At 41.1% G+C, this 441,860-nt stretch overlaps 9 protein-coding genes, 2 non-coding genes and 1 pseudogene across 28 annotated transcripts; 6 read left to right on the plus strand and 6 right to left on the minus strand.

Annotated features, from left to right (window-relative positions):
* Nucleotides 1-1,114: 1,114 nt before the first annotated feature.
* Nucleotides 1,115-34,117, minus strand: RACGAP1 (Rac GTPase activating protein 1). Of its 9 annotated transcripts, none has more exons than XM_068561108.1 (18): nucleotides 33,938-34,116; nucleotides 28,615-28,730; nucleotides 20,634-20,722; nucleotides 14,741-14,943; nucleotides 13,581-13,717; nucleotides 12,556-12,625; nucleotides 10,829-10,882; nucleotides 10,061-10,141; nucleotides 9,160-9,277; nucleotides 8,545-8,675; nucleotides 7,724-7,888; nucleotides 6,439-6,534; nucleotides 6,153-6,351; nucleotides 4,525-4,630; nucleotides 4,217-4,349; nucleotides 3,967-4,102; nucleotides 2,476-2,584; nucleotides 1,115-2,165 (listed from the first exon to the last, which is right to left on the minus strand). In XM_068561108.1, the coding sequence occupies exons 3-18, from the start codon at nucleotides 20,716-20,718 to the stop codon at nucleotides 2,090-2,092; spliced, it is 1,899 nt and encodes a 632-aa protein (XP_068417209.1). In that variant the 5' UTR covers nucleotides 20,719-20,722; nucleotides 28,615-28,730; nucleotides 33,938-34,116; the 3' UTR covers nucleotides 1,115-2,089. The 9 variants fall into 9 exon arrangements, with proteins under 9 accessions (XP_068417209.1, XP_068417211.1, XP_068417210.1 ...); XM_068561110.1 differs by lacking the exon at nucleotides 33,938-34,116 and adding an exon at nucleotides 29,303-29,417 and having other exon boundaries at nucleotides 28,635-28,730; XM_068561109.1 differs by lacking the exon at nucleotides 33,938-34,116 and adding an exon at nucleotides 29,303-29,417 and having other exon boundaries at nucleotides 20,634-20,718.
* A 6,094-nt stretch (nucleotides 34,118-40,211) lies between these two features.
* On the plus strand, nucleotides 40,212-74,398 carry ASIC1 (acid sensing ion channel subunit 1). Of its 3 annotated transcripts, none has more exons than XM_068560422.1 (12): nucleotides 40,212-40,406; nucleotides 53,330-53,707; nucleotides 54,281-54,476; nucleotides 70,753-70,903; nucleotides 71,539-71,666; nucleotides 71,960-72,113; nucleotides 72,491-72,547; nucleotides 73,033-73,186; nucleotides 73,570-73,661; nucleotides 73,858-73,937; nucleotides 74,026-74,130; nucleotides 74,288-74,398. In XM_068560422.1, the coding sequence occupies exons 2-12, from the start codon at nucleotides 53,346-53,348 to the stop codon at nucleotides 74,390-74,392; spliced, it is 1,584 nt and encodes a 527-aa protein (XP_068416523.1). In that variant the 5' UTR covers nucleotides 40,212-40,406; nucleotides 53,330-53,345; the 3' UTR covers nucleotides 74,393-74,398. The 3 variants fall into 3 exon arrangements, with proteins under 3 accessions (XP_068416523.1, XP_068416522.1, XP_068416520.1); XM_068560421.1 differs by having other exon boundaries at nucleotides 71,963-72,113; XM_068560419.1 differs by lacking the exons at nucleotides 40,212-40,406; nucleotides 53,330-53,707; nucleotides 54,281-54,476 and adding an exon at nucleotides 67,644-68,300 and having other exon boundaries at nucleotides 71,963-72,113.
* Nucleotides 74,399-77,184: 2,786 nt separating this feature from the next.
* On the plus strand, nucleotides 77,185-88,806 carry SMARCD1 (SWI/SNF related BAF chromatin remodeling complex subunit D1). Of its 2 annotated transcripts, XM_068560599.1 has the most exons (13): nucleotides 77,188-77,470; nucleotides 78,148-78,335; nucleotides 78,608-78,650; nucleotides 78,747-78,869; nucleotides 79,353-79,475; nucleotides 80,543-80,659; nucleotides 81,944-82,045; nucleotides 82,339-82,500; nucleotides 82,581-82,678; nucleotides 83,896-84,031; nucleotides 85,626-85,748; nucleotides 86,866-86,967; nucleotides 87,099-88,806. In XM_068560599.1, exons 1-13 carry the CDS (start codon nucleotides 77,294-77,296, stop codon nucleotides 87,150-87,152), a joined length of 1,548 nt encoding a protein of 515 aa, XP_068416700.1. In that variant the 5' UTR covers nucleotides 77,188-77,293; the 3' UTR covers nucleotides 87,153-88,806. The 2 variants fall into 2 exon arrangements, with proteins under 2 accessions (XP_068416701.1, XP_068416700.1); XM_068560600.1 differs by lacking the exon at nucleotides 79,353-79,475 and having other exon boundaries at nucleotides 77,185-77,470.
* Nucleotides 88,807-91,470: 2,664 nt separating this feature from the next.
* On the plus strand, nucleotides 91,471-97,407 carry GPD1 (glycerol-3-phosphate dehydrogenase 1). Its single transcript, XM_068560602.1, has 8 exons — nucleotides 91,471-91,801; nucleotides 92,331-92,508; nucleotides 93,333-93,473; nucleotides 94,068-94,206; nucleotides 94,446-94,558; nucleotides 95,248-95,481; nucleotides 95,706-95,812; nucleotides 96,758-97,407. The coding sequence occupies exons 1-8, from the start codon at nucleotides 91,503-91,505 to the stop codon at nucleotides 96,852-96,854; spliced, it is 1,308 nt and encodes a 435-aa protein (XP_068416703.1). The 5' UTR covers nucleotides 91,471-91,502; the 3' UTR covers nucleotides 96,855-97,407.
* Nucleotides 97,408-104,034: 6,627 nt separating this feature from the next.
* COX14 (cytochrome c oxidase assembly factor COX14) lies at nucleotides 104,035-104,439 on the plus strand. The gene has a single exon (XM_068560673.1). It carries the CDS (start codon nucleotides 104,040-104,042, stop codon nucleotides 104,211-104,213), a length of 174 nt encoding a protein of 57 aa, XP_068416774.1. The 5' UTR covers nucleotides 104,035-104,039; the 3' UTR covers nucleotides 104,214-104,439.
* A 10,959-nt stretch (nucleotides 104,440-115,398) lies between these two features.
* LOC137776008 (U6 spliceosomal RNA) lies at nucleotides 115,399-115,505 on the minus strand. Its single transcript, XR_011076130.1, has one exon. It is a non-coding gene; the product is annotated as a U6 spliceosomal RNA (small nuclear RNA).
* A 3,315-nt stretch (nucleotides 115,506-118,820) lies between these two features.
* CERS5 (ceramide synthase 5) lies at nucleotides 118,821-154,129 on the minus strand. Its single transcript, XM_068561514.1, has 10 exons — nucleotides 153,826-154,129; nucleotides 130,549-130,654; nucleotides 129,808-129,938; nucleotides 129,047-129,104; nucleotides 125,945-125,995; nucleotides 125,162-125,254; nucleotides 123,392-123,520; nucleotides 123,184-123,290; nucleotides 122,222-122,378; nucleotides 118,821-119,710 (listed from the first exon to the last, which is right to left on the minus strand). The coding sequence occupies exons 1-10, from the start codon at nucleotides 154,020-154,022 to the stop codon at nucleotides 119,534-119,536; spliced, it is 1,206 nt and encodes a 401-aa protein (XP_068417615.1). The 5' UTR covers nucleotides 154,023-154,129; the 3' UTR covers nucleotides 118,821-119,533.
* A 3,244-nt stretch (nucleotides 154,130-157,373) lies between these two features.
* LIMA1 (LIM domain and actin binding 1) lies at nucleotides 157,374-243,174 on the minus strand. Of its 2 annotated transcripts, none has more exons than XM_068561461.1 (11): nucleotides 243,060-243,174; nucleotides 213,444-213,585; nucleotides 200,487-200,532; nucleotides 190,395-190,859; nucleotides 179,402-179,486; nucleotides 177,813-177,961; nucleotides 175,050-175,157; nucleotides 170,517-170,574; nucleotides 168,868-168,977; nucleotides 161,237-161,370; nucleotides 157,374-159,733 (listed from the first exon to the last, which is right to left on the minus strand). In XM_068561461.1, exons 2-11 carry the CDS (start codon nucleotides 213,560-213,562, stop codon nucleotides 158,725-158,727), a joined length of 2,283 nt encoding a protein of 760 aa, XP_068417562.1. In that variant the 5' UTR covers nucleotides 213,563-213,585; nucleotides 243,060-243,174; the 3' UTR covers nucleotides 157,374-158,724. The 2 variants fall into 2 exon arrangements, with proteins under 2 accessions (XP_068417562.1, XP_068417561.1); XM_068561460.1 differs by having other exon boundaries at nucleotides 168,868-168,980.
* Nucleotides 200,883-200,955, minus strand: TRNAG-GCC (transfer RNA glycine (anticodon GCC)). Its single transcript has one exon. It is a non-coding gene; the product is annotated as a tRNA-Gly (tRNA).
* Nucleotides 243,175-247,883: 4,709 nt separating the features above from the next.
* LOC137775797 (E3 SUMO-protein ligase KIAA1586-like) lies at nucleotides 247,884-252,325 on the plus strand (annotated as a pseudogene).
* Nucleotides 252,326-252,446: 121 nt separating this feature from the next.
* Nucleotides 252,447-370,828, minus strand: FAM186A (family with sequence similarity 186 member A). The gene is given in 11 exon segments (XM_068561946.1): nucleotides 252,447-252,525; nucleotides 302,645-302,831; nucleotides 303,474-303,618; nucleotides 306,046-306,238; nucleotides 314,699-315,709; nucleotides 315,818-316,957; nucleotides 316,959-318,224; nucleotides 318,226-319,276; nucleotides 328,406-328,576; nucleotides 329,590-329,806; nucleotides 370,718-370,828. Coding segments are annotated over 11 exon segments (5,571 nt in total).
* Nucleotides 370,829-374,338: 3,510 nt separating this feature from the next.
* Nucleotides 374,339-438,478, plus strand: LARP4 (La ribonucleoprotein 4). 6 transcript variants are annotated; one of them, XM_068560240.1, is made up of 19 exons: nucleotides 374,339-374,480; nucleotides 383,198-383,246; nucleotides 388,216-388,319; nucleotides 388,551-388,664; nucleotides 391,725-391,872; nucleotides 392,497-392,649; nucleotides 394,934-395,009; nucleotides 398,419-398,555; nucleotides 400,048-400,151; nucleotides 401,031-401,141; nucleotides 401,916-401,969; nucleotides 421,181-421,393; nucleotides 421,885-422,006; nucleotides 425,618-425,827; nucleotides 426,475-426,523; nucleotides 429,078-429,239; nucleotides 432,491-432,615; nucleotides 432,731-432,899; nucleotides 434,042-438,478. In XM_068560240.1, exons 6-19 carry the CDS (start codon nucleotides 392,520-392,522, stop codon nucleotides 434,378-434,380), a joined length of 2,001 nt encoding a protein of 666 aa, XP_068416341.1. In that variant the 5' UTR covers nucleotides 374,339-374,480; nucleotides 383,198-383,246; nucleotides 388,216-388,319; nucleotides 388,551-388,664; nucleotides 391,725-391,872; nucleotides 392,497-392,519; the 3' UTR covers nucleotides 434,381-438,478. The 6 variants fall into 6 exon arrangements, with proteins under 6 accessions (XP_068416341.1, XP_068416343.1, XP_068416338.1 ...); XM_068560242.1 differs by lacking the exons at nucleotides 388,216-388,319; nucleotides 388,551-388,664; XM_068560237.1 differs by lacking the exons at nucleotides 383,198-383,246; nucleotides 388,216-388,319; nucleotides 388,551-388,664.
* The last annotated feature ends 3,382 nt before the right edge of the window (nucleotides 438,479-441,860 follow it).

The following is a 441,860-nucleotide window of genomic DNA, read 5'->3' on the forward strand; positions in this document are numbered from 1 at the left end:
TCACATCAAGGGAGCACAATTTAATTAAGAAAGCCCTCGAAATTCAAGCTGTTCCACATGAAGTACTGTTAAAGAAGTTGAAGGTTGGTACATATTTCCCTCTGCCGATATCAGAATTATTTTCATGGCTAAGGTCTCTTGGCCTAGCCCAAAAACTGAGCAACTGGCTGCCAACATTTGACACACAGGACCATTTCCTTTTTCGTTAATGGGCCATCAGTTCCTGCATAGCGTCATCTTGCCTTCACTCACATTATACAATCCATTTACTTCCTCTACATTAGTGACTTAAAATGCACCTTGGGGAGATACCACAGAACAGCAAATATGGAGCCAGCCCAACACTAGGCTTGCAGAGACATAAGAAAGGAGATGGCATCTAGAACAAAGTTTAAAAAAACAACAAAACATAACAGGCCTGTGTGTGTGTGTGTAAAGGGGGGTAAGGGGAGACAGGACCCATCTTCTGTCAATTTGCTGAGGCAGATGGGCCCTGCTGCGAGAGCTGCCACCTCCTGGGAAAAAAGCCAGTAGGTTGCCTCCTCTCTCCTCTATTAAGCCCGCCACTGTTTACGTTCAATCTCAGATACATTCTGTTCACCAGCTTCAGAGTTCCAAGTGCAGGTGCCCTCAGTTAATCATCCCAGCTCACTCCGGAGTCACTTCCAGCAGTGAAGGATGTTCCAGGCAGTGAGCCAGACAGAATCGTTTGGGTTGTTGCTGTTGTTGTTGTTTTTCTGCACCATTCTGGTCCCTAAAGACTTGTTTAAAAAGTTTGTTTTTTGTTTAAAGTCGTTTCTTCAAACAAGAGGGTAAGAGGAAAAATCTAGGACTTCAATTTGGACAATGAAAGAGACTGAAACGAAGAAACAAACTCCTTGTGGTGGTGAAGTTGGGAGAAGGTGGTGATGGGGGAGGGGAGAAATGAATGATAGACTCAGGACACTTTGAGGAAAAATATTTCCTAAAAAAAAGGAATTTAAGGTTACCTTCCAGGGCAAGAAAACCAACCTCACATTCATTTTGAAAAAACTATTTACTTTTTTCCAAATATTATTCCAAATACATGTTTTACAGGCCACTATGGGTCAGAAACATTCTCTAAAAGAAAGCATTTTGATAGACATTGGAAATAATTTTAATAGAAGAAAAAGCTCATATTTATCTAGATGTAGCTATGTTACACAGGAAGATTTCAGTATCCAAAGTGCAAAGACAAAATAACTGTGGCTTTTCTTGCCACTCAAAATATTGACAATCCTCCCTTATAGCCTACTCTTAATTGTTAGTTGGGTACCAAATAGATGGTACACTGACCTTTAGAAGCAGGGCTTCTAAATGGACAAGGGGGTGGGGGGTGTCAAGCATCAGAATGAATTCAACTTAAGAACAAACTGGCTTTGAGCCCAACCAAACCCAAAGTCCAGCCAGAGGCCCATTAGAAATAAATATAAATTGTAGTATCACTTTTACAAGGTTGTACCACTTAACACTATTAAACCTAATCAATCCAAATTAAAGCTAAGCACACTCCCATTATTAATTCAGTCCTCACCGTACCCCATTTCTATGAAGGCTCCGTGTTATAGCTCAGTTCATAATGGGGGAAGGGCAATTTCCAAGTTCTCGAAGGAGCCATCCTAAATCTTCTGTCAAAACCTTTCTTTACCCTGCCCTCCCACTCCCCACCCTGAGACAAGTCAGTCTTACCAAAGAGGTAGGGCTTCTACCAGTCTCATGGAAATTACACCAGAGAAAGGTCATTACATGAGAGAATTTGGCTTTAAACCAAAGGGACGTACCCCCAGCCCCCAAAAGAATCACAACGAATTTCATACCCCACTTCTACCCCGTAAAGATCTCCCATCTAAAAGCTCCCAATGACAGCACAAGGTGTTGATATTACACTACTTGAGGAGGAGAAGGAGATATATATAGTTTTCATAAAGCCCCCATGCACAATTAAACTTGATTAAAAGCCTGGAGAATGCTAAAAGTAGTAATGAGTACAGGAGGCTGCAGAGCAGAGAGTACAGGTGCGCCCTTCCTTGCAGTCAGTAAACGCTGGCAAGTAACAGGAGACGTGACTTCACTTGAGCATTGGAGAAGCAAAAAAGTTGCCTTGTCGTCCTAGGTTGGTGGCAGACTTGCTTTTGCTCCCAAATCTAAAGAAAAAGAGAATGAACTGGAAAAGTATTCTATAAAAAATGATAAATAAACAACTATAACATTATTTGACATAATCAATTAAAGTAGGAAACCCTCAACAACTACTCTGTAAGCTATTATTTGTCACCTGAGATGAGGGAGAGGAAACAGTAAAGACCTTCAGACCCTTTTTAAAAAGAGGCTTTTAAAGTCGAGCTGCTAGCTAAGATCTAATTCAATTTTTCTTTCAGTAAGCTTCAGCATGATGGGAAAGAAGTCTAAGGAAGCGGTCACTGTTTATTTCCTGAGCAGACCAATTTTGCATACCTGGGAGTGTTCTTGGTGAAGGTGGAGCGGACTCTCTTTGACAGGGAGCTGGATGAAGGAGTCTTGAGGAGCTGATGCTCAGGAGTGGTCACAGGCCCCAGTAAACTCACTTCAATCAAAGGTAAGACATATTTTTAAAGGAAGGGAAAAAAGAAAGCACTCTTGCAGGCAGCCAGTATTAAGCTGAATATCCTGTGAAACACTTAAGAGCTCAGGTTAGAGACCTAGCAAAGTCCCAGAGGTCATTTTTGTCATCACTTTATAACACACCAGTATATTTTTTGAACTATGCAGGCAACTGCTCAATGAGTAGCTGACATTCATTTTCTGAGTTAAGCCATTCTCACATTCATTTTCTGAATTAAGCCATTCTCAAACTCCAAACTTCACAAATCTAACATCTATTTGATTTTTCCCTATACTAGAAAAAACAATATGCTCCCTTAAAAAGGAACTTGCAATAATGAAAGAACAGGTCTCCGAAGCCAGTGAAGTTGGAATGAAACCAGCCTCATATATTTTTGGTGGCAGTACAAACTGGCAAAAGCCTTTAAAAAATCAAGTTGGGGCTTCCCTGGTGGCACGGTGGTTAAGAATCCACCTGCCAATGCAGGGGACACGGGTTCGAGCCCTGGTTCGGGAAGATCCCACATACCGCGGAGCAACCAAGCCCGTGCACCACAACTACTGAGCCTGCGCTCTAGAGCCCGCGAGCCACAACTACTGAAGCCTGTGCACCACAACTACTGAAGCCCATGTGCCTACAGCCCGTGCTCCCCAACAAGAAAACCCATCGCAATGAGAAGCCCATGCACCGCAACGAAGAGTAGCCCACACTTGCCACAACTAAAGAAAGCCTGCGCACAGCAACGAAGACCCAATGCAGTCATAAGTTAAACAAATAAATAAATAAATAAATAAGTTTAAAAAATCTATATTAAAAAAAGAAAGAAAGAAATCAAGTTGGTAAAACATACCAAGAAATAAAAATGTTTAAAACCTTTAATTCAGTAATTCCCACTCCAGGGAATTTATCATTAGGGAAAAAAAAAAAGGTATATACATATAATGTTGATGGCATCACTATATGTAATTATGAAAAGTTGAAAAACAACATCAATACCTAATAGAATATTTAAGCAAATTCTAGTTTACAACCATAAAAATGATAAATAAGATCATACAGTAACAGAGAAAGTTCTCACAAAATGCTAAGTAAAATAAGAAATAATTATATCTAAATTATTCTATCTATATTTTTTAAAAATATCCATATGGGTAAAGAAAGAAGGAGAATATGGAAAAGTGAAAAAAAAATTAGGATGGAACTGTACAAATTTTTCTTTAATGTTAGAATTCTCAAAATTATTTTAATTTTATTGAAGAATATACATTTCAAACAGCTCTAGCAAAGGCAAGGAGAGGGCACCCGACCAAAAACCGGAGAGGGAGTCAGGCCCTTTAAAAAGCACACCTTAGGCCTTACCTTACCTTTAACATCTGGGGTCTGTGGTGTTGAAAAGGCATTTGAGTTTTCGATGACATGCATGGGGTCAATGTTCTCTTGTTCCACCATCATGAACTGACTCCAGTATTCCAGGGGTAGTGAAAGCAGGCGCTCTACCACCTAAATGCCACCAAATATGTTAGCAAACTTCCAATGCTCAGGGCTTTTACCTCTCACCATTCTCTCCTGTTATGTTACACAAGTTCATGTATATAGACATACATGCTTGCTTACCTTGGGTTGACGCTTGATGTCCTGTAACATTATCACTGGATCTGGATTGGGCACAGCATGGGCAACTATTGTAGGGCCAAAGACTTTAGCCAGATTTGCAACATCCATTTTAGTGCTTGGGCTCTGAGCCACTCTAAGTAAAAGAGCATTAAATTAGAAGACTTGTCCCTCTGCTTAAAAGCAGACCAAAATATAAGATCGATAGGAAAACAATTCACCCCTCACATTCCCTCCCTAACACCCAACCCCATTCTCTTCCCTTTGGCAAAATTCCCTGACTCCCAGAGACAAATTTCTGCTCTACTCACCTCTGCAAGTGAATCATGAGGAAAGCTAATGTGTCTCTGTTGGCCTGGGGCAGTTCACCAACAGCCTGGTACATGGCAGCTATGCTGTTGTCCTCATCTGTGATTTCTACAAATGAAAAGAAAGTACCAAGAGGCCTAGACTTCTTTCCTTTGACAGCGGGCTTCCCAGATATTGATCACAAAGTCTCATCTATACAGTAAGCTTCTGAAACTTCTGATTAAGTTCATGACTGCATCAGACTCTAGTTTCATTAACAAGCGGGATACTGGCCAACAGCTCAATATTAGAAATCAGAACTCTTAAAAAACCAGCTCTTGCAGTTAGGGAAAGCAGCTGGAAACTCATGTTTCCAGGAATGCAGACATATAAGCGCAGTGACTACAATTATTAAGAAGGTATTCGTTCACAAAACATGTTAAGAGCCTACTATGTGCCAGGCACTGTCCTAAGTACTCAGGATCAAGCAGAACTAAACAAAAGACCTTGCCTCATGCTACCAGAGGAGTCAGTCAAAAAGCAAATACCTATCAGGCAGTGATACATATAATAAATAGTAAGGCAGGCAAGAAACTAGAAAGTAATGGTAGCTGTTCTTTCTGACAAGGTGGTCAGGAAAGGTGTTTCTGAGGACAAGCTATCCAAAAAGAAACCCGAAAGGAAATAAAGGAGCAAATCATGCAAATCACTCCAGGCTGAGACAACAAACTTGATGGCCTCGATGGGAGTAAGCTTGGTTATGTTCTAAGAACTGCAAGAATTCCAGTGTAACTAGAAAAGAAGAAAGGAGGGGAAGGGTGTTGAAAGAAATGATGTTGCCAAGACCCAAATCATGTGGGGTCTTTGGGGCCTGTTAAGGACTGTGGATTTTATTCTGAGACTTTTGGGAAGACTTTGGAGAATACTGAGGACAGAAGGGACATTACCTAACTTAAATTTTAAAAGGACCACTCTAGCTTCTGTGTGAAGATTATACTGTAGAGGGCAAGAGTAGAAACAGGAAAACCAGTAGGTTCTTACATCACTCCAGGGTAAGAGAGGTCAAGATAATAATAGGAGTGACACATTTTAAATTTAAGATATATTTACAGGGCCTTTGTTGACATGATTTGCCAATGGATTAGATGTTGGGCATGAGGTAAAAAAATCAAAGATGGCTCCAAGTTCAAAAGGACAACCTAAAACTTGACCAAAAAAAACAACACAAAGCAACAACAAAAAAACCTGTTAGGACCCTATACAGTTTAGACAGGAAGAGGAGATAGGCAAAGGGAACATGGATATAGTTATTCATCCATCAAAGTATTTGAGCATCTGCTATGTTTCAGGCACTGTACCAGGCAGGGGATAAAACAGGAAACAGAAAAGTCAAAAATTCCTGCCCCCGTGGGACTCACATTTAAGGGTTTTTTTTTTTGTTTTTTTAAATTTATTTGGCTGCACCGGGTCTTAGCTGCGGCTGCTGGGTGCAGGATCTTTGTTGCGGCACGCGGAATCTTTCAGTTGCAGCATGTGGGATCTAGTTCCCTGACCAGGGATCGAACCCAGGCCCCCTGCATTGGGAGTGTGGAATCTTAACCACGGGACTACCAGGGAAGTCCCACATTTAAGTATTCAGATCTGCTCTTACCTGCTGCTTCCATAAAGGTCTTGTTTAGCCGAAAGGTCAGAAGGGGTTCTTTGAGGTTTCGAAGGAAGTCTTTCAGGAGGCTACAGATAGCATGGATGTCATCCACTTTGCTGAGGAGGGGTACAGTTTTCACTCTGAGGAATTTCTCTTTCAGCTCTTTTACTGTCCGGTCACAGCCTGAGATCCGATACAGGCCTGTCTATTATCAAGATGACACTTTGAGTTAAAAACCTCTTAATTACTGACACAAGTAACAAATTCACCCTCTCCAAGGGTGGACTCTTACCTCTGTCAGCCCCCTCTGCTCAATCTCATTTACACAGTGGACAACAATTGAAGGGATCATTGGAGAAGTCTGGGACACATAATCTGCCAGCATTCCCTGAAAAAGGCGAGTTTAAAATTAGTATTTACACCACTTAGACCAGCAGATGAAGACCAATGGAAAGAGCCATCCCCAGACTAATATTCAGGCTGGGACATCATGTTTACTTTTAAATTCCTCTTCCCAAAGCATGTATTAAAACAAAGACTCAATTATTTTCCTACCTCCACACCAGGACTGATTTATGGTCACATATACCACACTCTTGCATGAACAAGTAATAAAAGACGACTAGCTACAACTCTGTCCCTGCTCCTCTTATAGTCAAGGACATCAGAAAGAAAGCAATAATGAGATCACAGGTATGGAGTATAATATAAACTAATTTATTACTCTAAAAAAGAAAACCTTTTCTATACTGTAATTATTCTTAGTAAGAAAAATTATTTAACACAACTAACTCACAGTTGATCATGACACAAACCTATCAGTAGGAGAGAACTCCATGGTTCTATATTAGAATACAGAAAATTTGTAAAAAATTACATGCATGGATAAGAACTCTAAAGAAAAGTAACCTTTGATTTGCTGGAGGCTGGGTAGCAGCATAGCCATTTTGTTTTGATTCTTGCTAATGTTGCTTGTAACAATAATTTCTTAATCAAACTTTAGAAATAATCTAATCTTAAGAGCATAGTATGGAATATCTCTAACATAAGAGAAAGAATATTCAAAGATGAAATTACATGATGGCTGGGATTTGCTTCAAAATAATTCACTGAACAGGGTGAGGAGGAGGAGATGGGGGTATTAATAAATCAAGACTGGACACGAATCAGTGATCGTGGAAGTTGAGTGATAGGAGCTAGTGTTAGTTATACTAATCTCTCTACTTTTGTATAAGTTTGAAATTTTACAAAATTGGATGGGATGGGGAGGGGGAGGAGGAGGAAAGGAAGGGGGGGAGGGAAGGGAGAAGGAAAAAAGGATGAAAACAAGGAAAGGGAGGGAGAGAGAAAGGGGAAGGGAGGGGAGGAAAAGGAAGAGGAATTTGGTTTAGAAAGGTTACTAAACAGACAGACAAACCCAAACAGGATTCTGCTGCAGGTTAACATTTTATAATTTCTATTCATTATTTGTGGGAAAAAATATATGTGGCATCATTAATTTTTGAAAAAAATGACCTTAAACTTTTAAAAGCTAAAGAAGCCATAACACAGTGATGGCTCCCACAGGTCATACATACTTCTCCGATCTTGACAGGTGTCCCTATCAGGGTAGGAATGCAGGGAAGGGGACAGCGGTCCCGACATTCTGGATGAGAGACCACACGACAGTCTCGACACTTCAGAGACAGCTTCCCAAATTTTATTCGCTTTCCACATGGTACACAAGATTCGGGTTTAATAACCTGAGGATGAAACAGGAAGTGGTATGAATTAGAAAATTATCATCATATCAACCGATGTTTATTAAGCACTTAGCATGTGCCAAACAACTTCTTCATCCCTTTACACATATTTACTTGTGTAATTCTCACAATAATCCTATAGAATAGGTTTTGTTTTTTTTAAGATAAAGAAACAGAAGCAAAAGGAGGCTAAGTAACTTGCATAAGGGCATCCAGCTGCAAGGGATCACTGTACAGTAGTGGAAAGAATTTGTTGGCAAGGAGTCAGAAAACCCCCATGTTAACTTTGCTACTTACTATCCTGTGGCTCAAGCGAGTCACTTAATTCCTCTGAGCCTCAGTCAGTTTGCTTGGGTTTTTATGAGTAAATCAAGTGGGACAAAGTTAAAACGTGCCATGTTCAAGCATGAAATGTAAACACACATCACTAAAAAGCAACAACTGCTTCTGAAAAGTTGCTTTCTTTTAATTTAATATTACTCACAGAATGGAAAGATACACACCCTCTGTAACCCTGGAAAGCGGGATAAGAAGGAGGAAGGAAATTCGACATTTAACTTTATAACACTAAAGTATTTAAATTTGTTGCTAGTAAATATTACTCCCACAATTAAAAAAGTAGATGTGCCCAAGAGCAGCAGCAATCCCAGATTTACCGTCTTAGAGACAAAGTCATGCAGGCGCATTCCTCCATTGCTTTGTGGAGTGTTGGAGCCGTCTGTGTCGGTTTTTGGCTCCGGCTGCCTGCTGCTCAAGGTGGAGTCACTGTTCCAAGGCTGTAAAGAACCTAGAAAGCAGGCAACTCTAAGCTTTGTGTCTTAGGTATTTTGTTCCTTCTGAATTTTTTTTTTCTTTTTGTTGCACTGCATGGCTTGTGGCATCTCAGTTCCCCGACCAGGGATTGAACCCGGGCCCTCGGCAGAAAGCGCAGAGTCCTAACCACTGGACCGCCAGGGAACTCCCCCTTCTGGATTTTTACCCCAATTTTAATATAACTGGTAGATAACCAGTAATCTGTAACAATAATCAGAAGTGAATACAATGGCTATTCAAAAAACTGTTTCCAGAGAAACAAGTTATATAGTGGTGTAGGCCAGGTTAGCAAGCCAAAGGCAGGGCATGACACAAACAGTGCTGTGGCCCTCAGTAAGCAGCAGTAAGAAACTACCCAAAACATCCAACCCCTGCCTCATGAGGGTTCTAAGAAACCAATTCTCCCCAGATTTTACCAGTCGTTTTACACAGGCAATTCAGCCACAAACCCAGCGGACCTGTTTTCCTTCGGCTCCTGGTCCAATATGGCACAGTCTCAATAGTGGACACAGCTTCAATGGGCCCGCCATCATTGGGAACAGTCACTGTAGTTTTTGCAACTATGGATTCATTTCCCTGAAACAAAGGTTGTAATGAGGGAAGGATAAATCTAATTTCCCCTCTACTATAGGTGTTTTGGAATAGTTAAAAAATACCTGAGTCTCGGTCAGGACTTAAGCCCCCAGCCCCAAACACTCTTAAAGTTGAAATCTCATACTTTCAAATAGAAATACAGGTCACAGGAACATACATACAAGCAACTAAGAACCACACATAAAGCTGACAGCTGTTTACTACTCTATTCATATGGATGATAAGGATCCTATTACACAGAAAAACTTTCACTGAACATCTCTCTCAAAATAACACTGCAATGTTGACTTGGGATTTTTGATGCTTGGGGCCGCTAAACTTTGATGTGTTCAAGACCACAATTCTCTTGGCCTGGCTATTCTTTTTTTTTAATTTATGTATGTATGTACGTATGTATGTATGTATTTATTTATTTATTTATGGCTGCGCTGGGTCTTCGTTGCTGCGCACAAGCTTTCTCTAGTTGCGGCGAGCGGGGGCTACTCTTTGTCACAATGCGTGGGCTTCTCATTGCGGTAGCTTCTCTTGTTGCGAAGCACGGGCTCTAGGCGCGCGGGCTTCACTAATTGTGGCACTCGGACTCAGCAGTTGTGGCTCGTGGGCTCTAGAGCATAGGCTCAGTAGTTGTGGCACAGGGGCTTAGCTGCTCTGCGGCGTGTGGGATCTTCCCAGACTAGGGTTCGAACCCGTGTCCCAGGGTTCTTAACCACTGAGAGATTCTTAACCACTGTGCCACCAGGGAGGCCCTGGCCTGGCTATTCTTACCTGGTCTGCTGTGGAGCCAATGGAACGAGTTTTCTTTACAGGTCCGGGGGGACCATCAATGAACTGTCGGCTACTAGAACGCTAGAGATGGGGCAAAAACCAAGAACTTTAGTGCCAAATAGAAGATCTGAAGCACAAAAGATAAAATTATTCCATTGGATAACTTGGATGCAAGTCCTAGGTACCAGGACTGCAGGAAATAACAATGTGCACTCTCTCACTGCCTATTTCCACATGAAGCTTAAGTTGTACCAACACAAAAATGCCCTCAGTGCCCTAGAAGAAACAAGCAAGCTTTGGAAAAATTTAGATGACAGCACCAGAAAAAGTAGAGTGTAATCCTATCTAAGGACATGAAGTCTTTGGAAACATATTAAGGACCCTAAACAAGCACAAAGATAGATCTCTGTATATCCCATTATACACACATTTCATCTGAAGCTTACATTAGAGCACAAAAGTCCTGCATAAAAATTCATATGACAACTCAAACAAACTTAAATAAATCCTTTTACTCTCCATGAATGAACTGAGAGCAGCCCAGAAGAGTGAAACAGGACGGGATCCTGTCCTGAGTTAGGACATCAAGGAACATCAATTACTGCCCCCGCAACATGGATTCTCTTGTAATCTGTGTTTAACAACAGCTAGAGCAACATGTCAGGAATGCAGTACAATGGCAACATTTCTGGAGAAAACTTTTATTGTTACTTTGTAAAAACAAACAAACACAAAAAAAACCCCAAAACTAAACAAAACCATACATACCCTCTTTTCTCTCTTCTTCAGTTTAAAAGTCTTTACCAAAGAAGAATCCCAATCCTGTTGACAATTACACTGTATTAATTTCTTTCTTTGGTTAGTCCTCCCCTAAATGCTGTACAAATAAATTTACAGAGAATTTTAAAGGCCTCTTGAGTCAGAGTACCTAACTCACAATTTGGGGAGACAGAAAGGGAGGGTCTCAAATGTTATAGCTATAGAGCTGTAGTAAGTTAACATGCTTTCTTTCCAAAATTGAAGCTATTATAATAGAATCAGGAATCAATACCACAGAGGCAAGAAAAGGTTAAAGGATCAACTTCTGTCATGATTATCTTCAGCCCGGTCCTTTATTTCTGATTATTTTTGTAATTAGTTTTAGAACTTACAGAATATTGGGCACTATACTGCTGGCATTAGATGTGAGCCTTACTCTTAAGGGACTGCTATCATCTAATCAGATGTTCTGTACAATGTAGCCACTTTAAAAGTTCTAGTTTAGGTTTTACATCTCTCAATCATCCCTCCTCCTTGGGCCCTAAAAGACATTCATGTGGACACTGAAGAATTATTTGTCTTTCACTGTGGTCTAGTTTCACTTCACTCATTTTAACCATTTGCATTCATTTTTAGTAGCTACCTATGACCTCCTGATCCTGATAATCCCCGAAAACACAAAATCCAAAAACAGTCGTATATAGCTTAGCTAAATAAATTTAACCTCTCCAATTTATGGTCAAGTAATTTTACCTACTGGTTGTTTGATTCAGCTTCAGTTACAACACATATCACATCACAGGTCTAGCTCTAAAATCAGCTAGTAGTATATTCTAGTTTTATTACATATCCCAGACTATGTCATTCCTTATTTCAAAAAGGTGATATACCTAATACTAATATCTACAAAACGGCAATTATTTCCCTAGTCAAACTCTGACAATTTGGACATAAAACCCTGCCTATGTAACAAGTAGTTGTCATTTATTTTGCTATCATCAGAAAACCAACTACTAATAACCTCCTGATTTATTGTTTTGTTTGCTAGCTTTCAGCCAGTAAAACAGGAGAGATACATAAACCAATAAACTACAAGTCTCTGGAACATCAAAGATTGAAATATCAGGAGATGACCTTTTATGGAGAAACACCACCATAAGTTACAAGAAGGGTTCTGCCCCACAAAAGCAGGGTAACAAAGAGCTTAGACAGGTGAACCACTGTTCATCAAAGCATTATCTAGTGCCTGGAAACTTTCATCAGTCTTCTGGCTGAAGTTTCAGGGCACTGGTTTCCTTCTAATTGTGAAGTATGTCTAAGTTTTCCTCAAGAACCAATTTAATTTAGAAATAAGGCACAAGTCTGTTCTCCCCAAGAGCAGCAAATAAACCCTGGCTGGATAGAGTCTTGCTAATTATTATTATTATTTTTTTGCTAGCTGGGGTTTTAATAAGTCAAGATGTAGTAATCAATTAATACAGGCAGTTCACAGATCCGTTAAATAAATTTAACCTCATGCCAAATCCTAAATTCTATATTCTCACTTCCAAAATTAAATATATAAGCCAGTCTCTTACAGCTTATATTTATATTTTTAAATGCTAGTCAGTATCTATAACATATCAACTAATAAAATAGTAATAAGGGAATTTCAGAAGAGAGGACAGGAGAGAGAGGTTCCTGAGGGAGCAGGGTTAAGAAAAATAGATAACTCTCAGAAATCAAGTGTTCATTACCAGCGATTCATCAGTCTTGTCAAAGCTGATATCCGATAAAATGGAACCAGATTCATCAATGGTTGACAGTCTAAATGAGTGAAACAGTAGTGTTAGAAACAAGACTGGAAAGTAAAATCCACCAACACCAGAACAAGTCACACTTGTCAGGTAACATCAGCAATTTCACAGTAGCATCTTCCCTGTGGAGATAACTACAAGCTCAAACCCTAGCTGTGGTGGGTTGCTTTTTATGGTTTTCATGGGGGACTATGTGCGTGTGTGCAGGAGCACACATGCAGCACAGTTGCTATTTTCAGCTAAGGCCTTATAACAGAAGTTGAAAGCTACAGTCAGGGGTATGGGTGCTACTCCCTGCTGAGTCTGTACTACAGGCTACTAAAAATTCACAAGGCAGATGAGTGAAGTTTAATTTGATCCCAACTGTGGTTGCTTTCTACAAGACAGAGTATTACCCAGCATTAGCTTTTTAAGAAATGAAGCCTGTACATCTTGTTAGTTATAAAGATTCCCCATAAAACAACCAGGCAACAAAATAAATAGCTCTAAAAGAGTGCTGACCTTTCCCTACGTATTGTATTGGGGGTGTTAAATTGAAAGCCTGGTTGAGACTATTCTAAATAGCGATGCAGTGCAACCAAAATTATTGTCTGGTCTTGGCTCACAGAAGGCCCTTCCAAACCAGAAGAGCTACGAGAGCTCTCTAGAGAGTAAACACTGCAAGTATTGCTGAACTGCCACTTCCACCTTTAGGTTTCTTAGCAATGTGCAAGATTAGTTATTGATGTGCAATTCAGCATCAACATCAAATTTTACCCATGATGAAACATCCTAAGGAAAAATAAAAAAATAAAATAAAGAGGGAGGCCTCTGCGCCTTTATTTCCCACACACCCTTCCTCCAAAGTCTTTTTCTGCTTTATTCAGCACATATTCCAGAAGCAGTATATCTAAGAGTTTAGATAACAAGAACTTATGACAGCTGTGTTGCTTATGATCAGATAACAACAGATGCAGTTCCCCCACCTTTTGTTCCCAGCATTGCCGCTGGATGGTTGGCCTCTGTTGAGAAAAGCCAGAGCTGATCTTTGCTCCTCGCTTAGTTGAATGCTGCCAGATGTGTCACACATGAGCATCTCTCGAATCAGCTGAATCTGTCTTTCCTACAGACCAAAGAGGAGTAAAACACCCTAACTAACCAAGGGAGAAAGCTTCACCTCAAATTTATGGGACAGGCAGACCAGAAGACATTAAAATACAGCATTATGCAAATGAGCCTTCAGGAAGGCTGCTACACCAATAGCATATTAATTCACATCAAGCCCAGGTTGTGTCTCCGATTTCTGACTAGTAAAATGAACTCCATCTAGAATAGTGGGGTTTCTGCTACAGGACTTTTGGATCAAACCGCTAATCCAAGAGAAGACAGTACTGCAAAATGAGAGTCCCAAAACAGATTTCACGTAGCAAAAACACTTTAGTGTCATCTAATTAGGACAATTATTGGCTTCTTCTACAGATCAAAGCAGCCACCCACCTTTCTAAATGGTGGAGCAAAATGCATTAAAATGGATATAAAGCTGTGATGCACTGGAACCAGACAATTTGAGCTTACTGAGGCATCTAACACTGTACCAAGATGAATTAGTCCCTCCTAGCAAAGGCTTGCCTTTGTACCATGACCCACCCTGGTACATCAGAATGATAGTGCTCTATGTTCTAGTGTTCACATTGGCTGAATACATCTATGCCTTTACCCTAAATTAAGAGCAGTGATAAAGGAAAGACTTAAGAGTTGTCCTGCCTATATCAATGACAAAGTACTAGCTATTGATATCTTATATGAGGATGTTCTAGGTAGCACTTATAATCAACAATGAGACAGATCAAATATGCTAGGATTTCTCTGCCTTTCCCCCTAATTTTAATTCTTTAAATTCTCATTTGAAATCTGTCTATTAAGTAAAAGTTTCAGGTCTAAAGGAGAAAAAATTTTTTTAATTTAAATTTCAGCCTATGAAGAATAGGATTCCTTGGCTGCAATTTCAGCTCCAATCATAGACAAACTTCTTTTAGTTCTTTAATGCAGAAGAAGAAACTGGGTATATCTGGGCAAGTGGAAACATTATCTGTTGATCTTCCCCCGTCCCCACTGTCACAGTTGTAGCATAAAAAACAATACACACCAGCTTTTCACAGTCAGCCTCAGCTCGCTGTCTCCGTTTGATCTCTACATCCACCTGATTGCGTGCATGCTTCAGCTTAACATCCAGAGCACTACGCTCAGTCTCTACTTTCATCAAAAGATCCTTGTATTTGCCCAGCTCGTGATCTGTTCTCTGCCACTTTTTACGGAAATCTTCAAAGTCCTTTGCCAACTGGATAAATTCTAAGAAAAGGGGGAAACTTTAATAATTCAAGCACCAAACAGAGTATAAATGCTCTAATAAATGAGTCCTCTGGTTAGTTTTACTCCAAATGCATAATTAAGGGACCAGCTGAACTATGGGCAAATCCATCTGAAAATAACCAGGAGTAGATCCTGGATATATGTTCATCACTCTGGATGAGAGCTTTGTGGGGAGCAATTCCTATTTCAATAGGCCAGTTACTTTTGGCTTAGCCAGTGGCATCTGCTATGGAATAAGTAAGTCATTAGTCACCTGGCTCCAGATGTAACACTAACAGTGAAAGCTCCTGAACAGAAGGCAATGAAAGGGGATACCTTTGGGGCAGCTGTCACCCACCAGGACAGTTACAGCTATAAAACAAAAACAGCCTCCTTTAGAGTCACGCATTGCTGCGCCAGAGAGGCGTTAAACAGCAAATTCAAATGTAACTGCTGTAATATGCTCCAGTAGATACAGATTAATATTACAGATGTCTAGGCCTACAATTGCATTCAGCTATATAATTATACAAATACTGATTTGAAAGTAAAGAGCCAATTTGCTTTTGCTGTTTAACACAGCCCTGAAGGGTATGTAAACATTCCAGTTGGAAAGACAGAGGAAGAGAAGATCATACTAGCTTTGGGTGAGTCACTGATAGAGGAACGTGGACTCTTTTCAAATGTCTGCAAAGAAAGCATCCCTTCTAAGGCAGCACCTCAAAGCATGATAATCCTGGTGGCATCCGTTCTTATCACCTGTTACCGGCAAAGACTATTCTATAATGCCTTACTATTCTAGTTAACCTCAATCTACCCCTAAGCTTCACTCCACCAGCATCATGGAGGAACTTTCCAAGGTGTACATCTGCTGCAGGTTAAACTAACCCAGTTTACGGCTGAAACTAGGCCAAATTCACACAAAGCTAGCAGACTCTCAGGTAGTAAGGGCACTTCTCCCATTTGAATTTAACCTGAGAGCACAGAAATAATATAGTGCTTTTTTAAAGCAATTTTAATAATTTGACTAAATTTCAAACTTACAAATTAGGATAACAATTCGATCTAGAGAAACCACGTCTGACACATAGGGAAACAGGTTTTTAGTAAACAATGGATTTTAGCAAAACAGGATATTATGACCTAGTTATCTTAGACAATGCAAATACCAAGAATCTCAAAAAATAAAATATATTATTACAAAATTCAAATAGTTTTAAATGATATAGTGGTTTAGTTAACAGTTTGGAACACATTACTAAGGGTTTTTTTCTCCTTAACTTAAACAAAAAGAAAACAAGCAACATATCCTTTTACAAATTTAACTATTTCAAAATTACAGATTCATAAGAAAAAATTAAAAACAAGAGCTGGTTCTTAGCCATGTTTACTCTCGCGATTCACCAAGCAATGCACTTATTATTTGTGTACTTCTCGATGTATGTGATACTTCCATTTTAAAGAATAAAGAACAGGAAACACACTTTTCAACTACACAGTCTAAAAACTTTCTAGCTCCACACTGTGGTCAATTAAATGTTTCTAAATATAGTGTTGCCTACACACTCCAGTATTTACTGAATTGAAAAACAATTTTGAGAATGAAAAGATTTTCATTTGACCTAATTTTGCTGGCTTGCTTGTTCCTTAGGATACTCCTTGAAAAGTCTTATTAAATTGGGGTTTTAATTCCCATTCATCGTTAATTGGCATATGTTACAAGTCTAACTGAATTGGATAACAGAACTGAAACCAAATAAACTATCAGTTCATTTCAAGGAAGGAGTTCCTATTTTAATAGTACAAATAGTTAAATTACTAGTTTAGTTTGTTAGACCAAAACCAGAGCATTTGCATACATGACTAAGATATTACTTTTATGTACAATTCTGTTATGAACTAATTGTGCTAGCATGGGTCAAAAAGGCACTTCGGACCATAGACCAGGAAAAACTTTGATGTTGGAGATCAATAAACACAAATGGCATTTTTTTGGTCAGTGTGTGAATCACAATTCAATTTGGTACTAGCCTCTGTCATGAAGTATACTTTCAAAAGGTTTATTAAATTCAAATTGTCTCTTTAAAAAAGTTATGTGTATATTAAATTACAAAATGTATCTATCAAAAAGGAGAAAGGAGAAGGGAAATTTCCTTAAAACAAATTAAGAATAACCTTAGATCCATTAAAAAAAAAAATCAGGACTTGGTTCATAGTTCAGCAAAGAGATTAAAGCAGCTCCAGAAATCCTGTTTTTTTCAGCTCACTCCTGCTAGGGCCTTTGTACAGGCTCTTCCTTGTCTTTCTCACTACCCTCTAAGCTTCTTAAGGGCAAGGACCCTGTGTCTCTTCTGCTTTTTTATCCCCAGGGCCTTACACTCTACCCAGCACATAGCAGGCACTTAAATGTTCAATGAATGACTGAACAAAATTGCTGTTCAGATCAAATTTAAACTCCAGGCATCCAGGCCCACCTCACCAGTCTGATCAAACTTCCCATCACTACCCAATACCCTCTTTCTAGCTAAACCAATTTGTCCCTGCCCCAGGAAAGACCTGTGTTCAGTTCTGTCTTCTCACTTAGGATCAAGCTATGCTCTCCAAATGGAATGCCCTACCTACTCTTCTTATTTTTTTTGGCTGTGCCACGCAGCTTATGGGATCTTAGTTCCCTGACCAGGGGTTGAACCCGGAACCACAGCAGTGAAAGCACTGAGTCTTAACCACTGGACCGCCAGGGAATTCCCCACTCTTCTTTATGTACCCATTTTTCTAGTCCCAACTGCTCTATGAATCCTTTCCTAATTTGTTTGCTCCATTTTTCTATACTTCCCCAAAGCATATATTTTTATACTTGTATTATCTTCTGTTTCATGAGACAGAATCCTGTCTCTGAAAGTTAAATACCTTAATCTTCTTGAAGACAGGCACCATGTCACATACACTTTAGTATCACCTACTGCATATAGCATAGCACCAACCTAGTATGGTGTTAGCACACAATAAGCACCTGATAAATATTAAGTTATATTTATTCCTGATTTACACACCAACGTCAAAAAAGTTCAGGCGTCTCATGATAAAAATAGAAGATAAAAATCATGTAGACTGGGGAAAACAAAGATAAAATATCTAGGCTATTGAAGTCATTTTATTTGAATATTAACTTTCACTCTGATCTTTCGGTAACCTTGGACTTAGCTTTAAAAAAAAAAACTATAACTATACAAAAAGGAGAAAGAGGAATGAAGTTATTATGATGAAAAGCAAGAGTAAGGAGTCAGGGGACACGTAGGGATGGGAGGAATTCCTAGGATCTAAGAAGAGGACAGACTGGGGTGGTTGCAGAAAAGGAGATTCTAGAGTCTAGAAAACACTAAGCCACTTTAGTTCCTCAAAAGCCAACATTCCGGGACTTCCCTGGTGGTCCAGTGGTTAGGACTCCACACTCCCAATGCAGAGGGCCCGGGTTCGATCCCTGGTCAGGGAACTAGATTTCACATGCTGCAACTAAGAGCCCACATGCCGCAACTAAGACCTGGCAGAGTCAAATTAAAAAAAAAAAAAAAAAGCCAACATTCCAAGTTAGGGATTTGGAGAGGGGACAAAACGTACCTCTGGGCTTCCCTGGTGGCGCAGTGGTTAAGAATCCGCCTGCCAATGCAGGGGACACGGGTTCAAGCCCTGGTCCGGGAAGTTCCCACATGCCGTGGAGCAATGAAGCCCATGCTCCACAACTACTGAGCCTGCGCTCTAGAGGCCACGAGCCCCAACTACTGAGCCCGTGTGCTACAACTACTGAAGCCCGCATGCCTAGAGCCCATGCTCCGCAACAAAGATAAGCCACCGCAATGAGAAGCCCGCACACCGCAACAAAGAGTAGCCCCCGCTCGCCAAAACTAGAGAAAGGCCGCGCAGAGCAACGAAGACCCAACGCAGCCAAAAATAAATAAATAAAATAAATTAATTAATTAAAAAAAAACCCCAACGTACCTCTATTTTATAACAGAAATCAAGGGAAGATAGAAATTTGCTTATAAAATAAAGGTTCCTGTAAAAGTAAATATCTTGTATTTTGGGTGGCATAATTATTTCAAAAGGTATTTTCACAACTAGTATCTCATTTATCTCGAAATCCTCATGGCAAAATTCCTTTTTGACAGATGGAGAAACAGACGCAGAAATAACAGTTAAAAGCCAGCACTAGTTACTAATACTCCAAACCTCAGGTTCCTCCCTCTGCCCCCAAATACTATCAGCTGTCTCCTCCTAGAGATCTTATCACAATCTCTTCCACCCATTTCTCCTTATTTCCATCTTCACAATCACCACTCCAGTTGGGGCTCCCCAATGCCTCTTTCCTGAGCGATGGCAACCATGTCCTAATCAACCTCCCAGCCTCCACTTCTGATGCAGCCTCCACCTCTGCCAGGGTAACCTTCTAAAAGCACGGCTCTGATTAAACCACTTCCCCTTACTCTTATTCCCCTCACACTCCACACCCTCTTGTCTCCACTCAGGTGGCTGCCCTGACCCTAAATGCCCTCTTTCATGTCTGTCTGTTGGGATCCTACCCTATACCTAATCTAAGGCTCAACTCACACCCTACTTTTTTCCATAAAGCCATTATTTGCTGAGTGAACCTGAATTTTAAGATCTCTTATTCAATACTCCTCCCCACTAGACTCCAAAGCAATCCATCTTCTGAGATGATGTGACCTCAAAGAGAAGCCTAATTAGTATGCCATCATGGTTACTGAGTTGGTACCAGATGATAGGGTCATGCAACAGCTATTAGAGAGAGAAAATAGAATATTGTTTTGAAAGGCCTGTAAGTAGATGAGAGCTATCAAATCAAAAACATGAATCAAATTAAAGAAAATATTGAATGCCACAAGCAAGACACCATACTAAGTACTATGGAGATTGTTTTTTTCTTTTTGTTTAAGTTTAAGACACAGTTCTTGCATTACTTTTCTACCAATGAGACTGACTTAACAGCAACACCCGCTAAATTAGGTTTACATGAAAACCTGAAATAGGAGAGCATGGTAACACAAAGAAAAGCTGGTAAAGAAAAATTCCCTTACATCACTTAGGTCAGTGCTATCAGCCCCACCTTTCTTTCTCACTAATCTACTTCCCAGAAGACTACTGTGTCACCACCTCCTTTTTCTTCCTAGCTCTCCACCCAACCTCAACCCTTTATTACTAAGCATCAAATAGGTAGATGAAACCAGATGAACTGTCCCTCCTTCAAAAAGAAACTGTCATTTTTCTCCTCTTCAATTGAAAATGTTTTATAGAACACAGGGAAAACCCAGGATAAAAAATGTAGACAACTACTACTCTAAAGAAAAAAGGCAACATCCTTAGAAATTCAGTAGATTTTGCCCAGTTCGTGATAAGAAAATGAAACTGACAACTAATGCCAACTATTTAGTGAAAAGAGAACCTTGATAATGAAAAAAGTCCAGGTAAAACCCATTTAAAAACAACTACAGAAAAATAAGTGACCATTTAGAATGAGTGTCCATTAAGCTTTGACCATAGATAAGTGACCATCATTTTCTTTTTAGATAACTCAAATGAAAAACAATTTTAGGATTGGAATACACTTTGGCTTTGCAGAAAACCCAAATCTGAAATCTGTTTTTTCTCTTCACACAGGCCAGCTCAGAATGACTTACGGAGTTCATTTCCTTCACTGAGAATCTCCATCCGGCGTGCAAGCTGCTCAAACAGATTCCGCATATTCAGCATCATAGTTTCCATCTTTCTGCCAAGAAATCAAATATACATTAGGGGTCCTGCCATCTCCCCCAGACAAAAGATTCAGAAGCAATCCAGTACAGTGATCAGTGACTAACATCTGGACTCTTCCATGTGTAGCTACCAGTGTGAGAATCTCAAGCTAACAACTGATGTTTTGTGTAATCCTTATTATAAAAACAAAGTTGGAATGTTTAAGACTCATTTGAAAATTACAAACTCATTTCAGTCCCCTGAATATAACACCCCTTCCGGCCTACTTCTTTTCCTCCACTCTGTAATCACTCTGGAGCTGAGAAGCAATTAGGGACAAGTATGTCAGTTGATTACTAAGTGACCAACGACTTAGTCAAGCCTATCAATATAACATTTTTGCCACTTTAACCCTGCTGCACTCTGGAGACCTTCAATGTAAATTAAAAGGTTTATTTTTAATTTCATCTTTAGCTAGTACCCCTGTTGCAACTGCCTTTTAAAACGCAGGACATGGTCAGCACATTTCCTACCAACAGTGCAGATGACGTCACACAAGTGATTAAGTGGGGAAATTGCCAGCTCAGCAGCTCAAGAATTATTTCTGTAATGCAGGGCTCTCTGCTGGACTGCGTGCAGGGACTATGTCTAATAAATTTATACTAAGTATAGGCAAAGGATTATGTTGTACCATATTCTGGCATCAAGGAGACAATACACCACCTTCACAGTTAGAAGGGCAAAGGAAAAATCATTTGCTACTGTGTTCTGTAATAGTGAATTTCAGGCTTCATATTTCCCCCCGCAAAGACTTGCTGATATTACATTAAAAATGGTGTCCTTACAGGCAGTTCTATTCCAAATAGACTTTAACTGGGAACACTTTGAGGAACTAAGATCTTCAAGAAAGAAAAAACTCAGCGGGATGTTATGAAAATTATCAAGGAAATGAAATTAAAAAATCAAATTTCATTTGAAAATTGAATGTCCTCAGAAACACCATTAAAGGATTCTTCTTATGTTTCTCCTAATCACCCCTTCAACATTCTAGTCCAGGCCCTTTTTTCATGCATCTAAATAAAATTTTAAGAACTCTTTTACGAAGGTTTAGTGATTTTACAATGTTTGTAAGATTGTACCATAAGCTATGAGGGCAAGAAAGGGCAGACAAAACACAAAGGAAAAAGGAATATATAAACGTAAAGATATTTTCTATTAAATGCTACAGATTTATTCATTTGTACTTGTATGATGGTTGCTCTAATAGCAAAAAAGCTGTCAATTCCAAGCTTGGATGCAATATATACATGAATCAGGGCTGGAAACCAAGATTTTCAAATGGCAATGTATCTGTTCCAAGCTACATAATCATGGCAAGCTGCTAAGCAACCAGACCAACAAATTTATTACAAAGCTCTTCCTCTAAACTAAGAACAAAACTAAAAGAATAGCATTAAAACTGGTAGGAAGAGATCTGGAAGTCATGGAGATGCCCATGGGTTTTAACAATATGACAAAAAAGGCAAATACTTCTAAGTGCTACAGGACAGAAAACAGGGGCAGGGCATTCAGTAGCCTATTCAAATGATGATTTCCTTTGGCTCCCAATAAAAATGAAAGACAGTGATCAGTTTTGTTTTGGTTTTTTTTTAAACATTTATTGCATCCAGCGTATTTTTTGGGGGCCGCACCTCACAGCATGCAGCATCTTAGTTCCCCAACCAGGGATTGAACCCGAGCCCCCTGCAGTGGAAGCGTGGTGTCCTAACCACTGGACCACCAGGGAATTCCCAGTGATCAATTGTTTTATTTTTATTTTTTATTTTTTTGGCTGTGTTGGGTCTTTGTTGCTGTGTGCGGGCTTTCTCTAGTTGTGGCCAGTGGGGGCTACTCTTCATGTGGTGCGTGGGCTTCTTATTGTAGTGGCTTCTCTTGTTGTGGAGCACGGGCTCTAGGCACGTGGGCTTCAGTAGGTGTGGCTCTCAGGCTCTAGAGTGCAGGCTCAGTAGTTGTGGCACATGGGCTTAGTTGCTCTGTGGCACATGGGATCTTCCCGGACCAGGGCTCGAACCCGTGCCCCCTGCAGTGGCAGGCAGATTCTTAACCACGGAGCCACCAGGCAAGTCCCCCCAGTGATCAGTTTTAATATGGGGTATTATTGGTTTCTATCATCTCTGCACTCATCTGTATATTCTGAAACTATAAGACAGTGAGCTCAGTACATAGGAAAACTTCTATCTGTCCAGGAATGCAGAAAAGGAAAATGTGACAGTGCAACTAGGGCACTGAAAACTGGTTATTTAAAAAAAAAAAAGAAAGAAGGGACTTCCCTGATGGCGCAGTGGTTGAGAACCCGCTTGCCAATGCAGGGGACATGGGTTCGAGCCCTGGTCCAGGAAGATTCCACGTGCCGCAGAGCAGCTAAGCCTGTGCGCCACGACTGCTGAGCCTGCGCTCTGGAGCCCGCAAGCCACAGCTGCTGAGGCCCGCACGCGCCTGGAGCCCGTGCTCGGCAACAGGAGAAGCCACCGCAATGAGAAGCCCGCTCACCGCAGCAGGAGTGGCCCCCGCTTGCGGCAGCTGGAGGGGCTGCGCGCAGCAACAGAGACCCAACGCAGCCAAAATATATATATATATATATATATATATATATATATATAAAAATAAATAAATGGCACTACCCTGAAACACACACACACACACACAAAATTCAGAGGGTTTTTATGTCTTAAATGACAATACAACAACCTGATTCCTTGTCTCCTTTAAGAGAAATCCCTCATTTTCTCAAGTTCCTCTATTCTTCTTTCTTATTTTCTTTGTGCATACCACTCCCTAGAGTGAGTGCTGTGGAGAGGTACTTTCTTGAAAATACAACCTGATTCCTGAAAAGACTACAGACACAGAGTACCTACCTGTGGACATCTCACCATAGGAACTATTATCTCATAGAACTACCTCGATCTACATTGTTCTCCTATCATGATGCCTAGTACCTAGGAGATAGCTGTTTGACTAAACATATCAAACTATCCCACTTTAGTCATTACATCTCTACAGACAACTCATCCATTTCTCTCTCCAGCCCTCAGCTCTCTCCTAAGTCAATCTTGTAACTCTCAATTTGTTTTGGTTGCCCTGGATGTTGACCTCGATTTTGAGACATCATTCTATCCTTCCCCCACACATGTCATCAACTACTCTACCCAATGACCTACCCTACTCCCTCTCCTAACGACACCCAACTTTGATTTCCTTATTTTTATCATTCTCCCAGTCACTCAGTTCCAAACCTCAGAGTCACCTTAAGTTACTCCCTTTCCTACAGGGAAACCAAACTCTGTGGATTCTTCTCTCATGTGTGTTATACCCAGCCCGTCATCACTTGCAGGTCATTAACACTCACTTCAACTGGCCTCCCTGGCCCCAGTCTTTCCCTAACGACTTTGCTCAGTTGGCACTCAGACACCTTATACCCTAACTTAACTTTACCATGTTTCTATCCTATGTCCCAGCTAAACTGTAGATTTGAGAGGAGAAACCTTACATTTTGCACCACTGTATTGCACAAAGACTCAGTATTTTTAAAAAATACTTGATAAATCGAAGTCAGAGAACAAACACATGAACGAACACACACACACACACAAACACACACGCCCCCCCCCCATGATTCTACTGTCAAAAGGATTTCCATTGTACCTGAACATTAATGTTTAATACAGATGAAAAGAGAACAGTTAAAAGAAAGGTGAGGGGGCAGAAGCCCTAGGATAAAATTTTAGTTATTCTATTTACCCGTCGTATAACCTTGCATAAGTCACTTAAATTCTGACACACATCTATGAATGGGAACGATAATACTTGTCCTTATTTACCTCACAGAATAATACAAATTAATGTAGGTAAAAGTTTTATACCGTATAAATTGAAACTCATTGTAAGAATATAGGGTATTGGACTTCCCTGGTGGCGCAGTGGTTAAGAATCCGCCTGCCAATACAGGGGACACGGGTTCAAGCCCTGGTCCAGGAAGATCCCACATGCCGCGGAGCAACTAAGCCCGTGCGTCACAACTACTGAAGCCTGCGCTCTAGAACCCACAAGCCACAACTACTGAGCCCGCGCGCCTAGAGCCCGTGCTCCGCAACAAGAGAAGCCACCACAATGAAAAGCCTGCGCACCACAACGAAGAGTAGCCCCCGCTCGCCGCAACTAGAGAAAGCCTGTGCACAGCAATGAAGACCCAACGCAGCCAAAATAAATTAATTAATTAATTAATTAATTTTAAAAAAGAATATAGGGTATTATAGTGGGTATAAATTTTTTGCTTTTGTTTTGGTCTGATTGTTGTTATTTACATCCTAGAACAGTGATTACCAAATCATAGCTGGAACCCAGATCAAAAAGAAGGGAGGAGATAGCAAAACTTGACCTGGTCTAGGCTCTTAAACAAGCTCTTCTACATGAGGCTCATAGCATCTGAGAAGAGTTAATTTTTCCTCTAACACAGATTTACTTTGGGCAATCCAACAACAGCACTAGAAAATATAATCCTCTTCTCTTTATATGCTAAGGGACCATGTATTTTTATTAATGTGCTACAGAAGTGACTCTCAGGAATTATTTATAGATGCCAAAAATATCTTTCTGTATCAGTACTAACTCTGATATCTCAGCCAAATTGTAGCTTGAAAAACTAAAATTTACTCATCCTATTCAATGTCAATTGAAAATGGCCTTAATTTTCCTGCTGGGTCACATTTTTACCCTCATGAATACTTCTTTATTTCCCCCCCTTTATTATTTAGCTCATAGCTAGGAGATACACTAATGTGAAAGGAAACAAAAACAAAGTCATATTGCAGAACATTGCTTTGCAGCTGTAAAACAGATGTCACTTTTTCACTACAGAGGCGGCTGCCTTTCGGGAAAGCTGAAATGATCCTTGTGTGTAGAAAGGAAATCAGTTTGTTGAGTGCTTTAAACAAAAAAGTGCTAGAGAATCTCAGCTGTTATTGATGAGAAGCCCCAGAGGTGGAGAAGTCACTGTGTTACAGATTCCCAATCTGTGAGTATCCCTAAGGGAGCAATTTGGCATCACCAGGAAAGAGTCTCAGCTTGATGTGATTGCTTTCAGTCCCCAATTTAATTTCAATCACCCAGCCACGAGAACAGAGATCATCCTTCAGAATAACAGACTATTACAGATCTTACTGCAGAGTATCCTGGGAAAAGTCTCTAGCCTCTTCTTCCTCCCCTTACAAACAACATTATTAAGAGACCTATACATCAGGTTTTAGATGCATTGAGGGTGTTAAATACTGTCACACAAAGCAGTGCGTTTTTCAGGGAAGAGTTTTAATGAAAAGCATTCTCACAAACATTACTAAATCTGGAGAGTCCCAAGAAATCAACAATACAGGTTCTCTGTTCTCTGCTGTCAAGAAAAAACATTCCCTAAGACTGTCTCAATACTACAAGATTCTTTCAAATGAAAGCATTTCGGAATAATTCTTTTTCCCAAATGTCCAGCTTCTGCTTCACCATATCAAAGCCTCTATTCAACTGGCAGGCAGAAGGAACATCTTGAAACCGAATGTTCTCATGAGCAAGTCAATTGCAGAAAGAGTAAATAGAACATCCTCAGTCCAACATGAATGAAGATTAAAGTACGGAATGGGAGGGAATTCCCCGGCTGTCCAGAGGTTAGGGCTCTGCACTTTCACTGCCAAGGGCCCGGTTCGATCCCTGGTGGGGGAACTAAGATCCCGCAAGCCCCTGCAGCATGGCCCAAAAAACAAAACGAAACAAAACAAAAAAACCGGAATGGGACAAGTTGAATTACTATTTTTCAGCAAATGATTACCAGTTCGTTATACTAAGTTCTCCTCTTATTTTTTCTTCTGTGAATTCCTTCCATTCCATTCCTCAGGGTCTAGTATAAGTCTTACCAACTCACTAAAGCATTCCCTAACCATTTTAGTCCAAAATAACCTCTTTATTATCTATAACACTCATTTGGCAGATATAAAACACGGCCTCATACTGTTAATTTTCTATGTTCAAAAAAAAAGGACATCCCTGGTGGTCCAGTGGTTAAGACTCTGGGCTTCTACTGCAAAGGGTGAGGGTTTGATCCCTGGCAGGGGAACTATGATCCCTGCATGCTGCAAGGTGCGGCCAAAAATTTAAAAAAAGAAAAAAAAAAAAAGTTTTTTAATGGTGAAACTAAAACCTCACCACCCTAAACAACTATATGCACCTCCCTATCTAATCTTTGCCCATTATGCACTCATATTTCATCAAGTTGCAATCATAGATTTATACATAATTTTGTGTTTTACTTTTTTTATATCATGTTTCCATTAAGTTACAAAAAGTTCATGAACATTTATTTAACCGTTCTCTTCCTTGGACATTTAGGTAATTTCGTTTTTCTGTTACATCTACTTAGAACCTCTCACATGGTCATTCCTTCACTTCCTTCAGGTATTTATTCAAATGTCATTGCCTCTTACAGATGGCCAATAGGCACATGGAAAGATGCTCAACATCGCTAATTATTAGAGAAATGCAAATCAAAAGTACAATGAGGTACCACCTCACACAAGTCAGAATGGCCATCATTAAAAAGTCTGCAAATAAATGCTAGAGAGGGTGTGGAGAAAAGGGAACCCTCCTACACTGTTGGTGGGAATGTAAATTGGTGCAGCCACTATGGAAAACAGTATGGAGGTTCCTTAAAAAACTAAAAATAGAGCTACCATATGATCCTGCAATCCCACTCCTGGGCATATATGTGGAGAAAACTATGATTTGAAAAGATACATGCACCCCAATGTTCACAGCAGCACTATTTACAATAGCCAAGACATGGAAACAACCTAAATTTCCACTGACAGATGAATGGATAAAGAAGATGTGGTGTATATATACACAAATAGAATACTACTCAGCCATAAAAAAGAATGAAACAATGCCATCTGCAGCAACATGGATGGACCTAGAGATTATAAGTGAAGTAAGTCAGAAAGAGAAAAGACAAATACCATATGATATCATTTATATGTGGAATCTAAAATATGGCACAAATGAACTTATTTACAAAACAGAAACAGACTTAGACACAGAAAACAAACTTATGGTTACCAAAGGGGAAAGGGGGTGGCATAAATTAGGAGTTTGGGATTAGCAGAATCAAACTATTATATATAAAATAGATAAAGCAACAAGGTCCTACTGTATAGCACAGGGAACTAGATTCAGTAAACTATAATGGAGAAGAGTATGAAAAACAATATATATATATATATAAAACTGAATCACTTTGCTGTACACCAGAAACTAATACAACATTGTAAATCAACTACACTTCAATTTTTAAAAAAGTCATTGTCTCATTCTTAACCACACTATTTTAAATTGCATCTTTCCCCCCAACACTTCTCTGCTTTATTTTGCTCAAAAGCACTCATCTCCATCTAACATACTTATATATTAACTTACTTATTTTGTTTATTGTCTGTCTCCTCAACAGTTTAAGTTCCAAGAAGGCAGAGATTTTTGTTTGTTCATCGCTGAGCCCCTGGTGCCTAGAACAGTGCCTGACACTTGGCAAATGATTATTAAATATTCACCGAATAAATAAATTGAACATCACCGAGGACAGTGTTTTTCTTCAGGTGGCCGTGTGCCTTAAAATGGATTTCCAAGGCTGGGATTACCAAGTCAGAGGGTAAAAACCTCTTATGACTCTTGATAAACAGTGCCAAAATATTTTCTAAAAGGGCCGTACTAATGCACAGTACTCTCAACAGTGTAAAGGCCTACTAAAGGTAACACAATCTGTTACCTTTCTAAGTTCTATTAACCCAAATAAACTGCAAGCTCCTTTAAAGCCAAGTAAGATTGACTTGTACTTACATTTTGCACTTAATAAGTACCTGTTGAATGATTAAGCTATAGGAAAAGCGTCTTCTCCAAACACTTTCAATAACTCGAAAAGTTCACCTTCTACGTTGAAGAGTATGATGACGTTTCTTTAAAAAAAAAAAAAAAAAAAGCTTATCTTCCCACCCCACCTCACGTTCCTATGCACACCCTCTGTCGAGGAATGAAATCCTGAAGAGGGATGTATGTGAAATGGCCTCGTTGTTAATAAGGCTGGGATTTAGGACGGGAAGGGCAAGATGTCATTGCCTACCCAGACACACACAGCCCACTAGGGAGAGGGGCTCCACTCGGAGCCGCGCCGGCCTCTCAAACACCAGGGCTTTTTCCTTCGAAAAAGTCTTGTTCCTCTGTGGAGAACGGGGGTGTTAGCCCACCCACTCCCTAACTCTGTCTTTAAGTGAGAGCCACTTCTTTGGGGTGGCTCCTGCCCTGTTCAAGCCACCATCTCAAAAAGACGCCCCCGGCTTTCCACAAGACACGGCGCCAAGAAGCCACCCACTTCCCAGCCACCGCCCCCTCAGGCCGCCCGCGCCCCCGGCCCATGGAGAGCCTTCAAAGGAGGGGCTGTAGGTGCCGGCCTCCACCACGACCCGCGAGGAAGCCACGGCTCACAACCGCGGACGCCTGCCTCCCACCACAAACCCAGCGCCAGACGCACCTTTTCTCGCAACTCCCAGCACCCACTTGGCTGGGTCCCCCGGGCCCCACCTGGGCGGCCTTCCACTTCCCTCCGCGCCTCACCCAACGGCAGAAAAGCTCCTCGCCGCCAGCTCGTGTTTGAAATCCGGCACCAACCAATCACAGAGAAATTTATTCCTCCCGCGCTGACCCCTACGCTGCGACGCACGCGTCGGGGCCACGGGGAGGGGGCGGGGACAAGGCTGGGCATGCGCGTTCTGATAGAGCGAAGCCAAAGGCAGCCATCTTGACTAAGGTCAACCGTTTTTTGTTTTTTGTTGTTGTTTCCCCCTTCCCCCAACACCCTCCTGAGCCCTTTCCTGAAGCCATTCACGATACCATGTTGACTAAGGGCAAGCGATACTTCTTGAGTGCAAATTATTCTTGGCCTTACTGTTTTCTCCAGACTGAGAAATAGGACTTTTGGAAACTGTTAACTGAACAGTGTCTCATCTCTCGATTGAATAGGAAGAATTCCGGAAGGAGATAGAACAGCAGTCATTTACAACCATATATGCTGAGCTGTACACTGCCTTCATTGATTCCTGCATTCCAGGTTTTCATTTGACACACATTTATTAAGTGCACCAAATTTGTAACAAGGACTCTCCTAGGAACTGGAAAAATAAAGATGACATGATATCTGCTTTCCAGTAGCTACACATCGGGAAAACAAAAATAAATATAAAATGAAAGCGCCATGATTTCATTTAATAAACGTTCATTTAGAACTTGGCATTGTGCTAACACGGGGCTTTCATACTTTCTTTTAATCCAAATCCACAGTGAGAAACAGATTTTACATTACAACCACGTAGTACAGAACTCTGCTTATCCTTACTCCATGACTGTATTCTGAACTATTTTTTTCCTATTCTCTTACCACCACCCCTGCCATGTTGGTTGTCCCTACCTCATTGAATTTATTAATGATTAGCTACCTGCAACTTGAAAAAAATACTGGCTAATGCATGCAAAAAGCAGTGCGGTTTAAAGGGAAGATCACAGGTTTTATAACCAGAAAACTTGACTCCATTTAAACAAATACTGTGGAGCACTTTTGTGCCTCCGCATACTGCTGAACCAGCTGCATCATCACTTTTTAACCCTTCTGTACTTCACTTCCTCCAACTATAAAACAGAAATAACAGTATCAACCCTATCTCACAGGCTTATTCCTAGATCAAACAGGAGAGTATGTGGAACACTATCAAAGTTTACACTTTGTAAACTGTAATAAAGATTTTTCTTATTATTAGGAAAGCGATGAAGAAATATTAACTGTACATATATTATCCCATTTAATCCTTCCCACAACCCTTCAAGGTCAGGAGCACTCATTTAGGTGATTGCATTAGCCTGTGCCTCCTTACACCTATAATACAGTTAAACATATACAAGGACAGAATATGTGTAGAGTGCTTTAGAAGCACAGATGAGGAAGCAATTAATCCTATCAGGGGAGCGGGAGTGTTAGAAAAGCCTACAGAGACTTGTTATCTGAGCTTGGACTTGAAGTATGAATAGGAATTTACCTGATAGAAAGGGGAGGCAATTCCTGCCAATGTGACCTTTCAGAAATGAGTCACATGTATATATAATAAATACACAAGCAAAGGATTTGTGAAGGTTTAGTGCTGTGAAGGAATATTTACCTTAACATGCAGGTAACTTTGGGGGTTCAGTGGGTGTGACACCTCTTGTGCAGCTTGGGCCTGAGGAGGGGAAGAAGCTAGCAAAGAATGACCAGACTAGGAAAGGATGGGACTTTATCCTATAATTGACACAATGACAAGACAATGGGGCCTGGGTTGACTCCGACTATGTTTGCATTTTACATAGGTCATACCGGCAAATGGCATGGAGGATTGTCTGGAGAGGGGAAAATCTGAAGGTAGAAAGACTCTTGCTTCATTGTTAGGGAGAGGACCTGAGCTGAATTAGGCCAGTGGCAGCAGGGATGGAAAGGAGGGGACGGGTGGGAAAGACATTCATGAAATGAAATGAATTTATTAAATGATTGGATCTAGGGGTTGAGGGAGAGAAGGGGGTGTAAAATGACTCAGCTTTCTCCCTCTCCCTTTCACCCCTTATCCAATTACTTAGCACAGCTCTTAAGTATCTCTTGTATGTACCCACTTTACTTCTTCCTACCTTCACCACCCTAATCCAATTCAGTGGTCCAAGCCATCAGTGAATCTGTTTACCCCTCACTTGCATTCTTTACACCCTGAATGATCTTTTTTTTTAATTTTAATTTTTTAATATTTATTTATTTGTTTGGTTGCATGGGTCTTAGTTGTGGCATGCATGTGGGATCTAGTTCCCTGACCAGGGATTGAACCCGAGCCCCCTGCATTGGGAGCGAGGAGTCTTACCCACTGTGCCACCAGGGAAGTCCCCTGAATGATCTTTTAAAAATGCAATCCTAATCATGACTCTCTTTTGTTTAAAACCATTAATGACTTCAAGTTCCTCCTCAATAAAGACCAAAATCCTTAATAAGGCTCTTCTAACCTGGTCCTGGCTTGCCCCTAGAGCTGCACTTCCTGACGCTCTGGCGTTTGCAGTTCCTCTTCACCACCCTTACAGCCTCTTTACCTGGCTAAATTCTACTCAGCCTTTTGGGCAGCTGAGATGTTTTCTGCCTTGCTCAGGGAGGTCTCTGAGGCCTAGAGCCATGCCTTTGCTACAAGCTTCCCCGTCATCCTCTTCCTCCGCTGTCACACATGTCAGCTCATCTGTTTCATCTTCCTGGTTCTTCTAGTCACCAGCTATATGGCCTTTCAGAAGTCATCTGTGCCTTTGCTCACTCGTCTATAAATGTAAATCATAATAATACCTATTTCATAGAGTTGTTGAGAGGAATAAGTGAGATATCCATGTAAAGCAATTGGCACACAGGACTTCCCTGGTGGCGCAGTGGTTAAGAATCCCCCTGTCAGGGGCTTCCCTGGTGGCGCAGTGGTTGAGAATCTGCCTGCCAATGCAGGGGACAAGGGTTCGAGCCCTGGTATGGGAGGATCCCACATGCCGCGGAGCGGCTGGGCCCGTGGGCCACGACTACTGAGCCTGCGCGTCTGGAGCCTGTGCTCTGCAACAGGAGAGGCCGTGACAGTGAGAGGCCCGTGCACCGCGATGAAGAGTGGCCCCCGCTCGCCGCAACTAGAGAAAGCCCTCACACAGAAACGAAGACCCAACACAGCCAAAAATAAATAAATAAATAAATAAATTCATTAATTAAAAATAAAAAAAAATAAAAAAAAAAAAAGAATCCTCCTGTCAACGCAGGGGACACGGGTTCGAGCCCTGGTCCGGGAAGATCCCACATGCCGCAGAGCAACTAAGCCCGTGCACCACAACTACTGAGCCTGCGCTCTAGAGCCCGCGAGCCACAACTACTAAGCCCACTCACCACAACTGTTGAAGCCCATGCGCCTAGAGCCTGTGCTCTGCCACAAGGGAAGCCTGACCACAACGAGAAGCCCAAGCACCACAAGGAAGAGTAGCCCACACTCCCAGCAACTAGAGAAAGCCGGCGGGTGGCAACAAAGACCCAAATGCAGCCAAAAATAGGTTTAAAAAAAAAGAGTTCGCACAGTTCCCTGGCACAGAGTAAGTGCTCCGTAAATATTCCTGATTTTCCCTACTAGACTGTAAACTTCCAGAGAACAGAGATGGTACTCCTCTCATTTACTGCTATAATCTCTTGATTTTGCAGCTCCAATAAACAGTCCTTTGGGTGAGCGGAGGTGAGTTCAATAGGATGGTGGAAGCATTCCACTCCATCACCCAAATTCTGTCCCAAATGATGGATGAGGGTTGGTGACACTGCCCCCCCCCAATTCCTCCCTCCACCCAAAGCACCACCACACCCCTCCCATTCCACTCCCAACCCCCTTCCCTGCTGCACCAGCCCGGTGAGAAGAAAGCACAGGAAAGGTGAGGGTGTGGGGGGGTGCGGGGGCGGGGGGGGTCTTAAACCTCTTTCTTCCCAAATTATAGTTGTCTGGGTAGAGAGGCATCCTGGGGCTGCACCTGTAACGGAAAAAGCATGAGAACTGATGCCAGAAAGCATGGATTCGATTCCAGCTCGACCACCTATTAGACGAGAGATGTTGGCCTGGTTTTTTAATCCCTCGCATTGGGAGAGCCCCACGCACCGGATGGTTCGGAGGTGCCAGCGAGATAACGATTGTAAACGGGCCTCTGTCGGCTGGAACGCGCCGTCGGAGGATGCGTTAGCACCGCTGCGCCCGCCCTCGCTGCCGCACGAGGCAGAACCCTCACCCCACTCCGGCGCGCGGGAGCAGCTAATGGGATTTATGCTAATGCGAGGACGCGGATGACCGGCCGAGCGCGCCGCCCCGCCGCCACCCGCGCCCCACCTCTCGCCCGGCGGGCCGCCTGCCCAGAAATCGCGACCAGGGAACGGGCACCGTCGGTCGCTGGGCAGTGGGGGGCCTGGCGGGGCGGGGCGGGGCGAGACTGGGCCCGTGGCGGCGGGCCGTCTAGTCGCCGCCCAGGGTTTGTCTTCATCCTCTCTCCCCCTCTCGGTTTTTATCTCCCAGTTCCTTCTCATTTGCTCTCCATCTCTAGAGGTCTTACTCCCTACCTCCATTCGAGAATTACTGTTCCCTCCGTCAGTTACACCAGGACGTCTGGAGCACTTCCGCGTTCCAGGCAGTGCGCTCAGCACCCGCGTGGGGTGGGGTACAAGCGGCGCAGAGTGCGGAGGTGGGGACTGTGTTCTGGGGGTTCGGGGGAAGCAAGCCCATTTCTGGCTGGGAATCAGGGAGGAAGAGGCGTCTGAGCCGAGCTCTGAGGAACAGATAGGATCCCAACGGGGAGGGGAGTGGGAAGTGAAGTAGTCAGAAGGGTTAAGAGAAAAATGGAGGGGACTTCCCTGGTGGCGCCGTGGTTGGGAGTCCGCCTGCCAATGCAGGGGACACAGGTTCGAGCCCTGGTCCCGGAGGGTCCCACGTGCCCCGGAGCAACTAAGCCAGTGGGCCACGACTACTGGCCCTACGCTCTGGAGCCCAGTGAGCCACACTACTGAGTCTGCGTGCCACAGCTACCGAAGCCCGCGCGCCTGGAGCCCGTGTTCCACAAGAGAGCCTGGCGGCAGTGAAGAGTGGCCCCCCTCGCTGCAGCTGGAGAGGACCCGTGGGCAGTAGCGAAGGCCCAAGGCAGCCAAAAAATAAATAAATAAATAAATAAAAATTTAAAATAAATAGAACAGGAAAACTGACATGAGACCCAGCAATTTCATTAAAAAAAAAAAAAGGAAAGAAAATGGAGAAGTAAATCCAGCATGGCCGAAGTGCAAGGATCTTGAAGGGGGGTGGTAAAGACTGGAGGGAATTTTGAAATCACAGTATGAGAGACCTTGAATAAATTAAGATTAATTCTCTAGGCACTAGTGAGCAATTGAAGGTTTTTGAGCAAATGGCAGGCGAGTACTTCTTCCTATTCTCTAAGAGAAGCAGCAAAGCATAGTGGTAAAATGCATGGGCTCTGGAGTTATACTGGCCCTGGTTCAAGGTCTATCTCTGTCACTTATGACCTGTGTGATGGGCAACTTGACTTATCTGTGCCTCCATTTCCCTATGTATTAAATGGGGATGATAATTATAGTCTAAAGGGCTGTTGGGAGGATTAAATGAGACAGTGTTTGCAAAACTCTTAGCACAGTGCCTGGCACATAGTAAGTGCCCCATAAGTATTAGTTATTATTACTTTGTGTCTCCCTGTCTTCTTCTCTGTTTCTTCCCTCTCTTTCTTCTGATCCTTTCCTCCCTCTCAATGAAAAAACAGAAACAAACAAAAAATCTTCCCAAATCCGTGGTTTCCCTGCCCCATGCCTAGGAATCACCCTCTCACAATGAATAAAGCGTTGAATTAAATCAGACTCTAGTAGAACCAAGTCCCCTTCAGAAACACACCTGTGCCTCTCCCAGGTGCCCAGGCTCAGCAGAGCCTAGCTTGGGGGAGGAGGTGTAGTTATCGAGGTCCTGAACTCATCTCTACTAGATTCCAGGCTCCTTGAAAGTCGAGACCACAGCTCATCCACCCTAACCTCGTCCCACTTCTAACAACGTGCCTGACGTTCAGTAGGTCCCTGCTCTAGACCAGTGGTTCTCCAGCATGCATCAGAATCCCCTCAAGGGTTCTTGTTAAAACAGATTGCTGAGCCCCACTGTTAGAGTTTCTGGTCATTAGGTCTTTGGTGGGGCCTGAGAATTTGCATTTCTAACACATTTCCAGGTGATGCTGATGTTAGTGATGTAGGTACCACACTTTGAGAACCACTGCTCTAGAATAGCTGTTGAATGGCTACCTCCAAGAAAATGAAAGTAGCTTCACCAGCCCTTTCCTATGCCCAGCTGGTCATGAGCATCCAAAATATGGATTCAAGGCCTAAAATCATGAAGAGTGAGACTCAGGAATTTTCTAAAAACTTCCCAAGTGATTCTGATGTGCAAACAGGTTTGAGTTCCACCAGCTTTGTATTACCACCCTGCACTCTCCCCCCGCTGACACTCCTGTATTCCCCTCCTCATTGTGTCCACCTCAGCTAACCCTGACCCAGCAAGGGCTACTGCCTGCCTGCACTTTACTCAGAGGACGCTCGCCTACTCATGTTCAAGGTGGCTGGAACTGTAGGGAGACAGGCTGCGAAGAGGAAAGTAGCTGGTTCTGAAAAAAGACCAGAGATTTATGTAAATTGTAACAAGTAGCACTTAGTACTAACTCTTAACCCTAAAAGTTAAGTCAAGAACCAGTGATCGGAGTCAGGCCTGGAATCAAATCTGGGCTCTCTCCCTCTCTGCTCAACTTCTGCGGTCTCCCGTGTTAAATGAAAATAACAGAACCTACTTCACAGGATCGATTTGAGGATTAAAAAGGAGATTATGGATGCAGAGTTCCCTTCCTCAGTTGTTGCTATTTATCCAGAATTTTCACACACATTTCATTAGATTCTCAACAGTCCTGTGAAGCAAGAAAGGCATTATTCCCACAGGAAGGGGAATGTTCAACTGCTTGTTCCCTCCCATATTACAGATGAGAAAGCTGAGTCTCAGAGAAGTTAAATGACTTGCCCGGAGTCTGTGCAGTTTGGGTAAATGGGGGAAGGGCTGGAAGCAGAGCGGGCTGCTCCTCTCCACTTACTCTCTGTTTGTTCCTTTGCCATCTCCTTCCCGTGGGCCCCTTTTACAGCTCCTCTAGGTGTGTTTTACCAGATCTGAACGGAAGGAAGTCGGTGGTGGGGGGGGTTCTCTCTGCACCTCTCGGGGATGGTCCTGCTCTCCCGCCCACCACCCAGCCCTCTGCCTGCAACCTCCTCCCTATTTCGGCCCCTATAGGACTGATACTGGCAGTCCCTGTGGCAAACATCTACCCTGAATTCAAATTCTGGTGCCACCCCCTCATGAACTGTGTGAATTTAAACAGATCTCTTCCCCTCTCCAGGCCTGTCTTCTCATCTGTGACATGAGGAGTGGTTTAAATCCATGGTTCCCAAATTTAGAGGCCTTGGAGTGATCACAGGAGATTTAGCCCCTGGCTCCATAAAGACTGTGAGTAACCCATCTGTGTGTAATTAACTGTCTGTGTGTAACTGTGTGATTGCTGGAGGATGAATAAAATACAAATGAGCTTTAATGATGAGATCCAGAGCTCAGTCATTATGTGTTTTCTCAATCAACAGATATCAAAAATACAACTACTGGAATTCCCTATCAGACCAGTGGTTAGGACTCAGCACTTTCACTGCCAAGGGCCTGGGTTCAATCCCTGGTCAGGGAACTAAGATCTTGCAAGCTGCATGGCACGGCCAAAAAAAAAACAAAAACAAAAAATGCAACTACTAACATGTCAGGGCCTTGGAAATGTTTTGGAGTGAAAAAGTTTGGTAATCCTTTGGAGGCCCTTGGAGCTGCCATGCTACAAAACTACAAAAAGAGAAGGGGCTTTCCGCCACCAGGGGGCGCTGCAGCCCCGTGCTATATGGAAACTGAGGGCCACGCGTGAGAGGGTGGTTCCAAACGGGGAGGGTATGGCCTTGGGTCTAGAGACCACAACTGAGACCTGTTACACGTAAGGCTCTGTAAGGGAGATGTACCTCCAGAGCTGGGGGAGGTAAGGGACCCAGAGGGGACTCAGCACAGTGCATACACCTAAGTCCCATCTGGTTGGACCTTGAGCTCCAGTTCCTGGCCTGGCACATAGAAAAATTCTCACATTTCACCTCAGCTATCTTCAGGCAAGGGAAGGGACTGAGGAAAGAAAAGGTACCAAACAAGCCACGGATGCCCATCCCGAGTGAGTGGTCTTGGCACAAACCTCAGGAGTGTGGGGAACAGGTGGAGATCCGTGGAGGCAGGGAATGCTTTCTGAAGGTGGAGTTGGGGACAATCAGAGAGGAGCAGGAAGGTCAGTTCAGGCAGAGATTCTGTCTAAGAAAGGAATCATTATGAGAAGACCTTTGCTGAGATGTGGGCCTGCCTCGCCTGGCAATAGGAAGCAGCAGCTCACAGCCGGAGGGGAGGACAGGAGAGGCCAGCACCCTCCTCTGCTGTCACCCTCTCGCCCACCCCACCCCAAACCTGCTGAACCCTGGGCAGAGTTCTGACCCAGCTCAGGCTCTCCAACCAGGAATTTTTCCCTGGCAAGGGCCGGAGAACCTTGAAGAGAGAAGTAGGTTCCCACACAATATACCCCAGAGGCTGAGGCCCTGTCACACTCATAAACTGTCAGGATCCAGAAAAGCTTCCAGCTCAGCCTGAAGGTGCACGCAGCCAAACAGGTGCTCACCTTGACAAACTCTACCCCGCCCTGGGACAGACAGACAGACAGACAGACACACACACACACACACACACACACACACACACACAAGCTCAGGCTTGATTTTAGCAGAACAAATGAAGGACCCAGAGCCAGAGCACTGCCTCACTCTCCCCACTTCTCCTCCCTGGCCGAGCTCCACTCACCTGCTGTTCCCTTCTCGTGGCCGCCAGTGGGCTCTGAGCAGCAGATTCCTTCCCACAGTCACTCAGCCCTACCTGACCCCTTTCCCCCTCCGCCTGGGTTCTGGACACCAGTCCTGACCCCCAGGCTGAGTGTCTCTCAAGCACTACTCCTCCTGCCCTCCCACACCTCTGGCCCTCCCAGGATGCTTTTTTTTTTTTTTTTTAATTTTATTTATTTATTTATTTATGGCTGTGTTGGGTCTTCATTTCTGTGTGAGGGCTTTCTCTAGTTGCGGCAAGTGGGGGCCACTCTTCATCGCGGTGCGCGGGCCTCTCACTATCGCAGCCTCTCTTATTGCGGAGCACAGGCTCCAGACGCGCAGGCTCAGCCATTGTGGCTCACGGGCCCAGTTGCTCCGCGGCATGTGGGATCTTCCCAGACCAGGGCTCAAACCCGTGTCTCCTGCATTGGCAGGCAGATTCTCAACCATTGCGCCACCAGTGAAGCCCAGCCAGGATGCCTTTTTGAGGTTGCCAAGCTTGAGTGCTCATCTAAGCAGGGAGGACCAGATGGAGAAGCAGCCAGAGGAGCACGGGAATTCACACTGGTGAGGCTTCTTGGGCAGCAGAGTGGACAGCAGGATGGACAGGGGGACTGCCCACTCTGGAGAGGGTGGGCATGCCCTGCCTTGCCCCATCTCAACAGGACCATCTCCCAAGCTTAGAATTTTGGCTTCAACACACACACACACACACACACACACACACACCAGGCCTGTCTGCTCTGCAGAAGTCTGTTTCCCTGGGGCTCTAGGCCCTGTTTCTTCATTGCCCACCAAGCCTTTCCCATCTGCTTTCCCAGAGGAACCCTCAGTTATGGGTCCCCCTCAGAGATCTCCAAATTTTCTAGTCTCTTTCAGCCTTCCGGAGATAAGGCATATCAAATCTGCGATCACTGCAGCTGCCCCATTACAACCCAGCCCCTACACTTCCCACCTCGGTGCCTCCCTCCTGCCTCATGAAGCCTTCAAGGCTGGGAGGGAGGTCAGAATGGAGCCCATGCTGGCAAAATGAGAAAAGATTAGAGCAATACATTTACTGTCAATGGCAATAAGGCTGCCTGAACAGGGGAGGAGGAATATTTGATTTCAGTCTCTCCGAGGTCTCGATGGAGGAACACTGGCAGCCTGCAGCCCCAGGCCTGATGGAATGGGGAGGGCTGGTCCCAGCCCCAGCCAAATGGGAACCCTGGTGCCCCAGGCCTCCTGTCTCCGTATCGACCCCATCCTCCACAGTCACCTGCTGGGTTCCAGTTCCCTCCTCTCCCCTCCCATCATTTCTTCCTTTCCACTGCCAAACTTGTTTCCCCGCAGCAGTTTTTCTACCGGTGCAGGGTGATGGAGCAGAAAGAACACTGCTCTAGGGGCTGGAAAGGAGGCCTGGGTTCTAACCCCCCTACTGCGTCCAAGCCGAGAGACTTCCTGCAAGTCACTGAGCATCTCTGAGTCTGGGAAGAGAGTGGGCTGGGGGACAACACGGCATTTGACATCCTGAGGTCACTCAGCCATCCATTGCTTCAGTGGTCTTGGGCAACATCACTTAACGTCTCTGAGCTCCCATTTATCTATAAAGTGGGGGTGAAGCAAATAACAAGACCTAACTATTTCCTAGGGCAGCCGTGATATGAAAGCTGTAAACAATTGTGAGGATTGCAATGTCTTGTTTACATGGAATTCGTGGTATGTTCCCTGGCTGAAGAATGGGACTGAGCTTCGACCAGAAGCTCCAGATGGTTCCTTCCGGCCCTAGGATCCTGGCTCTGTGCCCTGCCCTCTCCAGTGAGTGGAGGGTGTAACCTCTCTGGGAAGGCACATCAGGCGATTTCTTGGTCAAACGGGTCTGAGCTGAGGAGTCAACTGTCCTGGACCTGTCCTGAAAGACATTCTGGAGGGGAAGATTTTAGAAGCAGCTGGTCAATAGTATCTCTTTCCTAACTCCTCCTAGCCTTGTGTCCACATGTGAATGGCGCCCTCTGGAGTTGGGCAGTGTGGCATGTCTGCCTAGATGGGAGTGAGACAACTGCGGCCCAGCCTCCAGGTGACGGACAAGGTACGAGGCAGGGAGGCTAGGGGATGGACTTAACATTTATTTCTAGGCTGCCTGGAAACACATGCAGTGTTTTTTTTTGTTTTTTTGTTTTTAATTTTTTATTTATTATTTATTTATTATTTTTATTTTTGGCTGTGTTGGGTCTTCGTTTCTGTGCGAGGGCTTTCTCCAGTTGCGGCGAGTGGGGGCCGCTCTTCATCGCGGTGCGCGGGCCTCACTATCGCGGCCTCTCTTGTTGCGGAGCACAGGCTCCAGATGCGCAGGCTCAGCAGTTGTGGCTCACGGGCCCAGTTGCTCCGCGGCATGTGGGATCTTCCCAGACCAGGGCTCGAACCCGTGTCCCCTGCATTGGCAGGCAGATTCTCAACCATTGTGCCACCAGGGAAGCCCCCACATGCAGTGTTTTTCATCTGATATGTGGTCTACACAGTAGCCTGAGAGGCAGGTATAATTGACACGGAGGTTGAATAACTTGCCCATTGTTATCTGCTGGAAGGAACTGTGACTCAGGTCTGCTGGGTCCCATCACTCCACACTGCCTCCCGCTGGAGAAGAAGGCTCGAGGCTTCAGCCTCAGCCCTGGCTCGCCATGGCTGAGCTGGGAAACTGGGCAGATTTTTAAGAGAATGGCACTTCTTAACCAACTTAGCACAGAGAGTGCCTTGGAAAGTGTAGAGCCCTGCTCAAATGCGTTAGACCTCCATGTGCTTCTTTTCTGGTTCCAACCTCATTTCCCACCCCACCTCCTCTGCGTGGTCCTCCCCTCTGGCCAGATCTCCTCACTTCATTTTCCACCTGACACGTCAAGCTGATTCCTCTCTCCCCCACCCCCTCTACCCATCCAGATCTCACCAATCCTTTGAAGCCTAGATTAGGGGCTTCCTCCTCCTTGAAGCCTTTCCTACCACCAAAAGTGGCAATAAGCATAGACTTCCTCAACTTACTAGTCACTTTTTATGAATGTGTCCTGATTCCCCAAGAGAGTCCCCAACGGATTCTCCGAGGGCAGAGACTATGTGTCCTACCTCTTTGTAATCTTGGGGCTTACCTAGACTCTGGTACCTATTGGGTGTTAAAAAGACTTTTGTAGCTGAAGGTGATGATTGTGGTGATGGTGCTTATGACAGAATTCACATATGAGTTTCAAGTAGAGGTGGGGGGACTTCCCTGGTGGCGCAGTGGTTAAGAATGTGTCTGCCAATGCAGGGGACACAAGTTCGAGCCCTGGTCCGGGAAGATCCCGCATGCTGTGGAGCAACTAAGCCCGTGCACCAAAACTACTGAGTCTGCACTCCAGAGCCCTCGAGCCACAACTACTGAAGCCCACGCACCTAGAGCCTGTGCTCCACAACAAGAGAAGCCTCCGCAATGAGAAGCCCACACCACAATGAAGAGCAGACCCAGCTCGCCGCAACTAGAGAAAGTCCGCGTGCAGAAACGAAGACCCAATGCAGCCAAAAATAAATAAATAAATAAATAAATTTTAAAAAATAATAATAAAGTAGAGGTGGGGGTAATGGTGACAGTGGTGATGACTGTGATGGCAGTCATGGTGGTGAGTTTGAAATGTGGTGGTGTTGGTAGTGATGGTGGTGATATTGATGATTTGAAGATGGTGGTAGTGATGGTGTCAGTGGCTGTACTAATTATCTATCGCTGCATAGCAAATTACTCGCAAAACTTAACAGTTCAAAAAACACACATTTATTATCTCATAGTTTCTGTGGATCAGGAATCTGGGCATGGCTTAGCCGGGTACCTCTGGCTCCAAGTCTCTCACAATACCGCAACCAAGGTGTTAGCATGGGTTGCAATCTCATCTATAATCTCCACCAGCGGAGACTCTGCTTCCAAGCTCACTCATGATTGTTGGCAGGATTCAGTTCCTCTTGGGCTCTTGGATCTTGCCGGGTGTTGGCCTGAGGCCTCCCTCAGTTCCTTGCCATGTGGGCCTCTCCACAGGGCAGCTGGCTTTCCTCAGTGCAAGAGGGAAGCCACATCTTTTTGTAGCCTCATCTTGAAATAACCTTCCATCACCCCTGCTGAGTCCTATTCACTAGAAGTGAGTCATTAAATACAGCCCACACTCGAGGGGTTAGGATTACACAAGGGCGTGAACACTAGGAGGCAGGGGCCACTGGGAGTCACCTTAGAGGCTGCCTACCATGATGGCTACAGTGGTGATGATGATAGTGGAGGAGGAGAGTTGGAGAGTGATGATACCGATGATGGAGAACGCGATTGGATCAGGATGGTAAGGTATCTGAGAGTGAAAGTATTGGTGTCCAGTCCATATCAGAGTTGAAAAGTAGTTCCCCCAAACTAGATCTGAGCAGAGGGGTCCAGCTGACTAGAGCCAGTTATACAAGACCCCTCTCCTCCACCACACTGCAGTCCATTCCAGGTCCAGGTCCATGTCCATCCCCCTAGAGTCCTCCTTCCCCATTACTTTCTTTGCCAATCACCCCACCCTAGGCTGATGTTCTTCTTTAGGCAATTAATGAGCTAAGTAATTGCCAGATGGAGAGCAATAACAACTAGCAATCGAAGGGAGGAGGGAAAAGAGAGTGGTCAGAGGCCCAAGGGAGTCAGAGAGGTGCTGCCAGTTTGGGGACTGGGCTGTGGTTCTTTCAAGTTGGATAAAGCATCCACCCCATCCTGTACTGAATCCTCATGTCCTTGGTCTCCAGCTCCACATCCCCATAGGACGCAACCCACCACCAGCACCACTTTATCTTCTCTCTCTCAATCCTTCACATAGGCTTTAGGCTACAGCTTCCCTGAGCCCAGGGCAGTCCGTCCCCCTCCCTCCATCTCCTGCCTCTAATCTCTCCCTACTTCTGACTACCTGCTGTTTTTTAAAATCCCCCCAACATCACTCCTGTTCTTTAATAAGCGCAGAAGGAGCTCACCTTTTTTCTTTTTTTTTTTGGCCTCGCCACGTGGTGAGGCTTGAGGGATCTTAGTTCCCCGACCAGGGATCAAACCCGAGGCCCTGGCAGTGAGAGTGCAGAGTCCTAACCATTGGACCACCAGGGAATTCCCAGAGCTCACCTTTTCTGATGCTTCATAACCTTCAACGACCACCACCAAGCCCCCTAATCCAATGCCAATGCCAGGGTTTTCAGGTCTGACAAGGCAAAATAAAGCTTACTTCTCTGGAAAAGTCTCTTTAGGCAGCCAGGTGATATTGGGTGTCATGGGGCCAAGTCCTCCTCCAGTAGGATCACCAGGTTGAGTGACAGGGATAAAATATATTAGCTTGGGAGTCAGGAGACCGGGACTCTAATCCCAGCTTTGTCACTCACTAATCATGCCACTTGGGCTTTCTGGCCTCAGTGTCCTCAACTGTTTCATGGTGGTAGTTGAAGGTGAGGGGTGGATTAGGTGACCTCTGAAGACCCTGTCTGTTCTAAACTTTGATTCTGATTCCCATGAGAAGGGCGGAGGGTGAATGGAGGGTGACAGCTATGCTGGAAAACCTAGGGCCACATGGCTGAAAAATAGTTTCTATTTGCAGAGGCTCATCAAACCTGGTCACAGTGGAGAACCTTCATCCTGTGCATCCTGTAGGAACCCAAGGCAACCCCAACCTTCCTTTTCTGCATCTTCCCAGACTCCCCACCCCCAGGTGCACACCCTCTGCATCGCCAGCTTCCCCTCTGGTCCCTCTTCAGTACATCCAGGAAGTAGCCATCTGCCAATCCTTTCTATAACTCACCTCTTTTGTTTCCTTTCCCCCTCCAGACACACCTGTACTGTCCCCACCCTTATTCAGTCCTTTGCCTCTTCTCTCCTGGACCTCCGTAAAACACCTCCCACCCGCTTGGTCTATGTGACATCTCTCTCTTGGTTCTTCCCTTCGACCAATCTTTCTCAGTTCCCTTTGTCTTTCAGCCTCCTTTCATGCCTCCCTTCCTCCTGTTCACCCCTTAAACTTGTGTGAATTCCCTAAGGCTTTGTCCTTAGCCATCTCATAAGGGTACCACAATAACAAAAGCAAAAACAACTAGGATTTAATGGTGCTTATACTGTTCAAAAGGGCCCTCACATGTATTTTCATTTGATTCTCTGAGGTAAGCCACTCTCTCCCATTTAATAGAAGTCAGTTTTGCTTTCACAGAGTCTCTGAAAACTGTCCTTTCTTTTTTATTCTCTTTGCCACTGCCCTAATTCAAGCCCTTAATGCCTCTTCTTAGACCCTCGCTTCAGCACCTAGCTGACAATAGTGTAGGTCTTAGCAGCCGGTGAGAAGGAAAGGATGTAGTTCCAGTTAACCAACTGACCAAGGGCTTTAGACTTAACTGAACCAGACCAGGCCCCACTCAGAACACAGTGGGCTGTACTGTAAAGATAAGGCAGTCAGAACCAGAATCATTTTGGGGAAGAGATTAGGGTCACACACGAAAATTCAAAATCTATGGTTAGCCCAAGCGTAAAGAGGAAAGTTCCTGATGAAACAAGCAAAGGGCTGCATAATGAAGTCTAGGAGAATCTCCCTGGAAGCCCCACCTCGCCAGGACCTTTGTGCCGGGTCCCAAATCATCTCTAATCAACCCAATCTGTGGCCTCAGCCTGCTGGAGCAGGTAAACCTTGACTCTCTAGTTTAAGTCAGGAAAATCCTACCCCAGGAAGGAAAAAGAATAAGAATAAAGAAAATAATCTCAGAAATATTGAACAAAGAAATTTAAATGCATGATATTGTTTTCGTAATGGCTTTTTGGGGCAATTGTTGTAATACTCTTTTTTTGGTCTGCTTTTAAAGATGTCTAAAGCTTTTAGGAAAACCTGATTTATGAAAAGTTTGATTTCATTTGCAATCAAGGTTTAAATATTTGGGGAAATATAATTTGCCAAATTTATGAGTTTTTGATATATTGGTTGCATAAGTAGTAGGAGAATATTTAGGGGAATGTTAATAATTGAATAAAGATTAACAAACTGGACATCAAAGTAGAAAAAATAATGAGTATTCCTCTCCATGCCCCAAAGTGCCTAAGATATTAAAGAATTTATCATCTTAAACTTCCCATCTGTGATTTCTGCTGTCTTCAATCAATTCCATTCTATAGCAAACACCTCTGTGACTCCATTTCCTCATCTATAAAATGGGATGGTATTATTACCTACTAAGAGAGTGGTTGTGAGGATTTAATGAGAGAATTCCTTCCATAGCACCTAGAACAACACCCAGTACACAAACTCAGTAATGTTGGCTGTCTTTATCTTTCCCCAATACCACTTTGATCATGCCACCTCCTGCTCAAAAACTTTAGTTGCTCCCCAGTCACCCCAGACAAATGCAAGCTCCTCCACATGATGTCAGGAACCTCCATGTCCTTACCTCTCCCTGCTTTGCTATTCCCCCTCACCTAACAGACAGACAAAGTTATTATCTCTTTGCTTCACCCTGGTCCCTATCATCATTTCTTCCATACTGTTCCTATTCCTGAAATGCCATGCCTCCCTCCCATGCCATTACAGCCAATTCAGACTCCTACCCATCCTTCAAAACCCATCTCAAATGCTACATCTCTCAAGACATTTTCTTGGTCATCATCAACTCTCTCCCTGCTTGGAGCACTTTATTTATTGTTTCCTGGCAAACATCACATTCAGTGTCATGCATCAGAGTCAATTACCTATGTGTCTGGTCATCCCAGTTGGGCCATAAGCTCCTTGAAGGCAAGATTCACTTCTAGTTGATCTTGGGGAACACATGGCTGCCCTGCCCAGGTCCCGGTGTGTAGTAGGTGCTCAACTAACAGGTGGTGGATTCCTCTAGTTCTGGGTAGTTGTGCAGCTAAGCAGAAGCGGCAGGGACCGGCAGGCTCCCTAGACCAGTGTCCCCACCCTCACTGGCCTACGTGGACCTTGGGGGACAGGAAACGGAGGCAGCCAGCAGTCTTCGTGGGCCAGAGCCCACGGGGCAGATGGAAAGATGGCAGAGCCAGATTCCAGGAGCATGTGGAGCTGTGTCTGCTTAGTTCATCAGCATTTCCCCAGACATTCAGCCCCTCAGTCAGTCAACATTTTTTTTAGACTCCTCTGTGCCAGGCCCTGTGTGAGGAGTGGCAGACACCAAGACTGTTGCCACTTCCTGAAGCGGTACGCCCATGTGCCCGAGCTCCCGTGTGTACACATACATGTGCCCATGTGTGCACCGCACGCGGCCTGAGTCCTTGCTCCTGACCAACCCAGCGTCTGTGAGCCCAGGCTGAGGGCTGCTTTCCCCCTGTTTCCAAACAACCCCCCTTTCAGCGCCAGCGCCTACCTCCTCCCCTTGTTGGGGCTGCCGCTGATGATGAAATCTGGCTTGCAGCACCCTCTTCCCCCCCCTTCCTGCAGGCCTGGGAGAGGATTAAGCCGCTGGAGTCTGAAATCCGAAAGATCCCAGCTTCTGCTCCCCAGCACCTCCTCACGCCCCCTCCCCTCCCCGCCCATGCAAAACCAGAAAATTAATCTCCCCCTCTGCCTGTGATATGGCGGGCTGCATTACAAGCTGGGCGTCGAGATAAAGTGAGGAGCTGCGGGACGGCGGCCCAGTGCTGGGGCCCCGGGTGGGGCCGGCCTGGGAGATAAGGGCCTCCCAGCCCCATGAATTATTCACCGGCACTGCCTCCTCCGGCTCTCGCAGGCTGCCCCGGGCGCTGAGATTGCGCCTTCCAGAGACGCCTGGTTAAGGTGGGAGGAGGGTGGGGGCAAGAGGGGAGAGAGGAAGACTGCTGTCAGCTGGGGACAGCTCAGAGACACAAGCGCCCTGCAGGACCAACTGATGCAGAGAGAGGAAGGTGTCTCCAGCCTAGGGAACCCCCAGACCCAGCCATGACCCCCAGGAGTGCTCCTCATTTAGGCAACTCACTAAACACTACTGAGCAGCTGCAACGGCCAGGCTCAGGCCAGGTCCTGGCATCCCAGAGCTGAAGATGCAGTCCCTGCCCTCAAGGTGCCCAGGATCCAAAGCACCTACTGAGTGTGGGCAGAGCACAGTCCGCGGCCGGTTGCCTGGTCCACAATCCTTCCCCTTCCCCTCTTCTGGAGGTCAAAATAGCCGCTGCCCACTAGGGGGGAGCACCCTGCCTTGGGAAGATGGTGTCAGGGGAGGACAGAGGACAGACCTGCTCCCAGAGCAGCCAGAGCCCACAAAACAGAGAGTAGGCAGCTGGAGCAGGAGGGAACTGGAGATCAGGGTTAGGTAAAGGACTAACCAGGGAAGTTTCCTGGAAGAAGAAAACCCCAGGTCCTCTGTGGGTCTTTTGTTTCTCCTTTGTTCACTCTTCTCAAAGGCCCAGAATTTTAAAGCAGTGAGGGATCTTAGCAGTCTCTTCCTTATTTCCAATTCTCTATTTCTCCATCTCGTTACCTTTAGTCTCTGTCTTAATCTCTCTCCACCTCCTCCTCCCTCCCCACATCTGCCCTTTTAATCTCTGCCTTGGCCCCAGTTTCTCCCCCTCTTTCTTGCCCTCTGCCTTTCTCTGTCTCCTAATCTATGTTTTCTCTTTAATCATCCCTTCCTTCCGAAGCCATGACTCCCCAAATGACATGATGACACACAATTTGGGACGTGTGATGGGAGAAAGGTGGCCATCTGCCGGACCCCCAGGGAGGAAGGGAGGAAAAAGAAGTGTCCATCGTGGTCCTGGATGTGCAGACGAACTGCCAAGACCCTGAGAGAGCGGCAACAGTAGCAATATGGGGAGAGAGCCCCCAAAGGTGTACTAGTACAGGAAAGAGACTAGGCTACCCAGAGAACTGGGAGTGAGAGGTGCTGGGAGTGGGTGAGGATCAGAGGAGACCCCTTCCGGACTGCAGTGGTGGGACCCAGCGTAGCAGACAACCTTGAACCCACTGATTCCTGTAGTAGATATGGTGCCCAGTGAACAAGGCACTGTGTTCTGAGACCCATATTATGTTGGAAAGAGAGGGGTGATGTGGGGAGAGGGGGAAGGGGTGGAGAGTGAAGAGGGGCCAGAATGAGAGGAGAACATGGAGAGGAGAAAAGGGTGAGCCCTCAAAAGGTGGAGAAAGCAGTGATTTGGGTGGGGAAGGGAGGAAAAGCTAAGTGGGGCAGGGGAGAGATTAGCTAAAGGAATGGGGAAGAAGAGAGGACAGGATAGGATAGGCCAGGGGTGGGGGGGTAGGGTAAAGGCAAGGGTAGCAGAGAAATGAGGGAGGAGGTGAGATGACCATCTGGACCAGGGTGAGAAGATGAGGGTCAAGGGGCAAAGTGCAGTCCGGAGAGGTGGGGGAGAGGTGTGTTGATGGGTCTCATCAGCCTCAGGTCCACAGCCCCTTCCCACTGTCTGCTAATTAACTCCTTAACTGTCTCTGCATTTGCTGAGCTCACAGATGAAGCGGTTGCAGACAGATTGAGGTACGTGTGATTTCAAGCACGGGGAGCAGAGAAGAGCTGCCTAGGAGTCCCAAGAGGCCTTGCCCCCCCGTTGCCCTCCCCCTTCTCCCCCTGTCTCTGAGAGGCTGGAGGGTGCTTCTGCACCTAGAGCAGATGGGGCCATCTGCAAGGGAAGTGTCCATGGGGAATTTGCCCCATCAGCCTTTCAGGGATGAAAATAATACTTGCCACTATTGATGAAACACCTACTGTTTACCAGGCAGACATTTTTTCATCACTGTGGGCATTAACCAGATTTTATGGTTTGTGGAGAAAGGGAGGCTCAGACAGGTTAAGGAACTTGCTCAGGATCACACAGTGCTGGTGTGACAGAGGTGGGATTTGAATCCAGGTCAGCATGATGCCAAAGCCCTGGGTGGGACCTAGCCAGATGCCTCATGCAGTGGAGGGCAGGATATCTCCAGGCCTATTTCTCTCTCAGCCCCAGGAGAGAAAGGGTACTGAGGTCTAGGGACTGCAGTGACCAGAGAGGAGGGAAGTGTGGGCAAGAAGCTGGGAGGAGGCTGAAGGAGCTAGGATCTGTCAAGGCCTGAATAAGAGGTAGGTGGGCCCAGAGAAGCAGAAAGAAGCAGTGTGACACTAATCACAGCCCTTGGATCCCTCAAGTGTCATCTTACCAAAGCCAACTTCCCCTTTTCCTCATCCCTGTGCTGCAAACCCCTGTCACTATGACTTGCCCCTCTGCCACTCGATGCTGTCCCATCCCTCAATTTCACTCGGTTTTTGCTAGACTAGATTCAGGTGGGTGTCAGCATGTTCATCTCTCCTCTGACACTGAGAGACTTTGGCCCATGTCTCCAGGGCCAATCCTGGGGATGGACACCGGAAAAGCCTCAGTGGAGGTTTGCCGAAATGTACAGGGCAGGGATGGGGGGATGTGTGCAGGGATCCATCTCACCTCAAATGAAGAAGAAACAATAGCATAAGGGACTCAGGTTGTACATAAGAAAGAACTTCTAAAGCTGGGGCCTGACACACGAGGAATCATAACTGAAGCCTTGATTCAGACCCGTGGATTCTGAAGATCAAGGTTTCTCAAGACTGACTGCTATATATTACAGGTCTTGAAAAGTTGGGGAATCTGGGCTCCACCTCCGGAGATTCTGATTTAATTGGTCTAAAGCAGGGCCACAGCAGCAGCATTTGAAAAAGCTCCACAGGTGATTCAAATGTGCAGCCTGGGCTGAGAACCACTGTCAGATTCTGCCCTGATTTGGCTGCACTGGTGGTTTTACCACTGGATTCAAACACTAATGCTAATAATGATAGTTATTACTTATTGAGGATTTACTAAGTACAAGCTAATGTACTAAGCAGTTTCTATGCATTAGCTCATGTAATTCTCAGAAACTCCTGTGAAATAAATATTATCCCCATCTTACAGATGAGGAAACTGAGCTCAGAGAGGTCAAGGGACCTGCCCATGCTAATGAATGGCAGGGCCAGGTCTGGAATCTGAGATTGCCTGATTCACTCTTATCTTCCCCCAGACTCCTCCTGAGGCTGCTCCTTGGCCTCAATCAGTCCTTGCCTGCCTCCACCTCATCTCATCACCTTCCTTCCTCCCCCGCTGCTCCCTCAGTAACATCCCAGGTGACTGAAGCAATTTGCAGCCATTTGAAGAAGCTCCGTGTGTCATTCAGCCTGCAAGGGTGGGGAGTTAGGGGAATTACAGGTGCTCCAAAATGGTCCACCCCTCCTCCCGAGGACACTTGGAATTCAGGAATCAGACTCTGCCCAGTGCTTCCTCAGGTCCCTGCTTGGGGCCCTCCCAGGCTGAAATCCCACTCCCAAATGCCCCTTTTGGTTGTTCTAGGTACCTGGGAGGGTGCTGCCACCCAGTGGCTACCCAGGGACATGGCAGCCCCCCGGAAAGGCCTGGTGCTGCTGGACAGCTCCCCAATTCAAGAGGAGAACCTAAGATTCTCCCTTCCTTTTGGTAGTGCCTTGCCCAGGTACCTAGTTAATGGATTGTACTCTCCCTCCTCTGCAGCCCTAAGCCAACCCTCCCTCGAGGGATCTCCAGCTCCCTTCCCTGGCTTCCCGTGTGCCCCGTGGCCCCAACCCCTCACAACTTCTCTTCCCACTTCTTTCTACTGTGCCAGCCCCTTCTCATTACAGGTTCTCATTCTAACTTAAAACCCTGGGAACACACCTCTCACCTTCCTCTCCCTGTGCTGCACCAGCCCGCAAGTGAAGTGAAGGAGTGGTTAGAGATAGAATTCTGGTCCCACCCCCACCCCTCTCCTCATCATATGACACCATCAGACCTCAACAGTCTTCATGCCAAGAGCCCCTAATGAGCATCAGCAAATTAACAACTTCCCTTTGATTGCTCCTTCTCTGTTAATTGGATAGGGAGGGCCCCCCAAGACCTCTTAGAGAGGAAGAGGAGGAGGAGAGAGGTGCGAGCTAGAGGAGAAGCACCCCCATCCCCCAGGCCTGGTCTCAGTGCCTCAGAATTCAGCTCCATCCCTGAGTACAGCTCCCCCTTCCATCCCTTCCTCATCCTGTCCCCCTCCCCCCAACCCTACACCCTCCCACCGCCCCGCATTCCCTTCCCTTTCCCTGTTTCTTGACTTCAGTCCCATTTCCCTTGACCTCTGGCTGTTTCTCCCTCCTTCTCTCTGCTCCTTCTTTAGAGGTTTGGCAGTGAGGAGCTGCAAACCTGCCCTCCCCAAGGCAAGGCCAAGGCTACAAGGATGGGGTTTGGGTGGCCAAGGCTGCGTGTTTGTTTATATATGTACATGTGTGTACAGTGTCACATGTAGGTGGGGAGCAGGGATAAGAGCAGGTGAATACTTGTAAGCTCTTGAGCTCCTGCCCCGTGGGCCAGGCTTCTGGGGTGTGTGGGTGTCTGTGGGGGGTGCGTGTGGCTGTGAGTGGCGTGGTGTGACTCTGGTCCGTATGTGTGTGTGTCTCCACACGGGCAAGTGCTTGAATCAGTCAAGTGTGACTCGGAGCTTGCCTCTGTGTGTGTGTGTGTGTGTGTGTGTGTGTGTGTGTGCGCGCGCGCACCCGCGCGCGCGCGTGCCACCAGAGGAAGCAGCAGCAAGAGGCAGGAGCATCGATCAGAAGGAGACAGCGCAGGGAGGGGGACGCTGGGGGCAGACACCTTCCCCCCCGCGCGCGCGCACACACACACACACCACACACAGTCACACACCAGCCATAGGGCCTCGCAGGCAGGGGGACGGCTCCGGGACCGGAGGGAGGCAGCGCCGCCAAGAGCGGCCGGGAGGAGGGGGCGAGGCAGCGGGGGGAGCCCTCGATCCCGTTCTCCGGTCCGGGGGCCCCGCGCGCACACCGGCCCAGAGACAGCCTCGCAGACACTCGTAGGCGCGCACGCGCACCCTCTCCCCTCCCCCTCTGCCTCCCCTCCCGCCGCCTCCCGGCCGGACGATGGATCCCTGCAGATCCCGGGGCTGAGAGCACCGCACACCGCGCACCACGCCAAGCCCGGGCGGACCGAGCCGAGGCGAGCCAGGGAGCGCGCGCGGCGGGCGTACGGAGCCGAGCCGAGCCGGGCCGGGCGGGCCGCTCCCTGCAGGGCTCTGCGCGGCGTGCCGCGGCGGCCGCCGGCTCCCGCTCCGGGCCATGAGCCCCTCCGAGGCTCGCCGCTGAGCCCGCGTCCGGCCCCGCGCCCCAGGACCCGCCGCCGCTTGCCGGGTTCCCGAATCCCCCCTCAGGTGGGTCTCCGATCCCCCCGCCTTTGGCTGCGGGACTCCCCAGCGCCCCGAAGCCGGGACTTTCCTCCCCTCTAGCTTTCCCCAGCTTCTGGGGCGGCTCAGTGGCTGGGGAGGGGGGCGGGGGCCGAGCAGGGGATCTGGCTACGTCGAGAAGCTAGAACGGGGTTGGGGGGGGGTGTCCGGGGCGGGGACAGCTCGCTGTCAGAGGGAACCGCGCCCCCATCTCTGTGCAGCCACCTCGGGTTGCCCTCTGCCCCCACCCCACCCCCATCCCAAACATGCACACATACAGCCTGCGCTGTTCAGAGAACCGGAGACGCCCGCAGGTGAGGACTCAGGTGGGCCCCTCCCCACATCCCTGGGGGTTTTCTGGCCCAGGTCTAGCTCATGGGGGCGAAAGCCCAGTCCTGGGGACACCCTTGACTGGGAACTCTTGATCCCGGGTTCAGCCCATTTGGGGGAGTTTTCGTCTCCAGGATGGGTGGACATTCCCGTCCCAGAGTGACCCCACATCTGGAGGAAACTCCCGTGCCTGCCTGTGGGAGCACTGGGACTTCCCTCTCATCCTCGGGTGACTGCATCTGGGGTCTCCCCTGGCCTGGGAGTCTTCCCTGGGAGAGCATTCTCTTGGCCTAAGCTGACTCCCAAACCCCTGCATTTGGAGGAACCCTCTTCTGAGAGTGTGTCCCCCAGCCAGCCACCTCTGGGCTTGCACATCAGAGACAGTGACCTCTGGAGATGGGGATGGACACATCTGGAGGGATGCTGTGTGTACTCTCATCCCAGGACCATGACAGACTCCCCCACCCCCTTCCCGCAGGATCCCCTCGGCCAGGATGGAACTGAAGGCTGAGGAGGAGGAGGTGGGTGGCGTCCAGCCGGTGAGCATCCAGGCCTTCGCCAGCAGCTCCACGTTGCACGGCCTGGCCCACATCTTCTCCTACGAGCGGCTGTCTCTGAAGCGGGCGCTCTGGGCCCTCTGCTTCCTGGGCTCACTGGCTGTGCTGCTGTGTGTGTGCACCGAGCGCGTGCAGTACTACTTCCACTACCACCACGTCACCAAGCTCGACGAGGTGGCCGCCTCCCAGCTCACCTTCCCTGCTGTCACGCTGTGCAACCTCAACGAGTTCCGCTTCAGCCAAGTCTCCAAGAACGACCTGTACCACGCTGGGGAGCTGCTGGCTCTGCTCAACAACAGGTGGGAGGTTCCCACCCATCCCGGCTGCCAGACCCCCTGTCAGGGTGCTTCCTCTCTAAGCCACCATACATACAGCCCATACCACCCTGCCCTCCAGCCCCCCAAACCTGCCACTCACAGCAAAGAGATCGGGGTACTGCCAAGCACTCAATTAGGGGCACCCAATCTCTGATCCCAGCTGTGAGACATGGCCACCCTCCCTGGAGTGATCTTTGCCCACCCTCCCGCCACTATGTCTCGATATTCTCCTCCCTTGGGGAATCCGGGCATACCATCTTTAAAGGGTAGAAACTATGGTATAAAAGCCATAGTTCCTGCCCTGATCTCTCTGCCCACCCATGTGCTCAGATGCCCAGCCCCTGGGCAGCCACTGCGATCCTCTGCCTTCTCAGACCCCACGGGGCAGATCCTCTAGACACACCCAGCTCTCCTTTCATGCCTCTGTCCAGGGCTGGATGCTGCCCTCCCCCCAGGGTTGGGCATGGGACACCGGAGGCCAGATGGAGGCAGGAACTGAAGGTCCTGCCGATCTGTGCACTGCTCACACCCCCACCACACCCCACCCTGCTCCAGGTACGAGATACCAGACACACAGATGGCAGATGAAAAGCAGCTGGAGATACTGCAGGACAAGGCCAACTTCCGCAGCTTCAAGCCCAAGCCCTTCAACATGCGCGAGTTCTACGACCGTGCGGGGCACGACATTCGAGACATGCTGCTCTCCTGCCACTTCCGGGGGGAGGTCTGCAGCGCTGAGGACTTCAAGGTGGTGAGTGAGCCCCCTGGCTGGTGTGGGCGTGAGTCAGCCAGCCCCCAGAGGAGGAGGGGACTAGGAGCGGGCGGCCTCTGGGGAGGAAGTTGTGTGTCCCTAGGGTTCGCTTCTGGCAGGCGGGTACTTTGTTCAGCTCAGGGACGCATTTGCTCTTAGTGAGGGCCTCGGCTTCAGCCTTGTGTCCGTGATGGCAGGAAAGAGAGCCTATAGTGTGCGCGCACACACACACACACGCACACACACACACACACAGCCTGGCAGGGCCCCTGACCCCATCAAGCTTACCTTCTGGGTCACAGGTGTCAGAACTGGGGGTGGTGATGGGTAAGCTGCAGTCTTGTTACTCAAAATGAGGTCCGAGAACCATCACCTGGGACCTTGAAAGAAATGTAGGACTTTGCCACCCCACTTCCCAGACCTACTGAATCAGAACCTGCAGTTTAACAAAACCCTCAGGTAGTTTGAGTTAAAGTCTGAGAAGCACCATGAAACATGGGAAGTAAGGGAAGTTTTCTCTTAAAAAACTGGACAGGTAATTCTCTCTGTGCCACCCCTCCCCTACCCCAGCCATTTCACACACACACACACACACACACACACAGTCTGATTGGGTTCCCCCCTTGCCAGCCCACAGAGTCAGGGTCTGAGGAAGAAGAGATGACTTGGGCTACACAGTCATGGCTGAACTGGAGACTCCCTTTGCTTCTTAAAATGGAGATGCCCCACAGATACTCATACCCTCCACACACAGATGGGGCTGCCTCAAAGCCAGTGCCCCAGGGAGGGTTAGGGGAACGGACTGGCATTTCATGTGCCAGGTGATCATGGGCAAGTCATACAGGTTCCTGGGGGGTTAGAAACAGGCAGGGACTGTGGAAAGAGGTCAGAGGACCTGGAGCCATGTATGCAAAAGTATACCAAATGTGAGGCTGGTGCTTGGAACTCTTCCAAATGCTTTCTAGACTGTCCTTCAATCCCCTGGATGAATAGTCATATTATCTCTATTTAACAAGCTGAGACAGAGAGGTAGAATGAGTTGCCCAAGCTCACAGAGCTGGTTAGTGACAGACTCAGGATTAGAACTCATGTCTCATTCAGTCCCAATGCAGTGTGCTCTTTGCATTAATATTGCTGACCCTGGAGTCATCATGTCCACTTCCAGTTCTGACAATTGCTCTTGAAAACCCAGGCTCCCCTAGGAGTCTTTTTCTGTCCATGCCTGCCCCCAGTTCTCCACTCTCAGATCCTCCCCTTTTCTCCCACACTTGCTTGCTTCCTCCCTAGTATTATGGCAGCATGAACTGCATTTGTTTGTGTAGAAAGGTTGGAACCATAGTCATGCTTGTTTTTTCCTGCTGAAGTTACACACGACTTCCCAATCTCTTTAAGCCTTTATCTGAGACCAGTTTCATGGGCCTCTGTCAATACTGCTGGACAAAGTTTACATGACCACAGTCCTTGCTGAGCCAAGCTCATAGGGAGCTTAGCATGATGCAAGAACCATTTCCTTCCCACTTTTCCTTCCTCAAAACAGGAGAGTGCTGGATTCCCCAGGGCCCAAGACCAAAGGGCTCCCAGGCTCACCAACTATATTCCCAAGGGTAGTAGAACTGTAGTTGAAGGTGGAAATGAAAGCCAGAGGCCTCCTGCTCTGCAACATACCCCACACACAAACAGAAGGAACCATCAAGAAAGATAGAGAAAACCCATTAGATTGAATAGTTTGTAGTGTTTGGATGAGGAAGGGAATTGCTTGGCTCAACCTGGGAAGGTGCTAAGGAACAAAGTGGAGTTCATAGAAAGTATACAGTTGAGGCTCCATCTGTCCCTCACGTCCAGAAAGATTCCAAGTGGTGGTGCTAAGATATGTTTGGTTCATGGAAATGGAGACCCTGAAATGTGATTGGTCCATGTTGTCTGAGGGGACAACCCTACACAGTCAGATGGAGATATGATTGGTTCACAAAGTTCTGGAGCAGTGTGAGTTCTTTCTCTTGCTGGGGGAGAAATACATGGTTAGGATCCCACAGGCCCAGCACTGGCACTTCTTGGTTCTGGGTTGTCAGGAACCAGGTTTTTGCTGTCTCTGAGCCCATGTCAAAGGCCTGACCCTGAACGTAGCTGGACCCAAACCCCTCAGACCTTCCTTCTGCCCTCTCAGGTTGATCTCAACAGCCCCTTTCTACTCTGCCCATAAGAGATGTCCCTACACAGATGGGAGTCTCATTGTGAGTCCGTGTCTGACATCTCCCTGGTGGAGAAGAAGAGCGCTGGCACTCTCCTCCAGCTCCCTGGTCCTAAGGGGCACAGATACCCCTTGCCTGATGCTCCACCTTCTCCCTCCTCTCCCTGGTCCCATAGTTAACATCTGCCTCTCCATCCTTGCTGGTCTCTGCTAGGACACGAGGCGTGTGTCTAGCCCCTGGACAGATGAGGCACTGACAGAAAACATCTCTCTCTCAGGTCAGAGCTTAGGGGAGACCATCTTGGCATCTTCTGCTGCCTTGAGAGCAGAGGTTCTTAACTGGGGGTCCGAGTCCAGCTCAAAGTGTTTGCAAAATAGAGTGTGCACAGGCACATGTGGACTCTTTTGTGGGTTCCAAGTGCGACCATCATCCAACAATAGGAATCTTGCTCCTGGAGGACAGTGCAGGGGGCATAGGAAGGGCATCCTCTGGTCCCTTAGACACCTCAGCTCCCATGGTGGGGGTCTGCAGCGACAAGCATTCCCCCCAGATGTGCTTCTGAATCCAGCTGAACCTCAGGGGATGAACGTGGTCCAAGAGGTGTTTGGCCAGGTCCATCCCCCAGCTGTGGCTGAGTCAGCTTGGGAGAGTGGGGGAAACCTGGGCTAAACCTGGGAGAAACTGGCTTGGAAACCCTTTGGGACTGAAGAGGCAGAGGGCAATGGGAAGAGTGTCCCCCCAGCAGCCCAACTGGGTAGGCCTCAGTAGCTCTCTCCTGAGCTACCAAAAGAGCTACCAAAGACCCACCCACAGGCCCCCTCTTCCCTCCTCTTTTCCTTCTCGGTGGGGTGCTTGGTTGCCAGGGCAACAGGGTCTGAGGCTCCACTCTCCCACCCCGCTTTGAGGCCAGCCAGGCCAAGGCAGGATAGGGGTTCCATGGAGGGGGCCCGGGGGTGCAGCTGTCCACCGAAGTCTGGGTAGGAGTGGGGTGTTGGGGGGGTGAGCACAGTCGCAGCTGGTGCCAGCCTCCAGCTGCACCTTATCTGTCCCTGGCAGTGGGAGCTCCGATGTGGCTGGAATGCTGAACAGCACCAAGGGGAGGGGGCTGGCAGATGGTGGCCTGGTCTGCCCTATGCCACTGCCCTCTTCCAGCTGAGTCCCAGAGCCTTTGCCTGGGGGAGAGAAGTGGGAATTCATTTCTGAACCCTGGAAGAGATGGAAGGGGAGGGCAGAGAATGGAAATCCTGGGGGTGGGTATGCAGTGGGGATAATATTCTCTCAGGAGAGGGTGGAATTGGGGGACAAGGGATAGGAGGACAAGAGTCCAGGGGACCCTGGAGTGGGGGCAATCTCCCAGAGGAGAGGTGGGCAAAGAAATCCCCCCAAGGTTCTGGAGGTGGACAGGACTCTTCTGGAGCACCTGGAGGAGGTGAGATGCTGATATAAAAGGGGGGTGATCCTGAGACCCAGAGGTTGGAGGGAGAGGTCATCTTAAAGCAAGAAGAGCCAGGGATGGCAGGTCCCAGGGAGAGCCAGGACTAGCAATGGGAGCTTCCTTATCCCCAGGGCCGGCTCTGCCCCTTCACTGACACCCCTCATCACACCACCCCACAGCAGCTCAGACCTGGAGTCCTGGGGAGGGCCCGACCTCACTCCCTGGGCCTGTTCCCTACAGCTAGGCAGGGAATGGAGGGGCTGCTGAAGGGAAGGGCTGCCCACACTGCTACACACAGAGAAGAAAGGAGGGTTTGGGGGCTACCCCACCCAGAAGCCCAGTCATCTTTGTGTGGGGTTGTGGTGGGGTGTGGACGAGGGAGTATGCAGGGAGTGCAGAGGGATAGGAGAGGCTGGAGTGGAGAGGTTAGCTTGGGAAGAGGGGCACTCTGCCCTAGCCATTCTTGGATACCTCCTCCAGCCTTACCCTTCCCTTCTCTCCCTCCCTCCCTCCCTCAGAAGTGACTGAGGTTGGAAGGAGGAGACTGGAGTTGAGCCAGTTGCAAGAATCCAGGGGACCCTGCATTGGGGTCTCTCTCTCTCTCTCTCTCTCTCACACACACACACACACACACACACACCCCTCCCTCAGGTGACTCAGTTTCCTCTCTCACCCCCGCCCTCTCCTCCCCCATCCCTTGCCATTTCTGACTCTGCCCCTCTCCCAGACGGCTGTCAGCTAAGAGGCTACTCTCAGTTAATTGATCTCCGGCTGTTGGCTAAAGTAATAGGGAGTTGATGTAAGTCAGCAGCTCTGGGGGCAGAGCCGGAAGTGGAGGGGTGGGGAGGAGCACTGCTTCGAAGCCCTGGGCTTTCTCCTGCCCCAGCCCGTGGAGAACTCCATGGTAGGGCCGCCACTGCACCCAGTGTGCATCCAGGAAGCAGAGGGGATGCCTGCAGAGAGGTCTAAACGTTTCTGCTGTGGGTGGAGGTGGCTTGGGAGCATGCTTCAGCTTTGTGGAAGGCAGTTTCAATTCCTGGGGGATGGTGAGGGAGACTGAATAGTAGGCACGAGGGGCTGGAGTTGGGAGTGTCGAGCTCCGCTTGATTCCTTCCCATCACCGACAGAGCCCCTTGGGAGTGCCAAGTCTCGTGCTGGGCACCAGGGGCTGGCGGTGAACAGGCGGAGCCTGTCCCTGCCTGCAGGGAGCTTTGAGCCACGTGCAGTACTCCCCGGAGGCTCAGAGTGCAGGGTGGTACTAAGGGAAGCCGAAGGGCTTCGGAGCAGAGAATCACGTGCCAGGGATGAGAGGACCCTCCACATCTAGGTGGGGTCCTTCCAACCTCCCCAGCCCAGCTCAGCTATTCAGAAACGCCAGTTCTGGGAATTCCCTGGCGGTCCAGTGGTTAGAACTCTGTGCTCTCACTGCCGAGGACCCGGGTTCAATCCCTGGTTGGGGAACTAAGATCCCACAAGCAGTGCGGCGCAGCCTAAAAGAAAGAAAGAGAGAAACTTCAGTTCTACAGAATGTGTGGTGTCTCCCCCAGCCCAGCCTCTCCCAGCTGATGACCAGTCTAGTTCTCTCCAGCAAGGGTCATGGTCTTTGGTCAGGTTCCCGAGGCACAAGCCTTCCCTTACTTTATGTCTGTACCCTGTATGTCTGTACCCTCTGTCTGAGAACCTTCTGGTCAGAACTCTGGCGTGGGGATTCTGGGAGGCAAAGCAGGGAAGGAGACAGCTCGAAGGAGAAGGGAGCCTGGTTTGGGTGGAGGACGCATCTGGGACTCCTGGGTTCTATTTTGGGCATAGTTTCATCTGGCTCCATTTCTCAGCTTCTAGGCTCAATTTCCTGTGAGCAAAGGGGGCTGTAAATGGATTTTTAAATAATTCTTTGCTGAGGGGCAGCCCCTCCTTCAGCCCCTGGGACACTCTGGCTAAGCCCCCCGCTGGCCCATGTGTAGAATGGGTGTGCAGTACCGTTTCCTGGACACATGCATCAGACATCTTCCTCGTGGAAAATTTTAAAACGAACATGAAACTGCTGTGTAGTCACCTTGAGGGAAAGTTCCCTTAAGAAGCTCTAAGGACAGAGGCTCTCACTCCAGGCTCTCCAAGGCCACTCCTGAGGGAGAGGGAGGGCAAGTTGTGATTTTTCTGAGCTCCTATGAATTCTTGGAAAGAAAACCCTTTCCCACTCCTCTCATCTGCACCCCCTCGATGTGGCTGACAGTCCTGGAGGCCTGGGAGGTTGGGCTGTGTAGCTGAGTATCTGCTGTGTAGCTGAGTGTCTCTGATTGGTGTGTCGGCTCTTCGTGCCCCGCTGGGAACATCCCTCGGGGAGAGACTGCTGCAGTGGCCTTGACCATGGAGAGCAGCCAACTCAGGCTTCCTCACCACACACTGCACGTGTGCCCCAGGTGTGCAAGCACACATGCGCACCTCCCTGTGCATGTCTGAGAGTGGGAGAATGCGGACGTGGACTAGGGTGTGACGTGGACAGGCATGGATGTGCACAGGGGCACACGCAGCTCTCTTCATGTGTCTGTAGGAGAGAGCTCGTGTGCCCACGAACCTCTGGCCCCATGTAGAGCACATACCCGCCAAATTAATCTTCTCTTTCTGTCATGCTTTGCAGTTTACAAATTCCCTTTACTTTAGCTCCTGTGATCCTCCTAATTCTGGGAGGCAGGAAGATGTTAGAATCTTCATTTGAAAGATGAGGAAACTGAGGCTCAGAGGTGTTAACATGACTTGCCTGAGGCCACACAGCCAGTAAATGACAGAGTGACCTCAGATCTTCTAAGCCCGGGTTCTTCGTGCGTGACCATAGGAGCAGGGATGTGTGGTGGAGGAGGGTGCCCGGCTCCCCAGCTGCCCATGCTCTGTAAAGTGGTGGTGTGATGAGGCAGGAAGGGAAAAAAAAAGGATGCGAAAGAGAAGAACCCCAGCCTCAGTCTGAGTACACCATCTTGTAACTCCTCTGCGTCTTCATTGCACCATTTGGCCAAGTCCCAGCCTTAGATGGACCCGCCACTGGCTTCCTCAGCCACACTCTACCAGAGGAAGTCACACGGCTTGGAATCACATTGTGTTCATGATCAACATGCCAGTGCTGCCCTGGCAACCCCACTGTGTTTTCCCGTCAACTTGCTCTCCCCAGTGATTACTGTAAATTTTTCTATGCCTCTTAAACCACCACCCTTCCTAGCCCCCCTCTCACCCTCAGCAGATGACCTCACCTCCCACTTCACAGAGAAGATAGAAGCCTCAGACAAGATCTCCCCGCTCCTCCGGGTACCTGCCTCCAGAGGGGAACATCCATCTTCTCTAGGCTGAAATCTCAACCTATTCTTACCATCTGATCTCCTTCTATCTTTATGGGAATTTTACCTTAAAGATTCTGCCTCTCCCTCCTTTGTAGTCGGTCTCTCCCTCTCCAGTGGAACCTTCCGATTGACACTGAAACATGCTTAAGATTCTCCCATCTTAAAAAGTATAGCTAAAAAAAAAAAAAAAAAAAAAATGTATAGCTGTAGGGACTTCCCTGGTGGCGCAGCAGTTAAGAACCCACCTGCCCTGCTGGCCTGGACCGACTGCACGGAGGCACTTGGCCATGTGGAAATGCCTGATTTTGTTCCCTGCACGCAGAGGAGACACAGCTATTGAAATCTTACTGGGTAAATTCCCAGGTACTGTGAAGTTCATAGATAAGAATCAGCCCAAGTCAGCTTTAAGGGATTTACCGTGACATTGAGAAGAAAAGACCGGGCTTCTAAAAAAAGAAAAAAGAACCCGCCTGCCAATGCAGGGGGACACGGGTTCGAGCCCTGCTTCAGGAAGATCCCACATGCCACGGAGCAACTAAGCCCGCGCGCCACAACTACTGAGCCTGCGCTCTAGAGCCCGCGAGCCACAACTACTGAGCACCACAAATACTGAAGCCCGTGCGCCTAGAGCCCGTGCTCCGCAACAAGAGAAGCCACCGCAATGAGAAGCCTGTGCACCACAATGAAGAGTAGCCCCCGCTCGCCACAACTAGAGAAAGCCCACGTGCAGCAGTGAAGACCCAACGCAGCCAAAGATAAATAAATAAAATAAATAAATTTTAAAAAAAGTATAGCTATAATGACAGCTAACATTTATTGAGCACTTACTATGTACCAGGCTTTAGGTTAAGATAAAACCCAATAAACAAACGTCTCTCAACTCCACAGCCCCCTCCAGTTCCCACAGTATCTGTTTCTTTTCACAGACAAAATTCTTAAAATTGATGCATAGATTCCACTGTCTCCATTTTCTCATCTCCATCTCACTCTCTGATCCACTCGGGCTGCCTTCCTCCCCCGGCCCCAGCACTCCACCAAAATCGTTCTTGGTAAGGCCGCTAGTGACCTCCATATTTCCAAAACCCACAACCATTTTTTATCCTTGATGTCTCAAAATCATTCCAAATGGTTGACCACCACCTGTGTTTTGCACTATTCTCTTTCCTAACAACGGTACTCGCCTGATTTTCCTCCTTTGTCTAGCCACTCCTGCCTCTGTGCCAGCTCATGCTCTTCCACTTGGCCATTAAATGTTGGCACTGCTCAAGTCTCAATCCCAAGCTTTCCTCTTCTCTTAAATTGTGGGGCTATGATTTAATGGAACAGCTTGATGAATTTTTCATTAGTATATTTTTACATTGGTGTATCTTACGATGTAATATTTGACATATTACATCGGTATGTATTTACATTGGTATAAAATTGTAAAACATTTCTAGTGTCCTGGAAAGTTCCTTCGGGCCCTCTCCTAGTCAACACTACCCGACAAGAATTAACCACATTCAGGCTTCTGTCAGTAGAGATAAGTTTCACCCGTTCTTGAACTTCCTAGACTATATGTATCCTCCATGCAGTGTATACATGTCTGTGTCTGTCTTTTTTTGCTCGTGACTATGTCTGTGAGATTCAGTCTCGTTGTATATAGCAGTAGTTAGTTCTTTTTCAATGCTGTGTAGTATTGCCTTATGTAAATAGAGCACAATTTGTTTATCCATTCTACTCTTGCTAGACATTTGGGTTGTTACTAGTTCGGGGCTATTATAAATAAATCTACTATGAACATCCCTGTTCATGTCTTTGGGTTGCCATATGCACTCATTTCTCTTGGGTATATAACTAGGAGCTGTGGTTAAGTCACAGGTTAGGATTCTGTTTAGCTTGGGTGGGTACTGCCACATCAGGCCATTTTTCTTTCTGTCTCTTCTAAAAAAACTTTGTATTCTATTCCTGAGTAGTCTCATCTTCACTCGTGATTTCAGTTACCATCTACACACCGACAACTGCCAAATGCATGTCTCAGCCCGGCTCTCTCCTCTTAGTATCAGTTCAGTGGCCAATTTCCCACTTAACGTCGCCACTTGGATCTCCCCAAGACTCTAAGAAACCAGCATGTGTCAAACCAAGTTCATCGTCTTAGCTCCCAAACTAGTCCTGTACTTGTGTTCCTGATCTAGTGAGCCATTCACCCACTTATGCAAACTAGAAACCATCCCTGACACTCCATCTCCCTCGCCTCCCTTACCAGGTCTGCCAGTGTTGACTCCCAAACATCTCCACTCCATCCCCCTGTTCCAGGCCACCCCACTGCTCCATGTCTCACCTAGACCGCTGCAATGGCTTCCTAACAGGACTTCTAGAATCCCTCGCGCTCCTCCAGAGTGGTCTCTTCAAAACACTGCTCTGATCACTTGAAATCTTTCCATGGGGAATGGGACCAGAATCCTTACCCAGCCTCCAAGGCCCTAAGGGCCTGCTCTCCGGCTATATCCTCCTCTTCTCAGCTCTCTCCTCTCGGAGCCTTTGCACTGACTCTGTTCTCTGGAACACCGCCTGCCCCCCAACACATACACACACAGACCTTTACCTAATCACTCCTCCTTATTCTTTAGATTGCAATTCAAACATCACTTTCTCAGAGAAACCTTCCTCAGTTTCCAGTCTGGTTCAGATCCCCCTGTCATTCACCTCCATGGAACCATATTATTTTTTTCATAGCACTTATCATAGTTTGCAATTAAATATTTATTTTTGTGATTTAAAAAAACTCTCCCCCATTAGATAATAAGCTCCACAAGGACCCAGTCCCTTATCTGTTCTCCACGTGTCCTCAGCACATGGACACTCAGGAAATATTTGATGGGTAAATGAAAGAATGGAGAAGAGGGAAGGGATTTAGAGAGGGATGACCTACTTCCAGTCTCAAGCCTACTACTTGCTCTCCACGAGACTTGAACAGGTCATTGTGCCTCAGTTTCCTCATTTGTCAAATGGGGTGAAATTACTCAAACCTGCTTATTTTGCTGGGTTGTATACAAATCCCCTGAGGCATCAGTTGAAAAGCAGGAGACATTCCACAGATGTGAGGGGTGACCGGAGTTCAGAAAGAGATGTGGAGAAAGTCAGAAAGCACTGGGTGGCCACACACAGCTTAAGAGACCTACCGGGTAGGGAGTGATGTGGGGAGGGGTCGCATCTTTGGATAGAGGGTTCAAAATTGAGTGTCGTTCTGCGAGCGTGTCTGCTTGGGTACTTCTCCTCTGTGTATGCTCGGGGGTCTGTGTGTGCTGCTTGATCCTTTCCTCACCTCCCCATTACTGTGAAAAATGTGGACTTGTCTACTAGATCGAGATGAGGAGGAGAGAATGTTAGAGGATGAAGGAGGGAGGAAGAGCAGTTGGGGTGTGTGTGTGTGTGTGTGTGTGTGTGTGTGTGTGTCTTCGTTGCCCACAAGAGGGCTGTGTGTCTGTGTGTAGTGCTGTGTAGGTGTGCAGTGTAGGTCTTTGTGTTCGTGTGGGGGAAGAAGTGTCCAGCCACACCAGATTTGCTGTCCTCTGAAGCTGCTCTGTGTGTGCACACCCTACTCTCTGGTGAAGCGCCTGGAGCTTCCCAGCCTTAGTTTCTTCCCTCTGGAAGTCCAATCTACTTCCTCTTCCAGAAAGGCTGCAGGAGGGGAACGATGCCCTCTAGTGGGTGTGGGGACGCATGGGCAGCTGCAGCTTTCCCAGCCCAAGCCTCCACCTAGGCTGGCCCACCTCCAACCCAAGTCTGGAACTCACCTCTGAAACGCGTCCTGGGGACGTGCAAAGCCTTCCAAGAGCTGAGGTCCCGTAGGCAGGAAGAAAATGCACACAGGACAGGAAACAGAAGAAGAACCCGCGAATTCATACAGGAGAAGCCTGAGGACAACAGCTGAAGGTGGAGGTCTCTCCTCATCTCTGCAGTGATTTATCTCTGGTTCCTGTTTCTCCACGTGGCCCCTGGGTCCTGCTCTTTCATTCTCACAGTCCCTGCCCTTAAGGAGCTACTGATCACTACTCATGCTTGAAGGGACTGGAGCAGAACTGGACCCTTCAGTCTGTTCCCTGAGTGGGCACTAACTATGCCCTGTGGAGTCAGGGAAGGCTTCTCGGAGGAGGTAACCTGTGAGCAGGGTCTTGAAAAATGAGTAGAAATTCTCCAGGTGGAGTCCAGGGAAGGCATGGAACTGTGGATGAGCCTCGTGTGTCTGTGGGATGGGAGAAAGACATGGTGGCTGGATGCTGGACCCTGCACTAGGTGGGATGGAGGGGTGGAGAGGTGAGGCTGGAGGGTGACTTGCCAAGGCTGTGTAGGTCCGGGGTGGCGGGGCTTGAATTTTACCAGGAGGCACTGGGGAGTGAGAGAAGGTCTTTATGGGGAAGGGTGGTTGGAATTACGTAGCATGGACTAAAGGTGGGGAGAAACTGCAGGGAGGCAGGGAGTTAGGGAGACCAGCTGGGAGGCGGTTGTTTAGGTAAAAGTGGGAGATCAGTCTGAGGGCAATGGCATGAGGATGGAGAGGGACCAGATCTCAAAGGCTGCTCTTCTTCCCGGGCCTCTGTGTCCCTAGCGGCAAAGCTGAGGCCAGAGGTCCCACATCAGTCAGTTCTGCTAGAACCTGGCACCCTGCCTGCCATCCCCAACACGCTCCAGGCTCTCTGCATGCAAACGGAGGAGGGAAGACATGTGGGAGCAGGGAGGGGGGAGGGAAAGGGGGGCAGGAGCCTGGGGTTGTGGGATGGTTAAGGAATGGAAAGGCCCAAGTAGACTTGTCTGACCCCCACTGGTCCTCCTCTGGCTCTGTGGAGGTAGGGTTAATACGTTTCCCCTCCCTCCCTCCCCTCCTCTCCTCCCCTCAGGTCACCTTCTAGGCCCTGGAGACTTGGCTGGTGGCTCAAGTTCCTCAACCAGTGGCCCTGAGTAATCAGAGCACACAGAGGGGCCAGGGGCCTGGGGGCAGGGACTGATCAACTGGGAGCGAGAGGAGACTCAGAGACTGAGGGGCTGGGGGTTTCTGCGAGGCTGAGGGTTTGGCAGTACCCCAGGTTATTCCCAACACTCTCCACTTGACCCAGGACCCTGTCCCGGTTCTGAGCTCAGTTTCTTCCACCCACCAGAAGAGAATTCCTCCACCTGCTCTCCTGGACTGCTGGGGGATGGGCAAGCTGGGAGGGGGAGCGGTGATCTGCCAGGAAGCTTTTCAGCTGCAAGAGACAGGGTCCCTCCCCCCAGTGCCAGGAACTGGCCATAAGTGAGTCTGTGGTCAGTGAGAGACCTCTGCTAATGGAACCTGGGCTGCCCCCCAAGCCACAGAAGGGAGTGCAGCTCGGTGTGGTGGTGGTGGGATGCTGACTGAAGTAGAGTTGGGGGTGGGTCAGGGGAGGGAGGGGAGGATCAATGGCGTCAGGGATGGCTGGAGGGAAACCGGAGGTCAGGGAGAGAGTAGGGGTTCGGGGCAACCAGGGGTTCAGGAAGTAACTGAAAGTAAATTGTGGTCAGCCCAGTGATCAGGAGGGAACTGAGAATCAGAGGAATAATTAGGGGGAACCGCAGTGTAAGAGTGTATGGGGAGAACTGCGGGGCTCCATAAAATAACTGGGGAGATTCCAAGTCAGGGGGAATTAGGGAAGAATTAGAGGTTAATTAGAGGTGCCGAGAGAGTGTGGGGCTCAGATAACTCAGAGGAATGACTGGACCAGGTGGGAATGAGGGCAGAGGACTCAGAATTGGGGTGGGGAGGGTGAGAGGGAGCCTGAGGGTGTGTGTCTTGGGGGATGGGCAGAGACCCTTGCTGGCCCAAGTCATGGCAGTGAGAGCAGAGGACTCTGCTAGGTCCCAACTCCCCTGGAGCCCCCGGGCTTTTCCAGCGTTTCCACTCTGTCCTCGACCCTGTCTGTCCTGCTGGAGTTGGTGACGGGAAAAGGGCTCCGGCCCCGCTCCTCTCCATCGGCCTCCCTTTCCCACAGGCATCAATTATTCATCGGCTCAGACAGCCGCCTCCCTGACAGGGCAGGCTGGTCCTCCTCTCCTCTCTAAGCCCCTCCCCACCTCAGCCACACTGCCACAGAGGCCCTGGCAAGGGAGGACGGCCAGCCAGGCAGCAGAGACCTGGCAAGAGGACTGCCGGACCCTGCCTAGGATCACATCTCCTCCCCTGTTCTCCTGCCCACCTCCTGGTGCCAGGAAGCCCCTGGAGAAGATGCCCATTCAGATCTTCTGCTCTGTGTCATTCTCCTCTGGAGAGGAGGCCCCAGGGCCCTTGGGAGATATTTGGGGTCCCCACCAGCGGCGACAGCGGGACAACTCAGAATCAGAAGAGGAGGGAGAAGAGAAGGAAAAGGAGGCAGAGAGGAAGGGGGCCAGAGAGAGGGACTTACCAATGGACTTGGTGGCCTTTGCCAACAGCTGCACCCTTCATGGAGCCAGCCACATCTTTGTGGAAGGGGGTCCAGGGCCACGGCAGGCCCTGTGGGCAGCGGCCTTTATCCTGGCACTGGGTGCCTTCTTGTGCCAGGCCGGGGATCGAGTTGCCTATTACCTCAGCTACCCACATGTGACTCTGCTAGATGAAGTGGCCACGACGGAGCTGGCCTTCCCGGCGGTCACCCTCTGCAACACCAATGCCGTGCGGCTCTCCCAGCTCAGCTACCCCGACTTGCTCTACCTGGCCCCCATGCTGGGGCTGGATGAAAGCGATGACCCCGGGGTGCCCCTCGCCCCACCGGGGCCCGAGGCCTTCTCTGGGGAGCCCTTTAACCTGCACCGCTTCTACAATCGCTCCTGCCACCGGCTGGAGGACATGCTGCTCTATTGCTCCTACTGCGGGGGGCCCTGTGGCCCTCACAACTTCTCAGTGGTGAGTGGGTGCCCAACAGTGTCTCACCCTGCCGTGGCTCACCCTGACCGTCACCTCCTGGGGCTGGTAACCATCCTGCCTCCCCCCCCACCTTACCTGGACCACCCACCCTCTGTGAGAGAGGCCTGGCCAGAGCTTGCCTGGGAGCCCCAGGGTCTGCAGCTGGGCTCCATTTCCAGGGCTGTGCCAGTACTGCCCTCCCTGTTAGACTCTTGAAACACATAGTTGGTAATTAATTGCTGCCCTGAGGCCCCTGGTGTCTCCCTGAATATCCTCCAGCATGTCCAGCCCTTTCCCAGATCCAGCAGGGTCAGCACCTTAATCTATCGCTGAGGTCAGCCTTTGATCTGGCGGTGGGTGCCTACGCTTGGCCTTAACAATGTTGACTAGCACCCCTGTACTGGAGCTGGGGCAGGTGGCCCCTGGTCTCTGGAGGCGCAAGAGAAGGGTGTGGAAGGGAGGCAGAGGGCTAGGGATATCCCCCCTCCACCCCAGCATGCCTGTCAGCAGCATCCTCACGTGGTCTTCCTGTGCTCCTCCTGCAGTGTGTGTGTGCGCGCGCGTGCGTGTGCGTGCGTGTGTGTGTGTGTGGTGAGGGAGAATAACAGGCCTCCTCTAAATCCTCCCCACTCCCCCTCCATCTCTAAGTGGCCAGGGACCCTCTTCCCAGGGGAAGCCCTCACTAGGAGAGTCTAGGGCCTTCCCTGCTGAGGGACCAAGCGGCACCCCATCCTTTCCCCAGTTCAGCTTCCAGTTCCGTCTGGCCCAACAGGTCCCCTTCTGTCCCCTACAAGTGCCAGATGCCAGGCCTTCCCTTCCCATACACCCGTCTCTCAGTCCCCCACCTTTTCCCTAGTGCAGGGGCAGGTGGGTGTCATCATATCAGTGCATCTTGGACTGACTACAGACAGACAGGAACCTGGAGGTTTTGGCCACTGGGCCTCGGACAGGCCAGGAGGTAGAGGAACATGGACCGAGGAAGGGGTCAACCTGGCTTTCTTGGGATCTAAGGCTGGAGCAGGCACTTCTCAGGCAGCACCACCAGGTGGCAGCACAGCCCTCCGAGCCAGCTCAAGGCTGCAGCTCCCAGCTGGCCTCAGCCACCCAGGAGTCCCTCACATCCCCAGGTGGCGGGTAGGCAGGAGTGCGTGTCCAGCCTGGACCCTGTGGCTGAAAGCCACAAAGCCTGGTAGTGGAGCTGGGGGATTAGGAGTTCTCTCTCTACCTCCTCTCTGGACTTCACCCACAAAATGGCGGATAGCACCGGTTTTCTCTTCCAGAGGGGGAAGGAAGAGGTTGTTCCGGGAAGGGGGCAAAGACTCTACTGACTAGTAACCCCTACCGCCTCCCTGTTCCAGTCTCGCCTGACACTCTGTCTCTCTCTTTCTTTGGGCTGTGTCTGTATTCACCTCATGACTCGCTTGGTGGACTCTGTCACCATCGCTCAGTAGCTGAAGCACACTCACCCCATTTGTGGGAACCTGGAGGCATTCTGGGAAGCTGTGGGGAAAGGGCCATAAAGAATATGTTCACTTTTCTCTCTATGGCTGTGTACTCAGGGCTGCAATAAGGGCTGCTCTGTGGCATGGAGTCAGGGGACTGCCCCCAGGGCTGAGATCCCTTCTGCAGCCCTCATAGTTCTGCACCAGCATTGATGAACATGCCAGGTCCTGGATGTTCAGGTTCTGGTGATAAGGGAACAGTGATGGACGTAAGGGACTAATGGCAGAGGAAACTATAAAGCATAGCTTGGTCTTGGGGAGAGCAGGATTTCAGATGCCCGGGGTGAAATCCAGGAGAAGAGAAGATAAGTCTCAGAAGGCCCTGGGCCTGAGGGTCCCAAGGAGGGACCAGGCAGTGAGGGGCTCCGGATGATGGAGGTGTGTATGTTAGGGTCCCAGCGGGAAAAAGGTTAACACTTGAATAGTTTAGTTGAAAAGACTAACAAAGGGACTGTTTATAGAATTGTGGGCAGAGTTAAGGAAACAAATGAGGGGGCCTGAGGCACCTAGAAATAGTGGGAAATTGTCATGTTCAAGCTAAAGGAACATCAAGAGGCAACAGTGCTATGCAGGGAGCCCTCTTGGCAGGATTTGTGGTCACGAAGGGTCTAAGCCACCTCAAGAACACTTGCAGATAAATACCCTTGTCTCTCCCTCCTTCTGTCCTCTGATCCCTTACTGATACCTCCCATTGGTCAAACCCAACCCGAAGCCCATCCCGGTGGCAAAGGAGCACAGGCAGTGCACCCCACAGGGATCAGCCTTGCAGGGCACACAGCAGGGAAAAGAAGGACAGAACGGGTGAGAAGGAGGACAAGTGGAGAGTGGGCTGCTCAGGAGGGGTCATTCCTGAAGGGTTGAAACTCCACCAGTTGGAGGGGCTGGAGACAGTCCCTGGTGGGCAGAGGGTACTGGCAAGACTCTCAGGCTCTCCGCTCTGCCCCCACCAGGTCTTCACACGGTATGGAAAGTGCTACACGTTCAACTCTGGCCGAGATGGGCGTCCCAGGCTGAAGACCATGAAGGGTGGGACGGGCAATGGGCTGGAGATCATGCTGGACATTCAGCAGGACGAGTACCTGCCCGTGTGGGGGGAGACTGGTATGTTGCCTCTCTCAGGGGGGCCCCCCTCCCTGTGGCTCCGGGCCTCAGCCTCCGTCGGGGGGCTCCTGGGCTCTACTGTGGGTCTGAGGCAGGGCGTGGGCTCTCCTCGCTTCCTCCCAGCATCTCGCCATCTCCACCTCCACTCTACCTGACTGCCACACTCACATTCCCCTGGCTCCCCCTTCCTGGCTCAGTTACTCTCCAAGGTAACCAGCCATCCCTTTCCATCCGTGGCCACCACTCACTCTATAAATAACTCCGTCTCTTCTTGGGCTGCCTGCCGTCTGTCTGGTCTCAGGGGCCTTGGGACAGAGAGACGTAGGGGAGAAGGGAGAAAAGGAGGGGGAGAAATGGAGAGCCTCTGAGACAGTGGGAAATAATTTGAAACACCGAGATGCCTAACTGAAGCCAGGTAAGAAAAGAAGTATGTAGGATTCAGGGGTCATCAGGGTAGCATGGAGCTGGTGAACCCAGAAGGAGGCTGGGGATGGGCCAGGGGCCCTTGGACTAACTACCCTCCCCCAGTCTCAGTGTATGTTGTGGTTATCTCAGGAGAGGTAGGATGCCCCCAGCTCTGAAGGAGGTTAGGGAGTAAGAAGCCCTCCCAACACACACCCCTCTCATTCCCCTAGATGAGACGTCCTTCGAAGCGGGCATCAAAGTGCAGATCCACAGTCAGGATGAACCTCCCTTCATCGACCAGCTGGGCTTTGGTGTAGCCCCAGGGTTCCAGACCTTTGTGGCCTGTCAAGAGCAGCGGGTGAGAGGGCCACAGGAGGCCGGTCCCAGGGTGGGTGGCTGGAGGCTCACGATGGAGGTGGAGTGGTGGGCAACCAATAATGGGAGGGACGGGGGAGCTAGGGCCTGGGTAGCCATCTGACTAGTCAGAAGCATGAATGATCTAATGAATGGGATGCTCCGTAAACTCGGAGACCCTCAGAGGCTGCACAGGGAGAGGGGGCAGGACTCCTGAGTTCTGCATCGTGTCAGACAAGTCCATCAAGGTGACTCGGGGAGAAGTCCCCACACCCCCCAGCTCCCCGGCTCTCCCAGCAGCTCATCTACCTGCCCCCGCCCTGGGGCACCTGCAAAGCTGTTACCATGGACTTGGATTTCTTCGACTCCTACAGCATTACCGCCTGCCGCATCGACTGTGAGACCCGCTACCTGGTGGAGAACTGTAACTGCCGCATGGTGCACATGCCAGGTCAGGCCCCAAAGTTCCAAACACGGTCCTGGGCCCCTCAGCCCGCACTGCCCCTCACCGGCTCCCCATGCATGTTAACCTCTGCCAACATGCAAGCAAGGCCAGCTGGCTTCTCTCCACCCCAGTTCCAGCCCCAGTCCATACCCATATGGCTCTTGCCTCTCCGACCTCAATTCCTGCTTGGACCCATGGGGATGGGTCAGAAGGGTCCAGGGGGTATGGACTTTGGGGTAGGTCACTTCCAGGACAGACTGGGGGCTGACTATTCCTACCCTCCCACCCTCTCCCAGCTCCCAGCTTCTTGGGACGCTGGTACCACCAGCGTCACAAGACCCCTTTAATCTCCATCCTGTACCACTGTCTTTTCTCCTCTCTAGGGGACGCCCCATACTGCACTCCAGAGCAGTACAAGGAGTGTGCAGATCCTGCCCTGGGTGAGCGCCCCTGTCCCAGGGAAGTCTGCGGGAGGGAAGGAGGAGCTGCCAGCCACATGCATAGGGGTTTCAGAGCAAGCTCCCAGAAGCTTCAAATAACTTCTGGATCAGGCTTCACCTGAACTCTCCTGTGTCTGACTTTAGCAAGGCCAGGAATAGCATCTCTAGAGGCCCCTGTGGAAAATGAACAGGGGTCATCTGGGAGGGGTGGCCTTCACCTCCCAGAAGGCCTTCACCCACCTCTCATGAGCACCTCAGCTGGTTGACCCTGGAGGGCCCCGAGAGAATGAGATATAGGATTAAGAAATATCCATGGAGAGTCTGGGTGAGGATCAGCACAGGTGGGCACAGGGCCGAAGGGAAGGACAAGTCAGAAAAAGAGAAGGGGGCTCAGGCCTCCTTTGGGCAGGGCCAGGATGTGCGTGTCGGGAAGGTGCTGGCAGAAGGGCATCACTCAACTGGCACCTCTCACCTGGCTGGCACAGACTTCCTGGTGGAGAAGGACCAGGAGTACTGTGTGTGTGAAATGCCCTGCAACTTGACTCGCTATGGCAAGGAGCTGTCCATGGTCAAGATTCCCAGCAAGGCATCAGCCAAGTACCTGGCCAAGAAGTTCAACAAGTCTGAGCAGTACATAGGGTAAGGGCTCTGACTGTGAAGGGTAATGGGCGGGCTCTGATGGGGGTTGGCAGACAGGAGGAAACTGAGATAACATGGGGAAGGCAACCAAAGAGTCTGAGAACAAGCAGAACAAACAGGGAAAGCACCCCTTTCTCTTTCCTCCTCTCTTCATCCTCATTGCTGTAACTGGGATCACCTCACAATTGCTGGTGCATGGAGCGTCTTTTCAATTACACCATCACACTTAATCCTCACTCTAAAAGGCAGGTATCCACATCAGCATCTTGCTTTATAGATATTGGAGACTGAGATTCAGAGAGGATAACTTGCGAAGGTCACCCAGCTAGTAAGGGACAGAGATGTGACTTGATCCGAGGTCTCCTCTCCCAACCCCTTTGCAGGGAGAACATCCTGGTGCTGGACATTTTCTTTGAAGTCCTCAACTATGAGACCATTGAGCAGAAGAAGGCCTATGAGATCGCAGGACTCCTGGGTGAGCTGCTGATGGCACCTGTCCCCTTCCATGCCGTGGGCATGGTGTGACACGCTACCACCCAAAGCAGGCTGCTCACCTCCGTCCCACAAGGCCTCCTCCCCTGCCAGCCCCAGGGGCCTTCCCGTGTCCCAATGAGCTCTGCCGCTCCCCCTGTGTCCTGACCCCACTGACCTCCCTGTGGGCCCCCCTGCAGGTGACATTGGAGGCCAGATGGGTCTGTTCATCGGGGCCAGCATCCTGACTGTGCTGGAACTCTTCGACTACGCCTACGAGGTAAGTGGGGGCGGGGCGCCTGCACGCGGCCACGGGAGGGGAGGGGTTCAAGCCCGCCCACCCCCCCACCACCCCTCTTCCCTCCCAGGTGATAAAGCACAAGCTGTGCAGACGAGGGAAGTGCCAGAAGGAGGCCAAACGGAGCAGCGCGGACAAGGGCGTGGCCCTCAGCCTGGATGACGTCAAAAGACACGTGAGGGAGCGAGAGAGGGGCGCCCTCCCGCCCCATCCCTTCCCCGACCACCCCAGGACCACCCCCCTTGCCACCTTTTCTCCTTTGCCTCCCCCATGCCCCAGCGGCACCTGTGGCCCTTCCGATAACCAGTGCCTGTCCTGTGCCGTTCCCCCAGAACCCGTGTGAGAGCCTCCGGGGCCATCCTGCCGGGATGACGTATGCTGCCAACATCCTACCTCACCATCCGGCCCGAGGCACTTTTGAGGACTTTACCTGCTGAGCCCCGCAGGCCGCTGTACCAAAGGCCTAGATGGGGAGGGCTAGGAGAGCAAGGGGGCCCCCAGCTGCCCCACCCTGGGGACTCACTCCCCCATCCAAGGCAGCCCCCCACTCCTGGGCGGTCCTTTCCTCTTGTCTGTGGTGAGGAAGGAGTCTTGACCGTAGAGTCCTCTCCCTGCCTCTATCCCATTTTTTTTTTTTTTTAACAAAACTAATCTAAAACAGAAACTAAAAAGAGAGAACGGAGCGAGTGACCTCAGGCTGCCCCTCTCTGCTCCATGCTGCCTCCCACAGCTCCCAGCCTGAATTCTGTCTGTCTGGCTGTCTGTCATCTGAGTGTCCACCTACATTTTGCTGCCACCAGTCACCAAAGCCCCCTCCCAGTGGGGGGTGGAGGGGATCCTCGGGGTCTGGAGTTTGGCCCCAAACCAGAGAATGTACCTTGAAGGGGAGGGCTAGTAGGGGGGGCTTCCCCAGCCTTAAGAGACCCTCTCAGCCCAGTGACCGCCCCCAACCCCAAGTCTCCAGGCAGGAACCCGAGTCGTGTCTGTTCCCTCCCCACCACCTCACACAGTGTGAAGTCTCTAGGGAGGTAGGGGTGGGGAATCCCCTGCAGAAGTGGCACTGGGGACAAGATGTGGCCCTGGTGCTGTAGGCCACATCCTGATACCTACAAGTTCACCCCCACCCCAGAGCTGCTGGAGAGAAATCCCAAGAGGCGGCCCTCCTCTGCCATCCCATAAAACATCCAGCTGGTTGGCTTCCAGCTCAGGGAGAGGGGCACTGGTGCCTAACCTCACTGGTCCCTCTCCCAGGGGCCCCTGCAGAGGGCCACATCCATAAATTTTCTTATGGAACTCTCCCAAGTCCTCTCCCGCAACGTCATTTGCTTCTCTCAACAACTTCATCTGCATTTTCTATTTCTATATGATACAGACTCTATATTGCTATATCTCTGTATATACTTTCCCCTGACTCTGTCTCTACTTCATCCCCTCTTGTCTCTAAGAACCACCCTCCCACTCCAAGTTCCCCTTCTGTGTTTCCACCCCCTCCCTGGTCTCTGAATGCCTTCGCCTGTATAAAGAGTTGGACTCTCCCCTGGTGTCTGTACTGTGTACACACATCCCTCTAAGAAGCACAAGGAGACGACACGCGCATTGTAACCTTCGCACTGTCTCGGCGACATAAAGGAAGCTGTGAATTACAAGCTCTGCCTCTTTCTGGCCTCACCTTCTCTCCCCAACCTGGGTACCCTTTGCCCTCCCTGCAGCCTTAACATTCCCTCCCCTGCTTCACCCACCCCAATGTCCTTTGCCTAGCTGACTGTGGCCTCCCCATGGAAGGGGGTTGCTCCAGAGAGAGCCCCTACCCATGGGATTGAGATCTGCAGAGACAGAGGGAGCTGTGGGTTGATGACTTCTGCAGCTGAAGCAGCGGGGTGCTGACAGGCAGAGGCTGAGGTCTTCAGTCAGTGGCCTTTGCCTCCTTCTGGATGCCCAGGCCTCTTTGCTCACCTAATACCCAAGCCCACCACTTATATTTTCTGGTAAGGTACAGTTTGGTAGTGGGAAGAAAGAGACAGGCCTAGAGGGGAAGTTGAAAGCTCTGCTGTTCTGTCCCTCCCTTCCTACCTTAAAGAGAAACCAGCGAGGTAGAGTACCTGCCATGCCCCCTCCACCAGGCATTCCTCCCAGGCCAGAGCCCTGCCCCTTCACAGGCCTTCTCTGCCCAGCTGTCTCAGTCTCCAACCCCAGAACAAGACCTGTGGCAGGTCACCTGTGCATTGGCCTGCAGTTGGAGAGTGAGGATATACGATCTTTGGGAACTCTTGGCTCCTAGGAGTTCCTTAGAGATCAGACTTCTCCAGAGGGAAGCAGGAGCAAGGCCAAAGGGTGTGCTCCGGTTGGAGAACAGCAGGCAGGGCTATGGGTGACGCATGCCTCTGGTCTAATAAACTGGGTTTTAACTATCTCCTCTTCAGTGTCATTCTTCTCTTATTTGAATAGTATTTAGGCCTTCCCACTAAGTGCTTAGAGCTGAGCTTGGCTTGGGGCCAAACAATCAGGGCAGGAGTAAGGAGGCGGAAGCAGGGATACTCTGGTCTTCCTGGGATGGGACAGGCTGACCATCACACCAGGAATGGTTTGAACCACTGCGCAGGGAAAGAGGAAGAGGTCAAAGGCAACAAAGATCCCAAAGAGAAGTCCTAGCACAAAGGATTCTTTGGAGAGGGGTCAGGGTCAAACTTCAAAATAAATTTAAAATCTAGAAGCAGGTTAGGTTAAAGGTCACGGGGAAAGTTGGGTTTAAGTTCGAACGTGAGGTAGTTATTGAAGCACTTTATCTATGGAATGAGCCCCGGACTATGAACCAGAAGATCTGGAGTCTATGTTTCGACTTCTACTGCTAACTTGTCGGTTGACTTTGCCAAGTTATTTACTCTCTGAGTTCACCTCTCCTGTTTGTAAAATGGAGTAAACAGTGCGTACTCCTCTTCAGCGAGCTGGGCTTAGAGCAGGAAGAGAAGGAAAGGAAAAACAGCGCTTTGTAAAGTTAAACGCATTGCGCCAAGATGAAGCAGTTACTCTATCACCCTGGGCTGTGGTCCCCCTTTCCAGTTCCTTGTCTTCCTCCGTCGGCCTGGGGGCGCCCGCTCGCAGGGCTTTTCTATCCCAGAGCTCCTCTCTATGGTTTTCCCTCCCGGACCGTGAAGGCCGGAGGGAGTGGTCACACGCCTTTTCCGCTTGTCGCCCCCCTCTAGCCCACAGTCTCGCTGCCCCGAGTCTCCCGTGCCGGCGGGCCGGCCGGGCGGACAGGCGGGCGCGCGGGGGGCGCGCGGGGGGCGGGGGGAGTTCCGGTTCCGGTTCTTTGTGCAGCTGCAGCAGCGGCTCCGGGAAAGATGGCGGCCCGGGCGGGCTTCCAGTCTGTGGCTCCGAGCGGCGGCGCCGGAGCCTCAGGAGGGGCGGGCGCGGCGGCTGCCCTGGGTCCGGGCGGGACTCCGGGGCCTCCGGTGCGAATGGGCCCGGCGCCGGGTCAAGGGCTGTACCGCTCCCCGATGCCCGGAGCGGCCTATCCGGTGAGTGGGGCGGGAGGAGGGGCGCGCGGGCCGGGGGCGGGGCCGTGCGGGGGCCTGGGAGTGACAGGGGTGGGGGGAGGAGTAGGAGGGACTCGCCTGGGAGGGATTTCGGGCCGTGAGTCGGGGTGCAGGGAGGCAGTGCGGGGAAGGGAGGGGAGGCAGTTAGCATCCCCATCTGCTCCTAGGGGCATTGTTTTCTTGGGGAGTCAGGGTGTACAACCAGGGTGGACGAAGAAGTGGGGCGAAGCATGGGCCTGTGAGAGCTTGTGTGCAAAAGGGCCTAGGCAGCTCCAGCGCCCAGAGGAACACAGAAGGTGTAGCTGGCAAATTGAGGTCAGCTTCTGAGGAGACAGTAGCTGGCAGTGCTCTCTGAGCAAATGTGGAATTAGAGATGTCCAATGCGCCAGATGCAAAATAGACTGGGGAGAATTGGAGTGTAATCTAGCTGTCTTAGCTTTGGGGCTATATTTTCCTGTGGGGTCACGACTGGAGCAGAGGAAGCTCCAGTTATCTAGATTTCGCAGAGGTAGAGAGCTCTCCTCCCACCCCACCATTGTGCTCCACCCCACCCCCTCAGCCTTGTTTCATTCAAAGAACTCAGGCCTCCCCCACTTTCCTTTTCTTGGTGGGGTTTGCAGGGGAAGCCATGACATTTCTGGGTCCTCTCCCCTGTGTAGAGACCAGGTATGCTACCAGGCAGCCGCATGACACCTCAGGGACCTTCCATGGGACCCCCTGGCTATGGGGGGAACCCTTCAGTCCGACCTGGCCTGGCCCAGTCAGGGATGGACCAGTCCCGCAAGAGACCTGCGCCTCAGCAGATCCAGCAGGTCCAGCAGCAGGCGGTCCAAAATCGGAACCACAAGTAAGATGACCCCAGGGCAGAGGGAGGGAGGGAGGGAGGAAGGAGGCCTGTGAGGATGCAGGTGGTGGGAGTCCCTCAACCAAGAAGTGGTGGTGCTGTGTCAGCAGACGGTGCTCATTCTCGAAAATGCTTTGCGTTTTTTGGGGATGGGGGTGTCTGACTTGAGACAGGCTTTGCAGTTCCTTCACTTCACTATAAAAGGAGGTGTGGGCAGCCTGTCTTCATGTTCTGGCTAGTTCCATACCATGCTGATAAGAGTTTATTCCAAACAGTGCAAAGAAAAAGAAGATGGCTGACAAAATTCTACCTCAAAGGGTGAGTCCAGGCAATATAGGTCTTCTTGAGGGTGTGGCCAGCTTGAGAATAGAGATGGTCAGCTCTAGATCCCAATGATATCTTTCTGCTCCTAAGATTCGTGAACTGGTACCAGAATCCCAGGCCTATATGGATCTCTTGGCTTTTGAAAGGAAACTGGACCAGACTATCATGAGGAAACGGCTAGATATCCAGGAGGCCTTGAAACGTCCCATCAAGGTAACGCAGGAGAGTGCTAGGCAGAGAGCCAAAGGAGAGGACGTGGGAACCTTCAGCAGGCTTGGGATGAGAAATCAAAGGCGTAGCACAGCTCTCCTTGGTATTTAAATTACATCTCTCCCTTCCGCCTACGAACTGAGAATTACATTAGAAGCATAAGAACAGAACAGCGAAGGGGGAGGGGCTTTTGATATTTCTTGCACCAGAAATATACCCTGTTGGTGTTTTTGCTACAACTGCTCTGCCACCTTGGGAACCTGGCACCTTGCATGACTCTGTCCATCTGACATCCTGGTGAATGCACTTGCACTCAGGCCAGTGGCCTGTACTCCTCTTCTAGGTGGAATCTCCATCCACCCACCCCAAGGACTGGGTAGACAGTAAGGCAGTCTGTTAGGAGTCATTTTCAGGTTTGGGGAGACCCTTGTCTTCAACATCAAACCACTGAAGCCCCACTATCAATCCTGTTTCTGCCTTCCTCAGCAAAAACGGAAGCTGCGAATTTTCATTTCTAACACTTTCAATCCGGCTAAGTCAGATGCCGAGGATGGGGAAGGGACGGTGGCTTCCTGGGAGCTTCGGGTAGAAGGACGGCTCCTGGAGGATGTGAGTTCAAGGTCCACTGTGGTCGGCATTTAGGGTGGGAGCTGCTGGGAACAAGCAGCATTGTCTGGTTGGCAGGAAGCCTGACTGGTGCTTACAGCTCCTGTTGGGAAAGGCAGGGAGAGGGTCACTGTGTTCCCTGCGCTAAAAGACAATGGTTCTTTGTTTCTGGCTCCCACAGCTTGGCCCCCTCTGTGGTATCATATAGAGAACCTTATTGTCGTGGGATTTGATTTGTTGTTTACCTCCTTCCTGATGCTGCTAGCCATTGGACTTGGCAGTATCTGCAGATTTTTCAGTTAGGTTTTTTTTTTTTAAACCAAGTGAGTTTGCACTTAGCATTTAGGCCATGCTTTCCTCTCTGAGTCCTTGAGGTCCTTGATCTCCACTGTGGCATCTCCATCTTCCCAGCTTCCATTGGAGACATTTCACAGTTTACATGGGACAGATTTCTCTGACAGGCTCTTTGTTGCTTCATGGGAACATCAGCTGACAGGTGATAGCCCCCAAACTTCCCACCCCAGAAGCTCCTTGGAGAAGCTCACCTGCCATTCCCTTATACTCTCTGGCTCTCTATTTTTAGCTGTTCACAGGCAAGCCAGTTTGAATGCATTTTTCAGGAGAACCAGGGCTCAGTGTCAGAGCCTCCTTTTTCTCTATATAGGTCTGGTCCATCTGCCGGTGGTGTCATGTCATCCAAATAAAGCTGTTTTTGTTCTGGCTTTTTATTACCTGTGATTCATTTCCCCTCTAGAGTCAGACTTTTCTCTGTTTAGACTTGCTTTATTATGTGCAGAGGTTTGGCTTAACTTGCCCCATTTCCCTTGGGGAAATGAGGTGGGTAAGTCAATCACCCTATATGTGTTAACAGGCTGCTTCTTCAGGGTTCTGTTTCAACTGTGACTTGTTCAATATCCACAGACACCTACCTTGCCATCTCCTAAGAGGTTCTCAGAAGACATTTTTGAGTTTTTTTCCCATTGCTTTTGTGGGTTCCTTTTTTATGGGACTTTGTTTTGGGGAATATCTTCTGGCCTTTTCTAACATGACCTTTCCTCTCTCTCCTCTAGTCAGCCTTGTCCAAATATGATGCCACCAAACAAAAGAGAAAGTTCTCTTCTTTTTTTAAGTCCTTGGTGATCGAACTGGACAAAGACCTGTATGGGCCAGATAACCATCTGGTGGAAGTGAGTAGTTCTGTCCTCTAGGCTTTGCGTTGACTTTATGACTGGAGGATGATGGACTTGGGAGCCAAACATTAATGTCTAGGGAAAGGGGAAGGTATGAATAAAGGGTTACCCCAGGTGTACAGTTCCTCCAACGCAGTTTGCACATTGGCCTCCAGGTGGCACTAGCTGTTCAGTTCTGGTACTGTTTGGACCCAAGAGCTTTTGCAGTCTGACTTGTCCCACCTTTTAAATTTTACTGTCTTAGTTGCTGCCCCCACTTTCAAGGGAAATTCTGATGGAAGCCTCTTATACATGCCAAGCCATCTCTGCATCTTGCTTATTAGAAATGGTGAGATGTAGTTATCCACACACCATTCAACATTTTTCCTGGTAACAAGTGCTATGATTAAGGGCGTTAACTAATAAGGTTCTAGTCTTTGCCAAGGCTACTTTTACAGATCTGGGACTTGCTTTTGGTCCCTGCTGTTTAGATTCACATTCCAAATCATCAAAAATTCTTTATTGTAATGCCTGATTACATAGTGTTCTGAAGACTGTGTTAGCAACAGTGTTCCTTGGGATACAGTCAAAACCAGAATGAGACAGTCCAGCGCTCCAAGTGAACTTAACCCGCTCCTTTCTTTGCCAGTGTAGCTGCAGCCCCTTAACCTCAACCACTAAGAGACATGGGAAGGTCTTTACCATCTAATAAGGGCAGTAAGTCATAGCATCAATAGAAATTTGTAAATATATTTAACTTTATAGCAGTAGAGCATAGTGGCTAAGAATGTGGACTGTAGAATCTGACACACCAGAGCTCAGATAGCAGCTCCACCACTTGTTGGCTGTTGACCTTAGGCAGCTTACTTCACTCTTCTAAGCATTAGTTTTCTCATCTGTAGAATAAGTTTAATCGTGCCTATCTCGTATGGATGTTGTGGGGATTAAATGTGATAATCCAAGTAAATGTCTTAGAATACTCTTGCACTTAGTAAGTACCCAATAGATGATAGCTACGTTATTTTACTATACACATGTATATTATCCATTTTTGTGGATAAAATTATCACTGAAAGTTCAGGCTAATTTAAATGTGACCCTGAGCAGTCATAATTAAAAGGTCAATCTACTTATAGACAGGAATCCCAAAGTCATATGCAGTTTTTTAAAATGTCTCATGCTGTTGCTCTTCTCCAATAGCTTCAGTAGTCAAAGTTGAATATTCAGTCATTACAGAAGCTCTTCCCTCCCACCCCAGCTCTTCCTCTGGGAGAGCACCCCCTGACATCTTCCTCTCTGTAGTGGCACAGGACCGCCACTACCCAGGAGACAGATGGCTTCCAGGTGAAGCGGCCAGGAGACGTGAATGTACGGTGTACTGTCCTGCTGATGCTGGATTACCAGGTATTCTGTGCTGTTGTGAGGGGGTCCAGCTTTCACAGCCACATCCCATCAGCAGTCTGACATTTAAAGGTTTAAGTCTAGTTGTGGGTAATTTGCCGCCAGACCGTTACCTCCCTAAATATAGGGATAGGGTCTTAGTCATTTCTGAGTTCCTGTTAGTGTTTTTCTGCCCCAGGGAAAGCACAGCATTAATGCCTGTTGAATGGCTTGAACGTATGGCCGTGCCAAGCACCTCATCATGCACGTAGACTCAGCTCATTAGCTTCATCTCTATACTCTTTGGTTCTCTACAGCCTCCTCAGTTTAAATTAGACCCTCGTCTGGCTCGGCTGCTGGGCATCCACACCCAGACCCGTCCAGTGATCATTCAAGCACTGTGGCAATATATTAAGACGCATAAGCTCCAGGACCCACATGAGCGGGAGTTTGTCATCTGTGACAAGTACCTCCAGCAGGTAAGAAAAGGACCCATTCTTTTGCTCAAGTCCACTGGAGCACTAATTGTGCTCTTAGCTGCTTCTCCTCTTTCCCACAGATCTTTGAGTCTCAACGTATGAAGTTTTCAGAGATCCCCCAACGGCTCCACGCCTTGCTTATGCCACCAGAGCCCATCATCATTAATCATGTCATCAGGTAAGCATGTGTGTGCAAGGCAGTGGTGTGCTGGAGCTGGCTTGCACCAGCTGCAAAAGTCAGTTCTCAAAATTTTCAGGGATTTTGCAAGCAGATTGTTAAACACAGTCGTTATTTAAGGTTAAATTATACAAACTTGCAATTAAATACATTATATTAAAAATAAGGGTAATATATACTCAAAAATTCATCATCTCTGAATTATTATATTAGTTTACTGGTGTTTGTGTTTTCGAGGTTACTTCTGTCTATTGTGTCTGTATGGTGGAAATACTATCTAATGATGTGTTACTGCACATCCCTTCCCAGCTCCTTGATCAGTGATATAATGTTGGCATCTTGAAGTCAATCATGTCGAGAATATTTAAAACACAGAAATCAGCAAATGCTACAAGTCGGGGGTTTTTGTTGTTCTTCTTCTTCTCTTTTGGAGAATCAGTTATTAGACATTTACCAGCTCCTCGCTGATGAGCTAATCTTTTCTCTGGGTGGTAGGACATTGCAAGCTGAGACTCCAGCTCCGTTACCTCCATCTGCTTTTCTGTTCAGAGATGGATGAGCAGGGCATCTCTAGGCAGATGTGGAGTGAAGGAAGGCAGTTTCTCCTCAAAGCATGTCTTCTGGCTGGATGTAGTCTTTGCCTTCTTTCCCTTATTCCATATTAATTAGCCTTCCTTTCATTAGACCCTGAACCATCATCACTCAGCCAATAATAACTCCTACAACCCATACACTGGGTCAGTAGAAGCTAGTTTGTCCCGTATTCATGGGCTTAAAGTTAGGCCACTTTTTATTTTGCGTGGTATGTGTTTTATTTGAATTAATTTTCAGGGTCAATTTTAGTTTAATAGGGGGAAAGATACAGAAGATACTGTAGTGATGGTCTCCTTGTGGGGAGGGAGAAACTGACTTTTCATTTTCTTTTGTAACATTTGAATTTTTACCATTGAGTTTTTTTAAAAAATTAACTCTGTTGAGGTTTATATGCAATATATTGCACCCACTTAAAGAAAAACTTGATGATTTTTGGCAAATGTATACGTCCTGTAGCTATCACCACAAGGAACGTACAGAACATTTCCGTCACACCGAAGAGGTCTCTTGTGCCCTTTTGCAGTCAGCTCCTTGCCCTTCAGTCTTAGACCATCTTTTTGACCCTGTGTAATTAGGTCTTAGGGGACAAGCCCTTTACCAGGCCCCTTTGGTTTCCTCCCCAGTGTTGACCCGAATGATCAGAAAAAGACAGCTTGTTATGACATTGATGTGGAAGTGGATGATACCTTGAAGACCCAGATGAATTCTTTTCTGCTGTCTACTGCCAGCCAGCAGGAGATTGCTACTCTAGACAACAAGGTAGGGACCATGCCCTGGATAGTTGGGTACCACCAGCCCTCTATCACAGCTTCTTGGCTTCTTTTGATTCTTGATATTCACTCAAAATGTACTGCCACCCAGTAAATGCTAGGCACTCTGTTTGGTGCTGGTTGGAGCTAGACACACATGAGTTCTGATTCTTGGCTATACCTCTTAATAGCTTTGAGCCTCAGTTTCTGATCTGCGAAATAGAGACCATAATACGTATTTTTATAAGGTTGTTATGAGGATTAAATGAGACAGTGTATGTAAAGACATGACATTGTATCTGGCACATAAAAACAAATGGCAACTGCTGCTCCTGTTATTATTGATACCATTATCAGACATAGTCCATGCAAATAAAGCAAGAAAGGCTCTGGGAACACAAAGGAGAACAGGGAGGCCTTCCTGGAAGAGCTGATGCCCCAACTAGATCTTGAAGGACGACATGGGAGTCAACGAAAGGGGAGAAAGGAGGATGGTGCTTAGGGGCGTGGGGGGCAGAGGCCATTCCAGAAAGAGGGAGCAGGGTATATGAAGGCCCAAAGATGAGCGGAGAGCCTGGCATGTTCAAGAAGTACAAGCTGTTTACTGTGTTAGATAAAGCTCGGGGTGCTGGGGAAAAGAAACTGGATAGGGAAGCACGATCCTAGTCATGAAGCAGCTTTGCGGGGAAAACTGGCTTATACTTTGTCCTGAAAACTGGAGGGCCTGGTGCTATTTGCATTTAGAATGATCACTGGCAGGATGGTGGGGAGTGAATTGTAATGGGGGCAGATCTGGAGGAAGGAAGCCCAGTTGAGCGGCTGGTGCAGTGATGCATGTGAGATGTGTCGAGGGCCTAAACTTACGGTCCTGACAGTGAGGAGGGAAATGAGTAGGTAGATTTGGAAGGTGTCAAGGTGAAATTGCAGGGATTTGGACACTGGATGGAGACGGTGGGGTGAGGTATGAGGGAGAAGAGGCATTATGACGACCCTCAGGTTTTCAGCTGGGGTGCACAGTTGTAGTTATTCAGATTGGGAACAGGAGGAGAAGCAGGTCTCGGGGAAAGGTAGTGAATTTAGTTTCGGAGAGTTTAAGGTGCCTTGAGATGTCAAGCAGGTGGATTGGTTGGAGTTTGGAAAATGGACTCTGGTCTGCAGACTGGGGACTTATTACCTTGTCAGTGGTACTGGAAGACATACAAGTAGATGAAATCGCCAGGAAGAGTATAGAGAACTGAGAAGAGGACAAAGAACAAAACCCACGGACCACAGCTTTTGAGACAGCTCTCTGTACCGCTTCTTTTCTACCTGAGAGTGTTTCGGGACCCATTTGTGCTGTGGATTAAACATTTACCGTGTAGCGTCATCCACAGTGGACATTGTGGAGACTAAAAGGAAAACTTCCCTCACGTGGGGTGTATAGAGACACAGTGCACACCACCTGCTAAGCGAATGCTGAGCGCCGGAGCAGGTGGGGCAGCAGTGCCATTTCTGGGCCGCACTGTTCTTAGGTTGGGAGCGGCACAAGAAGTCACACACTGCCTGCCGTTTAACTTTGCATTTCCCCAGTGTGAAAATGTTACGAGCTTCCTTCTTCCTTTCAGATCCATGAGACAATAGAAACTATCAATCAGCTGAAGACCCAGCGAGAGTTCATGCTGAGCTTTGCCAGAGACCCTCAGGGTTTCATCAATGACTGGCTTCAGTCCCAGTGCCGGGACCTCAAGGTAAAGAACCTGGGACGGGTGCAAAGAGACTTAGATCCGTGAGGCATACATTTGCTCCGTTTCCGTAGCATGAGATAGAGAGCCGGGGGGACGTGAGGGGCCAGACTTTCTTTAGTGTGTTCCAGGGCCCATTTTACAATTACGTAGGGAAATGGAGGTGGAACCATCAAGTGTTCATCTAGTACTTACTATGTGATGTCACTGTGCACCGTATTGTAGGCGATACAGAGTGGAAAACCTGATCTCTTTCAAAGTAACACACATTCTGTTCGGAGAAACCATGTTAATGTGATTTAAAAAGTAGTAAATCATGTAAGACGTTACTGGAACTCACCAGTACCAAAAAGGTAATACAAAGGAGAAGGGAGATTGATGAGGCTAGAATAGCTGGGGAAAGCTTCATGGAGAATTTGGGATTTGAGTTATATCCCAGAGAGGGGAGCACCATAAGCTCAGGCAGGAAGGTAGGAATGAGCACAGAATGTGTGAGATGTGTCCTCAGTTCTCGCCTATCCTGTGGTGATTGACTGCGGTTAGCCCAAGAAGAGGAGCAAGGGGCAGGGGGTGCCTGAAAGGATCCCTGAACAAGGCAATGACTTGTTGACAGCAGAGGCGACTTTGGGTGTTGTTTTAGTGGTTTGCTAGGGCCACCGTAGTAAAGTACCACAAACTGAGTGGCTTAAACAAGGGAAACCATATTGTCTCATGGTTCTGGAGGCTGGAGTCTGAAATCAAGGTGTCAGCAGGGTTCTTCTGAGGCCTGGGAGGGAGAGTCTGTTCCAGGCCTCTGTCCTAGCTTGTGGTAGCTTCAGGCATTCCTTGGTTTGCAGATGGTGTTCTCCATGTGTCTTCATAGCATCTTTCCTCTATGCATGTCTGTCTCTGTGTCTAAGTTTCCCCTTTTATAAGGACACCACTCATATTGGATTAGGCCCACCCTAATGACCTTATCTTAGCTTGATCATCTGCAGAGACCCTATTCCCAGATAAGGTCACATTCACAGGTACTGGGAGGGTTAGGATTTCAACATCTTTTAGGGGATACAATTCAATCCATAACAGATGACAAGGAAGGAAACAAGTCTCTTCTGTGTCTTCCCCCTCCCATCTCCCTCAGACCATGACTGATGTGGTGGGTAACCCAGAGGAAGAGCGCCGAGCTGAGTTCTACTTCCAGCCTTGGGCACAGGAGGCCGTGTGCCGATACTTCTACTCCAAGGTAGGCACCTGGGGTGCACAGGAGAAACTGACAAAAGGCAAGGGGTCTGCACCGTTGATGGGGGTCAGTGGTGTTAGGTACCAACTTCTGGTTTGTCTCATCTTCCACTCCCTCCACTATTTTCTCCTTAGGTGCAGCAGAGACGACAAGAATTAGAGCAAGCCCTGGGAATCCGAAATACATAGGGCTTCTCCCACAGCCCTGATTTGGCTGCACCGATTTCTTTATTTGGGCCCTGTGCTGCCTGCCTCATAGCACCTGCCTTGGTCTTGCTTGGGGCCTTCCAGGGGATGCTGTTGGTTCTAGGACAACACCAGAATGAAGAGGGTCTCACATGATACCTGTTACCCTCTTCTCCCACCCCATCCCTTCCTACCCCCAGCTTCCCTTTGCCCCAGAAAGTTCCCATGTGCCTGTACCCTCCCCTGGTCTGCATAGGACCTCTAGATAGTATTAGAGAGAGAACCCGTAGTGGTAATCAGTGCATTGAATGGATTGGGCCTAAGGCCAAGTGGTCTTCAAGGGGACCAGCTACACTGATCCTGCCCTTCAGAGACCCAGGAGTTGGGAGCTTTAGCCCCCTTCTCCGAGACTCAGGCCTGGGGGCACTCTATAAGCTAGCTGATCTTGGCTTTCCTGATAACAGAATCCAGTTTCCTTCCTTCCCTCCACAGGTTTGGAGCAAACTGTCCCTTCACTTGTTGCCCTCTAGCACTAAAGGAATCCTGGTTCTTGGGCTCCACTGAGCCCCAGGTCAGTCCGCAGCCCTCTGGATTGGCCTGCTGTCTCAGTGCTTCTCTTGCTCCCTCGTAGGGGGTCCGCGTCAGTATTGGAGTTTGTTCTTTAGTATTGCTCCCTCTCACCACACTCCCTGTCGCTGCTTTTTAGGATTCCCTCCTATCTGTCCTAACCCAGGGCATCTGAGTGGGGGAATCTTGCCTTTCCCTGTCAGAGCCCCAAGGGCCCTCACCTAGGGTACTGTCATTGCCAGCAGAGGCTGTTCCTTCCTGCAGTTGCTTGGAGGTGTGACTCATTCATTCATTCCACCCTGCCTCCCCCATCCTTTCATGGAGAAACAGGCCTAAAATCAAACGGGTAAAAGCCCTGGGCCATCCCTGTCTTCCTGTCCCTTGTCTGCCCAGTTGACACCCACTGGTGACTTCTAGGGCACTGAGGAGTGAAAGCGCCTAGGGCTGGAGAATAGCTCTGAGTTGGGTTTGTGACTCTTCCCTCTCCCTGCCTCACAGGATTGTGACTCCCCAGCCCCTGCCCTCAAAAGCTTCAGACCCCTCAGGTAGCAGCAGGACCTTGTGATCTTGGCCCCTTGCAACTGAGATGGTTTTGCATCTTTCCAGGAGAGCCTCAAATTCTTCCAGGTTGTATCACCCCCGAGTTAGCATATCCCAGGCTCGCAGACTCAACACAGCAGGGTGGGAGACAGCTGGGCACAGAGGGGGAATTCTGTTCAGCATGGGCTCTAAACCCGCAGAACTGACAAAGCCCCTGCTTCCCCACCCCCTCCTCAGGCTTCTGCGAGCACATCCCCCAGCCCTGTATCCCTGACTGTTCCACACTGGGGACAGCAGAACTTTCTTCCCGTCTTCCCCTTCCTGTCATTATCCCACTCCTCCCTTGAAAGGTTCTCCCCAGAGTGACGCTGGACAGACAACCTCTGTCCCTGGGGCTGGAACCATGAGAAGGAAGCTCAGCACTCCTACACAGTGTCCCTGAAGATAACTTTTTATTAACTGAATTATTACGTTTTTTTCATGGACCAAAATTTTTTTTGTACTGTCCCATTATCGATGTCACCCAGTTTTAATAAAAGAATCTTCTGAAGGATGGGTCCCCCTACCTACCGATGGAGAGCTCTTCCCTGAGCTTTCTTCTTCGATACCATTAGCCATGCTCATGGTGTTTGTTCATTTTATTTGACAAATATTTATTGAGCACCTGCTGTGTGCCAGCTGCGGTTCTAGGCACTGGGGATATGGTGAAAAACAAGATTTCTACCCTGGGGACCTCAGGTTCTCACCTTAGAGCTTGTTCTGTCAGCCCCGGTGGTCCAAGCAGGCCAGGTGCTGGTTGGGATTAGGGGGCTTCATCACTGGATCTGAGAGTCCTGTCCTCAGTTCCCGTTAAGGAAGGTTCTAACAAGACAGTGGCACTGCCACTCTCTCCCTTGTCCTTCTAAACTCCCCAGGGCACCTGCTGGCTCGAGCGTGCTATCCTTGGGTACCTGTGGTCCCTTACACTTGATGAACTTGAGCCACCTCTAGAATTCTCAGGGCTCCTGTCTTCATACGGGCCAGCGCTGTATCAGGACTGAAGACGTTTGTGGTTTGTGTGCCTGCCATTCTTTAAGGTTCCACTTTCTCAACCCTGAGTAAGATTTTAGTTCCTAAGACTGGCATGGAAGTGCTGCGCTGTCATCCTCATACTATGGACAACCAAGCCTTCACTGGTAGAGTTGAGAAGACTTTGTTCGGGATTGGGTCCCATTAGCAGAAGCATGAAGTTCTGCTGCAGTTTCCATCATATGCCTGCTTCCCACCTGGTGGCTCTTTACTTTCCTCCTTTGTGCCATTATCTAGCTTGGTTCTACTCAAGAAGGGGGTTTAGAACACAGGGTGAAGGCAACTACATTCCAAAGTTGTAGTTAAAAAATTAACTTTTGCCTCCATGCATGTGAACACTCAAGTATTGCGTATATGCAGTCAAACCCACCAAGGATACAACCACTATTCCCAATCTGGAATGTGGGAGTTTATCAGATTTGAGTAGGGAAAGCAGAAGAAGAGTGTGTGTGGGTGATGATAACTTGGGAGTGGAAAAAATTGATGTCAAGGACATTGAAATGGCATCTGTTTTCACCCAGGCTAATTACATGTGTAATGAATGGCTGATGAACCATTATTAATTTCAAGCAAATAATCTTCAGTTTGCTCTTGGGAAAAGAGCTCTAGTGGTACAGATAACTTCCTGTGACAGGCCAACTCTGAATCTGCACGGTCTTTATTCCTATATAAATGAACAAATTATTTGTCTCCATACTACTTAAAATGATCGTAGGGACAAAAAGATGGAAGCATTTAGGCAAAAACAAGAGGTTATTTTATGCATAAACATCCATTCTTTGGGGTTCTCATCCTGTGTGCCAGGGACAGAAGCATTCTTTCTCTTCCATCACCCATAATCAGTGCTCCCAGCTGGCAGCCTGGCACTGGTGCCTTTGTCGCAGTGCCAGTGCAATAACAGTGATCTGTGGGAGGCTGGCTCTGTAGTAGGCATAATTTTGTTCCTGAAAGAAACAATCAACTGCTGATTTCACGTATGTCCCCCTAAGGGAACTCCCTGGCCATGGGAGTAGAGTATGGTGGGCTTTTTCCAGGCAGTCCCTAGAACTTAGGAAACCATTTCTCCCCAGTCTTGACCTCAGGGCCACTTACCCTTACCCAGTGATTGCTTACACAGACTCCCCTCTGGCCCAGTGCTTATCACTGTTTGCAGCCAGCAGCAGCCCAGGGGGATGGAAACACCCACTCAGCAGTTGGCCAGGCCAGGAGGTCAGCACGTGAGCACACAGTGCTGTCTGCCTTCTAGGCCAAGGTGCACAGACAGCTGGAGTGTAGAGGGCCTTTGCCCCACTCTCCACATCAGCCTAGAAACCAGAGTTCCCCCTCGTAGTTAAACAGGTTGCTGTGGGTGATGTAGAGCCCTGAACTGCGCCGTGTGTCCCTTCCATCCTCCCTCCCTCCAGAAGCACACACCCCGCTTGCTCCTGAGTACAGCATCTGAGACCACAAAGCTCTACAGAGGTCACAACTGCCCCAGGTCCTGCCTCCCTTCCCCTTTGTGGCTTCTGCAAACTAGCCACTAACCTGAAGGAGCCCCTGGTGTGGGGTTAGCCTGGAAACCCAAGAAAGAAGTGAAGGAAGCTCAATACCTCTCAAGGAAAGTGAACACTTAGGCTGCCTTTTCTCTCCTATCCTCCTCCTCCTCAAGCCCAGAGTCTGCAAAAGACTTGTGGGCCACTTGGCATCAGAGCCTCCAACTTTGACCTTCCCTACCCCCCTTCCTGGGAAACATTCAGGTGAGGAGAGACCCACTGGTGTGCTTTGTTTCTTGGGCTCATGGGGTCTTCGTATCCTTGGGCTGGGTTGCCCCCAAAGCAGGCCCTTACCTCTTATGTGCTCTTGTTGTTCAAAGGGGCCACACCCACCCACCTCACTCACCCACAGCCCTGCAGTGGGGCTAGCGTGGGGCAACACGTGACCCATCACCGCCAGAGGCTGAACCCATAGAACAGCTTTCCGGGTCTTGGGGGGACAAGTGGGGCGGTTCCTACCTTGGAAAAGAAGGCATGCCTGTATCTGCTGCTGGGACTGAATACAATTTATTCCAGTGCTAGGGGACGGGAGTGGGGGGGACCGGGCACTTGCTCCTTATCTGGGCCTGGTGTTGGCAGACCTTAAAATGAGACCATTGCGGGGAGGGAGGGGGTGAGGACCTGGGCTGGGGCCGAGGGAAGCGGCATGCCAGCACTGTCAGCGGGCAAACCTAAGAGGAAAAGCGGGCCTGGTCTCGGCCCCATTCCTGTTCCCCACCTGTCTCTACCCTTTTCTTCCCTTTCCCTGGCCCTGCCAGACTCTGTCTCCCTGGGTGCCCGCCTCCCCTCCCCTGGAGGGCGGGGCTTGGCTGCACCCACGTGTGTTGGAGTTATATGCTCCCAGCCGGCAGAGGAGCTGGGGAGAGTGGCACCCAGCTGGTGGCTCAGGCAGCGAAGCGGCACCATGGCCGGCAAGAAAGTCTGCATTGTAGGCTCTGGTAACTGGTAAGCGGCTCTGTCAAGGAGTATGGTGGGGGTGGGGGAGGGGAGGCTCCCTCAAGTATACAGGAGGTTAGGGAGGGAGGTCTGGTGGGCAGGAGGCAGCCGGTGGGTGGGAAATGCCTCCAGCTCCTGGCCCACCCCTGTTGCTGTCTTCTGTGCCTACCCCGACAGGACAGACGATGCCCAGACCGCTCCTGGCCCTTGCCTCTTGGGCAGCAGCACCTGTTCGCCATGGGAAGGGAGCCTCCAGAATGCTCCCTGCCTGAAAGGCTGCCTGGGTTAGGGGGTCGGGGGGAGATCAGAAGGCTGGCCCCCTTCTCCAGCAGCAAAGTGTGAGGGAAAGGAAACTGAGTCTCCTTTCTACTGCTAGGTCAGGAGAGACGCGGTGTCACGGGGAGGGGGTGACAAGGAAGGGGGCCAGCAAATCCGGTGGCTTCTGTGACATCCTGAGGTGGAGCATTGTCCCCTCCCCTGCCACCGTTCCTCTCTCACGACCCCGCTCCTCCACTTTCTGTGCTCCCCCTCCTGCCAGGGGCTCAGCCATCGCCAAGATTGTGGGCGGCAATGCAGCCCAGCTGGCACGCTTTGACCCACGGGTGATCATGTGGGTGTTTGAGGAAGACGTCGGGGGCAGAAAGCTGACAGAGGTCATCAACACACAGCATGAGAATGTCAAATACCTGCCAGGGCACAAGTTGCCCCCCAATGTGGTGAGCCCCAACACCCCGTAGGAAGGGAGAGGGAAGTGGAGGGGGTGCTTCCTGCTGGGAGGGGGCCACTTCACGTGCCACCTGTACTTGGGGAGCATCTCAGGAGGGCTACTCCAGGCACAGGGCGTCCCTGGGCACAGCCCCCAAACTGCTCCCCTGAGCACTTCCTGGGACTGAGGAGAACCTGAATGTGTCCCCCTGCATCTCCACCCCACCCCATGGGCTCCCAGGCAGGAAAGGGACGGGGAGAGGATGAGGAAGTTGGTCTCTGTGTCAACCAAAGACAGGTTCTCTGGCCCCCAGACTTGGGGTCCGGGTAGTGCCTGCCTCGGGCTCTAATCCTGTTACTCATTCACTGGGTTATTAGTAGACATGGAGACTGCTCCTTGGACTTAAGGTCTTTGGTCAGATCCATGTGGCTTACTCCCCACCTGGAAAGGGGGAGCAGGAAGACTGGGGCTCTCCCTTCCCAGTTGGGAGCCCTAAGGAGCAGGGTGATGAAATCTTACTTGGCCTCTTCCTCCTGCCAAGCCCAGACCTCCTTTGGCCTCCCTCACTGTCCCACCGCCAAGGGCTAGGAGAGTGCTGAGAGGTTTCCAGGAGTCCTCAAGAGCCCAGGACAGCTGGAACCTAGAGGGAATGATGGCTAGGCGGAAGGAGTAGAAGTGTCTTGTTCCTCCAGGTTCAGCCCTTCCAGATTCAACCCCCAAATTGCCCTTCCTTCTTCCCCACCAGCCTCACCCTGTCGCCTAGGTCTCCTGCATGGGGCTCCACAGGGGCTAGAAGAAGTCTGTCAGGCCCATGAACACTGGTCACCCCCACAGGTGGCTGTCCCAGATGTGGTCCAGGCTGCAGTGGATGCTGACATCCTGATCTTCGTGGTACCCCATCAGTTCATTGGCAAGATCTGTGATCAGCTCAAGGGCCACCTGAAGGCAGACGCCATTGGCATATCTCTTATTAAGGTGCCAGGGACACCTTCCTGTGGATGGGGGTGCAGCTAACTGCTGTGGGGCTCAGGGTGGGTGAAGTGCGACAAACAGAAAACAGCAGAAGTAGGCCAGGAGTTTTCTGAAGAGAGGAGCTGGCTTTGGGGAGGCTTGAGAAACAGATGCGGGGGGCCATTGGGAAGGGGAGGTTGGTTGGGGAGTAGATAAGAGATCGGTTTGGAGGCAGATGTCTTGGGGAGTTTAGGAGGTGTACAGGGGATGCCTAGGGGATACAAGAAGTGGGCTGGTTTGAGTTGAGAAGGGAAGCTGGTTTGGAGCAGTGGCTGGGATGGAAGTTGGTTTGGGGTACTCAGGAGTGGGCTGTTTAGGGATGTGGAGGGGCTACATTACCTTGGAGAAGTAGGTTGTGGAAGGAGAGTTTTCAGATGGATTCGTTTTCACATGTTATCTGCTCTCCTCACAGCAAGCTTTGGCTGCATTGGAATAGGGGAGGACCTTTGGGGAGGGGGACATTGATGAACAGTGAATTTGGAATGGGCAGGATTTCTAGGTGGGAAGCCCTCAGTTGGGGACAAAAGGCACCTGGCCTGAGCTCCATCCTGTGCCCAGGGGGTAGACGAGGGCCCCAACGGGCTGAAGCTCATCTCTGAAGTGATTGGGGAGCGCCTTGGCATCCCCATGAGCGTGCTGATGGGGGCCAACATTGCCAGCGAGGTGGCTGATGAGAAGTTCTGTGAGACAACCATTGGTGAGACCCCACCACCCGCACAGATAATGCAACTCCAGTTACATCGCCTCCCCATGCTATATTCCCCACCCACTTAGCCATCTTCCCCCCATAAGGCAGGTGAAGGAAGAAGATCCCAGCATCAAAGGTGAGGGGAGTTGGGGCACCCCTACGGAAAGAGCTATAGGTCCTGCTTAGGGCAGTTGTGGGAAGAAGAGTCAAGAGTCCCCTCTTAAAGCCTTATCCCCTCCCTACTTCAGGCTGCAAGGACCTGGCCCAGGGACAGCTTCTGAAAGAGCTGATGCAGACACCCAATTTCCGCATCACGGTGGTGCAAGAGGTGGACACAGTAGAGATCTGTGGGGCCTTAAAGGTGAGAGGGCTGCAGAGGCAGCTATGGGGTGGGGAGAAGGTCCTGAAAGAGGGCCTGGCTTAGCTGTACAAGGTTGCTGGGACTCCAGGCACTCACTCCCCTTCCCCACCAAGTCTCATACACATGGGAAGAATTGCAGAAGCAAGGCCAGGATCGCTCAGGTCTGCCGATTACTTACCATCAGACATTGGGCTTCCTTCTTCCTTTCCCCTATAGCCCCTTGTGGGACTATACATCCCTGTCCCTGGCTCCAAAGGTTGGTCCAGGGGGAAGAGGAGATGCCCTGGGGGAGCACTCAGGCTAACGGGAGATAAGATGTCCAGGACACCCAGACAGATTGATGGCCAGAACTGGATCCTGGACAGACCTATGGATGGATAGCAGGGGCATAGAACAAAATAGCCGTGGTTGGGAGGGCCAGGTAGAAGACTGGTTTTCAGGAAGAATCCTCAAGGATGGAGTATAGGGCAGGGTTGGGGAGCCAGAAAGCACAAGCCCAGGCTAAAAGAAGGGAGTGCAGCAAGTGGGAAAACCAAGAGGTGGAAATAGTTGAGGAGCCCACCCACCTTCCTTCACTTATTCAGTAGGCGGGTCATGGCTGATGGAAGGAGCATGAGGCAGGTGCTGAGGCCCCCAAGTGGGGCCTGCGGGAGGGGATCCTTTCTCACCCATGACTTCACTCTTCAAAGAATATAGTGGCCGTGGGGGCTGGCTTCTGTGATGGGCTGGGCTTTGGCGACAACACCAAGGCGGCCGTGATCCGACTGGGGCTCATGGAGATGATCGCCTTCACCAAGCTCTTCTGCAGTGGCCCTGTGTCCTCTGCCACCTTCTTGGAGAGCTGTGGTGTTGCTGATCTCATCACTACCTGCTACGGAGGGCGGAACCGCAAGGTGGCCGAGGCCTTCGCCCGCACTGGAAAGGTGGGCCCTGGGGAGAATGAAGAATGGAGGGTGGGCCCTGTAGGTGTTAAGGCAGAGGAACATGCCTTGAGGCATCTCTTGAACACAGACATTAAGATTGTTGGGAACATTCCCAGCCTTTCTTTCCTCTTAAGACCCACCTCCTCCCAGAGTCCCAGACTCTCTGTCTCACATTGACAACCCTCCTCTCCCATTTCCATCTGCCTGTCCTGTTTTCTTCACAGTCCATTGAGCAGCTGGAGAAAGAGATGCTGAATGGGCAGAAGCTGCAGGGGCCCCAGACAGCCCGGGAGCTACACAGCATCCTCCAGAACAAGGGCCTGCTGGACAAGTAAGTGTCTGCCCCAGCCCCACTGATGGAGGGAACCACCGTCAGAAGTGCTCTCCCCATTCATCATCTTCCTGAACCCTCCTCAATCTGTGAAGTGGGCAGAGAGGGAAATGTTATCTTATGTTTACAGACAGAGCCTAGAGCTTGGAGAGGGTCTGGTATGCCCGCTGTCCCCCAGCTAGGTCATTGTCTTTGATTTCTTTCCAGTCTAGTGCTTTTTATACCACATTGCTTGGACCCCTCTGCGTGGCCTCTCTCTGTCCTTTCCTCCTTGTCCTCTGCTATGGAGGTCACAGGAATACGCTCCTCTGACTGTTCTGCCTCTTTGTCCATCACCCTCAGTCTAAGCTGCTCCCCCAAGGCCAACCCTTTTGTTCTGTGAATCCTGTCTTGGGTGCTGAGGCGTGAGGAAAAGGAAAGTCTCTGCTTCAAGGTGCTCCTTTTCAGGGAGCACAAGACAGCGGGGGTGATGGGCTGATCAGAGCAGAACTCTGTTGATCTGAGAAAGAATCCTAGAGCAAGAGAGTATGAAACAGGCTCAGAAGATCAGCTCACGGCTGGTCAGGGTAAAGCCTCCTGGTGAAGGGAGCAGCCTGGGCAACAGGTTGGGAAGAAGGAAACTGGCATTTATTGAGCACCTTCACATAATTCATAATCACTTCTTCACTACTTTGTTATATGGACCCCGTTTTACAGCTGATGATACTGAGGCTTGCCTAATTGGAACAAAAAGTTCATGCCAGGGAATCACGTAGGCAAGTTCAATATGATAGGGAGCAGGGCAATAAAAACCTGACCCTAAAACCCAGGGCTAGGAAATTCAAATTCTCAGCGACTGGAAATTGAGAGCCAGAGTCTGCCTGAGCTCGAAGGCAGGAGAGTAGGGAGTGGAGGGTTAGGGGGTTTGCCTGGAGGCCAAGCTGGTTCTGTCCTTCCCCATTCTAGGTTCCCTCTGTTCATGGCTGTGTACAAGGTATGCTACGAGAACCAGCCAGTAGGTGAATTCATCCGCTGCCTGCAGAATCATCCAGAACATATGTGAGCAGGGCTGGGGCCCAGGCCAGGCAGCCTCTTTACCCCAACGGAGACAGGCAGAAGCTTGGGGTGCCTGGCCACCACGATCTCTGGGACTCCCCACACAGCAGCATCTTCTCAGCTTTTCACTGGAGGACAGGTGCCTGTGGGCCCGGCCACCTGCCTGGACATCCTGAAGCACAAGCAGCCCGCAGCCTCCTGCCACCACATCGCATCAGAAATGCAGTTGCCTAGTCCCTCTCCATATGTGGGGCTTTCTCCCTGTCCTCCTCCCAGAGGAGGGGTAGAATCAGCCCCAGTGCTGCCTGCTTTGGGTATGTGGGGGGAGGAGGGGAGGGGAGGGAGGCAAGGCAAGGGCTGCTTACTGCTGCCTCACACAGACCAGGACTCCTGTCCCCAAGCCCAGTTAATGGCTAAAGAAGTACCTCAGCTGCAAGAGGGATGAGGCAAGGGCTGCAGGGAGGGGTCTGGGCTTTTGGGCTGACATAGACCTCTGCCAGGCCCCACATGGCATCAATGGATCTCAGTGTTTGTTCGCAAAATACAAAGATCTCAAACAACCCCCTTCTAGCTTCTCCTAGCAACATCTGCATCCTCAGAAACCTCTGGTCATCCCCTTTCCCCCTCCCCCAGGCTGCCTGGCACCAGAGTTGCTGCCACGCTGGCATCTCTGGCCATGGGGCTTGTCATTCTCTCTTGGGACGTCCCAGTTCCTAGTTCTTTGCCAGCTCCTCCCCACCATGTGTGACCTTTCCAAGCCTCTCTCACCCTCCCTGCCTGCACCCTCACTGGGGAGCAGAACTTAATCTGCTGACAGAGCTACACCTCTTCATAGCAGGCTCAGATCACTCTACTCTCTGTGACCTTTGTAACTGCCCTGCCTCCCTTCTCAGGAGCTCTAGTGGGGGGAGGTGTCAGCTGGGTTCCTCCTGCTGCTATCTCCCCAGGACATCTTGGATCCACCCCTTACCTCCTAAACCCTATCCCTAATTCTCAGCTACCCCCAGAGCAGCCAAGGCAGCTAACCAGTTCCTGTATCTGGAGGCCAGGGGGCCAGAGAGTGGGTAAGGAAGGATGAGCAGGTCCCCATCTCTGTGGTCTGAATTCCAAGGCCGGCTCTCCTTTGTCACCTGAAGGCCTTCTCATGAGGTATTGACTACTTCAGCGCCTCAGGAGCTGGGAAACTCGTGGAGGAGGAAAAAAATTCAAGCCTCCCTCCCCGCTGGGGTGAGGGAAGAACAGCAAGGGGAGGAGGGAGAGGAGTGTGCCTTGCAGTGGCCTGGCTCCAGGATGGAATGGCAGCCGGAGAATGTCACAGGTCAGCAGCTTGGACCCCTGGCTATAAATAGAGGCCGAGGGCTCCTGTCACATCCAGCAGAGGGTCTCAGCTTCCTGTGTGGCAGCGTCTGGCACGCTGTGGCTCTGGCCAGCATTATGTTAACCCTTCCTTACTCCTGGACAAACCAGGGAGGCACGCTCCTCTCAGCCCCTCGCCCTTGAGAAGTCAGTCTTACCAATGAAGGGCGGAGCTGCCTGGATCTGCGAGCAGCGAGTGTGAGGGGCACAGTCACCCTAGATCTGGCTGGGCCCAGGTTTGGGCGCTGACTGGACCCAGAGCTGCTTCCCCAGGAGGTCAAAGTCAGGGCAGAAAGACAGCTCTCTTCCCTAGGCTGCAGCTGCGACCCTCTTAGACAGTCAAAAACCTTTGCCTACTTTTGCTCACTCCACAATTAACTGAATCTGAGGCTTGCGAACCAGGCCTACTTGTCTACCCAATAAAGCGTGTTTTTTGCAGAAACAAATTAGGGAAGGGCGCTTAAGTGCATGTGGTAGGGCGTATGCAGTGGGGGTGTATCACTGCATGTATGTTTTCACTCATGCCGGAGGAAAAACGAAAAAAGGAAAAATCCTTCCTCGATCATCCCAGCCATTCCCGGCCCCTTGCAGGTGTGCCCACGCAGCCCCCCTTCCCCCAAATGGCACCCCCTCCCAACCCCTTCCCGGCGCTTCTTTGGTGCTTTATCAAGCCTCCTGCAAGCGGGGAGGTCACATACGGGACAGAAACATTATGGAGATTCGACCCTCGCGCCCACTCCGTGGCCACGGCCAAACCTGCCGCAATCCTCGGCGGTCCAGGCCTCACAGGGCGGGGCGGGTTCCTGAGCTCGGCTGAAGGCCGGCCCGGGGGAAGAGGGCAGCTCCAGGCTGTAGGGGGCGCGCAGCCCCCTCCAGAGGGCGGACTCCGAGAGAACCTACCCAGCTACCGGAGACGTCACCGCGCCACAGGCTGGGGATTGGCCGGCTCTCTTCTGTGGTGACTGAGTATCCTAAAAGTTCCGGTTCCAGAGTTTGGGTCGCCAAAGACGCGTTCTCATCGGAGAATGACTACAACCCCCAGAAACCAACGGGCCTCTCCGAGAGGAAGGCTCGTCTGAGGATGCGTAGTAAGGGCGGCTGACCCGGAAGCCGGATGTTCAAAGGCAGCAACCAGTCGGAGCTGCAGCCGGCGCGGGCTCTCGCCTCGGTGGGCGGGGTTATGCTGCGTCTGGCGCGTGGGGCTCTATCTCGCGTCGGGAGCAGAATCCTAGAGCTTTAGCGGAGCGTGGGGTGGGAGAAAGGGTGGTGTTCCGTACCAATAGCGCCTCAGCGTTCAGGGTTGGCCCTGGGCGGTACCCTCACTCGTCTGGACCCGGGTGCTGCTTCTGGCTGCGCTAGGAGGTCGCGCAGGCAGGAGGCCTCGGTCGGAAGGGAGGGAGCGGCAGCATCCAGGTACGCCGTCTGCCAGGCCCGAGCCAGGGCCGCCTGTCCGCAGAGGCGCGCCCGCTCGGGCCGGCCTTTGCTTTCCGCATCCTCCCACGCCCAGTCTTCGGGCTTCGGCGCCCTTGAGGTTACCGTGTACCCTGTGCCGCGATCTGCGCCGCTTCCAGCCCAGCAAGCTCCTTGCGGCCGTAGGTTCCTGTCACACCTTGACCGCGCGCCTTGGCCCTCCACGCTCTGACTCCAGTAGCTCTGACCCTTCCTTGTCTTGCAGTCCGCTGCGCCCTGAAATGCAGCTTTCCCGGGCACCCTTCCTGCTTATCGATTAACTGGATCCGCTCCTTTGCTGCTTTCAATTCCTGGAATGCTCTCCCCCTCCCTCTTCTCTACCGGTGTAAATCCTGCCCACCCTTCTAAAACGACAGCTGCCCCCCCACCCCGTCCCCACCTTTCTGCTAACTTTCCTTGAGCCTCCACCTTGTCTCTGAACTCTCAAAACGCCTCTTCTCTTCTGGTCACCGGCGTCTTCCACTTCGTCTAACAGAATTTGGGGTGCATAGCTTATCCCCATCAGACCATAAGCTTCTTTGAGACAGAAGCCATATTCTCTGCAGCCTTTATAGCACGAGTAAAAGGTAGACAGATAAGTGAGTAAATTTAGGCTGAGGTGGATGGATCCATTTGAGGAAATGAGTTTTCCAGAGGAGAGACCTGAGCCTTGAGGTCCTCCCATGTTTAGGGGGCAGAAAAAGAGAAAAGAGCCACAATCTGAAAAGGTTTTTGCAGATTGCACCCCTGTGTCATTTCCATTATGGTTCTTGTTTTCTTTTTCCTGTTGTTCTGAAACCTTCAGGCTAACCCCATAAAAGACCTAGCCTTGAGCTTTCTTGAGAAAATGGATGTCCCTCAGATGAGAATGTTCTGCTAACCTCAAAATTTTCTTCATTTCCAAGGTTAATCCTTCTACCTGGGCTTCTAATTTCATCTTTTCCTGGGCCATCCTAGATTTTGTTCCATCCCATCCACCTCACTTTTATCCTCAGTTTAGCCACCAGTTTCTTCTCCTCTAAAACATATTCAAATCTCCTTATCAATAAGCAAAACAAAACTAGAATTTACTTGACCTTGTTACCTTTTCAGGCTGCTGCCCTATCACTCCCGTTCCCTTAACCAGCAAATCACAAGAATATCAATTCTTATCTTTGGGGCGAGAGGGGGTTATGATCCTTCTAATAATCTGTTTTTCTGCGTCCTGGAAAAGTGCATAGACACATGAAACTCGTGGGACGGGGTTCATGGGGCCTGCTGGGGCTCTGGCTAAGAATCCATGCTTTTTACTTAATGCCTGTTCCAATTTAGTGCATTAAATTGACTTCTGTCCTAGGTTTACCTGTGACCTGGTCACCTGTTCCCATCCAGTGATCCCATCTGACCAGTTTTCTTGGCACTTAACTTTACAGTAGTGTTTCCCAATTTTTATTCTGGCCCAATACACCCGAAGATACAGCATACCTCTGTCAGTGGTAGTGACTTGATACAGCAGTGATTTTCAACCACTGTTGTAGTTAAATGAAAATGCATCCCAGATGTTTCTGGAATTTCCTGTTTTCTTTCCGTAATTGTTTTCTTCAAACTGGCGTTCCCTTGGCCTCTTTCTCTTGGGTTTTTTGTTTTGTTTTGTTTTATTAAATTTTGTTTATTTATTTATTTATGGCTGTGTTGGGTCTTCGTTTCTGTGCGAGGGCTTTCTCTAGTTGTGGCAAGTGGGGGCCACTCTTCATCGCGGTGCGCGGGCCTCTCATTATCGCGGCCTCTCTTGTTGCGGAGCACAGGCTCCAGACGCGCCAGCTCAGCAATTGTGGCTCACGGGCCTAGTGGCTCTGCGGCATGTGGGATCTTCCCAGACCAGGGCTCGAACCCGTGTCCCCTGCATTGGCAGGCAGATTCTCAACCACTGCGCCACCAGGAAGCCCTTCTCTTGGGTTTTATCGTTTGTTTCAGTGACACTCGTTATTTCCATATGTATCCGTAGCCTAGCCTCTCTTCTAGGATTTGTTCCACATTTGCATATCCATGTGCCTGAATATTGTATTGAGCATCTTTTCTTTCTTGTTTTTTTTTGGGGGGGGCTGTGTTGGGTCTTTGTTGCTGAGCGTGGGCTTTCTCTAGTTGCGGAGAGCGGGGGCTACTCTTCGTTGCAGTACGCGGGCTTCTCATTGCGGTGGCTTCTCTTGTTGCGGAGCATGGGCTCTAGGCGCGTGGGGCTCAGTGGTTGTGGCTCGCGGGCTCTAGAGTGCAGGCTCAGTAGTTGTGGCACACGGGCTTTGTTGCTCCGTGGCATGTGGGATCTCCCTGGACCAGGGATCGAACCCGTGTCCCCTGCGTTGGCAGGCGGATTCTTAACCACTGCGCCACCAAGGAAGTCCCTTTATTGAGCATCTTAACTTTAACATGTCCAGTTCATGATCTTCTTGACTTATGCTTACTGACACCACCATCCCCATACACACATAGTGACACACACCTGTTTCTTCTTTCTATTAGCAGTATCCCACTCCATAAAGTTTCCTCAATTGTTAACTTGGAGATATTTTCAGCTTTGCCCTAGCCCATTCAGTTAATAAGCCTTGTTCTACTTCTAGAATAACTTCTTCATCTGTCTTCTCTTTTTCCACTGCCCTGCCTTAGCTCAGGATCTGTGAAAAGTTTTTGTTAATTTGAAAATAGGAGAAATCTCAGGTTGGATTAGACAAGAGAGGAAAATGAGGTTCTAGAAAAATTTCATCTGTCAGTAGATCTTCTGTCACTCTTCTAGGCAAGATGTACTATCCTGTTTCCAGCCTTCTTCCTCCAGCCCTGAGAAGAGGTGGTCCTATAACTGGTTAGCATCTGGCCAGGGTAATGGGGGATAGGAGGAGAAAGAATAAGTGAGGGGGAGGTTGAAGGCTGCAGGTCTCTTTGCTGGGAGCTTGTTTATTACCTTAGTGTCCTGCTCTGTGTGTTCTTTTTGTTTGTTTGTTTTGTTTTATTTTTTAATAAATTTAATTATTTTATTTATTTATTTTTGGCTGCGTTGGGTTTCTTCGTTGCTGTACCCAGGCTTTCTCTGGTTGCCGTGAGCAGGGGCTACTCTTCGTTGCGGTGCGCGGGCTTCTTGTTGTGGAGCACGGGCTCTAGGCACGCGGGCTCTAGAGCGCAGGCTCAGTAGTTGTGGCGCACAGGCTTAGTTGCTCCGCGGCATGTGTGTGTTTTCTTACTGTCTCACAGCTTGGGGTCCTTTCAAACCCCAGATAACCTGCATACAACCCTTTCTCATCTTGTCCCTGTGCCATTTGGTTTTCTTCCTCTGACCTTATTTAATATCACTTTCAATAGTCACTTGGAATTATGATTCAAGGAAGCTGTGCCTCAGTTCAGTGTGGGATCTACCCTCAGGGACTGGCTCAAAGGCAGTGTTCCGCCCATGGGACTTACTCTGAGAAACACTTAGATGTCACACCCTACCCCTGACCCCCTCAACCAGCTAACCTGAACTTTTCTCCTTTCAAATTCTTGACTTTTAAGAAAACTATTCTCACTAACTTCAGTCAGTCTTTTAATTTTAATTCCCTCAACAGAGAGGAGGCTGAGAATACATTCATAGTCCCAAATTGAGAACGTTTTGTTCAAGATGAGAGATTCCCATTCTAAACTTTCTCTTGTTCCCTGGCTCAGAATGTCCAGGGAACAGTTAAATTGGAAGTAATTTATCTCATGCAAATGTGAGTTAATTTGCTGGGGACACAGTAAGTTTCATTTTAGCCCTTGGGGTAGGTTCTTCGTTTTATGTTTGGAATTCAGGATTAATGCTGTAGAAGGTTATGTCTAATTGAAATAACATAAACATACTGTTGGCACTATTTCAAGTATATTATGGCTTAAACAGATGCTTGAAGACTAACCTGGGAACCTGAGCACCATAAGTAAGATGGTTTTATGGGAAAACAAATTGGATATTGCCCAGAAGGCTCCCATTCGATCCTCCTAGAGAGAATAATTCACTGCTAATGTTTAATCTCTGGCTACTTCAATAAATTCCCTACTCGCCAGAAAAACTGATGTGTAATATACCAATTAAGAACATTTCTGGGTGGTCCATACCAGTCACGTCTTTCCATAAACACGGAGGGTCAGGTGTTAGCTGTAATGTCATTCAGATACACCTGGTTCCAGCTGTGTTTCTGTATCTTGTATGCAGACTTTATTTGCCCTTTTGAATCTTAAGAATTCCCAAACAATATCTTCCAGTATAAGACGCTGCATATGTCTAGGGGCCATTCAGAATAGAGTGCAGACAAACTAAGAGGTTATAAAATGGCCTTAAACAGGTAAGTGGGCTGGGCAGATGAGGCCTTATCCTTGGGTCTAAATCTAGTCTGTCTTTGTAGGGGACAACATGCCAACTGCCAAGCAACTAGCCGACATTGGCTACAAGACCTTCTCCACCTCCATGATGCTCCTCACCGTTTATGGGGGCTACCTCTGCAGCGCCCGAGTCTACCACTATTTCCAGCGGCGCAGCTCCCAGCGCCAGGCTGCAGAAGAACAGAAGACCTCGGGAGTCCCGTAGAACTGGGGGGCTTTTTACCTTGAGCAGAGAGACCTGAGGCATGTTGTGGAAAGACCTCACCTGCAATCATTTCTGAGTCAAGAGGATCAGGGCCTTAATGGTTTTCGAACTCTGCTGGGAAAAAGTGCCCATGTTTTCTCTGGTAGTCAGTTTGGAGAGGCTATTGAATCATAACAGGAATGGGAGGGTGAGGCACACCTACAGACATTAAATATTTTGCCATGTCTGTGTCTTGGTGTTTTTGTTTACTTGAACGGGGTATGGACTACAGAGGTGGGGTCTTGACTACCAGTTTTCTAGTCACAGACTGGATTTCCATATCTTGAGCTCTTAGCACCCATGAAGTAGGGGATATACAGTTCTAGGAGTAGTAATCTCAGCTCTCCTGATCTCAGAGAAAAGACTGTCCCAGCATCTGTATAAATCCCCTGAGAAGACTCTGTAAAGACCAAAGTTCTTTTGTGGTCAGTGACCATTCCTGGACCAATTAAACTGTGTCCAGGTAATGGAGTTCTCTGGCCAGCTTGGCCACATGTGCACTTCTGAGTCAAGGAGGCAGAGGCCCTTGTTTAACAGCTGTTAAAATTGCACAAAGTGGAGGCGGATAGTTCATAAAATGTGAAGGGCTTTTGGGCAGCCTACAGTAATGCAGTCCAGCTCCTTAAGCATAGTGGATATAGTATTAGCATCAGGGTTGATTTCTCACTGTGCCACTGCACAACAATCTACCTGCAGGTCTGACTGCAGAGTTGTGAAGAGGATTTGAAAGAAAACATTGCATTCAAGGTAAAATCCAACTATGAAGGATATTCTTGCCATCATTTTTTTTTTGGCCACACGGGATGTGGGATCTTAGTTCGAACCCGTGCCCCCTGCAGCGGAAGCCCAGAGTCTTAACCACTAGACCGCCAGGGAAGTCCCACTACCATTTCATTCATTCATTCATTTATTTATGTATTTATTTATTTATTTATGGCTGTGTTGGGTCTTCGTTTCTGTGCGAGGGCTTTCTCTAGTTGCGGCAAGCGGGGGCCACTCTTCATCGCCGTGCGCGGGCCTCACTATCGCGGCCTCTCTTGTTGCGGAGCACAGGCTCCAGACGCGCAGGCTCAGTAATTGTGGCTCACAGGCCCAGCTGCTCCGCGGCATGTGGGATCTTCCCAGACCAGGGCTCGAACCCGTGTCCCCTGCATTGGCAGGCAGATTCTCAACCACTGCGCCACCAGGGAAGCCCCCTACCATTTCATTTTGAGCTTTGAGGCTTGCTTGTTCATGTCATTCTTGGTGATCGCCCAAAATATCAACCCCTTTGGACACCTGTCCTCTCTCATGTACGTACTGCTCTGACCTTTGTCCCCCATTCCTAAACCTTTCACCTGAAGGCCCTCTTCCATGATTTAAAAGCTCAGCATTCCTATATACTCAACCCGTTTACTCCCATTCTCTCTTGATATGTTAACCAAGGACTCCACTGCCTTCTCTGCTTTCTCACTTGCCTGTACAGACAGTAAGGTGACCGTTCTCTCAGCTCCCCAGTGCCACTTCCGAACAGTGTAAAATCAGTCCTTTTTTTTTTTTTTTTTTTTTAATTTATTTATTTTAGGCTGCGTTGGGTCTTCGTTGCTGCGCGTGGGGGCTTCTCATTGCGGTAGCTTCTCTTGCTGCAGAGCACGGGCTTCAGTAGTTGTAGCTCGAGGGCTCTAGAGTGCAGGCTCAGTAGTTCTGGCTCGCGGGCTTAGTTGCTCCGCGGCATGTGGGATCTTCCCGGGCCAGGGCTCGAACCCTCATCCCCTGCATTGGCAGGCGGATTCTTAACCACTGCGCCACCAGGGAAGCCCCCAAATCAGTCCTTTTTGAGGAGCTTTCTTATATTCTCATTTTCACTCTATTCGAGAACTTGAATACTTCAAATCTTTGGATTCCTTTTTTTCCTTCCAGTCTTTCACCCCTTTTTGGTCTAAACTGCTTCCCTGTCCAGCCTGTGCCCACAGCTGAGCCCCCGAACAGCTGCCCTGCCTCCAGCCTTACCCTTCTCAACCCCAGACCTTGCTCCATTAGTTATCTAACTCACCCTCTTCCTTCTTCTCAGTATATAAACTTGCTTAAGTGGTAGTTTCTAATTTAGAAGATTGGTTTGAGATTAAATGAGACAATTCATATTAATACTCCAGTACCTGACAAGCGATAAATGTCAGCTATTAACACCTGCTGCTGACCTCCACATCTGTATCTTCCAGGTTGACCTTTTGAGCTTCAGGTATATCCAATTGCTTGCTATATCCACTCAAATCCTATAGTCCTCTCTAACTTGTCCACGACTAACAGCGTTCCTTCATATCTCCAGGACCTACTTGTTTTTTTTCCCTTATTTTCACTATCATTTAAGTCAGGAATATGGGAGTCTTATTACACCACTCTCTGTACCCTACTCCCAACCAAGTAATTGTCTTATTAAGTTTTACCATTTAAACATCCATTCAGTCAGTTCTACCCTTGTCATTTCTTGCTTATACTTTTGCAGGAGCCTTTTAGGGGTCTTAGTTCCAATCTTGACCTCATATTTGCCACACTGCTGTCAGAGACATCTATTTGGAACAGATTCAATTATGGCATTCTGCTTCGGATCCCCTCTGAAGCTCAACCATAGACAATAGGTTAAGAATCCCTGACCTATAAGGTCCAGTCCAGACTCCTTGGTATGGTGTATGAGGTCCTTAAGACTTGACCCACCTTATGTTCCTACATCACCCTTTGTGTTCTAGTAAAATCAAATGACCTGTGTGGTTGCACGTTGTTTCTTGTCTCCATGCCTGCTCTTGCTTTCTCTCTAAATGGAACATCCTTTCTATCCTCTTTTTCCTAAAAGGTTTCTCTGACCCTTCACCCTCCCATGCTGGGCCAAGTATCTATAGAAGACACCACTTTTTCTCTAAAAAAATCTTTAAAAGCACAGGTATCTAAGACAATTTTGAAAAGAAACAAAGAAGATGGGTTGGGGTTACCAGATATCAAGACATAGTAGAAAGCTAATAGTACTCTAAATGTTGTGGTACTAGTGCAGGAGCAGACAAATAGATCAATGGCACAGAATAATAAACTCAGACACAGATCAATGTATCTGTGAGAAATTGAATATGATAGAGGATACATCACAAACCCATGGGGAAATTCATACTCTATGTTGTTATGGATACATATGTGATTATAATAAAAGTATAAAAAATTGATTGAAAGGACAATAGTAGTCATTACATTGGGGATGAGGTGAGGTGGAACAGGGCAGAGGTTAAAGGGGGTCTTAAATGGAAACTGTTTACTCACAACACTTCTACCACCAAATATGTTTTTCCCACACCAAACAATTCTCCAACTCTCCAGACACCAACTATGTCCTGCAGTTCAATTCTGCCACTAAGCTACGTGGAGTTAGCGCAGACACCACAGGTTAAGGGCTCAGTCATTCACAAGTAGTGGGGTCCCCAGGTTACCCCCACTTTGCCTGACAGCTACAGATCCGTTCCCACGACCTCGTTCTCAGGTTTGCTGTGATGGCTCACATGACTGAACTCAGAGAAACTATTTATTATTACTAGTTTATTATAAAGGATACCACTCAGGAACAGCCAAATGGAAGAGATGCATAGCGCCCATCCCTGTATCAGCATCTCTATGTGTTCCACCCAGAAGCTCTCTGAACCTCATTGTTTAGAGTTTTAATGGAGGTTCCATTATATACGCATGATTAAATCATCAGCCATTCAATGATTGACCCAATCCCCAGCACCTCTCCCCTCCCAGGAGATTGGGAATGTGGGGCTGAAAGTTCCAGCCCTCTAACCTGCCTTCATCTTGTTCCTCTGGCAACCAGCTCCCAACCTGAAACTATCTCGGGGCCCACCAAGAGTAACCTCATTAGCAAATAAAAAGATATATCACTCTGGAGATTCCCAAGGGTCTTAGAAGCTCTGTGCCAAGAACCTGGGACTAAGACCAATTATATATTTATTATATCACAATGTCACAGGTCTCTGAGGTATTAATTTGGGGTATTGGAAATATGAGAGCATATAGCATTCTTAATGTTTTTCTTTTTTTTTTCCAATTTCTCAAAAAGTCGAGGGGAGAAAAAATACTTTTGATAGCTTCCTATTATTTACTACAGTGGTTCTCAGCAGAAGTGGCACCCCACACACACAACAGAGGTGAAAGTGTTTTGATCGTCACAATGATTGGGAAGCATCTCTGGCGTCTGGTAGGTGGAGGCCAAGGATGCCAGAATTCTTACAATGTCTGGGATAGTCTTACACAACATACTGTCCCAAGTCCTGCACAACTATCAAATGTCCCCATAAATATTCAAGTGAAAAAATTTATAATTAGCTGAGACTATAACCTCACTCTTTTACCTATAAATATGAAGTATTTTTTGTACAGTTTTTAGTGTACTCTGAATCCTCTAGGCATGCAACTACTGTATAAATGGAGGGGAGATTGTAGTGTAGTTTATTTAGAACTTTTGTTCACCATTTCAAAAAACCATGCCATTGGTGGCAGAGCCTGTTCCTGGCATATGAATCTCTGACACAACACGATACTATCAGTCTGCATTTGTAGCCACTGTATTCATGGTGAATGTACAGAAGAAGTGCAAGCATCTGAGTGCTAGTATAACTATGCCCAATATTTATATGTGGAAATAATTTTATTATAAATTCTTCTTAAAACATATCCTTTATATTACTATTAGAACATTATGGTGATTTTTAAAAATTATGTGTACAGTAGATAAGTTAAATATTAATTGCATTTAAGGATAGTAAAGGGAGTGTTTTACAAATATTTGTAACCACCTGGTTTAGAAATAATCCATTCATATTTGGTCAACTTTTGCTATGGTGTTGGGGTGATGGTTAATTTTGTTTCAACTTGGCTAGGCTATGGTGCCCAGTTGTTTTGTCAAACATCAGTCTGCATGTTGCTTTGAAGGTATTTTTTAGGTGTAATTAACATATCAGCCAACTTGGAGTAAAGCACATTGTCCTCCATAATATGGATGGGCCTCACCCAATCAGTTGAGGCCTTAAAAGCAAAGACACAGTTCCCAAAGAAGGAATTTGGCATTAAGACTGTAACATAGAACCCCTACCTGCGTTTCCAGCCTGTGGATCTTGGACTGCAACATCAACTCTTACCTGCATTTTCAGCCTGCCGGCCTGCTCTAGATTTCAGACCTTCCAGTCCCTACAATTGTGTTAGCCAATTCCTTGAAATAAATCAGTCTCTCTTGCCCTCACTCTTATTCTCTCTCTAATGTATTGGTTCTGATTCTCTGGAGAACTCTAATAGAGTGGATAATATGTAATATGCCAATATATATCCGTCCAGTCTTACTTCCTGCCTTAGGTTCAGTCCTTTCCTACCTCATTTTCACTTGGAGTACCTACTGTCATTTCAAATAAGCTTGTCAAAACCTAAACTCAAGCAACTGTTTAGTATTTACTGAGCATGAACTATATTTAATAAAGAAGAATAGACTTAGTTGCTGTCAAATTAAGATGAAGGAATATAATTAAGTTCATTGGTTATTACACTAAATATCAATAGACTGAATTCTCCCATTAAAAGACAAAATCTAATAGACTGGGCTAAAAAAGCAAATCCAAATTATATATAGTTTCTAATAAACATACTCACTAATAAAGAGAAGTTGAAAATAGATGGGTAAGACATACCAGAAATGCAAACGAATGTAAAGCAAGAATGGTAATATTAAGAAAGGTTAACAAACACTAAATGGAATAAAGAGATCATCTGGTAATATAAAAAGACATAAATTATGAAGAAAGGGTGGTTATAAATTTGCAACAAACAAAGCAACTAAAAAAACTAAAGCAAAAATTCTTAGGAATACAGGAGAACAGGTTAAAAATACAATTATGGTGAGAGTCTATCATACTTTGTTCAGACTGAACAGCACTAGAAGAATAAAGTAAGGACTGAGAAGAAATTAATAATACAAACAACAAACCTTATACACACGTGTGTGTATATATAATAAGTAGAGAATAGATCATCTGTGAATATAGTTCACTTATAAACACTAATTGCCTATTCAAAACAATTTTTTAACAAATTTAAAAGTAGGAATTTTACAGATTGCAGGAATTTTACAGACTATTCTCTGATCACATCCAATAAAATTATAAATAAATAATGATAATCTCAACTATGTGGAAATGAAATATTCCTGGGCAACCCTCAAATCAAAGAGAAAGACCAAAACTGAAATTTCTTACCTTCTTTAAAGCAATAAAACAAAATATTTCATATAAAACTGCATGACACAGCCCAAGATCATGTCAGGAAATGTATGCCCTTAAGTGCCTTTGCAAGAGAAAAAAAAAAAAATGGTATTGGGCTTTTTATAGAGATGAGAACCACTGGCTACTGGGTCAAGGTCAAATTCCCTATCATGATATTTAAGACCTCTTTTGTACTCCATAACAACCACCCCTTTCACAGCACTTTTATTATTATTATTATTATTATTATTTTTTAATAATGTGTTGGGTCTTCGTTTCTGTGCGAGGGCTTTCTCTAGTTGTGGCAAGCGGGGGCCACTCTTCATCGCAGTGCATGGGCCTCTCACTATCGCGGCCTCTCTTGTTTGCGGAGCACAGGCTCCAGATGCGCAGGGTCAGTAGTTGTGGCTCACGGGCGTAGTCGCTCCACGGCATGTGGGATCTTCCCAGACCAGGGCTCGAACCCGTGTCCCCTGCATTGGCAGGCAGATTCTCAACCACACTGCGCCACCAGGAAAGCCCCACAGCACTTTTAATACTTAAATAATACAGGGCAATCTCTCGTTAATGGCAATACAAGTTTGTATAGTCTTTTTCTATCAAAAATTTAAAGTGTCTATACCCTCTTACCTAGTTATTTCACTGCTAGGACTCTTGCCCTTAGAAGTAGTCACACAACTGTACAATATATTCGTACAAGGTTATTAATTGCAGTATTATGTTAATAGTAAAGAACCTTAAATAAGCTCAAGAATTAGTTAATGAATAATGGTATACCCATAAAATGGAATGTTATCAGTCAAAACCAGCAGAATATGTGTGGTATAATCTCATTTTTGTTTTAAAAGAAACACATTTGTATACATTTGGTTATCTGACAAGTGGTTCTAGAAGGCTATATACCAAACTGTTGATAATGATTAGGGTGAATGGAGATGTCATGTACTTAACATTTTTTTTACCATGAGCATATAGAGCTTTTTTTTACCATGAGCATATATAGCTTTTATAACAAAAATATTTTTTGAGTTACAAACATATACAAAAGCTGAAGGAATTTAGAAATAAAACCCATTTACTTATTCCTCAGTTTTAATTGTTTTGAACATATTGCCACACTTACTTCAACAGGTTTTTTGCTTTTTGTTTAAGGAAAAAAAAAAAATGTGTTCATTTGTATCATATCTACTAGTTTGTAACATCTTAAGGTCAGGACTCAAAACATGAATATATTTTCAATGGAAAATATTTTAAAATACAGATAAATAAAAGTGCCCCTTGTCACTCCGTCCCACCCCCAACACCCCTTCCCATTTCACTACTCAGAAATTGCCTGTGTTAACAGTTTGGTGTATTTTTTTCTACCATTTTCAATGTGTTTACATGTACATAAAGAAATATATGTTGATTGAATTCTCTTTTTGCTGGTTTCTTCAACTATTCAGAGGCCAAAGACTCAGGAGAGAAGGACTAATGGGCAAAGCTTGGGACACCATAGCTCTCCCCACCCTGTGTTAGTCAGGATCAGCTTTGGTAGCAGGGTTATAGCTTGTCCTAGGAACCCTATTGGAGAGAGAGGACAATGAAGGAAAGAGACCAGCCACAAGGAATACCTCCATAACTGCACGAGCCACAATTCCTTATAATAAATTATTACCAGCAAAGCCGTGTTGCTGCTAGAAAGTTTTATATTGTTTCCTAAAAGTCTTTCATAGAAGTCAGTTGAGCGAAAGCAGATCCCAAATCTACTTTTATAGGCTTAGGGCTTGCGGCTAAACTCTTTTCGGTGAGACCTGCCCTACGAGAGACCTTGCTGAACTAGAAGAAAAAACAGAATTGTATGCCGACAGCTGAGGTGAAGGTGGTACAGATAACCCTACTGTGTATTGCCCTATGCCAATTCATAGGCCCTTTTTTAAAAAAGCCATTTTCTTTACCTCTCTTAGGTTATGTCCAAAGTCCTAGGAAAACCCTCTCTACAACTACTTTTAGAAGACTCATCTTACTGCTTTAAAACTTTGTGGCTCTCATGACCTACCAGCTAAAATTTAACTCTTTAGCCTGATAGTCAAGGTTCTTCATAATCTGGCCCCAAGCAACCTTCTTATTCTCATCTCCTGCCACTTTGATCCAACTGCAACAGATGAGTTCCCTGAAAATGCCACATACTTGTTTTTACATTTAAGAAGTTTTTTAAAATGATGAATTATTCCAAACTTATTGAAGAGCACCAGGAATAAAATTTCATACCAAATCCACACCCCCCACTCCATAAAGGTAAGCACTGTCCATCCTGCAGTTGCTGTATGTTTCTGTATGCTTACTACAGAAGTACCCTAAATATATTTTTGGGTTTAAAAAGTAATGTTAATTGCATCAAACGGGACATATTCTTTTGCAACTTGCCTTTTTCATTCAACATTATGTTTCTGATATTTATCCTTCACACTGGTTGATTTTATGTGTCGACTTGGCCACTGAAGGCCCAGACAGAAGGTTAAATAGTATTCCTGGTACATCTGAGAGGGTGTTTCTGGATGAGATTAATATTTGAATCTGTAGACTGAGTAAAGCAGATTGCCTTCCCCAATGGGGTTGGGCCTTATCCAATCCATTAACAGCCTGAATAGAACAAAAAGATGGAGTAAGCTCATACAACTCAATGTAAAAAAACAACCCGATGGACAGAAGACCCGAATAGACGTTTTTCCAAAGAAGACACACAGATGGCCAACATGCACATGATGCTCAACAGTGCTAATCATTAGGGAAATGCAAATCAAAACCACAATGAGATATCATCTCACACCTGTCAGAATGGCTATCATCAAAAAGTCCACAAATAACAAATGTTGGCAAGGATGTGGAGAAAAGGGAACCCTAGTACACTGTTGGTGGGAATGTAAATTGGTGCAGCCATTATGGAAAACAGTATGGAGGTTCCTCAAAAAACTAAAAATGAAAATAACATATGATCCAACAATTCCACTCCTGGGTATATACCTGAAGAAAATGAAAACACTAATTCGAAAAGATATATGTATCCCAATGTTCATAGCAGCATTATTTAAAGTAGCCAAGATACGGAAGCAACTAATGTGTCCATCAACAGATGAATGGATAAAGAAAATGTGGTGTGTGTGTATATATATATATATATATATATAAAATATATATATATATAAAATGGAATATTACTCAGCCATAAAGAATGAAAATTTGCCATTTGCAACAACACAGATGGACCTGGAGGGTATTATGCTAAGTGAAATAAGGTAGAGAAAGACAAATACTTTATGTTGTCACTTATATGTGGAATCTAAAAAATATATACCTGAAGCTGATATAATATAAATCAACAATACTTTAATTTTTAAAAAAAGATGGAGTAAGAGGGCAGTCTGTCTACTTGACTGTCTTTGAGCTGGACACTGGTCTTCTCCTGCCTACGGAGTTGGACTGTGACTTACACCACCGGCTTTCCTGGTTGTCAGGCTTTTGGACTCAGATTAGAACTATACCATCAGCCTTCCTGGATCTCCAGCTTGCTGACTGCAGATCCTGAGATTTCTCAGCCTCCAAAACCATATGAACCAATTCCCTATAATAAATTTTTAAAAAATTTATACATAAATATATATATGCCCTACTGGTTCAGACTAATAGATCCATATTAACAGGAAAACTTAGCTCTTCATTTTAATTGCTGTATAATATTCCAATTACATGAGTAAATCAATTTATTCCATTCCTCTAGTGAAAGATCACTGAGTCTCTTCCACTTTTTCCCTCTTATAAACAGCAATGCAATGAGTATCCTTGTACTAGTTTCTATAAAAGACCAATTACTAAGATTTAGCTTTACTAGTTAAGTTGCTTTTCCAGAGCAGTTATGTCAATGTCACTCTCACCAGCAACATTTCCTCATTCTGTTGGTGTCAAGGGGTTTCTATTCATTTTAATTTACATATCATGGATTTCCAGTAAGGTGATCACCTTTTTATTGATTATCCATTGGCATATTCACCCTCTAGGAATTACCTATTCATATCCTTTGCTCCCTCCCCCTCTCCTTTTCTTGCTATTGGTTGTCTTTGTCATTTTTTAAATTATTCATACTCTGGATACTTGTATTTTGTTAGTTATATGTGCTGCAGGTTTGAGGAAATCTTTTGGAACTTTTTTATTTAGTGGGTGGTGGTGGTGGTAGTGTAAGAATCCCACATTGTCTGCATCATCATGTACAGGCCTTTCCAGAGCAGTCCCATAGATAATTGATCTGAAATCAATTTTCCTGCAAGTTCTTTTTTTTTTTTTTTAACATCTTTATTGGCGTATAATTGCTTCACAATGGTGTGTCAGTTTCTGCCCTATAACAAAGTGAATCAGCTATACATATACATACATTCCCATATCTCCTCCCTCCTGCATCTCCCTCCTTCCCACCCTCCCCATCCCACCCCTCTAGGTGGCCACAAAGCACAGAGCTGATCTCCCTGTGCTGCGTGGCTGCCTCCCACCAGCCATCCACTTCACACCTGGTAGTGTATATATGTCCATGCCACTCTCTCACTTTGTCACATCTTACCCTTCCCCCTCCCCATATCCTCAAGTCCATTCTCTAGTAGGTCTGTGTCTTTATTCCCGTCTTGCCACTAGGTTCTTCATGACCTTTTTTTTTTCCCCTTAGATTCCATATATATGTGCTAGCATACTGTATTTGTTTATCTCTTTCTGACTTACTTCACTCTGTATGACAGACTCTGACTCCATCCACCTCACTACAAATAACTCCATTTCGTTTCTTTTTATGGCTGAGTAATATTCCATTGTATATATGTGCCACATCTTTATCCATTCATCCGATGATGGACATTTAGGTTAAAAATATGGAACGCTTCACGAATTTGCGTGTCATCCTTGCGCAGGGGCCATGCTAATCTTCTCTGTATCGTTCCAATTTTAGTATATGTGCTGCCGAAGCGAGCACTTCCTGCAAGTTCTTACCTGGGGATGGGGTTGGAGGTTGTCATGTTTCCCAGACCACACAGGAAGTATACATTCAGGTTCTCAGATTCACATGAAGTGTGGGCCCAGAACTTGAGAAAATTCTCAAGAGCATCCTGACTACACAAGCATTCAAATTTCTTTGCTTTCTCCTTTTGCCAACTGTGTGAATTTTTGATAGTTTCCCCCTTTTGCTGTTGCTCTTTCCGGGTCCCAGCTTTAACTGGAGGTCTCAGTTCCAGCTTCCTGCATGGGGCCACAATCTTGTCTCTTGTCAGCATTAAACCCCAAGTCCTCTCCCTTCAGTAACTGCATCAGCTGTTTTTGCCTTCTGCTCTAGTTTTCAATACCTTTGCATCTTTTGTGTCCCTTTCTTGGAAGCTCAGCTGTGCATTAAAGAAAAAAAAAAACAAAACACCACAACTTTATCCACCATTCCTGGATGTTTGTCTCAGGTTATTTTAGTCTACATTAAGACAGAACTGATACCTTTCATATACTCCCATCTCTTCCAAACATAACACCTTCCTATTCCTGTTTTCCTGGCAAAGCTCTACTCATCTTTAATGGCCCAGCTCCACTTTCAAGTTTTCTCCCACCTTGCCAAGAATAATTTAGAATAGTTATCACATTGTATCATTTTTTTTTTCCTTTCCTAACTGCAGTCTGAGATCTTTGAAGTAGAAACCAGATCTTGTTCATCTTTGTGTCCCCAGCTTCTCTGCCACAGTGCCTATCGTAAAGTAGGCACTAAATAAATATTTTATTGAACTGAAAATATCTTCCTGCAGGCATACTGGATCTAAAGTCTGAAGAACTTGGTTTAAAATCAGCATACTATCACCCACTAACCAAACTCATATGATTATTTTTAGGATTGTGATAATGCAAAAGCTCATGATACATTATAGGCAATCTAAGATGTTTGTGTTTTTTGAACAACTTCTGACACTCAATTTTCTCACTGTGGCAGACTGAATTTTTCAAAGGTGAATGCAACCATACCTCCCATTGCCCATGCTCTTCTGCAGTGACCTCGCCACTGCTTCAAGAGGTAGAATCTATCTCACCACCCCCTTGTATCTAGGTGGTCCCTGTGACTACTTTGATCAACAGGATATAGTGGAGTAATGTGTGCCAGTTCCAGTCAACATTCTTCTTTTTTTTCCTGGCCACACCGCTCGGCTTGCAGGATCTTAGCTCCCCTACCAGGGATTGAACCTGGGCCACCAGGGAAAGCGCTGGCGGCCCTAACCACTAGACCACCAGGGAATTCCCCCAGTCAACATTCTTAATTGGCCTAGTGACTTCTGCTCCCTGCATCATGGAATGCAACCACCCAAGGCATGGAAAGGTCATGTTTAGGTACGTTAGTTGACAGCCCCGACAGAGTTCTTAGGGAACAGCCAGCATTAACTTCTAGCCACACTAGTTAATCACCTTTGACATCCAGCTCAGTTGAGTCTTTAAACTACTCCATTCCCAGCTGCCATCTGACTGCAACCACATGAGATATTTCCAACTGCGCTCATTCAACCAACCAAACCATGAGAAATAATAATTGTTCTTTCAAGCCACTATGTTTTCAGGTGGTTAGTTACATAGTAATAGACAATCAGAACATTCATTTATGGAATGGGGATAATAATCCCTACTTTTACAGAAGTGTTCTGAAGTTCACGTTTTGATGTTGTGAAATCATCTTCAGAGCAGTTAAGCACTATACAAACGTGTTATCTTTTCAATAAATAATAAAGTTAAAACTCTTTTACATTCAACAGAGGAGAGGTAATGCCTTGCTTCTCTTACAAATATTCCTAGTTCTCGGGTAGGGATGATGGGTCTGCATCTAACCTGCTCTGCACTGATTTGGGGCCTTCCTCTCAGGCATAAAACCTTCCCAGGCCATCTATAAAACTGGCCTCGTGACAGTCTTGCTGCCCCCCGTTAACACTATTATCTTCCGGCTCTGTATTCAAACTCCCTAGCAACCTCTCTCTCATCTCCCACTCTAACTATATGCATATAGTTCCTCTTCAGAACAAGACCCTGTTCCTATAACTGACCCTAATGTCAATTCACTCATCCAAGGCTAACTCTAATCAGTCTATGCCTCTGGCTAAACGTTTCTTCAACAACTATTTTTCCTCATATGAAGTCTTGGGAAGTGTTACAGTATAGTGGTTAAGAATAGAGACTCTGAGTTTGATTCTTTACTAGCTGTTTGAATTTAGGCAAGTTAACCTATTTTGCTGTATTTTAATCATATGTAAAGTGCTTAATACAGTACCTGGCATGTAATAAAGAGCTATGTGTTAGCAATTATTACTTTAATTATTATACCACTTGGTTGCACCTTGTGTCAGATTAACTGGGCCAACTAATTCAGATTGTATTTACAAAGCAATTGTTCAAATTTCAAAAGGCAATAGACAGACCTTGTCTGACTTTCAAAAGCATTTTCATTCATATTTCATAATTACTAATTTATTCAACAATACGGCAAATTGAGGAACTAAATGTAAGACCCTAGTCTTTTAGTCTTCCTGACTAGCTCTGACCAAATAACTATGTAAAACTTTTTAGAACTTAATTTTTCCATGCCCTATAGTAAGTCTTTTTAAAATCCAGCCACTCAGTAAGTTTAGTAGAGTCAATATCCCAATAATGTCAATGAACATCAAATGAGTTATCTGATTCTTGGAATAACCTACTTCTTTCAATTTTTATCCATCTCCCTAACAATGAAGCACACCATATGTCTTAATGTACACAAATATCTGGAAATATTTTGGTAATCTGAATATTCACTAAATGGAAAACTATTCTAAGAGATGAATACTACTATTAGTAATTTTGCCTTGACCTCAACTAGAGAAAAATCTAGATTAGGAAGACTGTTTCTCCATAGGCTAAAAGAGAAAACAGAACTAAAAGAGAACACATCTGCTTAGACTCACTTATCGCAATCTTAAGATGTTAACTGGCAGTCTCTGTATTCAATAAAATGGGAAATACAGGAAATACGCAAGGTGTCTTAGCTCTTCAACCACAGCCTTTGTTGCTTTAGTAATATACATGCTTTCATCTGCTCAGTATTTTTTCTTATGGTCACTACACATGTTTATTTTTTCTTAAAATATAAAGCCCTAAAATGCAGGCACTCTCTTTCCAGCATGCACAGAAAGGAAAAACTTGGTGTCCAATGGCCTCTAGAATCAGACCTGAAAAAGTTCTTAATTAGATTATGGGTTCAGGGGATTGGGGACAGAGTCACTAAAGAGGTTGAGACAGCAGATGAGGGTTGAAGCACTTTTAATCACAGAAGAGTAAACAATAGTATAAACCGTTAACAGCTCACCCAGTGGCTGCTGTCCTCCAGCCCTCAGCTCACCTGCTCCTCCCACCCCCCCCACTCCCTGCGTACCACTGAATAAAGAGCAGGGTATCTATCAGCAGCTGTCCATCACTACCAGGTGGCAGGAAGGGGACCTAACTAGGGGCCACAGCAATCCTGGCCATCCATTCATGGTTGTCTGTTTCTATATAACGTCATGTGAAATATTCCAGCTCCAAAGGAGGAACAGTGCAGAAACCTGGAGCTGAACTTAGCTGCTCCATTCAGATGGCCAGAGCTTCAAGAGCCATGGGCAACAAGGGAGGGGACTCTCTGGAGCCAGCATAATTCAAGATGCAGCCAAATCTGGGATTGAGGTGGGTTCAAAGGGGACCAGGCTTGTGCCCCAACCTAGGCAACGAAACTCACGCATATGCACAAATACATATGCACATGTGCGCACATACGCACACACGCACGCACACACACAGAGCAAATAACATTACTGAAAGAACCTGGAGGCTATTAAATACAAAATGGCAGAGTTTTTTTTAAAAAAAGTGAAAATATTTGCTTCTTTGATTCTCCTCAGTGCCCTGCACACCCCCTAGTCACAGGAGTGCAGATGCGGGGAGGCCCAGAGGAGTAGGTTGCCAGCAGCCCTACAAGTCCGTCTATGCTGAAGTCCCCATACCAACCACCTCACTCTTCAGCCAGTAGCTGCCTCCCATGTGACCATTCACCCGACCAGCACCATTGCTGGAGCTGCGGCCACAGGGGCCTTTTGTGCTACTCGTCATATCTTCTTCTTCTGAGCTGCTCTCCACATCACTGCGATCATCCTTAGATACCTGGGTGGGATGGGGCCAAAGGTAGAAAAGGTAAGGACAGAACTTTTCTAGAATCATAAGACAGACAAAGCCCACAGAGCCCATGTTTGGGCACTGCTCCCAATCTGGCCTACTTTTCTGGTGGCACCTGACTCAAAATACTATCTGGACCACAGAGACTGTTGTGAATATCCTTTGCCTGCTTTCTGGGTTTCTCTCTCATCATCTCTAATTCCGTTCTCAATGGAATAAGTAGCCATCTTGGTAGAGGAGTTTATCTTTCAGGACCAGCCTAAAAGAGCTGAAATCATTCACCCAGTCATGGCTTAGGTTTGAAGGAAACTCCACAGACACCCTTTCTCCTCCTGTACCTCAAAAAAAGAAAAGGCCAACACAAACAATACATATGGCTGTCATCACTGCTTCTGTCTTCTGGTGGTGTGGCCACTGCAGTTTTGGTTATTCAGAGTTTTGCTTTATCCCCAAAGCTGATCCACAACTGGGCTCTTCCTGGGCTCAACTATCAACACCCTATGACTAGTGTCATAGGGTGTTGATAGTTACTCCTCTTGAGCAGCCCCAAGATACACAGTATGGTGAAAAGAAAAGCAGACTGGCAGTCAGCGAGTAAAAATTCCCAGTCCGAATCATGCTACTCTCTATGATTCTTTGGCTTTCAACCTGAGCTTTTTGTTCTATATTTTCAAACGAAGGATTTGGATTAGAGCAGTGTTTTTCAATCTGAACTATCCTGCATGCCAAGCAAAGTATTTCAGATTCTCTACCGTGGACCATAAAAGTAAAGGAGAGAAACCCAGTGAAACCTATGTCAGACTTTTGCCCTCCCGAACTGAAGGATAATAAATGTGTGGGTTTTTTTTTTTTTAAAGTAACTAAGAGAAGGGGGTGAGAAGGAAACAAAACTACAATTGCTGTTGCCAAGGGGTGGGGTAATTGCTTTGGTTAGCTCTAAGATTCTATGGTTTATTATAGCTATCGACCTCTGAACCCAGATAACGAACTGATTATCTGATCTTTAGGAAATTTCCACCAGAGGGCAGTGTGTCTAGATTTGAGGGAAAGGGAGGCTCAAAAAGGAGGGGGGCGGTGGGTGGGTGGGAAGGAAAGGAAAACAGAAAGGGGAAAAAAAATGAGTAGACTCTAATCTTGCCTCAATTTAGGAAAAAGAATCTGGCAACTTGAGCTCCATGCAACAATGGCCCAACCTGAGCTCAATATAAAATGGCAGAGTTTTTTAAAGAAGTGAAAATATTTGCTTCTTTGATTCTCCTCAGTGCCCTGCACACCCCCTAGTCACAGGAGTGCAGATGCGGGGAGGCCCAGAGGAGTAGGTTGCCAGCAGCCCTACAAGTCCGTCTATGCTGAAGTCCCCATACCAACCACCTCACTCTTCAGCCAGTAGCTGCCTCCCATGTGACCATTCATCCGACCTGCACTGTAGCTGGAGTCAGCAGAGATACATGCTCTGATACAACCCAGGGAAACAGAAAGGAAAGCAGGAAGGAAGAGAAACACATTCAGACAGACATGCTTCACTGAACACTAGAAGCACAGATACACTTACATGCAAGAGATGAAACTGTCCAGCTCCCACCAGGCATAGAAAAAAGGAAGGAGGTGAGAAAAGAGTGGAGAGTACAGAGTCTGGGTCTAATCCTTCCTGGATAGGTCACCTGGTCAGGAAAGAGCAGGGGAGAAGAGAGATGTCCAGTAGCTACAGCAAGATGCACAGGCACACTGAGCAAGTTCTGAAACCAATTGCAGCCATAAAGAATAGTGACACAAGGGATCATATATTCCTGGGAAACATTCCATCCCTTTGTCCTAGAGTCAGTGTATCCTCTACCAGAGCCCCTCCCCTTGGGATTGTGTATTACCGAAGCCTGAATCCCCAGCCCGCAGGCTAATCACAGTCTGATTGCTTCAGAATTTGCAAAATTCAGTTATGAGTTTTATCACTGAATGATCTTTCTTTGTGCTTTTGGGCTCTTGGCATAAGATGGGTATTTGAAACCCTGAAGACCTATCTCACTTAAGACCCCTGCCTCATCCAACAGTAAGGTGAGATTGGTACTTAGTCCCTTACATAAACCATATCTTGAACATCACAGTGTGGCCATCTTGGGGTGGCTTGCGACTTACCAAACTACTCCTAGGCAGTCTAACATCTCTGCTTTTATACAGTTTATATCTTGGAGCTCTGCATATGATTTCCTTTGAAAAAAGGCTCCCATGCTAAAAACAAAAATATGAAATCCACGAAGTAGGTAGGTAAGGGGTAGGAAATGGTTGAGGTCATCTCCAAACCTAATCCTGTTTATTATTTTACAATGGTCATTCCTAAGGGACAGGAAGAAGGCAGATCCTTCCTCTGACATCTAAGTCATGTCTTAGATGGCTAAACACTCATACTTAAAGAAAAGATGGAAACTTTGGAGCCCTAGGCTCTTTGCTGGGTAATACCTATTTTCCCACCCAGCCCCAAAGAAAGAAGCCATCTTTCATCCTCACCTTTCCTCGAATCAAGGCTTTGAAAGCAATTCGTGCAATTAGGTAGGACCAGATGACATGCAGAACCTGTAGGATCAGGAGAAGGCCATTGAAGAGCCACCAGGAGGGATAGGGCCCGATCATCTCCCAACTCTCAAAGAGGGTCGTATTCAGAATCCTGTAAGAGGGAGGCCAATGGTCAGATTCCAGAGTCAAAGCCAGACAGATAGGGATGAAGCTGAATTCCCTGGAAAGCAGAACCTTGTGTTTTCTCCCCATACCTTCTATCAGTTGAAGTTCCAGAGATATTCATCCACAGTGAGAAAAGAATAAAGAAAGGGGCCCATGGAGTTTTCTATCTTTAGGGATAAGGAAAGATATAGAAATCTTAGCAACTGATAGAATAAGTCATATTATTAATCACTTCAAATATACAGAGTTTCACAAATTTGGGACACCAATTTTAATCATAATCCTAGGAATTACTCAGATCCTCAGGCACATATAGGACAGCTGGTAGCTGATTCCCTCAGACTAAGGAGAATCTCCAACCCACAGAGTCAATGACTTTGTATCATAAAGTAGTGAGTGTAGAAGTGAGAGTGGTGTATGTGTGTGTTGGTCAGAGTGGGAGACAGGGTATAGAGCAGGAAAACAAGCAAGAGCCTGAGAATTTTGTAATCAGTACAAAAGAAGGCAAAGGAATTACTTAGGCATAAAATGAAGACTGCTCCTCAGAGATGAGTCAGGAGAGCCACAGCTAAGTGAGCTGGATGCTCTCAGTCTAGATCACACCTCACTAGAAATATTGTGCAAGGGAAATGAGGTCCTTTGAGAGTCCATAAAGGGTCAGGTTAGGTCAAGGAAGAAGCAGAGCAATATTTAGGGTTAGGGAACCTTGGTGGTCTGTTCCCTAAACTGGTGAAAGGTATCACCAGTTTATGGCTACGTATCTACCGTAGCTCCACAGCCCTAACACTTACCAGAATGGATAGATTCCTAGACGAGTCACCACAAAAATAGCACTGAAGATCACAAAAAGGGTGTCACAGAGACGCTGATACTTGGCATAATTGGCCAGCTTGGCTGCCTGGAGAAAGGAAGACAAGAATTGAGCTGGGGAGAAAGCCAGTTCTCAGGAAGAAAAGTAAAGAAAGAGGAATAGTGAGGAAAGGGGGATTGGGGTCTTACCTCCAGCAAGAAGTCTGAGGCATCATGTAGACACATGACCAGAGTTCCCACTCGAACCATGTTGTTGATGTAGGAGAAGGTAATGAGCCCAATGGTGGCCAAGTGATGCACAAACATGATCAGGAAGTCCTAGGAAGGAATGGAAATAAAACAGGCAGGTAAAGGCAAGGCCATAGAGCTGCCGGCCAACTCAATGTCCTGCACTGTTCTCAGAGGGTCTTATCCCACCCCTTAGAAGTTCCATTTTGTTTAAATTCTCCCTCAAGGAGCTGCCTAACATTTGACCCAAAACTCTCTATGTCAATGACTGACCCATAATCTACGTTAATATAGCTCAAAACACAGAAAAGAATAATTTTCTTTGGTAGTTGCAGAACATGTAGAGCTTGGATGCTGAGCTGACACTTGGAAATAATTTCCCAGGTGGTAGTAAGGCATACAAGCCTTAGATATTTCAGATATCCTTGAAAGTCTAAGACTCTTCTGCTTTGATGAAGGAAATTTCAACCAAAGGGACCTAATGGAAAGGGGAGGTTTGTGAAGGGGGCAAAGCTAAACTATTCCAAAACATTTCAGAGACATGCTAAACAATCCATCTTACTACAAGCACTTCCTGCTTTCAGATTTAAAGCTCAAACTTCCTCTTGGGTTCAAATGCCAATGTTAGTCCTGGAGAAATCTCTAAATACCTGAGTTATTAGACATATCTAATAAATACTTCCCAGCCCAGTGAGGGAGACAGGGTGGGAGAGGGCAGGTAAATTTGCATCAGAGAAGCAAGGATATAAAGTCTGTGCTCTCCACAGAGACAGATAAAATGGTGTATTTTAGCTCTTGAGTTGGGGATGAGTTTACAAATACACATTCTAGAATGTTTTAAAACCAACATATGTATTACAAACCTTTTTATATGTGTCATGTATTAAAATAAAATTTTAGTAAGGAGACCTGTGTCTCCTAATCATAGGAGGGTGAAAGGCATCTGAATTGTGTATCAAGCTTCTAGGTTACACAACAACTAATAACCCAGATCAATTTCAATCCATTCCCACAAAGGCTAACCCTGATTTTCCTTACCAAAGATAACCACGAGTTAGTGACAGATTAGGGTTAGAGCTGCTGGAACTGCATTATGTCAGTTATGTCAGGACACCAATAAAAGGTGAAGATTCTGCCCTTTCTGTCTGCTTATAAAAAACTTAAGTCATTTCCAACTTTGCCACTCTGTGGGCAAGTCAACTCACTTCTCTGAATCTTCGTTTCCTAAACAGTAAGAAAAGGGTAAACTAAATCATCTAAAACCCCTTCCAATTGACATTCTTTAAGTAAGTTGGGTCACCAAGAAGGGAGAACAGAGAGGGAACAAGGGTCCCTAGTGCCAAACAAAAGCCAGATCTAGCTTTTCTGGAATCAAGGCTTTTCCTGGATCAGGCCTTACTATCCCTATGTCCTGAGCTTAGGGACAAAGCTCAGACTAAGTTTCCTGAGCTTTGTATATGTTAGAACCTTGGAGAAAATGAGGAAAAGGGTATGCTTCTTAGATGGCTAACTGTTTTCATCCTGGGCTGCCCTGAATGCCTCAAATATACTTCATCATTAGTCAGGTCTCACTTCTGAGAACATTACAAAGAGCTAAAGTCCCATTAAACCTACTTTCTCCCTCTTCTGTGGTCCCAATCAGGGCAGAGAATCTATCACAATGACAATAATGATAGCTGCTGGAAAGAAGGATGCAATAAGTCAGGGAGTTGAGGGAGCCAATGCCCTTACCTTTCTTTTAATGTCTGTAAACTGAGAAAACATAAGAGACCAATAGAAAGCCAATTCCATGATATAATAGTAATAAAGCCCATTTGTGAGAGGCTGGAAGAGAGAAAGAAGTAGTTAGAATACCAGCTAGTAAAAGACTCATTCCATCTCCCCAAATTTCTCCGTCTCAGAGGACCCATACCCCAAATTATTAAATAACCTTCCTCTCCATCATCTTCCAAGATCTGCAATAGCTAACAGACCTTGGATTGGTGCGGAGACTTAAACCTCTTCCCTTCCACACACACATCTTCAGCTCTCATCTTTCAGAGATCAGATAAGGTTAACACATACTATAGCACAATCAAATCAGTGTGTCTAGAATTCTGGGCAATTAGTGCTTTTCAGGGGATTAAATACACTGAGGCCTTTCTTTCTTCTACTGTTAGCAGCCCCCTGACATTTTTCTACTATGGACTAGAACCATAGTAGAAAATCTTGAGGGATTCAAAAGGCACACATGAACCAGAAAGCACCTCATTAAGTGCCAGGAAGCTGTTTTTCTTTCCAGCCCAATTAGGGTGAATATAGGAACCTGGAACAAACAGATCACTGGATTTCACTGCTATGGGGACCCCAAAAATAGATACCCTGAATATATGACTCAAAGAGACTCAGTCCCTAATCCCTCAAGAATCCCAAGGAAATGTGCCATCTTCCCTTGGGACTGTCAATGTACTCTCCCCAACCCCATCTTACACACACACACATAAGACCCCTGTCTTGAAAGGGCTCAGATCCTACCTGATAAGGGTAACTGTGCCAGCATTGTCGGGTGTCCCAGAACCAAGGCGACTAAGAGGAAACAGATAATCCAAGTCAGCCTTTAGAATTCTCCCCTGGTTCATCTATATAATCCCTTTCTCTCTATGCTTGGGGCAAAAGAGTTGGGAAAGAAAAAGGAATCCCTCTTGACAGAATTTAGGGTAACTAAACGGCTAGACTTTTCTTCTAGAACAAGAAAGTGTTATTACAAAGAGAGAAACCATGCTTTGAGGTACGTAAGAGCAATGAGAGCTCTAGGATAGTTTCTGGAAACATCACAACCTGGAATACATAGGAAACTGGGAGGCAGGAAGACAATGATTTCTTTTCTTTTTTTTTTTTTTAAACATCTTTATTGGAGTATAATTGCTTTACAATGGTTAGTTTCTGCTTTATAACGAAGTGAATCAGTGATACATATACATATATCCCCATATCTCTTCCCTCTTGCATCTCCCTCCCTTCCACTCTCCCTATCCCACCCCTCTAGGTGGTCACAAAGCACCGAGCTGATCTCCCTGTGCTATGCAGCTGCTTCCCACTAACTATTTTACATTTGGTAGTGTATATATGTCCATGCCACTCTCTCACTTTGTCCCAGCTTACCCTTCCCCCTCCCCATATCCTCAAGTCCATTGTCTAGTAGGTCTGCATCTTTATTCCTGTCTTGCCCCTAGGTTCTTCATGACCATTTTTTTTTGTAAGAAAACATTTTTATTCCCACCTTACAAATGTGGAAACTGAGATTCAGAGAGATTAAGTAATTTCCTCAGGGTCAAATCTCAAGGAAAGAGAAATTTGACTGCAGGTCTGTTGGACCCCAAGAGTCTTCCCATCACTATATTACACTGAATCTTTGAAAGCCAGGGTGCATGTGTTTCTGGATGGCTTTAAGATATCTCATGAATGTATATTCCAGCAGCAACTAGTGAACTCTCCAGAGACAAGGCCATTTAATCAGAACTGATATTATGATATTATCAACGTCCATCATCTAGACCTGGACACATCAGTTTGAGTCCCTGAGAACTAATGCATCTCTGTCTGTGGTTTGTGTTTTTTACGTGTATGGAGAAGACACCACGGAATCAGGGAACCTCACATAGGTGTCGGAATTTGAGGAAGACAATGATTTCATTTAATAACTGAAAGAGAGATCTCCATGCCAAAGATTCACAAGTCAAAATAATCTCGAATGGAGTTTCAATTAAGTCCATTTCATCTAAGTTGTTGAATTTATTACTATTAAATTGTTCATAATATTGTCTTATTATTCTTTCAATGTCTACAGAATATATAGTGATAGCTTCTTCTTTTTTTTTTTAATTTTTGGCCACACCCCACAGCATGTGGGACCTTAGTTCCCCAATCAGGGATCGAACCTGCACCCCCTGCATTGGAAGGCGGAGTCTTAACATTGGACAACCAGGGAAATCCCCGTGATAGCCTCTTTTTCTCCCTGATACTGGTAATTTGTTTTCTTGTTTTTTTTCTAAGCGTTTATCAATTTTAATTAAACCTTTCAAAGAACCAACTTTTGGCTTTATTAATTTTCTCCATTATTTGTCTAATGCCTATTTCATCGATTTTTGCTTTTTTTTTCTTTTTCCTTTCCTTTAACTTACTTTGGGTTTACTTTGCTCTTCTTTTTCTGGATCTTAAAGTGAAAACTTAGGTCATTGATTTTAAAGCTTTCTTCTTTTCTAATATAAACATTTAAAGTTATAAATTTCCTCTTAAGTATGCTTTAGCTACATGCCACACATTTTGGTATGTTGTATTTTCAGCATCATCCAATTCAAAATATTTTCTAATTTCCCTATGATTTCTTATTTGATCTTTGGGTTATTTAGAAGAGTTGTTTAACTTCCAAATATTTCTCTAGATATCTTTTTATTATTAGTTTGATTTCTATTTTAATTCCATTATGGTCAGAGAACATATTTTGTAAGATTTCAATATTTTAAAATTTGCTGAGGGCTTCCCTGGTGGCGCAGTTGTTAAGAATCCGCCTGCCAATGCAGGGGACACGGGTTCAAGCCCTGGTCCGGGAGGATCCCATGTGCCGCAGAGCAACTAAGCCCGTGCGCCACAACTACTGAGCCCACGTGCCTAGAGCCCGCGAGCCACAACTACTGAGCCCACGCGCCGCACCTACTGAAGCCCACGTGCTCTAGAGCCTGTGCTTGGCAACAAGAGAAGCCCGCACACCACAGCGAAGAGTAGCCCCCACTCGCCGCAACTAGAGAAAGCCCGCGCGCAGCAATGAGGACCCAATGCAGCCAAAAATAATAAATAAATAAAAATAAATAAATTTATTAAAAAATAAATAAATAAAATTTGCGGAGACTAATTTTTTGGCCTAACATATGGTCTTAGTTGGTGTTCCATGTGCACTTGAAAATAATACATATCCTTCAGCTGTTGGTGTCCTATATATGTCAATTAGGCCAAACTGGTTGATTGTGTTGTTTAAATCTTCTACATCTTCAGTGATTTTTGTCTAGTGATTTAGTCAATTACGAAGAGTATTAAAATCTCCAAATATGATTGTATATTTGTCTATTCTCTTCCTTTTCCCTTCTTTCTGCCTCTTTATGTTTCATGTATTTTGAAGCCTCAATTATTGCATTTAAAGGAAAACTGTGGTACAGTGAAAAAAAAAAAGCGGACTCATGAATCAAAAAGCCTGAAATTCTTCTTTGACTCTGACAATTAACTGAAAAGCAGGAATAATACCTGTTTTACTCACTTTAATGAGTTACTAACTTCATTTCTGTAATGTCTCCTCCTTGAAAGAACAGGACTTTGTCAAGTGCTTTGTAAACCATCACGTACTATGCTGATTTAATTAATTTTTTTATTATTAGCATTATTTATGGGAGAAACAGTAGTCACGAGGTTACTGATATCAGGCCCCAGACAGAAGACAATCTATTTAGCTTATCACAAGAAAAAAAAAATCACAAGAAAAAAAAAAAAAGGGAGTGAGGGACAAAATCTAAAGGTATTTAACTCTTATCTTCAGGGATGTAGGCATGATTAGAACCCAAAGGAGAACCAGAGAAAGTTCAGACTCACCGACCAGAGAAATCTAACTCCATAGCAGAATATACATAAATAAAAAGTGAATCTCCACCTGGATGGGCAAGAAGTAGAAGTTAGATACATAGTCACTCAAAAGAAAGTCTGTGAGGTAAAGAAGTCAAGATAGCAGATTTGGGGATAAGACAGTTACTGGTAAGAAATTAAGTTCCCATAATAGGGACAAATACTGTTACCGAAAAAGCCAAAGAGATAAAAATCTTCCAGCCTCTGTTTAAAATAGATTTCCACAAGTGTATACTGGCTTTAGTAAACTTTTCTTCCATATTAGACTCCCTGATGATAGTGCCTATTATTTTTTTTTTTGCATGACAATGAGAAATACAGTGCTCGGTGTCCAGAGGATAATCGGCAAAAACCCAGTGAAATGGATTATAGTATGTCCAGAAAAGGGATGCTTCCCACTAAAATGTCAATTTAGAGCAAGCTGGTATTATCTCTACCAAGGTGTACAAGGGTATGCATATCTACCTATGTAAGTGCCGGTATAGGAATTCATTCCCAATTTATTTGGGAAAGGGGCACAAAATGGAACTACATCTAGCTTGGGGGCAAGCATGTCCAAGAAACTAAGGGTGATCAGGCTTCCAGTTCTCTTCTTCCCAGCCTATAACAGAGTTAGCCCTCCACATCTATTGACTGTTATCCTAACAAGAGAAGTGATTTCCAAAAAGAAAACCTTAGTCCAGTCATACTCCACCCTTCTCCTCACTCCCCACCTCCTTCTGCACACCTACATGCTTTCACAGAATTTAGTGAGCGTTGGGGGCTTGTCCTGATTCCTCCGATGGCGAAACCAGCATTGGATTTTTCGGACATCCCAGTCCAGTTGCTTTGACAGGCCCTCCAGCCTTTTCTCATCAGGATACTGCAGATGTATGACCAGAGTCAGAACATCCCTTTTTCTTCAAACCTCTCATTAAATCCCTTTGACTAGCTGAATGGCAAAGCGGCGATAACTATAGTGACTTAAGTAATGTTTTTCTTTCCAGCTTTCATCCCCAAAGTCATTTGTAGCACGAAGTACTATTTTACACATCAAGGACCTTTACCATTCATCTATACACATCCTTGTTTGGTCTTCTCCCTCCAGCCCAAGCTAAGTAAAAAGAGATATTAAAACCCAACCGCAAAGGCTATCAGTACCATCTCCATTTGATTATGCAACTAGGTAATGACAAGAGCTGGAGCAGGGAAAAACAAAATCAAAATATGATGTGTGTCTGGGGGAGAAGGAGGGGTGGTGGTGGCTGCTAGGCCCAGAACTCAAATGTATGTAAACGTGACTTATTTAAGGGATCCTGGCCAAAGGTATTTCCCTGAGTGGATAAAGTTTTCCTATTAGCTCTATGGACTACCCAAATGTGAAAGATCATCCCATCCTATCCCTACCCTTGGAAATACTTGCTCTTTTATCCTCCCCTGCCCTATGGGATAAACCCCCACACGAATCTTCCTCTGCTTCTTTGCCCACTTACCTTGGTAACAGATATGAACACCTTTTCAAGGATGGCATTAGGTTGGGCCTGATAAGGACCACTGTCCTGGATGCCAACATGGAGTGCACAGGGTTTGGCAATATACCTGTAATGGAGAAAACCCAAAAGCCAATTCTAAAAATGGTTTGCTAAGCATGAAGCAAAGATCCTGATTAGGGGACTGATAAGAGGAAAAAGGGGAAACACTTGGCTGGGAGCCAGGACTTTTTGATTTAGTCCTGGATTCTGCCATTGACTCATTTGAGAAGTGACCTGTTGAAGAAATATTGGAACATAAGCTCTCTTTCCATTTTTCCCTGGCTTCCCTTATCACATCTTGAGCTTTAGAGTCAGAGAGAGCTAGATCAAATCACTAGTCTACCATTTACTGCCTGTATGAACTTGGGCAACTTATTTAATCTTGCTAAAGCTCAATTCTTTCATCTATAAGATTAAGATTCTTGCTACTCAACATAAGGCCAACAGCATAAGGCAAACAGCATTACTGTTTTTTCCTAGAAGCTTTTTAGAAATACAGAATCTTGAACCCCATCTCAGACCAGCAAAATCAGAATCTGCACTAACAAGATTCCCAGGCCAGGGGATTCATATTCCCATTAAAATGTTAGAAGCGGGTCTACTTTACATGAATCTTGCAGGTACTATGATATTACATATATGAAGACCGTGACACAAGGAAAGTGCTTAATAAATGGTAATTTTCCTTATATCAAATGATCAAGAAGATCTTAATTGGAGGGAAAAGTAGAACTGAGACTGAGCTCTTCCTAAACACAAATATCCCGGGTCATGGTCACCTTCCTGCCTAATCAAAAGACTATACGGAAATACTCAGAACTTTCAGGAGCTCTGAAGAAAGAAATTGGGAAACTACGAAGAGTGGTAAGAAAGAAATTACCTATTAGTACTCAATTCTAGTCCCAGATCTACCACTAATAAGTCACATAAACTTGGTCAAGTCACTTAATTCTTGGGTTTTGGTTTTGTCGTCTAAAAGAAGGGGTTATATGAGATGACGTATAAGATTTTTTTTCTCGGGCTTCCCTGGTGCCGCAGTGGTTAAGAATCCACCTGCCAACGCAGGGGACATGGGCTCGATCCCTGGTCCGGGAAGATCCCACATGCCGCGGAGCAACTAAGCCCGTGTGCCACAACTACTGAGCCTGAGCTCTAGAGCCCGTGAGCCACAACTACTGAGCCCACGTGCCACAACTACTGAAGCCCACACGCCTAGAGCCCATGCTCCGCAACAAGAGAAGCCACCACAATGAGAAGCCCGCACACTGCAATGAAGAGTAGCCCCCGCTCGCCACAACTAGAGAAAGCCCACGTGCAGCAACGAAGACCCAACGCAGCCAAAAATAAATAAATTAAATAAATAAATAAATTTAAAAAATAAAAGATTTTTTTCTCTTTCTAAGTTTCCATGGTTATATCATTGATTATAACTAACATAACTTTTAGATCTTTGAAAATTGAGGAATTATTCCTTGGTTCTTTAAGAAAGATCTCTCTGTTCTCCACAACCATAGATTTTTATGAGCCTCAGCTCTAGGAAAAGCTTTATGTAGTCACTTTCAGAATAAGTCAAAACCAGTTCTAGCTCTCTTAGCATCTTAGGGAGTCTCATGATGAAATTATAACTGGGAGGCGTAAGATGGAATGCTCTTGACCTATTTTCTTGATCGGCATTCGAATCCAGAATTTATCTCTAAGGGAGGGACTGAAAACAAGAAACTTTGTTTATTGTCTTCCTCTATGAAAACTTCTTTTACCTTTATCACCAAAGTTCCTGAGCCATGGGGAAGCGTTGATTCAGATAAAGTAAGCCACATCTGCAACCCGTTCTTTTCTCTCTTTTGCACCAGTGGTATAAAAGTTTCATTCAAATGCCAGTGCTAACAGATACTTTAATTTATACTTCCTAGTATATAATTCTGTGTACAAATATTTTAAACCCCCATTCATGTTTAAACTTCTTGTGAACACAGAGAATTCCGTTTTCGTATTTATCAAGGTTCTGTACTCAGTAGTTGCTCAGCAATTGACAAGGAACAGGTCTAGTGAATTCCACCCTTATTCTGTTGGAGCTCAGTTTGGACCCAGCATTGATCAGCATCCAGAAGAGTAATTAAGGCAGCCATTCTTGGGACTTCCCTAATAGTCCAGTGGTTAGGACTCTGCGCGTCCACTGCAGGGGGCGCAGGTTTAACCCCTGGTCCGGGAACTACAATCCCATGTGCCATGCCGCAGCACGGCCAGAAAGAAATTTAAAAAAAAAAGGCAGCCATTCTTTGCTGTTGAGTTGGTGCCATATCAGAGATAAAAGCACTGAATCCTCTCTCCCTGTCTCCTCTCACCTATGTTAATTGAATGAAGAGGTAGATCCAAGAACAAAAAACTGCCTTTCCAATTCCTACTTTTACTCCCTGATCCAGGTCTCTTCCTCAGTGCAGTCAGGTGATTAAAGGCCCTGGGGTTAGACAGATTTTACCAGCTAAGAGACTTTGTGAAAGCTACTCACCTACAGGATGAGGATAATAATATCTGCTTCACAGGTTTATTTTAAAGATGAGATGACTTGATGCATGCCTAACCCAGTACCTGACACTTTGTAAACATTCATTAAAAGGCAGCTATTATTATTTTTACTAGGAACAGATAGTTCAGTGTGGGTACTCCCTGACGGTACCTCCAGCAAAGTGAGAAGAGCAAGAAACCCTCTTTTACACAACAGGGATGGGTTTGTACCCTGATCACTTGGGTGAAGCCAAGATTGCTTTATTATCTAGACCGTGAAGCAGACTTAATATCCTAGAGTTGTCATAAGCTCACATCCTGCCCTCATTAGTTCAGAGTTCAATGAAAGACATAAAGCTACTGGCATCAAGTCAGTGGCAGCTGTAAGACTCTAAGAAAATTTGTTTATTTGACAAATATTTATTGGGCACTGATTTTGTGCTATAGCATGAAGCACAAAACCAAAAATAAGGACTTATGATTGGAAAAGAATTTTTTTAAAAAAATTTATTTATTTAATCATTCATTTGGCTGCACCAGGTCTTAGCTGCAGCACGAAGGCTCTTCACTGTGGCACGTTTAGTTGCAGCACACGGGTTTCTTAGTTGCGGCATGCGAACTCATAGTTGCCGCATGCCTGTGGGATCTAGTTCACCGACCGGGATCGAACCCAGGCCCCCTGCATTGGGAGCGCAGATTCCTACCCACTGGACCACCAGGGAAGTCCCAAGAATTTTTTCTGTGATAAAAAAATTCAAATCAGGGGACTTCCCTGGCGGTCCAGTGGTTAAGACTCCATGCTTCCACTGCAGGGGGCGCAGGTTGGATCCCTGGTTGGGGAACTAAGATCCCACATGCATTGTGGCGCAACCAAAAAAAAAAAAAAAAAATTCAAATCAGAACTTTCAGAAAGTTCACACCTAGTCATGTGTTCATTCCACATCATTCACCTGGCATTTAGTATAACTTATAAAATAGGTTGGTCAAACTCCAAAGAGCCCAGCATTAGCATTCATCCTTTCTGTTAAATCAGCACTTCTCAAAGTGTGCCTGGAGACCTCTGAGACCCTTTTCAGGAGCTCTGCAAGGTCAAAATTATTCTCATAATTCTATAGTTTCATAATAATTCTTTTCTCTCTCATTCTCTCATGAGTGTACAGTGGAATTTTCCACAGCTTACATGACATATAGCAACAGATCGAATGCAGAACTGATATGAGACTACAGCTACCAGATATTAAAGAGACTCACAAAAATGTAAAATAATGCTATTCTCACATTTTTTTTTGTTTTGGAAAAGTAATTTTTCATAAAACATTAGTTATATTACCAATACGATCAATGTATTGTTACTTATAAGTGAATTAATAAATACAATTTAAAAAATTTTCTATTTTAATTTCTAAAACAGTACATATTGTTAGATATTATCCATATAAACAAAAACTCTCTGGGGTCCTTGATAATTTTTAATAGTGTAAAAGATTCCTGACATCATAGTTTGAAAACTGCTGTGCTGGACGACATTGTCAAACTCATCTTGTGATTTTTTGTCCTCTCCAGTATCAATGTTACCCAAGTTTTAAAATAATTTGTAAGACCAGACTACACTTTGCCTGAATATCTGAATAAGTAGGCATCTAGTGGTCTATAATGGTAAACTACTCCTTTCCACCTGCCACTCCAGGAACATAAGTCTAGTGACCCAACCTGATTGTATTGTATCTGTCCTGCTCTAGGGAGATCATTTCATTCTGCCCCTTTCCTGTCCTCCAGATACATGGCAGCAGCTGACCTAAGCCTGGGTTAATTAAGATGAAATTACTCACTGCTTTGCTTTTTCATACCAAAGACAAGAGCTATATCAACAATTCTATCTTTGTGACCCATTGTAACATCATTGACGGATATGAACTATACACAAATATATTCAAAAGTCTAGATCGAGCTTCTCAACTAGTGTGTCATGGAAAGTAACATAGATGGGCTATACTTATGTTGAGATACTGCTCTTAGCTCTCAGGGTGGTCCACGGGGTGGGTGGTAGCCAGACACCCTTGTCTGTAGCCTTTGGCCTCATATATCCCACTGTGCATGCACATATTATTTTCTATGTGTGCAGCAACATGATTGGGTTGGGAAGCACTGGCTTAGATCAATTTCTGGAAAAACATAAAAATGTCAAAATTGATATATAAAGAAGAAAAATAACCATCAAAGAAACTGAAATAGAAAACAAGATTAAGAAGGGAAAAATACAATAAAAAGAGGTCTTATACAGACTGATGAAGATGGTATATCATTAGGTGAAGAGTATTGAATAACTAAATATTTTGAACCTGAATACTCCCTCCACCACCCTCCACATAGAGAGACAGACAGACACACACACACAAACATGGAGAGAAGATAGCTGAGATATTTAGAGGCAAATGCAGAATCTCATAGAAAACATTCAGAAAGTCCTTTCCCTTTACAATTGAATTTTTTTTTTTTTGGCCGTGCCACTCAGTTTGCGGGATCTTAGTTCCCCAACCAGGGACTGAATCCGATCCCTTGGCAGTGAAAGCGCAGAGTCGTAACCACTGGACTGCCAGGGAATTCCCTACAACTGAATTCTTAATAAACCAATCACATTAAAAAATGTAAGTAGCTTCTAAAGAGTTGAAAGAGAAGGAAAAAGTAAAAAGGACACTCGGGGGCAGAGTCAAGATGGCGAACTAGGAGGATGCGAAATTCCCGTCTCCTCACAACTAGGGCACCTACCAGGCACCAGAGGGGGACCACAGACACCTAAAGGGACGGGAGGAAGCCCCAGCGATCCGGTAGTGCGTGGGGGAAGTGAAGGGGGAGGAGAAGTGGAGGCAGGATGGGACTGGCGCCCCTGAAGGGTGGCTCGGGGAGGGGAAAAGGGGGAAATTGGGGGACCATTGGGAGGGCAGAGGATCAAAAGGGAGCATGGCCAGGTTTCCCCTGCCCACCTGCTGAGATCCCGGGCCTGATCCTCTGCCCACCTAGGCCCCCTCCAGCCCGGTGGGTCCTGAGGGAGTGGGAGGGAGGGAAGGGGGAGCAAAAGTAAAGGCCAGACCTCCAGGACCAGCACCCCGACGGGTGGCTGGGGGAGGGGAGGAGTTCGTACACCCAGCGGGACCCACCCATGGTTAGGGGTCCAGTGGCGATGGGGGAGACCCTGGGGGAGATGGTGGGGGAGGGGCACGAAGGAATGGAGCCAGTGCTTACCCTGTCCACTTAGGCACCGGGAAGCCTGTTGGGCTCTCCGGCCTAATCCTCTGCCCTCGGAGCCTCCCTCCTGCCGTGCAGAGCCCAAGCCCCGCCCCTACACCCCCACCCAGGGCCCCGACTCTACACTCGGAGACCCCCTCCAACGAGCTGGGCCTAAACCCCACCCACACACCCTCACTCAGCGCCCTACCTCTAAACTCGGAACTCCACACTCCTGAGGCCCTCCTTTCCACATGCTGCCTCTCCTCTTCCCCACAGGTCCAAGCAGAGGCCACGCCCCACGCTTAAACGTCACCCACCTAGGCCCCACCCCATGCTCAAACGTCACCCCCCCAACCTGCCTAAGCCCCGCCCCACCCTAAACACTGCCCCTGCCTAAGTGCCACCCCAGCCTAAACTCCGCCCCCATGGCCAAGGCTTTTTTTTTTTCTTTTCTTTTTTCCTCTTTTAGATTGGGGTTCTGTTTTACATTGTTGATTCATTGTTGTTGATTCTTTCATATTTTTATTTTTTCCTAATAAACCTTTTATTTTTCTAATTTTATTTTATTCTTTATACTTTGTTATTGTTCTCTCCTTTTGGCTTGCCCCCCCCCCCCCATTTTTCCTTCTTTTTTCTGTTGTGGTTTTATTTTACCTTGTTGCAGTCGTTTCAATTATAGTTTTATTTTTCCTAATATAATTTTTATCTTTCTAATTCTATTTTGTTTTTTCTCTTTCATGTTGTGCTGCTCCTTTCTTTCTTCCTTTTTTTTTTTTTTTTAACCGTGCCACAAAGCTTGTGGGATCTTGGTTCCCAGGCCGGAGGTTGGGCCCAAGCTCCTGTGGTGGGAGCTCCAAGTCCAAACCACTGGACTAACAGAGAACCTCAGACCCCAGGGAATATCAGTTGGAGTGAGGCCTCCCAGAGGTCTTCATCTCAGCACCAAGACCCAGCTCTATCCAACTGCCTGCAAATTCCAGTACTGGACGTCTCAGGCCAAACAACCAGTAAGACAGGAATACAGCACCACCCATCAAAAAAAAAAAAAAAAAAGAAACGACAAAAAAAAAGTTACAGACGAAGGAGCAAGGTAAAAACCTACAAGACCAAATAAATGAAGATGAAATGGACAACCTACCTGAAAAAGAATTCAGAATAATGATAGTAAAGATGATCCAAAATCTTGGAAACAGAATGGAGAAAATACAAGAAACATTTAACAAGGATCTAGAAGAATTAAAGAGCTAACAAACAATGGTGAACAACACAATAAATGAAATTAAAAATACTCTAGAAGGAATCAATAACCAAATAACTGGGGCAGAAGAACAGATAAGTGAGCTGGAAGATAAAATGGTGGAAATAACTGCCAGGGAGCAGAATAAAGAAAAAAGAATAAAAAGAATTGAGGACAGTCTCAGAGACCTCTGGGACAACATTAAACACAACAACATTCGAATTATAGGGGTCCCAGAAGAAGAAGAGAAAAAGAAAGGATCTGAGAAAATATTTTAAGAGATTATAGTCGAAAACTTCCGTAACATGGAAAGGAAATAGTCAACCAAGTCCAGGAAGTACAGAGAGTACCATACAGGATAACCCCAAAGAGAAACATGCTGAGAAACGCATTAATCAAACTATCAAAAATTAAATACAAAGAAAAAATATTAAAAGCAGCAAGGGAAAAGCAACAAATAACATACAAGGGAATCCCCATAAGGTTAACAGCTGATCTTTCAGCAGAAACTCTGCAAGCCAGAAGGGAGTGGCAGGAAATATTTAAAGTGATGAAAGGGAAAAACCTACAACCAGGATTACTCTACCCAGCAAGGATCTCATTCAGATTCGATGGAGAAATTAAAACCTTTACAGATAAGCACAAGTTAAGAGAATTCAGCACCACCAAACCAGCTTTACAACAAATACTAAAGAAACTTCTCTAGGCAGGAAATGCAAGAGGAGGAAAAGACCTACAAAAACAAACCCAAAACAATTAAGAAAATGTAATAGGAACATACATATCAATAATTACCTTAAATGTAAATGGATTAAATGCTCCAACCAAGACAGATGGGCTGAATGGATACAAAAACAAAACCCATACATATGCTGTCTACAAGAGACCCACTTCAGACCTAGGGACACATACAGACTGAAAGTGAGGGGATGGAACAAGATATTCCATGCAAATGGAAATCAAAAGAAAGCTGGAGTAGCAATTCTCATATCATACAAAACAGACTTTAAAATAAAGACTATTACAAGAGACAAAGAAGGACACTACATAACGATCAAGGGATCAATCCAAGAAGAAGATACAACAATTGTAAATATTTATGCACCCAACCTAGGAGCACCTCAATGCATAAGGCAAATGCTAACAGCCATAAATGGGGAAATCGACAGTAACACAATCATAGTAGGGGACTTTAACACCCCACTTTCACCAATGGACAGATCATCCAAAATGAAAATAAATAAGGAAACACAAGCTTTAAATGACACATTAAATAAGATGGACTTAATTGACATTTATAGGACATTCCATCCAAAAACAACAGAATACACTTTCTTCTCAAGTGCTCATGGAACATTCTCCAGGATAGACCATACCCTGGGTCACAAATCAAGCCTTGGTAAATTTAAGAAAATTGAAATCGTATCAAGTATCTTTTCCGACCACAATGCTATGAGACTATATATCAATTACAGGAAAAAAACTGTAAAAAATACAAACACGTGGAGGCTAAACAATACGCTACTAAATAACCAAGAGATCACTGAAGAAATCAAAGAGGAAATCAAAAAATACCTAGAAATAAATGACAATGAAAACATGACAACCCAAAACCTATGGGATGCAGCAAAAGCAGTTCTAAGAGGGAAGTTTATAGCAATACAATCCTGCCTCAAGAAACAAGAAAAACCTCAAATAAACAACCTAACCTTACACCTAAATCAATTAGAGAAAGAAGAAATAAAAAACACAAAATTAACAGAAGGAAAGAAATCATAAAGATCAGATCAGAAATAAATGAAAAAGAAATGAAGGAAACAATAGCAAAGATCAGTAAAACTAAAAGCTGGTTCTTCAAGAAGATAAACAAAATTGATAAACCATTAGCCAGACTTATCATGAAAAAAAGGGAGAAGACTCAAATCAACAGAATTAGAAATGAAAAAGAAGTAACAACTGACAGTGCAGAAATACAAAGGATCATGAGAGATTACTACAAGCAACTATATGCCAATAAAATGGACAACCTGGATGAAATGGACAAATTCTTAAAAAAGCACAGCCTTCCGAGACTGAACCAGGAAGAAATAGAAAATATAAACAGATGAATCACAAGGACTGAAATTGAGACTGTGATTAAAAATCTTCCAACAAATGAAAGCCCCGGACCAGATGGATTCACAGGTAAATTCTATCAAACATTTAGAGAAGAGCTAACACCTATCCTTCTCAAACTCTTCCAAAATATAGCAGAGAGAGGAACACTCCCTAAACTCATTCTACGAGGCCACCATCACCCTGACACCAAAAGTAGACAAAGATGTCACACAAAAAACTACTACAGGCCAATATCATTGATGAACACAGATGCAAAAATCCTCAACAAAATACTCGCAAACAGAATCCAACAGCACATTAAAAGGATCATACACCATGATCAAGTGGGCTTTATCCCAGGAATGCCAAGGATTCTTCAATATATGCAAATCAATCAATGTGATACACCATATTAACAAATTGGAGGATAAAAACCATATGATAATCTCAACAGATGAAGAAAAAGCTTTTGACAAAACTCAACACCCATTTATGATAAAAACTCTCTAGAAAGTGGGCATAGAGGGAACCTACTTCAACATAATAAAGGCCATATATTGACAAACCCACAGCCAACATCGTTCTCAATGGTGAAAAACTGAAAGCATTTCCTCTAAGATCAGGAACAAGACAAGGTTGCCCACTCTCACCACTATTATTCAACAGTTTTGGAAGTTTTAGCCACAGCAATAAGAGAAGAAAAGGAAATAAAAGGAATCCAAATTGGAAAAGAAGAAGTAAAACTGTCACTGTTTGCATATGACATGATACTATTCACAGAGAATCCTAAAGATGCTACCAGAAAACTACTAGAGCTAATCAATGAATTTGGTAGAGTAGCAGGATACAAAATTAATGCACAGAAATCTCTTGCATTCCTATGCACTAATGATGAAAAATCTGAAAGAGAAATTAAAGAAACACTCCCATTTACCACTACAACAAAAAGAATAAAATACCGAGGAATAAACCTACCTAGGAGACAAAAGACCTGTATGCAGAAAACTATAAGACACTGATGAAAGAAATTAAAGATGATACAAACAGGTGGAGAGATATAACATGTTCTTGGATTGGCAGAATCAACATTGTGAAAATGACTATGCTATCCAAAGCAACCCACAGATTCAGTGCAATCCCTATCAAAATACCAATGGCATTTTTCACAGAACTAGAACAAAAAATTTCACAATTTGTATGGAAACACAAAAGACCCCGAAAGAAAAACAGAGCTGGAGGAATCAGGCTCCCTGACTTCAGACTATACTACAAAGCTATAGTAATCAAGACAGTATGGTACTGGCACAAAAACAGAAATATGGATCAATGGAACAGGATAGAAAGCCCAGAGATAAATCCATGCACATATGGTCACCTTATCTTTGATAAAGGAGGCAAGAGAATACAATGGAGAGAAGACAGCCTCTTCAATAAGTGGTGCTGGGAAAACTGGACAGCTACATGTAAAAGAATGAAATTAGAACACTCCCTAACACCGTATACAAAAATAAACTGAAAATGGATTAATGACCTAAATGTAAGTAAGGCCAGATACTATAAAATTCTTAAGAGGAAAACATAGGCAGAACGCTCTATGACATAAATCACAGCAAGATCATTTTTGACCCACCTCCTAGAGAAATGGAAATAAAAACAAAAATAAACAAATGGGACCTAATGAAACTTAAAAGCTTTTGCACAGCAAAGAAAACCATAAAAAAGACGAGAAGACAACCCTCAGGATGGGAGAAAATATTTGCAAATGAAGCAACTGACAAAGGATTAATCTCCAAAATATACAAGCGGCTCATGCAGCTCAATATCAAAAAAACAAACAACCCAATCCAAAAATGGGCAGAAGACCTAAATAGATATTTCTCTAAAGAACAAACAACCCAATCCAAAAATGGACAGAAGACCTAAATAGACATTTCTCCAAAGAAGATATACAGATTGGCAACAAACACATGAAAAGATGCTCAACATCACTAATCATTAGAGAAATGCAAATCAAAACTACAGTGAGGTATCACCTCACACCAGTCAGAATGGCCATCATCAAAAAATCTACAAACAATAAATGCTGGAGAGGGTGTGGAGAAAAGGGAACCCTCTTACACTGTTGGTGGGAATGTAAATTGATACAGCCACTATGGAGAACAGTATGGAGGTTCCTTAAAAAACTAAAAATAGAACTACCATATGACCCAGCAATCCCACTACTGGGCATATACCCTGAGAAAACCATAATTCAAAAAGAGTCATGTACCACAGTGTTCACTGCAGCACTATTTACAATAGCCAGGACATGGAAGCAACCTAAGTGTCCATCGACAGATGAATGGACAAAGAAGATGGGGCATATACATACAATGGAATATTACTCAGCCATAAAAAGAGATGAAATTGAGTTATTTGTAGTGAGGTGGATGGACCTAGAGTCTGTCACACAGAGTGAAGTAAGTCAGAAAGAGAAAAACAAATACTGTATGCTAACACATATATATGGAATCTAAAAAAAAAAAAGGTTCTCATGAACCTAAGGGCAGGACAGGAATAAAGACACGGACATAGAGAATGGACTTGAGGACACGGGGAGGGGGAAGTGTAAGTTGGGACGAAGTGAGAGAGTAGCACCGACATATATACACTACCAAACGTAAAATAGATAGCTAGTGGGAAGTAGCTGCATAGCACAGGGAGATCAGCTCGGTGCTTTGCGACCACCTAGAGTGGTGGGATAAGGAGGGTGGGAGGGAGATGCAAGAGGGAGGGGATATAGGGATATACGTATGTATATAGCTGATTCACTTTGTTACACAGCAGAAACTAACACAACACTGTAAAGCAGTTATACTCCAATAAAGATGTTAAAAAATAAATAAATGTTTTTAAAAGTTAAAAAAAATTAAAAAAATAACAAGGACACTCAGGCAGAGGGAACAGCATGTACTAAAGCAAAGAGATAAGAAAGGGCTTAGAGAAGTATGCAATGTACAAATCAGGAATGGAGGTGGTGACAATGACAGGGGAAAGAACTATACAAGTAGTTAGGGGCCAGGTCACAGGTACCTTGCATGTTATGCTAAGCTTGAACTTTATCCTGTAGTTAATGGAGAGTCACTGAAAGGCTTTAGGTTATTGTAAAAAATCCATGCTATAAGTAATAAAGCACTGAACTAAGTAAGGCTATAGAAATGGAAAGGCAAGGTTAGATTCAATTGATGGTGAGAAAGTGAAACCGATAGAACTTGGTGACCGGATAGATGTAGGAGGCAAAAGAAAAGGAAAAATCAAGGGTGCCTTCTATGTTTCCCGATTGGGAAACTAAGTTGATTATGGAGCCTCAACCAAGTAGAGAATAAGATAAGAAAAGCAATTTGGGAGTGAAAGATGAGTTGTGTGCATGCTGAATTTGAAGTACCCATGGAACATTGAAATGCAACAGTCTAGAAGGCAAATAAGCTTGGAAAAAGGGCCTAAGATACATACACACAGACACAGACAAAAAGGTATGAGAAAGAAAAAAGAGAAAAAAAGAGAATGAGAGAATGAGAATATAGGTGGTAGCTAAAATTGTGAGGGTGGATGTGACTACATAAGAAAGGAATATAAACTAAAAAGAGAGCCAAGGTCAGAATACTGGGAAACACCAACATAAAAGGTGAATTTAGGGGACAGGAATGTCAGAGGTGGAGTTGTATCAAATGAGGTAGAGATCAAGTAAGACAAGGATTTCAGTATCCCATGGATTTGGCAATTTGGAGACCGGTGGTAACCTTCACCAAAGAAATTCCAATAAAATGGAGACTCTAAAAGATAGTAATGAGTTATAGCAGTGAAAAGATATAAAGGGGAGGAAGAAAGAAGTGGAAATAGCTAAGACTCTCAAGAATCTCCGCTAAGAAGAGAAGGGAATGCCTTCACTTCCTGCATCAGAACCACTTTATCTAAAACTAATATCCCTGTGCTTTATATCCATTCTCTTCCTGATTAGAAATTTCATTCTATTTATTCCTATTTTTTTCTATTACCTTTGGCTTCATTCTCTACTTGTTTCTTCTCATCAGACCTTGAACATGCTCAAGTTTTCCCATGTTAAAACAGTGCTTCCTGTCCCTCACACCCTCTGGCTCTCACCCACCTCACAACTAAAGTTCTTGAAAAAGTCCTCTTCTCATGACTTCTCTTCTAACTCCCACTCATTCCTCAACCTTCCTCTCTCTCTCATCTGGCTTCTGACCCTATACTTCACTGAAGCTGCTCTTACCAAAGTCATCAATGATCTCCTTATTGTGAAATCAAATGGATGCCTTTCAGGCCTGCATCTTACCTGACCACTTAGTGCCATTTGACATTATTGAGCATGTTCTCCCCCTTGAAATGCTCTTTCCTCTTAGCTTCCTTTCTGTCACACTCTTCCTAGTTTTCTCCCTCTATCTTTCTGGCAGTAGAACTAGACTTCTTGGTGTGCACTGCTAGTTGGGTCACCTTGGACAAGTTACTTAACTTTCTCCTTGCTTCAGTTTTCTCATCTGTAAAATGAGGATAACCACAGTATCTACCTACTTCATAAAGTTACTATGAAGATTCAATGTTTAGTACTTAGAGCAGTGCCTGGGACAAAGTAAGTACTTATTAAATGCTAACTACTGATATTATCAAATACTCTATGGCTGTCATACCTCTTATCTTCTTTTGGGTTTCTTTTTCCTCTGCCTTCTCCTAAAACACAGTGTTTCCTCAGGGTTCTATGCAGATTCTTACCTTACTCTACACACTCAACCCTGGGTGATCTCATTCAATAACGGCAGAGGGTCTGTATGGTCCACAGACCCCAGAGCATCCCTGAGATACTCACTGGGGGCTCATAAAGTCAAAACTATTTTCGTAATAATATTAAGACATTTGCCTTTGTTATGGTGTTGATATTTACAATGATGATGCAAAAAAAGCAATGGTGGATAAATTTATGGAAGCTGAGCACAAATCAGGGCAGTGGCACCAAACTGCAGTAGTAGTTATTGTATTCTTTCTTGCTATAGCCTCTTACTTAACAACAACAACAACAACAACAAAGCCAGTTTCACTAAAGAATGTCCTTGATGAAGCAATACAAATGATTAATTTTATTAAATGCCAACCCTTGAGTACATTCTTTAAAAGTATTCTGTGATAAAATGGGAAGTACACAGAAAGCACTTTTACTGCATACCAACGGATACGGTTGTCTCAAAGAAATGCACTTGTTTGACTGATTGAGTTGTATGCTGAACTAAAATTACTTTTTACAAAGAACACCATTTTTACCCAAAAGAATGACTGACAGACAAACTACAGTTATTCAGGAACTGGGTATTTCAGAGACATTTTCTTAAAAATGAATGAAATAAGCCTGTCATTTCAAAAAACAAACACTCTTGCCATTGATAAAATTCAAGCTTTCAAGTGAAAATTAGAAGTTTAGAGACCATATATCTGCCTTTGAGCTTGACAACGTCCCAATACTTCAAGGTTTTTCTGATGAGACTGTTAAAGTGAGATTAACTATATGATTTTTTAATACTATGTAATGAAACGTATTGGCATTTAGGATATCTGTATAACTTAGTGAACTAGTATTTTTCAAGTGACCAATACATGATGTCCATTCAAAGTGTAAGACAGACCAGTGGATTTTAACATGAGTGGAAAGCTCATTGATATGGTTTCAGATTCTAACCAACCTCTAAGAAACTACTCCTTGTGTTTTGGTGTAGTATCAAAGATAAAATACTTCCCCCTTCCAATAACATATCTGTGTAAAGCCAGCTTTTATTTATACACTTCAACCAAAACAACATATCACAAGGGGTTGAATGTAGAAGCTGGCGAGGAGAATCCACCTATCTTCTACTAAGCCAGACATTAAAGAGATCTGCAAAAATATAAAATCAATGTTTTCCTCTGAATATTTTTTTGTTTAGAAAATTATCTTTCAAAAATGTTATTTATGTTAACACGTAATAGGCTTTTTTTTTTTTTTAATTTATTTTTGGCTGCTTGGGTCTTTGTTGCTGCGCGCGGGCTTTCTCTAGTAGCAGCGAGTGGCGGCTACTCTTCCTTGCGGTGCGCGGGCTTCTCATTGCAGTGGCTTTTCTTGTTGCGGAGCACGGGCTCTAGGCACGTGGGCTTCAGTAATTGTGGCGCACGGGCTTAGTTGCTCCGCAGCATGTGGGATCTTCCTGGACCAGGGATCAAACCCGTGTCTCCTGCATTGGCAGGCAGATTCTTAACCACTGCGCCACCAGGGAAGTCCTACTTTTGTTATTTTTAATGCAATAATAAATATATTTCTTAAATGTCTCGATTTCAATTTCAAATATGAAAAAATTGAGAGGTATATGTAACCTACATCTACAAAAAATCCTTGGGATCCTCAATAATTTTTAAGAGTAAAAAAAAAATGCTGAGAACAAAAGATTCAAGAATTACTAAATTATACTATTTATTCACTTATGTGCTGTTGACTCCCAACCATATATTATTTTGTATATTCCCTATACATATGCATGCACATCAGTGTATTTTTCTGAGTAAATTCTTAAGAGGACAGGATTTGCTATGTACAAGCAAATGTGTCATACACATTTGTTGTACACATATATGCTTGCTGTGTACGAGGTACTGCACTTCTCAAGGACACCTATACCACCAAATCCAACATTTCTTGCATGGTCAGTGCGCAAGTAATCTTTGCAGGTTTTTTTAAGGACTATTTTTTTTTAATTGGCCAATTTGTTATCTTCACTTAGACCTATAAGAGGGCCTTAAAGAATTAAGATGACTAATAACTGTGCAATCTGATGAACCTACTTGGTACTGTGATGAGAAAGAAGGATCAGCATTCTGCTTACACCTTACCTTATTATGAGAGAAGTAAGTCGTGAGATAATAAGAATTACTTAGAGTATATAAGTATATTAAAATGCTTCACAGACACAAACTAATTTAAGACTAAGTGGTAGCTTTATTATACAGTAGCTAATGAATATTTTACTTGCTATAGAGCAGCAAGTAGCAGCAGTTCTCAAAGTATGGCTGGAGAACAGTTGGAGGTCCCTAAGACTCTCATTGTTTAAGAACTCCTCCAACTACCTACATACATTTCTTTCATTAAACGTATTTATCTTTTTAATGGGTGAGTAATTATACTACTTAATGCATTTGCTTAAAGTAGGAACACAAATGCATGCATGTTGAATAAGAGGTGGATTAGAGAAAAAGGTTAACAAAAAGCTCTTTCTTAAGAAGTTTTTACCATCCTTCATAATTCAAGAAACAAGTGTTTGTTAGTGGGACATTACGCCTGTATTTCAGTTAATAACTGTTAAAAGGAACCGAATCCACCTCTTCCAAATTCCCATGACTTAACCTTGTGCATACATTCATTACATTCTATTTTAACCACTGGTTTTCTTGCTCTCTTCCTGCAGGTAGACACCATGACTTACTTTTTTACCCTTGGCACTTAGTTTGATGTCTGGCATATACTAAGCTCCCAATAAATAATTGTTGAAGAATGAACAGACGAACAAATGGGTAAAAACTTAATTCTCAACTAAAAGGTAAAGCGTTTCAAGGAAATGTGGCCACCTGTCCTCCTGGGTCATCAGATAAACCTACCAGCTACATGTAGGAGGTCAATGATTTCCGGAGAATCAGTAGAAATTCAAGTTAACTAATTTCAGTCTATAACTGTAGATTTCCCCAAGAAGTATTAAACACAACCACAACAATCTGATTTAGTTTGAGACCCTTTGTGCCTATAATTGAGACTTCTTACAAATGCTGACACTACCCCAGAACTAAAGACTACAAGATATATACCCTTTTTAAGAAACTCCATAGTTTTGAGAAGAATACAATAGTTTGATTATTCTCATTGCCTTATCAGGGCTGTGTAGCACCTCATGTACAATGAACTACTTGACAAACTTATTTGTTTACACATCATTAACTACTCGACTGAGGAAATACATGCAGAAGAAAAAAACTCCAGAGCAATACTTGGCTAGAAGGCACTGTTAATCGACAGTTACTCAAAATAGACTATAACTAGTCATTTAAATCATTCAGAAAATGATTTACATTTTAAAAATCCCATTATTACTATAATTTTTTAGAAAGCCCCACTGTTTAAAACCTGGTCCAATATACTCAGGACTAATCACCTTCCGGTGCTTAAAAACAAAATCAGGGACTTCCCTGGTGGTCCAGTGGTAAAGAATCCGCCTTCCAATGCAGGGGACATGGGTTTGATCCTGGTCGGGGAACTAAGATCCCACATGCTACGGGGCAACTAAGCCAGCGTGCCACAACTACTGAGCCTGCGTGCCTCAACTAGAGAGCTGGCATGCCACAAACCACAGAGCCCATGTGCTCTGGAGCCCCCGCGCCACAACTAGAGAGAGAAAACCCACACACTACAACTAGAGAGAAGTCTGTGCACCACAACGAAAGATCCTGCAGGCCGCAACTAAGACTGATGCAGACAAAAAAAAAATTAAATAAATAAATATTTTTAAAAAACATACTTTAAAATAAATTTAAAAAAATAAAAAATAAATCAAATGTGAATCTACATTAAAATTCTCTTCTTGGTTATTAATACTTATTTGAATCACTATCATCAGCACCGCTCAATAGAAATAATGTGAGCCACATATGTAATTTTAAATTTTCTGATAGGCACTTTAAAAAAAGTAAAAAAGAAACAGGTGAAATTAATTTTGATAATATACTTTGTTTAACCCGATATATCCAAAATACTATCATGTCAATATGTAATCAATGTTAAAAATTGAGATAGTTTACATTTTTTTTCCTGCATTAAGTCTTCAAAATCCGGTGTGTATTCTACACTTAGAACACATCTCAATGCTGACCAGTCACAGTTGAAATCCCCAAAAGCTAGTAGCTACTGTACTAGCTAGTGGTTCCTATACTGGAAACCACAGTACTAGATAATTCAGAGAGAGTTCATATCTAGGAAAACTGCCTTTGCATCTAGGAAAACTAGTTTCAGATTTTTTTTTTAGTTAGAAGTGACTATGGTTAACTCCTTTTGCAGCAACACCTCAATTAACTTCCCCAAAGATAAAGTAGGAGTGGATTCGACCACAAAGAGCCCATAACTCAGTGAATTCTTTAGAAAGCAGCTTTATCTGCCTAAAACTACCTCTGGTGAGGAAGCCAAAATAGGTACATCTCCCCCTCCCCACTCTATAAGGAGGGTACAGAGTTCACTTGATGCCTCCTCTTCTCCCCATTAATTTCCTCTTTACCCAGCTAGGAGACCCTAGTTTTCTGAATCAGGAAGTGGCTAAAGCAAAAATATCTGACATGTTTCTTTTCTGTGAGAAATATATTGTCTCCAGGGGTAAGCCAGGAACCTGACCTCAGTCATGACAGTATTCAGGGTTGTCTGCAGAGCATCAACACCCACTGCACAGAAAGGGCTGGGGAAATTTTTCCAGGAGAGAGGAGGGACACATGAGGCTTCTGATCATCTGGAGCTTAGTAAGAGGTGGGTTCTTAGATAAGGGCAGAGCCATGTGACCATCTTTTTCAATCTCACTCTGCTGGATCTGCAAACCTGACTTAATTCTGTGATTTACAATTCAATAAGGCCCAACAGAATACCTTCAGGGATGTAGTGGAATGGGCAATCTCCCTTACAACCTAGTCAGCAGCTATGTCCATTCCTCCCAACACCCCTCTCCAGTCTGGAGGACCTACTAATAACTGGGTCACAATGTTGTGACATGACATGGACCTAGAAGGAAGGCAGCAGGTCTGTCAGGAAGAGGAAAAAGGTTCTTCTTCCTCCACTTGGCAGAAGTGGGGAAGAACAGGAAAAAAAAAAAAAAGGCAGCATGCAGCAGAGGTAGCAAGGTTTACAAGAGGAAGATTAAATGAGTGGTTAAGAAATGTGCACAAAAAAATGAGTCACTGCTCTTGTTTCTAGTTACAAGATAGGCCAGTAAGTGAGTCTGTTAGTCCCCTGTGCCAGAGAATGGTATTGAGAAAGTTCCTTAGACATGCCAGTGAGGTTGCCTTGGAAGTAACAGGAGAGAAGAGGGGACTGGAATAATGAATGAGCAGCAAGGAGAGCACTAATCTATCTCCTGTATAATTCACAAAACAATTTTCTCCTGGCAACATAAAGCTCCTACTGCAATACCATATTCAAAATAAATGAGCCTATGTAGCTCTGATGATATCAGTATTAAGTCTCATGCTCATACTTGATCCCAAGGAATAAGTGCTCAGGGACTAGATATTAAATTTCAAACACTTTTATCTTTAAGATCCAATTTAAGTAAGACACGGCAGACCTAGCTTGGACTATTCATTCCCTCAGGTCTCAATCATCAGTGTAATATTAAAAGAAGTTTTTTTTTTTATTTTTTAATTTTTTATAAATTTATTTATTTATTTATTTTTGGATGTGTTGGGTCTTAGTTTCTGTGCAAGGGCTTTCTCCAGTTGTGGCGAGCGGGGGCCACTCTTCATCGCGGTGCGCGGGCCTCTCACTGTCGCGGCCTCTCCCGTTGCAGAGCACAGGCTCCATACGCGCAGGCTCAGTAGTTGTGGCCCACAGGCCTAGCCGCTCCGCGGCATGTGGGATCTTCCCGGACCGGGGCACGAACCCGTGTCCCCTGCATTGGCAGGCGGATTCCTAACCACTGCGCCACCAGGGAAGCCCTAAAAGAAGTTTTCAAGAACAGGTGGAAGAGTTTCTTATCTCTCTTTTGATAGGGTATAGGGTAGCATGAGTGTGTGCATGGGGGGTGGGGAAAAAGAAAAAGAAACTGCAGAAAGGTGCACAGCATGCAAATATAGTATGGTGAAATTTAACAGAAACAAAGGAATTATAGTTTTGTCTCTCTCAGTCAAGCCAAACATCTATTTCATGTTGAAGATCTAGATTCCGGTTACTCCTCTGGGCATCTGAGTAGACGAGGGTGGACCCTTCTCAAACATTCAATCAGAATTTACTGACCACATGCCACATCTAAGGTATTTTGCAAGGTGCAGGCCACCATAATGCAACCACTTAGCAGAGGCCCACAAAGGAAAAAGCCTCTATTCTTCGGTAAGTAATAATCTCCTATCTGCAGTTCTTTAGCGAAATAGCTAGACACATTAATATATGGTCAGGTGGCTTTTCAAATCGTCCCTATCAGATGAGGCTACAGTTCTCCAGGGAATGTGGGAACTTAAAGAATAACATGGGGACTTCCCTCGTGGCGCAGTGGTTAAGAATCCGCCTGCCAATGCAGGGGACACGGGTTTAAGCCCTGGCCCAGGAAGCTCCCACATGCCACGGAGCAACTAAGCCCGTGAGCCACAACTACTGAGCCTGCGCTCTAGAGCCCTCAAGCCACAACTACTGAGCCCACGTGCCACAACTACCGAAGCCCGCATGCCTAGAGCCCGTGCTCCGCAACGAGAAGCCACCGCATTGAGAAGTCAGCGCACCCCAACCAAGAGTAGCCCCCGCTCACCGCAACTAGAGGAAGCCTGCACGCAACAAGGAAGACCCAACGCAGCCATAAATAAATAAATAAATAAAATTATAAAATAATAATAATAAAATAAACAAATGCTTGGTGTGGTTGATGAGAAGAAAGAGAAAGTAAGGATAAACTGTAAACTCTGTATTTTTTCTTTAGGATATTCTTAAAACAACACAGAGATAATTTATCAAAGGGCATAGTGTAAGACATTAATATATGCAGAACAATTTGAAACAAAAAATGCAAATTTCAGGTCAAATACATTATATTAAATAACCAAGAATAAGATGTACATGGATTTGTTCTCCAAATCCTAGAATAGTAGGAATGGCAGGTTAAATCTTAACTCTTGAAAGGGGGTTTTAAGGAATATGAAAAGTGTCCACATCATACAGTGGAAAGAGAATGGGGCTGGGGAAAACACTCTGGATCTTGGTTCTACCTCCTCCCCCAGGTGAGTATGCAGCCTCTGAAAAGCTGCAAAATGTTTCTAAGCCTTAGTTTACTATTTATATAAATGGAGGTTGGAGTTCTAGCTCTTAACAGTTTATGATTATTATATGAATCACTTTTAGAAACTAAGTAGTTAGGATTTGAGAAAGGAGAAAATGTAGGAAAGAGAATAACTGAACCAATATTTCTGATATATCTTTTTCTATACTCTAAAAGTGGCTTCCATTACCTTTACGGAAGTCCAGCACAGTAAGAGAAGAACTCGTAATCCAGCTGTAATTTCTATTGCTAACTAAAGTGGTAGGTCTTAAAGAGAAATCAAAGTAGCAGGACTGCTTCTAGGCTTAAACTTTCCTAAGGTCAAACATGACATGAACAAGGTACCTGTCCTTACTAGCCAAGGAATATCATGCTAGAATGCTTTCACATCAGTATTCCCATCCACCCCTTCTCCCCTGACACTGGAGCACCACAGAAACATTCAGATAGAATTCCCACAGGTAAAAAGGATCCTTTCCAGTGGCTGTGCCAGGGGATATGTCTGTCTTCACAGTCACCTGGGGGCACTCCTGGGAAATCTGAAGATATATATATATACATGCAAGCTTATATAAAATGAGTGTTTAGAAGCAACAAGCTAGTTCCTCTTACCACTAACTTGGGGAAATTTCCATATTAGTATATATTTATATGAAAAGCAGAGAATCTTTTCCTAGTACAATGAACTTTTTTTTCTCTCCTGAATTGTGTATTTTCCTTTTCAGTCATTATACTGTCTTTCTCTTTTTTTTAGCTCTCATATACAGATGCGAAGGTGGAGAGTACCTGGACCTAGGTTACTCCTAAGAGGGACAAGCGGTTTGTGCCTCCACCCCAGGAATACTTAATACAATGACTATACTTAAACTTCTGGCACAGCACTTTGACGACAATACGTAAACACTGTTAAATAATGGATGAATGGTGGGAAACATATAACATATATTTTGAAAGATTTCTGTGTCAGAAGTAGTAGGCAAATCAAAGAAGTAATCCAAAACAGATAATATTAGATTTTCAGACAGTAACAGAGTAGTCTATCTGCAATATAGTCCCGTCCTGGAAAGGGCATTCCTGCTCTATAGGCCAAAGGAACAAAAGATGTCAAAGTGCCATCCTCATTACCTGAGACCTATGCAGAAAGAAGTCACCTTTCCCGGGGTATGAGTAGACTCGATCAAAATCACTCACAGCTATAAGTCCACATTGTAAAATCACCACAACAAGTGCTCAATGAATATCTTTATCTTAGACAGCAGACAGGAGCCGCTCACTCAATGAAAAGTGAAAACACTTTTTGTCAAGAACACATGGTCACTTAGAAGCTGGCTCAATACAGCTGTTGTCTCAATACAGCTGTTGTCTCATACGCCTTAAGGCTCTCCATCCTTTCAACATGACCACTCCTCCTTCCATTTCAGGCCTCCAAGGCCTGTTCTGCAACTAATTTGACACCTTTCCATACTCTGGAAGCCTCAGGCTCCACCACACCCTATCCCTACCAGATTTCTACTCTCTTACGGGCTCTGGCAGAATTTTATTGAAACACACACGCGCGCGCGCGCGTCCATGCGGTGTGACGAACCAAGGCTTAGGGCCTAACTAATCCTGTGCCCCTCAACTCTCTGGAACTAAAGTGCCCTCACAAATCTTATCTTCCCATGAACCCATTCCTTCGGCTTGGAACGTCTGGCTCTTGCGCCGACCCTTCAGCTTCCATGCCCCCAACTAGTTCTGGTTCTGACAGCCCTTTCTTGTTTCCCGCCTCGGGTTCTCGGTCGCAGCTCACACTCAACCTGTTTCTTGGTCTGCAGAATCCTTGGAGGTTGGGGAGAGGCCTATGAGACACCCACCCCGGGCTCTCAAATTGAATGGGTCCAGTGTCCCCTTCGACTCTCACTCTTTCAATGTCCAAGCCCCAAACTCCTTGTCTACCTAGGCTCCACGACCACCTCGGCCACCCTCGGAGCATCCCGCGCGCGGCCCAGGCTCTCCCAGCCCCCTGCTTCCGGGCTTCCCCTGCAGTTCGTCTTCCGGTCCTCGACCTCCGCCTCTCCCCCCGGGCCGGCTTCACCAGCCCGCGCCCACAGCCCTTCGCGCGGCTCGCCCGCGGGCTCTCACCGCTCGAAGAGCAGCCTCACGGAGAACACGCCCGCCGCCAGCGGGAACACCGAGAGGATGTGCCGGGCCCGCGGGTAGCCGTAGCCGTCGCCTGGCCCCTCGAGGTCGGCCCAGCTCACGTTCTGGGGCAGCCAGAAGCGCTCGCTCCACAGCCAGCCCCACAGCAGGCCCAGGGCTCCCGCCGCCGTTGTCGCCATCTTACGCCCACCCCGCGGCCACCGCCGCCACAGCTTCAGCTGCCGCCACGGCCAACGGAACCCGCGGGGAGGCGGCCCCGGGGCGGGGCCGGACCGGCGGCCACCCCCTTCCGGCCCCTTCTTGTCCCCGTCACGTCTCAGCCCGCCTCCTCTGCGGGGCCGGGCTTCTTCACCGCCCATCCCGCCTCCCCCCCCACCTCCCTCACCGCAGCCTCCCCGGCCGGCTCTCCTCGGGACTCCGCCCTCCGACCCCGGCCACGCCCCTCCTTTTCCCGCCCCGCCTCCACCCAGCCCTGGTCCCACCCCGCACAGCCAGTCAACGCTTGTGCCGCCCCTTTTTGCTACCGGTTTCGGCCAAGATTTTCCTCCTCCCTCACTCTCCTGTCCAGCTACGGCTACATCCCTTATTTCAGGCATAGCTCCCTTATGGGGACATTCTTCTCAGTCCAGCCAGCTTAAGCTGTTCCTGCTCCCTGGAAGGCCATACCTCTCTCTCGCTCTCTCTCCCCCCTCCCTCACAGACCCCATCTCTCACTAGGGTTTATCGCCATCTCAAATGGTCCCGCCTACTAGCAGCGTTCTTTTTGCTCCCCGGAAGGCCATACCTCTCTCTCGCTCTCTCTCTCCCCCCTCCCTCACAGCCCCCATCTCTCACTAGGGTTTATCGCCATCTCAAATGGTCCCGCCTACTAGCAGCGTTCTTTTTGCTCCCCACCCTTTTTCTCTCTTCGTGCCCCTCCATGATCTCAACCCCCTGTCCTTGTATATCCCTCAAAATGGACTTTTAAAAATCCTTTTATTCTTCTCATGGGGAAAAGGAAATGGAAGATATCCAAAGGAAAATATAAAGAAAAAAGAAAAGTAGATGATGGCCAATGTTTAATGAGGTTTACTATATGCCAGGTACTGCACTGAACATTTACACACATTATTTAACTTCCTCATTCTATGAAGTAGGTGTTTTATTTACTATTTTATGGATGAGTTAACTGAGGTCCAGAGAGCAGCTTGCCCGAGGCTATATAAACAAGTGGTAGAGCTGAGCTTCTGAACTAGAAAGTCTTTAGATTCCAGAACCCTGAGGCTTTATCCTATAAAGCTCCTTAATTTTAGATTTCCACATTGAACATTGAACTCTTTTGTGGATCTACATAAACAGGGAGGGGAGCCATAGACAAGAAACCTTCAAAACATTGAATTCTAAATTGTCCCTCAACCGCTGGAGAATGCTGAACCCTGGGTGCCAACCGTTCAAACCTGGCTACAAGGTTAATTACCACAGGCTACCTAGAATGATCTGAAAAAAGATTAAAGAACTAATCTTGTCCAAGGACAGAGTATCTTTATACTAGTAGGCATGCTTGCAGCAGAAGATAAAGAGTTTCAAAGGTAGAGAAAGAAGAGAAAAAGAAAGGAGCCACCTTAAGGAGTAGACTAGAAGGTCTGCTTTAGTTCAGTGGTTCTCACACCTTAGTGTGCCACAGCTCAGACATTAGCTTCTCTCATCTCCCACATGGAGGGTTTGCTAAAAGTTTTCTGGGCTCCATCCAAAGAGATTCTGATTCAGGAGGTTCAGGGTAGGCCCACGAATGTGCATTTCTCATTTCTAACAAACTCAGAGGTCATGCCACTGCTGCTGGTCTGAGAACCACACTGCCTGAAGCCATTTTCGTCCAAACCCAGAAATAGCTTAATGGTAACTACCCTATATTCAAGATACAGTTTTAAAAGAAGTAAACTCACAGGACTTCCCTGGTGGTCCAGTGGTTAAGACTCCATGCCCCCACTGCAGGGGGCATGGATTCGATCCCTGATTGGGGAACTAAGATCCCACATGCCGTGTGGTGTGGCCTAGATAAATAAATAAATAAATAAAAGAAGTAATCTCTCTCTGATCCCATGGGAATTCAAAGCAGAGCCCCAAGGAACAAAGAACATGCTAACTGAGCATGCAGAGGCCAACACACAATGATCTTGGTCTCAAGATCTATTCCCAGAAAAACACATCTGTACCATTTCTCAACCTCTTGACTGTTAGAAAACATATTGCTGACAAAATATGTAATGAAAGCAAATTTAGTACAGGTTTCACTTTGGCCAGGAGTGATCTGACCAGCAAGCTGGTAAAAGAACTAAGTTGGCCCCTGTAGCAGTCATGGACAGAGTCTCCTTAACCATCTCAAGTCCCAAGCTGGCCCCTTTTCCTGCTTTACCAACAGAAAAATTCACATCATCCTATTGTCAACATTGACATAGTCCAACAAGTTGCCTTCATTTAGAGAGCTGAGAGAATAAATGATAAGCACTTTTTATTTGGCTGTAGGTTCTTTTGTTTTCTAAGAATGTTTAGTGTTATCTGGTCATTCTCTTGATAAGAATATCCTTTTACTATATTGACTATGGAGCTAATTCTTGTCTCTACTGTCTGTACCTATGTCTATCTTAGCCCTTGAAAGGCACAGAAAGGAGTTCTTCCAAGGGTAATCTCAGCCCCCAAGTACCTGATATATGGTGACATACTCAACTGATACCCATTAATGCCAGCCATAGGCACTCAGACTTTTTGTATAAGGTTAGTACATACAGGGAGTACAATGTGGATGGGTTAGAGCAGCAAGCAGTGAGTCACAGAGTAAAGATAGCTAAACTCAAGCCAAGATTGGATAGTTTATAAATGTCAGCAGGAACTTCTGGATTAACTGTTCAGTGAACAGGGCTTTCTAAATGACTTCAGCCTGTGTTGGGGCCAAGAGCAGATAGTAGTATCCGGACATGCACTTAGAAGACCAGGCAAGATGTTGGAACACCCAGTGACCCTGGAAAATGTTAACAGATGACTCAAAAAGTATTTCTATCTCCAAGGAAATCTACACTCCCATTAAAAAAGGTACCTTAATTGGGGCAGTTGCCTCTGCAAGCAAGGAAATCAAACAACCAACTATGCCTCTGCCCAGGGTAGAAAACAAGTCCATTTTCAGCAGAGGCATTTGGAAATTCCATTTAGCATTTAGGTATACTTGTAAGGTAAATTATTAAATGCGGAGTACAATTAACAATAAAAAACCACCACTGCATTTTGAATTGGTAAAACAAACAGCTCATTTTGAATGTACACAATAATTCTCTTGCCAAGTTGCTTTCAATTTTCAAGAAAAATTTGTTTTCTAGGAGGATGAAAGCCTAAGATCAGCCCAACACCACCACCTAGTGGTGAGAGGTATACATTGCATGTCTCTTCAATTGACAACCCATCAGACCCATCTGCCTTTTCTACCCAAACTGCTAAGGTAAAAGCAGGTCCTGAGAGACTGGAACAATGTAAAATAATAATGGAAAAGGAACATTGAAAAGTTCAAGTGTAAATTAAAAGCTTTATTGAATAAAAATTTTTCAGAGTAAGCAAGACTGTAAGAAAGCAGAATATTTTACATCTCTAAAAAATATCAGAGCTAAATCTCTAAAAATGCAGTATAAAGAAAAGCCTATACCTTAAAACACCTCTCTCCCCCAACATACAATTTGGAATATCAATTATGTACAACAAATGTACTCAAGTTTATATTGTTCCAAAACCTTAATACTAGAAAACCATCTCCCAAAAAAGGCCTAAAACTGGTTTAATTGCACCCTAGGAATACTGTCTGCCATAAAAATCAATACATTTCAGAGCTTATAAGTATTAAAAAACTAGTGTCCCAGAAAGGGGATATCAGAAGTAGAATATAGGGTTTGGCGATCTGAGCTCAAGTGGTTTAAGGCATTTTTTTTTTTCTGTTATTCCTCCTTTAAACTCATCACTTTGCTCTAATATGCAACATGGCAAACAGCAATACAAAAGATCTTATAAAAATATTGCAGCTTACAGTAAATTATGAGAAGCACAGATATCACCAGAGAAGAAAGCAATCACTTGGGGGTGTAGTCAAACTCATTGGCAAATACCATAGCTTATTTGGGACACAATGAATCTCTCCAAGCACTAAGGGTGCTCAAAAGGTACTCCAAAAAGATGGTTATGCTATATCTCAATAATCCAGTTCAGGATGTGGTTTAGAAAGCAGGATGCAATAAATTCCCCATATATATTGGAGCAAGCAATAAATTCCCCATATATATCAGAGTAAGAAAATTAACCTAAATTTTTTTTTAAAAGACTAAATATTTGATCTCTTAACAGAGGAATACTAAACAATAAATTGGTATTCATGTAAAAATATACAAACTGTGCCCTTTATACTAAAGTGCATTCAGTCACAATGTTTAGGCCCCTAAATCCCTTCTGCATGTTTCCTAATTCCACAATTGAATTTTTAGTGTAACAATGTACTACTAATCATCTCTCCATTTCCATATTGTCTTTTGGGAGTACAGTGGAAGCTGGACCATATCAGTTGGAATATCCGCCCCCCATACACACACACACACACACACACACACACTCCCAACCCCCAAAAGACCTTAAAGCAGTTGTGTATATCATCATTGCTAAAAGAGAGGATTTAAGTAATGTTATCTAGCATTTAGAATTGGTTCACTTAAGCTGCACAGTGTGGGATTTTTTTGAAGCAAGAACTCTTTTCCAAAGTTACTTCCACATAAATTACAGCTCATGCTAAGACAGCTGTTTTGTGCATCACTTTGATAAAGGGCAGTGGCTCACTAACACTAACATAAATTTAAGGCCCAGCATCATTGCAATTTGTTATTCCTCATCTTCATCCTCATCATAGTACCGATTTCTCTTTATCTGTTCCTCCACAGAGAGCTCTTTGACTACTTCTCCCTCCCAGAATCCCACATCCTGGGATTTCTGATTCTGAGTAGTGAATTCTTTAGTGGAGGTGTTGTCTGCAAAGCTAGACCAATTTTTAGACTTGGGTTCTAGTGAAGACTGCTGTGTGAGAAGGTTTCTATCACCTTCATCTAAGTTTGCACCATTTTCTATAAGATTTTCACTCCCCATCTCAAAACTGTGAACTTCCTTACTTCTCCTTCCTGCCTCCTCTCCTCTAGATCCCTTGTTTGGCCAGGTTGTTTTTTCCACACTCTCATTCTTCTCGGAGGCGTTGGCATTTTCCATTTGTTTCCTTTCTGCTACTACACCTCCTCCAAACTCCTCACTCTGCTCTGACATGCTCCAGCCTTTCCTGATAGGTGGGGACAAGGTTTTGGGGCTCTTGACTGAAGAGGTTCGAAATGAAGCTGCTACAGTGAATGGGCGGCTTCTCTCCTTCAGTGAAGAAGTTCGTCTTAGCTTCTTCAGATCCAGATCTACATCCTCAGGAGCTTCAGGCTTGCTGATTTCATCCTCAGGAGGCCATTTAGGCTTCGATACTTTGATCCCTTCCTCCAAGGCACTTCCTGAACTGCCAAGTTCAGTAGGGGGTGGCCAGGCAATCCTCAACTTCTTGGTTTCAGCTGGCTTGTCTTCTTTCTCCAGCGGGGACGAGGCCTTGGCTTCCATACTTGCAGTCAGCACACCAACCTTAGCAATGGGGGCATCTTCTACCCCTGGGCTCTGAGGGGTCTCCCCTGCATTTGGAAGCTGGGCTGGTCTCTCCAATGTCTCTTCGTTTTCATTTTTGCTTGCCCACAGATCCTTGTGTGGTCTGTGTCCAAAGCCTTCATCATAGTTGCCTTTAGATTTAAAGAGTTGATTGAAGTGAGGCTTGCAATAGATTCTCCCATGTAAAGAGGCATATGTTCCTAGACTGTTGTTTTTAAAAAAAAGAGCATAAAGTTAACAAATCTGTATACTCTTATTTACACCAGTAGGCTGAAACCTGGCAACTCCAGTATTTTCAGAAAATGCTAAGTGAAAAAAATACCTTTAAAAGCACATCAGTCACTGAGGATGTCCTTTTAAGTACATTTGTTTTATTATCGTTATAAAAAACATGCTCAATTCTAGGTCTGAACCTTCACAAGACATTCTTCCACCTGGTACATGCTCCCATTTTCAAGTGATTTCACTCCCCTCTGTCAAAACTGTTGAAAAAGTTACTTCTTCCAGGAAGTCTTCCCTAGGTAATCCCACCTAGCTCTGATCATTCATATATTTCCTAAGTATTTCTAACCTATAACTACGTTTAATGATATTCCTTTGTAAAAAGTTGCGTCTTCTCCCTCCTAGTTTCCCATTCGTGTTATAATTTAAAAGCATGTTTTTACCGGAATGGGTATAATGCTCTGCCAACGCTTGGCACTGAGTAGATGTCAATGACTAAATAAAGGAAAGCTATGGTTAATAGGAGAACGGTGAGCAGTAGCCAGAAGTCGGTCTACCCTAACAGGAGTGCTGGACAGGCCTTTAGGACATCTGGTGTCTCTCGCAGGGTAACACATTTTAAAGGGGGGTATAAAAACAACAGCATTTCCACAGAAGAAATATAAAAATTCAAAAATTTAGAAAAATGTGCTCTGGAGAAAAAAATACAGTGGGCAGAAAAAGAACCACTGTGTGGAAGTTACAGAGGCACATTTTGGCTCAACAGAAGGGAAAGTTTTCAAGCTAGCGCTAACACTGGAACTAGCTGTAGTGGGGTATTAACCCCCGCAGAAGTGCCACGTGGGTGCCAGGACATCTTTCAACAGTATGCTGGAAAGGGTGCTTGCTCTGGAAGGAAGGCTGGAGGAAATGACATCCTGGTTACTTCCTCCTCCAAGGTTCTATGGTTAAAATGAGTTAATACGGAATATTTCCCCAATTTGCCACATTTATATCCATACTTTGAGTAACTTGGAAGAAATGATACATAATTATTTTCTCAGAAAATAAAATGAAGCAATATACAGAAAAATAGATGCCCTTCAGGATCTATTATTATTGCTCTTTTTACCATGTATATAGTGTTTGGGATAATTTCAGGGGCTTCAACAAGTATCCTCTTGGGATTTCTTAACTGTATGATTCTATGATACCAAGGGAAAACATTCTACTAAATTAGGTCACAGGGGCAGTTACCTGCAACTTACATGATTTAAGCTTCAGTCCTAACATGTAAATTAACATGTGAGAGTACCAAGAAGTTCTAAACACCATTATCATTTGATATAAAATGCCTGTCATTAAATGGTACTTTTTACTTTCTTCAGAGGCCCTCAACAGCACACACTATTAGCAGCACAGATTTTAGTACCAGTGTTCTAAAAACCAAAGACTCCCTCTGGAGGTCCAACCACACAGAGAGATGGCTTGTTTTGGTCTGGCTTACCTAAGTTTGTTGTTGCAATAGGAACAACGGAAGCAGCTGATGTGAAACACCTGCTTGTTGGCCAAGAGACGCTCCATCGAGTAGACTGTTTTCTGACATTCCACGCAGGTCTCTCTTGCAGGTGCCTGAAACTTCTAGGAAAAGAAAAGGACAACTTTAGCTAGCAAAGGCAGCGATGAGTTAGTACTGTGCTGAAGTGGGCCCCGGGATTTACTTTGTTATCTAAGGGCTCCCTTACCTGGTCTGTCAATTCTCAGAGGAACACTAAGCCAACTGCGATTCTATCGGTTGACTCTCTTAAGCCAAGAGGCTCTCCTGAATTCCTTACCCAGATTGTCTGGCTGCCATAAGTGCAGCAGCCACTGAGGATGGGTGGAGCTAGGGCTGGACTGCAGAGAAAGGCTTAGACAAACCACCACACACACACACACACACACACACACACACACACAAGTACACACAAAATGATTCCACGCACAGGAAATGAGGAGAAAATACACATACAGAAGAAAGAAGTTTGATGGTTTGATCCAAGTGCCAAATAAGAAGCAGAACAGACTTTTTAAAGACCGGATTCTGAAGGGGGTAACTTTCAAGGAGAGAAAGCATTTGGCTTTGGGAAGTAGGAAAAGACTTTAAACATCTTTTTTATTTATTTATTTATTTATTTATTTTATTGAAGTCGAGTTGATTTACCATGTTGTGCCCTTCTCTGCTGTACAGCAAAGTGACTCAGTTATACACATAGAGACATTTTCTTTAATATTCGGAAAAGACACTTTGATAAAGCATCTCTCAGTCCCCTCTGCATATAATCTTGACTGCTCAATCCACTAGACATAACATTTTTAAATAAAGCAAAATTGACACATAAATGGAACATTTTAAAAGAGACACAAACTATTTCATTAGGATTCCAGAAGAAAGCATAGCCCAATAAAGCTATAGGTTCTATAATCTTTTTAAAACACCAAATGGAGAATAAAACTAATGTACTGGGTAGGCGGGTGAGTCACAATGGGGATTCATGAACTGTAAAGTGTGGAATATGGGCGGGGTGAGCACAGCTGTTGCTGGTAAACTCAGTCCTAAACTACATAAAGTAGGTTGTATTAGCACTGATGAAAGCTAGAATTCCAAAGCCATAAGCTTTTACGTGATAAGAAATAGGGCTTCCCTGGTGGTGCAGTGGTTGAGAGTCTGCCTGCCAATGCAGGGGACACGGGTTCAAGCCCTGGTCTGGGAGGACCCCACATGCCGCGGAGCAACTGGGCCTGTGAGCCACAATTGCTGAGCCTGTGCGTCTGGAGCTGGTGCTACGCAACAAGAGAGGCCGCGATAGTGAGAGGCCCGCGCACCGCGATGAAGAGTGGCCCCCGCTCACTGCAGCTAGAGAAAGCCTTCGCACAGAAACGAAGACCCAACACAGCCAAAAAAAAAAAAAAAAAAAAGTTACATGGCCACTAGAGGTGGGGGTGAGAAGTCCCTAGGTGTGTGTGACTCTTGACTTGTCCCAACAGAAACAGCTCAACCACTAAATGCAGAAGCAGCTTTAGTTAAGGTGGCCTGGAAGCTCTTTCAGGCACCTTGGTGGTCTCTGCCGCCAAGACCGGTATGGTGGTAAATAATACCATTTAGTCCCAAAGCCCAGGGCCTGAATGGTTAAGGTAAGCCTAAGATAAACCAGCTTATGGGTAAGACAGAATTTTGATTAAAAAATCCGAAAATAGACCCATAAAAAAAATTCAGACTGCTGGTTCACTTGCCACATGATTCACTAGGAAGTAAAGCAAAAATAGGAATGGTGTTCCAAGTAGATTTGGACAGAAAATGAGAGTAGAAAATGGGCATAAAATGGAAGTAAAGGTTAATATCTATAAAAGGGAGTTTAATAAAATTAGTGCTCCCAAATAGCACCAAAGAATTTTAAAATGAAGAAGGAGGGCTGAGTGTTAACAGCAGCCCCTCCATTCCTAGGGTTAGAGTCGAAAAGAAAAAAAGAATCAAAGACCACAGCTACAACTTAAGTTTACCAAGCATAAGGGAGGAATTTAAATATGATCAAATGTTATTGTATTGAATGCAGCTGGCAGATATTAGGGCATTATTTGGAGCTCAGAATTGTTTTTTCATTTTCTTTTCTTAAAATTTACTTTATTGAAGTATAGTTGATTTACCATGTTGTGTTGGTTTCTGGTGTACAGCAAAGTGATTCAGTTTTTCATATATATAGTCTTTTTCATATTCTTTTCCATTACGGTTTATTACAGGATATTGAGCATAGTTCCCTGTGCTATGCAGTAGGACCTCACTGTAGAATTGTTTTTTCTTTCTCTCTCTTGCTTTTTTTTTTTTCCTTTGGCCACACCTCATGGCTTGTGAGATTGAACCCAGGCCCTCAGCAGTGAGAGTTTGGAGTCCTAACCACTGGACCGCCAAGGAATTCCAAAATTGTTTTTTCTTATATGGATCGACACATCTAACAAGATAGGACCTAAGTGGAGATGTCCTTGCATAATTTAATTAGGTTTCTCTAAAAGGACTAGGTCCTTGTCTAGCAAGCAGGGAATACATTAAAAGGCAGAATAAAATTTGGGTATAATAGTACAATTGGAGCCATTGGAGAGCGGCTGTACAAATCACAATTCAGACAATGTAAAAGTAATAGGACAAATGTATTTACTTATCAGATTGAAAATCTTTTTCAGTTGCAGGATGAATGTTGTATTTATAATACTTAGGAGAATAAGTGCTCATTCTGGTCGCTAAAGACAGAGCAGGAGACAGAAATTTCCCATGGTAGAGGAGGAAATGGGTATTATTCTGCTAAAGGGGACTGGAGGCCTACAGAGCATGCCTCTGTTACACACACACACACACACACACACACACACACACAGAACACACGGTAGGAGAAGGGTGCAGCCCAGTGAATAGAAAGGAAAACCTGAGAGAAAGCTGCAAGTTGAGCTCACATTAGGAGGAAAGTGGAAGGCAGGAGCAGAAATTAGGTACCGGGAGCAGGAAGCAGAAGCTGGAAGAGACAAACAGGAACCTTCAATGAATACACAGCATTTGGAGTGCCCTGGAGGGCTTTTTTCTGCAGCTGAGCTGAAACTCAGTTACAGACTCATATCCAAGAATAAGACCACATTTTCTTTCTTTTTCAAGTAACTCTGCTAATCGTGGCAAAATCAGCCTCACTCACATCTACCTGAGGCTAGATCAGAGTACCAGCTCAGAAAAGAGAGCTTTTATAGCCTTCACCCAAGGAGTGTCTCATTAACAATTCTTTAGTGTCTTTCTACCTCCCACACCTGACCCCGCCCCCGTGGCTCCCTCTTGAATGGAGCCTTCACCCACAACAAGTGAAAAGGCATTCCTCTCCTTAACATCAAATTAATGGACTGCTAGCGCAAATATCTGACTAACCACAAGCTTCTACCTCGCCAGACCTACCAGATTCCCATTATTCCTCTTCCTTTTTTATATACACCTTTTTCAATATTATTTAATGAAGGTTGATGCGGCAGCTGCCCAAGGGCCCTTATAACATCATAAAGACAAGAGGAGCCCAACATGGTAATATGCCAAGTCAGAGTGGCTGTGGCTGTGCATTCCCTTTATTTCCTCTGTCCTGGGCTCTCAGCCACTTTTCTGTAATCGCCCCCATGTCTATTCAGACAGCAGGAAGCACAGTCAGTGCCCAAACCTCTACCGTTATGGTAGGCCTGGCCCACACCCCGCCCAGGCCGTCATGTAATGCCTGAACTTGCACAGCCACCTTTAAAACACTGCCAATACTAGAATGTCAGACATTTTTTATCTTTCCAATATATTTTTTCAGTTAGTAAGATGTTTTTTCGTCTCCCCTCCCTCACCATTTTTCAAATGTAGAAACTAAGGTACCAGGATGTCAGATGCCTTACAGAAGTTTGCACAGTCAATAAAAGAATTAAGATTAAAACTCAGAATTCCCGACTCACAAACCAATAGAGTATTTTCTCAATTGTCCTGGAATAAATTTCCATAACTAAAGGAAACCCTTTGGGGAAGGGAGCAGATGCTAACTAACCCAAATGAACATAATTTCACCACAGCATTTTGAACAAACCACAGTCTTCACTTTGTTTCAAATTAAAATATGCAGATAATATCTTCAGGATATTCAGGAATGAGTGAGATAATATATAAATAATTGATGTCCCTAAACACTGTCATGTCTTTCCCATCTGAGGGATGTTACAGGCCTTCTGTAGATCAGCATCTACTTAAAGCTTTTTTACAATAAATTTTTACGACTTCATCTACATTCTTTCACTCTCTTGTCTCATATATATTTTTTAGTCTAATGAAGGCTCCAGTTGGGGTACATGTCTGTGTGTGGGAGGGGAGCAGGTAGCAGCTGGCCATAAATGGTGAAGCTAATTAGCCTTTAGACACAGTGAAATCAAGAAAAATCTGTATTGAAGTCAGGCCTCCATTCCTCAGATAGAACACTATAAAAAGCCTTTCATTTCCTCCTTCCAATTTGTACAAAATATCTGGGTAATTAAATTGAAATTCTTCACCATATAGTAAATGGTTGGGCTGGCTCTGAAGAGCCTTAACCCTTCCCCGAGCTTTCTGTGAAACTCTTTATGAAAGCATTTTGGAGATATTCACACCTTAAACAGATCGCTCTACATGTAGAGGAAAGGTTAGTGCTCTGAGAAAGCAGTAATGATGTAGGTAGTGAGAAAAGATTCTAGATGCCCTTCTAGCATAATTCTGGTAGACTTGCAAAATAGCATAAAACTGCCTACCCTGTCCATGCAGGAAGGGACAGGGCACAGAGGGTACAGCCTCTCATGCAGGCTGCCATGTTTTCTCTAAACATCCATCAGCAGGACCAGCCTAGGAACCTGGGACAGGGCTATCCTAGACCAGTAGGTGTTCCCAGGGCCAGTCACATCTCCTTCCTTATCCTCCCCCCAGAAACATTTAGGGAGTAACTTATTTCAATGGGAGGACATAAAGCTTAAGAGATCTCTGGGTCTCTTGAGTTGAAAGGTTCTGATCCTTCCGACAGGGCCCACTGAGCTCTAGATCCAGAACACCTATTTTGAGAAGGAACCTGCAACGTCAACTTCATTAGTGCCAAGTCTTATCAACTGAATTATCTGGCCAGTGTTCAAAATAGATAAAATCCTTACTTTTAAAGACCAGTATCATTTGAGGGGTGTTTTTTTGTTTTCTGTATTTTTATTTTATTAAGCTAAAATTTGAAATGAATTGAGTCTTTACCTTAGATGTCCTGTTTTCAATAACACACAGGCACCAAGGAGCAGTTTTACCAGGATGTGTGGGACCCACAAATCTATTCTGAGTGAACAAGTTTATTCTTAGCTGTATGTAATTTCCCAGACTGGAGAAACAACTGCTGTTGCATGGTCTATAGCCACAAGACCAGTTATGCCAGTAGGTCTTCCTATAAACACTAAAGTATCTATATACTTGCCTGCAGAATGTAAAGAGTAACTTTGAGGAAGAGAAAATAAATGGCCTGTAAATAAAGTGGAGATGTGATTGGGTACCACCCCGAGCTCTGTACACCATAACCATTTGAGCTTTGGACCATGGGCAAACATAGGCAGTGAGGCCAGTTTACCCCAGTCTTTATACAATGTTCAAAACCTGAGGTGTATGTCTGGTGCAAGCAGGCTTGTCTGCATTCTACTGCTGAGTGACCAGAGCCAAAGAGGCAGGCATGAATCTGGGGCAGGTACAGAGGGAGCTTTTCCTCCATCTCCTCTCCCTGGTGTGCCAGGAAGACCTAAGTGAGGTGCATTCCTTCGCACACTGCTGCTCAGCTCAGACCCTGGAGTATGAATCAGGAGGAGTCCCAAAGGTCCAACCCAGGACCAGGAGATCTGGCCCAGCAATTGAGGGAGGGAAGCAAGACTGGACTGAGAATTCAAATATACTTGAGAACAGATTTTAGTTCTTAGATCAGCCACAGAATTTCCCTAGTCCCTCAGTCACACAGAATCCATGGCCAAGTCAGCTTTGTTAGCTGTTCTTTGTCCAGAACCACAACCCAAGGACTCACATCTGGGCAGGGTTGCTGCTGGAGAAGAAATTAACCCCGTGGCATTTGCTACTTTGTTGGACTTCAGATACTGGAAAAAAAAAAAGTGCTGATGCCAGCATGAGCAGAACTTCGAGGCCAGAAGAGAGGGTCATGTTAAGTACATGTGCAGATTCCATCACGCAGCTCAGTTCTTTCTCCCTCATTTACTTGCTTTCTCTTGCTACTTTCTTCACTTTTTGTTCCTTTCAATAAACCTTACTCCCCTCTTACATCTCTGCTTCCTTTAAAATTTTCATGTTTACCTTCTTCCCCTGACCTCCCCTTTCCTGGATTCTCCCCTTTCCTCCCTTTGTTCCAAACCCTCACCTATGTCTTAACCTCCATCCTTTCTTTGTTTTTTTTAAAATTAATTTTTATTGGAGTATAGTTGATTTACAATGTTGTGTTAGTTTCTGCTGTACAGCAAAGTGAATCAGTTATACATATACATATATCCACTCTTTTTCAGATTCTTTTCCCACCTAGGTCATTACAGAGTATCTCCATCCTTTCTGTGCATTAGAACTTTCATCAAGAGACCAATCATGCCTACAGTTGTGCGACAGAAAAATGGCAGATGTGTGCATGAGGTTGAGGCAGTACAAACCACCTTAAAACTAATTCTACCTATTGAGTTTCTCTCAAATGTTAAAACCTTTGAAACAAAACCCAGCTACTTAAGAGAGCACCAGAGGAGGAAGACACTAAAGAAGTATAAGATATGTTTGTTATTAACCAAGTGGGTAAATCAGCACTGCATTAGCAAAGCATTCAATTAAAACAAGTTAGGTGAGCAGCCTAAAAGAGGTGTTGGATTTTTTTTTTATCTTTGTCTATTTTTATGGGAATATTTACTTGTTCACAGAAAGGGAAAATACTGCTTTTAAAAATTAGTGAATGAAAGGAGACCACAGATTGAGTAGCCTAGTAAAATTTTCCTAGGATACAAACATCTTGGAGATTCCTTAACGTCTAATATTATAACCTAGTGTAAGTGCTATCTGAATGGCCATTTTTATAGCAAATGGACTGGCCAACCCCCACTGGAATGCACACATTCTTTCTTTAAATGTGCTGACCACCAATCATGTTATGGTCAAGTTCCTCAGACCAGGGAGCCACTAAATCTTTAACACTGCACATTCCCATCCAATGGGCTGATTTTAACAGATTTTTCATATTGCTCTTTTTATAGGTTTTTACCCATTCATAGATTTATGAATTTGGACTTAACAAGAAAAAAAGTCAGGTTATTTTCTTTAACTTTGGGTTTTCTTTCATGAGCTTTCCAGATTTCAGACTGGAGTGGTATCAGTGAGGCTTCCCACTCCTGGCTCAAACACCTGAGCAAAGGCAGCAAGATTTCCAGGGAAAGTGACTGGCTCAAGTGTGCCCTTATTTGGCATTTTCATCCCCAGGAAAGCAAAAACAGGTTATAATGAACATAAAGATAAAAGATGCAATGAGCTCTACTAGTAAACCAATGTCTACAAGGCTCCAAGAGAAACTGCCATCATACCTTCACTGCTTTGGGAGGAGAACTTTCAGAAAGGCCGGAGGCTCTGGCATCTGGACTTAGTGGCTTGGGATGCACAGGCTGCTGGAACTCACTCTTAACCTGGGAGTTACCTGCTTGAGTTACAAAAGGAAGACATTTTACAGTATCTCAAGGGAAGGCTCAGAAAAGGTTCCTCCCCAAAGCAAATTTTAGGCACCTCCACTAAGGACAGGTCCTTTCAACACCAGGAAAAACATAGCTTTTCTGTTGAAGAAAAGCATTATTCTAATGCTAAAAACTATGCTCTTACGTTCTCTGTTCTCTCACAAGTCAGGGTGTCAACTCAGAGGCTTTCTCACCCTTTGCCACATGCAGCGGGAATCCAAACCACCCTACATAAGGAAACTTCTGCCCTGTAGCATTTGTCATTTTTTAAGGCTGTTTATAGACTTTGATGGTTTTTTGGTAGTTAGTAATCCCAACAACTCCTTCTGGGGCGTTTCAACTGAACTTGGGAAAATGGGGGAATGTGAGGGGAGAAATTTCATAAGATGTGCTCATGTATATGAGTGTGTATAATCTGACACCATCTTTTTGGTCAGTCCTATAGCGAACATCCATGGATGAAGATTATGGAAAAAGACTCCATAAAGTTTTTTTCATAGTCATTGATGTGTCACCTGCATAAGTTAATTTCCTGCCAATATATTTGTTTTATGGAAAACTCAGAAGAGGCACAGAGAAGTCATTCACATAGTTGCTAAGGAACCATAAAAGAATCCCTAAAATCTAGAGTTATGTCAACAAAGTACTGAAAGATTAAGGCTTATTTTTCAAAAAAATGTTTTGCAAACCTAGTCAAAACTCAGAAAAATTTCTAGTCCAAGCAAAATGACTGCAAAAGGAATGTTCTTGGATTCAAGCTGCAAGTTTCTAAAATTTTAAGGCAGGGTTTACTAGAGATCTGTTTGGCTGATACTTCAACTTCTTGCTGAGTTTTCAATGTCTAGTACACTAATTAACCTGAGGAGAAGCTAGAAATCCATATATATTTTAAAAAATAATACACTGAACATCAGAATCAAAAGTGGACATAGTAAATTTAAAAACTAAGGTTTTTGTCTTTGGGAGAAGAGAGGCTCAAAATGATTCCAAAATAGGATGAAAAGGTGATCAAATTCAGCACCCACAGGAAAATGTCTAGAATCTAGCCAGAGGGAGGATTATAGCACATATTTAGATAAATAAGAAAAAGATATTTTTTAAAGGTTACTCAAATACCAATTCTTTATTCCTGTAAATGAATAAAGTCCTTCTTAGCCAACCTTCTATTAAAATGAAACTTCAAAATTATAGTTTTTATAGCATTAACCCTGAAAAGGTTTGGTACAAAAGACAGGATAAGTTCAATGAGAGAAGCATCAAAAGTATTCAGCTGGCCACAAGTTAATCATATTTCATTGAATTTAACTTCTCTCTTAGGCATGGGATGTGTGAAGGGTACTCAAGCATCAGTCCTTAAAACCAAGTGAAAGATCTTATCAGCTACATTACTGGGTTTAATATGTTACACATTCTCAGCGCTGACAGAACTGGGGACCACCCCCGCCAACCAAACAGGGGCTAGAGAACAAGACCCTCTTCCACCAGACCTAAGAATGAAAGCTTACGGGAATCATCTTCAGCAGGGGCGGAACGGGCTGCCAGGCTATTCTCAGATGCAGAAACCTAGAAAAAGAAAGGCAGGGTTGGGGGGGTAGGGGGTGGATTAAGAATCACATTAAAAATAAAAGAGCAAACTGCTATTAATGCCATTAAAACCTGCTGACTCCAGTCAGTCACTGGCTGCCTGGGGGAAATAATGGCCCCCAGAACAGCTGAGCATTTAAACAAAAGGGAGCAAAATGTCTTTTACGAGGATATTAACATGCCTCTCAATTACAGAGTAACTCAAATAACAGACTGCAAGCAACTGCCAAAAGTGTGCATTATCTTCCTTTATAAAAGAAGTTCTAAACCATATCTTTGTACTCTCAAAAAAAAAAAGGGGGAGTGGGGAGGGTACAAAACAAAACCCTCTATCAGGGAGGGCAAAGCTCCTCACCACAAACCACAACTCGTATAACTATAATAACTCACTCCAAGGCAAGATAAAGTCTTTACATATAGGAACTATTCTTTTATTTTCCTAACTCCTTATTTCCCAACCAAATGCATTCTGCTGAAACAAGCTTGCTGGTACAGAAGACCTTCTGATAGCTATAAAACAAATTTATCTAAAACCAACCTTTGGTATTATCTTCAAGGTTAGTTTCCCTTTTTAGTTCCAGTCTCAAAATGGCAGTGTTTAACAAGATGGCAAATCTTATGTATAGGTGATTATTTTCCCCATTTGGCATCAAATTTAAATAAAAGTACTTTCTACCAGCTCTCTCTCCTTTCTACTGGCCCCTAGGCCATCCTGGTATCTTCCTCCACACTCAAAATCATGAAGGGTCGGGACTGCCCTGCTGGTCCAGTGATTAAGAATCCGCCTTCCGATGCAGGGGATGCGGGTTTGATCCCTGGTCAGGGAACTAAGATCTCACATGCCGCGGGGCAACTAAGCCCGTGCGCCCCAACTACTGAGCGTGCGTGCTCTAGAGCCTGCGCGCCGCAACTAAAGAAGCCCACGCACTGCAACGGAAAGACTCCACATGCCGCAACAAAGATCCCACGTGCTGCAACTAAGACTCAGTGCAGCCAAATAAATAATAAATAAATAATATTAGAAAAAAAAAAAAAAAGAAAGAAAGAAATGCAGAGAACGTCTAGTGAGGTTATGAGGAAGGAATTCCCCACCCCCCAAAAAAATCATTAAGGGTCAAGAGGTGACCCAACGTGCACTCCTCGTGAATATTCTTTCATTCAGATGTCAGGGATTTTATGGGTGATGCTGAGTGTTTATATCAGGATGTCTAATGTACTGAATAAATTTACAATGGAGATTAAGTTGTTGGCTGACTGCAACGTGGTCATTTTTTTCCCTTTATTCTCTGTTCATTACAGGAGTTCTGACATGGTATAAAACAAACCAGTATAATAACAGTTAACATTTATTAAATGCTTACTATGTTCCAGGTATTGGAATGACCACTTTACATGCATTATTTCATTTAATGATACGAAATAAATTTTCTGAAAGTTGTGCATGGCCATAAAAAGCTCTTCAATTCTTGCTAAATTAGGAGGTGCACCCATCCCAGGATGTCCTTCTTTCACCTCCAATTTAGTCACCTTGAACCTGCAGGGTAAACTTAATGCCAATCATGACATCATTGCACACGCCCAACCAGATGACTTCACTGCAGGAATAGCCAGGAGAGAGCATGTGAGATTTTGCTCAAACATTTCATTAAAGAAAAGCACAAATTCATTCACAAGAGGAGAAAGGGAAGAACAATACCTTGACAAAATATCCTATTTCAGGCAAGTTTACCCTGGCATTAATGTCCTTTTGTAACAACTGAAGTTCAAATAGTTCTTAGGTATTGGCTAACAAAAGCTAGGCAAACAGCCAAAAGGATAGCTGAAGCTTTGAAAAATTTTATGAATTTTAAGGCAGCCAAGGGTTCATGAACCTACAGTATACACTTGAAGACTATGTACTATCTTTATCTCCTCTCTTCCCCACCCACTTCCCAATTTGTGATTCAGCTGCAATGATACCCTTTTAGGCTATAATTAAAATGTTCTGATCCTCCAATTCAGCTCAGAGTTCCAGGTTCAAATCAATATGAAGACAATCAAGAAGGAAACATGAAATTAGATATAGGGACAATCCAAGCATGATTTTCCGGATGATTATTTCTCAAATTATGCTCCAAGGACAGATGGGAGGATTTCAATGCTGGGAATACTTTTTTCTCTTAAATGTCTTTTTTACAGTATATAAGAAAAATTCCAAACATATCACTTATACATAAGACATAATCTCCCACTTAAAAAATGGGAAAACCAGGCAGTCTAATGAGAGGACTCACTTGATATAGGACATGCGACATGGAAATAATGCCTGAGCCCACTGTTGCAAGGATGTATGTAATTTGATTATTTTATGATTATGAAACACATTACTGCCACGTAGTTTGTCTTATTATCTCAAAATACATTTGTGATATGGTTTTATAAAATAAAGCGATTTAATGTTCCTAAATTTTTTCCTGTTCTGTTCTTTGAGTCAAATATTGTAGCCATTAATCTGAGACTATTTTTCTGTGTGCCTACTTTGGTCCAAGTGTGTAGTACATCTCATGAGTTCCTGCTGGTATGCTGTCAATATATCTATTTTAAAGTCTGTTATAATCAAATAAGTTTGAGAACTATTGCTTTTGACTCATTTTAATTATCTCCTCACCTTTTGTAGAATGGCCTCAAGGGTGTTAATATGTGTAACAGAAACAATGACTATACTCCTATTAGTCACTGTAATAGACTTGAAAGCTCTTTCTCCTCATCTAACTTAACATTTGATTATCATATTGACTGAAAGACCAACGAGACTGGGTAATGGATTGGCAGAGAAAATGATAAGTTCACCTGACATATATATTGTTACTTAATCCAACTAAGCCATCCATCTAACCATAAATGTATAAAACCTGATTTGTTTAAAACCTTCCCATGGCTTTCCTCCAACGCAGGACTACAATCATACTCTTAAGGGTTTTTCAAGACCCACCCTGGCCCTCTCCCTCCACCTGTCTCTTACCATTGCCTACAGGTACTTCATGCTCCAGCCAAGTCATCTTGGTTGGGTTCTCTGGTTTCCAAACCTCTGTTGTGTCTGCCTGGAATACCCTTCTCTTTCTTTACTCAACTTTCCCCTTATTCACTTGGCCTATTTCCACACATTCTTCAAGACTTGGCTCAGGTATCACTTTTTTTTTTTTTTTTTTTTAACATTTATTTATTTATTTATTTATTTTTGGCTGCGTTGGGTCTTTGTTGTTGCATGCGGGCTTTCTCTAGTTGCAGTGTGCAGGGGCTACTCTTCGTTGCGGTGCGCCGGCTTCTCACAACAGTGGCTTGTCTTTATTGTAGAGCACAGGCTCTAGGCACGCAGGCTTCAATAGTTGTGGCATGGGGGGGCTCAGTAGTTGTGGCTTGCGAGCTCTAGAGAACAGGCTCAGTAGTTGTGACGCACGGGCTTAGTTGCTCCGTGGGCATGTGGGATCTTCCCGGACCAGGGCTCGAACCCACGTCCCCTGCATTGGCAGGCGGATTCTTAACCACTGTGCCACCAGGGAAGTCCCAGATATCACCTTCTTGAGGAAGTCAGGTTAAGGGTCCTTAGTCCAAGCTTCCATGGCCCCTCATAGCCCTTTCACGGCACTTGTTACACTGTTTTACAATAGCCAACCTACACTCATCTCCCTCCTACTCTGTTAGCTTCCTTGCAGGTAAAGACCACGTGGAATGGTTTGTTCACATTTAGTTGCTAAGCTCAGCATTGCCTGTGCTTAGCATAGTGCCTAGCTTTCAAAATACTTTGAAGTGAAAGAATGACATTTTCTTGCATAAAATGTGTTAAATTAATAATATACAAATAACTTTGAAGATGATACCTCTATTCAAAACAGATTTTAAAAACTTACTTAAGTTGGGCTTCCCTGGTGACACAGTGGTTGAGAATCTGCCTGCCCATGCAGGGGACACAGGTTCGAGCCCTAGTCTGGGAAGATCCCACATGCCGCGGAGCAACTAAGCCCGTGAGCCACAACTACTGAGCCCGTGTGCCACAACTACTGAAGCCCGTGCGCCTAGAGCCCGTGCTCCGCAACAAGAGAAGCCACTGCAATGAGAAGCCCGTGCACCGCAACCAAGAGTAGCCCCCGCTCACCACAACCAGGGAAAGCCCGTGCATGAAACAATGAAAACCCAACACAGCCAAAAATAAATTAAAAAAAAAAAAAATTACTTAAGCTCTACGTCCTCTGAGCATTTGCTGAGCAAAAGAATTTTCCAATGAAAATTGGTCAGCTATAAGTTGCAGAGCTCCCCAACCGAAATTATGTGACCTCCAAAAAAGACAATCTATCCTGGCAGCTGTTACCAAATTCCCAGACACTCTACAGCCTAGAGTTAGAGTTGTTTCTAATTTTAAGCATCTAATTTAGAACACATGCTTCCCTGGCAAATGGACATCAGACTTTCCAACCCACCTTTTCTCCATCCTGATGGGCGATGCAGACCTCAGGACCCGGGGGCACATTCTCCTTTTGCTCCAACTTATGAGTTTTGATTTCACCACCACTAGCTCTCAACTCATTCTACAAAATAAAAATAGTCTGTGAATTAAAAAAAAAGTCTCACGATTCTCTTCATAGCACATCTATTAAATAAACTTGGGATGTTAAAAAATAAATTATTTTAAGAGGCTTTAAGTCAAATCAACCCCCTAACTCTCACAAGCAAAACCCACTGACTTGTGAAATGACAAAAGCAGCTTTGTGGACACATACCTCAGAGTTAAATATTTATACAACTAGTCTAAAACTGGATGCTCATTAGAATACAGACACACACACAGACCACCCCCCGCATACAATGTTCTCGTGATTCACTCTTCTAGCAGCAGAGCTTGTGGGAATGCAAAGCTGGTGAGTTTTACCAGAAAAGACCATTCTGGAGCAGGGGAAAGGAGATGCCAAGTGCCAATAATTAAGAAAATATACTGACCATATATATATAAATGCCCGGCCTGGAAAGAGAGACAGCAATGATGTATACATATAAAAATTGAAATTATACTTAATGATACCATAAAACAGCCTTTCTTTGTGAGACTTTCAAAGACATGTTTTTAGCATAAAATTCATTCAGTATACTAAAGACATACCTTATTCTACTTCTCATAATAGAGCTTGAACATAAAAAAACAGGCATAAGGAGTCAGAAGGAGTAAGTGTAAACATATTTGTTTTCCTTGCAAAGAACACTTGGGGCAAAATATTAAAATTGACTTTATTACTAGATCCATAATCAGTACAGAGGTAGATGAATATGGACATTTCCTACCTTTAGTCTGCTAGTAATCTAGTACCTTTCTGTTCTCTGTGATTCTTTAGGCATGGGAGAAAAAGAGCGATTTATGGCCACAAGGCCAATGAAGGGAGTGTGAGTGCGACTGACTGATGCAGGTGTGGAATTCCAGGTTGAGGTCTACAGCTCTGGAGGTGCGTCTATGAGGAGGAGCTGGCAGCTAGCACTACAGAAATCAACAGTACAAGAGCCCGAAACTCATTCGTGACCCCACCTCAAAGCCCAGCCTCTGGAATCACTGCCAGAGAGAGTGAGCCTTGCTACAACCATGCTCTATAAGGGGCCTGAGAAATTCTTTGGGGATGAGACAAAACGTGCTTTTTACAAGAATTCCTTAAGACTTTTCAACTCTTAAAATTTACAGAGCAGGCAAACCACAATGCAGAAACTCTTATTTAGGAGTTAAAAAACAAAGTCACTGAACAGGTTTTTCCACTTAGGGAGTCACCTGGTAAGAATGTTTATAGCAGGAGGGCACTGAGAAGCACCAAAATCCTATAACAGAGGGAATTAAGCTCCACAGATCATCTGTTTGCTGTATCTCCTGACCTGCCTTTTAAGAGAAGTCTCAATTTGCCTATTTTTCACACTCCCAGTGAATAACAAGCCTGTGATGTTCCACTTCACTACTGATTTACACACAATATCTCTTCTTAAATCAATACTGAAAAATCAAGATGAGATTACTCACTGCCCAGAGACTTAGTCCACCAATAAATACTATTGGAAAATGCATACTTCATAATGTGGGGGAAAGAAGGCTCAGCTCCTGGAATACACATTGTGATTTCTAACAGGCACTAGTTCAGCCTGCCAAATAAAAGTCAATACTGTTCTTCCAATTTTATTAAAAAATAACAATCAAGAGATTAATAATTTGTCATTTGAAATCTTAGAAGGAACAACTGTTTGAAAGATATATATGTATGTGTACATGTGTATATACGTGTGTGTACTTATGAATAAATGGCATTTAAAAGGCAACTTCAAATAAACAGTTCGGTCGTGTCCTCCTGCCAGTTAAGCCTAGGAAAGTATAAAGTGGAAAGACCCTCCATTCTACTTAGAATACGACATTTTTGTGCTTACTGAGTACGTCATCTTCCTGTCATTTCCCTCCCTTTTTCCTATCCACTATTCTATTTGTTTAGAAAATTATTACATCATAAGAAGTAAAGATTAAGTAGACCCTATGTTGTATGATTTAATTTACATGAAATGTCCAGAACAGGAAAATCCATAAAGACAGAAAGTAGATTAGGGGTTGCCAGGGGATGAGGGAAGTGGGGAATTGGGAATCACTGCACAGGTATGGGTTTCTTTTTGGGGTGATGGAAAATTTCTGGAATTAGACAGTGGTGATGATTGCACAACCTTGTGAATATATTAAAAATCACTGAATTGCATCTTTAAAAATGGTGATTTTTATGTCAGGTGAATTATATACCAATAAAAATTGCAAAAAACACCCCATCCCACATTAATGTTGAATATATTCAATATTTCTCTCCAGTATTCTCCCTTTCTTCTGTCAAAAACAAAAATAAGTGTTTATGTTAAAACTAATAAAATACTATCAATACTTCTTTAACAACAACAAGATTAAGTAAAAGAGACAGGAAAATTCTCAATGACATTACTGGATGGTAACATCACACAAAAAAATGAGCGGAGTGGGAATGAGGCCTAGGAAAGCAAAGTCAGGATTAGAACATGGTAAGGATTACGAATGAAGCTAGGGTAGGATTTATGTGAAGAGAGAATGACTGGGGACCAGTAAGGAGCCAAGGCTCACAGGTCAGGGTCTGGGAGACACTTCTAGTTCCCGTGCTCAGTGACCATTTGCTGGATGAATGAACGAATGAATGATGCTGAACACATACTGTATAGTTGGTGGAACTGCTTTGTTTGGACACAGCTGCCTGGTACTTGGCCATTCGATCCTTTATGGAGGTTTCTGACAGGCGTGGGAACTCCAGATTTCGCCTACTCTCGCTTTTCTCTGAGTTGAATGCTGAAGGTGACAACTGACCTGCAAGCATGCAAACAATGTGCTTTATTAGAAGATAAAATGCGATTTGAATGATTTCAAGATTCTAAATTTTGGGCTATTGTAATCTAATATAATCAACCTCTTCTATTAAGAATACAATGAAGGGGGGCTTCCCTAGTGGCGCAGTGGTTGAGAATCTGCCTGCCAATGCAGGGGACACGGGTTCGAGCCTTGGTCTGGGAAGATCCCACATGCTGTGGAGTGACTGGGCCCGTGAGCCACAACTACTGAGCCTGCGCGTCTGGAGCCTGTGCCCCGCAACGAGAGAGGCCGCGACAGTGAAAGGCCCGCGCACCGCAATGAAGAGTAGCCCCCGCTTGCCACAACTAGAGAAAGCCCTCGCACAGAAACGAAGACCCAACACAGCCAAAAATAAATAAATAAATATATTTAAAAAAAAAAAAAAAAAGAATACAAAGAAGGGGAACTTCCCTGGTGGTGCAGTGGTTAAGAATCAGCCTGCCAATGCAGGGGACACGGGTTCAAGCCCTGGTCTGGGAAGATCCCACATGCCGCGAAGAAACTAAGCCTGTGCGCCACAACTACTGAGCCTGCGCTCTAGAGCCCGTGAGCTGCAACTACTGAGCCCACGTGCCACAACTACTGAAGCCCATGCACCTAGAGCCTGTGCTCCGCAACGAGAAGCCACTGCAATGAGAAGCCCGCACACCGCAACGAAGAGTAGCCCCTGCTCGCCCCAACTAGAGAAAGCCCATGCAGGGACGAAGACCCAACACAGCCAGAAAATAAATAAAATAAATTAATTAATTAATTTAAAAAAAAGAATACAAAGAAGGAAATCAGGATTATAACTGTCACTTATAAGGTAACATTCACTCACTTTCCCAACATTAAAAGGAGAACCCTTACCATCACTGAGTGTTATATATTTTAAAATTTTCGTTCATTTAACATGTGAAAAAATTAGATGGCAATGCCATTTTAATTTGTGTTTCTTGGATTCCTAGGAGGCTGATGGTTTTCCTATATTAATTGATTTTATTTTCTTTTGTGAAGTGCCTGTATATGCCCCCTTTAAAACATAATAATTCTGCTCTCAAGGTGTTATGTTAGCATCAGTAATACAGGATAACCAATCTTGACAGGGGATAATGTCCATCCATGGGAGCCCTCAAGCCCCAGATGACCATGGAGCCAAAACTGTCGGTAACAGTACTTCCCTTATAATCCTGCAAAGTTACCCTTTGGTTAACACAGGTTACCATTGATAAAGTTGGATTAAAAATACAGAGAAGCTATTTGGAAAAAGCAATGAGATTTGGGAATGGCTTGTATCTAGCAGCCTTTCTTTTAATTTGTACCACTCTTCCTTTAAAAGCATCAGCTTTGAGGTCAAAAGGTATTGTTACTAATGAGTACTTCCTAGAAAACTTCCCACACATGGAACTCTCTGCTTACCTGGGCCTATTTCCAAGTCATCCAGAGAATAGCTGTTTTCAGAGATCTTTCTTCCACCTGCACTTCGGCTTTGGGCCCGAAGAATCTGTTTGGAAAACAAAACCCAGCAATAAGCTTTGCAGTGAGGATGGGAAATCTTGATGCAATGTTCAAAAAGGAGGCCTGCAAATCTCCTTTATAAATAAAATCCAGTAGAGATTAGATTTTATATTAGTTTTTATATACAACAGAGTGTGTTTTTAGTATTATAAATATCAAGCACTACATATTCACAGGTGCCCAGGGGAAAATAAGTAACTCTATATAGGTAATGCTTTCTGTGAAATATCACTGCCTAACCACCTTAACCAGAAAGCCTCAGAATTTAACAGTCATTGGAGCAGAATCCTCATGTCCCAGATGAAAATGATGTCTCTCCAAACTGCCAAGTCCCGATGGCAGTATCTGCTGTTGGCCTTCTCCGTCCCATTTTATCCCTGCTGTTGCTGCCTGGTTCATGTCTTCATCATCTTTTCCCTGGACTACTGCATTACCTTTCTTTTTTTTTTTTTAAAGGAACATTTATTTATTTTTTGGCTGTGTTGGGTCTTCGTTGCTGCACACGGGCTTTCTCTAGTTGTGGTGAGCGGGGGCTACTCTTCATTGCAGTGCACGGGCTTCTCATTGCAGTGACTTCTCGTTGCGAAGCACAGGCTCTAGGTGCGCGGGCTTCAGTAGTTGTGGCTCACGGGCTCTAGAGCGCAGGCTCAGTAGTTGTGACACATGGGCTTAGTTGCTCCGCAGCATGTGGGATCTTCCCAGACCAGGGATCAAACCCATGTCCCCTATGTTGGCAGGTGGATTCTTAACCATTGCACCACCAGGGAAGTCCTTGCATTACCTTTATAATTGGTTCTTCTGCCTTCCCGTCAAGGCTCTATGATGCTGCCATTATCCCAAGTAAAACAAAAAAATTATCCCCAAATATAAATCTATGTTACTTGAATTCCCAGGTGCGCAGTGGTTAAGAATCCGCCTGCCAATGCAGGGGACACGGGTTCAAGCCCTGGTCCGGGAAGTTCCCACATGCCGTGGAACAACTAAGCCGATGCACCACAACTGCTGAGCCTGTGCTTTGGAGCCCATGTGCCACAACTACTGAAGCCCACATGCCTAGAGCCCGTGCTCCGCAAGAAGAGAAGCCACTGCAATGAGAAACCTGTGCACTGCAATGAAGAGTAGCCCCCGCTCGCCACTAGAGAAAGCCCGCTCGTAGCAACAAAGACCCAATGCAGCCAAAAATAAATTAATTAATTTTAAAAAATCTATGTTACTCTCTTGTTCAAAATTCTTTAAGAATTCCTAATCACTCCTTGAATTAAATCTAAAGTGCTTAGTATGTCACAAAAGACCAGTTCTAGATCTGGTCCCTTCCTACCCTCTCTGGGTATTCTCTTCCTCACCGCTTACCCTCCAGGAAAAGCAAACCACTGGGAGGTCCATGATATTGTAAATGAGTTCCCTCCACCTGGGTTACTCTTTTATCCTTCTGTTGTCTAACAGTGCCTGTTCCTTCAAGACTCAGTGTAAGCTAAGCAACAGTCCCTCTGCATCTGCCCTACCTTTCTTCCATAAATCTAAATAGCCCTTTCTCTGTTCTCAAGGACCTGGTCACACTTCCATTACAATGCTTATCAAATTGTTGTGCATCCCTATACTGGACTGGAATCTTAGTTTACTGAGGGCAGAGACCATGCTTTTATTTTTTTAATTAATTAATTAATTAATTTTTGGCTGTGTTGGGTCTTCGTTGCCGCGTGCGGGCTTTCTCTAGTTGCAGCGAGCGGGGGCTACTCTTGGTTGTGGTGCGTGGGCTTCTCATTGCAGTGGCTTCTCTTGTTGCTGAGCACAGGCTCTAGGTACATGGGCTTCAGTAGTTATGGCTCACGGGCTCTAGAGCTCAGGCTCAGTAGTTGTGGCGCACGGACTTAGTTGCTCTGCGGCATGTGAGATCTTCCCAGACCAGGGCTCGAACCAGTGTCTTCTGCATTGGCAGGTGGATTCCTAACCACTGCGCTATCAGGGAAGTCCTATTTTTTATTTTTTAAATAGAAAAGTGGAAGGTACAGATTTATGTAATTAAAAAAATGATTCCTGTAAATTACTACATTTGTATCTCTCAAATTTAGGGTAGATCTCTAATGAAAGTTCCAAATTCTAATTTTAAGACTAGAAAAGTAACTCAAGAAAGCCACTTAGTAAGTATCAGAGGATGTTCCCAGACATAATACACAGACAGTATGTCATGTTTATTCAGCTTGCAATGAGAGCCTTCAAGCAGATCCTATCATTGAAATCTCAGTTTATTTCCAGATAACTTAACATGGAAAAGATGTCTGAAATCCAGTATGACAGGAGACAAGAGTAAAATATTTAGCTCCCTTTTGAATTCAACATTAATAAATAATTATTAAACCTTTAAGTTCAATGGACTAATCAACCAACAATAAAGTTTAAGACAGTGAACTATCCCTTTTTCAAGTCCTCCCCACCCCCCCGCCCCCCAGCCCTCTCTCTCTCCTTGGAGATAGAAAATACGCCACTTCAGAAATCAGAGCCAAGGATTTGGTTTGCTTGTACCCTACCAAAAAAGAATACAGTTTCTAGCAAATTCGATATATATTTAATGCATTGCATCTCCAGTCAGCTTTGCTATTTACATTATTGGTTGAATCTATTTACAAAAAAAAAAACTAAAAGAAGCTGTAGCAACTCTAACCTTGCCACATCATACTCAGGTCAGCTGCACCAACATCAGTCACATCCACATGACTCCTATGATGCAACACATTCTTGCTCTGGGAGCAGCCTACCATTTGGAAATGAAGATCATCAGCCAAAGTGAAAAGATAAGTTTGGCAGAATACCCTCCATCCACATTTTTCTGTTTTTAAAACATTTCTCATTTGCAGATAGTTAAAGGAAATTCCAAAGATTTATTCCAAACACTGCTGCACTGTAAAATGATCATTATAAAAACTAAAATTTTCAGGGCTCAAAAAGGGAGAAAGCCTGGAAATACTTTTTTTTTTTTTTTTTTTAAACCAAAAGGGAATGGGTTCTGCAGTCTTAACACTGGAGCAATATTTCAAATATTTACATTCTGTCAAAGGTAAAGTTTAAGCAGAATTCCAAGAGTATGTGTTACATGTTGCAACCTGCTAGGAGTTTAGTTTTCTGTTTGTGCTTGAAGTTCCTACACTGGTGTTATTGAGAGCAAGACCATTTAGAACCAGAACACATGCCCTGCAAGGTTCTTTGGTTTTAGATGCATAAAATTTCCCATCTTCACTAGCTTTTTATTTAAATCTTTGGGTTAAATAAAGAGCCATTTCCGCCCCCCCCCCCCCAAAAAATCCATGAGGGTTCAATACTCTGAATTATTTTCTTTCAACTATTAAAAAAGTGAATCTGCAAAGTCATTTGGTCTTAGAAAAAAACAGAAAAACGTCTCTGGAAATCAAAGCTATACTGACACTGGTTCTGAGGAGGAATACAGCTGGCTTTTAATGAGCTCCCGGGTGAAGCACTATGCATTTCTTTTAATACCTTTCCACCTCCAAACCACTCAAATATAAAGAATGACAAGATCCCTGCATACCTGAAATGAAATGAACACAATATTGTAAAGCAACTATACTTCAAAAAAAAAAAACAAAACCCCAAGATCTCAAATTCATTTACTATTAATTTTTGATCCTCATTTTACAAGTGGTAATCTGAGGTTCAGGAAGAAGGTGGGGTTTCCTCCAGTATTTCTCAGGGAAAGTAGAGGAGCACAAAAGGAAAAGAAAAGAAAAAAAAAAACCTAACACCAGGAATTCTGATATGGAAATACTCTTCTGTAACACATTTTTATTACATTTCAATCTTTTTTATTCAGATGGCTGAGGCAGCCTTAATCATCATACTTTGTTAAGAGAAGAGAGAAAAGATAAGACACTTTAAGACTTTCTGGAATTTCCTAAAGCTTGGCCTCACCCCACCCCACAAGTCCTCCTTCCTGTCAGCTGACTGCAGTTAACTCTCATTAGTGTGACCACCCCTTAAATATTTTCATTAAATCCATAAACCAAATGCATCAACATTTACCAGTAAGAAAATAAGAGTCTGGGGCTTTTAGCCAGTAGTCTGTAGAATTTCTTTTCTCTGCAAAGTTTTCTTTAAGAAATAAAGTAAGTTAGGTCCCAAATGTCAGGTAAAAAGCAGGATTTCCTGTCCTGTGTACCCCTATTTTCAGGAAAAATTCTCTTTAAAAGTTGATTCTCAACACTTTAATTTACTGAGAGCCACTTCCTTCAACCTTTCAACTTTGACTTTCCTTCAGACTCTCTCATCTCTCCAAAGTCAAGCGTGGAGGAAGGATGACTTTTAGGGAAAAATGGGACTTTGCTGAACTATGCATGGAGATCATATGGTGTAGATAAAATCTGGCCTTAATTTCTCAAGATACTGAGAGAGAAACATTTCCTTCTCCAGGGACCCTCGCAGAAAAAATACAGCTCATTTAAGTACAAAATACACACAGAAGGAGCACTTATCTCCAAGCAGGGGGATTTCTCTCTCTCTCTCTCCATATATATGTGTGTGTGTGTATATATATGTATATACACACACACACACACATATATGTATAAATATATATACATATAAATATATATAAATGTTTATATATATATATGTGTGTGTATATATATATATATATATTTTTTTTTTTTTTTTTTGCTTGCACTGCGTGGCTTGCGGGATCTCAGATCCCCAACCAGACTGAACCTGTGCATGGCAGTGAAAACCCCAAATCCTAACCACTAGACCACCAGGGAACTCCCATATTTTGTATCTCTAAGTGTTCTATAAAAATTATGGAGTAGCGCCCACTGGCCGCACCTAGAGAAAGCCCACGCACAGCAACAAAGACCCAGCTCAGCCAAAAATAAATAAAATAAAAATAAATTAAAAAAAAAAGTATGTATTACTCTTACAATTAGGAAGAAAAGAAAGGAAGGAGAGGTAATACTTCATATTTTTAAATTAATATAAATAGATAAGAATGATAAAACCAAATGCTGATGAGGAACTGCTGGGGAATTAAATATGTCCTTAGACTGTGCTAGCAGTGTTACAGCATTATGTCTTTTGACCACGATAACATCATTCAATCATTCAGTAATATAGCCCCCCCCCCCATAATTAAAAATAAAATGTTTCTGCCAAGATGCTTAGAGCTTTTTTATTAGGCTGGAAGAGAATCTGATTACTGGGGAATGATTAAAAAGTATAATGAAGTAACATATTGCCATAAAAGGATAACTACATGAACTAGGAAGATACAAAGGAAGGGCTATATAAAAAAGACCAAACCAAAGATAAAGCACACAAAACAGTGAGCACACAGTACCTAAAACCATGTAAAATCTAGTTATGCAACGATAAGAATATCATTGTGCACAATTGGTAAAGGTTACTCTTTTTTCCAGGTTTACTTGGCTTTTTCTGGTTTACTGTGTTGTGTGTGTGTGTGATTGTTCAGATGACTAATTTATATAAGAAAAACAAACCTCCCAAACTCAACAAGCTTCTAACTCAAGAGTTTTAGTACAAATCTCTTGCAGTCCAGTGTACTTCTCTTCATTGCCCTGATGTTTTTTATTCAGTAAAAAGACTATAAAACGTAGGAAGAGGACAGATAGAAAGCTAAAGTCTTTGAGAAGCCGGCTGTTAATATGTTTTAATTCTTTCCTGGTTTCCTTAGATTTCAAAAATATGTAAGGCCAGGGCTTCCCTGGTGGCGCAGTGGTTGAGGGTCTGCCTGCCAGTGCAGGGGACAAGGGTTCGAGCCCTGGTCTGGGAGGGTCCCACATGCTGCGGAGCAACTGGGCCCGTGAGCCACAATTACTGAGCCTGCGCGTCTGGAGCCTGTGCTCCGCAACAAGAGAGGCCACGATAGTGAGGGGCCCGCGCACCGTGATGAAGAGTAGCCCCCGCTTGCCGCAACTGGAGAAAGCCCTCGCACAGAAACTAAGACCCAACACAGCCATAAATAAATAAATAGATATATTGGATTAAACAAATAGATCATTAAATTAAAAAAAAAAATGTAAGGCCAGATGTTTTTATCTAATAAATAGCTATTATAATATCCATGAAGATAGTGTTTATGGTAGAAGAGGTACTACACAATTTCAGTTCTTGTTCTGATATTAATTAGCCACATGACATCGGGCATATCAGTTAATTTCTCTGACGTCATCTGTTTCCATCTGTAAAATAGGGATTTTAATATCCTGCGAACAATGAGCTGAATTAAAGAACCTTTTACAATCACTTATAGTTCTAGGATTTATGTCAACAATCTTGATAGGGATTTCTCACTCATTGTAACTCGTTAATGAATTAGAAGGCTAAAGGAAATGACTAATAAATTCATCTGGATACACACCTCTGTTGTTTAATCCAGGAGTGAGTCCAATAGCAGAAAGAAAAGGTGATTTTGTGGGGCAAATGATGTCTTCCTGGCCCCTACAAACTCTAATGTAGCCAACCAATGCTTAGAGAATATTCCAGTCTCCTGATATTACTTTTCAACATATTTTATTTTAATGGAACCGGATAGAAACCAGTAAGTAGTTAACTGGCATGAAAATAAGCAGAAAAGAGATGACTGGTCTCTAACTGACACGTCAAAGACAGCCACTTAGGGCAACAAACAGAAAGATCAGGATTCCCTGACTGGCATCTTTATACCTGGATCCATTACTGTCTTACCACAAAAGACCAAAGGTTTACTCAGAGTTACTAACTACGGTAAATAAAACTTAATTTATACGAGTAGGAGGCCTTACGAGAAATGTACCGCTACAGAGAGGTCAAAATAACACTGAGAACTTAAGAGTTCATCGACAGATGAATGGATAAAAAAGATGTGGTGTATATATATATATTGGTTTAATCCTGACCCAAGCAAAAGACAATACTTTAAGTAGGTTATGAAGGTAGAAATACACCTTCCAAATATTTGGTCTTTATTCTCCTATCCAAAGATTTGTGTGAACCAAATAAGTTAGGAACCAAACAGAAAGAATTGAGACTTAAGGAGCCTGTCCCTACATTGTTTGGTGATTTGAATAACCACATCAAGGCCTTTGAAGATTATGGATTCAAATGTCAACATGATGATAACTGAATATTGGTTATAACTGCCTGATCAGCTTTCTCATAAAAGAACACCCAGAATAGTTACTTTGGGTACCTAAAACCCAGATCAACATATACATGGAGCTAGGGATGCTAAGCCACATTCAATGTATGTCACTGGGGGGTGGGAGGTGGGCTTCTTTTTCCTCATAACTTATAGGTTACATTAATCCATCCACTGCTCATTTGCTCATAGGAATTAGAACTATCATGTTCAACTAAAACATCTGACCAATATAACCTATCTATTCACCAAAGGTAGAGGATAAGTGAGGAACAGCCTTTAATCAGTTCTCATTATTTATAAGTTATTTGAGTTCTAAGCTTCTTTTCTCCTTTTTATTAAATAAACACTAAGAGCCAAGTCACTGTGCTGACCACTGGGAGATAAAAACGTCATTACTTTGAAAGAATCATAGACTGGGGAGTGTACAAATTCATACATGACTATTAAAGAAAGCATGATATAAGTGGCCAAAGAGAAGTAAAAAGAAAATTCTACAGGAGGGTCAGGAGGGTGAAGGTAATTTCATCTGGGAAAAAACTGAGGTAAGGTCTCACAGTCTTCATAGACCTTGAGGAGTAAGATTTCAAGAGGTAGAAATTAGGGGAAAGATATGACTAATTTAAAATGAGGAGTAATCCAGGGTTTGAGTATAAGATTAGTTATGAGACTGGAAAGGTAGGTTGAGCTCAGACTGTAGAAGACCCAAATATTAAATATGGATTAATTCTGAGACATCCAAAGTTTCTGATCAAGGGAATAACATAATTTACAACTATGTTTAGAAAAATAAATAGCAACAGTGTGGAGGATGGAAGGGAAGAAAAAAATGAGAGGCTAATAGGAAAGGTTGCAGCAATACCACAAGGCAAGATGTAATAAGGCTAAACCATAGAAGTAGATGTGGGACCTCTTGGAGAGAATGGCCCATACTTGAGAGATGTGTAGACTTATGTAGATGGCTTAGTAAGTGACTGACTGAGAAGAGGTAGGCACAAAGAAGAACTGATCCCAAGCTTTACAGACCAGGAGATGTGGTGAATGGTGATGCACTAAGAGACACCAGGGGTAGAGCAGGTTTTGGTTGGAAAGATAATGGATTCTTTTTTAGCCTTCTTGAATTTGAGTGCTTAAGGGATATTCACAAAGAGATGTGTGATCTGGCAGGCAACCACAAAATTGGGGCTGAAGCTTGGGTTAAGAATTCAAGATTAGAATCTAGTTTTAGGATCCATCTCTTGGAGTCCTGGAAAGAGATGAGACTACACAGGGAGGGAGAAAAAAACAGGACTGCAGAGAAGAGATCAGGAAGAAAAGTGGACAAGAACAGAAACATCTCAGACAAAAAGGGAGTAAGAGAGACTAAGAAAAGTAGAACTCAAGCCAATTAACTTGGCCTCCTGTAAATAACTCTGATAAAAAGATTTAGGAGATAAAAAGATTTAGATCATGCATTTCCATTATCTATGTGCTCCCTGACCCTGCTCAGCTAGTTAGTTGAGATTTAGCCCAGTTCTTTAAAATTCTATTATGGAGACAAAGATTCACACGATTTGTACCTAATATACGCATTTGTCTCACAGAAGTACTAATTTTTTAGCTCTGAGGTAATCATTCTTACCTGTATACTCTTGCTCCTAAAAGGACTGCTAGTGTCTCTACCATATTTCTCAGAGCTTCCTTCCAAAGATCCAATTATATAACTTCCTGATTAAAGCCTTATCCATATTAAAGCTGAAATTATGATAACAATAACCATAACCTAGTTTCAAACTGATTAGTTATTCATTAAACTAAAGTAGACAAAACTTTTTTTTTAAACAGTTTTACTGAAATACTAGACAAACATTTTTAAAGTAATCTAGACTGTTTCCAACATGGGTAATGATGCTTATTTAGAAGCAGCTATAAAACCAAGGGCAGTTGTGTTTTACATTCCCTAAGCAGTCCATTAAATGACAAATGACTATTTAATCAGGAAGTTTAAAAAGCGCCTCCACCCAAAAAAAAAAGCCCAGGTCAATCTTAGAACCCCTCCATCTTCCTAGACCGTTAGCAATCAGGCTGAGTGCCAGTGTGATCTGGTAGGATCTTTCTTTATATGAGAATTTTTTTCTCTGCTTTGACCAGCCACAAACAGACAGGCTTGTTCTGACCCATCTTTCACTAGACATTTACGAGAAAAAAGTCTCCCACCAGATCCTTACACATAATCAGCATTTTGTTTGCTGCAGTCCCAATCATTTCCTACCTTGGGCCAGTTTTGACATGTACCAGCCTTTTGCACTGAATCTACATTGTGTGTGCTGCCATGACATCAGCCGTCCTGCCCCTAACAGGGTCTGAGAGGAGGAGACTTACAATGGTGCTTTGACTCACAACAAAGCCCCTTCCTCTCTATTTAGGATTTCTGACATTTTTTCCTTCCATTTAAAATTCTTCTTCCCATTTAAATTTTTTTAAGTTTTTTTTTTTTTTATTAAGACCATAAAGGGGAAAGAGGGAGTTGGCAGGCCTAGAGGACTCAAAATTGAGAGGGATGAGAGTTTAAGAAAAGTCATAAAATGCTTTGTGGTTACATCTCTTGCCAACTGGTTTCAGTGTTAAAACAGAGTAAAAACTCATGCAGAGAAAAGGGTTCTAGCTTTGCAAATCTTTAAAAATTCTTTCTATTGATACACCCTCAAACAGATGATCACTGAACACTAAAGAACTTTTCCAGGTAGAAAAGCAACAGGCACCGCAAGATACAAGAAGAGATGGCTAAATCACACCAAATATAACTGAGGATTCTAGGATAAGTTATCTAATTTTTACCTCGGAAGAAATGCTTCATACCATTACTTCACAAATGTAGAAATTTGGGCCAATACTTAGCTGAAAAAAATCTGCTTTCCCATCTAAAGGGAATCTAGAGTAAATGATGGCTTTGCTCCCCATCAGATCTGTTTATTTCATTATAATGACTGTTGTAACAAACCAACCCCATGTACAAAGCCAGATATGCAGGAAAGTATGAGAAAACTGGAAAAATTTACCAGCTCTGCGGCCCCTGGATTGTGTTATAAGTCACCAGCATATGTAACTCATTTTCTAGTTAAGTAATTCCCTCTGGGGACCTGGTCTGCACTCCACATGAAGGATCAAGTTTCATTAGCAGTTGTAGGAAAATGCAACCCTCTGCATTTGCAAGTCAAAACTCCTGAAGGCTATGGCTAGTCTGGCTATCTTGATTTTTCCTGGGATAGGATTTTAGCTGATAGAAAACATTTGTTGGAAGGCACAGATGAGGAAGTTGAGAAGAGAAAGGATTCAGCTAGCAAGGAGACAACTAAGCCTCAGTCTTAATGTTAAACTCTGCCCTTAACACTCAGCCTGCAGCTGTGTCCAGGCAGAGAGAGATTCAGCAGTAATTCCACCCCCTAAAGCTACAAATGACAAAAGGCACAGGAAGACAAATTAAAAGGGCAAGCGTACAAAAACACATAACCCAATCAGCATCAAACTCTTCATTTCTCGATATCGCCCTGAATCCCAGTGTGCACTTGATTTCATGTGAAATTGGGTCACACTCACAAATCTTAGCATCTCTGTAAATAATTCATTTGAGACTTTTTATTAACTACTCGTCTAACTTGAATCAAAAGACATACTGACCACATACTCGCCATTACACAAACCGTCTAGACTAGAAAAACAGCTTTGTTTAGTTACGTGAATTGGCTTTTTCAAGTTTTAAACCCACCCAATCCTTACCTTGGTTTGAGTTGGTTCACCTTTCTCAAACATCATCTTAAGCCTGTTCAGCGGAACATTGTATTTCTCTATTTTGTTTGCAGCTTCTGCATTTTCACTTATTTCGGGTTTTCCTACTTCATGCCTGGATTCTCCCAGACAATTTTCCATTTTTTTACTTTCTGCTGAGTGGTCTTTAAGATGCTCACTGTCCTCGATGCGGGGGTACGGATACTGAATAAGAGCTTCAGGAGGCGATTTGATTGTAGGTCTGGGGTGGACTCGTTCCTCTTGGTCAGCCTCGACCCCAGAGGCAGAGCTGTTTGCCACTTCAGCGGGAGGAGGGTCGCCTCTATGCCTGACCTCGGTGCTGCTGTTTCGCACGGAGTCTGGGAGAGAGTCTGCTCCCAGCACTGGGTTCTCCCACCTCTTCTTTAACACGGTCAGGTTCCCCCTTCTAAAGTGCTGGGGGAGATTTTCAGTGTTCTAGAAGAACAAAAAGTGAATGCCAGTTATAACTTGCCTGCTGAAACATTCAAACATGCTGTTCTTTGTAAAATGAAAGTTAAAACTCCAAGCTGCTCCTGGTCCACTGGCGTTTCAGACAGCTGTGAACAGTTACAGCCCTGCCACATGGAGAAAGCATCCACCGCAAGAGAGGGAGAGGGGAAGAGAGAAAAAGTCAGGAGCTAAAGCAGGAAGTGATAAAACAGGATAGCCTTATAAGGACAAAATGAGAAGAAAGGAGAGCCCAGATCTAATGATAGTTACATTGGAGACAAGGGATTTTTATCCAGAGATTAATAGGGAAAACAGAAAGAAAAAGCAAAATACCAGTTACTTTAAACCCCGTAAATATGCACTAATAAATGTTCATCATTACATGCCACAAAATTACATCCTGGCTGGGTTTTTTTTCTTCTAAATGAGACAAAGATGCAGTATAGCTTAAACTACACAATACCAATAATTGTGGACAGTAGCATCAAGAATTGAAACTCTCTGTGGAAATTTAAAGCAGCCACCAGACTTTTACATGTATATATCATCATATCCGACATAATTTACATGAACAGTCAAATTTTATTTTTACATAAGAACCTAATCTTTTTTCCCCCTGTACTTCTCTACATGTTTGTCTATGTATAAATCCTCAGTTTTCAGAAAATTCACTATTTTCCAGATCCTTTGGTTGAAAAATACTTCATATGAAGTATTGAAGGCTTCATATGAAACACTACTACCACTCCCTCTCTTGATGGAAGGACACACATTTACACATCTAAGACAGTTCTCTTTCACGTGGGTCAAACTGGAATTAATTTGTACATATAAGACAGATTGAAAACAACCTGGAAAGTGTCAACGTTGTTCCGCAATAATAGAGGAGACATGCTGGGTGAAGTAAAATTCAATGTCCTAGACTCTGAAAGCACTCCTAAATAAATTAAGCAGCAGCACCTTCCCAACAAAGCACAAACTCCAGTACCTTCTTGCCCTCCATTCCTGTAGTCTGTGGCTCACCGGTCTTTCAACGAAGAAAGGACAAACCACCTAGGACTGAAAGACTCTGGGGAATTAAACAAGATTAGCAGCTATATTGGGAATTAAGTCTCTCACCCTATTACTCTTCTGAATACTCTCTGAGAGCCACTTCATCAAGTAGCACCAAGGTATGGAAAAAAGAATGTTACAGAAGAATAACTGCTTGATATTTGTGTTTAAATCTTAGCTGACAAGATGCTTCATTGGGGGAAGCATGTATGGACCAGAAATATAAGCAGCAAGAAAAGTTTTCTTGTTGGAAAAGAGAGAATTTAAAAGCTGGTGCTACCGTAACTGCCAGAAGCACTCTTGGCTCTGTGCACCCTCCTGAGACACAGTGGATGAGTCATCTGGGTCTCCAACTTCACCTGCTCTGCTCTGCCCTGCCTAAACAGGAGCCCTGAGAATCAAAGTGGCATTTTGCCTTGGTAACTGGACACTACTTTTCTCAGAGACATATCATGTGATCAAAGTATATTTACTGACATGCAAAGATGCTCATAAGATACTTTTGAGTGAATAAAGCTAACTATAAGACAGCGTGGGGGACTTCCCTGGTGGCGCAGTGGTTAAGAATCCACCTGCCAATGCAGGGGACACGGGTTCGATCCCTGGTCCTGGAAGATCCCACACGCGGCAGAGCAACTAAGCCCATGCGCCGCAACTACTGAGCCTGCGTGCTGCAACTACTGAGCCTGTGTGCTGTAACTACTGAAGCCAGAGCTCCTAGAGCCCATGATCCGCAACAAGAGAAGCCACCACAACGAGAAGTCTGCGCACCACAAAGAAGAGTAGGCCCCACTCACCGCAACCAGAAAAAGCCTGCACGCAGCAACAAAGACCCAACGCAGCCAATATTTAAAACAAATAATAATAAAATTAAAAATAAAATTAAAAGAAAAGAAAAAAAAAACACAGCATGGGGAATTCCCTGGCAGTCCAGTGTTAGGAGTTGGAGCTTTCACTGTTGTGGGCCTGGGCCTGGGCCTGGGCCTGGATTCAATCCCTGGTCAGGGAAGTAAGATCCCGCAAGCCACAGCCAAATATTAAAAAAAAAAAAAAAAAAAAAGACAGCATGATCCCATTTTATAATACACATATATGTTTCTAAATATAAACATAGAAAAGTAGTCTGGAAGAAAAGACATCAGGATGTTAACAGGTTGTCACGGGCATTTGTATTTTCTTCTTCTTTTTCTTTTTAGGATAAATGTGCTTTCATTGTGTAATAAAAATGAATACAAAAATAAAATTATGCATCGTCTTCATATCACAAGAAAAAGGTTCTATGGAATATCAAATAATTTTGATGTTACTTGTAAACAGCTTGAAAGTTGTCATCTCTACTTTACTTGTGATGACCTGGAAGAGAGGGATTTGTGTGATGGAGTACCAGCAATGTCCCAAACAAGGACCTGGGTGGAGGACATCCCTTAGGGGGGCATTTTAACAGAGGAGTGAATGTGCTCTTTTATTAAAAGGAGTTCTTAAGGATACAAGTTCAAAAGTGCTGGGGTGGGGACAAGTAGGGGAGGGATAGCACTGTAAGGTCTGACAGCATTAAAGGCCCCAGAACTTGCCATCACTCCTGGCAGCACCACCCAGGTCATGCCAGCTTTCCAGGCCTTTCCTAGAGCTTTCCAGCTTTCCTAGAGCTTGAGGCAAGCAAAGATGGGGCAGAAGCAGTGGCTACAGTCTTTCTGGGGAAGAAAGAGAAGGAAGAAGGCACAGAACAAAAGCTAGAGCTGAAAGCAGACCGGGCAACACAATGAAAAGAGTACTGGACTGAGATAGCCTGGGTTATCATTGGATAGTGGATTATGGGCCACTTACATTTTCTTCTCTTTCTGTATCTGTATTTTCTTTTTAATTAATTTTTAATTGAAGTATAGTTAATTCACAATATTGTGTTAGTTTCAGGTGTACAGCAAAGTGATTCAGTGATTGTTTTTTTCAGATTATATTCCATTATAGGTTATTACAAGACACTGAATGTAATTCCCTGTGTTATACAGGAAATCCCTGTTGCTTATCTATTTTATGTATAGTATCTGTATTTCCTACAATGAACATGCATTACGTATATAATCCAGCTCCATCCAGCCAAATGACCCCGGGCAAGTTTCTTAATTTCTGGAAACTTCCATACAGGGCTACTGTGGAGAATAAATGAGACTATATTAAAGCACATAATGTAGTATTTGACCAGTAGCGGTGACTATTATTAAATGAGTGGCCCTCCCCACTCTCCAGCCATACCTCAGAACGGTGATCAACCGCAGTAGCCAGTCATCTCTCAAATCCTGAACTTGGGTTATAGTCACTTACTGTTCTTTCTACTCTCTCTACAGTGTCTACTGTTTCAGAGTAGGGCTGGGGCGGCGGTGGACGGGGGTGGGCTACAAAATAAGGTGAAATTTTAGTCGATGTCATTTGTGTCAGGGTTTTAACTTTTTCCCAAGTATTTTCCTAGAATAAGGCAGTGGGAGGTCAAGGAGGGTACAAGTTTTCAAGGGCCCCATTGGTTGCTGGACTACCACATCCTCCTTTCTCAAGGTGACATCCAGCACACTGCTCATCCTATCCAGCAAGGCTGAGAATCTCTGCAGACATTGCCTCTGGACCATAACTGGCTGCCTAAATCCGGATCAGGCACACTCAGGAGATGCAATGCAGTGTCCTTTCTGCAGGAGCATTCAACTTGGAAAGGGCCTTAGATAAGTCCCTTCCTCTCTTTGGGTCTGTTATTCCACCCACAAAATGAAGAGGCTGAGTCAAATGAGCTTTAACGTTGAAATCTTGGCAGGGGAATCTTCATCTTAAAAGCAGGAGGATATTTGGTAGGATACAGCAGTGGGGCTAGAAACATGGACTACCTGGATGTACAGCCTCCAAGGAAGGGAATAAATTCCTAGGCTAAGAGCTTCTCAGAAAAGTGGTAGCCAGTCATTATGGAGATGAATGCCCAAACAGCACAGATTTCAAGAAGTGACATATCCCATGCTTAAAAGGAACCTGAAAATGTAACTGATGGTCGTATTAATGGTCTGTGCTTTTGTGTCCTAGATGCAAGTGGAAGAGGAAGAGAAAAGGAGGGCTGAATTTCTGGGAGTCCAAGCTATCATGTAACCTGATCCTAGTATTTGCTAAAGGAACAAATTTACCCACTTGCTCCTGAATGTTTCTCTACCTTGCTTTCCATGAGTATTCTTTCACCTGGAGTATTCAGGTGAGTATTCTTTCACCTGGAGAGTCACCTCTATAAATTTATATGTACATTTCTCCCTATTCTTCAGGAGACAAATTAGGTCTCTTACAAGTCTGGTGGATCTTAAAAGCAACTGTCTGTCATTAATGGAAAAACTGGTAAGATTTGAATAAAGCCTGTGGTTTAGCTGATAGCATTGCACCGATGTTAATTTCTCAGGTTTAATAAATGTACCACAGCTGTAGAAGATGTTAACATTAGGGAAGGCTAGGTGGAGGTGTATGGGAGCTCTCTATACTATCTTAATAACTCTACTGTAAATCCAAAATTATTTTAAAATAAAAAATTTGTTAAAAAAAAGAACCATCCTTCAACTTTGTCTTCTTCCAGCTATTGCTGTCTCCCACATTTCACAGTTAAGGGACTTGAAAGCAGTCTTGTGTAGTTGCTATTTCCACTTGACTACTTTCCATTCCCTCTAATTCTACTACCAAAACACTTCTGAAGTAGCACCAATCAGGATCACCAATTACTTCTTTACATTTTTCATTTCATTATCTTATTTTTAACTTATTACTTTTCTCAATTACAAAAGTAATTTAAAAAACTTATTGGAGGGCTTCCCTGGTGGCGCAGTGGTTGAGAGTCTGCCTGCCAATGCAGGGGACGCGGGTTCGAGCCCTGGTCTGGGAAGATCTCACATGCTGCGGAGCAACTGGGCCCGTGAGCCACAACTACTGAGCCTGCGCGTCTGGAGCCCGTGCTCCGCAACAAGAGAGGCCGCGACAGTGAGAGGCCCGCGCACCGCGATGAAGAGTGGCCCCCGCTTGCCGCAACTAGAGAAAGCCCTTGCACAGAAACGAAGACCCAACACAGCTAAAAATAAATAAATAAATAAATAATAAAAATAAAGGAATTCCTTTAAAAAAAAAAAAAAAGTATTGTGGGGGAGGGCTTCCCCAGTGGCGCAGAGGTTGAGAATCCGCCTGCCAATGCAGGGGACACGGGTTCGAGCCCTGGTCCGGGAAGATCCCACACGCCGCAGAGCAACTAAGCCTGTGCGCCACAACTACTGAGCCTGCGCTCTAGAGCCCGCAAGCCACAGCTACTTAGCCAGCATGCTGCAACTACTGAAGCCCGTGTGCCTAGAGCCCGTGCTCCGCAACAAGAGGAGCCACCAACCACAATGAGAAGCCCGCGCACCGCAACGAAGAGGGGCCCCCACTTGCCGCAACTAGAGAAAGCCTGCGCGCAGCAACGAAGGCCCGACGCAGCCAAAAATAAAATAAATAAATTTACTAAAAAAAACCCAAAACTTATTGGGGGGTAAGTCATAGTCAAGATAGGAATGTATATTTGCCTTGAATATATGCTTTAATTTTCCTATTTGACTCCCCCACTCCTCCCAACCAAGATATCCACTGCCAAGAGTTTGGTGCACATGCTCTCAATTTTTTCCTCATTTTTATACACTATCTGTAATGTTTTTCTACAAAATCATACTATAGTTACTATTCTGCACCTTGCTTTAATCATTAATGTGATTTTGAGACCTTTCCATGTTACACAAAATCTTAACCACATAGTATAATATCATATATAACATATATGAGGACTTCCCTGGTGGCACAGTGGTTAAGAACCCACCTGCCAATGCAGGAGACAAGGGTTCGAGCCCTGGTCCGGGAAGATCCCACATGCCATTGGAGCAACTAAGCCCGTGTGCCACAAGTACTGAACCTGTGCTCTACAGCTCGCTAGCCACAACTACTGAGCCTGCATGCTGCAACTACTGAGCCCACACGGCTAGAGCCCACACTCCGCAACAAGAGAAGCCACCGCAATGAGAAGCCTGTGTGCCTCAACAAAGAGTAGCCCCCACTCACCGCAACTAGAGAAAGCCCGTGCACAGCAACGAAGACCCAACACAGCCAAAAATAAAATAAATTAATCAATTTAAAAAAATTATATATGATATATTACTATGATGGATGTAGGTACCATAATTTACTACTACCCCACCGATGGATATTTGCATTATTTCAAATGTTTAAGTACTACAAAGAATCCTGCAATAAGTATCCTTTTACTTTTATTTTATTTCACTAGTGAGTTTTTCTCAATGATCAGTCCTAGAAGTAGAATTGCAGGATCAATGCGTACTAAACATATTTAATATTTTAATAGGCATTGCCTAATTGACTTTTCATTAACAGTGGATAAGAATATTCCTCACATGCCAAATATTATTGATCAAAAAAATCTGCCAACTGTTTAGGTTACAATTTATATCTCATAGTTGCTTTATATTTGATTATTAGCGAGGCTAAGCATTTTTTGTATATTTATTGTTTCTTCTTTATTTACCTGTTCATACCCTTTTACCTTTTAACTGCCAATTGCAAGGGGCACTTCTGTTTTATTTTATTTGATCTCTCTATAGCATCTGGTGTTACTGACCACTCCCCCCTTTAACAAAATTCCTTCCTTCCATGGTTTCTGTGACATCCCTTTTTCCTAGATTTCTTCCCATTTCTCTGGCCACTCTTCAGTTTTTTTTTTGTTTTTTTTTTAATAGGTTTCTCTTCCTCAGTCCCTCCCTGAGGATTGGTGGGGTCTCTCAAGGTTCTGCCTTAGGTTACCTTCTTTACTCACTTTATGTATTTTTCTATAGATGATGTCCTCCTTCTGGTTTCACCCACCAGCTGTCTGTTGATGATTCTTGCCCTATTAACTCTAGCCAGGTATCTCTCCTTACCTCTCAGTTCTACCTGAGGAAATGCTATAGACATCTTAAATTCATCCTTGTCTAACGCTGAAGTCTCGCCTCTCCTCCGTCCACTCCTCACCCTTTAATCTGTTTCTTTTCCTGAATTCTCCATCTTGGTGACTGGGACAATTATCTTTTCAACTGTCCAAACGTGTCTGTTCTCTTATGCCTCCATGCTGTGCACGCGCTGCTTCCTCTGCCACTCCTTTGCCCGCTTTGCTTAGCTAATTCCTAGTCATCCTTCAGGCTCAGTCAGGCACTACTTCTTCTGGGAAGTCTTCCTTGACATGTCATAGCCCAGGTTATGAGTCCCTCCTAAATTCTCCCCCAGCACCTTGAATATTTCTTTAATATGGTACTTATACCACTGGGATTATAAATTCTACTTTCCAAACTCTAAGCAGTTCCTGGAAGGCAGGGACCACATCTTACTCCTCTTTGTGCCTTCAGCACCTGGCACGTAAAAGATGTTCCATAAATGTTCATCCATACCTGTGGTATCAACTTTTGTCATCCTACTGTCTTGAACCTAGTCCAATCAGGCCTTTATCCCATCACTCCCAAATAGCACAAAGTGACCAATGACCTTCATATTGCCAAATCTGATGGTCGGTTCTCAGCCTATCTGTGTGTTTGACTCTGTTGGTAACATGTCTTTTAGAAACACTTTCTTCACTGGACATCTGGCACTCCATTCTCTTATTTTCCACTGCTACCTCACCAGCTGCTCCCTCTCAGTCTCCTTGGCTGGTTCCTCCTTCAATCTCCAACCTTTAAGCAACAAGGTGCCCCTGAGCTCAGTGCTCAGACCTCTTTTCTAGCTGTACTCACTCCCCAGGTGATCTCACGCATCTCTTGTCTTTACAAACCACAGATACTTTGATACACACACATCTCACCTCCAGCCTGGATCTCTTCCAGTTCCAGATTTGTACATCCAGGTTCCTACTTGACCTCTCCACTTGGATATCTTAATAAAGAATTTTACATTTAACATGTCCAAAACTGAGCTTCTAATAAATATTTCCCCTTCTCTAAACCTGCTTTTACTGCCATCTTCCCCATCTCAATGGCATTTTTCCTGGTGTTTGGGCCAAAAGCATTGTTGCCATTCTTTTTCTCTACCTTCACTATAAATCCTGCCACTTCTCATCACCTATACAGCTACTATTCCAGTCCGATCCATAATCATCTTTTGCCTAAATCACTGCAATTGTCTCGTAATTTGTCTTCATGCTTCTGCCACTGTTCCTCTAGTCTCTTCCTCCTCTTTTAAAAATTTTAGTCAGATCACATTACTCCTTTGCATACAAACCCTCCAAAGGCCCCCATTCGATCACAGTTAAGGTTCAGGTCCTCACAATGGCCCTACATGACATTTCTCTTCCTATTCCTCAAACACACTTAGAATGTTCTTGCCTCGAGGCATTTGCATGTGTTCTTATCTTCTGCCTGAATTATTTTTCTCCCTAGCTCATGTCCTCAGATCTCTGCTCAAATCTCTCCTTGACCTCTATACTCACCCTTCTTACCTGCTTCATGTTGTTTCATACCTGACACATCTTTATTGTCTGCCTCTCCCACCAGAATATAAACTCCATGGTGGTAGAGATGTAGCCTGTATTAGTGCCTAAAGCAGTGCTTGGCATATAGTGGGTGCTCTATGAATACTTGTTAATTGAATAAATGAAAGGAAAAAAAGAAGGAAGAAAAGAGAAAGGGGAAAAATAACACGCAAGAGAGAGAAGGAGGAAAGAAAAGAAAACAGCAGTTGAGTGAAATGATGGTAAGTTTTCTTACAGTGCACCAGAGGGGATCCATTCTCGAATTACAGGAAAATTAAGTCAAAGACCTGTCAGCATTGCCTCCTTAGAGAAAACAAAGTGACAGGGGCATGTTATGTTCTAATTTAAATAGGTTAGGTACTGAAAGCTGCCAGGAGGATGTTTTCATAATGCCAGCCAAATTAAAGAATTCTTGCCCAAATATGTGAGGTTTTTTTTCCTCCTACCATTAAATCAAGTAAGATCTCAAAAGAAAAACACTATCCAGCCCAGCTGGAAGTTAGCCAGTGGGAGAGTACAAATGGGTATGAGCTCAGAGCTGGTTCTGAGGTTTTCACCTTTGGTGGATCCTGCAGCTAAGAAACTTGCTAACTAGACTGGGTCAAGAAGTTTGATTTAAACAAAGAACCCAGGGGGATGACAACAGCTGCACAGCTGCTACCATTTAAATGCAGAGAAACATTCTGGTTGTTTGATTTGGAAAAAAGGAAACAGCCTGGGAAGCCCTGTAGCCTAATTTGAGCAGAAGCAGTAAGCCATTTTATAACCACAAGCAAAGTACTTGGCTTTCTATCCTTAACTCAGGAAAGAAAAAGTGGCTCAAAAGGAGAACCTCAGGGAAGAAAATAAGATTCTCTGCACCTGAGCCAAGTTCTCCTGAGCAAATGATTCACCAGTCAGACCAGCTGGCACAAATGCCCGGCTCAGCTGACTCGGAGCCCACGCCCCATAGAGGCTGCAGGTGGCTGAGCCACGTGGGCTCTGCCTGCGAAGTTCCACATGTCCCGGGGCTTCCAAATACTTACACTTCTCCTCTTTTCCATGTTTGCTTCTTCAGCTGCCTTCTGGTACCTTCAGAGAAGAGGGGGGGAAAAAAGAGAATGTCCTCAAATTAGACTTATATTTTTACTCTTTCAGACTTTAAGAAAACCACTTCTGCACACCTATCTCTGCCAGGGATTATCTTTAATCAACTCTATCAGAAGAAGCAGAGAATCAGAGCAGCCCTCACTTCCTGCACTGTTGCAGTCATCTGCTCTAAGAGAAAGACCCAAGACAATGAGGTCAAATGCTAGTAAACAACTGGATAGAACAGAAAGCCTGGGGCTTTTTTCTGTTTTTTAATACTTATTTATTTATTTGGCTGCTCCGGGTCTTAGTTGGGGCCTGCAAGATCTTTAGTTGCGGCATGAGGGATCTAGTTCCCTGACCAGGGATCGAACCCGGGCCCCCTGCATTGGCAGCGCAGAGTCTTAACCACTGGACCACCAGGGAAGTCCCAAGCCTGGGGTTTTAAAGTCCCAGTTTCATCACTTATTCACTGTGACCTCAGGCAAGTCAACCTCTCTAAGCCTCAGTTTCTTTATCTAGAAAATGATGTACTATAAAGCTGGGAAGATTAAACAAGATCACATGCATAAAAATGCTTTGGAATTAGTCAAAGGATATAGCATTGCGTTAATCCTAGGTTGCACATTTCCCCCTCATTCAAGCCTCTGAAATCTTACAATTCCTGTCGGCCAAATGATCAAGAGGTAGTCACACTGCCTGTATGTGTGTGAACTTAGTCTATGCTGTTGGTAGTGTTGCTTTTGCTCAGTTAAATGTATTTGATGATACTATACATGTTTTAAATACCACTTAAATGTCTTTAGAGAGATTACACTACGATTTGCCATTTAACGAAAAATTGTTTTACTTTTTATAACTTATGCGTAAGAGTGATACGTGAGAAAAGTTTCTGTGCTAAGCAAGCATTGGTCCTTTTAATTAGCAGTATTTTTTCCTTAGTGATGCATAAAATAATGGCCCAGCCTACAGTCAGTGGCATCTTAGAGTTGATAAACAGGCTTATATAATTTTATTATTTTAATTTTATTATTACTTTCATCATTTTATTTTATAATTTTTATTACTTGCTCAGAAGATCCCTGAGAAACAACTGAAGTCCCAGGGCTTTTCAGGGGGGGATCAGGTTTTCTGCATTTGAAGACAAAGAAGGCTTGGGAGGTCCAGGTTACAGCAAATCTCCAAACCACTAAGAACCATCTTAACCTGGCTTCCTCAGAGCCTCTGAGTCAAGCACTGAAGGCAGCACCATCACATGGAGAATCCCCACCGCGTGCCTGCATGCCTAGAACTCACCAACCCAACCCTAGAAAAGGGCACATTCAACGGGCCATTTGTTCCTGCCTTAAGGTAGAATTTCAGAATTCACAAGGCATTTGGGCAAGGAAAAGGATATGAGACAAAAAGGTAAAGAGCAGTACGGGAAAGGGCCCATTCCTCTACCAAAACCAACGTTCAACTCATAAAAACCTTCACAAGCTCAGAACTTCCTTATTGTGTGTGTTAAATAGAACAACCTCATCCAAAATGGAAGCCAGAGGAAAGTCCTAGGTCTGGCACCATTGCTTACCTGCTATGTAACCTGGGTTATATCACTTCATTTACTTGGGCCTCATTGACGAAATTAAGTGCATTTGAGAGGATTTCTAACGTCTTTTCCAGTCTTATTATTGTTTAAATTTTAACAGTAATCAGATATCAGTGTCTCATTCACCAGACTGGGTAATACTCTGAAACTGAGCAGAACTTTCTTATAGGGTAGGGTGAAAGGGCTTCCAAAATTTTCTGGGATTTCATTGACCACAGGTTATGGAAGAAAATGGGATTAGAACTGCTATAAATCAAATGACAAGCTAGAAAGATATTTGAAACGTACATTACAGACAAAAGGCTGATTTCCCTAAAATACAAAGAACTCTTAAAAATCAATAAGAAACTGGTAAACAACTTAATAGAAAAATGGGCATGACCATAAACATACAGTTCACAGAAAATATCAAATGACTCTTAAATAAAAAATAAGAATGTTCAGCCTCAAAATAAAAATTCAAACAACACTAAGAACATTTTTTATCCATCAAGTAGAAAAAGCTTTAAAAAAAAAAAAAAAGCTAACATACTGAGGGTAAATTAATAAAACCTCTATGGAAGGCATTTTGTCAATTTACAAGAATTACAAAATTACAAAAGCACAAATGTTACGATTCGCCAATTTTATCTTATAGGTATACTCACACAAGCAAAAATGACTTTTACATTAGATTATTTGTCATAGCATTAAATGTGATAGCAAATGACTGAAAACAACCTGAATGTCCATTAACAGAGGACTGGTAAATAAATTATAATGTATTCACGCAGTGGAATACTATGCAACTATATAAAGAACAAAAGCACAGTGGTAATGGTTGCACAACAATGTGAATGTACTTAATGTCACTGAAATGTATACTTAAAAATGGTTAAAATGGTATATTATATGTTATGTACATATTACCAAAATTAAAAAAAAAAAACAACCCAGTGTGATACTGGCATAAAGACAGACATGTAGATCAACGGAATAGAATAGAGAGCCCAGAAATAAACACTCACATATATGGCCAAAGGATTTCAACAAGGATGCCAAGACCATCTAATGGGGAAAAGATAGTCTTTTCAATAAATGATGTTGGAAAAACTAGATATCCCCATGCAAAAAAAAGACCTAAGTATAAAAGTTAAAACTATAAAACTCTTAGAAGAAAACAAGGGCAAAGCCTTATGATATTGAATTTGGCAATGATTTCTTGAAATGACACCCAAAGCACAGGCAACAAAAGAAAAAATAGATAAATTGGACTTCAGCAAAATCTGTGAACCAAAGGACACCATCAACAGAGTGAAAAGGCAACCCATGCAATGGCAGAAAATATTTGCGAATCATATATCTGATAAGGGATTAACATCCAAAATATACAAAATTTTAAAAAAATAACAAATATTGCTCAAGAAGTATGTTCTAGGGGCTTCCCTGGTGGCGCAGTGGTTGGGAATCTGCCTGCTAATGCAGGGGACACGGGTTCGAGCCCTGGTCTGGGAGGATCCCACACGCCGCGGAGCAACTAGGCCCGTGAGCCACAACTACTGAGCCTGCGCATCTGGAGTCTGTGTCCCAAAACGAGAGGCCGCGACAGTGAGAGGCCCGCGCACTGCGATGAAGAGTGGCCCCCGCTTGCCACAAGTAGAGAAAGCCCTCGCACAGAAACAAAGACCCAATACAGCCAAAAATAAATAAATAAATAAATTAATTAATTAAAAAAAAAAAGTATCAGTGTTAATTTAAAAAAAAAAAAGAAAAAGAAGTATGTTCTAGGGAACTCTCGGGTGGTCCAGTGGTTAGGACTTGGCCCTTTCATTGCCAGTGGGCCCAGGTTCGATCCCTGGTTGGGGAACTAAGATCTCACAAGCCGTGCCGCGAGGCCAAAAAAAAAAAAAAAGAAATATGTTCTAAGCACTAGAGAAAAAGTAGTGAAAGAAATAACCAAAAGAGACATAGTTCCTGCTCTCAGGCAGCCTGTAGCTTAAATATTAAACACGTACATGCACACAGACGCACACACACACAAATATATACATATACACATACATACATACACACATATATAGTGTAAATTCTTCAAAGAAAAAGGACAGAGTATTATTCAACAACCTAACAAAGGAACCAAATTGAGAAGGTGGTGGGTGGGGTGTGTATATGTGCGTGTGTGTGCGCGGGCATGCACGTGTGCGTGCGTGTGTGTGTGAAGGAAAGCCTTGCTGAGGAAGTGACCTTTAGGCTGAGATCTGAAGTTTGATCAGAAGGAGTCAGCCAAGCAAAACGAAGCAAGAAAAGCATTCCAGGCACAGAAGAAGAGCACACACAAAGTCCCCAAGGCAAGACAGTGTCTCATGTGTATAAGATATACAAAGAACTCCAATGTTGCTGAAGCACTCTGCGATAAAGGCAGAGGTCAGGAGATGATGCTGGGAGGCAAGGGCTTTGCAGGCTATGCTAAGGATTTTTTTTTTTTTTATAATATGTTTATTATTCCAAGAGACATTCCCCTTTTCTTTCTTTTCAATGAAACTCTGAGATTTTTTATGGTGGCAAGGTATGTATAGCTGGGTCTATGCCTAAATTTTTTTTTTTAAATTTATTTATTTATGGCTGTGTTGGGTCTCCATTTCTGTGCGAGGGCCCTCTCCAGTTGTGGCAAGCGGGGGCCATTCTTCATCATGGTGCGCGGGCCTCTCACTATCGCGGCCTCTCCTGTTTCGGAGCACAGGCTCCAGACGCGCAGGTTCAGCAATTGTGGCTCACGGGCCCAGTTGCTCCGCGGCATGTGGGATCTTCCCAGACCAGGGCTCGAACCCGTGTCCTCTGTACCGGTAGGCAGACTCTCAACCACTGCGCCACCAGGGAAGCCCCTATGCTAAGGATTTTGAATGTAATCTTAGGTACAATGAATGGTCACTGACCCAAGCCATGTTTTTAAAAGAGCAGTGGATGCTGTGTGGAGAATGGACTGGAGGGGGCTGAGAATGGAGGCAGCAATAGTGAGAGAAGATGCTGGCTTGGTCCAGGGTGGTGGCACTAGAGATAAAATGAATAGATTTGAGGTATATTTCAGAATCAACAGGATTGGTAATGAGGAAGACAAGTTCAAGAATGACTCCCAGGTTTCCAGCAGATGAGTCAATGGAAGGAGGAGCAAAGTTGGGGATGGGGAAGACGAAGAGTTCAGCGTTAGCCGTGTTAACTAAAGCATCCACTTGGTGGTGGCAGTGATTAGATACACTGCCTAATCAGAGCTCGAAAGAGAGATCTGAGCTAACAATATAAATTTAGGACTTGTCTGTCCACAGATGATACTAAAGCCATGAAAGTATATGATATCATCTATGAAGAGTGCGTAGTGCAAGAAAAAGCCCAGAACTCAGTCCTGGAGACTCTAACATTTAGCAGTCAGAACATGAAGAAGAGGTGATAACAGAGAATGAGAAGGAACAGATGGAGGTAACAGGAAAACCAAGAGACTCCCAGAGAAGCCAAGAGAAGAAAAAATGTGGGAAGAAGTGGCAAGGGGTCATCTAAGACAAAGGCTAACAAACATCTCCTTGATTCAGCAACATAGAAGTCTTTGGTAACCCTGGCAATCCTCTTCCGTTATAAATACAATTTATTAACCCATAGTCCTTTTAATGGGCATTTGGATTATTTCCAGTTATCCATCATTACAAATAGTGCTTTGGTGAATGGCCCTGTACATATATTTTTTTCCCCACTTGTACTACTGTATCTAAGAGTCCCTAAAAATGGAATGCAGAAACACAGTGGATTATGGCTAAAAAGAAACTTAGGACTGGCCTTGAACTTATGTTTCCACACCCGTTGGGTAATCATCTACAGTATATTACAGCAATAATACAATATATGAAAGCTGGAGCCAATCAGCAGACAGGTTTATTCTTAGCCAATTGTTCTCCAAGGCAAGGAGAACAATTTACACTGTGATTAGTTGGATAAATAAGCTCAGAGGTTCCCTTCCCTTTACTGTCTTAACAGAAACGTATATTTAAAGAAAGATCAAAATAGTTTCCATCTTCAGTCCTATCCTTTTAGCACTGAGGCATCTATCTGTAAGATACAGGTGTATACACTGACGGTTGTCTTGAATTGCTTTGAAACTCCCACTCAAATATCACCACCCTTTATTTGTAATGAAGTACTTGCTAAATAGTAGATACACACCACTACTAGTGGTGTGGAAAGGTTCCACACCACTGCTTTCTTCCAAGTTAGATCCTTGGTACTTTTACATTTTGACTCTCAGAATGCTAAGAGACGCTGAGGTACAATACTTCCGAATTAAGTGGTAGATCAGGATTCAGGCCTTAGACTTTCCTCAAAGACGCTCGGAGCAACTAGCATTATTCTGACAAAAAATGTGAAGGTCACTGGATAGGGGGAGAAGTGAAGACATTTTAAAGATCCAAATCTGAGGGAAAAAATATTTGCCATGAGATTTCTATAGTTAAAATCTTATCCCTCTTCCCTTCCCAGATTTTCTTGTCCTCCAGTCTCCTCTTCACACAAAGAATTTAATATTGCAACTGCTCCTTAATGCTCAGCTGTGAGGCAGGCAGCTGATGGAGGATGCTAAAATTATCTGGGGAGTAATAACAGTGTCTCAACCTTTTCTAAGACCAGAAAACAGAGTTCCTGAGCCATGACTCTTGCTTGTATGCCTTCAAATAGAGCAAAGGTCTCACTGAGCCAAAAAAGGAAAAAAGAAACTCCCAAGTTTTAGGAAATGTATTTTCTTCTGGAATAATTTCACCACCAAAATGTTACAGAGAAGCAAAGAAGTTAACCAGGGAGATCTGAGGGTCAAATTTTTTCTTAATAAAGGGAAACTGGTCACAGAAAACTAAATATAAACCCTGTTCTTTCTTGGGACTGTGGAATGGGTAAAGTTATAACAAGAGTGGGAGGAGCAGTGACAGGAGGGCAGGCACGGGTGGTGGAGGAATTAAGTGTCCTGGATTAAGCTCTGCCACTATCTTGGGATGTGATCTTTAGTCATAATTGCTGGACCACAAGTTCCTTATTTGTCAGAGGAATGGGACAAAGGTTAGCCAGATCAGTAGTTCTTTTTTGTTGGAGAATCCTCTTTTCAAATGATAACTTAGAACCTCACATATAAAAGGGATCAAAGCAGGACCACTGGAGTGGAAGGTCACAGGCTCAGCCCTTTAGATATTCCCGTCTTCCCAGAACTGGCCCCTGAGGTTCCTCTGAAGAACTCAATTAAGATAGTTTGAAAAGCACTGGGCTAGATTCCCTTCAACTCTAAAAATACATGAGTCAAAGAGGAACCTTCTGCAAAGAAACCGAATTCTACCAAAAGAGTCAAATTTTAATCAAGCAAAGGATTATACTATGCTGCAGTCATTTGTGAGGGAAACCAAAGCTAGCTGTTCAAACTGACCGTTCAAGAGCATCCTCCCTACTCAAATTTAATGCTTTATATAGTATAGAGGTTTAGTAAAAGAAATAAGTCTGGAGTTATAAAGCACTCATAAGACACAAGCTGTGATGCTAGAAAAACCACTCCTATGGATATATCCATGTAAAACATTATCAACAGTTAGAAAGTAAAGACCAGCTAATCTTACAAACAGCAGCCAGATTAAGCTTCCTCCAGATACCATTTTTATATTAGTCTCCGGTCACAAACCTCCCGAGGTTTCCTACAGTCTCTTAACTAGGCTTATATAGGATTTATTAATTGAAAACCCCATAATAGAGATCGTTTCAAAATAAGAGAAAATCAGGTCAGTTGTGTTAGAAGTCAAAATTAATGTACGTTTTGTGGAAAACAGTCCTGCAATCTGCTTTGGGAACCTACTGTGTGTGAATCCTCAAAGCCTTAAGCCGTGTCGGCAATACGTCTCCACCAAGTATGAAACCTGGAGAAGGAATCCAGGCTGATTCTCTGGTTTTCACTGTCTTAAGTGCACATCATGTCCTGTCCCATTTCTGTGTCTTACCTCCTATCACTCCCCTTCCTCTGCAATGTCACCACCATGGTCCCGGCCTACCAAATAAAATTCTATTCATCCTTCAAAACCAGTTCAATAGTAGGACCTATGCATCAGAAGAAAAATACTAGACAGAAAAAAATCAAAATATTAACTTGGGCAGGTTACTCTCTACTCCTCAGTGTTCTCAACTATAAGACAGGGATAATGTCCCTTCCTCACATAGTTTTTTTGTTTTGTTTTGTTTTGTTTTGTTGGCCATACCATGCAGCATGCGGGATCTTAGTTCCCCAACCAGGGATTGAACCCGAGGCTCCTGCAGTGGAAGTGCGGAGTCTTAACCACTGGACCACCAGGGAAGTCCCTCCCTCATATAGTTTTTATTAGGATTAGAAATAGTATCGATTTCCATCAAGAGTCTAGCGTACCTGGCATATTGATTCAGATTAATGGCTTCAGGATTTACAGTTTTGCATAACTGCCATTTGCCTTTATAACCTTTGTGGAGAAAAGACAGTCACCCTACTGTTCTATGAGAAGGTGGCCTCTTAAGGTCCCTTTGCACCTTCTCCCTGCAAGATTAAGAAGCCCCTAAAATAAGCAGCTTTTTCCAACTTCCTCTCATCAGTGCTACTATAGGACCCAAATCCTCTATCTTGAGAATTGGCTGGAATGGACAATGACAGAATAAAACAGTGGGATGGGAACTGAGGAAGGGGTGAGAGTTTCACTGAAGTGACTGAACGAGTTAGGCAGGGAAGGAAGTGAAGCCAGGAAGGGGACGACATCCATGGCCTGGGTGTCCCGGTTTGGCCAAAGAGCAGGGTCAGTGGGAATAAGAAAGTGGAACAAGTAGAAAAGGAGGCTCTAATCAGAGAGTAGGTTTTCCAGATGCACATTTCAGAGTGGATTCTGGGTGATGAAAAGGTTGGGACTAGATGCAGGGGCATGGGAGACAATGTGCAGGTTGAAGAAGTAGGGAAGATCAAGAAATGATGAGTCCATGGGAATTCCCTGGGGGTCCAGTGATTAGGACTCAGTGCTTTTACTGCCAGGGCCTGAGTTCAGTCCCTGATCGGGAAACTAAGATCCCGCAAGCCGTGTGGCGTGGCCAATAAATAAATAAATAAATAAGAAATGATGAGTCCAAAGTATCAGACAGGTCATTTATGTGGGCCAGTGATTCTACACTGGGGGCACTACTGGCCGGGACATTTGGAAATGTGTGAGAATCTTATTGGGGTCTCTCCCCCACTTTTTTTTGGTTGCCACAATATCATGGGGTACTACTAGCAACTGGAGGAAGGCAAGAAGATGAACATCCTGCACAAGGAAGATCTGCCTAATCCAAAATGCTAATAGCACCCCCATTGAGAAACACTGAGGAGAAAATGAAGCTGGAAGCTAGCGTCCCCAGTGAAGGCAAGGAGCTTGGCACACCACTGTCCTGAAGGGGAGCATAAGAATACTATGATTAGATGTGAGCTCAAAGCACAGGTTTACAACCTCAGAACAAGGCAAAAAAAAAACAATGGATGGGAAACAGCAGCGGAGATGTAGCACCCCTGACTCCTGGCCCCAGAATATTTCAGGGAAGCATGTGCAGAAAGAGCAGGCACTACTCAGAAACAGAATGCCTGGCGAGGGAAAGCCAAGTTCAGTGAAAGAGAGGTGGGGCTAGGGAGGGTGAAAAGGGTAAGAATGTGGAGAAGTTTCTCTGAAGAACAGGGAGTTTCCAAGTCCCATTAATCACAACTCAGAACTGTCTCAAATCCTTCCCTTCATTTCCACTCCTCCTCCTGCCCCCCACCCTCAATAGCTTTCACTTGGGTTCTCAAGAGAGCCTCAGAATTTGTTTCCATGCTATCAATCTGTCACCTTTCCAATATACCTTTTACATTGTTTCCAGAAGCATTTTTCTAAATACAAGCCTGATAGAGACTTCCCTAGCGGTTCAGTGGTTAAGACTCCACACTTCCATTGCAGGGGACACTGGTTTGAAACCTGGTCAGGGAACTAAGATCCTGCATGCTGCAGCCAAAAAAAAAAAAAAAAAAAAAAAAAAAAAAAAAGGGCACTAAATACAAGCCTGATCATAAAAACTTTCCATTGTTTCTGTTGTTTATCTAACTAAATCCTAAACTTAGCATGGCACTCAAGGCCTTCCAGCATCTGGCCCTAACTGAACTGTTCCAGTCCTTTCTCCCTTCTGTATTTCTCCATGCTCGACTGACTCCTTGCTTTCCTATTCCTTTTATTCATGTTCAGCTTCCACAAGCCTTTACTTGAACCTTTACTTGAACAAATAAACCTTATTTGTTCTGCTTTACGTTCAAGTTCACGGCTTTGAGTTCATAAGTCCCTCTCTTCCATTACCAGTGCTTCTTAAACTTCCCTGAAGGTAAAAATCACTAGGATACTTGTTAAAAACACAAACTCCTGGGTCCCATCCCAGATACATCGAATCAGAATCTTTAAGGGAGGAGCCTAAGAAGCCATTTAGGATGGTTTTAAAACATGTCCCCCCAAATCTCTGACATTTCTCTCACCAAAAGGTAGAGTCAAATTCCCCTCCCTCCGAACATGAGCCAGCTTTAGTGACTTGGTCCTAATGAAGAGAATGTGGAAAAAGTGATACTGTATAACTTCTGAGGCTAGGTCATAAAAGGCTACACAACCCCTGGCCCTGACTCCCTTCCTTCTTTGTTCCCTCCTTCCCTCCCTCTCTGGATGCTTGCCCTTGGAACCCAGCCAAGCAAGCCAAGCATCCACATGGAAAAGCCATATGTAGGTGTTCTGATCGTGGCCGCAGCTGAGACCCCAGATGACTGCCAGCATCAACTGCCTGACTTGTGAGTAAGCCTTTAGATGACTACGGCCCCCAGTTCTGAGATACCGGGGATGGTGAGGGGAACAGAGGCAAGCCCTGCCCAAATTGGAGATTCACAGTAAAATAAGTATTGTCATTATTGCAAGCCACTAAATTTTGAAGATTTTTTTTCCTGTATAGCAATAACTGGAACACCATATTATTCTCCCCCACCTTTTTTTTTTTTTTTGGCCATGCCACTTGGCTGGTGGGATCTCAGTTCCCCAACCAGGAATTGAACCCGGGCCATGGCAGTGAAAGCCCGGAATCCTAACCACTAGGCCACCAGGGAACTCCCTGGAACACCATATTATTAACAGGTACCTCATGTGATTCTTTTTTTTTTTTTTTATTAATTTATTTATTCATTTTTGGCTGTGTTGGATCTTCGTTTCTGAGCGAGGGCTTTCTCTAGATGCGGCAAGCGGGGGCCACCCTTCATTGCGGTGCACAGGCCTCTCACTATCGCGGCCTCTCTTGTTGCGGAGCACAGGCTCCAGATGCACAGGCTCAGTAGTTGTGGCTCACGGGCCCAGTTGCTCCGCGGCATGTGGGATCCTCCCAGACCAGGGCTCGAACCCGTGTCCCCTGCATTAGCAGGCAAATTCTCAACCACTGCGCCACCAGGGAAGCCCCTTATGTGATTCTTAAGATGAAGGAAGTTTGGGGACTTCCTCTACTATACAAACTATACTAAACTATAGTATTACATTCCTTGAGGTCAGGAATTAAGTCTTAATAGCTTTCCAGAGCTTGACCCCTTTTTTCTGAAATAGCTTTATTGATTTTCTTTTTTTGATAAGAATAATACATTTGACATAAAAATTACAGCAATGTAAAAAGCATAACATAGAAGGTAAAAGAGCTAGGCGGTCTCACCCCACCTCCACGCCACCTTAAGTGATAACCATGGTCAACAGGATGGAAGGGCAGTGTTTTCCACAGAGCAGGTGGTTGATGGATTTGTCACTGAAGAAAAGGTGACAGTGCAGATTACAGAAACTTCCTACTGGTATTTAGCTGTATTCTAGATATAGCTACAGAATCACTTTCTTCAAATCTTTACCATCTTTCTTCTCTTAAATGTATCATAGCTTCCTATTAATTAACAAACTCTACTAGTGAGGTAAACTCTGCCCTAAGCTCTATGGCATCTCTATTTGAGTGAAGTTAATGGGCTTACCATCTCTGGTATATTATTAACTTATACCATTCCCTCAAGATTTGTTGAGTGCCTACTATGTTCTAATCACCATGCTACACACTAGGGATATAAAATATGCAGGAAAGGGGCCCTCATACCAAAAAACTCATGGTCCAGAGCAGGGGTCAGCAAACTTTTTCTTAAAGAGCCAGATAGTAAATATTTTAGACTTTGAGAGCCATATGGTCTCTATTGCAACTCTGCTGCTGCAACTCTGCTGCACGAAAGCAGCCATGGACAATACACAAAAGGACATGGCTATATTCTAATAAACCTTTATTTACTAAAATAGGCAGCCAGTAGGCTGTAGTCTGCCTACATAGTTTGCACTGTTCAACAGAACGTTATGCAATGGTGAAATGTCTCTGTGATGTCCAGTATGGTAGCCACCAGCTACACGTAGCTATTGGCACTTGAAATGTGGCTAGTGCAGCTGATGAACTGAATTTTAAATATTTTTAATTTTAATTAATTTAAATTTAAGCAGCCACATATGTAGTGGCTACCCTATTGGACAATGCAGGTATAGAGTGCACCTAATACTCCCTTCAACTAAAAACTTACCTCAAGGGCTTCCCTGGTGACGCAGTGGTTGAGAATCTGCCTGCCAATGCAGGGGACACGGGTTCGAGCCCTGGTCTGGGAGGATCCCACATGCCGCGGAGCAACTAGGCCCGTGAGCCACAACTACTGAGCCTGCGCGTCTGAAGCTTGTGCTCCGCGACGAGAGAGGCCGCGACAGTGAGAGGCCCGCGCACCACGATGAAGAGTGGCCCCTGGCTCGCCGCAACTAGAGAAAGCCCTCGCACAGAAACAAAGACCCAACACAGCCAAAAATAAATAAATAAATAAATAATAATTTAAAAGAATCATTTAAAAAAAAAAACAACTTACCTGAAAATTCATCTCAACCAGAAAGCCTTCCTGACTAGCTTCTGCCCATGGTGGTCACTCTCGCTCTCTTATTTTATATCTAGTCCTTACTCCTGTTCATTCTGGACTTGCTGACATTTTGCTTAATAACTAATGTGTTTTATAATTATCTTTTGTGTTTATAACTCTTTCTTTCCCCAACTGAACAAAAATTCAAATATAGAGAATGTGTCTCCTGATTATTATCATCTTCCTTCTCCACAGAGCCTTGCATGGTACTTAAAATCCAGAAGGGGCTCAGAAAAGCCATTTTACACCATGTACTTCCTTTACCAATCTCCCTGACAGGTGGTAATGTTTGCTCAAGACAGATGGTCCTTTTGGACCAGGATCAGCACTTACTTGGAGAATATTTCTACAATAGCCGATGACTTGTTCTTGTTGACAAGAGAAAGTTCTTTGGCCGTAACCCTCAATGATAGTGAAGTCCATTGCCGTCTAGTAAATGGAGTTGATTCCATCTTGTCTACAGATACTGAAATACCTATGGGATAAAGAAAGTCAGAATATCAGACACAGAAGAGGATTCTCCAGCATCCAAGGACTGGCAGCGGTGTGGTGTTAAGTGAGAGAGCAGAGAGCCCTGGAGCAGCAGACTGTAGTCCTCTACCGGTTCTCTCAAAAACTGTAACCTTGGTCAGATGATTGAATTTGGGTTGTAGTTTCCTGTAAAACGAGAAGGTTAGATCAGGTAATCTCTAAGGTCCCTTTCAGTTTTCATCATTTTATGACTGACCCCACTGTGCAAACAGTGATTGGCCTTTCCCTGAACTTTAAGCCTGTTCCAAAGTCACATTTGGAGTGAAATGTCCCACTCTTCTGAGTTACATCCCAGGGGAAGTACAATTGGCATCTCTGTAGAGTCAGGTCCAAATTAGGTTCTACCTACATCCAAGTTTTTTTGGCTGCCCTCTCTCCCCAAGTTCTGTAGCAATGACCACTTGGTGCTGGGGAGAGAGCTGTGGATACAGCATAGAATAATACAAAGAGCATGGGCTTTAAGGCAAGGTAGACTTCAAATGAAATCAAAATTTTGTAACCTTGAACAAATTATATAACCTTTTCAGTTTTAGTTGCCTCACTGTAAAATGAGAATACCTACCCTTACAGGGTTTTTGATGTGGGTTTTAAGGAGCTAATATACTTAAAATACTAGGCATATTATAGTAGTATGAAGAACATTTTAAGTATAATATAGTAGTATTGGCTTCAAGTCAAAGAACACATAAAGCCATGCCCTTGACATCACCTAGACCCTATCCATTAACTGGATTATTTGTTTTTGCCCCAGTAATTATCAAAGGAGTTCCAACCTTTGTTGGAGGTGAGATTAGAAATGAGTCAATAGTTTCCTTATTTGAAGACTGAACAATATAAATGAAAGTGCTACTTGCAGCTCTCCTGACAACCACAGAGCATAACTTATCTGGTAGAATATATGGTTCATCAGGCACTGCTTCCAACAGCCTTGACAACAGCAGAACACACAATGTGCTTAACCAAGCAACGTGGGCTACCATTTCACACTAAAAGTCCTGTGATGCAAAGTAAGTGATAAGTGACCCAAAAAGACCACACTACTTTCCCATTTGTACTACCTGTTCTCCCCACTAAAGCCTTGTCTGAAAACATTAGTTTGTTGTTTTTGTTTGTTTGTTTAAATCCCCATGTTGTAAGACAACATTGAACCCTCCTATGGTAAGGAGCTCTGGTGTCAAGAGACACATGCACTAAATGGGAGTGTTGGCCCCATTACTTAAAGCTGTGTGTCCTTCCCTAAAACTTAGATTTCTCATCCATAACAACAGTACTTACTTCATGGTATCTTTATGAGGAATAAATAAGATAAAGAAAAAAAAGACCCTGACATAGAATAAGTAAGCAATGTGTTAGTTTTTTGTATTATCTCTTCTCCCTGGATAAAATAACCTTAATTCTATACATGTTCTTTGAAATAAACCTGCGTGTATCAAATAATATATAACATTTGTCTATCTGCTTTCCAGTTTGTAACTGACAGACCTACCAGACCTTGCCAGGCCTTTCTCTAACAAGAAAATGACACAGCTGTTTATTCAGCTAAATGTAATTATGTATAACCACAATAATGACCCTTTAAGCCAAGTCCACGAAATACCGAACAACACCTTTAGACATTATTTGGTACAATTATGCTTCCAATGTAAGTACAGGGATAAATGTTGTCAGTTCTAAAGGGATCAATTCTGGATCAAAAAAAAAAAAAATACAGAATATATGTTCTCATACTTGTTCATTAAAAAAGGAAAAGCATTAATTATTTGAGGGACTGAATGTGATAAAGAAAAAGGATTTTAATTCCCAAGTCCAATTTTGTGATTTTGATTACTCTCCGCCAGAAAGCCAAGGTAAGTCAGAACAACTATCTTGGTATAAGGCTAGGATAAGCACACTTTATACTCAAGGAATGACGTGGCTCACACCCTGACCACATCTTCACAGAAGCATACTGTTATGTCTTAGCAATGTGATTAGCCACCCTGTGAAACATACAAAGGTGAGAATCAGTACATGATTTTTGATAGACTCTGGTACCAGGTTACTGAGTAACTACTTCCAAATTGTGTATATAATCTGTCGGGCTTGCTAACGCACACAAATACTTATAGCACAAGACAGAATGTGGTTAGAGGCAATGAATGTTCTCGGAGTACAGGACTTGATTTCCTGGCATGGTGGGAGAGAAGGGAAGACTAGGGACTTACAAAACTGGCAGAATTTCATCAAGTGAGGGCAGGAGGCGGAAAGTGCATCTCAGATAGGGGGAACAGCATTACACTGCTAGGGAGCTGAAACAACAAAAGATACTTTAATGGAGTTAGACTCTAGATGCAAGAGAAGTTAAAGTAGGGAAAGACAGAATGAGGACATACTGGGAACAGCCTTGAAAACCATGCTAATAGGATTCCCCGGTGGTCCAGTGGTTAGGACTCAGTGCTCTCACTGCCATGGGCCCGGGTTCAATCCCTGGTTGGGGAACTAAGATTCCACAAGCCGAGCGGCACGGCCAAAACAACAACAACAGCAACAAAGAAAACAACGCTAAGGAATCTGGACCATATTCCAACAGCGGAAAGAACTAGTCTGTGGGTGAGCAGAGATGAGGTCTAGTTGTCATGTGTCATTCCCTAGCACATGCGTGACCTTTATGGCAAATGAAAAAAAAGATTTCCCTGAGCCTCAATATCCACATCTGTAAGAAAAGAGCTCTGTAGTGGATTACCCAGTCTCAATGGGAGTTTCTGAAAAAGCAAGTAACATAATAAAAGCCATGTTCTAAAAGCTGATCCTGGGACTTCCCTGGTGGCGCAGTGGTTAAAACTCCGTGCTCCCAACGTAGGGGGCCTCGGTTCGATCCCTGGTGAGGGAACTAGATCCCATATGCATGCTGCAACTAAGGAGCCAGCGAGCTGCAACTAAGGAGCACACCTGCCGCAACTGAGGAGCCCTCTGGCCACAACTAAGTAGCACACGTGCCGCAACTAAGGAGCCAGCGAGCCGCAACTAAAGAGCACACCTGCCCCAACCAAGGAGCACACCTGCCCCAACCAAGACCCAGCACAACCAAATAAATAAATAAACTATTTAAAAAATAAAAGCTGATTCTGCAGCAGTGTGTAACTTGATAAGACAGGAAAAGATTGGAGTCTTATTTAGTAGTCAAGAAGATCCTAAAACTGCCTAAGTGAAAGGTAATCAAGGTTTAAATTAGCATAGGTGGGAATGGAAAAGTGGGAAGAAAGAATTGAGAGTTCTTAGAATAAAACGGACTTAGGGTGAGAGAAGGAATCAAAGGTGGCATCATCGAACTTGAACCATTAGAAGGTTGTTGATGCCACTAACAGAGAGTAAACAGAGGAAGACGAGGGGGAATGAGGAGTTGTGCTTTACACATGTTGAGATCTACATGTCAGCAAGAAAAATCCTAGTGATACACAGCAGGGAGCTGAAAGGTTAAAAATCAGACTCTTAGAAGGAAAGGAACACTTTAAAACATCTAAAAACATCTAGTTACGCAAAGCACACGTCTCAATCCTCACAACCACTTTAAAGGATTGGTTTTATTAGCTTACATTTGTGATGAAGAAACCGAGGTTCAGAGATATTAAATAACTTTACAATGATTACTTAGCTATAAAGTAGCAGAGCTGGAATTCAAATCCATATTCTGTCTGATTCCAAAGTCAATTTTCTTTCCACTACGAGTATGAGTAATGATTAAGACCATCACCTTTAGCCAAGGTCGAAAACCGGGCAGCAAAATCTCTGAACTCACCTAGCTGCAACCCACACAAATGACCTTTTGGTAAGAGTGTGGTGGCAAGTATCTTCCCAGAATGGTTAGCATCAGAGATAACTTTAAGTTTAGCATCAGAGGTAACTTTAAGTTTCTCTGAAAAGAATTTCAGAGAAACTTAAAGTTACCTTGGGCCTGCTTGAAATACTCTCCCATCATGAATATCTCGGCTTTCTGGGCTTGCATTAAATGTGTGATATCTCCCCCAACTCACCCACTCTGTCTCAGATGACAGTCCCATTCTCAGACTTTAGGACAACTTCTTTAATCCTAGAAATCCTGTTAAGAGTGAAAAGGGCATGTACAACACCTAAAAAAACTCTTCCAGAAGGATGTACTCGGTTTGGGCTACAATATCCTTGAATATTTTTTCCAGAGGCCCAGTGGACTTTAAGATCCAATCCATTGCATTGTCATATACAAATAATGACGGCAGCTATCACTTATCGGGCACTTACTAACTCTAATTCTTACAACACTCTTGGAGACAGACTATTTCCATTAAAAAACAAACACAAACAAACAAACAAAAAAGCCAACTGTGGTTTATTGAGGTTGAATAATTTGCCTAAGGTCATCTAGCTAACATATGGCCCAGGCAGAATTCAGTGTTCAGACTCCAAAACCCAAACTTCAACTGTGAAGGAAGAACTGCTGGATTGGTGGAACTTTGTGCAGGAGTTAAAGGAAACAGATATAACAAAAATAACTCTAAGATCAACCTAGCCTCAGAGACTGGGACAGTGGTACAGCAAGTAATAATGGCATACATAGAAAGGGGAACTATTTGCTAAGAGGAAGATGCCTTCAGTTTCAGATACATATGGCAGATTTTTACATCAAGAGAGAAGCTTAGAAATCAAGTAATCAAATCCCCTTTTTTACAGTAAGGGAATTAAGCCACATAAACACCCAATAACTTTCCCAAACTCACCAGCTAGTCAGGATGAGAGCCAGAGCTATTCCCAGTTCAAAGTTCTTTTATCACACCAGGTAGCTTGAGGTGGAACAGCTAAACCCCTTTGGGTGAGCTACAGCCTAGATATAAAGATCTCTGAACAAAGGTCCTTGAAAATAAAGGGTTGGGCAATGACACACTGGGAAGTTTGGCCCCAGGTATCTGCTTCCTCAAGAGATTGCTTAGGGTGAGGCCTGGAGCTGCTTGGGAAACAGCTCTAATAAATTCATCTATAGCTTTACCTAACCAAGCAAATTGTCTCCCAGAAACAAGGCTGGGACAAAAGCAAATGAGCTGCCACTAATAAAATCCTGTTCTTAAAAATCCAATCTCATGGGATTGACATATATACACTACCATGTGTAAAATAGACAGCTAGTGGCAACCTGCTGTACAGTAGCACAGGGAGCTCAGCTCGGTGCTCTGTGGTGACTTAGATGGGTGGGATCAGGAGTAGGGTGGGAGGAAGGCCCAAGAGGGAGGGGATATATGTATACATATAGCTGATTAACTTCGTTGTACAGCAGAAACTAACACAACATTGTAAAGCAACTATACCCTAATTAAAAAACAAAATCCAATCTCAGTCATATCTTTCTTGCTCTCTATTTTTTTTTTTTTGCTCCTGAGATGGTTGCTTGTGCAAGAGGCATAGTTGCTTGAATATAACCTCAAAACAGAGAACAAAGTACAAACTCACTTGTTAAGAAAAAATGTTATCTTTTAGAAATAGATTGTAGACTTAATTAAAAGAAAAAAAAAATCTAAAAAACTTCAAGGTGCAAAGGGAAATTGTAAGCAAAAGCAACATGAAATGTGTTCCCACATAATGTTTTTTTAGAATATAAACTACATTTATTTCTAAGGTATATTTTTGTACAAAAAATAGTGACTAAATTCACCTGGGCCGTGCGGCATGTGGGATCTTAGTTCCCCGACCAGGGATGGAATCCTAGTCCCCTGCAGTGGAAGCACAGAGTCTTAACCACTGGACTGCCAGGGAAGTCCTGATGTTGAAATAATTTTAGATTTACACAGGAGTTGCAAAGATAGTAAAAAGTTTCCATATACTTTTCACCTAGCTTTATCTTACATTACCACAGTACAATTATCAAAATTAAGAAATTAACATTGGTACAGTACTACCAAATAAACTATAAACTGTATTCAAATTTTACCAGTTTTTTCATTAATGTCCTTTTTCTATTCTAGGACCCTATACTGCACTTAGTTGTTGTGCCTCCTTAAGGCTCCTCCAATCTCTGACAGTTCTTCTGTTTTTCCTTGCCTTGAATGGCCTTGACACTTTGAAGAGTACTGGCAGATATTATGTAGACTGTCCCTAATTTGGGTTTCCTGGTTTCTCCAATAAAAAGAACCAGGGTTCCTTGGAGAAGTGCTTGATACAGAGCTGGGGAAGGGCAAATACAAGATAAGCCTGGACAGGGAACTATCCTCATTATCTAATAATAATCTATAAGGGAAAAGAATCTGAAGAAGAATCGATATTATATGTAAATGTATAACTGAATCACTTTGCTGCACACCTGAAACTAACACAACATTATAAATCAACTATACTTCAATTAAAAAAAAGAGATGGGGACTTCCCTGTGGTCCAGTGGTTAAGAATCTGCCTTCCAGCTGAACTCGGGTTCGATCCCTGTTTGGGGAACTAAGATCCCACATGCCAGGGAGCAACTAAGCCCGCGCACCACAACAAAAGATCCCGCATGCTGCAACCAAGACCCAACACAGCCAAATAAATTAATTAATTTTTAAAAAAGAGATGAAACAAAACAAGATAAGCCTGGAACATCTCTCAATGCTCCAAAAAAAGTTTGTTTTTTTAAAAAATATGATGTTTTCTCAGATTAGATTGAGGTTATAGAATCTGGGGAAGAATACTACAGAGCTGATATGCCTCCTCAGTGCATCATATCAGAAGATACATGATTTTGATATCTTATTACTGATGATGTTAACCTTGATCACTTGGTGAAGGTGGTACCTGCCACGCTTCTCCACTGTACAGTGACTATCTTCTTCCCTTTATATCCCTTAGTTCCCCCACCAGGGATCGAACCTGCACCCCCTGCAGTGGAAGCACGGAGTCTTAACTACCAGACCACCAGGGAAGTCCCATACTGTGGTGTTCCAATGGTGATTTTCTATTGCCCTCATTCCTTCTACATTTATTAATTGGAATTATTCTATAAGGAAGAATTATCCTTTCTCCCTCATTTATTTATTCAATCACTTATATATACTAGTATAGACTCATGGATATTTATTTTATTCTCTGGGTTATGATAATTCCTGGATTATTTTATTCCCTGGGTTATGTTATTTTGTTGCATAGATTATTCTACCTTGGCCATTTGGAGCTCTTTCAGCTTGGCTCTGGTGTCCTTTCAAGATGCCACCAAATTTTTTTTTTTTTAAGCACTTCCTTTCTAGCTCTGTAAGATGTTCCAGATTCATCTTGTGCTTGCCCTGCCCCAGCTCTGGAATCAACCACTTCTCCAAGGAGGTCTGGTTCCTTTTATTGGAGAAACCAAGACCTGGACATTAGGTGTACTCATTGCTACTGAGATGTCACTGCTTCTAGGCTCTCAGGGGACAGGACTAGGAAATATATGTATGTATATTAACCCACATATATACACATCTATATTTCTATATTTATCTCTATATCTACCTATATATATTTATATTTATATATAAATTTATAAATATATACATATATATTTTTAAACTATAAATTCATAGTGATACTGCTGACTCCAATCTAGCATCACAAAATTCATTCTAGTATTCCCTTTTATTTATTTGTAACTTCTTTCTCTGAGGGTGAGAAGCCTAATTTCATAGAATGTGGAGAGAGATCTAGAATCTCCAAAATGATGCCATTGCCAATTTCTACTCCCTTGATACACCATATATTTTTTCTTTACACTTAGACTGTTATCCCTTCCTCAATATATTCACCTTTCAAGACTCAAGTGAAAAGACTACCTCCTCAAAGAACCCTTTCCTGAACTGCCCTAGCCTTACCCCAATCAGCACAGTCACTTCCTCTGCCTTATAATAATTTTATAAATCATACTCGATAGCAAGATTCTTGAGGTGAGAGGACAGATCTACTTTGCCTCTTACCCTCTAGTATCTAGTATATTGCTTTTTTAAATAGAAGGAACTCTATAAATATGTCTTGAATAAAACTGCATGAAGGGTCAAATTTTATCCAAAACACTATTAGTACAAAAAATGACTGCCATTATATAGTCCTAAGGCAAGTTGAGATGGTAAATATCATTTTTCAGAACTGTGAATTAGTCAGTAATTTTAGCTTATTCAAACTCTGAGATACACTCAAATGATATGAAAAAAGAAAATGGAACCACTAAATAGCTTCAAATACTACACATAAAAGGCTCACTACTCTATTATTCAGCAACATGGTGACATACAAGTCTATAGCATGTTAGAATAATCATTGCTACTGTTCTTGGAAGAGCTTCAGCCAGGTCTCTGTAGAAACATATATCCTAGACAATAGGGAAATTGTAACAATAACCAAATTCCTACGGGTCAGCATGGATATAGATATTTGCATAAGGACAGAGTCACTTCAATAACATTAGCCTCTTTCTTATATCCTCTATAAGAATATTTTGTTCTTAAAAACACTAAGAGGGAGGGCTTCCCTGGTGGCGCAGTGGTTAAGAATCTGTCTGCCAATGCAGGGGACACGGGTTTGAGCCGTGGTCCGGGAAGATCTCAGATGCCGTGGAACAACTAAGCCCGTGCGCCACAACTACTGAGCCCTCGCTCTAGAGTCCGCGAGCCACAACTACTGGGCCCACATGCCACAACTGCTGAAGCCTGCGTGCCTAGAGCCAGTGCTCCGCAACAAGAGAAGCCACCGCAATGAGAAGCCCGTGCACTGCAATGAAGAGTAGCCCCCGCTCGCTGCAACTAGAGAAAGCCCGCACGCAGCAACGAAGACCCAACTCAGCCAATGAATAAATAAATAAAAAGACATTATTTAAAAAAAAAAAGTATTATTAAAAAAAAAACAAAAACAAAACACTAAGGGAATTCCCTGGCGGTGCAGTGGTTAGGAGTCCGTGCTCTCACTGCTGAGGGCCGGGATTCAATCCCTGGTCAGCCCTCAAGCTGCATGGCCCGGCCCAAAAAACCCAAAACAAAACAAAACAGAAAAGCACTAAGATCCAGGGCAAAAGTAACGAAAAAATAAGTTGTAAAACTGAGAAGCAATTTCACTGGAAACTGCTCACCAAAGAATCAGAGCAATCTTCACTAGGCACTTACAAATATTCACCCTAAGCAATTCACATGTTACTATTCCAGAGATAAAAGAAGAAAGTACCCTCAGATATAATCTTTCCCCCTACCTGGCCTATGTCAGGAGAAAAGTAAGTGTCACAATACTGACTCTTCTATCTTCCCCAGACCCTAACTTTACCTCCACCTCTGACTTTGCCCTAAAAACATGCTCACATTTCTGGGGGGTGTGTGTGTGGAAATTTGGATATATGGATTAAAGAAATAATCCTTTTTTCTCTTAAGCCCTCTCCCCCCTCAAACTACCATCTCACCTTGCTCCCATCTTTAGAACCTTAGTTTCCGGGTCCTCATTGTTTCCACTTCCTCATCTTCTATTCATCCCTCTGCCCACTTGGGTGTAGCTTCCACTCCCACCATCCTGTTGAAATTATTCTCCTGAAGATCTCTTACTATAAAATCCAAGGACCATGTCTCAGTTTTTACCACTCTCTGTTGACATTTGAGTTGTTGATTAATCCCTCATTTTTGAAATTGTACTTCCCCTTGTTTTTTCTTAAATGGAACTCTCCTGCTTCCTTTCCTATCTTTTAAATCATTCACAATTTTCTCATGCAATCCTCTCTCCCTCTCTCTCTCCACTCACCCCTGTTCCTAGGCATTACTCAAGGGTCAGTATCTCTCCTCTCTCTGGGTAAGCTCACCTATGCTGAAGTCATCAAAGGTCACTTACACCAAATGATTCCCAAAGCTGTATCATAAGCCCTAACCTTCCTGACTTTCCACTGCATGATGGATAGCTTCATGTGTCACATAAATACACAACATAAAACAGCCTAAATCATATGAATCATCCTTTTACCATTACCCTTCAAATTAAGTTTACTTAACCACAGATAATTTTTCTCCAAAGATGAGCTGGCATATGAATTTTTGCTTATATAAAATAAATAATACAGCATGAAAGACAGTATAACGGTAACAAAATGTGTACAAGGTCTGAAGTCAACAAGAGGACTTCCAGGGTCTCACTCTGCCTCTTTCTAACTGTGTTGACCACAGGCACTTGATTCACCTCTCTGAAGAGTACACTGTCATTAACCTTAGCTCATCAAAAATGCCTAATATGTGACACATAGTGAAGAGAGAATGGCATAGGGGCTACGGGCCTGGGCCTTCCTCCGTACATGTTGCTCCCTCTGTCTGAAAATACTTCAGACCCTCCCTGGCCTTACAATATAGAGCCCAGCTTAGATGACACTTTCCTCCAGATGCTTTCCCTAACCCCGAAGACTGGTCTAAGAGGCTCCTCAAGTTTCCAAGGGACTATACCTACCCCAACATTGATCACATTGTATTTTTTGGATCACATTGTATTTTAACTCTCAGAACAGTGCCTGGCACATGGGTGGGTACTCAAGTATTTGTTAAATGAAGGGAGGTTTACCAAGTATCTGAAATCATTTGTTGGATTCACCTATTTTTATAAACTTGTACTTTGGGGGGAAAGAAAGTGAAACAAAACAGTGGGTTATGTTTGTTTATTCCGAGATAAATCATTCCAAATAATGGGAAACCAGTGGATATAGCCACCGAAACAATGGTCTCTAGCATTAAACTCAGGCAGAATACAACGTAACCTTATCTGTATAGATTGTTTTAGTTCACTCTCTCTGTTGGAATATTTCAGGTATTTTCTTACAAATGCTATTTCTTACAAATAACTGGCTCTTCAGGTAATAAAGCTAAATAGTAATTCTAGAAACTAAAAGAGAGCTAAGATGAGAAATAAAAAGGGGGGAGACTTAATTCAGTAGGTCACACACTGAAGTGTTCATAAGAAGCACCCAGGAAGCTTGTTTTTTGTTTTTTTTTTTTAATTAATTAATTTATTTTTGGCTGTGTTGGGTCTTCGTTTCTGTGTGCGGGCTTTCTCCAGTTGCGGCGAGCGGGGGCCACTCTTCATCGTGGTGCGCGGGCCTCTCACTGTTGCGGCCTCTCCCGTTGCGGAGCACAGGCTCCAGATGCGCAGGCTCAGTAGTTGTGGCTCACGGGCTTAGTTGCTCCACAGCATGTGGGATCTTCCCAGACCAGGGCTCGAACCCATGTTCCCTGCATTGGCAGGCAGATTCTTAACCACTGCGCCACCAGGGAAGCCCAGGAAGCTTGTTTAAAATACAGATTTCCAGGTCCCATGCCACAATTCTGATTCATTAGGTCTGGAGTAGGGTCCAGGAAGACCACATTTTAACAAGAACCTTGAAGTGATTCTAGTGTTGGAAGTCTCTCCCCATCATATGCTGGAAAACACTGAAGTAAAAAGGTCTAAGATCTATACATATTCCAAGAAAAATGGAAAAACAGCAGCATAAAATGTTTTTATATTGTTCATTTCAAATTTTACATTGTCATTCAAATTTGGCATTGTAAGAAAAATGGCTGCCCTTCAAAGGTTAACTGAGGTTTGGAAAGAATGAACCTGGGTCACTGAACTGATAAATTTGTTGCCCATTATCTAGGTTCATCTAGAACTTCCCTGCCCAGATGGCACAAAATTACTGTGCAGGGACTCCCCTGGTGGTCCAGTGGGTAAGACTCCATGCTCCCAATGCAGGGGGCCCAGGTTCCATCCCTGGTCAGGGAACTAGATCCCACATGCATGCCGCAACTAAGAGTTCGCATGCTGCAACTAAGATCCCACATGCTACAACTGGGACCTGGCACAGCCAAAATAAATAAATAAATAAATAAATAAATAAATAAATAAATATTGTGCAGACCAATAACTCATGATAATAAAATTGAGTTCTTTTTTTTTCTGAAGATTTTTTTTTAACGGCTTATTTATTTATTTATTTGCCATGCCTCAAGGCTTGTAGGATCTTAGTTCCCTGACCAGGAATCAAACCCAGGCCCACCGCAGTGAAAGCACCGAGTCTTAATCACTGGACCACTGGGGACTTCCCAAAGTTGAATTCTTTTTACTCTTTTCTCTCTAGATTGGTTTGTTGCTGAATTTAAAATGTTGCTTGAGAAAAATATACATGGTTAAAAATACGGTATCTGAATAGAAATTCCAATTTATTTTTATCTACTGAATATGAGGGTAACTAAAATTTATTGACATGTTAAAGTTAAAGCAAGAAGCCAACAGGCTTGAGCTCTAATCTTTATTTAATCTGCCACTAATTAACACTATCATCTGCTTAACAAGTCATCTCTCAGGGCCTCAATTTCCTCTTGTGTAAAATGAAGGGGTTAAAATAGCCTAGTTTTTCTAACTGTGGGTCACAATTAATGAGTCATGAAATCATTTTTAGTGGGTCAGAACCAGCATGCTTGTTTGTTTATGTTAATGAAAAATGGAATGAAACAGAAAATGTTAGAGTGCATCACACATAGTAGAGGTAAATATTCTTTTATAAAGCTTTTGTTTCAGTTCGTGTGTGTATAAACTGGGTAAGAATGTAAAATAGTTCTTACTGTGGCACGTGGTTAAAAAAAATTATAGTTTGACAAGTGTCGGCGAGGATGTAGACAAACTGAAACCCTCATACACTGCTGATGGGGATCTAAAATGGTGCAGCTGCTTTGCAAAAGAGTTGGCAGTTCCTCAAAAGGTTAAATATATAATTATTGTATGACCTAGCAATTCCACAATTCCACTCCTAGGTATGTATGTATGTATGTATGTGTGTGTATCTCCAAGAGAAATGAAAACACATATCCACATATAAACTTGTCCACGAATGTTTCCGAAAGTGGAAACATTCCCAATGTTCATCAACTGATAACAGATAAACAAAATGTGGTTTATCCATATGAAGGTATATTATTCAGCCATGAAAAGGAAGTACTGATACATGCTACAACATGGATGAACCTTGAAAAAATTATACCAAGTGAAAGAAAACAGTCACAATAGAGTACATATTGTATGATTCCATTTATATAAGATGTCTAGAAGAGGCAAATCTATAGAAAACAGAAAGTAGAGTAGTGGTGACCTACCACTTGCGGGTGGGGGAGAAGGGACTGACTGCTAATGGTTATGGGGTTTTTCCAGGAAGTGATGAAAATGTTGTAAAATGGACTGTGGTGATAGTTGCACAACTCTGTTAATATACCACAAACCATTGAATTGCACACTTTAAATAGGTAAATTGTATGTTACATGAATTATGTTTCAATAAAACTGTTATTTTAAAAAATTATAGTTTGAAAGTCACTAGACTAGATGATAGATATCACTGAGGTCTCTGAGAATTCTCAGTGTACCCCCATACAGGGCTCACTTCACCCATCCTCCCACAATGGTTATTTGGAGGCAGGGCAGTAAGTTATCATGGAAACACCAACTGACTCCAATTCTGATTCCAGTGCTAACCAGATGCATGGTGACCTCTCTGTACTACCCTTTTCTTCTATGTAAAATGAGGACGATAACCTACCCTACAGGGTTGTTCTAAACATAAAAGGAGATAATAAATGTATACCATGCCTGGCACATAGCTTGAGGTCACAGCCAGATCTTGTCAGTCTCCGTATGCTTCCGTGTCTAAGACACATTCAATAAACATTATTCCAGAGGCTTCATTAACAGGATCCATATTTGGGCTTAGTTTACGTGTCACATTGTCTTAACTAGGCCTATGTCATTAGACTCTGATAAAAAATAATTCATAAATGTAATTTTTGCTTCAGCTGTTTGACTTTTTTTTAGTGCAAAAATTACTCTCTTTATAATATTGTATAATGGAAAGAAATTAGTGGTCTCTTTAAAACATTGAAATTTTAATTTCATAATTATTAGAAAAGCTACCCATCTCTTCTCAAATGTTTGTTTTGGGCACTTTGAGCAATTACTTTTTGTAGTTTCTATTCAGAAGTCAAATTAGGGGAATTCCCTGGCAGTCCAGTGGTTAGGACTCCGTGCTTGCACTGCAAGGGGCATGGGTTCGATCCCTGGTCGGGGAACCAAGATCCCACAAGCCTCACGGCGTGGCCAAAAAAAAAAAAAGTCTATTGAGCACTTGAAATGTGACTAGTTTGTATTGAGATGTTCCTTAAGTGTAAAATACACACCAGATTTTATTTAACAACCTAAATGGGAAAAGAATTTGAAAAAGAATAGATACATGTGTATGTGTAACTGAATCACTTTGCTGTGCAACTGAAACTAACACAACATTGTTAACCAACTACACTCCAATATAAAATAAAAAGTTAAAAAAGTCAAATTAGGGGCTTCCCTGGTGGTACAGTGGTTAAGAATCCGCCTGCCAATGCATGGGACACGGGTTCGAGTCCTGGTCTGGGAAGATCCCACATGCCGCGGAGCAACTAAGCCCGTGCGCCACAACTACTGAGCCTGTGCTCTAGAGCCCGCGAGCCACAACTACTGAGCCCAAGTGCCTAGAGCCCATGCTCCGCAGCAAGCGAAGCCACCGCAGTGATAAGCCCATGCACTGCGACGAAGAGTAGCCCTCTCTCGCTGCAACTAGAGAAAGCCCACATGCAGCAACGAAGACCCAACGCAGCCAAAAATAAAAATAACTAACTAAATAAATACAATTTTTTAAAAAGTCAAATTAAACATTATTCACTTTTTTAGTATGAACGTAACTAAACTGCAAAAAGGATAAGTCCATATATAAATGTTGGAATGTGCAATCAAAATTTATTTTCTTTAATTAGGTGAGTAGTTTTCAAAAGCAGTTCCAGCAGCCAAGGTGTAATCCATCAGCGTCCCTCCCATTTCCCCACACCGCCACCCTCTTTCACTCTCCTCCTTCCTTTTGGGGAACGTCTCCTCCACTGGTCTCAACAAACACTTCAAGCTGCCATTTTCTTCACTGTCTAGCTTCCTTGGTCAGAGTGACTGGTCAAGGGGTGAGCCTGCTCATCATAAACAATTAGGTGGAAATATATAACATATATAACATATAACAAAACAGAAGTCTTGGGCTTCCCTGGTGGCGCAGTGGTTGAGAGTCTGCCTGCCAATGCAGGGGACGCGGGTTCGAGCACTGGTCTGGGAAGATCCCATATGCCGCGGAGCAACTGGGCCCGTGAGCCACAACTACTGAGCCTGAGCGTCTGGAGCCTGTGCCCCGCAACAAGAGAGGCCGCGATGGTGAAAGGCCCGCGCACCGCGATGAAGAGTGGCCCCGCTTGCCGCAACTGGAGAAAGCCCTCGCACAGAAACGAAGACCCAACACAGCCCAAAAAATAAATAAATAAATAAATAAAATGCTGGCTTAACTCCAAAAAAAACAGCAGTCTCTACCTGCTCTTGTCCACCCCTTCTCCCAAGCCAATTCTACTTCCCAAAGGTAACCTCTGTCACAGTTTGGAGTAAAGATTTTCTGATATTGCCTCTATATGTTAATAACAGCAAACACATAGTACTGTGTGTCAGTCACTGTTCTAAGCATTCAGTACACATTATCTCATTTTATCTTCACAACAGCTCATGAGGAAGCTATTATCACTATGCCTATCTTACAAATGAGAAAACTGAGGCACAGAGAAGTTAACACATGTCACACGTGAACACACATTTTTAAAAATTGTAATGGTTTTATGTTGATGTGCTATTCAGTAATTATTTCTTCTTGGACATCTTCCCACATTAAGATGTACAGATCAGATCTACCTCAACCTTTCAGTACCACATACTATTTCACTCTGCAACAGTTTATGACATTTAATGAGGCCTGTGTCAATGAACATTTATGTTGTTTTAGGTTCTTCATTTTTAAGAACAGGACTGCAGTGAACATGCTTCTACTATTGCCTACTTTTAGGTGTGCATCTATGGTGTAACTTCCTAAAACAGCATTTCATAGGTTCAAAAGACCTATGTATTAAAATTTTTAATAGACATTTCCAAATGTTCCCCCAAAAAAGTTGTATAAATTTATATATAATTTTGCATCAATGTATATTTGAACCATTAGCTATATGAGAAAGCTTATTCTCTACATCCTTGTCAATGTTGAGCATTATTTTTTTAAGTTTTTTTTTTTTAATGTGTACCATTTTTTAAAGTCTTTATTGAACTTGTTACAATATTGTTTCTGTTTTATGTTTTGGCTTTTCGGCTGCGAGGCATGTGGGATCTTGGCTCCCCCACCAGGGACTGAACGCCCACCCCTTGCACTGGAAGGCAAAGTCTTAACCAGTGGACCACCAGGGAAGTCCCATACTGAGCATTATTTATCACTTTTATTTTTTCCAATCTGCTAGATATGTGAAAAATGGTACATCAGTGTTTTAGTTTTTATTCTTTTAATCATAAGGGAGGTTGAGCATATTTTTAAATGTATATTGGCCATTTAATACACTTACTTTTTGAAACTACATTTATTTTTAAAAGGTCATTTATAAATTGTTTATTATCTCTACAACTTAATTACTTCTTAAATTTGCACAAGGACCTTCTGAATATCATGTGTAACTCCTTGTACAATTCAAATTGCCTCTCACAGCAGCTGTCTTTCCTGGTGTCTGATTCCTATCCAGATCTCATTAATATTCTTTCCAAATAGAAATGTTGCTTCACTATACAGATGAGATCTTCGTTTCTGTAGAGTTCTCTTCTGTAGGGCACCCACCCAGTACAGCACAGCACAACCCTGTGAGAAGCCTGACTGACACTATGTGACAATCCAGGCATTAAGATCACTCTCTCTGGTTGTGCTTCAGCTGCTACCCTCAACTAGCCAGTCTAAGGCTTCTTAGTCGTGTGAGGGGAAGGGTGCTCTGAATATCAAGATCATCTTTGGAATCTGAATCTCTCATGCGGAGTCCAAACACGTCTAATTTTTCTGAAAAGGGTCCCCTATGATTCCAATGTAAAAACAGCTTTGGGAGTGCAGTTTTGGCTTGATCCCGGGGTCATTAGGTCAGAGCAGGGAGGCAGACATAGACCCTAATCACCCACCATCTAGATGACTGTGTCAGAATCCGGTAAAAGTTTGAGCCACCTTAGCATAGGGATCAGTTATATGCAAAGACATTCATTCCATTTGATCTTATTCACTTAATCCTAAATGATACCATGAAATAAATACTATTCTCGTCTTTCAGAGGAAGAGGCTCAGAAAGGTTAAATAACTTGCTCAAGGTAACACAGCTAGTAAGTGGCAGAGCCAGGATTTGAAAAAGTCTGACAGACCCTAATGTCCGTGCTCTGACGATTTACTGAAAATCACATCCTCCCTGTATCTGGGGGTGGTCTGGGCCAGTCTCAAAGTGTCTCAAAACTAGAAATGGAAACAGCTAGGCCACATACCCCAGCCTGTTCCACCTCTAAGTCAATTTTGCCCCAGTTTCTTTCAGCTCAGGTCCACATCGTGAGTCTACCACTTATCTATTTATTTATTTTTTGGCCATACCACCCAGCTTGCGGGATCTTAGTTCCCCAACCAGGAATTGAACCCGGGCCCACTGGCAGTGAAAGCACCAAGTCCTAACCACTGGACTGCCAGGAATTCCCAACCACTTATCTATTAAGTAAAATTAGGAAAATCACTCTAAGCCTTAGTTTCATCATCTCTAAGATGTTCTTTTAGCTTAGTGCTAAAATAAGTGCTTAATAAATATTGACAGTAGTGGTGGTAATAACAATAGCTAACATTCATTGAACATTTACCATGTACTAGATATTGTTTTAATTGTTTTGCAAGTATAAATTTATTAATCCTTATAGTAACACACTCAGAATAGTATTGTCCCACTTTACAGATGAAGAAACTGGGGCCCAGAGAGGTTAAATAAATCCTAGCTCTTACTCATTTTTTAGAAGGCTGGGATGGAAACAAAATGATCTCAGGCACAAAGGATAAACCAGAAATGCAGTTCCAATGCACACTGTACTTCATGGTCTACTTATTTTTGTTAAATCAGCAATTTTAAAAAAAGAGCATCTCTGATGTTGTCTCTGAGAAACTGGTAGTTACAACCAGAAAAACTACAGCTGCTCAAAACCCTGACACCATTTCTCTGCACCAAAAAGTCTAAACCTCTGTCAAATTGTACCTTGAAAGGGCCAAATTTTAGGAGTTCTCAACACCTCTGTAAAAACTCTAAGTTGAAGATGATATAATTATCATTTTCTTACATGCTTCTATTACTTTATTCATTCATTTGAATATCTTATCTTCTTGTACTTTTGAAACCCACATTAGCTTTTTACATAATTGTGGTAATCTTCACAAAGCTTATTTAGACAGTTTAAAGATTAACCCCCAATTATGGCCTTTACAAACTGACTTCAGTCTAAAATTTTTAGGTCATGAAGAACCGACCAAGAACCTTTCTAATCTTTTTTTTTTTTCTTTAAATTAAGGAATTACCAGATCTAATCCAATTTTAATTCTATCTCTTCTCTCAAATCTAATTTGTTATTTATTCACTAGGTTCGTCTTCCCCCTTCCCCCCAGTTGATAATTAACTCACTGTAAGGACAAACATAGTCCAATGCAGTGAGGTTTTTTTCCAGTATTTTTTCACACATAGCAAGGAAAATCTCTCCAAGTAAGTAAAAAAAGCCAAAACAAACAAAAAAAAAACAAAAACCAAAACAAAACCCCCAGATAATGATGTCAATAACTTCAAATTTAAAGTGAAAATTAGAGAAAAGTACAGTTAATTGGAAAAAGAATATAGAAATTTAGAGTTGACTGAGGCCATTACACAAAACATGGATTTACTCTGAATTCCTGTTTCTTCTTTAACCTTTGTACCATTTCATACTTGAACATCAGATGCATCAAATATCAGTTCCTGGTACAGTGCAGGAGCTCAATAAATATCTGTTATATGAATGAAAAACAGTATTATCCTAGTTCTCAGTTCCCACATATCTTGACAAAGGCCCACCTACATAATTGAGTGTCTGCCTATGAACTACATACTCTCAGTCTTGAAAATTACATGCTAATTAAGACAAAGTGGCTAATTAAAGAGTCTTCTTTGCAATGTCAAAGCAGAAGAAATATATACACTTATTTAAGAAGGCTGCATCTGTTAAAGATATAACCTCCTTATACCAGTCCTTTGTCCTTAATAATTAATCAAGTTTTCTCCAAATACAGGGCTTCTTAGTTTCACTCCTGGCCATTTCCAGGAAGGGCCTGGCTTCCATTCTTCTTATCTGAAATTTTAGATGATGTATTTTTTTCAGGACTTGCTCAATCTTAAAAGCCAGTTCAGATCAATTTAACCAATCCCTTCAAGTAGGAGAATTAAACCGGGTTTACTGAAAAGTGACTCTTCTCTAGGCAAGTTCTCTAATCTTTCCTTTCTGTAAAAATCTGAGAAGCTAACCCAGAACAATGCTTTAATCAAGGACAAGCATAGCCAAGGCTGGTCACATAAAGAATTACCAAATCACACAGTCACAGAAGTGATAAAATTTTGCTACTTATGTGAACCAATGCTATGCATCATATTTCTTAAGGACTGGTTACAAACATATTAATGATTTAATTACATTTTAATGTTTACCTTCTAAAATTACATCAAATTACGGTGCTGTTTTTAAAAAGCCATTGAGAGGCATTTATTGAGTAGTGGTCTTTTATTCACCATGGGAAAGTCAATCAGCTTCTTTGGGTAGGTCTCAGTTTCTTTATCTCAAAAACAGATAATAATTCACAAGGGATGGTTATAAGGATTAAGTGAGAAAATAAAAGTATAACTACTTTGAAAAGTATAAATTGCTATAAAAACTATTATAATTTTTAATAAAATTTCAAGCCAGTTTCAAGGAAAAAAATTAATGGGATTAAAAATTATTCTACCCAATGAGGAGAAATTGGAAAAAAATTAGAACTGATTACTTAACATTGTCTGGTTTGGCTAGATGTTAACAAGAAACCCCTTGGTTAATTAAGACTGTTGCTAAAAACTTCTCTAATCAATACACTGTCCTATTTCAGGGCATGTAGTAAGTATAATGAAAATAATTTCATCTTTCCTTGAGGATTCTAGGTAGCTTTCTTATTTTTCTCCTAGAGAAGGAAAGCAGAATAAAATTTCTGGTTGCTTGAAAATTCTAGTCAGTTGGCTCTAGTTTTGCTATACTTGCTTTTAAAAATGTAATGAGAGCTAATAGACTAGTATTGGCCAGCAGTAATAACCCTGAAAGTAGATGCTGACAGTGGTAGTAAAATAGTGGCCTGGATCCTGGGAACATCCTGGAAAACCTGCACTCAGGTGGAACTGAATCCTGCCTATCACAGTATCCAAACCTTTGTCCTGCTACCTTCAGAAATCCTCAGAGACTGCTACCTGATTTGAACCCTGATGGAACTATCTCAAGCTGCTGTCCATTAAAAAAAAAAACAAAACAACAAAACTTTGGATTGCAAACCAAAACAAGACTTGTTAAAAGGAGAAGTCTCTCTTCAAGGCTCATTCATTCATTCAACAAATATCTGAGCACTTACCATGTGTCAAGCAGTGCTCTATTTGCTCAGGATATAACACTAAAAGTGACAGACAAGGTCTCTGCTCTCATGAAGCTTCCATTCCACTGGGGAAGCTGGACAATTAAACACTGTGATTAGTACTGTGAAGGAAATACAAAGAGAGTAACTGGAGTGGTGGTAGGAAAGGGGGCAGATACTTTAGATACTGGTCAGGGAAGGCCTCTCATTTGAGTGAATGACATTTGAGGTGAAACCTGAATGATGGGGAGGAGACAGGCAGCCAGCCAGGTGAAGAGAAGAGATGGGAGAGTTTTCCTGGCAAAGGAAATAGCAAATGCAAAGGCCCTGAGGCAGGAATAATATGGCTAGGGAGTGAGTGAGAAGTATGAAATGACGACAGAGCCAGTTTAAATAGGATTTACAAGGAATGGTAGAAGATTTTAATTTTATTCTAAGTGTGATGTGAAGTCAAACATTGTTAGACAATAGTGTTTGCAAGATGAGATATGTTTAATGTATTCTATGAGTATTTAATTGCTTATTACATGTATAATGGTTGCAAAATGAAAAGGAAACGCAAGGTTCTCACACTTAGAAGGTTTACAATCTATTAAGGAAGCAATAATTCATAAATAGTGACAGCACTAAGGTAAAAAATGAAGTAAAAATAAAGTGCCAACTGAAGGCTCGGGAGGGAGCCACTGATTCAAATAGAAGACTTTAGAAAAGGCTTCATTTTTTTAAAGTAGCATTTTATTTGAGCTCTTAAGGAAAAAGGATTTAAGTGGGGGGGGGGGGCGGGGGGAAGAGGGGGGTGTCTGAGGCTGTGGGAACTGCATGAGCAAAGGCACAGAGGCAGGAAGGGACAGGGTGGGTCCAGGAAACCGTGAATCACTGTATGGCTACAGTGCCAGGTGGGTGGGTAGTGATGTGAGAGATAAGCTTGGAAAAAATAGGCTTTCAGGGTGTGGGAGTTGGGGTCTTGAATGGCATACAGAGAAATTCAGACTTGATTTACTTGGGCTTTGGTTCCCCTTAAGTATGTAAAAGAATCTCTTCAGGTACTTGTTAAAACTGCAGATTCCCATGCCCCATCCCTCCAGATACATTGATTTGTAAGTCTAGGTGGGACCTAAGAATCTCCTTTTTAAACCAACACCCCAGGTGATTCTGAAACAGATAATCAGGAAACCATACTTTGAAAATCAGTGTTCTATTTTTTTATGACAAGTCTGGACTGAAAGGGAAAAACTGAAGCCAACTCTAAGGATTGCTCAAGGACTCTAACAAAAAAGGAGGAGCTGGGGACTTCCCTGGTGGTGCAGTGGTTAAGAATCCGCCTGCCAATGCAGGGGACACGGGTTCGATCCCTGGTCTGGGAAGATCCCACATGCCACGGAGCAAGTAGGCCCGTGAGCCACAACTACTGAGCCTGCGCTCTAGAGCCCGTGAGCCACAACTACTGAAGCTCGTGTGCCTAGAGCCCGTGCTCTGCAACAAGAGAAGCCACCGCAATGAGAAGCCCGCGCACCACAACGAAGAGTAGACCCCGCTTGCTGCAACTAAAGAAAGCCCGCGCACAGCAAGGAAGACCCAACACAGCCAGAAATAAAATAAATTAATTAAAAAAAAAAAAGAAAAGGGGGAGCTGAATTAGAAGAGTGATAAAAGAGCCATTATCACTGTTGGGATAGGATCAACCAAAGCTGGTGATTAAATGTGGGAGGAGAGAAGGACGGAAGTGTTCAACACAACTTCTAGCCTTGTCCTTAGGGAAATTAGGTGGACGCAGGTGCCTGGTGCAGAGGGACCGTCCACATGGTCTACCAGGTGTTGGAAATATGAATCTGGGCTCAGAAGATATGCAAAGGCACTAAACATACTGGTTAGGTACTCCAAAGTAAATTCAAGACAAATTAAAGAATATAAAAAGTAAAACCATAAAATTTAGAAGGAAATTGAAGTGAATACTTAACCCATCTCTGGATGGCAAAAGACTTCTGAACATAAAAGCAACAAAGAAATACCAGAGAAAAAGATCTATAGATAAGAAATAATATACCACGTACAAAATTAAAATAACTAAACATTTGACCATAGAACAAAGAACTAATATTCTTAAAATGAAGAGCTTATATGGGAATTCCCTGGCGGTCCAGTGGTTAGGACTCAGCGCTCTCACTGCCAGGGCCGGGTTCAATCCCTGGTTGCGGAACTAAGAATTAAAGACAAACAAACAAAAAACCGAAGAGCTTATACAAATCACAAAGAAAAAAACACTAAGAATAGTTTCTGTATGGAATAGTGGAAGTTATTAAATAACTTGGCTTGGTAGCTTAAACATTTTGTCATAAAGAGACTTGCTTTATATGCACTAGAAATGATCGGGCTTTGTGGCATAGATCAGCAGGGCTCATTCGATGTACTTTACCAGGTAATCAAGTGTCAATCTACGGGAGTGCCTAAAAATACCGATTGTTGTAACTTCTATTGTCTTGAGGGTACAAATACATTAAATCGCCCCCAAGCTCCACTAAGCCTTGATACCCCAAGGGAAACTGCCTTTATTGCATCCAGTCTTTCCTTGGATCTATCTATTTAAAATGTGTGCAGGGTTAGGGATGGGACAGAAAACAATTTCACAATGTCTAGTGAGCAGTGGTTCATAAGTCATCCTTTCGATACACAGGTTGTATGGACTTTGGGATCAATAGCCCAACCCTCTCATTTTACAGATGAGGCTCAGAGAAGATGAATGACTTGCCCAAGATCACCTAAGTGGTTGGTTCCCAACACTAAGTTGGGAGTCCTGACTCTTAAGCCAGCACCCTTTCCATTTTGCAGTGCTGCTCCAGCCATCACAAGCTCTGGATTCTCAAAATAATGGCCATGTAAAACACCATAATGTCAACTTCTACACACTTTCCACTTTAATCACTCCACTCATTCAGTTTGGCCTAATAAAAACCTGTACTTCCTCCCCCAGAGCCCCAAATAAATGGAAGAACTCCAAACAAACAAATAAAAAACATAATTAAAATATTAAGACACTTAAAAATGGGAACAGATTAACCAAAAGACAATTCACAGAAATGGAAATGAAGGTATGAAAAAATGTTCACTCTCACTAGTAATTAGAGAAATACAAATTAAATCACTTTTGCTTATCAAATTAGTAAAGATAAAAAAATAAGATTCAGTGTTAACGAAGGATGCACTAAGAGGCCCTCACAGTCACTATAGGTGAGAATATTAATCTAGTTGTTATGAAAACACAATTTGACAGCAGTATTTTTTAATTTTCATGCCCTTTGACCCAGTAATTAAACTTCTAGGAATCTAACCTAAGGAAATAATGAGTGATTCGTACAAAGATTTATGCATAAATTTGTTCTCAGTTTTTCACTATTAATAATGGTGTAAAAATCAAAACACCCAAGTACACAGTTAAATTTCGCAACATCAATACAATAGGGTGTTAAACATCCATTAAAATTGTTTCCAAATAATTTTGATGCCATGGAAAATCATGGCATAATGTAAAATGGAAAAGCAGATACAAAACTCTATCTACTAGGGGCTTCCCTGGTGGCGCAGTGGTTGAGAATCTGCCTGCTAATGCAGGGCACACGGGTTTGAGCCCTGGTCTGGGAAGATCCCACATGCCGCGCAACAACTAAGCCCGTGAGCCACAACTACTGAGCCTGCGCGTCTGGAGCTTGTGCTCCGCAACAAGAGAGGCCACGATAGTGAGAGGCCCGCGCACCGCAATGAAGAGTGGCCCCCGCTTGCCGCAACTAGAGAAAGCCCTCACAGAAACGAAGACCCAACACAGCCAAAAATAAATAAACAATTAAAAAAAAAAAACTCTATCTACTGTAATAAAATGAACCCAATTACCTGTGTGTTTATGTGAGTGTGTTTGTGTGTATCAAAGGAAAAAAAAAAAAGACTGAAAGGAAATATACCAAATAGTACTTCTCTCTAGAACAGATTATGGACTATTTTGTCTCCTTCATAATTTATTTTTTTCCCAGGTTTTCTGTAACTAGCATATATAATTCTTATTTTCAAAATATGTATGGATGTTTGTATATGTGAAAATAAAACAAGAATTATATATATAATATGAAAAGAGGTTTTAAAGATGATTAATTTGTAAATCACTCACATTCAGGTGTCAGTTGAAGTCATGGAAATAGATCAGATTGCTCGGGGAGAGAGTATAAGGAGAACAGGATGCTGGACAGGACCATGGCAAACACACACATTTAAGGGGCAAAAAGACTGTGAATTAGTGAAGGAGCATGGAAGGAAATGGTTAGATGGAGAACCAGGTAGAGTCACATCAAGAAAGCCACATGAAAGTGGACAGAAAAGTTGTCCACTTGGTCAAATGTTGTCAAGTGATGAGGAGGACAGTGACAGGGCCATTAGAGGGAAATCACTGGGTACTACGCATGGACAGATCAGTTTCCTCTAGTGCTGGTGGTGGAAACCAAATCTGAGCAAATATTACCTGTTCAATAAAATTGACTGTGAGGAAAAGAAGTCCTGTGCTTAAATTATTTGCTTAAGCTTCAGTTTATGGTGGAAAAAGGTTGTGGAAATCTAAAACCAAGTAAAAGCATATCGGGATGACTAATCTATGGGTAATGAAACAAAAATTGGCAATACTTTGGTGTACAAGAAAAAGCATATTTGAGGGATTGTAAAGTTTCCATTTAGTGAGCTCCATTATAGGATAAATAAGGGAAAAAACAGCTCCACACTCGTTACCAGAAGTCCAAAAAGCTGTTATCTTTTTTCCCCTAAACATGCAAGTTCTTAGTTTCAGAGCAGTATTAAAGAAATTCTTTAAAAATAAAACTAATGTAAAATTTCATAGTATCATGTTAACATTTTTTTTTTTTTGCCTTTTTTTTTTTTTTTTTTTCTGGCCATGTCGCACGGCTTGTGGGATCTTAGTTCCCTGAACAGGGATTGAACCTGGGCCCTCCCTTGGCAGTGAGAGTGTGGAGCCAAGGAATTCCCCATGTTAACTTCTTATGACTGGACATGTGAAGTTTCTAGAAACATTTTCAAATATAAAGAAATCATCTGACATGCTAAATAATGGATTTCTTGTTGGGTCAAACCTCGTCCTGTTTATGAGAAGAGGTCTGCATTAGCACAATAACTTGACTGAGTCTCAAGGACTTTCCCTCCAGCCACAGAATAAACAAATCAGTATGGCCCTACCAAGAGTACCATTTACCACAGAATCTCAATTCCACAACCATTAAGTAGAAACTACTCAACTTACAACCACTCATTTGTTACTAAAGAACCTTGAAGAGTCTGTGTTAAGTGATTTAACATCACCTGGAGATTACTGTACACAATCCAAAATAAAGTACTTTAACTTCCTATCAAAAAACATACAGTGAAAGACCATACCAACCTTAAAAAAAAAAGTCTTTTCTTATGGAAATTCCTGACTTAGGAACCAAGGCACACTTTTTCCTATCTGCAGAAAGAGTACAATTCCAATCTCAGTGAAAGTCACCTATTTATGAGTGTATGGAATTTAGAATGCCTGAAAACTAGTGTTGTTGTCAACATAAATAATGACAAATTCTCCCAATTTGTGGTTAGGTGGCCTTTTATGGCAAAGATGTCTAATGATCTCCCACACTCTCAACATTCTTTTGTGTCTGTGTTGTATATATGTCTTTGATGAACCTTTCTGATACAGAAGCTCTAAATGTTGAAATATACCAGAGGAGGTACTTCCCTGGTGGCGCAGTGGTTAAGAATCCACCTGCCAATGCAGGGGACACGGGTTCGAGCGCTAGTCCGGGGAGATCCCACATGCCGCAGAGCAATTAAGCCCGTGAGCCACAACTACTGAACCTGCGCTCTAGAGCCTCAAGCCACAACTACTGAAGCCCGCGCGCCTAGAGCCCGTGCTCCACAACAAGAGAAGCCACCGCAACGAGAAGCCCACGCACCGCAATGAAGAGTAGACCCTGCTCGCCACAACTAGAGAAAGCCCATGTGCAGCAACGAAGACCCAACGCAGCCAAAAAAAATAAAATAAATAAATAAATTTATAAAAAAAAAAAAAAAAAAAAGAAAGAAAAATACCAGAGGAAATCCAGATATTTGAAACCTTAAGAGGAACAATAATTAAAATTTGTACTTGAAAACATAAGTAAACAACAAAATCATCGTAGATACACAAAATACATGCAAATACATACTGTCTTTCCAAAAATTCCTGGTGGGACCACTTCCCTAGAGTGTGAACAGAGAGAAACAATGTCAAAGGAGGTAAGAAATGTATTCATCAAGTACCATGGCTCATTGCCAAATGAAACAACCATCATCTGTACTATTAACTCAAAATCTCTATTTCATTTTATTTTTTTTAACATCTTTGTTGGAGTATAATTGCTTTACAATGTTGTGTTAGTTTCTGCTGTATAACAAAGTGAATCAGCTATACATATATATATATCCCCATATCTGCTCCTTCTTGTGCCTCCCTCCCACCCGCCCCATCCCACCCCTCTAGGTGGTCACAAAGTACCGAGCTGATCTCCCTGTGCTATGCAGCTGCTTCCCACTAGCTAGCTATTTTACATTTGGTAATGTATATATGTCCATGCCACTCTCTCACTTCGTCCCAGCTTACCCTTCCCCCTCCCCGTGTCCTCAAGTCCATTCTCTACGTCTGTGTCATTATTCCTGTCCTGCCCCTAGGTTCATCAGAACCATTTTTTTAAAAAATCTCTATTTTAAAAATGAAAAACATAATCATATAGAAGGGACTGTGGCATGTTCATCCTCTATATACTAGAACAGTGGCACACTGTAGGCAGTTATTAAATGCCTGCCGTTTATGAAGAACACTGCAGACTACCACAGACTTCAGATCATTAAAACTCTGCAAAGAATCTTCAAACATTTCTGACCCTTTTCTCCTCCACCGTGTCCCCTGCTCCAAAAAACAAGAAAAGAAAAGAAAGAGAAAGGAAGAAAAAGACATTTTGAGGGCACCTTAGCAAGAAAAAGTGTCCTCTGTCACCAAGATGTGCTGTTAATAGAATTGTTTTCACTGCTGAAGCTTTCTTTTCTTAGAATTATTAGGTGGTTAAAATTTGGCCCACCTTTAACCAGACTCTGGAACAAAACTTGAATGTACCAAGCTAAACAAAGTTACATAATGGACCAAGTTTTACAAAATGGCACTGCTTTGCTAATGTTGCCAATACACTATTCTCTTCCCAGAGGCTCTAGAGTTCAGGGACTACATGATAACAACACTTCTAGACCCAATTCAGAACTGTGAAAACAGCTCCACCAACTATTTACTGAACTACATAGAATTAATGACAAGTCCTAATCCCATTATCAAAAGGCCATAATGTTGACAGAACATAAGGTAAGGAATATGACTGACACAAATACATGGACTGAAGAGAATCACTCACTATTGCTCAAAGGTTTTTGTTATTGTTGTTGTTTATTTTGTTTTGTGTTCAAGGAAAAGCAGAAGAGGGAATTTTTTTTAAACTGTATTCTCTGTGCTCCTCCAGCACTCTGGGTTGATCTCTAGTATAGCACTGGCCTCACTAATACTCTAAGTTGTATCTATTGTCCTGCCTAACCCATTTGATTTTAAGCTATTTTAGAGTAAGAACATTTAGAACTTTGAATCCACAGGGCTGACAATACAAGAGGCACTCAATAAATGTTTTGTCCAAAAAAAATGAAATGAGTTTTTAAAGTGATTACCTAGTACCATGTTATGTGTTGTTCTATCAATGCAAAACAAAGAAATACATATGCACACACTCGTTTTTGAAGGTCTACCTAAAACATGATCATCCTTCATCCAGGCTATAACTCCACAGGAGCTTACGAAATGCTCATTGAGGGTCATCTTCTTTTGTGCCTACATCAGACCTCAGAAGAAAGTGTTATTTCATGGTTTCTAAAATACTTATTTGTGAATAGCATTAACAACTATGCAAATGAAAAGTATTCTATTTAAGCACTTAAATCAAGAGCAAAAGAAAGAACACCTAATGCAAAAGAAGACCTCTCCCCTTTTAAAGGGTCACTGTCTTAAAGGCCGATAACTCCCTAAGTATCTTTGACTAACTTGAAAAGTCAAGTCAATAGAACCATCTGGATTAGGCAGACTCTTGAAAGCTGGTTAGGTGAAAGATAATAGTATTTCAAATATCTCTCACCAGGATTGTAAGCACCAGTAAGGAGGTAAGGAAGGGTGCTAGATGGTTAGCTCCTAGCACCTACAGCTTCAGGCTTAGTAGGTGTAGCCAGGGGTGTACAGTTACCTTATATTAACACCCACGTATTGACAGGTGCCAGCGATATGTACACGATAGCGATTCTGGGGTGACACATCCAGCTGTAAGGACTGCTATATTATCAACATATCTCAAAAGGCTGAATGGAAGGGGAGAAAAATCGAAGAGGGAGAGAATGGCTAAAAATGGAGAATGGAAAAGAGCAGTTGAATTATCAGAATATTTCCCTGAGAAACTATTTTGAATTTTGATGAACTGCCGTCTTCCTTCACCACACCAAAAAAGTATATACTGTTATATATAGTTAGAAAGGAGTGTTCCTGTTGGAAGAGGAGGGGGTCCTATCAGTTCCCGCCCTCAGGCAGCAAAGGCTCCGCTCTACATAATTACTCCAACCGCAGCGCAGTAGCCAGAAGCGAGGAAAGAGCAAAGGATCAGCAGCTCCTCCACTCCCTTTCTCGAGGGGGAGGGGTTCACGCTCCTTGTGTTCCCCCCACCCCCAAAAGTCGCGGGAGAAAGAGGGTGTGGAGGGAATTCGAGGTCTCCGCGCACCCTCCGGCTGTGGAGGATGTGGAGAAAGAAGGCCCTTACCTGGCTAACAGCGGTCTTTTCTCTGCGCTGCTACCAGCCCTGCTACGGGTCCCTGGCGCTTTGCCTCGCGCACCTGTCGCGACCCAGCTGCAACACCTACAGCTCCTTGCGGCCCCGCCCCGGTCCGGCTCAGAGCCCCGCCCCAGACCCCGCCCACCGGCGCGGGGGCGCGCACGTCAGACCGTCTCCCGCGCGGCCTCGGGGTGAGCGTGCGTGCCGCCGGCTGCGTGCTCCTCCTCACGGCTGCTCGCGTTGCTCAGCGGTGCGGCGTCGGCGTAGTGAGGGGCGTGGCTGCTTTTTCTAGGAGTCGTGTCTCACTCTTTGTTCTCTGAGGGGGTCCACGCAATTGCACGACAGAGAGCTCTGTGCTTCTGTAGTTTGGCTTTAACCCGCTGACTCAGAGCTTCCACAGTTTGACTCAAGAGCGACTAGGAGGTTTGTCCTAGGTTCAAGTGTAGGCCAGTCACCAACCAGGTTCCTGGTGCTTTGGGGGTAAGTTCTGTGCGCAGGGAGGGTGTTCTAGAGGAGGCCGTGGGGTGTAGTGGAAAGAGCTATAAATTCTCCTGGCTCCACCGCTTGAAGTTCAAGTCGCCTCACCTCACTAGAGCAGAGTTTCTTCATGTAAATGCAGGGGTTGGACAAGGGCAGATCTCCAAGTTCTCCAGCAGCTCTAGCTGTTATCATTCCTTCATTTAGAGCTGTGCTCTAAAGGTTTAGAGTACTTCAGGAGGCCTAGCACTTGGCCATCCTGCCCGCACATTTTGCCCCAGGTACGTGTGGCTGCATGAGGGCCCTTCGAGAATGTCCTTTCCTTTTCCTTTTCCTTTGCCCCAAGTGTAGTAAGGTTTCAAACCACAAGTTTTCTTAAGCTTTTCAGAATTCATGTAGGTCGATAAGCACTATGCGGGGCTCGTGGTAGTAAACACCTGTATTCACACTTCGTAAAGCAGTTAACAAAGACTTCTAATAAATTTCCAACGGCAGATGATGGATAGACCAATCAGTTGTTTTCTTATTCCTTCAGATACCCAACCCAGACTGATTCTGAATAGGTATCAAGCGTCAAGACTCATATTCCCGTGCTGCCTGCCAGTTTTGTTAGAGACTCCTGGCGAATATATAGGATGGTACTCCAGAAAATGCATTCTATTACCTGTGGAGTTCCCCTAGTATATATCACTCCCCATTTTTTTTTTTTTTTTTAAACAAGCCGATAAAGGCCCTTATTCTCTGCTAAGAAGATTAAGAAGCCGAACCGGGGTCAGAAATTTGGACCTAGATTTGAATCTTGATTCAGCCACTTGTCAGGCAAATTGCTCCTTGCTGTCCTGGCCCCTTGAAAATAGAGCTAGTAGTACACCACAGTTGGCTTTTACCACTTTGCAAGGCTGATTGCTATTTTTGGGGGGGATTTTATGAGCTAGTTGTTAAGCATAACCACTATTAAAATCAAATTATATAAATTAACAAATATGTTAAAAACAGGTAATAAATACTCAAAACGTCACTTTTTTGAACTTCATTTTACTAATTACTCTTAAGGTTGTCTATGGTATCTGTAGGGTGGAAATACTATATTATGTTGTATGTGTTTCTGCTCAACTCTGTTCGTGTTTGTATGTTTGTCACATATGTAGCATGAAATTGGCTGCAATAGGAGTATTTACACCATGGAAATTGGCAAATGCTACAAATCAGGGCTTGGTTTATTGCTTTGTTGATTTTCTAGACCAAGTGTTTGCAATTTTTTCTGTAAACAGCTGATTAGTGAATATTTAAGGCCTTCCAGTACATATGGTCTTTGTCACAGCTGCTCAACTCTTACATTAAAAGTGGGCATGGCTGTGTTCTAATAAAGCTGTATTTATAAAAACAGGCAATAGGCTAGTGGAGAAAATATTAATAATGCAGAACTAAACAGTGTATCACATCTGTGGCCTTGACGTTGTGAGTAGCACAAAAGGTTAAGAAAAGTATTGTTCCAGTATTCAAAAACTGTTATCCAATTCAGTAAAGAAGTTGCTTATGTCATTGACATATGAATGAAGCTCCAACAGTGAAGTTCACTGTTTTGCTTTTTTCTTACTAAATTAAACAAAAATATCAGTCAGCATCCATGTCCAAACTACACTTCTTTGGCAGTGATGTGAGCATTTTTTTTGCTGAATGAAATCATAATCAAGAATTTTTTCTTTTTAGGATTAATCGTTATACTATTACAGTTGGGTCTTACTGTAGAACATAATCAAGAATTTATTCATAGTCTGATTTTGTGAGATATTGTTGGAAAAAGAATTAAAACTGATGGTAGATATTCAAGAAATAGCAAGTCACACTGAAGGTATAGGTATACACTGAAAAGCACAGTTAGTATTTTAGTTTAAAATTCATGCTAAAGACTCCATTAAAACACAAAGTCTGTTGTGTTTCTATACAGTAGCAATGAACTATCAGAAAGAGAAATGAAGAAAACAGTCCCATTTACAACTGCATCAAAAAGAATAAAATACTTAGGAATAAATTTAATCAGGAAGGTGAAAAACCTATATATTGAAAACTATAAGACATTAATGAAAGAAATGGAAGAAGACACAGATAAATGGAAATATATTCCATGCTCATGGATTGGAAGAATCAATATTGTTAAAATGTCCATACAACCCAAAGCAATCTACAGATTCAGTGCAATTCTTATCAAAATCCCCATGGCATTTTTCAAAGGAATAGAAATAATCCAAAATTTGAATGGAATCAAACAAAACAAAACAAAACAAAAAACAAACAAAAAACCTGAATAGCCAAAGCAATCTTGAGAAAGAAGAACAAAGCTGGAGGCATCACGCTCCCTGACTTTATATTATAAAGCTATTGTAATTAAAACAGTATGGAATTGGCCTAAAAACAGGCGCATAGATCAGTGGAACAGAATAGAAAGCCCAGAAATAAACCCATGCATATATGGTCAATTAACATATGACAAAGTTACCAAGAATATGTAATGGGGAAAGGATAGTCTCTTCAATAAATGGTGTTGGGGAAGCTGTCTTACACCATAAACAAAAATTACCTTAAAGGGATTAAAGACTGGAATGTAAAACCTGAAACCATAAAACTCCTAGAAGGAAAAATACAGCAGTAAGCTCCTTGACATAGGTCTGGTGATGATTTTTTGAATCTGACACCAAAAGCAAAAATAAATAAGTGGGACTATATCATCCTAAAAAGCTTCTGCATAGCAAAGGAGACCATCAACAAAATGAAAAGGCAACCTACTGAATGGGAGATAATACATATCTGATAAGGAGGTAATATCCAAAGTCTATAAAGATACAACTCATACAACTCAATAGCAAAGAAAAAATCCGATTAAAAAATGGTAGAAGATTTGAATAGACATTTTTCAATAGAAGACATACAGAAGGTAAACAGGTACATGAAAAGATGTTCAACAGCGTTAATCATCAGGGAAGTGCAAATCAAAACCACAATGAGATATCAAAAGCTCGCACCTGTCAGAATGTCTGTTATCAAAAAGACAAGAAATAACAAGTGTTGGTGAGGATGTGGAGAAAAGGGAACCCTTGTACACTGCTGGTGGGAATGTAAATTGGTGCAGCCACTGTGGAAAACAGTATGAAGATTCCTCAAAAAATTAAAAATAGACTTACTGTATATTACAGCAATTCTACTTTGGAGTATTTATTTAAAGAAAATGAAAACACTCAAAAAGACATACGCACCCCCATGTTTACTGCAGTATTATTTACAAAAACCAAGATACGGAAACAGCCTAGGTGTCTATCAATGGATGGATGGATAAAGAAATGTGGTATATATACAATGGAATATTACGCACCCATGAGAAAGAATGACATCTTGCCATTTGTGAAAAGATGGATTGAACTTGAGGGCATTATGCTAAGTGAAATAATACAGAAAAAGACAAATACTGTATGATCTCTCTTACACGTGGATCTTTAAGAAAAAAAAAACGAAAAAACAAGTTCATAGATACAGAGAGCAGATTAATGGTTGCCAGAGGCGGGAATGGGGGACAAATGGGTGAAGAGGGTCAAAAGGTTAAAAAAAAAAATTGATGTAAAACAGGCATATATATGCATATTTATATATACACATATTTTTATATATACTAATGTATATGACATAGGTATATAATATATATAAAGGGCTTCCCTGGTGGCGCAGTGGTTGAGAATCTGCCTGCCAATGCAGCAGACACGGGTTTGAGCCCTGGTCCGGGAAGATCCCACATGCCACGGAGCAAATGGGCCCATGAGCCACAATTACTGAGCCTGCGCGTCTGGAGCCTGTGCTCCGCAACGAGAGGCCGCGTTAGTGAGAGGCCCGCGCACCGCGATGAAGAGTGGCCCACACTTGCCACAACTAGAGAAAGCCCTCGCACAGAAACGAAGATCCAACACAGCCATAAATAAATAAATAAATAAATAACCCCACAGATGCATACCTATTATTTCTAAAATAATGGAAACAAAATATCACTTTCTAAATCTTTTAGATGAAACCAAATATTAACATATTCTTAGAAGTTTGCATTAAAAAAACTAACACCAAAAGCTAAGAATACCATCTGTGACTTATTTTTACCCAGCTCTACATTTATAAGCAGGGTACAAAATATTGGTTTAGCTAATTACAATGTAGTAAAAACAAATTTAATTAAAAAATAAAATTTATGCTATTTCTAAAATCATATTAAAATTATTAAAAAAAATTTTGTTAACCCCCAAGTACTATTGTGAATTTTACTAACTTAAAATTATTTTTCAGATTCAGATCCCTAAAATGCCAAAGTAACAGAGTGACTTACTAAGTTTTTTAAATCTGATGAAGTTTAAAACAGACAGAAAATGATAGGAGTGAAAATTGTGGGATACCTAAGCTAATGGAAAAAAATTTCAAAGTTGTTGAACAACTAATCATTGAAGAAACACCATCATGGTTAGCAAAGGAAGTAGATAACCTTGTGCTTCCAGATTGTTGGAATGAAAAGACAAGTGTTTATGTTTTCAGAGCAGTACAAATTGCTTGAAATAAAAGAATATAAACTAGTATGTAAGGATTGTTTGATATTTCAGCGTTAGGGAGGGAGAGCAGAAAAGCATGTTCATATGTCCAAGGAATGGAGGGCATATGGAGTAACCCCAAATGGTACTAATAAAACTACTAGGCACACTTTTCTGAAAAAAAAAAAAATTAGGGAATATGATTTTCGTAAAGACTGTACTACAATTCAAGATTTGTTAAAAGAATCAACTAATGACTCAATTTCCAATTTAGTGTATAAACTAAATAATAAAAATATTGATACTATCATAGATGTTTTTAATACTCTTCACAGTTTAGTAAAACATAGCAGGCCTTTATCTGATAGTGAGGGGAGTAATAAAGTTGAAAGAGGAAAATGGAATAGGCACAGACAATTGTTTACATGCAACAATAACAGCAGACCATATTGCAAAAGAAATTATATGAAGATATTTAAGAATATTATAGAAGAGAATGCCAAATAGGTACTATAATTGATCAGGCATCTACATGTTTGAAGAAAAGAACCTAGTGATTTATCTCCAGTGCACAGTTGAATCAATTTCTGTATTGGTAATGGTATTTGTTGCTTGTGTCAACCACAACAGAGTGTATTTCTAATACATTATTGTCTACTTTAAATGATTGTGGCCTTGATAATATTTGAAAGCAAACTTAATTGCACTTTGTTCTAATGGTGCTTGTACAATAGTGGAAAGGAAGTCTGGCATAGCTGCAAATTTGTTAGAAAATTTTCCTGAAGCCATTATTTGGCACTAAGTCATCAATTGCAATTCAGTATCTGAAATAGAAGTCAATCGTTTAAAAATATTCTGGATAAAATTTATTCTATTTATCACCAATCTAACAAAAATAAAATTGGAAACTGTAGCTAAAGACCTTGAAATTGAGATTATTAAAACTGGTCTATAACACCACATTGTAAATCAACTACAATTTAAAAAAAAAAACTGATCTAGTACTGAGATTGAGATGGGTGGCATGTAGTTTACAAACTGCCACTGCTCTATGTCAGGCATATACTTCATCATATATGCATTTTTCTCATTCTTTTTATTCTGGTTTGGCAAAGAGATTAGCTAAGATTAATTTCTTACAAGACCTTGTTTGTTTTATTTTTTTTTGAATTTTATTTTATTTATTTTTATACAGCAGGTTCTTATTAGTTATCTGTTTTATACATATTAGTGTATACATGTCAATCCCAATCTCCCAATTCATCCCACCACCACCACCACCACCCCTGCCACTTTCCCCCCTTGATGTCCACACTTTTGTTCTCTACATCTGTGTCTCTATTTCTGCCCTGCAAGCCAGTTCATCTGTACCATTTCTCTAGGTTCCACATATATGCATTAATATATGATATTTGTTTTTCTCTTTCTGACTTACTTCACTCTGTATGACAGACTCTAGGTCCTTCCACCTCACTACAAATAACTCAATTTCATTTCTTTTTATGGCTGAGTAATATTCCATTGTATATATGTGCCACATCTTCTTTATCCATTCATCTGTCGATGGGCATTTAGGTTGCTTCCATGATCTGGCTATTGTAAATAATGCTGCAATGAATATTGGGGTGAATGTGTCTTTTTGAATTATGGTTTTCTCTGGGTATATGCCCAGTAGTGGGACTGTTGGGTCGTATGGTAGTTCTATTTTTAGTTTTTTAAGGAACCTCCACACTGTTCTCCATAGTGGCTGTATCAATTTACATTCCCACCGACAGTGCAAGAGGGTTCCCTTTTCTCCACACTCTCTCCAGCATTTGTTGTTTGTAGATTTTCTGATGATGCCCATTCTAACTGGTGTGAGGTGATACCTCATTGTAGTTTTGATTTGCATTTCTCTAATAATTAGTGATGTTGAGCAGCTTTTCATGCACCTCTTGGCCATCTGTATGTCTTCTTTGGAGAAATGACAAGACCTTGTTTTTTTAAATTTATTTTTGGCTGCATTGGGTCTTCGTTGCAGTGTGTGGACTTCTCATTGTGGGGGCTTTTGTTGCGAAGCATGGGCTCTAGGCACACGGGCTTCAGTAGTTGCAGCATGCTGGCTCAGTAGCTGTGGCTTGCGGGCTCTAGAGCGCAGGCTCAGTAGTTGTGGCGCACGGGCTTAGTTGCTCTGCGGCATGTGGGATCTTCCCGGACCAGGGCTTGAACCTGTGTCCCCTGCATTGGCAGGCGGATTCTTAACCACTGCACCACCAGGGAAGCCCAAGACCTTGTTTTAATGATTGGTATTCTTTGAGATTTTTCATTACTTACAATTGCATTGCAATGAAGATCAACTACTATCCAGAAAGTTAAAAAAAATTAAATGCATCATAAAAGCTTTAGAAAATTTAAAATTGGTATTAGAAAGCATGAATCTCATGTCAGAGATTTAAGTCAGATAAGTTTAAAGACATTCCATTTATTTTTGTCAACTTTTTTTTTTTTTTTGGCTGCGCTTCATGGCCTGTGGGATCCTAGTTCCCCACCAGGGATCAAACCCACACCCCCTGCACTGGAAGCACAGAGCCTTAACCACTGGACTGCCAGGGAAGTCCCAAGACATTCCATTTAATAAAAATAAATTTGAAGCTCTGCCTAGAAATGTGTTACTAAAAAGTAATGAATTTATGTCTTTTATTAGAAACAAAGCATTTTGAATTATTTTGATTTTATTAGAACCATCTCCTTGGCCTTGTGAGGAACTAACTTCACCGTGGATAGCTGGTGGGGGGAAATTGTATTATTTAAGTGAAATTTTAAACATGAAATTTTCAGGGATTTGTAGATAATAATATAGAATTAAACAATGTTACAATCCCTGCAACTGTTCAAAAAGCTAAAAAAAACCCCACTATTGCAGTCAATAGTGCTAAAGCTGAAAAAAGCTTCATTTTAATGAATTTGTACAAGGTGAGAAATGGTAGTTCAGTAGTAGGTCATGTATCAAATTTAATGACAATAAATTTATTGGGAAAAGAGTTAGCAGATTGGGATCATCAAATGATGGTTATACCATGACCCTTTGCTTTTCTCCTGTACTGGGTCCTTCGTTTCTTCACTCCTGATTTCTCAACATTTGCACCATTGACATTAATTATTTATTCTTTATTGTGAGGGACTATCCATATTCATATGTGTAACTAATTCATTTTTAAATGCTTTGAAGTATTCCATTGAAACATATATCACTGCTGGATATTTACATTATTTCCATTTTTTCACTTTATAAACAATGTTAAAAGGACATCCTTGTATGTATATGCTAGAATTGCTAGGTATATGCCTCCAGTTTATCCTTCCATCTATAGTGTGAGATCTCATTTCTCTACATTCTTGCCAAAATTTGGTATTATCAGACTTAAATCTTTGCCAGTTTGATGGGTATGGAATGACAGTATCATTGGTTTAATTTGTACTTGTCTAATTGATAACAGGAATAAATATGTTTTTTCATGCTTATTGGCCATTTGAATTGCTTTGCTGTGAATTGCTTATTCAAATCCTTTGTTCATTTTCCTCCTAGTTCATTTGCTGTGGTTATTTTTCTATAGTTCCCCCTGGCACTTGTGCATTGGTGTACGTATTTTCCATTGCACAAATATAATCTTTATCTTGTTTCCCTTAACTTCATTCAACTTCTTCTAAGTAAAAGTCATTCATTTTTTCATTCAATAAATACTTATTGAGTGCCTACTATATGCTAGGTACAGTGCCAAGCACTGGGGAATTCACTGGAGAACAAGACAGGGATTCAGTGGGTTAGGGTTAGTAAATAAATTAATAGAATACTTTAGATAAATATGTAATTGGGAAAAATATAGGAGGCTGTTATAGCCCTTAGAAAGGTTTGGGACTCAAAAGTCTTCCTAGTGGAATTTATGTCTAAACTGAATGGTAAATAAGAATTAGCAAGGCAGAGGGTTGTGTGTGTTTAATTGGTTCACTGGAAGGATGGATTGGATGGGATCAACTGGGGAGACAAAGCATAGTTGGAGTATGCTTTCTTTAAAAATGGGGAAATTTTCAATATAGCTTAACCCTATAGTACAGGAAGTAGTAGTCACCTATGAAACCAGAAAGGTAAGCAGGGGCCAGATTTTACAGGGCATTGGAAGACATGTTAAGGAGTTTGAACTCCACTGTAGAAGAACTGGGGAGCCATTAAACATTGTACCTTAAGGTACGGATTACCTTCATCAGAATCACCTACAAGTCATATTAAAATTGCCCACTCCTATATTCTACCCCAAACCTACTGAATCAAAATCACTGAGGTAGGGATTTCCCTGCGGTCCAGTTGTTAGGACTCCGCGCTTCCACTGCAGTGGGCATGGGTTCGATCCCTGGTCAGGAAACTAAGATCCTGCATGCCGTGGGGCCTGGCCAAAGAAATAAAAATAATAAAAATTTAAAATCACTAGGGTAAAGTTCCCAAATCTATGTTTGTTTGTTTGTTTTTTAACAACAATGCCAAGTAATTTCTTAGGCATATTGAAGTTTGTACAGTAAAGTATTTGAGCCCAGGGAATGATATGATCAGATGCGTATTTGGTTGCAACATGAAGAACAGTTTAGAAGGTGGCAAAACTGGAGGCTAGGAGACCCATTAGGTGACTGTTGGAATAATCTAGGTAAGAGAAGTTGATGGCCTGAACTAGATTGGGATTGGAGTTGGAGAAAAGTAGATGAACGAGAGAGATGTAAATGTCAGATTATTTGGAAGATGAATTGTCAAGACTTGATGGTTTGCTTGGATATGAAGGTAACTTATGCAGCTGCATGAATGCTGATGCTATTTTCTGATCTGGAGAGAATGCAGGAAAACTAGCAAGTTCCTTATGGTAGTGGTGGAAGAGTAGAAAGGAGAAACCAAGTTCAACTGTGGGCCTGTTAATTTTAACAGAGGAACACAACATTGTAAAGCAACTATACTCCAATAAAAATTAATTTAAAAAATTTAATGGGGGACTTAAAAGGAGAGATATCCAGTAGGCAACTAGAGGATAGCTCAATAGTCGCTAAGAGAAATATCTGGCTGTAAGATACAGCTATAGCAGAGGCAGATTTGCTGTGAAGCTGATGAAGTTACTCCAGGTCTCTTTTGCAAAGTCTCCTTTCAAGGCTCTGAGACAGGCGCTAAGAATTCTATATTTGAAGAGCTATATTAATTTTCTTAAGTTGTGTGAACTTAATTTTTTAATTTCCCAATTGTGTAAGCTTTAGGCCTCAGAAAACCTTGGATCTGTTTCTGAGCTATATAGGTCAAAATTATCAGTATACAGATGGTAACGAAGTACCCTGAGAAGATGAGATTGCCTTAGGAGAATGTATAGAGTAAAAAACAACAGAGATCTTAATATGTTACACATTGTTTTCCAGGAACAACTATTATTTTAAATTAGGTATAGAGAAAAATCAGGGGAAAAAAATCTTAAAAAACAATGTAAAAAGAGTTTGTAGTCATATGATACACTATGATTTAATTGAACTTAAAAGCTTTATATATTTAAAGTATTATATAAATTTGCCATTTTGGGTAGGCCCATAAGGAATCATTCTGATAACTGTGAATGAAAGAATTAAACTCTCAAGAGTATTTTTTTTCTAAATCTTAAAAGAAGGATGAAGATTTAAGTTAAGAAATCTTGTGGTTCTTATCTAAATACTTTTAGAATCAGATAAATATCTACTATTTAATGTGTAATGGATCATATATATATCACATATAATATTGGTTTGGCCAAAGAGTATATTCAATTTTTTCCATAAGATGGCTCTAGTAGCACTTAGTTGTCTTTAACTTCATTCGAAACAATTTTGTTAGATTGTATTGTGACAGCTGTCATATCAGCGTGCATTAAAAAAAAAAAAACTTATCAAAATTGGTGAATTTTTGTGGAGCTATTTTAACAGTGAAGTTGGAAGAAAAAAGCGGTATTTTTGGCATATTATGCTTTATTATTTCAAGAAAGGTAAAAATGCAACTGAAATGCAAAAAAGAGGTTTGTGCAGTGTATGGAGAAGGTGCTGTGACTGATCGAACATGTCAAAAGTGGTTTGCGAAGTTTCGTGTTGGAGATTTCTCGCTGGATGATGCTCCACGGTCAGGTAGATCAGTTGAAGTTGATAGCGATCAAATCGAGACATTAATTGAAAACAGTCAACTTTAAACCATGCGGGAGATAGCTGACATACTCAAAATATCCAAATCAAGCATTGAAAATCATTTGCACCAGCTTGGTTATCGCTTTGATGTTTGGGTTCCACATAAGTTAAACGAAAAAAACCTTCTTGACCGTATTTCCACATGCGATTCTCAACTGAAATGTAATGAAAATGTTCCATTTTTAAAACAAATTGTGACGGGCGATGACAAGTGGATACTGTACAATAATGTGGAACGGAAGAGATCGTGAAGCAAGTGAAATGAACCACCACCAACCACACCAAAGGCCTGTCTTTATTCAAAGAAGGTGATGTTGTGTATATGGTGGGATTGGAAGGGAGTCCTCTATTATGAGCTCCTTCTGGAAAACTGAACAATTAATTCCAACAAGAGCTGCTCCCAATTAGAACAACTGAAAGCAGCCCTTGATGAAAAGCGTCTGGAATTAGTCAACAGAAAACACATAGTCTTCCATCAGGATAACGCAAAACCGCATGTTTCTTTGATGACCAGGCAAAAACGGTTACAGCTTGGCTGGGAAGTTCTGATTCATCCACCGTATTCACCAGACATTGCACCTTCGGAATTCCATTTATTTCGGTCTTTACAAAATTCTCTTAATGGAAAAAATTTCAATTCCCTGGAAGACGGTAAAAGGCACCTGGAACAGTTCTTTGCTCAAAAAGATAAAAAGTTTGGGCAAGAAGGAATTATGAAGTTGCCTGAAAAATGGCAGAAGGTAGTGGAACAAAACAGTGAATACGTTGTTCAACAAAGTTCTTGGTGAGGGACTTCCCTGGTGGTCCAGTGGTTAAGACTCTGCGCTTCCACTGCAGGGGGCCTGGGTTCAATCCCTGGTCGGGGAACTAGATCCCTCATGCATGCCACAACTAAGAGTTTGCATGCCCAACTAAAGATCCCACATGCCGCAACTAAGACCCGGTGCAGCCTAAGTAAATATTTAAAAAAATAATAAAGTTCTTGGTGAAAATGAAAAATGTGCCTTTCATTTTTACTTGAAAACTGAAGGCACTTTTTTGCCAACCCAATATATAGATAAGTGTATCATTTACTCTTTGCCTCAAAAAAAATCTGTTCTAGTTCAATCAATGGCCTTCTCATCTTCATTCTTAAAAATTGTCAAGGAAAGAAAATCTTTATAAATTTATTTATTTTATTTATTTTTTATTTATTTATTTTTGGCTGCATTGGGACTTTGTTGCTGCACGCAGGCTTTCTCTAGTTGTGGAGAGCGGGGGCTACTCCTTGTTGCGGTGCATGTGCTTCTCATTGAGGTGGCTTCTCTTGTTGTGGAACACGGGCTCTAGGTGCGCGGGCTTCAGTAGTTGTGGCATTCGGGCTCAGTAGTTGTGGCTCATGGGCTCTAGAGCACAGGCTCAGTAGTTGTGACGCACGGGCTTAGTTGCTCTGTGGCATGTGGGATCTTTCCGGACCAGGGATCGAACCCATGTCCCCTGCATTGGCAGGCAGATTTTTAACCACTGTGCCACCAGGGAAGTCCCAAGAAAGGAAATCTTCAGTAATGTCCCATGATCAGAAATCCCTTATGTCTAATCTAAATCTCTGATTCTCATGCAGGAAGAGGACCATTTTTTAAAAATCAGCTTTATTGAGGTATGTTTCACATATATTAAAATTCATCAGTTTTAAGTGTACATTTCATTGTGTTTTTGACAAATGTGTACAGCAGTGCAACCACCATGACAATCCAGATATATAATATTTCTGTCACCCTCAAATGTTCCCTGTGCCCCTTTGCCATCAGTCTCCCCCACAATCTCTCACCCCTGCCCCAGGCAACCACTGATCTGTTTTCTGTCATTGCAATTTTGACTTCACCAGAATTTCATATAAACGTTTATAGTCTTTTGTGTCCATCTCTGGCTTCTTTCACTTAACACAATGCTTTTGAGATTATCCATGTTGTATCAGTAGTTCATTCCTTTTTAATGCTAAGTAGTATATTCCATTGTATGGATATATCACAATTTATTGATTCACCAGTTGATGGACATTTCAGTTGTTTCTAGTTGGGGGCTATTATGAATAAAGCTGCTATGAATGTTTACATACCAGTTATATATCAGTTCATATTGACATCTGTTTTCATTTCTCTTGAGCAAATAGTCAGGAGTAGGATTGCTTAGGAGTGAGTTGCATTGCAATGTGCATTTAACTTTTTAAAAAACTGCTAGACTTTTCCAAAGTGAATGTAATATTTTGCATTCCCACCAGCAATGTGTGAGTTCTAGTTGCTCCCCATTCTCCGCTGCACTTAGTATTGTTAGTCTTTTTAATTATAGTGATTCTAGTGGGTGTAGTGATATCTCGTGGTTAATTTGCATTTCCCTAATAACTAATGATGTGAATCTTTTCATGTGCTTATTTGCATTTCATATATCTTTGTTGGTGGAGTATCTGTTCAAATCTTTTGCCCATTTATTAATTGGATTATTTGTCTTATTGAGTTGTAAAAATTATTTATATATTCTGGATACAAGTCTTTTATCAGATACATGCTTTGAAAGTATTTTCTCCCAGTCTGTGGCTTATTTCTTTTTCTTTTTTTAAAAATTAATTAATTTATTTATTTTTGGCTGTGTTAGGTCTTCGTTGCTGCCCACGGGCTTTCTCTAGTTGTGGTGAGCAGGAGCCACCCTTCATTGCAGTGCGAGGGCTTCTCATTGTGGTGGTTTCTCTTGTTGCAGAGCACGGGCTCTAGGCACGCGGGCTCAGTAGTTGTGGCTCGCAGGCTCTAGAGCACAGGCTCAGTAGTTGTGGCACACGGGCTTAGTTCCTCTGCAGCATGTGGGATCTTCCCAGACCAGGGAATGAACCTGTGTCCCCTGCACTGGCAGGTGGATTCTTAACCACCACGCCACCAGGGAAGTCCACTGTGGCTTATTTCTTAATTTTTCTTAAGTGTCTTTCAAAAAGCAGAAGAATTTTTTTCTTTTTGGCTTTTTTTTTTTTTACTTGTCATACCTTGTATTTTTTAATTGAAATATTGTTGATTTACAATATTATATAAGTTGCAGGTGTACAACATAGTGATTCACGATTTTTAAAGGTTATACTCCGTTTATAGTATTATAAAATATTGGCTATATTCCCTGTGCTGTACAATATATCCTTGTAGCTTATTTATTTTACACATAGTGGTTTTTAGCTCTTAATCTCCTACCCCTATCCTTCCCCTCTCCGCTTCCCTCTTCCCACTGGTAACCACTAGTTTGTTCTCTCTGAGTCTGTTTCTTTTTTGTTATATTTACTAGTTTGTTTTATTTTTTAGATTCCACATATAAGTGGTAACAAAGTATTTGTCTTTCTCTGTCTGACTTATTTCACTAAGCATAATAACTTCCAAGTCCATACATGTTGTTGCAAATCATGAAATTTCATTCTTTGTTATGGCTGAGTAGCATTCCATTTTATATATTTATATATATATATATATATATATATATATATATATATATATATATATTATATATATATATATACACACACACACACACACACCACATCTTCTTTATCTGTTCATCTGTTAATGGACGCTTAGGTTGCTTCCATATCTTGGTTATTGTAAATAATGCTGCTACGAATGTTGGGGTGCGTGTATCTTTTCAAATTAGTGTTTTTGTTTTCTTTGGATGTATACGCAGAAGTGGAATTGCTGGATAATATGGTAGTTCTATTTTTAGTTTTTTGAGGCACCTCCATACTGTTTTCCACAGTGGCTGTACCAATTTACATTCCCACCAACAGTGCAAGAGGGTTCCCTTTTCTCTACATCCTCACCAACATTTGTTATTTGTGGTCTTTTTGATAATAGCCATTCTGACAGGTGTGAGGTGATATCTCATTGTGGCTTTGATTTGCATTTCTCTGATGATTAGTGATGTTGAGCATCTTTTCATGTGCTATTGTTCATCTGTATGTCTTCTTTGGAAAAATGTGTATTCAGGCCTCCTGCCCATTTTTGGATCAAGTTTTTTTTTTTGATGTTGAATTGTATAAGCTGTTTATATATTTTGGACATTATCCCCTTATCAGTCATATCATTTACAAATATTTTCTCCCATTCAGTAGGTTGTCTTTTCGTTTTGCTGATGGTTTCCTTTGCTGTGCAAAAGCTTTTAAGTTTAATTAGGTCCCACTTGTTTATTTTTGCTCTTGTTTCCTTTGCCTTAGGAGATAGATCCAAAAAAGTATTGCTGTGATTTATTATGCCAAAGAGTGTTCTGCCTATGTTTTCTTCCAGAAGTTTTATAATTCCTGGTCTTACGTTTAGGTCTTTAATCCATTTTGAATTTATTTTTGTATATGGTTTGAGAAAATGTTCTAATTTCATTCTTTTACTTGTACCTGTCCAGTTTTTCCAGCATCACCTATTGAAGAGACTGTCTTTTTTCCATTGTATATTCCCAGACAAAAAGAAATAAAAGGAATCCAAACTGGAAAGGAAGAAATAAAACTGTCACTGTTTGCAGACAACATGATACTATACATAGAAAATCCTAAAGACGCCACCAAAAAACTACTAGAGTTCACCAATGAATTTGGTAAAGTTGCAGAATACAAAATTAATATACAGAAATCTGTTGCATTTCTATGCAGTAACAACAAACTATCAGAAGGAGAAATTAAGGAAACAATTCCATTTACAATCGCATCAAAAAGAATAAAATAGCTAGACTAAACCTACCTAACGAGGTAAAAGACCTGGACTAAGAAAACTGTAAGACACTGTTGAAAGAAATTGCAGATGACACAAACAGATGGAAAGATATACTGTGTTCATGGATTGGAAGAATTAATATTGTTAAAACGACCATATTACTTGAGACAATCTACAGATTCAGCGCAATCCCTGTGAAAATACCAATGGCATTTTTCACAGAACTAGAAAAAATAATTAAAAATTTGTATAGCAACACAAAAGACCTGAAAAAGTCAAAACAATCTTGACAAACAAGCACAGAGCTGGAGGTGTCATGGTCTCTGACTTCAGACTATACTACAAAAAGCAGAAGTTTAAAGTTTTGATGAAGTACAGTTTATCAGCTTTTTTCTTTTATGGCTTTGTACTTTTTGAATTCTATCTAAGAAATCTTTGTCTAATCCAAGGTCACAAAGATTTTTGTCTGTGTTTTGTAGTTTTAGAAATTTTATAGTTTCATCTCTTACCTATTCTTTTATGATTCATTTCAAGTTAATTTTTTGGTATATGGTGTGAGGTAAGGGTGAAGGTTTTTCCACATGGATATCTAGATGTTCCAGCACCATTTGTTGCAAAGGTTATCTTTTCCCCCATTCAATTACTTTGGCCCTTTTGTTGAAAATAAATGAATATATTTGTGTTGGTCTATTTTTGGACATTCTATTATATTCCATTTAACTGTATGTCTATTATAATCTTTTAGTAATGAAAATAATTTATTTTACTTTGGTGGATAGTATTCTCAAGTTATTCTTAGATATTATGAGAAAGGGCTGAATCCTATACATGTGAAAAATTTTCATTCTCCCCAAACACCTATTACTCTAACTGGAAACGTATATGTGTACTAAAGGATTTTCCCATAAGTAATTCCTAGGATAGTAAGTTATTGTAGGGAATAAACATTTTTTTATGTAATAGACGTAATTAGGCATTTTTTGTTTGCTTATAGCTTCATTTTCTCAGAATGTAAAAAAGAGAGTAAAGTAAACTCTTGTCATGTAGAAATCTTTAAAATAACCAAAACTATGTTCTGTTAAGAAAAAAATGAAAAAATATTGAAAATTTCAAAGAATAAAGCAGAATAAACCTGTTCTTTGGGAATAATAGCAACATAAATACTACAAATCAAGGAAGGGGATTTCCTGACTTCTGCTTCCAAGCAGTTCCAATAAATGAAGGAGGAAGTTATTTTCCTTTTTTAAAAAACTTATTGTTGGCAGGATTAGTGTATTTCCTTTCACTCTTTTAGGACTTTAAATACATATACACTAATGTTACTGAACTTCATAAACGTTTGGGATTTTTGTCAGATTCTTAGTTTGCAGAGTCTTAAATTGTTTCAGTAAAAAGTCACTTCATTAAAAAAAAAGTCACTCTGTTGTGGAAAAGTCCAGAGCCAGGGAGATGATGCATTACCAAGAGGGACAGAAACACTCAAACATTAACAATTGACTTGGAGGGTCCCTTGCTCTGGTGAAATAAGCATAGGCTTTGGAACCAGAATACATTTGCATTTAATCTCTTTGACTTCTTAACATGAGTTGGGGGCGGGGGCAAGTTTCCTAACTTCTTTAAGTCTCAGCTTCATCCTTGGCAATAATAATACTTGGGTGACACTGTTGTCATGAGGATTATATTAAATGACCTAGTACTCTGCTTAGCATATACTACACATTCAGTAAATATCAAATCCCTTTCCCTCTTCTCCCAGTCCTTCCTCATATAGGCTGAGAAGTTTTCTGGAGGTAAATTGTATACCCCACATCAGAAGCTGATCTGTTTGTTCTTCCTTATTTTGGTAACAGACTGATAGAAGTTTGAAAATTACTGGGGAACAGGAGAACAGATGAGCTCAGGGATCAGACTCTAGGATAAGAAACTAGTTCAGCAGGAAGTGTGCACTGTCAGCCCCTTAAGGATCATATGCTCAAGTTGTCCAACCCCATCTCACATGTTTAATACCTCAAATGTCACTTGATGGTAGAAGACTCTCTAGGGAATTCTGCGAGAACAGTACCCAGCTGTAGTGGAAAGCTGACCTGAGAGCACCTTTTAGTCTTTCTCTATCCTTCTTTGTCCTAATGTAATTTAATTATGTCCTCTCTTGCTTCAGCTTTTAAATTCAAAGACACTTATTATTAGTGTTTGTTACCTTAAATTACCAGATTCTGGCCCTCCTCATCTCCTCCCACCTTTATCCTATGAAAGAGACAGTGGCACTGCCTAATTTAAGTTGCTTCTGATTCCTCCTCCCTGCTTCCCCACACACCTGCCCTTTCACAATTAATTTCATTTCTAAAGGCAGGAAAAAACTTTTCAAAATGCCCCAGCTATTTATTGTGAAGACCTCCATATCCCTATTAGCAAACAACAGATCCTCAATTATGTGTGCAAATATCTTAATGTACTTTTTTGGGGATATTGCAGAAAAATTATCAATTTTTATTTTGAGAATATCTGCCAAAACTCAAAACACTCTCAATCAGTTGGACTGATTACACTAACTTACTGTTATGTCTGTATCACTGGTCCAATTCTAATGAAGAACAAAATGAAGACTAGACTTTCTATATTGTTTACTCACTGTATTAGACCTTGAGAATATAAAAAGTACAAGATTTGGACTTCATACTTAAGTCACAAGGAAGGCAAGCTAAGATTAGAATTCAAAGGCCCTAATTCTGTTTTCTGGCATGTACAGAAATTCTATTGTGTAGTGCATTGGATTTATCTCAAGCATAAAAATACACAGAGCTCTTCCTCTGATTCTATATATAAGATATATTCATATATATGTACATATATTTAACTTAGACTATAACACCTATCAAATAATATTTCACTAATTGGTTGATTTCCAAAAGCTCATTCTTTTCGCTGCTCCTTTTTTTCATGCATAGATTTGAGCCTGCTCAGATATATATACAAACTTTTTTACACTTTCTGTTACAGTGTCACTCAGATGTAGCAACATCATGAGTAAGAAAAACACTCAGTCGTTAAACACTCTTTTCTGGAAAGAGTTCTTGTTAGAAGAAATAAGTAAAGGTCTTTATGTTTAAGCTATTGCTACATGGATATTCTGGTGTGTGCTGCTGAAAGCACCATTGAAGAAATTCAGTCTATAGTTAAAGCATCTGACCTAGATAGGTGTTCTTCCAGATTTTCAAAAACTAGATCATTTAAATCTTATGTAAACATTTCAAGAAATAGAAAAAGTAGAAATACTCTCCAACTCTTTCCATAAGACCATGATAGACTTGATACCAAAACAAGATAAGGAGAAAAAGAAAAAGGCCAATCTTATAAAAATTCTACATAAATTATTAGAAAATTGAATCTAGCAGTGAAAATCATTTCCAACATTAAAATGTTACAAGAATTCTCTCAAACCAGGAACGAGATAAGGATATCTACTATATACCACTTCTAATGAGTAGTTTATAGAAAGTCCTAGACAGTCCTTAGTCCCATAAGTCAAGGAAAAGAAATAGAGATAGGAATAAATCTAACAAAATATATATTAGATACGAGGGGAAATTTTAAATTTTATTGAAAACATTAAAGAAGCTATAAATGAATAGAGAAATATCCCATGTTCATGTGTAGGAGGACTCAATGTCAAAAAGATACTCACTTTTGGGACTTCCCTGGTGGTCCAGTGGGTAAGAATCCATGCTCCCAATGCAGGGGACCCGGGTTCCATCCCTGGTCAGGGAACTAGATCCTGAATGCATGCCTCAAGTAAGAAACCCGCATGCCACAACTAAAGATCCCGAATGCAGCAAAGAAGATCCCGAGTGCTGCAACGAAGACCCGGGGCAGCCAGAAATAAATAAATATTTTTTTAAAAGATAATTATCTATAAATTCAATGCAATCCAATCAAAATCCCAACAGTATTTTTCTAGGAACTTGACAAGCTGATTCTAAAAGTTATAGTAGTTAATATACAATATGGTATTATTGGTGCTAAGATTGGTAAATCAATGAAACAATATAGGGACTAATAACAGATTCCTACCTATAAGGATTAATTTGATATATGATTAAAGATGACATTTCAGATCACTGGCTGATGAGGTGGTCAATAAAGAGTGTTGAGATAATTGACTATTCATATGGAAAAATAGGAAATACTATCCTATTCACATCAAAATAAATTCCAGGTCCAGTAAAGTTCTAACATAAACAGCACTACAAAGCAGAGAATAGAAGAATTTGGAGCTGAGAGACAGTAACTCAATAACTGGTACGTACATCCCACCTGGTACCAATTGGTACCAGTACATTCCATCTCTCACCTAGATCACGGCATGCACAACTTCATTAGCCTGTTTGCCTATGTCTTGTCTTCTGTCTTGTTCTCCCCAGTCCATTCTCTATACCAATAGAGTACGTGCTCTAAAATGAAAATTTTATTGTTACTCCCCAGCTTAAATTCCATTCATGGCTTCTCATTATCCTCAGTATAAAATCTAAAACCCTCAACATGGCCTGATGCCTGCTTATATCTTTAGCCTCATCTCTTTGTTCTCTACCTTCACTCTCACTTCCCTGCAGGGTAGGTCCCAGCTCTTCTGACCTTCTTTAGTTCTTTAAGTACAATACTCTTTCTGGCCTCTGGATCTTCTCATGACATTCTCTTGAACTTGGAATACTTTTTCTTACCCTATTTTGCTTGATTAAATCTTCTTTCTCCTTCAGTCCCGTCCTAGGAGTCATTCCTCTGGAAAACTTCCTCTGACACACCAAATTTAGATTAAGCATCCCTTCTAAAATATCCCTTATTAACCTATAAATTTACCCATTATTATTGCATTTATCAAACCGTATGGTAAATGCTTATTTGTTCCCTTACTACTTTCTTCCAATTCATGAAAGCCGGGATTATTTATCTAATTGATCACCAGTGCTTAGCACATTGGTGTATAGGCATTCAAATACTTATTCAATGAGTGATCTCAAATATAATTTCCTCATTCTTTTTCTTTTGCCCTTACCTGTCCATAATATGGCTTTGAAGCGTATACATTTTGATTATTATATTTATCAAAAAATGTTATTTCTAGGGAATTCCCTAGAGGTCCAGTGGTTTGGACTCTGCGTTTCCACTACAGGGGGCACAGGTTCGATCCCTGGTCTGGAACTAAGATCCCGCATGCTGCAGAGAGTGCGGCCAAAAAACAAAAAATTAAAATTAAAAAAATGTTATTTCTAGTAATGTTTTCATGATAGCTGAATCCACTAACACATGGGTCAGCAAACTATTTCTATAAAGGGCCAGTTAGTAAAAATGTTAGACTCTGCGGGCCACATACAGTCTCTGTTACTTCTCCTCCTTCCTCTTTTTCTTTTACCTTTAAAATTCTTTAAACATGTAAAAACTATTTTAGCTTGTGAACTATACAAAATAGGCCATGGGCCAGATTTGGATCACACGTTATAGGTTGCCAACCCTTGCATTAAAACATACAATTTGAGTTCTGTAGATTTTGTTAAAATTAACTCAGCCAATTGTCATTCATTGCTTATTGTAACCTGATGATTTAGATTGAATATTACTGTTGCCACTTTAGAAATTGGAAATTGAAGCAAAGAGAGATTAGATGACTTAACCTAAGATCATACTCTCTGTGTAGTAGACCTCAAACATGTTATTCTCTTGTATCATATGTGTCTTAAATTGGCCCTAAAAATATTCTACCTTTGTAAATAAACTGGGAAAAGTGGAGTAAAAGGAACTAAAAGTTTTAGTTATTGTAATGGTCAGAAATATTATTAACATTTTCTAGATCCTAACATTGAAGGAACACCCTAGAACTTGGTCCATTGGATAAGAGGATGTTGAGGAATATTGTATGATTAAAGCATGCTGGAATAAATACGTAATGATGCCTTCCCAAGGAGTGAGAAAAGGTCAGCAATCTCATCCAGGCCATAACCTTATGGGAACTGACCTCATCTAGAAGGCAAACTATTTATCCCAATCATTTAAATGTGATGGAAGTTCGTGATAATTGAATTCTGGCAGTTGGTTCTAAATAGTGATCTACAGATTTTTTACCCTAAAAGAAGTCCCAGATGTGTTCAATTTATTTCCTTTCATTGGGAGATTATTTTCATTAGATTTATTAGAGAAGTATAGAATTGTGTTTTAGGGTTGCTTGATTGATTCTGCTTTTTAAGTATGAGTGCCAGGATCTTTGGTAAACCAGAGTTTTTAAGTAGAAGATGAATTAGAACTATGAACTCCAATTAGCTTGTTTACCTAGCAGAATTGGAAGCCAGGGCTTTCGTTTCAGCACTCTTGTAATTATAGATTAGTACTTAAAGACTGACCATATTTCTTTATCTTGATTTCTATTAGGTTACTCATTTGTTGAACAGCTAAACTAGATAGAAAAGAAAGGGAGAAAAGAGATGGTCCTTCAGTAACTTCCCTGGTGGCACAGTGGATAAGACTCAGCGCTCCCAATGCAGTGGGCCCAGGTTTGATCCCTGGTCAGGGAGCTAGATCCCACATGCCTGCCACAAATAAGCAGCCTGCGAGCTTCACCTTCATAACCAAATAAATAAATAAAGATACTAAAAAAAAAAAAAAAAAAGGATATGGTCCTTCATAAGTAGCTTTTATCCTGGTTGGAGGTATTGGAGATAATCACAACTTGTATACAAGAAAGACTTTATATTTATCCTCTCATTTTGTCCTATGCTTGAGGCTCTTGATCAAGGCAAAGCCCTTTAAACTCACACAGGACCAGGTCCAAAATCTTAAATTGCACTATCCTTAAAAGGTATTTGTCTTCCAAACAAGTCAGATAATGGAGCTTCCCATTAGTGAGTCATGCTGACCAAACATAGTTTCTGTGTTTTTCTTGCCATAACCTTTCAATCTTCCCTTCCTTTCTTTCCTATGCCTACTGAATGACTACCGAGAATGCAAGACTCAAAAGTTAACAAATTCTTGCGCACAGTATTTTCATGATTTAAGACATTTCCGTGATCTAGGCATTGACAGCAGGCTATATATTCAAAGAACAAATTTTATTTTAGTAGAAAAACAATCCAAATTTTTACTTTTGGTACACCATCGGTGGTGGTTTTAAAACATAATTCACAATTTCTTTGATATTCCTCCCTTCAAAATGTAGGGCCCCTCCCCTGAACATGGATAGTACTTAGGGACTTGCTTCTAATGAATAGAATGTGGCAGAAATGACAGTGTGGTATTTTTGAGACTAGGTCGTAAAATGGCATTGTGGCTTCATCCTTTCTGTCTCTCTTGGATCATTGGTTCTGGGAGAAGCCAGCTACCTAAGGATGTCCTAAGGATACCCAAGAGGCTCTGTGGAGAGATCCATATGACTTCAGCCAACAACTATGTGAGTGAGCCAATTTGAAAGCAGGTCCTCCAGCCCTAGTCAGGCCTTCAGATGACTGCAGCCCCAGGCAACATCTTGACTGCAACCTCATGAGAGACCTTGATCCAGAACCAGCTAGCTAAACTGATTCTGAACTCCTGACCCACAAAAATTGTGAGATAACATATGTGTGTTGTTTTAAGCCACTAAATTTTGGAGGTACTTTGTTATTCAGCAATAGAGAACTGACATACCATCAAGTAATATTTTGTAGTAAAAGTTTTGATAAACCTTTTATCTGTCTTATAGATAAGCCAACCAACATTGTTTTTAGTTCTCCTAAATTCTTATTTTTTTGTTATTATTTCTTTGGACTTTCTTGGACTGAGAGATAGGCATTAAAGTCGTTATTAGCATTATTAGCATTTTTCTGTCTATTTCTCCAAATTTCTCCTGTAGTTGCTACTTCACAAAAATTGTTGCTGTATTATTTGTTGCATAGATATTTGTGACTATTGTATCTTCATAGTGAATTGTAGCTTTTAGCACTGTGAAGTGTCCTTCTTTTTCTCATTTGATGCTTTTTTGCTTGAATGTTACCTTGTCTGGTATTAAGATTATAACGCTTGCTTTTTAAAATTTGCCTTTACCCAGTACATCTTTGTTTGTTCTTTTTTTTTTTCTTTTATAAATTTATTTATTTATTTTTGGCTGTGTTGGGTCTTCGTTGCCGCACGCGGGCTTTCTCTGGTTGTGGTGAGCAGGGGCTACTCTTCGTTGCGGTGCGCGGGCTTCTCACTGCGGTGGCTTCTCTTGTTGTGGAGCACAGGCTCTAGGCTCATGGGCTTCAGTAGTTGTGGCACGTGGGCTCAGTAGTTGTGGATCGCGGGATCTAGAGCACAGGCTCAGTAGTTGTGGAACACAGTCTTAGTTGCTCCATGGCATGTGGGATCCTCCCCAACCAGGGCTCGAACCCATGTCCCCTGCATTGGCAGGTGGATTCTTAACCACTTCACCACCAGGGAAGTCCCTCTTTGTTCATTCTTTTAGGCTCTCTTATATCAGCCCAGAATTAGGTTCTATTTTGTGAGTCAATCTGAAAATCTTTTTCTTCTTATAAGTGATTTAAGCCCATATATATGTGTGTGTAAGCCCATATGTATATATGTGTGTGTATACACACACACACACACACACACACACCTGCTATGTTTGATCTCAATTATGTCATCTTTATAAATACAAAACAATTTATGGTCTTCCAGAAAACTGTGTTCGGTTTTCTTTGCTCTTTGCTTTATTTGTATGTTTTTCTCTTGATATTTAGGAAAATTTGTATTTTTTGTTCTAATGATTTCCTTTATACCAGTACCCATATAATACCTTGGTCCTATTTTTCTTGACACATTGACTGTTAGTTTCCTGCTTGGAGCAATAAGGAACGAACTTGAAACCACCTTCTCTTTCCTGTGTGCCCTCCACCATCCAAATTTAGTTAATAATGTTACTTTTCTTAATGTTTATTTTTGTCCTCCTAAATATGTTATGGTGTATAATATTCAGTAGTTGGCTTTAAATGACATTCTTTAACTCCCACTTTTAAATTTTTAGACAATCAGTGAGATTATTCTACTCTTTTCTCTCTCCACCATCTCTCATTTTTTTTTAGTTGTGACTATATTGTCAGAGCATATAAAATTTATATACTATTCTTATTCCCACCTTTGTTTTAGTCTTAGATATATAGCTAAATATATAATCTCTTTGTTTCATCATTCTTATTTCCATCCTCTGTGTCCTAAATGATATATTTATTCCTAGTTACTCTTTTTTGTTGTTTTAGGTTGCATTTCCTGGGACACAGACTCTAAGACAGAGATTTGTATACATGAAGTTTACTGGAGAGTACCTTTGGGATCAACACTTGTGACAATGTTAAGGAAGGAGTATTGGACAGTAGGAGGAGCTGAGCTGCAATTAGTGGTATGCTGGTAAAGGTTTAACAACCAGTTCTCAGGGTGGGTGGGAAGCCCTGATTTGCAGCATTTCCAGCATGTAAATACTTCCATCATGGCCAATTTTAAGCTACCAACATGAGTCGCTGAACATGGATCTGCATAGTAGCACCCATACAGATACAATAGATATAACAGGAGCATAGATAATAGTAAATGTAGTAAAATAATTAGGAAGTAATGAGTATTGAGTATTCATTACCTTGGTTTTGAATATAATTTATTTAATTTTGTTTTATATAATTTGTTTTAGTAATGGCTATGGTTAACAACCTGCTTGCAAAATTCCTAAAAATGTTAATTGGCTCTCACAAGCCAGTAAGAGCCAGCTCCAGCACATCACTGACCATGACCAGTCACAACAAAGGTCTTAGCCCATATCATGAAGAGCTTTGAAGTTGGAATGGCCCTTCAGCATGTTCCTCCTTGAGGCAAGGGCCTGTTCATCTTGTCATTGGAGACAGGTGGACCCTGGGGAGAGGGTTAGACCTTGGGTGAGGGAGTTTTCTTTGGCTAAAGGAAGTACTCAGAGAAGGACTCAGCTTCCAACATTCCAGCAACTTGGGGTATTATGGTGTCAGTCCTAAAGTGGTTATCTGGGGAGCACACCACAGGATCCACTACACTTGTGTCTTGTAGTTTAGTCTTGGTTTCCGTTTTGGGACAGCAATTTTTTCTGGTATACTTTCGTCTGTCAAAACCTGTGACTCGTTTCTGTTTTTTGTTTTTTCTTACAGTAATTTTGTATGGATACTGATTTTTTTTTTTGGTTACTGTTATTCATGTCTGAATATGTTGGAGTTTTCTGGGTCAGCTTTTACAGATGGATCTTTTGGAGAGAATGGAGAGGGGTTTGAGTGCCTTTCCTGGTTTTTCAGCTCAAGTGCTCCCTCTTCTGTTGCTATAGTGAAGAGCAGTTTTCTTAATTATAACGTGTGCGAGGGTTGTTTTTGGTGTTTTTTTGTTTTGTTTTGTTTTTGTAGTCAGACTTCTGACTCTCCTATTCTTTTTTTCAGTGCATTACTTATTACCACTAACTATTTTTCTTTCTTCCAATTACCACGGGCTGCTGTCTCCAAAGAACATGACTTTCTTTCCAAAGTGCCTCTTTATCCTTAAAGCGGCACTTCTCAAGACTGCCACCTTTGTTCCTATGAATTTTTCGAGCCCTATGTTTTGACTTCTCTTGCCAGTGCTGCTCTGCCAATTTTCAGACCACATCTCAGCTGTTCCCACTAAGGTTTGGGTGATTTCCTCCTGGACGTGAATCGTTGATGTTACTGGGTTCTACCAACACTAAGACCCTCCATGTTTCCTTACTCTTTCAAGCAGATTCTGTGACCACAGATACACTTGTGGGGATTCCAGATGGTCCCTACTGTATTTTTCCCAACCTGCATGTAAACTGGAGATTGTAGGATTTTTTTTCTTTCTTTCTGTATTTAGTATCAGTTGTGGGAATTTTTTTTTTATATGATTACTTCTCCAATTTGTTTCACTTTATTTATTTATTTATTTTGATGATCTTTGTCAATTATTATTTGATATAAAATGGGATACTAAATTATATTATGCTTACTTAAAGCAAAGCAAAACAAAACAAAACAGTAATTCCTATATCTCCATTAATTCTTTCCCAGGAAATATTCACTAACATAATTTTGAGTCAAAGAAACAGTTGTTGATGTTATTTTCTAAGCAGACTTATTTAGGAGTAATTTTACATCTTTCATTCTTTGATAGCTCATCTTAATTTTAAAAAACAACAAATAACAAATAAGCAAGCAAACAAACAAAAAATTCCCTAAGTATATTCATAGAGTATGGTATTGCTATATAGTAATTTTTATTTTAGTCTTAGCAGACAGTTTGTATCCTACAATCATTTTTCAAAAATAGGCGAAATTGTTGTTAATATTGTGGAAAAAATGAACAATTTTCTGATATCATTTTTTATATCTTTCAAAGGAAATTTTACCAACAGCACAAGAATAGCCTCACAGTATATATCAGATAGCCCTATACATCACTGAACTTCTTGATCTCTTTGTGGCATCCGTTATTTTCTAATCTTGCTTATTGCCTGTCACAGAATTATTCAGTCTTCTTTTCCTCTTGCCATCTGTTATCTGGCTCATTCTCTCTTTTTTTCTTTTTTTAACATCTTTATCAGAGTATAACTGATTTACAATGTTGTGTTAGTTTCTGCTGTATAACAAAGTGAAGTAGCTATATGTATACGTATATCCCCATATCCCCTCCCTCTTGCGTCTCCCTCCCACCCTCCCTATCCCAACCCTCTAGGTGGTTGCAAAGCACTGAGCTGATCTCCCTGTGCTATGCAGCTGCTTCCCACTAGCTATCTGTTTTACATTTGGTAGTGTGTATATGTCAGTGCCACTCTCTCACTTCGTCCCAGCTTACCCTTCCCCCTCCCCGTGTCCTCAAGTCCATTCTCTACGTCTGCGTCTTTATTCCTGTCCTGCCCCTAGGTTCTTCAGAACCATTCTTTTTTTTTTTTTTTAGATTCCATATATATGTGTTAGCATACAGTATTTGTTTTTCTCTTTCTGACTTAACTTCACTCGTATGACAGACTCTAGGTCCATCTACCTCACTACAAATAACTCAATTTCATTTCTTTTTATGGCTGAGTAATATTCCATTGTATATATGTGCCACATCTTCTTTATCCATTCATCTGTCGATGGACACTTAGGTTGCTACCATGTCCTGGCTATTGTAAATAGTGCTGCAATGAACATTGTGGTACATACTCTTTATGAATTACGGTTTTCTCAGGGTATATGCCCAGTAGTGGGACTGTTGGGTCGTATGGTAGTTCTATTTTTAGTTTTTTAAGGAACCTCCATACTGTTCTCCATAGTGGCTGTATCAATTTACATTCCCACCAACAGTGCAAGAGGGTTCCCTTTTCTCCACACCCACTCCAGCATTTATTGTTTGTAGATTTTTTGATGATGGCCATTCTGACTGGTGTGAGGTGATACCTCACTGTAGTTTTGATTTGCATTTCTCTAATGATTAGTGATGTTGAGCATCCTTTCATATGTTTGTTGGCCATCTGTATATCTTCTTTGGAGAAATGTCTATTTAGGTCTTCTGCCCATTTTTGGATTGGGTTGTTTGTTTTTTTGATATTGAGCTGCATGAGCTGTTTGTATATTTTGGAAATTAATCCTTTGTCAGTTGCTTTGTTTGCAAATATTTTCTCCCATTCTGAGAGTTGTCTTTTCATCTTGTTTATGGTTTCCTTTACTGTGCAAAAGCTTTTAAGTTTCATTAGGTCCCATTTGTTTATTTTTGTTTTTATTTCCATTTCTCTAGGAGGTGGATCAAAAAGGATCTTGCTGTGATTTATATCATAGAGTGTTCTGCCTATGTTTTCCTCTAAGAGTTTTATAGTATCTGGCCTTACATTTAGGTGTTTCATCCATTTTGAGGTTAGCTTTGTGTATGGTGTTAGGGAGTGTTCTAATTTCATTCTTTTACATGTAGCTGTCCAGTTTTCCCAGCACCACTTATTGAAGAGGCTGTCTTTTCTCCATTATATATTCTTCCCTCTTTTATCGAAAATAAGGTGACCATATGTGCGTGGGTTTATCTCTGGGCTTTCTATCCTGTTCCATTGATCTATATTTTTGTTTTTGTGCCAGTACCATACTGTCTTGATTACTGTAACTTTGTAGTATAGTCTGAAGTCCGGGAGCCTGATTCCTCCAGCTCCATTTTTCTTTCTCAAGATTGCTTTGGCTATTCAGGGTCTTTTGTGTTTCCATACAAATTGTGAAATTTTTTGTTCTAGTTCTGTGAAAATGCCAGTGGTAGTTTGATAGGGATTGCATTAAATCTGTAGATTGCTTTGGGTAGTATAGTCATTTTCACAATGTTGATTCTTGCAGTGCAAGAACATGGTATATCTCTCCACCTGTTTGTATCATCTTTAATTTCTTTCATCAGTGTCTTATAGTTTTCTGCATACAGGTCTTTTGTCTCCTTAGGTAGCTTATTCCTAGGTATTTTATTCTTTTTGTTGCAGTGGTAAATGGGAGTGTTTCCTTAATTTCTCTTTCAGATTTTTCATCATTAGTGTATAGGAATGCAAGAGATTTCTGTACATTAATTTTGTATCCTGCAACTTTACCAAATTCATTGATTAGCTCTAGGAGTTTTCTGGTAGCATCTTTAGGATTCTCTATGTATAGTATCATGTCATCTGCAAACAGTGACAGTTCTACTTCTTCATTTCCGATTTGGATTCCTTTTATTTCTTTTTCTTCTCTGATTGCTGTGGCTAAAATTTCCAAAACTATGTTGAAAAATAGTGGTAAAAGTGGGCAACCTTGTCTTTTTCCTGATCTTAGTGGAAATGCTTGCAGTTTTTCACCATTGAGAACGATGTTGGCTGTAGTTTTGTCATATATGGCCTTTATTATGTTGAGGTAAGTTCCCTCTATGCCTACTTTCTGGAGAGTTTTTATCATAAATGGGTGTTGAATTTTGTCGAAAGCTTTTTATGCATCTATGGAGATTATCATATGGTTTTTATCCTTCAGTTTGTTAATATGGTGTACCACATTGATTGATTTGCGTATATTGAAGAATTCTTGCATTCCTGGGATAAATCCCACTTGATCATGGTGTATGATCCTTTTAAGGTGCTGTTGGATTCTGTTTGCTAGTATTTTGTTGAGGATTTTTGCATCTTTGTTCATCAGTGATATTGGCCTGTAGTTTTCTCTTTCTGTGACATCTTTGCTTGGTTTTGCTATCAGGGTGATGGTGGCCTCATAGAATGAGTTTGGGTGTGTTCCTCTCTCTGCTATATTTTGGAAGAGTTTGAGAAGGATAGGTTTAGCTCTTCTCTAAATGTTTGATAGAATTCACCTGTGAAACCATCTGGTCCTGGGCTTTTGTTTGTTGGAAGATTTTTGATCAGAGTTTCAATTTCAGTGCTTGTGATTGGTCTGTTTATACTTTCTATTTCTTCCTGGTTCAGTCTCGGAAGGTTGTGCTTTTCTAAGAATTTGTCCATTTCTTCCAGGTTGTCCATTTTATCGGCATATAGTTGCTTGTAGAAATCTCTCATGATCCTTTGTATTTCTGCAGTGTCAGTTGTTACTTCTCCTTTTTCATTTGTAATTCTGTTGATTTGAGTCTTTCCCTTTTTTCTTGATGAGTCTGGCTAATGGTTTATCAATTTTGTTTATCTTCTCAAAGATCCAGCTTTTAGTTTTATTGATCTTTGCTATTGTGTCCTTCATTTCTTTTTCATTTATTTCTGATCTGTTTTTTATGATTTCTTTCCTTCTGCTAACTTTGGGGGTTTTTTTGTTCTTCTTTCTCTAATTGCTTTAGGTGTAAGGTTAGGTTGTTTATTTGAGATTTTTCTTGTTTCTTGAGGTAGGATTGTATTGCTGTAAACTTCCCTCCTAGAACTGCTTTTGCTGCATCCCATAAGTTTTGGATCGTTGTGCTTTCATTGTCATTTGTTTCTAGGTATTTTTTGATTTCCTCTTTGATTTCTTCAGTGATCTCTTGGTTATTTAGTAGCGTATTGTTTAGCCTCCATGTGTTTTTATTTTTTACAGTTTTTTCCTGTAATTGATATCTAGTCTCATAGCGTTGTGGTCAGAAAAGATACTGGATACGATTTCCATTTTCTTAAATTTACTGAGGCTTGATTTGTGACCCAAGGTGTGATCTATCCTGGAGAATGTTCCATGAGCACTTGAGAAGAAAGTGTATTCTGTTGTTTTTGGATGGAATGTCCTATAAATATCAATTAAGTCCCTCTTGTTTAATGTGTCATTTAAAGCTTGTGTTTCCTTATTTATTTTCATTTTGGATGATCTGTCCATTGGTGAAAGTGGGGTGTTAAAGTCCCCTACTATGATTGTGTTACTGTCGATTTCCCCTTTTATGGCTCTTAGCATTTGCCTTATGTATTGATGTGCTCCTATGTTGGGTGCATAAATATTTACAATTGTTATATCTTCTTCTCGGATTGATCCCTTGATCATTTTGTAGTGTCCTTCCTTGTCTCTTGTAACATTCTTTATTTTAAAGTCTATTTTGTGTGATATGAGAATTGCTACTCCAGCTTTCTTTTGATTTCCATTTGCATGGAATATCTTTTTCCATTCCCTCACTTTCAGTCTGTATGTGTCCCTAGGTCTGAAGTGGGTCTCTTGTAGACAGCATACGTATGCATCTTGTTTTTGTATCCATTCATCCAGGCTATGTCTTTTGGTTGGAGCATTTAATCCATTTACACTTAAGGTAATTATTGATATGTATGTTCCTATGACCATTTTCTTAATTGTTTTGGGTTTGTTTTTGTAGGTCTTTTCTTTCTCTTGTGTTTCCTGCCTAGAGAAGTTCCTTTAGCATTTGTTGTAAAGCTGGTTTGGTGGTGCTGAATTCTGTTAGCTTTTGCTTGTCTGTATTTTAATTTCTCCGCCGAATCTGAATGAGATCCTTGCTGGGTAGAGTAATCTTGGTTGTAGGTTTTTCCCTTTCATCATTTTAAATATGTCCTGCCACTCCCTTCTGGTGTGCAGAATTTCTGCTGAAAGATCGGCTGTTAACTTTATGGGGATTCCCTTGTATGTTATTTGTTGCTTTTCCCTTGCTGGTTTTAATATTTTTTCTTTGCATTTAATTGTTGATAGTTTGATTAATATGTGTCTTGGCGTGTTTCTCCTTGGATTTATCCTGTTTGGACTCTCTGTGCTTCCTGGACTTGATTGACTCTTGCCTTTCCCATAATAGGGAAGTTTTCAACTATAATCTCTTCAAATATTTTCTCAGTCCCTTTCTTTTTCTCTTCTTCTGGGATCCCTACAATTCGAATGTTGGTGCACTTAATGTTGTCCCAGAGGTCTCTGAGACTGTCCTCAATTCTTTTCATTCTCTTTTCTTTATTCTGCTCTGCGGTAGTTATTTCCACTATTTTATCTTCCAGGTCACTTATCTGTTCTTCTGCCTCAGTTATTCTGCTACTGATTCCTTCTAGAGAATTTTTGATTTCATTTATTTTGTTCATCATTGTTTGTTTGCTCTTTAGCTGTTCTAGGTCCTTGTTAAACATTTCTTGGATTTTCTCCATTCAGTTTCCAAGATTTTGGATCATCTTTACTGTCATTACTCTGAATTCTTTTTCAGGTAGACTGCCTATTTCCTCTTCATCTGTTTGATCTGGTGGGTTTTTACTTTGCTCCTTCATCTGCTGCGTATTTCTCTGTCTTCTCATTTTGTTTAACTTACTGTGTTTGCGGTCTCCTTTTCGCAGGCTGCAGGTTCGTAGTTCCTGTTGTTTTTGGTGTCTGCCCCCAGTGGGTAAGGTTGGTTCAGTGGGTTGTGTAAGCTTCCTGGTGGAGGGGACTGGTGCCTGTGTTCTGGTGGATGAGGCTGGATCTTGTCTTTCTGGTGGGCAGGACCGTATCTTGTGGTGTGTTTTGGGGTGTCTGTGAACTTATTATGATTTTAGGCAGCCTCTCTGATAACGTGTGGGGTTGTGTTCCTGTCTTGCTAGTTGTTTGGCATGGGGTGTCCAGCACTGGAGCTTGCTGGTTGTTGAGTGGAGCCGGGTCTTAGCGTTGAGACAGAGATCTCTGGGAGAGCTCTCGCCAATTGATATTATGTGGGGCTGTGGCCTCTCTGGTGGTGCAATGTCCTGAAATCGGCTCTACCACCTCAGAGGCTCAGGCCTGACACCTGGCTGGAGCAGCAAGACCCTGTCAGCCACACAGCTCAGAAGAGAAGGGAGAAAATAAATAAATAAATAAACAAACAAACAAATAAATAAATAAATGTTATAAAATAAACTAAAAAAATTATTAAAATACAAAATTTTTTAAAGTAAAAAAAAAAAAAAGAGAGCAACCAAACCATTAAACAAATCCACCAGTGATAACAAGCGCTAAAAACTATACTATGATAAACATAAAAATCAATAACTAGTCTGTCGCATACAGCAAACCCCAAATCTACAGTTGCTCCCAAATTCCACTGCTTCAATTTTGGGATGATTTGTTGTCTATTCAGGTATTCCACTGATGCGGGGTACATCAAGTTGATTGCGGAGATTTAATCCACTGCTCCTGAGGCTGCATGGAGAAATTTCCCTTTCACTTCTTTGTTCGTACAGCTCCTGGGGTTCAACTTTGGATTTGGCCCCGCCTCTGCATGTAGGTCACCCTCTGGCGTCTGTTCTTCACCCAGACAGGAGGGGGTTAAAGGAGCGGCTGATTAGGGGGCTCTGGCTCACTCAGGCCGGCGGGGAGGAATGGGTACAGAATGCAGGGCAAACCTGTGGCGGCAGAGGCCGGCATGACGTTGCACCAGCCTGAGGTGTGCTGTGTGTTCTCCTGGGGAAGTTGTCCCTGGATCATGGGACCCTGGCAGTGGCAGGCTGCCCAGGCTCCCAGAAGGGGAGGTGTGGATAGTGACCTGTGCTTGCACACAGGATTCTTGGTCGCTGCAGTAGCAGCCTTAGCGTTTCATGCTTGTCTCTGGTGTCCGCACTGGTAGCCGCGGCTCGCGCCTTTCTCTGAAGCTCATTTAGTTGGTGTTCTGAATCTCCTCTCCTCGTGCACCCCGAAACAATGGTCTCTTGACTCTTAGGCAGCTCCAGACTCTTTCCCTGACTCCTTCCCAGTTAGCTGTAGCAGTGTAGCCCCCTTCAGGTTGTGTTCACGCAGCCAACCCCAGTCCTCCCTGGGATCTGACCTCCAAAGCCAGAGCCTCAGCTCCCAGCCCCTACCCACCCCGGCGGGTGAGCAGACAAGCCTCTCAGGCTGGTGAGTGCTGGTCGGCCCCAATCCTTTGTGTGGGAACCTCTCTGCTTTGCCCTCTGCACCCCTGTTGCTGAGCTCTCCTCTGTGGCTCCGAAGCATCCCCCCCCGCTCCACCCCACCGTCTTCCACCAGTGAAGGGGCTTCCTAGTGCGTGGAAGCTTTTCCTCCTTCACAGCTCCCTCCCAGAGGTGCAGGTCCCATCCCTATTCTTTTGTCTCTGTTTTTTCTTTTTTCTTTTGCCCTGCCCAGGTACATGGGGAGTTTCCTGCCTTTTGGGAAGTCTGAGGTCTTCTGCCTGCGTTCAGCAGGTGTTCTGTAGGAGTTGTTCCACATGTAGATGTATTTTTGATGTATTTGTGGGGAGGAAGGTGATCTCCATGTCTTACTCCTCCACCATCTTGAAGGTTCTTCACCCGTTTATTTGTTCTTTTGTCTCTATCTTGTTGTTGCTGTTTTTAAAATTTCTGTAGTGTGCTAGGTCTTAATAGTTTGTATTATTATCCTCTTTGTAATTTTCTCTTTCAAACCTGACTCATCTTTTCATGGACTACTATTCCATATACATTTTATTTTGGCTGTGCGGCTTTTGGGATCTTAGTTCCCTGACCAGGGATCGAAACCGGGCCCTTGGCAGTGAGAGTGCAGAGTCCTAAACACTGGACCACTAGGGAATTCCCTCCATATCTATTTTAGAATGAGCTTGTCAAGTTCCTAAAAAGTTCCAGCTTACATTTTTAAAAAGATTTGAACTAATTGATTAATTTAGGAAGAGTTGACATCTTTACTAAGCTAAATTGTTTTATCTAAGAATGTAGTTTATCTATTTTTTCTGATCCTCTTTTATATCCTTTATTAAAGTTTCAAGTTTTTCAGGGAAAAGGTATTGTGTCATATTTGTGGATTAATTGTTAAATATTTTATAATTTTTAGCGCTGTTGTGAATGGTAGCTTGCCATTTCTGGTTTGTTATTGCTAGTGTAGAGAAATAATATTTGTTTTTCTGCAGAAATTTTAAAATAAATGTTTAACTTTATTACATGTTTTATTCTGAAAGTCTTGGGATGAATATGTGATTTTTTCTCCTTTAATTCATAGATATGGTCAGTAACATTGATAGTTTTCTCATGCTAAGCCATTCTTGTGTTCCTGGAAGAACATCTTGACTGTTGAATTTGGTCATATAATATTTATTTGCATCTATTTTTTAAAATCTATTTTCATTAGTGACATGGATCATGATTCTCTTTTCTTGTACTGTCTATCTGATTTTGGAATAATTTTTTTCCCTCTTTTCCTATTTTCTGGAACAATTTAATTGATAAAAGGATTATTGTTTCCTTGAAGGCTTGGTAAAACTCACTATAAAACCATATAAGCCTGAGGCTTTTTTCTAAGGGTAAGGTCTTAATTACTTTTAAATTTATTTGTAGGTATTTGGTCTGTTCATATTTTTAATTTCTTTTGCCAATTTTGGCATTTTATAATTTTCCAAAAATCATCTACTTCACTTAAGTTTAGGGAATGAGTATGATTAACCATAATATTCTTTTCTATCTCTGTTGTAGCTGTTGCTAGTTCCCTTGATTTCATTATGTGATTTGAGTATTTACATCTTTTTTGCTGATTAACTCATTAGAGAGTTGTCCATCTTACTCATCTTTATAAATAAAATGGCAAAAATAAGTTCTGAGTCAGCTCTACCCACCACCAGAGCCTCCCATCAAGCCTCTTAGATAGCCTCAACCAGCAGAGGGCAGACAGCAGAAGCAAGAAAAACTATAATCCTGCAGCTGGTGGAAAAAAAACCACATTCACAGAAAGACAGACAAGATGAAAAGGCAGAGGGCTATATACCAGATGAAGGAACAAGATAAAACCCCAGAAAAACAACTAAATGAAGTGGAGATAGGCAACCTTCCAGAAAAAGAATTCAGAATAATGATAGTGAAGATGATCCAGGACCTCGGAATAAGAAGGAGACAAAGATCGAGAAGATGCAAGAAATGTTTAACAAAGACCTAGAAGAATTAAAGAACAAACAAACAGAGATGACCAATACAATAACTGAAATGAAAACTACACTAGAAGGAATCAATAGCAGAATAACTGGGGCAGAAAAACGGATAAGTGACCTGGAAGGCAGAATGGTGGAATTCACTGCTGCGGAACAGACTAAAGAAAAAAGAATGAAAAGAAATGAGGACAGCCTAAGAGACCTCTGGGACAACATTAAACGCAACAACATTCGCATTATAGGGGTCCCAGAAGGAGAAGAGAGAGAGAAAGGACCAGAGAAAATATTTGAAGAGATTATAGTCGAAAACTTCCCTAACATGGGAAAGGAAATAGCCACCCAAGTCCAGGAAGCGCAGAGAGTCCCATACAGGATAAACCCAAGGAGAAACACGCCGAGACACATAGTAATCAAATTGGCAAAAATTAAAGACAAAGAAAAATTATTGAAAGCAGCAAGGGAAAAACAACAAATAACATACAAGGGAACTCCCATAAGGTTAACAGCTGATTTCTCAGCAGAAACTCTACAAGCCAGAAGGGAGTGGCATGATATACTTAAAGTGATGAAAGGGAAGAACCTACAACCAAGATTACTCTACCTAGCAAGGATCTCATTTAGATTTGATGGAGAAATCAAAAGCTTTACAGACAAGCAAAAGCTAAGAGAATTCAGCACCACCAAACCAGCTCTACAACAAATGCTAAAGGAACTTCTCTAAGTGGGAAACACAAGAGAAGAAAATGACCTACAAAAACAAACCCAAAACAATTAAGAAAATGGTCATAGAAACATACATATCAATAATTACCTTAAACGTGAATGGATTAAATGCTCCAACCAAAAGACACAGGCTTGCTGAATGGATACAAAAACAAGACCCATATGTATGCTGTCTACAAGAGACCCACTTTAGACCTAGGGACACATACAGACTGAAAGTGAGGGGATGGAAAAAGATATTCCATGCAAATGGAAATCAAAAGAAAGCTGGAGTAGCTATACTCATATCAGATAAAATAGACTTTAAAATAAAGAATGTTACAAGAGACAAGGAAGGACACTACATAATGATCAAGGGGTCAATCCAAGAAGAAGATATAGCAATTATAAATATATATGCAACCAACATAGGAGCACCTCAATACATAAGGCAACTGCTAACAGCTATAAAAGAGGAAATTGACAGTAACACAATCATAGTGGGGGACTTTAACACCTCACTTACACCAATGGACAGATCATCCAAAATGAAAGTAAATAAGGAAACAGAAGCTTTAAATGACACAATAGACCAGATAGATTTAATTGATATTTATAGGACATTCCATCCAAAAACAGCAGATTACACGTTCTTCTCAAGTGCGCATGGAACATTCTCCAGGATAGATCACATCTTGGGTCACAAATCAAGCTCAGTAAATTTAAGAAAATTGAAATCATATCAAGCATCTTTTCTGACCACAACACTATGAGAGTAGAAATGAATTACAGGGAAAAAAACGTAAAAAACACAAACACATGGAGGCTAAACAATACGTTACTAAATAACCAAGAGATCACTGAAGAAATCAAAGAGGAAATCAAAAAATACCTAGAGACAAATGACAATGAAAACGACGACCCAAAACCTATGGGATGCAGCAAAAGCAGTTCTAAGAGGGAAGTTTATAGCTATACAAGCCTACCTCAAGAAACAAGAAAAATCTCAAAAAAACAATCTAACCTTACACCTAAAGAAACTAGAGAAAGAAGAACAAACAAAACCCAAAGTTAGCAGAAGGAAAGAAATCATAAAGATCAGAGCAGAAATAAATGAAATAGAAACAAAGAAAACAATAGCAAAGATCAATAAAACTAAAAGTTGGTTCTTTGAGAAGATAAACAAAATTGATAAGCCATTAGCCACACTCATCAAGAAAAAGAGGGAGAGGACTCAAATCAATAAAATCAGAAATGAAAAAGGAGAAGTTACAACAGACACTGCAGAAATACAAAGCATCCTAAGAGACTACTACAAGCAACTTTATGCCAATAAAATGGACAACCTGGAAGAAATGGACAAATTCTTAGAAAGGTATAACCTTCCAAGACTGAACCAGGAAGAAGCAGAAAATATGAACAGACCAATCACAGGTAATGAAATTGAAACTGTGATTAAAAATCTTCCAACAAACAAAAGTCCAGGACCAGATGGCTTCACAGGTGAATTCTATCACACATTTAGAGAAGAGCTAACACCTATCCTTCTCAAACTCTTCCAAAAAATTGCAGAGGAAGGAACACTCCCAAACTCATTCTATGAGGCCACCATCACCCTGATACCAAAACCAGACAAAGACACTACAAAAAAAGAAAATTACAGACCAATATGACTGATGAATATAGATGCAAAAATCCTCAACAAAATACTAGCAAACAGAATCCAACAACACATTAAAAGGATCATACACCACGATCAAGTGGGATTTATCCCAGGGATGCAAGGATTCTTCAATATATGCAAATCAATCAATGTGATACACCATGTTAACAAACTGAAGAAGAAAAACCATATGATCATCTCAATAGATGCAGAAAAAGCTTTTGACAAAATTCAACACCCATTTATGATAAAAACTCTCCAGAAAGTGGACATAGAGGGAACCTACCTCAACATAATAAAGGCCATATATGACAAACCCACAGCAAACATCATTCTCAACAGTGAAAAACTGAAAGCATTTCCTCTAAGATCAGGAACGAGACAAGGATGTCCACTCTCACCACTATTATTCAACATAGTTCTGGAAGTCCTAGCCATGGCAATCAGAGAAGAAAAAGAAATAAAAGGAATACAAATTGGAAAAGAAGAAGTAAAACTGTCACTGTTTGCAGATGACATGATACTATACATAGAGAATCCTAAAACTGCCACCAGAAAACTGCTAGAGCTAATCAATGAATATGGTAAAGTTGCAGGATACAAAATTAATGTACAGAAATCTCTTGCATTCCTATACATGAATGATGAAAAATCTGAAAGAGAAATTATGGAAACACTCCCATTTACCATTGCAACAAAAAGAATAAAATACCTAGGAATAAACCTGCCTAGGGAGACAAAAGACCTGTATGCAGAAAACTATAAGACACTGATGAAAGAAATTAAAGATGATACCAACAGATGGAGAGATATACCATGTTCTTGGATTGGAAGAATCAACATTGTGAAAATGACTATACTACCCAAAGCAATCTACAGATTCAGTGCAATCCCTATCAAATTACCAATGGCATTTTTTACGGAGCTAGAACAAATCATCTTAAAATTTGTATGAGACACAAAAGATCCCAAATAGCCAAAGCAGTCTTGAGGGAAAAAAACGGAGCTGGAGGAGTCAGACTCCCTGACTTCAGACTATACTACAAAGCTACAGTAATCAAGACAATATGGTACTGGCACTAAAACAGAAACATAGATCAATGGAACAAGATAGAAAGCCCAGAGATAAACCCACGCACCTATGGTCAACTAATCTATGACAAAGGAGGCAAAGATATACAATGGAGAAAAGACAGTCTCTTCAATAAGTGGTGCTGGGAAAACTGGACAGCTACATGTAAAAGAATGAAATTAGAATACTCCCTAACACCATACACAAAAATAAACTCAAAATGGATTAGAGACCTAAATGTAAGACTGGACACTATAAAACTCTTAGAGGAAAACATAGGAAGAACACTCTTTGACATAAATCAGAGCAAGATCTTTTTTGATCCACCTCCTAGAGTAATGGAAATAAAAACAAAAATAAACAAATGGGACCTAATGAAACTTCAAAGCTTTTGCACAGCAAAGGAAACCATAAACAAGACGAAAAGACAACCCTCAGAATGGGAGAAAATATTTGCAAACGAATCAACGGACAAAGGATTCATCTCCAAAATATATAAACAGCTCATTCAGCTCAATATTAAAGAAACAAACACCCCAATCCAAAAATGGGCCAAAGACCTAAATAGACATTTCTCCAAAGAAGACATACAGACGGCCACGAAGCACATGACATGATGCGCAACATCACTAATTATTAGAGAAATGCAAATCAAAACTACAATGAGGTATCACCTCACACCAGTTAGAATGGGCATCATCAGAAAATCTACAAACAACAAATGCTGGAGAGGGTGTGGAGAAAAGGGAACCCTCTTGCACTGTTGGTGGGAATGTAAATTGATACAACCACTATGGAGAACAATATGGAGGTTCCTTAAAAAACTAAAAATAGGATTACCATATGACCCAGCAATCCCACTACTGGGCATATACCCAGAGAAAACCGTAATTCAAAAAGACACACGCACCCGAATGTTCATTGCAGCACTATTTACAATAGCCAGGTCATGGAAGCAACCTAAATGCCCATCGACAGACGAATGGATAAAGAAGTTGTGGTACATATATACAATGGAATATTACTCAGCCATAAAAAGGAAGGAAATTGAGTCATTTGTTGAGATGTGGATGGATCTAGAGACTGTCATACAGAGTGAAGTAAGTCAGAAAGAGAAAAACAAATATCGTATATTAACGCATGTATGTGGAACCTAGAAAAATGGTACAGATGAGCCGGTTTGCAGGGCAGAAGTTGAGACACAGATGTAGAGAATGTACATATGGACACCAAGGGGGGAAAACTGCGGTGGGGTGGGGATGGTGGTGTGCTGAATTGGGTGATTGGGATTGACATGTATACACTGATGTGTATAAAATTGATGACTAATAAGAACCTGCAGTATAAACAAACAAACAAACAAAACAACGAATACTAAACTGGGTTATTTATATGGAAATATGTTAATATAAATGTTTCAGACATTACATGAAATTTCTAAAAATCTTATATATTCTGGTATAATGTTATAAGTCATAATCCTAGTTATTACTTTAAAATGTATATCTCAGAAATAACTAATTTTCTTGTCAACTGCATTATTATGAACTTTCATCAAATCTTTAACCGTGGTCATTTTTAAGTCTTTTGTCATTTACAGACAGTTCTGGGTGTACTCTGATGCTTTTGCAAATATGTTCCTATAAAAGGGTTTCATCTTCAAGAAATTCATGGAAAAGACTCTGACAAGTACAGGTTTCTGGTAACTGACTGTACTGCTGAACTGAATGAATAAGCATTTTCAGAACTCTAATGAAAAACTGATGAACTCATAAAAGTGCTAACAAAAGATCAAGATAAAAAAAAAATTACATGGGACTAAGTGAACTGATGAGGATGAGTATAATTTTTGTGACTTTCTGTTTGAATTAAAAAAAAAAAATCCCTCAAGGACTCAGAGGCAAAGAATATACAAATCAATTTTCACTGCAAAGTAAAGGAGCTGTTACAGTGGAGGATTACTGGACTGAATGTCAATATTATGACATAGTAGGAGTGTGTTTCATGTTTGGTAATTGCAATCATTGTTGCTTTTGTTGTGGTCATCCATGTACAATGCTTGGTGTCAGTCTATCTCTTGTAAAAATAAAATACAGTGTGTGCGTGTAAAAAAAAAAATTAAGGTCTAGCAATATATTATTATGAGACACACTTAAAATGAAAGAATATGAACAAATTGAAAGTAGAGATATAAGTAGATATTTCAGTCTAATATGAGCAGAAACACCAAACAAACAAATGCAGAAACAAAACAGATAGCTGTTTTATATAAGGTTCAAGGTACAAATTCAAGGTGAAAAGTATCAGGGACAAAGCATAAGGAGTAGGCAGACTATCAGGAGCTCAACCATGTGGTGATATCAAGTGGATAGTTGGATATATAGGATTAGAATTCAGGGGCAAAGTTCAGAAGCAAAATAAGAGCTGAGTTATAAATTTGGAGTCATCAGCATATATATGGTATTTAAAGCCATGAGACTGAGTGAGACTATCAAGGAAGTGTAAACAAGAAAAGAGGTCCAAGGAGTAAACTCTGAACCACTACAGCATTCTGAGGTCAGGGAGATGAAGAGGAACCAGCAAAAAGATGTAGAAGTGGCCAGAAAGATAGGAACCAAACGAGGAGAGCATCATGTCCTGGAACCACGTGAAAAAATGATTTCAAAGGAAGAGAGTGATTAGCAGTTTCAAATGTTGCTGACAGGCCAAATAAGAGGAGGACTACAAATTGACCTTTGGATTTAACAATCTGGAGGTTGTTGGTGACGTCCCTAGGAGCAAGTTTGATGATGGAGTTGGGGCAAAGACCTGATTAGAGTGGGTTCAAGAGAGGAGAGTAATTTAAGACAGTGAGTTTACACAGGTTTTTTTTTTGTTTTTTTTTAATTAATTTAGTTAGTTAGTTTGGCTGCGTTGGGTCTTGATTGCTGCATGCGGGCTATCTCTAGTTGTGGCGAGCGGGGGCTACTCTTTGTTGCGGTGTGTGGGCTTCTCATTGCGATGGCTTCTCTTGTTGCAGAGTATGGGCTCTAGGCACACGGGCTTCAGTAATTGTGGCACATGGGCTCAGTAGTTGTGGCTCACGGGCTCTAGAGCACAGGCTCAGTAGTTGTGGTGCACAGGCTTAGTTGCTCTGCAGCATGTGGGATCTTCCTGGATCAGGACTTGAACCTGTGTCCCCTGCATTGGCAGGCGGATTCTTAACCACTGCGCCACCAGGGAAGACCCTACACAGTTTTTAAAAGGAGTTTTGCTGCTAAAGGAAGGAGAGAAATGGGGCAATAACTGGCAGAGGAGGTGGATCTAAGAGAGTTGTTTGTTTGTTTTTAAGTTAAAACTTAAGAAAAATAACATCATGTTAGAGAAGCAAAAGTCGGTACTGAGAGAAGTGGGAGAATTACTGAACCAATGTCCTTGAATAGAAGAGATCTAGTGTGCAAGTAGAGAGGCTGGCATTAAATAGGAGTCATATAGTTCATCCACAGGTAACAAGAGAGAAAGTGGAATATATAAGGACAAATTCAGATAATTACGGAGATGTGTGGTTAATAATGTGGAATTAATAATGATTGCTCCCATTTTCTCAGTGCAGTAGGGAGCTAGATCATCGGCCAAGAAAGAAGATGGAAGAGAAGGCTGCAGAGATCTGAAGAGACAGGAGAAAATACAGAATTTTGTCCAGGAAAGTCAGAGTGAATGAATTAGGGAAACATAGTATATTTGCTAGGCAGCATTATGGGCCACTTGAGGTTAATGATTATTTAAAGTAAGACCAGTCAGCAAGTTTGAATGTTTTCCTGAAGCCACACTCAACTTCCAGGGTGCAGCTATGGAGTAGGCAGAGAAAACTGGATTTAAGCTGGGCTGTGGTCAGCCAAGGAGTATTTCAGAGCAAGAGAAAAACAAATGAGTTCGAGTTGAGAGCATATACCAGAAACTGATTATAATTATCAACTATGGAATTCTAGCTGGGTTACAAGGAAGTGAGGACATGAAGGGGTGAGAGACAGTAAGAAGGTGGTAGAATTAATGAAGGAAGGGTCTCCGTGGAGTTCAAAAGGATTGTGGAGTTGGGGTACTAGAAGGAGCGAGCTATAGAGAGGTGATGTTTGGAGAATGAATTATTTGAAACCAAGACTATGGAAGGGTTGCAGTTTTCCTTTTTTTTTTTTCCATTAGTCATACCCTTGACAAGGTCAAGGATATGACTAATGGGTAGAGGAATAAATCTCTGAAGGAGAACAGATCAAAGCATTGTGAGGCCAGGTGTTGGAAAGAGCTATATGAATATTGAAATTACCAGAGATTATGACAGATGTACTGGATAAAAGTGACAGTGAGCAAGGAGGAGGTAAATGACTGCAACGGAGAGAGCAATGGGTGGTATACAGTCTCATGACAGGAGATTTAAAGCTGAGTCTTATTAGAGATTAGGGGAGAATGATCTGGAAGTAGCACTGAGGAATGAGGAAGATCCCTACCTCATTTCCAGGCCAAGTGATAAGGGGGATGTGAAAGTTAAAATAGACATCCTTTGAGAGGGCTGCAAGTGAGGCAGTATTATCAGGGGAGAGCAAGGGGTCAATTATTACTTTGCGTATTTTGAGGTTATATTGTTATAAGCATCTATATTAACAATATAGATGTATGATATTATCTCTATATTACACATTTTTGATCTACTGTCTCCCTTTGCCCCTAATGATGCTTCTTGACTTGAGTTCTATTTTTGCCTGTTATTAGATGTCTGCTTGGCTTTTGGGGGGGTTCATATTTGTCTTTTTCTATCTCTTTGTTTTAACTTTGTCCTGTCTTTTTTTTTTTAATAATTCTCCATTATCATTTACTGGTTCAGGTACTTTTTATTAATTTATTTATTTGTTATTTTTGGCTGTGTTGGGTCTTCGTTTCTGTGCGAGGGCTTTCTCTAGTTGCGGCAAGCGGGGGCCCCTCTTCATCGCGGTGCGCGGGCCTCTCACTATCGCAGCCTCTCTTGTTGCGGAGCACAGGCTCCAGACGCGCAGGCTTAGTAGTTGTGGCTCATGGGCCTAGTTGCTCCGCGGCATGTGGGATCTTCCCAGACCAGGGCTCGAACCCGTGTCCCCTTCATTAGCAGGCAGATTCTCAACCACTGCGCCACCAGGGAAGCTCTGTCCTGTCCTTTTTTAAAAATTTACAATGTTGGGATAGTTTCTGCTGTACAGTAAAGTGAATCAGTTATACATATACATATATCCACTCTTTTTTAGATTCTTTTTGTCCTGTCCTTTTAAGTGTGTCTCTTGTAGACATTATATTGCTGGATCTTGTTTCTAAATTAAATCTGAGAATTCTACCTTTCCTTGGTAAATTTAACTAATAAATTCCTCTTATGTTGAACATTTTATTTCATCTTAGATTAAATTTTCTTTCATTTTTTTCTTGTTTATTTACTTATATTAGTTTTTTCTATGGGTTTGAAAAGTATGCATTTTATATTTGTTCTTCCACTGGTTATCTTTAACTTAAGACTCTTACTTGTATTTATCTTTCCCAACTTATGAAACTTATCAACACCTATCTGTATCTTCCCCCGTAGTGGGACAAATACTTTAACATACACACTCTTGCCTACCTGTGGATATTGCACTTTGTTATATCTGGTGTGTGTGTGTGTGTGTGTGTAGTGTATGTATATTTACAATGCTTTTTAGACACCAACAAGCTTTACAAAATTATTTTCTCATTTTTACTATCTTATATTTTATAGCATTTCCTAAAAGTTTCATTTGATAGATCACTTCCTTCAAGAGTATTTTCAAAGAGGATCTTAATGATACTGCTGAGACCTTGAAGGTCTGAGAATATATTTGTTGTACTCTCACATTTAAGCAATAGCTTAGCTGAATATAGCTTAGATTCAAAGTTCTGTTTTCAATATTTTAAAAATATTTATTATTTTCCTGTCTCTAATGTTGCTCCTGAGAAGTCTGACATTCTGATTCATTCTCTTTGTGGGTGAGCTGCTTTTCTTAGAATTTTCTCTTTGCCTTTGGAGTTCTTAAATTTCATTAAAATATCACTAAGTATTCATTTTTTCTATATCAGCCCTATTTATCCCCACTCCCCATATACCCTTCCAATATCAGTCTTTCTTTGGAGGTTCTCACTTGTTTTTTTCATATATCATCTTCCCTCCATTAACTTATTCTCTCCTGCTAGGACTTGTATTATATAAATGCTGTCTTTTCTATGTCTAGCTTCATTAATTTGTATATTTTTTCATCTCTTATTCATTCTCAATGTCTTCTGGAAAAGTTTCTTGACCTGATCTTGGGTTATGTTCATTTTGCTGTTTATATCATCTAGTGAGTTTATTTCAATTGTGTATTGAATATTCAGTAATCCTGCTTGGTTCTTCATAATTGTTTGTTTCTGCTTCAGTATCAATATCCTCTTTGGGAACATTTATTTGGCCTGTATTCTATTAATTCTTGTCATCTAGAGTAGGTTATTCAATTTATTGTCTTCCTAACTGTCTAGTTATTTTTCCCTGTGAGGTCATTTTCCTTTACGAGTATCTCTTGGTGAGTAATGGAAGGAGAGAGGGGTAGGAGGAGTCAAAACCCACCTTTAGCTTGTACAACTCCTGGTGAGTGGGAGGGTCCGACTTTGAATATCTTTATATCTATTGCTCTCATCAGAAGGCTTTGCCCCTTAGTGAAGGTCTCTGTACCCTAGGCTTTGTTCTTTTTTTTTTTTTTTTTTTTGGCTGCTTTGGGTCATTGTTGCTGTGTGCAGGCTTTCTCTAGTTGCAGCGAGTGGGGGCTACTCTTCATTGCGGTGCACGGGCTTCTCATTGTGGTGGCTTCTTTTGTTGTGGAGCACGGGCTCTAGGCACACGGGCTTCAGTAGTTGTGGCACACGGGCTCAGTAGTTGTGGCGCATGGGCTTAGTTGCTCCGTGGCATGTGGGATCTTCCCGGACCAGGGATTGAACCTGTGTCCCTTGCATTGGCAGGAGGATTCTTAACCACTGCACCACCAGGGAAGTCCCCTTAGGCTTTGTTCTTTTCTAAGAATGTATTTGTCTAGCCCCCTGGGTGAAAAGAAAGCCTATGAGGAAAGGTAGGAGGAAACCCTTAGGTGTTTGTTGGCTGAGCCAGCAGTTGCTGTTTTTTTTACCCTACATCCCAGTAGTGTAACCCTATGAACTTGCTTTCTGGTATTGTAGGGGGCTGATGGGGAAGGCAGTGATCTACTCTAGGCAATGCAGTGGATAGAAAAGAGCCCAACTCAAAATTTCTCCCCAAATCTCCATGTTGGAAGCCGGGCCCTCCTTTGTCTAGGGCTACTATTTCCCTTCATTATCAAACCATAACCATCTTCTGACCCTCCAGGGGTTTCTGCTGGTTTCATTTTCTTTCTTTTTTTTTTTTTTTTTACCCATTCATTTCTTATTTCTGAGGCATCTTTGGGCTTGAGTTGGGTGGGGGAGGTAGACTGTGCCACTTTGCAATCATATCAGGGATCATTTTGTGATAGCCTACCTCAGTGTTTGTTGAAGCTTTGTGTTTCAAGTAATTTAGAGCAGAAGATATTCTTTCTTGAGTGGTTATGGTAGTAGTCTGGAAATGAAGATGTTTAACCTGAAGAACTACAGGCAGAATATAAAAGTATAGGTTGGACAAAGCAATGTATATACATGAAAGAAAGCAAAATAGGCATTTTACTGAAACATTGAAATTTACTTTCAACATGCTTGTGTTTAATTTTACAGTCACTTGGGAATCTTCTTAAACCTGGAAACAAGACGAGAAAATTAATCTTATTACAAATTGCTCTTGAACACATTTGTGGGAAAACAGATGATCACAGGGAAATTAAGAGTGCCACCAGAACTCACAAAGTTAAACTAGTAAAATCAGTATGTAATCCATATTTATAAAAGTCACCTTCACAAGGCAGAATGTCTCCCAGGACCAAAATCAGGAAGAGCAGGGCCTGGCAATAGTTTATACTTATTACACAGTATTCTTACACCTAAAGTTAGAACACAGCCTAAATATTGACAATGGTTGTTATTTCTGGGCATGGACTTGTCTATATTTTCCAAATTTTTTATGATAAACATTCTTTACTTTTGTAATTGGAAAAAATTATTTTAATGGAATTTTCAAAGTGAAATCATCATATAAATATACAAACTTGTGCAAGGATATTTGCTGCAGCATTGTTTGCAATGTTGAAAAAGATCCAAATTTCTATCAGTAGGAGAACTGTTCAATAAATTATGATAGATCTTTATAAGAAATATCATGCAAACAATAAAGATGATGATGGAAGTCTATATTAATATAGAAAAATTTCAAAGATTTACTGTTAAGTGAAACAAAGTAGGTTAAAAGACATGTCTGAAATGAGCCCATTTTTGCAACCAAAAAGTAAGTGCACAGAAATTTTTTGAAAAATATATGCAAAAAGTTTCTACTCAATCTTAACAGCGAGTAAAAAGTTGAACAAAGTGAAAAATCAACGACTCTTCTTTGATTCTTCGGAGAAGTGAGGTCACAGGGCAAACCATTGCCCCCAAAATTGGAGAGACAGACAGATGATATAGAGAAATACAACTTAACTAGAACAGAAACTCATGAGCAGAAACTTCTGCAGGAACCAGTGCCTGGTAAAAAACCTAAACTGTAATTGATGAATTGCTGGAGGCTCAGTATAAACAAGTCTGAGAGTTAAAAACTCCAGGGGACCTAGTCAAAGGGATCTTCAGAAACTCTACTAGGTCCTGACAGTGAAGATTGGAGAAAAATCCCCTCATGTTTACCCCAGAGGAAGGGGGAAGGTAACCATTCTGAAATACAGCAGAGCATTCTGTTCTTCTTAACAAATCTGCCCTCAGGAGAAACTATTTTACCAGAGTCTAACATGCTGGGGTTTTATCAGGGCCTAACCTACTTGGAGGAAGGGAAATATGCAACTCCAGTCAGCTCTAGCCATCCTGTCCCATCTAAGGTGGAGTGGGAGTCATGGGTACTGAGAAGCACTGGTAAAGTTCATAGTCCAGAGGCATAGGCTCTCCAAAAGACTGAGACCTAATCGTAGAACTATAAAATGTTTCCCGTTCTCCCATACTTCACCACACCACTAAAGGCCTATTTGCCAGTTTCTTTCACCTAGTATATCATGTCTGGATTTTAATTAAAAAATTACAAGGCACACTAAAAGGCAAAAAATACAGTTTGAAGAGGCTGAACACGCATCAGAACCAGAGTCAGATATGGTAGTGATGTTGTAATTATGATAATTATAATCATAATTAACTGTGATTAATATGCTAAGGACTTTGATGAAAAAGTAGACAGCATGCAGGAACATTGGATAATGTGAATTTTCTTCAAAGCAGAACTCTCAAGAGAAATTTTAAAATATTTTGAACTAAATGAAAATGAAAATACAAACATCAAAATTTGTGGGGTGCAGCAAAAGCGGTGTGCTTAGAGGGAAATTTATAGCATTGAATGCACATGTTAGGAAAGAAAAAAATCTTAAATCAATAATCTAAGCTTCCACCTTGGGAAACTAAAAAAAGAGGAGCAAACTAAATCCAAAATAAGCAGAAGAAAAGAAGTAATAAAAATTAGAGCAGAAATCAATATAGAAAATCAACAGATTTAACTGGGCATCTTGCTCATCCCTCAACCATGTGTTTATGTTGTTTAGAGTTACATATATAGTTAAGTATAAAGCCAAATGTGTAGAAATATTAACAACAAATTCAGTATAGTGGTTTCTATGGAGCAAGAAGGAGAAAAATGTCATTGGTTAGGGGTACACAGAGGAGTTCACTCTTATGTGTGTTTGTATTATGTATTTTTAATTTTTGCTTTTTGGGTTTTTCCTTTTTTTAAAAAAATTTATTTTATTTATTTCTTTTTGGCTGCGTTGGGTCTTCGTTGCTGCACACAGGCTTTCTCTAGTTGCGGCGAGCGAGGCTACTCTGCGTTGCAGTGCGAGGGCTTCTCGCTGCAGTGGCTTCTCTTGTTGCGGAGCATGCGCTCTAAGCGCGCGGGCTTCAGTCGTTGTGGCACACGGGCTCTAGAGCACAGGTTCAGTAGTTGTGGCACACAGGCTTAGTTGCTCCAGGGCATGTGGGGTCCTCTCGGACCAGGGCTTGAACCCGTTTCCCCTGCATTGGCAGGCGGATTCCTAACCACTGCACCACCAGAGGAGCCCTTTCCTTTCTTTTTTAAAGAGCATGTTTTATTTCTTTTTAATTTTATTTATTTATTTATTTGTTTGTTTATTTAGGCCACATCTCACAGAATGTGGGATCTTAGTTCCCCAACCAGGGATCGAACCTGCACCCCCTGCAGTGGAAGTGCAGAATCTTAACCACTGGACCACCGGTAAAGTCCCCACATGTTTTATTTCTTAAGCTTAGTGTTGCATTTGCAGATTTTTGAATATTACTGTGCTTTTTGCTGTCTGAAATATCGATAATAAATATCTTTAAAATATCCTGTAGCCCTCTAGATAAAGTCCAGGGAACCTAATATGGATTACAAACACCTTCATGGTTTCTCTGACCCTACTTACCTCTCTAATCTTGCCACTTCCAGTTTGTACACAGTGGTCCGACCAGGCTGACCAGTTTTCCTCAAAAGACCTGCAAGGCTTTGCCATTCCCTCTCTCCAGCACAGCCAGCCCTCCTCCCCTTTTCACCCATCTTCCTCTTGTTATTAAATCTTCGCTTAATTGTCCATAGCTTTAGGAAAACTTCTCTGGCACTTTATCTTTGTGTGGGTTGAGTACTTCTTTGTAATTCCGAAACATTTAGTACTTTCACCATCTCTTACCACTTATTCACACCATATTGGAATTGTTGATTTACTTCTCTGTAGCTCCCATTTGAATATAAAAGTATAGAAACTGTCTCATTTATCTTAACATCCCTGGCCTCTGCCTAGTACCTGGCAGTAATAGGCCCTCAGTAAATATTCTTCTAGGAGTCAATTAGTTAGTTAATGATGGGCTGGTTTACTTAACATTCTTGAGGCATGCTATAATTTAATTTTTAACGTGAACCCTGTTTAATAATCAGTATTTAGTTGGAATCATAAATCTTAACCATCCCATAGTGTGGTTAGAAATAATTACCTGGAAAACAAAAACAAAAATAAAAACAAACAAAACCAAAACAGAAATCATTGCCTGGAATAAAGTTCTCTTCAGTCATTCGTATATCAAAGTTTGGGTTAAACTAAGTCTTGCTTTTATTTTTTAGGATTAGCCTATAGTAGGTGTTCATCAGATTGTACAAACCATTCTTAGGCAAATGTGGTAAGGTTCTTAAAGTTGCTTTTTATTTTTATAAATTCAAATTTGACGACTATAATAGGTATTACTCTAATGGATGGTAGGTATGTACTGATACCACTTGCATTTAATGAAACTAATAAAAATGCCATTGTTACTTATATTTTCTTCTTAGTCTGCTCTTTTGCTTCATTTTCCTTAGAGTCCATGTGCTGCTAACTAAAGATTGTGATTTACGAACAGCTCCTAACCCCGTATATAAAAAAACATACTTTTAAAAAACATTTATTTATTTATTTATTTATTTGGCTGTTTCGGGTCTTCGTTGCAGCTTGCAGGCTTCTCTCTAGTTGTGGCGTGCGGGTCTTTTTCTCTCTCTAGTTGTGGCGCACGGGTTCCAGAGCACGTGGGCTCTGTAGTCTGCGGCACGTGGGCTCTGTAGTCTGCGGCTCACGGGCTCTCTGGTTGAGGCACTCGAGCTCAGTCGTTGTGGCGCACGGGCTTAGTTGCCGCGCAGCATGTGGGATCTTAGTTCCCCGACCAGGAATCAAACCCGCATCCCCTGCACTGGAAGGCGGATTCTTTACCACTGGACCACCAGGAAGATATAATATTGTTTTATATCTTAATAAAATAATACAACTTTCCTTTTCAAACAAAAGTTATATGCCAAAATGTTAGCAGCAGTATTATCCCTGAATGGTAGGGGTCCAAAGTAATTTTTAAATTTTCTTTGTTATACTTTCTTATGCTTTATGTATTTTTGAAATATTTTTGTAAAAATATATCAAATTATCCTTGGAAAAAAGCAATTCCCCATTTAAAAAAAAACTTTAAGATATATTTAAATTATTTAGGAAAAAGACTTTAAGTGGAATGGCAGATGGTCAGCATGGAAACAAGAAGCATGGGGTCACAGAAGAGTCTCTGGAGAAGCAGCATGCTGTGTAGCCAGCATAACTGTCCAGGTTGTTGGTCAGGTACATACTTATAGTGGAGATGAATCCACATCATAATCTTATGTCACAACCATTGATATCACATAAACAGCTGCTTCTGCCCTGATTCTGTATTTGCCAGACAACTTTCTAATTTCTGATTTATGTCCTAAGTAGTTTTTCCCCCTTTAGGGAAAATGCTCTAATAAGCCAAGGCAAACATCTGAACCATTTCCTTATTTTCAAGTGTGCAAGCCCCCTGCTAGGACCAGCCCTTAGAAAAAATAAAGAATTATGACATATCACACAAGGGACTTCCCTGGTGGCACAGTGGTTAAGACTCCGCACTCCCAATGCAGGGGGCCTGGGTTCGATACCTGGTCAGGGAACTAGATCCCACATGCATTCCACAACTAAGAGTTCACATGCCACAACAAAGGAGCGGGCAACCTGCAACTAAGGAGCCCGCCTGCCGCGACTAAGACCTGGTGCAGCCAAATAAATAAATAAATAAATAAATATTTTTTTTAAAAAAGAATGAATGACATATCACACTATATGCCAGCTTTCTCTACCCATCTTTTAAACAAAGATTTGAGTAGAGAAAGACAGAAAGGCATGTGTACGTGTTTGCTTATGTGTGACACAGAAAGTGGCAGGGACATAGGGTGAATGACAGAAACAGCAAATCCAATCATTCTGAGTGACTCTAACCTTTGTCTACTGTATGGTAAGTAAGAATTTTCACATCAGATGGTCTTTATCTCAGTGAGAGAGAAATATTTAAACCATTTAGCTTAAGGTAAATTTCAGGTATCTTTGGTGTGGCATGTAGAACTTGTTTGAAATTCTGGTTCTGCTTCAGCTTCCTATTCTTTAAAATGCTTGCTCTCTTTACCTCATCAGGATGGCTGTGAGGTTTAAATTTGATATTAGATTCACTGTTTGTGAAAAGCACCACACAATTGTGAAGTGTTATTGTTATTACTATTACTTGACAGGTAATAGTACTTCCCTCAATAAAAATTGCACCAGATAGCCTGCAGTTTCCAAAGCTTCCTCTGCCCTAAGAGAGTCCTGTTGAAAACTGTTCTTTTGGGAATTCCCAGTGGTTAGGACTCAGCACTTTCACTGCCGGGGCCCGGGTGCAGTCCCTGGTCAGGGAACTAAAATCCCACAACCTGTACAGTGCAGCCAATAAATAAATAAATAGATAAATAAATAAATATTTAAAAACATATTTTTTAAAAAAGGAAACTGTTCTTTTGAGAGTTGCTGTCTTTTGTAATTCCTCAGTATTTTATCACCCCCTGCTTTGATTATTACATCTTTGGAGAAAGAAACATAGATTTATTCATTCATTCAACATTGAAATTTTTTGGATATCTCTAATGGGTCAAAATGTCAGATCTCCTAGGATACAAAGAGACAGATGCATAAACAGATCATTATAATACATGTGGTAAATACAATGATAGAGTAATAATCTTAGGATATTATGGGAGTTTGGGGAAATGGCACATAAGGACAATAGGGAAGATTAGGAAAAGCTTTCCTCAGGGGAAAAAAAGTATAAACTGATTAAGTCAGTAATATTTTGCGCTGCAAGTAACAGAATCCCTACCCTCTTGCACTGTTGGTGGGAATGTAAATTGATACAGCCACTATGGAGAACAGTATGGAGGTTCCTTAAAAAACTAAAAATAGAACTACCATACGACCCAGCAATCCCACTACTGGGCATATACCCTGAGAAAACCATAATTCAAAAAGAGTCATGTACCACAATGTTCACTGCAGCTCTGTTTGCAATAGCCAGGACATGGAAGCAACCTAAATGTCCATCGACAGATGAATGGATAAAGAAGATGTGGCACATATATACAATGGAATATTACTCAGCCATAAAAAGAAACGACATTTAGTTATTTGTAGTGAGGTGGATGGATCTAGAGTCTGTCATACAGAGTGAAGTAAGTCAGAAAGAGAAAAACAAATACCGTATGCTAACACATATATATGGAATCTTAAAAAAAAAAAAAAAAGGTTCTGAAGAACCTAGGGGCAGGACAGGAGTAGAGACGCAGATGTAGAGAATGGACTTGAGAACACGGGGAGTGGGAAGGGTAAGCTGGGACAAAGTGAGAGAGTGGCATGGACATATATACACTACCAAATGTAAAATAGATAGCTAGTGGGAAGCAGCCGCATAGCACAGGGAGATCAGCTCGTGCTTTGTGACCACCTAGAGGGGTGGGATAGGGAGGGTGGGAGGGAGACGCAAGAGAGAGGAGATATGGGGATATATGTATATGTATAGCTGATTCACTTTGTTATAAAGCAGAAATTAATACACCGTTGTAAAGCAATTATATTCCAATAAAGATGTTAAAAAAAAAAAAGTAACAGAATCCCTGACTAAGGATGGTTGAAACTAAAAAGTCATTTATTCCTCACTTAACAAAAAGGCCAGAGGCAGGTGTACTCAGGGTTGTTCCAGCAACTTAATGTTATCAAAGATAGGGTTTCATTTATCTTCTTCCTCGGTAATTCTTGGTGTATTGTCTTTTTGTCCTGTGGTTATCACCTCAGGGTTGCCAAAGATGACAATAGCTCCAAGCATCACATGACACATCAAGGCAGGAAGAGAAATTTTAGTTCTAGTCACCTCTGTTGGAAACAGGAAGAAAGGGTACTGGGGAGTAGGGAGGTTTTTGTTTTTATATATTTTTAATTAAAAATAAATCATTTATTTATTTGGCTGCCTTGGGTCTTAGTTGTGGCACATAGGATCTTCGTTGTGGTGCACGGGCCTCTCTCTAGTTGTGGCACGCGGGCTCCAGAGCATGTGGGCTTAGTTGCCCCGAGGCATGTGGGATCTTAGTTCCCTGACCAGGGATGGAACCCACGTCCCCTGCATTGGAAGGCGGATTCTTAACCACTGGACCACCAGGGAAGTTCCTATATTTTAAATTTTTAAAAAAAATTTTTATGAGATAAAGTAAAAGAAGAAATATGTTATCGGCCCTGGATTTTTGCACGTATTGTTCCTTCTGCCTGGCATCCATGGTCTCTTGAACCCTTTCCACATATTGTATCTCAGTGCCTCATTATAGTACCTGGCACATAGGAAGCAGTAACTATTTTTGAAAGGAAAGCAGGCAGAGCAAAAATAGAGGCAGTTGAACACAACAGGCAGCTAGTCTTAAAACATATTGTCTAGGGGCTTCCCTGGTGGCACAGTGGTTAAGAATCCTCTGCCAATGCAGGGGTCACAGGTTCGAGCCCTGGTCCAGGAAGATCCCACATACCACGGAGCAACTAAGCCCATGGGCCACAACTACTGAGTCTGCGCTCTAGAGCCCGCGAGCCACAACTACTGTGCCCGTGTGCCACAGCTACTGAAGCCTGCGTACCTAGAGCCCGTGCTCCTAAACAAGAGAAGCCACCACAATGAGAAGCCCGCACACCGCAATGAAGAGTAGCCCCCGCTCGCTACAACTAGAGAAAGCCCGCATGCAGCAACGAAGACCCAACGCAGCCAAAAAAAATAAATAAATAAATAAACAAACAAACAAATAAATAAATAAAAACCATATTGTCTAAAATCAGGGGATGTAAGTAATAAGGCAATTACAATACAGAATGGTAAGTGCTAAAATAGTGTTAATTATAAGACGCTATGGGAGAACATAGGAGTCAGAGAAGACAGCTCGGAAAGAGTGATTGGGGACTTCCCTGGTGGTCCAGTGGTTAAGACTCTGTGCTTCTAATGCAGGAGGCGGGTGTTCGATCCCTGATCAGGGAACTAGGATCCCACATGCCCTGCGGCATGGCCAAAAAAAAAAAAAGTTGAGAAAAAAAAAGAAAGAGTGATTGTTTAAACTGAGATCCAAAGGATGGTAGAAATAACCAAACCCAGAGGGAAAAAAGTCTCTTGGTTTAGACTATAATTGCCACAAAGTAAAAAAATATATAATCCTCTTTGAGGGAGAAAGACCTTGAAGAGATTCTAGGGAGAAAAAAAGAGGGGGAGGATGGCAAATAGTAACGGATCATATAGTGCCCATTATTACTAATTAAAGATGCCTTAAAAATAGGTTTAGTGAAAAATAGAAAAAAATCCAAGTCTTTAATTCTTCTATTTCCTATAATGTCTTATTAAAGTTTTTCACTGTTTTCAGCATCTCCTACTCTGAAACTTTTCAAACATCTAACTCTATAACTCAAACTCCTAATACATATTTTGTATCTAATATCATGTAAAAATGGAAGTTTTGGCAAAGCACAATAGAAGGGTTGCCAGATTAAATACAGGGTGCCTAGTCAAATTTGAACTTCAGATAAACAATAAATAATTTTTTACAATTACATGGACCATACTTATACTAAATCACTTGCTGTTTATCTGAAATTAAAATTTAACTGGGTGTCCTACCTTTTTATTTGCTAAATCTGGCAACCCTAACAATGGATACCAAATTCCAAAGAGAAGTGCTAGACTAGGATTTACAAAGAAATTAACTCTTAATCTTTTAACTCACTCTGAGGGTATGAGATGGTCAAGGAGAAGAGGATTTTGAGAGTGCTTCTACCCTTCCTCCACTCCAAGAACTTAACACGAGCCTCCAATTTGGAGGCCCAGTAGACAAGGGCCTGATTCCATACCTGAAAAAAAACCATACCTGACTGATTGGCTAGCTGCTCTAATGGCAGAAACAAAGAAACAGCTGCTGCTGCATTGGGATAGGCCTTCAGCCTCAGAGTTTATCTGGACAAAGAAGGCTCAAGTGTTTCCTATAGACTAGATGAGGGCCACACCTACATATATACCCAGGAGAGATGACATAGGGCTGTCATGTATTCTGTCCAGGAGAACTGCCTAAATATGCAAACACATCTCAGCAGAGAGAAGCTGGGGGTATCAAAAATGCAAACAACCAGTTGGAATAGAAATGTATCTGCCATGATGAAGAAATCTGCAGGGAATTCCCTGGCAGTCCAGTGGTTAGGACTCCACACGCTCACTGCCAAGGGCCCGGGTTCCATCCCTGGTCGGGGAACTAAGATCCCGCAAGCCGTTGGGTGTGGCCAAAAAGAAAAAAAATTGCAGAAGAAATCTGCAGATGAGTGATCTCCAGTGATGATGATCACCAAGGAACTCACCAAGTACTCCCATGAAAGAGTCATCTTCAAAAATCTGTCACATCCAGGAAGCGATGATGTGAGAAAATGCAACAGTGGTAGTCAGTAAGAACTTTCTCTTTCCCTTTCCCTCTCCTCCCTTCTCAGAACTGTAATCCATAAGAGGTCCAATACTAGCAAGCTGGAAAAGTAGGAACAAAAGCAGTAGGCCACAAAAGAGAAAATAAGCTGTTCATGTCCTCCTTCCCTGACTGTTAAGTTGCAATAGTCTAAGCTGGAAGAGAGGAGAACTTTAAAACAAAATTAAAGCTTTATTATACATGGTTCTGGACATTTTAATTACCGACTAGATAAACTTACATTATTAAAAAGTTACCAGAAATGGGGACTTCCCTGGTGGTCCAGTGGTAAAGAATCCATCTTCCAACGCAGGGGACATGAGTTCGATCCCTGGTCGGGGAATTAAGATCCCACCTGCTGCGGGGCAACTGAACATGCCCACCACAACTACTGAGCCTGAGTGCCTCAACTAGAGAGGCCGTGTGCCCGCAAACTACAGAGCCCACGCTCTCTGGAGCCCACACGCGCCAGCAAAAGATCCCACGTGCCACAACGAAGATCCCGCCTGCCGCAGCTAAGAATAAATATTCGCGACGCAGCCAAGAATAAAATAAATAAATTAAATAGATTAAATAAATATTTTTAAAAATACTATATAAAAAAAAAGTTACCAGAAATGTCATGGAACCATCTAGATTTTCATCTGGAGGCAGGGTAAGAACTAGCTTCACTGAATAAATGTAAAGGGATGTAAAATCACTTTGGAAAATAGCTTAGCCATTTCTTATAAAGTAAATATACACTTATCATACAACCCAGCATTGGCACACCTGGGTATTTTTCTAGGAGAAGTGAAAACTTACATTCACCCCAAAACCTGTATATGAATTTTTATAGCAGTTTTATTCATAATTGCCAAAAACTGGAAACAACTCAGATGTCTTTGACCTGGTGAATGGATAAAGTAATATGGTACAGGCATACAGTGGAATAATACTAGTCAAGAAGTAAAAGGAAATGAATTACTGATACATGTAACAACATGGATGAATCACATGAATTATGCCAAGTGGAAAAAGCCAGATTCAAAAGATTACATACTATATACTTCCATTTATATGACATTCTGGGAAAGAGAAAACTATAGGAACTGCAAGCAGATTAGTGGTTGCCATAACTCTGCACTTGTCAAGACTCAGAACTGTACCCTAAAGAGGTTAAATGTATATACATTGTACCTTAAAAAAAAATCTATGGAAAGCTCCTTGATTCTGAGTACTTCAAAACAGTAAATTGGAAGTAAGAGCCTCACTAACTTTGTAGGATTTAGCATGAGTAAGAAGTGAATAGTTAGGTCAGTAGTATATCTAATAGTTGAAGCTAGCTGTGGAATGGAGATAAAGGAAATATTATTCAAAGAAAAATTTATACATCTTGTCCCAAGCACTATAGGCGTTAAATTAGCAATGTTATCTCTCCAAATAACCTAAGTTAATTAATTTAATTACTCAAAAAATGTAAGGGAAAATGGGAGACAAAAAAGAAAGCTGCTTTCTGATTATAACTTATAACTTAGGAGTCATACTTATTCAACTTAATGGTTACATTTGATTTGGTTACTTTTTTTCATGAACACTTGTGCTCACGGTATATGATTTTATATTGTATACATTATATAGTATTTTTGCTATTATTTTACTTTATTATAGAATTTTAAGTGTCTTATTTCATGGTGTCTGCTACCTAAACAAATTGATGAGTTAACACTATTTCTTCTTACCCCAGGACTTGGATTTCACCAGAATAAATCAGACTGCTCCCACAAACTCTTTCATGTTACAAAAGTTCCACTTCTAAATTCTTAGCTTAGAACATTAACTAATTCTCTTACTTGAAAGAGGTAATGGAGACTCCAAAACTCTTCACTTCCACTAGAATGGTTTCCAATAGTTTCAGTGAGAATCTGGTTTAACAGAATTTGGAAATGTGGAACCACATGACCACCTTACCTGTTCTCTCTGAGTCTCTTCAGTGCATCCTGGGATATAAGCACTGAATTTACTTCAAATTTGGCCTAGATATGACAACTGCATTTAAGGTCATGTTACTGAATCATGAAGTGGGCAAAAGCATTCTACTACGGTCTTTCTGGTTCTTCCAGTAATAAATCCCTAAGGGTGGAATTCAAAGTGGACCTATGTAGTGTTAGATTAGGTTTCATGGTATTATAACTGCTTTTTGTCTGTTTGTTTGTTTGTTTATATTATTCCAGTAGTGACATCTATAGGCCTATGAAGAGAAACACTAAAAGACTAATGTTGAATTTACCTGTACTATTTTATGGCTGGTGTGAGTCTGACCTCACACCGAAAAACTACTTTTGGTAACTCCCTGGTGCTGTAAGAGAAAGTCAAGTTAGGGAAACAAAAGATATGTGACCAAAGGCCCAATTACCAGAGTGCTCCCTCCCAGTCCTTAACTTACTTTGAGTGAATGCATGTAAGAGATCTTCTGAACGTAGACGACTGAACATCTAACTGGAGCAGCATAGGAATATCTGGGTACCCACCCAGCTGGGCCCAGAGTGAATACATTGATGTCTTCTCTGTTATTGGGTAACTTGAAGTGGATAGATCAGCATTCCAGATGGCTTCCATTTGGTCTTCTTGTGTAGAGAATCAGCGAGCAAGCACCACTTGGAAGCATCAAACTCTCCTGAACTCCATAACCATTCAAAAGAATGGCTTCAAAAGCCATTCTCCCCCCTTCTCTTCACCACCACCGTGTCCTATAAAACCCCGCTGGCACCGAGGAACATTAGCTATGCCCATTTTGACTGAGAGATGGATTAAAACAGCAGAATTTGCAGAAATAACGTTTTTTCCCCCTGAAAGTTGCATTTCCATGACTTCACCTACTAATATGTTTTAAAACGACTTTCTTAGCTTCATGGAGTATACACTCCATATGCAGGCTATGTTTCCCCCACAGCAGTCTTTTCCCCTTCCTTCCCAAAGTTCCTACCTTCTTAAAAAAAAAAAAGTAATGCTTCTAAGTTTCTTCACTGTGTGTATTAAAATAATTTGTTTCTTCATAAGGAAGAATCAACTTCATTTTTTTTTAAGGAACTCAAAATTAGATATTAAATATTTAAGTAGAAATAAGCCTTTTGCTAAATTAGCTAAGAAAATTAATATTCTCCCCTGAACCATATCATAACTGTGGAGAAGGGGAAGCTCTTGGGCAGGAAAAAAAAGCATGAGGTCCCACATATTATCCAAAGAAAGTTTAATGTCAGTCTTTCCTACCACATACCTGAACTTACTGAATATGTCATCCTTTTTGTCCTCTTCTTTTAAGATTGGCTGTTGAACAAATTTGGTAGAGGCAGATATTTGCTTCTTTTTGAGGATCAAAGGGATAGCTTGATTTAGATTCAATTTATATATCTCTTGAAGCTAAACATAAATAAATCAGAAAAAGGAAATCATGAAAAGAAAGGGCCAGAGTCTTTAGGAAGGTCTTCCTAGCGGGCCTTAGCTAAACTATGACACTCCCTTTTCCTTGGAAAAGGAATTCTCTTTCTCCATGCCCTTTCTCCCTTCCTCCTGCCACTCCTCAACCTCTACCTGCCTCCAACACACAATTTCAGAGTTGGCAGCTATGATATATAAAAACCGTGGTCCTGCATTAAGTTCTAGTTTTAGTCCTCTCATTTCCTAGCTTTGTGACTTTGCGTTAGTTGCTAGTTTTATCTGCACCTCTTTCTTCTCATTTCTAAAACAAGAATAATAAACACAGGGCTCTTATGAGAGTTGTGTAAGACAATATATTCATCAGTTGTGAAACACTGTGCAAATATAATGATAGCTAACATTGACTGTCAGGTGCTTTCTATGTATTAATTTATTTGATATTTACTACCTTACGAGATAGGTGCCATTATTATCCTTGTCTTACATATGGGGATATGAAGCTCAGAAAAGTTAAGTGGCTTACCCAAGGTCTCTTAGCTAGTATGTGGTAAAGCTGATTTGAACCCAATCTGGTAGCAGAACCAGCCTCTTGACCACCACTCTGATTCAGTGTAGGTATTTATTCATTTCTACCCTTTTCTTCCTTTTTGCTTTTTCCCCTCCCTTCTTGATGCCTTGATACCCACCTCATCATCTAGATTCTAGCTTCCCTGACCCCAGACCCTTATTAATCCTCTGAAATGCCCTAGACATTGTAATTCCTGTTAAACAGTTCATGACACTGCCAATTCATCTTGCTTTACTCCATTTACATTGGTCATATTTTCCAAACCCAGAACTGTCAAAAATATCCAGTTTTTGAGGTCAGAGAGTTTTAATGTTTAAAATGTACTTTTAGGGACTTCCTTGGTAGTCCAGTGGGTAAGACTTGGTGCTCCCAATGCAGGGGGCCCAGGTTCAATCCCTGGTCAGGGAATGAGATCCCGCATGCATGCCGCAACTAAGACCCGGTGCAGCCAAAGTAAATAAAATAAAATAAAATAAAATAAAATAAAATAAAATAAAATAAAATAAAGTAAGATAAAGTTAGTAAAGTAAAGTAAAGTAAAGAAGTAAAGTAAAGTAAAATAAAATTAAATTAAAATAAAATGTAACTTCTGGGGAGTTCCCTGATGGCCTAGTGGTTAGGATTCCAGGCTTTCACTGCTGTGACCTGGATTCAATCCTTGGTCAGGGAACTGAGATCCTGCAAGCCACGTGGCACGGCCAAAAAAAAAGAAAAGAGAAGAAAAAGTAACTTCTGGAAAATTCACAATATGTCTATAATGAGAAGTCTCTCTGTACCTTCTAGAGTAGCAAGTAAACTAATCTTGTAAATTAATTACTTTAGTAAAAGAAAATGATGTATAACTATAAAATATTCCTAGAACTCCGAGAATGTTCCAGAACTCCATGCTGGAGAAAATAATGGGAGCATATAATCCCAGAACAAAGAACTCTAATCTCAGCTCTATAACTTTTGGGAGGTATCACTTCCAAAAGCATACTGATGGTCATCTCAGAGAGGGCTCTGAGACATAATTGGGTGATGTCAGAGTTTAGCAGGATCTTCTGTGCCTGGTGCTATGTAAGCAAGTTAAGTAAACCCTTGTCTCCTTTTTTTGTAAATACATATTAAAGCTTGCTTTCTGATAGTTTTGAGGAATGTAACCACCAAGAATCAGCTGGAGAGCAGTGACCTCAAGAGGTTTCATATCTAGAGGCTGGTAGATGTGGGTTGACTAGGAAGGAGTTGAGCATTTCTGGAAGTCTCTCCTATTCTAATCTTTTCTCATCTAGAGAGTCCAGCCAGTATTCCTGTTGTCAATTTAGGAGTTTCTCTGAAGTCACAGTGTAGTGGATTGAATGGTGAACTCCCCAAAAGATATGTTCACTCAGAACATGTGAATGTGGCCTTACTTGGAAAAAGGGTCTTTACAGATGTAGTTAAGGATCTCAAGATGAGGTCATCCTGGTTTAACCAGATGAGTCCTAAATCCAATGGCACATGGCTTTATAAGAGGAGAGAACATAAAACACACTAGGAAGAAGGCCATGGGAAAGACAGAGGCAGAGATTGGAGTTATGCAGCTACAAGCCAAGGAATGCCAAGGATTGTCTATAGCCACCAAAATCTAGAAGAGAGGCTTGGAACAAATTTCTCCCTCAGAGCCTCCAGAAGGAACCAACCCTGCCAACACCTTGATTTCTCGAACTGGCCTCCAGAACTGTGAGAGAATACATTTCTGTTGTTTTAAGCCATGAAATTTGTAGTATGTTATGGTATGTCCAGGTAACTGTTATTTTCAAAGCCTGCAACTTTCGCTTTTCTTACAGCACACTGGGGAGAGGGAAAAGAAAGCAGATTACCTGGCTGAATAAGTACATCATTTTCCTCAGGCACTGATTCCGTTTCTGCTGTAGTGACTTCTGCTTCTCTGTGCAGATCTGCATCACCTTTTTTTGATAGTCATCTATTCTGCTCAGCATTATGTAGAGGTTCTGGGTCTCATAACCTCTCCCAGTATTCTGGATGGCTTGTAACCATTTAATTATGTTCTTTCTTGGAAAAATTAACAAGAATTAGATTCATATAATTACTGACACTAACTCAGCAAACCTGGTGTCACCATTCTCATCTCATCCTTAGTAAGTAGAGAGAGATAGTATAGGGGTGGCAGGCTTGCTTAATGAGACCTTAATCTAGTTCCCTATATGACTAAACTTTCAAAACTCTATATGACTGTCAAATTTTCATTAACTCCTCACAGAGTTTTTGGTGTTAAAATAGTGTTGCTTATTATTTTTTAAATATATTATATTTTAGTATTGATATGTATACAACATATAGAAGGTACTTAATACAATTATGAAAAAGAGTGTCCTTGCCTTCAAAGCACTTACAAGCCAGATTAGGAGACTAATAAATTGTGTCAGAGAGAGAATGAAATAAATACTAAATAACAATTTAGCTGTTTGAGCAAAAAGGAAAACGTAATTAATTCTAACAAGAGGAATAAAGAATGCTTCATAGGAAGATATTGAATAGGATCTTGAGGAACAGTCATAAAAATGTAGTACTCTCTTTACTATAATGTACGCCACAACGTTTGGGCCTCCAAAACATAGTTTTTTGCCATCCGCATTCTACAGGAGAGGAAAAGGAATCTGAGCAAAGTTAAGTAATTTTCTAAAGTCACATAATTGATAAATAACAGATTTGGGAAGCAAACCCAGATCTTTTCTCTTTCCACAATACCAGTATTTCTCAAAGTGTGGACCCTAATCACCTGGACTGAATCATTTTGTTGGGGGTGGAAGGGTGGTGCTTATTGATAATGCAGATTCCATGGTGCATCCCCAGACCTTTTGAATAAAAAATCTTGGTGGTAAGCTTCAGGATCTGTATTTTAAAAAAAATCTCAGGTAAACCTTACAGCCACTGAAGTTTGAGAAAAAGGGGATGAAGAATTCCAGGTTGAGGGAACACTCTAAATAAAGGCAAGACAATGAAAGTTATATTTTGGGAGTGGTGAGTAGTCTGGAACTTTTAGACCACAGATATGTGAATGGATATAGTGGGGGATGAGACTGACATAGGTGGATTATGAAAGGCTTTAAACATCATGTTATGGATTTGGATTTTGGGGGAGGTAGGCAATGGGAACCCACTGAAGATGTTTTTCTGAATATATGTATTTTACATATATATAGAGAGGGGGAAGGGAATAACTCTTAGGTCTCTTTGTGGGTTGTAATAGCTTAGAACCTACTATATATATGGATCATTTAATACTTAAATATATTAACTTTCTGAGTTAATTTTATATTTTTTTATTATTATTATTTTTGGCTGCATTGGGTCTTCATTGCTGCGTCCGGGCTTTCTCTAGTTGTGGTGAACGGGGGCTACTCTTTGTTGTGGTGCAGGGGCTTCTCATTGCAGTGGCTTCTCTTGCTGCGGAGCATGGACTCTAGGCACGTGGGCTTCAGTAGTTGCAGCACGTGGGCTCAGTAGTTGCAGCGAGCGGGCTCTAGAGTGCAGGCTCAGTAGTTGTGGCGCACAGGCTTAGTTGCTCCATGGCATGTGGGATCTTCCCGGACCAGGGATCGTCCCCTGCATTGGCAGGCGGATTCTCAACCTCTGCGCCACCAGGGAAGTCCCCTTGCAACCATTCTTTGAAGTAATTATCATTACATCAATTTTACAAATTTGACTCAGCACATTTGAGTCTTAGAGAAGTTCAGAACTGGAAATTCGAGCCAAGGTCTTCCAGACGTCAGAGAAAAAGCATGATCAGAATTTGGATATAAAACTATTACTACCCTCCTACACTGTTGGTGGGAATGTAAATTGGTGCAGCCTCTATGGAGAACAGGATGGAGGTTCCCTAAAAAACTAAAAATAGAGTTACCATATGATCCTGCAATCCCACTTCTGGGCATATATCTGGAGAAAACTCTAATTCGAAAAGATACATGCACCCCAGTGTTCATAGCAGCACCATTTACCATAGCCAAGACATGGAAGCAACCTAAAAGTCCATCAACAGATGAATGGATAAAGATGTGGTATATATATACAATGGAATATTACTCAGCCATAAAAAGAATGAAATAATGCCATTTGCAGCATATGGATGGACCCAAATATTATCATATTAAGTGAAGTAAGTCAGACAGAGAAAGACAAATATCATATGATATCACTGATATGGGGCATCCGAAAAAATGGTACAGGGAATTCCCTGGTGGTCCAGTGGTTAGGACTCCATGCTTCGGTGCTTCCACTGCAGGGGACACGGGTTCGATCCCTGGTCGAACTAAGATCCTGCAAGCCACGTGGCATGGCCAAAAAAAAAAAAAGATAAAGATGAACTTATTTACAAAGCAGAAATAGACTCATAGACATAGAAAACAAACTTATGGTTACCAAAGTGGATACCAGGGGGTGGGGGAGATGAATTAGGAGTTTGGGATTAACATATACACACTACTAAATATAAAACAGGTAAACAACAAGGACCTGCTGTATAGCACAGGAAACTATACTCAGTATCTTGTAATAACCTATAATGGAAAAGAATCTGAAAAAGAATGTATATATGTATATATATTTATATGTATATATGTATAACTGAATCACTTGGCAACAAACACAACATTGTAAATTAACTATATATCAATTTTTAAAAATTAAAAAATAAATAAATAAAAATACTTTATTGCTAAAAAATTCTAACAGTCATCTGAGCTGGTAGAGAATCTTGCCTCAGTGCTGATGGCTGCTGACTGATCAGGTGGTGGTTGCTGAAGGTTTGGGTGGCTTTGGCAATTTCTTAAAAAAAGACAACAATGAAGTTTGCCACATCCATTGACTTGTCCTTTTACGAATGATATCTCTGTAGCCTGCAAAGCTGTTTGATAGCATTTTATCCATGGTAGAACTTCTTTTAAAATTGGAGTCAGTCCTCTCAAACCCTGCCACTGCTTTAACAGCTAAGTTTATGTAATATTCTACATCCTTTGCTGTCATTTCAACAGTCTTCCCAGCATCTTCATCAGAAGAATCTATCTCAAGAAACCACTTTCTTTGCTCTTCCATAAGAAGCAACTCCCCATCTATTCAAGTTTCATCATGAGATGGTAGCAATTCAGTCCCATCTTCAGGCTCTACGTCTAATTCTAGTTCTCTTGCTGTTTCCACCACATCGGCAGTTACTTCTTACACTGAAGTCTTGAGCTACTCAGTTATCCATGAAGGTTGGAATCAACTTCTTCTAAACTCCTATTCACGTTGGTATTTTGCCTTCTTTCCATGAATCATAAATGATCTTAATGACATCTAGAATGGTGACTCCTTTCCAGAAGGTTTTTGATTGACTTTGCCCAGATCCATTATCTATGGCAGCTACTGTATAGCCTTACGAAATCTATTTCTTAAATAATAAGACTTGAAAGTCGAAATTACTCCTTGATCCATGGGCTGCAGAGTGGAAGCTGTGTTAGCAGGCGTGAAAACAACGTGAATCTTAACGTGCATCTCCATTAGAGCTCTTGGGTGACCAGGTGCATTGTCAATGAGCAGTAATATTTTGAAAGGAATCTTTTTTTTCTGAGCAGTAGGTCTCAATAGTAGGCCTAAAATATTTAGTAAACCATGTTGTCAATAGTTGTGCTGTCATCTAAGCTTTGTTGTTTCGTTGATAAAACATAGCAGAGTAGATTTAGCATTTTAATTTAGCATGGTTAATGAGCACTGGCTTCAACTTAAAGTCACCAGCTGCATTAGCCCCTAACAAGAGAGTCAGCCTGTCCTTCAAAGCTCTGAAGCCTTGAAGCCAAGCATTGACTAATCCTCTCTAGCTATGAAAGTCCTAGATGGCATCTTCTTCCAATATGAGGCTGTTTTGTATACATTGTAAATCTGCTTTTTAATATAGCCACCTTCATTACTTATTTTAGCTAGATCTGGATAACTTGCTCCAGCTTCTACATTAGCACGTTCTGCTTCACCTTGCACTTTGATGTTATGAAGAGGCTTCTTTCCTTAAACCTCATAAATCAACCTCTGCTAGCTTCAGACTTTTCTTTTGCAGCTTTCTCACCTCTCTCAGCCTTCATAGAATTGAAGAGACTTAGGGCCTTGCTCTGGATTAGGCTTTCAATTAAGGGAATGTCGTGGCTGGTTTGATCTTCTATCCAGACCACTAAAACTTTCTCTACATCAGCAATAAGGCTGTTTGTCTTTCTTATCATTCGTGTGTTCACTAGAGTAGCACTTTCAATTTCCTTCAAGGACTTTTCCTTTGCATTCACAACTTAGCTAACTGTGCAAAAGGCCTAGCTTTCAGCCTTTCTCGGCTTTCAACATGCCTTCCTTACTAAGCTCATTCATATCTAGCTTTTGACTTAAAGTGAGAGACATGAGACTCTTCCTTCCACTTTAACACTTAGAGGCCATTGTAGGGTTATTAATTGGCCTAACTTCAATATTATTGTGTGTCTCAGGGAATAGGGAAGCCCAAGGAGAGGGAGAGAGATGGGGGAATGGCCGATTGGTGGAGCAGTCAGAACACACAAAACATTTATCATTTAAATTCGCCATCTTATATGGATATGGTTCATCGTACCCCGAAACAGTTACTGGTTTCCACCGACAGACACACACACACACACACACAACTTTGCTTCTTTCTTCCTTTCTTTGTCCTGCTAGACTCTCTGCCTTTGCTGCCTTACTGACTTTTACTAGTTCTTTGAGACATAGTTCAAAGGTCTGGACTCCTAGAAGCTTTACCTAACTCTCCCCTCTCCTCAGTCCTCTTGTATAGAGTAGGTGATATACCATCATTGTTCTTTCCACATCATACTATATAATCATCTGTTTGTATGACTGTCTCTGAGTAGGCTTTGAGTGCCCTCAAGGCAGGGATATGGCTTATCCATTTTTGTATCCTTCCACCCTCTACCCCCTGGGCCTAACCCAGCCCCTGGCATGTAGTGGATATTTTAAATGTTAATGAATTAAATGATAAGTTAAATCCTATCTAGTCGCCACAACATTTAGTATCTTTAAGAACTTTCTTCAATATATATGGAAATGAAATGTTTCATTATCAGCATCTGGTGTAATTTTACATTCTTTCCATCATTGCTTTTCAGGTATATTACACTGATCATGTGGTAATACAACTCTAAAACTGTATTTTAGCATTTAAACATGTAATCTTTACTTACAGAGGTTCTACAAAACTTTCTTTATTCAAAAATAGTTTATATTATTATACTTTATATTTTCTCTCCCATGTAATGTTAGAATCTTCTTGACTCAGCCATTTTTATTATGGAATCTTTCATCTGTCAATATTTAATTCCTTGTTATACCTGTTGGTGATTTGATTATTATAACATTAAATATTAAAGAAGAGCTTTCTGAAAAATGAACAAATTGATCCTTGATGGGATTAAAGTTATAAGTGTATAAATTAAATATTGTTGTGAAATGTTGATCTATATATTTCAATTTTTAAATGATTTTACTAAAACAGGTCACATCGTGTCACTAGGTCTTCAAAATCTTCAATAAAACTAAACAACCTTAATTGCCATATAAAAATTAAGAAAGTTGTCATAGAATTCCCCCCCAAAAGTACCAAGCCCATATAATATCATAGGTGAAATCTATCAAACTTTCAAAGAATAGCTAATTTTATCATTAAACTGTTCCAGAGCATAGAAAAAAAATAAGCTTTCACGTTTTTTAAATGATATAAACTTAAAATTATACCAAAATTTGACAAAGATAGCACCTAAAGAAGTAAACCACCAAACTTACTAATGAATATCAATGCAGAGTAAAATCCTAAATAAAATATTAGCAAATGTAACACATTCAAAGAAAGGTACAACAAGGACAAATTCCAGGGATGCGATGATGGTTTAAAATAATCATATTAATAGATCTGAGGAGAAAATATGTTCTCTAATAACCATGAAAATGAAGTGCTGAAATGACATTTATCAAAATGTGATTTAATAAATTTAACAAAATTCAACATCCACTCTTGATTTTAAAAAAATAATGAAACAGGAGCTGATGGATACTTCTTTAATATGATAAAATGTATTTCAACCCAAAAGCCAGCATTTTTTAATGACATATACTAGAAAGATGTCCACTATCACCACTATAATAATTAGCAATGAAAGGACTTACATTTTGGCATTCTGAGTTACAAAGGAATGGAGAAAATAACCCCCCTCAAAATGAAATTGACTAAGGTTAAAGTTGTTTTGTAACTTTTTCAGAAAGGAGAATATAAATATAAACAATCCTTTTAAATGTTCTTGAAGGTGAGTTTTTCCTACAAAAAAATAACATGGGACCATGGAAGGGCACTACTAGCTGTTACTCAGGGCAAGTCAAATGAACAAAGATGGCCCTGTGGCCACATCACCAAGATTTTTTAGTATAGTTCTGAAGGTACTAATCAATTCAGGTAGACAGGGACAGAAATGAGATGTTTAAAAGTTGGAAATTCTAGATGTAAAAAATTATTATTTGTAGGTGATATGATTATGTAATTGGAAAACTCAAGAATATCAACTGAAAAACTATCACATGCTTTTGAATACAGTAAGATGGCTGCATACAAAATTGATATAGAGAAATCTAGCCTTCATTTATACAAGTAACAACCAGTTAGAAGGTATCATAGAAGAAGAGAGTCCATTTACAATAGTAACAACAAAAATAAAAACTAACAAGATATACACTTATGGCAGAATATGCAAGAGCTAGATGAAAACTTTAGAATGCTCCAACAGGACACACACACACACACACACACACGTGCCCATGCACACACACACGACCTGAACAAAAACAAAGGTATATCATTTTCTTGAATAGGAAGACTATATTAGTAAAGATAAGCTGGGTTTTGCATTTTTTATAATGCAAAATATTGAAAACAACATAAATGTTCATCAGAGGTTAAGTAAATTCTGGTAAATCTAGACATTGGAATACTATGAAACTATAAAATGGATGAGTAGCCTTTTTATATATTAATACCTAAATTCTAACTTGTTATAAAAAAAATCAAACATTGTAACTTTAAAATTTGTAAAGAGAGGGATAAAAGAGCATATATACTTTTCTGCATATGCAGAAAATATTTCTGGGTGGAATACATTAGTAGCCCAGGGGGAGGGGCCTAATGGCCAAGAATAGGACTATTAAGGAGGCTTTTCATTCTACCATTTATATGTTTAGAATATCATATCAAAAAAAATATATTGTACCAGGTGAATGTGCAATTTATTTATTTTAATTTAAATATAACAAAGGAAAAAAGACATAAGGGAACTGGAGAATGACCAGAAACATGTTATTTAAAGTTCTCAAGTGTTTCATCCATTTTTTTACATGTTTACATGTAAAAACAGATTTAAAGGACTAGGAATATTCATTCTGGAAAGAGAAAACTAAAGACAGCTATAGAGCAGAATATTTTTCAACAATTCTAAGATAAGCTTTGAAATGAAGATTTCTGCCTATATACTGGATGTCTTTCTTTTGCACCTTGTTGTTCCAGTGCTTAGTTTTCAAATGATTTCAATCCTCAAAAATGTAAATTTCGTGAGAACAGGGTACTTTGTTTTATTCACTACTGTATCCCTGGCACCTAGAACAAGGCCTGCCACATAGTACACATTCAATAAATATTTGTTGAATAAATGACATAGATTGTTCCTATAATTAATGATAGCTTTTTCTATCATAGGTCTTAGTTTGGCATCTTGTAATTTTAGGTTAAAAAAATTCTCCAAATAAGCTAACAAAATATCGTAAATCAACTATTAAAAAAAGGGGAAAAAAATTCTACAATAAAAAATAACTTTTTTAAAATCCCCAAAATAGTAAGTTGGTAACCTCAAACACAAAGACCAAGAATGGCAGACTAATTGTCACTTTCCTGACCGATTTCTGATATTTGCAATTTAAAAAATTCAGGACTAGAATCTTTCCTCCAGGTCACTCCAGCTGCAAGGCTGCCATGGCAACACAATGTACATACACCTGCCATCTACCACTTTAAGAATCATAAATCTTCTCTTCAACTTTACTTCAATAAAAAATAAATTAAAAAAAAAAAGAATCATAGATCTTCTGGTGAACCCAAGATGAAAGTAATTCAGAGTAACTGGAAGCATTTCTAAACTTCTGAAGCTGATATTTTGGAGACCAACCATGATCCACAAAATATACTTAAACATCTCTGCTAGAGACATAAATGAATGAAATAGATGTTATAAGACATTTTTTATTTCCTAAAAAATATACCTCCTTTTACTATCTTAAATATGCTTCCATTCCACAGACCTTCTATAAGAAAATCTTTTAGAACATCTAATCTGACAAATATGTATATACTTATAGGGCAATGAGGGAGGATATTTGAAATCAGGACTAAACCTGATTTCAGAAAACTGGACACACAATATTTATATCTACCTTGCACACTGGATCAGCCTATAGGCAATGTACTTGCGGAATAGGTATCCCAGCCGAACTTTGTCCATATGAAGTGTCTCAATTATGAGATTCCTAGCTGTTGTGTGTAGTTGTGAAGGGAGTGTAGAAGCTTTTGTCGCCTGATTTAAGAGAATCAGGTTCTTCCGCTGAGCCTCCACATCAACAAAATAGTTCTGTTCTTTGAGCTCTTGGGGATAGGAAGTGGGCACCATCATCTTGGGTTTCTTGGTACCTGAAAGTGAAGTCAGTATCCAGGGCTTATCTATACGGGGAAATCGGGATTTCTGGTCCCATTCAGAAGGTGAGCTCTGTGATGTTTTGCGTAGTTGAGTAGTAAGAGAAGGTAGTGATATTACAGGCTTAATGAGAGTAGGAAGGGCCCCCTCATCAGTGTAAGGGGTTTGGGATACTGGTGTCCTGTAATCAGTGAGATAGGACTTAAATGTTCTAAATTGTTCCATGGCAAAAGGATCTCGGGGTCTCTGGATTTATTCATAAGTGTCAGAGACCTCTGATATTTGGAACTTCTTAGTGGTGAAAGGGGCTTGAGGTACCTTGAAACTTGGAGCACTGGGATGGACCAATGCTGATTTAGGTTTCAGAGAAGAAATAATTGACAATCTTTCCTTACTTTTCTTAGAGACAGGAGAGGACAAATTTTTCTGGGGCTTTCCAGGGGTTGAGGGAGCCCACAGTGTAGGGGGATGCCCAGGGGTGGGAGGGATCCATAGTGGGGAAGCTTGCCCAGGAAGGGCCCATGGTGACAGATGCTGCCTAAGGGTAGAAGGGGCTTGTAGATAGGGAGATTGCTCATGGGTGGCAGAGGTCTGGAATGCCTGAGGCTGCTCAGAGAGGGTTAAGGGTCCAGATTCCAAGAGTTCCTCAGGGGTGGAAGAGACCCCAGGAACCAAGCACTTCCCAGGAGAGAAAGGAGCCCAGATACTGGAAATCTGTGTGGAGGTGGCTGGGACTCCAGATATAAGGGGCTGTCTGGGGTCAAGAAGGGGCTTCGATATCAGAGGCAACTGGGGAGTCACAACGTCCCTAGATATGAAGAATTGCCTAGAACTAAGAAGGGCCTCTGGTGCAAGGGGCTGCCCTGGAGTTGGAGAGGGCCCAGATATTGGGCTGGGGACTGGAGTTGGGAACCGAACAGAGGTGGATTGACCCTTAGAAACTGGGGTCTGTCTAGAGGAAGGAAAAGTCTGTGATGCCAGGAGCTTCCTGGGTTCTGAAGGAATCCTCATTCCCAAGGATTTCCCAGGGACAAAGGGGGCTTGTGTAAGAGGAGACCTTGATATGTGCAAAGGAGTAGAAGAGACCTCAAATATAGGGGACTTCTCAGCAACAGGAGCAGATGATACTGGGGACTGCTTAGGAATGTGAGGAGCACGTGTTGTGACAGATTTATCAGTAATGTAAAAGATCCCAACTTCCAGGGTATGTCCTGAAGGAGGACCAGCCCTGGGTGGTAAGGGCTGCTCATTAATGAGAAGAGCTCCTAATTTTAGGTCCTGCTCAGACCTAAGAGTAATACCCATGGACTGGGCCTGTCCTGGGGTGAAAGGGGCTCCCAAAGGTTGGGTTTGTTCTGGGATGTGGGGAGAGTCTAAGGTATAGTTGTTATCTGAGGTGGGAGGAACTCCTAATTCCTCAAACTGTTCTGGAGAGAGAGAAACCCCCAATGCTTGAGCCTGTCCTAAAGTGAAAGGGGCCCCCAAGTCCTGGGCCTGCTGAGGGGTGACATGGATCCCCAGTGCCTGGGCCTGTTGAGGGGTGAGAGTGATCCCCAGTGCCTGGGTCTGCTGAGCGGTGACATGGGTCCCCAGGGCCTGGACCTGCTGAGGGGTGAGAGTGACCCTCAGTGCCTGGGCCTGCTCAGGTGTGTGGGCTGCTCCCAAACCCTGAGACATCTTAGGAGTAGGGGTTTCCCCCAATTCCTGAACCTGATGAGAGGTGGGGGTGATTCCCAGTGCCTTGGCCTCTTCAGGGGTGAGGTCAGTTTCCATTGCCTGGGCCTGCTGAGGGGTAAGAGTAATGGACTTTGTGGGAGACTGTCCAGAAATAGAAAAGGCTCCTGGTGAGGAAGATTGTGTAGAGATGGGAGGAATGATTGGTATGGGGTGCTTTCCATCAGCCAGATTCTCTAATTTCTTAAGATTCCCATTGAACTCTCTTCTTTGGTGTAACTGCAATGCGTCTTTTGGCGTGCTATGCCACCTGGAAGGCAATGTCACTGAGCACCTGTTCTAGTTGTTCAAAAGTCTTCATCTCCTTTGCTGTTTTCTGCTTCTGCCTTTCATGGTCCTCTACTTTTCTCCTTGGCTTCTGCTTCTCCTCCTCTCTCTCCCAACTGTTTTCTTGTTCCAGATATCTCACTTCCTTCTGAACCTGCATCATCTGCTGTCCTTTCTCCTTCTCCAAGGGCACTCCTTGTTCTTTCATTTTTTGCTTCCATGCTTCCAGCTGCTGCTGCTTTGACTTCTGATGCTCTTCTTTCTCCTCTTCCCTTTTCTTTTGCTTCTCATCTGGCTCAATCTGCTTTTGCATCCTCTGTTTTTGGTGTCCCTTCCATACCTCTTCTTCCTGCCACTGTTTCTGCTTCTGTTGCCCTTGCTTTCCTTCCTTCATTGGGAGCCATGCCTCTTCCTTTTCCAAATTCTTATTTATCATCTCATAGCTCCTTTCTTCTAGCCTTTGTTTTTCCTTCTCCTTATGGTCTTTCCCTACCATTGAGGCTACTGGAACATCCCTTTCACTTTCTATTTCAGCCAAGATCATTTGTATTAAATTGTCAGTTAGTGGGTCAAGGCTCTCCTGTGAAAGTAAGGTGCTAATTTCCGACTTCGCGCTAATCTGCTTCTGAAAATGCAATTCTGGCATAAATGAGACCACCTTTTTTAGTTTCATAGGTTTCTCTCCAATTTGTCCTGCATTTTTTATATCTTTGTATTTTCTCAAGATTTTTGTCACAGTTTCAGCCACTTTTTGGAAATATTCCTCCATTTTTGCCTTTATGATTCCTAATTTTTCAACTTCTGCTCTTTTTAATAATAACTCTTCTTTTGACCTAATCTTTTTATCCAAAGGCTTTCTTATGTTATCAATTTTCTCTTTTAGGAATGACACTATGGCTTTCTGAAATTCTTCTAGGTTACTCTGTTCTCTTTTGCCGTCTGGAATTCCTGAAATCTCTTTAGTTATCCTAGATTGTGATTTAACAAGTTCAAGAGACTTGACTTTCTTGGCGAAGACTGACATATCCTTCTCTTCAGTTTTTTCTTCTTTGCTTATAATGGTTCCTGGAGAGATTTGGTGTTTCTTTCCTTTTATTTTCATTTTCTCAGAGGAATAATCAAGTTGGCTCAACCTGGATGGCTCTGCTTGGCTACTCATCTCACTTCTGCCTTCTTCGTCCATTGACTCAGTGGTGAGTTCCTCTTTATTCTCTGAAGAAATTTGACTTTTGCTATGTGAATATTCAGGTTTGGCTTTCCTGAGTTTCCCATATACTACTTGTTCCACTTTTGCCACCTTGGCTCTTTGTGTCAGAAGGGAAATCAGAAGGGAAATGTTGACTTTTTGATTCAGTGAGTGACTTTGATTTGCCTTCAGAAAAGGATTTTATTTCTTTTCTCTTCTTTTCTAGTGCTTGTAATTCAAAGTGGTGATCAAGTTTGGTCCCTGAGACTTTCTGTTTACCTTTATCATCATTCACATTTGATTCAGAGGTCTCCGGCACATATGGGCCTTTTGTGCGCTTTCCTTTCTGTGATTGGTACTGATCAGTCCCATCTTTATGAAAGGCACCGCCTTTCTTCGCTGATACCTTATCTGTAATGATATCTTCAGTGATCTCTTCAGAAGCCTTTTTCTGTTTTTTTTCAGGTAAAGGGTATTGCTGGTCAGTTATATCTGGAATTGTCTCACCTTGAGCTGTATATGAAGGAGATGAGTCCCACTTGATCCCCAAGGATTTGGTCCCTTTTCGGGGGGCCTCATCTACAACGATTTCAAATTCTTTGGCCAAAATATTATCTACACTGTCTTCTGTGTCAGCTTGGCTAATGACTAATTGTGGAGAAGGCTCAGGTAACACTCTCAGTGTTGATGTGGGCAATGCTTGGTGTTCTACGCCTTTGGATCGAATAAGGTGTTCATATTTTTCTTCTGCTTCTTGAAGTTTCTGCTGAAGCATTTCATTTTTTTTACTGAGATCTTGTATTATCTTCAGAGAAATCTCTTTTTCTTTTTCACTTGTCTCATTTGTATACATATTGGCACTTTGGAGGTTAATAACTTTCACTTCATCATTTAGTGTACTCAGAGCTTTAGAAAGGTTTACTATTGTTGATGACATATATTTAATAGCATTGTTTTCCAATTTATTGAACACTGCAGTACCTATGAGTTCCTGTAGCATATCTTGGATTTCTGAAACCTTTGTATTTGTTGCAAATTGATCACTAATCATCTGATCTGGTCTTAACACATGAGCTGTTGCAGGTCGCTTTATAACTCTTTCTTTCCAAGATTTCCATAGAGAACCTCTAGATGCTAGAAGAAAAAATAAATAATAAATAAAATAATGAGATTGCATTTCTTCTTTTGTGCTGTGCTCTATGTTTAAGCCTAAGGAATTTAGTCTAAATTAACAGATAGATATAGGATAAAATTTCATCAGGAAGTTTGGCCCCCAAATAAACAGCATTATTTTCAAAAGAATGACTCTTTTCCCACAATCATCTAGAAGTTCTTCTTCCAGAGTTTAGGAGAAGAACTCAGCTGTGACCTCAACTTACTTTTGATTACAATTTTGAGATTAGACATAAGGTAAACCAGAACTTTCCTTTGGTTTTGATTATGCTTGGTGCTTTCCATTTCCTTTCTTGGGTTCCTATCTTTCTTTTCTCCCTTTTCTGAGTCGAAGCTAACCTTGGTTCTTTCAAAGGATCACAAAAGAATAGAAGACAAACATTTGAAGGGATTTCCAAAATGGCTGAACGAGAAACTCAGCAAATTTTTCCCCAAAAGGCAATGAAAAAACTGAGCAAAACTGCCAAAAACAATCATTTTAGGACTTTGGAAACTGACCAAAGGCATACAACAAATTGAGAAGAATTTATTCAAGAAAAATTTGCTATGATGTTTTAGCCTGGAGCTGCTACCATCTCCAACTCCCTAGCCCTATGGCCTAGTAGTTCTACCAGAGTGAGGCAGCCTGTGAGGACTGACAGCTCTACTGCCTGAGGGGGTTGATCTGATCTGGAGCAAAGCAATTCTTTAACAATAATACTTTAACCCATACACAGATCCATTAGCAAAGAGTAGAAGCCTTACTGGATCAATCTGGATTAATTAACGATTGACTAATCATTGACTGACCACTAAGCTATGCTGACCCAAAAGTAACCCCTAAAATTCGGGCTTAAAAATAAAAACAAACAAACAAAAAACCACAACTGAGCAGAGATATCAGTGGCTGCCCACTGTGGGGGATACAGACTCCACCAAATTAGTCCAGACAAGTCACTAAAAAACAAACTCTGGAGGTTGTAAGGAGAATCAAAATCCAGAGTTGCTACAATATATTACCTAAAATGTCCAATTTTCAACATAAAAAAAAGCATGCAAAGAAACAGAAAAGTGTGACCTATACACAGGAGGAAAAGCAGTCAATAGAAATTGTCTCAGGGACCAGGGAGAGGAGGTGGGCAGATGTTGGACTTACCAGAAAAAAGAAGCAGTTATAAATACGTCCAAAAAACTAAAAGAAACCATATTTTAAAATAAAAGTATGATGACAATTACTCGTCAAATAGAGCATATCATTAAAGAGATGAAAATTGGAAAACCAAGTGGAAAAATTCGAGTTGAGTAGTACAATAACTGAAATGAAAAATTCACCAAAAGGGCTCAACAGCATATTTGAGCTTACAGAAGAAAATAACCAGCAAACCTGATGCTAGATTACTAGAGGTTGTCTACTCTGAAGAACAGGGAGGAAAAAGAATAAAGAAAAATGAACAAAGCCTCAGAGACTTGTAGGATACCATCAAGCATACCAATGTACAAGCAATAGAAGTCCCAGAAGAAGAAGACAGTGGGGCATTAAAAATATTTGAAGAAATAATGGCCAGATCATCCCAATTTTGATGAAAAACATTAATCAACACATTCAAGAAGCTCAGCAAATTCTAAGTGGGATAAATACCGAAAGATTGATACCTAGAACATCATGGTCAAACTGTTGAAAACCAGACAAAGTGAGAATCTTTAAAGCAAAAAGAGAAAAATGACTCATCACAATCAAAGGAGACATTTAGAACAGGGGAACCACAGTAAATTTAACAGGTCACTTCTTATCGGGAACAGTGGAGGCAGAAGGCAGTGGGATGGTATATTCATAGTGCTGAGAGAATAATACTATTAACCAAGAATTCTATATCCAGCAAAACTATTCTTCAAAAATAACCAGCAAACTTGATGCTAGTTTACCAGAAGTTAAGACATCCATTCCCTGAAATAACACTCCCCCCAAAGTAGCATGAATGTACAGCCCTCACAACCATCATTATTACATGTTTTTAAACACTTCTCTAAATGTATTACAGAAGAGTTATCACATCCATTCACTGAAATAACACTCCTGTCAAAGTTGCTTTCAGTGAACACTCATATATCCATAGTTAATACTTGTATATTTAAACTCTTCTCTAAATGCATTACAGAATGTCTGTCACATCCATTCACTGAAATAAGTACATGCTTCTCAAAGTAGCATGCATGTACAACTCTTTTTTTTTTTTAAATTATTAGCACCTTTAATTATTATTTATTTATTTATTTATTTATTTATTTATTTGGCTGTGTTGGGTCTTCGTTTCTGTGCGAGGGCTTTCTCTAGCTGCGGCAAGCGGGGGCCACTCTTCATCGCGGTGCGCGGGCCTCTCACTATCGTGGCCTCTCTTGTTGCGGAGCACAGGCTCCAGACGCGCAGGCTCAGTAGTTGTGGCTCACGGGCCTAGTTGCTCCGTGGCATGTGGGATCTTCCCAGACCAGGGCTCGAACCCGTGTCCCCTGCATTAGCAGGCCGATTCTCAACCACTGTGCCACCAGGGAAGCCCACAACTCTTTTTTTTTAATGAAGGTAAGAAATAATATATACCGACAGCAAGTAAGCATATGAGAAGATGCTCAATATCACTTGTCATTAGAGAATTGAAATTACGATGAGATACTGTTACACACCTATTAAAATAGCTAAAATTAAAAAAAAAAAAAAAAGATAATACCAATGCTAGCAAGGATATGGAGTAACCGGAACTTTTGTTTATTGCTGGTGGGAATGAAAAATGGTACAGATACTTGAGAAGACAGTTTGGCAGTTTCTTACAAAATAACGTAGTCTTTTTTTTTAATTTACTACTATTTTTATTTATTTATTTATTTATTTATTTATTTATTTACTTATTTATTTATTTTTGCCTGCATGGGGTATTTTTTGCTACGCACGGGCTTTCTCTAGTTGTGGTGAGTGGGGGCTATACTCTTCATTGTGGTGCACGGGCTTCTCATGGCTTCTCTTGTTGTGGAGCACAGGCTTTAGGCACGCAGGCTTCAGTAGTTGTGGCACGTGGGCTCAGTAGTTGTGGCTCGCGGGCTCTAGAGTGCAGGCTTAGTAGTTGTGGTGCACGGGCTTAGTTGCTCTGCGGCATGTGGGATCTTCCCGGACCAGGGATCGAACCTGTGTCCCTGCGTTGGCAGGCGGATTCTTAACCACTGTGCCACCAGGGAAGTCCCAAATATTTATTTATTTATTTGGCTGCACCAGGTCTTAGTTGCGGCATGCAGGATCTTTGTTGCGGCATGCAGACTTGTTAGTTGCGGCATGTGGACTCTTAGTTGCAGCATGTGGGATTTAGTTCCCTGACCAGGGATGGAACCTGGGCCTGCATTGGGAGCGTAGAGTCTTGACCACTGGACCACCAGGGAAGTCCCAATGTAGTCTTATATGATTCAGCAATCATGCTTCTCGGTATTTACCCAGTTAATTTGAAAACTTACGTCCACACAAAAAACTTGCGTGAGAATGTTTATAGTAGCTTTATTCTTAATCACCAAAACCTGGAAGCAGCCAAAATGTCCTTCAATAGGGAGATAAACAAACTGTGGTACATATGTACAATGAAATATTATTCAGCAATAAAAAGAAATAAGCTATTAAGCCACAAAAAGTTATGGAGGAAACTTAAATGTGTATTGCTAGGAGATAGAAACCTGTCTGGAAAAGCTACATGCTGCATAATTCTTTTTTTTTTTTTTAAAAGAGATTCACGTTCTTTTATTTATTTATTTATTTATTTATTTATTTATTTATTTATGACTGTGTTGGGTCTTCGTTTCTCTGCGAGGGCTTTCTCTAATTGTGGCAAGTGGGGACCACTCTTCATCACGGTGCGCGGGCCTCTCACCATCGCGGCCTCTCTTGTTGCGGAGCACAGGCTCCAGACGCGCAGGCTCAGTAGTTGTGGCTCACGGACCCAGTTGCTCCGTGGCATGTGGGATCTTCCCAGACCAGGGCTCGAACCTGTGTCCCCTGCATTGGCAGGCAGATTCTCAACCACTGCGCCACCAGGGAAGCCCTGCATAATTCTAATTATATGACATTCTTGACAAGTCAAAACTATAGGGACCCTAAAAAAGCAGTGGTTGCCAGAGTCTTGGAGAGAGAGGGGAAGGATTAAACACGGGGGATTTTTAGGATGGAGAAACTATTCTGTATGATACTGTAATGGTGGATACATGACAGTATACATTTGTCAAACCCCATAGAACTCTACAGTACAAAGAGTGAAACTACATAGGCAAATTTTTAAAAATAACCATCTAGGAGGTAAGGGGATCCCAGGAAGGAATTCAGACTGTGATACGAGAATCTAACCGTATTAGAAATGTGTGACACAACCTCACTGAAAGCAATGGCAGGGGTGGGGAAGAGGGAGTGTTGCTGACCTAAGTAACTGGAAATGAAAGGATTCTGTAAGACCAAGACAAAAGGAACTACATATGAGGGCTGTACTCTAGTTGATAAGTTGTTTCCCATGGGAGTATGGGTTAATAATTCTGATACTGCTATACATGTATACTGGGCTGAACAATTAAGTAAATGGATGGCAGATGGTAGGAACAGGTTTCTCACTGTTTTGGGTAGGAATTTACTGATAAGCAAGGGGAGGGAGCTAGAATGATCCATGTGATAATGAATTAGAGTTAGAGACATTGACAAGAACTCATGTTTAGCTTAATGTAGTTACAGATGATTATATACATAAGTGTTTATAGATATGTGTATATTCATGGGTCAGCACACGCACACATTTTTTTTGCTCTGTCAGATGAGAGGGCCAAGGGAATTCCCTGGTGGTCTGGTGGTTAGGACTCCAAGCTCTCACTCCCGAGGGCCCAGGTTGAATCCCTGGTCAGGGAACTAAGACCCCACAAGCCAAAAAGAAAAAGAAAAAAAGAAAGATGAGAGGGCCAAACAGAAATAACACCCTAGTAGCAATGACCACACACAGCAACCAGATCTTGGTTTTTAATACTATTCTCTAATGAAAGGAACCAGAAGTCCTTGGAGAAATGACAGATTCTAGAACTGGGGGAGGAAATATTCAAGACGAACCTGAAGCATCTTGTAACTTGTAAGTACCAGAAAGTAAGGAAGTGCTAAAAAGGAAAGATAGAGAGAATAAACCACATTGATGCGGGTATGTGAAAGGGGCACAAGAACCAACTGAAAGAGGTTCTGATGGCCAAAGCTGGAACTTGAGCAAGAAAATAAAGTAGTATTAGGTTATAACCCAAAGTATTAAATATCTGTGAGTTCATTTTGATATAAATAAATAATCTAATAAATTACTAAATGGGAGAGAAGAGACAAAGTCCTGTGCTTAAAAGTTCAAATAATTTATGAAGATACTCCACCCTAGAGGAGGGGGCGCATAACTCTCCATTCCTTAAATGTGGGCTGCACATATAGACTTCCTTTTAAAGAGAACAATATGGAAAATGAGGAAAAAACTAACTTTGCAGTGGAGAAACCTGACAAGCACTATTTTAGCTAGGTGATCAAGGTCAACACTGAGTCATAAATCATTTGATAATATGTACCCTTGAAATGATATTGTGACAATAGTACTTTACCTCTGTGATCTTTCTCTCAAAACCCCATAGCCCCAGGGTAAATATGAGAAAAATATCAGCTGAATTCCAATAGAGGGGCATCTTACAATACACCTGACTGGTACTCCTCAAACCCATTAAGGACATCAAACACAAGGAAAAATCTGAGAAACTCTCACAGCCAAGACAGCCTAAGGAGGCATGGCAACTAAATGTAATCTGGTACCCTGGATGGGCTCCTGAAACAGAAAAAGGACATTAGGTAAAAACAAGGAATTATTAATCAATTACAAACTTTAATTAATAATGTCTCAATATTGGTTTGTTAATTATAACAAATGCATCATACTAATGTAAATATTAATAATAATAAAGTATGGTGAGATAAATGGAACTTTATTATATTCTCAATTTTTCTCTAAATCTAAAACTGCCTTAAAAAATGAATGTGAAATGAAGACATTCCCAGATAAGCAACGACTTGGTGCTGGTAGACTGGCCTTACAAGACATAGTAAAGAAGTCTTTTAGGTTGAAAGAAAATGACACCAGAGGATAATGCAATTACACACAAGAAATAAAGAACACCAGTATATGTAAGTAAATTAAAAAGACGGTAAAAATATTGTTTTTCTTTTTTCTCTCTTAGTCAATTAAAAAGACAATCGTATAAAACAATAATTTATACAGACTTCCCTGGTGGCACAGTTGTTAAGAATGCTCCCATCAATGCAGGGGACATGGGTTTAATCCCTGGTCCAGGAAGATCCCACATGCCTTGGAGCAACTAAGCCCGTGTGCCACAACTACTGAGCCCACATGCCACAACCACTGAAGCCCACGTGCCTAGAGCCTGTGCACTGCAACAAGAGAAGCCACCACAATGAGAAGCCTGCGCACTGCAATGAAGAGTAGCCCCCGCTCGCTCCAACTAGAGAAAGCCTGCGTGCAGCAGCGAAGACCCAACACAGCCAAAAATAAATAAGTAAATAAATAAATAACAATAATTATAAAGCTATATTGTTGGGCATATAATGCGTAAATATGTAATATATATGACAAAGCACAAAAGAGGGGAAGAGAATGGAGCTATTGGAGCAAAGATTCTATATTTTGCTGGAATTAAGTTAGTACTAATCTCTAGCAGATGGTGGTAATTTAAGATGTATACTGCAATTCCTAGAACAACCACTAAGAAAATTACTCCAAAAATGTAGGAAAAAATGGAATTAAAAGGTAGACTAGAAAATATCTGTTTAGGGGACTTCCCTGGTGCCGCAGTGGTTAAGATCCGCCTGAATGCAGGGGACACGGCTTTGATCCCTGGTCCGGGAAGATCCCACATGCCATGGAGCAAGTAAGCCCATGTGCTACAACTACTGAGCCTGCGCTCTAGAGCCCACAAGCCACAACTACTGAGCCCGTGTGGCACAACTACTGAAGCCCACATGCCTAGAGCCTGTGCTCTGCAACAAGAGAAGCCACCGCAATGAGAAGCCCGCGAACCGCAACGAAGAGTAGCCCCCGCTTGCTGCAACTGGAGGAAGCCTGCATGCAGCAACGAAGACCCAACACAGCTAAAAATTAAATAAATAAAAATAAAAATAAAATATCTGTTTAACACAGAAGGCAGTAAAAGAAGAATAGAAGAAGAAAAAGATATATGAGACATATGGAAAACAGCAAAATAGCAGGTATATATCCAACCATATCAATAATTACATTAAATATGAATTAAACACTCCAGCCAAAAGTCAGAGATTGCCATATTGTATTTTTAAAAAAAAAGCCCACAAGATCCAACTATAAGCAACACATCCTAGATTCAGTCTTGCTAACAGTAACCACAGGGGAGCTAGAGAGACTATACTAATATCAGACAAAATAAACTTTAAGGCAAAAAAAAAAAATGGTTCTAGAGACAACAGAAGACATTTTATAATGATAAAAGGGTCAGTTCATCAGGAGGCTAACACAATTATAAACATATGTGCATCTAACAACAGAGCCTTAAAATACAGGAAGCAAAAAAACTGACGAATTAAAGAGAGAAATAACAATAATAGTTGGAGAGTTCAATATCCCGCTCTCAATAATGGATAGAACAACTAGATAGAAAAATCAGCAAAGAGATACATAGAAGGCTAGAACAACAATATAAACCAACTATAAAACACTGCACCTGACAACAACCAGATATATATTCTTTTCAAGAACACATGGAATACTCTCCAGAATAGCTCATATGCTAGGCTATAAAACAAGTCCCAATAAATTTAAAAGAATTAAAATAATACAGAGCATGTTCCTCAATTGCAATGTGATAGATAGATGGATAGATAGATTATATATAATCTCCTTCTGGTTCTGCTCTCATGGTTGAATGCTGACTGATACAAGTTCATAATACAACACTAAAACCATGATCCATATAAGAAAAAAATGATAAATTGATGGAACGTCATCAAAATTAAACACTTTGGGGCTTCAAGGCACCATTAAGAAAATGAAAGACAAGCCACAGACTGGGAGAAAACATTTGTAAATCACTTTTCTGATAAAGGACTTGTATCCAGGATATATAAGGAACTCTTAAAACTCAATAATAAAAACGGCTAGGTATTTGAATAGACATTTCATCAAAGATATAGGAATGACTAATAAGCACATGAAAAAATGCTCAACATCATTAATCATTAGGGAAATGCAAATTAAAACCACAATGAGACACCACTTCACACTTATTAGAAAGGCTATAATAAAAAAGACAGACAATGACAAGTGTTGTTGAGGATGTGAAGAAACTGGAACCCTAATACACTGCTGATGGAAATTGAAATGGTGCTGTCACTTGGGAAATCAGTTAACAATTTCTTAAAAAGTTAAACATAAGTTTACCAGCAATGGATAAATAAATGACATAGAAATTCTACTCCTAGGTATCTCCAAAAAGAAATGAAATTTTGTGTCCACACAAAAACTTATACATGTGTGTTCATAGCAGCATTATTCATAAAAGCCAAAAAGTGGGAGCAATGCAAATGTCCATGCACTGGTAAATAGATAAGCAAAGTTTGGTATATGCAAACAATGGTGTACAATTGGCAATAGAAAGGAAGAAACTACTGATACATCCTATAACATGGCTGAACCTCAAAAACATTATGCTAAATGAAAGACACCAGACATAAAAGACTATATAAAATATGATTCCACTTTATGAAATATCCAGGAAAGGCAAATCTATTGAGACAGAAAAGAGATTAGTGGTTGTCTGGGGCTGAGGGTGGGAATGAGGATTGATTACAAATGGGCCTGAGAGATCTTTGGGGGATGATAAAAATGTTCTAAAGTTAGATTGTGGTGATAGTTGCACAACTCTAAATTTATTAAAAGTCATTGAATTGTACATTTATCGTGGGTAAATTTTATGGTATGTAAATTATAAAGCTCCTTTTTAGAAAAGGTCAAATCTATTTCCAAAGTCTTAGAGCACTCTTACCTGTTTTTTTCTTTTGTTTCTTCTTTTCTTCAAGCAAAGATGTACTAATTCTGCTCAGTAGCTTGACATTGCTCTCGATAGCTTTGAGCGTTTCTGGTAACATCTCCATTTGTGCTATACAGTGGTGGTGTTCATCAATATCAATTGTAGTCATCTCAGACAAAATGACATCTTGAAGAGAGTAAAAAAAAATTACTTTTGTGCAGAAAAATAAATAATTATAACCATATAGGCTTATAATATTGGCTACCTATTCAATATTGTAGCATTGGGAAATATAGGTATCTCGTAATTATTTCTATTCTGAGGCTTCTCTCTATGAAGAAATAAAAAAAAAAAAAGAGACTTGGAATAGAAGGCCGAACAGTAAGTCTTGGCCGTGAAAATATGGTTAAAAGGTGTCTAATTTGTTAGTTCCCTGACTTCAGGGATGGAGATATCTAAAATGTGAACATGTGCTTTAATATTGGAGATCTAAACCCCAATTAACTCCTTTGGTAAGTTTTCTAGTATTTTATAACCCCTGTTACATGAGATTTCTTGTAACTAAATGAAATTTCTCTTTTTTGTATTCTTAGCTTATTCATTCTTTCATTCAACGTGTCTCCTCTGTCATGTACTGTTCTAGATCCTGAAGATACAGCATTGAATAAAACAAATTCCCTAACTTCATACTATTTACATTCTAGTGAAAGGACACAGACAAAAAAAGATAAATGTGTCTTTTTAAAAGACACATTAATTATAAATTAATTATATAGTATGTCAGATGGTAAGAAATGCTATAGACAAAAATAAAGAAGAGTAAAGAATAATGGACAGTGCCAGTGGGTAGAGAATGGGGATGGTCAGAGAACACCTCATTTTAAAGAGAGATATAAGCAGAGAATGAGCCATGTGGCTACCTGATGGAAAATGTTCCAGGCAAGGGACTAGGAAGCATAAGGACACTGGGCAGGAGTATGCTGGCATGCTTGAAGAAAAGCACGGACGCCAGAATAGCTGGTACTAAGTGAGAGAGCTTATATTTTCCTTATTCTGTTCTTCCTGGAACAGAGAGCACCTGTTCTCTAAATAACCACCTTAGTCTTTTCTTGTTTAGTCTTCTTCTAATCCTTCGTAATTTGCTTATAATTCCATTCTCTAGCTTTTTCATTAACTTTAAATCACTTCTGGAAACTTACTCCATTCTTCCAACCAGGCCAGAATGTAGACAAGAGTCTTTTCTTTAATTTCAGCAGTCTTGGCACAAGTAACTATTTTCTCCAGCAAACTTGCTCTCCATTTCTTATGTTCTGTAAGGGATATTTTCCTTCCAGAGTGCACATTCTCATCCATAGTATAGCGATTTATTATCCACTGCACATTCTGCATGATGTCACCTAGCTGCATATTAAGGTCCTATAAGAATAAGAAGGGGGAATACATTAATAAATCCTCTGTTTGACAATAAGCATTGACCACCTTTCTTCCCAGAATGTCAGTGACAGTCACTATAAAGCTGTCTAATCAAAGGCCTGCTAATTCTAGTTTTTTGTTGTTGTTGTCTTTTGTTTGTTTGTTTGTTTTTGGCTGCATGGCATGTGAGATCTTAGTATCCTGACCAGGGATCAAATCCACACCCCCCTTCAGTGGAAGCACAGTCTTAACCATGGACCACCAGGGAAGTCCCCTAATTCTGGTTTTTCTGTGAGTCTCAGATTTTCCTCTTAAATTTTTTTTCTCTGCCTTCATCCTAGCATTGCTATGATATAATGAAAAGAATATTGGGTCTGAAAGCATATCTGGATTCCACCTCTAGCTCTCTCATTAAAATGACTTTTAATAAATCACTTAACAATTCTGAGCTGCCCTGACTCATCTGTAAAATAATGGAGATGCTGAGTTTACAGTTGATGTGAGACACGTAAGATGTGTGAAATGCCTTATAAACTGTGGCTGCTATAAACAAACTAATTAATTACTAATTAATTAAAGGAAGTTACTTCTTTTTCTTTTTTTAATCAACACTTACACCTGGAAAGCAGCTATCAGAATATTCCACAACATGACTTCTACTTCATTATTTCCCCTACTCAAGAATCTATCAGCAGATTCTCAGTGGGGGTAATTACTGCCTCATATGGGCATTTAGAAATTTGTGGGGACTTCCCTGGTGGCGCAGTGGTTAAGAATCCACCTGCCAATGCAATGGACAGGGGTTCGATCCCTGATCGGGGAAGATCCCACATGCAGCAGAGCAAATAAGCCCACGCGCCATAACTACTGAGACTGCGCTCTAAAGCCCACGAGCCACAACTACTGAGCCCACACACTGCAACTACTGAAGCCCGCATGCCTAGAGCCCGTGCTCCGCAACAAGACTGGCCACTGCAACGAGAAGCCCGTGCACCCCAACAAAGAGTAGCTCCCGCTCACCACGACTAGAGAAAGCCTGCACGCAGCAGTGAAGACCCAACTCAGCCTAAATAAATAAATAAGTAAATAAATAAATAAATAAATAAATAAATAAATGGAAAAAAAAAGAAGAGGAAAAAAAAAAAAAGAATCCACCTGCCGATGCAGGGGACATGGGTTCGAGCCCTGGTCCGGGATGATCCCACATGCCGCGGAGCAGCTAAACCCGTGTGCCACAACTACTGAGCCTGCGCTCTACAGCCCGTGAGCCACAACTACTGAGCCCACGTGCCACAACTACTGAAGCCCGCGTGCCTAGAGCCCGTGCTCTGCAACAAGAGAAGCCACCACGAGAAGCCTGCGCACCGCAACGAAGAGTAGCCCCCACTCGCAGCAGCCAGAGAAAAGCCCGCCCGCAGCAATGAAGACCCAATGCAGCCAAAAACAATAAATAAATAAAATAAAATAATAACATAAATAAATTTATTTAAAAAAAGGGGAATGGTAAATCTGATAGATGGAGAATCACTGCTCCATCTTTTCCAAATTTATCAATTACTCTCTCAGTTTGGCTTCAGACAAACCTAACTCTCTCTACACTCCTTACAATAACAGTAAAATTTGGATTTTGCAAGCCAAATCACCATGTCAAAAGAGTAATCAAATGTTAGGTTCTAGAATTACTGCAATCAGAAATAGGTAATGCAGTTGCAGCAAATTATCAGAAATACAGGAGAGCAGAGAAAAAGTTTGATAAGCCGTGATGAAGAATAACATTACAAACTAACACACAGCATGGTGATTAAAGAAAAAGTATCACCAACTTCTCATAAATTCTCCCAGAAAATTGAAGAGAAAGGAACCTTTCTCAACTCATTCTTTGTGGCCAGAATTACCCTCATACCAAAGTCAGATAAAGATACTGCAAAACAAAACAAACAGAAAAACTACAGACCAACATCTCTAAACATTGTTGCAAAAATCCTCAACAAAATACTAGTAAACAGAATTAAACAGCACATTAATAGAATTACATACCATGACCACATGGGGTTTTTTCCAGGGATGCAAAAATGGTTCAACAGGTGAAAATCAATGAATGAAATATACCAAATTTACAAAATGAAGGGGAAAAAATCGTATGATCATCTCAATTGATGCAGAATAAACATGTGACAAAATTCAACACCCTTTCATGATGAAAACTCTCAAAAAAGCAGGAATAGAGGGAACATACCTCAATATAATAAATGCCCTATATGACAAGCCCACAGCTAACATCATACTGAAAAGTGAAAATCTGAAAATTATTCCTCTAAGATTAGGAACAAGGCAAGGATGCCCACTCTTACCAGTTCTATTCAACATATTACTGGAAGTCCTAGCCAGAGTAATTAGGCAAGAAAAAAGAAATAGGGACTTCCCTGGTGGTGCAGTGGTTAAGAATCCACCTGCCAATGCAGGGGACACAGTTTCAATCCCTGATCTGAGAAGATCTCACATGTTGTGGAGCAACTAAGCCTGTGTACCACAATTACTGAGCCTGTGCTCTAGAACCTGTGAGCCACAGCTACTGAACCTGCATGCCACAACTACTGAAGCCCGTGCACCTAAAGCCTGTGCTCCACAACAAGAGAAGCCACCGCAATGAGAAGCCTGTGCACTGCAACGAAGAGTAGCCCCCACTCACCGCGACTAGAGAAAGCCCACCCGCAGCAACAAAGACTCAACGCAGCCAAAAATAAATAAATAAATAAATAAATTTTTTAAAAAAGAAAAAGAAATAAAAGACATCCATGTTGGAAAGGAGGAAATATTATATTTGTTTGCAGATGATATAATCTTATATATAGAAAACTCTATAAAGATTCCATCAAAAGGGACTTCCCTGGTGGCACAGTGGTTAAGAATCTGCCTGCCAATGCAGGGGACATGGGTTCGATCCCTGGTCCGGGAAGAGTCCACATGCCATGGAGCACCTAAGCCCGTGCGCCACAACTACTGAGGCTGTGCTCTTGAACCCACAAGCCACAACTACTGGGCCCGTGTGCCACAACTACTGAAGCCTGCATGCCTAGAGTCCATGCTCTGCAAAAGAGAAGCCACCGCAATGAGAAGCCCACACACCACAACGAAGAGTAACCCCTGCTCGGCACAACTAGAGAAAGCCCGCGTGCAGCAACAAAGACCCAACACAGCCAAAAAAAAAAAGTTTCCATCAAAAAACAACAACAGCAACAACAACAAAAAACAAACCTGTTAGAACAAATAAATGAATTCATGAAAGTTGCAGGATACAAAATCATACACAAAAATGTTTAATTTCCTATATACTAATAATGAACTATCAGAAAGAGAAATTAAGAAAGTAATCCCATTTACAACTTCATCAAAAAGAATAAAATACCTGGGACTAAATTTAACCAAGGAGGTGAAAGACCTGTATATTGGAAACTACAAGACATTAATGAAAGAAATTGAAGAAGACACACATGGAAAAGTATTTCATGCTCATACACTGTGAGAATTAATATTGTTAAAATATCTATACTACCCAAAGCAATCTACAGGTTGAATACAATCCTTTTCAAAATTCCAATTACATTTTTTACAGAAATAGAACAAAAAAATCCTAAAAATAGAACAAAAAATCCTGAAATTTTTTACAGAAGTAGAACAAAAAATCGTAAAATTTGATTCTTTTGGAATCATAAAAGACCCTGAAGAGCTAAAGCAATATTGAGAAAAAAGACAAAAGCTGGAGGCATCAAGCTCCCTGATTTCAAACAATATTACAAAGCTATAGAAATTAAAGCAGTATGGTATCAGCATAAAAATAGACACATACATCAATGGAACAGAAAAGAGAGCCTGGAAATAAACCCCCACACACATATCATCAGTTTATGACAAAGGAACCAAGAATATACAATGGGGAAAGGAAAGTCTTTTCAATATATGGTGCTGGGAAAATTGGACAGCCACATGCAAAAGAGTGAAACTGGATTTCTATCTTATACCATACATAAAAATTAACTCAAAATGGATGAAAGACTTGAATGTAAGACCTGGAACTATAAAAATTCCGGAAGAAAACAGGTAGTAATCTCCTTGACATTTCTCTTAGTGATAATTTTTTGGATTTGACACCAATAGCAAAGGTAACAAAAACAAAAATAAACAAGTGGGATGACATCAAACTAAAAAGCTTCTGGGGACTTCCCTGGTGGTCCAGTGGGTAAGACTACATGCTCCCAATGCAGGTGGTCTGGGTTTGATGCCCAGTCAGGGAACTAGATCCCACATGCATACCACAACTAACAGTCCACATGACCCAACTAAGAGTCTGTGTGCCACAACTAAGAAGTCTGCATACTGCAACTAAAAAATCCCGTATGCTGCAATGAAGATCCCGAGTGCCTCAACTAAGACCTGGTGCAGCCTAAATAAATAAATAAATAGCTTCTGCACAGCAAAGGAAACCATCAACAAAATGAAAAAGGAACCTACCGAATGGGAGAAAATATTGCAAATCATATATCTGATAAGGGGCTAATATACAAAATATGTAAAGAACTCATACAACTCAATAGCAAAAACCCAAACAATCTGATTTAAAAAATGGACAGAAGATATGCATAAACATTTTTCCAACGAAGACATACAGATGGCCAATGGATGGGTACATGAAAAGATGCTCTACCATTATTAATCATCAGGGAAATACAAATCAAAACCATAATGAAATGTACCTCACACCTGTTAGAATGGTTGTTATCAAAAAGACTAAAATTAACAACACTTCTTAGTGTTGACAAGGATGTGGAGAAAAGGGAACCCTTGTGCATTGTTGGTGGGAATGTAAATTGGTGCAGCTACTATGGAAAACAAAATGGAGTTTCCTCAAAAGATTAAAAATAGAACTACCATATGATTCAGCAATTCCACCTTTGGGTATTTATCTGAAGAAAACAAAAATACTAATTAGAAAAGATATTTGCACTCCCATGTTCACTGTAGCATTATTTACAATAGCCAAGATATGGAAACAAACCAAGCATACACAAATATACAATGGAATATTATTCAACCACAGAAAAGAATGAAGTTTTGCCATTTACAACAACACGGATGGACTTTGAGTGCATTATGCTAAGTGAAATAAGTGAGACAGAGAAACACAAATACCATATGATCTTTCTTATATGTGCAATCTAAAATAAAACTAAATTCATAGCTACAGAGAACAGTTTGGTGGTTACCAAAGGTAGGGGTAGGGACAGTGTGAAAAATGGGTGAACTATTTCTTTTTTTAGTTTAGTTTAAATAAACTGAATTTTTAAAAAATCAGTTGTGTTGTTATACACTAACAGTTAACAATCTGAAAAGGAAATTAAGAAAACATTTCTACTTACAGTAGCATCAAAAGAATAAAATACTTATAATAAATTTAACCAAGGAGATGAAAGACAATGTTAAAACATCAGTACTACTGAACCAATCTACAGACAGTACAATCCCTAACAAAACCCCAATGGTGTTTTTTGCAGAAATAGAAAAATCCATCTTTAGGATTTATGTGGAATCTCAAGGTACCCCAAATACCCAAAACCATCTTGAAAAAGAAGAATAAAGTTGGAGAGCTCATACTTCTTATTTTCAAATATTACTGTAAATCCACAATAATTAAAATAACATACTGTCATAAAAGACATATAGACCAGTAGAATAGAATACAGAGCCCAGAAATAAACTTTTGCATATATGGCCAAATAATTTTTGACAAGAGTGCCAAGACCATTCAATGGGAAAGGACAATCTGCCAACAAATGATGTTGGGAAAACTGGATACCCACATGCAAGAATGAAGTTGGACCCTTATCTTATACTATATAAAAAAATTGACTCAAAATGGATCAAAAACCTAAGCATAAGACCTAAAACTATAAAACAGAGGAAACGTAGAGAGAAAAGCTTCATGACGTTGGATTTGGCAATGATTTCTTAGATATGACACCAAAAGTACAGGCAATAAAAGTAAAAATAGATTGGACTAAATCAAAATTTAAAACTTGTGCATCAAAGGACACAATCAACAGAGTGAAAAGGTAACCTATGGAGTGAAAAAAATTTTTGCAAATCATATATCTAATGAAGGGTTTGTATCCGCAGTATATAAAGAACTCTTGGGACTTCCCTGGGGGCACAGTGGATAAGACTCCATGCTCCCTATGCAGCGGGCCCAGGTTCGATCCCTGGTTAGAGAACTAGATCCCACACGCATGCTGCAACTAAGAGTTTGCATGCCACAACTAAGGAGCCCATGTGCTGCAACTAAGAACCAGTGCAATCAAATAAATAAATAAATATTTTTTAAAAACTTATTTAAAAATAAACTCTCAACATCAAATAAATAAATAACCCAATTCAAAAATGGGCAAAGGACTTGAATAGACATTCAAAGAAGATATATAAAATGGCCAACAGATATATGAAAAAAAGCTCAACATCACTAATCATTAAGGAAATGCAAATCAAAACCACAATGAGATACCACTTCACACCCATTTAGATGGCTACTATCAAAAACAAACAAACAAGTGAAAAATAGAAAATAAATGTTGGCAAGGATGTGAAAATTGGAACTCTTGTGCACTATTGGTGGGAATATAAAATGATGCAGCCACTATGGAAAATGTATGGCAGTTCCTCAAAATATTAAAAATGGAATTACCATATGATCCAGCAATTCTACTTCTGGGTATATACCTGAAATAATTGAAAACAGGGTCCCTAAGAGATCTTAGTACACCTATGTTCATAGTAGCATTATTCACAATAGCCAAGAGATAGAAGCAACCCAAGTGTGCATTAACAGCTGAATGGATAACAAAATGTGGTATATACATACATAATGTGGCATATACATGCATAAGGTACATGGATGAACCTTAAGACATTAAACTAAGTGAAATAAGCCAGTCGTAAAAAACAAATACAGTATGATTTCACTAATATGAGATATCTAGAATAGTAGAATTTATAGAAACAAGTAAAATGATGGTTTCCAGAGGCTAAAGGGAAGAGGGAAATAGGATATTGTTGTTTAATAGGTGTAGAGTTTTAGTTTTGCAAGATGAAAAAGTTCTGGGGGAATCCCCTGGCGGTCCAGTGGTTAGGACTCCATGCTCTCACTGCCAAGGGCTGTGCAGTGGGGCCAAAAAAAGAAAAAAAAGATGAAAAAGTTCTGGAGGTTGATTGCACAACAATGTGATTATACTTAATACTACTGAACTATATACTTAAAAATGGTTAAGATGGTAAAATTTATGTTATGTGTATTCTACCACAATTAAAATTAGACAAAAACTTTTTTTACTTAAAATAAGGAGTAATCAGATGTTAAGTGCTGGAAATATTGCAATAAGAAACAGATGATCCAGTTGCAGCAAGTAATTTAACTCAGGTATACAGGAGAGCAGAGTCAAACTTTGCTAGGTCAAGTGATGAAAAATAACATTACGAGCTAACCAGCTGCTCATAAATTCTTCCAGAAAACTGAACAGGAAAGAACATTTCCCAACTTATTCTTTGAGGCCAGCATTATCCTGATATCCAAACCAGACAAAGACATAAGAAAATAAACTATATATCAATATTCTTTATGAACACAGTCACAAAAATGCTTAACAAAATATTAGAAATTAGATCAAACAATGGACTAAAAAGAAAACATTATGAACAAGTGGGGTTTATTCCTAGAACACAAGGTTGATCCAAAACTGGAAAATTAATAAATGTAAATCACCATATCAATAGTCTAAATAAGAAAAAACATATGATCATCTCAATAGATGCAGAAAAAGCAGTTGACAACATTCATTCATGATTTTTAAAAAAATTCTCTAGCAAACTAGGAATAGAGGATAACTTCCCCAATGTGATGAAGAAGATTTACAAAAAATTTACAGCTAGGATTATACTTAATGGTGAAAGTCTAAATTGCTCTAAGGATTCATTTTTATTCAATCTTGTGTTAAGGTCCTACCCAATGCAATAAAGTAAGAAAAGGAAATAAAAGAATATTCATTGGAAAGGGAGAAATAAAAGGTTTGTATTTACAGACCAAACGAAAACAAAAACAAACCAAAAATCAAACAAACACAAAACTGTCTGTGTAAAAACTCCCAAAGAATCTATAAAAAAGAGCTGCCAGTATACAAAAATTGAAATCATATTTCTATACACTAGCAATAAACAATTGGAAATTGAAATTTAATATAACAGTACCATTTGCAATTACACTAAAAACATGAAATACTTAAGTACAAATCTAACAAGATAAGTGCAAGATCTGTACACTGAAGATTACAAAGCATTGATGAAAGAAATCAAAGAAGATCTAAATAAATTATGACAATTCTAAGCACAGACAAGGATGTAGAGCAACTGGAACTCTTATACTTTCCCAGTGGGAATGCAAAATAGTAAAGCTATTTAAGATAACAGTTTGGCAGTTTTTTGTAAACGTTTGCTACCATATGACCTAGCAATACCATTCCTAGGTATTTAGCCAAGAGACGAAAACTTACGTTTATACAAGAATTTATACATGAATGTTTGTAGTGACTTTACTTGTAATTGCTCCAAACTGGAAACAACCCCAATATCCTTCAACTAGTGAATGCATGCTTTATGCTAAGACAGATTCAAATGATATAGGGTATGATTCCCTTTGTGTGGCATTCAGGAAAGGGAAAACTATAAGGATAGAAAACTAATGGCTTCAGAGGTCTATCAGCCAGGGAGGGGTTGGCCACAAAAGGGCATAAGGGGATTTTTCGAGGAGACAGAATTGTTTTAAATCTGAATTTTGATGGTGATTACATGTCTTTGTCAAAACTCTTGAACAGTATACCAAAAAGTGGGAATTTTACCTTAATTTAAAAAAAAAAAGTTACAGGCAGTAGAATCAGACTACCTGGATTTTATTTTATTTTTTAAATTTTTAAATTTTTTTGGCTGCGTTGGGTCTTCATTGCTGTGAGTGGGCTTTCTCTAGTTGTGGTGAGCGGGGGCTATTCTTTGTTGTGGTGCACAGGCTTCTCATGGTGGCTTCTCTTGTTGTGGAACACAGGCTCTAGGCACACAGGCTTCAGCAGTTACAGCACTCGGGCTCAGTAGTTGTGGTGCACAGGATTAGTTGCTCTGCAGCATGTGGGATCTTCCTGGACCAGGGATCAAACCCGTGTCTCCTGTATTGGCAGGTGGATTCCCAACCACTGCACCACCAGGGAAGTCCCACACTACTGGATTTGATTCAGATCCACTACGTGTAACAACTGTGACCTTTAGGCAGGCCTCAAATAGTCTCAATTTCCCATCCGTGAAATAGGATTAATAGTAATACCTATCCATGTTGAATTAATCATGGGAATTAAATGAGATAATCTGTAAATAAACTTTTACCATAGGTAACATGGTAAACACTTTAAATGCTACCAGGTTATTAAGTGCTTACTATATGCCAGAGGGGTGAAAGGGTCAAAGTAAGAAGAAGGGTAGAGAAAGCGCCATAGCCTGGAGCAGGATAGAATGTGAGAAGCAGATAATAGCAATAGCAAAATGAACACAGTGTACCTATTCCCCAGTTGAAAAAACAGAAAATCTTTAAAGTCTCCTGTGTTCCCCATATCAATTGCATCCCTTTCCCAATGCCCAGAGATAATTTGAATTATCTCTGAATTTGATAATCTATATAATTAGATTATAATAATTATCTAATATTCTAATAGTTTGAATCTATCCTGAATTTTAATCTCTATACTTTTAACACTGTAGTAAACTGAATGACGTCCCCATCCCCCAAAGATATTGTTAGTGAACACAAGTTCCTGCACAGTGAGGCCAAAAGAATCTAAGTGTTGGAGTTTGGAGCAGAGAAAGGTTTATTGCAGGGCCAAGCAAGGAGAATGGGTGGCTCTTGCTCAGAAACCCACAAATCTCCAATGGTTTGCGGGGGGGAGAAATTTTTACAGGCAAAATTGGGGATGAGGGCTGCAGAGTGTGTGACTTTCTTCTGATTAGGTTGGTGGTGAGGTAACAGGGTGGTGCTCTAGGAATCTTGTGTTCAGCCTGAAGTTACCATCCTAAACCTGGGTGGAGGCCTTAGTACCTGCAGAAGAGCTCAAAGGTATTGTTATGTATATTCCTTGCAGAGGAACCAGGACCCTGCCCCAAGGCTGCACTGTTGTTTCTTGACTGCTCCTCCTTTGCTTCTGCATTCCCTCCCTTCCTTGATTAGCAACTATTTGAATCTGCCCTTTAGAACTCAGGGAAGGTCGAGGAGGTTGAAGACTTTGCCTGCAAGTAAGAAACCGGGACACAGAAAGGATTTGTAACAGGGAGGGCCCCACAGGGTCTTACTCCATTTCAGTATCAGGTCATAATCCCTGGAATGTGTAAAAGTTACTTTATATGGAAAAAGGGTTTTTGCAGATGTGTTTAAATTAATGATCTTGGGGTGGAGAGATTATTCTGGATTATCTAGGAGAGCCCTGTTGCAATCACAAGTGTCCTTATAAAAGGGAGGAAGAGGGACAAAATTTTACAGACACGTACAGAAGAGAAGGTTCAATGTGAAGATGGAGCAGAGAGAGATTTGAACCTGCTGGCCTTGGAGATTGGAGTGATGTGGCCACAGCCAAGAAATGCCAGCAGCTAACAGAAACTGCAAGAGACAAGGAATGGATTCTCAGAGTCCAGAGAGAGTGCAGCCCTGCTGACATCTTGACTTCAGCCCAGTGATGCAGATTTCAGACCTCTAGAATTTCTGACCTTTAGAATTGTGAGAGATTAAATATCTGTTGTTTTATACCACGTGGTTGTGGATATTTGTTACAGCAGTGAAGGAAACCATAATATGTCACCCCAAAATATGCCTCTGACATAAAAATTATTTTGAGCCGAAGGCTATTAAGAATTAGCAAACGTGGGAATCCCCTGGCTGTCCAGTGGTTAAAACTCCTGCTTTCACTGCCGAGGGCCTGGGTTCAATCCCTGGTTGAATCCCCGCAAGCTGTGTGGCGTGGCCAAAAAAAAAAAAAAAAAAACAGCAAATGCCAGAAAAGATCTCTCATCACCCTGTTCTGCCTAAAGGCAGGAAACAAATTCTTTTTACTGGAGATAGACTTATCAGCACCAGAGGAATCTGCAAAGAAACCTTACTCTATTAGTTTCCTCCCATATATTTACCTTCCAACAGTTTGCCACTTTGAAAGCCTAAAACTACTTTCCTTTGTCCTGTCATTTCTCCACAAATTTATTGTTCTTTGTTGAAGATGCTAACATAAGCCACTTGGAGTTACTCTTCCTTTAAATTTCTCCCAGGTGATGTGCACTGCACACATTAATAAAATGCTTTTCTCTTGTTAATCTGTCTTTTTGTGAAGGAGTACTAGCTGAAAACCTAAAATGGGTGAGGTAAAGTTTTCTCCCCTATAGTAGAGACCACACACGCACTCACTCACGCACGTGCGCACACACACATCCTTAGACAGTAGATTGTGTAGTTTTGCTTGTTTTTTAATTATTCTCTTTATCCTTCAGTGACTTGCTTTTTTTCCTCAACATAGTGTTTTTTTTAGTTTATACATGTGGAAGTATATACCTATAGCTCGTTCATTTACACTATTGTGTATTTAGTATTTTATTGCACAAATATACTACAATTTACTTATCCATTACTATATTGGTTTGTTTTCAGTTTTGTGCTTTTACAGACAATGGTATAAAATTTTTGAACATGCCTCCTGGTACACATATGCAAGAGTTTTTCTGGAGCTATGTTGTCCAGTATGGTAGCCACTAGCCACATGTAGCTACTGAGAAATTTTAATGAGGCAAGTGTCACAGGAAATAAATTTTAATTTAAATTAAACTAATTGAAATTTTAAAACTAATACGATTCATTTATTGGAAAACCTTTAAGTATTTTGGAAGAACTCGGTATATGAATCTAACTCTGCATCTATAAATTTTATGAAATCTAAATATCGATCAAGTATTTCTGATGAAAATTTAACATGCAATTTGAGATGTATTCTAAGAACAAATTACATGCTGAATTTCAAAGACAGTATGAAAACAGTGTATATGCCTTAATAATTTTTTTTATTGATAAACAACTTCAAGCCTTGAAGAGTAAATAGCTCTCAACCTAGAACTGTGTATCCAGCAAAATTATCTTTCAAAAGTATGAGGGTTATATGATATTAATATCATAAAAATATGTTGTAAAGAGTTTTCCATTTTTCTCTTCTCTGAAAAATTTGTATAAGTTTAATTTTCCTAGAAAATTTCCCAATTCACCTAGGCTTTCCAAGTTACTGTCCCCAAGTTGTACAGTATACTCTATATCTTCTTATCATTTTTTCAATCTCTGTTGCATGTACTGTTATATCACCCCTTTCATTCTTTTTTTAAAAAAATATTTATTTATTTATTTGGTTGTGCTTGGTCTTAGTTACAGCAGGTGGGCTCCTTAGTTGCGACTACCCCTTTCATTCTTTTTTTTTTTTTTAAAGGTAGAAATGAGTTGTTTTTTTTTTTTTATTAATTAATTTATTTATTTTTTGGCTGCGTTGGGTCTTTGTTGCTGCGTGCGGGCCTTCTCTGGTTGCGGCGAACGGGGGCTACTCTTCATTGCGGTGCACAGGCTTCTCATTGCAGTGGCTTCTCTTGTTGCAGAGCACGGGCTCTAGGTGCGTGGGCTTCAGTAGTTGCGGCATGCGGGCTCAGTAGTTGTGGCTCATGGGCTCTAGAGCACAGGCTCAGTAGTTGTGGCGCTCAAGCTTAGTTGCTCTGCGGCATGTGGGATCTTCCTGGACCAGGGCTTGAACCTGTGCCCCCTGCATTGGCAAGTGGATTCTTAACCACTGTGCCACCAGGGAAGTCCACCCCTTTCATTCTTAATAGTGTTGATTTGCTCCTTGTCTTTTTTTTTCTTGATCAACTGTTATAAAGATTGTTCAATTAGACTTCTCAAAGAATCATTTTTTACCTTTCTCAAACCTCTTCATTGTATTTTTTTCTATTTTTTAAATTTGTACTCTTAATTTTTGTTATTTCCTTCATTTTATATTCTCTGGGCTTAATCTGTTGTTTTTTTTCCCCTAACTTCTAAGTTGTCTGTTTAACTTATGCATTTTTAACTTTCTTTTCTAATATAAGGTATAAATTTCCCTGTAAGTACTACTTTCATTACATCTCATATGCATTTAATATAGTGCATTTATTGTTATTCTAAGTATGTTATTCTAAGTATTTTCTAATTTCTACTATGACTTCTTTGACTTATGAATTATTTTGGAGTTTTCCCAAATTTGTTTCTTTCTTTTTTTTTTTAGCCAACTTTTGTCCACTAATTTCTAATTTGGTTACACTGTGGTCTGTACGATATTAATTCTTTGAACTTTTTAAAACCTTTAATCTAAAATGTGGCCAATTCTGAGAAATGTTCCATTTGTGCTTAGAGAATATGTATTTTCCAGTTTTAATGCTGATTCCTGAATTTGTCCATTAGATGATGCTTGTTATTGTGTTGTTTAAACCTTTTACATCTTCAATGTGGTTTTGTTAGCTTAATCAACCAATTATATTAAAATAGTAGATTGTTTTCAATTTCTTCTTGTACTTGTGAAATCTTTTTCTTTGTATATTTTTAAGCTTTGTTACTAGGGGCATAGGCATGCGTGCAGGTTCAGAATTATCACATATGGAATTGAATCTTATCACTTGATAACCTTCTTTCTCTCCAGTAATACTTTTTTTTTTTGGCTGCATTGTGTCTTCGTTGCTGCCTGTGGGCTTTCTCTAGTTGCGGCGAGCGGGGGCTACTCTTCGTTGCAGTGCATGGCCTTCTTATTGTGGTGGCTTCTCTTGTTGCAGAGCACAGGCTTTAGGCGTGTGGGCATCAGTAGTTGTGGCACGTGGGCTCAGTAGTTGTGGCGCACAGGCTTAGTTGCTCCACGGCATGTGGGAATCTTCCTGGACCAGGGCTTGAACCCATGTCCCCTGCATTGGCAGGTGGATTCTTAACCACTGCACCACCAGGGAAGCCCTCCAGTAATACTTTTTGACTTAAAGTCTATTTGTCTGATACTAAAACAATTGCACCAACAGTTAATATTTGTCTGGTATATGTTTTGCCATCCTTTTGCTTTCAATTTTTCTGTCTCTTTTGTTTTAGATATCTTCTAAAGAGCATTTACTGAATTTTTTTTCATCCAGTCTAACAATCTTTGTATTTTAGTTTTTACTTTTGCATAGCTATTGAATATATCAGTCAGGGTCTAACCAGAAAACCAGAGAGAACATTACATATGTAAAGCATTAAAAAAATTTAAAGTAGAGAATTTGTTACATATATCATAGAAGAGCCAAAAGACCAAACAGGGAATGAAAGTGAGGCAACCAGAGATTAGTAACAGCAGGAACAAAGAGAGGAGATTGTGTTACTGAAGCTCAGGTGCTTGGAAGCTGGTATAATAGGCCTGTCATAAACTGGATCCATGAAGGAGACACTCCAGAGACACTGCCCCAGTGAAACAGGGAGGGGGTCTACCTTCCTCCTGCCTTACAGCCTTTTGCTTTGCCTTCCTTTGTCCAAACCCAGTAGAAGTCCGCTGGCATAGGTGCTTGAGAAAGGCACATGCAGGGGTCTGTCCACCTCTCCTCCATTCCTTCCCATGCCACGTAATTCAGAGAAGACTAAGGGAAAGGTAAACAGATCCAGGTCCAGCAGATTGATGTATTTGCTTCATTTTTACCATCTAATCATTCACGTTATTTCTAATTAGAATGATTACAAAGCACTAAATAAGATTGATTAGAATACTTATTGTTCTAAGTTTTTCACCTTTCTTGCTGACTTTTGAATTGATTCTTTTCTTTTAGTAATAGTTTCCTTAAAAATTTCAACACATATATTTATTTATTTATTTATTTTATTTTATTTTTTTACATCTTTATTGGAGTATAATTGCTTTACAGTGGTGTGTTAGTTTCTACTTTATAACAAAGTGAATCAGTTATATATATACATATGTTCCCATATCTCTTCCCTCTTGTATCTCCCTGCCTCCCACCCTCCTTATCCCACCCCTCTAGGTGGTCACAAAGCACTAAGCTGATCTCCCTGTGCTATGCAGCTGCTTCCCACTAGCTACCTGTTTTACATTTTGTTGTGTATATATGTCATTGCTACTCTCTCACTTAGTCCCAGCTTACCCTTCCCCCTCCCTGTGTCCTCAAGTCCATTCTCTACCTCTGCGTCTTTATTCCTGTCCTGCCCCTAGGTTCATCAGAACCTTTTTTTTTTTTAGATTCCATATATATATGTTAGCATACAGTATTTGTTTTTTTTGTTTTTCTTTTTGACTTACTTCACTCTGTATGACAGACTCTAGGTCCATCCACCTCACTACAAATAATTCAATTTTGTTTCTTTTTATGGCTGAGTAATATTCCATTGTATATATGTGCCCCATCTTCTTTATCCATTCTTCTGTCTATGGACACCTAGGTTGCTTCCATGTCCTGGCTATTGTAAATAGTGCTGCAATGAACATTGTGGTACATGTCTCTTTTTGAATTATGGTTTTCTCAAGTTATATGCCCAGTAGTGGGATTGCTGGGTCATATGGTAGTTCTATTTTTAGTTTTTTAAGGAATCTCCATACTGTTCTCCATAGTGGCTGTATCAATTTACATTCCCACCAACAGTGCAAAAAGGTTCCCTTTTCTCCAGCATTTATTGTTTGTAGCTTTTTTGATGATGGCCATTCTGACTGGTGTGAGGTGATACCTCATTGTAGGTTTTTTTTTGTTTTTTTTTTTAACATCTTTATTGGAGTATAATTGCTTTACAATGGTGTGTTAGTTTCTGCTTTATAACAAAGTGAATCAGTTATACATATACATATGTTCCCATATCTCTTCCCTCTTGCGTCTCCCTCCCTCCCACCCTCCCTATCCCACCCCTCTAGGTGGTCACAAAGCACAGAGCTGATCTCCCTGTGCTATGCGGCTGCTTCCCACTAGCTATCTATTTTACATTTGTTAGTGTATATATGTCCATGCCACTGTCTCACCCTGTCACATCTTACCCTTCCCCCTCCCCATATCCTCAAGTCCATTCTCTAGTAGGTCTGTGTCTTTATTCCCGTTTTGCCACTAGGTTCTTCATGACCTTTTTTTTTTTTTTTCCCTTAGATTCCATATATATGTGTTAGCATACTGTATTTGTTTTTCTCTTTCTGACTTACTTCACTCTGTATGACAAACTCTAGGTCCATCCACCTCACTACGAATACCTCCATTTCATTTCTTTTTATGGCTGAGTAATATTCCATTGTATATATGTGCCACATCTTCTTTATCCATTCATCCGATGATGGACACTTAGGTTGCTTCCATGTCCTGGCTATTGTAAATAGAGCTGCAATGAACATTTTGGTACATGACTCTTTTTTTTTTTTTCAATCCCAATCTCCCAATTCATCACACCACTCCCCTACACCCCCCAGCTTTCCCCCCTTGGTGTCCATACGTTTGTTCTCTACATCTGTGTCTCAATTTCTGCCCTGCAAACCAGTTCATCTGTACCATTTTTCTAGGTTCCACATATATGCATTAATATGTGATATTTGTTTTTCTCTTTCTGACTTACTTCACTCTGTATGACAGTCTCTAGCTCCATCCACGTCTCTACAAATGACCCAATTTTGTTCCTTTTTATGGCTGAGTAATATTCCATTGTATATATGTACCACATCTTCTTTATCCATTCGTCTGTTGATGGGCATTCAGGTTGATTCCATGACCAGGATATTGTAAATAGTGCTGCAATGAACACTGGGGTGCATGTGTCTTTTTGAATTACAGTTTTCTCTGGGTATATGCCCAGTAGTGGGATTGCTGGGTCATACAGTAATTCTGTTTTTAGTTTTTTAAGGAACCTCTGTACTGTTCTCCATAGTGGCTGTATCAATTTACATTCCCACAAACAGTGCAAGAGGGTTCCCTTTTCTCCACACCCTCTCCAGCATTTGTTGCTTGTAGATTTTCTGATGATGCCCATTCTAACTGGTGTGAGGTGATACCTCATTGTAGTTTTGATTTGCATTTCTCTAATAATTAGTGATGTTGAGCAGCTTTTCATGTGCTTCTTGGCCATCTGTATGTCTTCTTTGGAGCAATGTCTGTTTAGGTCTTCTGCCCGTTTTTGGATTGGGTTGTTTGTTTTTTCAATATTGAGCTTCATAAGCTGTATATATATTTTGGAGATTAATCCTTTGTCCGTTGATTCATTTGCAAATATTTTTTTCCCATTCTGAGGGTTGTCTTTTTGTCTTGTTTGTAGTTTCCTTTGCTTTGTAAAAGTTTTAAGTTTCATTAGGTCCCATTTGCTTATTTTTGTTTTTATTTCCATTACTCTAGGAGGTAGATCAAAAAAGATCCTGCTGTGATTTACGTCAAAGAGTGCTTTTCCTATGTTTTCCTCTAAGAGTTTTATAGTGTCTGGTCTTACATTTAGGTCTCTAATCCATTTTGAGTTTATTTTTATGTATGGTGTTAGGGAGTGTTCTAATTTCATTCTTTTACATGTAGCTGTACAGTTTTCCCAGCACCACTTATTGAAGAGATTGTCTTCTCTCCATTGTATATCCTTGCCTCCTTTGTCATAGATTAGTTGACCATAGGTGCGTGGGTTTATCTCTGGGCTTTCTATCCTGTTCCATTGATCCATATTTCTGTTTTTGTGCCAGTACCATATTGTCTTGATTACTGTAGCTTTGTAGTATAGTCTGAAGTCAGGGGGTCTGATTCCTCCAGCTCCGTTTTCTTCCCTCAAGACTGCTTTGGCTATTTGGGGTCTTTTGTTTCTCCATACAAATTTTAAGATTTTTTGTTCTAGTTCTGTAAAAAATGCCATTGGTAATTTGATAGGGATTGCATTGAATCTGTAGATTGCTTTGGGTAGTATAGTCATTTTCACAATATTGATTCTTTTTTTTTTTTTAACACACACACACTGTATTTTATTTTTACAAGAGATAAATAGACTGACGCCAAGCATTGTACATGGATGACCACAACAAAAGCAACAATGATTGCAATTACCAAACATGAAACACACTCATACTATGTCATAATATTGACATTCAGTCCAGTAATCCTCCACTGTAACAGCTCCTTTACTTTGCAGTGAAAATTGATTTGTATATTCTTTGCCTCTGAGACCTTGTGGGATTTTTTTTTTTTTAATTCAGACAGAAAGTCACAAAAATTATACTCATCCTCATCAGTTCACTCAGTCCCATGTAATTAATTTTTTTTTTCATCTTGATCTTTTTTTAGCACTTTTGTGAGTTCATCAGTTTTTCATTAGAGTTCTGAAAATGCTTATTCATTCAGTTCAGCAGTACAGTCAGTTACCAGAAACCTGTACTTGTCAGAGTCTTTTCCATGAATTTCTTGAAGATGAAACCCTTTTATAGGAACATATTTGCAAAAGCATCAGAGTACACCCAGAACTGTCTGTAAATGACAAAAGACTTAAAAATGACCACAGTTAAAGATTTGATGAAAGTTCATAATAATGCAGTTGACAAGAAAATCAGTTATTTCTGAGATATACATTTTAAAGTAATAACTAGGATTATTACTTATAACATTATACCAGAACATATAAGATTTTTAGAAATTTCATGTAATGTCTGAAACATTCATATTAACATATTTCCATACAAATAACCCAATGAAAGTTTAGTATTAGTTGTTTTGTTTGTTTTTTTATACTGCAGGTTCTTATTAGGCATCAATTTTATACACATCAGTGTATACATGTCAATCCCAATCGCCCAATTCAGCACACCACCATCCCCACCCCACTGCAGTTTTCCCCTCTTGGTGTCCATATGTACATTCTCTACATCTGTGTCTCAACTTCTGCCCTGCAAACCGGCTCATCTGTACCATTTTTCTAGGTTCCACATACATGCGTTAATATACGATATTTGTTTTTCTCTTTCTGACTTACTTCACTCTGTATGACAGTCTCTAGATCCATCCACGTCTCAACAAATGACTCAATTTCGTTCCTTTTTATGGCTGAGTAATATTCCATTGTATATATGTACCACATCTTCTTTATCCATTCGTCTGTTGATGGGCATTTAGGTTGCTTCCATGACCTGGCTATTGTAAATAGTGCTGCAATGAACATTCGGGTGCATGTGTCTTTTTTTTTTTTTTTTTTTAAAACATCTTTATTGAAGTATAATTGCCTTACAATGGTGTGTTAGCTTCTGCTTTATAACAAAGTGAATCAGTTATACACATACAATATGTTCCCATATCTCTTCCCTCTTGCATCTCCCTCCCTCCCACCCCCCCTATCCCACCCCTCTAGGTGGTCACAAAGCACCGAGCTGATCTCCCTGTGCTATGTGGCTGCTTCCCACTAGCTATCTATTTTACATTTGGTAGTGTATATATGTCCATGACACTCTCTTACCCTGTCACATCTCACCCCACCCCCTCCCCATATCCTCAAGTCCATTCTCTAGTAGGTCTGTGTCTTTATTCCCGTCTTGCCACTAGGTTCTTCATGGCTTTTTTTTTTTTTCCTTAGATTCCGTATATATGTGTTAGCATACTGTATTTGTTTTTCTCTTTCTGACTTACTTCACTCTGTATGACAGACTCTAACTCCATCCACCTCATTACAAATAACTCCATTTCATTTCTTTTTATGGCTGAGTAATATTCCATTGTATATGTGTGCCACATCTTCTTTATCCATTCATCTGTCGATGGACATTTAGGTTGCTTCCATGTCCTGGCTATTGTAAATAGAGCTGCAATGAACATTTTGGTACATGACTCTTTTTGAACTATGGTTTTCTCAGGGTATATGCCCAGTAGTGGGATTGCTGGGTCGTATGGTAGTTCTATTTGTAGTTTTTTAAGGAACCTCCATACTGTTCTCCATAGTAGCTGTATCAATTTACATTCCCACCAACAGTGCAAGAGTGTTCCCTTTTCTCCACACCTTCTCCAGCATTTATTGTTTGTAGATTTTTTGATGATGGCCATTCTGACCGGTGTGAGATGATACCTCATTGTAGTTTTGATTTGCATTTCTCTAATGATTAATGATGTTGAGCATTCTTTCATGTGTCTATACTGCAGGTTCTTATTAGTCATCAATTTTATACATATCAGTGTATACATGTCAATCCCAATCGCACAATTCAGCACACCACCATCCCCACCACCCCCTACTTTCCCCCCTTGGTATCTGTACATTCATTCTCTACATCTGTCTCTATTTCTGCCTTGCAAACCTGTTCATCTGTACCATTTTTCTAGATTCCACATATATGTGTTAATATACGATGTTTGTTTTTCTTTTTCTGACTTACTTTACTCTGTATGACAGTCTAGGTCCATCCACGTCTCTACAAATGACCCAATTTTGTTCCTTTTTATGGCTGAGTAATATTCCATTGTATATATGTACCACAACTTCTTTATCCATTCGTCTGTCGATGGGCATTTAGGTTGCTTCCATGACCAGGATATTGTAAATAGTGCTGCAATGAACATTGGGGTGAATGTGTCTTTTTGAATTATGGTTTTTCTGGGTATATGCCCAGTAGTGGGATTGCTGGATCATATGGTAATTCTATTTTTAGTTTTTTAAGGAACCTCCATACTGTTCTCCATAGTGGCTGTATCAATTTACATTCCCATCAACAGTGCAAGAGGGTTCCCTTTTCTCCACACCCTCTCCAGCATTTGTTGCTTGTAGATTTTTTGATGATGCCCATTCTAACTGGTGTGGGGTGATACCTCATTGTAGTTTTGATTTGCATTTCTCTGATAATTAGTGATGTTGAGCAGCTTTACATGTGCTTCTGGGCCATCTGTATGTCTTCGTTGGAGAAATGTCTATTTAGTTCTTCTGCCCATTTTTGGATTGGGTTGTTTGTTTCTTTAATATTGAGCTGCATGAGCTGTTTATATATTTTGGAGATTAATCCTTTGTCCGTTGATTCATTTGCGAACACTTTCTCCCATTTTGAGGGTTGTCTTTTCGTCTTGTTTATGGTTTCCTTTGCTGTGCAAAAGCTTTGAAGTTTCATTAGGTCCCATTTGTTTATTTTTGTTTTTATTTCCATTACTCTAGGAGGTGGATCAAAAAAGATCTTGCTGTGATTTATGTAAAAGAGTGTTCTTCCTATGTTTTCCTCTAAGAGTTTTACAGTGTCCGGTCTTACATTTAGGTCTTGAACCCATTTTGAGTTTATTTTTGTGTATGGTGTTAGGGAGTGTTCTAATTTCATTCTTTTACATGTAGCTGTCCAGTTTTCCCACCACCACTTATTGAAGAGATTGTCTTTTATCCATTGTATATCTTTGCCTCCTTTGTCATAGATTAGTTGACCATAGGTGCATGGGTTTATCTCTGGGCTTTCTATCTTGTTCCATTGATCTATGTTTCTGTTTTTGTGCCAGTACCATATTGTCTTGATTACTGTAGCTTTGTAGTATAGTCTGAAGTCAGGGAGTCTGATTCCTCCAGCTCCGTTTTTTTCCCTCAAGACTGCTTTGGCTATTCAGGGTCTTTTGTGTCTCCATACAAATTTTAAGATGATTTGTTCTAGCTCTGTAAAAAATGCCATTGGTAATTTGATAGGGATTGCATTGAATCTGTAGATTGCTTTGGGCAGTATAGTCATTTTCACAATATTGATTCTCCCAATCCAAGAACATGATATATCTCTCCATCTGTTGGTATCATTTTTAATTTCTTTCATCAGTGTCTTATAGTTTTCTGCATACAGGTCTTTTGTTTCCCTATGTAGGTTTATTCCTAGGTATTTTATTCTTTTTGTTGCAATGGTAAATGGGAGTGTTTCCATAATTATTCTTTCAGATTTTTCATCATTAGTGTATAGGAAGGCAAGAGATTTTTGTGCATTAATTTTGTATCCTGCAACTTTACCAAATTCATTGATTAGCTCTAGTAGTTTTCTGGTGGCATTTTTAGGATTCTCTATGTATAGTATCATGTCATCTGCAAACAGTGACAGTTTTACTTCTTTTCTAATTTGAATTCCTGTTATTTCTTTTTCTTCTCTGATTACCGTGGTTGGGACTTCCAAAACTATGTTGAATAATAGTGGTGAGAATGGGCATCCTTGTCTCGTTCCTGATCTTAGAGGAAATGCTTTCAGTTTTTCACTGTTGAGAATGATGTTTGCTGCTGGTTTGTCGTATATGACCTTTATTATGTTGAGGTAGGTTCCCTCTATGCCCACTTTCTGGAGAGTTTTTATCATAAACGGGTGTTGAATTTTGTCAAAAGCTTTTTCTGCATCTATTGAGATGATCATATGGTTTTTATTCTTCAGTTTGTTAACATGGTTTATCACATTGATTGATTTGTGTATATTGAAGAATCCTTAGATCCCTGGGATAAATCCCACTTGATCATGGTGTATGATCCTTTTAATGTGTTGTTGGATTCTGTTTGCTTGTATTTTGTTGAGGATTTTTGCATCTATATTCATCAGTGATAATGGTCTGTAATTTTCTTTTTTGTAGTATCTTTGTCTGGTTTCGGTATCAGGGTGATGGTGGCCTCATAGAATGAGTTTGGGAGTTTTCCTTCCTCTACAATTTTTTGGAAGAGTTTCAGAAGGATGGCTGTCAGCTCTTCTCTAAATGTTTGATAGAATTCACCTGTGAAGCCATCTGGTCCTGGATTTTTATTTGTTGGAAGATTTCTAATCACAGTTTCAATTTCATTACTTGTGATTGGTCTGTTCATATTTTCTATTTCTTTTTGGTTCAGTCTTGGAAGGTTATACCTTTCTAAAAATTTTTCCATTTCTTCCAAGTTGTCCATTTTATTGGCATAGAGTTGCTTGTAGTAGTCTCTTAGGATGCTTTGTATTTCTGCAGTGTCTGTTGTAACTTCTCCTATTTCATTTTTAATTTTATTGATTAGAGTCCTCTCCCTCTTTTTCTTGATGAGTTTGGCTAATGGTTTATCAATTTGGTTTATCTTCTCAAAGAACCAGCTTTTAGTTTTATTGATTTGTGCTATTGTTTTCTTTGTTTCTATTTTGTTTATTTCTGCTCTGATCTTTATGATTTCTTTCCTTCTGCTAACTTTGGGTTTTGTTTGTTCTTCTTTCTCTAGTTCCTTTAGGTGTAAGGTTAGATTGTTTTTTTGAGATTTTTCTTGTTTCTTGAGGTAGGCTTGTATAGCTATAAACTTCCCTCTTAGAACTGCTTTTGCTGCATCCCATAGGTTTTGGATCATCGTGTTTTCATTGTCATTTGTCTCTAGGTATTTTTTGATTTCCTCTTTGATTTCTTCAGTGATCTCTTGGTTATTTAGTAACGTATTGTTTAGCCTCCATGTGTTTGTGTTTTTTACGTTTTTTTCCCTGTAATTCATTTCTACTCTCATAGTGTTGTGGTCAGAAAAGATGCTTGATATGATTTCAGTTTTCTTAAATTTACTGAGGCTTGATTTGTGACCCAAGATGTGATCTATCCTGAAGAATGTTCCGTGCACACTTGAGAAGTGTAATCTGCTGTTTTTTGATGGAATGTCCTATAAATATCAAATTAATCTATATGGTCTATTGTGTCATTTAAAGCTTCTGTTTCCTTGTTTATTTTCATTTTGGATGATCTGTCCATTGGTGTAAGTGAGGTGTTAAAGTCCCCCACTATTATTGTGTTACTGTCAATTTCCTCTTTTATAGCTGTTAGCAGTTGTCTTATGTATTGAGGTGCTCCTATGTTGGGTGCATATATAATTATAATTGTTGTATCTTCTTCTTGGATTGATCCCTTGATCATTATGTAGTGTCCTTCCTTATCTCTTGTAACAGTCTTTATCTTAAAGTCTATTTTATCTGATATGAGTATTGCTACTCCAGCTTTCTTTTGATTTCCTTTTACATGGATTATCTTTTTCCATCCCCTCACTTTCAGTCTGTATGTGTCCTAGGTCTGAAGTGGGTCTCTTGTAGACAGCATAAATATGGGTCTTGTTTTTGTATCCATTCAGCAAGCCTGTGTCTTTTGGTTGGAGCATTTAATCCATTCACGTTTAAGGTAATTATTGATATGTATGTTCCTACGACCATTTTCTAATTGTTTTGGGTTTGTTTTTGTAGATCCTTTTCTTCTCTTGTGTTTCCCTCTTTGAGAAGTTCCTTTAGCATTTGTTGTAGAGCTGGTTTGGTGGTGCTGAATTCGCTTAGCTTTTGCTTGTCTGTAAAGCTTTTGATTTCTCCATCGAATCTGAATGAGGTCCTTGCCAAGTAGAGTAATCTTGGTTGTAGGTTCTTCCCTTTCATCACTTTAAGTATATCATGCCACTCCCTTCTGGCTTGTAGAGTTTCTGCTGAGAAATCAGCTCTTAACCTTATGAGAGTTCCCTTGTATGTTATTTGTCGTTTTTCCCTTGCTGCTTTCAATAATTTTTCTTTGTCTTTAATTTTTGCCAATTTGATTACTATGTATCTCGGCGTGTTTCTCCTTGTGTTTTTCCTGTATGGGACTCGCTGTGCTTCCTGGACTTGGGTGGCTATTTTCTTTCCCATGTTAGGGAAGTTTTTGACTATAATCTTTTCAAATATTTTCTCTGGTCCTTTCTCTCTCTCCTCCTTCTGGGACCCCTATAATGCAAATGTTGTTGCATTTAATGTTGTCCCAGAGGTCTCTTAGGCTGTCTTCATTTCTTTTCATTCTTTTTTCTTTAGTCTGTTCCACAGCAGTGAATTCCACCATTCTGCTTTCCAGGTCACTTATCCATTCTTCTGCCTCAGTTATTCTGCTATTGATTCCTTCTAGTGTAGTTTTCATTTCAGTTATTGTATTGTTCATCTCTGTTTGTTTGTTCTTTAATTCTTCTAGGTCTTTGTTAAACATTTCTTGCATCTTCTCGATCTTTGCCTCCATTCTTTTTCCGAGGTCCTGGATCATCTTCACTACCATTATTCTGAATTCTTTTTCTGGAAGTTTGCCTATCTCCACTTTATTTAGTTGGTTTTCTGGAGTTTTATCTTGTTCCTTCATCTGGTACATAGCCCTCTGCCTTTTCATCTTGTCTATCTTTCTGTGAATGTGGTTTTTGTTCCACAGGCTGCAGGATTGTATTTCTTCTTGCTTCTGCTCTCTGCCCTCTGGTGGATGAGGCTATCTAAGAGGCTTGATGAGAAGGACTGTTGGTGGGTAGAGCTGACTGTTGTTCTGGTGGGCAGAGCTTAGTAAAACTTTAATCCACTTGACTGTTGATGGGTGGGGCTGGGTTCCCTCCCTGTTGGTTGTTTGGCCTGAGGCACCCCAACACTGGAGCCTACCTGGGCTCTTTGGTGGGGCTAATGACAGACTCTGGGAGGGCTCATGACAGACTCTGGGAGGGCTCACGCCAAGGAGTACTTCCCAGAACTTCTGCTGTCAGTGTCCTTGTCCCCAAGGTGAGCTACAGCCCCTCCCCCCCCGCCTCTGCAGGAGACCCTCCAACACTAGCAGGTAGGTCTGGTTCAGTCTCCCCTGGGATCACTGCTCCTTCCCCTGGGTCCCGATGCACACACTACTTTGTGTGTGCCCTCCAAGAGTGGAGTCTATGTTTCCCCCAGTCCTGTCACCATCCTGCAATCAATTAATTCCCACTAGGCTTCAAAGTCTGATTCTCTACGAATTCCTCCTCCCGTTGCCGGACCCCCAAGTTGGGAAGCCTGACGTGGGGCTCAGAACCTTCACTCCAGTGGGTGGACTTCTGCGGTATAAGTGTTCTCCAGTCTGTGAGTCACCCACCCAGCAGTTATGGGATTTGATTTTACTGTGATTGTGCCCCTCCTACTGTCTCATTGTGGCTTCTCCTTTGTCTTTGGATGTGGGGTATCTTTTTTGGTGAGTTCCAGTGTCTTTCTGTCGATGATTGTCCAGCAGCTAGTTGTGATTCTGGTGTTCTTGCAAGAGGGAATGAGAGCACGTCCTTCTACTCTGCCATCTTTGTTCCTCTCTCACTTGTCTTTAAGTTTGTTTTCTGGGCAAATGTCCAAGCAGTGACTGGGAGAATGACTCACTCTGGTCTCTGTGAAACTCTAACTTCTCTCTGTTTCTTCCTCTGTAACAGCCCCCACCTGCACTTTTCTTTCCCCCCTCCCTCCCACATCCTACCTGGTCACGTGGGGATTCCTCCCGTCCCCTTACGTATCTGAAGTCCCCACCAGCACTTAGTAGGTGCCCTAGTTGTGAGGAGATGTGAACTCCATGTCCTTCTACTCTGCCATCTTGACTCCGCCCCCCAAAATAGACTTTAAATTTTTTAAAAGATTACAAGAGACTGTAATAAAAAGGTTCAATAGAGGAAGAAGATATAACAATTGTAAAAATGTATGCACCTAATAACATACCCTCCAAATATAAGAAACAAAAATTAACAGACTTGAAGGGAGAAATAGATAGTTCTACAGCAATAAGGGGAGATTTCACTTTCAGTAATGGACAGAACTAAACAGAGATAAATTAGGAAATGGAAGACTTGAACAACCAATAAACCATCTAGATATAACAGATGTATACAGAATACTCCATCAAATAACAGAATACAAGAAAAAGGACTTCCCTGGTGGTCTAGTGGTTAAGACTCCACACTCCCAATGCTGGGGACATGGGTTTGATCCCTGGTCAGGGAACTAAGAGGTCACATGCCTTACCATGTGGCCAAAAACAAACAAAAAAACCCAGAATACACAATTTTTTCAACTGCATGTGGGACATTCTCCAGGATAGACCATTCTCCAGGATAGGCCACAAAATAAACCTCAATGTATTTAAAAATATATTATACAAAGTATCTTTTCCAACCATAGTGAGATGAAGTTATAAATCAACCACAGAAGGAAAACTGGAAAATTCACAAATATGTGGAAATTAACACATTCTTAAACAAGTGAGTCAAAGATGAGATTACAAGGGAAATTAAAAGATACTTAGAGATGAAAATGAAATCACAACATACAAAAACTTATGGGGGGAGGGCTTCCCTGGTGGTGCAGTGTTTAAGAATCCTTCTGCCAATGCAGGGGACACAGGTTCTTCCCCTGGTCTGGGAAGATCCCACATGCTGCGGAGCAACTAAGCCCGTGCACCACAACTACTGAGCCTGAGCTCTAGAGCCCGTGAGCCACAACTACTGAAGCCTGCGCGCCTATAGCCCAAGCTCTGCAACAAGAGAAGCCACCACAGTGAGAAGCCTATGCACCACAATGAAGGGTAGCTCCTGCTCGTCACAACTAGAGAAAGCCCTTGTGCAGCAACAAAGACCCAACGCAACGAAAAATAAATAAATAAATTAATTAATTAAAAAAAAACGTATGGGGGGACTTCCATGGTGGTGCAGTGGTTAAGAATCCACCTGCCAATGCAGGGGACACAGGTTCGATCCCTGGTCTGGGAAGATCCCACATTTTGCGGAGCCACTAAGCCTGTGTGCCACAACTACTGAGCCTGTGTGCTGCAACTACTGAAGCCCGTGTGCTCTAAGGCCCACATGCTGCAACTACTGAGCCCATGCGCCGCAACTACTGAAGCCCATGCGCCTAGAGCCCATGCTCTGCAACAAGAGAAGCCACTGCAATGAGAAGCCTGTGAACTACTTGCCACAACTAGAGAAAGCCCCCACACAGCAACGAAGACCCAACGCAGCCAAAAAAAAAAAAAACTTATGGGATGTAGCAAAAACAGTGCTAAGAGGGAAATTTATAGGGATAAACATGAAAAAAAGAAGGTCTCAAGTCAACAACCTAACTTTATACCTTGAATGAACTAGAGAAAGAAAAACTAAACCCAAAGCTAGCAGAAAGAAGGATTAGAAAAATTAGAGCAGACGTAAAAAAAAAAAAGAGTATAGGGACTTCCCTGGTGGTCCAGTGGTTAAGACTCCAAGCTTCCACTGCAGGGAGCACGGGATCAATCCCTGGTTAGGGAACTAAGATCCCACATGCCCCATGGCATAGTCCCCAGTAAATAAATAAATAAATAAATAAATAAATGAGTTTAGAGAATCAATACAGAAAATCAATGAAACAAAAAGTTGACTCTTCCCCCTAAATCAACAAAATTGACAAACCTTTAATTAGACTGACAAAAAAGGAGATTACTCAAATTACTTAAATCAGAAATCATGTGGGGACATTACTACTGATTCTACAGAAATAAACAGGATTAACAAAAACACAAATTCGAAAAGATACATGTACACCAATGTTCATAGCAGCATTATTTACAATAGCCAAGAGATGGACACAATCTAAGCATCCATCAACAGATGAATGGATAAAGATGAATGGATAAAGAAGATGTACATAGGAACTTCCCTGGTAGTCCAGTGGTTAAGATTCTGTGCTTCCACTACAGGGGGTGTGGGTTTGATCCCTGGTCAGGGAACTAAGATCCCACATGCCACGTGGTGTGGCCAAAAAAAAAAAGAAAAGAAAAGAAAATGTACACACACACACATACACACACAATGGAATACTACTTAGCCATAAAAAAGAATGAAATTTTGCCATTTGCAGCAACATGGATGGACCTAGAGGGTATTATGCTTAGTGAAATAAGTCAGACAGAGAAAAACAAATACCATACGATATCACTTATATCTGGAATGTAAAAAATACAACTAGTGAATATAACAAAAAAGAAGCAGATTCACAGATATAGAGAGCAAACTAGTGGTTACCTGTGGGGAGAGGGAAGGGGGAGGGGCAATATAGCAGTAGGGGGACAAGAGATACAAACTATTAGGTATAAAAGAAGCTACAAGGATATATTGTACAACACAGGGAATATAGTCAATATTTTATAATAACTATAAATGGAGTATAACCTTTAAAAATTGTGAATCACAGAATGGGTGGGTGAATGGATGGGTGGATCGGTGGTGGATGGGTAGATAAATGAGTGGGTGGGTGGATGGATGGGTGGATAGATGGTTGGGTGGGTGGGAGAAAAATTGTGAATCACTATATTGTACACCCATAACATAACATATTGTACATCAACTATACTTCAATTTTAAAATTTTTTAAAGAAATAAGTAGGATTATAAGAGGGTACTATGAACGATTGCATGCCACCAAATTGTTAACCTAGATGAAATGGGAAAATTCCTGGAAACACACAACATATGAAAACTGAATAACAAAGAAATATAAAATCTGAATAGACACATAACTAGAACAGAGAACAAACCAGTAATAAAAAACCTCCCAGCAAAGAAAAGCCCTAGACCAGGTGGCTTCACTGGTGAATTCTACCAAACTGGAGAGTTGATATGTCCTGAGGTAGACCAGTAAAAGTGTATTGCTCGCCTTGCCCGCTGAAAGAAAATTGCGTCCAGTGGTCCATATTGACTGGTATAGAGAAAAGCCATTTGCCAGATCAGTAGCTGCATACCAGGTACCAGAGTGTGTGATAATTTGCTCAAGCAGTGAAACCACATCTGGTACATCAGCTGCAATTGGAGTCACCACCTGATTAATTTTACAATAATCCAGTGTCATTCTCAAAGGTGCATCTCTCTTCTGCACAGGCCAGATAGGCAAGTTGAATGAGGATGTGGTGGGAATTACCACTCCTGCATCTTTCCCTGATGGTGGCATTTATTTCTGCAGTTCCTCTAGAAATGCAGTATTGTTTTTGGTTTACCACTTTCCTAGGTAAAGGCAGCTCTAGTGGCTTCCACTTGGCATTTCCCACCACAATAGCCCTCACTCCACAGGTCAGGGAACTAGTGTGGGGATTCTGCCAGATGCTGAGTATGTCTTTTCCTTTTATGTATTCCAGAATTGTCAAAATAACCACAGGATGGGTTCAGGGACCCAGTGGGCCCACTGTGATATGGACCTGAGCTAAAACTCTATTAATCACATGACTTCTGTAAGTCCCTACTCTTGACTGGTAGACCACAGATTACACTTTGGATCTCCTAGAATTAGTGTCAGTTCAGAGCCAGTGTCCAGTAGTCCCCAAAAGGTCTGGTTATTTCCTTTTCTCCAGTGCACAGTTATCCTGGTAAAAGGCCAGTTCTCTTCAGAGAAGGCTTGGAGAAGGATTAATTGTATAAAATTTTGACAGTGTCCGTCTGCAAGGAAACCCAACCTCCCCTTCATTCAAGGGGTTCTGGGTCTGTAAACTGGCTTAAGTCTGGGAATTGATTGAGGGGCCATGACTCTCTGTTGTTATGATTCAGGTTAGACTTTTGTTCACATGACCTAGAAATTTTCCACTTACACAGATCAGGTAAGAATTTAGTAGGTTCCTAACTATTTTACTTTTAGTAGGAATACCGCGATCGACTAGGCAATGCCATAGTTCTTCATAAGTCAGACTATTCTGATTGATGCTTTGACTCTGCTGTCCATTATGGTAACCATGCCCACCTGGCCTTTGATGGTTGACTGCCACCACTTGGTCCTTGCCATCTCAGGATCCAATTACTCCCATTGTTTTTAGATTTCCCAATTTCACTGTAAGGTCTGGTCTACCTTACAGTGGTACAGAGAAGAGTGATCACAGAGTTCTCCAAGGATGCCAAGGCTCCTCTCGTAAATCTGTTTCTCACAGTCATGATGAAAGGTATGTCTTCTGGACTCTCCCAGGTTGGATGAGCAGATCTTAAGTGACAAATCCACTTTAACATTCCAATCTCTCTAAGCTTTTAATTCTTTCCCCTACGTTAGACAAGTCTGGCATGTCTAACTTATTCACTGTGAGTAACCTTTTGGTCCATGTTTCAGTCAACCAACCAAACTGTTAGAACCTTTTCTAATTTCCCAAGCTGAAATGTTAAATACTGAATCTCAGCTTAGTGAGTCTACATCAGTTGGCCTGATCCAACTTTATGTTCCTTCCACCATTATCCCACACCTTTAACATCCATTCCCACACGTATTCCCTGGATTTCTGCCTGTAAAAATTAGAAAACTCAAGTAGTTCTTTTGGAGTGTAGTGCACCTCTTCATGGGTCACTCTTTGTACCTCACCTTTAGTGGCCTACTGGGATTTGAATCTAGTTATAGATCTAGAAACAAAGAAATGCTGTGGGAGTGGTTCCTGAGGAAACTCAGCCTTGTCTTGCGTGACAACTGCCTCAGGAGAGGTCATTACAGTTTCCTCAGGCAATGCAGGGTTAATACTCTCAGACAGGGGTGGAGTGGCCATTCCCACTGATATTGGGTGAAGAGACCGCTCCCCTGGCAAAGAACACTCATCAGAATTTAGAGCTTTCAACATCCCAAGCTTTAACAAAGTCTTTCCATACATCCCCATTCCAACTTTCAGGATCCCATTCCTTTTCAGTCAATGCCCTTACTTTATAAATTTATTTATTTATATTTAGCTGCATTGGGTCTTCGTTGCTGTGTGCGGGCTTCTCATTGCAGTGGCTTCTCTTGTTGCAGAGCATGGGCTCTAGGCACGTGGGCTTCAGTAGTTGTGGCACGCGGGCTCAGTAGTTGTGGCACACAGGCTTTGTTGCTCCGCGGCATGTGGATCTTCCTGGACCAGGGCTCAAACCCATGTCCCCTGCATTGGCAGGAGGATTCTTAACCACTGCGTCACCAGGGAAGTCCCAATGCCCTCACTTTATTTATTTATTATTTTTTTTAAATAGAGTTATTATTACTTGCTATTTTTATTTATTTATTTATTTAATTTTGGCTGTGTTGGGTCTTCGTTTCTGTGCGAGGGCTTCCTCTAGTTGCAGCAAGCAGGGACCACTCTTCATCGCGGTGCGCAGGCCTCTCACTATCGCGGCCTCTCTTGTTGCAGAGCACAGGCTCCAGACGCGCAGGCTCAGTAGTTGTGGCTCACGGGCCTAGTTGCTTCACGGCATGTGGGATCTTCCCAGACCAGGGCTTGAACCCGTGTCCCCTGCATTGGCAGGCAGATTCTCAACCACTGCGCCACCAGGGAAGCCCATGCCCTCACTTTAAAGCCTTATTCTTTTTTTTTTTTTTTTTTTTTTTTTAAATTTTATTTATTTATTTATTTATGGCTGTGTTGGGTCTTCGTTTCTGTGCGAGGGCTTTCTCCAGTTGTGGCGAGTGGGGGCCACTCTTCATCACAGTGCGCGGGCCTCTCACTATTGCGGCCTCTCTTGTTGCGGAGCACAGGCTCCAGATGCGCAGGCTCAGTAATTGTGGCTCACGGGCCCAGCTGCTCCGCGGCATGTGGGATCTTCCCGGACCAGGGCTCGAACCCGTGTCCCCTGCATTGGCAGGCGGACTCCCAACCACTGTGCCACCAGGGAAGCCCGCCCTCACTTTAACATTAGCCACCCAGTGAGGCTGGGAGCTCAACTTGTAATTCAGCTAGTCAGAGAATGAGATTCTTGGTTTAATTTTCATCAGTCTTAGCCTGGATCTACAGGAGATTAAGGGTTTCCTTAAAGGCACACATAGAAGTTTCAGGTCACTTATGTGGCACTTGAGCTGGGAATCTGATTCCCTGAGATCATCCTTTTCTTTCCCCACTTTGTTCAGTGACATTAGGAGCAACCAACCAATCTCATTATATTTGTTAATTTGCCAAAAATGTTTGAAAGTGTCATATACACAGTCACCCAGATTCTTGCTTCTTATAAGCAGTGCATTAGGAGTATCCAATGGTGACATTTTGCATATCTTAATTGCCAGATCATGCCAAGGATGGAGATAAACAGGATATTGGCTCTAAGTAGTTAAGGTGCATGTCAAAGGAATGATTTCAATGAGCCCAGACTCTTGCATCTCCCCAGTTAATGAATTTAGAGAAGTGCGAAATTCATTAACTTGAAATATCTGGTTTTCTTTAATTAACAATAATCTTTTTTGATGTTCCAGCTACCTGTTGTTGTTGGTTTTTTTTAATGCAAAACATCCTATATATCCCTGGTCCTCCCTTACCTCTTTGGAACAGTCCCTCACGGCTATCTGAGAGGCTGTCTCCTGGGCTTAAGTTTTCAGCAAGTCCACCAAATAAAACATAATTCTCAACTTTTAGGTTGTGCATTTTTTTTCAGTTGATATATATATCTTTTTTTTCTCTTATAATGAATCAGCTCACATGATTGTGGAGGCTAAGAAGTCTCATGATCTCTACTTGGCAAGCTGGAGACCCAGGAGAGCCCAAGGTATAGTTCCAGTCTAAAAGCCAGCAGGTGCAAGACCCAAGAAGAGCTGATGTTTCAGTTCAAGCCTAAAGACTGAAAAGACTAAAGTCCCAGCCCAAGGCAGTCAGACAGGTGGAGTTCCCTTCTACTTAGCCTTTTTTTGTTCTATTCAGGTCTTTAATTGGATAAGACCCACCCACATTAGGAAGGGCATTCTGCTTTACTCAGTCTACTGATTCAAGTGTCAATCTCATCCAGAAACATCTTCACAGACATACCCAGAATATCTGACTAAATATCTGGGCTCCCTGTGGCCCAGTCAAGTTGACACATAAAATTGACTGGCACAACTATCAACAGAGTAAAAAGGCAATACACAGAATGAGAGAAAATATTTGCAAATCACATGTCTGATAAGTAATTAACATCCAGAATATATAAAGAATTCCTACAACTCAACAAGAACAAACCTAGTTCCAAAATGGGCAAAAGACTTGAATAGACATTTCTCCAAAGAATTTATACACATGACAAGCAAGCACATGAAAAGATGCTCAACATCACTAATCATCTGAGAAATACAAATCAAAATCACAATGAGATACTTCAGACCCATTAGGATAGCTATTATGAGAAAAAAAGCCAAAACCTAGAAAATAACAAGTGTTGGTGAGAGTGTGAGGAAATTGGAACCCTTGTGCACTGCTGATAAGGATGTAAAATGGTGCAGCCATACAGAAAACAGTATGGCAGTTCCTTAAGAAATGAAAAATAAAATTACCATATGATCCAGCAACTCTACTCCTGGATATACAAAGAATTGACAGCAGGGACGTAAACAGATATTTGTACTCCTATGTTCATAGCAGCATTATTCACAATGGCAGAGAGGTGGAAGCAACTTGTGTGTCCAATGATGAATGAGTGGATAAACAAAACGTGATATATACATACAGTGGAATAATAGTTAGCCTTTAAAAGAAAGGAAATTCTAACAGATACTACAATAGTGATGAACGCTGAGGATATGCTAAATGAAATAAACCAGGCACAAAAGGACAAATACTTTATGATTTCACTTAGATAAGGTTTCTAGAGTAGGCAAATTCATAGAGACAGAAAGATGAATGGTTGTTGCCAGGGTTTGGGGGAAAAGGGGAATGGGTAGTTACTGTTTAATGGGTCAGTGTTTCTGTATGGGGTGATGAAAAAGTTCTGAAAATAGATAGTGGTATGGTTATATAACATTATAAATGTACTTAATGCCAATGAATTGTACAATTAAAAATAGTTAAAATCACAAATTTTATGTTATGTGTATTTTACCACAATAAAAAATTGAAAAATAGGTAATTGCCTGTTTCAAACAAAAATAATTGGAATGTAATAAATATTGAGTTTATAATACATGTAGAAGTATGATACAACACAGACGTGGAGAACAAACATGGATATCAAGGGGGGAAGAGGGGGAGGGGATGAATTGGGAGATTGGGATTGACATATATACACTATTGATACTATGTATAAAATAGATAACTAATGAGAACCTACTGTATAGCACAGCGAACTCTACTCAGTGCTCTGTGGTGACCTAAATGGGAATGAAGTCCAAAAAACAGGGGATATATATATATATATATATATATAGCTGATTCACTTTGCTGTACAGTAGAAACTAACACAACGTTGTAAAGCAATTATACTCCAATAAAAATGAAAAAAAAAGTATGATACAAATATCACATAGGCCAGGAGAGAGAAAAAGGTAGAATATTGCTGTAAGGTTTATACAGTGTTCAAAAGTGGTGTAATACCACATTAAGGTAAATGGTAGTAAGCTAAATATGTACACTATGAACCCCAAAGCAAAAAGTATAGCTAGTAAACCAGTAAAGGAAATAAAGTGGAATCATAATATAGATCCACTCTAAAGAAGTCAGAAAAATAATAAAAGGAAACCAAAGAAAAAGGGACAAACAGAAAACAAACAGCAAGATGGTAAATTTCAACCTAACCATATTGATAATTACATTAAATTTAAATGGTCTAAACATCCAATTAAAAGGCAGAAATTGTCAGGTTGGATAAAAAAGAAACTCAATTATATGCTTCCTGTAAGAAACCCATTTTAAGTATAATAACCCAAATATGTTTAAACCAAAAGAATAGAAAAAGGAAAAGAAAGACTTCTCTGGAGGTCCAGTGGTTAAGACTCCACACTAACGCTGCAGGGGGCATGGGTTCGATCCCTGGTCAGTGAACTAAGATCCCACATGCCATGTGGCACAGCCAAAAAAAAAAAAAAAAAAAAAAGGAAAAGTATGGTAACACTTATCAAAGGAAAGCTGCTAGAGTGACTATATTAACAACAAAGTAAGTTACAGAGAAAAATATATTACTAGAGATAAACAGAGTCATTTCATAACAGTAAAGTAGCCAATTCATTGAGAGAACATAACAATTCTAAACATTTAGGCATCTAGTAGCAGAGATTCAAAGTACATGAAGAAAATTTGATAGACTGTCAGAAGAACTAGAAAAATGCACAGTTACAGTCAAACATTTCGACATCCCTCTTTTGATAATTGATAGATAAAGCTGAGAAAAAACAACAGAAGACTTGAAAAATACTATGAACCAGCTTGATGTAATTGTTATTTTACAGAGTATTCAACAACAGAACACAAATTGTATTCAATTGCATACGTAACATTTACCAATATAGACCATATTCTGAGCCATAAAACAAATTTTAAGAAATTTACTAGGATTTAGATCATATCAAACAAGTTCTCTGATTCCAAAGAAATAGAATTAGAAATAAATAAGAGATGGACTTCCCTGGTGGCGCAGTGGTTAAGAATCCACCTGCCAATGCAGGGGGACACTGGTTCAAGCCCTGGTCCAGGAAGATCCCACATGCTGTGGAGCAACTAAGCCCGTGCGCCACAACTACTGAGCTTGCGCTCTAGAGCCCACGAGCCACAACTACTGAGCCCGTGTGCCACAACTACTGAAGCCCTTGCTCCTAGAGCCCGTGCTCTGCAACAAGAGAAGCCACCGCTATGAGAAGCCCGTGCACCGCAACCAAGAGTAGCCCCTGCTTGCTGCAACTAGAGAAAGCCCACACACAACAACAAAGACCCAACGCAGCCAAAAATAAATAAATAAATAAATATTTTTAAAAAAGAAATTTACTAGGATTCAGATCATATGAAATAAGTTCTCTGACCCCAAAGAAATTGAACTAGAAATAAATAAGAGACGGACTTCCCTGCTGGTGCAGCAGTTAAGAATCTGCCTGTCAGTGCAGGGGACATGGGTATGAGCCCTGGTCCAGGAAGATCCCACATGCCACAGAGCAACTAAGCCCGTGTGCCACAACTACTGAGCCTGCGCTCTAGAGCCCGTGAGCCACAACTACTGAAGCCCGTGCACCTAGAGCCCATGCTCCGCAACAAGAGAAGCCACCGCAATGAGAAGCCCACACACTGCAACAAAGAGTAGCCCCCACTCGCCACAACTAGAGAAAGCCCGTGCACAGCAACGAAGACCCAGTGCAGCCAAAAATAAATAAATAAATAAATAAATAAAAGAAAGAAAGAAGAGAAAAAAGTTTCCAAATATTTGGAAACTAAATAACACTCTTCTAAATAACTCATGGGTCAAAGAAAAAAATCAAAAATGAAATTATAACATTTAAAACTGAATGAAAATGAAAACAACATTTTCATTTGCAGAGGGGGAATATATGGAACAAAACACTTATTACAACAACAACAAAAAGTTATCAAATCAATGACCTCAGCTTCTACTTTAAGAAACTAGAAAAAAAGAAGAGCAAATTATACCCAAAGCAAATAGTGTAAATGAAATGATGAAGATCAGTGCAGAAATCAGTAAAATAGAAAACAGAAAAGCAGTTAATCTGTGAAATCAAAAGCTGATTCTTTGAGAAGATCAGTAAAATTGATAAACCTCTAGCCAGACTGATAAGGAGAGACAGAGAAGGACAAATTACTAATATCAGAAATAAGAGTGACATTACTACGGATTCTACAGATAGTAAAGAGATAATACTATGAATAACTTTAGGTCAATAAACTCAACAACTCAGATGAAATGGACAAATTCCTTGAAAGACAAACTGTGAAAGCTCACTTAAGAAGAAATAGATAACCAGAATAACTCTACGATTTTTTTCATTGAATTTGTAGCTTAAAACTTTCCCAGGAATTAAACCCCAAGTCTAGATGGTTCCACTGATTATTTTTCCCCACCCTACCCAAATATTGGTGGTTTCTTTTTTTTTAAATTTAATTAATTAATTAATTAATTTGGTTGTGTTGGGTCTTCGTCGCTACACGCGGGTTTTCTCTAGTTGCATCGAGCGGGGGCTACTCTTTGTTGCGGTGCGCAGGCTTCTCTTTGCAGTGGTTTCTCTTGTCGCGGAGCTTGGGCTTTAGGCGCATGGGCTTCAGTAGTTGTGGCACATGGACTCAGTAGTTGTGGCTCGCTGGCTCTAGAGCGCAGGCTCAGTAGTTGTGGTGCACAGGCTTAGTTGCTCTGCAGCATGTGGGATCTTCCTGGACCAGGGATCGAACCTGTGTCCCCTGCATTAGCAGGTGGATTCTTAACCACTGCGCCACCAGGGAAGTCCAACATTGGTGGTTTCTACGAAACATATAAAAGGAAATGCCAATACTCAACAAACTCTTACAGAAAACTGAAAAGAATATTCTACCTGAGTCTATAAAGCTACCATTATTCTGATGTCAAAAACCAAAGTCATTGTAAGAAAAAATAACTACACACCAACATACTTTATAATCATAGATACAAAAATTGTTAACAAAAATTTAGCTAATCGAATACAACATAGTAAAAAGAATGCTACATCATGAGTAAATGGGGTTTACTCTAAAAGTGTGAGGATGGTTTAACATTCATAAGTCAATGTAATTCACTATATTGCCAGATTCAAATAGGAAAAAAAAAATCATGATTATCTCCTTAGATGCGGTAAAAACTTTTGATAAAACCCAATGCCTATTCCTGATTAAAAACTCACCAAACTAGGAAAAGAAGGAATTTCCCCAACTTGATAAAGAGCCATAAAATATATACAGCTGCTATCGTACTTAATGGTAGAAGACTGAATGCTTTCCTCTAAAGCCTAACATCAAGAACAAAGCAAGGATGTCTCATCACTTTTATTCAACTTGATATTGGAGGTCCTAGGCTAACCAATGAGTCAAGAACCAAGTTTAGGGGCTTCCCTGGTGGCGCAGTGGTTGAGAGTCTGCCTGCCAATGCAGGCACACGGGTTCAAGCCCTGGTCTGGGAGGATCCCACATGCCACGGAGCAACTGGGCCCGTGAGCCACAATTACTGAGCCTGCGCGTCTGGAGCCTGTGCTCCGCAACAAGAGAGGCCGCGATAGTGAGAGGCCCGCGCACAGCGATGAAGAGTGGCCCCCGCTTGCCACAACTAGAAGAAAGCCCTCGCACAGAAACGAAGACCCAACACAGCCATAAATAAATAAATAAATTAAAAAAAAAAAAGAATCAAGTTTAAGTGCACAGAGATATGAAAGGAGGAAATAAAACTGCCTCTATTAGTATACGACAGGACTGTCTATGTAGAAAATCCAAAGACTGTACAAAGAATATCTATGAGAATTAATAAATTAGGTTTCAGTATACAAGATCGATATACAGAAATTTATTGTATTTCTTTGTTAGTTGTGAACAATCGAGAATAGAAATTAAGAAACAATACTATTTACAATAGTATAAAAAATATGAACTACTTGGGGATAAATCTGACAAAAGATATGCAAAGCACTTCTGAGAAAAATTAGACCTAAATAAACGGAGAGATATGCTATATTCAAGTGTCAGAGACTCACTATTGTTAAGATTTCAATTCTCCCCAAATTGATCTACAAATTCAATACATTCCCAGTCAAAATACCAGTAGGCTTTCTTTTTTCCCCCAATAGTATTTGACAGACTGATTCTAAATATCCTATGGAAAAGCAAAGGGAGAAAGCAGTGTGGATAAAGACAGTTTTTATTTTTTATTTTATTTTAGTTTTTAAAATAAATTTATTTATTATTTATTTTTGGCTGCTTTGGGTCTTACTGTGCGTGGGCTTTCCCTAGTTGCAGCGAGCGGGGGCTACTCTTCGTTGAGGTGCCCGGGCTTCTCACTGTGGTGGCTTCTTGTGTTGCGGAGCATGGGCTCTAGGTGTGCGGGCTTCAGTAGGTGTGGCATGTGGGCTCGGTAGTTGTGGCGCACGGGCTTAGTAGCTCCGTGGCATGTGAGATCCTCCCGGACCGAGGCTCAAACCCATGTCCCCTGCATTGGCAGGTGGATTCTTAACCACTGTGCCATCAGGGAAGTCCCAAAGACAGGTTTCAGATTATGACTGTTTGAGTCTTGAGAGAAAAGCCCAAGAAGAGGAAAAGGAGGTAAAAGGAAGATGTGAGAGAAGTTGGGCACAATTGAAAAAGAACAAAGTTTAGGAATTAAAACTAGATGATTTGAAGAATTATTATGAAACCTCAGTAATCAAGACACTGTGGTATTGTGGGACTTCTCTGGTGGTACAGTGGTTAAGAATCTGTCTGTCAATGCAGGGAACGTGGGTTCGAGCCCTGGTCCAGGAAGATCCCATATGCCACTGAGTTACTAAGCCCATGTACCACAACTACTGAGCCTGCACTCTAGAGCCCGCGAGCCAGAACTACTGAAGTCTGCACACCTAGAGCCCGTGTTCTGTGACAAGAGAAGCCACCACAATGAGAAGCTTGCGCACCTCAATGAAGAGTAGCCCCCGCTCGCCGCAACTAGAGAAAGCCCGCGCTCAGCAACAAAGACCCAATGCAGCCAAAAAAAAAAAAAAAAGGCACTGTGGTATTGGCATTAAGATAGACACATAGATCAAGAGAACTGACTAGAGACTACATTAACTCACACATATATGATCAACTGATTTTCAGTAAAGGTGCAAGTGCAATTTAATGGAGAAAGGGTAGTCTTTTCAACAAACAGAGCTAGAATAATTGTTAAAAAAAAAAGAACCTCAATCCATATCTGATATCATATACAAAGATTAAGACAAAATGGATCATAGACCTAAATGTAAAATCTAAAAGTATAAAACTCCTAGAAGAATACATAAGAGAAAATGTATTGTCATAAGAGAAAATGTATTGTCTAAATGTAAAATCTAAAAGTATAAAACTCCTAGAAGAATACATAAGAGAAAATGTATTGTCTAAAATGTAATGTATCAAAAATAAGTATTTGATAAAAGCTCAGTAGAGAACAAATTAAAACTATTGACTAAAATTAGATACCAATATTAGCTATAGATTTTAATTTTTCTATCACAATCACTCAATAACACACGTGATTTATTTCTTAAAAAGCTTAATTATCTTTGATATGGAAGTGAAAGGAATTAATGTAGAATTGGAGCTTGTTATCTACAGAGTCAGGTGAAATCATCATTTGAAATCAATGTGACCTCAAACACAGTCAAATGTCATGAAAATAAAGTGAATCCTTAAAAAAAAATGTAGCTGGTCATGGAAAGTTTAAAAAGCAAGTTGCAATCTATAAACTTTTCATTTACTACCTACCTCTCTGGCTCTGTGGAGCTGTGCTTGCTCAGTCCTAGTGATGACATCCTGTACCGTAAATGGGATCTCAAGCTTAGGGACCTCTGATCTATCACGGACATTTTTGTACATTATGGTGAAATCCAAAGCTTCTTTTTCTCCTTCCTATTCACTGTCTATCTCAGTTGGCATCTGGATAAACGTTTTGGAAGTTGAGTGATTTTCTTTTATTTCTTCGTTTTTCACAGAATATAGGCAAATGCTAATAAAGCCGTCCACAAGGAAGTTAGAAGAGCAGGAAAAGCCTGCAACCAAAGGCTGTGGTGTACCCTGATACTAGCCGTGGTGTTTCAGTCCGGGTGATGTCATAGTAGACCCATTGTGACATTATCATTGACTCAAACATTTAAAGAGTGCTTACTATATGCAGAGAATTAGGCATTCTATATGCTGTGATGGTAGCGGGTGAAGGGGGGAGGGAGGGAAGGAAAGAACAGACAACAGGAACGCTAAAAGAAATAGAAGGTATAGCCCTGCTTTAAATGAGCTTAAAATCTAGGTGTTAGAATTCAAGATCCAGTGTATCAAATGTAACTTCTGGTTCTTCTCTCCTCCTGAGGTTTTGCTTAAGAATGTTTAAGTTTGTAACGGAATAATCGTGTTACAAACTTCCTCAGCTGCCCTTCAACATTTCCTAGACTTGTAGTAACTTGGAAGATAGTATTTGGATGAAGATCACACTCTTTGCACTGCCTAGTGGCTCATTTTTTCAAGAAGCCTGACTGAAGAAGGCTTTGACGTTCTGTAGTTGGCTGGGAAATTGAAGGGAACGCTTAGAGGCTGCTTTCTAACTGAAAGAAGAGTACTTTGGGCAGCTCCTCTGATGGTAGAGGTGGTGAAAGGATTTAGGACACTAGAGCAATTAAAAGGACAGATGGTTTTGTTCGTTGTGTAGATTATTTTTTAATTTTAAAAAATGTGAAAAGTACAGAAAGAAATATAACAAATAGCCATGTGCCTATCACCCAGAATGAACAGATATTAACATTTTGTCATATTTGCTTCAGATATTTTTAAATAAAAGAAAGCATTAGAGATAAAGTTGAAGTCCCCTTTGGTGTTCTCCCCAGACTCCTTCCTTCCTGTTTTTCCCTTTTCAGAGGGCCATAACAAGCATGAATTTGATGTATTTATGTCTAGTCTGTGTTTATATAGTTTTACTGCAGGTGTATGTGTTCATAAACTATGTAATATCATTTTGTATGCTTTAGATTTTATATAAATTGTGGATGTATAACAATTTCTCTATGAGAACTTCCTATATTGAGTCCTTATTGTAACTTAGTCCTATGTTGAGTGCTTGTTGTAAACTTGTAAATTTAAACAATTTGTTTCAATCCTTCAGAGAAACGGATACGGGGGATCATAATGTAATTGTCTTTTAAAAATATCAATCAATATGTAAGAGCAAGTTAAATATTTTCCCTTCTAAGATCCTGTTGTCTAAATTACTCCCTCCCCTGTGTTCCCAAATCATTTTGTAAACTTTGTATTATAGCACTTATCTCATTGAGTGTAACTATTTATTATTTGTTTCTATCCACCAGTTGGTGAACCTCTCAAAACCAGATGGGGTACTTTAGGTTTCTTTATCTAACATTTGGCATTATCTTCCTCAGTACCTCCATGGAAACTGTCTAAAATTTGGATATTCATTATAGTTTAAAACTCCTCTCCTCATGGAAACTTTTCTAAGTCCCAGAATACTTTCTTTTATTGTTAGACTGCACCCTCCCCCCCCAGTCATAAAATATCACTCCCTCCTTTCCTATAAATCACAATTAAGTCTATTTATTCAAGGACGTTCATAATATTTTCTGAAAGGACCACATTTAAGGAGAATTATTTATTTATATAAATGTGAGTTTTCATTAAAATATCCATCATTACCCAGCATTTCTCAACATAATCAATTAATCTATTAAATTACTTTGTTGATAATAATACTATATTGTGAGATCCTTAAATAACTGTTAATTTCTCTTGATTTCCTTATATTGCTTACCCTAGTGGGCATTCACAAAGCAGCCTACATACTTGTCAACAAAACTAATTTAGTATTATTGTGCTCTCTCTCTCCTTCATATTTTTTTATGCAGCATGGAATTCATCAGCAACTGGAAATGAAGGCTTTTTAAAGCAAATTTTAAAATCTCTTCAATTTGACAAGCATTTGTTGAGATACTACTATGTGGCTACCATTATCCTAGACTGTGAAAAATATATGATAGGGACCTGTGAAGAAACTAAAAAACAAAAAAAAAAATTTAAGATAGAATATAATATTCAAGTGCTAACGAGGGACATGAAGAAGAGACCTGTGGGGAGCAGTCTTTGGGAGAACCTTATGGAGAGAGAAGATTGACTGACAAATGAAGGCATTTCAGATAGGCATTCCAATGAGCCATGGCTTTGGAGGTGAGTGCAGAGTTTGTATTTCAGGGAAAAAGTAAGGAGACTGGTTTAATTGAGATGAGGTAATGTTGAGTTTACTGCGGATCAGAGTAGGAGAGTATGGGAAGAAATATCAGCAATTTGAAGGGGAAATTAATTTGGTATCTAAATGAAAAATGAAGGGATTCATTTGAGGTTAAGGGAGACTACATAGGATCAGAATGGTAAGGTCTTGAAAGCAAATAACAGCAGTTTGGTGAAAATGAAACCTTCAATTTAGGAAGATTTTTTTGAAATAATAGAATAGAAAAAATCCATTGGAGAAGATCAAGACATGACTGTTTCAAACGATGAGTGTCAGAGCTAGGATATAGAAGTGGGACTGATAAGGGAGGGATAAATCCTAGTAAGTGTTGCTAAAGATAATAAGGATTTTGGATCATCTAACAGAAAATTATAAAGATAATTTTAAAAAATTTTTGTTGTATTCATTTGAATTAATGGCAGAACATCAATGAAGAGGCTATCCAGGCTAAGTACTACCAAATAGCATTATATTGAGCAGAGATGTGGGTACCTAATTCAAGGGAACTTGGGGCAAAGTGTGTTCTAGCGAGCTCCTTCAACTGTAAAATAGGGATAATAGTATTATTGCGTTTGATTGTTTAGATTAATTCCCGTAAAATACTTAGAATAGTGCCAGGCATGTAGTAGGCCTTTAATGTACAGCAGTTGCTGTTAATATGTTTACTATTACTGCTGCTTTTTTCCCTTCTCTACTTTTTCCCTGAGAGCCTCCGCCTTTTCGGCAGGGCTGGTTGTTTTCCAGTACACTTTGCACAAGCTCGGCTTTTTATCAGATCTAGGTCTTGGGCCACGAGAACTGCGGAGTTATTATGGCCATGGTAACCGTTTCGCCAGGAATAAAATGCGCCTGTAAAATTTTTACACACTCCCGTGGCACAGAATGGTGCCTCCCTCTGATCGCTTCCCCCGCCTCCCCCCCCCCCCCCCCCGGCCACATGATAGTACAGTCCATACTGCGGCTGGAAAAGGTAGTGCAAAATTTGAGCGCGCCGAGGATTTTCTCTTCTCCCGGAAGCAATTGTTCTCTAGAGCCGGAAACAGTTGCTGTTTCAAGGGAGGTGGGACTGGGCGGGTCAGGCCGCAGCGGCTGACGGCGGGGGAGGAGCCGGGTCCGCTGCCGGTTGGAGGGGCCAGGCGAGTGTCCTTATCCTAGCTATTGGGGCTCCGGCCTGTAAGCCAGTTGGAGTCGCGTCGGCGAGAACGATTGGGCCGAGCGGAGAAAGTCATGTTGCTTTTCGTGGAGGTGAGTGGACTTGGGATTCTCGTCCTGCTCTGAGGAGAGCAGGAGTGTGAAGGCGCCGGCCGGTCCCAGCGCCATGTGACTTTCCAGGCCGTACACGGCGCGGAACCGGCAGATAGGCTGACACAGCACCTGGGCCGTGCAGGCCCGCGGCTCCGCTCTGCGCGCTCGCAGCACTTTAGGAGGCTGTGAGAGGCGAGCGCCGTGGCGGGGGAGAACCGAAGGTGGAGAATCGAGGCTTCTCTGGTGCGGCGTGAGGATCGGAGGAAGGGGAAAGCGTCCCATATGGACCTCCTAGAGGAGGCGAGCGGGGGGGGGGCGGGGGGCGGGGAGGGCGGAGTCTGTGGAGAAAAGGGTAATCAGGTGGGCGCGTTCCGGGGTGAAGCGAGGCCTCGCGCGGCCCTCTGGGAGCAGGCGAGCAACATGTGGGGCTGCGGAGGGAGGAAGGTGAAATTCGGTAGAAGTGTGTGGAAAAGAAAGTTGAAAGCCTCTGTTTAGCAACCCCCACCAAATTTTGTTTGGTCCCCGTCTCTGGAACGTTCTGTGGGTGGCAAGCGAGTTACTGTGAACGGAGGAGAAGCCAGTAGGGTTTGGAAACCTTGAAAGGCACCGCTTTGACCTTTTATAAAAGTTAACTCAGGCAGCCGCTCCGAGGTGAGGGGCTGATTTTATGAACGGATACGAGCCCTTTACAAGGAAAATTCCAAGAACGAGCGAAACCTAGTTCGGGGAAAGCCGGTTTTTTTTTTTTTTAATTGTTATTTAACAATAGAAATACTTTTATTACTTTAACTGGAACATCTGCTGTTGGCCTATTTTAGTTTTAAAACGTAGTGGATACCTGTTTTACACAAATACGAGGTTCAGTTTCTCTTATTTCTGTCTTTCTCTTGTGTGCAGTGAGCATCAGCTGACTGCCTGGCTAATGCTTTGAGTAGATTCCAGATCATATTGTTCTTGCATTGTGAAAACGTCAAACCAGCAAAGCTGCAACTTCGCAGCGTGGCACTTGTTAACTATGCCCACAAAAAGAATCTTTTCAATGAGGGAAGGAATTTACAGGTTGTATAATGGATCGGGAGCCAGTCTATGGCGGGTTTTTTTCAGACGGACGGGGGGAGATCTTAATCCATAGTATTCCGGCATAAAGTAGACACATGCTTCTGCCTTTTTTTTTTTTTTTTTAATGTAACCGGCAATATGTAGCTGATACATTTGAGATCCTTATATTGGGGTTTAAAGAGACAGCTACCTTATAGAGTATTCCAACCTTGGTAGTAAAGATTCCAAGTAAATCATGAAAAGATTTAAAATTATTGAATCCATTCTGTTGATCGTTTTTTATCCTCGTTGTTTTCCTTGGGCAGAATAAGAAATCATATCTGATTTTAAGTAGTGCCAGTTTGTGTTAGGAATGTTATGCCAAGCAAATGCTGCAGGTTTTAAGTGTGTATGTGTTTTGCTGGGCAAAGGACTGTGAAGTTGTAGTTATATAAACATGAATTCCAGAATAAACTTTTGAGGTCCAAATTGATTTCTTTGGCTTTGTTAAAATGTGAACTTTAATAATAACTCCATTTATTGACCGTTTAAGCTAGATCCTCTCGTTTCTAAAACAACCTTGCAGTGTTCTATAGATGAGAAAACTGAGGTGGAGAGTTTAACTTAGTAAGACTGAAGTAGTGGAACTGGGATTTAGATACAGGTCATTCTGAAGCTAAATCATAGCTCTCACTAAAATGTTACATATAGTTAATATTTCCATTAATCATTTTCTTTGTAAATCAGTATGTAGTTTTTAATTTTTCACATATGATGAGTTTTACTGAAAATTAACAATGGCATTAAATATTTGGGTCTAATTATATGCTATTAAAATCAATAAAATATAACATACGGTCTTTTGGCATTTTGTTAACTAATACTCAATCCTTGTAACCTCATGATGTAGGAATTATTCTAAATGAGGGAACCAAAGCTCAGAAGTTTGATGTCTAAGGTCATTCAGGTGTAAATAATGTGGGGACTAAAGTCTGAAGTCTGGCTTCTAGAACATAAGTCACTGACTCCAAAACTTATTTTTGCACTTACTTTCCAGTAAGCCAGGGGTTCTTAATCTGGGTCCCTAGATGGAATTGAGGAAGTCCGTGAACTTGGTTGAGGAAAAAAAATTTGCCTGTTTATTTTTAGTAGCTTCTAATTGAAATCTAGAATTGAAGAGAATTAAAAATTCTTGACATTTCAATGGATGCAACAAGAGAAGTGTTTTCATAACAACATATTACAGTTTTTGCAGATATCTTGAAATGTTGTTTATGCACATTGCTCCTTATTATTATATGTAAAAAAAAGTCTTGTTTAATGCACTTGTAAAGAAACATTTATTACTAAATTAGAAATTTTAAAATACTTTTAAAACTATACTATAGTTGGTTTTTTGTAGTCCTGTGTATTTCATATACTAAAAACATTCTGAGAAGAGATTCATAGGTTAATTGGACTACTGAAGAGGTCCATGGCATGAGGGAGGTTAATAACCACTTTACTACCAACTAAGTTGCTTTGGTAGGACTTCTCTAATCTGGGATTGATGAGTCCTCTGCAGCTGTGTTCAAAATCTTTTATTTGTGTGCATTTTTCTGGAGAGACCCCAGCTTAACTAGTTTATAACTGGAATCAGTGGGATAGATAATAGTAATGATAATAATATAATAATAGTTGTGTTCTCATGAATTGTGCTCACTATTGATATGTCAGGCCTGTTAAGTCTTTTTGCATGTATACATTTATATACAACAACTCAAACCTATCTATGAGGTAAGTAGCGTTATTATCTCCATTTTAGAGATAAAGAAACTAAGGCACAGAAAATTTAGGAAACTTGCCCAAGATCATACAGCTAGTGAATATTGAAGGTGGAATTAGAACTCTAAATTGCAGTGTACTGCAATAGAAATCTATAGGCAGACAAGGAATCCTATTTTAAGTAATACTTAGATGTAACTTTTTTAAAACTTGGTCTTGCAGACAAAGGGCTATACTGACTTCAATAGTTTTGTTTTTATCTCACCTCTGTTCTGAAGGAGACACATACCGTGTCTGTCTCTCTGGGAAGAGGTAAAAACGTTTGGATAATATACCAGATTGTTAAACATGTTCCAGCATAAATTCGGTTAGAAAAAATTCTGAAAGTTTGAAACAGCCCTTTGCTGTGTTCTTCTGGCTGCTAGCGAGTTATTTAAGTTTTTGAGCGCCAAGGAGGCAGTTTGCAATCTTTTCGTGTTTTTATGGTTTGCCAGTATTTTATTCATTTTTCAGATCATTTTCCCCCTCCAGTATTTCCAGCCAATTATGTCTGCTCTAGTTGTTTGGCAACGTTTTTATTGGATTTCTGTCTCTATTTGAGTTTTTCCCTAAAAATGAATACTTATAACCACTTATTTAGGTAGCAGTGACTTTTATGCACCCTAGGATGCATACTCTCACATAATTTTTAAAAATTATTTTTAATTATGGTAAAATACACATAACAAAATGTATCATCTTAACCATTTTTAATGTACAGTTCAGTGGTATTAAGTACATTTACATTGTTGTGCAACCATTGCCACCATCCATCTCCAGAAGCTTCATCTTGCAAAACTGAAGCTCTGTACACATTAAACAGTAAATCCCTTTTCCCCCAGATCTTACACAATTTTAAAAGTAATTTATCTGACTTCTAAAGTTTTCTGCTTTTTTGGGTGATAACATTTTAAATTTTAGGTTAGCTTTAGAATCTGAAATAAGTGGGATATTTGCCTAGATAATTTTTCATTGATTTTATATTTCAGTAATCATGGGAAGTTTTGTGCCTTTTACCTCAAGTACAGTACTCAGTTTTTTCCCATTAGCTTAAATAATCACGTATTTATAAAAAGTTATTAGATATGACTTAGTGAAAATGATTTTTCAAAAATGAAAAGAAGAAAGTGCCTTAACGAATTGTGAAATTATTGCCAAGAAGAATTATAAATAAGTGAATAGCTGAGTGATTTTTGAACAATTTGATTTTGGAATATTTATTGGAGCTGGATACAGAATTTTAAAATGGATAAACATTTTCAAAGAAATATTTTCAAATATAATGGGCTGAAAATGAAGTAGAAATTACTTTCGAAGTGTGAAAAGTGGAATAAAATGCTCAGAAGTGAATATAAAGATGTAAAAGTACCTCATGGTGCTTCAAATTACAGTATGTGAAAAACCAGTAACTATAAATATTGATATTCAACTATTTTCTATCAATTTGAGTTTGTTCAGGCTGTCAGCTCCATATTACTTCTCAGCTAATGGAAGTGATCTTTAGTACTAGACATGAACATTTGAAATCTGTAATTTTGGTCTCTCCCTAGGAGCTTAAAAAAAGATTTAGACCCTGTAGGTAGAGATGGAGTCCGTGTCTGTATTGCAGAGGAGTGGAAAGTAGAGGAAGTTAGGAAACGAATGCAGCTATCATTGTGAAGTCTTAAAAAATTTTTTTTAAACTTCCACTTCGAATATCCTTAAGTGAAAATGGAAAGTGACTCTTTAGCTCTGATAGTGCTTGTAGCATTTTAATTTATTGTTCCTATAGTCTGTGTTTTGCTTAAGTTGTGTTTTCTTTGAAGTTTAATTCTTGAGGCAGGTTTCCAGTCTTGAAAACATTGTAAACTTTTGTGTTTTGCGCTATGATTTTCTGTAAGGGTTTTGGAATCCTGGGTTCAAATGTTAGCTATGACCTGAGGCAAGTGACAACTTTTTTTGAGCCTCAACTTCCTATCTGTAATTTGAGAATGATTCTTCTGAGAGTTTAGGTTGTGTTCATGGTGGGTTTTTTTTGTTTTCTTTTTTGTTTTGTTTGGCTGTGTTGGGTATTTGTTGCTGCACGCGGGCTTTCTCTAGTGGCGGCCAGCCAGGGCTACTCTTCGTTGCAGTGCGCAGGCTTCTCATTGCAGTGGCTTCTCTAGTTGTGGAGCACGGGCTCTAGGCGCGTGGGCTTCAGTAGTTGTGGCTCACGGGCTCTGGAGCACAGGCTCAGTAGTTGCGGCGCACGGGCTTAGTTGCTTCGCGGCATGTGGGATCTTCCCGGGCTAGGGATCGAACCCGTGTCCCCTGCATTGGCAGGCGGATTCTCAACCACTGCACCACCAGGGAAGCCCTGTGTTCATGGTGTTTATGTATTAAGCCTTGTTTGTAATACAGTCTAGGTAAAGGCTTGACAGACACTATCATTTGATCATCACAGCAAGTATTTCTGGGAAATTTATTAAAACTACCTGATAGCAGCACTATTAATTGCAAAAGCTACTGTGAGATAGCACTGATTTAAGAGACGTATAACTTTGAGTTTGAATCCCAGCATTGTTATTGATTTGCTCTAAGCCAAACAGGTTAATTACCTTACTTTAAATTTTTTATAGTTTGAGTATATTATCAATTGGGCAAATAAAACTTTTAAAATGAGAATGAAGCTTGCAGACTGTTAAATACAGACTCATTTATATGCAAGATTTAAAGAAATACAAATGATAAAGTGCAAATTGGCACTTTATATTTGCTCTTGTGGAAAAAAATATTTTTTCTAATGTATAAGTGTAAGTAAATGTAAGGAAAAGAAACTTGAATATCACATACTCATGTTTCCTCTCGTCTATTGCCTTGTCTGGGCATTTGAACCAATCTTTAGTTCGGAAAATATCTGTATTTATAAATGACTGGCTGTAAATTAAAGACAGAGGAGTACTTTAGATGAATATTACTAGGAGTATGGTATGAACATAGGCATAGAGCCAAGGATGAGGAATTAAGTTTTGTTTGATTTATATATTATTGAGGGAAGAGAAAAGCATTTTCTCTGTCAGAGCAGAAAAGTCAGGAGTAATCCAGGGTTTGTATAGTGCATAGTTGGCCAGTATTTCATACCACTAGGTAGTGCAAACTACAAAATGGGTAGAGTGACCATACCTCCCATTTTGTCCTGGACAGTCATAGTGTACACCTGTTTTCTGGAACAGATGTCGCACCCCATTTTATTCTCAAAAACGTCCTGGTTTGTATGATAATTGTTCAGAGGAGATCAGAGATTTACTGTGTGCTTGTTGGCTGGTTGTTGTTTTTCCATATCATTAACAAGGGAAGATAGTGTACTAAATTGGTACTAAAGTATTTGTTGTTGAATTGGCTATGGGAAATGTAAATTTATAGGATTTACAAAAATTTGCAGTTGAGCAAGCCAAGGGAAATAGGGTTATTCTATCATTTTGAGTTGGAGGAAGGAAAAAAATAGGAGGGCAGTGATTGAATAATAATAAGATACATTTATGTGAAAGGTTGCATAAAAGAATGGTTAAGAACATGGACTCTGGGGCCAGGCTGCCTGCTCAGGTTAGGCAACTTTCTAGTTGTATGACCTTGGGCAAGTTGTTTAACTTGTGTTTTTCAGTTTCCTTATCTGTAAATTGAGGATAATACTAATATATGAGATATTATAATTATTATCTATCTCAGTTATTATCTCAATTATTATCTATCTTTGAGGTTTTTTGAGTTCATTTGTATAGTTAGCTATTGGCTTTATCAGATGACCAATTTGAAGTAAACTGACTCGGTATTTTGAGGACTATTTAAATGCTAAATATCTATTAATTGGGTTCTTAGTCTTTAACAATAAGGTGATCATGAATCTCATATGTAGAACTTTTTAGGAAGAAGTCTAATTTTTTTTTTTTTAACAGCTAACATTATTTATTTATTTATTTATTTATGGCTGTGTTGGGTCTTCGTTTCTGTGCGAGGGCTTTCTCTAGTTGTGGCAAGCGGGGGCCACTCTTCATCGCGGTGCGCGGGCCTCTCTTGCTGCAGAGCACAGGCTCCAGACGCGCAAGCTCAGCAATTGTGGCTCACGGGCCCAGCCGCTCTGCGGCATGTGGGATCTTCCCAGACCAGGGCTTGAACCCGTGTGCCCTGCATTGGCAGGCAGATTCTCAACCACTGCGCCACCAGGGAAGCCCAGAAGTCTACTTTTGATTATATCTTCAGATCAATCCATGACTCCCCCAAAGGTGGTTGTTGTTTTTTTTTTTTGACTGCTTTGGGTCTTCGTTGCCTGCGGGCTTTCTCTAGTTGCGGCGAGTGGGGGCTACTCTTCATTGAGGTGCTCAGGCTTCTCATTGCAGTGGCTTATCCTTGCGGAGCACGGGCTATAGGTGCACAGGCTTCAGTAGTTGTGGCGCACGGGCTTAGTTGCTCCACAGCATGTGGTATCTTCCCGGACCAGGACTTGAACCCATGCCCCCTGTATTGGCAGGCGGATTCTTAACTACTGTGCCACCAGGGAAGCCCTCCCCCAGAGTTTTAAGCACTCATCATCTGTCATCTGACTGAGGAAGTGGGAATTTGGGGAACTTGTCTTTTCCTCTGATATTAGAAGATCAGCAGGAATAGTTTTATTGATGAATAAACTGAAGATTTCCTTCCAGGTGTGGAGTAAGTGAATCCTGATTTTTGACAATTTGGCAAATGACTTAGGTTGGTCCAGTTACCTTGCTATTCAAAGTGTGAGCCTCAGTAACTTCTTTACCCAGGGCTTGTTAGAATACAAACTCTCTAGCCCTATCCCTGAACTGCTGAATCAGAATCTGCATTTTATCAAGATCCCTAGATGATTCTTATGCACAGTAAAGTTTAAGAAACTCTCATATAGCATATAAATTTTATTATTGGTCTCCTGTGTGCTATTTACTGTTCAAGGTGCTAGAGGAGAGTAAACCATAGGCAAGGTCACTGTCACTGTGGAGCTTGCAGACAAAATAATTCAAGTTAGGATAAGTGCTTTGTAATAGGCGGTAAATTTTATTGCACAAATTACCATGGATCTTACTTTTTTTTTTTAGCTGAAAATTAGCTGTACCGTGGCCCTAAGATAGAAATCATTGCAGAGCTGAATTGACTTCTGCCCTGGGTACTCTAGTTCTTATCTGAGGTCTATTTTCTATATCCATTTCTTCTGTATTGTTAGCTACTCTAGGTAGAACTGGGGCCAGGGACTGTTTTACAGGCTTGGTGAGGAGATTTGTAATATTCCTTAAATAGTATGTAACTTGTTGTCTTAAAGTTTTCTCTAAGGCAACTGTAGTATAGTGGCAGGCTCTGCAGAGCACCTAGGTTCAAATTCTGGCTCTGTCTTTATTAGCTGTGCAGCCTTGGGCAGATTACCTTTAGGTAAAGTAAGGTTTTCCTTATCTACAAAATGTGGATGATAGAATTTAAATGTAGTTGTTATGAAGATGAATTAAGTGTTCCATAAATGTTAGTTATCCTTCTTTGTCAGAATGGGTGAAAAATTCCCAGTTTTCATTTTTACTTTCTATAAAATGCCCCTAAGCATCTTCTGGTAGGACTATGAAGTTTCATGCTGGATGAAATGACAGGTGTTTATATTTTTGGGGGGGGGGGTCGGCTGTCCCTTGCAGCTTGTGGGATCTTAATTCCCTGACCAGGGATTGAACCTGTGCCCCTTGCAGTGGAAGTGCGGAGTCATAACCTCGGGACCGCCAGGGAATTCCACCCCACTTTTTTTTTTTAAGTACTTGTGGTGTTGTCCTCTCAGTATTGGAGATGTAAAAATTAAACCTGGATGATTGATCTGCCATGAGGCAAATAAGTTTAATCAATTTCTATACTTTATTTCTGTTTTTCAGCATTTGTAGGGTTAAGTGGCATGGGATTTCTGTTTCTGATAGTAAATAGGTAAGTAAAACAAACAGTTATATATGACCAAAGAGATGGTTTTGCCATATTTATGGCGACTTTTTCCTAACTCTTGGTTCTATTACCTTAAAACTGCTCTCTTATGACCAGAAGATATCATTTTGCCAAGAAATTTACATTTCTGTTTTTTCCTTTCATTTGTATCTTTCCCCAGATAAGAACTGGCATAAAATGGGTCAATCATAAGGAGTGCTTTTGGCTTATTCGATAATGGCATATATTGCTTAGAGATAGAGGTGTTGATCTGTTAGTTTTACGGACTGACAATTTGAATATTTTTGTGGTGATTTGAGAGTATCTTTGTGCTTACATACTGCATATGTGTATGTTGGCAGATAGTTTCAGCATGCACTTGGACAATTTACATCCTTTAATAGATGTTTTATATAACTGTAGCCTCAAGGGCTTACTTCGAGTTCTGTGGGAGAGAGAAGGATTTTTTTTTAATGAGATAAGGATTTTTATGGGCTTCTTTATTAAACTTAGTCAAAAGATGAGTCAAACATGGTTATCTAGAATTTAAATGAAAAATTAAGTCTTTGTTCTCATTAAACTGACTTGTCAGATTCATTATTGTGTCATTTTAAAGATTATTTGTTATAGGAAAACATCAACGTTTTAATTTTTTTTTTCAATTAAAAACAATTTTATTTATTTATTTTGGCTGTGCCGGGTCTTTGTTGCAGCACTCAGGATCTTTAGTTGTGGCATGTGTGTGGGACTTAGTTCCCTGACCAGGGGTCGAACCCAGGCCCCCTGCATTGGGAGCTCGGAGTCTTACCTACTGGACTACCAGGAAGTCCCCACATTAACTTTTTTTGATGGACGTTTTCAGTTTCCAAATTTTCTTTATATTGAGTAATTTTATAAAGGACATTCTTGTGTATAAAGCTTTTAGGCTAATATTCTCTGTGGTAGCTCAAATAGTGAATGTTTTAAAAGTTTTTCACATCAATATTGACATACTGCTTTACAGAGGTGTTATGACCTTATTTGTTTGTTTATTTGTTTATTTATTTGCCATGCCATGCGGCATGCAGATCTTAGTTCCCAGACCAGGGATCGAACCTATGTCCCCTCAGTGGAAGTGTGGAGTCCTAACTGCTGGACCACCAGGGAATTCCCTCTCCACTTTTTTCTGTGCTTGTGCATTATTTCACAGACTTGAGTCATTTCTATAAGATAGCAACTTGCTTTACTGTTTTTCCAAGTGTCTTCAAAATGTGACCATTTTCCATGTCTTCTATATTTTTTTCTCCATTTTTAAAAACTTTATTTTGAAATAATTATAGATTCACAAGAAGTTGTCCCCAGAATGTACAGGGTGGTACCGTGTACTTTTTGCCCAGGTCCCTCCAGTAGTAACACCTTGCTTAACCATAGTATGGTGTAAAGACAAGCAAATTTACGTTGATACAGTCTGCAGAACTTATTCAGATCTCAAAAGTTTTATATACAATCTGGTTTTAAGGCTCTAGGATATTCTGTATGTGGCTGGACTACAGTTACTGAACAAATCCTCACTCTCTTGTTGGTGTCTTATTCTATTCGGGCTGCTATAACGATATCACAGATTAGGTAGCTTATGAACAAAAGAAATTTATTTCTGGGAAGTCCAGGATCATGGTACCAACAGATTTGGTATTTCATGAGGGTTTTCTGGTTCATAGATAGTGCCTTTTCACTGTGTCCTCAGTGGTGGAAGGGGCTAGGGAGGTCTGTGGAATCTCTTTTAGAAGAGCACTAATCTCATTCATGAGGGCTTCATTTTCATGACTTAAGCAACTCCCAAAGGCCCCACCTCCCAATACTATGACGTTGGGCATTAGGATTTCAACATATGAAGTTGGGAGTTACACAGATGTTCAGACCATAGCAGTTGAATGTTTCTAATTTTTCACTATTATGAAATTGTGATGAACATCTTTGTATTTATATTTTTGTATATCTTTCTTTTGAGCAAATCTGACAAGTAGACTTTTTGGACCAAAGAATATATAATTTTAAGGCTTTTGATAAACATTGCCAACTTTTAGCAAAGTTATATGAATTACAGCAGTGAGTTGTTTCTTTTTATACTTGTCAAAATGGCACTAAGTAATTCAATAGGTAAAATTGACTTTTTAAAAAAAAACTTTTTATTTATTTTTATTTTTGGCTGCATTGGGTCTTAGTTGCAACGCACAGGCTTCTCTCCAGTTGTGGTGCGCGGGCTCAGTAGTTGCAGTGCGTGGGCTCTCTAGTTGTGGTACGTGGTCTTAGTTGCCCTGCAGCACGTGGGATCTTAGTTCCCCGACCAGGGATCAAACCCGTGTCCCCTGCATTGGAAGGTGGATACTTTTTTTTTTTTAAAGATTTATTCATTTTTTTATTGATTGATTGATTGATTGCTATGTTGGGTCTTCGTTTCTGTGCGAGGGCTTTCTCTAGTTGTGGCAAGCGGGGGCCACTCTTCATCGCGGTGCGCGGGCCTCTCACTGTCGCGGCCTCTCTTGTTGGGGAGCACAGGCTCAGTAGTTGTGGCTCACGGGCCTAGTTACTCCGCGGCATGTGGGATCTTCCCAGACCAGGGCGCGAACCCGTGTCCCCTGCATTAGCAGGCAGATTCTCAACCACTGCACCACCAGGGAAGCCCTGGAAGGTGGATTCTTAACCACTGCACCACGAGGGAAGTCCCGGTAAAATTGACTTTTTTGGGGGTGGGGGGGCCATGCTGCGCAGCATGCGGAATCTTAGTTCCATGACCAGGGACTGAACCCGTGCCTCCTGCAGTGGAAGTGTGGAGTCCTAACCACTGGACACCAGGAAATTCCCTAAAATTGACATTTTGCAATTAATTATTCCTGCTTGTTTTTGTACCTTTTCCCTGTTTGGCAGATTTCTTACTAGTTTGCAGTTCTATTGTTTTTTTTTTCTTTTTTTTGCCTGCATTGTGTCTTTGTTGCTGTGGGCAGGCGGGCTTGCTCCAGTTGGAGAAATGGCTACTCTTTATTGCGGTGTGCGGGCCTCTCATTGCGGTGGCATCTCCACAACGAGACGTGCTCCAGTAGTTGCAGCACGCGGGCTCAGTAGTTGTGGCACACAGGCCCTAGAGTGTGTGGGCTTCAGTAGTTGTGAGGGTGTGTGGGCTCATTACTTGCGGCGCACAGGTGCTAGGGTGTGTGGGCTTCAGTAGTTGTGGCTCACGGGCTCTAGAGCGCCGGCTCAGTAGTTGTGGCGCATGGGCTTAGTTGCTCCGCGACATGTGGGATCTTCCTGGACTAGGGCTCAAACCCGTGTCCCCTGCATTGGCAGGCGGATTCTTAACCATTGCACCACCAGGGAAGTCCCCAGTTCTATTGTTAATAGTAACCTTCCAAACCTTTTCTGTTTTTACATACCAATATGTTTATCTGTACAATGATTTTATGTTTGTTAATATGAATAAAAAACAAAATGCTTATTGTTTTGCAACTTGAATTTTTTCACTGAATAATATACCTTGGAGCACTTTACACATTAGTGTATGTAGCCCTTTTTTTTTTACTTTTATAGTATTCTATGTTATGAAATATACTACATTTTATTTAACCATTTGTCTATAGGTGGATATTTAGGTTATTTTCAATCTTTCACTAATGGGGTCAGGGCTGCAATATACATTCTTATATATGTCTTCTGTACATTAATGGCTTTTAGAGTGTATACTCTTAACTAGGCTGGAGAAAAATATAAATATGCCCAGGAGTACTGCTCGTCTATATGCCATAGACCTCACACTTTGATTATTCTTGGCACCATTAGCAAGGGAGACATCAGATTTATGGGTAGTATGCTGCTGAAAGGCATCTAGTTAATTATTTTGAGTCATTATTAAATGTTCAGTGAAATAGTATGTCCCATCAGTAAGTAAAAGGTAAGTTTTTAAAATCATAATTCCCCAATATTGGGTATTTATTTATAAATTAAGTATACGTGGCATAATACATCTTGTATGTTAAATATTAGCCTTAATCTCTTTGTCATATTTGGGACCTCCCACTTCTTCAGTAGCTTTCTACATTTGCAGAAATGCCCATATTATGAGTTAGGCCTCTCCAGTGAACGTACTAGTCAAAACTCAAATTCCCAGATTCCCTTGTATCTAGATGGATGCAAGCATGTTACCTAAGAGCCACTAGTCAGACCACACCTACAGATGTCTTCTATTTGAAAATATACAATGTAGGGAAATGAGGGTTCTATTCGTAACTTCCATTTTATAGACAGAAGTGGCAGTAGAGGTGGTCAGCTTAAAGTGGAGTTAATACAAGGTTGAGTTCCTAATGGAGAAGTGGCATTGGTGCTGGTAATAATAAAAGTTGTAATGGATTTGAATTCTGGCATTTACTGCTTGGTGGTGGCAGGGTTAGTGATTTCCTCATCAGGGCACTTCTGGAACATTATTTTGAGCGATGCTACCTTTGCATCTGTTTTTTTTTCAGCCCTTCCAGTGACAGTGACACTATCTTTTAATAAATTACCTTTCTGTTTAATTTAGCCAGAGTGGATTCTGAATTCTAACTGATAAGCATGCACTGTTCACATGTCTACATAGGGGCAAATGTAAAGTTGACTTGCATTCCAAAATTGCTACCTAGGGACTTCCCTGGTGGTCCAGTGGCTAAGGCTCCGCTCTCCAGTGCAGGGGGCCCAGGTTTGATCCCTGGTCAGGGAACTAGATCCCACATGCATGCTGCAACTAGGAGTTTGCATGCCGCAACTAAAGTTCCTGCATGCCGCAACTAAAGTTCCTGCATGCTGCGAAGAAGATCCCGTGTGCCACAACTAAGACCCGGTGTAGCCAAACAAATATATATATATATATATATTTTTTTTTTTTTTTTTTTTTTTTTTTATAAAAGAAAGAAAGAAAAAACTGGTACCTAGAGGTGTTTTTGATTGTTTGTTTCTTTTGCCACGTCGTGAGGCTTTCAGGATCCCAGTTTCCCGACCAGGGATTGAACCCATACCCCCGGCAGTGGAAGCGTGGAGACCCAATCACTGGACCGCCAAGGAATTACATACCTAGAGGTTTTTAAATAATAATACCTGGGTACCTGTCCTGGTGGGGCTACCTGGTGGTGCTATAAGAAAATTGGTTGTTTATTCCCTGAGCTAATTATGATATGAAGTAGTTGTGAATTAACATCTCTAAGCAAAGATGTTGCTTTGGTTATTCATCTTTGGTGCTACTTCAAAGATGCTTTTGCTCCCTTGCTACGTTTGACATTTTGTTATTGGTTTTGATGTTTATTTTAAAAGCTTTTAGCAGCCCTGAAATCAAAAGCCAAGAACCACTCCAATGTAAGACTTCCAAACAGGCACATGAAAACAAGGAAGATTGTATCAACTCTGATTTTCTAGCACATCAGAAGGGTAAATACAGTAGCTAAACATTAGTTGGGTTCTTTTGTTTGTTTTGTTTTGCGCCTATGCCTCTACTGTTCCATTCAAATAGACAGTTGAAGGTCTACTCTTGGCCTGGTTTATATTAATAGCTGAAATAGAAGAGGAAGACCCAGTTTCTACCTTTTCTTCATTGAGCCCACTGCCTGGTTGCAAAGAACACTTACTTAAATAAACTATTATAGTGGTAACAAAACAGAAGTATGTACAAATAACAAGAGGGAAAGAGGAAGTAGTGACCAACACACATGAAGTTAGGTGTCCAAGGTGTGTAGAAACTATAAGGAGTTTTGGTAGAATAGGCATTATATATATATATACACACACAGACACATATATATTTTTAAAAATTGCTTGTTTACTTTTTTTTTCTAATGAAGGTTTTATTTATTTATTATTTTGTTTGGCTGTGTTGGGTCTTTGTTGCTGCATGCGGGCTTTCTCTAGTTGTGGTGAACAGGGGCTACTCTTCACTGTGGTGCACGGGCTTCTCCTTGCTGGGGCTTCTCTTGTTGCGGAGCACGGTCTCTAGGCGTGCCGGCTTCAGTAGTTGTGGCTTGCGAGCTCCAGAGCTCAGGCTCAGTAGTTGTGGTGCATGGGCTTTGTTACTCCACAGCATCTGGGATCTTCCCAGACCAGAGCTTGAACCCATGTCCTTTGCATTGGCAGGTGGATTCTTAACCACTGCACCACCGGGGAAATCCCATTATATTTTTTAAAATAAGGAAACTGGAGTCAGTGATTGCACAGTTACTGGGTGGAAGAGTAAACTTGATCTTTGTCTGTTATACCATAGTTGCCTCTCAATTGTTGGAAGTTCTCTTCAATTTTGCTTTTTTTAAAAAAAAAAATATTTATTTATTTATTTATTTATTTATTTTTGGCTGCATTGGGCCTTTGTTGCTGCACGCGGGCTTTCTCTAGTTGCAGCGAGCAGGAGCCACTCTTCGTTGCAGTGCGTGGCCCTCTCACTGCGGTGGCCTCTCCCGCTGCGGAGCATGGCCCCAGGCGCCCGTGCGTCAGCAGTTGTGGCTCGTGGGCCTCAGCCGCTGTGGCGCACAGGCTTAGTTGCTGCGCAGCATGTGGGATCCTCCTGGACCAGGACTCGAACCTGTGTCCCCTGCATTGGCAGGCGGATTCCCAACCACTGCGCCACCAGGGAATTCCCCAATTTAGCTTTCTTAAGACAGTATTGGTACTTTTAAAGAAATATGAATTTGAGATTTTGGAAAACAACTGGGAAGTTGGTTAATTTTTTAAAATTATTTTTTAAGCAGAGCTTTAAGCTGGTAAGAAAGCAAATGAAATCTTCAGACCAAAAAAATCAGGAAGTACTAATCCAGAGAGAGAAGCAGGTGTTAGACCTAGGGCCTGCCCCTAATGCATCTATTGATCCTTAGTGGCCCAGAGCTTAGATTTTAATCGCAGTGCTTAGAGACAGGACACAAGATAAACTAGGGGAAAAAACAGCTTTCTCAGAGAAAAGGAAAACTTGTCAGCTTTAGCCTTGGCTCTGGGTTGGTGGAAGGAGGGATCTTATTCTAACCACAAATCCTCTTTGATGCAGAGTAGGGCTAAAATGCCCACTACTTGTTCTCCAGAAACCCACGTTGAAAATTTTAAGTGATACAGATTGGTAGTCTTACTGTGCAGTCATCCAGCAGAAAGAAAACAAATCCTCTGGGCTTCCCTGGTGGCGCAGTGTTTAGGAATCCGCCTGCCAATGCAGGGAACACGGGTTTGAGCCCTGGTCTGGTAAGATCCCACATACTGCGGAGCAAATAAGCCTGTGCGCCACAACTACTGAGCCTGCGCTCTAGAGCCCACGAGCCACAACTACTGAGCCCGCATGCCTAGAGCCCGTGCTCTGCAACAAAAGAAGCCACCTCAATGAGAAGCCACCTCAATGAGAAGCCCACGCATGGCGGCGACACTCGCTGCAACTAGAGAAAGCCTGAAGGCAGCAACAAGGACCCAACGCAGCCAAAAATAAATAAATAAATAAATTTAAAAAAAGAAAATACACTTTCAGGACAAATGAAATAATGCATTGTAACATAAGGCAGAATGCGGTTTTTTGGGGTTTTTTTTGTTTTATTTATTTATGGCTGCATTGGGTCTTTGTTGCTGCACGTGGGCTTTCTCCAGTTGCAGTGAGCAGGGGCTGCACTTCATTAGAGTGTGCAGGCTTCTCATTGCGGTGGCCTCTCCCACTGCGGAGCACGGGCTCCAGGCGCGCGAGCTTCAGCAGCTGCGGCACGCGGGCTCAGCAGCCATGGCTCGCGGGCTCCAGAGCGCAGGCTCAATAGCTATGGCACACGGGCTCAGTTGCTCTGCGGCATGTGGGATCCCCCCAGACCAGGGCTCGAACCTGTGTCCCCTGCATTGGCAGGCGGACTCCCAACCACTGCGCCACCAGGGAAGTCCCAGAATGCGGTTTTTGACTTGGGAAAAAATTTCCACTTACAGAATCATTCAGACTCTCTATCACAGCTTAGATGGCAATAAAAATTATGTACTGTGGAAAATTGCTGTAGATAACTCAAAAATTTGTTCTAGGTACTCAAACACACACTAACGTCAAAGATATGTGAATGGTTTTAATAAATTTTATAATACTTGCAAGTAGGTTGGGGTAAAGCAGTATTTCTATATTAATATATTTATATATTATAACATTATTATTATTATATTATATTATATTATTATGTTTATATATATTATATTAATATATTATATATATTTCTATATTTCTATATTAATAGTATTAATAGTATTTATAAAAATATTTTTATTGTATAGGTAGCTAAATTTTACATATAAACATTTCAAGTTCATCTGCTTAAAAAGGTTTATATTTTCAAGTTGAGCCAAAAACTTTAAAATATTGTTTATTTAATATTTACTATTAAATTACATAATATTATTGGGGATTTTCTTCACATTTAAGTAATGGAAAAGTTTTGTCTAAATTTATAATTTTAATGCACTGACTTTTAAAATTAACAAATGGATCCTTTTAATATTTAGCAGGTAACATCTAAAGGAACTGGCTTAAATCCTAATGCCAAAGTATGGCAAGAAATACCTCCAGGAAATACTGATGCCACACCAGTAACTCATGGAACTGAAAGCTCTTGGCATGAAACAGCAGCCACATCAGGGTCTCATCCTGAGGGTAAGTCGTAAATATTTCATCAGATTAAATCACATTTTGGTTAAACATACGGCCAAACCAGTTTATAGAACTTTTAATACATTCTTTGATTATTTGATGAAATATATTTATAAATGTTTAACATGTAGTTTGTATACCATTCTCGTTTATTTCCAGTACGAATGGATTGTCACTAATTTCAGACAGGAGCTGTATCTTTGGGTTCAGCATTTAGCCCATGTACAATGTGGTATTTTTAAATTAGTTTTGATCTACCATCATTGCCAATGCTGTTTACTCACTGTTTGATCTTAGGCAAATGGCTTAACCTCTCCATGCTTGTTGCCTTCATCTGTAAAACATTAACAGTAGCAATTAATTTTGGCATTGGTTTTTCTGAGAATTAAGTGAATAAAGTACATGAAGCTGTCTTATACATAGATAGTACTATATAAGTTTAAGCTATTGTTAATCATTTTAGCTTATCCATAATGGTCAAACTTAACTCCTTTGGACTCTTACTTAAAATCATGTGGATATTTTCCCAATTGCTAGAATTCTTTAAAATCTTGTTGTGCCCAGAGTGCCTAAAGATAGGATTTTAAAGAATTACTGTTCACTTCCAGTACGTTTTCTTTAATACAGGTAATAGAGAACTTGCAGATGATATGTGTAAGGAATATGAAGTAATGTATTCATCTTGTGAAACCACAAGAACTACTACAGGCATTGAGGAATCAACTGATGGAATGATTTTGGGACCAGAAGATCTGAGTTACCAAATATATGATGTTTCTGGTAAACTTTATGGTTTTATTGGTGAAATGAGAATGTAGTATGCTAGTCTTTTTCCCCCTCCAGTCTCCTTATCATTGTTCTAGTAAACATGGCATTGATCGGTCTATTTTATTATTTGAAAAGTTTATGTTAATGAAATATTAGGTGATTTTTATAAATACTGATTTCAAATGGCCAAACATGAACATTGTAATTTAAAAAGAATGTTTATTTTAAAGATCTTATTAAAGGAAAGTGTGAAATTAAAGATGAAAGGAAAAAACAGTCAATACAGTTAAAAGAGACCTAAATTACAATCTTTCAGAGTCCAAGTTTCTTGATCTATTAGTTGGGATCAACGCAAGTTCTGTCAATTTTCCCATCACTTTTGTCAGTGTGAAATGCATTTATAAATGTGAGATTGCAGGGATTAATTTTGAGAAAAAGGTTGTGTTATATCATAGTTCTACTACAGTTCAACTTGTGAGATATGTTTTTTTTTTCACATTTAATTAGCATGGATTATTAATTGCTTGGACTTAAAATGGATGAAATTTAAAAGAAACTAAAGATAGACTATAGAACCTGATTACCTAACTTTATTTTTCTAAGTTCTAAAGGGTCTCTTTGGAAAATAAGTGTAATAGGGAGTAGGCATTTCTATCACTGCTTAGTTCCCTGGCATTAGTCAAGGTATATAAACCTTTGTTCTCAGTTTATTTATTATATATATCTGGATTAGATTTCTAAGGTCGGTCACCTTGTAAGTTGATTTCTGAAGTAGAATGGGGTGGTATTTCCATATAATAATTTAAGGTGGTTAGGTTTTGCTCCCTCCTTGTTATAATATACCTATCCACTGGCTACTTTGAACTTAGAGTTGGTTTAAGTGAATTGGCAACCAGTTGATATTTTAAAAAGTTTGCTGTAATAACACTGAAAGCTTAAATGAAGTTATTATTCATTTAGCCAGCATTTGAGTGGATGAATTTTGTATTAGGAGGGTTGCATATACTACATAGAAATAGAATGCTTATTTCATTTTTAATGAAATTAATTAAATATCTAATATCATTTTGAATCTTGAGTAGTAAGACAAAGTAGTGGTAAAATCATGCACAAAATTTATCCTTACAGGAAAATATAGTGCTCTAAAATTAAGCAATGAAGAGTATTAAGAGATAGAAGTGGGGTTTTTTTTAAATTGAAGTATAGTTGATTTACAATGTGTTAATTTCTGCTGTACAGCAAAGGGATTCAGTAATACACACACACGTTCTTTTTTATATTCTTTTCCATTATGTTTTATCACAGAATATTGAATATAGTTCCCTGTGCTATACAGTAAGACCTTGTTTATCCATTCTTTATATAATAGTTTGCATCTACTAACCCCAAACTCCCAATCCATCCCTCCCCTACCCCACCTCCCCCTTGGCAACAACAAGTCTGTTAAGAGATAGAAGTTTAAGGAGTGTGACTAACATCAGATTTACTACCGATAGTACAGATGTGGAGCCATATATATATCGCACTTTGTGTAGTTCCTGTCTTCAAATTTAGATTACTGTTACTTTTTTTATGTATATAAATTTATTTATTTTTGGCTGCGTTGGGTCTTCATTGCTGTGTGTGGGCTTTCTCTAGTTGTGGCACGTGGGCTTCTCACTGCGGTGGCTTCTCGTTGCGGAGCACAGGTTCTAGGCGCGCAGGCTTCAGTAGTTGTATCTCACGGGCTAAGTATTTGTGGCTTGAGGGCTCAGTAGTTGTGGCTTGTGGGCTCAGTAGTTGTGGCTCACGGGCTCTAAAGCGCAGGCTCAGTAGTTGTGGTGCACGGGCTTAGTTGCTCTACAGCATGTGGGATCTTCCCGGACCAGTGTTCAAACCCGTGTTCCCTGCATTGGCAGGCGGATTCTTAACCACTGCGCCACCAGGGAAGCCCCTAGATTACTATTACTTTTGTTCTTTGAGTTTTCATTAAAGGAATAAGTAGTTATCACATTTTTTTAAGTATTTAGGGTAATGTTTTACAGTATGGTATCCAAGTGCTTTTAGTATTACCGATAATTTGTTAATTACTTGATAAAATATGTAATTTAAAAACTGATATGAAATCTGTCTAAAGAAAGAATAGATAGGTTAAAAGGTAGACCTTGTGTATCTGAATTCTAAAAAGAATAAAAATACAGTTTTCTGGTGATTTTAATTTGTGCATACTTTGTGGCTTACTCTGAAAACAATATGTAAAGTTTACTACCTATGGTAATTAGGTATTAACTTTTCCCCTCTTGTTTTCTACCATCAGGAGAAAGCAACTCAGCAATTTCTACAGAAGAACTAAAAGAGTGTTTGAAGAAACAATTAGAATTCTGTTTCTCACGGTACACTATCATTTTTTAATTGACCTTTCTCCTTTTTGAATTGTTTGATTAGTAGATGTGAAATAGAATGGAAAAATGGTTTTAATTTCCTTTGCTGATGTATTTTGGTATCATTCTTCAGTATATTTCTTAACTAGATTTAAAGATGTGGTCTCCAGTTGGTTATGTAAAGGGTCTAGGCCCAGTAGAAAGATAATGAAATTCCTCTTGGATATTTTTCCTATGATCATATTCATTTTTAGGGTTCTCTTTATGTTTTTAGTAGTTTGCTCTTGTAATCTTTGAGCATAGAGTTATTTTTAATAAGATATGTGGATGGGTATAGAATTTATATTACTGGTTTCTTCTATTAAATAAAGAGTTCCTTCAGGCAAACATTTCAAGATATCTTATTTACAGATAAGAATTAAGAATTATGTAGGTATATTTATAGCTTAGATGTATAAACCTTCAGTATGTAGAACTACCCCTTCCAAAATAAACAGAAGTTTGGATATGCGTGCAAATGTAATGCCTTCTGTTTTTCGGAGGAGGACCAGTAAACCAATTTTTTAAGCTAGAAACCTGGATTTTATCATAGACTTCTTTATTTCCTTACATATAATACAGTCTTGACTCAGTTTTAATTGATTCTTCATCCTGAATATCTCCCTTTTCTTCTCCACCTTTTTATTCTTTGCCTTTATAGTCTAGTACAGGCCCTAGTTTTATGAAAACAAGACCCTTCTAGTCAGTTGTGCCTATGATGCAATTCATTTTGTCTCCCATACTTGTCATAGTTATTTTAAAATCTTTGCCTACTAACTGGATCATTTGTGTGTCTGCTTATATTTCTGAGTTTATTTTTCTCTTGATTGTCACAATTTCCTGGCTTTTTGCATGTCTTATAAATTTTGCTTATAATTTGGACACTACATATGCTGGGCACTACATATAAAAGAAACTAGAAAGCTGCAGTGCTGTAATTTTTCTCTCGAGACAAGATTTGAGCTTTCTTCTGGTAAGCAGAAGCAGATTGATTTCTTCAATCCAGTTAGGGATTGAGCTGAGTCAGGGCTGAGCAGCCACTTTGATTAGACTCGATCGACCTCTGATTTATCTCTGTTCCTTAGGCATGACCTTCTTAGGCTTTTGGTTTAGAAGTTGGCAGTTTTCTGTTACCTCAGTCATGAAACACCAAGGAAATTTAGTTCTGTTCTTCAGAGGTTTGAGATGAGCTCTTTAGCCTCTTACCCTGTACAGCTTCAAAATCTGGCAAATGTCTTGTCAGGGAGACCTGTCTTAGGTTTGATGCAAGGTTCCTTCTTCTACTGGGACTTCCACAAGACCACAAAGATTTTACTCTGCTTTTTCAGCCTTCCATCTTTCAGGGTCCCAGCCTTCCATCTTCCTCCTTAGAACTCAGTAAATGTCATATGGAGGAAAATCAGCTGTGTATTGGGGGCTCCTTTAGTTTCCAATTCATAATACCAGTCTTGTGCAACTGCCTAAAATAAAGCTCTACTAGTTTCTTTCTGGTCCAGGATCTGCAGATATCCTTGGAAAAGAAAGATTATCTTTCTGGAATTTCATTTTGTCCTTGTAGCTTCTACAGTTTTTATCTCCAAAAATATGATTTTTTTGTAATCTATCCAAGCTTTTTTAGTTGTTGCAGCATGAGCTCTGGCTTATCATGATCTATCACATCCTACTCAGAACTACGGTACAGTTCAAACCAGCCGGGTAGTTGCCATTTGTAGCTCAGTAAAATTGCCACTAAGACATATTAGGTATTAGTCATGAACATATTAGGTATTAGTCATGATCCTCGATGTTATATATCTATTAATTTGACTTACTTCTGACAACGTAGTTTCTTTAAGTGTGTGTCATACTGTTTTATAAGAAGAGACTGGCTGAAAGTCTGAGTTGATTTAGGCTACAGCCTTTTAGTTGTGCAAATATTATGTTTACAGTTGTCTTATTTTCAAGTTCTTAAAGAATATCTGGTTGATTAGTATGTTCCTTCTTTTTTTTTTTAAATAAATAAATTTATTTATTTTATTTTTGGGTCTTCGTTGCTGGGCGCAGACTTTCTCTAGTTGCGGCGAGCGGGAGCTACTCTTCGTTGCAGCGCGCAGGCTTCTCATTGCAGTGGCTTCTCTTGTTGCGGAGCACGGGCTCTAGGCACCCAGGCTTCAGTAGTTGTGGCACGCGGACTCAGTAGTTGTGGTTCGTGGGCTCCAGAGTGCAGGCTCAGTAGTTGTGGCACACGGGCTTAGTTGCTCCGTGGCATGTGGGATCTTCCCGGATCAGGGCTCAAACCGTGATCCCTGCATTGGCAGGTGGATTCTTAACCACTGCGCCACCAGGGAAGTCCTGTTGTTTCTTTTATGCTGAAGTGAGTTTAATTGTTACTGGTATCCTCTCTGTACTTTTTTCCCCCAAGACAAATAACCACCACTTGTTGATAATTGTAACCTTAAAAAAGTAATTACTGCTCTATTTTAGTATAATTTGAATGTAAAGGCCTTGACCCTACTCTTTGCCTGGTACTAAGGCTTTGTCATTTTGAATGACAAAGATCCTTCGTGGAACCTGTATTCTGACTGGGGGAGACAAAACAATAAACATAATAAATAAGCAGCTTAGAAGTGTGTTAGGTGATAAGTGCTATGGAAAAAAGTAGAGCAGAGTAAGCAAGGGAAGAGGGGAATCAGGAGTACTTGGGTGGTTTCAGAATAGGGTGGTCATTGAGAAGGTGGCTTTTAAGCAAAGATTTCTAGCTGTTTATAACCAGACTGCTTCAAAGGTTTGATGTAAATAACAAGACATGAATTTGATTCTCCTTCAATTTGTTAAACAAGATTTTATGTGTAAGATAGAGCATTTGTATCTTCTTTTTTAAAAAATGTATCTTAATCTTTTCTCTTAATTTAAAATGTTTTATATTTATTATTTTAACTTTATTATTTAAATTTAAATAAAAAGTCAAACATACCTATTAAAAAATGCAAACATTAAGAAACTGAAAATCCTCCATGATCCAATTCATGGTTTACATTACAGTTTTCTCCATATGCATATTCTAACATCAGTGATAAGGTATTTATAAGATGGAACAAAACTGTATGTAATATTTTGTAATATACTTTAATATTAAGCCTCTTTCCACATCAATATAATTTCATAAAATTCCTTGTTCAAAACTGTTGGGCCCAGTGTATTTGGGGATTCAGAAACTTTCCAGAAGTTGTTAGAATATATCTGTTGTATATTATGTATTTTCATAGTTCACTGTGTTATTTCTGATAGCATAATTTTGTTTTCCTAGGTTTAGTGACAAAAGTGAATAAGGCATCTCTTTTCTTTAGGAGCTTTTTAAGACTTGTTTGTTTTATAGGACTGTTGCTTCTCTTATTCCTTTCAGAGAAAATTTGTCAAAGGATCTTTACCTGATATCTCAAATGGACAGTGATCAGTTCATCCCAATTTGGACAGTTGCCAACATGGAAGAAATAAAAAAACTGACCACAGACCCTGACCTAATTCTTGAAGTGTTGAGATGTATGTAAATCATACCTTTTAGCTTACTTTTAAAATCAAAGATTAAATATTCTTTTGACTTCTGATCATGCAGGAAATTGTTTTTAACTCCATATTTTTTGCTATTCTGTGCTAATAATTTATCTATTTTTACTGACTGGTACATATATAGCTTGTATATCAGTTCTGTACCTTGGTTGTTCATCTTGATACCCATTTACTCAAGTATAAGCAATTAAACCTCTGTTTTCTGGGCTATTAGAAAGCTATATGTGTCATTATCACACCCTGTAAAGCAATCTGTTTCAAACTTTTGAACAAAAGTAATAAGTAAACTTTATATCACAACCCAATACACACACACACTACATGCACACAACTGAAATGTTAATAGTAGATTAATACTAAATGCTTGAAATGAGTTCATTTCTTTTATTATAAGATTGCTTTCACAACCTATTAAAAGAGTTGCTACCTGCAGTTTGACAAACACTGCTTTAAAGTTTGGTAAAGAATTTATATTTTAGATTGAGGTTTAAGAATTTTTAGTGGTGTTTGTGTCTTATATCAGCATTTCTTGGTAACCTCTCTTATACAGGTTTTGTTAACTACTTGAGTAAAGGTGGATCTTCACTTTTTTTTTGAAATTTGTTGAAATGTTTGGAAGTTAAATAAAGCAAGTCCAGTAATAGACTTACATGGGAGTAGGGATTTCCATTGTCAGAGGTATAAAAACATTTATGAAATCTCTGATCAGTTTCTACAGATCAAACTAGTCTTGATCTGGTTTGACCAGGTCTTAAAATGACCCAGTCTTGTCAACATTTAAAGAATTTGCCAAGAGACAGAATCTCCTACCTCCAAGGGCTGAAACCTAGCACTTATACACAGGCCTTCTTCCTTAACAACTACTTTTATTCTCTCTACTTACCTGCACAGGAAGATATGACATATTATCCTTTGAAGGGACCAGAAATAAAAGTTTTGGCTTGTGGTACTACCTTCATTCTATATTAACTCAAAACCAGCATCTGAAAGAAAGATTGTAATCATTTATATATAATTCTTGGTTTTAAGTGTTTCTCAGACTTTAATTTTAAGAAGAATTTTTTCACATATCAAAGCTCATTACATTCCCCAGAGTAGTGTTTGGCTAATGCAGTACATTGATTTTACTTGAAATAAAGAATTTGGTAATTGTATACAGGGAAGCGCCCTATGAGATATAAATATTGTATACTCCTTAAAGGCTTCTTTTCAACTCCAACACTGTGCCACGTCACAAAATAAGTACTCTGAGTATTTGTGCAATGCATAACATTGGACAATGTTCTTTGCATATCAATCTCAAGATATTTTATTGTAACTGTAATCTTTGATTCTACAACTTAATTTCTTTAAGATGTTAGCCCTGCTAATTTATTCAGTTGGAAATTGAAATGAATAGTTTTTTAATGGAATTATTAATATCACTATTTTTACACTTTTGAATGAAACTTCTTTAAAATTTCAGCTTCTCCCATGGTGCAAGTTGATGAGAAGGGCGAGAAAGTGAGACCAAGTCATAAGCGTTGTATTGTAATTCTTAGAGAGATTCCTGAAACAACACCAGTAGAGGTAAATCATTAGTATTGTTAAAGCTAAATATTCTTAACTGTTTATTTTATTTTATTTTTCAGTAATTTTTAATAGATTTATTTATTTTTGTTTATTTTTTTGGCTGCATTGGGTCTTCGTTGCTGCGCGCGGGCTTTCTCTAGTTGTGGCGAGCGGGGGCTACTTTTCGTTGTGGTGCACGTGCTTCTCATTGTGGTGGCTTCTCATGTTGTGGAGCACAGGCTCTAGGCGTGCAGGCTTCAGTAGTTGTGGCACACGGGCTTAGTTGCTCTGCAGCATGTGGGATCTTCCTGGAGCAGGGCTTGAACCCGTGTCCCCTGCATTGGCAAGCAGATTCTTAACCACTGCGCCACCAGGGAGGTCCCTCTGAGTTTTGATAATCATCTTTTTCTAAATCCATATATTTTTTTGAGTTTTAGTTTTTAATTAAATCAGTTATGAAAAACAAGATATATGTGCACAGTTCATGTCTGTGACTATTGTAGACAGAGCATTTGGATTAAATGAAAATACGTAAAAATACTTAGCACCTAGAAAACGTTAATGTAGGACAGTCCCCCCACCCACACCTTTTTTTTTGGACAATGACAGGACTGGAAAGATTTTACTGTAAGCAGAATTTAGCTTGCCACTAGGATTGAAATAATACTTCAGTTTTGCTGATTATAAAATAAGCTTCCATCCCTAAATCATGCACAAAATTTACACTATAACTATGCATGTTCTTGTTTCAGAGTATAATTCTACTCAACAGAAAAATGGGCAGAAGGCGTAAACAGTTACTAAGTAAAGAAATAGAAAGGACCAAAAGACATGAAGAGGAAAAAAATGCCCATTTTTGATATATTTTTAGAGTTAACTGAAGATTTTCTTTTTTAGGAAGTAAAAGCTTTGTTTAAAAATGAAAACTGCCCCAAGGTGATAAGCTGTGAATTTGCACACAATAGCAACTGGTATATCACTTTCCAGTCAGACACAGATGCACAGCAGGTGAGAAGAAAACTTTTCTTCTGATTTGAAGTCCTGGTGATAAAAGAAGAAGTGTATATTTTAATTGAGAAAAATGTGTGCTTACAGTAATGTTTGTAAAGACTTTGGAGAACCTTGTTCACCTTTTTGGTTTTGCCTATTGGTTTCCTTTTTGATGATCTTCTTAAAGCTTTTTTTGTTTCAATTTAAGAACAGTTTGTTTCCTATCAGTAAAAAAAATTAACACACAATTTTTAAATTAACATGGGGATCAGAGACCATGTATTCAGTAGTTAGTATTTCTATTACATAGTAGGCCCGCGATATATATAACTTCCATTCTGATTCTTGGTATTTTGACATAATGATTTTACTCTTAATTGTTATCGTGGCCTATTTAAAGATAAGAAAAGTAATATTCCTTTGAAACAAAAATTTATATAATAGCATTTTAAAACCACTTACTGTTTTTTTTTTTAATTCTTCATCTTAGAAGGCCCTCTGAACCCATTTTAAAATTGATATGTAGTGATATTTTGGGTCTGTTTTGAATTTTGTGAGTGTGTGTCAGTAGTAATCCATAGTAGTTTAATATACAATAAATGTGAACTGTAGCTGAGGTCTTAAGTTTTTACTTTTTCATTCCCTGTCACCTGCATAATGGGATCACCTTCAGAATTTTGTATTGTTTAGTTTAGAGATAGTTGCAATTACCAAAACTCTCTTGATAGAATAATGATGGCCTTAATGAAATGTTTGAATGCTAATGAAAGTTCCTTGCTGCTTTGTTAACAGGCTTTTAAATACTTAAGAGAAGAAGTTAAGACATTTCAGGGCAAGCCAATCATGGTAAGAAACATTTGTAAGTAGTCCATCATGAGACAAGAAGGTTTTTGTTGTCTGTCTATTAACAAACAAAGATGAATAACATTTTATAAAACCCATAATGATTTTAAAGAAATTTCTGGCTCATATGAAATGCTATTTCAGGAAATTAGTTGATAGAATGTCAAAATACTTTCTAAACAGCAGTTTCTTCTAGAAGTATAACTTCAGACACCATGAAGTTAAAGTTAGATGCTGATTGACAACATGTAAGATAATCATAGATCTCAATCCTGCTCTTAGGAGTAGGAATAATTTTTTAGTAACAAAGGTGGAAAACATTCTCAGTACTTTCATTTCAATTAACTGCATCACTGCATTAATACTCAGCCATTTGGGAACCTGGAACTTGTCGTTGATGACACTTGCTCACGGTTTACATGTCTAATCTGTTCTCACATCCCATGAAATCTGCCTTCAAAACTTCTTTCAATCATTACTGCCATTGTTTAGGCTTGAGCAATTGGAATAGCCTTTTAGCTGTTATGCCTTCAGCTTTCCCCTCCTTACAGTCCATCCTCCACATTATTTTAAGTGTGAAAGTAATACCTATATGTGGTAAGAAAGTCAAATGATTTATAGTAAATAAGTTAATTAAATCTCCCTGTCCCAGATTCCTCCAGTCATTTTCCCTAGAGGTGATGAGAGAGAGCAGTTTTTTCTGCACCCATCTAGGAATTTTCTTTCTGTCTTTACGTGAATGGAAATGTATAGTATATACATGCCTATTCTTTTCTCATAATAGAGCTTTTCATTCACCATTGTTTCAGGTATACATTTAATATTGTTCATGTGTATCATGATTTAATTATTAAGTTGTTGCTGTATTTACAAATAATTTGTAACATATGCTTTCTTTAAAAGTTTTTTTTATTGTGGTAAAATATGCATACATACAATTTACCATTTTTAAGTGTACAACTAACCCAGTGGCATTTAGTACATTCACATTGCTGTACAACCATCACCGGTATTTATTTCCTGAACTTTGCAGCATCCCCAGAAACTCTATACCCATGAAACCATAACTTCCCATTCTTCCCAGCTGGTAACTTCCCTTCTAGTCTCTGTCTTTCTGAATTTACCTATTTTAGATACCACATATAAATGGAATCATGCAATATTTGTCCTTTTGTATCTGGCTTATTTCACTTAGCATAATGTTTTCCAGCTTCATCTATGTGGAGCATGTGTCAGAACTTCATTACTTTTTATTGGCTGAATAATATTCCATTGTATGTATATACCACATTTTGTTTATTCATTATCTATTGAAGGATGCTTGGGTTGCTTCCATCTTTGGATTATTGTGAATAATCCTGCACAACTATCTGAGTCCCTGCTTTCAACTCTTTTGGGTATATACTAGGAATTACTGAGTAATATGATAATTATATGTTTAACATATTGAGGAGTGCATAACTGTTTTCCAAAGCAGTTGTATCCTTTTACATTTCCCCCAGCAATGGAGGAGGATTCAAATTTTTCTACATCCTTAACAACACTTGTTATTTTTGCTTTTTGAATAAAGCACTCATCCTAATGGGTAGAAAGTGGTATCTCATTATGGTTTTGTGTTTCATTTTCATAGTGACACATGATATCAGGCATCTTTTCATGCGCTTCTTTGCCATTTGTATGTCTTTTTTGGAGAAATGTCTGTTCAAGTCCTTAGACCATTTTTTTTTTTTAATCTCTTTTTTTATTAAATTTTTTTTTTTCTTCTTTTTTTAATTTCTTTTTACAAACCCTTCTGTCGAGGGCTGACTTTCAATAGATCGCAGCGAGGGAGCTGCTCTGCTACGTACGAAACCCCGACCCAGAAGCAGGTCGTCTACGAATGGTTTAGCACCAGGTTCCCCATGAACGTGCGGTGCGTGACGGGCGAGGGGGCGGCCACCTTTCCAGCCGCACCCCGTGTCCCAGGACGAAGGGCTCTCCGCACTGGACCCCGGTCCCGACACGCGGCGGGGCGCGCCACGCCGCGCCCCGGGGGACGCGGGTGGCGGCCCGCCGGTGGGGACGGCGGGGGACTGGCTATCCGAGGCCAACCGAGGCTTCCGCGGCGCTGCCATATCGTTCCACCTGGGCGGGATTCTGACTTAGAGGCGTTCAGCTTAGACCATTTTTTAAATTGGGTTATTTGTTTTGTTGTTGAGCTGTACCAGATCTTTATATATTCTGGATATTAAACTCTTGTCAGATATATGATCTGCAAACATTTTCTCCCATTTTGTGGGTTATCTTTTTTACTCTCTTGAAGTGTCCTTTGAGGCACAAAAGCTTTTAATTTTTATGAAGTCCAATTAATTTTTTTGTTACCTGTGCTTTTGTTGCCATACTTCATAAATCGTTGCCAAATCCAAGATCATGAAATGTTTCCCCTATGTTTTCTTCTAAGGGTTTTATAATATTAGCCTTTTCTTTTTAATTGAAATATAGTTGATGTACAATATTATGTTCATTTCAGGTATACTACATAGTGATTTGACATTTGCATACATTATGAAATGGTCACTGTGTTAAGTCTAGTAACCATCTGTCCCCATGCAAAGTTAATACAATATTATTTGACCATATTCTTTTTAAAAAATATTTATCCATTCATTCATTCATTCATTCATTCATTTTGGCTGTGCTGGCTCTTAGTTGGGGCATGCGGGATCTTCATTGTGGCATGCGGACTGTAGTTGCGGCATGCAGGCTTCTTAGTTGCGGCATGCGGACTCTTAGTTGCGGCACGCGTGCAGGATCTAGTTCCCCAACCAAGGATCGAACCCGGGCCTCCTGCATTGGGAGCGTGGAGTCTTAACCACTGCACCAGCAGGGAAGTCCCTGACCATGTTCTTTATGCTGTATATTACATCCCCATGGCTTATTTATTGTATAACTGGAGGCTTGTACCTCTTAATTCCATTCACCTATTTACCTGCCCCACAACCCCCTCCCCTTGGGCAACTACCCATATGTTCTCTGTATCTATGAGTCTGTTTTCATTTTGTTTTGTTTGTTTTATTTTTTAGTTTCCACATGTAAGTGAGATCATGTGGTATTTGCTTTTCTCTGTCTTACCTCACTTAGCATAATTACCCTCTAGATCCATCCATGTTGTCACAAATGGCAAGATTTCTTTTTTTATGGCCGAGTAATACTCCACTGTGTATATATATCACATCTTCTTTATCCATTCATCTATTGATGGGGACTTAGGTTGCTTCCATATCTTGGCTGTTGTAAATAATGCTGCAGTGAATATAAGGGTGCATATATCTTTTGGAATTAGTAGTTTTGATTTCCTTGGGTAAATACCCAGAAGTGAAATTGCTGGATCCTATAGGAGTTCCATTTTTAATTTCTTGAGGAAGCTCCATACTGTTTCTCCATAGTGGCTGCACCAATTTACAATCCTACAAGTGCACAAGGGTTCCCTTTTCTCCACATCTTCGCCAACACTTGTTATTTGTTGTCTTTTTGATGATAGCCACCTGACAGTTTTGAGGTGGTATCTCACTGTGGTTTTGATTTCCATTTCTCTGATTATTAGTGACGTGGAGCATCTTTTCTGTCTGTGACCATCTGTGTGTCTTCTTTGGGGGGATAAAAAGTCTGTATTCCGGTCCTCTGCCCATTTGTATATGGTGTGAGAACGTAGTCCAATTTGATTCATTTGCATGTAGCTATCCAGTTTTCCCAGCTCTCTTTAAGAGGCTGTCTTTTCCCCATTGTTTATTCTTGCCTCCTTTGCCATAGATTAATAGACCAAATGTGTGTGGATTTATTTCTGGGCTCTCTCTTTGGTTTCATTGATCTGTGTGTCTGTTTTTGTGCTAGCACCATACTATTTGATTATTGAAGCTTTGTAATATAGTTTGAAATCTGGGAGCAGAATACCTCCAGCTCTGTTTTTCTTCCTCAAGATTGCTCTGGTATTTGAGGTCTTTTGGTATCCATACAGAGTTTAGAATTACTGTTCTAGTTCTGTGAAAAATGCCTTTGATATTTTGATAGAGATTGCTTTGAATCTGTAGATTGCCTTGCTTAGTTTGGTCGTTTTAACAATATTAATTCTTCAGTCCATGAGCATGGTGTGCCTTTTCGTTTGTTTGTGTCATCTTCGGTTTCTTTCATCAGTGCCTTATAGTTTTCAGAGTATAAGTCATTTACCTCTTTGGTTAGATATTTTATTTTTTGATGCAGTTGTAAATGGGATTGTTTTCTTAAAATCTCTTTCTGATAGTTCATTATTAGTGTATAGAAGTGCAACAGATTTCTGTGTATTAGTTTTGTATCCTACAACTGTACTGAATTCATTTATTCTAATAGATTTTTGATAGCATCCTTAGGCTTTTCTATATATAGTATCATGTCATTTACAAACAGTGACAGTTTTACTTCTTCCTTTCCAATTTGAATTCCTTTTATTTCTCTTCCTCGTTATTGCTATGGCTAGGACTTCCAGTACTATATTGAATAAAAATGGCGAGAGTGGGTATCCTTGTCATGTTCCTTAACTTACTGGAAATGCTTCAGCTTTCACCATTGAGTATGATGTTGGCTGTGGGTTTGTCATATACAGCCTTTATTATGTTGAGGTATGTTCCTTATATACCCACTTATTGAAAGTTTTTATCATAAATATTAAATGTTTAATTTTCAAAAGCTTTTTCTACATCTGTTGAGATGATCATATGATTTTTATGTTCAGTTTGTTAAAGTGATATATCATATTGATTTATTTGCAGATATTAAACCATCCTTGATCCCTGAGATAAATCCTACTTGGTCATGATGTGTGATCTGTTTAATGTATTGTTGAATCCTGTTTGCTAATATTTTGTTGAGGATATTAGCATCCATGTTCATCAGTGATATTGGCCTGTAGTTTTCTTTTTTTGTGTCTAGTTTTGGTATCTAGGTGATGCTGGCCTCATAGAATAAGCTCAGAAGCATTCCTCCTTCAATTTTTTGGAATAGTTTAAGAAGAATAGGTGTTAATGCATCATTAAATGTTTTGTAGAATTCCCCTGTGTAGCCGTCTGTCTGGTCCTGGGTGGGTGAGATTTTTGCGCCCACCCTTTAGGAGCAGATTCTCTGTTTCCTACAATCTTCTCAGTATCCAGTATGCAAGCTCCACTGACTTTCAAAGCCAGACCTTCTGGGGCCTCGTCTTCTTGTTTTAGGACCCTCAGGCTGGGGAGCCCGATGTGGCATTTGGACCCCTTGCTCCTTGGGGGAGGAACTCTACAATTGTGATATTCTTCCTGTTTGTGGGTCACCAACCACGGGGTTTGGGTCCTGACTATGTCTCATTTCCACCCCTTCTACCCATCTCATGCTTCCTTCTTCATGTCTTTAGTTGTGGAAAATCTTTTCTGCTAGTCTTCAGGTTGTTGTCATACATACTTGCTCTGTAAGTACTTGTAAATTTGGTGTGTCCATGGGAGGAGCTGAGTTTATTTCTGGGCTCTCTATTTCCATTTAATTGGTCTGTATGTCTGTCTTTATGCCAGTACCACACTATTTCAATTACTGTAGCTTTGTAGTAAGATTTGAAAATGAGAAGTATGAGCTGTTCAATTTTACTGTTCTTTTTTAATACTGTTGAAGGTATTCAGGACCACTTGAAATTTCATATGAATTTTAGGTTGGAGTTTTCTGTTTCTCCAAGCAAATGCCATTGGGACTTTGATAGTACACTGAGTCTGTATATCATTTGAATATTATTGTCATCTTAACAATATTGAGTCCTCCAATCCATGAACATGGGATTTCATTCTATTTATTTAGGTTTTTCATTTCTTTCAGCAATTTGTTGTAGTTTTCATTGTATAGGTGATGTATTCCTAAGTATTTTGTTCTTTTTGATACTGTTGTCAATGGAATTTTCTTAATTTCCTTTTCTGATTGTTCCTTCCTAGTGTATAGAAATACAACGATTTTTGAGTGTTGATTTTATATCCTGCATCTTTGCTGTACTAGTTGATTAGATCTAACTTTTTTGGGGGGTGGGGGTGGGGGGTCTGATTCTTTAAGAATTTTCTACATGTAAGATCATGTCATTTACAAACAGATAATTTTACTTCTCCTTTCTAGTTTGGATGTCTTTTATTACTTTTTCTTGCCAAATGCTCTGGCTAGAACTTCCAGTACTATGTTGAGTGAAATGGCAAAAGTGGGCATCCTTGTCTTGTTCTTGATCTTAGGGGAAAAACCATCAGTCTTTTACCACTGAGTGTGATATCAACTATGTGCTTTTCACATATGGCCTTTGTCATGTTGATGAGGTTCCCTTCCGTTCCCAGTTTGAGTATTCTTACCTTGAAAGTGTGGAATTCTGTGAAATGCTTTTTCTGTATCAATTGAGATGATCGTGTGTGTTTTTCCTTTGTTCTGTTAATGTGCCATATTACATTGATTTTCTTATGTTGAACCACCCCGCCTCCCATCCTCCCTCCCCACCCCCCCGCCCCCATTTCTGGAATAAATCCCACTTGGTCAAGATGTATACTCTTTTAACTCCTAACAAGTTGAATTTGCTAGTATTTTTTTCTGGATTTTTAAAATCCATATTCATAAGGGATATTGGCCTGTAGGTTCCCCCCGCCCCCTTGTAGTGTCTTTGTCTGTTTTACCAGAGTAATACTGGCCTCATAGAATGAGTTAGGAAGTGTTCCCTCTTCTTCAATTTTTTTGGAAGAGTTTGAGAAGGATTGGTGTTAATTGAGAAGGATTGGTAAAATTTTTCTTTTCTTTTCTTTTATGGTTTATTACAGGATATTGAATATAGTTCCCTGTGCTGTACAATAGAATCTTATTGTCTATCCATTCTGTATATAATAGTTTCCATCTGCTAGTCCCAAACTCCCAATCCAGCCCTCCCTCACCCCTCCTCCCCCTTGGCAACCACAAGTCTGCTCTCTACATATATGAGTCTGTTTCTGCTTCATAGATAAGTTCAATTGTGTCATATTTTAGATTCCACATATAAGTGATATCATACGGTATTTGTCTTTCTCTTTCTGACTGACTTCACTTAGTATGATAATCTCTAGGTCCATCCATGTAGCTGCAGATGGCATTATTTCATTCTTTCTTTATGGCTGAGTAATGTTCCGTGTGTGTGTGTGTATCTCACATCTTCTTTATCCATTCATCTGTCAACGGGCATTTAGGTTGTTTCCATGTCTTGGCTGTTGTAAATAGTGCTGTTATGAACATAGGGGTGCACGTATCTTTTCAGATTATAGTTTTGTCTGGATATATGTCCAGGAGTGGGATTGCTGGATCATATGCCCTCTTTGAATTTTAAAATCACTGATTCAACCTCCTTCTTAAAGGTTTATTCAAATTTCCACCTTCTCGGGTCAGTTTTTGTAGTTTGTGTGTTTCCAGGAATCTGTCCGTTTCGTCTAGGTTATCCACATGTTGATCTGCCTTTGTTTACACTGTTCTCTTGTATTCTTTTTATTTCTGTAAAATCAGTATTTGGGTCTGATTTTAGTTTTCATTTCTGATTTAGGAATTGGAATCTTTTACCTTTCTTAGTCAATCTAGCTAAAGGTTTGTTCATTTTCTTGATCTTTTCAAAGAACCAGCTTTCAGTTTCATTGATTTTTCTGTCATTTCTCTGTTCTTTTTATCTCCATTCTAATCTTTATTATTTCCTCCTGCTATCTTTGGTTTTAGTTTGCTTCTTTCTAGTTTTTAGGTGGTAGCTTAGGTTATTGCTTTGAGATCATTCTTTTTTAACATAGGTGCTTATAGCTATAAGTTTCCCTCTTCGCACTGTTTTTATAACATCCAGTAAGTTCTTTTTTATTGGGGTATAGTTGTTTTACAATGTTGTCTTCATTTCTGCTGTACAGTGGAGTTCCCTGTGCTATACAGCAGGTTCTCATTAGTTATCTATTTTATACATATTAGTGTATATATGTCAATTCCAATCTCCCAGTTCACCCCACTCCCCTTCCCCCCTTGGTGTCCACACGTATGTTCTCTGCGTCTGTGTCTCTATTGCTGCCTTGCAAACCGGTTCATCTGGAGCATTTTTCTAGATTCCACATATATGCATTAATATACGATATTTGTTTTTCTCTTTCTGACTTACTTCACTCTGTATGGCAGTCTCTGGGTCCATCCACGTCTCTACAGATGACCCAGTTTTGTTCCTTTTTATGGCTGATACATCCAGTAAGTTCTGATATGTTGTGTTTTTGTGTTCATTCATCTCAAATTATTTTCTAATTTCTCTTGTGATTTCATCTTTGACCCATTGGTTAAGAACGTGTGTTGTTTAATTTGTGAATTTTCTAGTTTTCCTTCTGTCACTGATTTCTAGTTTCATTCCATTGTGGACAGAGGAGATACTTTGTAAGATATCAGTCTTTCAAAATTTATTAAAACCAGTTTTGGTGTCTCATAGAGAATGTTCCATGTACACTTGATAAAAATACATACTCTGGTGTTTAGAGTACTGTCTGTGTTTGTAATGTTATTCAAGTTCCCTATTTGTTTATTGCTTTTATTTTATTTATTTATTTGGTTGCGCTGGGTCTTAGTTGTGGCAGGAGGGCTCCTTAGTTGTGGCATGCAAACTCTAAGTTGTAGCATGCATGTGGGATCTAGTTCCCTGACCAGGGATCAAATCTGGGCCCCCTGCATTGGGAGCATGGAGTCTTAACCACTGTGCCACCAGGGAAGTCCCTGTTTATTGCTTTTCTGTTTTGTTATTATTCATTATTGAAAGTGGGTTATTGAAGTCTCTATTATTGCAGAACTGTCTATCCTTTCATTTCTGTCAGTTTTTGCTTTACATATTTTGGGGCTCTCTTGGTAGATGCATGTATGTTTATAATTGTTTTATCTTTTTGCTGGATTGAACCTTTTATCAATATATAATCTCCTTTGTCTCTAACAACCTTTTTTGACTTAGTCTGTTTTGCATAATAATAATATAGTCATCTTAGCTGTATTTTGATTACTTTTATCTGTATGGAAGAGTATATCCATTTACTTATTAGGTAGAACCAATTTACACTCTTACAGTATTTTTTTTTTTAATTTATTTATTTTATTTATTTACTTTTGGCTGCGTTGAGTCTTCATTGCTGTGCGGGGGCTTTCTCCAGTTGCGGTGAGTGGGGGCTACTCTTGGTTGTGGTGCACGGGCTTCTCATTGTGGTGGCTTCTCTTGTTGTGGAGCACAGGCTCTAGGCGCACGGGCTTCAGTAGTCGTGGCTCGCGGGCTCTAGAGCACAGGCTCAGTAGCTGTGGTGCATGGGCTTAGTTGCTCCACAGCATGTGGGGTCTTCCAGGACCAGGGCACGAACCCGTGTCCCCTGCATTGGCAGGCGGATTCTTAACCACTGCACCACCAGGGAAGTCCCTACAGTATTTTTTATTTCTTTAAAATTTCCTGTGGTTGATTCTCTGATTTTCCAACTTTTTTTTTTTTTTTTTTGCCACACTACACATGTGGGATCTTAGTTCCCTGACCAGGGATTGAACCTATGCCCCCTGCAGTGGAAGCATGGAGTCTTAACCAATGGACTGCCAGGGAAGTCCCCTTGACTATTTTTCTGTGAAGATTTTCTTATTGATTTGTATGAGTTCTTAGAGGAGCTTAATCTTCTTGTCAAATTAACTGTTTGTATTGTTATTATGTTTGTGGTATTTGTGTGGAAATCCGTTTTGTTGTAGCAAGATTACAAGATTGATAAATATTTTTCTTTATGCCTTTGGGTTTGAATCTAGTAGTTTTGCTAGGCCCTCTCTAAGAAAAATTTTCTTTTTTAATCAACATTCTTAAAGTATAGTTTACATACAATAAAATGTACTTATTTGAAGCATACATTTTTATTAGTTTTTGCAAATTTATGCACTGTTGTTTTCTCAGTCTCCCCTCATCAACATCCAGTGTTGACAATTATTGATCTGCTTTCTGCTGCTATAGGTTTGTTTTTTTCTGTAGTTTCATATGAATGAAACCGCACGGTATAGTCTCTTTTGTACCTGACTTCTTTCACTTGCCATAATTATTTTTAGTAAACCGTATTGTAGCATGTATTGGTAGTACACTCTTTTTTATTGCCAAGTAGTATTCCAGTGTAGGAATATACAGGCATACCTTGGAGGTATGGAGGGTTCAGTTCCAGACCACTGCAGTAAGGCAAGTCACACGAACTTTTTGTTTCCCAGTGCCTATAAAAGTTACATTTACACTCTACTGGAATCTGTTAAGTGTGCAATAGCATTATGTCAAAAAATGTACATACCTTAATTTAAAAATACTTTATTGCTAAAAAAAAAAAAAAAAAAAGTGGTAATCATCATCCATGTCTTCAACCAGTCATAATCTTTTTGCTGGTGGGGGATCTTGCCTTGATGTTGATGGCTGCTGATGGATCAGGATGGTGGTGGCTGAAGGTGGGGGTGGCCGTGACAGTTTCTTAAAATAGGACAACAGTGAAGTTTGCCGTATCAATTTTGTCCTTTCACAAACCATTTCTCTGTAGCACACAGTGCTGTTTGATAGCATTTTATCCACAGTAGAACCTCTTTTAAAATTGGAGTCAGTCCTCTCAAGCCCTGCCACTGCCTTAACAACTAAGTTTATGTAATATTCTAAATCCTTTGTTGTCATTTCAACAGTCTTCTCAGCATCTTCATCAGAAGGAGATTCTATCTCAAGAAACCACTTTCTTTCCTCATCTATAAGAAGCAACTCCTCATCTGTTCAAGTTTCATCATGAGATGGTAGCAATTCAGTCCCATCTTCAGGCTCTACTTCTAATTCTAGTTCTCTTGCTGTTTCCACCGCATCTTCAGTTATTTCTTAACACTGAAGTCTTGAACTGTTCAGTTATCCATGAAGGTTGGAATCAACTTCTTCTAAACTCCTATTCATGTTGGTATTTTGTCTTCTTTCCGTGAATCATGAATGAACTTAATGGCGTCTAGAATGGGTGAAACCTTTCCAGAAGGTTTTTGATTGACTTTGCCCAGATCTGTTATCTATGGCAGCTACTGTATAGCCTTAAGAAATCTATTTCTTAAATAATAAGACTTGAAAGTCGAAATTACTCCTTGATCCATGGGCTGCAGAATGGAAGCTGTGTTAGCAGGCATGAAAACAACGTGAATCTTAACGTGCATCTCCATTAGCGCTCTTGGGTGACCAGGTGCATTGTCAGTGAGCAGTAATATTTTGAAAGGAATCTTTTTTTCTGAGCAGTAGTTCTCAATAGTAGGCCTAAAATATTTAGTAAACCATGTTGTCAGCAGTTGTGCTATCATCTGAGCTTTGTTGTTTCATTCGCAGAACACAGGTAGAGTAGATTTAGCATAATTCTGAAGGGCCAAAGGATTTTTGGAATGGCTAATGGGCATTGGTTTCAACTTAAAGTCACCAGCTGCATTAGCCCATAACAAGAGAGTCAGCCTGTCCTTTGAAGCTTTGAAGCCTTGAGGCCAAGCATTGGCTTATCCTCTCTAGCTATAAAAGTCCTAGATGGCATCTTCTTCCAATATAAAACTGTTTTGTCTACGTTGAAAATCTTCATTACTTATTCTAGCTAGATCTGCTGAATAATTTGTTGCAGCTTCTACATCAGCACTTGCTGCTTCATCTTGTACTTTGATGTTGTGGAGATGTCTTCTTTCCTTAAACCTCATGAACCAACCTCTGCTAGCTTCAGGCTTTTCTTCTGCAGCTTCCTCACCTCTCTCAGCGTTCATAGAATTGAAGAGAGTGAGAGTCTTGCTCTGGATTAGGCTTATGCTTAAGGGAATGTTGTGACTGGTTTGATCGTCTATCCAGATCACTAAAACTTTCCCACATCAGCAATAAGGCTGTTTGGCTTTCTTATCATTCGTGTGTTCATTGCAGTAGTCCTCATTTCTTTCAAGAACTTTTTCTTTGCATGCACAACTTGGCTTAACTGTTTGGCACAAGAGGCCTAGCTTTCAGCCTGTCTTGACTTTTGACATGCCTTCCTCACTAAGCTTAATCATTTCTAGTTTTTGATTTAAAGTGAGAGATATGTGACTCTTTCTTTCACTTGAATACTTAGAGGCCATTTTAGGGCCAAATTGGCCCGGTTTCAATATTGTTGTGTCTCAGGGAATAGGGTGGCCCAAGGAGAGATAGAGAACGGGAGAACTGCCCATTGGTGGAGGAGTCAGAAACACACATCTATTGATTAAGTTCATTGCCTTATATGGGCATGGTTTGTGGTGTCCCAAAACAATTACATTAGTAACATCAAAGATCACAGATCACCATAACAAAGACAATAATTTTGACAAAGTGAGAAATATTGCAAGAATTACCAAAATGTCATACAGAGACACAAATTTATTAAATGCTGTTGATATAAAAATATTGGACAGTATTTTGTACACTTGGAACTAATAAAATACTGTGTGGGGACTTCCCTGGTGGCACAGTGGTTAAGAATCCGCCTGCCAGTGCAGGGGACATGGGTTCGAGCCCTGGTGTGGGAAGATCCCACATGCCATGGAGTAACTAAGCCCGTGTGCCACAACTGCTGAGCCTGTGCTCTAGAGCCCGCGAGCCATAACTTCTGAGCCTGCGTGCCGCAACTACTGAAGTCTGCATGCCTAGAGCCTATGCCCTGCAACAAGAGAAGCCACCACAATGACAAGCCCGCGCACTGCAATGAAGAGTAGCTCCCGCTCGCTGCAACTAGAGAAAGCCTGCACGCAGGAACAAAGACTTGATGCAGCCAAAAAAAAATTTATAATAATAATAAATAAATACATAAAATTTTTTTAAAAAACTGCAATATTTGGGAAATACAATAAAGCAAAACGCAATAAAATACGGTATGCCTGTACTGCGATTTGATTATCTAGTCACTTGTTCTTAGACATCTTCGTTCTTTCCGTACATCTTTTTTAGTTAACTATCTTTTTAAATCTTTTTTCTGTCTTTAAAAATTTGGTTGTTAGTCTGAATATTGATTTGTAAGCGTTCTTTATGTATTCTGGTTGCAAGTTTTTTGTCAGATGTGTATTACAAATATATTTGCGCTAGTTTGTGAATTGCCTTTTGCTTTCTTAGCAGTGTATATTAAAGAGTAGACTTTTAACTTTGATGAAGTCTATTTCATCTCCTTTTTCTTTTAGGGTTCATTATTTTTGTCTTATCTAAAATCAACCCCTCCTAATGTCATGAGTATTTTCTTTCATGATTTCTTCTAGAAGTATTATAGTTTTAGTACTTATATTTACGTCTTATGATCTGTATCAAGTTACTTTGTGTTTTTTGGAAGGAAAAGTCAAGATTCTTTTTTTAAAAGAAGTACAATACTTGTTCCAGCACCATTTGTTGAAGACTATTCCTTTGTTGACTATTAAAGCATATATATGCTTTGGTCTATTTCTAGACTCTTCTTTTCTGTTGATCTGTGTTTATCCTTAAGTCAGTTCCCTGCTGTTTTGATTACTGTAGCTTAATAATAAGTTATAAAATCAGATAATATGTAAGTTCTCAAAGTTGTTTTGATTTTCCAAAATTATTTTCGGTGTTCCAAGTCATTAACATTTTCATATAAATTTTCAAATCAATGTGTTGGTTTTACAAAAATACTTGCTGGTATTTTGATTGGAATTGCATTGACTCTATAGATTAATTTAAGAGGATTGCCACCTTACTAATAATCGAGTCCTCTAACATGGTATCTCCATTTATCTCGGTTTTTCGTTTCTCTCATTGCTTTGTAGTTTTCAGTGTACGTGTCTTAAACGTATTTTGTTAAATGTATTAACAAGGGAAATGTAATTTTTTTGTGTTTGGGCCTTTTAAATCATTTGTATATTCATTACAGTAATGTATTCTACCCTACCTAATACAGAATCTCTTTCCTGAATCTATAAAGCATATTGTATTGAATGTAAACACTCCTTGCAGCATATTAACATGATTTCTTTACTATTTGCTCTTTGATGAAGTAAATTAATTTAATACATATTGATTTCTGCTTTCTGGTATAGCATATACAAATACAAAATATAAATATTATTAATTCTGTTCTTAACCTAAGAAAGATTTTTTTTTTAATGGAGGGTTATTTATTTTAAAGTAGTTTAAAATCTGATGTGAAATTAGATTCTGACAATTTTTTTTAATAAAATGGCTTTAAATGCTTAAACTCCAATTTAGACCTATCATTTTTCTTAGATTTTATCTATTTTATGTAAGGATGCTTTTGCATTAGTGTTTTCCTCTGAATCATAGTTATTTACGTTTTTCACAAAAATTTAAAATAGTTATAAAAGCTATTATGATACCACAGTGCTATATTTTATTATAATATCTTTGTGCCCGATTAATTGGAAAATTATAGTGTTCATGATTCAAAAATTAATAAAAATCACCCATGATAATTTGGGAGAGCTCTCACTCTTGTGCAGTGGACATCCAAGGTCAAGAGTCCTTGCAGACTTTGGCCTAGAGATATGCTTGTGAAGGAGTCCAATGGAACATTTATTGTGTGTGCTAATAAGTTGCTTCACATTTTATCTTGTTTCTCTTGTAAATAAGCAAGAACGCATTTTTTATTGCTCTTCCTCCGTAGATCAATTCTACCTGGTATTAGTTCCTTTCAGGCTAAAGAACTTCCTTTGATGTTACTTAACAGCGCCCACCAGGGATGAATGTTCTTAATTTTTCCTCATCTAAAGCTGTCTTGTATTTCACACTCATTTTTGATGGGTACAGAATTCTGTACATCGATACGTGTACATGGATACAGAATTCTGGGTTGATAGTTTTAACTTTTTTCCTTCTTTTAAGATTGCATTGTTTTCTGGCTTCTGTTCTTTCTAGTGAGGCATTCTTATAATATGTGTTGTTTTTCTCTGCCTGCCGCCAAGATATTTTTTGTTTTGTTTTCTCTTTGGTTTTCAGTAGGTTGACCTAGTGTGTCTAGCTATGGTTTTCTATTTATCCTGCTTGGGGTGTTCTGAACTTATTGTTTGTAAATTGATGTTTTTCACCAAATTGGAGGAATTTCAACCTCTAGTTTTTCAAAAAAATTTCTGCCTCACTTTCTCCTCTCCTTTTGAGACTTCAGTTACACATATGTAGGTCTGCTTGATTCACTGCGATTCTGTTTTTCTTCCATCTCTTTCTTCTTCAGATTGGATACTTTCTGTGGACTTGAATTCATCTTCAAGTTGTGTTCTAGCATTTCCATTTTAAACAATATATTCCTTCTCTGCTGACATTTCCTCTTTTATTCAGTCTTTAAGAACATTATTTCCCTTTTATCCATAGCATATTTATTTGGTTTTAATAGATTAATTAGTAGAGCATGGCTATTCTTGTTTCATCTTAATCCCACCTACTTCCCGATGTCCCAGGTATTTTGAAGCAAATTTGAAACTTAATTTCATCTGTATGTAAATAAACTAATATTGGTATCTCTAAAAGAAAGGGATTAAAAAAAAATAGCCACACTACTATCACACTTTTTGAAAAATAAACAATAATTTCTTAAACATCAGGCACTGTTCACATTTTCCTGATTCACATTTTTTCTTTCTCTTTTTTCTTTTTTAAAATTTATGATTTGGGAATTGCCTGGTGGTCCGGTGGTTCAGACTTGGCATTCTCACTGCTGGGGCCCCAGGTTCGATCCCTGGTCAGGGAACTAAGATCCCACAAGCCGCGGGGAGTGACAAAATAATAATAATAAAAATATAAAATAAAATACAATTTATGATTTTGTCCTCTACCTCTTTAGTTTTACTTTTGGAAGTATGTTTTTGAAATCACTGTTATTTGTCTTACAAAGTTTCTCACATTATACATTTCGTTAGCTATGTGTTTTTTTATTGTGTTAAAATACACATAAAATTTACCATCTTAACCATTTTAAATTTTAATTTCATTTATCAGTGCCGTAATATTAAACATATTCACATTGTTGTGTAGCCATCACCACCATCCATTCTCATAACTCTTTTCTTCTTGTAAAACTGAAACTCTGTGCCTATTAAACAGTAACTCTCCACTTTCCCCTCCTTCAGCCCATACTTTCTTTGATTTTTGACCATTTACCTCATATAAATGGAATCATATAGTATTTGTCTCCTTGTGACTTGCTTATTTCACTTTAATATGGTGTCTTCAAGGTTCATCCATGTAGCATATTGCAGAATTTCCCTCCTTTCTAAGGCTGAATAATCCATTATATGTATATACAACAATTTGTTTATCCATTCATCTGTTGATGGACACTTGGGTTTGCTTCCACATTTTAGCTTTTGTGAATAAGGCCGCTATGAACATCGGTATACAAATTTCTCTTCAAGATTCTGCTTTCAATTCTTTTGCATATATACCCAGAAGTGGAATTGCTGGGTCATATGGTAATTCTATTTTTAATTTTTCGAGGGACCTCCATACTGTTTTCCACAATGGCTATACCATTTTATATTCCCACCAACAGTGCACAAGGGTTCCAGTTTCTCCACATCCTCTCCAACATTTGGCTGTTTTCTGTTTCTTGATAGTAGCTATTTTAATGAATGTGATGTGATATCTCTGTGGTTTTAATTGCATTTCTTCAATGATTAGTGATGTTGAGTGTCTCTTCGCCTGCTTATTGGCCATTTATATATATTCTTTAGAGAAATGCCTATTCAAGTTCTCTGCCCACTTTTGAATTGGCTAGTTATATTCTTTTTTTGTTTTAAAAATGAGCTCTTTTTTTAGTAAGTTTTTTAAAATATAAATTTATTTATTTATTTTTGGCTGCGTTGGGTCTTCATTGCTGCACGTGGAGTTTCTCTAGCTGCAGCTAGTGGGGGCTACTCTTCGTTGTGGTGCGCAGGCTTCTCATTAGGGTGGTTTCTCTTGTTGCGGTGCATGGGCTTCAGTAGTTGTGGCTCGCGGGCTCTAGAGCACAGTCTCAGTAGCTGTGGTGCATGGGCTTAGTTGCCTCACAGCATGTGGGATCTTCCAGGACCAGGGCACGAACCTGTGTCCCCTGCATTGGCAGGCAGATTCTTAACCACTGTGCTACCAGGGAAGTCCCAAGTTATATTCTTGAGTGTAGTTTAACACGATCCTCTGACCTCTGTATTTCATGCAAATTGGTAGCTAGATCTAGAGGCTTAATCAGAATTAGATTTTATTTTGGAGCAGCAAAGAGAACAAAAACATGTAGTATATGTCTTTGTGTGTCTCTCTTATACTAGCTGCTGCTGATCATTGACTAGATATATTGATTTGTTAAGGGTTGCAAAGTGGTACTATTTCTGTGCTATCTTTTTTCCATTTATTATTTGAAACACTTCCATAAAGAAAAGCTTTCCTTCATCTTCATTACCCTGAGGTACAGCTCATATATGCAATGTATGATAAATGCTTGGTTCTAGCTTTTACTACCAGTTTTCAAAATAATGTGTTGGTTCCCTGGCAACCTTCAAAAACGACCATTCAGATATTTTTTTGGTTTTGAATATTTAAACATATTTGGTGTGTTCATTGTCCTTACTGATGAAGTATGGCCTCTTTGAGTCCTTTTGTCGTGGTATTTTCAATGTTCCTTGCTCTCTAATGTGACAAAATGTTCCAGGCTCTTGTACGTTTTGTGTCAAAAGGCTCTGGAGTTGCCATGTTACTTTTATGGGAAAGTAATGTTTTGCAGTCCACTGCTTAGGCACAAGGAGTGCTTCTGGCTAATGGTTTGGTTATTATTTCTAAGCCTTTTCTTTGAACAGAGCTATTAAATACTTTTTTTTTTTTTAAAGACTATATATCATGAGTTTATATCGATGCTTTCGATTTAAATTCAGGCTACATGGTTTTTACTTCTTCAGTTGCTGTCTGCATCTCTTTTCTCCCACGTGAAAATCTCAGATGTCAGTGACCCCAATATAATTTATGATTTGGTATATCCAAAATCACAGACAGAAGTCTCAGAATAACAATACCAATAATAATATAATTCTGAAAACAAATTAAGACTTTTTTTTGCTGTACTTTGCCTTGTGGTTTGTTCCTAAGGAACGTTCATAACAGTTGATTTTTATTTTGGGTCAAAGTCATTTAGAGTTTCTCTGTGTTATTCTGCTAGTTGGATACACATTTAGGTTCATTTTGCATTGAACTTTTACAAACTGATTTTTAAAAATTTTATTCAGTATATGCATGGCTTAAAAGTAAAATATCTAAAACAGTATATTAAATTCATATTCACGTGTCTGTGTGTGTGAATGCAAGTATATCTTCATATCCACATCTAACTTATCTAAACAACACCTAACTATACATACCTTTCTCCTTGCCTTGCCTCTTCTTTTTTTTTTTTTAAATAGTATTTTCTGGAAATCACTCCATTATAATATTTAGAGCAGTTCCTCAGGTTTCTTTTCTTTTTTTTTTTCTTACATCTGATAATTGTGTGGATACACCATGTTGTTTTCAATCATTGATGGACTGTTGGGTTGTTTCGTGTGTGTGAGCGTGTGTTTGGGAGAGTTGTGGATCCAAGCCCCCTCACCCCCCATGCCCCCCCACTTCCTATCATAGTAAGTGTCAGTGAATAGCCATATGCATCATTTTTTTAAAAACCTCTTTTTGGTCTGTGTATATGCAGTAAAATTTCCTAGAAGTGGGGTTGATAAGAATATGATAATATGCATATGTGATATTTTGGAAGACATTGCTGAATTTTCCTTTTTAAGGGTTGTGTTGTTTTGAATGCCCATCATCAATGTATCAGAGTACCTGTTTTGCCACAGCCTTATCAATAGAGTATGTTGTCAAATTTTTAGACTTTTTCCAATTTTATGTGAGAAATGTGAATTCCATTTTAATTGCATTTCTCTTATGAGCAGGGTCTAGCATCTTTTCATATAAGAGCCATTTGCCTTTCTTTTTCCACCTTGCTTGTGATAAGTTGCAGTTAGTTTTAATATTTTGACTTTTGTGGTTTTACTTTGTTTATTGTATTAATTGTATTTGCCATGTAGAAGTTTTTAAAAGTACAGCTATCAATCATTTTCTTTTGCTCTACTAACTCTATAGTACATGGAAATAATGTCATGGAAAATATGTTCCAAATGTAAATTAAATATATTTGTGAAAATATACACTTTATCCTTTGTGATTATATCCTTTGTGTTCTTCTTGCTTCTAGGCAAGGATAAAAGCCATCAATACGTTTTTTGCTAAGAATGGTTATCGATTAATGGATTCTAGTATGTATAGTCCTCCCATTCAAACTCAAGCACAGTATGCCTCACCGGTCTTTATGCAGCCTGTATATAATCCTCACCAACAGTACTCTGTTTATAGTATTGTGCCTCAGTCTTGGTCTCCAAATCCCACACCTTACTTTGAAACACCACTGGTAAGTGAGATCCTTACAGAATAATACATTTTTTTCACTGAAGCTGAAATTTGAAGAAATCAGCTAGAATTAGAGTTCATGTTTTATTTTGTTTTGTGTTGATATTGGTTACTTTCTGGCTTTTCAATGGTGATAAGGATATTTAATCCCCCATATCAAATATATGCATATGACTAAGAGTTGAGCTATTGGTTCCTATCATTTTATTCTTTAAATTGCTGGTAAATTAATAGACTGGAAAAATCCTGAATGATTTAAAGTTTTGTGAAACTTTTTCAGAGAGAAATATTCTTTATTAAGTGTTGAACCAGTTGTTCCTTGTTCTGTAATTCAAGTGATAACTTGGAGTGAGTATTGCAAATGTTTAAAATTATTTTTGGCTTATCAAAGAAATTGATGCTAGGTTAGTTCATTAGAAGTTTCTTAAGACCCTCACACCAGGTTTTTGTCTTTACTATGAATAGCTTTTAAACATTAAAATTTTCTTTTAGGCTCCTTTTCCCAATGGTAGTTTTGTGAATGGCTTTAATTCACCAGGATCTTATAAAACAAATGCTGCTGCTGCTGCTGCTGCTGCTGCTGTGAATATGGGTCGACCATTCCAAAAAAATCGGTAAGATGAAAAACGATAGCTGGAATTTATTTATTTATTTTTAAATTTATTTATTTAATTTGTTTTATTTTTGGCTGTGTTGGGTCTTCAGTTGCTGTGCGCAGGCTTTCTCTAGTTGCGGCGAACGGGGACTACTCTTTGTTGTGGTGCACAGGCTTCTCATTGGGTGGCTTCTCTTGTTGCAGAGCACGGGCTCTAGGCGCGTGGGCTTCAGTAGTTGTGGCACTCGGGCTCAGTAGTTGTGGAGCACAGGCTTAGTTGCTCCGCGGCGTGTGGGATCTTCCTGGACCAGGGCATGAACCCGTGTCCCCTGCATTGGCAGGTGGATTCTTAACCACTGCGCCACCAGGGAAGCCATGTACTCACTTTAACTGACACAGTTGGTTAAAGCATTTGAATATCTTTTTTTTTTTTTTTGTCCTTGCCTTGCGGCCTGTGGGATCTTAATTCCCTGACTAAGTTCCCCAGATCAAACCCCGGGCCCATGGCAATGAAAGCACCAAGTCCTAACCACTGGACTGCCAGGGGATTCCCTGAAGATCATTTTTAAGTGTTCAGAAAATTTTACTACATATACACATTCTTAATTGCTTTATGAAGTTTCAAATGAGAACTCTTCATATTGTAAGAATGAAGGATTCTTTATAAACAAAAGATTACTCGTGCTCTTGTAGATGACCCTTAGTTTGGTGATACAGTAATAACAGCAAAATTCAAGTATTGGTAGGACATATGAGAAGAAGTACAGTGAGCTTTAAAAACACACACTGTCCTCTAACCTTCATCCTGTTGTTCCAAAAAGATTATTTAATTTCCATGTGCACACAGAGACAGTGATGTTTAAATCTGGAAAGACCTTTGTTATGATGTAGTTTTAATTCATTTTACAGATGAATTGAAGAAAGTGAAAGTTGAAGAGGATGAATATCTTGCTAGGGTTACATGGCTTTTTATCATCAGCAGACCTGAGATTAGCACATTTTCTTTTCTTCTACTATAGCTAGTAAAGTTTTTTTCTTAAAAATAATTGAGTTAATACAAATGACAGTTTATAACCTCCCTTGTGAGGAGATACAGATTTCTCATGATTAGAAATAGTAGCTTTGTAAAAATATGTATCTGTTGATTTCACATTTCTTTGAAGAGGTGAATTTTGCTTTAAACACTTACGTGAAGTAGACGTCTTGGTTATAAGAGACTAAAAACAATTTTTAATAACAACAAAAAGTATTGGTGTTTGCAGATGCTTGACTTAAAAATACATTAAGTGGGCTTATGGTATTCCTTTATTGTCACTTGAAAGCACTGCTGTGCTTTCAAGAGGTAAAAATACAATAAGAGGTAAAAATACAATAAGAAAGCCAAGAATGACAGTCAAGTCATTCTCGCTTTTTTAAAAATATATATTTATTTATTTATTTATTTGGTTGGTTGGTTGGTTGCACCCGGTCTTAGTTTTGGGAGGTGGGCTCCTTGGTTGCAGGAGGTGGGCACCTTAGTTGCGGTGTGCATGTGGGATCCAGTTCCCTGAGGAGGGATCAATCCTAAGCCCCCTGCATTGAGAGCGCGGGGTCTTAACCACTGCGCCACCAGGGAAGTCCCAAGTCATTCTTGCTTATAAGGAGATATATCTGTGGTTTTGAAGATACAGGATAGGTTTAGTATAATTTTGCTTGTTATTCAAAACGACTTGTGTACAATTTTTTGTGTTTGTTTGACCAATACAGGTTGTTGTTCATTTTTAGTCACAGAAATAATACACGAATACTTCCTTATAAAAATGCAGATATTGCAGATGAACTAGAGCCTTTTGACCACCAACCCAAATCCTTGCTTCCTTCTTACTTCTAAGAAGTGACCGCTGCCAGGCCTTTATTTTTATTTATTTAAGTTATCAGTCAAGGAGCAGTTTATTACATTAACCTTGTAACAGCCCAGTGATGATCACTAGACCTACTTAGAGAGAATAGGACTAACTTTCAGAAGTCTGGGCAATTTTCTACCTTTCATACTTTATCTTTCTGTCACTTTCCTTCTTCCTGTACATCTTTTATCACTTCTTTCTTTCATCATCCTTTTTTCTTTTGCCAAGACTGCGATTGTAAGTCCCTCTCTGTGAAGGGTAAGATTATGAGATCTGAGGGCTGTTAAACCTAATAACTTATCTACTGGGTGTATTGAAATGCAATGAGAAAATTTCAGTGAGTGATAGTTTCTGAACAGATACATAAACAGCAATATCTACCTCATGAGGTCATTTTCAGATATGATGGATAATGTAAGTTAGTTTGTGTTAGTTGACATACTGTAAATTTCGTTGCTATTCAGAAACTATTTTGTAACGTATAAGTAATTATCTGGAAAAGTACTGTATATGAGACTTAGCCCAACTTTATAGCCTAATTTTTATGTTTAAGTTTTAGTAGTAGTAATCTAATTTGTTATATTCTCTAAAGAGTTAGTAGGATAGCTGGAGATGCTATTGGAATTAATGTTTAATTGTTCATAATTATGAGGTTTTAAATCCCTATTCAAAGAACCCGGAATTTACAGTGTGTTATTAATATTATAAATTTGTAACTATGAAAATAGACTAAAAAAAAATGGAGTATATAAACTGCAAGCCAGGGGCTAAATAGAAATCTAATACTTCCTTTTTTAATCTCCTGTAGAGCCAGGGTCCTCAGTTGCTTGGGCTTACTTTAGATGTTTTCACTATTGATTAAACTGCATCCTCTCCTTTACCCTACCCTAGCTTCATCTGCTTACAAATTGTTAAGAGAGTTGGGTGGTTATACCCATCATCCAAGATAAAAGCTACTTTTGTTAGATGTGTAGGTGGTTTTTGTTTTTGTTTTGTTTTGCTTTGTTTGTCTTTGGTTTGGTCTGGTTTTTTGTTTTTTACCAGATTCCATACCTTAATTCATGAAGTCATGCCAGGCTATTAGTTGCGTTATATTTTCCTAGTTTTTTGGTCCCACATCTTTGTTGGATCTTTGAACAACTGATTTCATTTGGAGAGGGATGCTTAGTAGGAAGCTGGGATTTTAATATATTCCACTGTTCCTTACTTTTTAAAAAAATTATCAGTCCCCTTAAGAGTTTTTTTAGACTTTTCCCCCATATGAAAATTTAATACTAGAGATTATTGTATATCTATTTATGTAATGTATGCCAATTCTTACTCCCTTTGGGGGTATTGTTGCCCCATTGAGAATGTATGGCATAGACTCAATAACCTTCAGCCTGGCTGATTTAGATGTGTCAGAACTGCAGTTTGTGTTAAAGAAATTAGGTAAAATCCTAGTTATATCCTAAATTTGGGGGTAGAAGTAGCCTTATCTTGAAGAACTTTGGATCACCTCCCAAATCTCTCCAGACAGCTTTTTTTAATGTAAAAATTCTTTGCCTTTTAAAAATAATATGTCTGAGACATTAAAGGGTTTACATTTTTACAACACAGTGCTTCTGTGTCCAACCCAGTTTATGGAAAATCAGAATACAGCAGAAGGCAATTTTTAACTTGGCCTGTTAAGAGTTTCTACCATTAAGAGAAAATATTTTCTGTTTTAATTTATCCTTTCACATATATGGTCTTATATTTCTTATAGTGTGAAGCCTCATTTTAGGTCAGGTGGTTCAGAACACTCAACAGAGGGCTCTGTGTCATTGACGGATGGACCATTGAACAGATCTGGTTCAAGGAACTTTCCAACTGAACGACATAACCCTACAGTAACAGGGCACCAGGAGCAAAGCTACCTTCCAAAAGAGACTCCCACTTTGCAGATGGAACAGAATGGGGACTATGGTAGGGGCAGGTAAGGAAGTATGGTAATAAATATGGAAATAAGGTATATGAAAATTCTTTAATCATAATATGAATGTTTGAAGACCACGATCTAGTGATTTTTAAATTTAATTATTGGTGTATAGTTATGCTAAATAAATACTTTATTCATGTAATATGTGTTACTAGTTTTTCATAATTAAGAAATTCAGAATGCCCATATAGCTCTGAGTCAGAGGTTTATAAAAGTTATTCTGAAGTTCTTCACAGTTCACTAAGGAAAGATTAGCTTAGAAAGATAAGATTCCATCTGCATCATAGTTTTAATTTCTAGCAACATCTAAACTGTGGGAATGGGGTTATATGTTATCTACCCTTCCTAAACAAAACAAAAAAAATGAACCCTAATATGCTTCTGATTTGGAGGGAGCATTGCTAATAAAAATGGGCCCAGCTTACTTAGTGGTGGTGGTGGTAGTAGGTGAAGTTTTTGGTAGATTAGCTCAGCGTCTCTTCAGAAGAAAATATATCTTTTAATAATAAAGGAGATTTAGGAAGTATAGATACTTAAAATAGAAGTTCGCCCATCTTTGATAGAATGTATACATTTGAAGAAACTTATGAATTGTCCCTCCCACCTGCTTCCCCACCCCCACTCCCTTTTGTCATTGTTAAAAGGAGAACTCTCTTCAGAGGTCGAAGACGTCGGGAAGATGAAAGGATCCCAGTAAGTTTTTTTTTTTTTAACCTTTAATTACATACGTTCAATTTTTTTTTTTCTTCTGTGATTTACTATGGCGTTGACTTCTGGTGTATCTTTCCGGGTTTTTGTTTTATTGATTATAATATTGATTATGATTAGAGCCTGTTCTTGACCCTGAAATATCCACCATCACCATTACCCCTCACCCTTAAAGCACACATATAGTTAGAGCTTTGACATGTGTTGCTCACTTTTAAAAAAAATTACTTGAATACCTAATCTATTCACATGGTTTAAAATAAAATATATGAAAATATTCCATGGAAAGTTTAATTATTGCTTTATTAATGGAAATTTAAAGAGTTTCAATCTTTTGATTTTACAATGCTGTTACAAACAGTGCATTGATAACCTCATATAACCATCACTTCCTATGTGTGCAATAGTATCTGAAGGAGAATCCCTAGAAGTGGGATTTCTGAGTCACAATTCAGTAAGTTGCTGCCTAATGGCTTTCTATAGGGGTTGTGCTGATTTTCACTCTGTGAAAAAAAGTTTCTGTTTATCCATAAGCCTTACAAAGTATATGATTTTTTGCCAGTCTGGTAGCATATGTGATTCACTTTTAAAGCTCTGTTGGATGGTGTTGGAAACTGTTATACTATTTATTAATTGTTACTTGGGGGCAGTTTTCTACCTAGTGCTGATTCTTATATTTGCCAATCCTGTGAAACCACTTAGAGATTTTTAAAAAATTTTTTATAGTTCTAGGCAGGTTCTTATTTGAATCCTCATTTACCTAGCTTCAAATTATTCATATTTTTTTGTGTGTGTGGTTTGTTCATGGTGAATGTTTGCCATTTCTTAACTGTGGTCAAAAGGAGTTGAGGAATAAAAATAGTATAGGAAGACATGGAGGTCTCAAGAAAACCCTGCCTGGAATTTACATTTATATCATAAATGTGAAATATAATACTTGCTTTACATGTATAAGTAGTGAGTTATATACATATATAATAGTATACTATATAGTGTACATATAATATACATATAAGTATACAGATATCACATGTTTAAGCAGTGAAAAGGTACAGATTTTCAAAGAAGAAAAATATTGCATTATAACACAAAGAATAGTCCTTGGGGCAAACTGTGAACCTTTTAAAAGTGTTGGTTTTTCATTTATAGCTTTCTATACCATGGCAGCCTTGAGACTTTAGGCAACACCTTTTTTAGGATACCATTGTAGCAGTCTATGTGAATCCTCAAGTGGCCCTGAACGATTAAGGAAAGGAGAGATTAGGTTGGAGGTCTGTTTAATATGTTGAAAATACCTGGATTGAGGACTGAAGAAACAGGAGACCGGCCTGCTTCATAGTACAAAGGGCAGGGTGGGGGTACCCTTGTGCAGTAAGGAGATCTTAGCTAGAGGTACAATTTAGGATTTGTAAGCTTACATGTAGTAATTAAAGTAACAAGAGTAGATGAGATCATGCAGGGGACTCTCAGTAGAGTAAGTGATATTAAAAAGGGCCGAGAATGGAACTTGAGGAACATAGTAGCTGTGGGGCTGAAAAATGTGATCATTCATTTTGTTGTTTGAAGTATCCAAGAGAAATCCAAGTGGAAATAGCTAATAGGCAATTGATATCTGGGTTTCAGGCAAAGATCTGGTCTGAAAAATCTGGTCTGTAAAGCGTACAACCTAGTGAGTTTTGGTTAATTTTCAGAGTTGTGCAGCCAAAAATTCACCATAAAGTGAAAAAGATTGTTTTAAGAGTTGTTTGCATGTAGGTAGTAGTTGAAGCTGTGGATAATGGATATCACACAGGGAGAGTATGGAAAGGGAGAAAGAGTGGCAATCATATAGAAACCAAAACCATCCAAAGAGGTGGTCAGGGGGAGAAGAGCACATGCTTGTCAGATCTGAGAATTAAGGAAAAGAGGTATCAGAAGCTAACGGAAGAATGAGCTCCCACAGGAAAGAATGTTTACCATGCCAAATGCTAGAGTGAGGTCAGAAAAAAAAAGTCTGTCAGATTTTGCATTGTGGAAGAAGGCATTGGTGACTTGTCAAAGCAATTTTAGTGGTGCGGTGAGGGAGTAGAGAAGAAGATACAACAAGTGAGAGGCTTGTCAGAGGGTATAGAGAGTGGTAGGTGGAGGAGAAAGATGAAAAGATTTTCAAGGAAGGATATTGTTTTCCCTTGAGACTATAGAAGGAGAAAAGGTGATGGCAAATTTAGGTAGTGTAGGGGTTTTTGTGTTTATTTTTGTTATGGAAGAGGGTATAGCAAATTTAGAAAGCAAAGAGTAGTGGAGATTGATTAGAGGGTTTAAAGAGTGTGGCAGAGTTTGCAAAAGAACCAAGAGAAGGAGCTGACTGACTAAAGATAAGTCGGATTGATCAATACTAATGAGAACTCAACTAAAATGAGAATCCAAGAATTTATAGGGGAACAGTTCTCTTCATTAGGTGGAGTTTGGTTTGTTTGTTTCTTAGAGCTTTCAGCTTCTGTGGTACAGGATTAGAGAATGAGATGAGCATGTAATCTGTTTTTTGATTTGTGTCTTTTAGAGACCCCATCCTTCAACAGCTGAAGCAAAGGCTCCAACACCAAAGTTTGACTTATTAGCCTCAAATTTTCCTCCTTTACCTGGAAGTTCATCAAGAACGCCAGGTGAACTTGTTTTGGAGAGTAGGATGTCTGATGTTGTTAAAGGTGTCTGCAAAGAAAAGGTAAACACTGAAGCATCCAATCTTTATCTTATGGGACCAATTTTTTGCCTTTGTTTTCATGGTTATTATTTAAAATTTTATTTGCTCTCAATGCTTATTTCTATCATAGTGTTTATTCATGGGGTTTTTAGCATACTTTGAGTATTACGAAAAGATTTGTGATAAAGCTACACAATGTCAATAAAATGTTTCTTCACCTTTGCCTGTCTTTGTATCAGTCAACCTAGCTTGGTAGAACTAATTTATGAAAGCTGAATGGAAAGTGTCATTTCCAGTTAAGTGCATATATCGATAATTAAGTGATAACGCGAATGAATTCTAAGCTACTCTGGTAAACTCAGTCTTCCAAATAAATGGAGAGTTGATGTCAAAAGGTTGGGATAACCCATCCTACAATATTTTTTTGAGTGTAGACCTCTATATGCTAAATCCTCATGCCCCACAAATTTTTCTCATTTTCTACCTTTTGTTTCTAATTCAGCTTCATTTTTTTTTAAATTTATTTATTATTATTTTTTTTAATGCTATTCTTGTCTGCTTACATCCTTTTTATTTATGTATGTATGGCTTTGTTGGGTCTTCGTTTCTGTGCGAGGGCTTTCTCTAGTTGTGGCAAGCGGGGGCCACTCTTCATCGCGGTGCGCGGGCCTCTCACTATCGCGGCCTCTCGTTGCCGAGCACAGGCTCCAGACGCGCAGGCTCAGTAATTGTGGCTCACGGGCCGAGTTGCTCCGCGGCATGTGGGATCTTCCCAGACCAGGGCTCGAACCCACGTCCCCTGCAATGGCAGGCAGATTCTCAACCACTGCGCCACCAGGGAAGCCCTCAGCTTCATTTTTAAGAGTACATGTACATAGTATATCTAGGCTTATAATGAAAAATAGTAGTCCCCTGCTACCACTTTCAACTCTAGCTTTTTCTCCTGACATTTATCCCTGTATATCTAATTAACATGTTTATACTGCTCCTTCTTAGATTTTTCAGTTTTAGACATTGTCTATTAACTTTACATTCTAGAAGCTAAGGGTTTAGCTCTCTTAAACCAATATACTTTTCTCATCCTCTCAGTACATTGTACTTCATCATATCTATACTGCCATCAATTATGAGATACCCCATTATTTTGGTATTACTAAGAAAGTAAAAGACACTGCCAGTTAGATTAGGTCATGCCATCATTTGTATGTCACATCTCAGTATTGCATCATTTTTTTCCATAACTGAGGCTTATGGTATATTGTTATTATGTCTCCTTTCTTATACTCTGAACAGCTGTGTTCCTGGGACTTCACTGTCATCCTGGGAATTTTCTTTACTCTTCTTTGGTGGATCCCTTCTTTTTCTTACTCTTGTTTGACTTTCCCAAATTATGGTGGGTCACATCTTCCCAGGCTTCCTGTATAAGGTTTTTAGTATAAATTTCTTGAGATCTTGCATTCTGAAATGTTCTTCTGTTCTCACACTTGATAAGTAGCTTATCTCTGTAGAATTCTCTATTAGAAATCATTTTCCCTCAGAATTTTGAAGGTATTTCACTGTCTTCCCTTGTTAAAAAAATTATGCAATTTGGTAATTGTTTCACCACTTCTAAGATAGACCATTTTTTAAAAAAAAAATTATTGTTATTACATTTTCCCCATGAAAGTCAGGCTGTCTTATAATTTAAAAACTATTGTAGTTTTAGTGGCAGTGTTTTTTCTTAGTATATAAAATAATGGTGTGTTTTAAAGTTGATGGCTTCTCAGATTTGGTGAGGTATGATACGCAGACACATTTATTTATTTGCTTGTTTGTTTGTTTGTTTATGGCTGCATTGGGTCTTTGTTGCTGCGCACAAGCTTTCTCTAGTTGCGGCGAGCGGGGACTATTCTTCATTGCAGTGCGCAAGCTTCTTATCGTAGTGGCTTCTCTTGTTGCAGAGCACGGACTCTAGGCACGCAGGCTCAGTAGTTGTGGCTCACGTGCTCTAGAGCACAGGCTCAGTAGTTGTGGCGCACGGGCTTAGTTGCTCCACAGTATGTGGGATCTTCCTGGACCAGGGCTCGAACCCGTGTGCCCTGCATTGGCAGGCGGATTCTTAACCACTGCGCCACCAGGGAAGTCCCCACAGATACATTTTTAAAGAATAATAATAAAATGTACTTCTTGTAATTCTAACCCACAAATATGGGATGAACACTTAATTTGATATTGGACCTTGTATGTTGAACCTCTGATTTTCTTGTTTGGCTTTTCTAATTTTTATCTTTGTACCTGTCTGTATTTTCTACAAAGTTATCCTGAATGTTACCTTTTAAACCTATTGAAATTTTAAAAAATTTTAATCCCATACCCCTAAAAACCTATTGAAATTTTTATTTTGTTGGTCGATTTTAATTTCTAGGGCTCTTTCTTGATATTCGTTTTTTACTTGTGGTAAAATGCACATAACATAAAATTTATCATCTTAACCATGTTAAGCGTGTACAGTTCAGTAGTGTTAAATGCATTCACATTGTTGTGCAACCAGTCTCCAGAACTCTTGCAAAACTAAAATGGTTTACCCATTAAATAGCAGCTCACATTCCCCCCCTTCTCTCAGCCCCTGGCAACCACCATTCTGCTTTGTCTCTGAATTTGACTACTCTAAGTATCTCATATAAGTGGAATCAAACAGTATTTGTCTTTTTGTGACTGGCTTATTTCACTTAGCATAATGTCCTCCAGGGTCATTCTTTGTCGTAGAGTGTATCACTACTTCATTCCTTTCATTGTGCAATAATATTCCATTGGTTAGTTATACCACATTTTGTTTATCCACTCACCAGCTGAATATTTAGCTTGTTCTCACGTTTTGGCTATTATGAATAATGCTATTGTGAACATTTGTGTATAAGTTTTTGTATAGACATGTGTTTCCTCTTGGGTTTATAACTGAGCAGAATAGCTGGGTCATATGGTAACTCTATATTTAACTTTTTGAGGAGCTGCCAGACTGTTTTTACAAAGTGGCTGCATCATTTTACATTTCCACCCTCAGTGTATGAGAGTCCCAATATCTACATACCATCACTAACATTCATTATTCTCTGTCTTACTGATTATAGCTATCCTAGTGAGTGTGAAATGGTTTCTCATTGTGGGTTTGATTTGCATTTCCCTAATGGACAGTTATGTTGAGCTTTTCATGCATGTGCTTATTGGCCATTTGTTTATCTTCTTTGGAGAAGCATCTATATAAGTTCAATTTTGAAATATGTTTCCACTTTAAGGATAAGGAAGAGTTGAGAGTTAGTTGCCCAGTGACTGCAGAGGATGAACAGACAGACTGCACCTCTGCCCAGCAACTCAATATGAGCACCAGTCCTCCATGTACAGCTGAGCTTTCTGCATTAAGGTACAATTTCAAAGTAGATGATCTTTCACATTAAGATTACTTTTTCTTCTGATCATTTCTCAGGTGTTTCTTTGTGCTCTATATTAAGCCTAATGTCAAGTTCTTTTTTCCTTAGCACAACTCAGCAAGAAAAGGATCTAATAGAGGATTCCACTGTTCAGAAAGATGTTCCCAACCAGACAACTATACCAGTTTCTTCCCCGAGTACTGCAAAGCCATCGAGAACAAATACTGCTTCACCGTGTAATAGTAACATAAGTGCAGCTGTAGCTGTGGCCCTACAGGTAACTTGTTGAATTTAGTTTAGCGAGAATAAAACAATAGGTTAAATAATGAGAAATTTTATTTTTCACATAACTCTTTGCTAGAGCAGAGTCATTTGGAAATAGCCCAAATTGGGGCTGGTTGCCCGCATCAAAAAAGGAATTTAAAGTCACTCTGAAGAAATTGGAAATTTTAGCCTTGTTGAGGGAATGAAGAAATTACTGTTTATTCTGTTTCTTTTGATTGCTTTGTTTCCAATCAGATTGTGGTTAAGTGAAGCTTCCTTCTCATTATGATGACTGTACCTTTTTTTGGGCTAGGGTATAGAGGCTTTGAGCCTCTTGAAATTCTTTTTTGTATAATGCTTAACAAAGCTATGAAACCCATGAGGGGCCACTGCCATTTTTATTCAGTTTCCAGAATCGTTTTTATAATTTGAAAAATATAGAAAAGCAGGGGAAAAAAAGCCACAGAATTTACCTATAAGTCTTTCATTCATTGATATAACTAGTAGCATTTTTGGTACAGCTCTTTCTTTTTTCTAGGTTAAGAACATTTTATCTTGTCTTTTAATAATAATGATAATAATAATAGAATAGCAGCTACCACTTATGAAATGCCTACTATATGCTAGGACCAGTACTAAAGACTTTTATGCTTTAGCCCATTCTCACAGCATCCCTATTCTCCTCCTTTTCAGATGAGGTAATTAAGAGTTTATATTATTGGTTTCCAACTGCTCTGCTGAGATTCTTGTGGTATCTCTCTTAGGGTTCTTTGTAGTCAGGGAAGAGAGAATGGAACCATTTTATTTCATCATGTGGATGTACCATTATTAATTTAATCTGTTCTTCCTTGTTAGCCATTTAGGTTTCCAGGTTTTTTTGCATCATTATAAACATTGCTGACTTGTATATCCTTCAAATAAATATCTCAAGTGAAATTATTGTATCATACATAAATTGCTAAGACTTTTTAATTATATTCAACAAATTTTATTTTTAAAGATTGTACCTGTACACTTTAATAGCATTGTATAAGAGACTGCCTAGTGCCCTTTCCTACAAGATAACTTACTGATTTCTTGTGGTTAACACTATTCTTTCTGTACTTTAGAGAATATGTACCATAAATGTTTTTGTTTCTTATCTTTACTTCAAAGGAACCTCGGAAGCTAAGTTATGCTGAAGTGTGCCAGAAGCCCCCTAAAGAGCCATCTCCAGTTCTTGTGCAGCCACTGCGAGAACTTCGCTCCAATGCAGTATCTCCCACCAAAAATGAAGAGAATGGAGCTCCTGAGAAGTCCTTCGAGAAACAACATGAGAAGCCAGAAGCAAGGGCTAGTAAGGATTATTCTGGCTTCCGAGGCAATGCCATTCCTAGGGGAGCAGCTGGAAAAATCAGGGAACAGAGACGCCAGTTTGGCCATAGGGCTATACCTCAGGGAGTGACTCGACGTAATGGCAAAGAGCAATACGTGCCACCCAGATCACCAAAGTAAACAAAAACAAAAAAACTGTTCAAAAACTTCTCTCTCTTCCCATTAAACTTGAGCCTGGCTATATTGAACTGTTTTGGAGGGGAGGGCGTGGCCAGGAAGGAAACAAGAGAAAGTACATCCTTAAATCATTACGGATTTTGGAGTTGTGAGCTATAGAATCCCAAAATTCATCTCTAAAGCGATTTTAAAATGCTGGAGGATTCCAATCAGTATAAATATATATATATATATATGTATACATATATAAAAATATAATTTTTCTATTTTTGTTTTTGATTTTAATTTGCAGAGATCTTCTGCCTGGAATCAATTTTGAGGGTTCAGATTTAGCTTGGGAAAAAAACACATTATACATCCTTCAGTATAGGAGATGAGGGAGTGAGAGAAAATATTTTTTGAAGAAACATTTCTGTAAAATTAGAAATTACTTTTTTTAATCTATTTAAAGTTTGGCTTGGAGAATGCCATTTCTGCCTATATGGCCTTGTGTTGCAAAACAGATCAGTGGCTGGGGTGACTGTTGTGGTGTGAGTGTGTGCAAGTATGATTGAAGCCAAATCTGTTGTCATGTTAGTAAATGATTTGAAAACTGAATGTAATACTTGAGTAGATTTTTTTTTTCCAGTTTGAAATTTAGTCTGTCTTTTTGACCTTACTAATATTTCATTCAACAAGCTGTTAAACTCTGATTGTACTTGGGGATGTGACTACCAATCAGTTTGATACTCAAGGAAAGAATGGGGGTTATTTGAAAAATTAAAATTTTGTGTTATATCTGAGTGGGTGGGTCAAATGGAGCTCAGAGGTTTAAGCTGCCCTGTGATTTTTCTTCCCCCCCTAAAATAGGAAACGATTTCTTTCTTTTGTTACTTTCTTCCTTACTCTGTTCTTTGACTACCCACCCCCAAAAGCAAAATAACCAATCACCTACAGAATTGTATGTTTCTAGTAGCCTGGCTCAGTCTAGTCAAATCATATAACTGTTCTAAATTTCTGACTTGAACGTTAAAGTATTTTACTCTTCTGGTCATGTATTTAGAACTTTAGATCCCAGAATGATAGGGCAGACTGACCCTACAGTAATTTATTTGTGTTAGTGTTAAAGATGAAACATTGTAGCTGACTCTTAAAGTGTTAAATAGTATAGATGTAAAAAGAAATTTCTTTTTAAAGTTTTAATTTGGGGACAACTTTTTCTGTTTACAATGTATTTATCACCTTCCTTCTTTCCCTTTCTAAAAAAAAAAAAAAAAAAAAGCAGTTTGGAATTCACAGAAACAGAACCAGCAAGTCACAAAATTTTTGAGTTAAGGTTAGAAAGATAGTTAAAATTAACATATAATTTCTCCGTGAATAAAGTTGTAGCTCTCACATTAAATAGGCAAGTTTACATGCTGGTGTTTAGAAAATGGCTAAAAAATTAAAAACCATGTTGCATTAATCTGTTTTAAGTCATACCATTTTCAGAGTTCTATGTAAGGTGGGGTTTTGTTTTCTTTTTAGGGATAGTTTGTGATAGTAATAACTGTCCCTTATGTTAGTGAATTACATATGTACAAATTGAAACTGTAAATTGTGAACACTGGAAAGCACCATTGTGACATAGAGTAAACATCTTAGTAATATATTAAAATGAATGTAAATGAGGGTTAAAATTACATTACTGTGAAACTCATCTTCCAACTCTAAGTTAAGCTTTGGAGATTTGTATTAGTCGGTAACTGTTCAGAGCTTTGAAAACACCGCACATTTCTGTACAAGCCAGAATTATCATTTCTTTGTAACTTATTATTCAGCTTGGCAATTGCTTTTGATTTGGTGGATTGATAACATGATATAATATATTTAAGCAGTCTGAAACTATTCATTTCTACACACTATTTTCTACTAAATGAAACATACAATAAAACTACCTGTGCTGAAATTTGGGGGAAGTTTAGGTCTTTAAAAAAAAAAAGTATTAATAATCACTGACTACATCTATGATAAAAGTGCTTATTTTGGTTTACTTAGATAATGCTGCAGCTGGTGGAAATGATAAACGTTTAAAGTGTTAACACTCTGTGAATGTATTGGATTTAAGAGAATAAACATTTTACAAAAATCGCTTGGTAAGGATTATAAACTTAATTATTGCACTTAGATGAAACAATACTTTTTTTTTTTTTTACAATGTGTCACAGAAATAGGCCTATCTTACTTGTATCCTTGTATGACTTGCTGTTAGTCTACCCAACTTCTAAAAACTAAATGTTCTAATTGATACACAAGAAAAGAGTTCTTTCTCAAGAAAGCAAGTGTGTTCTTGCTTTTTCCCAGAAGGTGTTATTGAAAGTAGAAATTTAAAGACATGACCATTTTTAAATTTCATATTAAATATAATGTTTTTCAGTTAATTTGCCTCATTACAGCTAATAGTTCCCGTTTTGATGGGATGTATAGGGAAGAATAATGTGTGGGTGTATGTGTGTGTGTGTGTATATATATATAATATATATATTCACAATATGTATTTAGCATTTATTTTATTATATCAGATTTAAGGTTTGTATCTAAATGATGCCTATGAGTTGTGTGAAACTGATGGCTTTTTTGTCCAGCATTACTCTGTAACTGATGAGGGTCGGGTATTCATTGTAGTTTAACTATTTATTTGGTTCTTTAGAAGGAGGAATTTAAATGTCAAGTTTTTCTCTTCATCCTTATGACTTAACTTGTCCTTGGGTTGTTGGAGGGTAAAAGTAGATACAAATGATCTTGAGTGTATGGTTCAGTGATCTTCTGCCATACTTCTTAAATGCATGAGAACAAGAGTCACACAAGTTCATCACCTTGCACTTCACAGAGAAGGTATATAGATAGAGATATGGCAAAACTTGCCTCCATTTTCTATCCAGATAATTAAGGTTTTCATGGTATCTAGGCCTGTCTTTAATCTGAGTAATTTCATTTTTGCAAATATAGACACTGGCATTCAACGGAATGATCCATCTAAATTTTTTTCAACTGGATTTTGGAAGAAGAGAAGCTCTTTAAGTGATATGGTTTTTTGTTCTTATCATCTTGTGTGCTCAATTTGCATGTGATCAAATGACATGCAGATTTATTTATTTTTGGTTTCTAAAATTAAGGTAGCTTGAATATTGTTGTACATTCCTTTTTCTTTTTAAATACCAGGTTGGCTTTGGAGAAGGCATAATGATGGAGTATTAGCATCTGCTGGAGCAGAGACTAGTATTTAAAAGTTACTGAACACTTTCTATAGTTTTATTAGTTATGGCCTTAAATATTTAGTCTTTTGGCTTAAACGTCCATTGGTTTTACTTTGATACAGTTGAACAGCACTGGGGTTAAGTCTGTTATTTATGTTGGCCATGTATATTAACCATATTTTAAAAGTACTGTTTTGTTTTTACAGAAAAGGTAAAATACGAAAGAGGAGTTTTTGTAAATTCTTAACTACAATGTATGGTGTTCTTTCCTAAGTTTTTATATTTCCTTACAATTTAGTGGCCATTAATTTAACTTTGGGCTTTTTGGTGTATGCTAATTTAGTCTGAGATTTCAAGAAGATACATAGACATTTCAGTCCTCATTAATTGAGGACATTTTAAGAAGTTGAAAGAGAATTTGTTTTCAAGTTGAGAGTGTATTCTTTTTTAAATTCCACCTAATTATTAAATAGTTTCAATTTTATTTTTAAAAGCTGTGAATTGTTGAGTAGACGGTTCCTGAAAGTACAAGTGAGATATCAACAGGCTGTGTATACAATAAAATGGTTTTATTTTCAGTTTTGCAGCACAAAACACTGATCAGTATAAGAAACAATCCACATCATTATTGGGTTTTGGTTTTTTGTTTTTTGCCTGATTCAGGTATGAGTGATATCTCTTAAATGTTCGGGGTTGGGAGTCAGAACCAGTTATCTGGCTTCTCTTGTCCATTGCTTAGGTTTGTTCTTGTTGTCAAAACTGCACTCCCCCCCCCCACCCCCACCCCCGCCAATGGTGTGACACATGCTCATGCATATTATGTTAAAATGAGTACATCGTTGTATTTGTATTTTTGTTTTCAACATTGCCAAGGTGCTATGGGAAATTAACACAAAATTAGAAAAAATAAAATTATTAAAAAGCAGGACTGGTTTCCTTTTCTCCAGGTGGCTTATGTCTAATGGCTACTTGTATTTACTTTCTGAGTAGTTTTTATGTTGCCCACTCTCTAGTTCTATTCTGGTTTCAGCTATTGTTTTGTTTTTGGGAGGGGGGTATGGGTTGTGTGATATTTCATCTGCAAAGTGAGGGTAGAGAGCTAGAAGATTCAGCTCTGTGATTCTGGGGTTTTCTTAAATTCTTTTAGTGTCAGAAGCAGTTATTGAAGGGGAGAAAAATCACAGGGCAATGTGCAGCTTAAGGGTTTTGCCTTCGTGGATCAGATTATGGCCTGATTTGAGTGTGTAAATTCTGGGTCTTTAAACTTCTGTTTCCAAGAGAAAGCCCCTTGGTTACCTTTACCTTTTCAACCACCTCTTTGATTGCAAACCCTAGAGCAAAAGGGTTTGGGGGAGCTTTTTAAGGGAAGGTTCACTGGGAAATTTAAATGAGTCTTTTAATCTTTTTTTAAACTATGATAACGGCAAAAATGGAAAAGCTGAGCAATCTCGGGCTTTTTTTAACAGCTGGTATCTGCAAATTAATGTGACAGCTCAACTTTTATTGAATATAGCATTGCTAAAAAACCCTGAAGTGTTACATAGCTGTTATGCCACAGTTTATTCTTGAATAGTAGAAATCTAGGTCTTTTAAAATACAGGCTAATTTCAAATTAGATTTTCGAATTCTCATATATTCAGAAATGTTTATTCCACAAGTTATGTGTTATGAGTCTGTTTATAAATAATACATATAAAGGTAACATTTAATGTGAACATTCACTTCGATGATGACTTAGTAGCATTGTCCTTTCAACAGCTAAAACCTTTATTTTGCTAATGAACATTTATCTTAATGAAGATAGCTGATATCAGTGAGCAAAATCATCCCAGTAATAACAGGTTTACAGGGGAAACATGCTAACAAAGCCTTAGGGCTTTCTATCAGTGTGTTAGTGAGTTTATTTGGCCAAGAGAGGAGGTACATAACTTAAATTTCAGGAACGCACCGTAATTGTGTAGTATTTTAGGTGGACTAATGACCAATTGATAAACTTAGTTATGTAGGCCTTTGAGTTGTATTAAAAATGAATGGATTTATCAAGAGTCATATCACTGAGATACTTTATATATTTATGCCTTGTTAGAAAATATTAACTGAAGTATGTCTCCAAGTATAAATTTCAGTTTTATGCCTGGAAGTTTTTATAAAAAGTTTAACATTACTACTAGAAGATTGTGAATTTCCTTAAAAATCTCTGGAATGAAAACTATCAAGGGTGTCTTTAGTTTGTGTGAGGGTTTAAAGGAATTGAGATGTTTTCACTTTCTTCATAATGCTCCATTTTCTTCTGGTGTTGTGGGAAGGAACAAGCTTCCTAAATGTTATCTTTTAAATTCATTTTTGGTAGCTGTTATGCAAATCTTTGAAGCTGCTGTACTTCTCTCCTGTTTCCTCTGCATACCTGCTGTATCAGACTTAATGAACCATAGTAGAACTCCAGCCTCCTTATAACCTTATGTAGGCTGTTATTTTAACATATGTTTTATATTTATTTTGAATGATGCATCTAAGTTCTAATTTTGCTATTGTGCATTCCAAATTCTGCCTATACAAATAACTATGACCTCGACATGTCAAAACTGAGGGTATTGACTTAGCATTGGAGCTAATCATGATGGGTGGGGTATTCATTTAGCCAGTATATATTGCATGCTATGTTCCAGGCATTGTGCTAGACAGCAAAAAATAGATTGGATTCCTACCCTTATGGTACTTAGCATGAGATAATCATAAGTAATTGCAAAATTAGACCAGTAGTAAATGTGAAAGCCGGAATCAGGCAGAATCCATGCAGTTGGAGAGGGGGGTGGTACAGGGATAGAAAGCTTTCCTGAGAAACAGAGGACAGATATCTGAAGGAGTAGGAGTTAATTAGGTGAGCCCGGAGGAGAGTGTTCCAGATGAAGGAGCAACCTGTACATACTTCTTTATGATGCATTGCAAGAATTATAGGGTCCTGCAGATACAGTATGGGGGACCTTGTTCCGTCTTCGAAGCTGAGGACAGAGAAAGAGGTAAGAGCCAGACTCCTGGGTTTGAAATTTGTGCATTATGGAGAACAGATGAGACGAGTTAGATTTTACCTGGTGATGATAGTTGGAGCAAAGTGGTAGATTTGAGAAACATTTGGGAAACAGACGTGAATGGGTTAGATACAGAGGGTGAGAGGAAGGCATAGAAAATGACTCATGAATTTGTGACTTTGGAACTGGATGGAAGTTTGTGGCATTCACCATGATTGAATACATTGGCAAAGAACCTTTTGTGGGCAGGGAGATATGAGTACGGTTTTGAGATGGTTATGCTTGTTCTTGCAGGATTTCTGATAATCCTAACAATGGCAAGATGGGGGGGGGCTGCAAAAAGAAATACTGAACTAAAATCATTCCCTTTAAGTCTAAAAGACAGTTCATCTCTAGCATTATGGTGGTTTTCATTATATTACATTTTCTTTCAGCTTACTTAGGGATAGGGCTAAAAATTATTTAGTTTATATCTACCCCTATTTATCTTAATTGTTGCTACCTTAACCCTAATCATCATCCTCTCTTCCCACCTGGACAGTCTCCATGCCAACTACTGTTAAGCACTTCTCATGTGAGTTCATTCAAGTTTTAATGTTTCCAATCCTCACCAATAAAATTGTCAGATTGGAGAGGAATTAAAAGCATTAAGCTTGTTGTGACTTATCACTGCTAAAAAAAATTTTATTATCAACTTGCCATTTTTCTATGTGAAGATCCCTAAAAGACATAATTCACACATGCCTCAGCAAATCAGCTGTGTCCTAGAAATGATGTAACACACTCATAAACACGGCTAGAAGGTTATAAAATTTGAATGTCTATCAAATCCCCCCCAACCCTGAGTAACATTATAGTCTTCCCATAGCTATAGCCAACTCTGTTATTAATCTTGGTGTATTTAGGCAAATCATTTATTTCTCTCAGCTTTACTCATCCCAAAATTTGGGGAGTAATAGCACATACTCTTCAAGATTCCAGATTTAACTTACTGATTTAAAAAAATTTTTATTGTGTCTCACCACTTATCTTCTTGTGTATGTATGGCTGTTTGTGTAGCATGCCACTTTCCATCAGTATTCAAATCTTAGAAATACCCACACACTAACTCCATGACCTTAATTGTTTCATTTATGACCATTTTGATCTTACATATCTACCATAAGCCAAGACACTAGGTGCACAGAATGCTAAAATTATGAAATTTCCACCCTTAATAACTAGAGTGGAGCATTGCAAGCC

Source organism: Eschrichtius robustus, chromosome 13 (assembly GCF_028021215.1).
Source record: "Eschrichtius robustus isolate mEscRob2 chromosome 13, mEscRob2.pri, whole genome shotgun sequence".
NCBI classification, from domain to species: domain Eukaryota; kingdom Metazoa; phylum Chordata; class Mammalia; order Artiodactyla; family Eschrichtiidae; genus Eschrichtius; species Eschrichtius robustus.

Bases quoted from the DNA above. Each gene is read 5' to 3' on its own strand.
- RACGAP1 (XM_068561105.1), bottom strand. The intron at 14,944-20,633 runs GTAAGTCATTCT...CCCTTTTCTTAG, and splicing joins CAGTGAAGGAAATGAACTCC to AATTTATCCAGTTGGCAAAG. The intron at 10,883-12,555 runs GTAATGAACACT...AATTGTCAACAG, and splicing joins ACAAGACTGATGAATCGCTG to GATTGGGATTCTTCTTTGGT.
- ASIC1 (XM_068560419.1), top strand. From the start codon at position 67,644: ATGCCCATTCAGATCTTCTGCTCTGTGTCATTCTCCTCTGGAGAGGAG. The intron at 72,548-73,032 runs GTGAGCGCCCCT...TGGCTGGCACAG, and splicing joins GTGTGCAGATCCTGCCCTGG to ACTTCCTGGTGGAGAAGGAC. The intron at 73,187-73,569 runs GTAAGGGCTCTG...ACCCCTTTGCAG, and splicing joins AAGTCTGAGCAGTACATAGG to GGAGAACATCCTGGTGCTGG.
- SMARCD1 (XM_068560599.1), top strand. From the start codon at position 77,294: ATGGCGGCCCGGGCGGGCTTCCAGTCTGTGGCTCCGAGCGGCGGCGCC. The intron at 77,471-78,147 runs GTGAGTGGGGCG...TCCCCTGTGTAG, and splicing joins TGCCCGGAGCGGCCTATCCG to AGACCAGGTATGCTACCAGG. The intron at 82,679-83,895 runs GTAAGCATGTGT...TTTCCTCCCCAG, and splicing joins ATCATTAATCATGTCATCAG to TGTTGACCCGAATGATCAGA.
- GPD1 (XM_068560602.1), top strand. From the start codon at position 91,503: ATGCCAGCACTGTCAGCGGGCAAACCTAAGAGGAAAAGCGGGCCTGGT. The intron at 91,802-92,330 runs GTAAGCGGCTCT...CCCTCCTGCCAG, and splicing joins ATTGTAGGCTCTGGTAACTG to GGGCTCAGCCATCGCCAAGA. The intron at 92,509-93,332 runs GTGAGCCCCAAC...TCACCCCCACAG, and splicing joins ACAAGTTGCCCCCCAATGTG to GTGGCTGTCCCAGATGTGGT.
- COX14 (XM_068560673.1), top strand. From the start codon at position 104,040: ATGCCAACTGCCAAGCAACTAGCCGACATTGGCTACAAGACCTTCTCC.
- CERS5 (XM_068561514.1), bottom strand. From the start codon at position 154,022: ATGGCGACAACGGCGGCGGGAGCCCTGGGCCTGCTGTGGGGCTGGCTG. The intron at 129,939-130,548 runs GTAAGTGGGCAA...ATACATCTGCAG, and splicing joins TGTTCATATCTGTTACCAAG to TATCCTGATGAGAAAAGGCT. The intron at 119,711-122,221 runs GTGAGGATGAAA...CATCCCACCCAG, and splicing joins AAGCCTTGATTCGAGGAAAG to GTATCTAAGGATGATCGCAG.
- LIMA1 (XM_068561460.1), bottom strand. From the start codon at position 213,562: ATGGAATCAACTCCATTTACTAGACGGCAATGGACTTCACTATCATTG. The intron at 170,575-175,049 runs GTGGGTTGGAAA...TTCTTTTTCTAG, and splicing joins CCCATCAGGATGGAGAAAAG to GTTTCTGCATCTGAGAATAG. The intron at 159,734-161,236 runs GTAAGCCAGACC...TAAAAACAACAG, and splicing joins TATTGCAACAACAAACTTAG to TCTAGGAACATATGCCTCTT.
- LARP4 (XM_068560237.1), top strand. The intron at 395,010-398,418 runs GTACACTATCAT...TATTCCTTTCAG, and splicing joins TTAGAATTCTGTTTCTCACG to AGAAAATTTGTCAAAGGATC. The intron at 421,394-421,884 runs GTAAGTGAGATC...ATTTTCTTTTAG, and splicing joins CTTACTTTGAAACACCACTG to GCTCCTTTTCCCAATGGTAG.